Below are 504,261 nucleotides of genomic sequence, written 5' to 3' on the forward strand. Positions count from 1 at the left end.
AGTGTAGATTGGGGAGTGTAGATTGAGGGAATGGGGAGTGTAGATTGGGGGAATGGGGAGTGTAGATTGGAGGAATGGGGAGTGTAGATTGGAGGAATGGGGAGTGTAGATTGGGGGAATGGGGAGTGTAGATTGGTGGAATGGGGAGTGTAGATTGGGGGAATGGGGAGTGTAGATTGGGGGAATGTGAAGTGCAGATTGGGGGGAATGGGGAGTGTAGATTGGGGGAATGGGGAGTGTAGATTGGGGAAATGGGGCGAATAGATTGGGATAATGGGGAGTGTAGATTGGGGAGAGTAGATGGGGGAATGGGGAGTGTAGACTGGGGGAATGGGGAGTGCAGATTGGGGTAATGGGGAGTGTAGATTGGGGGAATAGGGAGTGCAGATTGGGGGAATAGGGAGTGCAGATTGGGGGAATGGGGTGTGTAGATTGGGGAGTGCAGATTGGGGTAATGGGGAGTGTAGATTGGTGGAATGGGGGAATGGGGAGTGTAGATTGGGGGAATGGGAAGTGCAGATTGGGGTAATGGGGAGTGTAGATTGGGGGAATGGGGAGTGTAGATTGGGGAAATGGGGAGAGTAGATTGGTGGAATGGGGAGTGTAGATTGGGGAGAGTAGATGGGGGAATGGGGAGTGTAGATTGGGAAGTGTAGATTGGGGGAATGGGGAGTGTAGATTGGGGGAATGGGGAGTGTAGATTGGGGGAATGGAGAGTGTAAATTGGGGAAATGGGGAGTGTAGAATGGGGGAATGGGGAGTGTAGATTGGGGAAATGGGGAGAGTAGATTGGTGGAATGGGGAGTGTAGATTGGGGAGAGTAGATGGGGGAATGGGGAGTGTAAACTGGGGGAATGGGGAGTGTAGACTGGGGGAATGGGGAGTGCAGATTGGGGTAATGGGGAGTGTAGATTGGGGGAATAGGGAATGCAGATTGGGGGAATGGGGTGTGTAGATTGGGGGAATGGGAAGTGTAGATTGGGGGAATGGGGAGTGTAGATTGGGGGAATGGGGAGTGTAGATTGGGGGACTGGGGAGTGTAGATTGGGGGAATGGGGAGTGTAGATTGGGGGAATGGAGAGTGTAGATTGGGGGGATGGGGAGTGTAGATTGGGGGAATGGGGAGTGTAGATTGGGGGGATGGGGAGTGTAGATTGGGGGGATGGGGAGTGTAGATTGGGGGAATGGGGAGGGTAGATTGGGGAAATGGGGAGGGTAGATTGGGGAAATGGGGAGTGTAGATTGGGGAAATGGGGAGTGTAGATTGGGGGGAATGGGGAGTGTTGATTGGGGGAATGGGGAGTGTAGATTGGGGAAATGGGGAGAGTAGATTGGGGGAATGGGGAGTGTAGATTGGGGGAATGGGGAGTGTAGATTGGGGGGATGGGGAGTGTAGATTGGGGGAATGGAGAGTGTAGATTGGGGAAATGGGAAGTGTAGATTGGGGGAATGGGGAGTGTAGATTGGGGGAATGGGGGGTGTAGATTGGGGAAATGGGGAGTGTAGATTGGGGAAATGGGGAGTGTAGATTGGGGGAATGGGGAGTGTAGATTGGGGAGTGTAGATTGGGGGAATGGGGAGTGTAGATTGGGGGAATGGGGAGTGTAGATTGGAGGAATGGGGAGTGTAGATTGGGGAAATGGGGAGTGTAGATTGGGGGAATGGGGAGTGTAGATTGGTGGAATGGGGAGTGTAGATTGGGGGAATGGGGAGTGTAGATTGGGGGAATGTGAAGTGCAGATTGGGGGGAATGGGGAGTGTAGATTGGGGGAATGGGGAGTGTAGATTGGGGAAATGGGGCGAATAGATTGGGATAATGGGGAGTGTAGATTGGGGAGAGTAGATGGGGGAATGGGGAGTGTAGACTGGGGGAATGGGGAGTGCAGATTGGGGTAATGGGGAGTGTAGATTGGGGGAATAGGGAGTGCAGATTGGGGGAATAGGGAGTGCAGATTGGGGGAATAGGGAGTGCAGATTGGGGGAATGGGGTGTGTAGATTGGGGAGTGCAGATTGGGGTAATGGGGAGTGTAGATTGGTGGAATGGGGGAATGGGGAGTGTAGATTGGGGGAATGGGAAGTGCAGATTAGGGTAATGGGGAGTGTAGATTGGGGGAATGGGGAGTGTAGATTGGGGAAATGGGGAGAGTAGATTGGTGGAATGGGGAGTGTAGATTGGGGAGAGTAGATGGGGGAATGGGGAGTGTAGATTGGGAAGTGTAGATTGGGGGAATGGGGAGTGTAGACTGGGGGAATGGGGAGTGCAGATTGGGGTAAAGGGGAGTGTAGATTGGGGGAATAGGGAGTGCAGATTGGGGGAATGGGGTGTGTAGATTGGGGAGTGCAGTTTGGGGTAATGGGGAGTGTAGATTGGTGGAATGGGGAGTGTAGATTGGGGGAATGGGAAGTGCAGATTGGGGTAATGGGGAGTGTAGATTGGGGGAATGGGGAGTATAGATTGGGAAGTGTGGATTGGGGGAATGGGGAGTGTAGATTGGGGGAATTGGGAGTGTAGATTGGGGGAATGGAGAGTGTAAATTGGGGAAATGGGGAGTGTAGATTGGGGGAATGGGGAGTGTAGATTGGGGGAATGGGGAGAGTAGATTGGTGGAATGGGGAGTGTAGATTGGGGAGAGTAGATGGGGGAATGGGGAGTGTAGACTGGGGGAATGGGGAGTGTAGACTGGGGGAATGGGGAGTGCAGATTGGGGTAATGGGGAGTGTAGATTGGGGGAATAGGGAATGCAGATTGGGGGAATGGGGTGTGTAGATTGGGGGAATGGGAAGTGTAGATTGGGGGAATGCGGAGTGTAGATTGGGGGAATGGGGTGTGTAGATTGGGGGACTGGGGAGTGTAGATTGGGGGAATGGGGAGTGTAGATTGGGGGAATGGGGAGTGTAGATTGGGGGAATGGGGAGTGTAGATTGGGGGAATGAGGAGTGTAGATTGGGGGAATGGGGAGTGTAGATTGGGGGAATGGGGAGTGTAGATTGGGGGAATGGAGAGCGCAGATTGGGAAAATGGGGAGTGTTGATTGGGGGAATCGGGAGTGTAGATTGGGGGAATGGGGAGTGTAGATTGGGGGGATGGGGAGTGTAGATTGGGGGAATGGAGAGTGTAGATTGGGGAAATGGGAAGTGTAGATTGGGGGAATGGGGAGTGTAGATTGGGGAAATGGGGAGTGTAGATTGGGGAAATGGGGAGTGTAGATTGGGGGAATGGGGAGTGTAGATTGGGGAGTGTAGATTGAGGGAATGGGGAGTGTAGATTGGGGGAATGGGGAGTGTAGATTGGAGGAATGGGGAGTGTAGATTGGAGGAATGGGGAGTGTAGATTGGGGGAATGGGGAGTGTAGATTGGTGGAATGGGGAGTGTAGATTGGGGGAATGGGGAGTGTAGATTGGGGGAATGTGAAGTGCAGATTGGGGGGAATGGGGAGTGTAGATTGGGGGAATGGGGAGTGTAGATTGGGGAAATGGGGCGAATAGATTGGGATAATGGGGAGTGTAGATTGGGGAGAGTAGATGGGGGAATGGGGAGTGTAGACTGGGGGAATGGGGAGTGCAGATTGGGGTAATGGGGAGTGTAGATTGGGGGAATAGGGAGTGCAGATTGGGGGAATAGGGAGTGCAGATTGGGGGAATGGGGTGTGTAGATTGGGGAGTGCAGATTGGGGTAATGGGGAGTGTAGATTGGTGGAATGGGGGAATGGGGAGTGTAGATTGGGGGAATGGGAAGTGCAGATTGGGGTAATGGGGAGTGTAGATTGGGGGAATGGGGAGTGTAGATTGGGGAAATGGGGAGAGTAGATTGGTGGAATGGGGAGTGTAGATTGGGGAGAGTAGATGGGGGAATGGGGAGTGTAGATTGGGAAGTGTAGATTGGGGGAATGGGGAGTGTAGATTGGGGGAATGGGGAGTGTAGATTGGGGGAATGGAGAGTGTAAATTGGGGAAATGGGGAGTGTAGAATGGGGGAATGGGGAGTGTAGATTGGGGAAATGGGGAGAGTAGATTGGTGGAATGGGGAGTGTAGATTGGGGAGAGTAGATGGGGGAATGGGGAGTGTAAACTGGGGGAATGGGGAGTGTAGACTGGGGGAATGGGGAGTGCAGATTGGGGTAATGGGGAGTGTAGATTGGGGGAATAGGGAATGCAGATTGGGGGAATGGGGTGTGTAGATTGGGGGAATGGGAAGTGTAGATTGGGGGAATGGGGAGTGTAGATTGGGGGAATGGGGAGTGTAGATTGGGGGACTGGGGAGTGTAGATTGGGGGAATGGGGAGTGTAGATTGGGGGAATGGAGAGTGTAGATTGGGGGGATGGGGAGTGTAGATTGGGGGAATGGGGAGTGTAGATTGGGGGGATGGGGAGTGTAGATTGGGGGGATGGGGAGTGTAGATTGGGGGAATGGGGAGGGTAGATTGGGGAAATGGGGAGGGTAGATTGGGGAAATGGGGAGTGTAGATTGGGGAAATGGGGAGTGTAGATTGGGGGGAATGGGGAGTGTTGATTGGGGGAATGGGGAGTGTAGATTGGGGAAATGGGGAGAGTAGATTGGGATAATGGGGGGTGTAGATTGGGGGAATGGGGAGTGTAGATTGGGGGAATGGGGAGTGTAGATTGGGGAAATGGGGAGTGTAGATTGGGGGAATGGGGAGTGTAGATTGGGGAGTGTAGATTGGGGGAATGGGGAGTGTAGATTGGGGGAATGGGGAGTGTAGATTGGAGGAATGGGGAGTGTAGATTGGGGAAATGGGGAGTGTAGATTGGGGGAATGGGGAGTGTAGATTGGTGGAATGGGGAGTGTAGATTGGGGGAATGGGGGGTGTAGATTGGGGGAATGGGAAGTGCAGATTCGGGGGAATGGGGAGTGTAGATTGGGGGAATGGGGAGTGTAGATTGGGGAAATGGGGAGAATAGATTGGGATAATGGGGAGTGTAGATTGGGGAGAGTAGATGGGGGAATGGGGAGTGTAGACTGGGGGAATGGGGAGTGCAGATTGGGGTAAAGGGGAGTGTAGATTGGGGGAATAGGGAGTGCAGATTGGGGGAATGGGGTGTGTAGATTGGGGAGTGCAGTTTGGGGTAATGGGGAGTGTAGATTGGGGGAATGGGAAGTGCAGATTGGGGTAATGGGGAGTGTAGATTGGGGGAATGGGGAGTATAGATTGGGAAGTGTGGATTGGGGGAATGGGGAGTGTAGATTGGGGGAATGGGGAGTGTAGATTGGGAGATGGAGAGTGTAAATTGGGGAAATGGGGAGTGTAGATTGGGGGAATGGGGAGTGTAGATTGGGGGAATGGGGAGAGTAGATTGGTGGAATGGGGAGAGTAGATTGGTGGAATGGGGAGTGTAGATTGGGGAGAGTAGATGGGGGAATGGGGAGTGTAGACTGGGGGAATGGGGAGTGTAGACTGGGGGAATGGGGAGTGCAGATTGGGGTAATGGGGAGTGTAGATTGGGGGAATAGGGAATGCAGATTGGGGGAATGGGGTGTGTAGATTGGGGGAATGGGAAGTGTAGATTGGGGGAATGCGGAGTGTAGATTGGGGGAATGGGGAGAGTAGATTGGGGGAATGGGGAGTGTAGATTGGGGGAATGGGGAGTGTAGATTGGGGGAATGGGGAGTGTAGATTGGGGGAATGGGGAGTGTAGATTGGGGGAATGGGGAGTGTAGATTGGGGGAATGGAGAGCGCAGATTGGGAAAATGGGGAGTGTTGATTGGGGGAATCGGGAGTGTAGATTGGGGGAATGGGGAGTGTAGATTGGGGGGATGGGGAGTGTAGATTGGGGGAATGGAGAGTGTAGATTGGGGAAATGGGAAGTGTAGATTGGGGAATGGGGAGTGTAGATTGGGGGAATGGGGAGTGTAGATTGGGGGAATGGGGAGTGTAGATTGGGGGAATGGGGAGTGTAGATTGGGGTAATGGGGAGTGTAGATTGGGGAGTGTAGATTGGGGGAATGGGGAGTGTAGATTGGGGGAATGGAGAGCGCAGATTGGGAAAATGGGGAGTGTTGATTGGGGGAATTGGGAGTTTAGATTGGGGGAATGGGGAGTGTAAATTGGGGGGATGGGGAGTGTAGATTGGGGGAATGGAGAGTGTAGATTGGGGAAATGGGAAGTGTAGATTGGGGGAATGGGGAGTGTAGATTGGTGGAATGGGGAGTGTAGATTGGGGGAATGGGGAGTGTAGATTGGGGGAATGGGAAGTGCAGATTGGGGGAATGGGAAGTGCAGATTGGGGGGAATGGGGAGTGTAGATTGGGGGAATGGGGAGTGTAGATTGGGGAAATGGGGCGAATAGATTGGGATAATGGGGAGTGTAGATTGGGGAGAGTAGATGGGGGAATGGGGAGTGTAGACTGGGGGAATGGGGAGTGCAGATTGGGGTAATGGGGAGTGTAGATTGGGGGAATAGGGAGTGCAGATTGGGGGAACGGGGTGTGTAGATTGGGGAGTGCAGATTGGGGTAATGGGGAGTGTAGATTGGTGGAATGGGGGAATGGGGAGTGTAGATTGGGGGAATGGGAAGTGCAGATTGGGGTAATGGGGAGTGTAGATTGGGGGAATGAGGAGTGTAGATTGGGGAAATGGGGAGAGTAGATTGGTGGAATGGGGAGTGTAGATTGGGGAGAGTAGATGGGGGAATGGGGAGTGTAGATTGGGAAGTGTAGATTGGGGGAATGGGGAGTGTAGATTGGGGGAATGGGGAGTGTAGATTGGGGGAATGGAGAGTGTAAATTGGGGAAATGGGGAGTGTAGATTGGGGGAATGGGGAGTGTAGATTGGGGGAATGGGGAGAGTAGATTGGTGGAATGGGGAGTGTAGATTGGGGAGAGTAGATGGGGGAATGGGGAGTGTAGACTGGGGGAATGGGGAGTGTAGACTGGGGGAATGGGGAGTGCAGATTGGGGTAATGGGGAGTGTAGATTGGGGGAATAGGGAATGCAGATTGGGGGAATGGGGTGTGTAGATTGGGGGAATGGGAAGTGTAGATTGGGGGAATGCGGAGTGTAGATTGGGGGAATGAGGAGTGTAGATTGGGGGACTGGGGAGTGTAGATTGGGGGAATGGGGAGTGTAGATTGGGGGAATGGGGAATGTAGATTGGGGGAATGGGGAGTGTAGATTGGGGGAATGGGGAGTGTAGATTGGGGGAATGGGGAGTGTAGATTGGGGGAATGGGGAGTGTAGATTGGGGGAATGGAGAGCGCAGATTGGGAAAATGGGGAGTGTTGATTGGGGGAATCGGGAGTGTAGATTGGGGGAATGGGGAGTGTAGATTGGGGGGAATGGGGAGTGTAGATTGGGGGGATGGGGAGTGTAGATTGGGGGAATGGAGAGTGTAGATTGGGGAAATGGGAAGTGTAGATTGGGGGAATGGGGAGTGTAGATTGGGGGAATGGGGAGTGTAGATTGGGGAAATGGGGAGTGTAGATTGGGGGAATGGGGAGTGTAGATTGGGGAGTGTAGATTGGGGGAATGGGGAGTGTAGATTGGGGAAATGGGGAGAGTAGATTGGTGGAATGGGGAGTGTAGATTGGGGAGAGTAGATGGGGGAATGGGGAGTGTAGATTGGGAAGTGTAGATTGGGGGAATGGGGAGTGTAGATTGGGGGAATGGGGAGTGTAGATTGGGGGAATGGAGAGTGTAAATTGGGGAAATGGGGAGTGTAGATTGGGGGAATGGGGAGTGTAGATTGGGGAAATGGGGCGAGTAGATTGGTGGAATGGGGAGTGTAGATTGGGGAGAGTAGATGGGGGAATGGGGAGTGTAGACTGGGGGAATGGGGAGTGTAGACTGGGGGAATGGGGAGTGCAGATTGGGGTAATGGGGAGTGTAGATTGGGGGAATAGGGAATGCAGATGGGGGAATGGGGTGTGTAGATTGGGGGAATGGGAAGTGTAGATTGGTGGAATGCGGAGTGTAGATTGGGGGAATGGGGAGTGTTGATTGGGGGACTGGGGAGTGTAGATTGGGGGAATAGGGAGTGTAGATTGGGGGAATGGGGAGTGTAGATTGGGGGAATGGGGAGTGTAGATTGGGGGAATGGGGAGTGTAGATTGGGGGAATGGGGAGTGAAGATTGGGGGAATGGGGAGTGTAGATGGGGGAATGGGGAGTGTAGATTGGGGGAATGGGGAGTGTAGATTGGGGAAATGGGGAGAGTAGATTGGTGGAATGGGGAGTGTAGATTGGGGAGAGTAGATGGGGGAATGGGGAGTGTAGACTGGGGGAATGGGGAGTGTAGATTGGGAAATGGGGCGAATAGATTGGGATAACGGGGAGTGTAGATTGGGGAGAGTAGATGGGGGAATGGGGAGTGTAGACTGGGGGAATGGGGAGTGCAGATTGGGGTAATGGGGAGTGTAGATTGGGGGAATAGGGAGTGCAGATTGGGGGAATGGGGTGTGTAGATTGGGGAGTGCAGATTGGGGTAATGGGGAGTGTAGATTGGTGGAATGGGGGAATGGGGAGTGTAGATTGGGGGAATGGGAAGTGCAGATTGGGGTAATGGGGAGTGTAGATTGGGGGAATGGGGAGTGTAGATTGGGGAAATGGGGAGAGTAGATTGGTGGAATGGGGAGTGTAGATTGGGGAGAGTAGATGGGGGAATGGGGAGTGTAGATTGGGAAGTGTAGATTGGGGGAATGGGGAGTGTAGATTGGGGGAATGGGGAGTGTAGGTTGGGGGAATGGAGAGTGTAAATTGGGGAAATGGGGAGTGTAGATTGGGGGAATAGGGAATGCAGATTGGGGGAATGGGGTGTGTAGATTGGGGGAATGGGAAGTGTAGATTGGGGGAATGGGGAGTGTAGATTGGGGGAATGGGGAGTGTAGATTGGGGGACTGGGAAGTGTAGATTGGGGGAATGGGGAGTGTAGATTGGGGAATGGGGAGTGTAGATTGGGGGAATGGGGAGTGTAGATTGGGGGAATGGGGAGTGTAGATTGGGGGAATAGGGAGTGTAGATTGGGGGAATGGAGAGCGCAGATTGGGAAAATTGGGAGTGTTGATTGGGGGAATCGGGAGTGTAGATTGGGGGAATGGGGAGTGTAGATTGGGGGGATGGGGAGTGTAGATTGGGGGAATGGGGAGTGTAGATTGGGGAAATGGGGAGTGTAGATTGGGGGAATGGGGAGTGTAGATTGGGGGAATGGGGAGTGTAGATTGGGGAAATGGGGAGTGTAGATTGGGGGAATGGGGAGTGTAGATTGGGGAGTGTAGATTGGGGGAATGGGGAGTGTAGATTGGAGGAATGGGGTGTGTAGATTGGTGGAATGGGGTGTGTAGATTGGGGGAATGGTGAGTGTAGATTGGGGGAATGGGAAGTGCAGATTGGGGGAATATGAAGTGTAGATTGGGGGAATGGGGAGTGTAGATTGGTGGAATGGGGAGTGCAGATTGGGGTAATGGAGAGTGTCGATTGGGGGAATGGGGAGTGTAGATTGGGGAGTGTAGATTGGGGGAATGGGGAGTGTAGATTGGGGGAATGGGGAGTGTAGATTGGGGGAATGGGGAGTGTAGATTGGGGGAATGGGGAGTGTAGATTGGGGGAATGGGGAGTGTAGATTGGGGGAATGGGGAGGGTAGATTGGGGAAATGGGGAGTGTAGATTGGGGGGAATGGGGAGTGTTGATTGGGGAAATGGGGAGTGTAGATTGGGGAAATGGGGAGAGTAGATTGGGATAATGGGGAGTGTAGATTGGGGAGAGTAGATGGGGGAATGGGGAGTGTAGACTGGGGGAATGGGGAGTGCAGATTGGGGTAATGGGGAGTGTAGATTGGGGGAATAGGGAGTGCAGATTGGGGGAATGGGGTGTGTAGATTGGAGAGTGCAGATTGGGGTAATGGGGAGTGTAGATTGGTGGAATGGGGAGTGTAGATTGGGGGAATGGGAAGTGCAGATTGGGGTAATGGGGAGTGTAGATTGGGGGAATGGGGAGTGTAGATTGGGGAGTGTAGATTGGGGGAATGGGGAGTGTAGATTGGGGGAATGGGGAGTTTAGATTGGGGGAATGGAGAGTGTAAATTGGGGAAATGGGGAGTGTAGATTGGGGGAATGGGGAGTGTAGATTGGGGAAATGGGGAGTGTAAATTGGGGAAATGGGGAGTGTAGATTGGGGAAATGGGGAGTGTAGATTGGGGGAATGGGGTGTGTGGATTGGGGAAATGGGGAGAGTAGATTGGTGGAATGGGGAGTGTAGATTGGGGAGAGTAGATGGGGGAATGGTGAGTGTAGAATGTGGGAATGGGGAGTGTAGACTGGGGGAATGGGGAGTGCAGATTGGGGTAATGGGGGGTGTAGATTGGGGGAATAGGGAATGCAGATTGGGGGAATGGGGAGTGTAGATTGGGGGCATGGGGAGTGTAGATTGGGGGAATGGGGAGTGTAGATTGGGGGAATGGGGAGTGTAGATTGGGGGAATGGAGAGTGTAAATTGGGGAAATGGGGAGTGTAGATTGGGGGAATGGGGAGTGTAGATTGGGAAAATGGGGAGTGTAGATTGGGGAAATGGGGAGTGTACATTGGGGAAATGGGGAGTGTAGATTGGGGAAATGGGGAGTGTAGATTGGGGGAATGGGGTGTGTAGATTGGGGAAATGGGGAGAGTAGATTGGTGGAATGGGGAGTGTAGATTGGGGAGAGTAGATGGGGGAATGGGGAGTGTAGAATGGGGGAATGGGGAGTGTAGACTGGGGGAATGGGGAGTGCAGATTGGGGTAATGGGGAGTGTAGATTGGGGGAATAGGGAATGCAGATTGGGGGAATGGGGTGTGTAGATTGGGGGAATGGGAAGTGTAGATTGGGGGCATGGGGAGTGTAGATTGGGGGCATGGGGAGTGTAGATTGGGGGCATGGGGAGTGTAGATTGGGGAAATGGGGAGTGTAGATTGGGGAAATGGGGAGAGTAGATTGGGGGAATGGGGAGTGTAGATTGGGGAGAGTAGATGGGGGAATGGGGAGTGTGGACTGGGGGAACTGGGAGTGCAGATTGGGGTAATGGAGAGTGTAGATTGGGGGAATAGGGAGTGCAGATTGGGGGAATGGGGTGTGTTGATTGGGGGAATGGGAAGTGTAGATTGGGGGCATGGGGAGTGTAGATTGGGGGAATGGGGAGTGTAGATTGGGGGAATGGGGAGTGTAAATTGGGAAGTGCAGATTGGGGGAATGTGGAGTGTAGATTGGGCAGTGCAGATTGGGGGAATCGAGAATGTAGATTGGGGAGTGGAGACTGGGGGAATGGGGAATGTAGATTGGGGAGTGCAGATTGGGGGAATGTAGATTGGGGAGTGCAGATTGGGGGAATGGAGAGTGGAGATTGGGGGAATGGGGAATGTAGATTGGGGAGTGCAGATTGGTTGAATGGAGTGTAGATTGGGGGAATGTGGAGATGAGAAGACGCTACCCCCTGTTCTGCGGATTTCTACATTAAAACTCGAGAGGGAGGGCTTTCCAAAGGGAAAGCACGGTTGATATTCTCCAAACAAAACCCATCTCGACGTGAAGCTGTTTTGCTGTGGTGGGGGTCTGAGGTGATTGATCGATCACATAGAGTCAAAATGCCCTGGGAGATAGCAGCCTTGTCAAAACCTGCCGCCAAATATATCTCGTTTAAAAAGATCAGCCTTTTCTCACATCTGGCGTTTCCTGTCCACTGGCGCATCCACACCTCACACCAGAAAAACAAGGCACCGCCCCTCCATGCGACTCGCTTCTGAGGCAGACTTCATTGAAGTTTTTGTTTCCGGCCTGTCTCGATATTGTTCGAGCAAATTTGTAATTGAAGCAAGTCAATGACGATGACGTTTATTTAATTGCTCAGTTACTGCCTTGGCTTCCTTAGCAACAGAAATCGTTGAACAACACACACACACAGAGCTGGGTCCCGGGAGGTAGCTTCAGCAAACAGTAAACACAAGAATCATTCACCCACTTACCTCATCGCCAGCTATTTCCCTCTTCCTACTGCTTGAATCAGATATTTCCAGAGCTCCGCCAAGCCAGCTGGATAATTAGATAAGAGTTGACTTCAGATGAACCCTATTGTTGATAGTGATTTAAAGGTAAGCTCTAAGCCTGACACCTGGCCCACTGTATTGCTGTTTCGTTGCCTTTTTGACACCTTCACCTTGCATGTTCTGGTGTCATCCCTTCTGTATAGCAAAAGCTGGGTTGGAGTTTAGTCTTTGGGTTTTTGTAACAGGTTTTGTGTGAGCCAATAATTATTTATTTGATAAGGAATGTTTTTAATCATTTTACTAATCTTTATTGTCACAAGTGGGCTTACATTAACACTGCACTGAAGTATGTCCAAATTACCTAAGAGCACGTCTTTTGGGACTTGTGGGAGGAAACCGGAGCACCCGGAGGAAACCCACGCAGACACGGGGAGAACGTACAGACTCCACACAGACAGTGACCCAGCTGGGAATCAAACCTGGGACCCTGGTGCTGTGAAGCCACAGTGCTCACCACTGTGCTACCTTTTGTTTGTTTCCCCAAGCACGCTTTTTGAGAAGATAAGGCCTCAGAATTCCACAAAGGTTTTACTGGCAATCTGCCGTAACTGCAGCAGAAACTGGCAGGCCCCCAAATAGAATGGTGCAGTCCAGGTTTGGTTGGGTCGCTATTGTTTGCGATGATGTTACCTGTACTTGGAGCATGTGATCTCTTGGGCTGGTGTTGGTCATCTGAGGGGGTTGGGGAGGAATTTTCCAGATTATTTCTTGGTCCAGGATTTTATCTTTTTGTTATTTCTCCTAGGAGATTACATGGCTGAGGGTTGGAAAGTATCTAGTTATAACGCTCCAGCCATCGGACCGGACTTGTGGATAGACCAGACTTCTTTTTCCTGTGCATTAGTTTTGTATGTTCATATGTTTCCAGATTGTCTTTAGTGGGTGGAACTTCTAACCCAATATATATTCTAATACTTCTGGAAGACATAGACAGGTGAGTAATACATGTGAAGTAATACATTTTGGGAGAAGCAGAAATGGAGTGGGGTTCACAGCTGGCAGGGCATCAGGAGAGAGTACATAGCGAAGCATATCAGGGACTGGATTGTCCGCCCGATCGTGAGACCAGAAGTGAGACTCACGATCGGGCGGAGAATCGCGCTAAACTGAAAAAAAATCAGGATTGCGCCTGGCGCTGACTTTGATGCCAGCTCCAGTCCCTCACTGGCGGTGAAATCAAAGTTTACACCCTGTGCCAGCAGGTCCATGCAAAACCGTCATTTGCATGGATTTTAATAGCATTAGCGGGTCAACACCCCTCCATGAGGCTCCGTCCCTCTTAGGCGGAAGGCGAATTGGTGCCGCTGGTACCAGCAGCAGCCACCGGTACCTCAGTTGACAGGTACAAGTGGTGAGGATAGAGGATTCCCACCTCACAGGCCCAATGCCACTCACTGATGGGGATAGGGGTGCAGTGCGGACGGCAACATATTAGGAGGCTGGGTGAGGGGTGGGGGTGGGGTGATGTTGGGGGGGATGTGTTGAGAGTAGCGCTGAAGTCCAACTCAGGGTGACTATGTAGCCTGATGGCTTTGGATAGGCAAGGGAATACTCATCTTGCGAACATTTCTTCTCTTTTTCGCCCCCCCCCCCCCCTCTTCCTGCAGAGAATTAATTTTGTAGTACAACCAGTTATGCTTGCTATCTACCTGGATGTAGCTGCTGTTGCGGATGCACAAAGGCTGGAGGAGTAGGGCCTGCTCAGGCAGGATCCTGCCCCAGAAGAGCAGAGGCCAGCCAGTGAGACTTGAGTACTAGCCGTCCAACAGGAGGAGGAGGAGGAGGAGGAGGAGGAGGAGGTGCCGTATCAGGACACGTATATACCGTCAGTGCCCGTCCTTCGAGGACATACTGCACCACCTGTGCCACCTTAGACTTTGGCTAACCAGTGAGACCATACACTGGTTGGGTGCCAGGTGGTGGCACACCAGATGTCAGTGCACCTGGCACCGCGGGGGTTTGGAGAAGGACACTCGCTCCTGATGGCCGTCATGGTGACGGTCGTCCTGAACGTTTCTGCCTCTGGATCTTTCCAGGGTTTGAGCCGGGTCCTGTGTGGGATTTCGCAAATATCCACACAGGTGCATCTGCAATGTGACCGATGCCCTATGCACCCCAGCATCGAACTATATACACTTCAATCAGGACTAGGCCCACCAGGATACCCAGGCAGCAGAATTCGCTGCCATTTCAGGCATGCCCCAGGTCCAGGGGCTGATCAATGGAACGCATGTACCCTTACGGGCACCAGTTCATCAGGGGGTGACCTTCATCAATAGGAAGGGGTTCCACTCCCTGAATGTACAGTTGGTGTGTGATCACCAGCTGCTCATTATGCACGTCTGCACCCGATACTCGGAAGCGAGCACAATGCTCACCATCTGGCGCACTCTGAGGCTCCCGGAACCACTCTCGTGTGAGCGGTTGGCTCTTGGGCGACAGGGATTATCCGTTGAGATCATGGCTACTAACGTCTGTCCGGAGGCTCCAGACTGATGCGGTCACCCATTATAATGACGCCCATGCAGAAACCAGGTGCGTCATTGAGCGGTGCATCGACATTCTCGAGATGTCTGGGCCACTCTGGAGGGACTCTCCACTATAGCCTCAGGAGGGTCTAGAACATCACAACATTGTGCTGCAGAGGGGCAACATGCTGGAGAAGGAGGAAGAATGCCATGCCTCATTTGATGAGGAGGATGCCCAGGAAGACCTGGGCGTGGAGCCCGGAGGCAGGGCAGGCCGCCCAATGTGTGGTCCATCATCAGTGATTTGCCAACCTCATCACCAGTGATTTGCCAACTAAGAGGCCTGGACACCGGCAGCTCTGCCGCCCTGTCCCAACTCTCCATCCCCTCCCCCTCCCCCCACCGCACTGCAACATGAAACCTTCCCCATAAGAGCTCACCCCTTCCCCGTCCCCCAGCCCTTCACTCCACCTTTCCCTTAGTCTTCCACCCTCCCAGTAGTATAGCACCCACTCCCTGTTCTGAGGGTCCTACCAGCATCACCACAGGGTGTTAGCCCTGAGTTGGCAATACCAGTGGGTCTTGTCAACGAGACTTGCTTTGAGATGAGCTCTGGTGGTCATTGACAAAGCCTGTCTCCTGCCTTTGGGATCACATTCCACTGTCTGCCCCCTCCATGTGTGCTGACCAATCCATGGGCCAATGTATCCTGGTGGCATGGGGTGTGGTTTGGGAAATGGGGAAAGGTTAGGGCTCACTCATTGGGTCATACCTCTTAGCCCCATGCTGTCACTTCTCTCTTAGGATGACACCAGGTCACCCCCCCCCCCCCCCCCCCCCCCCAACACCACCACCACCACCTCCCTTCCGGGCATACCCTCTACACTCATACCCTGTCCATCCCTAATTAGACAGAGGATAGAGGCAGATCGGACTGTTGGTGCAAAAGTTTTTAATGGTGAGTATATACATAGTTGTGCCCTAACCCCTAACTCTCACCTGTGTGCTACACCCGTGACAACTTACGTGTTCTCTAACTTATTTTACGTGGCTTACTGCTCCTTCTCGGTGTAACCCCAGACAGCACATCAGAAGTGGAGGCAGCCTGCTCCGTGTCTCGCCCTCTGACCTATGAGGCCCTTGGTGGCCATTCTCTGGAGGGCCTGGACCTGGATGGGTCCTGCTGACATTCGGATGTCACAGGTGAAGGGGTGCCACCCTGTTCTGGCCACTGCCCATGATATGCACCCATATCAGGTGGGGAGGATTCTGAAGCACTGAGGTGTTTCAGCACCTCCCCTGCGGGAGGCACTGACATGGGCCTCATCAAATAGAAACACAGAAGATAGGATCAGGAGGAAGCCATTAGGCCCTTTGAACCTGCTCCACCATTCATTACGATCATGGTTGATCATCCAACTCAATAGTCAAATCTGCTTTCCTCCTCCCTCCGCCCCATAATCCCTTGATCCTCTTCGACCCAAGTGCTCTATCTAACTGCTTCTTGAAAACATACAATGTTTTTGCCTCAACTACTCCCTGTGGTAACAAATTCCACAGGCTTTGGCAGCACGGTAGCATAGTGGGTAGCACAGTTGCTTCACAGCGCTAGGGTCCCAGGTTCGATTCCCGGCTTGAGTCACTGTCTGTGCGGAATCTGCACATTCTCCCCGTGTCTGCGTGGATTTCCTCCGGGTGCTCCAGTTTTGTCTGACAAGCCTCAAAAGTCGTGCTATTAGGTGAATTGGATATTCTGAATTCTCCCTCTGCGTACCCGAACAGGCGCCGGAATGTGGCGACTAGGGGCTTTCACAGTAACTTAATTGCAATGTTAATGTAAGCCTACTTGTGACAATAAAGATTATTATGATTATATTATTATATAAATTTCTCCTACTTTCTGTCCCAAATGGTTTACCCCGTGTCCTCAGACTGTGACGCCTGGTTCAGGATACACCCACCGTCGGGAACATCCTTCGTGCATCCACCCTGTCCAGTCCTGTTAGAATTTTATAGGTTTCTATGAGATCCCCCCTCATTCTTCTGTACCCGAATCTTCTGCAATGAAGGCCAACATTCCCATTTGCCTTCTTTACTGCCTGCTGTATTGGATGCTTACCTTCAGTGACTGGTGTATAAAGACACCCAGGTCTTGCTCACTTCTCCTAATTTATGGCCGTTCAGATAATAATCTGCCTTCTCGATTTTGCTGGCAAAATGGATAACCTCACATTTATCCAAATTATACTGCAACTACCATTTACTTGTCCACTCACCCAACTTGTCCAAATCATACTGAAGGATTTCTGCATCCTACTCACCGATCACCCTCACACTCAACTGCAAATTTGGGGATGTTACATTTTGTTCCCTCATTTAAATCATTAATATATATTGTGAATTACTGTGGTACTCCACCAGTCACTGCCTGCCAATTTGGAAAAGACCCGTTAATTCCTACTCTTTGTTTCCTGTCTGCCAACCAGTTTTCTCTCCATCTCAATACACTATCCCTAATCCCATGCACTGTAATTTTACATGCTAATCTCTTGTGTGAGACTTTGTCAAAAGCTTTCTGAAAGTGTAAATATACCACATCCACTGGCTCCCCCTCATCAACTCTACTATTTACATCTTCAAAAAATTCCCTTAGATTTGTCAAGCATGATTTCCCCTTCATAAATCCATGCTGACTCTGTCTGATCCTGCCACTGCTTTCTAAGGACACTGCTATAAAATATTTGATAATAGATTCTAGAATTTTCTTCACCACCGACGTCAGGCTTACTGATCTATAATTCCTTGTTTTCTCCCTATCTCCACCTTGAAGTAGTGGAGTTCCATTAGCAGCCTTCCAATCTGCAGAAACTGTTCAGAGTCTATAGAATCCTGGAAGATGACCACCAATGCTATTTCCAGAGCCACTTCCTGAAGCACTCTGGAATGTTGATTACCAGACCCTGGGGATTTATCCGCCTTCAATCCCATCAGTTTCCCCAATGCCGTTTCTGTACTAATATTGATCTCCTTCAGTTCCTCCCTCTCATTAAACCCTGCATTGTCCGGCGTTTCTTGTACCTGATTTCCTCCTCCCTCAGGGTGCCGGATGGCCTACGGGCTATTCCATGAGATGGAGGTGAGGTTGGAGTTCCAGAGGTTTCACCGTCACTGCCAGTCCTGGAGGTCCGTCCTTGTTTGAGCCATGGTCTGATGCCCTCAGCAATGGAGCACTGAGACTGGGACATGTCCCTCAATGAGTGAGACATGTCCCTCACAGCCTTTATCATGTCTCTCATTGTCTTGGCCATGACCAATGTGACTGGGCCAACCTCTGGAGCACTGCTGCAATGTCCATGTGGGTCCAGGATGTGTCGGCCTGCGTCTGGGCTCCCCCGTCCTGTGCCTCAGTCATCAACCGCACAGTGTGCCCCAAACATTGGACGTCCCGACACATGGCTTTAACGTCTTGCCCCAGGCCTTCCATTGCGGATACCAACTGTTCAGTGCTGGCCTTACCACGCATTGTCGACATTATCTTCTGTGCCTTAAGGTGGTTGGACTCCTCCAGCTGCACTTGCAGGTACTACAAAGTTGCTGACACCCCCTCCTGTAAATCCTGACTCTGTGTCTGCATCTCCACCAGTGATGGGTCCATACTTTCCAGAAGCGTGACACCTGTCGCGGACTACAGCTGGTTCCTGGGTTGGGGCAGCCCTCTGACAGCCTACTCCCTTGGGAGTCCCTACCTCCACCTGATGTGCGGCAGCATGCGTGACGTGCGCACTAGAAGGTGACCCAGGAGCCTCTTAACTAAAATGTTCCATCGATGTGATAGTCTCTGCGATGGTGGAAGGTGCAGGTGACAGCAGTGACGAGATGTTGGTGTCTTTCCTGGACTGGTGCTCTGGGGTGTGCTGGTTGGGGGGGGGGGGGGGGAGGGGGGGGGGTGCAGCAACCCGAGACAGCCCGGCCTCGTCTGTTGCTAATCCTGCAAGACAAAAGACCAGAGACATGGTGAGATCTTAGGATGGAGTGGTCTGTGGGAGAGGGGTGACTCACTTGCTATAGGAACATCAGCTTTGCATTGGGCTCTCATTTGGTTGCTACATGCGACTTCCATGTCAACCACTGCCCTTTCCTTGGTCTCGCCCTCTAGCTCCATTGCCCTCTGCTCTGCAGCGGTTTGCATGCGCAGGTCAGGGATGCCCCTTCCGGTCTTCTGGCTCTTGTCAGTTATGGGCCACCTTGTTCTAGGGGACACAGAAAAGACCTAGTGAGATGCTGAGAGGCAAGTTCTACAGGGTGTCTGTAGCTGGTGGCATGTGTCCTAGCCAAAGAGGATAATACAGGTGTTGGGGTTTGTCAGAGAGCGTGCTGGAAAGGAGATGCAGGAAGGTAGGGTGCATTTGGCCTCAAGGGGATTGGGGGGGGGTTGGGGGGGTGATGTGAGGAGTGAAAAACGGGAGTAATGCCAAGGGAACAGGAGTGGTGACTCACCCAAGCTGCCCTTAGGGGGTTGTTCATCCTTTCAGGGCACTTGGTTGCAGTCCTCCTGGTCAGGCTGGGAGCACTGATCACCTCTCCACCATCTCCCCGGCGCTGTTGACTACAGCTAGTTTTAGTCTCCACCCACCCTGGGGAAGAGGGTGTCCCTCCTCTCCTCCACTGTGTCTAACATCCTGCCCAGCTCACTCTCCAGGAAGCGTGCCTCCTTGGAGCCACCTTCTTGGCTGGATGTGTTCTTGAGTGTGTGGGCAGAGGGGTGCTTGTAAGCAGGTCCAGCTTGTTAGGCTCTCCACTCCTAATTCCAGTCCCAGCAAATCAGACACCAGCGGCAATGGCAATTGCTCTCAATTCGCATGGGCAAAGTGCTGGCCCATTTGCATGTCCTGACCTGCTTACTGAATAGCGCCCCCAACAGGAACGCAAATCGCATGCAATTCAGTCCCAGCGGCTACACTTGGGGGCGATCTACCTGAATGAGAACAGAGTCCCATAACGCCCGCGATCAGCCAGATGTTTCCCAGCACTCGGAGCGCTGAGTAACACCACGCTATCGAACAGCCATTTGAGTAGATTGTGGCCTCAGCGGGGAATGTGTGGCCGAGGCTGCACTTAGTCCCATTTCCTACATTAAGGAGATTCCAGATTGGTTCCAGAGATGTGGGATTTTAGCTTTAAAGTTAGGTTGGAGAAGCTGGAGTTGTTCTCCTTGGAGCAAAGAAGATTAAGGGGAGATTTGATAGAGGTGTACGAGTATTACAAGTTTAATAAGGTAGATGTTCTAATTAGTTAATGGTGCAAGGACTCAGAAATGCATGTTTTAGGTACAAGGAAGAACCTTTAAGCACGGTAGCATTGTGTATAGCACAATTGCTTCACAGCTCCAGGGTCCCAGGTTCAATTCCGGCTTGGGTCACTGTCTGTGCGGAGTCTGCACATCCTCCCCGTGTGTGCGTGGGTTTCCTCCGGATGCTCCAGCTTCCTCCCACAGTCCAAAGATGTGCGGGTTAGGTGGATTGGCCATGATAAATTGCCCTGAGTGTCCAAAATTGCCCTTAGTGTTGGGTGGGGTTACTGGGTTATGGGGATAGGGGGGAGGTGTTGACCTTGGGTGGGGTGCTCTTTCCAAGAGCAGGTGCAGACTCAATGGGCCGAATGGCCTCCTTCTGCACTGTAAGTTCTGTGATAATCTGTCACAACCGGTAGCGACCAGGAATCACAGGATGGTTTTAGCACAGAGGGAGTCCATTTGGCCCATCGTCTCTGTGCTGACTCTCCGAAGGAGCAACTCACCACTCTGTCCGTTCACGATAGCGGGATTCTCCATCCGTTCATGCCAGAGGGATTCTCCATCTGTTCACCCCAGTGAGATTCTCCATCCAGTCACGCCAGAGGGATTCTCCATCCATTCACCCCAGCGAGATTCTCCGGTCCCGTTGAAGTGAATGGAGATTTGGCTGAGCGCCAAATTCTCCATCCTCAGTGGCGAGGTGGACTCACAATGGAGAATCTTGCCCAATAACTCACTGCCTTTGAGGTAGAAGTGGAGACCATCATGGTTCCAAAATGAAATGGTATGGATGCGTGGTGGAAATAAACTTGCAGGGCTCTTGGGATGGCGTAGGGGAATGTCACTGACTAGATTGCTCTAGAGCCAGCATGGACTCAATGGATTGTTGACCGCTCTCTGTGTGGTTATTGTGGTGATATGCATATGCATAGTAATGTATATAGTGAGATATATGCATATGCATAATAATGTATATAGTTAGATATACGTGGCGGGATTCTCCGACAACGCGCTGGGTCGGAGAATCGCCGGGGTGGGGCACGAATCCTGCGACGCTGCTCCGCCAATTCTCCGGGGAGCGGAGAATCTGCATCAATGGCGCCGGCGCAGTCAGCGCGGTGCCAAATGAGGCCGCTCAACACGCCCCCGCCCCCCCCCGGTGATTCTCCGTGCTCGACAGGCCGAGTGCCCGCCAAGTTCGGCTGTGTCCTGCTGCCGTCATTCGTGTGTGGTCCTACCCGGCGGGACCTCGGCGTTCATGCTGCGGGGGCCGTCTTGGTGTGGGGGAGGGGGGATCCGACTGCAGGGTGGCCTCCGAGGTGGCCTGGCCTGCGATTGGGGCCTACCAATCGGCGAGCGAGCTAATCCTGGGGGGGGGCCTAAATTCCTCCGCGCCGGGCCACTGTAGGGCTCTGCCATGTTGCCCGGGGGCCGACGCGGAGAAGGCAACCCACGCTCATGCGTGAACTCGTAGCGTGCATGCGCGAACTCGCGCTGGCCGTGCTGGCATCGGTATCAGCAGCTGGAGCTGTCTGAAGCGCTCCTGTGCCGTGCTGGCTCCCGTTGCGGCACAGGATCGCTGCTCCTAGGGGCCAGATGACGCCGTCGTAAAACGCTCTGGCGTTTATGTCAGCATCAACACTTAGCCCCAGGATCGGAGAATCCCACCCACGACCTCCGACCAGCAGGTGGAGACAGACATCCACCATGTGACTTCACAGATCGGCAATTGGTAGTAAGTCGTACTGGAGGACAGTCGCATTTGAAGTAGCTCCCAGAGAATTCAATTATTCAATACCGTTTGTATTATAGTTTGTTAGTTATCTTTCCATGTGTTCATTTTGTCAATAAACTATCTTACTAGTAAAGAGCTAGATGTTCTGTGTGCATCTTTACCACGGCTACAACACAGAACATAACAGTTCTGACTTTAGAAGCATTCCACTGCTCACTATTTATTATGGAATTTTAAATGCTTAGATAAAAAGTATGTTTAGGATTTAAGCACCAATAATGAAATCCCCCTCCTCCCATAGAATCCCTACAGTGCAGAAGGAGGCCATTCAGCCCATTGATTCAGCACCGACCCTCTGAAAGAGCTCCCTACCTAGGCTCACTCCCTTGCCCTACCCCTGCACATTGATTATGGCCAATTCACCCAACCTGCACATCCTTGGACTGTGAATTCTCACCCGTACCAACTGAGGATTCTAAATTCTTCCTCCGTGTACCCAAACCCTGGAATGTGGCGACTAGGGGCTTTTCACAGTAACTTCAGTGCAGTGTTAATGTAAGCCTACTTGTGACAATAAAAAGATGATTATTATTTATTTATTTAAGTAATGTGACAATACATAGGCAACTGTACCAAACCGGAACCTGGAGGAAACTCACTCAAACATGGGAAGAACGTGTAGACTCCACACGGACAGTTACCCAAGTCTGGAATCAAACCCAGGTCCTTAGCGCTGTGAGAAAGTAGTGCTAAGCATTGTACCACCGGGCCGTCCCACGTCAGAACAGGATCAGATTTGATCTACCCCGGGTTTAGCTCAGTGGGCTAGACAGCTGGTTTGTAATGCTGGAACAAGGCCAGCAGCGCGGGTTCAATTCCCGTACCAGCTGAGAATCCTGAATTCTCCCTCTGTGTCCCCGAACAGGCGCAGGAATGTGGCGTCTAGGGGCTTTTCACAGTATTGCAATGTTAATGTAAGCCTACTTGTGACAATAAAAAGATTATTATTATTTGTTTATTTAAATAGTGTGACAATACAAAGGCAACTGTACCATACAGGAACCACTACCTTTCAAAAAGGAGGATCAAAAAGAAGGGGATCATTTGTTTTAAAGTTATATAATTTGTAAAATTGTTGTATCATTGGTAGCCATGTTGTTAATACTCATTCTGTGGCCAAATTTTCCAATTACTTATTTCTTATTTTTCAAGGACAGGCCAACAAAATGCCTACACAGATTCAGTACTTTAATTCCTCAGCGGCGATGACTGGAGTACTACAGCCACAGATCTCCCGATGTTCAATCAGCAGTATTCGGCCGGTAGATCCCTATCCCATCAACACAGTTCCACGCATTCGCCCAGCGACTGGTACGACTCTTTTAGTATGATATAGTCAAACATTTTCTATTTTTATTTCAGATTTCCAGCATCGACAGTACTATTTAATTGTAATTGTCCTGACACTTTGGCAGATTGCCCAAAGGTCGACAATTCAACTTGAGAATCTACTTTCCGGATTCATCCCCAACCACACACCAGCAAATAAAATTCACACTTGGGTTGAATTTCCACCGATAGCACTGAACATACATCTCGTTTATAACCCCCAATGTAAAACTCCACCTTCCACATCCTCAATGTCTTGCATTACGTTTTACTCCCATCACCCCTGTTCCCATTCACCTCCACTTGCCCCCTGTAGCAGGAATGATATGGCAGGCAGGTTAGAGTTTGGATGTGGTTAAAATGGCAGGGGCCAGCTGCAGGTCACTCCTGATGTGTTCCTGCCTCCCCGTTTTAACCTACCAAAGGAACATAGGCCTTATTGAAATGACAAAGTTGTCGCGATATGCATCACCGTATATACACAAGGGGTTAATGTAGATACACTACAACTAAGTAAACACTAGAGGGAGCACCGGAGACGTCATGATGTGCAAACATGCAGATAATAAACACTTAGAATAGGACACAACCAATGAGCAGTCAAGACACACAGAGGTGGCATTACCACAAGGGGGCATTACACAACCCATATAAAAGGACAGGGCACACATGCTCTTTCTCTTTCCACAGACAGACATCTAGAGAGTACAAACTTCAGAGAGTTGTGGACACAGCTTAGTCCATCACACAAACCTGCCTCCCATCCATTGACTCCATTTACACCTCCTGCTGCCTTGGATAAATGGGCAGCATAATCAAAGACCTCTCCCAGTGTGTTATTCTCTCTTCCAACCTCTTCCATCGGGCAGGAGATACAAAAGTCTGAGAACAGGCATTAACAGGTTCAAAAACAGCTTCTTCCCCACTGTTACCAGAATGACCCTCTTATGGACTGAATCGATCTCTTCACTCATCTTTTCAACTGAGTAATACTACACTCTGTATGCTTTACACAATGTCTGTGTCTATGTATTTACATTGTGTATTTATCATATGTCCTATGTTTTTTCATGTATGGAACGAGCTGTCTGGACTGTACGCAGAACAATACCTCGGTACACGTGGCAATAAATCAAATCCATATCCAAATGACAGACGGCTGCTTTAGTGACTGGGAGCCAGTGTCCAGTGGCGTACCACAGGGATCTGTGCTGGGTCCCCTATTATTCGTCATTTATATAAACATCATAGATGACTATGTGGTGGTGGGATCAGTAAGTTTGCGAATGACACAAAGATTGGCTGGGTGGTTAACAGTGAAATTGAGTGTCTTGGGTTACAGGAAGGTGTAGACGAGATGGTCAAATGGGCAGAAAAGTGGCAGAAGGAATTTAACCCTGAAAAGTGTGAGGTGATACACTTTGGAAGGAGTAATGTGACAAGAAAATATTCAATGAATGTCCGGACGCTGCAAAGTTTTGTGGAACAAAGAGACCTTGCCTTGTTTGTCCATAGACCTCTGAAGGCAGAAGGGCAGGTTAATAGGGTGGTGAAAAAGGCATATGCAACCCTTACCTTTATCAATCTAGGAATAGATTACAAAAGCAGGGAGATCATGTTGGAGTTGTATAGAACTTTGGTGAGGCCACAGCTGGAGTGCTCTGTGCAGTTTTGGTCGTCACATTATAGGAAGGATGTGATTGAATGGAACGGGTGCAGAGGAGATTCACCAGGATGTTTCCTGGGTTGGAACATTTAAGTTATGAAGAGAGGTCGGATAGGCTTGCTTTCACTGGAGCAGAGAAGACTGAGGGGTGACCTGATCGAGGTGTACAGGATTATGAGGGGCACGGACAGGGTGGATAGGGAACCACTGTTCCCCTTTGTTGAAGGGTCAAGGAGACACAAGTTCAAAGTGAGGGGCAGGAGGTTTAAAGGGGATTTGAGGAGAAACCTTTTTACCCAGAGAGTGGTGACGGTCTGGAATGCCTTGGAGGGTGGTAGAGGTGGGTTGCGTCACACCCTTTAAAAAGTACCTGGATGAGCTCTTGGCACGCCATAACATTCAAGGTTATGGGCAACTGCTGGCAAGTGGGATTAGGTCGGCAGGTCAGATGTTTTTCCTGTGTCAGTGCAGACTCGATGGGCTGAAGGGCCTCTTGTGTGCTGTATTATTCTGTGATTCTGTGATATACAACTCAATAAGCCAGTGTCTCAGGTGGACGTCTATTCCTTTTGGGTTGTACTCAATGTTCTGGAACCTAGCTCTTGAGACCTTGGAAGTGTCTTTGTTCCCTTCAGGAGGTGGTAATTCCTGGGAAGTTACTCCAGTGTCCGTCTCTATGGGTATTGGAAAGTCCTCAGAAACAGAATTGGAACTTGTCTCTGTGTTTGGTTTCTGTTCTGAAGTATTGCTGCCTGGAGTTTCCAAGGGAAGTATTTCTTGAGAAGTCTCAGCGATTTTACTTTGTGAAGCTAGTAGTTGGTCAGTATGATGTTGCCAAACCCTTTTGTCATTCGGCTGCATGGTGTGTGACATTGGATCTGCCTTTGCCAGGCACCCATTTCTCATTGGTGGTGTAGCTTCAGGCTAGCACCTCCTGCTCTTCATTGAATACTCACCTTTGAGAGCTTTGCCCCTCCTAGAAATCTGTGTTGTTGTCATTTGACAATCTCTGAAGTATCTGGTGGAATCGAGAAATCAAACAGTGCTCGCAGTATCCTTTTGAACAGTGGCATTGCTGGGCAACTCTGTTGTTGCGTGTGCAGTGTCCTGATCAAGAATTTGTTCTCTCTTCTTGCCAATGTACCTTTGGTCCTTTGATGTCTTGATGGAATGTTTAAGTGACTGCACAACTGGTTCTGCCAGCCCATTAGTTGCAGGATGGTACGGAACTGACTTTAATGTGCTGTGCACCATTTCCCTTCAGGTATCCTAGAACACCTTCGAAGTGAACTGAATACCATTGTCACTTTTGACCTGCTCTGGTGTTCCAAACCTTGTGAATATTTTGTCCCGCTTATCAATAGTCTTTTCTGTTGTTGTGGATTTCCTGATCCCGACTTCTGGCCATTTCGAACATGCATCCACAATCACTACAAACATGTGACTCTCCAGTGGACCAGCATAATCGATTGTGTCGGCCATTCCCACGGATGGAATGGTTGCAGTGGTGGAGTGTTCCTCAGTTTTGCACGGGATTTACATTGCTCCACTTTCTCGTTGGTTTGGGCATCTAATCCTGGCCACCAAAAATAACTGGGTGCCAATTCCTTCATCCTCGCCAGACCAGGATGTCCCTCATGCAGTTGGTCAAGTACTTTATTACGTAAGCACGGGGGAATAATCACTCAGATTCCCCATAATAAAACACCATTCCGGACTGTCAATTCACGTCTTCCTGTGATGTGGGGTTTGGGATCTGGATTTTTACGGTGAATGTCAGTCATCATTACTTTCTGGACCATGTCCATTACCTTCTGCATCACTGGATCAGTTCTTATGTGTCTCTGAACATGAGGAGAAGTCATAGATACATTATCCATGAGTGAGAAATATAGGATGTTGACATAATATTCTTCAGGCTCCTGCTTAACTTGTAAAGGCAATCGTAACAAAGCATCAAAATATACATGTTGCTCCAATTTACGATATTGGATATTGTACATGTGTGCCAATAATATCAATGACCATCTTTGTAACCGACAAGCTGCTAAGGAAGGAATACATTTACAAGACCAGAAGATTATCATCAAGGCTCAATGATCTATTGAAAGAGTAAAATGATGAATCGCAGCCTTGGGTCACTGTCCGTGTGGAGTTTGCACATTCTCCCCATGTCTGCGTGGGTTTCACCCCCACAACCCAAAGATCTGCAGATTAGGTGCTCAAATTAGAGCCTTAATTGGAGAAAAGATAATTGGGTACTCTAAATTTATTAAAAAAAGAAAGAGTAAAATGATGTCCATAAAGGTCATGGTGAAACCTTCTTACCCGAAAATGATGCTCAAAGTCATTTTTCCTAGTTGAGCTTAATTTGTTTCTGCATCAGTAAGAGTGAAGTAAATACTATCATTTGTTCCTCTCCTGAAGACATTGGGTGGAATTCTCTTATAATCGGCGCGATGGCCAGAACCCGGCGGCAAAAACGGCGCGAATCACTCTGGCGTCGGGACCCGCGAAACGGCGCAAATTCTCCGGCCCCGAATGGGCTAGCAGCGGCGTGACGCCATTCGCGACGGCGTCACCCGTCACGGACGCGCAACGTCACTCTAGCCGCGCGGCGTCGCAGCACAAAGACCCGTCAAAATGGCCGCCCGCCACCCAGCGCCGAGGTTCCAGGAGCGGGACATCGAGGCGCTCCTGGACGCGGTGGAGCAGAGGAGGGAGGCCCTGTACCCCGGACACGGCCGCAGGGTTGCATCACGACTCAGCCGGGGCCTGTGGAGGGAGGTGGCATAGGCCGTCAGCGCTGTGGGTGTAACAGCCAGAACAGGCGCCCAGTGCCACAAGAAGGTCAACGACCTTGTCAGGGCAGCCAGGGCGAGTACCCACCCTCACCTCCGATGTGGGCACAGCCCTAGGTGCAACCGACATGGCTGCACCCACCCATGCAGGCTGCAGTGGCAGGATGGGTTATCAACCTCTGCCAACATACACACAACTGCTGGTCCGCATGTATATGTCTGCCTAACACTGTTGCCCTTTATCCCTGCCCCCCTCCCGCCCCCCACAGGAGAAGCACGCTCACAACAACCGGGAGCATGAGAGGACTGGAGGGGGTCAGCTAAAGTGCGAACACTCACCATCCATGAGTAGAGGGCCCTGGAACTTGCAGGAGGACCCGAAGACCGGGAGGTTGCGGATGCAGAAGTCAGGGGGGCACCACCAAGTGTGATCCCCCCATGGACTGCCCCCCTTTTCCCCTTCCCCCATATCCCCCTTCCCCCATATCCCCCATATCCCCTTCCCCATATCCCCTTCCCCATATCCCCCTTCCCCATTTCCCCCTTCCCCCATATCTCCTATCCCACACATCCCCATATCCCCTTCCCCATCCCCCATATTCCCCTCCCCCCATGTTCCCCCATATCCCCCTTCCCCATATCCCCCTTCCCCCATATCCCCCTTCCCCCATATCCCCCTTCCCCCATATCCCCCTTCCCCCATATCCCCCTTCCCCCATATCCCCCTTCCCCCATATCCCCTTCCCCATAACCCCCATATCCCCATATCCCCCATATCCACTTCCACTATGACCCCCTTCCCCATATCCCCCATAACCCCTTACCCCATATCTCCCTTCCCCTATATCCCCCTTCCCCATATCCCTTCCCCCATATCCCCCTTCCCCCATATCCCCCATATCTCAATATTCCCTCCCCCCATATCCACTTCCCCCATATCCCCCTTCCCCCATATCCCCCTCCCCCATATCCCCCTTCCCCCATATCCCCCTTCCCCCATATCCCCCTTCTCCCATATCCCCATATCCCCCTTCTCCCATATCCCCATATCCCCCTTCTCCCATATCCCCCTTCCCCCATATGCACCTTGCCCGTCCCCGCGGATGCCGACCGCCCAGGACGATACAGGGCGGCCACGAGCCAGGGACAGACCCGGCCCATCAGGCATACGACGCCCCCATCTCGTGCGAGTGCGGCGACGCCGGCGGGCCAGATCCAACGACGAGGGGGGGCAACCACAGGAACAGGCCCCCATCGCAGCCGACCCAGGACACACCTATCCAGGACACATCTACCCAGAACACACCTACCCAGGACACACCGACCCAGGACACACCTACCCAGGACACCCTACCCAGGACACCCCTACCCAGGACACCCCTACCCAGGACACCCCTACCTAGGACACCCCTACCCAAGACACACCTACCCAGGACACACCTACCCAGGACACACCTACCCAGGACACACCTACCCAGGACACCCCTACCCAAGACACATCTACCCAGGACACACCTACCCAGGACACCCCTACCTAGGACACCCCTACCCAAGACACACCTACCCAGGACACACCTACCCAGGACACACCTACCCAGGACACACCTACCCAGGACACACCTACCCAGGACACATCTACCCAGGACACCCCTACCCAGGACACCCCTACCTAGGACACCCCTACCCAAGACACACCTACCCAGGACACACCTACCCGGGACACACCTACCCAGGACACACCTACCCAGGACACACCTACCCAGGACACACCTACCCAGGACACCCCTACCCAAGACACACCTACCCAGGACACACCTACCCAGGACACACCTACCCAGGACACACCTACCCAGGACACACCTACCCAGGACACCCCTACCCAAGACACACCTACCCAGGACACACCTAACCAGGACACTGACGCACACGACACCCACACAGGGGACGGATAGACAGGAATCACCACTCCAGGGGACCCTGGACTTTGGGTCGGATGAGGAGCACGACACTAAGCCACTGCTACACCCTCCGCCATCGCAGAGACACTCACCTCGGTTGGTCACTTTAGTGATGAGGCGTCTGGTACACTCACTGGTGGACACAACACAGCCGTCCCGGTACAGCAGGTGGAGGTAGGAGCAGCCGAGGGGCCGGGCGGTCGGAGGGCAGCCCGGCGCGAGCAACCATCTGCTGCCCAGACGGGTCCCGGTTCCTGGAGGTACCACACCCACACATAGACCCGATGTAGTCACGGACCAAGGGACGATCGAAGGGGGTGACGGCCGGCTTGCGGCAGCTGCAGACGCAGGTGGAGGAGTCCATCCACGTGCAGGAGCTGGGAGTGGTACCGGTCATACGTGCCACCCAGGCCAAAACCGCGGTGGCGTCCGCTGTGGAGACAATGGGGGTGACGGTGTCAGACATGGGGAGCAGTATGCAAGGCCTGGGGCTTTCCGTGCAGGCGGCGTCTGTGGCCCAGGACATGGCTGCTCTTTCACAGGAAGCCATGAGCCAGAGCCAGCAGCAGATCGCAGAGGCGCTCAATGCCGTGGTCCAGTCTCAACAGGCAGTGGCCCAGTCTCAGCAGACCATCGCTGAGGGCATCAGCGCCATCGCCCAGGTGCTGGCCGGCGTCGCCCAGACACAGATGGGGATGGCCAACTCCCTGAGCTCCATGGCTGCAAACTTGCAGACCCTTGTTGATACCAGGGCGGGCATCCAGGACTGGCAGCGCCAGGTGTCGGGGGGGGGGGGGGGGCGTCGGGTGCTCGGTCCGTTCGCATCCCCGACCCATGTAGAGGCCCGGGGGCCATCGGGCACCCCGAGGGTGGAGGAGATACTGGGGCCCCTTCCGGGTCCCCCTGTAGGGGAGGTCCCGGAACACCGCGACATCTCGGACTCCCCCCCTTCCATCCCAGGTGCATCTGGTGGGCAACGGGCAGGACAGGCTGGCAGCTCGCCATCCCAGTCGCCCGGGCCGCAGCCTGGCCCATCTAGGCCAGGACGCCCCAGGAAACGGCCGCCAAAGGGTCCCTATTCACAGGGCAGGAATCACAGGAGTTCGCCTCCAGTTCTGCTGTACCGTCTGGGGAACCACCTAGACATAGTCATAGGGCCCGTAAGGCCAAACAATTAGACTCTGAGTAAGTTGGCACGGGTGCAGGGCACAGATTAGTTATAGGGGGCCAGGGCACGTGTATGAACTGTTTGTTATTAAAATCACTTTCACACCTACAGAAGCTACCTTTGTGCTCTGTCCGATGCGTGCGGGGGTGGGGTGTGAGGTGAGCGCCAGTGTGTGTGTGAGGGGTGATAGAACGTTGGCCTCAGGTGAATGTGCCCCCCCCCACCACCCCCCCCCCCGCCCTCCGAGTTGCCCTCACCATCCCCCCGGGCAGACGATGGGACCGTGCGCTGCAGTGTCACAGCCGCATGCAGGGATGGTCCGGGTGGATGGTGGTACTGTGGCCATGGGTCAGACATAGTCCAACAATGTGGAGCCCAGAGCTCATCGCAGAGCGGGTTGTCATCATCTTCCATGGCCTGCAATACGGCGACCGTGTGAGCCCGGCCCGTTGTGCCGCAGGTGAATGTGCAATGGAGGGGTGGTCTGCATGTGGGTGGGGTGAGGGTGGTTGGTGGTTGGTGGGTGGGTGGGTGGGGTGAGGGTGGTTGGTGTTGGGTGGGTGGGGTGAGGATGGTTGGTGTTGGGTGGGGGGTGAGGATGGTTGGCGTGTGGGTGGGTGGGGCGAGGGTGGTTGGTGGTGGGTGGGTGGGGTGAAGATGGTAGGCTGGTGCCGTGGTGAGCAGTCTGTGCCCATACTCGGCGATTCCCATGCCCCCCCAGCCCGTGAACCGGGCGGCTATCAGCCTGTCCCGTGCCCGCTGGCCCAGCCGGTAACGGTGGGCAGCCTCCCGTCCATGGCCAGCCCGTCTGTTCTAACCATTGCCCCATCCTCCTCACCTGGGGAGGTCTGCGCCTCGTCTTGCTGCTCCTCCCCTTCCCCCTCCTCTGCCTGCAGCACATCGCCCTCTGCTGGGCTATGTTGTGCAGGACGCAGCACACCACAACGATCCACTGACCCTATCTGACGGGTACTGGAGGGCCCCACCAGAGTGGTCCAGGCACCTGAAACGCATCTTTAGCAGCCCATAGCACCTCTCTATCACACCCCTGGTCGCTGCATGGGCATCGTTGTAGGCGACCTCTACGTCAGTCTGTGGCCTCCGTATAGTGGTCATCAGCCATGACCGCAACGGGTAACCCCTGTCACCCAGCAACCAGCCCCTCAGCCGGGGGGGGGGGGGGGGGGGGGGCGTCCCTCGAACATGGTGGGGATGTAGGATTGCGCCAATACGAATGAGTCATGTACACAGCCCGGGTACGGCGTGCAGACGTGCAGGATCAACATGCGGTGGTCGCAGACCACCTGAATGTTCATGGAATAGGTCCCCTTCCTATTCGTGAACACGCCCTGTTATCCGCAGGTGGCCGCACGGCGACGTGCATCCCATCGATCGCGCCCTGGACCATGGGCATCCCAGCCTCCGCAGCGAAGCCCGCTGCCCGGGGATCCTGGCTGGCCCGGTCCATAGGGAACTGGATGTAGCGATCCGCAATGGCATATCGAGTGCCTGTCACTGCACGGATGCACCGGTGCACCGATGCCTGCGAGATGTCGGACAGGTCCCCACTCGGCGCCTGGAATGACCCCGTGGCATAAAAGTTCAGGGCCACCATAACCTTGCCGGCCACGGGGAGAGGGTGTCCTCCGCCAGTGCCACGCGGTGCCAGGTGTGCCATCAGGTGGCAGATATGGGCGACGGTTTCCTGGCTCATCCGGAATCCCCTCCTGCATGCCTGGTCCGTGTGGTCCTGGTACGACGAGCGGGTCCGATACACACATGGCCTCATCGGGCGTCTCCGTCGCCGTGACACCACCACCTCCTCCTCCTCCTCTCCTTGTCCTCTTGTGCGGGCGGCCCTCCAGCCTGGGCGGCTGCCACCTGCCTCCCTGCGGCACGCTCCTCTGCGGCAGCCTCCGCCGCCTCCGTGGCACGCTCCTGCTCCTGCTCCCCACGGCGGCCAACATCGCTGGGTGATCATCAAACATAACGGCCTGCAAGGGGGGGGGGGAATAGACGACATGTCATCATTACCTGTACCACCCTCCACCCCCCCACCCCCTCACTCCACAACCCCCTCACTCCACCCCCCCTACTCCACCCCCCCCCCTCCACCCCCCCACTCCACGCACCCCTCACTCCACCCCCCCACTCAACACCCCCCTACTCCACCCCCCACTCCACCCCCCCACTCCACCCCCCCACCCCCTCACTCCACAACCCCCTCACTCCACCCCCCCTACTCCACCCCCCCCCCTCCACCCCCCCACTCCACGCACCCCTCACTCCACCCCCCCACTCAACACCCCCCTACTCCACCCCCCACTCCACCCCCCCACTCCACCCCCCCACCCCCTCACTCCACAACCCCCTCACTCCACCCCCCCTACTCCACCCCCCCATTCCACGCCCCCCTCACTCCACCCCCCCACTCAACACCCCTCCTACTCCACCCCCCCACTCCACCCCCCACTCCACCCCCGCCAACTCCACACCCCCCTCACTCCACCCCCCCACTCCACCCCCCCACTCCACCCCCCCACTCCACCCCCCCACTCCACCCCCCCACCACCCCCCCCACTCCACACCCCTCCCACTCCACCCCCCCACACCACACACCCCCACTCCACACCCCTCCCACTCCACCCCCCCACACCACCCCACTCCACACCCCCCTCACTCCACCCCCCCGCACTCCACCCCCCCCACTCCACCCCCCCTCACACCACCCCCCCCCCCCACTCCACACCCCCCATCTCCACCCCCCGCACTCCACCCCCCCTCACACCACACCCCCCCACTCCACACCCCCCTCACTCCACACCCCCCTCACTCCACCCCCCGCACTCCACCCCCCCTCACACCACACCCCCCCACTCCACACCCCCCCCACTCCACACCCCCCTCACTCCACCCCCCGCACTCCACACATCCCCCCACACCACACCCCTCCCACTCCATCCCCCCCCCCCCACACCACTCCCCACCAACTGCGGCCGCGCCGTCACTTCTCCTGCAGCCACCCCACACCGACCCCCACCTCCGCGCTGGCCGGCGTCAACCATCACAACTGGTTGACGTCGTTAAATAGGTGGTTTCATTTACGCTGACGTGACCCGTGGTCAGGTTGGCGGGACTTCGGCCCATCCGGGAGAATTCGTGCAGTCCCGGGGCCCATGGCGTCGCGCCGGTTCTCGCCATTCTCCGAGGCGGGCGGCGCGATGCGCGTCAGCATGATTTTTTGGGGGGCCGGAGAATTCGGCAGCCGGCGGGGGCGGGATTCATGCCGTCCCCTGCCGATTCTCCGACCTGGCGGGGGGTTCACGCCACTCCTTCGCGCCGGTAGGGCCCGCCCTGCCGGGTAGGGGAGAATCCCGCCCCACAACTATGCACACTATTCTTAAGTTTGATATAATCAAGGGTCCAGGTGAGTTTAATATAGTTCCTCCACTTTTGAGTTCTAATCCTCTAGAAATTAACCGCAATGGTTTGCTTGTAATTTTTATGCCTGTGTTGCTATTGATGAATTGTGAAATTGTATCCTAGATCCCTTAGTGCCTCTACCCCATTTAGAAGACTATTTTACAAAGGGTACATCTCCTACCAAAGTACACTACTTCACAGCTACCTGTACTGAAATGAATTCACCATTTACATTCCCGTTCTGCAACATTGTTAACCTTGTCTCTTCTTCCTCAGCATTAACTGTAACTCTCAATTTGGCTTTGTCCATACATTTTGATAAGTACTTACAATTCCTGAGCCCCAATTATTGATGTAAATGGTTAGCTTCAAATTTGACCCTGTTGAACCCCACAACCCACATGCCCCTGGTCTGTGATGGTGAACTGGCGGCCTCTGCTCCGTTTTCGGCTCTTTAGCCAGCTTGCTAAACATCTGACTCCATATTCTCTGACCTTCGTCATGAGTTGATCACAGCTTGTACACCAAGAGTCCCCTCCCACATTAACAACCTATAAAATCATGAATGACGTACGTACTGACTAATATTCTTCCCCTCTTTTGGACCAGGGTTCCAGCACAGGGACATTTCTCCCCCGACAGGTAAACCTGTGTGGAATGACCCCAGGAAAAAAGATGAACAGTGGAGCAACAGTCTCAGGAAGTACAAAGTGATCCTAAATCACAGATCCATGGAGTCTGCAGTCAGCAGGAAAGCCCCATTTGCTGGTGAGTACTGACGGACGCATCGTCACTCGTGCCATGGCAGTAGAAAGGTGACAGGCAAGCCATGCTGCTGGCCTGCCTTGGTCTGCTTTAAAAGCCAGCTCTTTAGCCCTGTGCTAAACCAGCCCCTGGTTGGTTGTGGGAGGTTGTGGGAGACTGTGGGAGGAAACCGGAGCACCCGAAGGAAACCCACGCAGACACAGGGAGAAAATGCAAACTCCACACACTCACCCAAGGCTGGAATTGAACCTGGGTCCCTGGTGCTGTGAGGCAGCAGTGCTAACCACTGTGCCAGCCTGACACAGCAAACAAAGCTAATTCCTCCTTTGAGATAGCCTTCTTTTGACAATCAAGCGGCTTTTAAAAGTAATGGGGTGTGAAATTAAATACAAAAACAAGTACGAAGGGATGAAAGCAGGCAGACTACTCCAGTGAAACCACAGAGGCTCGCAAACATCAGTGGGGATGCGAAATGTAATGTAAGCAATAAGTACGGCACGGTGGCCGAGTGGTTAGCACTGCTGCCTCACAGCGCCAGGGACCCGATTTCAATTCCAGCCTTGGGCGACTTGAGTTTGCACTTTCTCCCCGTGTCTGCGTGGGTTTCCTCCGGGTGCTCCGGTTTCCTCCCACAGTCCAAAGATGTGCAGGTTAGGTGGATTGGCCATGGTAAATTGCCCCCTAAGTGTCCAAAAGATTAGGTTACAGGGATAGGGGGGATCTCTTTTGCAGGGTTAGTGCAGACTTGATGGGCCGAATGGCTTCCTTCCACACTGCAGAGATTCTGTGTGATATAAAGGAATAAAAGCAGGCATACTGCAACATTGAAACCACAGAGCCTATTGAAACTTCAAGAGGAATGAAATGGTAATAAAACAACCAAGTACAAAGGGGTAAAAGCAGGCATACTGCAACATTGAAACTTCAATGGGAGTGAAATGCCTCTTCAAGAAACAAGCTGCAGAATGACTCTGTCTTGAGAGAGGATATTAGGACAGACAGGCTGCAGATGTGCTTTGCCCCGTTATAGGATGTTAAACATGAAAGAAATCAAGCTTCAAGATTTCACAGACCCAAAGCGACCCCCATCCCAGGGCAGTCCCATGACCTGGCCCCCTCTAGCCCGAGCCCGTCCAAACCTCAACTACCATGAAGGATACCCCCACCACCCCTGCCACCACAGCATCTGTCCAGTGCCTGCTGTGCCCTTGATCTCGCTGGAGGTAAGTGGAGACGGTCCTCGTCTCGTTGTTTCCCTTTGGAGCCCATGGTGACTGGTCCCCAGTTTTAAAGACCAGTAGTGATTCACGCTCAAGTGACTTTTTCGGGCCTCTCCCGTAAATCCCCCGACACAGCGGGATTTGAACCAAGTGCAACGTGGCCAGAGAATCACCCCATGGTCTTCTTTACCAGAAACCATATTGCACATTGTGATGAATGGTTACTGTGTTATTGTACCCTGATCATCATGTAAGGTGATGTCCCCTTTAAGACTGAGCTGGGAACCCTGGGAGACTCCGCCACCGGCTCCGCCCACCAGGGAGTCCTGTAGATGGCAGCCAGTAAGCACCTGTCTTGGTATCAGGCTAGTTCTCAGCTTATTAAAGCCTTCTTTACCGTTCTACACTCTTGTGTCGTTATTGATGGTACTGCAATTTAATAAGCAGACTACGTTAGGATGGACGCAGGGCTCAAGCGGAGAAGCTCAACCTGGAAGCACGGACACCGGAGGCCAAATACATTTTTAAGTACTGGCTCCGCTGCTTCGAGGCCTACCTGGACTCCTCGGAGACTCCCGCCCTAGGGCCACGCAAGCTGCGCCTACTCCACGCCTGGGTGAGTCACCGAATCTCCGCCACAATCGAGAAGGCGACTACTTATGACGAGGCGGTCGAGATCCTACGCAAGCGGTTCGTCAAACCCATAAACGAGGTACATGCCCGGCATCTGCTCTCTACCTGCCGGCAGCGCTCAGGGGAAACGCTAGACGAATTTGTGGAAAAGTTCACCGCGCTCGCCAGGAACTGCAACCTTTAGGATGTGATGGGGGAAGTCCATATGAACCTGCACATCCAAGACGCTTTCGTGTCCGGCATCCGTTTGTCTAAGATCCGGCAGCGACTCCTCGAAAATGGAGCAAAAGACCTCCAGGACACCGTAACGCTCGCCACCTCGCTGCACGTGGCCCGCCACAATCTAAGCACGTAGCCCGCGGACCCTGCGAGCCCCCTCTGACTTCCCCAGACTCAGCCGTGCTATTTCTGTGGGCAGGGCCAGCACCCACGTCCATGCTGCCCAGCCCGCTCCGCCACCTGCAGCGACTGCGGGAAGAAGGGGCATTTCGCGAGGGTTTGCCTGGCCAGGCCCAAGGCCCAGAAACAAAAAGATCATCAGGCCCGAAAATCAGGCTCACAGGCCGGCTGGCCTCGCAACGCGGCTGCACACCGACCGGACACCCCCCCCCATCTGACGTGTCATCTGCCTCGTGCGAATCATGGGGGTGGCCATCTTGGCAGCGACCATCGTCACGACCCGACATGTGCGACCGACGGCGGCGGCTATTTTGTGAATCTGACTCGGCTGAGGACTCGGACTGGGAGCGATCACCCTCGAACAAACGCGGCCAAAGCACCTGCAGAATTCCATGGTGTAGATCCAGGTCAACGGGCGCGACACTCCCTGCCTCTTCGACTCCAGGAGCACGGAGAGCTTTATCCACCCAGAAACGGTAAGGCGCTGCTCCTTGTGCACCCGTCCCGTGTCCCAAACCATAGCCCTCGCATCTGCGTCCCACTCGGTCCAAATCAAGGGGCATTGCATTGCGGACCTCTCGATCCAGGGCGCTGAATACGCTCATTTCAAACTTTATATCCTCCCTCACCTCTGCGCCCCCCTGCTGCTCGGGCTGGATTTCCAATGCAGCCACCGAAGTCTGACACTGAAGTTCGGCGGACCCTTGCCCCCCCTCATGGTATGCAGCCTTGCGACACTGAAAGTCGCACCCCCCCCTCTCTATTCGCGAACCTCACCCCCGACTGTATGCCCGTCGCCACCAGGAGCCGGCAGTACAGTGCCCAAGCTGTGACTTTTATCAAGTCAGAGGTCCAGCGTTTACTGGGAGAGGGGGTCATCAAGCCTAGCAACAGCCCCTGGAAAGCACAAGTGGTGGTGGTACGGTCCGGGGAAAAGAAACGGATGGTCGTGGACTATAGCCAGACCATAAACCGCTTCACGCCGCTCGATGCGTACCCCCTTCCTCGCACAGCAGAAATGGTCAATCGGATCGCCCAATACCGGGTATTTCCACTGTCGATCTCAAATCCACCTACCACCAGCTCCCTATCCAACCGAAAGACCGCCCCTATACTGCTTTCGAAGCATCCAGCTGGCTCTTCCACTTCCTCAGGGTCCCCTTCGGCGTCACAAATGGGGTCTCCGTCTTCCAGAGGGCGATGGCCCAAATGGTGGATCAGTACGGCTTGCGGGCTACATACCCGTACTTGGACAATGTCACCATCTGCGGCCATGGTCAGCAGGACCATGACGTGAACCTTGAAAAGTTCCTCCAGACCGCCCGAGCCCTCAACCTGACCCACAACAAAGAAAAATGCGTTTTCCACACAACCCGACTAGCCATCCTCGGCTACATCATGGAAAATGGGGTCCTAGGTCCCAACCCCGACTGCATGCGCCTCCTTAAGGAACTTCCCCTCCCCCGTAGCCTCAAGGCCCTCAAACGGTGCTTGGGGCTTTTCTCCTATTATGCCCAGTGGGTCCCCAAATATGTGGACAAAGTCCGCCTACTCATGAAGACCACGGCATTTCCCCTGACGGCTGAGGCCCGGTCGGCCTTCAGCCATATCAAGGCCGACATCATCAAGGCCGCTCTGCACGCGGTGGACGAAACCATCTCTTTTCAGGTAGAGAGCGATGGGTCAGACATCGCCCTGGCTGCTACCCTCAACCAGGCAGGCAGGCCAGTAGCTTTCTTCTCCCGGACTCTCACCGCCTCCGAGATTCAGCACTTTGCAGCCGAAAAGGAGGCACAAGCCATTGTGGAGGCCGTGCGGCACTGGAGGCACTACCGAGCCGGCAGGAGGTTCACCCTCGTCACTGACCAATGGTCAGTAGCCTTCAAGCTTGATAACGCACAATGGGGCAACAATAAAAATGATAAAATCTTGAGTTGGAGGATCGAACGCTCCACCTACACGTACGATATCAAGTATCGTCCAGGGGAGGTCAACAAGCCCCCAGATGCCCAGTCCCGCGGCACGTGCGCCAATGCGCAGGAGGATCGCCTGCGGGCCATCCACAATGACCTCTGTCACCCCAGGGTTACCCTGCTCGCCCACTTTATCAAGTCCCGCAACCTACCTTACTCCATCAAGGACTTCAAGGTCATGACCAGGGCTTGCCAGGTCTGCACGGAGTGCAAACTGCACTTCTACCGGCCAGACAAGGCTCGCCTTGTAAAGGCCTCGGGGCCCTTTGAGCAACTAAGCGTGGACTTCAAAGGTCCCCTCCCGTCCACCAACCACAATACCTACTTCCTAACGGTGATCGACGAGTTCTCCCGCTTCCCATTCGCCGTTCCCTGTCCCGACATGACCTCGGCCACCGTGATTAAGGCACTGCACAGCATCTTCACCCTGTTTTGTTTCCCCGCTTATATCCACAGCGACCGGAGTACATCATTCATGAGCAATGAGCTGCGTCAGTCTCTGCTCAGCAAGGGCTTCGCCTCGAGCAGAACGACCAGTTTTTACCCACGGGGAAACGGGCAGGTGGAGAAGGAGAACGCGACAGTTTGGAAGGCTGTCCTCCTGGCCCTATGGTCGAGAAGTCTCCCAAGCACCCGCGGGCAGGAGGTCCTACCCTATGCCCTACACTCCATTAGGTCGGTCCTCTGCACGGCCACGAATGAGACCCCTCACAACCGATTGTTTGTCTTCCCCAGGAAGTCCACCTCCGGGGTCTCACTTCCACCTTGGCCGATGACTCCGGGACCTGTTCTTTTCCAGAGGCACGCGAGGAGCCATAAAACGGACCCCCTGATTGAGTGGATCCGACGACTCCATGCTAACCCCCGATACGCCTACGTCGAGCACCCCGACGGCAGGCAACACACGGTTTCCCTCCGGGATCTGGCACCCGCTGGCTCCCCCACTACAGACGCCTTCCCCTCTCACGGTTTCCCTGCGGGACCTGGCACCCACTGATGCCCCCCTCCCCCAGTTCCCCTCTCCGTCGGTGGACACCGACCGCGCACGCCCCCTAGTGTCCCCCCCTCCACACTCCCCACCAGCACCCTACCCCCAGCCCCAGCTATCCGCCCCGCGCCCCGACCCCCTACCCCGACCCGGACCAAAGCTCCGACCATCCGTGCTCCCGGATGTACCCTCACCTAAGACGTCCGTGTCCGCCGCACCACCGCCCAAGCGGAGAAGCTCGACGAGGAAGATCAGGCCGCCTAAATAAATAGACTTGTGGTTCCACTTCACCCCCGCCGGACTTTGCGTTTTTTTTAAAAACAGGGGGTGAATGTGATGAATAGTTACTGTGTTACTGTACCCTTATCATCATGTAAGGTGATGTTCCCTTTAAGACCAGGCTTGGAACCCTGGGGGACTCCGCTTCCGGGTCCGCCCACCAGGGAGTCGTATATAAGGGGCCGCCCTGTAGGCGGCACCCAGCAAGCACCCGTCTCGGCATCAGGCTAGTTCTCAGCTTCTTAAAGCCTTTTTTACCGTTCTACTCTCTTGCGTTGTTATTGAGGGTACTACACACATCACTGATAACCCTTTTTTTTGTCAAAGTCTGGCTTACAGACTGGACCTTCTAAAAACATTTCTATACCTGACGTCAGGTTTTTAGTTTACCAATTCTGTCTCATTGCCCATTTTGAATATCGGTACTTGGGTTTTTGAATGTCAGTACAACATGACCAATCCACAGAATGAGCATGGACTCCACAGAGCAACATGATAATTGAGCAAGAGGCCCCATAGAACAGGCCCAGCATCCTTGGATGAATACCATCTGACAAACAGTTTGACTAGGGGTAGGATTCTCCATTTGGGGGACATTATTGTCATAATACCCACTCATGTATATAATGAGATGCAGACAGGCAGTGATTGACACACAGGATGACCAATGAACACACACGACACAGAACAACCAATAACCAGACAGGACACCACCACTATAAAGCCCACAGGGCATTAAGAGTCTCTCTCTCTCACAGGACACAGCTACTGAGAAAGTTAGAGTGCACAAGCCAGTGAGCACCATCTCCATGTGGTAGAGAGCTAGTCTGGTCAAGCCAGTAGGAGGTTATCAGTTAGATTAATAGAGTGTCAACCCACAACAGATTATGTACAGCAATCAACAAGTTCAATAAAACAGTGTTGGACCATCTCCTGTGTCGGAAGCCTGTTTCTAGTTTCACTGCATCCAGTTGCAGTCAACGTTGAACCAACTCACATAACACACCAGTTATCCCACCAGAAATGAATCACCACTGATCTGTGATCTGGGAGCACAAATCCTGAGGCAAATTCCGATCCCTCGGCATGCAGAATTATGCATAGCGGGGATAATCAGGCCGCCATTTTGAGCGGGCGGCCCAACAGAGAGGTCCGGTGGCTGGCCCCCTCTCCTGCTGTAACGCAATTCCACCCCACACCCCTGTCATGATATTCAAACACACACATCATGATAGATAGACCAACAGACCAATTAGCACACATAACACGACAGCCAATCACAGACAAGAGCAGACACAGTATAAGACAAGAAACACGACACCTGGTGGCCAGTCCATCTGGAGACAAGGACAAGGACAGGACCTGATTAACAAGACACTCACACTGTCACCACGTGCTGAGTACCAAGACAGATCTGTAAATAACAAGTTGGAATAAAACTGCGTTGTACCAATCGCAACCGTGTTGGTTCATCTGTACCTCAGAGCACCCAACACCACAACCCCTACCATGGGATTTTCTGGGTCACCCTGGTGCCAATCCCGATTTTTGCCTGACGCTGGATTCTCCGCTGCATCGGGAACTGCGCGACCGGCGGCAGGCGGCAGGGAATCCAGCCCCAGATCTGGGATCATTTATTTTTCCAGAATTTAATTAGCTTTTGCTTTCTCATTTACAACTTTAGTGCATTGCAATAACGATAACTGAAATTTAAGTGGTAAAAGAGCACAACCCACAGGGCTGAGGACTGATGCAAAGTAACTATTTCAAACCTCTGGCATGTTTTGTGAGTGTACTTGAATTTGCTCAGAGGAATTCTTCATCAGCCCTATTGACCTTCTGATCCCTAACCCAGGTTCCAGCAGTGAAAAGACACACAATACAGGACAGTTCCTTCACTTCAGAATGTCTTGTACATCATGATCAGTAAAACTTAAATCATTGCTGTTTTGCATTTCCACTGAGCACTATTTTTAGCATAGTCGTTAAGATGTTGGTGTTAAATTGTTAAGTGTGCTCTTTTACCAGTGGTTCATTTTAAGTAGGTTAATAACTTCATGAAAATAGCACCCATAGGAATTTCACGTAAGAATGTTGACCAGAGTCTCAAATAGAGCACGCAGGGTAATAACAATTGCTCTGTTTTACAGCACGGACTCGGGACACTGGGTGCAGATACAAGGATGACCGGATGGGCAATTTCCCTCCATACAACACTCTCAATGACCCACATCTCTTTGGTTACTATACCAAGAAGTTTGGAGTCCAGCTGCAGCCGCGCTGTCCTTCTGTAAGCAGCCTCTGACAATTTGTTGTTCGAGATAATCAGAGGGTAGCAATTAGCAACACGTTAGTCGGGTCTCATAAACTGCAACAGGTTAGGTTGGCAATATGAGTAGAATCGCTGTCAGAAAAGGCAATCCTGGTGGAAGGCGGGCGCCACAGGGCGGCAACCAGTGGCCTGGATGATTTTTGTGAGGCTAGGAGGAGCAATCTTGCAACTCGTGCTCTGTCCTATAGAAGACCAGAATTACGACAGAGTGTTAACTGCACCTGAGGACCCCAATATAAATGTTTAATGATGTCCCCACCTGTTTGAAAATTGCAACAGACAGGCGAGATGCCAGGAGGGAGTTTTCTCTTGAAATTATGATCTCACTGCCACTCCATTTGTGTCGATATTATGGGCCGACGGTAAAACCAAATTCAGTCCCTCCATTTCCGTCCCTCCCAGTGGTACTAAGCGACTAAATTTATGGGTACCAATGTGACTCTTGCTGGATTAGTAATCCAGAGAACTGGACTCATGCCCCAGAGGTACAAATTCAAATGTCACCATCTGGGAAATTTAAATTCAATTGATTACTCATAACATTTACAGTGCAGAAGGAGGCCATTCAGCCTATCGAGTTTGCACTGGCCCTTGGAAAGAGCACCCCATTTAAGCCCAAGCCTCCACCCTACCCCCGTAACCCAGTAACCCAATCCAACCTTTTGGACACTTAAGGGGCAATATAGTATGGCCAATCCACGTAACCTGCACTTCTTTGGACTGTGGGAGGAAACCTGACCACCCGGGGAAAACCCACGCAGACACGGGAAGGAAGTGCAAGCTCCACATAGACAGTCACTCGAGGCTGGAATTGAACCCGGGTCCCTGGTGCTGTGAGGCAGCAGTGCTAACCACTGTGTCACCGTGCGGTCTGGAATGGAATTCTTCTGCAATAAAATTATTGAATTGTATTAATTTCCATCTGTTTTACTAAAATCATTTAGGGAAGATAATCTGCCACTCTTCCCTGGTCAGGCCTACGCACGTAAATCTTTATCATTGTTCCAGGAACTACATTGTTGTTCCTTCACTATCACTGGGTCAAAATCCTGGAAATTCCTTTTTAAAAATTGATTCAGGGCATATGGGCAACATTGGCGATTCCAGAATTTATTACCCATTCTTAATCGCTCTTGAGAAAGTGGTGGGGAGCCACCATCTTGAACCCCTGCAGGGCATCTGGGGCGGGATTCCCCGAACCCCCACCGGACGGAGAATCCCCGGGGGGGGGGGGGGGGGGGGGGGCGTGAATCCCGCTCCGCCGCCCAGACGCCGGCTGCTGTATTCTCCGGCGCTGGTTTTCGGGCGGGGGTGGGATTGGCACCACACTGGTTGGGGGCCGTTAGCAGCGGTCCCCCCGGCAATTCTCCGGGCCCCGATGGGCCGAGCGGCCGCCCGTCCTTTGCCAGTCCCGCCGGCGTGGATTGGACATGGTCCCGGGAGGGCGCGGGAGGATCCGACCCCCGGGGGGGGGGGGCCACGGTGGCCTGGCCTGCGATCGGGGTCCACCGAACTGCGGGTGGGCCTGTGCAGTGGGGGCACTTCTTCCTTCAGCCCCGGCCCCTGTAGGGCTCCGCCATGGCTGGTGCAGAGAATGCACCCCCCTGCGTATGCGGCAGAATTGCTGGTGGTTCTGCGCATGCGCTAACTCGTGCAGACCCTTCGGCGCCGGCTGGCGTGGCGCCAACCCCTCCGGCGCCGGCCTAGCCCCCGGAAGGGCAGAGAATTCCGCTACTTCCGGTCGGCCCGACGCCGGAGTGGTTCGCGCCGTTTCTGATGTCGGGGCCAGGCCATCGCGCCAATCGCGGAGAATCCTGTCCATGATGTCAGTACATTCACAGCGCTGTTAGGAAGGAAGTGCCAGGATTTTGACCCAGCAGCAATGAAAAAAACTGTGATATAGTTCCAAGTCAGGATGGTGTGGGGCTTGGAGGAGAATTTGGTGGTGCCATGTATCTGCTGCCCTTGTCCTTCTGGGTGGTGGAGGTTGTGGGTTTGGAAGGCGCTGTCCGAGGATCGGGCCTTGGTGAGTTACTGAAGTACATCCAGTAGATGGTACACACTGCTGCACTGTGCACCAAACATATCCCCTGGAGGCACTGCCCCCTCCCTGCAGCAGAGACAGAGAAATTCACGCAGAAGCTGCAGGAATCATGGAAACCCCGCAGTGCGAAAGGAGGCTGCTCGGTCCATCGGGTGCGCACTGACCCTGTGAAAGAACACCCTACCTAGGCACACTCCCCCGCCTAACCAGCCCTGTGCCCCGTCACCCAAACCTGCACATTCCTGGACACTAAGGGGCAATTTAGCATGGCCAGGCCACCTATCCTGCACAGCTTTGGACTGCGGAAGGAAACTGGAGCACCCGGAGGAAACCCACGCAGACACGGGGAGAAGTTGCAAACTCCACACAGACAGTGACCCAAGCCGGGAATTGAACCCGGGTTCTTGGCATGCGAGACAGTATTGCTTACCACTGTGCCACCGTGCCGGCTCGGATTGCCGATTTTCTGCACTTGGTGAGTTCAGTAGAGAGATGGGTAAATTGTACTTATTTCCTCTCACCAACTTTCTGTAGGCAGAAGCTGTTTTAAACTATTTTAATGTATGCAGTAGCATCCTTTCCGAAATCCTTGGTTTGTGTGATCCAATTTACTGAGAACTTGCAGAAAACTTTTATTATGATTAACTCAGAAGGCTAGACTATTCCATATTCAAAACCCGGCGGAAGTGTGTTTGCAGCTTCCTGCACTACTACACACATTCAAAGTAAGGGATGGATAGAAAAAGGTGTTTTACAACTATGGATAGTAATAGTTAAAGAACCATAGAAATGAGTCCAAGAGTTCAAAGTCTTGTGGGTGTTTCCTTTGTGGCTGAGTTCAATCCTTGTGTATTTCTGTTTGGAGACGGCAACATGAAAATCCTTGAAGCGAGTAATGCTGCAGCATGATGGGCTTTCTATGCTTAGGCCAGTTGGCAGGCATTGATCAGAGGGAGATTTTTAAAATCAAGCAGGTTTCATGCAGTTGAAAGATGGTAACTGCTCGCTCAGCTGGTTGACGAGACTCCTTCCCAGTTTAAGATGGAGACAATTCCCAGTTGGTGTTAAAACAACAGTCTGCTGTGAGGCCAAAGGAGTAATATTAAAACTGTCCAAAAGGCCAGAGGCTTGTATCATGTGACATGGCCTACAATGGTTATTGCAGTTAACAATCAGTTTCTATGCTTCTGGCCAGAATTCCATTGCCCCTTCCTTAGGAGAGAGACAGAATGTTATTAGCATCTCTTCTGGTATAATGAGTTTCAATCTCTTCGATCAGTGTGGGTCCACACAAATATGGAATGGCGGAACAGCACCCAGGGGTCTCTTCAGGGAGGCTGCAGCCAGGTGCCAATCAGTGCTGGTCCACACAAATGTTTCCCACCCAGGGGCACTGTCACCCCCCCACAGACATGGACACTACCCAGGATCTCCCAAGTGAGGACACCCCGCTATGGGATACCTCAGGGCCCCCCATCTCAGGCCCTAATAAGCCCCCTTAAAGCACCCCTCCCTTCTTGGACCCCCTCCCATCACCCACCCAACCTCCCAGAGGCCCTCTGCACTTGCTCTGCCCTCCCCCATCCTTCAACCCCCCCTTATTTCATGGACATGGCCCCTCTCACCCCCTGAATATTGGCAGTGCCACCCTGGCACCCTTGCACTGCCACCCTGGCACCCAGGCAGTGCTCCTGCAGGTTTGGCAGTGTCATCCAGGTACCTTGGCAGTGCCAAGGTGCCAGCTGGGCAGTGCCAACATGCACACGTTCCAGGAAAGGACCAGGGGCCCACCCTGCACTTACCCTAACCACACTGGGGTCTCCGGTGGCCCGGGAGACCCCTGGGTGCTGTTCCGCCATTCCATATTTGTGTGGACCCACACTGATCGGCATCCAGCTGCAGCCTCCCTGGGGAGGCCAAAGAATCGAGGGAGGCCGGTGGATCCCGCCAATTAGGTTATAAGTGGGTTCAAGACCTACTTTCGCGCGCATCATTCGGCCCCGCCCATTTGGGGCAGTGATCCGACTCTTATTTCTCATAGGACTTTGGAAAATCCCAGGAGGCAGGAAGGATGTTAGGAGGCTCGCTGCAGGCCTCTCCCGGCAATCCCGGGCCGCGTTGCGCTCAAGCAAGAGCACAACGCGGTTGGAGAATCGCGCCCATAGTGTCATTGAACAGCAGTGGGGAACTCGCCGGCAGAGCCGGAGGGAATCTCCCTGGAAAACCCACCACAAATTAACTTAGAAATCTTCTGGAAGAATTGCGGCCAATGTTTTGAAACATGGCAAAAGAATAAAGATTTGGATTTCTTTCCACGTTATATGGACCCAACACAGAAATAAGTACTGTCAAATGTCCAGGAAATCCCCTTGGGTGGGCAGGAGTACTGACCCACTGGATTTTGCCAACTGATTGGAGAAGGTTGGGTGATGGGAAGGGTGGTAAGATGACAGTGATGGGGTCAAGATGAAAGCCTCAGGGTATTTCCAAAGATTGGAACAGCTGCGAACAATTAGCCTATTGAAATTTATGATCCCATCAGCATTTTTCTGGCATGGCAACGGCCCCCTAGTGGCTTCCCGGAGTGTTGAGGGTTGGGTGGGGGGGGGGAATGCACTTTCCTTTCCCAGGGCTGAATGGCCCACGGAAGGACCCACTAGTGGCAATGGCCACTTCACAGCCCAGGGCACGGCACATCACTACTCTTTCTGCCAACCCTTTCTGGGTTCCTCAGTATGTGGTGCTGTCTCTTTCCTCAGTGGCACTGATGAGGCTGTCCAGCTCCTGACATTCTGATTGGGCTGACAGCTCAGAGGATGCAGGGCACCCTTAATAATTGGACAGCAGTCCCGGGACAGCCTCATAATTGGCTGTCGCTGGTATTTCACCGACCCCATGCCTCCCCAGATACCTCAGCATCTGGTGGCAACCTTGGGACCCATGGTGTCTGATTTTTGATTCCACATTGGCCTCAACTGCTCTCACCCATTTCCACCCAGTGATAACAAGGTAAATTACCACTGAGTGATTGTAACCTTGCATCTATGTCTTCTGAGGCAACATTGGGAAGACGAGGTGCAGTTTTGGGCCTTTTGCCTCCAAAAAACACCTTTGATGCTTTGGACAAAGTTGAGGGAAATGTAACAAGCAGGGTTACTTTCTGGTTGGACTAAACCTTGATTCATTGAATAAAATAAAATCAAGAGAACATAATGACTGAGGTCAATAATGTTCTCAGAGTCTTCGATGTAAAGGAACTCCAATTACTACCATCAGTGCAAAACTGCAAAGGCATGAATACAAAACTGAATGCCTCGAGCATGAGTAAGAAGTAATTCCTGCCACGGAAGGTGACTAGCATAAAATATTGTTGGTTGTAAAGTTAGATAAATATCCTGAGCTTTGGAAGCAAGGAGAAACTCTACAAAGATGTTCGACCAAAAGAATTACTGCTTCGAAAATAATTGAACGGGCAGGTTGTTTTGAGCCTGTGGAAGGAACTGGCTTGATAAGCTGAATGGCATTTACATGTTCTTTGCAATATTCATATAGACGTGCTTGACTTGACAAAGGCAGTATTATGATGTAAATAAATAAAACGTCATGCAAAAATGTAATAAGTTTTGATTTATTGTGCTGGTCAGCGTCCTAGGAGTGCAAGGCATCCAAGATTATCAAGCTCTCGAACTGGTCATTCCAGGCATGGATCTGTAGTAGATGGTGACATATTGTATGAAGTGACAGTGAAGACCGGACAGAAAAGAGAAGCAGGAACTAATGCAAAGGTGAGTTCATTCTGATCAACTCTCAGAGAGGCTGGCTAGGCTGGGGTTGTTTTCCTTCGAGCAGAGAAGGCTGAGGAGGGATATGATTGGATTGGATTGGATTTGTTTATTGTCACGTGTACCGAGGTACAGTGAAAAGTATTTTTCTGCGAGCAACTTAACAGATCATTAAGTACATGAGAAGAAAAGGGGATAAAAGAAAATACATAATAGGGCAACACAACATATCCAATGTGACTACATCAGCACTGGCATCGGATGAAGCATACAGGGTGTAGTGTTAATGAGGTCAGTCCATAAGAGGGTCATTTAGGAGTCTGGTGACAGTGGGGAAGAAGCTGTTTTTGAGTCTGTTCGTGCGTGTTCTCAGACTTCTGTATCTCTTGCCCGATGGAAGAAGTTGGAAGAGTGAGTAAGCCGGGTGGGAGGGATCTTTGATTCTGTTGCTCGCTTTCCCCAGGTAGCGGGAGGTGTAGATGGAGTCAATGGATGGGAGGCAGGTTCGAGTGATGGACTGGGCGGTGTTCACAACTCTCTGAAGTTTCTTGCGGTCCTGGGCCGAGCAGTTGCCATACCAGGCTGTGATGCAGCCCGATAGGATGCTTTCTATGGTGCATCTGTAAAAGTTGGTAAGGGTTAATGTGGACATGCTGAATTTCCTTAGTTTCCTGAGGAAGTATAGGCCCTGTTGTGCTTTCTTGGTGGTAGCGTCGACGTGGGTGGACCAGGACAGATTTTTGGAGATGTGCACCCCTAGGAATTTGAAACTGCTAACCATCTCCACCTCGGCCCCATTGATGCTGACAGGGGTGTGTACAGTACTTTGCTTCCTGAAGTCAATGACCAGCTCTTTAGTTTTGCTGGCATTGAGGGAGAGATTGTTGTCGCTACACCACTCCACTAGATTCTCTATCTCCTTCCTGTATTCGGACTCGTCGTTATTCGAGATCTGGCCCACTATGGTCGCATCGTCAACAAACTTGTAGATGGAGTTGGAACCAAGTTTTGCCTCGCAGTCGTGTGTGTATAGGGAGTAGAGTAGGGGGCTAAGTACGCAGCCTTGAGGGGGCGCCGGTGTTGAGGACTATTGTGGAGGAGGTGTTGCTGTTCATTCTTACTGATTGTGGTCTGTTGGTCAGAAAATCGAGGATTCAGTGGATCCAGAGGATCGAGGTGTACCAAATTATGAGGGGTATAGAGAGGGTAGCTAGGAAAAAACCTTTCCCCTTAGTAGAGGGGTCAATAACCAGGGGGCATAGATTTAAAGTGAAGGGCAGGAGATTTAGAGGGGATTTGAGGAAAAAGGTTTTCACCCAGAGGGTGGTGGGAGTCTGGAACTCACTGCCTGGAAGGGTGGGAGAGGCAGGAACCCTCACAACATTTAAGATGCATTTAGATGAGCCTTTGAAACGCCACAGCATGCAAGGCTACGGACCAAGTGCTGGAAAATGGAATTAGAATAGAGACGTACTTGATGGCCAATATAGACATGATGGGCTGACGGGGGCCTCTTTCTGTACTGTAAAACTCTATGACTCGGTGATATGTTCATTTTTGTCAGTGATACCAGCCTAAAATAAGATATTATGCGAGGGAGGGCTTTTCCTATGGATGCTCCAGTACACCATGGTTTTCAACTGGGGTATACATGTCCTCCACAGGTAATTTATTTTTGGTTAGATGCTTACATCAGTGGTAATGGCTTTCCCTCACTTTGGATAGATTCCCTGGTGATATCATGGTAACGGTTCAGTGCTTTGAGTGTCAGGGCCTGTAGTGCGATGAATTTGACCGAGGACACAGTGCGTGGGTCATGCAAATCACGGATAATGAAAGAGATGAGTTTTAGGGCAGAATCCCGCTTCTTGCACAAATGAGTTGCTGGTGTCCTTCATGAAAACGCGACCAGCCGCTACTCCTAATTTCAAGCGGCTGAATCGGCGCAGCAGGGGTCCTACGCGCCAAATCAGCAAGGCAGGCGTCCTACGAGGCCGAACGGGTCCAGGCGATCAAGTTCCTCCCGGCCCGCGGCCCAGCCGAGGGCGGCCATTTCGCGCGCTTACTGCGGCCTCCCGCGTTTGTGCACGCCAAAAAAGACGTCGACGCAGAGGGATGTGATGCGCAGGCGTGCTAGACGCAAGACCGAACTGCGCATGCGCGGTGGCGCAACGAATGCCGACAATGCCTCCGCTGTGGCAAGATGGGCCACTACGCTGCCTGCTGTCGAGCAGCTCAACCTGCCAATGCTCCCCAATTCCGACAACCTCGCAGGGACTTGCGGACCATTCAGCCTCCGTACTACGAGTCGTGCCCAGACGACATCGAAACCAGTGACACAGACGACCGGGACGCCTTCCGTGTTGCGGTCATTGATAGGAACCGGATGTCTCCAGGCAGGACTCACCAGCCGATGCCAGGGAACAGCGTCAATCCGGGTGATGAATAGTATGCCACCCTAACGATCAACCGATCACCGATAACATTCCGTCTGGACACTGGTGCCTCCGCCAACCGAATAGCATGGTCAGCCTTCTACGCCTTGAAGGTCAGACCACCAATTCGGCCATCCCGTTGCAAGATGGTCAACTACAATGTAAACGTTATCCCGGCCATGGGATCCTGCCAGCTCCAGGTGACACACAACACATACACGGCCACGCTGTCCTTCGAAGTAGTCGGAGCATTAAAGGACTCCCTGCTTGGCGCACAGGCATGCAAGGTTCTCCACCTCGTGCAGCGGGTCCACGCTCTGTCTCCAGAAGCCACATGAGACTTCCCGGATGCAGAATTTAGGGCACAGCTTCAATCGCTCCTCGCCCACAACCAGGAGGCATTCGAGGGCATGGGCACACTGCCCTATACCTACAGAATACGACTCAAACCGGACGCCACCCCGGTCATTCACGCACCTCACAGGGTCCCAGCGCCACTCAAAGACCGCCTCAAGCAGCAGCTGCAGGATCTCCAGGACCAAGGGGTGCTATCCCGGGTCACGGAGCCCACGCCATTGGTCAGCTCCATGGTGCGTGTTAAGAAGCCCTCTGGTGAACTCCGGATCTGCATTGACCCAAAAGACCTGAACAACAACATAATGGGGGAACACTACCCCATATCCAAACGGGAAGAGATCATGAGCGAAATGGCCCGGGCTAAAATCTTTACAAAGCTGGATGCCTCGAAGGGTTTTTGGCAGATTCAACTGGACCAGTCCAGCAGGAAGCTGTGCACCTTCAATACTCCTTTCGGCAGGTTCTGCTATAACAGAATGCCGTTTGCCATCATCTCGGCATCCGAGGTTTTTCACAGGATCATGGAACAGATGGTGGAGGGCATCGAAGGGGTGCGCGTCTACGTTGACGACATCATCATCTGGTCAACCACACTACAGGAGCACATCAATCGTCTCCAGCGCGTCTTTGCGCGGATACGGGAAAACGGCCTGCGCCTCAACCGAGCCAAGTGTTCTTTCGGCCAAACCGAGCTAAAGTTTCTGGGGGACCACATATCCCGGTCAGGGGTACGTCCGGATGCCGACAAGGTGAGCCATGCCGCAGCCGGCAGACAAGAAAGCAGTGCTACGCTTCCTAGGCATGGTCAACTTCCTGGGGAAGTTCATTCCCAACCTTGCCTCCCACATGACGGCTCTTCGCCACCTAGTCAAGAAGTCCACGGAGTTCCAGTGGCTGCCCGCACACCAGAAGGAATGGGAGGAGCTCAAAATTAAGCTCACCACAGCCCCGGTATTGGCGTTTTTCGACACATTCGTGACACTAAAATTTTGACTGATGCCAGCCAGTCCGGCCTTGGGGCGGTACTCCTACAGCGGGATGACACTGAGTCATGGACCCCGGTCGCCTATGCCTCGCGGCCCATGACCCCCACAGAACAGTGCTACGCGCAGATCGAAAAGGAGTGCCTGAGTTTGCTAGCCGGAATAGACAAGTTCCATGACTACGTGTATGGTCTCCCCCAGTTTACCGGAGACTGACCATCACCCCCTGGTCAGCATCATACATAAGGACCTGAACGAGATGACCCCTCGCCTCCAGCGCATCCTACTCAAACTCAGGAGGTACGACTTCCAACTGGTCTACACCCCGGGAAAGGACCTTATCATTGCGGATGCCCTATCTAGAGCAGTGAGCACACCGCCCGACTCGGAGGGATTTGTCTGTCAGGTTGAAGCGCAGGAGGCCTTCACATCGGCAAATCTGCCAGCCGATGACTCCAGTCTGGCCCGTATTCGCCGGGAGACTGCGGCTGACCCCCTTCTACAACGTGTGATGCACCACATGACGGGAGGGTGGCTCAAAGGACAGTGCCCGCAGTTCTACAATGTCCGGGACGACTTGGCCGTCATTGATGGTGTCCTCCTAAAGCTGGACCGGATTGTGATTCCACACAGCATGCACAAGCTGGTCCTCGACCAACTACACAAAGGCTATCTGGGGGTCGAGAAGTGCAGACGGAGGGCCCGAGAGGCCGTATACTGGCCGGGCATCAGTGATGACATTGCCAATATGGTGCTCAACTGCCCCACCTGCCAAAGGTTTCAGCCGGCGCAACCTCCTGAGACGCTTCAGCCCCATGAGCTGGTGACGTCCCCCTGGGCGAAGGTGGGTGTGGACCTTTTTCATGCGCTCGGCAGGGACTATGTAATCGTCATAGATTACTTTTCAAACTAGCCAGAGGTCATACACCTGCACGATTTGAAATCGTCCGCTGTCATAAGAGCCTGCAAAGACACCTTCGCTCGCCACGGCATTCCGATGACTGTCATGTCGGACAATGGGCCCTGTTTTGCCAGCCAGGAATGGTCTTCCTTTGCTGCTTCGTATGGCTTCACACACGTGACGTCCAGCCCTCTGCATCCCCAGTCCAATGGAAAGGCAGAGAAGGGTGTTCACATCGTCAAGCGACTCCTCTGCAAGGATGCTGCTGCCGGATCGGATTTCAGCTTAGCCCTGCTAGCCTATCGCTCGACCCCACTAGCCACTGGCCTCTCACCAGCCCAGCTGTTGATGGGTCGCGACCTCAGTACCACTGTGCCATCCGTTCTTGTCCCCACAACCAACCATGCTCCGGTCCTACACAGAATGCGACAGCAGCGGGTTCGCCAGAAGGTGGCACGTGTCACATGGGCAACTTATCTTCTCGCCCTGGTGCCTGGGGACGACGTCCGCATCCAGCTACCAGAAGGTGGCTGGTCAGCACCTGCCGAAGTTCTCCGACGCGTGGTTCCCCGCTCGTTCCTGGTTCGCATGCCTGATGGCTCTATTCGCAGGTGCAATCGCCGGGCTCTTCGCCTGCTTCCACGCTCGCTACGGGAATTTACACCGGTGCCACGCCCTCCTGTTGTTCCTGATGTCGACTTCGTGGAGCTTCCTGCCACCATGCCCATTCCGTCGTCGCCCGTGGCCAGGCCCTTTCCTCAGCTGGTGAATCCTGACCCACCCTTGAGGCGGTCAACCCGAATTCGTCGCCCACCTACAAGGCTGGACTTACATAGATTACATAGAATTTACAGTGCAGAAGGAGGCCATTCGGCCCATCGAGTCTGCACCGGCTCTTGGAAAGAGCACCCTACCCAAGTCTACACCTCCAACCTATCCCATAACCCAGTAACCCCACCCAACACTTAGGGCAATTTTGGACACTAAGTGCAATTAAGCATGGCCAATCCACCTAACCTGCACATCTTTGGACTGTGGGAGGAAACCGGAGCACCCGGAGGAAACCCACGCCGACACGGGGAGAACGTGCAGACTCCGCACAGACAGTGATCCAACGGGGAATCGAACCTGGGACCCTGGAGCTGTGAAGCAATTGTGCTAACCACCATGCTACCGTGCTACTTATGAGCCTGTTTGAACATTGAACTCACTGATGTATCATACCACTGTGTTAATATGTTTCTCTTTCTCCTTGTCGTTACAGGAGTTCGTTTTGACGTTTAACATTTCCACGTGTTTTGTTTATGGTACAACCTCGGTGCTATGTTGCACCTGACGTCGCCCCATGTATCTAGTTTAGCCTCATGTACATGCTGTAGATATCGCACACACACATTCAGCTGCACTCAATACACATATCTATTTATAAGCACATCGGCACATGTTCTTGGAAAAAAGGGGGGATGTCATGATATTCAGGTAAACATCATGGTGCAAACATACGTACATACCGATGGACAGATCAACGGACCAATCAATACACGCACAACACCACAGCCAATCACAGGCAAGAGCATACACACTATAAAACGGGGAACACGACACTTCCCGCTCATTCCAGCAGGGCACAGAGCTCACAGCAAGACACTCAGACATCCACCATGTGCTGAGTGCCACTCCAAGATAGTGTTAGGGATAGGTCCACAGATTCAAGGGTAATGAACAAACCACAGTAACCAGTTTGACATTGTAAATATAGTTAGTAATAAAACTGAGTTGTACCATCCGCAACCGTGTTGGTTCGTCTGTGTAGCAGAGCACCCAACACGACAGGCCGGTGCGGACCTGATGAGCCAAATGGCCTCCTTCTGCACTGAAAATCCTATGATATGATTCTATAAATTCTTAAGTTCTTCCATGCGCAATTATATATTTTTCAAATATGTGTCCACTAATTCAATATGGATTTTTGGATGACTACAAGTATCATAAATCTTCAAATACAATCTGAAAATAATACTGTTGTATATAAAAATATTTCAAATTATTTTTCAATTGTTGCAAAAATGATTGTTTATCTTGTGATGGATTATGAAAAGCAGAATGACAAAAGAATAACCTCAAAAATAGGTCAAATGCTCCGTTAGACTCCAAGCTTTTCGTCTACCCTGAATGACATTGCTTTACTGTAATTTTTTGGCATCCTCTTCATATATCTTTATCCAGAACTTCTTTCAAGTCTAACCAACGTCAAACTTCACCTCTCCAATACTCCAATCAGACCTGGATTCTCCAATATTTATTTCAACTGCGAGTTCTCCAAAACTCAAATTAGATTTGACCTCACCAATATTTAATTCGCCCATGGCTTGTTCAGTACTGAAATCGGGCCTGACCTCTCCAATGCTCAGGTCAGAAGCGACAACGTCACTAGCAGGCCCCACTTCTAGATAACTGTTCTTAGATCTGACAGCTACAGGTTTTCTTTGGGAAGTCACTTCTCCAGGTCCATGATGATTTATTTTCTTCTTGTCTTTTCCAAGATGCTCATCTTCTATGATTGCAAATGAACTATTTCTCAGGCTTGCTTCAGCACCAAATAGAGGTGCGGCTGAATCCTGAGTTCTATCAGAGATTACATCTAAAAGATCCCTATGGAATATGTTGCCTAAAGTATTTTCTTGATGCCTGGATGGCACAGCAGTCCCTTCAAGTGTGATTTTTACGGGATCGCTATTGTGTCTGAGCGCTATGTGACTCCTAGGAGGTGGGTCTGCTGCAGGAGTCTGATTAGACGTGAATTCTGCATGACTCTCAGAAATTTTGACATCTTCAGGATTATTGTGATAGGACTTTGCTGAGTCATTTTCAAGTCTGACTGCTCCAGAAAACCCCAGAGGAGACTTTGCTAATGTCAGCACTTCATGGTTGACTTCTGCAGCATCGCCTTCGAGATTGATTTCTTCAAGGTTATTTATGAGATCTTCTCTTGTACTCCCATGGGCCCTCACAGTCGTCCAACTCTCTTCAGGATTGACTTCTAAAGGAATCTTTCGATATTTTCTTCGTATGGGGCGAGCAAAGCTTTTTCTGCCCATGTACTCTTTACTTCCCTCAGGTCCGATTGCGGCAGGACTATAGACATTTGAACTTCTTTTCTGGTCTGGTCTCATCATAATCGCACTTCCCCGATGACTGACTTCTGCAAAACTCAGATTTGTCTTCTTTAAGTCTTCTTTAGGGCTCCATTGAGCAGATATTGTACCATGGCTACTTAGAGAATCAATTCCAAAAGGATTCTCGGGTGATAAGTCAGCTTTAGAATGACTTTCGGATCTGACTGCTGCGGAACCTTGCTGAGATCTGAACATGGTATCACTCCCATTGTGTTCCCCTTTACTGTAACTCATCTGAAGTGGGCTTAGTACAGGATCATCTTGAAATCCAATGTCTGCGTGAGCATGACTGAGGCTGCCGTCGGCAGGATGATTGAGATTCAACATCTTTGACTTCTCTCCAGATGTTAGATCCACTGGATTGACTTGATGTTTCCCCACCACAGGAATTATGTCTCGGGCGAGTTCTACTTTACCATGCAGATTTGACTTGTTTAGTTTCTGTCTCGCTGCCATTATATGCTTTTCAGGATTGACAGTCAAAGGATCCTCCTGATACTTTCCCTCCACATGATTATTAAGGTTTAGCTTTCTCAAGTCTGCACTGTCCTTAGATGTGCTGCGTATAGAGCTATCCACAATTAATTTACTCAGATCACTGGTAGTCCTCTCTGGTGTTATTGTGACAATACTGTCCTGAAGAATGCCAGCTAGACGTGCCTTCACATTTGACATATTCCGTTCTTCATCAGAACTCCACTGCGTTGTTTCTATGCCTAAACTTTTAGATGTATTTGCAGCAGGATTCCAAAATGGCGGACCACCGTTAGTACTACCATCAGCTTTGAATGTCAACAGACTCTCTTGAGGTATAAATTCTGCAGGATCCGCATTGAGATTGACATCTATGTGACTCCTCTGAGGTGTGCTGAATATAGAAAGGTGTACAAGATTGATGTCTCCATGACTGCTCTTCAGGCGGATCAGGTCCCGAGAGCTCAAAATTGACATTTCAGAGTCCTCTCTGTCAATGAGGTTAAAGAGATTCGCCTGTGATTTGTGAATCACAGAGACACGTCGCCTGACTTCCAATATATCGTCAATGTTTAAATTGCCTAGTTGCTGTTCAAAGCTTCCACGGGATCTAAGACCATCTTCAGAACTGACTTTCCAAGGACTCGCTTGATATTTTCCTGCTGCAGAACTATTAAGATCGAGCTCTTCCAAATTGTTTGTTTTGTTAGGAGTGGCATTGGTAGAAGTAGCCAACTTGGGTGGCCTCACATCTTCCCCAGCAGTACTTTCTGGTGTTATTGTAACACCTCTCTGCAGCTGACTGACTGCTCGAAGATTGTTCTGATGTGACTTTTTCAGTTCTTCTTCCAAACTCCTCTGAGGTACACCTGAAGCAGGACTTTCTTCAGAAGCAATTGCCGCAGGACTTCCGAAAGGTGTTTCACTTTGAGGACTAACCTCGAGTTTGAGCACCATGGGACTCTCTTGAGGCACCCGTTTTGTAGGACTCCTATTGAGTCTGACATCTATGTAACTTCCCTGAATTGTGCTTCCTACAAAACTATGTGTAAGACTGATGTCCGCATAACTCGCTTTGAGGCTGATATCTTTAAGATTACTCAAACCTAATGCATCAGAATCATCTCCAGTCATAGCTTCTATCAAATTCTCCTGCGGGTTTACCGCTATCGAAATATTTTCTTGTTTGGCCTCTTCTCGGATGGACCTTTTCCTTTGCTGCCCAGAATTTCGACGGGATCTAACTGTTGTAAGACGCTCTTCAGAATTGACTCGTAAAGAACTCCCTTGATGTTTTCCTCCTCCAAGACTATTAATGCTTAGCCTTCTCAGATCTGTAATCCTCATAGGTGTGACTTCTGTAGTACTGCCCAAATTTGATGTCCTCAGATCTTCAGTAGGAGATATTTCAGAACTTATTGGATCAGCACTCCCCTGAAGTTTGCCTTCTGTATGTCTTTTCAAATTTGACTTCTTTATCTCTTCATCAGAACTCCACTGAGCTGATATTGTATCAAAGCTGCTTTGAGAAACAGGTTCAGAAGGACTGCCAGGTGGTGAACTAGGCTTTGGATTACCTTCAGGTTGGTCTGCCGCAGGCCCGAGGTGATGGTTTATGTCTGTAGGACTCCCATGTTGTTTGACTTCAACTTGACTCATCTGAGATGTTCCAGGTACTGGAACATATTTACGTTTGATGCCTTTGTGAGTCTGAGGAAAGCTCACATTTATATAATGATTGAGAATTGTCAACTGTGAGTCATCAACAGATGTAACATTAATAGGATTCTCCTCAGGTTTCGCTTTCGTAGCAATTTCATTTCGGCTGACCTCTACTCTGCGTTGTATGTTTAAATTGTCTAATTTCTGTACAGATGGAATTCCTGGAGGCATGAATTCTGCAGGATCTTCTTTGGAGCTGACGTCTATGTGACTCCTTTGAGGTGTGCGGAATATAGAAAGTTGTACAAGACTGATAGCTGCATGACTGCTCTTCAGGCTGATCACTTGTGGAATACCCGAAATTGACATTTCAGAGTCCTCTCTGTATATGACTTTAAACAGATTCCCCTGCGATTCCTCAATTGCAGAGTCATGCCGCCTGAATTCCAATATATTGTCAATGTTTAAATTGCCTAGTTGCTGTCCAAAGCTACCACGGGATCTACGACCATCTTCAGAACCGACTTTCCAAGGACTCGCTTGATATTTTCCTGCTGCAGAACTATTAAGATCGAGCTCTTCCAAATTGTTCCTTTTGTTAGGAGTGACATTGGTAGAAGTAGCCAACTTGGGTGGCCTCACATCTTCCCCAGCAGTACTTTCTGGTGTTATTGTACCACCTCTCTGCAGCTGACTGACTGCTCGAAGATTGTTCTGATGTGACTTTTTCAGTTCTTCATCCAAACTCCTCTGAGGTACACCTGAAGCAAGACTTTCTTCAGAAGCAATTGCCGCAGGACTTCCGAAAGGTGTTTCACTTTGAGGGCTATCATTGGATTTAAATGCCCTGGGGCTTTTTTGAGGCATTTGTTTGATAGAATTCCTATTGAGTCTGACATCTATGTAACTTTTCTGAGGTGTATTTCCCATATGATCATGTTTAGGCTTTAAACCCTTGTGATTCTGATTGACCTTGACATCTTCAGGAACCGTTTGACCAAATATATCAGAGTCATGTCCAGATGTCAAATTCTCCTGATGTTTGCCACCCACAGAAATATCATGTCTGACTTCTACTGGACCTTGAATGTCTGTATTGTTCAGTTGCTGTCTAGAATTCCCAAGGGAACTAATTTGACTACGAGAGTCATCAGTTTTGATTTTCAAAGAACTTCCCTGATGTTTTTCCACAGCAAGAATATTAATGTTTTGCCTTATTGTGTCTGCGCTCTCCTCAGGTGTAGCTTCGATAGGATTATTTATATTTGATGTTCTACGTTCTAATCTAGGAGAACTTTCTGGCCTCATTATAGCAACATTCCCCTGAAGGCTTCCTGCTATAAGGTTCTTTAGATATCTCTTCTTCAGGTTTTCATCAATGTTCCATTGAGCTGATATTATACCAAGGCCACTTTGAGAATCAAGGACAGAAGGGCTCTCTGGTAATGAGTCGGTTTTAGCACTATCTTCAGACCTGCCGGGAAATGAACCTTGTTGCGATTTTAATACGTTAGGATTCTCATGATGCCTGACCTCTCTGTGACTCACCTGAGATGTGTCTCCTGCAGGAACATGTCTAAGCTTGACCTGTGTGTGACTCTGATTGTGACTGACATCAACAAGACCATTGCCATTTAACATAATTGAGTCATCTCCAGATGTAACATCTGTAGAATTTCCCTGAGGTTTTTCAATGACAGGAATGTCCTCTCGCCTCACCACGGTGCCAGGAATTATTGAGCTGTTCAGTTGCTGTTCAGTATACCCATGGTATCTGTCCTCTTTATCATTAACTTGCGAAGAAGATCCTGGATAGTTTCTTGATGTGGGACTATTAAGCTTGAGCTCTGTCAAGTCTGTATTCTGCTTAGATGTGACATTTATAGAACTAGCCGCATTTGATCCCATCAGATTATCTCTTGCAGTCCCTTCTGACATTACAGTAACTATGGTCACCTCATCATTGCCTGCTGCAAGGCTATTGAGTTTTGACTGCTTCAGTTCTTCATCAGAACTCCACCGAGCTGTACCTGCACTGAGACTTCTTTCAACAGCGGCCTCAGCCGGCCTACCAGACGATGTTCCACCGTCAGATTTGAGTTCCATGGGACTCTCTTGAGGCATGAATGTTGCAGGACTCTCACTGTGCCTGACATCCATGTAACTCCATTGAGGCATGTTTCCCACAGAAACGTGTTTGGGATTGATGCCCACCTGATTTTCATTGGGATTGATACCCTCAGAACTCTTAGGGTCTGAGAAATCAGAGTCATCTCCAGACATTGTTTCAATAGAATTCTCCTGAAATTCTGTTTTTATTGAAAGATCATCTAGTTGGGCTTCTTCTATACCATAAACGTTTGAATTGTTCAGTTGTGTTTCAGGATTCCCATCGGATCTAACTATTGTAAGACTCTCTTCAGAACCAGCTTCTAAACGACGACCTCGGTATTGTCTTTCTAGAGGATTGCTAAGATTTGGCTTTCTCAAGTCTGTGTTCTCCTGGGGTGTGCTATCTATTAAGTTAGTTACACTTGATTTCTTTAGATCTCTACTAGTATTTCCTGTTGTTGTGGTAGTGTCACTCCCCTGATGACTGACTGTTGCAAAACTCTTCAGATTTGACTTACTCAGTTCTTTATCAGAACTCCATTGAACTGAGACCTCACTGAGGCTACCTTGAGATTCAAGTCCAGAAGGATCCTCTGATGATGAGCCTGCTTTATCTTCGGGTTTGAATGTCAAAAGATGCTTTTGCAGCTCAAATGTAGTAGGATTCCCATAGTGTCTGTCCTCTGCGTCACTCACCTGAGGTATATCTCCGACAGGAACATCTTTAAGCTTGACGCCTGTATGACTCTGATTGAGTCTGATGTCGACAGGCTGACTCAGATTTGATGTGTGTGAATCATACCCAGATGTAACATCCATAGGATTCTCCTGAAGTTCCTCCACAGCAGGGATTTTATCTTGGTTATCTTCTATCACACTGTAAATGTTTGAATTGTTGATTTGATGTAGAGAATTCCAATGGGATCTAACTGTTGTAACACTCTCCACAGAATTGGCTTTGAAAGTACTTTTCTGATGTTTACTTGCTACAGCGCTGCTTTTAGGTTTGATTACCACTTGAGGCTTGAATTTGGGACGATTATGATAGAATCTGACCATGATGTTCAGATCCTCTTCAGAATTCCCATGTGATGCAACTGCAGTGTTGACCTCGAGAAGCCCCCTCTGATAACTGCTTGCTCCAGATCTATTAAGATTTAACTTCTGCTGGCACTCTACAGTACCTTTGTTGCATGTGTCTTTGTTAACAACCCTCTGATGGCTATCTGCCAGAAGATCATCTATATTTGACTTTAGCTCTCCTCCAGAATCTTCCACTGCGACTGCCACATCACTGACCTGAGAAGTGACGGCAAGAGGGGTATCAAGGTTTGAATTCATTGAGTGTGTGCCGTGACACATGGGGGATGCGGTTGCCAAATGGTTCTTTTGTGCTCTGACTGCAATAGGACACTTCTCTTGATTGACTTCTGCAGAAGTCTGAGATTGTTCATTTTTGGTAGCTTCTTTTGGCCTTACTGATAGGTTATTCTTATCGATACAGACTGCCTCTGCATTAGCCAAGTTTGGCTTTTCAAGGTCTTCTTCGGTACATTCTTGACATCTAAAAATTGTCATACCTCTTTCAGAACTAGCCTCTAAAAAGCTCGCATCCAGTGTACCAGCACCAGATTTAATGAGGTTTGATGTCTGGCCTTCCCTAGAATTATTCACTGCCATACTCTGCTGAGGTTGAACTTTTATTGGACTGCCACAAAGTCCGACTGCTTCTGGATACTCCTGGGTGTTCATTAGCAGTCCTTCTCCATAACCCTTTACATGGGGCACTGACATAGAACTCTCATGGGAATCAAGCGCTAAAGGATTGCTCATTGGTCTTAAATCGGTAGGACTCACACATGGATTCACTGAGATGAGATTCCCACTAATTCTAGCTGGTTTGCTAAGCAAATTTGGCGTCGGATTTTCCATAAGATTCTCCTGAGGTTGAACTTTTAGACAATTTTCTTCAGCAGTTTTTTTGGACGGAAGAATGATTGTTATAGAAACATTAATAGCTGCCTTCGGGTCTTCTTCAGGATTCCCTGCAGTGGTGACTAAAACTGTACCCTGGGGTTTGAATTCGGCATCATTCCCATTGAGTCTAACTTGTGAAAGCTGTTCATCTACGGCACTCTCAGTGGGAATGATAATTGCATCATTGTTCTGACATTCACCTTCTAAAGGATTCACTTGCACAGCAATGTCGTGGCATCTTATTGCTTCATGATGTCCATTCAGTCTCATTCTAATGACACCGTAATACTTTTCTATATCATCCAAACGATTCACGACTACATTACTTCCCTCAGTTTTGACTTTAACAGGGCAATCAAGCTGTCTGACATCCATAGGGCTATGTACTTTTGACTTACTTAGATTTTCTTCTGGATCAACTGTAGCAAAGCCCTCTGCGCAACTGACCTCTGAAGGATTCCTCTGAAGATTTTCCTTTATATTTAGGTGCTCTATAGAACTCCTTACAGGTGCGACATTCACCGCTTTCCCCCGAGGTCTGTCAGCTGTAGAATTGCCCTGAGGGCTGATTCCTACTGGATTCCCACAGGGTCTCATTACTACAAGATTATCCTGATTTGGATAATTCAGGTCGTCATCAAAAATGTCTTCATGTTTCACTGTGGTCAGACTGTTACAGGAACTGATTGTTACAGGGCTCTCACGAGTCCTAAATTGTGAATTATTTATAATGGTTCTGAAGCGTACAGAACTGCCCTGAGATTGGATATCCGCAGGGCTGTGTAACTCTAAGTGTTCCAGGTCGTTCCCAGAACTCACACCTGGTCTGACTGCTATAGGATTCCCATGGATCCAAGAATCTGTAGGCCAAATGAAATTTGGTTGCTGCAGGTTATCTTCAGGAATCTCCGGATACCTGGAAATTGACAGACTCTCTTCAAGACTTTGGTTGAGAGAACACCTTTGAGATTCAACTCCTAGAAGATTCATTGGATATTTTACATGATTATCCCAATCTGAGCTCCTCAGGTCTTCTCCAGTATCCTCTTCATGTGGCATTGCAACAGGGCAGTCATGAGGGGTGACTGCTGTTGGGCCATTGCAAGATCTGATTGATACAGGAGTCTCACACTGTCCAACTGGTAAATCATTCGTAAGAGGTTGGACATCCACTGGATTCCCTTGGAATCTGTTTGAGATGGTACTCTGCAATTTTAAACTTTCTGTGTCATCCTTTGGACTCCAATGATATCTCAGGTCGATAGGAAGCTTCTGAGTTTCGATTGCCACTGGATTTGTTTCTCTCATGAATTCTTGTGTATGATATTCTTCGTTTGTCACTGCACACCTTTGAGTTCTGGCTTCTTTAGGTTGCGCTTCAGTCCTGATTTCTGTTGGACTGCCATGAAATCTGACACCTGCTGAAATATCTAAACTTGACTTCATTACATTGTTTTCAGGATTTACAAAGGGCCTGATGGTTACATGGCCCTTTTCAGGTGTAACTTTTGGATCGCTATGTTCACATTTTACAGCTGGAGTGTCAGTTTGAGACAGGGCTTCTACAGATCTCCAATGGGCTTCAGTTCTTGCAAGAATCTCTCCAGGTCTCATCGCCCATGAAGTATCCATGTTTAAATTATTCAGGTCCTCTTGAGGAGCCCCGATTAACATTATAGAACTGCTATGGGGATTGACAACTGCATGGTGATACATATTTGAGTTCTGCATGTTATGCTTCAGATATTGTTGTGACTTAACGGCTACAGGAGTCTCCCAAGGTAAGTGTGCTTTAGGTCCCTCTTCAGGCTGAACTTCTGGTGGCCTCCCATAGCGTTCAACCTCTAATGGATCTTGTGTTTTTGTTTTTGATGCCATCCGATCTTCACTAAGATTAGTATATAACATATCTAAAATAGGACAACAAACTATTGCAGGACTTTCCGTAATTGGCTCCTTTACGTTATTTTCAAGACTGACTGGAGACTTGCCTCCTCCAGAGGCTCTGAGACCCCATTTAGAATCTACTACAGGAAGAATCAGATTAGAATTGACATTTACAGGACAGTTCACATTCATGTTCATCGGGTTTTGCGGAGAACAATTTTCTGGGCTGACTGTTAAATCAGTCCCTAGCGGCTTTACTGCTGTATAGGTATTGAGATTTGAAATTGCTGCAGCTTCCCCAGGACACCAATGAGATCTGACGGTTGGGCTACTGCTTTCAGTTTTGACTGATTCTGGTCTGAATTTACATATGACAGGTATATGATCCTTACTGAGTTCAGTTCTGAAAGAACTCTCACAATGTTTCATTGGCAGAAGACTATCCAGATTGTGAATCTTTCGCAGCTCTCCAGGGCTTTCTCCGTACCTGACTGTCGTGGAACTACAGTGGGGTGTGTTCGCTACAATACTTTCTTTGGGCTTGACAATTATATGATCCAAAGTTGTCATCTTCAGATCATCATTGGGATTCCAATGGACAGTAGGTCTCCTTCGAGTTATAACATCTCTTTGGTTTTCTTCAGGTTTCATTTCTACTGAACTTTGATAGCATTTGTCTCCAGCAAGATTTCCATTGAACCATGATTTATCTATCTGGCACATGTGGGGCACTGTTTCTATTGGATTTCTATTGAACCATGTTTCTATTGAGCTTCCATGGGATCTTGTTTCTATTGAGCTTCCATTGGAAGTTGTTTCCATTGAAGGTCTGTGGGATCTTGTTCCTAATGAACACCAGTGGGGCCTTTTTTCTATTGAGCTTCCATGGGATCTTGTTTCTATTGGACACCAGTGCGACTTTGTTTCCATGGAACTTCTAAGAAACCTATTTTCTATTGAAGGCCCATGGGATCTTGTTCCAAATGAACACCAGTGGGGCCTTGTTTCTATTGGACTACCATTAGATCTTGTTTCAATTGGACGGCCACTGTATCCTGTTTCTGCTGAGTTTCCATTAAACCATGTCTCCATTGAATTTCCAAGGGATCTTATTTCCCTAGAACTTTCATGGGCCCTTGTTTCTATTGGACACCAATGTGGTGTTGTTTCTGTTGAACTTCCAGTGAACCTTGTTTCTATTGAGCTTCCATAGGGTCTTGTTTCTATTGGACACCAATGTGGCCTTGTTTCTATTGAACTTCCAGTGAACCTTGTTTCTATTGAGCTTCCATAGGGTCTTGTTTCTATTGGACGCCAATGGGACCTTGTTTCTATAAAACCTCCATGGGACCTAGTTTCTAGTGGACTCCCATAGGAATTTGTTCCCAGTAGACTATGATGAGGTCTTGTTTCTATTGGACAACAACAGAACCTTGTTTCTATTGAGCTTTCTTGGGATCTTATTTCTAGTGGACTTCCTTGGGGCCTTGTTTCTGTTGGATACCAGTGGGGACTTGATTCTCTTGGAGTTCCTGGGAGCCTAACTTCATCAGACGTCCCATGCGGCCTGAATTCTATTGGACTCCCATTAGGACTGGTTTCCATTTTACTGCCACGTAGCCTGGTTCCCTTCAGACTTCCATGGTCCATGACTTCTTCAGGACTTCCACGATAACTTACTGCTATAGGGTTCCCTAGGGCTATGACTACTGCAGGGCTATCCAGATTAGAGTTCTTCAGTATCTGTGGTATTTTGCGCTTGAATTCTTCAGGTTTGTTTCCGACTTGTTTTGGGTCTGACTGCAGGAATACTATTCAGACTTGACTCCATGGTATTTTTTCGAGGACTTCCATTGAGAGTTACTGAGGTTCACTGAGGCGTGCCGTCCAAGGGAATCGTTTTGAGCTGGACTTTTGTGATACTTCCATGAGAACCGATTACCACAGAACATTTTTGGTATCAACACTAGAAAACTCGGTGCAAACAACTGTGCTTTGATCGGTATGAGAGACCCATGGAATCTAACTTTTTCAAATCTTTTTCAAGGCTTCTTTTGGTCAAATGTTGACATGATTCCTTTAGATCAGATCTGCAGATACAAACACCAGATGAAACTCTGGGTTGTACATGACCAAGCCATGCAATTTATAGCTCCTCCCCATTTCAATTGTGACAGGAGTGAGAACACAGTTGCTATGGTTACGTGACTGCTAAAACCTATAGCTCTTACCAGCGTCCAGTTGAATGGAAACTCCACGTTAGAGGCTGCACAAAATAGGATGAGGAATAATCTCTAGAGGAGAAATAATAAAGGATGGGACAAGAGTTAACTATTAGAAGGGAAACATATTGTATGTTCCTGTCCTATGTAGTACCCTCTCTAACAAGCAGATCAATACTGTAATAATAAATGAGACTGGGAATGTAGCAGTTAAACAGACCTGTGTACAAGAAACATTAAGATCAGACTGTTACAAACTTAACGGCCATGACTTGATTTTAACTCAACTCATGGCAGGAGCTGGGGCTTACGTCAAGCGATCTTAACCTTAGCAGTGTCAAATCTGGGAGATCTTAACTCGTGAGTTTTATCTGCATGTGCCCTGAGTCAGTGCTCCCTCCTGGCTGGGAAATAATGCCAGGACATAAGGGACTCTACTCTCCTATGAAATATTACCATAGAATCATTTACATCCATCTGATGGAGCAGATGGGGTCTCAGTTTGAGGTCAGGTCTGAAAGAGGGTGGCTCTGCCAGGGCAGCATTCTCTCAGTTCTGTGCCAGGGCATCAGCCTAGATTTTGTACGAAATCACCTGATATAGCGCATGAATCCGCAACCTTCTGACTCAGAGATGAGGGCTGGTTCTCCGCTGGCGGGGGCACGCCGCAGCAGCAAACTGGTGCGGCGGGACAGAGAATCCCGCCCTAGAGCTCTACCAACTGAGTCAATCTTTATCTGCGGCTGGCAAGGAATAAGGAGTTATTGGACCTGCTGGTGGTGGAAAAGAGAAACAAAATTGAGATCAGGCAGCAAAGCACCAAGAAAAGTCTGATTTTACTCCTTTTCCTGTCCATTTCAGGCAGAATACTCCAACTCCGGTAAATCATAGAATCCTTACGGTGCAGGTGCTCGATGGGCCGAATGGCCTCCTTCTGCACTGTAAATTCTATGATATTCTATGATATTTGGCCCATCAAGTCTGCACCGACCCTCCGAAAGAGCAACCCACTTAGGCCCACGGCCCCGTAAACCCACCTAACCTTTAGACACTCAGGGGACATTTTGTATGGCCAACCCATCTAACCTGCGCATCTTTGCAAAAATCAGAGCACCCAGAGGAAACCCACACAGATATGCGGAGAAAGTGCAAACACCACCCCGCCCAAAATTGGTGTGCAATAGATTTTTTTGTATATATAAATAATGTAGATAAGGGCTCTGTTAAATGCTGAGTGTGGTCCACAGAGGCCAAGAGAGCATTATTCTAATCTTCTTGGGAATTGCGAATGACAACCAATTCTGTTCCATCCATGTTAGGTTTCCCTACAAATGAAGGGATCAAAAGGAAAAATAAACAAGAAACGTCTATGCAAGAAGTTGGTGTCGAGAATATCTGATATGCCTGTAGCTTTCCAGTTCGCTAAAGGATCATCTCACACATTTAAAGTCTGTGGGCCGGAAATTGGGGAGCTCCAGAACATCGTATTAGAGGTACCAGTGTAGAACACATTTATCTAACTATGATTAAATCATGGTCAAACCATTGTAATCTTTATTTGAATTTTTTTCTCAATTGAACCCTATGGTCATTGGTAATAGTGTGCCATATTCAAGGCCATAACTGGAGCATCTTTTTGCTGCTTCCCACTCGATTATAATCAAAACTCATAAGTGCCAATGGCGTACATGCAAAACACGTGCAATGTAGCAGTGGGGGAATCGTTTCCATGGTAGATCCTGCCATCAGCTGACAATGCTGTAGATAAAGAAAGCTTTCTCATCTGAAAAGGGAGACTTTGTACCACAGCTACAACTTTACTGCCAAAAGCCAGTGCCTGTCTTTCTACGATACCTTCCCCGAATGCAAGGTACATCCCCACCAGTCTCCCCCTCTGGCGCTGCCGATGCTGGCATTGCGGTCTTTGTTGTTAGTCATAGAGTCTTAGATGTTAACAGCATGGAAACAGGCCCATCGGCCCAGCTGGTCTATGCTGCCCAGATTCTATCACTAAGCTAGTCCCACTTTCCCATATCCCTCTATAATCACCCTGCCAATGTAACTGTATAACTGCTTTTTAAAGGTCAAAATTGTACCCGCCTCTACCACTGGCCCTGGCAGCCCGTTCCAGATGCTCACCACCCTCTGTGTGAGGAAATTTTCCCTCTGGTCTCTTTTGTATCTCTCCCCTCGCACCTTAAACCTATGCCCTCTTGTTCTAGACTCCTCTACCTTTGGGAAAAGATGTCGACTATCTACCTTATCAATGCTCCTCGTTATTTTGTAGACCTCTATAAGATCACCCCTAAGCCTCCTACGCTCCAGGGAAAAAAAGTCCCAGCCTATCCAGCTTCTCCTTATAACTCAGACTATCAAGTCCTGGTAGCATCCTCATAAATCTGTTGACTGGAAAGAGCTCATGTTTATCATATCCTCTCCTCCCGCTGTTGAGGTTGCAGGTATATTGGGCGTATGAGACCCATGGGTATCCCAGCAATTGAACTGTGTGAAAAAGGCAGACAATGAGATAAGAACATGTGTGTCCATGGCTATCACCCCATAAAACTGATGTTCAGTGAGATTTTTAATTTCTTCCACTGTCCACAACTAAAACTCCATCTGCCACACACATCAAACTCCTCCCCATTCGATCTCCAATTCTGACACTGCAAGGGCTGCTGGAGACAGAACAAAAATAGCCATTGTAATTATTTTTCTTGAAGCCGTTACTCTCCCGTCACTTCATGCTCGTTCCCATCACCCTTGATCCACCCAACATCACTAAGTTCCTCCCCTCTATTACCATTCAACCTCCCTCCATTACCAGGGACCCTCTCACTCTCCAATTGTACATGCCATCTCTCCCCCCTGAGTCTACACTCATCTCCTTCAACATTACCCCTTTTATCCAGACCCTCCCCACATCATCCTTTTAGATATTGATCGATGCTGTGACCTGCTCAAACTGGACCTGCCTCTCTATCAAATCCGACCCCCACCCCCATCTCTGTGTACATTCCCTCTGCCAGCCAGCACCATGAGACAGACCCATATCTAAAGAGTACTGCACTCTTTCAGCCCCCATTTTCTTACCTTAACTGACTATTCTCACTGCACCCTGGACAACTATCTTAGGGGCCAGTGAGGGTCCATTACGTTTCTATGGGTCTGGATCACAAAAAGGCCAGAAACAGGTAATGATGGCAGGTATCCTGCTCTGAAGAACATTAGTGAACAGAATGGGTTTTTACAACAATCCAATCATTTCATGGTCATCGTGACTGATCTGGGGCGGGATTCTCCGCGAACCGGCGGAGCGGGCCACTCCGGCGCCGAGGGGTGGCGTGAACCACTCCGGCGTCGGGCCGCCCCGAAGGTGCGGAATCCTCCGCACATTCAGGGGCTAGGCCAGCGGCGGAGTGTTTGGCGCAACACCAGGCGGCACGGAAGAGCTTGGCGCCACGGCAACCGGCGCCGAAGGGCCTTCGCCAGCCGGAGCGAGTTGGCGCATGCGCGGGAGCGCTAGCATGTGCTGGCATCATCCCAGTGAATGCGCAGGGGAGTTCTTCTCCACACCAGCCATGGCAGAGGTTGACAGCGGCCGGTGCGGAGAGAAAGTGCCCCCATGGCACAGGCCCGCCCGTGGATTGGTGGGCCCCGATCGCGAGCTAGGCCACCGATCCGCGGGGGCACCCCCCGGGGCCATATCCCCCCCCCGCCCCGAGGACTTTGCAGGCTGCCCGTGGAGCCAGGTCCTGCCGGTAAGGACCTGTTGTGATTTACGCCAGCAGGACCCGCCGAAAACGGGCGGTCACTCGGCCCATCGCAGGCCGGAGAATCGGCGGGGGGCCGCTGCCAGCAGCCGCCGACCGGCGCGCCGCGATTCCCGCCCCCTCCAAAACCCCGGCGCCGGAGAATTCGGTAACCGGCGGAGGTGGGATTCACGCCGCCTCCCGCCGATTCTCCGACCCGGCGGGGCGGTCGGAGAATCCCGCCCATTATCTTTTATTTCAGTGTTGGTTAATTAATTGAAATTGAATTCCCCAGCTATCGTGGTGGGATTGTGAACTGATATCTCTGGATCACTAGTTCAATAACATACACTATCACACACCTCAAGCTATTCGGTCTCATGCAGCCTCACCAGTGGTCCCTGAACTGGATGCAATAAAGCTCAAGGGCTGCAGGAAACTGACTTCAGAGTTTTGTGGTCAGAAGGAGTAAGAATGCTACTCCTGGGACCAGGTTGTAACTGATGCCAGGTCAGGCTTGTACTCACTCACAATTGCCTTCTCCCTTTCCCAGGTTGTAGCTGAGGTCCATATTTCCACCCGCTCAAGATGGCAGCCCAGTCGGTAGCAGGATTCCCTCGTATTCCACGCCATGGAACACTCAATTGCATCCCGCATAAATCTGGTGCAATTCAGCTCCGGATGTTCTCCCAAACTGAGAATCCCGCCCCAGTAATTTTTATTTTAAGAATCCGCAAACCCATGTATTAAGAAAAGGAATGAAGTCTCAAGGTTCAGGGTGTAAATCAAAAATAATTTCACTACAGAAAAATCAATGGACCCGAATACTAATATGCACATTCCAAATGAGTCAGTTATATTAAAGATAATAAAAGCATAATGAACTCAGTTACTTATAATATAAACCAAATTCTTTAAATTGTCTTGCTTTCTACATCCGTTAGACCCATATCTCCAGTAAACTCAAGTCAGATACTTACCAAAAATTGGAGGAGTAGCTGCTTAGTCTGGCTACTGCTTCAAAGATCCATATAAGGGTTGACATTTCTTGGAACTTTTGTTCACTTCGGGCAAGACTTTCCCTTCAAATCTCTTCCAACCATTCTATGGTTGCAACCTCCTGATTCAACACGGCCATCTCTGCTACCTTAAACATAATAAGAAGTCTTACAACACCAGGTTAAAGTCCAACAGGTTTGTTTCTAATCACTAGCTTTCTGAGCACTGCTCCTTCCTCAGGTGAATGAAGAGGTATGTTCCAGAAACATATATATAGACAAAGTCAAAGATGCAAGGCAATGCTTTGAATGCGAGCATTTGCAGGTGATTAAGTCTTTACAGATCCAGAGGGAGGGGTAACCCCAGGTTAAAGAGGTGTGAATTGTCTCAAGCCAGGATAGTTGGTAGGATTTCGCAAACCCAAGCCAGAAGGTGGGGGATGAATGTAATGAGACATGAATCCAAGGTCCCGGTTGAGGCCGTACTCATGTGTGCGAAACCTGGCTATAAGTTTCTGCTCGGCGATTTTGCCTCAAGGCCGTGCGACAATGCGGACACATTCATTCCCATCAAGGACGGTCACCTCAGTACTCCACTTTACCGCAAGCCCACGGATTACCTTGTGATGCTCCACTTCTCCAGCTTCCACCCTAAACACATTAAAGAAGCCATGCCCTATGGACAAGCCCTCCATATACACAGGATCTGCTCAGACGAGGAGGAGCGTAACAGACATCTACAGACACTGAAAGGTGCCCTCGTACGAATGTGATATGGTGCTTGACTCATCGATCGACAGTTCCAACGCGCCACGGCAAAAATCTGCACCGACCTCCTCGGAAGACAAACATGGGACACATCCGATAATCGTCCAGTACTTCCCCGGAGCGGCGAAACTGTGACATCTTCTTCGCAGCCTTCAACACATCATCGATGAAGATGAACATCTTGCCAAGGTCATCCCCACACCCCCACTACTTGCCTTCAAACAACCGCGCAACCTCAAACAAACCATTGTTTGCAGCAAACTACCCAGCCTTCAGAACAGTGACCACGACACCACACTACCGTGCCATGGCAATCTCTGCAAGACATGCCAGATCATCGACATGGGTACCACCGTTACATGTGAGAACAGCACCCACCAGGTACGCAGTACATACTCGTGTGACTTGGCCACCGTTGTCGACCTCATACGCTGCAGGAAAGGATGTCCCGAAGCGTGGTACATTGGCGAAACCATGCAGACGCTGCGACAACGGATGAACGGACATCGCGCAACACTCGCCAGGCAGGAATGTTCCCTTCCAGTCGGGGAACACTTCACAATCAAGGGCATTCAGCCTCTGATCTCCGGGTAAGTGTTCTCCAAGGTAGCCTTCAGGACGCGCGACAACCCAAAATCGCCGAGCAGAAACTTATAGCCAAGTTCCGCACACATGAGTACGGCCTCAACCGGGACCTTGGATTCATGTCGCATTACATTCATCCCCCACCATCTGGCCTGCGAAATCCTACCAACTGTCCTGGCTTGAGACAATTCACACCTCTTTAACCTGGGGTTACCCCTACCTCTGGATCTGTAAAGACTTAATCACCTGTAAATGCTCGCATTCAAAGCATTGTCTTGCATCTTTGACTTTGTCGATATATATGTTTCTGGAACATACCTCTTCATTCACAGGAGGAAGGAGCAGTGCTCCGAAAGCTAGTGATTAGAAACAAACCTGTTGGACTTTAACCTGGTGTTGTAAGAGTTCTCACTGTGCTCACCCCAGTCCAACGCTGGCAGCTCCACATCACCTTAAACATAGCCACTTCATGTCAGATCTCTCCTAGTTTGAATATTCTTTAGGGCTGAACTTTGCATCTAAAACTCTCTCTCTCTTTGTCTCAACTATATCAGAGGTCTGACTTGCTGTTAACAAATGGTTTAACCCCCTTTAGCCAAAAGTCAAAATTTCAGCTAAATTCTTTGAGAGCGATTGTTTTTCTCTCCTGCAGCTAGCTTGTTCTCCAAACTAAAACTTAAACTGTTTGAACCCAGAATCATACAGCTGTAATTATCTTCTGTTGTTGACCTTTTATTTCCTTCTATTGTTTAGCTCCAAGGCAACCTGGTCACACAATCATTTAATGGAAGCCAAGTGCTTTATCATATCCTAGAGTAACCTAGTTCTTAAAGGGACCAGTACACCAACATAAAATATAGGCATTTCCCCACAAATGTTCATGGATGATCACAAATGACATCTCCAGAAAGTGCTAGAGCTCTACACTCTTTCCCTTTGCAACATAGCATTTTAATACTCTTGCCAACTCCACCATGGCTAATTTTGTACAGTAGGGCAGCCTTGGTTATCTCCGGTGTTAACAGCAAGGTTTTAATTTCTTTTCCCGCAATTCTAGCATGATGGTCTGGAAAAAGGGCAGGCATGGTACGTGGAAGAAGTTTCCATCGTAAATACTGCCCGGAACAAGACGTGGAATATTCCCTGCAAAAGCTGGCTATCCCTGTTTCACACAGATTGCCAGCTGAGTCGCACGTTCTCATCAGTCACCGGGAGACGTAATGACTACACTGGTTAGTAAGAGATAGCCATCCTGTATAATTAGTTATGATTCTGAGTGTGTGGCCTGTAAGTCTCTGTGCGGGATTTGGTGATTAATCTGTTTTTCAAGAATTCATGTGAACAATGTTTAGCGAATCAGCTTCAAATATCTATATCGCCCTGCCCTGCCTTTTTGGGTCAGAAATGAATTGGAATGGTAATGAGCAGAATATTTTGTTTTTAATCAGTAACAAAATTTTGAAGGAGCAGATTTTAAAGAACTCCAATCAAATTGTAAATGCACTTCATTGCCTTCATAAAACATAACACTAAAATAAGTCTATCATTAGCCACATCTTCAGGACCTCCATTTCAATGCATTTATCTGAGAGTATGCATAGTGGTGCAAGTGGTATCATGGGAAGGTGACATTTTACCAACCTCTGGAGCTCCCTGAATGCAATGTATGGGATTTAACTCTTTGGCTTTCATTTTACATTGATGTGACTACTGAATCGCAGTTGGGAAATAGCAATGCCAGTCTGACGGCACATGTAATCCGGGAAAATGTCTTCAGATGTCGAGAGCATTGTTATCCATCCCCTTGATCAGCATAGGATCACTATCAAAGTATTATATGTGATGAAATAATGAGCTGCCAATCACTCCACTGAATGAGGAAGCTTCAGTAAACAATGGGCATTCTTGTAAACTGTTCAGAAGCCTTTCCACCTTGACAACTGGAAGGGAGCCACAAAGGCCATGACAATATCAATTAGTTTCTTAATAAAAGATTCAGGTGGGTTCTATTTTTGCTAATTTAGAAATGGATACTTTCAGGTCAGCTCTCAATCAAGCAGATGGTTTAATTAAACCGAAATACAAACAGAGTGCTGGAAAAGGCCTGGCAGCACCTGTGGAGAGAAGAGAAACAGTTAACATATCGAGTCCTGTCCTTCAGAAGACCATTTCAAGAAAAAGTCGTATTAGACTCAAAACATTAACTCTGGGCGCGATTCAGCGGCCTTGTCACCCACGACTTGGTGTCAGGACGAGGCTGTTGCATCTAGCGAGAGGCCTCTTGTGAGATTCGCGACGCGCAAAAGGTTTCACGAGATTCATGAAATCTCGTGTGACTTCACAATCTGAATCTCGCCCTCACTGGGCGTGATCCAGATCAGTATATTTAAATGAGCCAGACAGCTCATTTACATATATGTTCGCCAGATTCAGCCAGAGCCCAGGACTCAACAGTTGCGCCTGGGAGACCTCACTAGGGCAACGTTTAATACTGGTCTACACAAACCTGGACCAGTCTTAAACGCACCTGTGGGGGGGGCTCTCCCAAGCCATTGGAGACCCCCGGATAGTTGGGGACAGGGCAAGGTGGCACCCTGGCCCTCTCTCTGGTACCCGGGCACTTTGGCATTGCCAGCCGGGTACCCTGGAACTTCCAAGTGGTGGTGTTTCTATGTATCTTCTGCTTCTGTCCCAGATGGTCCTAGACATGGGTTTGTAAGATGCTGTCTAAGGAGCCTTGGTGAGTTACTGCAGTGCATCTTGCAGATGGTACACACGGCTGCCAGATGGTACACACGGCTGCCACAATTCGTCGGTAGTGGAGGGGGTGCCAATCAAGTGGGCTGCTATGTCCAGGATGGTGTCAAGCTGCTTGAGTGTTGTTGGAGCTGCTCTCATCCAGACGAGTGCAGAGTATTCCATCTCATTCCTGATTTGTGCCTTGTAGGTGGCGGACAGGCTTTGCGGAGTCAAGAGGTGAGTTACTCACCGCAGGACTCCTAGCCTGTGACCTGCTCTTGTAGCCACAGCATTTATATGGCTAGTCCAGTTTTGATTTGCTCAGTGGTAACCCCCAGGATATTGATAGCTGCTGATTTAGATTTAGATTTATTGTCACGTGTGCAGAGGTACAGTGAAAAGTATTGTTCTGCATACAGTCCAGGCACATCGCACCATACATGACAAACATAGGACAGATGATAAATACACAATGTAAATACATAGACATAGATATTTATTCTAAGGCATGGAATTTGAACCTGAGGGAAATTGCCATTAATTAGCTGAATCTGGATAATGAGAATTGGCATTCAAAGCATCATAGCTGTGCCCGATCCTGTCTCAGCTGATAGCCATGCACATGTACTTTCATGCATGACATGCTCATTCGCTAGACTATTTTGCTTGTTTGCCACCCACTGACGTCAGTGTTCAATTGAATCATCTGGCATTATCGAGGTGGTCACGGCCACCAAATGTGTTCAGGAATCTTTGTCGCCCATTAACACCAACTGAATGACTTGGAAGGGGATCCCCCATTGGGCACTCTGTCAGTCGATGCCTCTTCATTTCAAAACCGGGCTCCAAAGGTATATAAGATGTAAGGAAACACACACAAAACCACCAACGATATGTGGGGGGGAAGATAGAGTGACAGAAAAAGAAAGCAACATTTTCATAAACTTTGCTGCCACACAGCCCTGATAACAGGGAATTTAGTTACAACTGAACAATGCCAGTAAATTAAAGTCCATTTTCCTATTTAGAAGAAAGTTTTGTGAGTGTGCTCTCCACTATCCCTTTGTGCCCGTTCCTTCTCCAGACATTAGTGAGCTTCACGTTTTTAAAAAAACAACTCCATGTCAGATCACCACTTAATTTGTTGTCACTTAGGGTCGGACGATGGCGGCCTTACTCTTATCATTTCTCCAGCGTGTCAGTTTCCTCGGGGCCGGGCTTGATATCACCTGGCAAAGAAAGTCACCACATTTACTTTCACATCTGCCTGTGGGGATGCAGCAGCTATACATCATGGAGCAAAGACAAGCACCTACTTTTTTTTTAAACGTAAAATCAAAGAGCACCTTTTAAACAATCAACAATGTGGTGGAAGCGCCAGAACAACAAGGAGGACAAGAAAACCGGTGAGGCTGGCAGGCAGTCTTCCAATTATTTTAGTTAGTTCAAATGAAGAGAACGGTTTTAGACACCAGCTTCATTGACCTGTGCTCGGACATTGTTAGAAATTAAGTCAAAGCTTATAATGTTCACTAAAAAGTCATGTGAGTCTGTGAAGATTTTATTGAAAAGAAAAACACTGCTGGTCAGCCGGTCGGTCAGCAGCAAGGAAGAGAGATCAGGAGGTGACTCTTCTGGGTGGTGAAGATTTGCATCCTAAATACTTAGCCATCTCATCTACTTACAGATATCGATGAGTCTCCTGCACATTTACAGCAGTTCTGAAATGCTTGGAACACAGTTCTCGTGTTAGTCAGTGGTTGGATCGCAGAATTTGAGTTCACTCAGTATTCAATTCCATCTTAAATGTTGGGGCTGCACTGGTGCAGAGTATGATTTTCAAACATTGAGCACTGTGAGATGAGGATTATACATGAAAACGTACACTACAAAATGACAAGAGCATTGAACTGGGGATAACAATCAAGTATCGTCTCCACATTATTAAGAACAGTTGGAAATTTTAACTGGGAGTTCTGGACACAGACATAGGTTGTGTATGAAAGGGGAATAGTGACAGGAGGTGTGGGGTCTCTCAGCTCCTGTAGAAATACAGTAGCACAAAACATTACAATCATCTACCCTCTTGTAGCAACCAGGTAAAAAGAGGTCGGGAATACATTTTCTGTGTGGTGAGGGAGTGGGAGAGGGGGGGAGGGGTGCGTCATAGAGTTGTAGTCTTCACCCTGATGCTACGAAATCTTACAGTAATAACCAGCCAGAAAATGTGAAGGTTTTTTAACTCATTAATGGGATGTGGTGTCACTGGCTAGATCAGCATTTGTTGCCCATCCCTAATTGCCCTCGAAAAGGTGATGGTGTGGTGTACCCAGGTATCTGCTGCTATTCTCCTTCAGATGGTAGTGGTCGTGAGGTTGGAAGGTGGCTGCCTAGAGCGCCTTGGTGAGTTCCTGCAGTGTATCTTGTAGATGGTACACACGGCTGCTGCAGTGCGTCGGTGGTGGAGGGAGTGAATGTTTGTAGAAAGGGTGCAGTCGGAAGTTGTCCTGGCTTAAAGGATTCTGCACAAACCACTTACTCCCAGATATGAGGGCAGTAGCTTTCATTCACCTTGGATCACAGCATGACAGGGAGAATGAGCAGAGGCCACACAATCTGCTGGAAGTGGCAAGAGAAGGAGGTATAAGGTTCTCAGCAAGAGAGCATTGATGTCCAGGGTGCTTAGGGAGCAATTTTGACATTTGGAAAGGCACTAATTAATCAAGGGCAATCAGCAGTTATTTATTAAGGGACGGTCTTGACCCACTAAGGGAAGGTTTTGACCCACTGAACGATAGCTGGGAGGATTGATGAGGGTTGGTACATTTGATATAGTCTACACAGATTTTAGCAAGGTTTGCGACAAGATCTTACATGGGAAAATGGTCAGGAAATTAAAAGTTGCTTTTCTCCTAATCAGTCTTTGGTTTATTTCTGTTACGTTTAGTTAGTGTAATAAATAGGGGCATAGCAGGGCACCTCAGTCCTGTGGCATGCACATCCTATTCCATGTGGGAACTCTAGGAAACTACTCATGTCCCATATAGTTACATGTCTAGAAAGTGTCATCAGTGGGAAGTGCGATCCAAAGGTTCAAGTAAATGCTCTGGGATCACAGGTTTAAATCCCACCATGGCAACTGGTAGTATTTAAATTCAAGTGATTAATAAATTCAAAATTGAAAGCTTGTCTCAGTAATGGGGGTGACCATGAAACAATCATTCATTGTCATGAAAACCCACCTTGTTTACTGATGCCCTTTAGGGAAGGAAATCTGTGTCCTTACCTGGTGTGGCCTCCGTGTGACTTCAGACCCACGGAAATCTACATGACTCTTAACTTCCCCCTGAAATAGGCTGGCAAGTCATTCAGTTCAAGGACAATTAGGGGCGGGCAACAAACGCTTGCCTTGCCAATGTCACACGCAGAATGTATGTGCCCCCTACTGCCTGAGATCTGTGTGGTTAATTTGGAAAAAGGTGTGTCTTTTTCATAGATCGAGGGCATCATTCTCCGACCCCCCGCCGGGTTGGAGAATCGCCGGGGGCTGCCGTGAGTCCCGCCCCCGCCGGTTGCCGAAGTCTCCGGTACCGGATATTCGGCGGGGGTGGGAATCGGGCCGCGCCGGTTGGCGGGCCCCCCCGCTCGATTCTCCGGCCCGGATGGGCCGAAGTTCCGCCGATAAATTGCCTGTCCTGCCGGCGTGGAACTAAAACTAGTCCTGGCCAGTCGAAACAGTAGCCTCTCCAGATCACCTCCCTTCCCTGGAGGGGTCACCAAAAAAGACCTCACTCTTGCCCACGTTCAATCTGTATCCCAAGAAGGAACCAAACTTCCTAAGCACCTCCATTATCTGCCCCACATTAGAGAGAGGATTCATGACAAGCAGCAATAAATCGTCCGCATACAGGGAAACCCTGTGCTCCCTATCTCTCCTCTCTATACCCTTCCATCCTGCCAACGGCCGTAGTGTGATGGCCAACGCCTCAATCGCCAAAGCATACAGTAACAGGGAAAGTGGACATTCCTGCTTTGTACCTTATATTACCGAAAGTACAATGAAGTCAATGCAGTCCGATGGACACTCGCAGTGTGGCACTGTACAAAAGCCTAACCCATGAAACAAATTTAAACCCAAAGCTAAACTGCCCCAATACCGCAAAAAGGCACCCACTCCACCCGGACTAATGCTTGTTCCGCGTCAGGAGCTGAGTTGTCCTGGCAGAACCCAAACTGAGCATCTGTCAGCAGGTTGGTGCTGAGTAAGTGCCGTTTGATGGCTCTGTTGTTCCATCATTGTGCAGATTATCGAGAGTAGGCTGATGAGGCAGTAATTGGCCTAACCAACGTTTTATACAGTTCCAGCATAACCTCCCTGCTGTTATGTTCTATGTCTCAGCTAATAAAGGCAAGTATCCTGTATGTCTTCTTAACCACCTTATCTACTTGTCCTGTTGCCTTCAGGGTACGTTGGACAGCTCCCCAAGGTCCTTCTAGTCCTCTGTACTTCCTAACGTCTTGCAGCTCATACTGTATTCCCGCGCCTTATTAGTCCTCCCAAAATCCATCAGCTCACGTTTTCTGGGTTAAATTCCATTTGCCACTGTTCTGCCCATCTGACAGGCAATCTATGGGCTAAACAGCTGGCTTGTAATACAGAACAAGGCCAGCAGCGCGGGTTCAATTCCCGTACCGGCCTCCCCGAACAGGCGCCGGAATGTGGTGACTCCGGGCTTTTCACAGTAACTTCATTGAAGCCTACTTGTGACAATAAGCGATTATTATTATTATCATTCCGTAATCCAAGCTTTTCCTCCTCGCTATTTACGACACTACCAATTTTTGTGTCACCTGCAAAATTCGTGATCATATCCAGAAGATTAATGACATAGAATTCCTACAGTGCAGAAGGAGGCCATTTGGCCCATCGGGTCTGCACTGACCCTCTGAAAGAGCATTTTATCTAGGCCCACTCCCCTGCCCAATCCCCGTAACCCCATAACCCCACATAACCGGCATATCCTTGGACACTAAGGGACAATTTAGCATGGCCAATCCACCTAACCTGTACATCGTTGGAGCGTGGGAGGAAACCGGAGCACCCGGAGGAAGCCCACGCAGACACGGGGAGAACGTGCAACTCCACAGAGACAGTCAGCCAAGGCTGGGCGCAAAGTGGTGGGAAAATCGCGCCTGTAGACTCCCTAAACCAGCAAAACATATATTTTTCCCTCTTTCCATCCTGTTTCCTTTAATATGCTGATAACCCGCTGGTTCAGACTCTTCACTGCTCATTAATGATTCTTCAAACTGACTGGTTATGAAGCTACGCAATTTGTCCACACTGATCCTGAATCTTCTTTCGAGTGTGCCGTGCTAATGCGCAGCGGTAGCCATTTGCTGACGATTAAGAGCAAAATCCTGCTCAAGGTTTGTGAAACGTGACGCAGGTCCAGCAGTCCGGCTGCCAATATGATGACATCACAAAATCAGCCCTGTAAATAATTGCAGTTTGTCGCGTGTGATGATGAGATAACTGTACACTGGCACCAACCTGTAGTTGCATAATAACACTTACATAATGCATCCATAGTAGACAAGCAGGCTGAGTGCATTTGGATGAACAATTTCATTCATAAAGCTAATGCATTCTAAGGTTACAAGCCAAAAGGTGCAGAACATCCAGGGGCAGTGAAACGCAACCTGTCTAAATTTGAAACCTGACCTACAAGTAAGCTAAAGCAATCTTTAATGCCAGATTAGTTGATCATTTGCCATTTGAAGACTAGCCCGTTTTGTATACAAATCTTGCAACAAGGCACTTTGGTGTCGAATAGACTGGTAGATTCCCATTACATTCTGTACATTATAGAATTGTGCCATGCATTTGCTAAATTGCAATTAATGTATATTATAATGAATGCACATTTTATATGGAATATTAAATCATGGGGAGATAATGACGTATTGGTTTTGTCACTGGACTAGCGACCCAGAGTAATGCCAGGTTCGAACGCCACCATGTCAGATGGTGAAATTTGAGTTCAATGAAAGTCTGGAATTAGTAATCTAATGATGACCATGAAACTATCGTTGATTGTCGTAAAAACCCATCTGGTTCACAATTGCCCTTTAGGAAATCTGCCGTCCTTACCTGGTCTGTCCTACATGTGATTCCAGATCCACAGCAATGTGGTTCACTCTTAAATGACCTCTGAAACTGCCTAGCAAGCCAATCAGTTCAAGGGAAATAAATGTTGGCCCAGCCAACGGCACCCACATCATAGAATCATAGAATATCGACAGTGCAGAAGGAGGCAATCGTGTTATTCACCATGGGGTAACACAGACTGCAACACGATACAGTGAAATGATCAAGCATACACCAAACGTAGGTATTGGTTCAATAGAATTTATTGAACTTCCGTAACGAAGCACACAGCTGCCTGTGGGTTGACTCTCTACTACTCTAAATAAACTGACATTAACTATCTGGACCAGGCTAGCTCTGATCCACGTGTAGAAGGTGTTGAATGATTTGTACACCCTGACTGTCACTACAGTTGTCACCAGTGGAAACTTTGAAAGCAGACCAAGACAGGCCAGCAGCATGGTTCAATTCCCGTACCAGCCTCCCCGAACAGGCGCCGGAATATGGAGACTAGAGGCTTTTCACAGTAACTTCATTTGAAGCCTACTTGTGACAATAAGCAATTTTCATTTTATTTCAAGAGGCAGAGTGCTGATGCCTCGTGTGTTTTATAATTGGAAGCCCCCCTCTGGTGTTCTGTCTGGTGATTGGTCGTGTTCTGTTCTGTATGTTGATTGACTCACCTGGGTGTCTGTCACTGCCTGCTTCTACCTCATGATGTGCATGGGTGCATATTATGATAGAGGCTATTTGGCCCATTGCGTCTGCACTGACCGTCCAAAAGAGCCGTGTCCACCCCTCGCCCACCCCGCCCCATCCCTGTAACCCCGTAACCCAACATGCGTATCCCTGGACACTAAGAGGCAATTTAGCATGGCGAATGCACCTAACCTGCACATCTTTGGACTGTGGGAGGAAACCTGCACACCCAGAGGAAACCCACACAGACACGAGAGAAAGTGCAAACTCCACACAGACAGTCACCCAAGGCTGGAATTGAACCCACGTTCCTGGTGCTGTGAGGCAGCAGTGCTAACCACTTTCCCGGAAAGAATAAAAAAATTAGCAGTTCTGAAGGTCATATCACAGAAAAGCCTCATGTAGAGTCAGTAGCTCCCACATGTTAAATGAAGTAACGAGCAATTTGACAGTCTTAAAGTCCTGGAGAGTGAGTTCAATTAGGGAACAGTACAAAGACTTATTTCAAACACTAAATTCATAATGTGGTGGCTTGGGTATAAGAATGAAGTTGAACATTTTTGTTGGTTCGTTTTTTTTCCCCTTTCCCCCAACTCACACCAATTTTGGTATTTTTCACACTATCAATCTGATCTTGTCCTGGATATTCAGGACCGATACATTGGCAACACAATAACATCTTGTTCTGCTCCTGCCGGAAACTTTGAATCTCTTCTCCAATTCCATTGAGCGGGCTGCAACCGGCTGAGCCTGAATCTGGCACTGCACAACGTCGACATTCTGCTCAATTCTTGAGCATGGTAGTACAGTGGTTAGCACTGTTGCATCACAGCGCCAGGGTCCCAGGTTCGATTCCCGACTTGAGTCACTGTCTGTGTGGAGTCTGTACGTTCTCCCCGTGTCTGCGTGGCTTTCCTCCGGGTGCTCCGGGAGTCTCCTCCCACAAGTCCCGAAAGACGTGCTGTTAGATGAATTGGACATTCTGAATTCTCCCTCTGTGTACCCGAACAGGCGCCGGAATGTGGCGACTCGGGGCTTTTCACAGTAACTTCATTGCAGTATTAATGTAAGCCTACTTGTGACAATAATAAAGATGATTATTATTATATTATTATTATAGTTCTTAGCTGAGGTTCAATCTCAGATCCGAACCACCAAGACTGTTTGCATTCATCTCAGTAACATTATCATAGTCCTCCTTGACCCCTCAACACTGATATTAATTCTGATAACCTTGACACCTCCTGGCATTCTTTCCAATTTTGCAAGCTCTACCTTACATATTTCCAACTTATCCAAAATTCTACAACTTCCTTCCTTTCCTGTAGTAAATCGTGCGCACCGGTCCTGCTCACTGATCAGGCTCTGTCTTCTCTGCCATTCACTGGCTCCCCATCCTCCCTCCCAACACATTGATTTCCAAATCCTGTTCCTTGTCTGCAAATCCCTTCATCACCTTACACCTTCCTGCCTCAGCAACATCCTCCAGCACTGAGTCTCATTTGTGTACACAACTCTTATAATTGCAGTCAGCTGTACCACACTCCCCCCTGCCCATTCAACCCCCAGCATCACAAAACCATCCTGTGCCAGTCCTCTCAAATTCCCTTCCTAAAATCATTCCCACTTCAGTCCTCAATTTCAAAAACCTCCTCAATACCTGCCTCTTTGCCCACATCCACAGGCACCTCCTGTGTTGTCTTTCCTGCTGAATGTTCAACCTCTGTTCCTATTTGTAAAGCTCCCCAGGTGTAATCCTCCATGTTAAAGCGCAGCATGGTTGTGAATTATTGCTCTCAGCAAATTAACAAAGTGAGGTGAATTTTAACTTTGGTTGGCATTGGCTATGATGATGTACGCAGTGGAAGAGAATGGAGTGAAGTCTGGCTCGTTTTAAGATTGGATGTTCATCTCCCATCTGAAGCTAGTGGGATGACTTCAAGGCTGTCAGACAGGGGTGAGGATTAAGGTTGGAGGCAGAGACTGCCTGATGGTCACCAGCATTGTTAAGTGGCAGGGTTGGGGAGGGTAGCGAGGAATTATAGAGCCAATGCCAGGAAGGAGAAGAAATGTCATGAGAGAAACTTCTTGTCCCTGCCGACCCACGAGGAACCCTTCCATAAATTAAAGCTTCCCTTTTCTGGCCACACGGCTGCGTCTCATGAGGTTTCCCCTGTTGAGAATGAAGTCGTCCCCTCTACGTTGAGTACAAACAACGTGGCTGTGCCAGTTATGTCATTGGGCCGTGACTTCTACATTTTACAATTAGGCCCTGCCCACCTGTGGGAGGAACCTCACCTAATGTGGGAGTCAATGGAAGTAAAATGGTGCTGCGCGGGGACAGAGCAACCTTGTGCCGCTAAGTCCAGCTCGCCCAATTTGAACTCGTCCCACATACCATTCCCACCTAGAAGGAGGAATTAAAGTCACCCCCAGAATTATAGAAGGAGTTCTATAAATAAAGTGATCATGTCACCAGCCTTAAATTCGGGCAATGTAACAGAGCTTGACAAAATGGCAAACAGCAAAACTCTTAGGAATATAGAAAGTCAGAGAGATCTGGGCGTACAGGTCCACAGATCTTTGAAAGTGGCAACACAAGTGCACAAGGTAGTCGATAAAGCATACAGAATGCTCGCCTTCATTGGACAGGGCATGGAGTATAAAAACTGGCAAGTCATGCTACAGTTGTATAGAACCTTGGTACGGCTGCACTTGGAATATTGCGCTCAATTCTGGTCGCCACACTACCAGAAGGATGTGGAGAGTTTGGAGGTGGTGCAGAGGAGGTTTACCAGGATGTTGCCTGGTCTGGAGGGTGTTAGCTATATGGAGTGGCTGAATAGACTCGGACTGTTTTCATTAGAACTACAGAGGTTGAGGGGCGACCTGATAGAAGTCTACAGGTTTATGAGGGGCATTGATAGAGTGGATGGGCTGGCAGTCTTTCATAGGGTCAGTCACCAGGGGGCTTAGGTTTCACGTTGGTGGGGGAAAGTTTAGAGGAGATGTGCAAGGCAGGTGTTTTACACAGAGGGCGGTGAGTGCCTGGAACGCGTTGCCAGGGGAGGTTGTGGAAGCAGATATATTAACAGCGTTCATAAGGCATCTTGTCAAACACATGGATAGGATGGATATAGAGGGATACGGTACTAGGTTTTGGCCAAGGGTGGTATCATGACTGGTAGGGGCTTGAAGGGATAAAGGGCCTGTTCCTGGGCTGTATTGTTCTTTGTTCTTTGTTCTTGACTAAATATGTCGGATAGAATTAAGCAATGTGCTGTATTAAAGATATCCTAATTCAGTGACAAAATTCCCCTTTCACAAGACTTGGCACAGAATTTGTTCGAATGGCCTGACTGTTTATATCTTCCAAGTATAATATTCAGTCTGTGCTAACATGCAATTTTCATTGTCTGCTTCATCTACTGAGGTGGTTGGAGATCTCAGGTAAAGCTGAGACATTCCCCATGTGTAAACTGATCCCCACACCATAAATTATGGAGAGGCCTGAAGCCTGATGATAGGGTCTGTGCTTCTGGGCTCTTTTTACACTCTGCTTTCTCTTTGGGTCCCGTGACTCTGGCAGAGTAGTAATTTTTCATGAGGTTCTTGTGGCTACGCAGGAGAGAGCAGAGAGCGGCTTGGCATATGAATGTGACACGTAGGATAAAGGGTAGGAAAGAAAAATCGAAAATGACACCGACATGAAAGACAAGAAGAAAAAATCAAAGGACCGCTTAGGCGACGATGACGAGGAAGAAGTAATACTGGAAAAAAGGAAGAAAAAGAAAGCGTCATCAAAGGAAGAATCCGACAAAAGGTCCAAGTCAAAGGGCTCCGTGGAAGATGACGATCCTGATGAAAAACCGAGAAAGGAGAAGAAAAAAGGGAAAAAATCCAAGAAGGGATCAGATGACAGTGATGTAGAAAAAGCAGGAAAGAAAAAGGATAAAAGGAAAGGAGATAAATCGAAAGGCAAGAAATCCAAAAAAGCTTACAACTATCAAGAAATCTATGAGAAAGAGCTTCTGACATACTGCACTGAGTCCTCAGATGATGGCGAGAATCAGTACCAAAAGAAAAAAGGTCATTATTGCACAATGCCTTATCGATTGTCTTTATTTCTCTAGAATCACTTAATATGTCTCTCTTTTTTTTGTACTTGAGGTGTCACTTTCAGTGGGGCAGTATTACATGTCTAATTCAAGTGGCTTAAAGGGGAAAGAGAAATATATCAAATGTAAGTCTCCTTCTGGAGTACTGTGTCCCGTTCTAGTTGTCATGTTGCATACAAAAGATGTAGAGGTTCTAGGGAGGGCGCAAAAAAGATTTGCCAGATGATACTAGAAATGCAGAGGGTTACCGATCAGCAAACTTTGAACAAGCTCTTGATAAGAGAAGGCGGAGGGGCGACCTAACAGAGATCTCTAAAATTATGGACTGTTTTTATAGAGTAGACACAAAGGGTGGAGTTTTACATTCCCCTGGGGATGGGTTGGCAGGCTGTGGGGTAAAGTTTATAAACTGATCTCAATGCCATGGACGCCATTTCCTGGTGCTCACCCCACCCCCACCACAATTTTACACATGGCAGGAGAAACAGTTTTACACATGGCAGGGCAGCACGGTAGCATTGTGGATAGCACAACTGCTTCACAGCTCCAGGGTCCCAGGTTCGATTCCGGCTTGGGTCACTGTCTGTGCGGAGTCTGCACATCCTCCCCGTGTGTGCGTGGGTTTCCTCCGGGTGCTCCGGTTTCCTCCCACAGTCCAAAGATGTGCAGGTTAGGTGGATTGGCCATGATAAATTGCCCTTAATGTCCAAAATTGCCCTTAGTGTTGTGTGGGGTTACTGGGTTATGGGGAGAGGGTGGAGGTGTTGACCTTGGGTAGGGTACTCTTTCCAAGAGCCGGTGCAGACTCGATGGGCTGAATGGCCTCCTTCTGCACTGTAAATTCTATGATAATCTATGACACCTGGTGACTTGCCCACTTGAGGGCCAACTGAGGCCTGTTAAGTGGCTGATTTCTGCCCACAAAGGAGCCTGCATCTGCCCCCGCAGCGGTTTCTCCTGTGTGCAAGCAGATTTCAGTGCTCAGGCTGGGGAAATGCAAGGAAGAAGGTGCCTCCTTTATGGGCTTGGGCCCACCAGATGTCCCCGGCCCCTACTCCATTTCCCCTGCTCCCGGGGCCTGACAACCTGGTCCCAACAATGCCCTCTCACCTGCTCCAATGCCTGGCTCCAGTGGTGACCACCGCTGGGCACTGGACACAGCCCCAGCATTGGTTGTCACTCCTGATGCTGCTGCTGCTGCTGGGACCACAGGGCTGCTGGCCATTTGGTTGGCCTGCTTCACTCAGAGGTGGGATCTTGTCTCCAGGCGGGAGTAAAAGCCTTGCCGCCAGTCACTGAGATGGTGGAGACAGCAACCCCGGCCTTGTGTGAAATCCCAACTAGAGGGAATGGGGGTAATTTGAGAGGGTGATCGGGGCACCTGACATCCGCCAGGAGACACCCCTGGTGATCCACTCTCCAGGTGCCTTGATGGAAATAAGTCCCTGATTGGCAGCAGCAGGGACCCTGCCCCCAGGGCTCTTGGCGACTTTGATTACTGCACTTCCCCAGTAGGGTGGAACCACCCTCCCCCCCCCCCCCCCGCCCCCCCCCCCCCCCCCCCCCAACCCCCAAGAGCTGCCTGCCAATCAGAGATTGGGATTTTCTCCATTACCAACACTGTCACGGGGAGTGGTGACTGTTACTGGTAATACATTTGGGCTTTTACCAGGCCTTGTTAGATCACTAGAGGAAAGTAAGTAAGGCTGCGATGGAGATCACAAGGCGGCAAATGGGGTTGAAGGAAAGGGCAGGGCTGGTGCTCTCCGTAACCCCTCCCACCTTGCTCCTCCCCACTTACTAATGGCCAGGTCTCTCAATCAGACACTGAATGTTTCAAAAGGGTGGCGTGATAGCACAGTGGTTAGCACTGTTGCTTCACAACTCCAGGGTCCCAGATTTGATTCTGGCTTTGGTCACTGCCTGTGCGGAATCTGCACGTTCTCCCTGTGTCTGCGTGGGTCTCCTCCGGGTCCTCCGGTTTCCTCCCACAAGTCCCGAAAGACGTGCTTGCTAGGTGAATGGGACATTCTGAATGCTCCCTCTGTGTACCCGAACAGGTGCCGGAATGTGGCAACTGGGGGATTTTCACAGTAACGTCATTGCAGTGTTAATGTAAGCCTAGTTGTGACAATAAAGATTATTATTTGAATGTGGGACACTACACGTCCCACCCCAGAATGCCACAATCAAACCCTGTTTGGAACTTCCTGTATGGCGTGTTCCTCGCCCACCGCTGGTTTAATACCAGTGGCAGCTGGATGATGCCCTTATATGGACATTGATTGACCACATGAGTCTTAATTTGCATCCTGATCAGAAGGCCAGCTGCATGTCTTCCCGCCCTATAGTTGATTGGGTGGAGGTGGGGAGGCAGCAAGATAACCAAACTGCACGCTCCCAATGTTTCCAGCTGTAGGGGAGAGTATAACGAGAGACCATCAATAAGGTAGTCACCAAGAAATCCAATAGGGGACTCAGAAGAAATTTCTTCCCCTGAGAATGTAAAACTCGCAGCAACATGGATTGGTTGAAGTGAATAGTTTGTATGCATTTAAGAGCAGGATAGATAAACACACGAGGGAGATGGGGATGGAGGATTGTGGTCAGAGAGGTTAGCTAAAGGGGCTCAAATGGAGCATATATGCCAGCATGGACTGAGTGGTCTGTTTCTGTGCTTTATATTATTTTTTTAATTAATTTACGGAATATGAGTATCATTGGCTAACCAGCATTTATTGTACAACCCTAATTGCCCTTGAGAAGGTGGTGAGCTGCCTTCTTGAATCGCTGCAGTCTATGTGGTGTCGGTATCTACCCTGTCTAATCCTGTTAGAACTTTATAAGTTTCTGTGAGCTTCTCCCCTCACTATTCTAAACTCCAATGAATATATTTAGCACTGGGCTAAATCGCTGACTTTGAAAGCCAACCAAGGCAGGCCAGCAGCCCGGTTCAATTCCCGTACCAGCCTCCCCGAACAGGCGCCGGAATGTGGCGACGAGGGGCTTTTCACAGTAACTTCATTTGAAGCCGACTTGTGACAACAAGCAATTTCCATTCCATTTCCTAACCCACTTAGTCTCTCCTCAAATGACAGTCCCGCCATCCCAGGAATTAGCCGGGATAAACCTTCGCTCTGCACTCCCTCCATAACAAGAACATCCTTCCTCAGATAAGGACACCAAAACTGCGCACAATACTCCACATGTGGCCTCGCCAATACCTGATACAATTGCATTAAAACATCCCTTTTCCTATACTCAAATACTCTTGCTATGAAGGCCAACATACCATTTGCCTTATTTACTGCCTGCTGTACCTGTACGCTTACTTTCAGCCACTGATGCACGAGGACAGCAAGGTCTCACGTGTATCTAACTCTCTAAATTTTCAAATCCCGCTGAAGCATCTCTGATCCGCCTCACAGCTCATCCTCCCACTCAACTTTGTATCATCGGCAAATTTAGAAATAGTACATTTAGTTCCCTCGTCCAAATCATTCATACATAATGTGAACAGCTGGTGTCCTAGCACAGATTCCTGCCATACCCCACTAGTTACTGCCTACCAATCAGAAAAAGACCCATTTATTCCAACATTTTGCTTCCTGTCTGCTAACCAGCTTTCTATCTATCCATCCCAAGAACTACCTGTAATCCCATGCACTTTAACTTTACGTATTGAACTGCTATGTGAGACCTTGTTGAAAGCCTTCTATAAGTCTAAATAAACCACATTCACTGGGTCTCCCTGGTCAACCCTACTAGTTGCATCTTCAAAGAATTCCAATAAAAGGGCGCACGGTAGCACATTGTGTTGCTTCATAACGCCAGGGTCCCGGGTTCGATTCCCACTTGGATCACTGTCTGTGCGCAGTCTGCACGTTCTCCCTATGTCCATAAGACCATAAGACATAGGAACGGAAGTAAGGCCATTTGGCCCATCGAGTCCACTCCACCATTCAATCATGGCTGATTTCAACTCCATTTACCTGCTCTCTCTCCATAGCCCTTAATTCCTCGAGAAATCAAGAATTTATCAACTTCTGTCTTAAAGACACTCAACGTCCCGGCCTCCACCGCCCTCTGTGGCAATGAATTCCACAGACCCACCACTCTCTGGCTGAAGAAATTTCTCCTCATCTCTGTTCTAAAGTGACTCCCTTTTATTCTAAGGCTGTGCCCCCGGGTCCTAGTCTCCCCCGCTAATGGAAACAACTTCCCTACGTCCACCCTATCTAAGCCATTCATTATCTTGTAAGTTTCTATTAGATCTCCCCTCAACCTCCTAAACTCCAATGAATATAATCCCAGGATCCTCAGACGTTCATCGTTTGTTAGGCCTACCATTCCTGGGATCATCCGTGTGAATCTCCGCTGGACCCGCTCCAGTGCCAGTATGTCCTTCCTGAGGTGTGGGGCCCAAAATTGCTCACAGTATTCTAAATGGGGCCTAACTAATGCTTTATAAAGCTTCAGAAGTACATCCCTGCTTTTATATTCCAAGCCTCTTGAGATAAATGACAACACTGCATTTGCTTTCTTAATTACGGACTCAACCTGCAAGTTTACCTTTAGAGAATCCTGGACTAGAACTCCCAAGTCCCTTTGCACTTCAGCATTATGAATTTTGTCACCGTTTAGAAAATAGTCCATGCCTCTATTCTTTTTTCCAAAGTGCAAGACCTCGCACTTGCCCACGTTGAATTTCATCAGCCATTTCTTGGACCACTCTCCTAAACTGTCTAAATCTTTCTGCAGCCTCCCCACCTCCTCCATACTACCTGCCCCTCCACCTATCTTTGTATCATCGGCAAACTTAGCCAGAATGCCCCCAGTCCCGTCATCTAGATCGTTAATATATAAAGAGAACAGCTGTGGCCCCAACACTGAACCCTGTGGGACAGCACTCGTCACCGGTTGCCATTCCGAAAAAGAACCTTTTATCCCAACTCTCTGCCTTCTGCCTGACAGCCAATCGTCAATCCATGTTAGTACCTTGCCTCGAATACCATGGGCCCTTATTTTACTCAGCAGTCTCCCGTGAGGCACCTTATCAAAGGCCTTTTGGAAGTCAAGATAGATAACATCCATTGGCTCTCCTTGGTCTAACCTATTTGTTATCTCTTCAAAGAACTCTAACAGGTTTGTTAGGCACGACCACCACGATTCCGCATACCTCCTGTCCACCCTAAGTATCTCCCCCACCAATCTCTCCCTCTTCATCCTATCCTTCTTCCCTGTGTGGGCCCTGACTGAAATTAGCTCCCCTCTGACAACTGCCTTCAACCCTCCCAGACCACACTCACCGAAACCTCCCCATTATCATTGGTCTCCTCATAGCTTTGGATACACCTCCGGACCTGCCCACAGACCTCCTCGTCCGCCAGTCGTTCCACGTCCATTTCCCACAGAGGGCGTTGGCCTCTCTCCTCCCCCAGCCCCAACTCCACCCAGTGCGGGGCATGGTCCGAGATCGCAATGGGCGAATACTCCATCCCCTCCACTCTCGGGATTTGCACCCTACTTACCACGAAAAAAATCAATCCGCGAGTACGCCTTGTGCACGTGGGAGAAGAAGGGAAACTCCTTCGCCCTTGGCCTGGCAAATCTCCCCCCCACTCCCCCCATCTGGTCCATGAACCCCCTCAGGACCTTGGCCGCTGCCGGCCTCTTACCCGATCTCGACCTAGACCAATCCAGTGCCGGGTCCAGGACCGTGTTAAAGTCCCCCCATTACCAAACTGCATGACTCCAGATCCGGAATCCTACTCAAACATCCGCTTCATGAACCCTGCATCGTCCCAGTTCGGAGCATGCACATTCACTAGCACCACCCGTGCAACCTGCCACTCACCATAACATATCGACCCACTTTATCCGCCACAATACCCGCCACCTCAAATGCCACCCGCTTGCTCACCAAAATTGCGACTCCCCTGTTCTTCGCATCCAGACCTGAGTGGAATACCTGCCCCACCCATCCTTTCCTCAGCCTGGTTTGATCCACGATCTTCAGGTGTGTTTCTTGTAGCATGGCTACGTCTGCCTTTAGCCCCTTTAAGTGCGAAAACACCCGGGCCCTCTTGACCGGCCCATTCAGGTCTCTCACATTCCACGTGATCAGCCTGGTCGGGGGGCTTACCCCCCCCCCCCCCCCCACCCCCGCCGACTAGCCATCTCCTTTTCTAGGCCAGCTGCGTGCCCGCACCCTCCAGCCCCCCAGGCGGAGGCTCCCCGCCCCGACTCTCCCCTTCAGTCCCCCTCAGTCAGCACAGCAGCATCCCAGCCCCCCTTAACCCCTCCCCCCAGTCAAGCATCCGCTTAACCCCCCTACCCCCTCCCCCCCCCCCCATTGCACTCCCGTAAGTCAGCTGACCCCGGCTGCTCCCGCCTCCACCTCCAATCCCCCTGTGGGTTCCCCTTACAAATCTCCAACCCCCCCCCCCCACCTAAGTGGGGTAGAGAGAGACCCTCCCCTACACCCCGTGTGAACAGATAAAGAAAAACAAAACAAAGTACCGTACACTCAAACCCCCAGCTTCAGGTGCCACCCCCACCATTTTGCGGGTAAACCGTGCTCCCTGTCTGGGCCGACCCCACCTCCTGTGACGCAGCTCTTCCCAACTGCGACCTCGCCCAAAGCCTCGAGCAAAGGGGCCCCAAAACACAAGAAAACACAGGGGAAACCCCAACATAACACCGCCCCCTCCCCCCCACCAACAACCCCCACAACATACTGCAGTCCATTAACTAGAGTCCAGCTTCTCATTCTTGATGAAAGTCCACGCCTCGTCTGGCGTGTTGAAATAGTGGTGCCGGTCCTGATATGTAACCCACAGCCTCGCAGGTTGTAACAGCCCGAACTTCACCCCCTTTCCGTGGAGGACCGCCTTGGCCCGGTTGAATCCCGCACGCTTCTTGGCCTCCACTTGCACTCCAGTCCTGATAAATCCGGATCTCGGTGTTCTCCCACCTGCTGTTCCGCTCCTTCTTCACCCAGCGCAGGACACACTCCTTGTCGGTGAAGCGGTGGAACCTTACCACCCACAGTTCTCGGCGGCTCGTTCGCCCTCGGCCTCCTTGCCAGGACTCTGTGTGCCCAATCCAGCTCCAGGGGCCGTGGGAAAGCCCCCGCACCCATCAGCGTACCCAGCATCATTGTCACAAATGCACTCGCATCCAACCCCTCCGTACCTTCAGGGAGACCCAGAATCCGCAGGTTCTGCCTCCTCGACCTATTCTCCAGGTCCTCCAGCTTCTCCTGCCATTTTTAGTGCAGAGCCTCGTGCGCCTCCACTCTAACCGCCAGGCCCAGAATCTCGTCCTCATTATCAGAGGCCTTCTGCTGCACGTCCTTGATCGCCGTCCCCTGCATCTTCTGGGTTTCCACCAGCCTTTCAACCGACGCCTTCATAGGGGCCAGCATCTCCGCCTTTAAATCCGCAAAGCAGCTTCTTAAAAACTCCTGCTGCTCCCGTGAACACTGGGCCTATGCTGCCTGATCCCTGCCAGCCGCCATATTGCTTTTTCGCGCCTGTTCTCTTCTCTTCTCCAAAGCCGCTTTTTTGACCGCCCCACTCCTGGTCCACTCCATACAGCGCTGGGGGACCCTCACTGTTTCCTTCCCACACCGGGAATCGTCGTCAAAGTGCCACTGGAGCTCCTTAAAAGGGCCCAAACGTCCGTTATCGGCGGGAGCTGCCGACCGTGCGACCTACCTAGGCATAGCCGCAACCGGAATGCGCTACAAGACATCCTTGACCATACACCAGGGAGACACTCACCATCCTGGCGTCTCATTTGCAGCCACAGAAACACCTGTCTAGTCCCCTTACAATTGATATTCCTCTTTAACTATTGCATTTCCATACTTTATACTCTTCACTTCTGCAGCAGAACCAATTGTGGTGCAACGAATTTGACTGTTGCTGTTCCCCTGAGAGATCATTCCCCTCAACAGTATCTGTTTTGAGGGGAATGGCCATGGGAGATTCCTGCACTGCCTGCCTAGCTCTCTTGTACTGCCTGGTGGTTGCTCATACCCTTTCTGCCTGTGGAGTCTGAGCCTGCAATGTGACCACCTCTCTATATGATCCATCCACACGATTCTAATGCAATGTTCTACATGGGTACAGGACCTAACACCTGCACCTGATATTTATGGAGAGTCACTGAGAAAGCACAGTGCAGGGAACCTGGAAATCTTGAGACATACCTGATATGGGCGTCGAGTCTTGAGTTAAGCACATCTGCTGGATATCATGAGGCAGCACACTGGTCAAGAACATTTGAATTTCAGTTAGCTCTGTCTCGGATATGCCCAGTAAGGCTTTGGAGAATTTATGGTTACCTGGAAGGTGTGGAGGGGGGAATGGGGGTAGCTGGGAGAGGGAGCAGATCACGGGTAGGAAGGGCTGAAGGGGAAAGGGAGGAGTGACGGGGCAGAGGGACGATCAATACAGGAGCAATCAAGAGGGAGAAACATTGATGGGCAGCAGCCCTTGGCTTTAATATAAACCGAGAACTGCATTCCTGCTCCTTGGAAGTAGTTTGTAAAAATCTGCCTTTTACCACATGCTGCACAAAAACATTGGGCGGGTTTCTCATGTCTCCGACCTCAAAATCATGTTCAGCGATCGGCCGGAGAAAAACTGTTGGCGCCAAAATCGGGGGGGGTGGTGCTGCTTTTGCGATGCTCCGCCCCCTCCAAAACGGCGTACTCTGTGAGTACTGCGCACGCTGTCGGGACGGCGTCGGGGTGTCACCTGAGGCCCACCCTCTGATGCTCTGTCCCCGATGGGCCAAGTTCCCGATGGCGTGGGTCACTCATGCTATTTTTTTTCGGGAACCCGGCGTGATGGCTGCGGACTGAGTGGGGGGAGCTGATCCACGGGAAAGGGGGGGCTTTGGCGGGGGCTGGGGCATTGGTGGGGGGTGGTGAGCCTGGCCAAAGGGGGGCACTGTTTAGCAGGCCGGATCCGTGTGGGCCGGTGCCATGTTGCACGGCGTGGCCGCTGCAGGCCGCCAACGTGCGCGTACGCGGCCACAGACACGGCAATTCTCCGTCCGTATCCGCAGCTAGAGCCAGGGGCTTTACACTGTGTGCCTGCTAGCCCCCTACCAGACGGAGGATCGGTGGAGGTTTTGCACCATTTTTGAGGGCGTAAAACGGCACTGTTCCTACGCCGGCGTCAGCACATAGTCTTCCAAACGGAGAATCCAGCTGGCCAGGCGCCAGCTACAGTCAGCACAAAACAATTTAGTCAAGGAGGCATGGAACAAGTATAGGCCGCTGGTTTATGCCTACGCTGCAGGCCCTTAGCATTTCTTTTGATGTCCCTACCAATATGGTGGGTGGATGTTTCTGCAGCTTTTTATATATGTGTAGATAGAAAGGACAAGAAAGCAGGTGGAGTGACAGTATTGGTAAATGAGGGAATGCATGCTTTAGGTTTAGCCAAGAAAAAATTGCAATCAATACCAATACAGCTCAAAGATTTTAAAAAAGGACTTGATACATCATTACAGATCTCCCAATTGTGGGAGGTAAATGGGAGAAGTAATCTGCTGTCAGAATGACAAAATTATTAATAATAATAACAGCAGAAATGCTGGATTATCTCAGCAGGTTTAGCAGCATCTGCGGAGAGAGTAAGAAAGTTCACGGACGGGAATTTCCAGGTTGCTCGCAGTGCATTTTCCAGCAGTGGAGGTGATCCGCCATTGGTCGACAGCGGGATCTTTTGGTCCTGCCAATGATTGCGGGGTTTTGTGTGGCCCGCACCCTCCGCTGCCGGGGCGTGTCGTACGGCGGCCGGGTGTGGGGGTGGAGGTTGCCATCGGCAGGACCGGTATCCTGCCCCGGCAGGAAGGGCTGGAAAATTTCAGCCAATGTTTCAAGTCTGTATGACCGTTCTTCAGAGTTAAAGAGAGGGAGAGCGGTGATGGATTCTATACAGTTTAAGAGGGGGTGTAGCAGGTGAAGCAAACTAATAGGTCAGTGGTAGGTCGGAGCTAGGCGAGAGTTCACAGGTATTTCTAGGGCACAAGACAAAGGGAGTGTTAATGGTAGTGTAAAGGACTATAGAAGGTGCCGATAGTGGCAATATAGCAGAATGTGTTCATTTGGTTTTATTTTAGTGCTTTTATTTTATTTAACAAGATTATTATTCTGGGAAATACTAATTATTCACATATCAATTGGGACACAGGTGGCGTAAATAGAGAAAATGGAGGGAAATGTCTAAAAATAGAAACAGGGATCTTTCCTCAAGCAATATGTGAGGCTCCATTCAAGTGCACAAGTGTTGTTAGATCAGGTTAAGAAGCAATCAGGAAAGTGTACTAAATGTGGGGTGTGCTACCTTGAGAGTAGTCACCACAAAAAAAGACTTAAGATCCATCTGAAGAGAAAAAATGTTAGGTTAAAAGTTAAAACACCAAGTTATACTGGCATGGATTGAGGATTGGTTAATGGTCAGAAATCATTGAGCAGGAATAAACGGGCTGAGTTGACAGGTTGTGACTAATGGGATGCTGTAAGGATTAGTGGTTGGACCACTGCTATTCCGAATCAGTACCAATGATTTGGATGTGGGGATCAAATGTGATATTTCCAAGTTTGCTGATGACATAAAATTAGGTGGGAATGTGAGTTGTGAGGAGGATGGAAAGAGGCTTTGAGAGGATTTGGACTGGCATAGCAAGTGGGCAGGTGGAATATAATGTACATAAGTGTGAGGTTATCCACTTTGGTAGGAGGGACCGAGGTGCAGATACTTTATTAAATGATGCTTCTCCCCGTGTCTGCGTGGGTTTCCTCCGGACGCTATGGTTTCCTTCCACATGTCCCAAAGGACATGCTTGTTAGATGAATTGTACATTCTGAATTCTCCCTCTGTGTACCCGAACAGGCGCCGGAATGTGGCGACTGGGGGATTTTCACAGTAACTTCATTGCAGTGTTAATGACAGCCGACTTGTGACACTAATAAAGATAATGGGCAGGATTCTCTGATCCTGAGGCTAAGAGTTGACGCCGCCGTGAACGCCGTCGCGTTTCCCGACGGCGTCAACATGGCCTCATGATCAGCAATTCTGGCCCCTACAGGGGGCCAGCACGGCACTGGAGTGACCCACGCCGCTCCAGCTGTCGATCCAGGCGTCAACTCTTAGCCTCAGGATCTGCGCATGCGCAGTGGCTCCCTTCTCCGCGCTGGCCCCGACGCAACATGGCGTAGGGCTACAGGGGCCAGCGCAGAAAAAAGGAGGCTCCCAGCCCAAGAGGCCGGCCCGCGGGCCAGGCCACAGCAGAGGCCCTCCCAGGGTCGGACCCCCCCCTCCTTCCCCACAGACCGCCCCCGGACCCTTCCACGCCGAGGTCCTGCCGGATAAGATCAGGTTAGAACGGCGCCGTTTGGCCCATCCCGGGCGGAGAATCACCAGTGGGGTCCCGTAGAGAGGGGCAGCGTGGCGTGATTCGCGCCAGTCGCGGCAATTCTCCGGCCCTGCCCCGGGCTGAGGGAATACCGTCCTATGATCATGATTATAGATTGGGAAATATTGATGTCCATGGGCACTTGCGCGTCCTTATTCACAAGCCATTGAAACTTGTCGGTGCAGCAAGCAATTAGGAAGGGAAATGGTATGCTGGCCTTTATCACAAGAAGATTTGAGTACAGTAAAGAAGTCTTGCTTCAATTATATAGAACCTTGGTTAGGCCACACCGGGAGCATTGTGTACAGCAAACGTGACCTAAATGAGTCTGTGGGGAAATACGTGTCTGTGGTCATAGCAACAATTGCTGCAATGGAGAGAAACCATTTGCGAGGGTGACCACATGGATTCAGTGAGACGACAGGAACAATTCCCGTAACCCCCTGAGGTGGGGTTGGTCTGATGAACAGCAGGTATCCACAAGGCAAGGTTTAAAAGGAGCCTCCTGTTCACTGAGAAATATTGACATATTCATTAGGCACTAAACTCCACATTTCCTTATCCATCTGAGTGTCATGTATGACTGATAACACTCCTGTGAATCTCCTTGGGACCTGCTTACATTAAAAATGTGATGTGAAATGAAATATGAAAATCACTTATTGTCACAAGTAGGCTTCAATGAAGTTACTGTGAAAAGCCCCTAGTCGCCACATTCCGGCGCCTGTTCGGGGAGGCTGGTACGGGAATTGAACCATGCTGCTGGCCTGCCTTGGTCTGCTTTAAAAGCCAGCGATTTAGCCCAGTGCTAAACAGCCCCTAGTGAGCTAAACCAGCCCAGATTACATAACCAGATTACATAAATGTAATCCATTGCATTAGTTAGTACATCTGGGAATAAATTAAGTGCTTACCACCAAATTCCCTTTGATCAGCCCCCATATCCACCTCCTGCTGAAATCCTCCGACCCTGCACCCCTCCCTCCACTCTCTGTCCCTCCGCACACTCCTCTACACTCTCTCTCCCTCCACACACTCTCACCCTCCATCCACTCTCTCCCTCCACACCGACCCTCCACATCTCTACCTTCGCACTCTCCCTCCATTATTTCACCACACACTCTCTCCCCTTTCTCATTCTCCGCTCTGTCTCCACACACTCTCTCCCTCCACAATCTCTTTCTCCCTCCCCACATCCCTCCACGTATCCCTTCCACTCTGCCTCCACTCTTTACCTTCACACTCTTGAAACCCACCAAAAATGACGCAGGTGCCAGTGTTTCATCTCCATGGAGATGGGGCACCCGATGGCCCCGCCCCTTGTATGTGATTGGCTACTGTTGGTTTGCTACTATATTGTCAGACATTTCTGAGCAATTGATTCAGCTGAGAAAAAGTGGGTGTGCAATGGAATTGTTTGTCTCACCTGAAGTGTGCCGTGTTACCGAAAAGGTTGGCAACCTCTGCTCTAGAGTGTAGAAGAATGAGAGGTGATCTCATTGAAATTTAGAAAATTCTTCTGGGGCTAAACAGGGTAGATGCAGGGAGGATGTCTCCTCTGGCTGTGTTGTTGGAGTGGAGCTAGAATTAGGGGACACAGTCTCAGAATAAGGGGTTGGACACTTCGGACTGAAATGACGAGGAATTTCTTTACTCAGAGGGTAGTAAACCTTTAGAATATACTCTACCCCAGAGGGCTGTGAAAGTTTAGACATCAAGCATGTTCAAGACAGAGATCAGTGGGTTTCTAGATGTTAATGAAATCAAGAGATATGGGGATAGTGCAGGAAAATGGCATTGCGATAGATGGTCAGTCATGATCTGGCTGAATGATGGCACAGGATAGAAGGACTGAATGGTCTATTCCTGTTCCTATTGGCAATAGAACACATTTTCCAGTGGTAGATAATCAATTCTATCTTTTTGATGTTCAGCTAAAGAAATTGCGACTCACCCTTAACGTGGTGTCTTGCCTGTTGTAGGCCAATCATCCCAGCTCCAGAAGACGGTTGCAGAGGTTTTTCAGAGTCGTGGATGAGGCCCAACCACCTGCAGCTGCTTCATCAATGACCTTCCCTCCATCATAAGGCCAGAAATGGGATGTTTGCTGTTGACTGCACAATTTTCAGCGCCATTCACAACTCAATGTGGCGGAGGCAGATTCATGGCTTTACAAAGGGTATTGGATAAGCACCTAATGAGAAAGATATTACTAGTCAATGGGGAAAAGGCAGAGGATTAGGTTGTTCTTGCAGAGATCTGCATATAATGGGTGGAATAGCTTATTTCTATTGCACAATCAATCTAAGATTTTTATTCATTTACGTGGTGTGGGCATCGCTATCTAGGCCAGCTGCCTGTTGACTGAGGCTCTGCTGCTTGAACGATTTGGTGAACACAAACTCAATCTGGCTACATGCCCATCCCTAATTGCCCTTGTGAAGGTGGTGGTGAGCTGCCTTCTTGAGCCGCTGCAGTCCATGTGGCGTAGGTACACCCACAGTGCTGTTGGGAGGGAGTTCCAGAATTTTGACCCTGCGACAGTGAAGGAACTGCGATATATTTGCAAGTCAGGATGGTGTGTGGCTTTGAGGAAGACTTGCAGATGGTGACATTCCTATGTGTCTGCTGCTCTTGTCCTTCTAATTGGTAGAGGTCGTGGGCTTGGAAGGTGCTGTAGAAGTAACCCTAGTGAGTTGCTGCAGTGTGTCTTGTAGATGATACACATGGCTGCCACTATTCATCGTGGTGGGTGGGGGCAGTAAATGTTTGTGATGGGGTGCCAATCTTTGTCCTGGAGGGTGTCAAGCTTTTTGAGTGCTGTTGGAGGCAATTGGAGAGTATTCTGTCACACATTTACACCTTGTAAATGGTGGACAGGCTTTTGGGAGTCAGGAGGTGAGTCCCTCTTCACAGAATTCCTAACTTCTGACCTGCCCCAGCAGCCACAGTATTTATATGGCTAGTCAAGTTCAGTTTCTCGTCAATGGTAACCCCCAGGATGGTGATAGTTTGGGATTCAGTGATGGTAATGTCATTGAACATCATGGGGCGATGGAACTCGCTGCCGGCGGAGGTGGTGGAAGCAGGGACGATAGTGACGTTTAAGGGCATTTTGACAAATACATGAATAGGATGGGAATAGAGGGATACGGACCCCGGAAGTGTAGAAGATTTTAGTTTAGACGGGCAGCATGGTCGGCGCAGGCTTGGAGGGCCGAAGGGCCGAAGGGCCTGTTCCTGTGCTGTACTTTTCTTTGTTCTTTGTTCTTTGTACCTGTTGTCAACCCAAGTCCATATGCTCCAACCCCTCACCTTCTCAGTATTCGCCGCCCAATAATAATACTACAGGTTTGGAAGGGCCAGCCGCCCAGACTGCCGCCCTCTCTGGAGCACCGTCTTCTGAATCCTTGCTACTTTACCTGCCCAGACAAATGACAAAATCAACCCTTCCAACCCCATAAAAAACACTTTTGGCAAAAAAAACTGGTAGGCATTGAAATAAGAATAAAAATTGTAGCAAGATAGTCGTCTTTACTGCCTGCACCTGGCCTGCCAGTGACAAGAGGGCCCAAGTCCATATGTTGTAGAGGAATGGAGGAATGGGCCCGATTACGAGATGACAGGTTGTGACACACACTTTTGTTGCTGCTATTGGCCTGCAGCCCACCTTTGACCTACTGCATATAACCTTTCATTTAGACCTTGCACAGAGGATTTCCTCACTGTGGACAAGGCTTTGCCCCCCCCCCCCCCCACCTCTTGGGTATATCTTGTCAGTGGGACGGGGCATACCTAGGAAAGCTGAGCCTGGAATCTTGAGTCCCAGATATAATTGTGTCACATCAAATTGGCAGGGTGTGCATGATTGGCAAGTGTATGTTCTCACTGCCCTACTATTCTTGCTGATCACCTGCAATTTTACCAAATTTATTTTATTCGGGTTAACAACCTTCCTTCAAGACCCTTAGATTAGTTGCAGAAGCTTATACTATGAGAACTTTGGAGCCCATTTGATCCCGTTATTCATACTACAAGGGTGAAGGCAGCAAGCACTTGTCTTTTAATTCTGTGTGCAACATGTTACACTTCTGGGATGGTGCATTACTAAACCTTCCGATAAAAGTGACTTTAACTATTGTGAGCATGGCAAATTTGTGTTCTTAAAGACACTTAAAGGGTAATGCATTAAATTGACACATAAATAAAATGTCATAAAGCAAGGTATTTTTCTCGAATCTTTACAGTGCAGAAGGAGGCCATTCAGCCCATCAAGTGTGCACCGGCCTTCTGAAAGAGAATCCTACCTTGGTGATTCACACTGCGCCGCTCACTGTGTAAAATATTAAACAGAGTCCAACACTGAGTATCTGTTGCAACAGAAACACACTTCATCACACCTGATCCATTCTGTCATAGTACACATCAGTGGAGAGCAGCTACATTCCTTTGTTCTTGTTGAATTGAGATGATGTTCAATCTGGTAAAGCTGAACTAGCAGAGGTGGGGAATGTCAGTTCACATCTCCTTTGGGTCCTTTTTATTTCTTTTTTATGTTAATTTCCTTCCTCATTCTGTTAGGTTCCTCGGAAAAAAATACACCATCCAACTCTGTCAACTAATGGTGCTGGTGCAGGCGTGCATTTCGTGATAATCAATTCCTATCTATCCAGTGTCCCCTCTCAATAAACTGCGTGGTCGAGAAACCACTTCACTAACCACCCCATGATCATTTTTTTAAAACTCTTTCATGGGGTGAGGGCATCCCTAAGTACCCTTGTACTGAGTGACTTGCCAGGCCATTTCAGAGGGCAGTTCAGAGTCAACCACATTGCCTTCCAGCATTAACTTTCCAGGTTTTCTGACTGCCTCGCAGAGAAGAGATCAGGGTCAGTGAGGGGTGACCTGATAGAGGTCTACAAGATTATGAGAGGCATGGATAGAGTGGATGGGCAGGCACTGTTTCCCAGGGTGGAGGGGTCAATCACTAGGGGGCACAGGTTTAAGGTTGGTGGGGGAAAGTTTAGAGGAGATGTGAGAGGCAGGTTTTTTACACAGAGGGTGGTGAGTGCCTGGAACGCGTTGCCAGGGGAGGTTGTGGAAGCAGGTATATTAACTGCGTTCAAAAGGCATCTCGACAAATACATGGATAGGATGGGTATAGAGGGATATGGCACAACAAAGTGCTGAGGGTTTTGGCCAAGGGTCGTATCATGACCGGTACAGGCTTGGAGGGCCGAAGGGCCTGTTCCTGTGCTGTATTGTTCTTTGGTCTTTTGATGCGTTTTCACGATCAACACTTTCAACACGATCAACCAGGGGCTGGTTCAGCACAGTGGGCTAAATAGCTGGCTTGCAATGCAGAACAATGCCAGCAGCGCAGGTTCAATTCCCATACTGGAATGTAGCGACTAGGGGCTTTTCACAGTAACTTCATTGAAGCCTATTTGTGACAATAAGTGATTATTATTATTATTTACGCAGAAAAGAGGAGGAATAGAATTCAAAAACATTTTGCTGATTTGGATTAAAAGCAGAAGTTGGGGGAAATATAGGAGCCAGTCTGGCCACATCTGTGGAGGGACAAACATAGTTAATGTTTCAAAAGTAGTGAATCTGTGAAATTCTTTAGTGCAGAGAGCTGTAGAGGCTGGGTCGTTAAGTATGCTCAAGGCTGAGATAGACAGATTTTTAACAGTAACGGAATCAAGGGTTTTGGGGATATGGTGGGAAAGTGGTATTGAGGATCATCATATCAGATCAGTCATGATCTCATTGACTGGCAGAGCAGACTCAATGGCCAAATGCCTACTCCTGCTCCTACGTTTTATGGTCTTAAGTGTTTTGAGATGTGATTGGAGACAACATCATGTAAGATACTCGTTTCTTTTTCCTATTTCATATAAAAACTCTTGCTTCATCTTCATTATTACTGCCAGAAGAAAATAATGTTCAGAAACAAACTGAACAAAGCAGTATTTCTTTCCTTAGATAAGGGGACCAAACCTGTTCACAGTATTCCAGGTGTGGTCTAACTAGTGCCTTGTAAAGTTTTAGCAGGACTTACCCATTTTTATTCTCCATTCCCTTTGAAATAAAGGCCAAAATTCCATTTGCCTTCCCTGTTACCTGCTGAACTTGCATGCTAACCTTTTGTGGTTTATGCACGAGAACCCCCAAACCCCTCGCTGCTGCAGCTTTCTGCAGTCTTTCTCCATTTAAATAATCCTCAGCTCCTTTATTCTTCCTACCAAAGTGCATAACTTCACATTTTCCTGCATTATATTCCATCTGCCAAGATTTTGCTAACTTTTTTAACCCTGTTGACGTCCCTCTGTAGACTCTTTGTGTCACCTTACCACTTCACAGCCACTGAATGATTTTCAAAGTATAGTCTCTATCGTTGTGCAAACCAATGCAGAGGGAAATTGCACATGACAAGGTCTCAGAAATGAAAATAATGCCCGAGGTAGACCATTGTAGGAGCGTTAGTTAAGAGAAATAAAATGGTACTGAGGAAAGAGACATGCCATCAAAGCTTTTTGTCTTGCACTCATCAAGATAGCTCGCAAGATAACCCCAAAATTAAAGGAACAATTTATAAAGCATGAGATAAGAATGCTGATCGGTTGGTAAGTAGACTGATTAATGAAGGCATTGCCATGGAGATTGAAGCAATGAACAGTTAACTACCACCCTTTTGTTCAAATTCAAACCAGATGGGTCAATGCTGATTTGGTCAAGACATTGCTCTATGAATGAACCAGGGAATGGCTGTCCCAAGCTTTTGTTTAGTTCAATGTGATGTAATGCACTCTTTTCCAGGGTGGAGGGGCAGTCACTAGGGGGCATAGGTTTAAGGCAGGTTTTTTACACAGAGGGCGGTGAATGCCTAGAACGCGTTGTAGGGGAGGTTGTGGAAGCAGATACATTAACGGTGTTCAAAAAGCATCTCGACAAACACGTGGATTGGATTGACATAGAGGGATACGGCACAAGGAAGTGCTGAGGATTTTGGCAAAGGTTGGTATCATGACCAGTACAGGCTTAGAGGGCCGAAAGGCCTGTTCCTGTGCTGTATTGTTCTTTGTTCTTTGATTGCGCTTGTCCTTGGAGTGCAAATCCAGAAGCGATTGACAATTCCTTGTCATGCAAATTTGTGCATTGCGGGATTGCGAGGGATTCCGTTGTGAATCCCGCTATTGGGTTACCATTTTATGCAGGTGGCCCGACAGCAAGGTCCAACAGTTGCCTCCCCGCCTCCCCCCCACCACCACCACCACCACCACCTCCCCTGCAGTGCAATTCTACCCCCCCAGCCCCTGGGATTTTCTGAGTCACCCCTCCCCCTCAGTCCGAGGTTGACCCCGGCTCCCCCATCAGAGATTCTCATGAGAAAGACCCCCAATTGCAGAGACCCCAACCTGAGACCCTCTATAAGAGAGACCCCTGCCTGGAAGACCACCATAAGAGAGACCCCAGCCTGGAAGACCCCCATAAGAGAGACTCCTGCCTGGAAGCCTCCCAAAAGAGAGACCCCAGCCTGGAAGACCACCATAAGAGAGACCCCAGCCTGGAAGACCACCATAAGAGAGACCCCAGCCTGGAAGACCACCATAAGAGAGACCCCAGCCTGGAAGACCACCATAAGAGAGACCTCAGCCTGGAAGACCCCCATAAGGGAGACTCCTGCCTGGAAGCCTCCCAAAAGAGAGACCCCTGCCTGGAAGCTAGAGAGCAGTCCAGTCAGAGGCAGTGTAAAGAATCACTGCTTTAAAACTCATCTGTATAATACACCTGCTAGCTCAGGTAAAATAAGCAGCACCTGTAAATTCCTGGAAGGAGAAAACCAGTCAGCTGGGTTTAAACCCCCTCACGTCATTGATCTACAAGCCTTTCATTCATATCTCTGTGAAATTGTTTTCTCTGGGTTGTGATTGACAACTTCCACACACACATCCAGCTGTCTGCAGTGTTTAATTCATCTCCTATCATGTTTGATTGGCTTTCAAGTAGTCAGCTGTGAAACTAACTGGAATGCTTATAAATATCTAGCTATTGTTTACAGCTCCTGGACCACATCAAAGACAGTTGTGCTTTCTGCAGAGAAAAACAATGAAGTATCATAGAATTTACAGTGCAGAAGGAGGCCATTCGGCCCATCGAGTCTGCACCGGCTCTTGGAAAGAGCACCCTACCCAAGGTCAACACCTTCACACCCTATCCCCATAATCCAGCAACCCACCAACACTAAGGGCAATTTTGGACATTACGGGCAATTTATCATGGCCAATCCACCTAACCTGCACATCTTTGGACTGTGGGAGGAAACTGGAGCACCCGGAGGAAACCCACGCACACACGGGGAGGACGTGCAGACTCCGCACAGACAGTGACCCAAGCCGGAATCGAACCTGGGACCCTGGAGCTGTGAAGCAATTGTGCTATCCACTATGCTACCGTGCTGCCCCTTAAGTGCTTAAAGTGAGAGCACTTTAAGCACTTAACTGGTTCCTTTCACAGCTGACTATGTGAAAGCCACTTCAGGCAGGAGTCTCTCTTGTGGGGAACTTCCAGGCAGGGGTCTGTCTTATAGGAGGTCTCTGGTGGGGTCTTTGTATTTGGGGGTATCTGGTGGGGGTCTCTGTAATTGGAGAGTCATTAGTGGGGGTCTCACTCATGGGTGGTCTCTGGTGGAAATCTCTCTCATGGAGGGGGTCTCTGGTAGGGGTCTATAATTGGGGGGAATGTGGGGGGTCTGGTAGGGACGGGGTGGGTAGGATTTGCATTGTGGTGGGGGTAGTGTGGCATTCCAATGGACTTTGGGGACAACTCCCCAAAGGAGTTACCCTCTGCCCACGACGAGGCCCACCACGTCAGGACCATGTTTGGAAATACCTGCACCAATTCTCACCCACATGATTCCTGGCCCAGAGGAAGGGAGGATCACGAGGGCCTGGCGAATATGGTGCCTGGCCTATTTCCCCTATTTCGCCTCTTGCTGGCGCAGTGCACAAACCTCGATGCTACCATAAGCAGGGGACCGAAGCATCAGAAGCTGATCCCGTTTTTTGCCCGACACTGGATTCTCAGTCGCATCAGGATCTCCACTGCCAGTGGTGGGCAGCGGAAAATCCAGCCTCAGGTTTTTACCCAGCGCAACAAAATGTCTCAAATTCAGGTAGGTGCAGAGTTGGAAGGGGTGGGGGTGGGAAGGGAGTGATGAGCAAACCTTGTGCCCACAATCTTTGTGAAAAGGCAGATTTGAGGTTGTGTCTTAGTGGGGGGAGTATTCAGCTTCCCCAGTAGCTCTGCTCCTGAGGCCCAGTGGAAGCCGCACCAGCTGAAAGGCAACCTATGTTTGGTCATCCGAAGGCCTCAAAATGCTTCCTCAGAGTGGCAACGGACCCCAGCTGAAATTACTCAGAGGCCTGCTCTGGTGCCCCTTCAGACTGTAGAACTATATCTCGAAAGAAGTTTTTGGAACTTGGTCCCCATTCTGGACTGAAGGCTGACATGTGTTCTATTCTGTTTCGTTTCCCGTTCTGAGACAAACAATTTATTTTGTCAGTTATTTAAATTTGTTTCCCCCAGTTGTTTCAAAGTACCTGTTGTCCTTCCCTCACAGTTTATGAAGTGGTGACTGTGACGGGTGATGTCCGAGGAGCTGGAACCGATGCCAATATCTTTGTCACTCTCTTCGGCGAGTATGGGATCACGCCAAAGGTTCACCTGACCAGCAAGTAAGTAAATGGTATTCCCAGAGTTCAGGGCTGTGACATCAGAAAGTCGATCCTTGTTGCAGACCGTAGCTTGGCCCCATTGAGGGGGATAACAGAGAGTAGCATCTTTTCCCCTCGTGGCCAGGCCCTGTAACTGATTATGCAACACTCATGTATTTCCTCTGACTAACATTCCCTTTAACATTTTGGTAGCTCTGTGTGGCAGGTTGGTTCCGTGCCTGTGTCCTCTAATTTTTTTTAAATACAGCCACACAATTGCATTCATTAGCAAGGCCTGCACTGTACCTTCCAGATTGTTCCATGACTGCGCACCCAGTTAGCTTAGCAAGAGCATAGCTATTACCAATAGTTTATAAAAGTACATTCTCCCCAGAGTCTGATTTCTGTTGTGTAACTGGGTGCATTCATTAACATTATGTTCCAGGAACAAAAAGGGAAAGAAACACAATTCTGCTCTTAAGATGTAATGGTGATGTCTAATGGCGCTGATAGTTATGAGCAAAGTCAGGACTCTGGCCACCGTGATAACATATTATATCGATAGTTTCACTGTATCAGGAGTCATTTATGCTCAGATTTATCTATAATAGCCGTTCATATCAAGCTGGTACTCGTACTGTATTTCTAATATTAATTCTGAGGTCTCCTGACCAACAGCAGGAGTCATATACTCTTCATCAGATTGACAGGCCTGATGTAAAGCAGACTGAAGACTTCACTAAAACGTCAAGAGGCTAAATGGCTTCTGCAGCTGAATTGAAATGGTTTCAATAAAACAAGCTGCCAAATTAATAGCCATTAAACACTAACTCACCGAATTTAAATTAATGGAGGAAAACTATTAAACACATGATGTGGGCTTCGCTGGCTAGGCCAGCATTTATTGTCCATCCCTAATTGCCCTTGAGAAGGTGGTGGGGAGCTGCCTTCTTGAACCGCAGCAATACATGTGGTGTAGGTACATCCACAGTGCTGTTTGGGAGCAGTAGCTTAGGGCAGCGCTCCTATAGTCATCAGTGTTATCGTTCAGCTGCGTGGGAGCCTGGTTGCTTTTACAAAAGAACTCACATTGGAATGCAGAAATCTCTGTCAGTAAGAATTTCCTTGGCCATTTTGGTGATCAGTTGCTCTTACCTGAGATGAATATCAGCACCCCCCCCCCCCCCTCCCCCCCGCACCAACAACCCCCACCCTGCGGACTGGAGTCTGATAGGGCCAGAGATTGCCCATCCCCTACCCCCAACCACCACCACAACCTTGGGGTCTGGTATTGGGCCCAGCTGATCATGTGGCCGGCGGCCTGCCTCTGGGACTGTCCCGACTGGAGGACAGGTCTGTGATCAGGCTGACATCCATGCAGGGAACCTGTCAGCATCATCGACTGCATGTTGTGAAGTTTGAAGTTTCACATCTGTGTGGTAGTCACCACTGTTTGTATAATACGTATGAGAGGTAATACGGTAAGGTCCTGTACTACAGGTACGGGGTTAGATCCCTGCCTGCTGGCTCCGCCCAGTAGGCGGAGTATAAATGTGTGTGCTCACCGAGCTGCAGCCATTTCGGCAGCAGCTGCAGGAGGCAACACATCTCTGCTTAATAAAGCCTCGATTACTCTCTACTCTCTACTCTCGTCTCGTCGTAATTGATAGTGCATCAATTTATTATGCAGAGATTTTACAGCGATGGACCTACGCATCAAGCCAGATCGTCTGCAGCTGCACCCTCAAGCAGACAACGCCACGTCGGCCTTCGACCACTGGCTAGCTTGCTTTGAAGCCAACACCGGAGCAGCGACAGAACAACCCTCGGACGCACAGAAACACCAGATCCTGTACACACGGTTGAGCTCTGATATTTTTCCCCTTATCCGGGATGCGCCCAACTACACTGAGGCCATAGCGCTTCTGAAAGAGAACTACATCCGGCCGATCAACAAACTCTACGCCAGGTACCTCCTGTCCACGCGGCAACAACTCCCCGGTGAGTCATTGGAAGATTTCTGGCGTGCCCTGCACGCCCTGGCGAGGAACTGCGATTGCCAGGCAGTTTCGGCCATTGAACATACTGAACTCCTAATCAGGGACACTTTCGTTATGGGCATAGGGTCGGCGTACATCCGGCAGCGCCTCTTAGAAGGGGGTACGCTCGACCTCGCGGCGACTAAGAAACTCGCGACCTCACTAACGGTAGCCTCCCGTAATGTACAAGCGTACGCCCCCGACCGCACGGCGCCCCCTCATGGTCATCGTGGGCCCCACCAGCGACCGCCCCCAGCCAACCCCAAGCCTGCGCCGCGCGGCAGCCAGCAAACCCCGGGGACCCCAAGTGCTATTTCTGCGGGCAAAGCACCCCCGCCAGCGCTGCCCAGCGCGGAGTGCATTCTGCAAGACCTGCGGGAAGAAGGGGCATTTCGCTGCGGTGTGCCAGGCCCGGTCGATCGCCGCTGTATCCAGGCCCATTGTTCCTGCACCCCCCACGTGCGACCCGTGGGAGCCGCCTTTTTTGTTCCCGCAGCCCACCTGTGGCCCGTGGGTGCCGCCATCTTCCTCTCAGCAGACCTCGTGCGGCCCGTGGGCGCCGCCATCTTCGGCGCTATTTTGGCGGCGCCTCAGGACCCCTGCTCATCGGGCACCTCATCTGGCCGCTCATCACCCGCAACCACTACCGATCAGCCCGGGGCCCACCAACACCAGCCGCAGCTCGCCCCCATCACGCTCGACCAGTCCCAGCCACACAACCGCAACAACGACGGTGAAAGTCGATGGCCACAAGACACCTTGCCTTCTGGACTCCGGGAGCACGGAGAGCTTCATCCACCCCGATACGGTAAGGCGCTGCTCCCTCGTGGTACACCCCTTCACCCAAAGAATCTCCCTGGCCTCCGGATCACACGCCGCGGAGACCCGGGGGTACTGCATCGCCACCCTCACCATCCAGGGCGTAGAGTTCAGCAACTTCCGGCTCTACGTCCTCCCCAACCTCTGCGCAGCCTTGCTACTTGGCCTGGACTTCCAGTGCAACCTCCAAAGTCTAACTCAAAAGTTCGGCGGACCCCTACCTCCCCTCACCGTATGCGGCTTCACGACCCTTAAGGTCGACCCACCCTCCCTGTTTGCAAACCTCACCCTCCGGATTGCAAACCCGTCACCACCAGGAGCAGACGGTACAGTGCCCAGGACAGGACTTTCATCAGGTCTGAGGTCCAGCGGCTACTGCGGGAAGGCATCATCGAGGCCAGCAACAGCCCCTGGAGAGTCCGAGTGGTAGTTGTAAAGACTGGGGAGAAACCCAGGATGGTCATTGACTGCAGTCAGACCATCAATCGGTACAAGCAGCTAGACGTGTACCCCCTCCCACGCATATCTGATATGGTCAATCAGATTACACAGTACTGGGTCTTCTCTACAGTGGACCTGAAATCTGCCTACCACCAGCTCCCCATCCGAAAGGCGGACCGCCAATACACTGCGTTCAAAGCAGACGGCCGCCTTTACCACTTCCTTAGTGTTCCCTTCGGCGCCACTAATTGGGTCTCAGTCTTCCAACGGGAGATGGAACGAATGGTTGACCGCTAAGGACTGCGGGCCACCTTCCCGTACCTCGATAATGGATGCCCTCGATAACCTCTGCGGCCACGACCAGCAGGACCATGACGCTAACCTTTTCAAATTTCCCCATACCGCCAAACTCCTGAACCTCAAGTATAACAAGGAGAAGTGCGTGTTCAGCACAAACCACTTAGCCATCCTTGCCTGTGTGGTGCAAAATGGAGTTCTAGGGCTCGACCCGATCGCATGCGCCTCCTCATGGAACTCCCCCCAGGCCCTCAAACGATGCCTGGGGTTTTTCTCACACAATGCCCAGTGGGTCCCTAACTCTGTGGACAAGGCCCGCCCACTCATCCACTCCACAGTTTTCCCCATGACGGCTGAGGCCCAACAGGCCTTCAACCGTATCAAGGCCGACATCGCCAAGGCCGCGATGCACGCAGTCGACGAGACCCTCCCCTTTCAAGTCGAAAACGATGCATCAGACGTCGCTCTGGCCGCCACCCTCAACTAGATAGGCAGGCCCGTTGCATTCTTTTCCCACACCCTCCATGCCTCCGAAAATCGGCACTCCTCTGTCGAAAAGGAGGCCCAAGCCATCGTTGAAGCTGTGCGGCATTGGAGGCATTACCTGGCCAGCAGGAGATTCACTCTCCTCACTGACCAACGGTCGTTTGCCTTCGTGTTCAATAACATGCAGCGGGGCAAGATCAAAAACGATAAAATCTTGAGGTGGAGGATCGAGCTCTCCACCTATAATTACGAGAGTTTGTATCGCCCCGGTAAGCTCAATGAGACCCCAATGCCCTATAGAACATAGAAAATACAGCACAGAACAGGCCCTTCGGCCCACGATGTTGTGCCGAACCTTTGTCCTAGATTAATCATAGATTATCATTGAATTTACAGTGCAGAAGGAGGCCATTCGGCCCTTTGAGTCTGCACCAGCTCTTGGAAAGAGCACCCTACCCAAACTCAACACCTCCACCCAACACCAAGGGCAATTTGGACATTAAGGGCAATTTATCATTGGCCAATTCACCTAACCCGCACATCTTTGGACTGTGGGAGGAAACCGGAGCACCCGGAGGAAACCCACGCAGACACGGGGAGGACGTGCAGACTCCGCACAGACAATGACCCAAGCCGGAATCGAACCTGGGACCATGGATCTGTGAAGCAATTGTGCTATCCACAATGCTACCGTGCTGCCCTTAAGAACAAATTAATCTACACTATATCATTTTCCCGTAATCCATGTACCTATCCAACAGCTGCTTGAAGGTCCCTAATGTTTCCGACTCAACTACTTCCACAGGCAGTGCATTCCATGCCCCCACTATTCTCTGGGTAAAGAACCTACCTCTGATATCCCTCCTATATCTTCCACCTTTCACCTTAAATTTATGTCCCCTTGTAATGGTGTGTTCCACCTGGGGAAAAAGTCTCTGACTGTCTACTCTATCTATTCCCCTGATCATCTTATAAACCTCTATCAAGTCGCCCCTCATCCTTCTCCGCTCTAATGAGAAAAGGCCTAGCACCCTCAACCTTTCCTCGTAAGACCTACTCTCCATTCCAGGCAACATCCTGGTAAATCTTCTTTGCACCTTTTCCAGAGCTTCCACATCGTTCCTAAAATGAGGCGACCAGAACTGTACACAGTACTCCAAATGTGACCTTACCAAAGTTTTGTACAGCTACATCATCACCTCACGGCTCTTAAATTCAATCCCTCTGTTAATGAACGCGAGCACACCATAGGCCTTCTTCACAGCTCTATCCACTTGAGTGGCAACTTTCAAAGATGTATGAACATAGACCCCAAGGTCTCTCTGCTCCTCCACAATGCCAAGAACTCTACCGTTAACCCTGTATTCCGCATTCATATTTGTCTTTCCAAAATGGACAACCTCACACTTCTCAGGGTTAAACTCCATCTGCCACTTCTCAGCCCAGCTCTGCATCCTATCTATGTCTCTTTGCAGCCGACAACAGCCCTCCTTACTATCCACAACTCCACCAATCTTCGTATCGTCTGCAAATTTACTGACCCACCCTTCAACTCCCTCATCCAAGTCATTAATGAAAATCACAAACAGCAGAGGACCCAGAACTGATCCCTGCGGTACACCACTGGTAACGGGGATCCAGGCTGAATATTTGCCATCCACCACCACTCTCTGACTTCTATCGGTTAGCCAGTTCGTTATCCAACTGGCCAAATTTCCCACTATCCCATGCCTCCTTACTTTGTGCAGAAGCCTACCATGGGGAACTTTATCAAATGCCTTACTAAAATCCATGTACACTACATCCACTGCTTTACCTTCATCCACATGCTTGGTCACCTCCTCAAAGAATTCAATAAGATTTGTAAGGCAAGACCTACCCCTCACAAATCCGTGCTGACTATCCCGAATCAAGCAGTGTCTTTCCAGATGCTCAGAAATCCTATCCTTCAGTACCCTTTCCACTACTTTGCCTACCACCGAAGTAAGACTAACTGGCCTGTAATTCCCAGGGTTATCCCTAGTTCCTTTTTTGAACAGGGGCACGACATTCGCCACTCTCCAATCCCCTGGTACCACCCCTGTTGACAGTGAGGACGAAAAGATCATTGCCAACGGCTCTGCAATTTCATCTCTTGCTTCCCATAGAATCCTTGGATATATCCCGTCAGGCCCGGGGGACTTGTCTATCCTCAAGTTTTTCAAAATGCCCAACACATCTTCCTTCCTAACAAGTATTTCCTCGAGCTTACCAATCTGTTTCACACTGTCCTCTCCAACAATATCGCCCCTCATTTGTAAATACAGAAGAAAAGTACTCATTCAAGACCTCTCCTATCTCTTCAGACTCAATACACAATCTCCCGCTACTATCCTTGATCGGACCTACCCTCGCTCTAGTCATTCTCATATTTCTCACATATGTGTAAAAGGCCTTGGGGTTTTTCTTGATCCTACCCGCCAAAGATTGTTCATGAAGTATACACACTTCAACCCATCTCCGTGCCTGCAAATACTCTCCTTTGTCAGTGTTCCCTTCCCCACTGCCTCATTACATGCTTTGGCGTCCTGAATATCGGCTACCTTAGTTGCTGGACTACAAATCCGGTTCCCATTCCCCTGCCAAATTAGTTTAAACCCTCCCGAAGAGTACTAGCAAACCTCCCTCCCAGGATATTGGTGCCCCTCTGGTTCAGATGCAACCCGTCCTGCTTGTACAGGTCCCACCTTCCCCAGAATGCGCTCCAATTATCCAAATACCTGAAGCCCTCCCTCCTACACCATTCCTGCAGCCACGTGTTCAACTGCACTCTCTCCTTATTCCTAGCCTCGCTATCACGTGGCACCGGCAACAAACCAGAGATGACAACTCTGTCTGTCCTGGCTTTCAACTTCCAGCCTAACTCCCTAAACTTGTTTATTACCTCCCTTTTCCTACCTATGTCGTTGGTACCAATGTGCACCACGACTTCTGGCTGCTCCCCCTCCCCCTTAAGGATCCTGAAGACACGATCCGAGACATCCCTGGCCCTGGCACCCGGGAGGCAACATACCTTCCGGGAGTCTCGCTCGCGACCACAGAATCTCCTATCTATTCCCCTAACCATTGAATCTCCTACAACTATTGCTTTTCTATTCTCCCCCTTCCCTTCTGAGCCCCAGAGCCAGACTCAGTGCCAGAGACCTGGCCGCTAGGGCCTTCCCCCGGTAGGTCATCCCCCCCAACAGCATCCAAAACGGTATACTTGTTTTGAAGGGGAACGGCCACGAGGGATCCCTGCACTGTCTGCCTGTTTGTTTTTTTCCCCCTGACTGTAACCCAGCTATTCTTGTCCTGTACCTTGGGTGTGGTTACCTCCCTGTAACTCTTCTCAATCACCCCCTCTGCCTCCCGGATGATCCGAAGTTCATCCAGCTTCAGCTCCAGTTCCCTAACACGGTCTTTGAGGAGCTGAAGTTGGGTGCACTTCCCGCAGGTATAGTCAGTGGGGACACCGGTGGTATCCCTCACCACCCACATCCTACAGGAGGAGCATGTAACTGGCCTAGCCTCCATCCCCTCTTACCTTACAGAATATAGCTGCTGTGTGGACTAACTAGATCTCCGCCCTCCGACTCTGCTCCCAGTCAGCTACACTTCCTGTAAACTCCTGGCTCTCTTCGCACTCTTTGCGGAAATGTCGGAAACAAAATGAAAGGAGCACCTTACTCCCTCCTCACCTAACTCCCTCGGTCACCAAACTCTCACTATCGCACTCAAAAAGCACCAAATTCAGCACTCCCTTGGTCACCAAACTCTCACTATCGCACTCAAAAAGCACCAAATTCAGCACTCCCTCGGTCACCAAACTCTCACTATCGCACTCAAAAAGCACCAAATTCAGCACTCAGTGCAAACAAAGTCTGCACTGTAGGGGATCACTTTTATACTGTGAATCTAGCCTCTGAAAAACTGGCCTAATCCAATTAACTAATTAACAAGCTCCAGCTGCAAGTGCCTAGAAGTAGAAGCCTGTTTAAAGCTGATTGAAAATTCACCTTCTTCTAAACCAAACAGCAACTTTTAAGTTAATTATCTAAATAAAAGAAAGACTAAACTTTAGATAAAAATGAAGCCTTATACTCCCTCGGTCACCAAACTCTCACTATCGCACTCAAAAAGCACCAAATTCAGCACTCAGTGCAAACAAAGTTTGCACTGTAGGGGATCACTTTTATACTGTGAATCTAGCCTCTGAAAAACTGGCCTAATCCAATTAACTAATTAACAAGCTCCAGCTGCAAGTGCCTAGAAGTAGAAGCCTGTTTAAAGCTGATTGAAAATTCACCTTCTTCTAAACCAAACAGCAACTTTTAAGTTAATTAACTAAATAAAAGAAAGACTAAACTTTAGATAAAAATGAAGCCTTATACTCCCTCGGTCACCAAACTCTCACTATCGCACTCAAAAAGCACCAAATTCAGCACTCAGTGCAAACAAAAGGTTTGTATCCCAAGGTACATGTGCCAGCGCACAAGTGGACCAATTCCGGGCCCGGCACAATGGTCTCTGTCACCCAGGGGTCACCCGGTTCTTTCACTTCATAAAGGCCCGGAACCTACCCTACTCCATTGCATAAGTCAGGACGGTCACCAAAGACTGCCAGGTCTGCGCGGAGTGCAAACCGCACTTCTACCGGCCAGACCGAGCGCACCTGGTGAAGGCCTCCCGTCCCTTTAAACGCCTCAGCATGGATTTCAAAGACCCCCTCCCCTCCTCCGACCGAAACACGTACTTCCTGAACGTGGTCGATGAATACTCCAGATTCCCCTTCGCAATCCCATGCCCCGATATGACGTCTGCCATAGTCACCAAAGCCCTCAATAGCATCTTCACTCTGTCCGGTTTCCCTGCTTACGTCCGCAGCGACCAGGGATCCTCCTTTATGAGTGATGAGCTGCGTCAGTTCCTGCTCAGCAAGGGCATTGCTTCGAGCAGGACGACCAGCTACAACCCCCGGGGAAACGGGCAGGTGGAGAGGGAGAACGGGACAGTCTGGAAAGCCGTCCTGCTGGCCCTGCGGTCTAAAAATCTCCTGGTCTCCCGCTGGCAGGAGGTCCTCCCCGACGCCCTCCACTCCATCCGATCGCTACTTTGCACTGCGACTAATGAAACCCCCCATGAATGTCTCTTTGCCTTCCCTAGGAAGTACACCTCCGGGATTTCGCTCCCAACGTGGCTGGCAACCCCCCGGACCCATCCTCCTCCACAAGCACGTGCGGCTCCACAAGGTGGACCCGTTGGTCGAAAGGGTACCGCTGCTACATGAGAACCCGCAGTACGCCTACGTGGCGTACCCTGACGGCCGCCAAGACACAGTCTCCCTCAGGGTCCTGGCACCAGCTGGTTCCCCCCCCCCCCCACCAATTGCCCTGGCGTCACCCACCATCCCTCCAGCGCACCTCACCACAGCCCCCGCTCCAGGACGATCTGTCCTCCCATTGGTTCCACCCGGGGATGAAGATGAGAACTACACGCTTCCGGAGTCACCGGCGACCAAGCCGCCACCTGCATCGCCACCGGGACTGTGGTGCTCACAACGGAGGATCAAGGTACCCGACAGGCTACCTTTGTGAACTTTCACCAAACTGTACTCTTTAAAAATGCTCACATACCATGTAAATAGTTTAAAAAAATGCTCACATACCATGTAAATAGTTTTCCACCACCCCCGCTGGACTCTTTTTTAACAGGGGGTGAATGTGGTAGTCACCACTGTTTGTATAATACGTATATGAGAGGTAATACGGTAAGGCTCCTGTACTACTGGTAAGGGTGTAGATCCCTGCCTGCTGGCTCCGCCCAGTAGGCGGAGTATAAATGTGTGTGCTCACCGAGCTGCAGCCATTTCAGCAGCAGCTGTAGGAGGCTCCACATCTCTGCTTAATAAAGCCTCGATTACTCTCTACTCTCGTCTCATCGTAATTGATAGTGCATCAATCTGAGAATCCTTCTCCCTGTTCACGTAACTCGCCACAGTAAATATCCAGCCAGTCTCTGTATTTGCATCTTCTGGTTTCTGTTCAAATATTTTGCAAAGCGACCAATGGGATTTTGTTCCAGGCAGAGAAAGAAGCATTCTATTGTTTGCTTTGCTTAAATGATACAGTTGCAGCTTAGAAATGAATGCACACTACACTTGCTAGGACTGCAGGATCTGCCTTCAGCTTAAAGAATGACTGCTATGGGGAAAAAATTTAAAGTTCAAGCCCAGGCTTTTGGAAAGTGCAGAGATTAAAAAAAATTTTTTTTTAGAGTACCCAATTAATTTTTTTTCAATTGAGGGGCAATTCAGCGTGGCCAATCCACCTACCCTGCACATCCTTGGATTGTCGGGGAGAATGTGCAAACTCCACACGGACAGTGACCCAGAGCCGGGATCGAACCTGGGACCTCGGCGCCATGAGGCAGCAATGGTATCCATTGCGCCACCGTGCAGCCCCTGGGTGCTGAGATATTTGATTAAAAACACAAAGAACAGTTCAATAGGTAAATTTTATCGTGCTTTTTAGAAATATGTATTCCCTTGATTTCTTTACATTTTCTATAACGTTACTTTGGTCATTAGAAATTTCAGTTCCTGACAAAAAATGGCAGTCAACATTCTATGACAAGGCTTTTGAATGATTCAATTTCTTCACAATGGTGAAATGTTAACATATTTTAATAAGATTTTCCTGTGTATAATTTTCATTGCATCTTGACATAAGAGCTTTTTGTTAAAAAGTTTGTGCAGAAAGTAAGATAACTGTGCCTAGGATACTATATGCAAGATGTTTAATAACTCACATCATGGGGCAACTTCGCAGCAAGTACATTACGAGTTGACATTGTGGAGAGTGTTGAATTAGCAACTTAATAAAAACAGTGGTCAAAAATGGTGACAAGGCACAAGACATATCAGCTCCACTGAATTCTAACACCAGCTGCCAGTAACCTGTAGACAAAAAGGGGACGAGTTGGTTTCAAATGAAAAAGAATTGAATTTATCACATCAAAGGCATAAAATGAAAGAGAATAAAGTTTTAATTCTGATAATTGAAAGCACTGATTACAAGAATATAACTATATGGGTGCAGGTCAAGAATGAACCTTATATACAAGGAAGTGACTGTTAAGTAGGTGCCACAGTTATGAAGTATTTAAGGTGTTTTAGACCATCGTTCTTCTGTTGTAATACTGATCTTAACCTAACTTTATTTATCCATTTCTACAGCACAGAGAAGAGGTATCCAGACTTTTTAGGTTCACATTCAGCAAACAAAAGGAGAAAGATATTGAATTTGACTGCTTAGATGTGCTTGTGTTGGCTTGCAGGAAAATACATGAAATTCTAGACCTGTTTTGCTATGTTTTGTCATTTGAGGTAAATGCAAAACCCAGTTAATTGTTCATTCCACTTTGTATACCCTCGCACCCATCCACATTATTGATGGTATTTAGTGGAGGTGACGGGTATCTTACCTGCTAACTGGAGAGCCAGCGAGAACCCTGCATCACCTCTGTTAGGGAGGCCCCACTGCACTAAGTTCCACTCAGCCACTTAACTGGACAGTGGCGAGCTCTCCCCGGGATCAAGGATCCCGGGTGGGAAGTCCCATCTGCCGAGAGCTACTAGACAATCAGAGATCTGTGGCTACATTGAAGGGCAGTGTCACCGGGGAGGTGGTGGCTACTGCTGGTACAACACCCACCCAAGGTCCAGGATCATCCCTGGATCTCAAGCCACAAGGGAGTGATGGTGATGGGGGAGTGTATGTGTGGGGGTGGGGGTGTTTGGTCAGGGTCGCTGAGGAGGGCCAGCAGCAAGGCCAGGGGCGTCTCCAGATGCCCCACCCCACTTCCCAATGTAGGGTTCCTCAACATTGCCTGCCTTTAAAAGAGGGACCACCCCTTGACAGGAGCCCACAAGCATGTATTCGCTTGTTGTGCCCTGTGCTCCTCTTGTGGCAAGCTCCACCTCCCACTGCTGGGCTAATCCCAACGGAAGTGGGATGAGACTCTGATGTGGGAATTAGTTGGGTGGAGGTAGGAAGGCAGTGGGGTCCCCACCTTCCTTCTGGTTAAATGCCCTCCTGCTATAAAACATGCCAGTGGGCACAGCATTAAATTCCACCCTATGAGTACTTCATATATGTGTGTGTGTACATGAGGTCTTTTGTGCACACTAATATGTATTCGGGTTTGTATAGTTGTATTCCTGTGCATACTTGAATGCATGTGTCTGCGTGCATATATCCATTTTTATGCATGTTGGTGTATATGGCATTTGTCTGTGTAGTTAGGTGGATTGGCCGTGATAAATTGCCCTTAGTGACCAAAAAAGGCTAGGAGGGGTTACTGGGTTACGGGGATAGGGTGGAAGTGAGTGCTTAAGTGGGTCGGTGCAGACTCGATGGGCCGAATGGCCTCCTTCTGCACTGTATGTTCTATATAGATTTATATAGTTATATGTACCCATTTGAACATATTATAGCCCCAATTTTAACTCAATCAGCCAAGCAGGCCTTTAAATGACAGTGGTGGGGTCACATCATGTTTCCAACCCCATTCCATTTTAGCAAGGCAGCATTCAGACATCGGAGGGCCTGCTGAAGTAGTGGTCTGATGTTATTATCAGCACCACAATATCATTTTATGTGCAGAAGTCATGAGACCCGCATGGTGCCAAAGCTGCTAATGATGTCGAATGGAATGACCTGCTGCTCCTAGCCCACAGTAAATCTTTGGGCCTCCCCAGCCCTCCCCTCTGCCCTCCCAGCACTGGAATTTATTGGTAAACCCCCATCTTCCAGCATTCACCATATGGAGAAGTGTATTTCCTTGGATCCCTGGTGGTCTCTAGTTCCGGTCTTCACCCTGAATGTTTTCCCTCCCATCCCTAATATTGGGCAGCACGGTAGCACAGTGGATAGCACAGTTTCTTCACAGCTCCAGGGTCCCAGGTTCGATTCCCGGCTAGGGTCACTGTCTGTGTGGAGTCTGCACGTTCTCCCCGAGTATGCATGGGTTTCCTCTGAGTGCTCCAGTTTCCTCCCACAGTCCAAAGATGTGCAGGTTAGATGGATTAGCCATGCTAAATTGCCCTTAGTGTCCAAAAAAAAGATTAGGTGGGGTTACTGGGTAACCGGGATAGGTTCGAAGTGTGGGCTTAAGTGGGGTGCTCTTTCCAAGGGCTGGTGCAGACTCATAGAACATAGGAAATACAGACACAGAACAGGCCCTTCAGCCCACGATGTTGTGCCGAACTTTTGTCCTAGATTAAGAACAAATTAATCTACACCCCATCATTCTACCGTAATCCATGTACCTATCCAATAGCCGCTTGCAGGTCCCTAATGTTTCCGACTCAACTCCTTCCACAGGCAGTGCATTCCATGCCCCCACTACTCTTTGGGTAAAGAACCTACCTCTGACATCCACCCTATATCTTCCACCATTCACGTTAAATTTATGTCCCTTGTAATGGTTTGTTCTACCCGGGGAAAAAGTCTCTGTCTACTCTATCTATTCCCCTGATCATCTTATAAATCTCTATCAAGTCTCCCCTCACCCTTCTCTGTTCTAATGAGAAAATGCCTAGCACCCTTAACCTTTCCTCATAAGACCTACTCTCCACTCCAGGTAACATCCTGGTAAATCTCCTTTGCACCTTTTCTAAAGCTTCCACATCCTTCCTAAAATGAGGCAACCAGAACTGCACACAGTACTCCAAATGTGGCCTTACCAAGGTTTTGTACAGCTGCAGTTTTCGTATACCTCACGGCTCTTAAATTCAATCCCTCTGCTAATGAACGCTAGCACACCATCGGCCTTCTTCACAGCTCTATCCACTTGAGTGGCAACTTTCAAAGATGTATGAACATAGACCCCAAGATCTCTCTGTCCTCCACATTGCCAAGAACTCTACCGTTAACCCTGCATTCCGCATTCATATTTGTCCTTCCAAGATGGACAACCTCACACTTTTCATGGTTAAACTCCATCTGCCACTTCTCAGCCCAGCTCTGCATCCTATTTATGTCTCTTTGCAGCCGACAACAGCCCTCCTCACTATCCACAACTCCATCAATCTTCGTATTGTCTGCAAATTTACTGACCCACCCTTCAACTCCCTCATCCAAATCATTAATGAAAATCACAAATAGCAGAGGACCCAGAACTGATCCCTGTGGTACGCCACTGGTAACTGGGCTCCAGGCTGAATATTTGCCATCCGCCACCACTCTCTAACTTCTATCGGTTAGCCAGTTTGTTATCCAACTGGCCAAATTTCCCACTATCCCGTGCTTCCTTACTTTCTGCTTAAGCCTACCATGGGGAACCCTATCAAATGCCTTACAAAAATCCATGTACACTACATCCATTGCTTTAACTTCATCCACATGCTTGGTCACCTCCTCAAAGAATTCAATAAGACTTGTGAGGCAAGACCTACCCCTCACAAATCCATGCTGACTATCCCTAATCAAGCAGTGTTTTTCCAGCGGCTCAGAAATCCTATCCTTCAGTACCCTTTCCATTACTCTGACTAACACCGAAGTAAGACTAACTGGCCTGTAATTCCCAGGGTTATCCCTAGTCCCTTTTTTGAACAGGGGCACAACATTCGCCACTCTCCAATCCCCTGGTACCACCCCCGTTGACAGTGAGGACGAAAAGATCATTGCCAACGGCTCTGCAATTTCATCTCTTGCTTCCCATAGAATCCTTGGATATATCCCGTCAGGACCGGGGGGCTTGTCTATCCTCACGTTTTTCAAAATGCCCAACACATCTTCCTTCCTAACAAGTATCTCTTCGAGCTTACCAGTCTGTTTCACACTGTCCTCTCCAACAATATGGCCCCTCTCATTCGTAAATTCTGAAGAAAAGTACTTGGTCAAGACCTCTCCTATCTCTTCAGACTCAATACACAATCTCCCGCTACTGTCCTTGATCGGACTTACCCTCGCTCTAGTCATTCTCATATTTCTCACATATGTGTAAAAGGCCTAGGAGTTTTCCTTGATCTTACCCTCCAAAGATTTTTCATGCCCTCTCTTAGCTCTCCTAATCCCTTTCTTCAATTCCCTCCTGGCTATCATATCCATCCAGCGCCCTGTCTGAACCTTGTTTCCTCAGCCTTACATAAGTCTCCTTCTTCCTTGAAACAAGACATTCAACCTTTCTTGCCAACCATGGTTCCCCCAGTCGACCATCTCTTCCCTGCCTGACCGTGACATACATATCAAGGACACATAATATCTGTTCCTTGAACAAGTTCCACATTTCAATTGTGTCCTTCCCTGACAGCCTATGTTCCCAACTTATGCACTTCAGTTCTTGTCTGACAGCATCGTATTTACCCTTCCCCCAATTGTAAACCTTGCCCTGTTGCATGCACCTCTCCATTACTAAAGTGAAAGTCACAGAATTGTGGTCACTATCTCCAAAATGCTCTCCCACTATCAAATCTATCACTTGCCTTGGTTCATTACCAAGTACCAGATCTAATATGGCCTCCCCTCTGGTCGGACAATCTACATACTGTGTTAGAATAGTTTCCTGGGCACACTGCACAAACACCACCCCATCCAAACTATTTGATCTAAAGAGTTTCCACTCAATATTTGGGAAGTTGAAGTCACCCATGACTACTACCCTGTGACTTCTGCACCTTTCCAAAATCTGTTTCCCAATCTGTTCCTCCACATCTCTGCTGCTATTGGGGGCCTATAGAAAACTCCTAACAAGGTGACTGCTGCTTTCCTATTCCTGACTTCAACCCATACTACCTCAGGAGGCAGAATGGCCTCCTTCTACACTGTAAATTCTATGATTCTATGATTCTGTAAATTAAAATTAAGACTCTTCCATCAGTTTCATACTCAATAAACAGTTTGTGCTCCCCCGCACCCACCCCTGCCCCCGGCTTCAACTTGGTTACTTTTCCTCTTTTCCTTTAGTATTATGGGGCGGGATTCTCCGACCCCCGCCAGGTCGGAGAATCGCCGGGGGTCGGTGTGAATCCCGCTCCCGCCGTCCTCCAAATTTTCCTGCCCCCCGCCGTCCTCCAAATTCTTCCGTCCCCCAAAGATTGGCCCGGCATGAGTTGCGCCGCCCGCCTCGGAGGATTGCGGGGACCGGAGTGAATCAATGGGTCCCGGGGCTCCCCGAATTCTCAGGCCCGCGATGGGCCGAAATCCCGCCTGTTCTTTGCCAGTCCCGCGCCGTGTGGGCACTCTATCCTTCCGCACTGGAGGCTGTACCGGTTGGCCATTCCTGGTGCAGAAGCGAATCCCTCTGCGCATGCACGGGGATGATGCCAGCACACACTGGCGCTCCCACACATGCGCCAACTCGCGCCGGCTGGCGGAGGCCTTTCGGCGCCAGTTGGCGTGGCGCCAAGCCCCTTTCCCGCCGGCCGGCGGGGCGCAAACCACTCCGGGGCGGGCCTAGCCCCTGAAGGTGAAGAGGATTCCGCACCTTTGGGGCGGCCCAACGCCCGTGTGGTTCACACCACTCCCTCCCGCCGGGACCCCCCGTCCCGCCGGGTAGGGGAGAATCCAGCCCATGGTCTCGGCATCTTTCCTCTGTCGAGCTAGGAGACAGATGCTTTACATGCAGACCACTTATTAATGTAACACATTATCATAGAATCCCTACAGTGCAGAGGAGGCCATTCAGCCCTTCGAGTCTGCACTGACCTTCTGAAAGAGCATCCCACCATGGCCTGCTCCTCTGCCCTATCCCCGTAACCGCACACATTGATCATTGCCAATCCACTGACCTACACATTTTTGAATTGTGAGAGGAAACCGGAGCACCCGGAGGAAGCCTATGCAGACATGGGAGAACATGTCGACTCCACTTATACGGTCATCCAAGGCCGGAATTGAACCCGGGTCCCTGGCGCTGTGAGGCAGCAGTGCTAGCCACAGTGCCACCTAAATTATAGGCTTATAGATAACTTATGACAGTGGCTTGGGACGAGAAACTCATTCTTAGATTATCTTTTTTCCTTCTGTCTCTTCCTTTGACATCTCCCTGTAATTGAGTGGGACCGTGTTCTCAGCATAGTTGGCAAATTTGGTAAGCCGACCATCGTCATCCACAGCATCAGTTGGATAACCAATTGTCCAAGCACTATCAATGCAGGAAATTAATTTGTCTTTTTTTCCCCTCTTTTTAAAAGCACTTATCCTCCTTCAGTTTATTGGCGATCTCCTTCTGCTGTTTTAAAAAAAAATTATGCAAGGGTATCTTAATGGCAGCTTTCAGACTGGGTAATTGTGAAACCATCCAGAGAAGGAATGAGCTACACTCGCGAATGATTCTGTCTCCTTACAGCAACTAGCTAAAAGCAGAAACTCAGGATCGAACAACTTTCTGGAGCAATGAACACATTGCGACCTAACTTCATCCCTATGTTATGGAGAATTATTGCACAATTTACCCCTTTAGTTTCCTCCTCTTATTCCTCAGGGGCCGCCAGGGGCTGTTTAGCACAGGGCTAAATTGTTGGTTTTGAAAGCACACCAAGGCAGGCCAGCAGCACGGTTCAATTCCCGTACCAGCCTCCCCGAACAGGTGCCGGAATGTGGCGACTAGGGGCTTTTCACAGTAACTTCATTTGAAGCCTACTTGTGACAATAAGCGATTTTCATTTCTTCAGGATTTTTGACTCAAGCTATGGCAGGAATACCAGTAACTTTCCCATGTGGTGCAAATGATGATAATGAGTGTCGAAAGGTTTTTAGAAGTGGGTGTACATCATTGTGCAGCTTCTGTTCTCATCCCATATCCACACAGGTACAATTTCCAACAGGGCGCCACTTGATCAGAAACATTCTTTGATGCTGCATATTAAGTTTAAGTTTGACAAACCATAGCAAAAAGGATGGAATATCATGTATCTTCAGATGTAACAAGATCATGTACTAACCTAATGTCCTGTTGGCTATTTGAGACGTAAGAAAACACATGAGATTCTAGACCTCCTTATCATGGGCTGTTAGAAAATCAGCGGCTTCTTCAATTAACTGGAGACGCCATTGTATTATTAATGTTTTGTTCTTTTTAATTGTGCTGTAATTACTGCATTGTGACATTCTCAATACAGCCTTCAGGCTGTTGTTTGAACCACAATATATTATGTAAATGTATAGCTGCGACTATCCAGGGAACGGAATTTGTCCCATGATGAGTTGAGATCATTTTTGATTCACTATTTCTGCATCAAGAGAGGTCCTATTGGTCAGATTACTGGAGCAGCTGCCAATTTTGATTGTTATTTGTGACCCCACCCTGTAACTAATAGTAGCGCTTGAATTTATTTTATTGCTGCTTTTTAAAATTGTTTTTAAAATGCATTTCCTTCCTGCTCCATGTTTCTTCCCTTGGCGTCCATGGGCTGGATTCACTGCAGCCCATCACGGTGAGAACCATGATGACCAGGCCCACTTACTCCTGATATAGGCTCCGCACCAGTCTTCCCGTGGCGGCAAAACCTCCCCCAATTAAGTCAGAGGACGGAAGGGGCTGAGGCAGAGTTCCCAGCCACCAGGGGCAGAATGTCGATTAGGCTTATTAACGAGCCAATTGAGACCCATTATCCCTGAGCTCATTGGAATTTAGTGGATTATCCTGAAAGCCATTACAGACCTGCCAATCCCGGAAACCTCTCCATTTGCTGAATATGCAATTATAGCTAGAGAGTTCTGCATCTGCCAATGGTGTTGGTCTACAGTGTCAATCTTACAGCATTGCATGGGGAAATAGTATCTATGCAGCTCCTGCTTATAAGGAACATATTAAAGTGATTGAGGGAGGAAATCGGTGGGTCTCCAGTTAACGACTGAAATAATACTATTCTCAGCAATTATACATATTGGTGCCATGGTCTTTTCAGAGAGGGAAAGGTGAATATAAACCTTGAACAAGAAGTGCACTATTAGACTTTCCTTCACCTTTAACATATGTCCACTGTGTCAATCTATTAACCTTGAGTCCTGGAGACTTGGGAGCAAATTTCCATTTTCACTGCCTGGGTGATAAACTAATGAAGTATATCACCTGTCCATTGTTGAACCAGCCTTATTTCTATTTGGCTTAAAGGCAAGTGATTAGCTGCTGATCTAGACACCGTTTCGACATAGGGCGTGATTTAGTGGAAATGAAACAGAGTCGAGTGTTGAGCGTTTAGCCGAGAATGAACCTGCTATTGAATGGGACTCTGCTTCAGTTCTGGACCTTGGCGAGAAACACCATGCCGAGGCCGCACTCAGTGCATTTCCTGCACTGACGAACTCCACCACTACCCAGTGCAGGAAGAAAATGGTGCCCCGTACTTGAGACCCCTTCCCACCGTGACCTCCAGACCACCCCTCCAAAATCGCTATAAGGGAATCATCATGCTCCCCCCCCCCTGCCCCGCCCCTCTCCCGCAACCCACCATTTAAGGGCAGGGCACACCCGGGCCTGATCTCCAGTGGGCAAAATGCCACCTGAGCACCACCATCCTGGCACCCAGTGCCAGGATGCACAGATGGCACTGCCAAGGTGCCCAGGTGGCATCTGGAGTGCCAGGGTACCACCCTGCCTAGAGCCTGACTACCTGTGGATATGCCTGGTCCCCATTTGTGGAGACCAGTGCTAAATGGCGCCCAGCTTGGGCCTCCTCAGGGAGGGGTTCGACCCTGGGTGCTGGTTAGATCCGACGAGTGCACATCTAAGTGTGCCTTACTTCATACTTTAATATGCAGATTTGGGTCCTGTCCCGCCCATTGTGGGCAGGATCCAGATTGCGACGTCCCATTAGATCTCGCGAGGCGTAGCGAGCCGGGTAACTCTTGCATCCCAAGTCGGGCCCTGCCGTTGGATTTCACCCATAGTTCATGTCCTGTGTCTTGAGGGACAGCTTTGATGTCATAGCCATCGTTTTAAGAAAGTGATCTTTTAATCAACCCCACACCCACTCTTGATGCAATGCCCTACTCAACGTTCTGGTTTGTCATTGAAAGCCTAAAAAGCCATGATAAGAGGATAGAGAACGATGTATTGAATGTACAAGATGTAACATTAACCCTTTGTTGCCCTTTTTTAAAAAATCAGACTGTCCAGATTTTTGCTATTGGGAAAATGCATGAGATTTTAGACGGATTTATCAGGATTTGGCTAAACTTTGAATGAAGGAAGTTGTGAAATGAAGATGAGCTGTTTTATTGAAAATCTACCAAATCTGATAAAAGCGATGAAATATCATGAATCTTCAGCAGTTCCATCAGTTGTTGCTGGCGGCTGGCATTTTGTTTTTCTTCAGCGACTTGGAGGAAAAAGAATACATGAAATTTTAGACCGATTTATCATGCGTGTCCTTCGGGTATTCTGTAACGCTGGTTGTTAGATCCAGCAGGTACAGATCGTGATAAATGGGATGGAATGTCATGTATCTTATTTTAAGTGTTTAGTTGATAAACAACTAACTCTATTGTAAAAATAACACGTAATCCTGACAGGTAAGTGCTAACTCTCCATTTCGAACCTGGCTTACAACTTTCATGCTGTTTTCAATTTAAAGTCACACTTATATAATAACATGAATATTACGGATATTCAGGCATCCCAAAAATTATCAGCTCTATAACAATTATGTTCATAGCTACTATGAATCTCATAGATAGCAGAGAAAGATGACTGACCATTTTTCTTAGATGAATGTGAACGTTCATGGAATAACACTATTTTGAAATATAACCCAAATCCATTTTTTTGGATAGACATATAATCAAAATTTGGATAATTATCACATCCATTTAAATGTTTCTTGTTAAATTAAATCAGGTAAGGTAAAGTCACCATAGTCCCAGATGACCAGAGGCTGCTTTCGATTTTGAGGGGGGAGCTGACTGGTGGTGATTTGACCTGAGGATTACCATACCTCAGGTGATTGACAAGGTTGAGAAGGTGAGGCCTTCATAAATAACCTCAGCCGGTACAGGAATTGAACCCACGCTGTTGGCCTTGCACTGCATCACGAACCAGCTGTCTAGCCAAGTGAGCTAAAGCAGCTTGATTGGTGGATTTAAAGAATATACCACATCAAACTGGTGCAGCAGGATCTGTTGTTCTCAACTACCTTTGTGTCATGAACTCTGAGTCACCCATTTTCCCAAACAACATCCAATATAATGATCATAGTAATCTTTATTATTGTCACAAGTAGGCTTAAATTAACACTCAATGAAGTTACTATGAAAATCCCCAAGTCGCCACACTCTGGCGCCTGTTCGGGTTAACTGAGGGAGAATTCAGAATGTCCAAATTACCTAACAGCACATCTTACAGGACTTGTGGGAGGTAAGCGGAACACCCGGAGGAAACCCACGCAGACATGAGGAGGACATGCAGACTCCGCACAGATAGTGACCCAAACTGCGAATCAAACCTGGGACCCTGGCGCTGCAAAGCAACAGTGCTAACCACTGTGCTACCATGCCGCCCCGAGTTATATTATATAACTCTACGAGCTAAATCCAGCAGATAGTTACCATGCACAGATTGTTTGTCCATGTTTGGGAAAACCGTCTTTAGTTTCAGCGAAGGCGAAATCTTCTCAATTCGAGTTTGGGATTTTAATCAGCCACCCTTTTAGTGATAACGTGTTTTCATGGAGACTGTTTTCTGCAGCTGGGTGTGGCTGTGATGGTAGCTGCTGCTATTGTGTCCCTGTCTCCAGTTATTGTGCTCTGGCTATATAATTCTTTCCATTTGATGTTACCAACCCTGTGGGCACGGCTTTTAGCATTTAAGTGCCGATTTCCTTATCTCGTCACTTTGAAGTTACCTCTTCCACACGCCATTGTTCCCCCCTAGTTACATAGGTAAACATTTGCTTTTCTCACTGATATGTTAATTTGCATTTCAAAACACGCCTTTAGACAGCTTCCCTTATCAATCCCCCTTTTCATTTTATTTTATCCTAATTTCATTTTTTAATCACAATTTTCCCCAATTTTTATGAAATATGTAAGGCACTGCACCTATCTTCGGTGAATTTAATCTCCATTTGCTTTGCTCTCTTACTAATATTGCCTAGCACTGTGCGCAACTCTTCAGATTACACTCTCCACACCTCCATCCCTCCCTAATTTGTGTCATCTGCAAATCACGCCACCTTTCATTGTAAGGGAGATTTTCCGGCCGTTCTCGCCAGCGGGAGGGATCTTCTGGTTCCACCGACGGCAAACTCCTACCGCGGGTGGATTCAATGGGAAATCCCATCAACTGCGGTGGGAGCAGAAGACCCTGCCAATGGCAGGCTGCTTCTTGCCACTGAGAATCACATCACGGGGGGGGGGGGTGGAATTCCATCCCCTCACCGTGTTTCTACAGACCAGAAACATTAACAGCCCCAGAATCATTCAATGGGACACTTCATACAATGTACTTCCCCATCTCAACCTCATTTCCTCATTTCCCAACCAAGCAGCTGTACTTCCCTCTCTTTTAGCCACTATTTTTCATCTAGGATATCCACTACATTAATCTTGTGCGATAATCTTCCATCTGGAATTTTATTACGTTTTCGATGTCCAGGTGAATTGTACTGTAAGACTTTCCTGCGGCCACTTAAAATGTTCTTATTTCCTCAGAAAAGTCAAGGAAGAAAATCACTTCAAAAAAGTTAAGCAAGATGCAGGAACCTACCATGTGACATGAAACCAAATAGAAGTTGTTAATCCAGGGCACATTGGAAGGAAATTCTTCTTAGAAAAGGCAACAGAGCCCAGAAATTACTGCTGGTGAATGTTTAATGTCTTCAAATAACATTTCTCTGCCTTTTAATTTTTGCATAGGTACACATCTATCCTGTGTGAAAATATTGGACCAAGAAATGTCATGTGAACACATCAATAATTATTCATTAATATCAAACAACGGATATTTCTGTGGTATCTCTGCTTATCAAGTTTAATTGACTTCAATTAATTATGGAGTATTAAATTTGAAAAGGTCCAAAATTCTTCCGAATATCTCAAGACAAGATCTAAACGATAAAATATATATTAATATTTGCATGAACACCCAACATATTGCTTCAATCATTTTTCTAAATGAGTTTTTTGTAAGCTGGGTTTTAGTGAATGCAACATTTTTGGAAGTAACACCGAATACAGCCAAGAATTGCATACACTTTGGTAAAAATTGCATGTCTTTTCTAGTTTGCCTGCTGATTCCAATAAACCAAACCCCGATTTCCGGTTTGTTAAATGAATTTCTATTGAAACATTTTGAATGATGTGTGCATTGCAGAAGTAGAACGGCCTTTGAGAAAAACAAAACCGATGTTTTCCGGATCAAGACCAACAATGTGGGGCCAATAAAGAAAATAAGGTATTGATTGACATGTTTCCCTTAATATCTTCTACTCTATTTTTTCTCTCTCTTCTTTCCTGTCTTCTTCCCTCCCAAAGACATTGAATTCTTGCTGGAGTGGGCTGCCATCATTCAAACTTTGGTTCCTCATCTGAGTGACCAATATTCTGGTGTAGGACTTGACAAGGAACATGAATAGACTAAAGAACGGGGAACCATGTCAGGGTCCCATTTTTCTCACTTTCCACCCCACTAGCCTCCGCATGCAAACGATCATTCTCTGCCACTTTCGCCAACTCCACCACGATGCTAAAGGGTCATCAGGACTCGAAACGGTAGCTCTTTTCTCTCCCTACAGATGCTGGCAGATCTGCTGAGATTTTCCAGCATTTTCTCTTTGGGACCACAAAACACATCTTCCCCTCAAACCCCCCCCCCCCCCCCCCCCCGCCCGACAGCATTCCGCATTGACTGCTCCCTTTGTGACACCCAGGTCCACTCCTCCATCACGTCCAACTCCCCATCCCCTTCCCGTGGCACCTTCGCTTGCAATCGCAGACTGTGCAACACCTGCCCTTTTACCTCCTCTCTCCTCACCATTCAAGGTCCCAAATATTCCATACAGGATTAGCAGCATTTCACTCGCACTTACTTCAATTTGGTCTGCAGTATTCGCTGCTCCCAATATGGTCTCCTCTATAAAGGGGAGACTTAACACAGACTGGGTGACCACTTTGCAGAACACCTTCACTCAATCCATAAGCATGACCCCAACCTTCTGGCCGCTTACCATTTTTACTTCAGCACCTTGCTGTCATGCCCACATGTCCACCCTCGACCTGCTGCAATGCTCCAGTGAAGCCCGGTGTAAGCTGGAAGAGCAGCAACTCATCTTCCAGCTGGGCATGTTACAGCCCTCGGGACTCAACATTGTGTTTGGCAACTTTAGATTGTGACCTTGCTCCTCCAACTTAAACCCTCTTTTAAAAAAATCCCATACATGTATTGCCTCAATGCACCCCCCCCCCCCCCCCCCCCACACCAGACCATCTGTCTTTGTCCTTAAAGTTGCTACTTTTTGTCGACAGTTGGAACACATACTTCCCTCCTTTCAGTTCCGACGAAGAGTCAAAGGACTCGAAATGTCAACTCTGTTTCTCTCATAATAGATGCTGGCAGAGGGCAGCACGGTGGCGCAGTGGGTTAGCCCTGCAGCCTCACAGCGCTGAGGTCCCAGGTTCGATCCTGGCTCGGGGTCACTGTCTGTGTGCAGTTTGCAGATTCTCCCCGTGTTTGCGTGGATTTTGCCCCCACAACCCAAAAATGTGCAGGGTAGATGGATTGGCCATGCTAATTTGCCCCTTAATTGGAAAAAATGAATTGGGTACGCTAAATTTATATTAAAAAAAATAGATGCTGGCAGACCAGCTGAGTTTTTCCAGTGTCCTCTGCTCTTGCTTCAGATTCCAGCATCTGCAGTATTTTGCTTATTATAACATTGATTAACTACTTGATCACAATGGTATGACAGCTAATTTAGTCCTGTCGACATGCTCATACACAAAGTCACCGATACTAATGAGATCCATGGCTAATTTGCCTCTTAAATTCGGGAAAGATATGGGTCTGGATTCTCCGTCGGTGGGATCCTCTGTTTTACCAGCAGCGCATTCATGCCCGCGGTATTCCCGATGGCACACAATGAGAAATCCCATTGGCTGGCCTCCGGGATGGAGAATCACGCTGCCGGCAGGGTCGCATGTGCCAGAAAACAGGTGTGGCGGGACGGAGAATCCCGCCATGGTCAATAGTGGCATCTCTAACATTACCCCTTGTGAGTACAGACCAGTGACTAACCTAGAACCTATCTCAGAGGTACCTTCTCCAAGCTTCCCCCTCAGTTGAGTAGCTGAAGGCTCTGACTGTTATAACATTACAATTTATAGACCAGAGGGTCCAAGGTTTAATCCCAGGTCTGTATTTGGTTATTTGTTACCAGTCAAGGCATCGGTTTGGATATTACATATGGAAATGTACCCCTCGATTAGGAAAGGAAAAGATTATAAAATGTTCCCATACTTGCTTGCCATTTGCTTGCAAGTGTCTTCAATGTGGACATCATGTGAGAGGAGTAGACATCACATTATTTAATAGTTCTATGGCAGAATGGTGGTGAAAGAAAGAGAAAGAAAGAATTGAAACGAGGAAGGACATTGTTTTATATGCATTCAAGCGTTTTGAAGTGTAGTCACTGCTGTAATGTAGAGAATCTCAGCAGCCAATTTACCCGCAGCAAGTTCCCACAAACAGTAATGGGACAAATGACCCGATAATCTGCTTTTGGTGATGCCGGCTGAGCGATAAATGATGGCCAGGAGACAAAATACACCTGTGAGAGGCAAAAAAATGACTCCTTTTATCAAACAGCACTCCAGCATTACAGCATTCGAGTATCAGCCTAGATTTTGTGTTCAAGCCATTGGAGTCAAACCTGAACCACTTCCTGTACCATGTCCTAGATTATGGAGCTCGGCATTTCACCTGGGTATCTCAGACATCAAATCAGTATTGGGAGGGAGAATTTGAATATAATTTCTAACTTGAAAGCTTTCCAGAGAATCAGACTGGAGGTGCGCATGTGTGGAGGTTAGATGAGGACAGAATCAAGCAAGGTATCAGGAGGTGAAGAACACTTGTGGGACTGTACCCCAGCAAGAAGGCAGTGATCTCGCGAAAGGGAACTGGCAGAAAAAGGTTGAAGATAAAATTGCTACCAACCTAAATGTAGCCATGTTGTCTGTCATTGGCAACAGTTTTTCCCCTCGTTGTCTTTTACTCAACAGCTTTCCCCTTTGCCATGTACTAGGATCGAACATGACAATACAGGAATGAGTGCCAGCTGGTTCTTGGATCGGCTCGTGATCACCGACATGAACCGCCCCCATCTCCGTTTTTATTTTCCTTGTAACCAATGGCTTAGCAAAGAGGAGGGCGATGGACTCTACGTGCGGGATCTGCTCGGAAGTTTGAACCCAATGGACATACCCAAATGTAAGCCATGTGCATCTTTGATTGCTACACTAGGAGATAAGAAAGTAGTTAACAATGAGTTCAGCCTGTTCCCTTCCACAAACCATATACAATCTGGTGTAGGACCGAAGGTAGTTCTTCCTTAAAATCTCCCAAGGAAAGATTCTCCAAGGTTAATCCTGCCTCTGAAAAGCACACAAGCAAAACCTCAGCATATCTACGAAACCTGATCTACAGTATCTTAGACCTTGCCAATGACATTTACATTGACCCACCAGTTCAGGAACCAACTAGTATCTGCCAATTCTGTGAATGCCCCTTCACGATCTGTCAGGCTAATAGATAAGTTCATGTTACAAGCAGGATAAAACATGCATTTATATTCCGCATGTTTATTCAAACCAGTCCATGATTTACAGTATCTCCACTCTCTTTTTATACCAAGTGCATGACAATTTCCTGTATCTATACGTAAATCCACAAAATCACCTTGCTTGCATTAGAAATGTCTTGGGCGGGATTTAGCAGGCCCGTTCGCCGTGAACGCAAATCTTGTTATGGCCGCGAAATCTTGTGGCGAGATTTCAGAATGTGTAATCTTCCCCGACCCCCACTGGGGAAGTGATCAGATTTGCGCCTCTGATTTTAAATACGTTTTAATATCATGAAGTGGCTACATGCTAGAGTGTCCAGCCACGTTCAGTTCTCCCCGTCGGTGAGAATCACTACTGATTTTCAAACATGAAAACCAGTCATGATGACCACGCTAGGGAGTGTGGAGCTGCCTGGAAATCTCAGGATTGAGGGCCGGGGCTGGGTGACCCCTAGCACCCTAGCAATGGTACTGCCTGGTGGTGCCCCCTGGCAGTACCATGGGGCACTGCCCAGGGCATTGACAGGAGGTATCCCTCCTCCATTAGGGGAGGGTGGTTTCCCTTGTGAATGGTGGTGGTCGTGGGGGCACGCAACATCGACAGCACAGGGGTGGGGGGCAGAGTGGAGGGAGTGCCCTCTGATACTTCTGAGAGGGGTCGCCCCGAAGCTTGTGGAGGGATTCCTCCATGGCCGTGGGGGGGTGGGTGGGACAAAGTTTTTTTGTCTGATCTGGGTGCCTTTAAAGGTGGCGCTCCGATCTCTGTCGAGCCGCCTTGCTACTCTATCAGGCCCTGCCAGAGTGGCAGTGCAAACCATGCCCCATAATTTGTTTTTGACGGAGCGTCAGAAGATCTGATCAGAAAACTTGGCTGTGTTTCTGGAGAGAAACATGTCGATTTTCAGTCAGAACCTCACACTTTGTCATTCTTTTGGAAAACTCTACACCATATGTACCTGTGGAAAAGGCTACCTCATTTAAAAGTCCCATGATTTTTGGCCTAAAGAACTGTAATTCGATAAGCAGACTAGACTAGAAATACGTCATCTGGGCCTAACTTGTTACTTTAACTGGAGACCCGTAGAACAAACTGCCACTGCTTTCTCCAGACACTTCCTTCTCGGCTGAGTTGAACTACCTCTATTTTGGTCGCCCAGGGATTTCCGTTTCTGTATCCATGGCAGCTTCTACAACTCTCTTCAGGTTTTTTAATCATAATAACAAGAATGGAATTTGCATGCGGTCCCTCGCCATGACAACCATGAGACAATAGTCTAGGAGATGCAAGTCTTACCAACTTTAATATACTTGGGAGAAATCTGAAGCAGGGTCTATTATCTCGCACTCGAGATTGTGATAGAGTGCGTGTAAAAACTGTACATCATCTCCCGGCATTTCTCAACAGCACTTGAACGTAAGAGAATATGCGTAGAAATCCCAAAGCTAAGGGTGAGAGAAGGGTAGGGAAAATATAGAAGAGCAGGAAGGGGAATAAAATGGGTCAGAAAAGATACATTCATATCACGTGGATTGGATTGGATTGGATTTGGATTTGTTTATTGTCACTTGTGCCGAGGTACAGTGAAAGGTATTTTTCTGCGAGCAGCTCAACAGATCAATAAGTACATGGGAAGAAAAGGGATTAAAAGAAAATACATAATAGGGCAACACAAGGTATACAATGTAACTACATAAGCACCGGCACCGGATGAAGCATACAGGGTGTCGTGTTAATGAGGTGAGTCTATAAGAGGGTCATTTAGGAGTCTGGTAACAGTGGGGAAGAAGCTGTTTTTGAGTCTGTTCGTGCGTGTTCTCAGACTTCTGTATCTCCTGCCCAATGGAAGAAGTTGGAAGAGTGAGTAAGCTGGGTGGGAGGGGTCTTTGATTCTGCTGCCCGCTTTCCCCAGGCAGCGGGAGGTGTAGATGGAGTCAGTGGATGGGCGACATAGGTATTCCAGTACACCACCTGATAGACACAGCCACTCTTTTTAATTGTATGGGTGGCTTATTGTATAAACTATCTCAGATACACGGCTTATGACTGCTAAGATTTGTCCAGTGCTGACAAACTCTGGCTCCGTGCATATGTTCAAATTGTCTTTGGAAGACAGGAGTAGAGGTATTCTCCTGTTGTATCCTGAATGGTGAATGGATGCAACATCTCTATCCAGCCATCAGGTGTTCAGCTATTCTTTATGATTTGCAGTATCAATTGGATTGTTACTTAATTACCAATGATGTTAGTATTCCATCGTTTCCTAAGCTGCATGTAGAACACCATCGACTGTTCAAATCCTTTCCATCTCTTTCCCCAGTGAACAAATACATTGTCAGTGTGTTTACGGGTGATGTCAAAGGCAGCGGCACTGATGCTGATGTCTTCATTAACATTTTTGGCGAAAACGGAGACACAGGTAATTGTTTTTTAGCCTTTTCTACCATGATGTTTTTATCAGTAACAGATAAAGAAGGAGCCCGCCCAGCTCAAACATAACTATCTGACTTGATGTCTGGCATTGGAGAGAATAGATGTCTTGCTGAAAGTGATGAAGCAAGCAATGAACCAGGACTCATGCTCTGGAAACATGAGTTCAAATACCCATAGCAGCTGGGGGAATTTAAATTCAATTAATTTATAAAGTGGGAAATAAAGCTTGGTGTCAGGGGGAGGCAGTGGCACAATGGTCGCCCTTCCCATCGGTGAGATCTTCCAGTACCGCTAATGGTGAGCCCCCCATGCGCGCGTTCCCTTGCGGTGGAGGGTGTAGGGCACGCTAAATCACGTAGACATTGGCAGGATTGGAAGATCTCACTGCCAGCCAATGGTGGGCCACCTCCACCACTGACGGGAAAATATGCCACTGTAGGGCCAGGGAATCCCCCCCCCCCCCAAACCCCCCAGTGGTGTGTATGATTAGCTGAAGGGGAAAAGGCAGGAAGTGAAACGTGGAAATGGAAAACCAGGCGGTGTCAGCAGACTGCGGTGGCCTCGACTGCAATGGGTGTCCCCTTGCCAGATTGCCATGAGCAGGTGAGCCATTTCAGGGCTGGTGTTGCATTGCTGAGTGTCTACTTGAAAGTAGGGTTGGTGATGGCCTATGTAAAGGCCGCTTATCTGCTTTCTGAAACTTTCCAGGGCAGAGAAGAAAGATGAAGGTTATACCAATAAATCTAATATCTAAAGTTACAGTGAACTCAGCGAACAATATACGCAGACATTAGGGAGAGTTTTGTTTTTCACCGAATGTTGATGCCAGTTTAAGTTGCATGCTGTTTTAGTAAATCTTTGATTCTAAGTTTAGTTTTCTTCAGGAGAAAGACGGCTGGACAATGATAAAGACAACTTTGAAAGAGGAAATGAGGACAAGTTCACAATTGAGTCACCGAACCTGGGACACCTGAAAAAAATTACGATTGGTCACAATAGCAAAGGATCCTCAGCTGGGTGGTTCTTGGACAAGGTAACTATCTCTTCTTTCTAACCTGACCGCAGACATTCCCATGTAACCCATAAAGTACCGGTCACAGACTGTGGTACGATCATGACATTAGAGAATGTGACAACCCAGAACAAGGCCATTCTGTCCATCTTGCTAGTACTAGCTCTCTGAAAGAACCATGTAGCTCTTTTTCCTGGCTGCAGTTATGCACCATCCCAATCACTCATGTGTCAGTCATTATGTGGCCTTGACTGAGACTCAGGGTTGCTCTTTTTTTTTTGGTGATTTACCTGCATCAACTGAGATCTGTGCTGAGACCATTCAGACTCTGGGATCCTTGAAATACAACTGAACCTGCTTCACTCCTGAAACATTGCTGCGTTTGTGGACTATCACCTCTGCTCTTTAAATGTTCAGTTGTAACAGCCCACAGATTGCCCGCTCATCGCAACCAGTATTTTCTGGATGTTGGCCCAGTTGGCCTGTTATTATCAGGTTTTCGCCTGGGTGTATACTGACCATTGGAACTACAATTGCCATTCTCCACTCCTCAGTTGCTCCTGCAGCTTTTATGGAGTAAATAACATGCAAATTAAAAATTCAGGAAGTTGATAATAAGAAGGGAACTCCTTCACCCAGGCAGTATTAGGTTCGTCAAGGAAATTCTCAGGGGCAATCATTGATGGGGACAGTGTAATGGGGCAAGTGTAGCAAGAATGGGGTTTGATGGGCATGATGAGAAGATTGATAGGAATAGCTGATCTGGCAAAAAGCAATGGGTTTGTAATGGCTCACAATCCACAGTTTGATTGGCTGGATAATGTAACCGTAGGAAATCCTGCCAGTTTCATCCAGCACTGTGACCAGCGCCCCTCTCCCACCTACCCAACATCGCCCCCAGCACTCACTTGTGGATTTAAATTCCAGGACCTGACCATGACATCCATCACCATGCCTGCCCAGCTCCACCTCCATAGCATTGCCCAACTCTGCCCTTGCCTCAGCTTAGATACTGTTGAAACTCACATTTATGCCTCTGTTAACTTTAGATTTCAGTATTCTAATGCACTCCTGGCCAGAACCTCTCTGGTTCTACCCACTGCCATCTTGATATCAACCAAAACTCTGCTATCCATGTACTGACTTGCACTGAGTCATGCTCGCTCAAGTACCCTGCTCGCCGATCTGCATTGGTTCCCACCAAAGCAACATCTTGATTTTAAAATTCTCACCTTTGTTTTTAAACCTCCCATGACTTTGCCCTTCTCTTTCTCTGTGGTATCTCCAGCCTCGCAGCCCCTCGAGAACTGTGCACACTGCCAATTCTAGACTCGTAATGCATTCCCAATTTTAATCGCTCCAACATTGGCAGCTATGCCTTTGTTTGTCAAGACCCCAAGCACCAGAGTATCCTCCCTCAACCTCTCCACCTCTCTTTCCTCCTGTAAGGTGCTCCTTTTACCAAGCTTTCGCCGACCTGACCTGATATACGGTTCAGGGTTAAATGTTTGTTTGGTAATGCTTGGAAAGCACCTTGGGACTCTTTATTACATTAAGGGCACTATAGAAATGCAAGTTGCTTTTGTTGAACCTGTGAGTAGTTCAGCCAGTGAACTTTACACAAGGGGCGAAATTCTCCGGAAACGGCGCGATGTCTGCCGACTGGCGCCCAAAACGGCGCAAATAGTCGGGCATCGCGCCGCCCAAAGGTGCGGAATGCTCCGCATCTTGGGGTGCTGAGCCCCAACCTTAAGGGACTAGGCCCGCGCCGGACGGATTTCCGCCCCGCCAGCTGGCGGGAAAGGCCTTTGGTGCCCCGCCAGCTGGCGCGGAGATGACATCTCTGGACGGCGCATGCGCGGGAGCGTTAGCGGCCGCTGACGGCATTCCCGCGCATGTGCAGTGGAGGGAGTCTCTTCCGCCTCCGCCATGGTGGAGACCGTGGCGAAGGCGGAAGGGAAAGAGTGCCCCCACGGCACAGGCCCGCCCGCGGAACGGTGGGCCCTGATCACGGGCCAGGCCACCGTGGGGGCACCCCCCGGGGCCAGATTGCCCCGCACCCCGCCCAGGACCCCGGAGCCCGCCCGCGCCGCCTTGTCCTGCCGGTAAGGTAGGTGGTTTAATCTACGCCGGCGGGACAGGCATTTTAGTGGCGGGACTTTGGCCCATCCGGGCCGGAGAATCGTGGGGGGGGGCCCGCCAACTAGCGCGGCGTGATTCCCGCCCCCGCCGAATATCCGGTGGTGGAGAATTCGGCATCCGGCGGGGGCGGGATTCACGCCAGCCCCCTGGCGATTCTCTGACCCGGCGGGGGGTCGGAGAATCTCGCCCAAGGTTTTTTTTAAGCGGAGGAGTCATCGATTGTCAGCAGACAACCAACAAATTCCAAATTTAGAGATTTAAGAACCATTTTTGCAGGTGTTTTACAGACCCTACCAGTGTCTTATGCTGCAGCAAGATGCCACAGTGAGAGCCCCCCACTCACCCACTGAGGAGTGTGCTCCAGTTGTGTCTGAATCCTGGGTTTGGGGTGGGATGGGGATGCGTTCCCAAATGACCTGGCTGGGGATTTCAGCCCTGTCCTACTTGGATGAAGGTTATGACAATTCAACAAACTGAGCTTCCCCCTTTCAAGTATATGTTTCTGCCCTGTCACCTTCTGCCTTCAGCCTTCAGCCTCTGACTTACATCCTCCAGGTGATTATAGATGATATTGGAAATAAAACCGTGCATGACTTTCCAGTCAACCGTTGGTTTGCGCTGGACGAAGATGATGGTAAAATCCAACGTGACATTCTGGTTGGGGGAAGTCAGACAACAGGTGAGAACATACAGTTTGGAATTTACTAATGGCGTCCATTGGAAGTGGGCTAGTAATAATCGTTTGCTTGAAATGTGTTGAGGTTAAATGTTTTCCTGAATCCCTTTTATGGCCTCATTACTATCGGCTGTCGGATCATTCCTACTAATGTTAAATAGCGATTGTAGGCAGTCGGAGTTGAGGGTGAAGGATATTACATTTGACCTCAATCCTCACTTTACCTAATTTCCACAGTTATTCATTTCCGGGATGGGGGCTTCGCTGGCTCGTCCAGCATTTATTGCCTATCCCTAATTGTCCTTAAGCTGCCTTCTTAAACCTCTGCAGTCCATGTGGTGTAGGTACACCCACAGTACTATTAGGGAGGGTGTTCTAGGATGTTGCCCCAACGACAGTGAAGGAACGGCGATATATTTCCAAGTCAGGGTGGTGAGTGACTTGCAGGGGAACCTCCAGGTGGTGGGGTTCCCAGGTATCTGCTGCTCTTGTCCTTCTAGATGGCAGTGGTCGTGGTTTGGAAGGTGCAGTTTCAGGAGCCTTGGTGAGTTCCTGCAGTGCATCTTGTAGGTGGTGCACACGGCTGCCACTGTGTGCCAGTGCAGAGGGAGTGAATGTGTGTGGATGGGGTGCAAATCAAGCGGACTGCTTTGTCTTGGATGATACCAAATGTCTTGAGTGTTGTTGGAGCTGCACTCATCCAGGTAAGTGGAGAGTATTCCATTACACTCCTGACTTGTGCCTTGTAGATGGTGGACAGGCTTTGGGGAGTCACGAGATGAGTTACGCACTGCAGGATTCCTAGGGATGGATTCTCTGCAGCCCTGCACCAAAATCGCATTTGGCGCGGGGGCAGAGAATCGACTTTTATGCCCGAATCGGGCCTGGCGCCGCTCCTGCGATTTTCCGGTCCCCGGAGAATCGCTCGCCCGCGAATCACGCCACACAGCTGGGGGGCCAATGCCAGAGGCCCACCCCATGATCCTCCGATCCTGACCGGCCGATTTCCCCGATGGTGTGGTTCTAACCACGTATGGCCGGTCGGGATTCCCGCGCACCAGCTACGGACGCAGTCCGCGGCCGCCCTGGTGGGGAGGAGGGGACGGGGGGATCCATCACCAGGCCGGGGGGTGGGGGGGGAGGGCTTATGGGCGGCCGGGGCGATTGGGCGGGTCGGATGAAGCGGCGCGGGGCCGATCAGGGGGTCCTTCTTTCTTGCTGATGGTCTGCCGTCCGAGTCCGCCATGGTGCTCGGCGTGGCCACTGGAGGCTGCCGCATTGCGCAAGCGCGGAACCGGAAGTGCAGGGGCCCGTGTCCACAGCCATAGCTGCGTAAAGCTCCCTGGGTCCCTGGTAGCCCCCTGCAGATAAGTGAATTGCTCTTTATTTTTGGCAGGAAACTGGGGAGTGAAACGCCAGCGTTTTTACGCCGGCCTGGGGACATAGCCCCATTTTTGGATCATCCAGCCCCTAGTCTCTGACCTGCTCTCATACCCACAGTATTTGTATGGCAAGTCCAATTCAGTTTCTGGTCAATGGTAACAGATAAGATGTTGACAGTGGGGGATTTAGCAATGGTCATGCCATTGAATGTCAAAGGGCGATGGTTCAATTCTCTCTTGTTGGAGATGGTCATTGGGGCTGGTTTAGCACAGTGGGCTAAACAGTTGGCTTGTAATGCAGAACAAGGCCAGCAGCGCGGGTTCAATTCCCATACCAGCCTCCCCGAAAAGGCGCCGGAATGTGGCGACTAAGGCTTTTCACAGTAACTTAATTGAAGCGTACTTGTGACAATAAGCGATTATTTATTTTATTAATTTTATTTTTGTCTGCCATTTGTATGGCGTGAATGTTACTTACCATTTGTCAACCCAAGGATGGATATTGTCCAGGTCTTGCTGTATTTTCACATGGACTGTTTCAGTGTCTGAGGAGTCGTGAATAGTGCTGAACATTGTGCAGTCATCCACAAACATCCTCATTTCTGACCTTCTAATTGAAGGAAGGTCATGGGTGAAACAGCTGAAGATGGTTGATGTCCCGGGATTGAAATGACTAACCTTCTCCAACCACAGCCTTTGTGCCAGATATGATTCCAACCAGTGGAGAGTTTTACTCCGATACACATAATCTCCAATTTTGCTAGGGCTCCTTGATACTAGGTCAAATGCTGTCTTGATGTCAAGGTCAGGCACTCTCACCTCATCTCTGAAGTTGAGCTCTTTTGCACATATTTGAACCAAGGCTGTATTGAGTCAAGAGTTGAGTGATCCTGGCGGAACTCAAATTGAGCAGGTTAAGCAAGTGCCTCTTGGTAGCACTGTTGATGACCCCTTCCATCACTTTTCTGATGATTGAAAGTAGACTGATGGGGTGGTAATTGACTGGGTGGGTTTAGACATAGACATAGAATCCCTACAGTGCAGAAGGAGACCATTTAGTCCTCCGAAAGAGCACCCTACCTAGGCCCAATCCCCACCCTATCCCCGCGATGCCACCTAACCTGCACATTTTTGGACACTAAGGGTAATTTAGTGTGACCAATCCATCTAACCTGCCCTCAATCCAGCCCCTGTGTTCCACACAACCCACCCTGCCACATCAGTATAAACCTGACCCTATTTCCAGTTCTCTCTAGTTTTGACAAAGAGTCATCCAGCCTCAAAACATTAGCTCCCTTCTCTCTCCACAGACACTGTCAGACCTCCTTACTGACATCTGGGAGCTAGTGCGAATATTGGGAGAGCTCTCTCACAGACTAGTCAAGCAACAGCCTGACATAGTCATACTCACAGAATCATAACTTACAGATAATGTCCCAGACAACGCCACTACCAATCCTGAGTATGTCCTGTCTCACCTAGCCGAGGTGGTGGCAAAGTGATATACATTCAGGAGTTGCCCAGGGAGTCTGCGACATCATCGATTCCAACCCGCATGAAGTCTCATAGCATCAGTCCAAACATGGGCAAGGAAACCTCCTGCTGATCACCACACACCTTCCCTCAGCTGATGAATCAGTTCTCCTCCATTTTGAACAAGACTTGGAGGAAGCACTAAGGGTAGTAATGGCACAGAATAGACTCTGGGTGAGGATTTCAATGTCAATTGCCAAGAGTGACCCTGTAGCTCCACTACTGACCGAGCTGGCCGAGTCCTAAAGGACATAGCTGCTAGATTGGGCCTGTGGCAGGTGGTGAGGGAACCAGCAAGAGGGAAAAATAAATTTTACCTCATCCTAACCAACATTCTTGTTGCAGATTGTCATGCGAGTGTCCCTTTAAGAAATGTTTGTATTATCACATGGCTTCAGTGATGTTTTGTGCGGGTGGAGCTGGGCTGTGGCTCTGGGTTTTACTTTCGTTTTGAGCTGGAGCTTGGCTGTGGCTCTGGGTTGTACTTTCGGTTTACACGGTTGGACGCTGGATTCAGAAAAAGAAGGCTTCTTCTCTCTCGCTCTCTCTGCATGTTAAAAGGTGTCCAGATCACTTGATAATTTAAAAGTGATAACTGTTTTCTTTAAAGAATTCAAACCTACTGTTTTGTTAAAAGGGTTTTCCTGGTTTTATTGGATGTTGTTATTAAGTTGAAATGGCAGAAAGGGAAGTCATTAAGGGTTATATATATAGAGAACTGTAGCTGCGTGGGGAATTTATGTTTGTAGTTGATAAAAAAATGCTTACTGTGTGTGTTTATAAAATGTTAACTGAATTTGTAGAATAAACTTTGTTTTGTTTAAAAGTGCTTAAGGCCTCTTGTTGAATAACACCTGAAAGGTAGGCCCTTATGCTCCTCATAACCGAAATCTATAAACAGTTATGGGTCAGGTGAACTCCATGATATACTTTGGAGTTTTCTAAAGCCTGGCCCATAACAAGATACATCTGTCCATGACAGTATCGGCAGGAGTGACCACTTCAGAATCCTTGTGGCGATGAAGACCCGTCTTCAGATTGAAGATACCCTCAATCGTGTTGTGTGGCATTACCACCGTGCTAATTGGGATAGACTTCAAACAGATCTAGCAACTGGACTGGACAACCATGAGGCACTGTTGTACTCAACCACAATCTGTTACTTCATGGCCCAGCATATCCACCACTCTACCAATACCAACTTGGTTTAATCAAGAGTGCAGGAGGGCATGCCAGGAGCTACACCAGGCATATCTGAAAATGAGATGTCAATCTGGTGATGCTATAACACAGGACTACATGCGTGTCAAAAAACATAAGCAATAAATGATAGACAGAGCTAACTGATTCCACAATCAACGGATCAGATCTAAGCTCTGCAGTCCTGCCATATCCAGACACGAATGGTAGTGGACAATTAAACAACTCACCGGAGGAAGAAGCTCCACAAATATCCCCATCCTCAATGATGGGAGAGCCTAGCACAGCAATGCAAAAGACAAGGCTGAAGCATTTGCAGTCACCTTCAACCAGAAGTGCTGAGTGGATGATCCACCTCAGCCTCCTCCCGAGGTCCCCAGCATCACAGGTGCCAGTCTTCAGCCAATTAGATTCTGTAATAACAAGAAGCTGTTGAAGGCACTGGATACTGCAAGATTGCGGCACTGATAATATTCTGGCAGTAGAACTGAAGATGTTCCAGTGCAGCTACAACACTGGCACGTACCTGGCAATGTGGAAAATTGCTCAGGTATGGCCTGTGCACAAAAAAGCAGGACAAGTGCAGGCAGCACGGTGGCACAGTTCTGATGCCTTAAAGTGCCAGGGGCTCAGGTTTGATTCCGGTCTTGGGTGACTGTGTGGAGTTTGCATGTTCTCCCTGTAGTCTGCATGGGTTTCCTCCGGGTGCTCCAGTTTCCTCCTACAGTCCAAAGATAAGCAGGAAGCTGGTTAGGTGGATTGGCCATGCCAAATTGCCCCTTAGTGTTTAAAAGGTTAGGTGGGGTTACTGGGTTATGGCTTAAGTAGTGTGGGTGCTTTTTCCAAGGGCCAGAGCAGACTCGATAGGCCAAATGGCCTCCTTCTACACTGTAAATTCTGTCTGAAGTTGTTGAACTCAATGTTACGCCCGGAAGACTGTAATGCCTAATCGTAAGATGAGGTGCTGTCCCTCCAGTTTGCGCTGGGTTTCACTGGAACATTGCGGCAGGCCACCTGCCATGGTGGGAGATTCGAACCTGGACACCCAAGAACATTGCCTTGGGTCTTTCCACTGTCCATTTTCCACAGGTTCTTGAATTTGTGCTAATTTGTTCTGTATTGAGATTTATACAGTTTTATATCCTGGGCTCAGCCACGATCACAGCAACATACAGCACAAAAAGGGATTGTTTAGCCTCTCTTGCCTGTGCAGGACTGATGTACAAACAGTCCTACCCCCTGCTCATTTTCCCCCAGCCCTTCAAAGTGTTTATCCCATTCCTTTATAACGTTAAGATTGAATCTGCTTCCATTCTAGATCATAACAGCTGAATGCATAAAACCTTTAGTGATCCTCATTTTCCTCTGGTCCTTTTAGCAATTATCTTAAATGTGTGTCCTCAGGGCCTTCCTGCCACTCAGAACAGCTACTTCCTATCTACCCTATCAAAGTCCCTCATGATGTTTAAGGCTTCCTTTAACATTCTTTGCTCCAAGAAGAGCAATCCCAGTTTCTCTGCTCTCATCCCTGTTCTGGTAAATCTAATCTGCTCTCCCTCCCAAGCCCTTGCCTTGCAAGTTAAATAAATAAAGAAAGGACTTGTATTTACGCAGCCCCATGCCTCATTTTTCAGCAAGTCCTAAAGGGCTACACATACAATTAATTAATATTGAACTGCAATCTCTGTTGTTAAGAAAGCAGCATGGCAACCACATTGGACACAGCAAAATCTCACAAACAGTATTAAAATGAATGGCCCGATGTCCATTGTGTTTGGAGATGTTGGTTGAGAGAGGTACATTGGTCAGGACACCAAGAGAACTGCCTGTGCTTCTTCTCATAGTGACATGGATCCCAATGTATTTTGAGGCTGCTCTAACCCATTAGAAGTGTGAAAGAAGAGTGAGCATTCCATTTGTCTGGCCTGGCTTCAAGTCCACATACCAGAGGCGAAGAAGTACTATCCTTCCTAAGCTTCCCACTTTCTTTAAGAGGACAGCTAATTCTCAAGGGCTTGTATTAGATCTGAACTAGTGATCCCCGGTGTGGATTAGTTAAGGAACCTTGCCGCTGCTCACTGTAGGCAACACGTTGGTTTCCCCCACCCGCAATTTTAAGTGACTCCAATTTGATTTTCCAGGGATTGTTTATAATGTTTCTGTAATAACTGGTAACATCAGAGGAGCTGGAACCAACTCGAAAGTGCACATCATCCTCCATGGATCCAAAGGTGTTAAAAACAGCGGAAAAATCTTCCTAGAAGGTGGCCATTTTGAACGTGGCATAACTGACATCTTTAATGTGGAGCTCGCTGCTCTCCTCAGCCCACTGAGCAGAGTCACCATTGGCCATGATAACGGTGGAGTCAGTTCGGGATGGTTCTGCGAAAAGGTGAGGAGAGGAAGATGCTATGGAATGTGTAATGGATAATCCTCTGAAACACTTAAATATTTTGAACTTTTTCCAGGTAAAAACAATAAATTAAGTGCGTCACCGCCCACCTCGTGGATAGAGAATGATCTAACACAATATTATAATCTTGTACCATTGCTTACCAAGAATCAATCTACCTCTGCCATAAAAATATTCAAAGACACTGTTTCCACCGTTTTTTCAGAAAGAGAATTCCAAACACGGCTTTCTGAGAGGAAAACTGTTGCCTCGTCTCCATTTTAAATGGGTGATCCATCGTTCTAGATTCTGTAGTGTTGGGTGTTCTGATGTACAGATGAACCAACACGGTTGTATTTGGTACAACGCTGTTTTATTTCAACTTGTTATTTACAGTTCTGTCTTGATACGCTGCACGTGGTGACTCCCTGTGTGTGATGCTAATCAGGTCCTGTCCTTGTCCTGGTCTCCAGATCTACTGGCCACCAGGTGTCGTGTTTCTTCTCTTATACTGTCTCTGTCCTTGTCTATGATTGGTTGTCGTGTTGTGTGTGCTGATTTGTCTGTTGGTGTGTCTATCATGATGTGTGTGTTTGAATATCATGACAGATTCTCCCACATGATGAAACATCCTCTCTACATCCACCCTGTCAAGACGCCTCAGGAGCTTAAAGGTTTCAATCAAGTCACCCCTCACTCTTCTAAACTTCAGTAGATACACAACCAGCCTGTCCAAACCTTTCTTCAGAAGGCAACCCACCCATTCCAGGTATTGGTCCAGTAAACTTTCTCTGAACAACTTTCATTGCATTTCTTTCCTTCCTTAAATAAGGAGACCATCCCTGTACACAATTCTCCCGATGTGGTCTCACTAGTGCTCTATACAACTCAAGCATAACCTCCCTAAATTTGTATTCAATTCCCCTCACAATAATTTATAACATTCTGGTAGATTTCCTAATTACTTGGTGTATCTGCATACTAGCGTTTTATGATTCATGCATTCGGACACCCAGATCCCACTGTACCACATAGCTCTGCAATCTCTCACCATTTAGCTATTGAGCTTCTTTTCTATTCTTCCTCCTAAATTGGACAATTTCACATTTTTACACATTATACTCCAGTTGCCAGATTTTTTGCCCACTCAACCTAGGGTCGGTGCAGACTCTATGGTCTGCATGGCCTCCTTCTGCATGTAGGAATTCTATTTTATTCTATCTATATCCCTTTGTAGTCTCCTTATAAGGGGATAAACTGGCCAGGCTGTCACACGGGCACTGCTCGTGCCACAGGCACCTTGGCACTGCCAGGCTGGAAAACTGGCAGTGCCACCCAGGTCCCAGCTTGGCACTGCCAGGTGGCACAGGTTGCACTGCTAGGCTGTCAGAAGCAAAGCAGGATGCCAGGCTGACAATGCCAAGGTGCCAAGCTGGCATCTTGCCCACACCAGGGATCAGACCCGGGGGGCACTGCCAGTATGTGGTCGGATGTAGGGGGGGGGGAAATAGGTGAGTTAGGGCATTGAGGGAGGGCATGATGGTGCGTCGGGGGGGGGGGGGGGGGGTCGCGAGATCGAGACACCATTTTCAAATGGCGCCCGATCGCTTCTTGCACTGCAGGATATGTGACTAAGCGTGGCCTCGGTGGGGCATTCCCCGACGGGGGTCAGAAAAACAAACAGAGTGCTGTTCAATAGCGGGGTCATTCCTGGCACTATAAGCGCCGAGAATGATACCTCGATTGCCGCTCAGAACGGATTCTATTTTTTGTTAAATCGTGCCTCTCATTTCCTTAACTAGCTAGACTTTTGATTTCCAGCATCTGTTTTCTTAATCATTACTCCATTGTATAGTTTTTCTTCTAGCAAGGCTGAGAGAGATGTTCCCTCTTTAGCCTTCTAAAACGAACTGCTTCTAGCAGAGCTGTGAGAGCTGCCTTCTCTCTCACTGCCTATCTTCAACTGAATTAAATTCAGCTATACTAAAACATAAAGCTTCTCCACCTTGCAAGGCCCCAGTTGCTAAGCAACCACTGCGGGATTATTTACACTTAATGCCATAGCCCTCTCTAAGCACAATAGAGTCACAGTTGGAATTGAAACCAACACCCACATGTGTCCAGCATAAATCTTATATTTTACCCTTCCAGGCACAGAAACATTAAATTACACACTTAAAACTATATCTTATTTCCCATATTTTCCAATGCAAATATAAATCCCTTAAAACTACCATTATTTTTCTAAGCACATGGCTAGAATGTTACTTGTCATCTTAGGTCTGGGTATTGTCCAGGACTTGCTGCATTTAGGCATGAACTGCTTCAGTATGCGAGGAGTCACGAATGGTGCTGAACATTGTGCAATCATCAGTGAACAATCCCACTTCTGACATTTTGATGGAAGGAAGGAAGCAGAAGCAGCTGAAGATGGTTGGGCCAAGGACATTATCCTGAGGAATACCTGTAGTGATATCCTGGAGATGAGATGACTCACCTCCAGCAACCACAACCATCTTCCTTTGTGCCAAGTATGACTCCAACCAGCAGAGAGTTTTCCCCCGATTCCCATTGAATCCAGTTTTACTAGGGCTCCTTGATGCCATAATCGATCAAATGCTGCCTTGATGTCAAGGGCAGTCATTCTCATCTCACCTCTGGATATTGCAGAGTGTGCTCTGTGGGATACCAGGCAGGGATACAGCACAAGGAGACACATTGTGTGGAATGGCAGTGTGTTTATGGCAATAATTTCAGGCTTCAAGTGACACTGATGCTTCAACACACCCATGCTTCAACCTCACAGTCTTCATCTCCATCAACTTCCTTGTGGCACATATGCAACAGGCTCCTCCATATACAACACACCCTATTATGTGCGATACATTCCACTATGTATTGCACACTACCCCATACACAACACACTCCACTATACACAACTAATTTCACTATACGCAACACACTCCACTATATGCTGCACACTCCACTATGTGCAAGAAACTCCACTATACGCAACACACTCCACTATGTGCAACATACTCCACTATACTTTAATAATAATGACCTTTATTGTCACAAGTAGGCTTACATTAACACTGCATTGACGTTACTGTGAAAAGACCCTAGTCGCCACATTCCAGCACCTGTTCGGGTACACAGAGGGAGAATTCAGAATGTCCAAATTACCTAACAGCACGTTTTTCGGGACTGTGGGAGGAAACCGGAGCACCCGGAGGAAACCTGATGCAGACACAGGGAGAACGTGCGGACTCCACACAGACAGTGACCCAAGCCAGGAATCGAACCTGGGACCCTGGTGCTGTGAAGCAACTGTACTAACCACTGTGCTACCATGCTGCCCAACACACTTCACTATATCATGCACACTTCACTGTACACTCCACTACACACAACACAATCCACTATACGCAACACTCCACTATATGCAACACACTCTACTATATGCAACACACGCCACTATATGCAACGCATTTCACGATACGCAACACATTTCACTATACGCAACACACTTAACTACATGCAACACACTCCAGTATATGCAACACATTTCACTATACACAACACACTTCACTATATGCAACACACTTCGCTACATGCAACACATTCCGCTATATGCATCGCACTCCACTATATGCAACACACTTCACTATATGCAACACACTTCACTATATGCAACACACTTCACGATATGCAACACACTTCACTACATGCAACACACATCACTGTATACGGCACACTCCATTATATACTGCACACTCCAGTTTATGCAACAAATTTCACTATATACAACACTCCACCATATGCAACACACACCACTATATGCAACATACTTTGCAAAACGCAACACACTTCGCTATACGCAACGCACTTCGCTATACGCAACATGCTTCACTATAGGCAATACACTCCTCTATATTGCACACTCCACTATATGTAACACACAGCACCATACGCAACACACTCCACTCCATATTGCACACTCCACTATATGCAACACACTCCACAAAAAATTGCACACTCCACTATATGCAGCACACTCCACTATATGCAGCACACTCCAGTATATGCAACACAACACCATACGCAATACTGTCCACCATATGCAACAAACTCCACTATATGCGAAAGTCGCCATAGTCCCTGAGGATCATAGGTTGCTGCCCCTTTGAGAAAGAGCTGACTGGTGATGATTTAACCTGAGGGTCACCACACCTCAGGCGAGGGGCAAGGTTGAGAAGGCGGGGCCTTCATGGATAATCTCAGTGGTATTGCAGCACTGTATGCAATACACTCTAATCACTATACGCAACAAACTCCCCTATATGCAATACCCTTCATTATGTGCAATACACTCCAGTATACGCGATACACTCCAGTATATGCGATGCACTCCAGTATATGTGATGCACTCCAGAATACGCAATGCACTCCAGTATACGCGATGCACTCCAGAATACGCGATGCACTCCAGTATACGTGATGCACTCCAGTATACACAATGCACTCCAATATACGCAACGCACTCCAGTATACGCGACGCACTCCAGTATACGTGACGCACTCCAGTATACGCGACGCACTCCAGTATACGCGACGCACTCCACAATACGTGACACACTCCACAATACGTGACGCAATCCACTAAATGCAATACACTCCACTGTGTGCAATGCACTCCAGAATATGCAATACACTCCAATATACGCAATACACTGCAGTCACTATCTAAAACATGCTTCACTATATATAATATGTTTCACCATATATAATAAATGGGGAGGTGGCAGCATAGTGACATTGTCACTGAGCGAGTAATCCAGAAGTTTCAAATCCCAACTCTGCGGATGGTGAAATTTGAATTCAATAAAAATCTGGAATTAAAAGTCTAAAGATAACCATGTAACCATTGTCGAATGTTGTAAAACTCCATCTGCCGTTCTTTCCTGGTCTGGCCTACATGTGACTTCAGACCCACAGCAATGTGGTTGACTCTTAACTGTCCCCTGAAATGGCCAAGCAAGCCATTCAGTTCAAGGGCAATTAGGGATGGGCAATAATGCTGACCCAGCCAGCGATACTCACACCCCATTCAGAGAAGAATTTAAAAAATCTTCCATATGTAACACAACTATATATGTTACAAAGTTCAACCTGTATAGATAACCTCAGCCGGTATTGCTGCACTATGTGCAATATATGCAAAACACTCCAATCACTATACGCAATACACTCCACTGTATGCAATACACTCCAGTATATGCGATACACTTCATGAGGGCAGCACGGTAGCATTGTGGATAGCATAATTGCTTCACAGCTCCAGGGTCCCAGGTTCGATTCCGGCTTGGGTCACTGTCTGTGCGGAGTCTGCACATCCTCCCCGTGTGTGCGTGGGTTTCCTCCGGGTGCTCCGGTTTCCTCCCACAGCCCAAAGATGTGCGGGTTAGGTGGATTGGCCATGATAAATTGTCCTTAGTGTCCAAAATTGCCCTTAGTGTTGGGTGGGGTTACTGGGTTATGGGGATAGGGTGGAGGTGTGGACCTTGGGTAGGGTGCTCTTTCCAAGAGCCGGTGCAGACTCAATGGGCCGAATGGCCTCCTTCTGCACTGTAAATACTATGATACTATGATACTCCACTATACGCAACACACTTCACTATACGCAACACACTCCAATACATGCAATTCTGTATGGGATCACATCTAGTCGTCCTACCTGTGTAATTTCCTGCACAGCATATCTGAACCAATGTACACCATGCGCCTCTGTAATCCCCACCTCGCAATATTACCTTTTATGTACCACATTTTTCATATGTTTCATAATCTAAGCCATTCATTATTACATATATAATATTTGTATATGCATATAGATCTCACTCATAGTCATAGCGTTTTACAGCACAAAAAGAGGCCCTTCAGCCCATTGTGTCTGCGGCAGCCATCAAGCACCTATCTATTCTCATCCCATATTCCTGCACTTGGTCCATAACCTTGTATGCTAGGGCATTTCAAGTCCACTTACTAACTCCCAGGATATCTATTTAATCTACTTCACTTGCTGTTTGTTCTATACCAGGATTTTCATCAGTCTTTTATTGATCTACACAGGTTATAGTGTATTGCCCATTCACTGGCATTGAACAGACATTCCCGTGCAGAAAATGGCTGGATGAAGATGAAGGAGATGGACTGATTGAACGTGAACTCTATGAAATGGTTTCACTGCGACAGAAGAGACAGAAAAGTAGATATATATTCTTTAAATTCAACTCAACAATTTCACTTCATGAATTTCTAAAGGATAGTGGGGGGAGTATAACCTTGTCAGTGTTCTAATTAATGAAACTGGAAGTGATGCATTATAAACAGAAAGTATAAAGACAGCCTTCTTAACTAAAGAACTCTAGTTAGATCATTTCACTTTTTCCGGTGGTGCAGCCCATGTTCCAGGTGCAATTCTCCTGACACTGGCTGATGCACAATCAATTGTACAAAGACTCAGGTTGGATACAACTGTGGCTTTATTGCAGTAAGATGTGTGGCCTCCCACAGCAGCTGGCGAAATGGCTGCTGAATAGAGGACACGCATATTTATACTCCTCCTACTGGACGGAGCTAGCAGGCAGGGCCTACCGGCGAACCTGTATCATCACCTAATACAGGTGTAACAGTGGTTTACCACATTCACCCCCTGTTAAAAATAAGTCCGGCGGGGGTGGTGTAGAGCTATATACAGTCATGAATTTATGTACAGTGTTTTATTAGGAGAGAAAAAAATGTATTTTGAAAGTCTGGTGCCAGTTAGAGGTTCAACCAGTCTGGTGCCTTGATGTTCCGCTGGGAGTGACGTAACTGTGGCGGCGATGTCGATGCTGGCGATGTCGGTGCTGGCCTGATGTCGGCTGACCCCGGGAGCGTGACAAAATCCTCTTCATCCGCTGGTGTGGGCAGGGGAAGGAGGGACGGTCCTGGTGGGGTTAATGTTGGGAGCGCCGGGGGAGTGTGTAAGAGTGGAACCTGCAGGTGCCAGGTCCCTGAGGGAGACAATATCTTGCCGGCCGTCGGGGTACGCCACGGAGGCGTACTGGGGGTTCGCATGGACCAAGTGCACCCTATCCACCAACGGGTCCGCCTTGTGGAGTCGGATGTGCCTACGGAGCAGGACTGGTCCTGGAGCTGCGAGCCAAGTCGGGAGCGACACCCCGGAAGTGGGCTTCCTGGGGAAGGCAAAAAGACGTTCATGGGATGTCTTATTCATAGCGGTGCACAGCAGTGACCGAATGGAGTGTAGTGCATCAGGGAGGACCTCCTGCCAGCGAGAGGCTGGGAGGTTCCTGGACTGTAGGGCCAGTTGGACGGCCCTCCAAACCGTCCAGTTCTCCCTCTCTACCTGCCCGTTTCCCCGGGGGTTATAGCTGGTCGTCCTGCTGGAGGCGATACCCCTGCTGAGCAGGAACTGACGCAGCTCATCACTCATGAATGAGGATCCCCTGTCACTGTGGATGTAGGCGGGGAAGTCGAACAGAGCGAAGATTATGTTGAGGGCCTTGATGACGGTTGCAGACGTCATATCGGGGCATGGGATGGCGAAGGGGAACCTGGAGTACTTATCGACCACACTGAGAATATACGTGTTACAGTCGGTGGAGGGGAGGGGCTCTTTGAAATCCCGCTGAGGTGTTCAAAGGGGCGGGAGGCTTTCACCAGGCGCGCACGGTCCGGTCGGTAGAAGTGCGGCTTGCACTCCGCACAGACCTGGCAATACCTGGTGACTGTCCGTACTTCCTCGACGGAGTAGGGCAGATTGCGAGCCTTGACAAGATGAGGTGACCCCCGGGTGACAAAGGCCCGGAGTCAGTCTACTTGTGTGCTGGCACATGTACCTCGGGATAGGGCGTCTGGGGGCTCGTTGAGCTTACCGGGGCGATACAGTATCTCGTAATTATAGGTGGAGAGCTCGATTCTCCACCGCAAGATTTTATCATTTTTGATCTTGCCCCGCTGCGTGTTGTTGAACATGAAGGCTACCGACCGTTGGTCAGCGAGGAGAGTGAATCTCCTGCCGGCCAGGTAATGCCTCCAATGTCGCACAGCCTCAACAATAGCCTGGGCCTCTTTTTTGACAGACGAGTGCCGAATTTCTGAGGCATGAAGGGTGCGGGAAAAGAATGCCACAGGTCTGCCTGCCTGGTTGAAGGTGGCGGCAAGGGCGACGTCTGATACGTCGCTTTCTACTTGGAAGAGCAGTGTCCCGTCTACTGCGTGCATCCCGGCCTTGGCAATATCAGCTCTGATATGGGCGAAGGCCTGTAGTGCCTCGGCTGTAAGGGGAAAGTGGGTGAACTGAATGAGTGGGCGGGCCTTGTCCACGTAGTTTGGGATCCACTGGGCATAGTAGGAGAAGAACCCCAGTCAGTGTTTGAGGGCCTTGGGGCAGCGGGGGAGGGGAAGCTCCATGAGAGGGCGCATGCGGTTGGGATCGAGCCCCAGAACTCCGTACTGGACCACATAGCCGATGATGGCTAGGCAGGTTGTGCTGAACATGCACTTCTCCTTGTTATAGGTGAGGTTGAGGAGAGTGGCGGTGCGGAGGAATTTAGCAAGGTTAGAATGTTCAGTGGCCGTAACGGCCTGACAGTCCCAATCCCGGATGAGTGGGATTAGGGCCCGCCAGAAGTCTTCTATGGACTCACCAGGGAGTTGAGAGTGAGTGGCGAGCACATGCCTGGTGAAGAGTGTGTTCGCTTTCTGTGCGTAGTTTTCTTTGAGGAGCGCCATGGCGTCTGCGTAGTTCGGGGCGTCCTGGATCAGTGGAAACACACTGGAGCTCAGCCTTGAGTACAGGATCTGTATCTTCTGAGCCTCCATCAGAGGGGTTGTCGCTGAGTTGATATAGGCCTCGAAGCAGGCTAGCCAGTGATTAAAGTCCTTTCTGGCGTCGCTCGATTGCGGATCCAGCTGCAGGCGATTTGGTTTGATTCAGAGGTCCATCTTATAGAAAATCTGACTGCAATAAATTGATGCACTATCAATTGTACAAAGACTCAGGTTGGATACAACTGTGGCTTTATTGCCACTGTAAGATGTGTGGCCTCCCACAGCAGCTGGCGAAATGGCTGCTGAATAGAGGACACGCATATTTATACTCCTCCTACTGGGTGGAGCCGAACATGTAGTACAGGTCCTACCTTACATCACCTAATACAGGTGTAACAGTGGTTTACCACACTGGCATACTTAGTGGTCACTTCCCACTGGTTCCTCGGTAAATATTTTCAGGGCTTCCAGCTCCTTTAGGGAGAAAGTACCCCTCCTCTCCACCGCCAGATCCAGTGTTTCTAATGCAGCGCTGGAGAAGCTTGAGGTCTGCTCGCTCGCTCTTTCAGCCATTTTTACTCAAGTTGTTTTGGGGTCGCTGTTCCCTTTTCAGAGATCCTGGCTGTCTTTAACCGGCATTCTTGATACTTCATACCGCACTCCTCCATTTCTCCCTCATAGTTGAGTTGGCAGTTGAATAATTGAACGGGTAGCACTGGTTGGACCCACAAATGATTCGAATTAGAAAGCAGTACAAATGTTGCAGAAGTTGTCAGGTGGAACTTCTGGGATCAGTGACTGGGGTAGAAACAATGGGCAGGATTCTCCGTCAGGGAGACTAAGACCATGATTTAATGGCCTCGCCATGCCCGACTTGGTGACATGACGAGGCCGTTTAGTCTCACGAGCTATCTCTTGTGAGATTCATGGCGCTCGAAATCCCTCATGAGATTTAACGGAATCTCACGCTACGTTGCGATCTGGATCTCGCCCTCAATGAGCCATTAAATTACCCCAAAACAATCAAATTTAAATATGCCTATGCCATATTCTCCTGGGGCTGGGGAACTAACAGCCGTGCCGAGGAGACGTCACCAGAGTGCCGTTTAGCACTGGTTTCCACAAACGTGAACCAGGCCTAATGACCCCTGGGGGATCTCCCAGGCAATTAGACACCTCTAGGTGGACGGGCTCTGGGAAGGGCGGTACCCTTGCACTCCCGCTAACACCCGGGCACCCTGGCACTACAAGCCTGACACCCTGGCAGTGCCATCCCAGCACTTTGAGGGTGCCCGGTGGCACTGCCAGGCTGGCAGGGCACTGTCAGGGTGCCAGACTAGCAGTGCCAAGGTGCCCAGGTTGCCCATGCCAGGGATCGGGCCTGGGGGTGCCTTCCCCTTAAGAGGTGTGGTGAGGGAGGCTCGAGGGCCCCATAAGAGGCACATTGGTGTAGTGGGGGAGGCCTCGCCCATAGACTGTGGTGGGTGGCTGAGGGAGGGGGCGAAAGATCAGGGTGGCATTTAAAAATGGCACCACAATCCGCGAATACCCTTCCTGCACTGGTGAGCTGAGCTGTAATGTTGTAAGTGCAGTTTTGCCCAAATAAACGGCAAGGTGCATTACATAGCGATGTCCTTCCCGATGCTGCAGACACCAAGAAGCTCCCCACTAAACGCACCCGAAACAGGACTCTGTTTCTGTCCTGTTAAATTGCCTCCAATATTCTGCTGCCGGAGCTGAATTGCACCGGATTTGTGCTCATGCTGGGAGCATAAATCAAAAAGCGATTTGCAATCGTTAGCCATGCAAATATATTCGTGGCAAGGATTGCCAGGGATTCCCTAGGGAATCCTGCTATCGGGCTCGCTCAAAATGGCTGGATTCCCCCTCGCAGCACAATTCAGCACCCACCCTGGGATATTCTGGAGAAAACTCTGGGTACGGGGGTTTTTCTTTATTTAGGGGGTCTCTATAGGCGCGTCTCTTAATTAGGGGGTTTCTGGTAGGGGGAGGCATTGTGGGGGAGGCTCTGGTGAGGGTGGGATGAAAGCTTGTCTTGCATAGTGCAGGGGATGATGGCCCTCTGATGGACTAAGGGAGTAAATCCCTTAAAGAATGACTCCCTTGGCCCACTTTGAGGTCCACCATGTCAAATACACGCTCGTCAGGACCATCACCAATTCTTGCCCACATGATTCACAGCCCAGAGGACCTGAGAATCACCCGGGCCTGGAGAATATGATGCCCGCTCCGTTAATAGGGTGAAAATGGACCTTAATGATGCATTTTCATCCTCCTGCTAGCACAGGGCGCGAATATAGATTCTGACGCAAGCAGAGGACTGGAGCTTCAGAAATGGATCGACGCCCGGTGCCAATCCCGTTTTTTCCCCAAAGCTGGATTCTCCACTGCATCGGGAACTCCGTTTCCATCGGTGCACAACGGAGAATCCAGCTCGATGTCAACATTAGGAATTGTTTGGATGGGTGGATGAAAGAAGAAGGGACAAAACTATGTGATAATTGAAAAGTGTGATCAAGATTACATGCTTGTGTGGAGGATAAGCACTGACACAGACTAGTTATCAGGTCAAGTGATTAGTGTACACCGCCCAGAGCGAGACTGCCACCTCCTACCCGGCTAATTTCACTCTGCCAAGTGGGGAACAGTTGCCTCGATTGACGAACAGGCCAACAGTCTTTGCATCCAACTTTGCAGCATTTCTCTGGCTGGTAAATTAAGTCTTTTGTTATCAAACACCGTTCCCATCCTCCACATCAGCATGAAATGAGTCAATGAATGTTAAAGACATCGTATAAATCACCAGGACTCGTGCTGATAACGTGGTTTTACTCCATTGGTATTCTGGTTTGCAGAATGCTTTCATAATTAGAACATGTCTTCGATCATGGACATCACAGTGACTTTCTGTACTGTGAAAAACCACTGGGGTCCATCTTGCGAAGGACACAACTTCCTCTATAGCTCTGTCGCATTCACCTGCTCTGTCCCATTCACCTGCCCCAGAACATGTTTTAAAAAGAGCAATCTCTTTTTTTACTAGAAAATCCATGGTCACTGTGGATCTGGACAAGTGATATTAAGAATGCGGGAACCGATGCTAATGTTTTCCTCCAGTTATATGGTGACAAAAGGAAATCCGATGAGATGTGCCTGGACAACAACTCGGACAACTTTGAAACTGGGCAGACAGATAAGTTAATGGTAGGTGACACATACTGTAGGATTCAGCAAAGATCCATTAATTTGTGACTGTATCCATGTGACTATGACCCTCCACCTCTTCACATTACATATTTACTGCATTCCATCCAAGTCCATAAAAGTAACTTTGGTATGAAATTGCATGTTTGATGGGTATTCATCCATATCGTTTCTCGTGCAGCATTATTGCTGGATACTTCATTGATCAATTCACCCCGCCCGCCATTACCAATTGGGACTCTGCTGGTGTATTCATTCTTGGAATGTGGGCTTCACTGCTAAGGCCAGTATTTATTGTCCATCCCTAGGTGGATTGGCCACGCTAAATTTCCCCTTCGTGTCCAAAGATGTGGAGGCTAGGTGGGGTTATGGAAATCGGGTGGGGGAGTGGGCCTAGATAGGGTTCTCTTTTGGAGGACCGACTCGATGAGCCAAACGGCCTCCTTCTGCACTGTAGGGATTCTATGATTCTAATTTCACCCAAGAAGGTGGTTATCTTCTCTGTTTCTCCCCCTACACCATCTGCTCCTTTGAGAGTGTCACCTTGTTAGATCCCTCTCCTTTCAAATGCCCTTTGTCTGTCACTTCCACAAGCCTCACCCTGATGTTGTATTTGGTCCCTTATACTTTATGAAGTAACTCACCAAACACTTTGATCTGTCCAAACCAGGATCCTTTTATTGTGTCTCATGCGGCAGGATGGCAATCTGATACAGAGCACATTATCATGACTTGCTACTCTTCTGGAACTTACACCTAGCATTGACCAATTACATGTACGTCTTAATACCCTCAATCTGCTTCTGAAGGCCGGGTGTGTCTCCCTTTATATCCAGGTCCCAGGTCACATGAACTTGGTCTGGAGACCGCATGGTGTGCCTGTACCATCACCTGCTGACTGGAGGTCGCGCACCATTCAACTATGGTATAGCCCATAGGCATATCACCACATCTGAGTTTGTCACTAGGAGGATCTCCTTCAGCCTGGGTACTTAGCAACACCTCACCTTCAGTCACTTTTCCCTCTGTCATAGCTCATAGACTTTCCCCCTATAACCATCTCTGTAGATATTTATCTCCCAGTATTTATAGGAAGCAAAAAAACTTCCTATTGTGCAAACATTGATAGTCACATTCACTAGAATATCGCAGAACAGAAGATGAATCTGTCTGTACTTTTAGTACAAAGCAGCTTGGCCCAGATCCTGTGCTCTCTCCTCGGAGTTCGAAGGTTGTGGTTTCAAGCCCTACTCGAGACTTGAGGTTATGCAAGGTGCCATTACTAGGGATAGCCTCTGGGATTCTCCTGCTGTGCCTCTGTAACTTCATGAAATCCTCTTTACGCACATCAATGGGATCTCCACCAGTGTTAAGTTGGCTGAGCCGAAGGCCTTGGAAATTCCCAGTGCATGTACATACAAATAATTCTGTCTGGAAAACTGAGCAAAGGCAGATGAATTGAACAATTCAGGATGGAGCAGTGAGCAGTTTTGCACCCCGTGTCCAAGGAAGGATGTGCTGGCCTTGGAAAGGGACCAGCGGAGGCTCACAAGAATGATCCCTGGAATGAAGAGCTTGTCATATGAGGAGCAGTTGAGGACTCTAGGTCTGTATTCGTTGGAGTTTAGAAGGATGAGGGAGGATCTTATTGAAACCTGCAGGGTACTGCGAGGCCTGGATAGAGTGGACGTCGAGAGGATGTTTCCACTAGTAGGAAAAACTAGAACCAGAGGACACAATCTCAGACTAAAGGGATGATCCTTTAAAACAGAGATGAGGAGGAATTTCTTCAACTACAGCAGGATTTAGATTGTTTGGAGACTTGGGTGGAGAGATGGCAGATGGAGTCTAATCCAGACAAATGTGAGGTAATGCATTTTGGAAGGTCTAATACAGGTAGGGAATATACAGTGAATGGTAGAACCCTCAAGAGTATTGACAGTCAGAGAGATATTGGTGTACAGGTCCACAGGTCACTGAAAGGGGCAACGCAGGTGGAGAGGGTAGTCAAGAAGGCATACGGCATGCTTGCTTTCATTGGCTGGGGCATTGAGTATAAAAATTGGCAAGTCATGTTGCAGCTGTATAGAACCTTAGTTAGGCCACACTTGGAGTATAGTGTTCAATTCTGGTCGCCACACTACCAGAAGGATGTGGAGGCTTTAGAGAGGGTGCAGAAGAGATTTCCCAGGAAGTTGCCTGGTATGAACGGCATTAGCTATGAGGGGAGGTTGAATAAACTCGGTTTGTTCTGACTGGAGCGAAGGAGGTTGAGGGACGACCTGATAGAGGTCTACAAAATTATGAGGGGCATAGACAGAGTGGATAGTGATATTGATGTTTAAGGGGCATCTTGACAAATACATGAATAGTATGGGAATAGAGGGATACTGACCCCGGAAGTGTAGAAGATTTTAGTTTAGACGGGCAGCATGGTCGGTGCAGGCTTGGAGGGCCGAAGGGCCTGTTCCTGTGCTGTACTTTTCTTTGTTCTTGTTCTTTGTTCTAGAGGGTGGTGAATCTGTGGAACTCTTTGCCACAGAAGGCTGTGGGGGCCAAACTACTGAGTGTCTTTACGGCAGAGATAGATAGGCTCTTGATTAATCAGGGGATCAGGGGTTATGGGAAGAAAGCAGAAGAATGGGGATGAGAAAAATATCAACCATGAATGAATGGCAGAGCAGACCCGATGGCTGAGTGGCCTAATTCTGCTCCTATGTCTTATGGTTTTGTGACCAGGAAGAAACCCCTTGTACAGTATCAGAAATTTAACAGGCAGGCTATCTGAGTCCCCAGTTGTTCAATACATGGCAGGGTTCACCGTGTTGTCGTTCAATATTGTTTCTACCACTCTGAGCCACACCCTGGTTTGGCTATTTTATATTTCAACGGTCAGTTATGCTTGGCTCTTAAAGATCTAAACCTCAAAATTCACAATGGGGAAGAGTGATCAACCATTATCAATAATACACAGATCTGTTTAGTGACCTCCCTGTCACAGGTCAATGTATCTGTGGGCATGTCCTCAGAGTGGCCTGCCTGCTTTCAGTCAGGATTAAGCCAGCCATGGCATTGCACATTGAAAGGCCACGGCGAACTGCACCAAGTAGAATATGATTCTCTGTGGATTGATTGTTAAAGATTCACTTCACGTGTCTTTTGTCGCTCTGCAGATTGAGCTCCCAGAACTGGGAACCATTTACAAGCTGAGAATCTGGCACGAGAAACGACATCCTTTTGCTGGTTGGCATTTGAGCAAAGTGAGTCATCAATGTGAAATGATAAGAAAGAATGGAATAAGGGAGGGTGTGGGGTGGGGTGTTGGTCATGTTACTGGAACAGGAATTGAGATCCCTGGACTAATCCTCTGGAAATACTCAGTACACATCCCACGATTGCAGCTGGTGCAATTTAAATTCAACTAATTCATTCTGGAATGAAGAGTTTATATGGTTTCATAGTGACCACGAAACAAAGTGAGTGATCATGAAGCTATCAAATTTCTGTAAAACAAAACATTGAGATCTACATATGGCTCCAAAACCACAATGACTCTTATCCCTGAAAGGCTAGTGAGCCACTTCGTTGGATGAAACTACTGCAGAAAAGTCATCACAGTGTGGGTGTACCTGCACCCAATTGACCGCAGTTCTAAAAGGTTCTGAAGGGCAACAAATTCTCACATTCCATGAAAAATAAAATAAAATCTGACAATCCCACTCCTTCTATAGGCCAGTAAAATCAGCATGGTTTTGGATTTTTTACCTTTCATTTCTTTGGTTTGGGCCATATATTTACACTGTACCTGAAGCTCTGAACCTTCCACGGAAAATCTCAGTAGCAACAGCGGAATCTATTCCCCCCCCAAAAAACCACTCATCCATGCCCTGGTCAGATGTGCCCGATGCACCACCCTGAACTGAATCAAGCTGAGCCTAGCACATGAGGAGGTGGAGTTGACCTTGTGAAGAGCCTCACTCCACACACCCCGATCAAAAGCCTGACCCAGCCCCCTCTCCCACTTCCCTTTTTAAAAGGTTTTTCCAATTAAGGGGCAATTTAGCGTGGCCAATCCACCTACCCTGCACATCTTTGGGTTGTGGGGGTGAAACCCACGCAAACACGGGGAGAATGTGCAAACTCCACACGGACAGTGACCTGGGGCCGGGATTGAATCCGGGTCCCCGGCGTCGTGAGGCAGCAGTGCTAACCATTGTGCCACCGTGCCACCCCCACTTCCATTTACCTCATCCAATGGAGCTTGCTCCATCGACACAAGCCAAATATAAATATCCAATATCTTCCCCTCCCCTAGCTCAACTGCCGAAAGGACCCTATCCATCAAAGAGGGCGAGGGTGCCAGGGGGAAGGAAGGACTCTCCTTATGCAAAATGTTACGCACCTGGTAATACCCAAATAGATTTGTGCTTAGAAACTTGAATTTACCCAACCTCTCCTCAAAACTAGCAAACATTCCTTCTTTAAACACGGCCGCGAACCACTCAAACCCCTCCTCCCCCAATGCCTCAAATGACCAAAACCACTGGATCAAAGCACTGGTTTCCACAGATTGGGGCTAACAATGACATGGCACCCAACTTGAAATGTTGCCTAAACTGTCTCCAGATTCTCAAAGTGGCCACCAGCACCTGACTTGAAGTCCACTTTTCAGGGGAAAATGGAAGCGGACCAAAACCAAGGCCCTCAAACACTACAGACACTCCTCTCCATCCGCCTCCATCTGGACTCCGTACCCTTAAACCATCCTCATAACTTTTCAGTGTTTGCTGTCCAATAGTAAAATGACAGATTGGACAACGTGAGGCCTCCTGACTGCCTTTCCCTCTGCAAAAACACCCTACGAATCTGTGGGGCCTTGCCTGCCTAAATAAAAGAAGCTATCATTTTAGTAACTTTCACAAAGAAAGATTTGGAAAGGAAAACTGGGAGACACTGAAACAAAATAGAAACCTTGGCAGGATAATAATCTTTACCGACTGGACCTTGCCCACCAGGGACAGAGGAAGGTTCCCCCACTTCTTCAGGTCAGGCTTGACCCCATTCACCAGACCAGCAAAGTTTAGTTCATGGAGCGAGGCCCAATCATGGGTCACCCGGATTCCCGGATAATGGAAGTTGGACATGGCTAGGAGAAAAGTTGGACATGGCTAGGCAACCGCCCCAAATTGGCTCCCCTCCCTGGGGGATTCACCAGAAAGTATTTGCTCGTGTCCAAGTTCAATTTATATCTCGAGAAGAAGCCAAAACTCCCAAGCAACGTCATTATCTCCTCTACATTAGAGAGAGGATCCATTATATGCAGCAACAAACCATCCACATACGCCGTACGCTCTCTCCCTTGCCTCACTATTCCCCTCCACATCGTAGAGGACCTCAAATCTATGGCCAGTGGCTCAATTGCCATGGCAAACAATGGCAGGGACAACGGACAACCCTGTCTCGTACCCCTCTTCAGCTGGAAATATTTCGAGCTCAAGGCATTTGTATCAACTTTCACGGTAGGGGCTCTATATAAGAGCTGGATTCACGATATAAATCTAAGTCCAAAACCAAACCTTCCAAAGAGCTGGAACAGATCCCCCACTCCACCGTATCAAACACCTTTTCAGCATCAATTGAAATAATTACCTCTGGCTCAGGGACTGGAGAGGAGGACAGAATAACATTCAGCAGTCGCCGAATGTTGGCCGACCGCTGCCTACCCTTAACAAACCCAGTCTGTGATTTGTTAGGTTCTAGGTGTAACGTAAGCGGCTTCCTTGTGGTGCACTTGACAAAGGAAGGTTCAGACGTGGAGATAACTTCAACACGTTTATTAAACTATTCACACTTCTATTACTCTGGTTCCACACTACTGCTAATCCTACTATAGCTACCCAGACTGACTAACCAGTTGCTGCAATCCACGTGGTGGGTGTAATATTGAATCAACCCTGTGTCTCTACTCGCTGACTGTCTCCACTGGAAAGAGGAAGATCATGTGTGCAGTGTCCTTATATATGGGTTGGTGTAATGCCCCCTGTGGTAGTGTCACCTCTGCGTGTATCGTGAATGTCCATTGGTCGTGTCCTATCTAACTATTCTATTGGTTGAGCGCGTGTGTGTGGTGTTTCTGATGCTCCCTCTAGTGCCTAGCTAGCCTACATGTATTTACATTGATGCACATCACCACAGTCTGTTTCTCCGATATAACTCCTGGAAGGCAGTGCTCCAAGCGCATTGCCAAAATATTCACCAACAACTTTGCATCTGCATTCAATAATGAAATAGGACGATATGACCCACACTCTATCGGATCTTTCTTTAAAACAAGGAAATTGTGTCTTAAACCATGTGGCCAGCAATATCCCCTGGGACATGGAATTGATAAACACCTCTAACAACAATGGGACTAGCTGACCCCTAAATTTCTTATAAAATTCGATTAGGAATCCTTCCGGGCCCAGACCCTTACCCGACTGAATTAAACCCATGCATTTCATGGCTATGTCTGGGCTCAACTGAGACTCCAATTCCTCCCTTCTCTCTCGTTCTACAACTGGGATAGACAAGCCATCCAAAAATTGCATCGTAGACAACCCATCTTAGGATGGCATGGTGGCGCAGTGGTTAGCACTGCTGCCTCATGATGCTGAGGACCCTGTTCGATCCCGGCCCCGGGTTAATGTCCTTGTGGAGTTTGCACATTCTCTCCATGGCTGCGCTGGCCTCACCCCCACAACCCAAAGATATGCAAAGTAGGTGGATTTGCCACGCTAAACTGCCCCTTAATTGGAAAGAAACAAATTGGTCACTTAAAATTAAAAAGAAATAGACAACCCATCCTCCGGGGCTCCGACTTATAAAGACTATGATAAAAAGCCTTGAAAGCCTCATTGATCTCACCTGGGGCGGAGACCAACCTGCCACTCGAGTCCTTCACCGGCACAATATCTCGAGAGGCCACCTACCACCCCAGCTGGTGCACTAACAAGTGACTGGCCTTCTCCCCATGCTCACAAAAAGTCCCCCTCGAGCATCGCAACTGGTGCACTGCCCTGTCCATCGACAGCAGCCCAAATTCCATCTACAATTTCTTCCTGCTTGCCGCCTCAAGGATGGAATCCACCAACCTCTGCCTCTCTACCCTTTCATTCTTCTCTTTATGTGCCTTACAGGAGATTATCTCTCCCCTAATGACCGTCTTGGAGCCTCCAATAACGTGAATGGTGAAATCTCCTCACTCCTATTGAAGTCATAGAAAATGATTTTTGATCATAGATTATCACAGAACTTATCATAGAATTTACAGTGCAGAAGGAGGCCATTCGGCCCATCGAGTCTGCACCGGCTCTTGGCAAGAGCACCCTACCCAAGGTCAACACCTCCACCATATCCCCATAACCCAGTAACCTCACCCAACACTAAGGGCAATTTTGGACACTAAGGGCAATTTATCATGGCCAACCCACCTAAGTCAATGCATTCCCCAGTGGTAGAGGAAACCCTCTCACAGAATCCCTTATCCACCAATAATGTTGTCTCCGACCTCCACGGGGGAGCATGATCCCAAATAACTATTGTCAAATACCCTGCCCTGCAGCACTCCCGGAAGCAGAGACCTCCCCACCACAAGACAGTCGATCTGAGAATAGACCTGATTGATGCACCTGAGAGAAAATAATTCCCTCTCATTTGGATGTAAAAATACCCCCTCATCTGCTCTGCAAAGGCCAAAAGTGCCTTTACCACCCCTGAAGGACACAAAGAATTAGGCCTCGATCTATCCAGTCAAGAGTCCAGTACACAATTAAAGCCTCTCCACAGAATTAGCTGGTGCGAGTCCGGATTGGGAATAGAAGCCATCAACTTATTGACAAAAGCTGTATCATCTTAGTTTGGTGCATATACATTGATTAAGACCACCGGTGTACCCACCAACGGCACACTGACAGTATCTTCCGTTTGGATCCACGAAAATCTTACCGCTATCTCCCAACCAATATAATTCACAACTATCTCGATCCCAGTCCATGCTTCACCACAAACGTCTCTGCCTCCTTCGGAGCCTCAAAGTAATACTGCGGAATTCTCCGTCGGCGGGATCCTCCGCTTCGCTGGCAGCGTTCCCACACCCGCAGGTTTCCCGATGGCGTGGGGTGGCCACAATAAGAAACCTCATTGGCTGGTTGCGGGAATGAAGAATCCCGCTGCTGGCTGGGGCGTGCCACGCAGGAAAACGCGGATGGCGGACCGGAGAATCCCGCCCATAATCTTTTGGTTCATCGGTCACTCAGAGTAGCACAGGGTAAACCACACCAAATGGAACATTGTTCCTATACAACGCGGCCTTGGCCTTGTTGAATGCTGCATATCTCTTGGCCAGCTCCGGTCCAACATCCTGGTAAATCCTCACATCTGGAGTGGCGATGAACTTTTGCCCACCGCAGGACTCTTTCCTTTTCTTGATAACTTTCACGAGGCATCTGCCTCAACGACCTGTGGGCCTGATCCAGCTCAGGAGGGGATGCCATTCCCCCTCCCCCGCCATCTTCCAAAACATCTGCCCCATATATTTTGTTGGATTTGGACCCTCCAAGCCCACCGGCAGCCCTCAGGTTCTGCCTTCTGCAGCAATTTTCCAAATCGTACACCTTGACCCTCAACGCCTTGTTGTCATCGGCCACTCGCGCCATCTCCGCTTCCAGGGAGGTGATCTGGTCACTTTGCCATGAAAGGGCCACCTCCACCCTCTTTAGCACCGCGCCTTGTGCCTTTGCCACTTAATCCACTTTTGCCAAGGCCACTCGAATAGTGGACATCGCCCCCTCAATTGATTCCTTGTGGTCCTTGGAGACTTCCCACCATAGTTTCTTAAGTTCCCCCACCAAGATGCCTGTAAGCATCTCAGCTGTTACTGGAATGGCCAACGACCCTGCAGGAGTGTTCCGCCATTTTCTTCACAGACAAAGCTCTCGAAGCCTCCGGGTCTGATGGCAATTCCTTATTTTTCTGCTGTTTTGTATTTATTGGGCATTCCTTTGACATGGGATTCTTAACCCATCAAACTGACCAAATTGCACCCCAAATCTCTTCTGAAAACTGAGGTGAAAAGGGCTTAAACCAAAGTTCGCTGGTGGGAGCTACCTAATGTGCGACTGCTCTCTACATGTCGTCACTGGAAGTCCCACGAAAAACCTTTATACCCAGAGGGGGGTGAGGTCTGGAATGCACTGCCTGGGAGGGTGGTAGAGGTGGGTTGGTTCACATGCTCTAAAAAGTACCCAGAGGAGCACTTGGCGCATCACAGATATGGGCCAAGTGCTGGTAAATGGCATTAGGTAACTAGGTCAGGTATTTTACATGTGTCGCTGCAGACTCAACGGGCCAAAGGGCCTCTTCTGCACTGTGTGATTCTGTGATATCCTCTCTTTCCCCCGTGACATCCTCTCTTTCCGCTGTGATATCCTCGCTTTCTCCCGCGATAACCCTTCTTTCCATTACGATATCCTCTCTTTACGTTGTGATATCCTCTCTTTCCTCCACAATATCCTCTCTTTCCATCGTGATATCCTCTCTTTTCTCCACAATATCCTTTCTTTCCCTGTGATATCCTCTCTTTCCTCTACGATACCCTCTCTTTCCTCTATGATATCCTCTCTTTCCTCTATGATATCCCTCTTTCCCCCGCAATATCCTCTCTTTCCCCCGCAATATCCTCTCTCTCCCTGCGATATCCTCTCTTTCTCCCGCGATATCCTCTCTTTTTCCCGCATATCCTCTTTTCCCATGATATCCTCTCTTTCCCCGTGATATCCTCTCTTTCCCTGTGATATCCTCTCTTTCCCCACGATATCCTCTCTTCCTCTCGTGATAACCTCTTTCCCCCGCGATATCCTCTTTCCCCCACGATATCCTTTCTTTTTCCCGCGATATCCTCTTTTCTCGCAATATCCTCTCTTTCCCCCGCGATATCCTCTCTTTCCACCGCGATATCCTCTCTTTCCCCCGCGATACCCTCTCTTTCCCCCGCGATATCCTCTCTTTTTCCCGCGATATCCTCTTTCCTTGCAATATCCTCTCTTTCCCCCGCGATATCCTCTCTTTCCACCACGATATCCTCTCTTTCCCCCGCGATATCCTCTCTTTCCCCCGCGATATCCTCTTTCCCCCGTGATATCCTCTCTTTTTCCCGCGATATTCTCTCACAGAATAACAATGAAACAGGAGGCCTTGTTCATCGTGGCCGGAAACTTCAACCAGGCCAACCTCAAGAGTGTACTGCCAGAATTCCACCAACACATCTCCTGTCCCACCAGGGGCCCCAACATACTTGACCACTGCTACACAGCATCAAGGACACCTATTGATCCATCCCCCGACCGCACTTCGGAAAATCGGCCTCAATGAAATATTTTCTCTTTCCCATGATAGCCTCTCTTTTCCCAAAATATCATCTCTTTCCCCTGTGATATCCACTTTTCCCCCATGATATATTCTTTCTCTGTGATATCCTCCCTTCCCCGCTATATTCTCTTACCCCGCGATAGCCTCTCTTCCCCCCCATGATATTCTCTATTTCCCTACGATATTCTCACTTTCCCTGTTGTCACAAACCTCACTGATGTTACCTGCCTGGATATCCCCACTTAGACCACCGGTTTGTGGGGGTGTATAGTTTTATTTTGTTTTGATGTGAGGCAACAAGTGAAACCCCAGTGAGAATAAACAGCCCAGTCTTCATGTAACAATTATTAAAGACTATTTATTGAAGTAAAGAAGACAAATGTACACAAACTGGACTACTCTACTCTCACACAATTAAGATGTATGAACATACCCCTTGTTACAAGATATATCTACCATACCTGAACTCTACAATTTCTCCTGTTCCCCAAACAACATCCAAATTGAATAACCAGCTATCGTTACCACACAATACAGGGATGATACTCAAATCTGGGAACCATGTTTTCCTGGTCACGCAAAGATATTTTAAAACTGCTGTTACGAAGGTTTTCTGCACTGCCTTGGCTCAGATATAGAATATAGCATGTTTGCTGTAAACCTGACCTTCAGGCTTGGTGACTGGAAACTGACCTTTCTGCCTTCTGAGTCTGCTAGACGGTAACTGCCTCCCTTCCTTCCTTTTGTTGTTCTTTGATTGTGCTTTATGTGTTTTCGGCTATCTGTCCCCATCAACTTCCTTGACTATATATCAACATATCTATATCTCTGGGACCTTCCCAATCATCTATAATCTGTTTCCTCTCCATAAGCAGTTCACACTTCATTATTATTTAAACTGCTGTTCTAAACCCATTACCAGGAGAGGCACATACCAATTGAGGCCCTTTGAATACTTTCTGCTGCTGTCTCCAGGCAGATTCATGACACCACGATATCTCGTCTATCCCCAAGATATCCTCCCTTCGCCATGATAGCCTCTCTTCTCCCGCAATATACTCTCTATCGCCACAATATCCTCTCTTTCCCCCAGGATATTCTCTCTTTCTCTGCAATACCTTCTCTTTCCCCATGATATCCTCTGCTTCACCCGCGATGTCCTCTCTTTCCCACAATACCCTCTCGTTCACCCTTGAAATTCTCTCTTCACCGTGATGTCCTCTCTTTCCCTCAGTGCCTCCCCTGAATGGAAACTTTGGGTGACAGATCTCTTCCTATCGAGAGAGGTTGATCAAGCTGGTAAATCTCCTGACTCGAGCTACCTGCCTCGAATGTGTACGTGTTCTTTGATTTACTGCAGGTGACTTTAATGAAATCACTGACGAAGGAAAGATATAGTTTCAAATGTGGCCGATGGTTAGACATCAATGAGGATGATAATGAAATCATACGGGAGCTGCCTGCTGAAGGAGACTGTGTCGATGAAGTCCTGCCCTGTGAGTGCACAAGTGAAGTAGGAAGGAAGCCAGGAGATCTGTATTCAGGCTGATTTTTGATTTTGTTTGTGTTATTATTATTGCGCTTTTATTTTCTTGTCCCTTTCCTTTGTTTCTGATCACGCGTTGGCTTTGCGCAAATCCCCAGATACGAGGTGGAGGGAGGTGATCTCTCCTTACTGCAGTGCTGCTCTTCAGTCCTTGGTCATAGTTCTCCCCATTGTTCAGGAGGAGCAGCACCTGACCTCACTCTTCGTCTTCTTCCTCCCCAATATCCTAACACTTCAAAGCCAATACAGCATCTGTGCACCAAGAAGGCTCAACACCAAGGTGCTGCTATATATAAACAGATGGGTTGAGGTAGGGAGCAGGATAAAAAAATCAGTAGAAGAACTACCCTGGGCAATCTTGACTTGGGGTTGTTGTGCAAACCAGGCGCTACCGATTTAGTTATCCGTTATGTACCTCCTCAGATTTTCATCTCTATGGCTTCAACAGAAATGTAAATTAACAGGCGATTGAATCTATATCACTCGTTATACAATTTTATCTAAAGTCAAAATTACTCCCATTATTTTCACTCCAGAAAAATGCTGGTAGAGCCACTTGTGAAAAACAGGAACTTTTTATACATTTTGTTTATATTCCTTCACTCTCCGCTCCTGCCATTTAAGATGCTTTTTTTCTTTCTGCCATGATGTGTGCTATTTCCCATCTGAGGTAGAAGCATGACCAATAGTTACTGGGGTATGAACAGCTGTCAGATGCTATACAAATGTCAAGGGGTATGCAGATAGGGCAATAAATTAGAGTTGAGGTAGAATTTTAGCCCTGATCTTATTGAATGGCTGTTATGGTGGCAACCTGTTCAGCAGCAAATCTCATTGCCTTCCACAGTTCGGAGTCAGAACGTTCCAGACATGAGAAGATCACTGTGTACCGGGAAACCCTATTCTGAGCAGCTGCTCTGAGCTACAGTGTGTCAGTAATCTCTGACTAATTTGGGGCACCATTGGGACATTGAGACGTGAAAGGTACCTCATCCACAATAGTCATGATGTTGTGTGTGTTCCTCGCAGTGGTGAAGTACCGGGTTATCATCTGTACTGGCAGTGTGAGCGGCAGTGGCACAGATGCCAATGTCTTTATTTGCCTGATTGGGCTGAAGGGGGACACAGGGGAGCGTGTGCTTTACGACAGCAAGAATAACGTCAATAAATTTGAGAAAGGCAACGTGAGTACAATATTACATTTTTGTCAGAAACTCATGGTACCCTGATTTACCCAATTGTCTATATCCAGATTTAGCAAGTCTGTCTATATCCTGATTTACCCAGTCTGTCTATATCCAGATTTAGCAAGTCTGTCTGTATCCTGATTTACCCAGTCTGGTCGATATCCTGATTTACCCAATCTGTCTGTATCCTGATTTACCCAGTCTGTCTATATCCTGATTTACCCAATCTATCTATATCCTGATTTACCCAGTCTGTCTATATCCTGATTTACCCAATCTGTATATATCCTGATTTGCCCTGTCTGTCTATATCCTGATTTATCCAGTCTGTCTATATCCTGATTTACCCAATCTGTCTATATCCTGATTTACCCAATCTGTCTATACCCTGATTTAGCCAGTCTGTCTATATCCTGATTTACCCAATCTGTCTATAACCTGATTTACCCAGTTTGATAAATCCAGATTTACCCAATTGTCTATACCCTGATTTACCCAGTTTGATATATCCAGATTTACCCAATTGTCTATACCCTGATTTAGCCAGTTTGATATATCCAGATTTACCCAATCTGTCTATACCCTGATTTACCCAGTCTGTCTATATCCTGATTTACCCAATCTGTCTATACCCTGATTTACCCAGTCTGTCTATATCCTGATTTACCCAATCTGTCTGTACCCTGATTTACCCAATCTGTCTATATCCTGATTTACCCAGTCTGTCTATATCCTGATTTACCCAGTCTGTCTATATCCTGATTTACCCAATCTGTCTGTACCCTGATTTACCCAATCTGTCTATATCCTGATTTACCCAGTCTGTCTATATCCTGATTTACCCAGTCTGTCTATATCCTGATTTACCCAATCTGTCTATGTCCTGATTTACCCAATCTGTCTATACCCTGATTTACCCAATCTGTCTATATCCTGATTTACCCAGTCTGTCTATATCCTGATTTACCCAGTCTGTCTATATCCTGATTTACCCAGTCTGTCTATATCCTGATTTACCCAATTGTCTATATCCAGATTTACCCAAACTGTCTATATCCTGATTTACCCAGTCTGTCTATATCCTGATTTACCCAGTCTGTCTATATCCTGATTTACCCAGTCTGTCTAGATCCTGATTTACCCAATCTGTCTATATCCTGATTTACCCAATTGTCTATATCCAGATTTACCCAAACTGTCTATATCCTGATTTACCCAGTCTGTCTATATCCTGATTTACCCAATTGTCTATATCCAGATTTACCCAAACTGTCTATATCCTGATTTACCCAGTCTGTCTATACCCTGATTTACCCAGTCTGTCTATATCCTGATTTACCCAGTCTGTCTATATCCTGATTTACCCAATTGTCTATATCCAGATTTACCCAAACTGTCTATATCGTGATTTACCCAGTCTGTCTATATCCTGATTTACCCAATTGTCTATATCCTGATTTACCCAGTCTGCCTATAACCTGATTTACCCAATCTGTCTATGTCCTGATTTCCCCATCTGTCTATATGCTGATTTACCCAATCTGTCTATATCCTGATTTACCCAGTCTGTCTATACCCTGATTTACCCAGTCTGTCTATATCCTGATTTACCCAATCTGTCTGTACCCTGATTTACCCAATCTGTCTATGTCCTGATTTACCCAATCTGTCTATGTCCTGATTTACCCGATCTGTCTATGTCCTGATTTACCCAATCTGTCTGTACCCTGATTTACCCAATCTGTCTATGTCCTGATTTCCCAATCTGTCTATATGCTGATTTACCCAGTCTGTCTATATCCTGATTTACCCAGTCTGTCTATATCCTGATTTCCCCAGTCTGTCTATACCCTGATTTACCCAGTCTGTCTATACCCTGATTTATCCAGTCTGTCTATATCCTGATTTACCCAGTCTGTCTATACCCTGATTTACCCAATCTGTATTTACCCTGATTTACCCAATCTGTCTATATCCTGATTTACCCAGTCTGTCTATACCCTGATTTACCCAATCTGTGTTTACCCTGATTTACCCAGTCTGTTTATATCCTGATTTACCCAGTCTGTCTATACCCTGATTTACCCAGTCTGTCTATATCCTGATTTACCCAGTCTGTCTATACCCTGATTTACCCAATCTGTCTGTACCCTGATTTACCCAATCTGTCTATATCCTGATTTCCCCAGTCTGTCTATACCCTGATTTACCCAGTCTGTCTATATCCTGATTTACCCAGTCTGTCTGTACCCTGATTTACCCAATCTGTCTATGTCCTGATTTACCCAATCTGTCTATATCCTGATTTACCCAGTCTGTCTATATCCTGATTTACCCAGTCTGTCTATATCCTGATTTCCCCAGTCTGTCTGTACCCTGATTTACCCAATCTGTCTGTACCCTGATTTACCCAATCTGTCTATATCCTGATTTCCCCAGTCTGTCTATACCCTGATTTACCCAATCTGTCTGTACCCTGATTTACCCAATCTGTCTATATCCTGATTTCCCCAGTCTGTCTATACCCTGATTTACCCAATCTGTCTGTACCCTGATTTACCCAATCTGTCTATATCCTGATTTCCCCAGTCTGTCTATACCCTGATTTACCCAGTCTGTCTATATCCTGATTTACCCAGTCTGTCTGTACCCTGATTTACCCAATCTGTCTATGTCCTGATTTACCCAATCTGTCTATATCCTGATTTACCCAGTCTGTCTATATCCTGATTTACCCAGTCTGTCTATACCCTGATTTACCCAATCTGTATTTACCCTGATTTACCCAATCTGTCTATATCCTGATTTACCCAGTCTGTCTATACCCTGATTTACCCAGTCTGTCTGTACCCTGATTTACCCAGTCTGTCTATATCCTGATTTACCCAGTCTGCCTATAACCTGATTTACCCAATCTGTCTATGTCCTGATTTCCCCATCTGTCTATATGCTGATTTACCCAATCTGTCTATATCCTGATTTACCCAGTCTGTCTATACCCTGATTTACCCAGTCTGTCTATATCCTGATTTACCCAATCTGTCTGTACCCTGATTTACCCAATCTGTCTATGTTCTGATTTACCCAATCTGTCTATGTCCTGATTTACCCAATTGTCTATATCCTGATTTACCCAGTCTGTCGATACCCTGATTTACCCAGTCTGTCTATATCCTGATTTACCCAGTCTGTCTATACCCTGATTTACCCAATGTGTATTTTCCCTGAATACCCAATCTGTCTATATCCTGATTTACCCAGTCTGTCTATACCCTGATTTACCCAGTCTGTCTATATCCTGATTTACCCAGTCTGTCTATACCCTGATTTACCCAATCTGTCTGTACCCTGATTTACCCAATCTGTCTATATCCTGATTTCCCCAGTCTGTCTATATCCTGATTTACCCAGTCTGTCTATACCCTGATTTACCCAGTCTGTCTATATCCTGATTTACCCAGTCTGTCTAAATCCTGATTTACCCAGTCTGTCTATACCCTGATTTACCCAGTCTGTCTATATCCTGATTTACCCAGTCTGTCTATACCCTGATTTACCCAATCTGTCTGTACCCTGATTTACCCAATCTGTCTATATCCTGATTTCCCCAGTCTGTCTATATCCTGATTTACCCAATCTGTATTTACCCTGATTTACCCAGTCTGTCTAAATCCTGATTTACCCAGTCTGTCTATACCCTGATTTACCCAGTCTGTCTATATCCTGATTTACCCAGTCTGTCTATACCCTGATTTACCCAATCTGTCTGTACCCTGATTTACCCAATCTGTCTATATCCTGATTTCCCCAGTCTGTCTATACCCTGATTTACCCAATGTGTATTTTCCCTGAATACCCAATCTGTCTATATCCTGATTTACCCAGTCTGTCTATACCCTGATTTACCCAATCTGTATTTACCCTGATTTACCCAGTCTGTCTATATCCTGATTTACCCAGTCTGCCTGTACCCTGATTTACCCAGTCTGTCTATACCCTGATTTACCCAGTCTGTCTATACCCTGATTTACCCAATCTGTCTATATCCTGATTTACCCAGTCTGTCTATATCCTGATTTCCCCAGTCTGTCTATACCCTGATTTACCCAGTCTGTCTATATCCTGATTTACCCAGTCTGTCTATACCCTGATTTACCCAATCTGTATTTACCCTGATTTACCCAGTCTGTCTATATCCTGATTTACCCAGTCTGTCTATATCCTGATTTCCCCAGTCTGTCTATACCCTGATTTACCCAGTCTGTCTATATCCTGATTTACCCAATCTGTCTGTACCCTGATTTACCCAATCTGTCTATGTCCTGATTTACCCAATCTGTCTATGTCCTGATTTACCCGATCTGTCTATGTCCTGATTTACCCAATCTGTCTGTACCCTGATTTACCCAATCTGTCTATGTCCTGATTTTCCCATCTGTCTATATGCTGATTTACCCAGTCTGTCTATATCCTGATTTACCCAGTCTGTCTATATCCTGATTTCCCCAGTCTGTCTATACCCTGATTTACCCAGTCTGTCTATATCCTGATTTACCCAATCTATCTATATCCTGATTTACCCAGTCTGTCTATATTCTGATTTACCCAATCTGTATATATCCTGATTTGCCCTGTCTGTCTATATCCTGATTTATCCAGTCTGTCTATATCCTGATTTACCCAATCTGTCTATATCCTGATTTACCCAATCTGTCTATACCCTGATTTAGCCAGTCTGTCTATATCCTGATTTACCCAATCTGTCTATAACCTGATTTACCCAGTTTGATAAATCCAGATTTACCCAATTGTCTATACCCTGATTTACCCAGTTTGATATATCCAGATTTACCCAATTGTCTATACCCTGATTTAGCCAGTTTGATATATCCAGATTTACCCAATCTGTCTATACCCTGATTTACCCAGTCTGTCTATATCCTGATTTACCCAATCTGTCTATACCCTGATTTACCCAGTCTGTCTATATCCTGATTTACCCAATCTGTCTGTACCCTGATTTACCCAATCTGTCTATATCCTGATTTACCCAGTCTGTCTATATCCTGATTTACCCAGTCTGTCTATATCCTGATTTACCCAATCTGTCTATGTCCTGATTTACCCAATCTGTCTATATCCTTATTTACCAAGTCTGTCTATATCCTGATTTACCCAGTCTGTCTATATCCTGATTTACCCAGTCTGTCTATATCCTGATTTACCCAGTCTGTCTATATCCTGATTTACCCAATTGTCTATATCCAGATTTACCCAAACTGTCTATATCCTGGTTTACCCAGTCTGTCTATATCCTGATTTACCCAGTCTGTCTATATCCTGATTTACCCAGTCTGTCTAGATCCTGATTTACCCAATCTGTCTATATCCTGATTTACCCAATTGTCTATATCCAGATTTACCCAAACTGTCTATATCCTGATTTACCCAGTCTGTCTATATCCTGATTTACCCAATTGTCTATATCCAGATTTACCCAAACTGTCTATATCCTGATTTACCCAGTCTGTCTATACCCTGATTTACCCAGTCTGTCTATATCCTGATTTACCCAGTCTGTCTATATCCTGATTTACCCAATTGTCTATATCCAGATTTACCCAAACTGTCTATATCCTGATTTACCCAGTCTGTCTGTACCCTGATTTACCCAGTCTGCCTATAACCTGATTTACCCAATCTGTCTATGTCCTGATTTCCCCATCTGTCTATATGCTGATTTACCCAATCTGTCTATATCCTGATTTACCCAGTCTGTCTATACCCTGATTTACCCAGTCTGTCTATATCCTGATTTACCCAATCTGTCTGTACCCTGATTTACCCAATCTGTCTATGTCCTGATTTACCCAATCTGTCTATGTCCTGATTTACCCGATCTGTCTATGTCCTGATTTACCCAATCTGTCTGTACCCTGATTTACCCAATCTGTCTATGTCCTGATTTCCCAATCTGTCTATATGCTGATTTACCCAGTCTGTCTATATCCTGATTTACCCAGTCTGTCTATACCCTGATTTACCCAATCTGTGTTTACCCTGATTTACCCAGTCTGTTTATATCCTGATTTACCCAGTCTGTCTATACCCTGATTTACCCAGTCTGTCTATATCCTGATTTACCCAGTCTGTCTATACCCTGATTTACCCAATCTGTCTGTACCCTGATTTACCCAATCTGTCTATATCCTGATTTCCCCAGTCTGTCTATACCCTGATTTACCCAGTCTGTCTATATCCTGATTTACCCAGTCTGTCTGTACCCTGATTTACCCAATCTGTCTATGTCCTGATTTACCCAATCTGTCTATATCCTGATTTACCCAGTCTGTCTATATCCTGATTTACCCAGTCTGTCTATATCCTGATTTCCCCAGTCTGTCTATACCCTGATTTACCCAGTCTGTCTGTACCCTGATTTACCCAGTCTGTCTATATCCTGATTTACCCAGTCTGCCTATAACCTGATTTACCCAATCTGTCTATGTCCTGATTTCCCCATCTGTCTATATGCTGATTTACCCAATCTGTCTATATCCTGATTTACCCAGTCTGTCTATACCCTGATTTACCCAGTCTGTCTATATCCTGATTTACCCAATCTGTCTGTACCCTGATTTACCCAATCTGTCTATGTCCTGATTTACCCAATCTGTCTATGTCCTGATTTACCCAATTGTCTATATCCTGATTTACCCAGTCTGTCGATACCCTGATTTACCCAGTCTGTCTATATCCTGATTTACCCAGTCTGTCTATACCCTGATTTACCCAATGTGTATTTACCCTGAATACCCAATCTGTCTATATCCTGATTTACCCAGTCTGTCTATACCCTGATTTACCCAATCTGTATTTACCCTGATTTACCCAGTCTGTCTAAATCCTGATTTACCCAGTCTGTCTATACCCTGATTTACCCAATCTGTCTGTACCCTGATTTACCCAATCTGTCTATATCCTGATTTCCCCAGTCTGTCTATACCCTAATTTACCCAGTCTGTCTATATCCTGATTTACCCAGTCTGTCTATATCCTGATTTACCCAGTCTGTCTATACCCTGATTTACCCAATCTGTCTGTACCCTGATTTACCCAATCTGTCTATATCCTGATTTCCCCAGTCTGTCTATACCCTGATTTACCCAGTCTGTCTATATCCTGATTTACCCAGTCTGTGTATACCCTGATTTACCCAGTCTGTCTATATCCTGATTTACCCAGTCTGTCTATGTCCTGATTTACCCAGTCTGTCTATACCCTGATTTACCCAGTCTGTCTATATCCTGATTTACCCAATCTGTCTATACCCTGATTTACCCAGTCTGTCTATATCCTGATTTACCCAGTCTGCCTGTACCCTGATTTACCCAATCTGTCTATGTCCTGATTTACACAATCTGTCTATATCCTGATTTACCCAGTCTGTCTATATCCTGATTTACCCAGTCTGTCTATATCCTGATTTACCCAGTCTGTCTATATCCTGATTTACCCAATTGTCTATATCCAGATTTACCCAAACTGTCTATATCCTGATTTACCCAGTCTGTCTATATCCTGACTTACCCAATCTGTCTGTACCCTGATTTACCCAATCTGTCTATGTCCTGATTTACCCAATCTGTCTATGTCCTGATTTACCCGATCTGTCTATGTCCTGATTTACCCAAACTGTCTGTACCCTGATTTACCCAATCTGTCTATGTCCTGATTTTCCCATCTGTCTATATGCTGATTTACCCAGTCTGTCTATATCCTGATTTACCCAGTCTGTCTATATCCTGATTTCCCCAGTCTGTCTATACCCTGATTTACCCAGTCTGTCTATACCCTGATTTACCCAGTCTGCCTATAACCTGATTTACCCAATCTGTCTATATCCTGATTTACCCAGTCTGTCGATATCCTGATTTACCCAATCTGTCTATATCCTGATTTACCCAATCTGTCTATACCCTGATTTACCCAATCTGTCCATATTCTGATTTACCCAATCTGTCTATATCCTGATTTACCCAGTCTGTCTATACCCTGATTTACGCAGTCTGTCCATACCCTGATTTACCCAGTCTGTCCATATCCTGATTTACCCAATCTGTCTATATCCTGATTTACCCAATCTGTCCATATCCTGATTTACCCAATCTGTCTATATCCTGATTTACCCAATCTGTCTATATCCTGATTCACCTAATCTATCTATATCCTGATTTACCCAATCTATCTATATCCTGATTTACCCAGTCTGTCTATATCCTGATTTACCCGATCTGTCTACATCCTGATTTACCCAATCTGTCTCTATCCTGATTTACCCGATCTGTCTACATCCTGATTTACCCAATCTATCTATAGCCTGATTTACCCAGTCTGTCTATATCCTGATTTACCCGATCTGTCTACATCCTGATTTACCCAATCTGTCTATACCCTGATTTACCCAGTCTGTCTATATCCTGATTTACCCAATCTATCTATACCCTGATTTACCCAAACTGTCTATACCCTGATTTACCCAGTCTGTCTATATCCTGATTTACCCAATCTATCTATACCCTGATTTACCCAGTCTGCCTATATCCTGATTTACCCAGTCTGTCTATACCCTGATTTACCCAGTCTGTCTATATCCTGATTTACCCGATCTGTCTACATCCTGATTTACCCAATCTGTCTATATCCTGATTTACCCAGTCTGTCTATATCCTGATTTACCCAATCTGTCTATATCCTGATTTACCCAGTCTGTCTATATCCTGATTTACCCAATCTGTCTATACCCTGATTTACCCAGTCTGTCTATATCCTGATTTACCCAATCTATCTATACCCTGATTTACCCAGTCTGCCTATATCCAGATTTACCCAAACTGTCTATATCGTGATTTACCCAGTCTGTCTATATCCTGATTTACCCAATTGTCTATATCCTGATTTACCCAGTCTGCCTATAACCTGATTTACCCAATCTGTCTATGTCCTGATTTCCCCATCTGTCTATATGCTGATTTACCCAATCTGTCTATATCCTGATTTACCCAGTCTGTCTATACCCTGATTTACCCAGTCTGTCTATATCCTGATTTACCCAATCTGTCTGTACCCTGATTTACCCAATCTGTCTATGTCCTGATTTACCCAATCTGTCTATGTCCTGATTTACCCGATCTGTCTATGTCCTGATTTACCCAATCTGTCTGTACCCTGATTTACCCAATCTGTCTATGTCCTGATTTCCCAATCTGTCTATATGCTGATTTACCCAGTCTGTCTATATCCTGATTTACCCAGTCTGTCTATATCCTGATTTCCCCAGTCTGTCTATACCCTGATTTACCCAGTCTGTCTATACCCTGATTTATCCAGTCTGTCTATATCCTGATTTACCCAGTCTGTCTATACCCTGATTTACCCAATCTGTATTTACCCTGATTTACCCAATCTGTCTATATCCTGATTTACCCAGTCTGTCTATACCCTGATTTACCCAGTCTGTCTATATCCTGATTTACCCAGTCTGTCTATACCCTGATTTACCCAATCTGTCTGTACCCTGATTTACCCAATCTGTCTATATCCTGATTTCCCCAGTCTGTCTATACCCTGATTTACCCAGTCTGTCTATATCCTGATTTACCCAGTCTGTCTGTACCCTGATTTACCCAATCTGTCTATGTCCTGATTTACCCAATCTGTCTATATCCTGATTTACCCAGTCTGTCTATATCCTGATTTACCCAGTCTGTCTATATCCTGATTTCCCCAGTCTGTCTGTACCCTGATTTACCCAATCTGTCTGTACCCTGATTTACCCAATCTGTCTATATCCTGATTTCCCCAGTCTGTCTATACCCTGATTTACCCAATCTGTCTGTACCCTGATTTACCCAATCTGTCTATATCCTGATTTCCCCAGTCTGTCTATACCCTGATTTACCCAATCTGTGTGTACCCTGATTTACCCAATCTGTCTATATCCTGATTTCCCCAGTCTGTCTATACCCTGATTTACCCAGTCTGTCTATATCCTGATTTACGCAGTCTGTCTGTACCCTGATTTACCCAATCTGTCTATGTCCTGATTTACCCAATCTGTCTATATCCTGATTTACCCAGTCTGTCTATATCCTGATTTACCCAGTCTGTCTATACCCTGATTTACCCAATCTGTATTTACCCTGATTTACCCAATCTGTCTATATCCTGATTTACCCAGTCTGTCTATACCCTGATTTACCCAGTCTGTCTGTACCCTGATTTACCCAGTCTGTCTATATCCTGATTTACCCAGTCTGCCTATAACCTGATTTACCCAATCTGTCTATGTCCTGATTTCCCCATCTGTCTATATGCTGATTTACCCAATCTGTCTATATCCTGATTTACCCAGTCTGTCTATACCCTGATTTACCCAGTCTGTCTATATCCTGATTTACCCAATCTGTCTGTACCCTGATTTACCCAATCTGTCTATGTCCTGATTTACCCAATCTGTCTATGTCCTGATTTACCCAATTGTCTATATCCTGATTTACCCAGTCTGTCGATACCCTGATTTACCCAGACTGTCTATATCCTGATTTACCCAGTCTGTCTATACCCTGATTTACCCAATGTGTATTTTCCCTGAATACCCAATCTGTCTATATCCTGATTTACCCAGTCTGTCTATACCCTGATTTACCCAGTCTGTCTATATCCTGATTTACCCAGTCTGTCTATACCCTGATTTACCCAATCTGTCTGTACCCTGATTTACCCAATCTGTCTATATCCTGATTTCCCCAGTCTGTCTATATCCTGATTTACCCAGTCTGTCTATACCCTGATTTACCCAGTCTGTCTATATCCTGATTTACCCAGTCTGTCTAAATCCTGATTTACCCAGTCTGTCTATACCCTGATTTACCCAGTCTGTCTATATCCTGATTTACCCAGTCTGTCTATACCCTGATTTACCCAATCTGTCTGTACCCTGATTTACCCAATCTGTCTATATCCTGATTTCCCCAGTCTGTCTATATCCTGATTTACCCAATCTGTATTTACCCTGATTTACCCAGTCTGTCTAAATCCTGATTTACCCAGTCTGTCTATACCCTGATTTACCCAGTCTGTCTATATCCTGATTTACCCAGTCTGTCTATACCCTGATTTACCCAATCTGTCTGTACCCTGATTTACCCAATCTGTCTATATCCTGATTTCCCCAGTCTGTCTATACCCTGATTTACCCAATGTGTATTTTCCCTGAATACCCAATCTGTCTATATCCTGATTTACCCAGTCTGTCTATACCCTGATTTACCCAATCTGTATTTACCCTGATTTACCCAGTCTGTCTATATCCTGATTTACCCAGTCTGCCTGTACCCTGATTTACCCAGTCTGTCTATACCCTGATTTACCCAGTCTGTCTATACCCTGATTTACCCAATCTGTCTATATCCTGATTTACCCAGTCTGTCTATATCCTGATTTCCCCAGTCTGTCTATACCCTGATTTACCCAGTCTGTCTATATCCTGATTTACCCAGTCTGTCTATACCCTGATTTACCCAATCTGTATTTACCCTGATTTACCCAGTCTGTCTATATCCTGATTTACCCAGTCTGTCTATATCCTGATTTCCCCAGTCTGTCTATACCCTGATTTACCCAGTCTGTCTATATCCTGATTTACCCAATCTGTCTGTACCCTGATTTACCCAATCTGTCTATGTCCTGATTTACCCAATCTGTCTATGTCCTGATTTACCCGATCTGTCTATGTCCTGATTTACCCAATCTGTCTGTACCCTGATTTACCCAATCTGTCTATGTCCTGATTTTCCCATCTGTCTATATGCTGATTTACCCAGTCTGTCTATATCCTGATTTACCCAGTCTGTCTATATCCTGATTTCCCCAGTCTGTCTATACCCTGATTTACCCAGTCTGTCTATATCCTGATTTACCCAATCTATCTATATCCTGATTTACCCAGTCTGTCTATATTCTGATTTACCCAATCTGTATATATCCTGATTTGCCCTGTCTGTCTATATCCTGATTTATCCAGTCTGTCTATATCCTGATTTACCCAATCTGTCTATATCCTGATTTACCCAATCTGTCTATACCCTGATTTAGCCAGTCTGTCTATATCCTGATTTACCCAATCTGTCTATAACCTGATTTACCCAGTTTGATAAATCCAGATTTACCCAATTGTCTATACCCTGATTTACCCAGTTTGATATATCCAGATTTACCCAATTGTCTATACCCTGATTTAGCCAGTTTGATATATCCAGATTTACCCAATCTGTCTATACCCTGATTTACCCAGTCTGTCTATATCCTGATTTACCCAATCTGTCTATACCCTGATTTACCCAGTCTGTCTATATCCTGATTTACCCAATCTGTCTGTACCCTGATTTACCCAATCTGTCTATATCCTGATTTACCCAGTCTGTCTATATCCTGATTTACCCAGTCTGTCTATATCCTGATTTACCCAATCTGTCTATGTCCTGATTTACCCAATCTGTCTATATCCTTATTTACCAAGTCTGTCTATATCCTGATTTACCCAGTCTGTCTATATCCTGATTTACCCAGTCTGTCTATATCCTGATTTACCCAGTCTGTCTATATCCTGATTTACCCAATTGTCTATATCCAGATTTACCCAAACTGTCTATATCCTGATTTACCCAGTCTGTCTATATCCTGATTTACCCAGTCTGTCTATATCCTGATTTACCCAGTCTGTCTAGATCCTGATTTACCCAATCTGTCTATATCCTGATTTACCCAATTGTCTATATCCAGATTTACCCAAACTGTCTATATCCTGATTTACCCAGTCTGTCTATATCCTGATTTACCCAATTGTCTATATCCAGATTTACCCAAACTGTCTATATCCTGATTTACCCAGTCTGTCTATACCCTGATTTACCCAGTCTGTCTATATCCTGATTTACCCAGTCTGTCTATATCCTGATTTACCCAATTGTCTATATCCAGATTTACCCAAACTGTCTATATCCTGATTTACCCAGTCTGTCTGTACCCTGATTTACCCAGTCTGCCTATAACCTGATTTACCCAATCTGTCTATGTCCTGATTTCCCCATCTGTCTATATGCTGATTTACCCAATCTGTCTATATCCTGATTTACCCAGTCTGTCTATACCCTGATTTACCCAGTCTGTCTATATCCTGATTTACCCAATCTGTCTGTACCCTGATTTACCCAATCTGTCTATGTCCTGATTTACCCAATCTGTCTATGTCCTGATTTACCCGATCTGTCTATGTCCTGATTTACCCAATCTGTCTGTACCCTGATTTACCCAATCTGTCTATGTCCTGATTTCCCAATCTGTCTATATGCTGATTTACCCAGTCTGTCTATATCCTGATTTACCCAGTCTGTCTATATCCTGATGTCCCCAGTCTGTCTATACCCTGATTTACCCAGTCTGTCTATACCCTGATTTATCCAGTCTGTCTATATCCTGATTTACCCAGTCTGTCTATACCCTGATTTACCCAATCTGTATTTACCCTGATTTACCCAATCTGTCTATATCCTGATTTACCCAGTCTGTCTATACCCTGATTTACCCAATCTGTGTTTACCCTGATTTACCCAGTCTGTTTATATCCTGATTTACCCAGTCTGTCTATACCCTGATTTACCCAGTCTGTCTATATCCTGATTTACCCAGTCTGTCTATACCCTGATTTACCCAATCTGTCTGTACCCTGATTTACCCAATCTGTCTATATCCTGATTTCCCCAGTCTGTCTATACCCTGATTTACCCAGTCTGTCTATATCCTGATTTACCCAGTCTGTCTGTACCCTGATTTACCCAATCTGTCTATGTCCTGATTTACCCAATCTGTCTATATCCTGATTTACCCAGTCTGTCTATATCCTGATTTACCCAGTCTGTCTATATCCTGATTTCCCCAGTCTGTCTATACCCTGATTTACCCAGTCTGTCTGTACCCTGATTTACCCAGTCTGTCTATATCCTGATTTACCCAGTCTGCCTATAACCTGATTTACCCAATCTGTCTATGTCCTGATTTCCCCATCTGTCTATATGCTGATTTACCCAATCTGTCTATATCCTGATTTACCCAGTCTGTCTATACCCTGATTTACCCAGTCTGTCTATATCCTGATTTACCCAATCTGTCTGTACCCTGATTTACCCAATCTGTCTATGTCCTGATTTACCCAATCTGTCTATGTCCTGATTTACCCAATTGTCTATATCCTGATTTACCCAGTCTGTCGATACCCTGATTTACCCAGTCTGCCTATATCCTGATTTACCCAGTCTGTCTATACCCTGATTTACCCAATGTGTATTTACCCTGAATACCCAATCTGTCTATATCCTGATTTACCCAGTCTGTCTATACCCTGATTTACCCAATCTGTATTTACCCTGATTTACCCAGTCTGTCCAAATCCTGATTTACCCAGTCTGTCTATACCCTGATTTACCCAATCTGTCTGTACCCTGATTTACCCAATCTGTCTATATCCTGATTTCCCCAGTCTGTCTATACCCTAATTTACCCAGTCTGTCTATATCCTGATTTACCCAGTCTGTCTATATCCTGATTTACCCAGTCTGTCTATACCCTGATTTACCCAATCTGTCTGTACCCTGATTTACCCAATCTGTCTATATCCTGATTTCCCCAGTCTGTCTATACCCTGATTTACCCAGTCTGTCTATATCCTGATTTACCCAGTCTGTGTATACCCTGATTTACCCAGTCTGTCTATATCCTGATTTACCCAGTCTGTCTATGTCCTGATTTACCCAGTCTGTCTATACCCTGATTTACCCAATCTGTCTATGTCCTGATTTACCCAATCTGTCTATACCCTGATTTACCCAGTCTGTCTATATCCTGATTTACCCAGTCTGTCTATACCCTGATTTACCCAATCTGTCTGTACCCTGATTTACCCAGTCTGTCTATGTCCTGATTTCCCCAGTCTGTCTATATCCTGATTTACCCAATCTGTCTATACCCTGATTTACCCAGTCTGTCTATATCCTGATTTACCCAGTCTGCCTGTACCCTGATTTACCCAATCTGTCTATGTCCTGATTTACACAATCTGTCTATATCCTGATTTACCCAGTCTGTCTATATCCTGATTTACCCAGTCTGTCTATATCCTGATTTACCCAGTCTGTCTATATCCTGATTTACCCAATTGTCTATATCCAGATTTACCCAAACTGTCTATATCCTGATTTACCCAGTCTGTCTATATCCTGACTTACCCAATCTGTCTGTACCCTGATTTACCCAATCTGTCTATGTCCTGATTTACCCAATCTGTCTATGTCCTGATTTACCCGATCTGTCTATGTCCTGATTTACCCAAACTGTCTGTACCCTGATTTACCCAATCTGTCTATGTCCTGATTTTCCCATCTGTCTATATGCTGATTTACCCAGTCTGTCTATATCCTGATTTACCCAGTCTGTCTATATCCTGATTTCCCCAGTCTGTCTATACCCTGATTTACCCAATCTGTCTGTACCCTGATTTACCCAATCTGTCTATGTCCTGATTTTCCCATCTGTCTATATGCTGATTTACCCAGTCTGTCTATATCCTGATTTACCCAGTCTGTCTATATCCTGATTTCCCCAGTCTGTCTATATCCTGATTTACCCAGTCTGTCTATATCCTGATTTCCCCAGTCTGTCTATACCCTGATTTACCCAGTCTGTCTATACCCTGATTTACCCAGTCTGCCTATAACCTGATTTACCCAATCTGTCTATATCCTGATTTACCCAGTCTGTCTATATCCTGATTTACCCAATCTGTCTATATCCTGATTTACCCAATCTGTCTATACCCTGATTTACCCAATCTGTCCATATTCTGATTTACCCAATCTGTCTATATCCTGATTTACCCAGTCTGTCTATACCCTGATTTACGCAGTCTGTCCATACCCTGATTTACCCAGTCTGTCCATATCCTGATTTACCCAATCTGTCTATATCCTGATTTACCCAATCTGTCCATATCCTGATTTACCCAATCTGTCTATATCCTGATTTACCCAATCTGTCTATATCCTGATTCACCTAATCTATCTATATCCTGATTTACCCAATCTATCTATATCCTGATTTACCCAGTCTGTCTATATCCTGATTTACCCGATCTGTCTACATCCTGATTTACCCAATCTGTCTCTATCCTGATTTACCCGATCTGTCTACATCCTGATTTACCCAATCTATCTATAGCCTGATTTACCCAGTCTGTCTATATCCTGATTTACCCGATCTGTCTACATCCTGATTTACCCAATCTGTCTATACCCTGATTTACCCAGTCTGTCTATATCCTGATTTACCCAATCTATCTATACCCTGATTTACCCAAACTGTCTATACCCTGATTTACCCAGTCTGTCTATATCCTGATTTACCCAATCTATCTATACCCTGATTTACCCAGTCTGCCTATATCCTGATTTACCCAGTCTGTCTATACCCTGATTTACCCAGTCTGTCTATATCCTGATTTACCCGATCTGTCTACATCCTGATTTACCCAATCTGTCTATATCCTGATTTACCCAGTCTGTCTATATCCTGATTTACCCAATCTGTCTATATCCTGATTTACCCAGTCTGTCTATATCCTGATTTACCCAATCTGTCTATACCCTGATTTACCCAGTCTGTCTATATCCTGATTTACCCAATCTATCTATACCCTGATTTACCCAGTCTGCCTATATCCTGATTTACCCAGTCTGTCTATACCCTGATTTACCCAGTCTGTCTATATCCTGATTTACCCGATCTGTCTACATCCTGATTTACCTAATCTGTCTATATCCTGATTTACCCAGTCTGTCTATATCCTGATTTACCCAATCTGTCTATATCCTGATTTACCCAATCTATCTATACCCTGATTTACCCAATCTGTCCATATCCTGATTTACCCAATCTGGTCTATATCCTGATTTACCCAATCTGTCTATACCCTGATTTACGCAGTCTGTCCATATCCTGATTTACCCAATCTGTCTATATCCTGATTTACCCAATCTGTCTATATCTTGATTTACCCAATCTGTCTATATCCTGATTTACCCAGTATGTGTATGTCCTAAATTACCCAGTCTGTCTATATCCTGATTTACCCAATCTGTCTATATCCTGATTTACTCTGTCTGTCTATATCCTGATTTACCCAATCTGTCTATATCCTGATTTATCCAGTCTGTCTATATCCTGATTTACCCAGTCTGGTCTATATCCTGATTTACCCAATCTGTCTATATCCTGATTTACCCAGTCTGTCTATATCCTGATTTACCCAGTCTGGTCTATATCCTGATTTCCCAATCTGTCTATATGCTGATTTACCCAGTCTGTCTATATCCTGATTGACACAGTCTGTCTATATCCTGATTTACCCAGTCTGTCTCTCTCCTGATTTGCACCATCTGTCTATATCCTGATTTACCCAATCTATCCATACCCTGATTTACCCAGTCTGTCTATATCCTGATTTACCCAGTCTGTCTATATCCTGATTTACCCAATCTGTCTCTATCCTGATTTTCACCATCTGTCTATAACCTGATTTACCCAATCTGTCTATCCCCTGATTTACCCAGTCTGTCGATATCCTGATTTACCCAATCTGTCTATATCCTGATTTACACTATCTGTGTATATCCAGATTTACCCAGTCTGTCTATATCATGATTTCCCAATCTGTCTATGTCCTGATTTACCCAGTCTATCTGTATCCTGATTTTCCCAGTCTGTCTATATCCTGATTTACCCAGTCTGTCTATATCCTGATTTGCACCATCTGTCTATATCCTATTTCCCAACCTGTCTATATCCTGATTTACCCAATCTGTCTATATCCTGATTTACCCAATCTGTCTATATCCTAATTCCCAATCTGTCTATATCCTATTTCCCAATCTGTCTATATCCTGATTGACCTGGTCTGTCTATATCCTGATTTACACAATCTGTGTGTACCATGTACTTAATTTTTATGGACTTAATGATCTGTTTGAGGTGTTTGCAGAAAAATACTTCTCACTGTACCTCGGTACTCATGACAATAAACAAATCCAATCGAATCCAATGGTTTACCCAGTCTAAGTGTACAAACCATCAGTATTTCACTGTATTTCTTATACTTAGGCGGATGAATTTATTATTGAGGCTGTAAGTCTGAAGAAAGTGACAAGGGTGAGAATAGGACATGATGGCAGAGGTGGAAGTTGTGGCTGGTACCTCGACAAGGTGATCGTGAAAGAGGAGGGCGCTCCAGAGTCACAGTCTGTGGAATTCCCGTGTTACAGGTTCGGAGTTTTAACTGCCTATTATCCCATTTTAGAGGAGAATATTAGTGTGCCTCCATGCCTGTTCACATATGTTTCTGCAGGGTTAGGGGGTGGCAAAAGAAAAAGGTTTTAGCAAAAGGCGGGAGTTGAACAAAAATAAATACATGTCTATTTATCATCAGATGGCTGGATAAAGGTGAAGATGATGGTCAAATTGTTCGAGAGCTGGTTCCAATAGGAGATGCACAAATGCTTAAAAGTAAGTAAAGATTTTGTCTGAACGTTGGAAACTTGAGTCAACCAAATGTCATCCTACATAAAGGGACTTTGCTCACTTCCACAGGGTGGTTACCTCTGAAGGCAAGTTAATTAGCAGATAGTGCCATGTCAGTTTAAATAGGCATGCCCGCAGGGAAGGGTGTAATGTCACCTCATGAGGAACACTTTTTATTGAAACCTTCTCTCACCTGGTTTCACTTGTACAGCGGGCATGTTGTAAAATCCTCGAGAATATTCTGAAAGTATAACTCTCACCTTGCAGTGCATGGCACCTTTGAAGCCTAATAGAGTGTTCGCTTCTCTGCTCCTTCTACCTCCTGTTCTTCTAACCACGTTACGCTTGGTCACATCACAAGGCCTCGGACCAGCCATTCACCCTGGAAAACTGTGCATTACCAGAGCCAGAAAACTCAGTGTCAATTATACCATAGGACTAATTTTCAACAGCCAGCTAGCCAACCACCTGTTACTTGCCTAATGTACGGGCAGGCAATTATCAAATATGTAGGCATGTGGCGGCGAGGGTGGGGGGGGGTGATGTGCCATTGTTGCACCTTGGCCGCTTCTTTCCTGCCCAAGGCCTGCCTGGAGCGATTTGCAATCTGGCCTTCAAAAGGATGAACAGCCCACCCCCCTGAAACCAATGAGAGGCGACATAAATATGTAAATTGGAGTCCAACAACAACAATTTATATTTACGTAACATTCCAGGACACTTCACAAAAGCTCTTATCAAACAAAATTTGATATCAAATCAAGCCATATAAGGAGATAGTAAAACTCGTGACCAACGAGTTAGGTTTCAGGGAGTGTCTTACAGGTGGAGAGCTAGGTAGAAAGGGGGAAGAAAGGGAGAAAATGTCAGAGCTTAAGTCCTGCATCGTTGAATGCTAAGCAACCAATTGTAGAGCAATTAAAGCTGGGTTTGCGCAAATGGCCAGAATTAGACAAATGCTGAAATCTGGGAGAATTGTGTGGCTGGAGCAGTTAGATGGAAGAATTTGGAAACAGTAATAAACATTTAAAATCAAAGCCGTGCTGGGCTTGGAGCTATTGTAGGTTCACGTTTTGAGAACAGGCAGTCTTGGTAATGGAGAGAATATGGGGATGGATGCTCAGCCCACCATCAATATGGATGATAAGGTTACGATGGACAGGTTCAGCTTCAGACTGTGGTCAGAACTGGGCAATAGGGTATGAGCCAGTGATTGAAGACAATAGCAATGATCTTCCACTATTTAACAATGCTAGTTGTAGACTTATAATTTTAATTTTCAGTTACAAATTTGTCCAGTTAACCAGGCTTTGAGTGATTAGACCAGCTGTCCTTACATCACTCTGGGGCACCTAAGGCCATGTGAGGTATTCTATAAATGCAAGTCTTGCTTTAATTCTTCCTTGAACCTTTTAGAACCATAGAACCATAGCATACCTATAGTGTAGAAGGAGGTCATTCAGCCCATCGAGTCTGCACTGACTCTCATCACCATCTCGAGGTCTACTCCCATGCCCTCTCCCCGCAACTCCACTTAACCTGCACATCCCTGGACATTAAGGGGAAATTTTAGAATGGCTAATCCATCTAATCTGCACATCCTTGGATTGTGGGAAGAAACTAGAGCACCCAGAGGAAACCCACGGAGAACGTGCAAACTCCACTCAGATAGTCGCCCAAGGCCAGATTTGAACCTGGGTCCCTGGCTCAGTTCGCACTGAGTAGGCAGTACTAACCACTGTAGCACAAGGCCGCTTTTGTTAAATATTGTTCCTTGGATGGAATTTGCAGATATCTGTTACCATATCATGGTGAAGACAGGAAATGTTCCTGGAGCCAGTAGTGATTCAAAAGTTTTCATCAAACTGTACGGAGAGAAGGGAGACACTAGCAAGCATTCCCTAGCCACCTCTGACAATGACTTGGGAAATTACTTTGAACAAGGCCGTGTGGACGTTTTCATCATCGACACAATGGATATAGGAAAAGTAAGTACATATTGGTGCTGATTGTGAAACGCACCTGAGCTATTTTCTAACTTACTGACTATTTACACTTTGGCTAGAAATTTATTGAGTGAATGACAATATTACGCCCAAGATCACCATCCTCTCTCGGCAATTACATAATATAAACTGATAACTTATTGGGCCATATCCGTGAACAAACGATAAACAAACTCAATGAATTGTATTTTTGTGCAACCAGTAACCCATTTACTTTAAAGGGACTAACATCATGGACAGACAACTGTCATTCAGGTGCGTTAAATATTCCTCGGTAATAAGGTCAAGCGGAATTTTCAGCTGATTGTATTAAATCACTAAACCAATCTTTTCCTTCAAAGGTTAAATTTCAGCATGACAAAATTTAACTTCCTTGATTATTACTGATTGCAATGAATTCTCAGGTTCCAAACAATGTGGAATAATTTTGTATAGCTATTTTAGTTGTCAGCACTCGGGGGAAATGGGACTGATTTTCAATTTTTGATCAGCAATGCAGACAATCGTAAGGAAAATCAGGCAATGTGTATTTTTTTTAAAGATATATTTTATTCAAGATTTTTTGGCCAAACATAACAGTACATAGTGTTTCCTTTATACATCAATAAAACAATATAAATAACAATGGCCAGTTTTAAACAAATAAATAAATAATATATGAACAAAATTAAAAACAAAACTAAATGGCAGCTGCCTTGTCCACGATAAATACTCTCCAAAAATACAATCCAACAATCCAATATACAATTACATATACCAAATACCTATGCATATACAATAACATCCCTGAGAGTCCTTCTGATTCCTCCCCCCCCCCCCCCCCCCCGGGTTGCTGCTGCTGTCTTCTTCTTTTCCATTCCCTCTATCTTTCTGTGAGGTATTTGACGAACGGTTGCCACCGCCTGGTGAACCCTTGAGCCAACCCCCTTAGAACGAACTTAATCCATTCCAACTTTATAAACCCTGCCATGTCATTTATCCAGGTCTCCACACCCGGGGGCTTGGCTTCCTTCCACATTAACAATATCCTGCGCCGGGCTACTAGGGACGCAAAGGCCAAAACATCAGCCTCTTTCGCCTCCTGCACTCCCGGCTCTTCTGCAACCCCAAATATAGCCAGCCCCCAGCTTGGTTCAACCTGGACCCCCACCACCTTCGAAAGCACCTTTGCCACCCCCACCCAAAACACCTGGAGTGCCGGGCATGACCAGAACATGTGGGTATGATTCGCTGGGCTTCTCGAGCATCTCGCACACCTATCCTCTACTCCAAAAAATTTACTGAGCCGTGCTCCAGTCATATGCGCCCTGTGTAACACCTTAAATTGTATCAGGCTTAGCCTGGCACACGAGGACGATGAGTTTACCCTACTTAGGGCATCAGCCCACAGCCCCTCCTCAATCTCCTCCCCCAGCTCTTCTTCCCATTTCCCTTTCAGCTCATCTACCATGATCTCCCCCTCGTCCCTCATTTCCCTATATATGTCTGACACCTTACCGTCCCCCACCCATGTCTCTGAGATCACTCTATCCTGCACCTCCTGCATCGGGAGCTGCAGGAATTCCCTCACCTGTTGCCTCGCAAAAGCCCTCAGTTGCATATACCGAAATGCATTCCCTTGGGGCAACCCATATTTTTCCGTCAGCGCTCCCAGACTCGCAAACGTCCCATCTACGAACAGATCTCTCAATTGTGTTACCCCTACTCTTTGCCATGCTCCAAATCCCCCATCCATTCTCCCCGGAACAAACCTATGGTTATTTCTTATCGGGGACCGCACTGAGGCTCCCGTCTTTCCCCTATGCCGTCTCCACTGCCCCCAAATTTTCAGTGTAGCCACCACCACCGGGCTTGTGGTGTATTTCTTCGGTGAGAACGGCAACGGCGCCGTCACCATAGCTTGTAGGTTAGTCCCCCTGCAGGACGCCCTCTCCAATCTCTTCCACGCCGCTCCCTCCTCTTCCCCCATCCACTTACTCACCATTGAGATATTGGCGGCCCAGTAGTACTCACTTAGGCTCGGTAGTGCCAGCCCCCCCCTATCCCTACTACGCTGCAAAAATCCCCTCCTCACTCTCGGGGTCTTCCCGGCCCACACAAAACTCATAATACTCTTCTCAATTCTTTTTAAAAAAGCCTTCGTGACCACCACTGGGAGGCACTGAAACACAAAAAGGAATCTTGGGAGGACCACCATTTTAACCGCCTGCACCCTCCCTGCCAGTGACAGGGACACCATGTCCCATCTCTTAAAGTCCTCCTCCATCTGCTCCACCAACCGCGTTAAATTTAGCCTATGCAATGTACCCCAATTCTTGGCTATCTGGATCCCCAAGTACCGAAAATCCCTTGTTACCGTCCTCAACGGTAAGTCCTCTATTTCTCTGCTCTGCTCCCCTGGATGCACCACAAACAACTCACTTTTCCCCATGTTCAATTTATACCCTGAAAAAACTCCAAACTCCCCAAGTATCCGCATTATCTCTGGCATCCCCTCCGCCGGGTCCGCCACATATAACAACAAATCGTCCGCATACAGAGATACCCGGTGTTCTTCTCCTCCCCTGAGTACTCCCCTCCACTTCCTGGAACCCCTCAATGCTATTGCCAGGGGCTCAATCGCCAGTGCAAACAATAATGGGGACAGAGGACATCCCTGCCTCGTCCCTCTATGGAGCCGAAAATATTCAGACCCCCGTCCATTCGTGACTACGCTCGCCATCGGGGCCCTATACAGCAGCTGTACCCATCTGATATACCCATCTCCAAAGCCGAATCTCCTCAGCACCTCCCACAAATAATCCCACTCCACTCTATCAAATGCTTTCTCGGCATCCATCACCACCACTATCTCCGCTTCCCCCTCTGGTGGGGGCATCATCATTACCCTTAGCAACCTCCGTATATTCGTATTCAGCTGTCTCCCCTTCACAAACCCAGTTTGGTCCTCATGGACCACCCCCGGGACACAATCCTCTATCCTCATTGCCATTACTTTGGCCAGAATCTTAGCGTCCACGTTCAGGAGGGAAATAGGCCTATAGGACCCGCATTGCAGCGGGTCTTTTTCCTTCTTTAGGAGGAGCGATATCGTTGCCTCTGACATAGTCGGGGGCAGCTGCCCCCTTTCCCTCGCCTCATTAATGGTTCTCATCAGTAGCGGGGCCAGCATGTCCACATATTTCCTATAAAATTCAACTGGGAATCCGTCTGGTCCCGGGGCCTTCCCCACCTGCATGCTCCTAATTCCTTTCACTACTTCCTCCGTTTCAATCTGTGCTCCCAGTCCCACCCTCTCCTGCTCCTCCACCTTAGGAAATTCCAGCTGGTCCAGAAAACACATCATTCTCTCCTTCCCATCCGGGGGCTGAGCTTCATATAATCTTTCATAGAATGCCTTGAACACTCCATTCACTCTCTCCGCTCCCCGCTCCATCTCTCCCTCCTCATCTCTCACTCCCCCTATCTCCCTCGCTGCTCCCTTTTTCCTCAGTTGGTGGGCCAGCAACCTGCTCGCCTTCTCCCCATATTCGTACTGTACACCCTGTGCCTTCCTCCACTGTGCCTCTGCATTACCCGTAGTCAGCAAATCAAATTCTACATGTAGCCTTTGCCTTTCCCTGTATAGTCCCTCCTCCGGTGCCTCCGCATATTGCCTGTCCACCCTCAGAAGTTCTTTCAGCAACCGCTCCCGTTCCCTACTCTCCTGCTTTCCTTTATGTGCCCTGATTGATATCAGCTCCCCTCTAACCACTGCCTTCAGCGCCTCCCAGACCACTCCCATCTGGACCTCCCCATTATCATTGAGTTCCAAGTACCTTTCAATACACCCCCTCACCCTTAAGCACACCCCCTCGTCCGCCAATAGTCCCATGTCCATTCTCCAGGGTGGACGCTGTTCTTTTTCCTCCCCTATCTCCAAGTCCACCCAATGTGGAGCGTGATCCGAAATAGCTATAGCCGTATACTCCGTCCCCGTCACCTTCGGGATCAGCGCCCTTCCCAAAACAAAAAAGTCTATCCGTGAATAAACTTTGTGGACATAGGAGAAAAACGAAAACTCCTTACTCCTAGGTCTACTAAATCTCCAGGGATCTACTCCTCCCATCTGCTCCATAAAGTCCTTAAGCACCCTAGCTGCTGCCGGCCTCCTTCCAGTCCTGGACCTCGATCTGTCCAGCCCTGGTTCCAGCACCGTGTTAAAATCTCCACCCATTACCAGCTTCCCCGCCTCTAGGTCCGGGATACGTCCTAGCATGCGCCTCATAAAGTTGGCATCATCCCAGTTCGGGGCATATACGTTCACTAAGACCACCGCCTCCCCCTGTAATTTGCCACTCACCATCACGTATCTGCCCCCACTATCCGCCACTATGGTCTTTGCCTCAAACATTACCCGCTTCCCCACTAGTATAGCCACCCCCCTGTTTTTCGCATCTAGCCCCGAATGAAACACCTGCCCCACCCATCCTTTGCGTAGTCTGACCTGGTCTATCAGTTTCAAATGCGTCTCCTGTAGCATAACCACATCTGCCTTAAGTTTCTTTAGGTGTGCGAGTACCCATGCCTTCTTTATCGGCCCGTTCAGCCCTCTCACATTCCACGTGATCAGCCGGGTTGGGGGGCTCTTTACCCCCCCCCCCCCTTGTCGACTAGCCATCACCTTTTTTTAACCGGCTCCTCACCCGGTTCCCACGTAGCTGTGTCCCCCCCAGGTGGCGCCCCCCCCGCCCCGCCCACCCCACCCCATACCAGCTCCCCCTTCTCCCCAGCAGCAGGAACCCAGTTAACCCCCCCACCCCCCCGCTAGATCCCCCACTAGCGTAATTGCACCCCCCATGTTGCTCCCAGAAGTCAGCAAACTCTGGCCGACCTCGGCTTCCCCTGTGACCTCGGCTCGCACTGTGCGACGCCCCCTCCTTCCTGCTTCCCTGTTCCCGCCATAATGATCATAGCGTGGGAACAAAGCCCGCGCTTCCCTTTTGGCCCCGCCCCCAATGGCCGACGCCCCCAGCTCCTCCACCTCCCTCCCTCCCTCCCCCACAACAAGGGGAAGAGAGAAAAGTTACCGGGTCGCAGGATTAACAACTTAAAAATAATCTCTCCTCTCCCCCCTTTTTCCCCCCTCTTCGCCCCCCATATTCGCCCCACCACTTTGTCTCAAACGTTCTTTTTTTAAATATAACCCACTTATTCCAATTTCTCTTCGACAATAAATGTCCATGCCGTTCCAAAGTAGTGGTGTTTCCCTTGATGCGTGACCCACAGTCTTGCCAGCTGCAGCATTCCAAATTTGACCTTCCTTTTGTGCAGCACAGCCTTGGCCCGATTAAAGCTCGCCCTCCTTCTCGCCACCTCCGCACTCCAATCCTGATATACGCGGATCACCGCGTTCTCCCACCTACTGCTCCGAGTTTTCTTTGCCCATCTGAGGACCATCTCTCTGTCCTTATATCGGAGAAATCTCACCACCATGGCTCGGGGAATTTCTCCAGCCCTCGGTCTTCACGCCATAACTCGATAGGCTCCCTCCACCTCCAACGGACCCGTCGGGGCCTCCGATCCCATTAACGAGTGCAGCATCGTGCTCACATATGCTCCGACGTCCGCCCCCTCTGCACCCTCGGGAAGACCAAGAATCCTTAAATTCTTCCTCCTTGCATTATTCTCCAGCACCTCCAGCCTTTCCACACACCTTTTATGGTGTGCCTCGTGCATCTCCGTCTTCACCACCAGGCCCTGTATATCGTCCTTGTTCTCAGCAGCCTTTGCCTTCACGACCCTAAGCTCCTGCTCCTGGGTCTTTTGCTCATCCTTTAGCCCTTCATTCGCCTGTAATATCGGGGCCAACAGCTCCTTCTTCATCTCCTTTTTAAGTTCTTCCACGCAGCGCTTCAAGAACTCGTGTTGTTCAGGGCCCCATATTAAACTGCCACCATCCGACGCCATCTTGGTTTTTGCTTGCCTTCCTTGCCGCTGCTCTAAAGGATCCACCGCAATCCGGCCACTTTCCTCTCCTTTTTCCATCCGTGTCCAGGGGGGATTCCTTCTGGTTTACCGCACAGTGCTTTTAGCCGTTAAAATTGCCGTTGGGGCTCTCATTAAGAGCCCAAAAGTCCGTTCCACTGGGAGCTGCCGAAACGTGCGACTTAGCTGGTCATCGCCGCACCCGGAAGTCGTGTATTTTATTTTAATCATTTCCAGGATGTGGCATCACTGGCGAGCCCAGCATTTATTGCCCAACCCTAATTGTCCTTAAGAAGGTGGCGATGAGCTGCCTTCTTGAATTGCTGCACTCCCTGTGGTGTAGAGGAGGTGTTAACAATTCTGGAAAGGGTGAAAATAGATAAGTCCCCTGGGCCGGATGGGATTCATCCTAGGATTCTCTGGTAAGCTAGGGAGGAGATTGCTAAGCCTTTGGCTTTGATCTTTAAGTCATCTTTGTCAACAGGAATAGTGCCAGAAGACTGGAGGATAGCAAATGTTGTCCCCTTGTTCAAGAAGGGGAGTAGAGACAACCCCGGTAATTATAGACCAGTGAGCCTTACTTCTGTTGTGGGCAAAATCTTGGAAAGGTTTATAAGAGATAGGGTGTATAATCATCTGGAAAGGAACAATTTGATTAGACATAGTCAACACGGTTTCGTGAAGGGTAGGTCGTGCCTCACAAACCTTATTGAGTTCTTTGAGAAGGTGACCAAACAGGTGGATGAGGGTAAAGCAGTTGATGTGGTGTATATGGATTTCAGTAAAGCGTTTGATAAGGTTCCCCACGGTAGGCTACTGCAGAAAATACGGAAGCATGGGATTCAGGGTGATTTAGCAGTTAGGATCAGAAATTGGCTAGCTGGAAGACGACAAAGGGTGGTGGTTGATGGGAAGTGTTCAGACTGGAGTCCAGTTACTAGTGGTGTACCACAAGGATCTGTTTTGGGGCCACTGCTGTTTGTCATTTTTATAAATGACCTGGAGGAGGGCGTAGAAGGATGGGTGAGTAAATTTGCAGATGACACTAAAGTCGGTGGAGTTGTGGACAGTGCGGAAGGATGTTACAAGTTACAGAGGGACATAGATAAGCTGCAGCGCTGGGCTGAGAGGTGGCAAATGGAGTTTAATGCAGAAAAGTGTGAGGTGATTCATTTTGGAAGGAATAACAAGAAGACAGAGTACTGGGCTAATGGTAAGATTCTTGGCAGTGTGGATGAGCAGAGAGATCTCGGTGTCCATGTACATAGATCCCTGAGAGTTGCCACTCAGGTTGAGAGGGTTGTTAAGAAGGTGTACAGTGTGTTAGCTTTTATTGGTAGAGGGATTGGGTTTCGGAGCCATGAGGTCATGTTGCAGCTGTACAAAACTCTGGTGCGGCCACATTTGGAGTATTGCGTGCAGTTCTGGTCGCCGCATTATAGGAAGGATGTGGAAGCATTGGAAAGGGTGCAGAGGAGATTTACCAGAATGTTGCCTGGTATGGAGGGAAGATCTTATGAGGAAAGGCTGAGGGACTTGAGGCTGTTTTCGTTAGAGAGAAGAAGGTTAAGAGGTGACTTAATTGAGGCATACAAGATGATCAGAGGATTGGATAGGGTGGACAGTGAGAGCCTTTTTCCTCGGATGGTGATGTCTAGCACGAGGGGACATGGCTTTAAATTGAGCGGAAATAGATATAAAACATATGTCAGAGGTAGGTTCTTTACTCAGATAGTAGTAAGGGTGTGGAATGCCCTGCCTGCAACAGTAGTGGACTCGCCAACACTAAGAGTATTCAAATGGTCATTGGATAGACATATGGACGATAAGGGAATAGTGTAGATGGGCTTTAGAGTGGTTTCACAGGTCGGCGCAACATCGAGGGCCGAAGGGCCTGTACTCCGCTGTAATGTTCTATGTTCTATATATGTTCTAGATACACCCACAGTGCTGTTAGGGAGGGAGTTCCAGGATTTTGACCCCGCGACAGTGAAGGAACGATGATATATTTCCAAGTCAGGGTGGTGGGAAACTTCCAGGTGATGGTATTCCCATGTGTCTGCTACTCTTGTCCTTCTAGATGTTAGAGGTCATGGGTTTCGAAGGTGCAGCCTAAGGAGTTTTGGTGAGTTCCTGCAGGTCATCTTGTAGATGGTACACACTCCAGCATATATCATTCATTTTGCGCCACCACCAAAAGTTAAATTTGCACATTTATAAAAAGTAGCAACAATAATAATACTCATTGGAGCTTGACTTTCGTATGCAATAAATAACATGTTTACTAAAGTAATTCTCACTGCTGGTCTCCAACTCCTTATATCGCAACCTTTTATAATCTGTATCGATTTTAGCAATGCTCCTACAGTTTGTTCTGCTCTGAGTGATGGTAGGATGAGGGTCACAGAGTGGCCAGGTAGCAGAATGTGGTGGAGAAGGGGAAAGGGGGTGTCGGCAGCAAGGGCAAGGGGGGCTGGCTCTCAGTGGGCCCCATCCTTCCCAATCCTTGGTCCCTCAATCAGTCACTGAGTGCTTTTGAACAAGGGATCTTGTCTGGGATCTAGCAAGCAATCCCACAAGACGTTGCTTGTTGTGCACCCAGCATGGTAAGTCCCTTGTCCATCACTGGGTGGATATCAGCAGCGGCAGGATGAGGTCCTTGTTTGGATATTAATTGCCGACTTAAGGAGCCATCTCACCATGGATCTCATTGGGCAAAAGGCAGCAAGGCATCAGGGTCCCCACGTGCCACCCTCCTGATTAACTACCCCCGACCCCCAAACATGCCACTAGGGAGGGCATTAAATTCCACCCTTGGTATGGGAAGTGGAATTAACAGACTATCTCCCATTCATAGCAAGTTATACAAAGAAGTCATAAGACTAGGTATAAATTGAGACAAAATATTCCATGAACTCAATAGGTTCTATGTCACTTGTGTTGCAGCTCAGAAGGACAGTACATAGTGAAGTTGTGACAATGGAGAAATACTTTGCTGTTTTGCTTGATTATGTTTAAACTTTCACTCAGTAGATTAAGGAGTGGAATAGAAGCTAACATAAGGAAAACTGTTAAAGGGCCAAATAGCCTTACTCATTTCATGCTTTTACATTTTTTACTGAAAAGCTAAACCGTCTGTTGATTGGCCATGATAATGTGGGACTGAGAGCTGGTTGGTTCCTGGACAGCGTTCAGGTTAAGGTTCCAGTGCATGGGAAGGAGTACATGTTTCCTGCTCACCGATGGCTGTGCAAGGATGAGGCAGATGGCAAGACGGAGATTGAAATCTACCCCAGTGAGATCACGGATATCGAGAAATGTAAGAATGTGAAGCTTTGAAAGGAAAGGATTCTCATCCGCTTTGCTGGATCAATGTCTTCAAGGGAAATATATGGATGCTCACTGCAGTCTTGAATTCACCTTTGTTTCTGAGCTTATACCTCTCAGATTTGTACATGCGAACCATACATGCCCGCCTTCTCATTGTTTCAGTGTTAATTTACCTATCCTCTCCTCTCTTTAGATACCCAATCTCCTTGTTCTTGCCTAGCTCCAAATATGCTGATATTTTTTCTTTATTCATTCATGGGATCTGGGTACTGTTGATAAGCCCAGCATCTATAGTCCATTCCTAGCTGTTCCACTGAAGTTGAGGGCAAGACACTTTTTGAATAAAACTAAATGGCTTGCTGGACCATTTCAGAGACCAGTTAAGAGCAACTGCATTGCTGTGAGTCTGGAGTCACAAATAGGCCAGCGGGGACAAGGACAGCAGGTTTCCTTTCCAAAAGGACATCATCTACATGATGGCCGCGATTTAACTAAATGGGAACAAAGGTCCATAGCGAGAGCGTTTAAACATGTGTTTCCCGCCGCTCGCATTGTCAAGAAACACCCCGCTATTTAACCCCGCTGGTTAGATACAGGGAACGCAGGGAAGGCGCAGGGAATGCGCAGCCAAGGCTGCACTTAACCCTGTTTTCTACACTGAGGAGCTCTACTTGCAGGAACCCCTTGGTGTAGCGACAGACCGAGATGCCATTGTTAAATGGCGCAGACTCCGACGTGACCCCCGACACCCTGCCAAGCCCCAACTCACTATGAGGGGGTCCCCGGGGCCCCCTGCATCCCTCTAAACCCCCACTCAGGGCACCCCCTAAGCCCCCGCTCAGGGCACACCCCTAAACCCCCGCTCAGGGCACACCCCTAAACCCCCACTTAGGGCACCCCCCCAAACCCCTGCTCAGGGTACCCCGTAAGCCCCCGCTCAGGGCACACCCCTAAACCCCAACTTAGGGCACCCCCCCAAACCCCTGCTCAGGGCACCCCCTAAGCCCCTGCTCAGGGCACACCCCTAAACCTCCACTTAGGGCACCCCGCCTAAACCCTCACTCAAGGCACCCCCCTAAACCCCCGCTCAAGGCATGCCCCCTGAACCCCCACTCAGGGTACCCCCAAAACCCTGCCCAGGGCACCCCCCTAAACCCCTGCCCAGGGCACCCCCCTAAACCCCCGCTCAGGGCATCCCCCTAAAAACCCCGCTCAGGGCACCCCACTAAACCCCCACTCAGGGCGTCCCCACCCATTCATTACTGTGCAGAAAATGCCAGCTTGGCACCTTGGCAGTGCCAGGCTGGTACCCAGGTGGCACTGCCAGGGTGCCAGGGTGGCATTGCCATGGTGGCACTGTCAGGATGCCACCCTGGCCATGGGGCAAGCACCTGGGAGCCATCGATCCCCTGAGAGACCCCCATGAGTGCCGTTCCTTCTGGTTACCGTTTGTGAAGACCAGTATTGAATGGTGCTCGCCCGAGGTCTCTGAGGTGAAGGGGATAGATTCCAACGCTCATTACGACCCATTTGCATTTATTTCCATGTTCCTGGGCGTCATTCCCGATTTTACCCCGACGCCCGATTCTCTATCCCATTGGCGGACACATTCAGGGCGTCCTGGGATGGAAAATCAGGGCCTAATGCCTTTCAGCTGAGTCTTTTGCAAAGATTGTAAGGTACACTCGAGATGTAATTTGGCCTTTCTGGCTTATACTTCCATACAGACCTAGAACGCGTTAGTGTCCATTTGACATGTGTCCTTCAATCTCCAAAATTCGAAATGATCTCTGTGGTGCATGCTTATACTTTTGGATCAAATCACATTGAATGTCTTATTGGTGAGGGTGTTAGTACAGGAAATGGCCACTGAGCAGGCAGACTCGATGAGCCAAATGGCCCTTCTGCACAGTAAATTCTATGATTCTATGATTATGATGTTAAGTAGCGTGCAACACTGATCTAACGCCAGTGGTGACATTTTGAATTTAATAGCCGCATATCGTCTCACAGAACTAACCATGAAAAACTAACCTCCACTGGTGCTATTTGAAGGGAGCATGAACTACCTACAAGTTGTTGCTGTTTGATTTCTTCTGGCTGTTGCTATGATTCTACGAGTCTTTGATGCTTCCTATAGCTGTTTAAAGTTTCAAAGGTCTGCAAGGAATGATGTGGTTGGTGCTGAAATACTTCTTGCTGACTCAGGTTTCTGCACAAACCAGTTGCTTCCAGACATGGGCGCAGTGGGAGGCATTCTCCTTTGAATGCAGCATAACTTGGAGAATGAGCAGAAGACGGAAGAGTGTGACAATCTGCTAGAAGAGGAAGGAGGAGGAGGAAGAAGAGAAGGGAGAGAGGGTTCTAATAGAAGGCCATATCCACCCAGGCTGTCAAGGGAGCAATTCTAATAAGAACATAGGAGCAGGAAGAGGCTATACAACCCATCCAGCCTGCTCCATCATTCAATACGATCATGGCCGATCCTCCACTTCAATGCCTTTCTCGCTCCACACTATTCCCGTGTCCATTTACATCATTGATATTTAGAAATCTGTCTATCTCTGCATTAAACACACTCAATGACTGAGCTTCCACAGCTCTCTGGGGTAGAGAATTCCAAAGATTCACAACTCTGAGTAAAACAATTCCTCCTCACCTTCGCTTCCCCTCTTATTCCAAAATTGTATCCCCTAGTTCATGACTCCCCAACCAGGGGAAACATCTTACCTGTGGCTACCTTGTCTGTCCCTTTAACTATTTTGCAGGTTTCAACCTGAACCTTAACGAGAAACAATGTCTGAGACATTGGTACTTCAGTAAAGACGTCTTCACTGAAATCTGTCACCCAATGCAACCTCAGAGCAGGGCAAGAATGGCAATGCCCAGTGGCTGTGAAGGTGACCGTGGTGATGAATGGTTATGCATCCTTTGGAGCTGGAGCTGCAAATATTTGCAACATTTTGCACTGTAGCACCCACTGACCCATCACTGAGGGTTCACTGAGGCTCTATATTCATCGAGAGCAGGTTTCATTTTGTTCTGTCTTGCCTGAAGAAATCAGATGAACTAAGCACAAAGCTTGCCCAGAATTGGAGGCTTCCTCATGGTGTAGGGTGCCATTGACTGCATACATGTCACTTTGCAGGCATCACATGTCAACTCTACCCTATACCGGAACCAAAAGTGATTCCATTTCCTCAATGTCCATTTGGTGTATGTCTTTACCGTAAATCATGTAGATCAATGCCCAGTATCCTGGCAGCAGTCACAATGCCTCCATTCTGTGCCAGCGCACTCTACCCCTTGCATTTGAGCCAAAGGGCAAATCGAAGAGCGGCTGCAGGGTTATCCCCAAACCGCAGGGCAGATGACTCTGGTGAGCAACCCATGCACATGTGAGCATCATGCATTCAATGAAAGCCATGCTGCTCTACTGAAACAAATCTTCCACTGCCTGGACTGCTCAGGATTAGACCTTCAGTGCCTGATAGAGCAAGGTGACAAGATTTGCGGTGGTTTGCTGCATGGTACACAACCTTGGCATTATGAGGGCTACCAGTTACTGAGTAGCTGAGGAGAAGGAGCATAAGGGGGAGGAGGAATAGTACAGATAGGTGCAAGGGTAGACCGCACAGCAGGTCGAGGCTCAACGTGCTGTGTGGTTTATTCCTGCTCCACCATTAATGCGATCATAGCTGAACATGGGCTCCAACTTTCCCACCCATTCTCCATCTGCCTTGATTCCCTCAGAGGCCAAAATCTGTCTATCCCACCATTAAATATATTTAGTGATGGAACAGCCACAATTCCCTGGGGTAGAGAATTCCAAAGATTCACAACCCTTTGAATGAAGCCATTTCTCCTCATCTCAGTTCTAAATGATTGGCCCCTTATCCTGAGATTGTGCCCTGTTTCAGATTTCCCACAAAGCTGAAGCAATCTCAGTGTCTCCCTGTCAAGTCCCTTCAGAATTTCAATGAAATGACCTCTCATTTTTCATTATTTTTATTTTTTGTTCATGGGATATGGGCGTCGCTGGCTGTGCCAGCATTTATTGCCCATCCCTAATTGCCCTTGAGGGGGTAGTTAAGTGTCAACCACATTGCTGTGGGTCTGGAGTCACATGTAGGCCAGACCAGGTAAGGACAGCAGATTTACTTTCCTAAAGGACATTAGTGAATCAGATGGGTTTTTACAATTGATAATGGTTTCATGGTCATCATTGACTTTTAATTCCAGATTTTTTTTAATTGAATTAAAATTTCACCATCTGCAGTGGCGGGATTTAAAGCTGGGAACCCAGTGTCTCTGGTTTACCAATCCAGTGGCAATACCACTATGCCACTGTCTACCCGCTAAACCGCAGGGAACATAAGCCTAATTCGCTCAGCCTCTCATCATAGCACAACTTTCTCACTCTCCCAGGAACCAATCTAGCAGAAGAGAGAAGAAGGAGGCAATCTAGATAGTCGCTTTCTGCCCAGGCTTTCCATGAAGAACTCCAGGTGTTAAACCAGTAGCTACAATCTCAATTCTTCATTCACCAGCAGTTCCACACCAACTACCTGTCCTCTGCTACTGACCGTCACAGCATCCAGCTGGCCACAATGCAAATATAAAATTAGCTTAAATTATCTTTTACTAGTTGGCCCCTATGTTGTTTAAAGTACATGGTTTAATTTGGAATTATGCTCCAGGTTGATCTTTTCTAAAATATTACCATTTAATATTCATAGAAGGTCTTCTATCATTCACCCCCTGAGAGGCTGAGCATTTTTCTAATCTTTCGTCAAACCTCAGTCTTCTGGAAGCAGGAATTAGTCACATGAATCTTCTTGGATCATTCCCAGGGCTTCTCATCCTCAAAAAGAATCCTTTGAGCTTATTTGATTCCAAAGCACAGCAGTGACTGGCGATGTCTAAGTCAATGAGCATGCCCTATTTGCTTGCTTTTTTTATGAGACTCTGGTGCAGTTACCTAATTAGCTGAGGAAAAGATGTCTCTGACTCTACCACCTTGTTCGAAGCCTGCCGATTTCAACCAGTGCCTCCAAAATGCAATGATACCTGAGGGGTACATTTCCGACCTTGCCCACGGATTGGGGAGCTATTAGAAAGGGAGTGTGTAAATGTAGAGGATCCACAGCGCTGGATCTCCATGACCTTCTCATGCAGCTCGCTGCTGGGGCAGTGACTTTACCCTCAGTGAATTTACGCTCAGCTGAGCACATCGCCATTGATTGTCGCGTTGTGAACCTTAGTGCTTGTGAATCTCACTTGCGTTTCCTGTGGCTTTGACCAGGGATCAACTATGAGGTAGCGGTGCACACAGGGGACGTCACTGGCGCTGGCACTGATGCTAAAGTCTTCATCCAGATATATGGAGAGCTTGGAAAGACCGAACAAATCCGTCTCCGAAGTCGCTCGGACAATTTTGTGCGAGGAGCAACAGAGATGTTTAAGGTAAGCTTGGCCAGAGGTTGAGTGAAGGAAGGACATTGGAGAAATCAGTTATAGTCCTGATGAAAGTGTAAATATTAGGTTCAGCGGTACTAAAAACAGAAAATACTCAACCGGTCTGACAGCATCTTTGAAGAGAGAAACAAAATTAACGCTTTGTGTATGACTCTTCCGAGCTGAAGAGGATCAGAAATGTGATGGATTATATAGTTAGAGAGGGGAGAGTGGGGATTGGAGAAGGTGGAACAGGATAGGAGGTCAGGGATAGACGGGAGCTGAGGAGAGATTGACAAAGATATCATGGACACACGACAAAAGGGGCTGGATTCTCCGTCGGAGGATTTCCCGACGGCGTGGGGCTGCCCCACAATGCAAAACCCCATTGACCGGCCGGCATAACGGGGCAACACAAGGTATACAATGTAAAAGATTAGAACGAGTATAAGTTAAGTAAAAAGTGGATCTGTTGGGGAGAGCTCGCAGAGAGTCACCTCGCTCCAGTGCCATCTTCTGTACAAGATTTGTACATTGCCCCTTAGTATCCAAAGGTTGCATGAGAATACAGGGCGAGTGCAAGGATTGGGCCTAGGTAGGGGGCTCTTTCGAAGGGTGGGTGCAGACTTGATGACTTGATGGGCCGAATAGCCTCCTTCTGCACTTCTGGGGATTCTGTGATTGTGAGCAGAGATTCAGCAGCACTGGGCGGATAAAATGGGACCGAGGCTAGTAATTATACGGAAGATGAAAAGAAATGGTGTCTCATGCATGTGAAGGCTGGAAGGAGAGGGAAACTGGTGAATGGTGTGTGAAGGTCATTCCAGCGCGGTAATGGCAAATCAATAAAATTTTAAGAGAGCTTGCAAAAGCTAAGTGAAAAGGAGTGGAATAGATGCACACTGAAGCAGTTTCCATATGGTGCCAATCTGCTACAAGGGCTTCATGCAGCTAGCAGCAGGTGCAAAGCAGCACCCCCAAGTCTGTTAAGGTGAGCCAAAGTATAAGTAAACACAGATCCCCCATGCCAGGGCTGCTGCTAGCTATGTAAACATGCATACCAGGAGCCAGGCGATGGATCTCATCCCATCCACCATCGTCACAAAAACAGTGACAACATAAGAGACAAGAAAGCAGAGCAGTGCAGGCAGAGTGTTTGCGGTGAGCTGGTTTTATCTGGTCTCTGGACCTCTTTGCGTCCGGCTTATCCAATGCCTGTTTTTAGAGTAACTCAAACTCCACGCTCTCACTGATCCAGCTGATTTTCACGTACGCAGATCGAGGCCCTGAATGTCGGCAAATTGGTCAAACTCCGAATTGGTCACGATGGAAGTGGCTTGGGCCCAGGCTGGTTCCTGGATTCAGTCATAATCAATCGACTGAACGTCAGGACCGTGGAGGATGACAGGAAGAAGAAAAAAAAGAAAAGGAAAGCAGAGGGGCTCGTTGATGGCCTGCAAGAGGAGATAATGGAGACCTACACCTTTAACTGTCAGCGCTGGCTTGCCAGAGATGAGGGAGACAGAGAGCTGGTGGTGGAGCTCTTGCCAGAGGAAAATGATGACCTTGAAGGTGGGTTAAAGTGGGCCAGCCTTAGGCAAAATGGCACCCTGGGCAAACTTATAATTTGCTGCCCTTTCTTGGGAGTGTAAGCATGTCGTCGCATTTTCAAAAATGTCAGAAATAAAGTTGTAATCTTGTAATTCAAATAATAAACAATATGAGTCATCAAAAAAAATAATAGTTAAGTGACAAACTAAACATTAAAGTAAGCGCAAAGCTAAACCTAAATCTCAATAACAAATCAAAATGTTCGTTCACCAATATTCCAGTACTCAATATGTGACTCTGCAGACCTTCACTATCGTGTAGCTTTCACTTATCATCGCACATTGCCTAAATCAACAGAAAAGCTTCCGATGCAAAGCACTGACCAATGTATAAAGTTAAGAGCTCGCATTCAATGTTCACACATCACAGAGTGTAACCAAGATGGCAGCTCTCTCACCACACTTACACATGGCTGCAGTGTCAGAGCAGGACAGGCAAAAGGATGACCACACACAATACAGAATGAAAGCAGAAATAAAACACTGCGATTCCCTGTGAGATGAGCATATATTCTTAACTTTTACCCCCAATTCTTTAGCGGATACGTTTACTCTTGAGGTTTTTTCAGCAAAATTGTTTTTTTGTTTGTTCGAATATTTTCACTTAACACTCTCGTGACCATGGCGTCCGCTCCCCATCCCACCACTGACCATGAAATCTGGGGTAAGTGCCCACCTGTAAAGCCAGCACTGTATTTATTTCATTTCATTCATTTCATTTTCATTTCATTTCATTCATTTTGCATCGTAAATGCGGCCAGCTGATAGTGAGTTCCATGTGTCATTTTTCCATGGGCTCATAGCATTTACACTATGAAACAGCATTTGGAGCACTGTATGTAACACAGAAATGGCCCATTTTCAGATGAATGATTAACCGGCATTTCACATGAAGTTGGGCCTTGGGGCTTATTCCAGTACTTTGGATGAGATACCAGCACCTGCTGTACCTCCTGAGGGGCTATCATTTCAAAAAGGTTAATTTGGGGCTGCTTTCCTCGCTGGCAGACACCCTTGGTAAATCAGGGGAGGGGAGAAGGATAATGGGAGCAAAGCTGATCTTTGGATACCACAAGATTGCTGCACATCAAAATGCCTTTTTTTATTGGCAGTGGTTACCGAAGATTGCAGAAACATAGAAAATAGGTGCAGGAGTAGACCATTCGGCCCTTCCACCATTCAATATGATCATGGCTGATCATGCAAATTCAGTATCCCGCTCCCGCTTTCTCTCCATATCGCTTGATCCTTTTAGCCGCAAGGGCCACGTCCAGCTCCCTCTTGGATATATCCAATGACCGGCCCCAGCAGCTTTCTGTGGCGGAGAATTCCACAAGTTCACAACTCTCTGAGAGAAGAAGTTCTTCCTCATCTCAGTCCTGAATGGCTAACCCCTTATTCTGAGGCTGTGACCCCTAGTTCTGGACATCGGGAACATTGTTCCCGCATCTCGCCTCTCCAGTCCCATCAGGATTTTATATGTTTCTATGAGATCCCCTCTCATTCTTCTAAACTCCAGTGAGTACAAGCTCAGTCGATCCAGTCTTTCTTCATATGTCAGTCCTGCCATCCCGGGAATTAGTCTGGTGAACCTTCGCTGGGCACCTTCAATAGCAAGAATGTCCTTCCTCAAACTAGGAGACCAAGGCCTGTATAACTGCAGCAAGACACCCCTAATCCTATACACAAATCCTCTCGCTATGAAGGCCAGCATGCCATTAGCTTTCCTCACCGCCTGCTTTACCTGCATGGAAACCTTCAGCGACTGTTCCACCATGACACCCAGGTCTCGTTGCACTTCCCATTTTTCTTAACTGGCAGCATTCAGATAATAATCTGTCTTCCTGTTTTTGCCACCAAAGTGACTAACCTCACATTTACCCACATTGTATTGCATTTGCCAAGTATTTGCCCACTCAGCCAGCCTGTCCATGTCACCCTGCAGCCTCTTTGCATTCTCCTCACAGCACACACTGCCACCCAGCTAAGTGTTTGCAAACTTGGAGACATTGCATGCAATTCCTTCATCCAAATCATTAATGTATATTGTGAACAGCTGGGGTCCCAGCACTGATCCCTGCGGCTTTTCACAGTAACTTCAATGAAGCCTGCTTGTGACAATAAGCGATTTTCATTTCATTTCATTCATTTCTCTGAAAAGGAGCCGTTTATTCCACTCTCTGCTTCCAGTCTGCTACTGGTTCTCTAACCATATCAATACATTACCTCCAAAACCATGAGCTTTAATTTTGCTCACTAATCTCTTGTATATGACCTTGTCAAAAGCCCTTTGAGAGTCCAGATACACAACATCCACTGGTTCTCCCTTGTCCACTCTACTGGTCACACCCTCAAAAGATCCCAGAGGATTTGTCAAGCATGATTTCCCTTTAGTGAATCCAAGCTGACTTGGACCGATCCTAACCCCACTTTCCAAATGCTCAGTTATTTCACCCTTAATAATTGACTCCAGCATTTTCCCTACCATTGATGTCAGGCTAACTGGTCTATTATTCTCCATTTTTTCTCGCCTTCCTTTTTTAAAAAATAGGGTTACATTAGCTACCCTCCAATCCATTGGAACTCTTCCAGAATCTATAGAATGCTGGAAAATGATCACCAATGCGTCCACTATTTCTAGGGCCACTTCCTTAAGTACTCAGGCCCTGGGGATTTATCGGGTTTTAATCCAATCAATTTCCACAATACAATTATATTAATCTATAATCTTTATTGTTACAAGAAGGTTTACATTAACACAGCAATGAAGTTACTGTGAAAAGCCCATAGTCGCCACATTCCGGCGCCTGTTCGGGTACACAGAGGGAAAATTCAGGATGTCCAAATTACCTAACAGCACGTCTTTCCGGACTTGTGGGATTAAACCGGAGCACCCGGAGGAAACCCACGCAGACACAGGGAGAACGTGCAGACACTGACTCCACACAGACAGTGACCCAAGCTGGGAATCGAACCTGGGACCCTGACGCTGTGAAGCAACAGTGCTAACCACTGTGCTACCTGACTATTAAGGATTTCCTTCAGTTCCTCCTTCATGCTAAACCCTCTGTCTCCGAGTATTTCCGGAAGGTTATTAATGTCCTCCTTAGTGAAGACAGATCCAAAATATCTGTTCAACTAGTCTCTTTGTTGCCCATTATGAATTCACTTATTTCTAACTGTAAGGGATCTACATTTGTCTTCACCAGTTTTTTTCTCTTCACATATCTAAAGAAGCTTTTGCAGTCTGTTCTTATGTTTTCTGCAAGCTTATTCTCGTATTCTATTTTCCCCTTTGACCCTTTGTCCTCCTCTGCTGAATTTTAAATTTCTCCCAATCCTCAGACTTGCTGTTTTTTCTGACCAATTTATCTGCCTCCTCATAGGCTTTAACATTATTCCTGATTCCCCTTGTTAGCCATGGTTGAGCCACATTCCCCCTCTTACTCTTGCGCCTGATAGGGATGTACAATTGTTGAAGTTCATCCATGTGTTCTTTAAATGTTTGCCATTGCCTATCCACTGTCAACCCCTTAAGTATCCTTTGCCAGCTTATCCTAGCCAATGCATGTCTCATACCATCAAAGTTAGCCTACTTTAAGTTCAGGGCTCCAGTTTCAGACTTAACTGTGTCACGCTCCTGCTAATGAAGAATTGTACCATATTCTGATTACTCTTCCCTAAAGGATCTCGCACCACAACGTTACTAAGTAATCCTCTCTCATTGTGCAATAAAAGGTCTAGGTTGGCCTGCTCTCTAGTTGGTTCCTTGACATATTGATCGAGAAAACCATCCCTTGGGCGAAATTCTCCTACCCGCCCCGCCACATTTCTGCTCCGACCGGCCGGCGGGAGTCTCCGTAACACCGGCCGGTCAATGGGGTTTCCCATTGTGGGGCAGCCCCACGCCGTCGGGAAACCCCCGGGCGCCGGCAAAACGGAGACTCCCGCCGGCGGAGAATGACGCCCCTTATACGTTCCAGGAAATCCTCCTTCATCGCATTGCTACTAGTTTGATTAGCCCAATCAATATGCAGATTGAAGTCACCCATAATAACTGCTGTATCCTTACTGCACGCATCTCTAATTTCCTGTTTGATGCCATCCCCTACCCTCACAATTACTATTTGGTGGTCTGTACACAAATCCCACTGATGCTTTTTGCCCTTTGGTGTTCCGCAGCTCTAACCATACAGATTCCACATCGTCCAGGCTGATGTCGTTCCTTACTATTGCGTTAATCTCCTCTTTAACCAGCAACACTACCCCACCTCCCTCTCCTTCCCTTCTATCTTTCTTGGATATTGAATAAACCTTGGGGAAAATTCTCCGGAAACGGCGCGATGTCCGCCGACTGGAGGCAAAACGGCACAAATCAGTCGGGCATCGCGCCGCCCCAAAGGTGCGGAATGCTCCGCATCTTTGGGGGCCGAGCCCCAACCTTGAGGGGCAAGGTCGGCGCCGGATGAATTTCCGCCCCGCCAGCTGGCGGGAAAGGCCTTTGGTGCCCCGCCAGCTGGCGCGGAAATGACATCGGATCGGTGGGCCCCGATCGCGGGCCAGGCCACCGTGGGGGCACCCCCCCGGGGCCAGATCGCCCCGTGCCCCCCCAGGACCCCGGAGCCTGCCCGCGCCACCTTATCCCGCCGGTAAGGTAGGTGGTTTAATCTACACCGGTGGGACAGGCATTTTAGTGGCGGGACTTTGGCCCATCCGGGCCGGAGAATGGCGCGGGGGGGGGCCTGCCAACCGGCGCGGCGCGATTCCCGAATATCCGGTGCCTGAGAATTCGGCAACCGGCGGGGGCGGGATCCACGCCAGCCCCCGGCGATACTCCGACCCGGCGGGGGGTCGGAGAATCTCGCCCCCTATTCTAACACAGTCTTCAGGCTTTGTTTTTACATTTATTGCCCTTTTAGAATTATGATGTAATGTGACCCTTTTTGATTTTTGTCTTTAGTTTCTCTGCCTTCCAATTTTCCCTTTACTGCCTTTTGTTTCTGTTCCCACCTCACTTCCCTCCAGCTTCCTGCATCAGTTCCCATCCCCCTGCCATATTAGTCTAAACCCTCCCCAACAGCATGAGATGAGCAAACATTCCCGCTAGGACATTGAGTGAAGTGGGGATCCACTGATGCCAGTCAATTTTGCAGTCTGTCTTCAAAACAGGCATTTGACTCCTGGGGCGAGATTCTCTGATCCCCCGCCGGGTCAGAGAATCGCCGGGGGCCGGCGTGAATCCCGCCCCCGCCGGTTGCCGAATTCTCCAGCACCGGAGATTCGGCGGGGGCGGGAATCGCGCAGCGCCGGTTGGCGCCCCCCCCCCCCCCCCCCCCGTGCTTCTCCGGCCCGGAAGGGCCGAAGTCCCGCTGCTAAAATGCCTGTCCTGCCGGCGTAGATTAAACCACCTACCTTACCGGCGGGACAAGGCGGCGCGGGCGGGCTCCGGGGTCCAGGGGGGGTCGCGGGGCGATCTGGCCCCGGGGGGTGCCCCCACGGTAGCCTGGCCTGCGATCGGGGCCCACCGATCCGCGGGCGGGCCTGTGCCGTGGGAGCACTCTTTTCCTTCCGCCTTCGCCACGGTCTCCACCATGGCGGAGGCGGAAGAGACTCCCTTCACTGCGCATGCGCGGGAATGCCGTCAGCGGCCGCTAACGCACCCGCGCATGCGCCGCCCGGAGACGTCATTTCTGCGCCAGCTGGCGGGGCACCAAAGGCCTTTTCCGCCAGCTGGAGGGGCGGAAATTCGTCCGGCGCCGACCTAGCCCCTTAAGGTTAGGGCTCGGCCCCCAAAGATGCGGAGCATTCTGCACCTTTGGGGCGGCGCGATGCCCGTCTGATTTGCACTGTTTTGGGCGCCAGTCGGCGGACATCGCGCCGTTTCCGGAGAATTTTGCCCATGTAATGGGTGTGAAAAATCAGATGACTCAATATGTGGCAAAATGTTTCTCAGACATTTTTGGGACACGTGCCGTTGCAGAGAAATAGTGCCTCCTGTTGCACAGCATGGACCTTTTTCTCCCTGATGCCTGTCTGTTTGGCTTTAGACTTGGCAAAATGTGGCAACTCCAACTCAGTCTAACTTCACTGATGCAGTATTGGGGAGGCAGTGGTGTAGTGGTATTGTCAATGGTACTAGTAATAGAGAGACCCAGGGAAATACTCTGGAGGGCTGGCTTGAAATCTCACAATGGAGCAGTTAAAATTTGAATGGAATTTAAAGTCTTATGAAGGTCTTGAATCGATTGTCGCACAAACCCATCATTGGTCCTTTAGGTCCTTACCTGATCAGGCCTACATGTGACTCCAGATCCACAACATTGAGCTGGTTTAGCTCAGTGGGCTAGACAGCTGGTTTGTGATGCAGAACAAGGCCAGCAGCGCAGGTTCAATTCCCGTACCAGCTTACCCGAACAGACGCCGGAATGTGGCGACTAGAGGCTTTTCACAGAAACTTCATACTTGTGATAATAAAAGGTTATTATTATTATTACAATGTGGGCTTGAAATGGCCTGGCCAGTTCAATTAAGGATGGGCAATAAATGCTGGTCTAGCCGGTGATGCCCGCATCCCGTGAATGAATTTAAAAAAGATTTTGCCATATCTACTTAAATATTAGTTCATAATGAGGCAAACAATAGGGAAAATAAATTGATGCTAAAACAGATTGCTAGGTTGACACTATCAATGATGAAAAATTGTTCTACCGCAAGACCCTTTGACAAGCTGCTCCGTTCTTTAGGGTGGGTTGCAAGAACTTCCTATGTTGGGAGTCTTGCCCCCTCCTAAGATTCTGCTCATGGAAGGGTGGAGTTTATGTTCCTCCCATGGTCCACAATATTGCCCCTCCCTCCTCCAGTAAGGCTGAGACCTTGATACATCAGCACATCAATGATTGTACCAGAACTACTTATTCTTGTGCTATAGATTCTCCTATTTGTGCCTAGTTCTCCTATTATTCTCCATCTCAAATAACCTCTCCAATTGGAGAGAATTCCATAATGTTATCATATTTCCTAAGTTGCATTATCATCAGTGGCCTAGAAGTTAATCCATAATTGATAGAAACTCTGGTATTAATGTAAACCTAACCTGCCGATTGGGAAAGAAATGGGTTTGGTGGAATGTCAGTATTACACTACAATCAGATATTATTCTTCACTGACTTCAGCAGAGTAAAATAGTGCAGATGTAAAACCGAGGCTGTACCCTCAAACTCAACAGTTTCCTGACAGAGGTTAGGATAAAATTGCCTTCCCCAGAGAAGAACCAACACTTTGCAAAAGATCCATTCATTGGAATTGCATTATCACAACATCTCTGCAAAGCAGTAGCAACCAGAAATACCAGCAGAGTTTGCTTCATGTCTATTCTATTTACAGAAAACTCATACACCGTTCACGTGATTACTGGAAATGTGATGGGCGCAGGAACAGATGCCAATGTCTTCATTAACATTTTTGGTGAGACAACAGATACAGGAGAACGTTACCTCAAGATGTCAAACCATCTCAACAAGTTTGAAAGAGGACAGGTACTATGCAGTTGTTGAATTGGCTGGGGGTGTGGGTGCGAGAGGGTCAGTGTTTGCCATCTCGAGTAATGAATCAGTGATTGGTGCGGTATAACAAAGCAATATTAGACCACAAAGGTCCAAGGTTCAATCTTAAGTCATGCCAAATTAATTGATTAAACCAAGACAGCTGTAAGCATCACTCAACTTCCTTCCTTCGCCTTCTTTGCCAAGAATCGCACAATCCAACACTCGTTGCCTGCAGTGTACGGGATTGGATATTGTGTGAAGACTCCTATGTTTGTCTGGCTGCTGGTTTGCACTACCTAATGCCACATATGACAGCTGGGTACTCAGGCAAGCACTGATAAATTTGCCAAAAATATTTTCCTTTCATAAAATCATGTTGGTTCTGCCTGATCATTGTCAATGTTATTTTAGCATTACATTTCGCCTCCACAAGCATTTCATTTTGATCTCAGGGGCGTCCTTCTCTGACCCCCCAGCGGATCGGAGAATGGCCGTTGGCTCCGTGAATCCCGCCCCCGCCGGTTGCCGAAGTCTCCGAAGGGAGAAAAGTCGGCGGGGCGTTAACGGCGCCGCTGACGTCGGAGAATGGCACAGGTCTGCGCAAGGCAGCTGATTTTGGGCCTGCCGATATTCTCCCTTCCGGATGGGCCAAAGTCCCGTCGACGTGATGACCTTTTCATCGGCGTGACCCGGTGCTTCAGGTTCACGCCGACCAGCGTGGAGGTGAGTGACGGCCTGGGGGGTTGGCCGCTGGGCAGGCGATGGCGTGGCCGCAGTCTGAATGTGTGGGGAGAGGTGTGTCTCGGGTTGTGTGTGTGTGTGTGCGGCGGGGGGGGGGGGGTAGTTAGAGTGGGCTGGGCTCCGGGGGAGTGCCGGGAGGGGGGTCCGTGCCGGGGAGGAGGATGGGGGGGTCCGTGCCGGGGAGGAGGTTGGGGTCCGTGCCGGGGAGGGGGATGGGGGGGTCCGTGCCGGGGAGGAGGATGGGGGGGGTCCGTGTCGGGGAGGGGGATGGGGGGTCCGTGCCGGGGAGGGGGATGGGGGGGGTGGTCCGTGCCGGGGAGGAGGATGGGGGGGTCCGTGCCGGGGAGGGGGATGGGGGGGTCCGTGCCGGGGAGGGGGATGGGGGGGGGGGGTTCCGTGCCGGGGAGGAGGATAGGGGGTCCGTGCCGGGGAGGGGGATGGGGGGCCAAGTGAGTTGGTCCACCTGGCCAGGTGCCAGCCTCCAACAGTTGGACCCATGCGGTCCATGTCACCTGGCTGGGGGGAAGGAGGGGATATGGGCAATGATGACATGTCGTCGTTCACCCCCCCCCCCCCCCAACCAGGCCGTCATGTTTTCCGATCATCCAGCGATGTTGGCCGCCGTGGCGGCAGCCGCTAATGTCCATGTTGCCCTGGATGAGGAGGAGGATGAGGAGGAGGAGCGTGCCAGAGAGGCGGCGCAGGCTGCCGCAGAGGGGCAGGCGGCAGCCGCCCAGGCTGGGGGGACACCTGACCGACAGGACGAGGAGGGGGAGGAGGACGTCGCGGCCCCACGGCAACGGAGGCACCCGAGGGCGCCCCGTGTGTACCGGCCCCGGCAGTCATACCAGGACCTCACGGACCGGGAATGCAGGAGGAGACTCCGGATGAGGCGGGAAACCGTGGCACATATCTGCCACCTGCTGGCACACCTGTCACCGCGTGGCACTGGCGGGGGACACCCTCTCCCCGTGTCCGTCAAGGTTACGGTTGCCCTGAACTTTTATGCAACGGGGTCATTCCAGGCACCGAGTGGGAACCTGTCCGGCATATCGCGGACATCGGTGCATCAGTGCATCCGGGCAGTGACAGATGCCCTTTATGCCATGGCGCACCACTACATCCGCTTCCCTGTGGACCGGGCCAGCCAAGATGCCCGGGCCGTGGGCTTCTCTGCCGTGGCCGGGTTCCCCATGGTCCAGGGCGCGATTGATGGGATGCACGTCGCCGTGCGGCCTCCTGCAGATAACAGGGCCGTGTTCACCAATAGGAAGGGGACCTATTCGATGAACATACAGGTGGTCTGCGACCACCGCATGATGATCCTGCAAGTCTGCGCCCGTTACCCAGGCAGTGTACACGACTCATACGTGTTGTCGCGGTCATCCATCCCCGGCATGTACGAGGGACGCCATCCCCGGCTGAGGGGCTGGTTGCTGGGCGACAGGGGCTACCCATTGCTGATGACGCCTGTACGGAGGCCACGTAATGAGGCGGAGAACCGCTACAATGATGCCCATGTAGCGACAAGGGGAGTGATAGAGAGGTGCTTTGGCATGCTGAAGATGCGTTTCAGGTGCCTGGACCTCTCTGGGGGCGCCCTCCAGTATCGGTCAGATAAGATCGGCCGCATCATTGTGGTGTGCTGCGTCCTGCACAACATAGCCCAACAGAGGGGCGATGTGCCGCAGGCAGAGGAGGGCGGAGTGGAGGAGCAGCAGGAAGAGGCGCAGTCCTCCCCAGATGAGGGGGATGGGGGCAATGGTCAGGGCAGACGGGCTAGACACAGGCGGGTGGCTGTCCACCGTTACCGGCTGGCCCAGCGGGCACGGGACAGACTGATAGCCGCCCGCTTCACTGACTAGATGGGCGTGGGAATCGGGTAGTATGGCCACAGACCGCACACCATGGCAACAGCCGACCACCCACACCCCCCACCCATCCACCCACCCAGCACCCTCACCCCCCCAACCCCACCCACCCCACCCGAATGCACACCACCCCCCCATTGCCGATCCACCTGCGGCACAACGGCCGGGCTCACACAGTTGCGGGTGGACGCGTGTCTATTGCAGGCTATGGAGGATGATGACAACCCGCCCTGCGGTGAGCTCCTGGCTCCACATTGTTGGACTATGTCTGACCCATGGCCACAGTACCACCATCCACCCGGACCATCCCTGCATGCGGCTGTGACACTGCAGCGCACGGTCCCGTCCTCTGCCCGGGGGGATGTTGATGGCGGCCCAGGGGGAAGGGGGCAGACTCACCTGGGGCTGAGGTAAGACCACCCCTCACACACACACTTGCGCTCAACGTACATGACACCTCCGCACGCTTTGGACAGAGCACAAAGGCAGCTTCTGTAGGTGTAACATTGACTTTAATAACCAAACGAGTTCATGCACGTGCCCTAGCCCCTAAAACTGATCTGTGCCCTGCACCCGTGCCAACTTACTCAGTGTCTAATTGTTTGGCCTTACGGGCCCTTTGGCTACGTCTACGTGGTTCCCCAGACGGTACAGCAGAACTGGAGGTGGACTCCTGTGATTCCTGCCCTCTGACACTGGATCCCTTTGGCGGCCGTTTCCTGGGGCGTCCTGGCCTAGATGGGCCAGGCTGCGGCCCGGGCGACTGGGATGGCGAGCTGCCGGCCTGTCCTGCCCGTTGCCCACCCGATGCACCTGGGACGGAAGGGGGGTGTCCGAGGTGTTGCGGTGTTCCCGGACCTCCCCTACAGGGGGACCCGGGACGGACCACACCACCTCCTCCTCCCTCGGGGTGCCCGATGGCCCCCAGGCCTCTACATGGGTGGGGGTTGCGAACGGACTGGCCATCCGACGCCCCCCCCGGCATCTGGTGCTGCCAGTCCTGGAGGCCCGTGCTGGTATCGACAGGGGTCTGCAGCCATGGAGCCCAGGGGGTTGGCAAACCCTGTCTGTGACAGTGCGACGTCGGCTCGCACATGGCCACTGGCACCGATGCCCTCAGCGATGGCCTGCTGAGACTGGGCCATGGCCTGCAGAGACTGGGCTATGGCCTGCTGAGACTGGGCCATGGTGTTGAGCGCCTCTGCCATCTGGCGCTGGCACTGGCTCATGGCCTTCTGTGAGAGGGCAGCCATGTCCTGGGCCACAGACGCTGCCTGCACGGAAAGCCCCAGGCCTCGCAAACCATTCCCCATGTCTGACACCGTCGCACCCATTGCCTCCACCGCGGACGCCACCCGTGCGGTGTCGGCCTGGGTGGCACGCATGACCGGCACCGCTTCCAGCTCCTGGAGTGGGTGGACTCCTCCACCTGCGACGCAGCCGCCGCAATCCGGCCGTCACCCTCTTCGCTCGTTCCATGGTCGGTGGTTGCATCGGATCTATGTGTGGGTGTGGAAACTCCAGGAACCCGGGATCCATCTGGGCGGCAGATTTTCGCTTGGGCTGGGCTGCCCTCCGACCGCACGGCCCCTCTGCTGCTCCTACCTCCACCTGCTGTACCGGGACGGCTGTGTTGTGCGCACCAGTGAGTGTACCAGACGCCTCATCTCTAAAGTGCCCAACCGAGGTGAGTGTTTCTGCGATGGTGGAGGGTGTTGGTGACAGCAGTGGCGTTGTGTCGTGCTCTTCGTCCCACTCTGAGTCCATGGCACTTTGGGGTGGGGGTTCGTCTCCACCCATCCACTCTGAGTCACTGTCCGGTATTTCGTCTTCCTGGGTAGGGGTGTCCTGGGTAGTGGTGTCCTGGGTAGTGGTGTCCTGGGTAGTGGTGTCCTGGGTAGTGGTGACCTGGGTAGTGGTGTCCTGGGTAGTGGTGTCCTGGGTAGTGGTGTACTGGGTAGTGGTGTCCTGGCTCGGATGTGACGGGGGCCTGTGGCTGCCCCCCCGCGTCGCTGGGTGGTCGCTCCCGCACGTGACGGCGGCTCTCTCAACACAACAACGAGGAGGAGGGAAAAGAGAGAGAGCTCTCTTTTCCTCCTCCTCGGTGTCGCATGCCGGAGGGTCCGGGTCTCTCCGTCTCCCGTGGTGTGCGAGGGGCATCCTGCGGGCGTCGCATGCCGGAGGGTCCGGGTCTCTCCTTCTCCCGTGGTGTGCGAGGGGCATCCTGCGGGCGGTCTGCATCTGCGGGGATGGGTGCCTCGACGTTTGCTCCTGCGATACACAATGAAGCATGCATGGTTAGACACGCAGGCAGTGATCAGGTGATATGGGGGAGGGGGGATATGGGGGAGGGGGGATATGGGGACGGGCTGTCGGTGGCTCACTTGCTAGTACGCCCCCGACCTCTGCATCAGCAACCTCCCGGTCCTCAGGTCCGCCAGCCAGTTCCAGGGCCCTTTCCTCGTGTTCGGTCAGTGGCCTCTCATCAGCGGGGCCCCCTCCAGTCCTCACATGCTCCCTATTGTTGTGTGCGCGCTTCTTCTGTGGGAGAGGGGGGGGGTGGTGGTGGCAGGGATAAAAGGCAACAGTGTTAGGCAGGTATATGAATGCACACCATCGGTTGCGCGTGCATTGCAGAGGTTAAGGTTAGGGCTGGATTCACTTGGGGATATGGGGGATATGGGGGAGGGGGGATATGGGGAGGGGGGATATGGGGGAGGGGGGATATGGGGGAGGGGGGATATGGGGAGGGGGGATATGGGGGAGGGGGGATATGGGGGAGGGGGGATATGGGGGATTTGGGGGAGGGGGGATATGGGGGATATGGGGAGGGGGGATATGGGGAGGGGGGATATGGGGAAGGCGGATATGGGGGATGGGGGGGATATGGGGGAGGGGGGATATGGGGGAGGGGGGATATGGGGGAGGGGGGATATGGGGAGGGGGGGATATGGGGGAGGGGGGATATGGGGGAGGGGGGATATGGGGAGGGGGGAATATGGGGGAGGGGGGATTTGGGTGTGGGGGGATATGGGTGTGGGGGGATATGGGGGAGGGGGGATATGGGGGAGGTGGATATGGGGGAGGGAGGACATGGGAGAGGGGGGATATGGGGGAGGGGGGATATGGGGGATATGGGGGAGGGGGGATATGGGGGATATGGGGGATATGGGGGATATGGATATCGGGCAGGGGGGGGAGGCTCACCCTGGCTGCTCTGACGAGGTTGTTCACCTTCTTGTGGCACCGGGTGCCTGTCCGTGGTGTCAGGGCCGCAGCGGTGACGGCCTCTGCCATCTCCCTCCACAGACACCGGCTGTGGCATGGGGCAACTCTGCGGCCGTGCCCGGGATACAGGGCGTCCCTCCTCTGCTCCACTGCGTCCAGGAGCGCCTTCACATCCCGTGACTCGAACCTCGGGGCTGAGCGACGGCCAGCCCTCCAGTCGGGTGTTGCGGTCGGGTGTTCCGGTCGGGTGGGGGGGAGCAGCGCGGCCTTATGAGCCGTCACGCCGTGCAGCGCGTATGACGCTGCACGGCGTGAACCACAGTGCAAGCGCGGATCCCGTTACGTCGCTGCCAGCCCATTTCGGGCCGGAGACTTTCGAACCATTTTTCCGACGTGACGCAAGTCAGATTTGAGCTGTTTTTTGCGCCGATCGGCGGACTTTGCGTCGATAACGGAGAATTTTGCCCCTGATCAGCTCCATTGTTCCTTTGACCTTTTTACTCTTTACTCTACCGTTTTATATATCTTCAGAAAACGTTTTTTGTTTTCCTTTTTCTGAAACTGCTTATTTATTCTCATACACTGGCCTATATTTCTGCTGACAGAGGTGGGTCACTTGCCGGCTCTACCAACCTGACCCAGGAGGCCCAGTGGTTGGATTTTCATCGGGTCGGACTGGATTAGAAGTTGGGCCTACCACCCCCAGAACGAGTGCAGAGGCTGCCGGGTGCAAAGGCAGACTGGCAGAAGTAATATAGTAATAATCTTTATTGTCACAAGTAGGCTTACATTAGCACTGCAATGAATTACTGTGAAAAGCCCCTAGTCGCCACATTCCGGCACCTGTTTGGGTACACAGAGAGAAAATTCAGAATGTTCAAATTACCTAACAGCACGTCTTTCGGGACTTGTGGGAGGAACCCGGAGCACCTGGAGGAAACCCACCCAGACACGGGGAGAACATGCAGACTCCGCACAGACAGTGACCTAAGCCAGGACTCGAACCCGGGTCCCTGGCGCTGTGAAGCAATAGTGCTAACCACTGTGCTACTAACCTGCGGCAGAGGCTGCAGATTGGAGGGTCAGTAGTAAGAGTGTAGGTTCGAGAGTGTAAGTGGCCACAAACCGGAGGGAGCATGGGAGGAATGGTCCGCAGGGAGCAGGAGGATCAAAGAGTGAGATATATGGAGAATGGGAGCAGAACCGGCAGTGAGAAAGATTTCCGATATATTTCCAAGTCAGGATGGTGTGTGACTTGGAGGGTAACCGCCAGGTGATGGTGTTCCCATACACCTGCTGCCCTTGTCCTTCTCATTGGTAGCAGTTATGAGTTTAGAAGGTGCTGTCTAAGGAGTCTTGGTCAAATCATTCATCCACCTTCCTTGGAATTACATTACCATTCCTCCACTGTCGCTGGGTCAAAACCCTGGAACTCCTTTCCCAACAGCACAGTGGGCGTACCTATACCACATGGATTGCAGCGGCTCAAGAAGGCAGCTCACCATAACCTTCTCAAGGGCAGGGAGGGATGGGAAATAAATACTGACCTAGCCAGCGATGCCCACATCCCATCAATGAAGTTTTAAAATATTTAATCAAGACTGACAGTTTTTCCTTTAATATCTTTCCCAAATTACATTCTACATTAATATAAAAATATCAGGTGCCTATCTCCCCCCCTTTCTTTGAGCCAGATCTCCATTATTATCACTATATCATTATCCCATGTGGCTACTTATGCTTGCAGCTCTCCAACATTATTTACCATTTAAACACATGGACACCAAGCCCACCTTGGTCTGCTTTGCAATTCCTCCCTATCTGAAAATTCCCATTCCAAATTACCCTTCATCCCTGAAGAATCATGCTTTAGACACTCTGAAGTAAGCGTCATAGTCTTGAGTATATTAAGGACAAGTCTTTAGCAGCTTAAAGCTATGTACATATATACAGTAGAAGGTACAGGCTTGGAGTTGACTCCATCTTGGGTCTTGACATATTTGTATCCATCTCGAGACTGCCCCTGGCTCTGGGTCATGTGTCTTGTTACATCATCATGTGGGTGGTTCTATATTCAGTCCCGCAGTAATCCTGCAGGTTGCTATGACTAGCCCCCGGTGAGATTCCCCAGAATTTGTTGATCTGGGTGAGACCCCTCAATTTGTCACTGTCCGGCTGGGGTACCCCCGATATGTACAAACCTGGGTGAGGGGGGTGGGGGGATGACCGGCTTTTGTTTTTATTCAACCCACCCTCTGCTGGGAGCAACAAAGGTTTCATCTAACAAGGTTCCTTTTCCCTTGGATGCCTTTCCCAGACCCAATAGTTACGTTGAAAAAGGTGCCAATTTACCCTGGCTTTCCTGAGTTAAAATAGAGTAAGTTTATTAATGCCAAAATGTTAGGGAGAAATGGTAAAGCACATATATCTACATTCATACAGATCAGAAGTAAGAATTGAGTCCAATAGTAAATAAATACAAATAAAGGTTTTACGGAACAGGCCTAGAGGAGTAGATGATGATGCGTTGAGGCCGTAAGAGGGTGATTGCAGCAGCTGTCTTCTGCTTGCGGGAAGTTGATTCTTCGATTCAAATGTTCTGTAGTTTGACAGAGATTTCAGTTCTTTTTCCAGCTGCAATCCTTCTGCTGGCTGATCAATTTTCCCAGTTAGAGAGAGTACCTTGTCTGGAAACACAGGGAGGGGTCCCATTATCCCTTTGAGAAACCCCGACAGCCGTTCCTGTCAACAGCTAGCTTACATTTGCAGCCATCTTTTGTGCCTGTGTCCATTTTTACAAATAAATCTCAGATCTTTTTTAAAGTCCGTGTATAATTCCATGGGCTTTTTCTCCATCATTGGGACAATGTACGAAACCCTACTACTACTACTCCTCTCCCCAAGTCCTTATCCCATGCATATGGAGTTACTTGAATTTACTTCAAGTCCTACATTGTTATAAGTCTTGTACATTTACCTTATTCCAACATTACTGGTATTGCAGTACAAGCATTAACAACATTCTCACTGCCCCATAACTCCCTTCCAGTACTTGATGCTAGATGTTCAGGTGGTCTTCCTTCCACATCTCGTTCACTGTTTTATTGGGAGAGTGGTGGGCTCTGGTACTCTTGACGACTCCTTGTGGGGTGGAGCAGTGCCTGTTCTTTATTCATTCGGGCCGCCGAGAAGCTCTTGGAGGCTGAGAAAGGATGTTCCTGTGGCAAGAAGATTGAGTTACATTCTCACCTCTGTTTTTTGTTGTTGATGATGTCACCAGGTTCCAACATCCTTTGTGGTCCTGACACGCTGGCTGGAAGTTGCCATATGTGCACAATGGTTGGTGTGTCTATCAACTGCACCAGCAGCGCAGTTGGAGGTAGAGGTACCTCAGACTGTTGATCCTTCTCTGGTGCCACTTTCATCAGAGGTGCTAGGTTGGGCTAACCAATAGGGACTTTCTGAAACTTGATGATGGACAAGCCTTCTCCGTAAAGAGAGAAGAGGGATCAAAGGTGAAATCTGAATGCTCTTTAGTATTTGAGCACTCAGGGCAATGCTGTTCTGGCTGGCCAATGACATTGGTAATCTTGACATCTTCTGCCATCGGGAGGAAATCGAGGGCTACGTAGGCATCGCTGCTCAGAAGAGAGAGAGAGGCTGACTGCGGACAATGTTCATCAGCTCAAAGTCCTGTTTGGAGCCATATCTCAGTGGTTCAAGGTCCATGACATGACCGGGAGTCGGACTCCCCCACTCTATTGAGTGCAGTGTCCGTTGTTCCAATCCAAAGGCCTTGCAGCCATGACTCCTTCTCTGACAGAACTGTCATGCTGGCACCTGAATCTAATTGGAAATTCATTAGATGACTATTTGCCAGGATGTCAGCAGTCCCAAATGCGGAACCACATTATCTGAGGTCACCCAAGAAGCATGGCTGTGTGTTGGCGGAAATGGCAGAGGATAATCCTTTGAATGCAGAGGCTGGTGGGGTCAAAAATGTGGACAAGGGCGACCCTGTCATGGCTCTGGAGGGAGGGGTGAGGGCACATGTGCGGGAGATGGGTTAGAAATGGTTGAGTGCCCTGTAAACCGCAGTGAGGCAGGGGGTGGGGGTGGGGGGAACTTTGATTGAGGAAAAAGGCAGATGTGTCAGAAGTGTTATCCCAGAATTCTCTTCGGCTGCCGCGACTGGATGAACTTGCTCCTGTTAAAAAAACTGTGTGGGTTTCCTCCGGGTACTCCGGTTTCCTCCCACAGTCCAAAGACGTGCAGGTTAGGCGGATTGGCCATGGTAAATTGCCCTTAGTGACCAAGGTTAGAAGGGGTTATTGGGTTACCAGGATAGGGTGGAAGTGAGGTCTTTAGTGGGTCACTGCAGACTCGATGGGCCGAATGGCCTCCTTCTGCACTATATGTTCTATGTTCTAAGTGCTGTTTTGGAAGCTGACATTATTGAAACAGGTGCGACAGGGGTGGAGAAACTGTGAGAATGGGATGGAGTCCTTACAGGAAGAGGGATATGAGGAGTTGTAGTCAAGGTAGCTGTGGGAGTTGGTAGGTTTGTAATGAATATTGGTGGCGAGTCTGCTGCCAGGGGGGGGCAGATGGTAGCACAGTGGGTAGCATTGTTGCTTCACAGCTCCAGGGTTCTATGTTCAATTCCCGGCTTGGGTCACTGTCTGCATGGAGTCTGCATGTTCTCCCTGTGTCTGCGTGGGTTTCCTCCGGGGCCTCCGATTTCCTCCCACAAGTCCCGAAGGATGTGCTTCTATTAAGGAATTTAGACGTTCTGAATTCTCCCTCTGTGTACCTGGAATGTGGCGACTAAGGGCTTTTCACAATAACTTCATTGTAGTGTTAATGTAAGCCTACTTGTGACAATAAAGATTATTATATTATTAGACATAGAGACGGAACGGTCAAGGATCCTTTTATGTTTTTGTTTTTCTTTGTTTGTTCCAATTAATATCCCCCCCACCCCCGACCTCACCCCGGCGCACAGGGCCACCTGTCACTTGTTCTTTAGGTTTGCCTTCACTGAGCACCGACCTTTGTTCTCCTATTAACACATTCTGCTCTCATCCCTGCGTCACTATCAGCACCTTCCTTAGTCCTTAATGCAACCATTAACACTCTCTTTCTCTTTTGTGTCCATGACATCTTTGTGAATCCCTCCAGAGCTCCCACCTATACCTTCTATTCTGACCCACCTTCACCACTCTCCTATCCTACTGTATAATCCATCACATTTCTGCTCCTCTACAGCTTTGAGGAAGAGTTATACAGACTCGAAACGTTAACTCTGTATCTCTCTCTACAGTTGCTGCCTGACCTGCCGAGTTTCTTCCAGCATTTTCTGTTTTTATTTCATGAGTGCAGAACTGGGGGCTTCTTGTTCTACTTCCGATCTTTACTTAGATATTTAGAAATGCTGTGTCTTAAAAATCTTCATTAGGTTGCTCTTTTTTTCTCTGGTTCCCGATGTCCCTAAATTTCAGATTCCCTGTTGGTGAGCTGCCTTCTCCCATTGCTACTGGAAAAAATCCTGGAACTCCATCCCTACAGCACTGTTGGTGTGCCTCCTTCGCAAGGATGATTGAAGGAGGCAGCTTACCACCGTCTCGAGGGCAATTAGCAACGGGCTATAAATGCTGGCCTTGTCGGTGACACTCGCAACCCATGAACAAATCACAGAATATTACAGCGCAGAAGAGACCCTTCGACCCATCGAGTCTGCACCGACGCATGAAAGGCCCTGACCTGCCCACCTAATCCCACGCCTGCACTTGGCCCATAGCCTTGAATGTTATGGCGTGCCAAGTACTCATCCAGGTACTTTTTAAAGGATGTGAGGCTTCCTGCCTCTACCACCCTCCCAGGCAGTGCATTCCAGACTGTCATCACTCTCTGGGTAAAAAGACTTTTCCTCAAATCCGCCCTAAACCTCCTGGCCCTCACCTTGAACTTGTATCTCCTCATAACTCACCTTTTAACTAAGGGGAACGGCTTCTCCCTCTCCACCCTCTCATAATCTTGTACACCTCAATCAGGTCACCCCTCAGTCTTCTCTGCTTCAGAGAAAACAACCCAAGCCTGTCCAATCTCTCTTTATAATTTAAATGTTCCATCACAGGCAACATTCTGGTGAATCTTCTCTGCACGCCCTCCAGTGCAATCACATCCTTCCTATAATGTGGTGAGCAGAATTGTGCACAGTACTCCAGCTGTGGCCTCACCAAAGTTCTATACAGCTCCATCATGACCTCCCTGTTTTAGTAATCTAAACAAATAAATTAAGGAAAGCTCCAAGCTCGTTCTGCTCTAGGGTATGTGTGATTTTTAAAATATTACCATTATATTTTGTTTTCCAATATAGGAAGATATATTTTTGATCAAAGCCATTGACTTGGCTGTGTTAAGGAAACTACGCATTCGACATGATAATGCAGGAGGAAATGCAGCCTGGTTCCTGGACAGAGTGGAAATTGTTGATGAGAAGGATGACACCACGTGAGTATTGACGTGTACAAAGCAAGAGGGGAGGAATCCTACTTTTTGTACCGCATCAGAAACATTTTCACCGGTTTCCCATTCCTATATCAACATGCTTGTTTAACTAAATTAATTATTTGTTTGGCACTTAATCTCATTTTGTCTGAATCTGGGTGTCTGGTTTATTTGTTGAAAATGTGCGGAGTTGTGTTTGTCACGAATGTGACAAGGGGATAGAAGGATTTTCCAAATGTTTTTTAAAATGTGTGACATAGAATGTGAGAATATGGAGAGGGTCATGTCAACTGGCCATCCATAGTTACCCTGAGGCATTAATGGTCAACCATATACTTTGGGATCGGAATTACATGTATCCTGGCTAGATAGGGGGTGACAGAATCCCCTCTCCCTATGACTACATCCACTCCAGCTGCTTAGGTTGAGGAGGGTGCATCTGTCCCTGAGCAGGAGACCCTTATCAGGCCGTGCGTCCCTCCGGGACACCAAAGGACGTCTACCAAGGTCATCGCAGACATCAGGACGGAGTGGTCAGCAGGTTGCCTCCACCTTTGCGTGGATGTCGGGGCTGTATCTAGCTCTGCTGGTAGGGTTAGGAAAGTTGAGAAATATTGAAATCACTTTTGGGTCATAGGTGTACAAACACTGTATAAATCTTGCACCTTTGTGAATACATTTGCTGTTTATGTGAATGGCTTGGTCAATTGAAAGTGTGATTATGTGTATATGAACCCTCTTATATTTAGGTTTAAACATCAACCCCCTTAATGATAGTCTCCCTTTGTAAGATTCATATTCATGTGATGTCAATCTCCCTGAAGATTGTTTCTGCACCCTTGGGTGCTGCCCATAGAGATGTGTTACAATCTTTATTGCACCTAACCTGCACATCTTTGGACTGTGGGAGGAAACCGGAGCACCCGGAGGAAACCCACGCAGACACGGGGAGAAAGTGCAAAGACCACACAGATAGTCACCAGGGAGGAATTGAACCCGGCACCCTGGCACTGCGAGGACAGGGAATGGCCTCACACTCCATTGGGTCACCTGATTCGCACCGCCCTGCGTGATCTGTATCTCGCCCTCACTGGGCGAGATCCAGATCTGCAGATTGAAATGAGCCAAATGATTCATTTAAATATCCTGATGCCTGATTCACCCGGTGCCCGGGACTCGACGGTTGTGCCTGGGAGACTTCGCCAGGACACTATTTACTGCTGGCCCAGACATACGTGGACCAGGCGTAATGGCACGTGTGGTGGTGGGGGTGGGGGGTGAGTAGGCCATTGGAGATCCTCGGGAGGTCGGGGACAAGGCGGGGTAGTACGCTGGCACTCTCCCTGGCACCAGGGCACTGAGGTACAGCCAGCGCTGCACCCTGGCATGCCACCCAGGTATCCCTGGCACCAGAGTATCTCGGCACTGCCACCCTGGCACTTGCAAGTTGTCTGGGTGACAGTGTCCAGGTGCCAGGTTGTCCAGGATTCAGAACCCATGGGTGGGGGTGGGGGGGGGTAGCTTGCCAATTAGAGATGGGGCGGTGAGGGAGGGTTTCCAGGGACCTCACCAAGATTGGGGAGGGGGGAGTTGATAAAGTGTGTGTGTGTGGGTGGGGGTTGAGATCATGGCTGCTGATCAAAATGGCGCTCCAATCAAGTGCGGCCTTGGCGGAGAGAAACTCCCTGAGGCCAAAGAAACAACAAAGCTTCGTTGAATAACGGGGTGATTCTCGGCACTGCAGCCACTGAGAAACATCTCACTAAACCAGTCGGTCAGCGGACTTTATTCTAAGTCTGTTCAATCGCGCCCTTCGAGCCCAACTTCAACGCGCCCTCTCTCATTGACCATGCCCTAGATATTTACCCGGAATTTCAAGGCGTGAAGGTAGAGCTCCCTTCTGTTATTCCCCAGAGCCCCGCCCCAAGTAATACTGGATTGCATTGTTGTTGTGATCAACATTCCCACCATCTTCCCTGAGACAATCACAGCTGACGTGCCCATTCCCCATGTGGACCTCTACCCTTCCCAGTTAGAGGCTGTGTGCGTGGTCATCTGCAGAGGAGACCCTGTTTCTGCCCAGCACAGCCAAACAAGCTAATGGACCTGGGCTGTGAAAATGCCGTGCACACCAAACTGTGCATTATATCCCACATGAGCACACAGCCCTTGCCCCTGCAGGAGTACAACCTGCATGGCCCTGCAGCATCTGTCACTGCACCCCAGGGCTGTCTGTACTCTCTCACTCTTCACTGTGAGGTCCATGGAGCCCAAGGACAGTCTGTCCTCTCTCAGTCCTGCCTGTGAGCCCAAGGAGTGCCTCAACTTTCTGACTGCGATCTGCTGGCCCTGGACCTGAGATGACCATTGTCCTCATGACTGAACACCACGCTGTCTCCCTTCCCAGCCTTCCCAACCCCACTTCATGAGTCTCAGCGGGACCCATCCCTTGTGTGCCACACTAACACCCCCCCTCGCCTTTCCTATTTCAGAGTCTGTATGTATCCCCTCCCAATCATGCCTGTGTCATCCCATCCACCTCCTTGTTTGTCAGCATCACAGTTCCCCTTTTTGGGCTCCAACTTCGCACCCCTCGGACCCCCCTCTACCTGCTATTGTTCCCCTTCCTCCTATACGCCCTTGTGAAGCCTTCCACCATTCCCTTTCCCCACAACCACTTTGATTGCCTTTCCGCCCCTTTCATGCTGGGAGTATTCCGATTTTTTGGTCTTCTACAGGATTCTCCGATCTCACGTGCCATAGGCAGGATAGGAAAATTCCACCCATTATTTTAACCAGGGATTATCAGTAGTAATCAACGCTAACTAGGGCAAGGATATAAGCTGTGCATGTCCTTGGTCAATTAAAGGACAAGTAATTTAATAATGACCTTTTTCAATGGTTAATGGGATAAATGCAGGACTTTCCTTTCAGTGCGTATATTTATTTAAAACTATCATGGGAATGGAAAGGCTTGGGCAGGCAGAAGTCATTCATGTGTTTTTTGTGTCAAATGTTGCCTTATCATTTAGGCTTTATACATTGTTCTGTTTCGCCAGGTATTTTTTCCCTTGTGAACGATGGTTAGCTGTTGATGAGGATGATGGGCAGATAGCAAGAGAGCTCGTTCCCGTAGATGAGGCATTCCTGAGGAAAGATTCGAACAGAGATGAACAATCTCAGGCAACACTAGGCCTTGAACAGAAAGGTGAAAAGAAACTATTGAGAAAGCAAATCCTCTTTTCCAGCCTAACAAATGATGTGATGCATTTGTGTTTAAGTTCGCAGGCATATTTTGTAACTGAACATGTATTTTCTTACACATTCTGCTGCCTCCGTGTCTTAGGTTCCCCCTTTAAGTGTTCGTCACTGCTCACAGGTAGGCTGAAGGTCATGGATTTAAGCCCCACTTCAGGGCCTGAGTCCATTATCAAGGTTGTTGCCTCAGTGCATTACTGGGGAGTGCTGCACAGTTGCAGATATTGGTTTTCAGCTGAGATGTTTAACTGGCATTCAGAGATCACATGGAACTCTTCAAAGCAAGAACAGGAGATTTCTGCTGGTATAAGATCCATCATTTATCCCTCAACCAACAACACTAAACAGACTACCTGATCATTTACCATATGGTTTGTGGAACACTGCAATGTGCAAATTATCTGCTCTGTTTTTCTATATTGTAAGTATGCATCAAAATTACTTAAGAGGTATTTTGGGATGTCTTGACAATGCAAAAGAAAGCTCTATTAATGCATGTGCTATCTTTCAGCAGTGTACCTTAATGAAGGAGGTGGTCGCTAGCCTAGCCTGGCATCTAGTTGCCATCAAAGCTTGTTTGATTTCAGTAAACATTATTAAAATCAGGCACAGTCAAGTCAATAACCAAAACCTTTCTGTTCTTAACAGCTCAGTCTACCACCTACACCGTGAGGGTAAAAACTGGGGAGAAGAAGAATGCAGGGACGGATGCCAATGTGTTCGTCATCCTGTTTGGTGAGAAGGATGACACGGGTAAGAAGGCGTCCACATTTCAATTGGATAAATTTAGGAAAGAGCGCCAGGGTCCCAGGTTCGATTCCCCGCTGGGTCACTGTCTGTGCGGAGTCTGCATTTTCTCCCCGTGTCTGCGTGGGTTTCCTCCGGGTGCTCCGGTTTCCTCCCACAGTCCAAAGACGTGCAGGTTAGGTGCATTGGCCATGCTAAATTGCCCTTAGTGTCCAAAAAGGTGAGGATGGGTTATTGGGTTACGGAGATAGGGTGGAAGTGAGGGCTTAAGTGGGCCGGTGCAGACTCGATGGGCCAAATGGCCTCCTTCTGCACTGTATTGTCTATGTTCTAGACCTGAGAGGAAAATTCCGTGTGCCCAATAAGTGTCTAGTGTTTAGTCTTGAGGGAACAAGTCCAAGATGCTCGGCAGAATAATAAACGGCAGAGAGTGTTACTGCTCCCCGTGCGTTGCTCTCCTATACATCACGGTGACCAGTTGCGGAGCTGCATTTCCAAGAATCTGGCACATCAACTAGTTGGCAGAAGATAAATATCAGCGGATAGAGGGAAAGAAATTAAAAATGGGGTCATTCAGAAAGAACTTAAATCTGTTTAAATGGGGGACAGTTAGAAAACGTAGTAGCTATTTTGGTTCATTATAGATTCATAGAATTCCTACAGTGCAGAAGGAGGCCATTCAGCCCATCGGGTCTGCACCAACCCTTCGAAAGAGCACCCTACCTAGGCCCACTTCCCCACCCTAGCTCTGTAACCCCACCTAGCCTTTTTGGACACTAAGGGGTAATTTAGCATGGTCAATCCACCTAACCTACACATCTTTGGACTGTGGGAGGAAACACCTGGCGGAAACCCACGCTGACACGGGGAGAATGTATAAAATGCACACAGACAGTGCCCCAAGGTTGGAATCGAACCCGGGTCCCTGGTGCTGTGAGCCAGCAGTGCTAACCACTGTGATACCGTGCCGCCCCTTATAGTCCCCGCTTTAATTTCCAGAAATGTTAATCTCCCTATTTTCAAGTTGATTAGCAGAATATGTTAATATTTTGAGGACGGCATGTAGGTTTCTAGGTGAATCGTGCAGGCCACCTTCCAGACAGCACCAACCAGCTTAGTGGAAAAAGACATCATACAGTTGGTACCCAACAGTTCTCGTTACTTACTCCTTATGAAGGAGACCATAATCTCCAGAGCCTTCCTCTTAAATCAGCAATTAGCTGGTTTATTAGTGCCATTTGTTTAGATTTTTTAAACTCAATTCATAGCATTGTGCAGCACAGCATGTGGTTATTTGGCCCATCGAGTCTGTGCCGGCCCTTTCGAAGAGCAATCAACTTATTTCCAATTCCCACTTCTTTCCTCGTATCCCTGCTGTCATTTATCCAATTCCCTTTTAAAGGTTACAGCTGAACCTGCATCCATCACCCTTTCACGCAATGCCTCCCAAATCCTAACCACTTGTTTTGTAACAAAAGGGTTTTCCTCATGTCGCCACTGGTTCATTTGCCAAATCCTGGGAGACGGTGGTGTAGTGGTGATGTATTGGGGCTAGTAACCTGGAGACAAGACCAATGGTCCAGGGATGTGGGTTTAGATCCTATAACAGCAGCTGGTACAATTTAACTTCAATTAATAAATCAGAAATATAAAACTAATCTGAGTAATGGTGGCCATAACAACAATCATCAACTATAGTAAAAATCCATCTGGTTAACCAATGTCCTTTAAGAAAGGAAATCTGCCATTCTTACTTGGTCTGGCCTACATGGTAGCACGATAGCACAAGTGGATAGCACTGTGGCTTCCAACTAAAGGGACGGCACGGTGGCAAAGTGGTTAGCACTGCTGCCTCACGGTGCTGAGGACCCTGATTCACTCCTGGGCGCCTGGGTGGCACTACCAGGGTGCCTGGGTGGCACGGCCAGGGTGCCCAGATTGCACTGCCAGGGTGCCAGGCTAGAACTGCCACAGTGCCTGAGTGCCAGGGGGAAAGTCAGGGTGCCACTCTACCCTTTTCCCCACCAACCAGGGGTCTAAAATAGCTCCAGGTGTCATTATGACTTGTTGGCATTTGTGTGGACCAGTACTAAGCATCGCCCTGGCCAGGTCTCCCAGACCGTTAGGTCCTGGGTGTCGGAAGAATCCATGAACCTATATTTAAATGAGCCTAATGGATTATTTACATATGCTAATCTGGGTCACACCCAGTGAGAGCACGATCCAGATTACGACACCTCGAAAGATTTCATAACATTTTGGAGGAATTTGAGCATTACAAATCACACGAGAATCAACAGCCGCGTCCCAACATCAAGTTGGGCACGACAAGGCTACTGAATCATAGAACAGTACATCACAGTACACAGAACCTGAGGCAGGAGAAGTGCTCTGAAAGCTAGTGATTGAAACAAACCTGTTGGACTTTGACCTGGTGTTGTAAGACTTCTTACCTTTCTCTCGTGACTACTGAAGCAAAATATTCATTTAAGGCCTCCCCCATCTTCTCAGACTCTAGGCACAAGTTCCCTCCACTATCCCTGATCGGCACTACTCTCACTCTGATCATCCTCTTATTTCTCACATAAGTGTGGAACGCCTTGGAGTTTTCTCTAATCCTTCCCGCCAGGGCTTTTTCATGCCCCCTTCTAGCTCTCCTCAGTCCATTTTTGAGTTCCTTCCTGGCTACCTTGTGTGGTAGTCTGTGTAGAGGTATTACGGTACCTGGTAATGCTGGAACACCATTGGTAGATATTGTATGTTTCCTATTGGTCAAGCTGTATGGTAGCTCCGCCCTGCAAGGCGGGGTATAAGAGCCCATGCCACCCCAGCAGCCTTCATTCTGTACCTGAGCTGCTGGGGGAAACATCCAGCTTATTAAAGCCTTCAGTTGGACTACAACCTCGCTTTAGTGGTCATTGATCGTGCATCAATTTAATAAGCTAGATTTAAAAGGATGGAGCTCCGAATCAAGCCGGAGTGTCTGCAACTCAGCCCCCCACGCGGCAAACTCAGCAGCAACCTTCAAGCACTGGCTGGCATGTTTTAAATGATATCTCGGAACGGCCGAAAACACACCCACGGGAGAACAGAAAATGCAAGTCCTGCACTCGAGGGTGAGCCCGGAAATTTACACCCTCATCGAGGACGCGGAAGACTTTGATGCAGCAATAGAGCTGCTAAAAAGACATTATATTCGCCCGATATACCAGGTCTACGCCCGACATCTGCTAGCAATCAGGCGACAAATCCCTGGGGAATTTCTGGAAGAATTCTACCGTGCGCTCCCGGTGTTGGGGAGAGACTGCAGCTGCCCGCAAGTTTCGGCGAGCGACCACACAGAACTCTTGATCCGGGACGCTTTCTTGGCAAGTATGCTGTCCACCCAAATCCGGGGGGGGGGGGCCCGCTGCTACTTTTGCGGGCAGTCCAAGCACCCCCGGCAGCGCTGCCTGGCCCGCGCACCCACCTGCAAGGGATGCTGTAAATAGGGCCACTTCGTGGCGGTATGCCAGGCCCGTGCGGTCGCCGCGGTCTCCGGTGGCGAATGTGGACTGCCACCACAAACCTCTCCACGGTCCCCGTGCAGTCAGTGGGCGCCGCCATCTTCCTACTCCAGGGCCACGTGCGGCCCCCAGGCGCCGCCATCTTGGATGGACTCCCAGGACCCCAGCTTGGCTGACCGCACACCGCCCGAAGAGAACACTCAACTGATTAAATTAGCCTCGGTGACCCTGGATCAGTCCCGGCCTCGAACACTCTCAACTACTACAACAGTACTAATCAACGGGCACGAGACGTCCTGCTTAATTGACTCTGGGAGCACGGAGAGCTTCATACACCCCGACACGGTAAGGTGCTCTTCTTTCCTCATCCACCCCGTTAAACAAAAAATTCCCCTGGCCTCCGATTCCCACTCAGTAGAGATAAAGGGATTTTGTGTAGCAAACCTCACAGTCCAGGGAAAGGAGTTTAAAAATTACCGGCTCTACGTCTTTCCCCACCTCTGCGCGGCCACATTCCTAGGTTTAGACTTCCAGTGTAATCTCCAAAGTCTAACTTTCAAATTTGGCAGCCCGATACCCCCCTCACTGTCTGCGGCCTCGCGACTCTCAATGTCGACCCGCCTTCCCTATTTGCGAACCTCACCCCGGATTGCAAACCCGTCGCCACCAGGAGCAGACGGTACAGTGCCCAGGATCAGATCTTTATTAGGTCAGAGGTCCAAAGGCTACTGAGGGAAGGAGTCATTGAAGCTAGCAACAGTCCCTGGAGAGCTCAAGTAGTGGTGGTAAAGACCGGGGAGAAGCATAGGATGGTCATCGACTACAGTCAGACCATCAACAGGTTAACGCAGCTGGACGCGTACCCTCTCCCCCGCATATCCGACCTGGTAAACAGGATCGTGCATTACAAGGTCTTCTCCATGGTGGATCTTAAGTCCGCCTACCACCAGCTCCCCATCCGCACTAGTGACTGCAATAAACACTGCCTGCGAGGCAGACGGGTGGCTCTATCACTTCTTAAGGGTTCCCTTCGGTGTCACCAACGGGGTCTCGGTCTTCCAGCGCGAGATGGACCGAATGGTTGACCGGTACGGTTTACGGGCAACATTCCTGTATCTCGATAATGCCACCATCTGCGGCCACGACCAGCAGGACCACGACACCAACCTCCGAAAATTCCTCCAGACCGCAAAGATCCTTAACCTTACATACAACAAGGATAAATGCGTGTTTAGCACCGACCGCCTAGCCATCCTCGGCTACGTAGTGCGAAATGGAGTTACAGGCCCCGACCCAGAACGCATGCGCCCCCTTATGGAGTTCCCCCTCCCTCACTGCTCCAAGGCCCTGAAGCGCTGGCTAGGGTTTTTCTCTTACTATGCCCAGTGGGTCCCCAACTATGCGGACAAGGCCCATCCCCTGATCCAATCCACAGCTTTTCCCTGTCGATAGATGCCCGCCAGGCCTTCAGCCGCATCAAAGCAGACATTGCAAAGGCCACGGTGCACGCCATCGACGAGTTCCTCCCCTTCCAGGTCGAGAGCGACGCGTCTGACGTAGCTCTGGCGGCCACCCTCATCCAAGCGGGCAGACCTGTGGCCTTCTTCTCACGTACTCTCCATGCTTCCGAAATCCGCCACTCCTCAGTCGAAAAGAAGGCCCAGGCCATAGTAGAAGCTGTGCGACGTTGGAGGCATTACCTGGCCGGCAGGAGATTCACTCTCCTCACTGACCAACGGTCAGTTGCTTTCATGTTCGATAATGCACAGCGGGGCAAGATAAAAAACGATAAGATCTTGCGGTGGAGGATCGAACTCTCCACCTACAACTACGAGATCTTGTATCGTCCCGGGAAGCTAAATGAGCCTCCGGATGCCCTGTCCCGCGGCACATGTGCCAACGCACAAGTGGACCGCCTCCGAGCCCTCCACGAGGACCTCTGCCACCCGGGGGTCACTCGCTTTTTCCACTTTATCAAGACCCGCAACCTGCCCTACTCAATCGAAGAGGTCAGGACAGCCACCAGGGACTGCCAAATCTGTGCGGAGTGCAAACCGCACTTCTACCGGCCAGAGAAAGCGCACTTAATAAAGGCTTCCCATCCCTTTGAACGCCTCAGCATGGACTTCAAAGGCCCCCTCCCCTCCACCGACCGCAACACGTACTTCCTGAATGTGATTGACGAGTACTCCCGGTTCCCATTCGCCATCCCCTGCCCCGACATGACCGCAACCACCGTCATCAAGGCCCTCCATAGCATCTTTGCACTGTTCGGGTTCCCCGCTTACACACATAGTGATAGGGGGTCCTCCTTTATGAGCGACGAACTGTGTCAAATCCTGCTCAGCAAGGGCATCGCCTCGAGCAGGACGACCAGTTACAACCCCCGAGGTAACGGACAGGTAGAGAGGGAGAACGGAATGGTCTGGAAGACCGTCCTACTGGCCCTACGGTCCAGGAATCTCCCAGTCTCCCGCTGGCAGGACGTCCTCACGGATGCCCTCCACTCCATCCGGTCACTGCTTTGTACCACAACCAACCAAACACCTCACGAACGTCTCCTGGTCTTCCCCAGGAAGTCCTCCTCTGGGACCCCGCTCCCGACCTGGCTGGCAGCTCCCAGTCCCATCCTGCTCCGAAAACACGTGCGGGCGCACAAGTCGGACCCGTTGGTCGAGAGGGTCCATCTTCTCCACGCTAACCCCCAGTACGCCTACGTGGCGTACCCTGACGGCCGACAAGATACGGTCTCCCTGCGAGACCTGCCACCCACCGTAGCCCCACGCACACCCCAGCGAGCAGTCCCACCCTCCCTCCCACCAGTGCACTTTACAGGAGGATCGGTCCTTCCGCCGGCGTCGTCTAGGCCCCCCCACCCACCGACGCACTCCGCAGACGCTCCCTTCCCAGGTCAACCATTTTCCCCACCAGCACCGTCTAGGGGTATCAAAGCTGCCACAGAGATCTAGGCCACGCTCCCGGAGTCACAGACGCCCGAGCCTCCACCGGAGTCACCACCGAAGCTTCGACAATCACAGAGGACGACCAGGGCCCGATCGACTGATTGCTTCATTTTAAAGTGTATAGTTAATTATGAATCATAAATTGTAAATAGTAAATAGAATTGTATATAGTTACAAAACGCTGTACGGAGGTATTACGGTACCTCCATAACTATAATTTCTACCACGTTACCATGTTGTAATATCAGGCCACCACCCACGCCGGACTCTTTTTTAACAGGGGGTGAATGTGGTAGTCTGTGTAGAGGTATTACGGTACCTGGTAATGCTGGAACACCATTGGTAGATATTGTATGTTTCCTATTGGTCAAGCTGTATGGTAGCTCCGCCCTGCAAGGTGGGGTATAAGAGCCCGTGCCGCCCCAGCAGCCTTCATTCTGTACCTGAGCTGCTGGGGGAAACATCTAGCTTATTAAAGCCTTCAGTTGGACTACAACCTCGCTTTAGTGGTCATTGATCGTGCATCACCTTGTAACCCTCTAGAGCCGAGTCAGAACCTTGCTTCCTCAACCTTACGTAAGCTTCCTTCTTTCTCTTGACTAGAAGCTTCACTTCCCTTGTCATCCAAGGCTCCTTCACCTTACCATTCCTTCCTCGTCTCAGTGAGACAAAACTATCCAGCACTCGCAGCAAGTGCTCCTTAAACAACCCCCACATTACTGTTGTGCATTTCCCCAAGAACAATTTTTCCCACTTTTAATGCTCCTCAGCTCCTGTCTAATAGCAGTATAATTTCCCCTCCCCCAATTAAATACCTTCCCATACTGTCTGTTCCTACCCCTCTCCAAAACTATGGTAAAGGTCTAGAATTGTGCCCTATGTGTTCCCAAGGAGGATTTAGATACAGCTCTTGGGGTGAAAGGGATCAAAGGATATGGGGGAAAGCGGGAACAGGTTACTGAGTTGGATGATCAGTCATGATCATAATGAGCGGTGGAGCAGGCTCGAAGGGCTGAATGGCCTACCCCTTCTTCTATTTTCTATGTTAATATGTTTTGAATAACCTCCTGGTTTTTATACTCAATTTATAAAGTCCAGGATCCCATTTGCCTTGACAACTGCTTTGTTAGATCTCCTGCCATCTTCAATGATTTGTGTACAAACACCCCCAGCTCTATCTAGAACATAGAACATTACAGCGCAGTACAGGCCCTTCGGCCCTCGATGTTGTGCCGACCTGTGAAACCACTCTAAAGCCCATCTACACTATTCCCTTATCGTCCATATGTCTATGCAATGACCATTTGAATGCCCTTATCTGATCTGAGACCCCCTTTAAAATGGTACCATTTTGCTTGTATTGTCTCGCCTTATTCTTCTTACTAAAAAGTATCACCACATACTTTCCTACATTTCATTGGCCATGTGTCTGCCCATTCCACAGCACCATGGCACATGTTTAGCACTGCTGCCTCACACTGCCAGGGACCCAGGTGTGATTCCGACCTCGGGTAACTGTCTGTGTGGAGTTTGTACGTTCTCTCTGTATCTGCATGGTTTTCCATGGGTGCTCCGGTTTCCTCCCATATTCCAAGAATGTGCAGATTAGGTGGTTGGCCATGATGAATTGCTCCCTAGGGTGGGGTTACAGGGCGGGGGATTGGGCCTAGATAGGGTGGGACTTTTGAAGTGTCAGTGCAGACTCGATGGGCTGAATGGTCTCTTTCTGCACTGTTGGGATCCCATGATTCTACACCAAGCTGACTATGCTCCCTTGAAGTTTATTCCCATTTCCCTCACTGTTTATTACACTTCTAAGTTTTGTGTCATTTGCAAATGTCCACACTGTGCCCCCAAGTCCACATTTATATCAAATTTATATCAAAAATATCCTATTTACCTCTCTCCAGTCAGAAAACTAGTCATTTACCATTACTCTCTGTTCTCTATCACTTACCTATTTTATATCCATGCTATTACTATCCCCCTCATCCCAGTGACTTAAAATTGCTAACCTGCCTAACATGAAATAATTTATCAAACACCTTTTAAAGGTTCATATACGCAACATCGACTGCACTACCCTCATCAAATAAAAAACACAAATTGCCATGATTTGAGCTGAACTTTAATTTTGTGCATTATTAGTGCAGACCTCTGAATTACTAAACCACCATACCTGACCCCTGCTCACAGCAGATTACGTATGCCTGAGATTTTTTAACATGATGTTTCTTCTCTGAATTCAGGCACTGTCAACCTCAAGGCATCAAAAAGTAACAAAAATAAGTTTGAGAAAGGAAATATTGATGAGTTTACTATAGAGGCTGTGGACATTGGGGCGCTGAAGAAAATGCGAATCGGACATGATAACCGCGGTAAGTTCTGAAGCACGAAACGCAATGGCACAGGAAAGGTTTGCAGAGACTCAGCAGTAAAAGGGTGCACGAGGAACTAGCAACACCTGTCCATGTCAGGTCAGCTATTCAGGTTTTATTGCCAACGTAGCATTAAAGAAAGTACAGAATACGCAAAGGCCATTCAACACAACAGGTATTTTGTGTTCAAAGACTGCAAAGTTCCATCAGCGTCTTCTCAGCGAGAGGTCTTTGCTGAGCCCTAAGATGTCTGCCTCCAGACAGCTTCATGACATAGTCACATGACTACAGAAAGCCGGCTGTGACATTAGACTGATTTCATTTCAAAACCCAAACATCAGGGATCCTCCTCCCGCAGGCTAATTACAATCCCCCTATAATCTTGGATTGGATTGGATTTGTTTATGTCACGTGTACCTAGGTACAGTGAAAAGTATTTTTCTGTGTGCAGCTCAAACAGATAATTAGGTACATGAAAAGAAAAGAAAATACATAATAGGGCTACACAAGGTACACAATGTAAATATACAGACACCGGCATCGGGTGAAGCATGCAGCAGTGTAGTATTAATCAGGTCAGTCCATAAGAGAGTCGTTTAGGAGTCTGGTAACAGTGGGGAAGAAGCTGTTTTTGAGTCTGTTCGTGTGTGTTCTCAGACTTTAGTATCTCCTGCCCGATGGAAGAAGTTGGAAGAGTGATCTTTTTATCCTTTTTTCTCATTCATGACTTTGTCACATCTAGACTCGACTATTCCAATGCACTGAAAGCTGGACTGTTACATTCTACCCTCCTTACCAGCCTGCTGTATGGTACAGAATCCTGGGTCTGCTGTGGGCACCTAGGGCGGAATGTTAAAGCCCTTCCCGCTGGAGGGATTTTCCAGTCCCGTCGAAGTCAATGGATTTTGAACAGCTCGCCTAATTTCCCAGCCCTGCCCCCGCCACGATGTGAAATAAAATCACCTCCACAGGGATTTATTTAAGAGCCTGCAGCAAACTGATCAGGCTCACTGGAAAACTTTCCAAATTCTGAAAACCGACAGACCCCTCAACGAGCACCTTAATGAGCTTCAGGCAGCAGCTACAATTCCAGCTCCCTCGCCCGCGTCAGCACTTTGAGAATACAAACTGCCCTTGCACCTCAGACACGGGGTCAACTAACGTTCTGGACAAAGCACTCAAACTCTTATCATGCAACAAATCTCCTTTATTGTACCAAATTACCATAATAGTATTAAACTCAACTGCAAAAGGCATCCAAACCCTATTACACAGAGTATCCAAACTTCGGGGGCAGCATGGTGGCGCAGTGGGTAGCACTGCTGCCTCACGGCGCTGAGGTCCCAGGTTCGATCCCGGCTCTGGGTCACTGTCTGTGTGGAGTTTGCACATTCTCCCCGTGACTGCGGGGATTCGGCCCCACAACCCAAAGATGTGCAGGATAGGTGGATCGGCCACACTAAATTGCCCCTTAATTGGAAAAAATTAATTGGGTACTCTAAATTTATAAAGAAAAAAAAAGAGTATCCAAACTTCGTTACACACAAATATAAGAAGTACACTAAGTATCCAAAAGGTATCAAAACTCACAGCCTGGTAAATACGACCCATTAACTGGTGAGGTGATCAGTCTCCCTTTCGGTGGATTCTGAAGTCCTCTCAGGGTCCAAGACGCACGGACATTGACCTGGGGCCGGGATCGAACCCGGATCCTTGGTGCCGCGAGGCAGCAGTGCTAACCACTGTGCCACAATGCCGCCCCTGGGCCATCTCCAACTTGTGCTGTTGTGATTTTGTTCAACCAAAATATAAGCCTCAATGGTGAAAAATCTGTGAATTTTCTACCTGATTCCCAATGTAATTAAACAAAAACTCTAGAACTTAATCAAACATTATTGATTGGATAATTATGTTTAACCAGTTGAACTCAACAGATGCCAGTTCCTGGTTCTCGCAGGATTGCTTCCATTGGTTGCTTACATTACGTGCCCATCTCTGACTCTACTTATCCTTTTAACTTAAACCTGTTTTATAAACATTTCTTCTCCCATGTGTACAATTCCAGTTTTAACATTTGAATGGTTGATTCCTATGTTGCTGTGTGTTCTTTTAGGAGGCTGTGCTGGCTGGTTCTTAGACTGGGTAGAAATTGATGCCCCATCGCTTGGACAGGTGCTGCACTTCCCATGTGGACGTTGGTTGGATAAAGCTGAGGATGATGGCTACATAGTACGAGATCTCTTTCCTGCAGACTTACAGACTAAAGACTACATTCCATGTATGTTACGTCTTGCTAGTTAAATGAGATAGGAGTCACTGTTCTTAACAAAATAGGCAAACCCCACCAATTCTGTTCAAAAAAAATCTGATTTCAATTTGCTGGGGATGAATGAGAAATGTTATGGTAATTGGATTGGATTCTATTTATTGTCACATGTACTGAGGTACAGTGAAAAGTACTGTTCGGCGTACAGTCCAGACAGATCGTTCCATGCATGAACAAATATAGGACATACATAAATACACAATGTAAATACATAGACACAGACATCGGGTGAAGCGTACGGAGTGTAGTGCTACTCAGTAGAGAAGATGTGTGAAGAGATCAGTTCAATCCATAAGCGGGTCTGGTAACAGTGGGGAAGAAGCTAATTATTGGTAATTATGCTGTTAATTATGCTTCTGTACTGTATGTGAGTGAATGGAAAGTGATTTTTCGTTTGGAATTCCATACATACTTTGAAAGTCAATTGGAAGGGTTTTACCCTCGCAGGAGACAAAAGTCCCATGGTTTTCCCACTTCCACAATTTTCATCCTCCTTACTTCTTTTTCCTTTCTTGAGGCAGATTACTCTAATAAGGGTTTGAAGGAAATTGCTTAGGATACACTCACCAATTGGATCCTTGCTGATTTTCCACACTATCGACTCACACAACCCACCAACACCTGGAAGATGAGCTCAACTGCCAACCAATATCTTGCAAGCTGACATGTTTTCCCTAAAAAGAAAGTAGAAACTAATAAAAGTAAACAGGAATAAGTTACAGCCTGCTGAAGTTCTTCATGGTGGCAGCTTGATATTTTTGTTCCAAAGTGAGATTGTTGCTGTTTGAGTGGGATCTTCATTTTGAGACTCCTGACTGGATTTTCTGCCTGGCCAGCAACTCTGGCAAATTGCTCCAGGACGCACTCTACCACAGTCCCATCATCATGTGCAGCACCCTGATTTCCCACTCCCATTCTGTAGTATGCTTGCTCATTCAAGGGCAGTCTATACTGAATGGGCGTATTTTTCCATTCATTTTTCTAAGCGTTGGTTTCGGCAAGAAAACCGGAGAGAATCCCGCTGGTGCCACTGGCAAGAAACGTTGTCGTTTTTATTCAGCCTCTTTAAGAAGAAAAATGTGTTCACGAGTTTCACACCTTGCCCATGGCGGCCGACCTCTGATTCGCTTGCCCCGCTACAACTGAATCTCTGTAATCAGTGGAGGGCACCATTTAAACACCTCCCCAGTGCTTCCACAACCCGCTCCAAGTCCAGTCGGGGGGGGGGGGGGGTAGCTGCCAGGAAGATGGCAGCATGTTTCACAGACGGAATCCTCACCAAATGTCTCAATGGAGGTGGGTTTAATAAGGACACAGGGAGTCCACACCGTCTTGGGCCCTCCCCAGCACTGTGATAGCTCCAGACAAGAGTAAAGAACAATACAGCACAGGAACAGGCCCTTCAGCCCTCCAATCCTGCGCCAATCACATGTCCTATCTAGACCAGCCGCCTGTATCCTTCTATACCCCATCTGTTCATGTGCATATCCAGATAAGTCTGAAAGGTCGCTAACGTATCTGCCTCAACCACCTCACTTGGCAGTGCATTCCAGGCCATCACCAACCTCTGTGTAAAAAACTTCCCCCGCACATCTCCACTGAACTTTTCCCTCCTCACCTTGAACTTGTGCCCCCTTGTAATTGTCATTTCCGCCCTGGGAACAAACCTCCAACTGTTCACCATATCTATACTCCTAATAAACATCTATCAGGTCGCCCCTCAACCTCTGTCTCTCTAGGGAGAACAATCCCAGTTTATTCAATCTCTCCTCAAAGCTACTACCCTCCATACCAAGCAACATCCTGGTAAATCTTTTCTGTACTTTCTCCAAAGCCTCCACCTCCTTCTGGAAGTGTGGTGACCAGAATTGGACACAGTATTCGAAATGTGATCTAACCAACGTTCTACATAACTGTAACATAATTTTCAAGCTTTTATACTCGATACCCCGTCCTATGAAGGCAAGCATGCCATTTGCTTTCTTAACCACCATTTCCACCTGTGCTGCAACTTTTAAGGATCTGTGGACCTGCGTACCCAAATATCTCTGTGTCTCTATGCTCCTGATGGTACTCCCATTTATTTTATAGCTCCCACCTGAATTGGATCTACCAAAATGCATCACCTCACATTTGTCTGGGTTAAATTCCATCTGCCATTTCTCTGCCCATTTTTGCAGCCGATCTATATCCTGTTGTATTCTCTGACAATCTTCATCACTATCCACAACTCCTGCAATCTTAGTATCATCCACAAACTTGCTAATCAGACCCACTACCTTTCCTTCCAAGTCATTTATATATATTACAAAGAGCAGAGGTCCCAGTACTGATCCCTGCAGAACATCACTAGTTACAGACCTCCATTCGGAAAAACACCCTTCCACTGCTACCCTCTGTCTTCTATGGCCAAGCCAGTTCTGAATCCATCCAGCTAGTTCACCCCTGACCCCATGTGACTAATCTTTTGCACCATCCTGCCATGAGGGACCTTATCAAATGCTTTACTAAAGTCCATGTAGACAACATCCACAGCCATTCCCTTGTCAATCATTTTTGTCACCTCCTCAAAAACCCAATTAAATTTGTGAGACAATACCCATTTTTTGTTTTTGCTTATTGTCAGGTCTGTGCCATCACTCAGAGAACAGAGACAAAACCTAGTAAACATATCTTTGCCTTGTAGCTTCCAACCCACTGGGACTCTCTGGTGAAGGCCAGGGAAAGCTCACCACCACTATGTAAAGTAACCCTGAGCTCTGAGGTTTTTTTGCTGGGGGGTCAGACGCTCGTCTCTCTGACAGGGCAGAGGCACTGACCTGCCAAGGGGACACCCAAGTAAAGCAGCAGCCAAAGATCCCAACTTCCACTGTTCAGAAAAACAAGTGACGTACTGACTCAGACAGGGATTTGAGAGGTAACACTGCAACTTGAAAGAAATTCCTGAGCAAAGATTTTTTTTTCCATAGAACACGATTATGACTGTACAAACATACAGATTTGGAGCATGTAGGCCATTTGGCCCCTCGGGCCTGCTCCATCATTCACTAAGGCAGCATGGTAGCACAGTGTTAGCATCATTGCTTCATGGCGCCAGGGTCCCGGGTTCAATTCCTGCTTGGGTCACTGTCTGTGCGGAGTCTGCACGTTCTCCCTGTGTCTGTGTGGGTTTCCTCCGGGTGCCCCGGTATCTTATTACAAGTCCCGAAAGACGTGCTTGTTCGGTGAATTGGACATTCTGAATTCTCCCTCTGTGTACCCGAACAGGCGTCGGAGATTTTCATAGTAACGACATTGCAGTGTTAATGTAAGCCTACTTGTGACAATAATAAAGATTATTATTATTAGATCATGGATTATCTGATTGTAGCCTCAACTCCACATTCCACTTGCCCCCTGTACCCTTTGATTCCCTTGTTGGTCAAGAATCTATTTACCTCTGCCTTAAAAATATTCATTGACCCTGCCTTGACCCCTCTCTGGGGAAGAGAGTTCCACAGATGCAAAACCTTCAGAGTGAAACAAAAATCCTCTCATCTCCATTTTAATTGAGAGACCCATTAGTTTCGAACTGTTAATCTGGAGGAACTGAATGGTTATATTTTAAGGACATTCTGACAGCAAAATTCCCTCATTAAAAGGGGGCACCGATAATGAGATTCTTTTCTTTGCAAAAAGAAATCCAGACAGGAGAATTTATTTTCATCCCAGGAGGAAAAAAATGTTCAGGCCAGTTTTCTTATGTCCCCGTTTTACTCTGTTATTTCCTTTTGGGATGTCTGAGTGTCTGGTATGTTGCCCAGAAGTTAGTGAGTCTTTTGTAGAAATACGTGCCTTTCTCAGTCTGTGTATTAAACTCGGTGGTAAGAAAGCGCAGACACTAACCTCTACTTTTCTGTTCCAGTTGTTCCATATGAGATCACTGTTTCCACTTCCGACATTTACGGATCTGGCACCGATGCTGACGTCTTCATCGTCCTTTATGGGAGAAACGGCATCTGCACCCATCAGAAGTCTCTGTGTGTTAACAAGAGGGAGCGGAAGATATGCTTTCAGAGAGGCGCAGTCAATAAGTTCGTCATAGAGGTGCATGTGTGTCCTTTAAAATAATTTGATCCATCCTGTTTACTTTTCAAATGTGAGCTCGCTGTAAACAGTGAGGTTACCAAGCTTGCACGAAAATTATCCAGTCAATTTGTACTGTTGTCAGCTAACCTAATTGCTGACTGTTATACAAAGAACAAAGAACAAAGAAATGTACAGCACAGGAACAGGCCCTTCGGCCCTCCAAGCCCGTGCCGACCATGCTGCCCGACTAAACTACAATCTTCTACACTTCCTGGGTCCGTATCCCTCTATTCCCATCCTATTCATGTATTTGTCAAGATGCCCCTTAAATGTCACTATCGTCCCTGCTTCCACCACCTCCTCCGGTAGCGTGTTCCAGGCACCCACTACCCTCTGCGTAAAAAACTTGCCTCATACATCTACTCTAAACCTTGCCCCTCTCACCTTAAACCTATGCCCTCTAGTAATTGACCCCTCTACCCTGGGGAAAAGCCTCTGACTATCCACTCTGTCTATGCCCCTCATAATTTTGTAGACCTCTATCAGGTCGTTCCAGTGAGAACAGACCGAGTTTATTCAACCGCTCCTCATAGCTAATGCCCTCCATACCAGGCAACATTCTGGTAAATCTCTTCTGCACCCTCTCTAAAGCCTCCACTTCCTTCTGGTAGTGTGGCGACCAAAATTGAACACTATACTCCAAGTGTGGCCTAACTAAGGTTCTATACAGCTGCAACATGACTTGCCAATTCTTATACTCAATGCCCCGGCCAATGAAGGCAAGCATGCCGTATGCCTTCTTGACTACCTTCTCCACCTGTGTTGCCCCTTTCAGTGACCTGTGGACCTGTACACCTAGATCTCTCTGACTTTCAATACTCTTGAGGGTTCTACCATTCACTGTACATTCCCTACCTGCATTAGACCTTCCAAAATGCATTCCTCACATTTGTCCGGATTAAACTCCATCTGCCATCTCTCCGCCCAAGTCTCCAAACAATCTAAATCCTGCTGTATCCTCTGACAGTCCTCATTGCTATCCGCAATTCCACTAAACTTTGTGTCATCTGCAAACTTACTAATCAGACCAGTTACATTTTCCTCCAAATCATTTATATATACTACAAACAGCAAAGGTCCCAGCACTGATCCCTGCGGAACACCACTGGTCACAGCCCTCCAATTAGAAAAGCATCCTTCCATTGCTACTCTCTGCCTTCTGTGACCTAGCCAGTTCTGTATCCACCTTGCCAGCTCACCCCTGATCCCGTGTGACTTCACCTTTTGTACTAGTCTACCATGAGGGACCTTGTCAAAGGCCTTACTGAAGTCCATATAGACAACATCCACTGCCCTACCTGCATCAATCATCTTTGTGACCTCCTCGAAAAACTCTATCAAGTTAGTGAGACACGACCTCCCCTTCACAAAACCATGCTGCCTCTCACTAATACGTCCATTTGCTTCCAAATGGGAGTAGATCCTGTCTCGAAGAATTCTCTCCAGTAATTTTCCTACCACTGTAGTTCCCTGGATTATCCTTGCTACCTTCTTAAACAGAGGAACAACATTGGCTATTCTCCAGTCCTCCAGGACATCACCTGAAGACAGTGAGGATCCAAAGATTTCTGTCAAGGCCTCAGCAATTTCCTCTCCAGCCTCCTTCAGTATTCAGGGGTAGATCCCATCAGGCCCTGGGGACTTATCTACCTTAATATTTTTTAAGACGCCCAACACCTCGTCTTTTTGGATCTCAATGTGACCCAGGTTATCTACACACCCTTCTCCAGACTCAACATCTACCAATTCCTTCTCTTTGGTGAATACTGATGCAAGGTATTCATTTAGTACCTCGCCCATTTCCTCTGGCTCCACACATAGATTCCCTTGCCTATCCTTCAGTGGGCCAACCCTTTCCCTGGCTACCCTCTTGCTTTTTATGTACGTGTAAAAAGCCTTGGGATTTTCCTTAACCCTATTTGCCAATGACTTTTCGTGACCCCCTTCTTGCCCTCCTGACTCCTTGCTTAAGTTCCTTCCTACTTTCCTTATATTCCACAGGCTTCGTCTGTTCCCAGCCTTTTAGCCCTGACAAATGCCTCCTTTTTCTTTTCGACGAGGCCTCTCGTTATCCAAGGTTCCCGAAAATTGCCGTATTTATCCTTCTTCCTCACAGGCACATGCCGGTCCTGAATTCCTTTCAACTGACACTTGAAAGCCACCCACATGTCAGATGTTGATTTGCCCTCAAACATCCGCCCCCAATCTAGGTTCTTCAGTTCCCGCCTAATATTGTTATAATTAGCCTTCCCCCAATTTAGCACATTCACCCTAGGACCACTCTTATCCTTGTCCACCAGCACTTTAACACTTACTGAATTTTGGTCACTTTTCCCAAAATGCTCCCCTACTGAAACATCTACCACCTGGCCGGGCTCATTCCCCAATACCAGGTCCAGTACCGCCCCTTCCCTAGTTGGACTGTCTACATATTGTTTTAAGAAGCCCTCCTGGATGCTCCTTTCAAACTCTACCCTGTCTAAGCCCCTGGCACTAAGTGAGTCCCAGTCAATATTGGGGAAGTTGAAATCTCCCATCACCACAACCCTGTTGTTTTTACTCTTTTCCAAAATCTGTCTACCTATCTGCTCCTCTATCTCCCGCTGGCTGTTGGGAGGCCTGTAGTAAACCCCCAACATTGTGACTGCACCCTTCTTATTCCTGATCTCTACCCATATAGCCTCACTGCCCTCTGAGGTGTCCTCCCGTAGTATAGCTGTGATATCCTCCCTAACCAGTAGCGCAACTCCGCCACCCCTCTTACATCCCCCTCTATCCCGCCTGAAACATCTAAATCCTGGAACGTTTAGCTGCCAATCCTGCCCTTCCCTCAACCAGGTCTCTGTAATGGCAACAACATCATAGTTCCAAGTACTAATCCAAGCTCTAAGTTCATCTGCCTTACCCGTAATACTTCTTGCATTAAAACATATGCACTTCAGGCCACCAGACCCGCTGTGTTCAGCAACTTCTCCCTGTCTGCTCTGCCTCAGAGCCACACTGTCCCTATTCCCTAGTTCTCCCTCAATGCTCTCACCTTCTGACCTATTGCTCCCGTGCCCACCCCCTTGCCATACTAGTTTAAACCCTCCCGTGTGACACTAGCAAACCTCGCGGCCAGGATATTTATGCCTCTCCAGTTTAGATGCAACCCGTCTTTCTTATACAGGTCACACCTGCCCCGGAAGAGCTCCCAGTGGTCCAGATAACAGAAACCCTCCCTCCTACACCAGCTGTTTAGTCACGTGTTTAGCTGCTCTATCTTCCTATTTCTAGCCTCACTGGCACGTGGCACAGGGAGTAATCCCGAGAATGCAACCTTAGAGGTCCTGTCTTTTAACTTTCTGCCTAGCTCCCTGAACTCCTGCTGCAGGACCTCATGCCCCTTCCTGCCTATGTCGTTAGTACCAATATGTACAACGACCTCTGCCTGTTTGCCCTCCCCCTTCAGGATGCCCTCTACCCGTTCGGAGACATCCTGGATCCTGGCACCAGGGAGGCAACATACCATCCTGGAGTCTCTTTCATGTCCACAGAAGCGCCTATCTGTGCCTCTGACTATAGAGTCCCCTATTACTATTGCTCTTCTGCGCTTTGACCCTCCCTTCTGAACATCAGAGCCAGCCGTGGTGCCACTGCTCTGGCTACTGCTGTTTTCCCCTGATAGGCTACCCCCCCCGACAGTATCCAAAGGGGTATACCTGTTCGAGAGGGGGACAACCACAGGGGATTCCTGCACTGACTGCCTGCCCTTTCTGGTGGTCACCCATTTCTCTGCCTGCACCTTGGGTGTGACCACATTTATATAACTGCTATCTATGACGCTTTCCGCCACCTGCATGCTCCTAAGTGCATCCAATTGCTGCTCCAACCGAACCATGCGGTCTGTGAGGAGCTCCAGTTGGGTGCACTTTCTGCAGATGAAGCCATCCGGGACGCTGGAAGCCTCCCGGACCTACCACATCTCACAGTCAGAGCACTGCACCCCTCTAACTGACATTGCGTCAATTAATTAATAAATTAAAGTTAAAAGTTTTTTAAAATTTAAAAAAGTTACTGTTAACTATCTGTTTCCTAGCACTAGATTTCTACTATAAATGTGAAAGCTAAATATAGTACTCTCCGATCTCTGACTTAGATACCCCTCTAAATTATAATTAAGTAATTATGTTTAATTAGTTACCAATGCTTAATTTTTTTAATTTTGTGTAGATTCCCAACCAGCCACTCAGGTCACAGCTTTTCTGAGATGTCACTTCAGTTCCCCCCCAACACACACACACAATTTGAAAAGGTAATAAAAGTAAAAATGAGTAAAAATCACTTACTTACCTTCTGAGGGTCTCAGATGTTCTCAGGTTCTCTCGCTGCTGATTAAAAGTTACAGGCCAGAAGAATGAGAGAGAACAAAACAGTTGGGAAAAAGCACCTTCTCCCACTCTTCATCGAATTACCTCACTGCACCAAATTACCAAGTTTCAAATTCTCACTCTGTCTGTGTCTCACTCACTCAGGCTATGTCTCTTTGACCAGCGCAATGCTTACTAAGTGCGCTTTCTGTCTGTCTTTTATACAGACTTTAGGATGACTCACACTACTTAAACTTCAAAGCGAAGAATACAATGTGTACCTTTGTGCCCCTAAACAGGCCTCAGGTGACTGCCAGATAACTGCCTCTCAGCAATTAGGGTGGGGGCAGCTTCAGCCAATCAGACACTAATCTACGCTGCACTTTTAACTGAAAAACAACAGAATTAGATTTATCACTTACCTTTCCTGGTTAACTCACTGCACCAAATTACCAAGTTTCAAATTCTCACTCTGTCTGTGTCTCACTCACTCAGGCTGTGTCTCTTTGACCAGCGCAACGCTATTATGTTCCGGAGAGACTTGAGGATCCAGGTACACATCATTAAAATGTCAGGAACAGGAGCAGAAAATAATCAAAAACGCTAATAGACTACCGGCTTTTATATCTAGTGGATAGGATACAAGGAGGTAGAAGTCATGTTTCAGCTTTCAGAAAAGCCCCGGTCGATACATTCCGGCGCCTGTTCAGGTACACAGAGGCAGAATTCAGAATACCTAAATCACAGAAAAGCAAGTATTTCGGGACTTTGTAGGAGGAAACCGGAGCACCCGGAGGAAACCCACGCAGACACGGGGAGAACGTGCAGACTGCGCACAGACAGTGACCCAAGCCCGGAATCGAACCCGGGTCCCTGCCGCTTGAAGCAACAGTGCTATCCACAGTGCTACCGTGCCGATACCAGGACTGCCTTGTTTAAGATTTGTTGAGAGATTATATCAACTATTTTCAAATCACTTTTTACAATCCAAAGATTTATTTATTTAAAAATCAACTTCCATCATGGCCAATGGCCAAATTGAGGCAAGCTCCACACCAATTGCATGCTAAATACAAAAAATGATTGTAAGAACAAGAATAGAATGACCTACCGATCATCAGATTAGGATTTTTGTGTTATCAAGATTCATAGTCTAACAGTCATGAGAGTTTGTTCAGTGTGTAGGTGGAATATGGCCATTTGTGAGCCTTGCCATTTTACATTTTAATTCAGTTAGTTGGTTTGAATTCAGTAACTGGTGGCCATTGTGAGACATGTCCGTAGACAATAAGTAGTGACATTTGAAGATTGACAGTGATCTTACGAAAGAATGGCAGAGTTGCTCACATCTTTCCTGAGTGTCTCCACTTGTGTGAGGTCAGTGAACGCCTTGTGGCACTGCATCCAGAGCCTCTGGGCTACACTGTAAGGGAATTGACAGTGAGAGCCATCTGCTTCCACTGCCTTTGCAGTTTCTTTCTGGAGGGTCTCCTGGTCCTTTATGGAGAGAGGATGGCCAGGGTTCTCCGAGCCTCGGCGCAGGGGAGGACAATGTGGCCTCCGACCCGCGATCGGGTCCGACGCTGGGGCACGATTCTCCGGCGACCAGAGAATCGCCGCCAGCCGTGCATGGGCAGTCATCGCAGCGCCGGTCGGGGGCCGTTGAAAGAGGCCCCCGAGGTCGATCGAATTCCCGCTGACGTGGTTCACGTATGGTTCCACCTGGCGGGAGCTCGGACCCACGGCCGCTGTGGCCGTCCTGGTGGGGGGGCGGGGGAGGGTTGCGGGGTGATCAGACTCCGGGGGGGGGGCCTCAACAATGGCCAGGCCCGCGATCAGGGGCTACCGATCGGTGGGTGCACGCGGTCCGGGGGGCCTACTTTCCTCCATGCCGGCCCGCTGTGTGGCTCCGCCATGTTGTGTGAACCCGGCATGTTAGCGGCCGCCAGGCGCATGTGTGGACCTGCGCCCGGCAGGGCAGGGCCTCGTATCGGCGCCGGAGTTGCGTGCAGCACTCCGGCACCGTGCTGGCCCCTGTGGGTTTCAGAATCGCTGGACCTTGAGGCCAATTAACGCCGACGTGAAACACTCCGGTGTTTACGCCGGCGTCAACACGTAGCCGTGGTTTTGCAGAATTACGGCCGATATCTCTCCTCCTGCCCACTGCGTGATGTATTGCAGAGCTTTGGAGAATGCTCTCTCCCCTGTTGCACCATTATACTGTTGTTCTTACTGCAGCTTCTTTAAATTGTACAAATTAACTTGAAGTGGTGCTAGCCTTTTGTGATGTTGCACCTCCTGCTCAGGCAGGTAGCCGCTCAGCGGTGTGCATAGCACTGCTGCATTAGCACTGCTGCACACTGAAATCATTTAAATGAGCTGACAGCAGATAGTTATCATGTACTGTCTGCTTTGAATGTGTAAAGGGCTTGGGTTAATCCGACAAATGTTCAAATTTGTTTTCACGGGAGAAAAGAAGATTGGGTAGAGTTTGAGCCAACGTTAGCCGTCTGCGTAAACAGCGATGCGGGACCAAACTCCTCTGAGAGTCGGGAAACAAGATTCTCATCTGCGAGATCTCATTTCCCGATTTTCCACGCTTTGTCGTGGAAATCAAAATAAAGACAAATTCCTCGAGGTTCGATTTAAGGAAATTTATTTACACAAATATATTTGCGGAGAGAGAGTGTTCCAGCTGCAAAAGCCAGTGCACTTTTACAGCATGTTTTATAGTCTGAAATAACAGCTTGAAGAAAACAGGCATGTTTATATTAAATAGACCTTGGAAAGTACGCAAGATGAAATACGTAGTATGTATGTTCTTGCCCTTGGCTAAAAACAACTCAAGTACACATTTTGTTATCTTTCGGAGGACAAAGGGCGGGACTCTCCGACCTCCCGCCGGGTCGGAGAATCGGCGGGGGGCGGCGTGAATCCCGCCCCCGCCGGCTGCCGAATTCTCCAGCACCGGGGATTTGGCGGGGTGGGAAACACGCCGCGCAGGTACCCCCGCCAATTCTCCGGCCCGCGATGGGCCGAGTGGCCGCCCGTTTTTTTGCCAGTCCCACTGGCGTAAATTAGAATAGGTCCTTACCGGCGGGACTTGGCGGCGCGGGCGGCCTCAGGGGTCCTCGGGGCGGCGCCGGGGGATCTGGCCCCGGGAGGTGTCCCCATGGTGGCCTGGCCCACAATCGGGGCCCACCGATCCGCGGGCGGGCCTGTGCCATGGGGACACTCTATTCCTCCGCGTCGGCTGCTATTCCTGCGCCATGGCTGACGCGGAGATGAACCCCCCCTGCGCATGCGCTGGGTTGATGCCAGCACACGCTGGCGCTCCCACGCATGCGCCAACTCGTGCCAGCCAGCGGAGGCCCTTTGGCACGGCGCCAAGCCCCTTCCCCGCCGGCCAGCATGGCGCAAACCACTCCGGGGCCGGCCTAGCCCCTGAACAAAGAACAAAGAACAAAGAAATGTACAGCACAGGAACAGGCCCTTCGGCCCTCCAAGCCCGTGCCGACCATACTGCCCGACTAAACTACAATCTTCTACACTTCCTGGGTCCATATCCCTCTATTCCCATCCTATTCATATATTTGTCAAGATGCCCCTTAAATGTCCCTATCGTCCCTGCTTCCACTACCTCCTCCGGTAGTGAGTTCCAGGCACCCACTACCCTCTGCGTAAAAAACTTGCCTCGTACATCTACTCTAAACTTTGCCCCCTCACCTTAAATCTATGCCCCCTAGTAATTGACCCCTCTACCCTGGGGAAAAACCTCTGACTATCCACTCTGTCTATGCCCCTCATAATTTTGTATACCTCTATCAGGTCGCCCCTCAACCTCCTTCGTTCCAGTGAGAACAAACCGAGTTTATTCAATCGCTCCTCATAGCTTATGCCCTCCATACCAGGCAACATTCTGGTAAATCTCTTCTGCACCCTCTCTAAAGCCTCCACATCCTTCTGGTAGTGTGGCGACCAGAATTGAACACTATACTCCAAGTGTGGCCTAACTAAGGTTCTATACAGCTGCAACATGACTTGCCAATTCTTATACTCAATGCCCCGGCCAATGAAGGCAAGCATGCCGTATGCCTTCTTGACTACCTTCTCCACCTGTGTTGCCCCTTTCAATGACCTGTGGACCTGTACTCCTAGATCTCTTTGACTTTCAATACTCTTGAGGGTTCTACCATTCACTGTATATTCCCTACCTGCATTAGCCCTTCCAAAATGCATTACCTCACATTTGTCCAGGTTAAACTCCATCTGCCATCTCTCCGCCCAAGTCTCCAGACAATCTAAATCCTGCTGTATCCTCAGACAGTCCTCATCGCTATCCGCAATTCCACCAACCTTTGTGTCGTCTGCAAACTTACTAATCAGACCAGTTACATTTTCCTCCAAATCATTTATATATACTACAAAGAGCAAAGGTCCCAGCACTGATCCCTGTGGAACACCACTGGTCACAGCCCTCCAATTAGAAAAGCATCCCTCCATTGCTACCCTCTGCCTTCTATGGCCTAGCCAGTTCTGTATCCACCTTGCCAGTTCACCCCTGGTCCCGTGTGACTTCACCTTTTGTACTAGTCTACCATGAGGGACCTTGTCAAAGGCCTTACTGAAGTCCATATAGACAACATCTACTGCCCTACCTGCATCAATCATCTTAGTGACCTCCTCGAAAAACTCTATCAAGTTAGTGAGACACGACCTCCCCTTCACAAAACCGTGCTGCCTCTCACTAATACGTCCATTTGCTTCCAAATGGGAGTAGATCCTGTCTCGAAGAATTCTCTCCAGTAATTTCCCTACCACTGAAGTAAGGCTCACCGGCCTGTAGTTCCCGGGATTATCCCTGCCACCCTTCTTAAACAGAGGAACAACATTGGCTATTCTGCAGTCCTCCGGGACATCCCCTGAAGACAGCGAGGATCCAAAGATTTCTGTCAAGGCCTCAGCAATTTCCTCTCCAGCCTCCTTCAGTATTCTGGGGTAGATCCCATCCGGCCCTGGGGACTTATCTACCTTAATATTTTTTAAGACACCCAATACCTCGTCTTTTTGGATCACAATGTGACCCAGGCTATCTACACCCCCTTCTCCAGACTCAACATCTACCAATTCCTTCTCTTTGGTGAATACTGATGCAAAGTATTCATTTAGTACCTCGCCCATTTCCTCTGGCTCCACACATAGATTCCCTTGCCTATCCTTCAGTGGGCCAACCCTTTCCCTGGCTACCCTCTTGCTTTTTATGTACGTGTAAAAAGCCTTGGGATTTTCCTTAACCCTATTTGCCAATGACTTTTCATGACCCCTTCTAGCCCTCCTGACTCCTTGCTTAAGTTCCTTCCTACTTTCCTTATATGCCACACAGGCTTCGTCTGTTCCCAGCCTTTTAGCCCTGACAAATGCCTCCTTTTTCTTTTTGACTTTGAGGAATGGTGGGGGCCTAGGCCCCCACCATTCTTTGAAGTTGTGGAGGATTCCGCACCTTTGGGGCGGCCGGCGCCGGAGTGGTTCACGCCACTCTTCGGCGCCGGGACCCCCCGCCCCGCCGGGTAGGGGAGTATCCCGCCCAGTGTGTTTTTCATAATAAGGCCGAAACCAGAATATTTCAGCAGTATTTCATTTATGTTACCTGATCTACTTATTTTCATCTAAAAGCAGTGCTGAACTATAGTCCAGCATTTCCCAGCATGCTTCGATGTTGATTTATGTTTATTTCCCTGCCACAATTCCCTCCTTGTTGATCTTTTGATCAACACCTTTTAGTAAATTATCGTGTCCTCCTTATAATGTAAGGAGAACGGACGTATGACAGTTCCTTGCGTGTTATGAGCTAGTGGCAAGGAGGCAAGGCGGCTAGGGCTGTTCTCCCGTGTTAGTACAATAAAAATATCTTGCGCAACATTAAAACAGTAACCATACGACAATCAAGATTACAATGGTGATTATAATCCAGAACACAATCCTCCGTCCTGACGATCCTACCATCCGAAGCCAAAGTCCCATCCCTCATTTTCATGTAATCATGTCACCTCTTTACGAATGTGATTTTTTCGGAGTTATCAGGGATGTACGTGCAACAGTCACTTCCAATCAGGGCACAAGTGCCTTCCTTTTCAGCTAACAAGGAATCAAGAGCCATTCTATTCTGCAGGGCAACCGCTCTTATAGCAACCATCTCAGTTTCTATCTGGTTAACAGCTTCTGTAGTGTCATTAGCTGCCTGCTCAAGGGTGTCTCGCAGTTTGCGTAGTTCGTATGCATTAGTGCCTATTCCTAATGGTGGTATCATTATTCCCAGCATTTGTGCCCATGTCATAATACTTTGTGTCATCCTGTGATGGAGATGGTCCTGCAGTTGCTGGACGTGATGCACATAAGGGACTACATATCCCAAATAGCAGGAGCCTTCCCAATTTTCTGGTATGGCCACAGATAAAATACGTGCTGTTAGATGCGGTCAGGTTTCTTTACTATCAGTCATCATTAGTTTAATTGATCCCCTTCCCAGGAGCCTCCACTAGTTTGATTTTCAACTCCTGACCAATCAAAGATGAATAATCCTTTAGCTGTAAGGTGGAACATAGGGGGTTGCCAATTCAAGGTCTGATCACACTGACTTGTGCCTACTGAGTGGGTCCCATGTGTTTTATGATTCTTAAAGCATATACTTCCTTTTGGGACTCCAGTATAATTGGGAAGGATCAACCAGGGCGGTTGACGTGTTACATTAAACCTAGGCCCCCACCATTCCTCAAACCTATTCATATCGTATCCAGCTAATGTCCAATCTAACATATTCTGTGTATCTTCACCACGTCCTGTACTATTTTGTCTTAGAGCCCATTCTGCTATCTCTTTACTGGTGAATGGGATAGGTCGGACAGGGAAGCCCTCCCCCAAGCATCTGGGAATTTGTGTACAAACCCAACAACTGAATTTATTTACCCTCTTTGCGTATGAGTGAGACATGTATATTAAGGTGTTAGTATGCAGTTTACCCTCTACATGATGTTGGATTAATATGATAATACATAAGAACAGTAGCGCCGTCATTCTCTTCAGGTCAGCGTTTCACTAGTACTCTCAATGCTCCATATGATGTAGTTTACACGAGTTGCGTGGATTCCATCTGGCTTTTCTTTTACTTTAATGGCTGTTTGGGTTGTTAGCAGCACTGGTAGGGTCCATTCCACCTAGGAGAAAAATAATCTTTGTTTAGTGCTTTCACATATACTTGATCTCCAGGTTTAAAGGGTGCGTATTTCCCTCTTTTGGATGCATCTGAGCCTTTCGCACCTTTTCATGTTTTTTTTTTCAGCGGTTTCACACATGGCCTGGGCTTATTTTAGTGATGCCTCATCTGCCCGTATTAAGGCTACTGCCACTGGGGTCATTGGGGGGTTTTGTTCCAGTTGTCATGGGGCGTTCCATTAATATCTCATACGGGGTAAACATGTATTACGGTTTCCCTGATTTCTCAGGGCATACATTACTATGGGTATGGCATCTGGCCATAGCAGCCCATTTTGTTGACACACTTTTGTAACTGCAGTTTTAATTCTTCCATCCGCCCTTTCCACCATTCCTGAGGATTGCGGCCGATATGGTATTTGCAATTTCCAATCAAATCCCATGGCTTCTGTTAGGGCTTTGGTCAATTTGCTAATGAAATGAGTTCCCCTGTCACTGTTAATACCCTTTGGTATCCCAATCCCAGGATATTCGTCCTTCAACTTTGGTTGTCTGATTTTCCACTGGCTTATCAACCACAGTAGGCATCACTCCCACCTGCGATCCAGCTATAAATATATCATTACCCAAGATAAACTGTATTCCTGGACAAGATAATTTCTTTATTACTCCTACTACCACTTCACCACTCTTCACTGGACTTTCCAACCTTACCTTATATAATGGAACACTACTCCCCTCACCCTGAATTCCACATATTACCACGTTTTCTGGCAACATTCTTTCCAGACGACATAACTCCTCATCTCTTACCATCAAAGATTGACTAGCTCCCGTATCTCTTAAAATTGTGACTTCTTTACCTGCTCCTCCTGATACACATGAGTAAACTTTACCCACACAAGTAAATTCTTTTACGAGATCTGGCACCTTCTTATCAATCCCCTCTTGATCAGGCTGTACAATCTTTTGCACCTCCTTCACTTCACTTGGGCTTTCCTTTACCACTTTAACAAACCCCACTGTCTTATCCTGTTTTACCACATCAGCCTTCCCAGTGCTTTTCTTCAACCACCAACACTGTGACTTTACATGGCTTAGTTTATTACAGTGAAAACATTTGAAACTTTTCATTTCTTTTCCACCCTCCTGGATTTCTTTTTTAATCTGAGGTACACTCTCCTTATTATCTCCCATCAGATCACCTTTACCTTTACCACTTGAGTATTTCTCATGTCCCCAGTTTCTATCCCTCACAGCTGAAACTGATGTCGGAAACCAAACTTTGATTTATGAACTAATTCATAATCATCTGCCATTTCTGCTGCTAATCTCGCAGTTTTAACCCTCTGCTCTTCCACATGAGTTCTCACGACATCAGGAATTGAATTTTTAAACTCCTCCAAAAGTATAATTTCTCTGAGAGCTTCATACGTTTGGTCTATTTTCAAAGCCCCTATCCACCTATCAAAATTGTCTTGATAGCAACCTGCTTTTAGCCAAGAGCGATGCTCCTGTAGAGAAGCTTGCTCCTGTGCCTGTTTTAACTTTGGTTCTGTTATGGTGGATGGAAGTTCAACTACAGCCGCTTGCAGTTGTGACTGCTGTTTGGTGAGCCAATTCCTTTTCTATTTTATCAGCAAATCTGTTGCCGCATGAGACTTCATCATCTGCGGTAGTATGCGCTTCACACGTTAAAACGGCTATCTTGCTGAGCAGCTGAACAGCATCTAGTAAATTTAAAACCAATTTAGCATGCTGAATAGGTTGGCCGGAGGAAATTATGAATCCCCTATTTTTCCATAAATGACCAAAATCATGTACTGCCCCAAAAGCGGATCGGGAATCATATAAATATTGACTGTTTTATTTTTAGCTAGAATACATGCTTTAGTAAGGGCAAACTATTCGGCCGCTTGAGCAGACATTCCCGAAGGCAGAGCAAAAGCTTCCACTATCTCGAATGGAGTTACTATTGCATAGCCGGCCAGGAGGGTCATATCATTTGGTCGGTTTGCTGACCCATTGGTGAAAAAGATGATGTCTGGATTTTCTAGTGGGTGACTCAATAAATCAGGTCGAGGGGTTGTGGTGGCTTTAACCAATTGTAAACAGTCATGATTATACATATGTTCTGCTTCCGAGGGCGCGGGTAAGGATGTAGCAGGGTTGACAGCTGGCGCTCGCTTGTAGGTAAAGTTGGTTTTAGAGAGGATTACTTCCTACCCAGTGTGTCGAGCCGCAGTAAAATGGTACGTTGCGAATGAATTAAGCAGCAGCAAAACTGATTTTTTTTCTACTATGGCCGCTGTGGCTGTTACTGCTCTTAAAGCAATTTGGCATACCCTTTACCACAGCACATAGGGCCACCGAGTCATAGGCAAGGGGCCTTTTCCCTCCTCAATGCTCTTGCACCAGGACCCCTGTTGCAAATCCCCCTACTTCATTCAAGAGTAAAGGGCTTGCTGAAATTAGGAAGTCCCAAGGCAGGGGCGCTAATCATGGTTTATTTCAAATTACTAAATGCTTGCTCCCTCTCTGGGATCCAGGTAACAACTGAAGGGGCGGCCTGGAGGGTAGCCTTGTGCAATACTGTGTCCATCTCTCTATAGTCCGGTATCCACTGCCTGAAATAGCCCACCATTCCGAGGAAGGTAAAGGTTTCCTTTTTCGTGCGTGGAGTTGGAACCCTTGCTACAGCCTGTACGCTTTCAGACCCAAGCCTCCGCTGTCCTTGCTGCAGCTGAAATCCCAAATACTGAACTGTCTTCTGACAGAATTGCAGTTTGTCCATTGAGACCCCATGCCTTCTTTCTGCCAGATGTAACAGCCGTAACAGCCTCCCCGAACAGGCGCCGGAATGTGGCGACTAGGGGCTTTTCACAGTAACTTCATTTGAAGCCTACTTGTGACAATAAGCAATTTCATTTCATTTCATGTGATAATAACAAAAGGGTATTCTGTTGACAAACTAGCCCTCCCTCTGAGGCTATCAATAAATCGTCATCATATTGAGGGAATGTTGAGCCTGCAGACAACTGCCACTCGTCCAACTCTTTTTTTAATACTGTTAATTCCGATATGTAAAGGCAAATAGATATTGACTTTTTGGGTGCAATGGTATGGAGGAAAAGGCTGAAAAAGTATCCGTTGTTGGTGGTATAGAAGACAAAATTACATTTGTGTCCGGCACCAATGGGGCAATAGTGATAACAATTTTATTGATGGCTCTAAGATCTTGCACAAACCACCACTCGTTGGGTCTTCCTACTTTTGGAATGGGGAGTATAGGGGTGTTACAGGGGCTTTGTGTTCTCTTCAGCACCCCTTGCTGTAATGGTGCATTGACCACTCTCTCTGTCCCTTTTTCTGCTCCGGTGCCAACCTGTATAGTTTTAAGCAGGGCAGGACAACGTTCTTCTGTAACCGCACCCTATGCGCTGGGGCAGAATGTACTTTTCCAACATGACTTTTATGTTGGGCCCATAGATGTGCCAGTACCTGGGCCAGGATTGAAGGGAGTAAATGCTGGCTCTCTCGGGGAGGTTGTTGTCTTTCAAATGTAGCGGGCCATTGCTCCTCTTTCCAGGTCACTTTGCCCCCCTGTTTGGCATAAAATTCTATCAGGCAATTTTGTCCGTCCATTTCAATATAAATCCCATGTATTACTTTTTTCCTTTGGCCTCTTTGATCACTTCTCCTATTTGCTTTGCCTTAGCAGGATGTCTTACGCCCAATGTTAAATGGGGTTCTGAAGTTAAACCCATCCTAAAAAGGTCCCTCTGACTATGGGTCAACTGTACTAACGTTCCTTTTTTTTAAAAAAAAATGTTTTATTAAAAGAATTTTGATCAAAATTTTTTTCCCCTTACAGAACAAACATAACAGTAAAGAAAGTTTAACAATAAACAAATGGCTAATCAACATGGTAATCTAATCATTTAACATAAACTAAAACTTCCACCCCCCCCCCCCCACCCCCCTCTCCCCCTGGGTTGCTGCTGCTGGTCATCTGTCTTCCCTCTAACGTTCCTCTAGGTAGTGGAGGAATGGCTGCCGCCGCCTGGTGAACCCTTGAGCCGATCCTCTCAGGGCAAACTTTATCCGCTCCAGTTTTATGAACCCCGCCATATCGTTTACCCAGGCCTCCAGTCCGGGGGGTTTCGCCTCCTTCCACATGAGTAGAATCCTACCCCGGGCTACTAGGGACGCAAAGGCCACAACATCGGCCTCTTTCGCCTCCTGCACTCCCGGCTCATCCGCAACTCCAAATAGAGCTAGCCCCCAGCCTGGTTTGACTCGGGCCTTCACCACCTTAGAAATCACTCCTGTCACTCCCTTCCAATACCCCTCCAGTGCCGGGCACGACCAAAACATATGTGCGTGATTAGCCGGGCTTCCGCCGCACCTCCCACACTTGTCCTCCACTCCAAAGAACCTGCTCAGTCTTGCTCCCGTTATGTGTGCTCTATGTAGCACCTTAAATTGAATCAGGCTAAGCCTGGCGCATGAGGAAGAGGAATTTACCCTGCTTAGGGCATCAGCCCACATACCCTCCTCTATCTCCTCCCCTAGCTCTTCTTCCCACTTTCCTTTTAGTTCGCCCACCAACTCCTCCCCCTCTTCCCTCATCTCTCGGTATATCTCTGACACCTTGCCCTCTCCGACCCACACCCCCGAAAGCACTCTGCCCTGAATCCCCTGTACCGGGAGCAGCGGAAATTCCTTCACCTGTTGTCTAGTGAACGCCCTCACCTGCATATATCTAAGGAAGTTTCCCCGGGGCAACTTATACTTTTCCTCCAATGCTCCCAAGCTCGCAAACGTCCCATCTATAAATACATCTCCTACCCTCCTAATTCCCAACTGGTGCCAGCTCTGAAATCCTCCATCCATTCTTCCTGGGGCAAACCTATGGTTGTTCCTGATTGGGGACCCCACCAGGGCTCCCCTTTCACCTCTCCGTCGCCTCCATTGTCCCCAGATATTCAATGTTGCCGCCGCCACCGGGTTCGTGGTAAACTTTTTTGGTGAGAACGGTAGCGGCGCCGTCACCAGCGCCTCTAAGCTCGTCCCTTTACAGGACTTTCTCTCCAGTCTTTTCCACGCCGCTCCCTCTCCCTCCATCATCCATTTACGAATCATCGCCACATTGGCGGCCCAATAGTAGTCGCCCAAATTCGGTAGCGCCAATCCTCCTCTGTCCCTGCTATGTTGTAGGAACCCCCTCCTTACCCTCGGGACTTTCCCTGCCCACACGAAGCTCATGATGCTCCTGTCTATTTTTTTGAAAAAGGTCTTAGTGATTAGTATAGGGAGACATTGAAATACAAATAAGAACCTCGGGAGGACCATCATCTTAATTGCCTGCATTCTGCCCGCCAACGACAGAGGCTGCATGTCCCACCTCTTGAAGTCCTCTTGAAGTTCTACCAATCGTGTCAAATTAAGTCTGTGCAAGGTTCCCCAGCTCCTAGCGATCTGAATCCCCAGGTATTGGAAGTTTCTTTCCACTTTCCTTGGAGGCAGGCCTTCTATCTCTCTACTCTGGGCCCCTGGGTGTATCACAAATAGTTCACTCTTCCCCATGTTGAGCCTATATCCCGAGAAATCTCCGAACTCCCTCAACATCCGCATAACCTCTATCATCCCCCCCGCTGGGTCCGACACATACAACAGTAGGTCATCCGCGTATAGCGAGACTCGGTGTTCTTCTCCCCCTCTAATCACCCCTCTCCATTTCCTGGAGTCTCTCAACGCCATGGCCAGAGGTTCAATTGCCAACGCGAACAACAGTGGAGACAGCGGGCATCCCTGTCTTGTTCCCCTATATAATCGGAAATACTCCGATCTTTGCCGACCCATGACTACACTTGCCGTTGGGGCCCCATAAAGAAGTTTGACCCAGCTAAAAAACCCGTTCCCGAACCCAAACCTCCTTAACACCTCCCATAAATACTCCCACTCCACCCTATCAAATGCCTTCTCTGCATCCATTGCCGCCACTATCTCTGCCTCCCCCTCCACTGGGGGCATCATTATCACCCCTAATAGTCGTCACACATTAACATTCAGTTGTCTCCCTTTTACGAACCCTGTCTGGTCTTCGTGCACCACCCCCGGGACACAGTCCTCTATCCTCGATGCCAGTACCTTTGCCAGCAATTTGGCGTCCACATTCAATAATGAAATAGGTCTATAGGACCCGCACTGCAACGGATCTTTATCCCTCTTCAAAATTAGCGATATTGTCGCCTCCGACATTGTCGGGGGTAAAGTCCCTCCTTCCCTGGCCTCATTGAACGTCCTCACCAACAACGGGGCCAACAAGTCCACATATTTTCTATAAAATTCCACCGGGAACCCGTCTGGTCCCGGAGCCTTCCCTGCTTGCATGTTCCCCAGCCCCTTAATAACCTCGTCCACCCCAATCGGTGCCCCCAGGCCTTCCACCACCTGCTCCTCCACCCTCGGGAACCTCAATTGATCCAGGGACTGCCACATCCCCTCCTCTCCCTCTGGGGGTTGGGACCTATACAGTCCCTCATAAAAGGTCTTGAACACCTCATTTATCTTCCCTGCTCTTCGCACCGTGGCTCCCTTTTCGTCTCTAATTCCCCCTATCTCCCTCGCCGCTGTCCTCTTTCGCAACTGATGAGCAAGCAGGCGACTAGCCTTTTCCCCATATTCATACCTCCCCCCCTGTGCCTTCCTCCACAGCACCTCCGCCTTTCTGGTGGTCAGGAGGTCAAGCTCCGTCTGGAGTCGTCTCCTCTCCCTGTACAGTCCCTCCTCCAGGGTCTCTGCAAATTCCCTATCCACCCTTAAAATCTCCCCCAGTAATCTTTCCCTTTCCTTGGCCTCTGTTTTCCTTTTGTGGGCCCCAAGGGAGATCAGCTCTCCTCTGACCACCGCTTTTAGTGCTTCCCATACCACTCCCACAGGGACCTCGCCGTCGTCATTGACCTCCAGGTATCTCTCAATACACCCCCGCACTCTTCCACACACTCCCTCGTCCGCCATCAAACCCACATCTAATCGCCAGAGTGCTCTCTGCTCCCTTTCCTCTCCTAGTTCCAGGTCCACCCAGTGTGGGGCATGATCCGAAACCGCTATGGCTGAGTATTCAGCTTCTTCCACCCTTGAGATCAACGACCTTCCCAAAACAAAAAAATCTATCCGGGAGTACACTTTATGGACATGGGAGAAGAAGGAGAACTCCCTGGCCCTCGGTCTAAGAAATCGCCATGGATCCACTCCCCCCATTTGGTCCATAAACCCCTTGAGCACCTTGGCCACTGCCGGCCTTCTTCCGGTCTTTGAGCTGGATCTATCTAGCCCTGGGTCCAGCACGGTATTGAAGTCCCCTCCCAATATCAAGTTTCCTACCTCCAGGTCCGGTGTACGACCCAGCACCCGTCTCATAAATCCCGCATCGTCCCCATTCGGGGCATATACATTAACCAACATGACCTCCATTCCCTCCAGCCTGCCACTCACCATTACATATCTACCTCCGCTATCTGCTACGATGTTCTTTGCTTCAAATGCTACCCTTTTCCCCACCAAAATGGCCACCCCTCTATTCTTTGCATCTAGTCCTGAGTGGAACACCTGTCCCACCCATCCTTTCCTTAACCTAACTTGGTCCGCCACCTTCAGGTGCGTCTCTTGGAGCATAGCCACGTCTGCCCTTAGTCCTTTCAAATGCGCGAGCACTCGGGCCCTTTTAATCGGTCCGTTCAGGCCTCTCACGTTCCACGTGATCAGCCTCACTAGGGGGCTACCTGCCCCCCTCCCGCGTCGACTAGCCATCACCTTCTCTAGGCCAGTCTCATATCCCGCCTCCGCGCTCCCACTCGCTCCCCAGGCGTCGCATTCCATCCCCGTCCACCCACTCTTTAGCCATTTCCTTTTTGATTTCCGCAGCAGCAACCCAGTGCCCCCCCCCCCCCCCCCCCCCGCTAGATCCCTTTCTAGCTTGATTGCTCCCCCCATATTACTTCCGCAAGTCAGCTGACTTCAACTGACCCCGGCTACTCCTGCTCACTCCTTGACCCCCCCGTGTGGGGAACTCCCATCCGCCTTGCGCCTGTCTTCCCGCCATAATCTTTCTGGCACGGGAACATCCCTTTATCTGATCCGCCTCTTGTGGCGCAGCTCCCTTTCCTCTCCCCCTCCCATTCCTCATTCTCCGCCTATGTCCCTTCTTTCCCCCCTCACCGGCGCCCACATTTCCTAGTGTCTCCCCCATCCCAATTTACTTCTCTATTTACATCAACCATAACAATAACAATAACATTCCCGACAGTATCAGTCCCTCAGTTCCGATCCAATTTCTCCTCTTTAATAAAGGTCCATGCTTCTTCCGCCGTATCGAAATAATGGTGTCTCTCCTGATACGTGACCCATAGTCTTGCCGGCTGCAGCATCCCGAACTTCACCTTCTTTTTGTGTAACACCTCCTTGGCTCGGTTAAAACTCGCCCTCCTTCTCGCCACCTCCGCACTCCAATCCTGGTACACCCGTACCACTGCATTCTCCCATCTGCTACTCCGCACCTTTTTAGCCCATCTCAGGACCTCTTCTCTATCCTTAAGGCGGTGAAATCGCACGATTGTCGCCCTGGGTGGTTCTCCCGCTTTTGGTCTTCTCGCCGGGATCCGATGTGCCCACTCCACCTCCAAGGGGCCCGCAGGGGCCTCAGCACCCATCAGTGAGCTCAGCATCGTACTTACATAAGCTCCACAGTCCGCTCCTTCCACTCCCTCAGGGAGACCCAGTATCCGAAGGTTCTTCCTTCACGCTCTGTTTTCTAGGGCCTCGATCCTTTCAATACACTTTTTATGGAGCGCCTCGTGCGTCTGTGTTTTGACCGCCAGGCCCAGGATCTCGTCCTCATTATCCGTCACCTTCTGCTCCACCACACGGAGCTCTGTCTCCTGGGTCCTTTGTGCCTCCTTGAGCCCCTCAATTGCCTGTAGCATCGGGGTCAGCACCTCCCTCTTTAGTAGCTCCACACACCGTCTCAAAAATTTGTCTTGCTCGGGCCCCCATGTCGCCTGAGCTTTCTCCGCCGCCATCTTGTGTCTTCTCCCTTTCTGTCCCTTTCGTCGACGATTCCTCGCGCTGCAGCCGCCGCCGCCAATATTTTCCTCCTTCGTTGGGGGGGGACTCCCTACTCACTCACCCCACACCGGGTTGCGTCGCCCAAACATTTCCCGTTGGGGCTCTTAAAAGAGCCCGAAGGTCCGTCGGAGCTGGAGCCGCCGAAACGTGCGGCTAGCAAGGCATCGCCGCAACCGGAAGTCTGTACTAACATTCCTAATCCCACAATATCAAAAAATAAAAAGGAGTGACATGCAATGATGTCTGCTGTCCTAAGTGACTTTGCGTTTGTAAATTGTATGCGTACTCATCCTCACAAGCATACCAAGCCGTGCAATGGGTCACTATATTCTCTCGTCTGGACTCTATCAGGTGTTTTAATAGCTGTGCCCAAGGTTCATTAATCTTTTGTAAGACTTCCTGCAGTTTTTAATTTTTTTTTTAACAGTGGTACTGTAAGGGTTAACGTTCAGCTGCCAGCATAGAACACAGACACAGAGCGATCGGGCGCAGGCTCAGCTGCTGAGCTCGTATTTGAGACAGTTCTGTAAACATTCCATTATCAATGCAATGTATTACCGCTCCTAATTTGCAGAGTGTCTGCCTAATAGGGTCAGGTGTCGCTAGTTACGGTACATCCTTCCTGGGGGTTAAATGCTCCTTGGCCCCTGGCATGATAGCCTCTTTCCCTCTATTTGCTAACCAGTGTTCAAGCGTCTCATTTCCTTCATTCAAATGATTATCATTATTGGGAACCCAGCCCCCATTTATGCCGGGTGGGACTGCAATCCCATCCTTCAAAGCTGGCCAAGATGCCCCATAAGAGTATTTTAGAAGCAGCAAAACATCCCCTGGGAGGGGGCTATAAATAGCACACATTTAAGTCAATTTCCAATGATTGATTTTATAGGCTTTAGCTATTCTTAGAGAAGTATATTTTTCTTAGTCAATCCAGAAAAGGTCAACTGTGCTGAAATGGTTAATGTTTCCTGCAGAAACCAAGGGGCGGAGAACTTGGAATGATGCCATTTATGTCTTTTCACATATCTAAAAACTTATTCATATTCAATTACTTTTATTCGTAAAGGCACTTTCTTTCTTTTAAACTGATCGTAATTTCCAATGTTTCAGTTCATTAGAGAAATCTCAACAAAAATCACTTAAGTTATAATCTCTGACTCACAATGACTTACGATAAAAAATTCAACCCACTTAGAACTTCATGCTTTGACTAAAATTAATTGGTTAAACAAAACACACAGATTCTCACAGCTCACAAATATCACAGTTAACCGTTAGCCTTATCTCACACGCAAATCGGAATTCCCTTTTTCTACAGGAACCCATCTGTTACATCATGTCCCGGAGGACTGGAGAATAGCCAATGTTGTTCCTCTGTTTAAGAAGGGTAGCAAGGATAATCCCGGGAACTACAGGCCGGTGAGCCTTACGTCAGTGGTAGGGAAATTACTGGAGAGAATTCTTAGAGACAGGATCTACTCCCATTTGGAAGCAAATGGACGTATTAGTGAGAGGCAGCACGGTTTTGTGAAGGGGAGGTCGTGTCTCACTAACTTGATAGAGTTTTTCGAGGAGGTCACTAAGATGATTGATGCAGGTAGGGCAGTAGATGTTGTCTATATGGACTTCAGTAAGGCCTTTGACAAGGTCCCTCATGGTAGACTAGTACAAAAGGTGAAGTCACACGGGATCAGGGGTGAACTGGCAAGGTGGATACAAAACTGGCTAGGTCATCGAAGGCAGAGAGTAGCAATGGAAGGGTGCTTTTCTGATTGGAGGGCTGTGACTAGTGGTGTTCCGCAGGGATCAGTGCTGGGACCTTTGTTGTTCGTAGTATATATAAATGATTTGGAGGAAAATGTAACTGGTCTGATTAGTAAGTTTGCAGACGACACAAAGGTTGGTGGAATTGCGGATAGCGATGAGGACTGTCTGAGGATACAGCAGGATTTAGATTGTCTGGAGACTTGGGCGGAGAGATGGCAGATGGAGTTTAATCCGGACAAATGTGAGGTAATGCATTTTGGAAGGTCTAATGCAGGTAGGGAATATACAGTGAATGGTAGAACCCTCAAGAGTATTGAAAGTCAAAGAGATCTAGGAGTACAGGTCCACAGGTCATTGAAAGGGGCAACACAGGTGGAGAAGGTAGTCAAGAAGGCATACGGCATGCTGGCCTTCATTGGCCGGGGCATTGAGTATAAGAATTGGCAAGTCATGTTGCAGCTGTATAGAACCTTAGTTAGGCCACACTTGGAGTATAGTGTTCAATTCTGGTCGCCACACTACCAGAAGGATGTGGAGGCTTTAGAGAGGGTGCAGAAGAGATTTACCAGAATGTTGCCTGGTATGGAGGGCATAAGCTATGAGGAGCGGTTGAATAAACTCGGTTTGTTCTCACTGGAACGAAGGAGGTTGAGGGGCGACCTGATAGAGGTATACAAAATTATGAGGGGCATAGACAGAGTGGATAGTCAGAGGCTTTTCCCCAGGGTAGAGGGGTCAATTACTAGGGGGCATAGGTTTAAGGTGAGAGGGGCAAGGTTTAGAGTAGATGTACGAGGCAAGTTTTTTACGCAGAGGGTAGTGGGTACCTGGAACTCGCTACCGGAGGAGGTAGTGGAAGCAGGGACGATAGGGACATTTAAGGGGCATCTTGACAAATATATGAATAGGATGGGAATAGAAGGATACGGACCCAGGAAGTGTAGAAGATTGTAGTTTAGTCGGGCAGTATGGTCGGCACGGGCTTGGAGGGCCGAAGGGCCTGTTCCTGTGCTGTACATTTCTTTGTTCTTTGTTGTTCTTTGTTACACTTTTATCTTAATCTTCTATTTACTTTTACTCCCCTTTTTTTTTTCCGAGCGGGGGTCAGCTTCATTAGATTCCTATGCAGGACATATAGGTTTTCCTACCTCATTCCATTGCTTTACGATTGTTTCGTTTCATTTTCTTACTCATTTTGACTCCTTTATCTGTCCTCTTTAAGGAGTTCACCTCTTTCTCGCTCCAGATGTCTTTACCGGATGTCTTTACAGGCTTCGGGATGACCTGTGAGGGGACGTCGAGTTTATTGCCCATCGTTCCTTCTGCAAAATACTTTAGAACATATACATAACAATAACAATGACCGCGGAAATCATTTACAAATACTACAGGGAGCGCGCACCGGTGTTTATCATTTCACGAACCTCAAAATCTTTTTTTTAAATTTTAGTCTCTAAGGCACCTTTTTTCTTCCCATGAAGCTATCATTAATTTATTAATTAAGATAACTCTCCTAGCATGAGTCACTGGCCAGTAATTAAGGCTGCCGAGCAGCAGACCCCCCTTTCAGCTGGGGTCGCGCAATGGCTCTCTCCCTTTCAGCTGAGAGAGTCCTGTTTAGAGATTTGTTTTGGGGTTCACTTCCTGTTAAATTAGGGATACTGCAACGACTACGCCAATTTGTCGTGGAAATCAAAATCAAGACAAATTCCTCGAGGTTCAAGTTAAGGAAATTTATTTACACAAATATATTTGCGGAGAGAGAGTGTTTCAGCTGCAAAGGCCAGTGCACTGCACTCTGAGATTCGATTGAAGACAGCATGTTTTATAGTCTGAAATAACAGCTTGAAGTAAACAGGCATGTTTATATTAAATAGGCCTTGGAAAGTACGTAAGATGAAATACGTAGTACGTATGTTCTTGCCCTTGGCTAAAAACAACTCGAGTACACATTTTGTTATCTTTCGGAGGACAATGTGTTTTTCATAATAAGGCCGAAACCAGAATATTTCAGCAGTATTTCATTTATGTTACCTGGCCTACTTATTTTCATCTAAAAGCAGTGTTGAACTATAGTCAAGCATTTCCCAGCATGCTTCGAAGTTGGTTTATGCTAATTTCCCTTCCACACGCTCCTTATCTGTGACATAACGAGGCTCCCGGAAAGAGCAGGAACCTCGTTTCAATACATTTAAATCAATTTACACCTCATTATTGGGCTTCCCCACGATATGTTTCCCCCTCATTGAATATTCATACCTCACCGACATGATGTCACATTAGCCAGCTCACAACATGTTTTTTTAAAAATTGAAGCCGTCGAGGGAATACAAAGCCGATCTTGACGCAAAGGCAAGTATAGTCCTCGGGGTGGGGTGCCAACCTGGCAAACTGGCTGTGCCGAGCAGGCCCTCTGAGCAGCCCCACTGGTGGGGGAGGGGGGTTCCGATTATTTGTGGTGGGGAGCACGCACTGATGCCTGTGAGGTGGGGGCACACTCATGCTTGTGGGGAGGGGGGGAGCCAATCCTTGTGGGGCTGCGGGTGGGGGTACCCCAATGCCTGTGCGGTGGTGGGTGACGCCCGATGCGTGGGGGGGGGGCGGGGATTGTGACTGGGCGCCCGATGCTTTGGGGGAGGGACAAATCGATGCCTGTGAGGTGGTGAATGGCACCCAATGCTTATGGAGGTGGAGACTGTGCCCGGTGCCTGGTGGGGTGGGGGGTGACCAATGCTTATGGAGTGGGAGTGCTCCGATGCCTAACTTGGTGGGGGGGGGAAATCACGTTGATACCTGTGGGGTGGGGGTTCCCCCAATGCTTTTGCGGGTGCCCCCCTTGTCCATGGGAGGGGGGGGGGGTCCGGGGGTCATTTATTGTTATCGCAGATAGGGGTGCCCTTTAAAGATGGCACCCTGATTTCCATGGAGCCGGCATTGCTGACTGTCTCAGGCCCTGTCAGTAGGCTACATGCCTGTTTTCCCACCAGCACTCTGTGCACTGAGGGGAAGATTCGGCCCATTGTGTTCAATAGCTGCAAGGAATGAATGATGTGGATGCCAGCATGATATTCAAATTTAGACTTCCATTTAGATCAAAAGGAGTTTTGAATATAAAGTGAGCAAATTCCTGGGTAAGATACAAATAGAATTCCTCTGCTCGGAATAGTAGAAATTTGGGGCGGGATTTTCTGGCTGTACATGCTGATGGGATCTTACAATCCCGCTGGTGGCCCACCCCCCCGGTTTCAGGCTGGCAAGGGTTGCGTTGACAATGTCGGGACCAGAAGATTCAGCCACTGGTAAGCTGCCCTCCGCTGCTTCAGAACACAGCGCGGGGGGAGAGAAATATAGCACCCAAGGAGTGAGACCGGAGCAGAATCAGTGAATGTTCTGTCTCAGAATGGAGCTGGATAAAAAGCTGGATTTTAAATTGCTGAGAAATCGAGAAATCACGGTGAAGGCTGCAGGAAATCTTCCATGGGTAAAAACTGGGGGAAAAAGCTCACTGAATCGACGTCGCTCAGGGTTTTCAAGCTTCTCTCGCCAAAGTTACGATGGACAAGATGGGCTCTGATTGAACCTGCCCTGCTGGCAAATTAGGTTTTTGAAATAAAATGTGCTGTTAGGTCATTTGGACATTCTGAATTCACTGAAGCCTGATTTCTAAAAATAAAAGTAAAAACACGAACGCCTGTTGTGTTCGCCTGGTCAGCTCTCAACAATGGCTCAGATACTTGACCAGAAACTAACATTTTTAAGTTTTAATGCAGTGCGGGATATCAATCGGTTCCAGGAGTGATAACATAAGTAAAAGGGCATGGTTATTTTATAAGCAAACTTTATTAAAAATAAAGAAAAACAATATTTAAACTTTTAAGCTTCTATCCTAACAATAACAGATTACATGGAGTTTCTGAACCCTAACACACAAGTTCCCATTAAACAGCACTTTAAATGAACAAACAGCTCTCATCCCAATTACACATAAAGGCAAAGGTGATACTTGCATTTAAGAAGCAATTTTCTGCTGTTAGTGAAGTTCCTTCAGAACCCTTTGTGAAAGTGGCTTTTCAAATCCTTCTCTCCACCTGTTCAAACAGGATTCTTTTGTTCTCTCTCTCTCTCTCTCTCTCCATCTGAGCTCTGTCCAGCACATCAAGCACATCTCCTAGGTGTCCAGATTTGAATCCATTATCGTTATCTTGGCCGTTTGATTTTCCATTCCAATTTATACAAAACAACAGAGCAATGCTATTGATATGTAACTAAACTCCCATTTACAGACATAAGAGGCCATAGTAATGGGCTAATGGCTAGTCAAACAAGAGTGTCCCGAAGGACAATGGATCTCGAGTGAATCACTCTGGCTGAACAGGGACATCCTGTATATTCCCACTATTCAATTTAAGTCTCAATGAGACAATGTAATTCAGGGCAGGTGTGGCCGTATGCCTCTGACTTCATGCTAACAGTTTTTCCCTCAATCTGTTAACCCCTAAATTGCCTGTTACACTATCAATCCCATTTCTGGGCCCAATTTCCTCTGTGCGCCAGGTGCACATTGTGGGGGACCTGTCGTGATTCATGTTGGCAAATGTGAGGGGATAATCAGGCATAAAGATCTGATATGCATTGTCAATTAGGTTTAAACAGGAAAGATGGGATCTCTAATATATCATTGGGAGGGGCGGGGCAATCAAGTGGGCAAATCCCACCTTCACCGTTCCCCTCCACCCAAAATTGCGGTAGAAAATCCACCCCCAGCGATGATGTAGGTAAAAGGAGGAACTTGTGGTATAGTATAATAATAAAAACTTTAACTGTTCAAGGATTACTGACGACACTTGTATCAATAAAATAGAGAGAGAAGAACGATTGTAATGGAGACAGAGGAGTAGTATAATAGCTCCATTAATAATGGGTAGCAACGAGAGAGATGAAGCTATCAAGTATTTTCTTGTGTCCTGCCAGGTGTGCAGGAACAGTATTAAAGGATATCATAGAATCATAGAATTTGCAATGCAGAAGGAGGCCATTCAGGCCATTGAGTCTGCACCGGCCCTTGGAAAGAGCACCCTACCTAAGCCCACTCCTCCACCCTATCCCCGCAACCCAGTAACCCTACCTAAATTTTTTTGGACACAAAGGGCAATTTAATGTATCCAATCCACCTAACCTACACATTGGACTGTGGGAGGAAACGGGAGCATCCGGAGGAAACCCACGCGTACACGGGGAGAACGTGCAGACTCCGCACAGACAGTGACCCAGCGGGTAATCGAACCTGGGACCCTGGAGCTGTGAAGCAACTGTGCTGACCACTGTGCTACCGTGCTGCCCACATGAGTTATAAAATGGTGCTTCAGGTGGACAGACATCACTGTTGGTAGCATCCACTTTGAATTTGTCTCTGGTATGATTTCCATTCTCGTCGGCCAGGTACTCCACGAGCCCCGTGGTGCTATCAGGGTGGAGGGTGTAGAATCAATTCCAGCAGCTATTTAGAAAGGAAGGCATGTTCCTGTGGGCGCTGATGTGGGACCATCATAGGTTTAATCCGGCGTGGTTGGATGTGAGGTTCCTGGGGTGGCAGCAGGTGGGGTAAAATACATTAGGGATTTATTTGTTGGAGGGACATTTGAAGACCTGGAAGAACTGGGGGGACATGTCTGTTGCCGCAGGGGAATGGGTTCAGGTATCTGCAGGTGAGGGGTTTTATGAGGAAGGGGTGCCTTCGTTTCTGATGCTGCTGCCCCCGGTACTGCAGGACAAACTTCTGTCTGAGAAGAAAATAGGAGAGGGCAAGGTCTCAGATGTGTTGAACTGTTGAACTGTTGAAGAGAGAGAGTGCCCCGGTGGAGGAGGTTAGGCATAAGTGGGAGGAGGAGCTGGGGGTGCCGTTGGGAGCTGGGGTATGGAGTGAGGCTTTGCGGAGGGTAATTGCGTCCTCGTCGTGTGCAAGACTCCATCTCATCCAGTTTAAAGTGGTGCACAGTGCCCATATGAGAGTGTCCAGGAGTTGATTCTTTTCAGGGGTGGAGGATAGGTGTGGACTGTGTGCAGGGTGGGTTGGGGGGGGGGGGGGGGGGGGGGGGCGGTGGCAGGGGGGGGGGAGGATGGCGAACCGTGTCCATATGTTTCGGGCATATCTGAGGTTAAGATGGTTTTGGGTGGGATTTAAGGATGTCAAAAATTTTGGGAGTGGAAGTAGATCCAAATTCAGAGGTGGCAATATTTGGAGTGTCGGAGGATCCAGGGGTGCAGGTGTGGAGAGAGGTGATGTATTGGCATTCACCTCTCTGATATCCCGGAGATGGATTTTGTTCAGCTGGCGGGACTCGGAGCCGCTGAGCGTAGGGGTGTGTGGGTGAGCGATTTGGCAGAGTTCCTGCACTCAGAGAAAATCAAGTTCGCCATTCGGGGTGCAGAGGAGGGGGTCACCTCGAGGTGGAAGCTGTTCATCGACTTCTTTGAGTCATTGGGCGTGGGGGGGTCTTTTTCAGTCCAGGTTGGGCTAAAAAAAGGGGCGGCAGGTCCCGGGGCGGCAGCAGGTAGAGTGTGGGGAGGAGATTGTTGGGGGATTTGTAAGGATGTTTAGGCTGTTTGCTGTTGCGGCGGTTGTTTTTTGTGATGTTTCTTCTTTGTTATGTATATATTTGAAAATTTTCCAATAAAATATTTTTTTAACTTCCTGGTATGTGCTCTGTGGGCAGGCTGCCTACCTGGAGCAAACGTATTGCAAAGTTCGCCCTTGGGACAGCCACTGCATACAGGGCCTCAGCATTGAATCCATAGACAAGGGCTTTCTAGGCTTGGAACAAGGAAGAGGGGAACTTTATTGTTCTCCTCGCTTTTCAATGTCTGATCTCGGAATGCTTGATATTGTCACCAAGATCCAAAAGCCAAACGTTTACTCTTGGCCTCTGACAATTATCAACTTTGATGAGCAAAATGCATTATAAGAAATACAAATATATCTTTAACATTTTGATAAAACCACATTTGTTTTCAGTTGGAGGATGTTGGCAAGTGCATCGAGAAGATTCGAATTGGACATGATGGTCGAGGCTTCAATTCTGGGTGGCATTTGGACAGTGTGGAAGTCCGGCGACTCCTGCAGAAGGGGAAGGTCAGAGACACTGGAGATATTGGTTCAAGTACAAAAAGCAACTGAAACAAATGTCATTGATGTGATCAAGAGTTCCCGTTGTGTTATGATAATGTAGTTTTTGCCTGTTTTTTTAAACTGAGTTATGCTGCGGGATTCTCCGTCAGCAGGATACTCCGCTTTGCTGGCAGCGCGCCCACGCCCGCAGGTTTCCCGACGGCAGTGCGAACGGAGAATCCTGCTGCCGGAGGAGTGTGCCGGAAAACGGGGCTGGCAGAACGGAGAGTCCCACCCATGACCTTCATTCAAATAACATTCAAAGGAATTTTTCATCCACTTATTAAGCTGTATACCACATCATAGAATCATAGGATTTACAGTGCAGGAGGCCGTTCGGCCCATCGAGTCTGCACCGGCCCTTGGAAAGTGCACCCTACTTAAGCCCACATCTCCACCCTATCCCCATAACCCAGTAACCCCACCACCTTTTTGGACACTAAGGACAATTTAGCATGGCCAATCCACCTAACATGCACATCTTTGGACTGTGGGAGGAAACCAGAGCACTCGGAGGTAACCCCCGCAGACATGGGAGAGAAAGTGCAAACTTCACCCAGTCACCCGGAATCAAACCTGGATCTCTGAAGCTGTGAGGCAGCAGCGCTAACCACTGTGCCACCATGCCGCCAAAGAGAAATAAAGGCCTCAGAAATGTTCTGGAATGGAAAGAATGAATGATTGTGGTAAGAAGTATGAGATCAGTCAAAAAGGGGTTAAATTGGTTGAATAGTCATTCGTGTCCCTGGCTCGGTGAGGCGGCGGTGCTAACCACTGTGCCACACCACCTCTGGTCAAAGACAAGGACAAGCAACCTACTGCATTAACATTGAGAACCTCTGCATTCAGACTCAGACATTGGGAGATGCACAGAAATACCTTAGGACTCTCCATTCAAAGCTTCATCCCCTTTTTCACACTTGCTTGGCCTTTGGCTTATTTCTCCCCCTGGGGACATGGTTGAGAAAGGATGGAGGCAAAGCAGATTCTGCTGCTCTATGATACAGCATGTTAGTGTTTGAGGAGACAGACTTGATGTCTGGTGTTCTTACCATCCAAATGCTTTCACCGAGTGAGAATTTGCAGCCGCTGGTGTATTGGGTTACGATGTGCTGGACTTAGAGGCTACTGCTAGAACAAGATTTCTCTTAGTCAACCTGATCTCTGGACAGTCAGAATCCCATCACACTGCTTCAGAGTCTCGAAAGCAACATACTGAGCAACAAATGCTTGGAGAAATTCCTGCCTGCCCAATACGGAATGCGTACACTTTCTGTGGGAGCTGGAAGCAGAGATCGTCCGCAACAGCTAATCCCTGTGTTAAGGTTAGCCAGAGGGTGTTACAAAATGATTCCCAACCGAGATGGTTGAATTTTGTTTTGCTTTTCTTGCATTTATTGAGAAGGGCCCAAGCAAGTGTTTAATTTTAAATTCAAAGAAAATACTCACATTTATAGGGCATTGTGCATGTCTTCAGGGTATCGCAAGCTGTTTTACAGCTGGAAAATTAGTTTTAAAGTGTAGTCACTGTTTTGGAGGATAAATGGCTGCCAATTTGGGGATAGCAGTATGTCAAAAAGAGTAACGAGATGAATGGCTAACAAGTCTGTTCTTTGGTCATATTGATTGAAGTGCAGATGTTGGCCAGAGCACCTCCCATGCCTTCCTTCATATGGTGCAATTGGATGTTTAGCACCCATCTGAGAGGCAGACTGTGTCTCCAATGATGCAGTGCTTCCTCAGAATGCACTGAGCTAGCACCATAGATCATTATGGTTAAGTCCTGCACTGAGGCTTGAATCCATGACCAAGTAAGAGTTCACCCGCTGAGCCAAGGAAATCAGACACAGAAATTGGGGATATAAACAGCTTTACACTCTGTCATAATTGAATTCCAGGGATCAGAGACAACTATATTTCCCTGTGAGCGCTGGCTGGCAAAGTCTGAAGATGATGGAGAAATCATCCGTGAGCTAGTGCCTTTGGAGATTATCCAGAAAAAGCTGCAGAAAGATGGAACGCTCAAGCAGACTGAAAGTACAGTGGAGGATGCACTGGAAAGTGAGTATGTGTGCACTGTTACGCCATCCTGGGCAAGTGCACGGTCAATTCCAGCCCCACAGGTCCCAGAGTCACTACACAAGTGAATGGATCAATCAATAATTATTAGTTTTTTAAAGTATTTTTATTGGAATTTTAACACTTAATATGAAAATTTAAACAACACATAAATAAAAAATTTTTAAAAACCACATCAACAACATATATCTCACAGGTTGTCACCGCATCTGTGATCATAGCCTTCACAATCACGTTTCCTTATTTATAATGTGGTACATAATTACAAAGAAAACATTTTATTTACAATGATCATGATGAGAAGAGTCATGTCGAACCATTAATTTTAGCGGATGAATAGGACGTTCTGCTTCCCCGGTTCTTTACATGTGGGAGGGGCCTGTGACCCTGGATAATCTCTCGTAGGGCCTTCCTCCCATCTCTCCACTGTGTCTTGCATGTATTTCCCTTCTCCCTGGCAGTTCCACACCCCACCCCGTGCCCTCCCCCCCCCCCCCACCTCCTCTAAATAATTCTTATAAAAATACCCAGAATCTTTGGCCCTTGGCTCTCCAATAATTACAGTCAACAGATTTGTAAGTTTAAACATAATTACTGTTTATTTATAACTAGAACAAATATGAAATATGCAGTGAATACAGTCGGTTAAATGTCCTTTAACACCTGATTCCCCCTTAGCTGTCCCATCCTCTAATCACACATAATACAGACAAACACAGAGGGGAAGGAAAAGGGTTTCAAAAAATAAGGATGAAAGTCAAGCCTTTGCTTCAGATGGCAGGTTCGTTAGTTGCTTTGCTTCAATCTCGGCTTTCAGTTCAAGACTTTCTTGTGGATTCGTTCAGATACCTGCAGTTTCAGAGATAAACTCTGAAGAAAAAGTAAAACCTTGTCTTTGTCTACACCCATGGTGGCTTTCCTGTAGATTGATTCAGTCGGATTGTCTGCGGTTTCAAGAATGCAGTATTCACCACCTTTAGAAACTTTCTGGAGAGGATTATATTAAGCTCTTGCCTCTGGGCTGCCAGAGTCCAAACTGGAAGCAAAACCAGCCTTGTGACTCTGATAGACATCAGTGGGATCAGATCCAATCACCACCTGTTTCCGGACAGGGCATCACCTTTTCAGCCCATTCATTGGCCACCAGCTACATCAATCAATCCGAGTCATCACTGATGTCGGTCTAAAATAGCACAGCCTTCTGGGTCTTCCTGTTTGAATTAAAGATGCAGGCTGCTTTGTCTTAAAGTCACAGGTCCGTTAAACATCCATGGATCAAATATGTAACAGCAGAAATAAAAGAAAGGGGAAGTAAGGGAATAAACAGGGAATAAACAGGAACAAACAGGAATGACTCTTACAGCATGAAAGGAGAGGGACAAAATATAAGATGCCAGAAATGTTTGGTTCTTCCTGAGACCGACCAAAGCTCGGACGAAAGGCCATCGACTTGAAGGATTTACTTTGTTTCTCTCTCAATAGCGGCTGCCAGATCTGCTGGGGATTTCACACCTTCAGCATCCACAATACTTCGGCTTTTGTGAGGGTTTTGGATGTTTGCATCGAGGAATGACAGGATGAAAGGTCACATCCATGACATTCCTCTGCAATCACTGGCTGGGATTTTCCCATCGCCCCCAGCAGTGGGCACCATCATGAGTGGGATGGGAAAATTTGGAGAGCCTTCAAAAGCCAACAGCTCTCCGAATTTTCCCGTTCTGCCCGTGACGATGCCCCCCAGTGTCGGGGCTGGGAAATTCTGCCGAACATTTGCAGTGAATGGGAGATTTGGCTAAGCGTCGAGTTCTCCGCCTTGGCTAGCAGCGGTAGAAGGAAAAACTCGCAGCGGAGAGTCCTGGCCAATGTTAGGATCAACCTTTTATATAAAGGGATTGAATAGGGTTTGTGCAGGGCTTTCAGGAGCAAACTTCCTCTGAAGTGGAAGTTTATTCCAGTATGTGGACGGTATATTGTCTGAGATACATCCATGAATAGCTTGGGCACCCATGCAAATGATGTACATGCTCAATGATCCCCCCCCCCCCCCCCAACCCCCACTCCTCCCCACAGGCTTGGATGCCAGAAGTAGGTGTCTTCTGTGATTCTGTGGGACCCATATAAACTTAATCCAATGGTATAGTGGGATTTGTGATTTACTAGATTCTGGGATAGGCCGGGGAGAGCACAGTGATCTTTTCTGATCCTGTATCTTCCAACATTCCAAGGCAGTGGGTTGTCTGACTGTGGGGAACGCTGCAGCAAAGCACAGTGCCATTTACACTTGTGCATCCTCGCACTACCAGCAGGTGGTGGTCAGGAACAGGTACCCCCAAATTTGGATGTACAAATGTTACTAGTAGCACCCCAACCACTGGACCACCTGAGACAGGTCCACACTAAGCACACAGAGGCCTGAAATGTGATAAAGGGACAGCTGGGCTCTCTTCAACACCTCATTTCCATGTGGGTTTCCTCCGGATGCTCCGGTTTCATACCACAAATCCCGAAAGACGTGTTGTTAGGTAATTTGGACATTCTGAATTCTCCCTCAAGTGTGCCCGAACAGGCACCGGAATGTGGCAACTAGGGAATTTTCAAAGTAATTTCATTGCAGCGTTAATGTAAGCCTACTTGTGACAATAAAGATTTTAAAAATGGGCCCAAATGATTGTCTATTTGAATTATATTTAACTGCTAAATTCCATGAAAGTATCCTTTACCAATTGCCTTTATCGGTTTTCTTTGAAGCTCACACTTACAAGATTTCTGTCTACACGGGTGATGTCTACAGAGCAGGGACGGATGCAAACGTTTTCCTCACTATTTATGGAGATCTGGGAGACACTGGAGAGAGGAAGCTGAGCAAATCTGAGTCGCACTCCAATAAGTTTGAACGAAACCAGGTTAGTGTGAAACTACCGACGGCGGTGGAGTATAGGAACCAGGGGCAGGCCACTCAGCCCTCCAGCCTGTTCTGCCATTCTATCAGATGACTGACCCGTTGCTCAACTGCATTCCCTAGCTCTAATTTAAAAAATATTCCCTCTTTTTCCGAAAAAGATTTCCATTTGAATGGGACTTTGCATGTATCAGAACATGGCAAAGTGATTCACAGCCAGTAAAGTATTTTTGAAGGGTCATCACTCAGAGGGAACCTAGCCCAGTCATTCCTTATTACATCAACTAAATTCCACCTAAATAGACTGAGCCAGTAACCATGGAAGACTTCAAAAGAACTGATGCTCTTTAAGAGGTTGATCAGCAGTCATCTAGAACATTGGCCTCGAGTGGAACACTATTCTCGACGTGTGATACCAGGGTTGGAGGAAGAGGAGGCCAGGAAAATGGGGGAAGATGGGATAGGATTGCTCCCTGATGCATCACCAAGGACCACCTTGGTGGCAAGGTTTATGAGTCCACCTCTCAAAAAATTCCATCACCGATCTCATTGCCAGCAAGTGTGGCCTTGGGACCCCCATTGGATCCAAACACCAAGGCTCCAAGGACTGGGTGAAAGGCCAGTCCTGGATGCCCGATCCATAAAGGGTTTTACCTTCTGAATATATAATTGGTGCGTGACAACATTCAGTACATCTGGTTGAGTAGCATAGTGGCTACGTTACTGAACTACTAATCCAGAGGTTTCAACTAATAACCTGGAGATCCCAATTCAAATCCCACCATGACAGTTGAGGAATTTAAATTCATAAAGCCATGGAATGGTTACAGCCATTCATATGTCTTACCACTCCACAAAAGCGAGTCAGTTAATAATTATTCACTTCCCTTTGTAAAGCTTGGATTCAATCTGCCTCCATCACATTCTCAGGTAGTGCATTCCAGGTCCCGACCAGTCACTGGGTATAAAGGTTTTTCCTCATGTCGCCCTAGTTCTGTGCCATTCAACCTAAACCGGTGTCCTCTGATTCTCGATCTTTCCACTAATGGGAATAATATCTCCCAATCCTATTCTGTCCATCCCCCTCCTAATTTCAAATGCCTCTATCAAATCTCCAAACCATTTCTTCTGCAAGGAATACAATCCCAAATCCTCCAATCTTTCTACATAACTGAAGTTCCTCATCCCTGGGTCCATACTTGTAAATCTTTTCTGCACCCTCAAAAAAATGTTAAGTGGGGGTTACGGGGATAGGGCAGATACGTGAGGGTGCTCTTTGTAAGGGCTGGTGCAGACTCGATGGGCCGAATGGCCTCCTTCTGCACTGTAAATTCTATGATCTCTCTAATGCCAGCATCCTTCCTACATTATGGTGCCCAGAACTACACAATACTCTAGTTAGGGTTCTCCTCAATAACAACTGGGGGCCTGTGCCAAAATTGTGAAACCAAGACTAGCCGAGTAGTTGTCTGACATAGTCATACTCTCAGAATCATTCCTTACGGACAATGTCTCAGACTTTCCCATCACCAGCCCTAGGTATGTCCTGTCCCACTTGCCCAGAAGGAAAAAACAGTAAAGAAGGGAAATAAGAATACTGGTCTGGACTGTTCTTTCCTTCTGGGAGGACAAACCCATCAGGGGTGATGGCACAGTGGTGTACAGGTGGGAAGGAGAGGCCATGGGAGTCCTCAACATTGACTCCAGACCCCATGCAGTCTATGGCATCAGGTCAAACATGGGCAAGCAAACCTCCTGCTGATTACCACCTTCACCACCCTCCCTCAGCTGATGAATCAGTCCTCCATGTTAAACACCATTTGGAAGAAGTAAGGGTACCAGGGACACAAAATGTACCCTGGATGAGGCTTTTCAATGTTTATCACCAGCAGTGACTAACTGGCTGGGTCTTGAAGGACTGCAACAGGCAGTGAGGGGACCAACAAGAAGGAAAAACCTACTTGACCTCGTCCTCACCTATGTACCTGTCACAGATGCATACCGCACAGTGCTTGTGGAGTCAAAGCCCCGCCTTCACATTGAGGATACCCTCCATTGTGAAGGCACTGGATACTGCAAAGGTTATGGACCCTGACAATATTCTGGCAATAGTATGGAAGACAGGTACTCCAGAATTTGCCGTGCCCCTAGTCAAGCTGTTTCATTACTTTTTTATTTTTGTTTTTTATAAATTTACAGTACCCAATTCATTTTTTCCAATTAAGGGGCAATTTAGCATGGCCAATCCACCTACCCTGCACATTTTTGTGTTGTGGGGGCGAAACCCACGCAAACACGGGGAAAATGTGCAAACTTCACTCGGACAATGACCCAGAGCCGGGATCAAACCTGGGACCTCGCCACCATGAGACTGCGGTGCAAGCTGTTCCATTATAGCTATACTACTGACAAGTACCCAGCAATGTGGAACATTTTGCAGGTGTGTTCTAGTTGGAATCATACCTAGCACAAAGGAAAATGGTTGTGGTAGTTGGAGGTCAATCATATCAGTCCCAGGACATCACTGCAAGAGTTCATCAGGGTAGTGTCCTAGACCCAACCATCTTCAGGTTCCTCATCAACGATCTTCCTTCTATCATAAGGTCAGAAGAGGGGATGTTCGTGAATGACCGCGCAATGTTCAGAACTATTCGCCTCTCCTCAGATAATGAAGCAGTCCATGTCCAAGTGCAACAAGACCTGGGTAATAGCCAAGCTTGGGCTGACAAGTGGCAAGTTACATTCGCATCACACAACTGTTAGGCAATGATCATCCCCAACAAAAGAGAATCTAACCATCGTCCCTTGACACTCAATGACTTTGGCTGAATTCCCCATTATCAACATCCTGACGGTTACCATTGACCAGAAACTGAACTGGACTAACCACAAGGAATACTGCGAGTAACTCACCTCCTGATTCCCCAAAGTCTGTCCATTATCTACAAGGCACATTTTAGGAGTGTGATGTAATACTCTGCATTTACCTGGATGGGTACAACTCCAATATTCAAGCTTTACGCTATCCAGAACAAAGCAGTCCGCAGACTGGGTGACCGCTTTGCTGAGCACTTTCAGTCTGTGCGCATTCAGGATCCTGACCTTCCTGTTGCTTGCCATTTTAACACAAGACCCTGCTCCCATGCCCACCATGTCTGTCCTTGGCCTGCTGCAATGTTACAGTGAAGCTCAACGCAAACTGGAGGAACAACATCTCATCTCCGGTTAGGCACGCTACAGCCTTCCGGCCTGAACATCGAATTCAACAACTTCAGATGATTAGCTCTACCCCACCTCGACCCATTTGTTTTCATCCCATTTCATTTTAACTGTTTTTTACCATTTCTTTCTCTCTTGTCTTTCTTTATATATATTCACCCCCCCATCTTATCCACCTTTCCTTCCCCTTTCTCCCCTTTGCTTCCCCCTTCCCCTCCTCCCACATCTATATCTGTCAGAGTTTACCCTCTGATGTTAGATTCTCTGCAGTTTGGCCTTTCACATCTTTTGTTCTCACTGGGGACTGCCTTTTGCACTCTTTCCCCTTACTTTCTGTAGCTATTATCACCCCTTTCCCTGGGTTTCTGTGGCGATGACTCATCTTTCATTCTCACTCCACAGTATAAATATTTCCCACTTTCTCTGTCTTCAGCTTTGACAAAGAGACATCGAACTAGAAAAGTTAGTTCTTTTTCTCTCTACAGATGCTGCCAGATCTGTTGAGATTTTCCAGCATTTTCTTTTTGGTTTCAGATTCCGGCATCCGCAGTAATTTGCTATTATTACAGCAGTCCGCAAGTAAATTAGCGCGGGCAAGAAAAATGTAATGTATATATACAACAATTGTTTATAAATATGAGAAAAGTCAATAAGAAGATTTTTTAAAAAAAATAATTAAAGCAGTCCGCTTGATTGGCACCCCTTCCACAAACATTCACTCCCCCCACCACTGTGGCAGGAGTATGTACCATCTACAAGATGCACTACAGGGACATACCAAGGCTCCTCAATTGGCACTTTCAAAATCCACCACTGTTACCATCTAGAAGGACAAGGGCAGCACACACATGGGAACACCACAACCTGGAAGTTTTCCTCCAAGCCACACACCATCCTGACTTGGAAATATATCATCGTTCTCTCACTATCGCTGGGTCAAAACCTTGGTACTCCACCCATAACAGCACAGTGGATGTACCTAAACCACGCGGACTGCAGCGGTTCAAGAAGACAGCTCACCACCAACTTCTCCAGGGGAGTTCGGGGTGGGTAGTAAATACAAGCTTAGCCAGCAACACGCACATACCATAAGTTAATTTTGAAAATAAAACCTTCAGGCTTGGGCTGATGAATAGCAAGTAACATTCATGCACCAAAGTACCAGGCAATGGCCATCTTCATCAAGAGAGAATCCAACAATCTTCCTATGCCATTCAATGGCATTACCATCACTGAATCGTCCACCAGCAATATCCTGGGGATTACCATTGATCAGGAACTGGAACTGGACTAGTCATATTAATACTGTGGCTACAAGTGCAAGTCAGAGGCTCGGAATCCTGCAGCGACCAACTCACCTCCTGATTCCCCAAAGCCTGTCCACCGTCTACAAGGCACAAGTCAGGAGTGTGATGGAATAATCTCCACTTGCCTGGATGGGTGCAGCTCCAACAACACTCAAGAACCTCAATACCATCTGGGACAAAGGAACTCTATCCACCACCTTTAAATTCACTCCCTCAACCTCTGACGCACAGTAGCAGCAGTGTGTACCATCCAAAATATTCACTGCAGGAACTCACCAAGGCTCCTTAGGCAGCAGCTTACAAATCACGAACTCTACCCGTACCAGCCTCCCCGAACAGGCGCCGGAATGTGGCGACTAGGGGCTTTTCACAGTAACTTCATTTGAAGCCTACTTGTGACAATAAGTGATTTTCATTTTTCATTTCATTCACCATCATGAAGGACGAGGGCAGCAGGCACATGGGGAAACCATCATCTGGAGGTTTCCCTCCAAGCCACACACTATCCTGACTTGGAAGTATATCACCGTACCTTCACTATCCTGATACTCCCTTCATAATCGCACTGTGGATGTATGTATACCAGTAGCTCACGACCAGGACTGTCAGGGATGGGAAACAAATGCTGGCCTCGCTATGAGAGCATAAGAGAGCAGAAGATGGATGGCAGTACTCAGCGTGTGGGCTCATGTAGAGCCCTTTTAATAAAATTTCACTTCAATTTATATGGGCTTATCTCTCTTTACTTTTCTGAGACTGCAGTAAGTGACCTGCTGCAGTACCACAGAACATCTGACTTTGTGTTGGTGGGCAGCTCCACCACACCAGCAGTCCTTGTGCTATATATGTAGTGGATCCTAAATCCCAGGCAAATGGGTCAGTCATAGCAGGATCAGGTCACGTGAGTAGCCTCGTCTCAACAATGCCCCCACCAATTCTGCTTTCCTCACCACCCCACTCCCCTGCCAAAGGCGTAAAAGTCCAACTCTTTGACTCAGTGGGTCATTATTCCCTCTAAAAATGACTACTTTGCTAAAATGTCTGACCACCTTGCACCACAGGTTGATACATTCACAATGGAAGCTGTAGACCTTGGGCAAGTTTTCAAGATCAAGATTCGTCATGACAACACCATGGCAAGTCCCGATTGGTATTTGGACAAAGTGGAGGTGGTAGATGTGGATTTGGAAGAGAACTACCTATTTGTATGTGAACGCTGGCTTTCCAAGTCCAAGGAGGATAAGAGAATTGAAAGGACACTCTTTGTGAAGGTAATTTGTGCACCAAATGCTTAATATGGTGCAAATGTAGTCACATTAACATAGTATATTTTTTATTAATTTAGAGTACCCAATTATTTTTTTCCAATTAAGGGGCAATTTAGCGTGGTCAATCCACCTACCCTGCACATCTTTGGGTTGTGAGAGTGAGACCCACGCAGGCACGGGGAGAATGTACAAACTCTACACGGACAGTGACCCGGGGCCAGCATCGAACCCGGGTCCTCGGCGCCATGAGATAATAGTGCTAACCACTAGGCCACCGTGCCACCCTACATTAACATAGAAATGGGTGCCACAAGAAATCAGCTGTTTATTGTGTGTATGTATATGTTTTATACATATCTTGAAAATTTGGATAGAAATAAAACTTCACACTATATTCAAAGAGTTCAAATAGTAGGTCAATACTAAAAATAATTGTAAAATAAATTTAAGCTCTTTATCTGAATACATGTAATACTTGTAACAAGATAGACAAACTAGCAGTACCTAGTAAAAATGAATGGGTTTGATCGAATTACCATTACAGAAACATAGTTGCAAGGTGACCAAGGTTGGGAAATAAATGTTCCTGGTACTTAACATTTTGAAAACAAGGAAATGCAGGAGTAGTCCTGATATTAAAGGATGTCATGAGGAAAGTAGTGGAAAAGGACTTTGAGACAGAAGATGAAGAAATAGATTCAATATGGGTGGAGGTTAGAAATAACACTGTAAGATTTAAATTTGGAAGTCATAGATTACCCAAAAGGGTGGATGAGTTCAGAAGTGATTATAGAGTAGTTAATTAAACAGCAACAGTTTAAATATTACGCAGAAGCTAAATATACAGGTAAGCATATGACCCATTACAGGTAAGAATGTTTTAGCAGTCCTGGACAGTGTACGGACAGAGGAAACCGATTTCCACAGCTAGGGGTGGTGGTCTCTTACCTATCCTTTCTGCAGACTCCTTCTTTTCCAACTAACCAAGATGCTAGCAAGGTCTCCCTCCCGGTCCCCCTCAGCGTGAAGAAGACTGGTCATTTTGGAAAACTTTGAAAAACTTGATCCTCTCTAAAGTATTCTTTTCCCTCTCCAGATCTTGTTTTTAGCCATTTCATTTCAAATGTATGGATCATGCAACCCAACCTCGTTGGGAATGCCTGTACTAGAAACATGTCCTTGGCAGAGATAATAGGTCTGTGCTGTGCTTTGCACTCAGCAAAATTTGGAAGCATTCTTCATAAAATTTCTATAATAACCAAAATATTTCTGAAGATGTATTATACCTGGATGTCCTCAAGGCATTGAATGAGGAGCCACACAAAAGTTTAATGGGCAAGATAAGGATTCAAGAAGTTGAGAGTGAAGTATTGGTTAATGAGTAAAGAGCAAGCATAAATGGGGCATTCTCAAACTGACAGCTTGTGACTAACTGCAAAGATCAATGCTAATATAGATTTACAATCTTTATTAATGACTTAGGGCTGGATTCTTCCGCCCGCCGCTAGATCACCACGGGCGGGACGCAGACCATGTAAAGGCCCATTTACCTCGGGCGGGAATTTCCTGTCGCTGGGCGGGCGCGGCAGGAGAATTCAGCCCTTAGATGAAGAGGAAGAATAACGTATCTAAGTTTGTTGATGGCACAATGCTAAGTGGAAAGGTAAGTTATAAGGAGGACACAAAGATGCTGCAAAGAGATATAGACAGAGTGGGCAAAAGCTAGTAGATTGAATATAATGAAGGGAAGTCTAGATTTTATTTGTGGGTTCAGGTTGTTTGCAATAATTCCCCAATTGTAAATTAAATCCGCTTCTACAAGGCTTGACCATTGGCATGAATGAACCCTTTAAATGGTGAATTCAAAAGGTTTGTTAGCCATTAAAAGGTAGAAAGGTAACAAGTCAAAAAGATAAAAAGCAGTGTCAATTAACAGTAAATAGTAGCACTTAAAGGAGAAAGCTTAGCTTTAACAATTTAAACAGACTTTTTACAACTCTCGCGGTTGTTCAGGCTGAAAATCATTTTTAAAAATTAATTCATGGCATGTGGGGGTCATTGGCTGGCCCAACACTTTTGCTTTAAAGTGGCTTGGCTGTTTCAGAGTCAAACCACATTGCTGTGGAGTCACGTGTAGGCCAGATCAGGTAGGGCAGCAGATTTCCTTCTCAACGACATTCATGAACCAGATGAGTTTTTGCAACAATTGACAGTGCTTTTATGATCATCATTAGGCTTCTAACTCCATATTTTTGATTGAATTCTAATTTCCCCAGCTGCCATGGTGGGATTTGAACCAGGATCCCCACAGCCTGAGTCACTGGATTACTGGTGCAGAAATAATATCACTATACCACCACCTCCCACAGTAATAATCCCAAAACATGGATAACATGTGAACAAACATGGCTTCTTGAAACCTTTATTTTCTACCTAAAAGATATTGTAAGCCCACCTTAGCCAAATTGGCTGGCAGCTCTCCATTGCTGGTAGTGCCACTGGGCAGTTGCTGTTGATAAAGAATTCTGAGAAAGCACTGGATCTCGAAGGGATCGAGGCCACACGTCCGTGTGGGCAAGATCCCAGTTAGATCCCATGTATCCCACCTTTCCAGATGCAAGGCCTGTCGATCACATACCCAGTGCCTTTGAACGGTGAGTCCTGTCCCCAATCCATCCAGGAGGCCACAAGCCTCAATGATTTGCCTATCAGTCCTCCTGCTTGGTGAGGCCCTTGAGAGTTTAGGAAGATAGTTGTTTTGGTCAGCTGGGTGGGCTCCAGAGTTTTTTCATTTTGTTTCTTCTTAAAGCTCTTAAACCGTGATAATCACCTTTGATGAGATTAAAATGTTCAGCTCTGAAATTGCCCCATAAAGACTATAAAAGGAAAATGTTACTGGTGTCTCTCGACTGCCGCTTGTTGCTCTATTCCACACCTTTGAATTGTTGGTTAGAGACATCGTGGGGTTGGGCTCCTTAGACAACAGCAATGAGACATGGGCTGTGGGTTCGCTCCTTTTTCATGTTATCATCCCTTTGTAGAAAGTTTCCCTAAACTGCCAGTTCTTACCCCCATCTCTAACCAACAGTCCTAAAGCACAAATTATCCTGAAACATCTGGACAGCAATAATTGGGGGGTGAAATTGGGGTGTGGCAAATGCTGAGGCAATGTTGGGAAATTGGGATGGAGGTGTTGGGAGTAAGAAGAGTGGCGATGCTGGAGGTAAAGGGTTGAAGTGAATGTTACCCCATCTTGGATGATGCTTTGCATTTTTCCTCATAGGGTTACGAAGGAGATCGAACAAGTATTCACAGCTCCGCTAAAAGCTTGCATGGTTCCTCATTGAGTCTCCGAAATGTCAACAATAGTGCCCTAATCAAGAAGGGTAAACGGAAAAGCATTATTGAAGACACAATTGAAGAAGGATCGAGTAAGAATATTTATCTTTTTTTAAAATAAATTTAGAGTATCCAATTCTTTATTTTCCCCAATTAAGGGAAAATTTAGTGTTCCCAATCCACTTACCCTGCACATCTTTTTGGGTTGTGGGGGTGAGACCCATGCAGATAGGGGGAGAATGTGTAAACTCCACATGGACAGTGACCCGGAGCCGGGATGGAACCCGGGTCCTCGCCGTCGGGAGGCAGCAGTGCTAACCACTGCACTACCATGCTGCCCATAAGAATGTTTATCTTTATGGAGATTTGCCTTGTCTGTGCTTGTAGAAATTGGGGCTAAATTTTGTAGTCACCCTTCCAATAGGACTTTTGAGACATGACAAAAATGCATTTAGCCCACCCCTCCATTCAGTCTGTATCGCACCAGAGGTTCTATCACATGGAGCATTGCCTGTTGCTCTCTCATAAAGGGTACTTGGTCTTTCTCTTCATCCTTTTTCTTTCCCAATCATTTCTTTCCTACGGAGCCCAACAGGCCAGCATCTATAATGAAGAAATGTAAGCTCCTCAACATACAGGGAATGTATATGCTTTGTTGGTCAACACCATCTTACAGTATTGTCAGTTATTGCCACTCTATATGCAGTTCTTTCTCCATTCCAGTGGAGCACCACGTTAATATAATCAATCTTTCCTTGAATAATCTACTTAGTATCAGAATCCCCTGGGTACAAAGATGCCAAGACAACGTACCACATATTGGTCTTGTTAGCAAAATTGAAGCCCGTGGGGAAAAAATGGGCAGAAACAGTAAGGATACAAAATTGGCCCAGGGTTAGAAAGCAAATAGTTGTGGTGAATGGCTTTTTTTGAGTGCAGGCTGATACACAGTGGAGTTCCCCCAAGGCTCAGTCTAGGACCACTGCTGCTTTTGATAACCAGTTTCAAAATTTGCAGATGACACAAACTTGGAAATGTCATAAACAGTGAGGAAGACAATAACCAGCTTCGAATGGGCTGCTGGAATGGATGGACTCCTGGCTGATGTGAAGTGATACATTTTGGTATGAGGGGAAGAATGAGGAGAGACAGTGGCCAGGATTTTCCATTGCGAGTCCGCTCCGCTATAGCTGCTAGCGAAGATGGAGAATTTGGCGTGCCGTTCGTTTGTGGCGGGACTCTCTATTCACGCTGCTGTCAATGGGAATTCCCATCGAAGCCATCCCATGCCGCTGGGAAGCCCGCGAATCTGCAAGTTTATCTCCAGACAATCCCACCAGTGAACGGCCAGAGAATTCTGACCAATATAAGCTAAATGTTACCGTTTTAAAAGGGTGTAGAGAGACCTAGGGATGTTTCTGCTTTATAAATAAAGGCATTGAATACAAAAGGCAGAAAGATATGTTAAAACAATATAAGACACAAGAACTGTGCCAGCAGGAGTGTTGTGTCCCATCCTGAGTGCTGCATTTTAGGAGGGCGTGAAAACATTGAAGCGGGTATGAAAGAGATCAACTGGAATTTTTTCATTCTTTCGTGCGATGTGAACATCGGCTGGTTAGGCTAGCATTTGTTTTCCATCCCTAATTGCCTTTGAGAAGGTGGTGGTGAGCTGCTTTCTCAAACCATTGAGGCAAAAGGAGAATGAAAATGAAAGAAGAAAGTTGTAGGAAGTATTACTGAAAGATGAGAAAAAATTAAAAGAGGGAGACTCAACATGAAAAGGGAGAATAAAAAATATGCACAAGTATGAAGATGGACAGAGACCATGAAGGATGAGATTGAGGGAGAAATGCAAGATTCGCTAAAATGGTTCCAAGGTTGAAGGATTTTGCTATACCATTCGGTTCTCCTTGGAATAAAGGAGACTGAGGGGAGAGTTGATGGAGGTGCACAAGGTTATGACAGGTTTAGACTATGTATACAAAGAAAAACTCTTCCCATTAGCTGATGTACAAGGCCAAGGAGAGATAGTTTTAAGGTTTTGGGCAAGAGATGCAGGGAGATGTAGTGATTTCTATATGTGCATGTACACAAGGGGTTAATGTGTAATCAGTAGCACCACATGATCACTAGAGGGCCGGACCAACAGGGGTATAAAAGGCAACCACATTGGGTCTCTCACTCTCTCTTGGGTGCACTGTGACCAGGGCAGTAGCAGACTAGTTCAGATGGCTAGTGGAGTTACGTATAGTTACTGTAGTTAGAGCTTGTTAACCTTATCACTAGTATGAAAGTTAAAGTAAAGAACTCATGCAACTATTGTTGTAGTTACTCAATAAACCTTTTGTTACTACTGGACGAGTTCGAATCTTCTTCATCGAGATTCAGAATGCCTCATCACTAACCAAGGATTGAGTAGCACATGTTACCTACCACACAGGTAACAAAACATGGTAACAGGCATGTTGGCTTTAACAGAACTAGTTTAGGTTAGACAAAAGGAGAAGAAAATTCAGACTGGATATTCGACTGTGGAAGACTTTGCAGAAAATGGATCCTCGACGACTAACGATGGGACTCATTGGACCTCTAGGGCAGTTGGAAACTACCGATAATTTTAATTATGACTGGAAAAGATTTGAACAGATATTCCAAATATTTATCGCAGCTAATGATTTAAGCACGGTCTCTGACGCAACGAAAATAGCACTACTACTCTCAATAGGAGGGCATGAAGCTAGAGAAATCTAGAATTGCTTTAATTACTTAGAAGGTGAAGACAACACCAAATTTGAAGTAATACTCAAAACATTTGATGAACACTGTAAGAGTCAATCTGGTGAGATGCTGGAAAGATTTAATTCTTGTCATAAATGCCAGAGAAACGGAGGGCCCATCACTGATTTTATTACAAATCTCAAGTTAATACCACAAGGCTGTTATTATGCTGATTTCAGAGACACTATGATAATGGATCAATACATTTATGGACTATCTGACAAAAATTTGATGGAAGAACTTTCACAAGATAAGTATCTAACTCTAGAAACTGCTATACAAAAATGCCTTGCTTATGAACAAAAACAAAGTAAATACTGTGAGTCTTTATAAACACAGAATCAGTATCTAGAAAACAAAATCGGTAAAAATGGCGTGAACACTCACCACAAGGCAGAGGCAGGATCTCACTCGATGCAACAGCACTTTGTGATTGGCAGACATCTTGAGCGAGAGCGTTCCGGCCAGTACGCACATGCACACTACCCAAAAAGAAGGAAAACGGCAAAATATACTCGAGAAGCCGCGCATGCACATTTGCGAAAAGAGCACACAGTAAAGGAAACTCAAATTGCGCATGCGCAATCGATTCCTACGCATGACGTCACGGGCCACGCCCACTTAAAAGGGAAATGCACGAACATGAACAAAAAGAAATTTAAAGCTGCAAAACCCAATTTTCTTCCCTCAAAAGACAGAACAATGCCCGAATTTACACCAGCAGTTGAAAATAACTTTCACAACACCCAGGATCAAACAGTCTGCACCACCCAAAGTGAAGAGCACAATGACAAATCCAAAACCCAAGAAGATGATTTGTTCATTGAACATGAAGAGAACAATAACAACTCCGAAACAAAAGAGATGATTTGTCAACCGAACAATACACACAATACTACTCAGACTTGGCTGAGTTATTCGGAGATCCTGATCACAGCATCAGCAACAAGGTTGCAAAGCTCAACACGACTCTACTCATGGTAGATGATTCCAATACCATGATGCCATGGCAGATCGTTGATACATTGGATGACAGCAACCTGTCAAATACCCAAGAAGAAGACATCGCCACAAGAGAGCACACAACGACTCCGTTGAGAGAGCACAGACCAACTCTACAGCGAGAACACTGCACGACTCCACAGAGAGAGCGATGACAGACTCCACAGAGAGCAATGAAAGACTCCACACAAAGAGCGATGAAAGACTCCACAGAGAGCACGATGAAAGACCCCACAGAGAGAGCGATGAAATACTCCACACACAGAGCAATGACAGACTCCACAGAGAGAGCGATGAAAGATTCCACACAGAGAGCGATGAAAGACTCCACAGAGAGAGCGATGAAAGACTCCATAGAGAAAGCAACGCAAGCCTCCACAAAGAGAGTAACGCAAGCTTCTACAGACAGCTTGGTGACAGACTCAAAAATGGAAGCAAGCAAATACTCCATAGCGAACGCCATGCATGAACAAGACCATGAAGGTCTATCAAGCTTATTTGAGCCACCAGAAGAAGACTATGACAGTCTACCCAGCTTATTTGAGCCACCAGAAGAAGACTATGACAGTCTACCCAGCTCATTTAACCAACAAGGAGACACTGAATGTCTATCCATTGTATGTGAGAATAGTGACAATGTGATCACAATCGACATACAGGATGTGCAGGATCACAGTGAGACTGACAGATCTCAGCTCATTTACACAGAAGTACTCAACAATCAGAGGAGGGCTACTCATGAGTCCAGAGAGACCACGTCAAATGAAATTGTGAAGATTTTGACTCCAGAAGAGGAGCACCAAGAGTCCAGAGAGACCACGTCAATAGAAATCCTGAAGATTTTGATTCCAGAAGCGGAGCACCAAGAAACCAAAGGTGATTCAAATGAACCAGAAATAACTCCAGAAGAGGAACACAAAGAGATCACAGATGATTCAAGTGAACCAGAAATGACTCTAGAAGAGGAGTACCAAGGAAGAAAAGAAGGTGAATCAAATCCACCACATCACCAACATCAATGCAACATCAAACAATTCTCAAGAAGAAACAGATACCACAAAGGACACTGACACCAATAACTGTGACAATGACTCACATCATCCACACGGAACACTCATTGAGCGCAACAAGAACAACAACAGCAACAATGAAAACAGCATGCAGCGCAACAAGAACAACAAATACAATAAGAAGCGCTGCAGAAACAAGAATAACGACAGCAACATCAAAAACTGCAAGCACAACAACAAAAACAACAAGAACAACAGTGAAAACAACAAAAACAGAAACAACAAGCATGACAAAAACAACAACAAGAATGACAACAACAAGAACGACAACGAAAACAACCAAGACAAACGACAACAATGAAACAACGACCTGTACAACATGGTACAACTCTGCACATGAAGGACAATGCCACAGCACACTGCAAAACAATGGCAAGAGTACAAACATGCCATGGCATGGCAACAAATCTCACAAATTCACATTTGCTCCACAACAAACAAGCAAACCAGCTTTCAAGAAAGATGACATACAGAATCAATACCACAAACACAGGAAAAAGTCCAGGTCAGACAACAAAGATGATATACAGAATCAATACCACAAACACAGGAAAAAGTCCAGATCAGACAACAAAGATGATATACAGAATCAATACCACAAGCACAGGAAAAAGTCCAAGTCAGACAACAAAGATGACATACAGAATCAACACCACAAACACAAGAAAAAGCATAAATAAGACAACAAAGTGATTCGACCATTCAAATACCTCATTGAAAAAACTCTTTGTTACTTAAACACAGGAACACTGATGACATTCACAAAGAAATAATAACATCAACATCACCACTTCAACAACAGAAGAAGAAAGCAACTCAACTGAACAAACGCATAAAGTATGGACTCACAAAAAAAAAATTTCATTAAGATTGGACTCATAAATATTAATTGGCTTTGTATAATCATCAAGATCATCGCAACTTGTACATAACATCATTTGTCTACCTATTTCATGCAAGCGAATAAACCTAAGAGGCTAAATGTATTAACATTTGACGGACTAACTCATTGATTTTATGTAATGCAGTTGCAAACTGCATCCATTATGTTTGTTCAATTTTCTTTACAACATACAGAAAATATGTAACATGAAAAAAGGGGGATGTAGTGATATCTATATGTGCGTGTACACAAGGGGTTAATGTGTAATCAGTAGCACCACATGATCACTAGAGGGCCGGGCCAGCGGGTATAAAAGGCAACCACATTGGGTCTCGGGCTCTCTCTTGGGTGCACTGTGACCAGGGCAATAGCAGACTAGTTCAGATGGCCAGTGGAGTTACGTATAGTTACCGTAGTTAGATCTTGTTAACCTTATCACTAGTATCAAAGTTAAAGTAAAGAACTCATGCAATTATTGTTGTAGTTACTCAATAAACCTTTTGTTACTACTGGACAAGTTCAAATCTTCTTCTTCGGGATTCAGAATACCTCATCACTAACCAAGGATTGATTAGCACATGTTATCTATCACACAGGTAACAAAACAGGAGGGATGTGAGGGAGAACATCCTTATGCAGTGGGTGATAACACAAACTTACTCCCTATTTGGGGTGTCAAATCAGGGACAAGGAATGATTTCAAAAGGAAATTGGATGAGCACTTGAGGACGATAAACTTGCAGAGGCATGGGGATGGAGTGGAGAATGGGACTTACTGGGAATTGTCTTGATAGACCAGATGGCAGCCTTCTGTGCAGTTATGACTCTGTGGGCAGGATTTTTGAATGGCAGTGTTTCCCAATCCACCACCCAAAGAGTTTACTTCGCACATTTCCCCCGATCGGCTGCCTCGCAGCCATTTCATGCTTGACGAGGCATTCATTGGTTAAGGGGAGACTTACAGAGACATCGATTAAGGAATTTACACCTTTGAGAGAGGCCGGCCAATCGGATGGCTTGGCAGCTCTGTAGTCTCAGCGGCCTCAGGTTCAACTGCTGGGACTATAACCAGTCCCCAAATGAGAGGTGTTCATGGAGAACAAATTCAAGTTAAGCCCAGGTTTCAGTGGAGACTAGCTGGCAGGCTCCATGAGGTGTTGAGGAGCCACATTTTAAAGGCCAGGCTGAGAGGGTTAAAGTGTAATGTACCCTCCTGAGGTGTTGCCTCTGAAAGGCACAAGAAACTCCCAAAGGAGGTCTCTTGGAATTGGGCCTTGAAGCCAGCACCTCAGAGCGGAGATCTTCAGCCAAAACAGTATCTTCGTTGGCAGCCATCATCTGTCGATGCACTCCATCCCATCAGGGCAGGAGATCCCTCAAAAGCAACGTAGCCACTGAAGGAAGGCAGGACCCCACCCCAACTCCCTGTAGCCACCACGATCAAGTGAGGATTTAAACATTCTGGGCTGGATTCTTCATCCGAGAAACTAGGTTCTCCTGCAGAAGTAGAATCGCTCCTGGTCTGAGCTGGTGCTAGGAGCAGTGCCCAGATTTCCTTCTCCCTTTCCATGCAGATTTATGCATGGCGGGGAGCTGGAATCCCACTATCGGACCGCCATTTTGAGCTGGCAACCTGATCCTGATACCGAGGCCTGACGGTGGGCCCCTCCCCCCCCCCCCCCCCCCCCACAATGCAAATCCTGCAACCCCTTCCCCACTGAAATGTAGAGGCATCTTCTCCCTTCACCCCCCCCACCATAGGAATTATGGGTCACCTCCTCCACAGTACACACGCATGAGGGTGAAACAACCCCCCCGCCCCCGACCAAACCCCTCCATCAGAGATTCACCCGTACCAGAGACCGCCCTACATCAGAGATCCCCCAATAGAGACATCCCCATCATTCACCCCTGCCTGGAAGCTAAAGAGCAGTCTATGCAGCAACAGTGAATATTCGCTACTTTTTCACTTACCTGTCCCTTACACGTGCTGCCTCAGATAGAGTTGTTGAAAGCAGCAGCTGTTACAAGTGTCCTAGGCTTCGTACAAAGCCAAAACATGTCACAAGGCTTTAAACCCCTTCAAATTCCTTTTGTCTGTGAGGCCTCTATTCACTTTCAAAGATATGGAAATGCCGGTGCTAGACTGGGGTGGGCACAATATGAAGTCTGTCAAAATCAGGTTAAAGTCCATCAGGTTTATTTGAAATTACAAGCTTTTGGAGCGCTGCTCCTTCATTGGGTGAAGTCAAAGATAAATCACTTTTAGTAGGCTGCAATTGACAGGGTAATAGTTTCCAGGCAGCCAGATGTCTGGATTGTTTATTTTTATTTCCCTTCATTCTTGAATACATCTGAAGTACCCTGCTTTGAATCTAATCACAATGTTTAAAAGCATCTAGGAGATAAGTGCCTTCACTTCCTCTTTTTCTCAGCAGAAAGCACTTCACTTCTTTTGATGTGGTCGGGAGCTCTTAATCATAGCTATCATAGCTAGATGTCTCTGATATGGAGGGTGCCTGATATGAGGGGTCCCTGATATGAGGGGTCTCTGATATGGTGTCTCTGTTGGTAGTCTGATGGGGGTCTCTGTTGGGGGTCTAATGGTGCATCTGATGGAGGTGTTTCTGTTGGGGTTCTGATGGTGGGGTCTCTGTTAGGGGTCTGATGGAGTTGTGGTGGGCAAGATTTACATTGTTGATCCCTCCAATGGACTTTGGGCATCTACATTACTTATATACCCCCATGACTCACCAAACGGCCCACCACATCAGGGCCACGCTTGAAAATGCCGAGAGGACCGAAGCATCCTGGGGCACTGGAGAATTGAAATCCAGTCCATTAATCAGATGCAAATGAGTTTAAATGACTAATTTGCATTTTCCCACTGGCACGTGGCATGTCGTCCGCCGCTCGATTCTCCACCGCATTGGGAACCCCATAACGGTGGTGGGCAGCAAAGAATCCACCCCTCTAACTCACTCCATCATGCAGAAACACCAACCAATAATTCTTGGGAAATTGTAGGGGGCATTCTCCGTTGCCCACCACCAGTAGCGAATTTCCTGATGCTGCGGAGAATCTCGAGTCGGGGATAAAAATGGGATCGCCGCCCGACGAGGAACCCCACCATCAGTCGCCCCTGCCTGGGAGCTAAAGAGTCCAGGCAGAAACAGAGGAACATCACTGCTTTTTCACTAACCTGTGCCTTACACCTGCTGCCTCAGACAATGTAGAAAGCAGCAGCTTTTAGAAAGTCAAAACACATCACAAGGCTTTAACCCCCCTCACACTTTGATCTGCAAGACTTCTATTCACTTTCAAAGGGAAATAGCATTTAGTAGGCTGTAATTGGCAGGGTAATAGCTTCCAGGCAGCTAGATGTCTGGATTGTTTTTTTTTATTTCCCTTCACACTTGAATGCATCTCAGGTACCCTACTGTGAGCCTAACCGCAGTGTTTATAAATATCTAGCTATGATTGACAGCTCCTGCCACATCAAAATAAGTTAAGTGTTTTCTGCTGAGAAAAAGAGGAAGTGAAAGAACCGATTTCCTAGGTGTTTCTAAACCTTGACACTGGAAATGACAACATCAAACTCAGCCCTGTTGATCTTGCAAAATCAGCTGCATGATGCTTACAGAGTCAAAAAACTGAGAGTTCTAAATTCTCTTGGCGAGGAGCTTAACTTGGAGGGAGAGCTTAATTCCGGTGAGGTGACCTTTTCCTGACCTTGTTTGTCAGGAAGCTCAACCCACCTTGATCCCGCCTTGAAAAAATTTCAACAGCTTATCCTGCCGTTCGGAAGCAGACTTTTTGACTCCGACCAAACCTTCCAAGATTCCCACTGTTAGTGGGAATGGAAAATTCTGTTAGTAGTTCGTGGTTCCTAAGGAGAAAAGGGGAGGAGGAACAAATCAGGAGATAATAAAATAACATTTTCCTTCCCTCTAACCTGTTAGCTGCCATCCCATACCACATAACAATTACCACAGGCCAGGAGAGAGATGCTGGCACCAATAGCCGTGTATATATCATCATCATGGGGCCTATGAAGATTCACACTTCACGAATGTGGCTGGAGCTTCCTGAAGGGAAGAATGCATTTCTTCCTGGATCAATGGAAAAGTTCCAGGTGATGGGGTTGGACGTTGGAGAGATTAAGAAAATTGAGGTGAGCCCAGACGAATGATTACTGTATCCCAGTTTATTACCTCTGTCCAATAACCACAATGTTCCTGTCAGCACAGGATTATGACACAAGACCCATTCGGCTCATTGGTTTAATGTGTTCTGGATCTGTTCATATTTTTCAAATATTCGCAAACATCAGATGGGGGATAAAATCAAGACTTTTAAATTTGTCCTGCAACTATTTTAAAGTGCTCCAGTTTGTTCCCCTCTGTCTCAAAGTGGAATTATAATCTTGCAGTTACAGAGGGACTAACTGCCCTCTGGTACCTCGTCACGTGACCATTCCTGACATGCTCAGTTGGGCACCAAGTTCAGAAACACAGGAAATAGGAGCAGGCCATACGGCCCTTTGAGCCTGCTCCTCCATTCAATTAGATCATGGCCTTTCTTCTACACCAACACCATTTACCTGCAAATCCCTTGATATCTTTACTATCTAGAAATTCATCAATCTCTGCTTTGAACTTTCTCTGTGGCTGAGGCACTACAATCCTCTGAGGTAATAATAATATTTATTGTCACAAATGGGCTTACATTAACACTGCAATGAAGTTACTGTGAAAATCCCCTAGTCGCCATATTCCAGCGCCTATTCGGGTACACAGAGGGAGAATTCAGAATGTCCAAATGACCTAATAGCACGTCTTTTGGGACTTGTGGGAGGAAACCGGAGCACCAGAGGAAACCCACACAGACACAGGGAGAATGTGCAGACTCCGCCCCAAGCCAGGAATCGAACCTGGGACCCTGGCGCTGTGAAACCATAATGCTAACCACTGTGCTACCGTGCTGCTCACAGATAGAGAATTCCAAACATTCTCCACCGTCTAAGTGAAGAGATTCCTCCTCATATCAGTTTAATAGAATTTACAATGCAGAAGGAGGCCATTTGGCCCATCAAATAGGCACCGGCCCTTAGGAAAGAGCACCCCACTTAAGCCCACACCCCCACCCTATTCCTGTAACCCAGCAACCCCACCCAACCTTTTTGATATTAAGGGCAATTTATCATCACCAATCCATCAAACCTGCGCATCTTTGAACCAAATGGCTAGTACTAAATGGCCTGCCCCTCATTCTGAAACTGTGTCCCCTGATTCTAGACACCCCCAACCAGGGACAACATAGGTCCCACATCTACCCTGCCAAGCCTTGTTGTAAGAATTTTGTAAGCTTCAGCAAGCTATTATATACAGCATCACAACTGGCTGCAGCAATGTCTTCATCTGGTTTCAACAAGATCACCTCTCATTCTTCGCCCGTAATACTGTATCTTTCTCAGGAGGCTATGGGTCCTTACTCCAGAGACATGAACGCTAAATCCAGAATGGCATTCCAGTGCATTATTGAGCGAATCCGCACAGTCAGAGATGCCTTCTTTCACATGAGATATTAAAACAAGGACCTACCTTCCCTCTCGGGTAGACACCAAAGATCCTACCACACTATTAATGGAAGAACAGAGTAGTTCTTCAGGACAAGCATCAGATTGCTGATTGTGAGAGCTTGCTGGGCACTGATTGGCTGTTAACATTTTCTGCCCCAGAGTGACTAATCTTCAAAAGTGTTTAAGCAAAATATTGCAGACGCTGGAAATCTAAAATCAACAAAAGGAAATTAAATGAATACTCTGTAGGTCAGATAGCATCTGAGAGAGGGGAAAGCAAAGACTTTGAGTAGAAAGGTCACCTGCCTGAAACGTTAATGTTGCTTCTCTCTCCACAGGTGCTTCTTGATCTGCTGAGTATTTCCAACGTTTCCTGTTTTTATTAGCTGTAAAGCCTTTCGGGTGTCCTGAGGTCAGAAAGGTCCTTCTTTTTACACTTACAATGTTGTATTGATTTCTGGTTGTCCTGGTTCCCTCTGAGCAGTTGGGTCACGACGGTGCCACCCCAGAGAGCTGCTGGCTGGTGGAGGAGCTGGAAATCTCTGTGCCGACCAAAGGCACCATGTACGTCTTTCAGTGCAAATGCTGGCTTGCCAAAGACCGAGGTGATGGGCTGACAGCGCGGGTGTTCAACATCCTCGATGCAGAAACTGTCCAGATTGGACACAAGGTAGGAACTGCTTCATATCTTCCTTGCAAGGTGCCAAACAATATATCATCCGGCTCAATCAGATGGATTTGAATGGGAATTTGTTCAGTTTGGGAATGGTGGATGAATGAGAATAAGGAGTAAGGTGGTTTGGCGAAATAACAGGAGCACAGAAAGGGAATCGATACAATAGCAGCAATGTAAAAGTGGACTGGAATAGTGGATCGGTAATGAAATTGTGTACAATAAATGGGATGGAAATTGGGAAACGGAATCAAAATGGTTAAATGGATCAAGTAGAACGCAAGTAAATAGGAACTGGATTGGTAATGGTGAATTCCTTGGTTGTGTCTGGTATCTGTTTGGAGTTGACAGTATATATGGTTGTTGAACAGGTCCCTTATGAAGTAACCGTGGTTACCGGTGACACCCCAAATGGTGGGACTGATGCCAACATTTACATGTCTGTCTTTGGAGCCAATGGGAGCACAGAGGAGATGCTACTCGATAAAAGTGGAGACAGGTGGGTTTTAATTCCAAAATGATTTCAAAGATCCAGGATTCGATCTCTGTCCGTCATTCCTGCTTTAAATAATCATCAATGTTGACATTTGTCACACCTTTTGTTTATTCTTACACAAGTTGTGGACGTCGCTGGTTAGGCGATTGTTTTTTTTAAATATTTTTATTGAGCTTTCAACATTTTATGTCACGCATTCACAGGGCCAAACAAGACCAACACATATATCAACAACAAGACGGAGTTCCAGCCCCCCATAACAAAAATACTTCTCTTGCAGGCTTTAAATCGCCAGACTTGGCCAAAACACGTATTTACAGTGGTTTATGTACATTGTGGTTCAGGCATTAATTTGCCAGCAAACCAGTCTCTTGTAGATTTCCTTCCTTGTGCCTGTCTCCCGTGTTCCTCTTGAATGCATAAGTTCCGCCCTCCCTTTCTTCCTCTTCCTTGTTCTGTGTCTCCCCTCACCCTCTCCCTACTTTATTGGTTGCTGGCCACAAACAGGTCTTGAAACAAGTTAGTGAACGGCTTCCATGTGCTATGAAAGCCTCTTTCCTTCCCGCGGACGGGGAACTTCACCTTCCTCAGCCTGAGAAGTTCTGCCAGGTCGCACAGCCAGTCTGCAGCCTTGGGTGGTGCTCCTGCCAATCACCAGCAGAGCAGATGTCTCCGGCAGTCAATTATAGAGGCAAAGACTAGGGCATCAGCCCCCCTGCCCATGAAGAGCTCTGGCTGCTCTGATACCCCGAAGACCGCCGCTAGTGGGCACTGCTCCACCCTCACTCCCACAACCTGGACATGGCCTCAAAGAAGGATGTCCACCATTTGACAAGTCTGGGCACGTCCAGAACATGTGGATGTGGTTGGCTGGCACCAATCACATTTGTCCTCCACCTCCAGGAAGAACCCACTCATTTGTGTTCTGGTTAGGTTTGCCCTGAGCACCACCTTTAGTTGCATTGGGCTCAGCCCTGTGCAGGTAGAGATGAAGTTTGCCCAGTGCAGTTCTTCAATCCAGATTCCCCCCCATCTCCTTGCCTAGTTCTTCCTCCCACTTTTTCTTGGTTTTGTCCAGTGGTGAGAGTACCTCTTCTAACAGTTCTCCATACATGTCCGCACAGTCCCCCTCCCCTAGGTCACCTGTGTTCAGTAGTCTTTCTAATAGTGAATGGTCTGGGGCGGGATTCTGCCGTAATCAGCGGGGCGGGCAACACTGGCGGGACGGAGTGCCGTGAACCACTCCAGTGTCGGGCCGCCCCAAAGGTGCGGAATCCATTGTGTTTCGGAGCCATGAGGTCATGTTGCAGCTGTACAAATCTCTGGTGCGGCCGCATTTGGAGTATTGCGTGCAATTCTGGTCGCCGCATTATAGGAAGGATGTGGAAGCATTGGAAAGGATGAAGAGGAGATTTACCAGAATGTTGCCTGGTATGGAGGGAAGATCTTATGAGGAAAAGCTGAGGGACTTGAGGCTGTTTTCGTTAGAGAGAAGAAGGTTAAGAGGTGACTTAATTGAGGCATACAAGATGATCAGAGGATTGGATAGGGTGGACAGTGAGAGCCTTTTTCCTCGGATGATGATGTCTAGCACGAGGGGACATAGCTTTCAATTGAGGGGAGATAGATATAGGACAGATGTCAGAGGTAGGTTCTTTACTCAGAGAGTAGTAAGGGCGTGGAATGCCCTGCCTGCAACAGTAGTGAACTCGCCAACACTAAGGGCATTCAAATGGTCATTGGATAGACATATGGACGATAAGGGAATAGTGTAGATGGGCTTTAGAGTGGTTTCGCAGGTCGGCGCAACATCGAGGGCCGAAGGGCCTGTACTGCGCTGTAATGTTCTACTCCAATTTACGCCGTCGGGACGGGCAAAAACCGGGCAGGACTTCGGACCATCGCGGGCCTGAGAATTCGGGGAGTCCCGGGGCACATTGACTCGTGCCGGTCCCCGCCATTCTCCGAGGCGGGTGGCGCGACTCACGCCGGGCCGATTTTTGGGGGGCGGGAGAATTTGGGGGCGGGATTCACGCCAACCCCCGGCGATTCTCCAACCCGGCGGGGGGTCGGAGAATCCCGTCCCTGGTATCTGGGACTACATCGATGTTTCCTTGCGGAGGAAGTTTTTGACCTGTATGTATCTGAGGTTGTTCCCTCTCAGGAGCTGAGACTTCACCGTGAGTTCCTCCAGAATCACTACTCTACCGTCAGTGTACATGTCCCTCACCGTCAGTATCCCCTTGTCCTCTGTCCAGCTCTTGAAAGAGGCATCCATTGCCGGGGGAGTGAATCTGTGATTATTGCAGATAGAGGCTGTTGTGTTATGTAATTTGGAATAACACAAGCTGCCACTTGATGCAGTTTTGAGTAAAAGATGCTTCAGACTTTGAAGTGAGTTCAATGTGTTTTATTGAACTACCAGCACAGTTCTCAATGAGTTCGACTCTCTGCTAATCTAAATGTAGTAACTCAGTCTAACTAAACCAGCCTTGCTCTAAGCCACGTGCTGGGGTGTGATGCTGAGGATACACCCTGTCTCACTCTGTAGATGTTGGTCTGTGGAAAGAGGCGGGGTGTGAGTGCCTCATCCCTTTTATAGTGAGATACTACCCCTGAGTGTCCTGACTGCTCATTGGTCATGTCCTATTCTATGTGTTCATTAGCTGCATGTTTGCATATCGTGACAGAAGCCATAGTGCACATTTTGGTTAGTCCGAATTGCTGTCTCATTTGGTTCCACATTCGGGGCGTGGTCACTACCACTGGGAGTTTCGAGTACCTGGCGGGGGGGGGCATGGGAGTTCAGTTGCGGCTAGCGCTCGGAGAGATGTCCCCGTGCAGGAACTATTCCCCATCCTCACTCACTCTGCTCCCGGTTCCTTGACCCATCCCCGTACTCCTTCTGCGGTGGCCACCTGGTGGTAGAGCTGGAGGTCCGGGAGGGCCAGGCTTCCCACACTCTTCCTCCTCTGCTGGTCCTTCCCCCCGCCCCCCCCCCCCTCCCCTCCCCGCCCTCCCCCTCCCCACACACACACACACAAACGCCAAGATTAACTTATCAACGGTGTCGAAAAACGTCTTGGGGATGTAAATCGGGTGGGATTTGAACAGAAAGAGGAACCTGGGCATCTGGTTTATCTTGATCGTCTGTATTCTCCCTGCAATGGAGAGAGGGAGTGGGCCCCACCTCTGCGGGTTCTTTTTGACTTCCTCCAGCAGACGCTCTAGGTTCCACTTGTGGATCCGTGTCCAGCCGTGGACTATTTGGTTCCCAGGTAGTGGAATTTGGTCTGGGCCAGTTTAAACGACAGCCTCCCCAGCTCTGCCCCTCCCCCCTGCGGGTTCACAGGGAAGATTTTGCTCTTACTCAGTTTAAGTTTGTAGCCTCAGAAGGCTCCGAACTCTTTCAGGAGTTTCATTATTTCTTCCATGCTGGTCCGGGGGTTCGAGATGTAGAGGAGCAGTCATCCGCATAGGGTGAGACTCTATGCTCTCTGTCTCGCTTTTGGACACAACTCCACCCCTTCGTCACTGTAAGGGCGATCGCCAGTGGCTCGATCACCATGGCATACAGCGGCGGGGACAGCGGGCATCCCTGCTGTTGTGTTGTTCACCCTGGGGTAACACGGATTGCACACAATGCAGTTATCTGATCAAGTATACACCAAACGTGGGCATTGGTTCAATATAAGGTTTATTGAACTTCAGCAACGAAGCACACAGCTGCCTGTGGGTTGACTCTTTACTACTCTAAGTAAACTAACATTAACTATCTAGACCAGGCTAGCTCTGATCCACGTGTAGAAGGTGTTGAATGATTTGTACACCCTGACTGTCACTATAGCTATCACCAGTGGAAAGAGGCAGAGTGCTGATGCCTCGTGTGTTTTATAGTTGGAAGCCCCCCTCTGGTATCCTGTCTTGTGATTGGTCGTGTTCTGTTCTGTACATTGATTGGCTCACCTGGGTGTCTGTCACTGCCTGCTTTTACCTCATGATGTGCAGGGGTGCATATTATGACACCTACCTCATGCTTCGGAAGTATCCAGAGCTGGTGGTATTTGTCCGTACGCTCGCCATGGGAGTTCTGTACAGTAGTTCCACCCAGGAGGTGAACCCTGGCCCAACCCCAAACCATTACGATTGTGGAGTACTCCACTCCTACAAACCCTGGATGCACCGCTTTCCCCACTACGAAGAAGTCGATCTTCCTGTCTTGGTACCGGTGCAGCTTTGTGATGATGGCCCAGGGCTGTTCCCCCGTTTTAGGCCATGGCTGGAGTGACCTCAGGGCTCTGTCTACCACTGGGGGTTTGGGGAGGTTCTCCCCGCAGACCAGTTTACCCAGGAAATGGGCCACGTACACCGTGGGGCTCCTGCTCTCGGTACCCTCCAGTAGGCCCACAATGCGGAGATTCTGGCGATGCGAGCAGTTCTCCTGGTGCTCGACCTTCTCTTTCAGTGTTTCCTGGGTTGCCTCCAACCTTGCCACCTCCGTCTCCAATGAGATGATCCAGTCGCTCTGGTCGGTCACTGCTTTCTCCAGCTCCCTGATGGTTGCCTCCTGTGCCTCCAGTCGTTGTTCCGTCCTTTCCAACACCACCTTGAAGAGGGCCAGGGTGTCTGCGACCACTGCCTTCACTGTTGCATCATCTCTGGTTTGATGCTCTGTGCTTTAGGAGCTCCTGTGTTAGGAGGTCCATGCACTAGCTTGTCGGTGGGTAGTCCGGTGTGTGCCTTAGCAACCCGGCCTGCTCAGGTGCAACCGGCTCCATCCCACTCCGCGTGCTCGTTGTTGGCCTGTCCATCCTATCCAGGCTGTTACTGATCTCTGTCGGAGGATCGGGGGATTTCCACAAATATAGTAGCCTATATTTGGTCTACAAGTGCCAAAATCCAACTTCCAGGAGGAGAGCACCTTTCCTGGGCCGCTCAGCATATCCCTGTCACTGGAAGTCTTAATCTCCCTTGATAAGGTGGTGGTGAGCTGCCTTCTTGAACCGCTACACCCCACACAGTGTAGGTACACCCACAGTGCTGTTAGGGAGGGAGTTCCAGAAATTTGATGAACCAACAGTGAAGGAACGGTGATATATTTCCAAATCAGGATGGTGTTTGGCTTAGAGGAGAACCTCCAGGTGGTGCTGTTCCTTTCTAAGTGCTGTTACTTGAATTATTTCATTGGTTTTCTTTCCAATGTTGGTAGTGTGTGTCCTAAGTGTATTTATTTACCAGCTGCAACAACAAAAAATAAATCAGTCTTTTGCTAGTTATTTGGTACTTTCTTTGCTTTTTTAAATAATATTTGGTTTCCAATGGATACTTTTGAAGCAAAGATACAAAGGAACAAAACTAAGAAAAAGCAGTTAACTGTGCCACCTGATATAAACTTTAAGGAGCAATGGTCCTTTGTAACGGTCCAAATAAAAGTGGACAATTCTCTTATCAGTTGGGTGGTCTCCATTTGATATAAGTAGTAGTGAAAATGTCAGTATCTATTATGGAGGATGTGATATAAAGAAATTATATACATGATTGGGCAGAGTAAAGATTGATTTATGTAAGGGAAATAATGTTTGACACACCTGTTGGGATTTTCTGAGGATGTTACCTGCAGCATAGATGAAGGAGGCGAAGTGGATGTGGTGTATTTGGAATTTCAGAAGGTTTTTAATAGCGTCCACCACAGTGGGAGACAATGGTGTGGTGGCATTGTCACTGAGTTAGTAATCCAGAGACCTTTGGGTAATGCTCTAACGGCTGGATTTGAATACCATCATGGACGATGGTGGAATTTCAATTCAACCAAAGGCATTTGGAATTAAAAGTCTAAAAATGATTGTTGATAGGCAGATAAACCCATTTACCACTGCTGCCAACGGCGCTGAGGCCCCAGGTTCGATCCCGGCTCTGGGTCACTGTCCGTGTGGAGTTTGCACATTCTCCCCGTGTTTGCGTGGGTTTCGCCCCCACAACTCAAAAGATGTACAGGCTAGGTGGATTGGCCACGCTAAATTTCCCCTTAATTGGAAAACAAATATGAATTGGTTACTCTAAATTTATAAAAAGTAAAAAACTGTTAAAAACAAGTCAACAGGGTTTGCATATTTCTGTAATCGGTTTACAATGCCAAAAAATACCTCAATAAAATTGTTTGTTAAAAAAAAGCAAGTCAACAGGGAAAGAAACCGGATGGGACACTAGGCATCAGAAATGCCTCGGTCTTTGGCAAGCCAGCATTTTCACTGAAAAATATGCAGGATGCCTTTGTTCAACACAGAGATTTCCAGCTCCTCCAGCGTCTCTCCGGAGTGGCATCATCGTGACCCAACTGTTCAGAGGGAGCCAGACACAACCAGAGGTCAACTTTCTGGTGAACATCTGGGGCTTGTACCAAAATTAGGAGAGCTGTCTCACAGACTACTCGGGCAACAGCCTGATGGAGGCATACCTTACACATAGCATCCTTACAAATAATGTCCCAGACACCACCATCACCATCCCTGGACCTGTCCTGCCTGTGCCACCAGAGGTGGCGGCACAGTGATATACAGTCGGGGGGGAAATTGCCCTGGGTGTTCTCAACATTGATTCACAACCCCATGAAGTCTCAAGGCATTAGGTGCAATGTGGGCAAGGAAACTGGCTGATTGTCTGGCACCCCCCACTTCAGCTGATGAATCCCTACTCCTCCATGTTGAACACCACCCAGCAGAAACATTGAGGGTGGCAAAGGCACAGACTGTCTTCTGGTTGGGGGTCTTCAATGTCCATCACCAAGAGTGGCATGGTAGCACCACTACAGGAGGCCGAGTCCTTAAGGACATAGCTTCGGCGCATGATGAGGGAACCAACAAGTGGGAAAGACACACTTGACCTTATCCTCACCAACCTACCTGCGGTAAATGCATCTATATCAGTAGGAGTGACAACTGCACAATCCTTATGGAGACCAAGTCCTGTCGTCCCATTTAAGATAACCTCCATCGTGTTGAGTGGCATTGCCATCATGATAAATGGGATAGGTTTTGAATAGATCTAGCAACTCAAGACTGGGCATCCATGAGGCGCTGTGGGCCATCAGCAGCAGTAGAATTGTATTCAACCACAACCTGAAACCTCCTGGCCCACCATATCCCCCACTCTACCATTACCACCAAGCCAGGGGATCCACCCTGGTTAAATGAAGAGTGCAGGAGAGGATGCAAGGACATCAGGCGCACTGAAAAATGAGGTATCAACCTGGTAAACCTACAACATGTATGGCACGGTGGCACAAGGGTTAGCACTGCTGCCTCACAGCGCCAGGGACCAAGCTTCAATTCCAGCCTTGGGTCACTGTTTCTGTAAGAGTCTGCACATTCTCCCCGTGATTGCGTTGGTTTCCTCCGGGTGCTCCGGTTTCCTCCCACAGTCCAAAGATGTGCAGGTTATGTCGATTGGCCATGATAAATTGCCCTTCGTGTCCAAAGATGTGCAGTTAGGTTATGGGGCTGTGGAGATAGGGCAGGTGAGTGGACATGGGTAGAGTGCTCTTCAAAGGGTCGGTGCAGACTCGATGGGCCAAATGGCCTCCTTCTGCATTGTAGGACACTATGACAAGAATATTTACGTGTCAAACTGTGTAAGCAGGGTTAGGGTGAAATAAATACTGATGATTGAGGTTTTAATAGTGAGGTTTAAGAATTAATAAGAAAATAATTGAAAAAGATTACAGATTTATTTGTCATGAAGTCAGCATATTTCTTTGTTGCAAAAGTCAGCGTCGAGCACACTCGAACTGCAGTTGGCTTTGTAAAATTTAAAGGCAGGTCAGCAGAAACTCTAGCTGCAAGGGCTGCACGAGCTGACGCCATGAGCGATGACAAAGGCTTGGAGTCAGGCAGCAAGTCTTAGTACCAGATAGAGATGGGGGCGGGGGTCATACCAAGATAAACTTGAAACCTCTGCAAAGGGTGTAGGTGTAAGTGTGTGCCTAGTACAAGATGTACCTGTTTTTGGTAAAATCTGTATGTAATAACATAGAACATAGAACATAGAAAATACAGCACAGAACAGGCCCTTCGGCCCACGATGTTGTGCCGAACCTTTGTCCTAGATTAATCATAGACAATCATAGATTATCATTGAATTTACAGTGCAGAAGGAGGCCATTCGGCCCTTTGAGTCTGCACCGGCTCTTGGAAAGAGCACCCTACCCAAACTCAACACCTTCACCCAACACCAAGGGCAATTTGGACATTAAGGGCAATTTATCATTGGCCAATTCACCTAACCTGCACATCTTTGGATTGTGGGAGGAAACCGGAGCACCCGGAGGAAACCCACGCAGACACGGGGAGGACGTGCAGACTCCGCACAGTCAGTGACCCAAGCCGGAATATTATGTGCCATAATAGGGAGATATTAGGATCTTGGATCCAATAATGGGGTCCAATATATAGCAGGCAATTTAGGGATTAAAAAGACTGCTAGGAGCAGAGTCAGAGGGATACACCAACAGCCTGAGTTACCTTTGCCCCATTCAGACTTTACCTCATTGGTGAGAATACACAGGATGATCCACTCAAGAGCCACTGTCATTTGTGACAACCTTGTTTGACCAGCCATCATCCCATCACAGAATCTGATAACCTATTTGTCCAGCAAAGGAAGGTTAGTTGCATAGTTATGCATAAATGGCATAGTTCTGTTCTTTAGCATAAACAGGAATGGGCATTCAGCCAACTCGGGCTAAGATACTGAACCAGATGCATAACGTTTTTAAGTTTTAAGACTGTGCATAAAGATCAATACATTCTGGGAATGATAATATAAGAAATATGGCTTGGTTATTTTGTAAACACACTTTATTAAAACAAAAGAAAAGAAAACAAATTTTAAACTTTTATTTCAGTTCTAACACTTACAGATTACATACCGTTTCTTAACCATAACACATTAGTTCCCATTAAACCACACAAAGAACAAAGGAAAGTACAGCACAGGAACAGGCCCTCCGGCCCTCCAAACCTGCGCCGACCATGCTGCCTGTTGGATTCCAGATGGTGGGACCATGAGAGGTCCGTCGGGAATTCGGCCGGTCGGGTACGGAGCATCGCGGGGCAGACCTCAGCAATGGCCTGAGGCAATGGCACAGCGTACTCCACGAGTACGCCAATTTATGGGGGCGGAGAATTGAAGAACTGGTGCCGCTTCCGATTTTGTGTGCCAAGACGGATTCTCCGCCCCTTCGCCGAATGCGATTTCGACGTCGGTGGGGCGGAGAATCCAGCCCAAGTTCTTTTAGAACCATTTTCAAAAGTCTGCAAGCTGGAGCAGTTTCCTTCATGACCTCTCTGGGTAACCTCCACAGCCTTCTGCTGTAACTGTTCAAACCCGCATTCTTTCTCTCTCTCGCTCTAAGCTCCCCCTCACCCCCTCAAACAAAGTTTCCTCCCTGAGGTGGCCTGAGATGTTCCCCTGGCTGGGTGAGTCAAGAACTGGGGATACAGCCTGAGAATAAGGGGCAGGCCATTTAAGACTGAGATGAGGACAAATTTCTTCACGCAGAGGATGGTGAATCTTTGAAATTAATCATTTAGAGGCCTGTGGAATTCAATCAGTGAGAATGTTCAAGACAGAAATTGATAGGTTTTGAGATCCTAATGACATCAAAGAATATGGAGATAGTGTGGGAAAATGGCTTAAGAGGTGAATGACCAGCCATGATCTGTTTGAATGGCAGAACAGGTTAGACAGACCAAATGGTCAACTCCTACACCTGTGTTCCTAAAATGTGTCAGGATGGATGTCCCTGGTACAATGGATTACAATGGCATGTTTCTGTGTCTATATTTCTATGATTTTATTATGTGTTAAGGTAAGTTTGGTGTAGATACATGTCTTCACTGGCTTTTCTTGTGGAGGATTGTTCCCGCCTCCCCACGACCATCACATCACGACCCTTAGCCGTTTTTCTTTTCGAATTCATGACCGGTGTATGGTGAACTCCCAACACGGCCGCAACTGAGGTTGAGCGAGTCGGACACGACCGCAGCAGCACAAAAGACGACAGTGGAAATTGGAAGGGCAGAAGAGCCCTAAAGATGGCAGGTCTACGCCCGATAGGCCACAGCAGTAGGAAGAGACGGGTGATTGAGGGAGAACAGACTTCTGCTCAGCCCCCTCCACCTTTTTGCTGCACATTGTTGGCAATTGTACAGCTACCCCAGTCTACCACACCTTTCTCCATGTGTTTTCAGGGAGTGGCGATAACAGGGACAGCAAGGAAATGGATAGGAGGCTGAGCTATGTCCTCTCTCACCCTTCCACACAATCTAAATATAGTAGTCGGGAAAGGGGTGATCAGCAGCGATCCAAGCAGGAGAGGGAGGAACAATGTCACGGTCAGAGCAGGGAGGCATCAGGACACCTCCATTTTCCCGTCATTTCTACCAGTATCCCACTGGATTTTAGTGAGGCGTATTCAGCCCCAAATCTCAGGAGACACGCATCCAGGTGAAAGATTATCTTCTAGCCAACTTCCATAGCTCCTGTCAGTGTGGTTATTCATTCTTGCTCTTATTTTTGCTGCTTCTTCTCGTAATCCATGTTGCATTTACTTCCAGATTTGAAAGAGGCCAAGAGGACACCTTCAACATGGTGATTGCGGATATTGCCCCCCTCCGAAAAATAAGGATACGCACTGACATCAAAGGATATCGTCCCGACTGGTTCCTGGATAAGGTAATGCTGAGGTCACACCAGAACTGAAGAGATGGCAGTAGGAAAGGAAAGTGGGATCACGGTGGGAGTTTTTTTTTCTTTTTCGTCCATGGGATGTGGGTGTCGCTGGCTGGGCCAGCATTTATTGCCCATCCCTAAGGTTAAGAGTCAACCACATTGTTGTGGGGATATAGTGAGCTACTGGGCTGGATTTTCCGGCCGTTGGGATTTCCCGCTGGCAGCGCACCCCCACCTGCGGGTTTCCCGCAGTATGGGTTGTCTTTAATAGGAAATCCCATTTTCAAATGGTGGTCGGAGAGAATCCCGCCGCCAGCGAACGGTGCACCACCAATAAAAACACGGACAAGAATCCTGTCCACTATGGCCTCTGGTAGGAAAGTTCAGAACAAATGAGCATAATTTTTAAATAGGAGCGAGGCCATTCAGGGGTGACATCAGGAAGACCCTATTCACCCAAAGGGCAGTGAAGATCCAGAACTCCAGTTATTGAGGTCAATTTAAATTTTCAAAACAGATTGCCAGATTTTTGTTAAGCAAAGGTATTAAGGGTTACTAAGGCAGGTGGATGGAGTTAAAATAATGGGCGGGATTTTCCGGCTGTTCCCAGCGGTGGAGGGGGTGAACAATGGGAAACCTTGTTAACAGGGGCGGGACCAGAAGATTCCACTTTTGGCCAATGGCAGGCCGCCTCCACTGCTCCAAAACACACTGCAGGTGGAGCGGGGTGGGGGGCGGGGACAGTGAAAATCCCATATCCTAATTGAATAGGAAAACAGGGCTGATTGGCCTACTCCTGTACTTGTGCTCCCATGCCTTGAGTTGTACCACGGCCACAATCACAGTTGATGACTTACATTGACTCTGACCAGGGTGGTGCTATGAGCTCGATGGACTGAATGGATTTGAACACGGAATTTTGGGATAGAATTCATGGAGCTGGCAGGAGACAATGGCATTTGAGGTCCTCAATGGGGGTGATCAGATAACTCTGGAGGAAGGATTGGGTCAAGGGACATTTCTGAGAATGGGTTGGTGACAACAGATTTGATTTCTGAGATTTGCAGATGTGAAAGTTGGATTTGCTGAGTGCAATATGAGTCAATGTCTGGTGATGCTGTGCTCAGCACGGCAAAGTGTAGCAAGTGCAGATGGGTGGGTAATGTTTAATGTATAACCTTTACTGCTTACCGTAACTTTTGCAAAACACTTTAAGGCTTCATTATAGATCAGGAAATTCCAGGTTTGATCCCCTTTAATTGCAGCCATAGCAGTTTGGGTACTGCAATTCCAGCATATTGGATTAGGCTGGCAAATCTCAGCTCACTCTGATCGCAGTGCTGCAAACTGAGGAAGTGAACAACCATACAAACCAAATGGGGAAAGGATTGCATGCAGCCAGTTGACAATCACTGTCAAGCCTCATAGATAAACAATGGTGACTTGGACAAGTTACCACAGCACAATCAGTACTTGTCAAACTGCATCACAATAAGAGGTTAAAATGATTCCTGAAGAGAAAAAGCTTCTGTCCTGAAGTTACGGTGTGGTACAATGCTGAGGCACCCTGAACATTGTGAAGAGGTGCTGTTCCCCCTCTGTGTGCCCGGGCAACGACACAGGCCAATAAAACAAAAAGGGTTTTACTGCTGAGTCTATTCCTAAACCGTCAGGTTCTTTTTAAAAGAGGTTTTCAAAGGCAGACAAACAAGGCAAAACACTATGGAGTGGGAACTGATTGAAAGACCTCCTCGGATGGTGCAGAGGAGAAATCGTGGAACGTCCAATATGATCCAAAGTTACATGGAAAGTCATTGCAAGTAAGATTTCTGATTGGAAAAAATTGAATAGACTTAGGGCGCAATCTAACGGAAAAGTTTCTAAGTGTGGTACTGAGCAGGAATTGCCGGGTGCTTCTTGACGCCCGACCCGGCGAGACCACTCCCGGTATCTAACGGCAATTAGGGCCAGTAATGATGCCACACGGGCTTCACGTCGGAAGTAACTGTCCCACTAGCTGATTTACCTGGATCGCGCCAGCAGCACCCCGCAAACGAGGGGGGGGGGCAGCTCTTAAACCATTCCCGCAGAGCAAACCCCAGAGAGCATGCAGCCATGCCACCGCACAGATCAGCTCCGCGAGGGGTCGACGGGTCACCCACGGGGCATCCAGTACCACCTGGGAGGCAGTGGCAGCAGCCGACAGCGCGGCTAGTGTCGCAAGAGGAGTGCCACCCAGTGCCGCAAGAAACCAAATGACTCCCACCCGTCCGCGATGCATGCCTGTGGAGAGGCAGAATGGGTGGAGTTTGAAATCATGTGGAGGGTGACACAATTTTCGAGATTTTTGCGGGTCAGGACAATATACAGGTCCCGACCCAATTGGGGGGGGGGGGGGGGTGTACAGCCCCCATCAGGAAGATCCCAGTGACATGGCCATTCTGCCCTTATTTATGATCCCGTCCCTCGCAAGATCACTCTGAGGCATAAACACATCAGGTGGACAACCCGGAATGGAAATTTCATAAATGCCCCTTCATAGCCGCCCTGGCTTGGCTAACACAATTCTGCCAAGGGGGCCGAATGGGCATTGTATTTAAATGATTAACTTGTAGGGGCCAGCAATGGAATCCCACCACATATTGGAAGTGATTTCTTAGGCACATTTGAGGAGATATAGTGATTGTGTTGACACAGGTGTAAACAAAGAAAGAACATTAAGGGCGGGACTTTCTGGACCTTTTCATTGGTGTGCCCCTCCCGTCCCGCCGAAGTCAACCCCAGCTGTAAAAGACAGCAGAGAATTCCGGCGAGGCAGAGTGTCCATTTTCCTGAGGGCATAAGTGCATTGCTGACCTTTCTTAAAGCAGTGGAACAGTGGAAATTGGATTGTAGGATCTGTAAGTGGTGAAAAGAGGGTTTGTGGTTAAATAATGATAATGTCCTCAATGAACTTGGAAGGAATGCCTGCACTGATTTTATTTCAGTCCAGATGCATGTTTCTTTTTCACCTTTTAGGTTATCATGCTGAATCAGTCCACCAAGGAAGTCACCACATTTACCTATAATGACTGGCTCTCAAAAACACGGGGTACCAAGAGGTCAACCATCTGTGAGCTGGCTGCGGTGATCGACGATGAAGAGATGGTGGAGAAAACAACCTACATCATCACTGTAAAGACCAGTGACATTTCAGGTTGGTAAGAGTCTGTTGCATTTCGGCATTAAACATTTGGTGGTCACCAGTTAGCTCAGTTTTGTCATAAGGTGTAAGAAACCATTAAATGCCTGCAACTCCTGGGTATCTGCATAAGACATGTAAACTTTCAACTCAAGAGATTGTGAGTTCAAATCCCACAGTGGCAAGCTGTAAAACTGAAGTCAATAAAATATAGAGCTTTCCTGTCACACTGCTCCCAGCTGCACTGTAAGTATAAATTACTTGGTACACTTTAGTGGGGTATCGCCACCAAAAGGCTCCATCCTTAGGGGCTGGTTTAGCACAGTGGGATAAACAGCTGGCTTGTAAGGCAGAACAAGGCCAGCAGCGCGGGTTCAATTCCCGCACCGGCCTCCCCGAACAGGCGCCGGAATGTGGCGACTAGGGGCTTTTCACAGTAACTTCATTGAAGCCTACTTGTGACAATAAGTGATTATTATTATTATCCTTCTGGCTCCTTGCTGTGCAGCTGCAGGTCTCTGAACACTTGCCCACTTCTGCTGACGCACACCACCCCACCAGCCACAATGACCCGCCAATCAAAGTTCCCGGGTTAGACTCAGCTGGGTAATATTTTGGAAAGTTTCATGTCACCTCCAACAAAGAACACAGCAAAATGAAAAGGCCAACGCACCACACGAATGGTGAAAAATTAAGTAAGTGGGGGGGAAGGGGGCAGTGTTAGAGAAAAACTCTACATTGTATTCACTTCAGCTTGCCAATGTGGATTTTAAAAAATATATTTTAATTAAAGTTTATATTTTTACACTGTACACACAAAGAAACCTGCTTTCTGTGGCCCTGGTGTGGAATTTGAAGAAGCCAATGATTTACCTGAGAAGCTGATAATTCCATTAAATAACTCTGGAACTGGTGCCTTCCCAATTTTTTTAACTTGTGGATTGTTTGCCTTTTATGGAGCTGATGAACAGAATGCTAGAGCTGTTGAGAATGGTATCTGGGTCCTTAAGCAAATGCAGAACACATGCATGTATTAAGTAATCATGTACCCATTTTGTTTTGACCTTTAAAAATCATCGCCCCCCCCCCAACCCCTTTTCTGTTGCTGCTCAGGACGTTCCCACACAAGATCGCTGACTTGAGTAATCTGTCAGATTGTGACATGGATCTGCATTAACTCTCCTCCATGGTGCCGCTTACAGCAGCTTTTAACAATGCTGTGCCACTATTTCCAGGGAAATTCTGTTTCCTAAATTTCATTCTTATCAAGTGAGTTTCACATAATTGGACTGATGGGACTGATATTCTATGTGCTGAATAACCTTATGTAAAGGTGGATTCTTATTGTTTTTGTTGCTTTACAAACATGTGATGAAACAACCATAAATACATCATCATGTTTGTACGCCAACTTAAAGGTAATTTCATAATTTCATATCTCATATTTGAAAGTTACAGAACCACAGAATTGTCACGGCAGAGGAGACCATGCCATTAAATTTGCATCAGCTCTCCGAATGAGCAATTCACTCAGTGCCATTCCTGGCCCTGCTCTCCTTAGCCCTGCACATTCTTCCTTTGCAGATAACAGTCCAATTCCTTTTTGAGCGCCTCATTTGAACCGGCCACCACCGCACTCTTAGGCAGTGAATTTCAAACCCTAACCACTCACTGCGGGAGAGTTTTTTCTCCTGTCGCTTTTGCTTCTTTTACCATTTGCTTTATATCTGTGCCATGCAGTCTTCATCCCACAGCAAAGGACAGTCCTGTATGTAAAGCCACCATAGTCCCAGATGACTATAGACTGCTTTCCCTTTTGAAGGGGAGAGCTGACTGGTGGTGATTTAACCTGAGAATCGCCACACCTCAGGTGAGGGGCAAGGTTGAGAAGGCGGGACCTTCATGAATAACCTCAGGTGTACTGGAATTGAACCTGTAAGTACTCAGTTGACAGGCACAGAGAGTATTTATACTACGTTTCTATTTGGTGAACCCAGGGGCTGGAACTGATGCCAATGTATCCCTCATCATCTTCGGAGAGCATGGTGACACCGGCACCCTGGCACTGAAGCACTCTAACAATTCCAACAAGTTTGAACGGAAATCCACAGACATTTTCAAGTTCGCAGACATGTTGAGCCTAGGAAATCTGGCTAAAGTCCGGGTATGGCATGACAACAAGGGTACGTTAATGCTGTGAATGCGATGAAAAATTTTCTCATTGATTTCTCTCCTTTGTTTCTTCACTATTTTGGCTTTCTTGTTACTCTCTATGTCAGGAAAGTAGGAACAAAATATGGGTGAGACTTTCCGAGACCCTGTGCTGACATAATGGCCTGGCATGAATCTGGCAATTTATTGTAAAATCATGAAGCATTTACCCTGACTCTTGGATGGGAAAATAGGAGGCTGTGAATATGCAAATTTCTGATAATTGTTCTACTGTGTAAAAGACCAGGGTCGTCATTCTCCGAACCCCCGCCGGGTCGGAGAATGGCCGTTGGCCGCCGTGAATCCCGCCCCTGCCCCCGCCGAAGTCTCCGGTACCGGAGATTGGGCGGGGGCGGGAATCGGGCCGCGCCGGTTGGCGGGAACCCCCGCTCAATTCTCCGGCCCGGATGGGCCAAAGTCCCGCCCAGAAATTGCCTGTCCCGCCGGCGTAAATCAAAGCTGGTATTTACCGGCGGGACCAGGCGGCGTGGGCGGGCTCCGGGGTCGTGGGGGGGGCGCGGGGTGATCTGACCCCGGGGGGTGCCCCCACGGTGGCCTGGCCCGCGATCGGGGCCCACCGATCCGCGGGCGGGCCTGTGCCGTGGGGGCACTCTTTCCCTTCCGCCTCCGCCACGGTCTCCACCATGGCGGAGGCGGAAGTGACTCTCCCCACTGCGCATGCGCGGGAAACTGTCGGCGGCCGCTGACGCTCCTGCGCATGCGCCGCATTTCCGCGCCAGCTGGCGGGGCAACAAACGCCATTTCCGCCAGCTGGCGGGGCGGAAATCCCTCCGGCGTCGGCCTAGCCCCTCAATGTTGGGGCTCGGCCCCCAAAGATGCGGAGCATTCCGCACCTTTGGGCCGGCGCGATGCCCATCTGATTGGCGCCGTTTTTGGCGCCAGTCGGCGGACATCGCGCCGTTGAGGGAGAATTTCGCCCCAGGTTGTGGCATAAATCGTTGAAAATTTACCTCAATAAATTTAGATCAGTGAAAAGTCAACCCAAGAGAGATATTGAAAAGAACGTCTTTACTCAAAGGATGATATTTTGCCTGAAAGAATTTTGATAGTAAGAGAATTAGTGGTCTTCAAAATGTAGTGGTTTCTCTAAAGTGCGAGCTAAGCTACCAGTGGATTCTTTGGCGTTTATTTGTCCTTGAGTTTTCTAATTTCTTATTCCCCACATGACAGGTAGGGAGTTTAATTGATGTCCATACTGTTATTATGAGGAAGGACTTGAGCTCTACTTAGGTCCACTTCTCCCAACATTGGGAAAGTGAATATCCAACCATTGGCCTTGGTTGGAGCTGAACATCCACATCCCATAATGCCTATCCATGTCACAGGGTGATGAAGCCATTGTCCTCCATTGAACGTGACTTGAATCTCTTTGTTTTTGGGGTTTAACAATCCCTTAGTAAGAGAAACATTCAGTGGCATCAGAGCTGTGCGCTTATTGGTAGCTCTCGGCAATGTATTTGAATTTCTAGCTGTAATCCTGTGCACACTGGGGCTATTTTCCCACTCATGTTACCACTGTTTCAAGTGGATGCCATGAGGGAGGTGCCAGTGAGGGAGCAGTGATAACTTTCCTGAGGGGCCACCTCCTCCCTCTCTACTACCTCAACCTCCATCTCCTAGTCCCCTTCATTGAGTAAAATTACTGAGGGAACTTCAAGGTGCTTCATTGTATCTTCTGATGCTATAGCCAGGTCCACTCTGCAGCATTACTCAAATTCCTCCTTTATCGTGGTGGCCTCCCTTTGGATTTACACACTTAATAAGCCCGTGCCCTCCGTCACCCCCAAACCAAGTCACTGCTACTGTTCTTGACCATGGAGAACCGTGGGATGACTCACCTCTGCTTTCCCCTGATTCCTGTCATTGAATCCCTTCATTCCTCTCAACAGAGATCATAGAATTTACAGTGCAGAAGGAGGCCATTCGGCCAATCATGTCTGCACCGGCCCTTGGAAAGAGCAGCCTACTTAACCCCACGCCTCCACCCTATCCCCGTAACCCAGTAACCCCATCTAACCTAACTTTTTTGTGGACACTAAGGGCAATTTGTCATGGCCAATCCATCTAACCTGCACATCTTTGGGCTGTGGGAGGAAACCGGAGCACCCGGAGGAAACCCATGCACACACGGGGAGAGCATGCAGACTCCACACAGACAATAGCCCAAGCCGGGAATCGAACCTGAGACCCTGGAGCTATGAAGCAACTGTGCCAACCACTGTGCATACCGTGCTGCCCCAGATGAAGAACATACTTCACATGATAAAGAGTGTTTCTCACCAGACACATTTTGCTTTTGCAACAATGGAATTGTGTCAGATATAGACTGCTATCAGCCCAGTATGTATAATATTTGCTTCATAATAAAGAACAACCGTTCCAATATATAATTATAGTCTCCCATGTTTCCTTAAATCAGACCTACTTTAGAGCTCAATGGATCCAATTCCCTCCCACAACCTCTCCCATACCCTTGACCTGTGGAGAGAACCAGAGGATAGAAGAAAGGTTCTCCATTTCCCAGTTTTATATTCCCAGAGTCTTCCTCACTGAGATCTGAGCTTCTCCAGATACATACAGCAAGGATGAAAATGACAAGGCGAGAAAATGCTAATCAGCCAGTGCTGCTTTATCTATTAAAAATCCAAATATTATCTGCCCTACAGGACCGGGAGCTGGCTGGCACTTAGATTACATTGAAGTAAAGGATGAAGCCATGGAGGAAACCTTCCGATTCCCCTGTGACCGCTGGCTCGCCAAGAGTGAGGACGACGGACAGATCATTCGTGAACTCCCCTGCGCCAATAATGACATCTTGGACCTTTCAGACCGCACACGTACGTTTGAGTTATGAACATCCATATTTAAGAGCTTTTTAGATACAATAAAATGATGCAACACCTATAACCAGCATCATTGCATTTGGTTTAGCACACTGGGCAAAATAGCTGGCTTTTAAAGCAGACCAAGGCACGCCAGCAGCACGGTTCAATTCCCGTACCAGCCTCCCTGAACAGGCGCCGGAATATGACGACTAGGGGCTTTTCACAGTAACTTCGTTTGAAGCCTACTTGTGACAATAAGCGATTTTCATTTCATTTCATTTAATTTCACTGTTGAATTGCTGACTAGCCCTCACCCCTGTCTCTGTTGGATAAATGGACTGTCTCGTGACCAGAGGTTTCAGCTCAAACCCACCTGTGCTGGGTTGCTGTTGTGGTTTGTGAATCTGGTGGAATGGGTTTCAATCTGTCTCATTGCCTCCATCAAAGCTCACTTTTGACAGTTGGCCAATGTTAACAGCTCTGCTGCTAATGAATTGCATTTTGTACGGTGAGGCCTTTGAGATGGTACACGAGGAGCGAGGGCACCCTGCTCCCTCAGGCACAAGGAGCACCTGGGCAGGAAGGAATGCCCTCAAAGAAATTAAACAAAAGCATCCAATGTAAGTTGTAGTTACAGCAGTCATTTGTAAGCATGGACCGAGATATTCTTTTGGCAGCGGTGTTCTGGCAAGGAAAAGACTTCCATCCACCTCTCCAACACTGGGGCAACCCTACACCAGTTTGCTGGGTCAGGAATATTTACAGATGAAGACTCCCATTGGTGTAAGGAGCTTACCAATGCTTGGTCACAGTACACTGGCAATGGTGTACCAGGACTGGAGTACAGCTCCAGGAGAAACAACTGTGTGTTTAAAGAGGCAGAACAGCCTCAAAGATTGATGGTGTTACAGGTGTGAGGCCTACACAGTTAAATCATTAAATCTTCTGCCAGGGAGAAGAGTGGCAGAGGTGGTGTAGGTGCCACTCGGAGGCCTTTGGAGGACCTCAGCATCATTACCGTTGCTTACTGGGACCTACTGCTACTTTCCAGATGGCATAGCAGCCCAGGTAGCAGCAATAACATGAATGGACAAGGGGGATATCTGCCAAGGACCCAGGCCACACACTCCCTGCCTCAATTTGGATGGTCTTACTAGCGACCAACAGCATGGTTTTATACGAGGGAGGTCATGTCGCACTAATTTAATTGAGTTTTTTGAGGAGGTGACAAAAATGATTGATGAGGGAAGGGCTGTGGATGTTGTCTACATGGACATTAGTAAAGCATTTGATAAGGCCCCTCATGGCAGGTGTAAAAGATTAAATACCATAGGGTCAGGGATGAACTAGCTGGATGGATTCAGAACTGGCTTGGCCATAGAAGACAGAGGGTAGCAGTGAAAGGGTGTTTTTTCCGAATGGAGGTCTGTAACTAGTGGTGTTCCGCAGGGATCAGTACTGGGACCTCTGCTCTTTGTAATATGTATAAATTACTTGGAAGAAAACGTAGCTGGGCTGATTAGCAAGTTTGTGGATGATACGAAGATTGCAGGAGTTGCGGATAGTGATGAAGATTGTCAGAGAATACAACAGGATATAGATAGGCTGCAAAATTGGGCAGAGAAATGGCAGATGGAATTTAACCCAGACAAATGTGAGGTGATGCAATTTGGTAGATCCAATTCAGGTGGGAGCTATAAAATAAATGGCAGAACCATCAGCAATACAGAAAGAGATCTGGGCGTGCAGGCCCACAGATCCTTAAAAGTGGCAGCACAGGTGGAAATGGTGATAAAGAAAGCATATGGCATGCTTGCCTTCATAGGACGGGGTGTCGAGTATAAAAGCTCGCAAATTATGTTACAGTTATACAGAACATTTGTTTGGCCACATTTAGAATACTGTGTCCAATTCTGGTCACCACACTACCAGAACGACGTGAAGGCTTTGGAGAGAGTACAGAAAAGGTTTACCAGGATGTTGCCTGTATGGAGGGTATTAGCTATGAGGAGAGATGGAATAAACTGTGATTGTTCTCCCTAGAAAGACAAAGGCTGAGGAGTAACCTGCTAGAAGTTTATAAAATTATGAGGGTATAGATAGGGTGAACAGTTGGAGGCTTTTTCCCAGGGCGGAAACGACAATTACAAGGGGGCACAACTTCAAGGTGAGGGGGAGAAAGGTTCAGTGAAGACGTGTGGGGGAAGTTTTTTGCACAGAGGGTGGTGGTGGCCTGGAAGTGACTTACCTGGATAGGTACATTAACAGACGGGGTATAGAAGGATACAGGCGTTTGGTCTAGATAGGACACATGATCGGCACAGTCTTGGAGGGCCGAAGGGCATGTTCCTGTGCTGTATTGTTCTTTGTTCTTTTTGACTGATAAGGCAGACAGGGAGAGAGCAGGCATGGGAGCTGCTGATGGGAGCAGAGGCAGGGTGAGTTTGGAAAGAGAGTAGATCATACCACAGATTTTCCCTCATTTGGTGAGACTATTTTATCCAATTTCAGGTGGGATCTTGAACAAAAGTCCAGCCCTGTATTTTTAAATGAACTAGTGAGTTCAGGGACGCGATCTATAGGCTTCACCGCACCTGATCCGAGACGCATCAAGGCCGGTAAATCTCACGTGAAGCCAGCCTCGTCACGCTTTGCGAGATCTCACAAGGTGTCGCGACCTGGATTCCGTCCATTGAAGTCGAGATTCAGATATGCATATTCAAGTGAGCAGTTAGTCTCACGTGAATATGTCTACGCTACACCGAATCTACCCTGCACTCGGGATCGAACAGCCTCGCCTCGGAGACCCTGAAAAATGGTGCCCCATCTCTTCCTGAACTGGCGAGCCGAGACTCAATAAATTGATAGAGTTTTTCGAGGAGGTCACAAAGATGATTGATGCAGGTAGGGCAGTGGATGTTGTCTATATGGACTTCAGTAAGGCTTTTGTCAAGGTCCCTCATGGCAGACTAGTACAAAAGGTGCAGTCACACGGGATCAGAGGTGAGCTGGCAAGATGGATACAGAACTGGCTAGGTCATAGAAGGCAGAGAGTAGCAATGGAAGAGTGCTTTTCTGATTGGAGGGCTGTGACAAGTGGTGTTCTGCAGGGTTCAATGCTGGGACCTTTGGTGTTCGTCGTATATATAAATGATTTAAAGGAAAATGTAACTGGGCAGCACAGTAGCACAAGTGGATAGCGCTGTGGCTTCACAGCGCCAGGGTCCCAGGTTCGATTCCCCGCTGGGTCACTGTCTGTGCAGAGTCTGCACGTTCCCCCCGTGTCTGTGTGGGTTTCCTCCAAGTGCTCCGGTTTCCTCCCACAGTCCAAAGACGTGCAGGTTAGGCGGATTGGCCATGATAAATTGCCCTCAGTGACCAAAAAGGTTAGGAGGGGTTATTGGGTTATGGGGATAGGGTGGAAGTGAGGGGTTAAGTGGGTCGGTGCAGACTCGATGGGCTGAATGGCCTCCTTCTGCACTGTATGTTCTATGTTGTTATGACTGATTAGTAAGTTTGTGGACGACACAAAGGTTGGTGGAATTGCAGATAGCGATGAGGATTGTCAGATGATACAGCAGGATTTAGATTGTTTGGAGACTTAGAACATAGAACATACAGTGCAGAAAGAGGCTATTTGGCCCATCTGGTCTGCACCGACCCACTTAACCCCTCACTTCCACCCTATCCCCGTAACCCAATAACCCCTCCTAACCTTTTTGGTCACAATGGGCAATTTATCATGGCCAATCCACCTAACCTGCACGTCTTTGGACTGTGGGAGGAAACCGGAGCACCCGGAGGAAACCCACGCAGACACGGGGAGAACGTGCAGACTCCGCACAGACAGTGACCCAGCGGGGAATTGAACCTGGGACCCTGGCGCTGTGAAGCGACAGTGCTATCCACTTGTGCTACCATGCTGCCCCGTACTTGGGCGGAGAGATGGCAGATGGAGTTTAATCCAGACAAATGTGAGGAATGCATTTTGGAAGGTCTAATACAGGTAGGGAATATACAGTGAATGGTAGAACTTTCAAGAGTATTGACAGTCAGAGAGATCTAGGTGTACAGTCGATTTCGGCGGCGTGAGAGCAGCTGGTTAGTCAGTTTCAGCGGGAGCATTGCGGAAGGAGGTTGCTGGGAGGTAAGTCAACCTTTAAAAGCACTTCTCTTTGCAGGGGCAGGCCAGTCGATTTCGGCGGCGTGAGAGCAGCTGGTTAGTCAGTTTCAGCGGGAGCATTGCGGAAGGAGGTTGCTGGGAGGTAAGTCAACCTTTAAAAGCACTTCTCTTTGCAGGGGCAGGCCAGTCGATTTCGGCGGCGTGAGAGCAGCTGGTTAGTCAATTTCAGCGGGAGCATTGCGGAAGGAGGTTGCTGGGAGGTAAGTCAACCTTTAAAAGCACTTCTCTTTGCAGGGGCAGGCCAGTCGATTTCGACGGGAGAACAGCTGGTGAGTGGTGAGTCAGTTTCAGCAGGAGCTGAGAATTTTTCTTTTTTTTTTTTAAATTAGTTTTTTAGGCGGGATCAGGAAGTCGACCCGCGGACGTCTGGGAAGACCCTCACCAATAAATTCTGGTGGAGAGGAAACCTGAGACACTACATGTGTAGTGTCTCCCACCCGCCCTCCTCCTCTAACCTAATAATAAAACCCATTGGTCTGAGGTAAGTACCATATTTTTATTATATTATTATTATTTTTTATAAAAATTTAATTTAGTTGTTAGCCAGATATTGGTAGAAAGTTAGAGGAATGGCAGGGAAGGGAGTGCAATGTTCCTCCTGCAGGATGTTTGAGGTGAGGGATGCAGTTAGTGTCCCTGCTGATTTTACCTGCAGGAAGTGCTGCCATCTCCAGCTCCTCCAAGACCGAGTTAGGGAACTGGAGCTGGAGTTGGAAGAACTTCGGATCATTCGGGAGGCAGAAGGGGTCATAGATAGCAGCTTCAGGGAATTAGTTACACCAAAGATTGGAGATAGGTGGGTAACTGTAAGAGGGACTGGGAAAAAACAGTCAGTGCAGGGATCCCCTGCGGTCGTTCCCCTGAGAAACAAGTATACCGCTTTGGATACTTGTGGGGGGGACGACTTACCAGGGGTAAGCCATGGGGTACGGGCCTCTGGCACGGAGTCTGTCCCTGTTGCTCAGAAGGGAAGGGGGGAGAGGAGCAGAGCATTAGTAATTGGGGACTCTATAGTCAGGGGCACAGATAGGAGATTTTGTGGGAGCGTGAGAGACTCACGTTTGGTATGTTGCCTCCCAGGTGCAAGGGTACGTGATGTCTCGGATCGTGTTTTCCGGGTCCTTAGGGGGAGGGGGAGCAGCCCCAAGTCGTGGTCCACATTGGCACCAACGACATAGGTAGGAAAGGGGACAAGGATGTCAGGCAGGCTTTCAGGGAGCTAGGATGGAAGCTCAGAACTAGAACAAACAGAGTTGTTATCTCTGGGTTGTTGCCCGTGCCACGTGATAGTGAGATTAGGAATAGGGAGAGAGAGCATTTAAACACGTGGCTACAGGGATGGTGCAGGCGGGAGGGTTTCAGATTTTTGGATAACTGGGGCTCTTTCTGGGGAAGGTGGGACCTCTACAGACAGGATGGTCTACATCTGAACCTGAGGGGCACAAATATCCTGGGGGGGAGATTTGTTAGTGCTCTTTGGGGGGGTTTAAACTAATGCAGCAGGGGCATGGGAACCTGGATTGTAGTTTTAGGGTAAGGGAGAATGAGAGTATAGAGGTCAGGAGCACAGATTTGACGTCGCAGGAGGGGGCCAGCGTTCAGGTAGGTGGTTTGAAGTGTGTCTACTTCAATGCCAGGAGTATACGAAACAAGGTAGGGGAACTGGCAGCGTGGGTTGGTACCTGGGACTTCGATGTTGTGGCCATTTCGGAGACATGGATAGAGCAGGGACAGGAATGGATGTTGCAGGTTCCGGGGTTTAGGTGTTTTAGTAAGCTCAGAGAAGGAGGCAAAAGAGGGGGAGGTGTGGCGCTGCTAGTCAAGAGCAGTATTACGGTGGCGGAGAGGATGCGAGATGGGGACTCTTCTTCCGAGGTAGTATTGGCTGAAGTTAGAAACAGGAAAGGAGAGGTCACCCTGTTGGGAGTTTTTTTATAGGCCTCCTAATAGTTCTAGGGATGTAGAGGAAAGGATGGCGAAGATGATTCTGGATATGAGCGAAAGTAACAGGGTAGTTATTATGGGAGACTTTAACTTTCCAAATATTGACTGGAAAATATATAGTTCGAGTACAATAGATGGGTCGTTTTTTGTACAGTGTGTGCAGGAGGGTTTCCTGAAACAATATGTTGACAGGCCAACAAGAGGCGAGGCCACGTTGGATTTGGTTTTGGGTAATGAACCAGGCCAGGTGTTGGATTTGGAGGTAGGAGAGCACTTTGGGGACAGTGACCACAATTCGGTGACGTTTACGTTAATGATGGAAAGGGATAAGTATACACCGCAGGGCAAGAGTTATAGCTGGGGGAAGGGCAATTATGATGCCATTAGACGTGACTTGGGGGGGATAAGGTGGAGAAGTAGGCTGCAAGTGTTGGGCACACTGGATAAGTGGGGCTTGTTCAAGGATCAGCTACTGCGTGTTCTTGATAAGTATGTACCGGTCAGACAGGGAGGAAGGCGTCGAGCGAGGGAACCGTGGTTTACCAGGCAAGTGGAATCTCTTGTTAAGAGGAAGAAGAAGGCCTATGTGAAGATGAAGTGTGAAGTTTCGGTTGGGGCGATGGATAGTTACAAGGTAGCGAGGAAGGATCTAAAGAGAGAGCTAAGACGAGCAAGGAGGGGACATGAGAAGTATTTGGCAGGAAGGATCAAGGAAAACCCAAAAGCTTTCTATAGGTATGTCAGGAATAAGCGAATGACTAGGGAAAGAGTAGGACCAGTCAAGGACAGGGATGGGAAATTGTGTGTGGAGTCTGAAGAGATAGGCGAGATACTAAATGAATATTTTTCGTCAGTATTCACTCAGGAAAAAGATAATGTTGTGGAGGAGAATGCTGAGCCCCAGGCTAATAGAATAGATGGCATTGAGGTACGTAGGGAAGAGGTGTTGGCAATTCTGGACAGGCTGAAAATAGATAAGTCCCCGGGGCCTGATGGGATTTATCCTAGGATTCTATGGGAGGCCAGGGAAGAGATTGCTGGACCTTTGGCTTTGATTTTTATGTCATCATTGGCTACAGGAATAGTGCCAGAGGACTGGAGGACAGCAAATGTGGTCCCTTTGTTCAAAAAGGGGAGCAGAGACAACCCCGGCAACTATAGACCGGTGAGCCTCACGTCTGTAGTGGGTAAAGTCTTGGAGGGGATTATAAGGGACAAGATTTATAATCATCTAGATAGGAATAATATGATCAGGGATAGTCAGCATGGCTTTGTGAAGGGTAGGTCATGCCTCACAAACCTTATTGAGTTCTTTGAGAAGGTGACTGAACAGGTAGACGAGGGTAGAGCAGTTGATGTGGTGTATATGGATTTCAGCAAAGCGTTTGATAAGGTTCCCCACGGTAGGCTATTGCAAAAAATACGGAGGCTGGGGATTGAGGGTGATTTAGAGATGTGGATCAGAAATTGGCTAGCTGAAAGAAGACAGAGGGTGGTGGTTGATGGGAAATGTTCAGAATGGAGTACAGTCACAAGTGGAGTACCACAAGGATCTGTTCTGGGGCCGTTGCTGTTTGTCATTTTTATCAATGACCGAGAGGAAGGCGCAGAAGGGTGGGTGAGTAAATTTGCAGACGATACTAAAGTCGGTGGTGTTGTCGATAGTGTGGAAGGATGTAGCAGGTTACAGAGGGATATAGATAAGCTGCAGAGCTGGGCTGAGAGGTGGCAAATGGAGTTTAATGTAGAGAAGTGTGAGGTGATTCACTTTGGAAGGAATAACAGGAATGCGGAATATTTGGCTAATGGTAAAGTTCTTGAAAGTGTGGCTGAGCAGAGGGATCTAGGTGTCCATGTACATAGATCCCTGAAAGTTGCCACCCAGGTTGATAGGGTTGTGAAGAAGGCCTATGGAGTGTTGGCCTTTATTGGTAGAGGGATTGAGTTCCGGAGTCGGGAGGTCATGTTGCAGCTGTACAGAACTCTGGTCCGGCCGCATTTGGAGTATTGCGTACAGTTCTGGTCACCGCATTATAGGAAGGACGTGGAGGCTTTGGAGCGGGTGCAGAGGAGATTTACCAGGATGTTGCCTGGTATGGAGGGAAAATCTTATGAGGAAAGGCTGACGGACTTGAGGTTGTTTTCGTTGGAGAGAAGAAGGTTAAGAGGAGACTTAATAGAGGCATACAAAATGATCAGGGGGTTGGATAGGGTGGACAGTGAGAGCCTTCTCCCGCGGATGGATATGGCTGGCACGAGGGGACATAACTTTAAACTGAGGGGTAATAGATATAGGACAGAGGTCAGAGGTAGGTTCTTTACGCAAAGAGTAGTGAGGCCGTGGAATGCCCTACCTGCTACAGTAGTGAACTCGCCAACATTGAGGGCATTTAAAAGTTTATTGGATAAACATATGGATGATAATGGCATAGTGTAGGTTAGATGGCTTTTGTTTCGGTGCAACATCGTGGGCCGAAGGGCCTGTACTGCGCTGTATTGTTCTATGTTCTATGTTCTACAGGTCCATAGGTCACTGAAAGGGGCAACACAGGTGGAGAAGGTAGTCAAGAAGGCATACGGCATCATAGATTATCATAGAATTTACAGTGCAGAAGGAGGCCATTCGGCCCATCGAGTCTGCACCGGATCTTGGAAAGAGCACCCTACCCAAGGTCAACACCTCTACCCTATCCCCGTAACCCCACCCAACACTAAGGGCAATTTTGGACACCAAGGGCAATTTATCATGGCCAATCCACCTAACCTGCGCATCTTTGGACTGTGGGAGGAAACCGCAGCACCCGGAGGAAACCCACGCACACACGGGGAGGATGTACAGACTCCGCACAGACAGTGACCCAAGCCGGAATGGAACCTGGGACCCTGGAACTGTGAAGCAATTGTGCTATCCACAATGCTAACTCATGCAAACACAAAGCAGGATATTTGTGCCCTCACTGAAACTTACATAAAGCATTAAAATCAAAGATAGATATTGAAAAGATGTCTTCAAAAGTCCATTTGATGTGGATATGTGCCAAGGTCAAAGAGCCTTTGTCAGGAACAGGGACATCCAGAAGGTCAAGATCGGAGCAATCCAATGACTCCACATCTCTTCAAACAGAGCCAGGCACCCTCCACTGTCCACTGTAGCCGAGCCGCCCAAGCGAAAAACTGCACTGCGCCACTGAAGAGGGACAGGGAGCCATCCCAGTGCATGCTTGCCTTCATTGGCTGGGGCATTGAGTATAAAAATTGGCAAGTCATGTTGCAGCTGTATAGAACCTTAGTTAGGCCACACCTGGAGTACAGTGTTCAATTCTGGTCGCCACACTACCAGAAGGATGTGGAGGCTTTAGAGAGGGTGCAGAAGAGATTTACCAGAATGTTGCCTGGTATGGAGGGCATTAGCTATGAGGCGAGGTTGAATAAACTCGGTTTGTTCTCACTGGAATGACGGAGATTGAGGGGCGACCTGATAGAGGTCTACAAAATTATGAGGGGCATAGACAGAGTGGATAGTCAAAGCCTTTTTCCCAGGGTAGAGGGGTCAATTACTAGGGGGCAAAGGTTTAAGGTGCAAGGGGCAAGGTTTAGAGTAGATGTACGAGGCAGGTTTTTTACACAGAGGGTAGTGGGTGCCTGGAACTCGCTACCGGAGGAGGTGGTGGAAGCAGGGACGATAGGGACATTTAAGGGGCATCTTGACAAATACATGAATAGGATGGGAATAGAGGGATACGGACCCAGGAAGTGTAGAAGATTTTAATTTAGACGGGCAGCATAGTCGGCGCAGGCTTGGAGGGCCGAAGGGCCTGTTCCTGTACTGTACTTTGCTTTGTTCTTTGTTCTTTGAAATGGGACTAAGTGCGGCCTCAGAGGGGCGTTCCTCACCAAGGCCCAAAAATGAAGCAGTGTCCCGTTTAATAGCGGGGTTGTTTTCGGCGTTCAGCACCCCAGATTTCTCTTAACCATAGAGCCCATTCATTAGCATCAAAATGTCTAATACAGGGACTTCCGGTTGCGGTGAGGATGAGCTAGCCGCACGTTTCGGCGGCTCCAGCTCCGACGGACCTTCGGGCTCTTTTAAGAGCCCCAACGGGGATTTTTTCGGCCGAGTAACCCGGTGTGGGGTGTGTGGGAAGGGAGTCCCCCCCGAATGACGGAAGAAAAAAACGGCGGCGGCGGCTGCAGCCCGAAGAATCTTCGACTATAAGGTCAGAGGGAGAGGAAAACAAAATGGCGGTGGAGAAATCGCAGGCTACATGGGGGCCTGAGCAGGACGAGGTTGTGAGACGGTGCGTGGACCTGCTGAAGAAGGAGGTACTGACCCCGATGCTACAGGCAATTGAGGGGCTTAAGGAGACTTTAAAGACCCAGGAGACTGAGCTTCGCGTGGTGGAGCAGAAGGTGTCAGGTATTGAGGACGAGGTCCTGGGCCTGGCGGTTCAGACTCAGACGCACGAGGCACTTCATAAAAAGTGTGCTGAAAGGATCGAGGCCCTTGAAAACGGAGCGCGAAGGAAGAACCTTAGGATACTAGGTCTCCCTGAGGGTGTGGAAGGAGTGGACTGTGGAGCGTACGCAAGTAAGATGCTGAGCTCACTGATGGGTGCTGAGGCCCCTGCGGGCCCCATGGAGGTGGAGTGGGCAGGTCGGATCCCGGCGAGAAGACCAAAAGCGGGAGAACCACCGAGGGCGATAATCGTGCGATTCTACCGCCTTAAGGACAGAGAAGAGGTCCTGAGATGGGCTAAAAAGGTGCGGAGTAGCAGATGGGAGAATGCGCTGATACGGATATACCAGGATTGGAGTGCGGAGGTGGCGAGAAGGAGGGCGAGCTTCAACCGAGCCAAAGAGGTTTTGCACAAAAAGGTGAAGTTTGGGATGCTGCAGCTGGCAAGACTATGGGTCACGCATCAGGAGAGACACTATTACTTCGAGACGGCGGAGGAAGCATGGACCTTTATTAAAGAAGAGAAACTGGACCGGAACTGAGGGACTGATGCTGCAGGGAATTGTTATTGTTATTGTTTTTGTTAATGTTATGGTGAAAGTTAATCGAGAAGTAAACAGGGAAGGGGGGAGACATTGGGGAAATGTGGGCGCCGGTGAGGGGGGAAAGACGGGACATAGTCGGAGAATGGGGAAGGGGAGGGGGAGGGGAAAGGGAGCTGCGCCATAAGAGGCGGGTCAGGTAAAGGGATGTTCCCGCGCCAGAAAGAATAAGGCGGGAAAACAGGCGCAAGGCGGATGGGAGTTCCCTCACACCGGGGGGGTCGAGGAGTGAGCAGGAGTAGCCGGGGTCAGTTGAAGTCAGCTGACCTACGGAAGTGATATGGGGGGAGCAATCAAGCTAGATAGGGATCTAGCGGGGGGGGGGGGGGGGGGGGGGACAACTGGGTTGCTGCTGCGGAAATCCAAAAGGGAATGGCTAAAGAGTGGGTGGTCGGGGACGGTGTGCGACGCTGGGGGAGCGAGCGGGAGCGCGGAGGCGGGATATGGGACTGGCCTAGAGAAGGTAATGGCTAGTCGACATGGGAGGGGGGCAGGTAGCACCCTAGTGAGGCTGATCACGTGGAACGTGAGAGGCCTGAATGGACCGATAAAAAGGGCCCGAGCGCTCGCGCATTTGAAAGGACTAAGGGCAGACGTGGCTTTGCTCCAAGAGACGCACCTAAAGGTGGCAGACCAAGTTAGGCTAAGGAAAGGATGGGTGGGACAGGTGTTCCACTCAGGACTGGACGCAAAGAACAGAGGGGTGGCCATTTTGGTGGGGAAACGGGTAGCATTTGAAGCAAAGAACATCATAGCAGATAGCGGAGGTAGATATGTAATGGTGAGTGGTAGGCTGGAGGGAATGGAGGTCGTGTTGGTTAATGTGTATGCCCCAAATTGGGACGATGCGGGATTCATGAGACGGATGCTGGGGCGTATACCGGACCTGGAAGCAGGAAAGTTGATTTTAGGAGGGGACTTCAATACGGTGCTGGACCCGGGGCTAGATAGATCCAGCTCAAGGACCGGAAGAAGGCCGGCAGCGGCCAAGGTACTTAAGGGGTTTATGGACCAAATGGGGGGAGTGGATCCATGGCGATTTCTTAGACCTAGGGCTAGGGAGTATTCCTTCTTCTCCCATGTCCATAAAGTGTACTCCCGGATAGATTTTTTGTTGTAGGAAGGTCGTTGATCTCTAGGGTGGAAGAAGCTGAATACTCAGCCATAGCGGTTTCGGATCATGCCCCACATTGGGTGGACCTGGAAGTAGGAGAGGACAGGGAGCAGAGAACACTCTGGCGATTAGATGTGGGACTGATGGCGGATGAGGGAGTGTGTGCAAGAGTGAGGGGGTGTATTGAGAGATACCTGGAGGTCAATGACGACGGCGAGGTCCCTGTGGGAGTGGTCTGGGAAGCACTAAAAGCGGTGGTCAGAGGAGAGCTGATCTCTATTGGGGCCCACAAAAGGAAAACAGAGGCCAAGGAAAGGGATAGATTACTAGGGGAAATTTTAAGGGTGGACAGGGAATTTGCAGAGACCCCGGAGGAGGAGCTGTACAGGGAGAGGAGACGACCCCAGACCGAGTTTGACCTTTTGACCACCAGAAAGGCGGAGGTACTGTGGAGGAAGGGACAGGGGAGGAGGTACGAATATGGGGAAAAGGCTAGTCGCCTGTTGGCGCACCAACTGCGAAAGAGGGCAGCAGCGAGGGAGATAGGAGGAATTAGGGATGAAAGGGGAGACACTGTGCGAAGGCCAGGACAGATAAATGAGGTGTTTAAGACCTTTTATGAGGAACTGTATAGGTCTCAACCCCCAGAGGGAGAGGAGGGGATGCGGCAGTTCCTGGACCAATTGAGGTTCCCGAAAGTGGAGGAGCAGGAGGTGGCAGGCCTGGGGGCGCCGATTGAGGTGGACGAGGTTATTAAGGGACTGGGAAGCATGCAAGCAGGGAAGGCTCCGGTGCCGGACGGGTTCCCGGTGGAATACTACAGAAAATATGTGGACTTGTTGGCCCCGTTGATGGCGAGGACGTTCAATGAGGCCAGGGAAGGGGGGACTCTACCCCCGACGATGTCGGAGGCGACGATATCGCTAATTTTGAAGAGAGACAAAGATCCGTTGCAGTGCGGGTCCTCTAGACCTATTTCACTATTGAACGTGGACGCCAAGTTGCTGGCAAAGGTACTGGCATCGAGGATAGAGGACTGTGTCCCGGGGGTGGTGCACGAAGACCAGACAGGGTTCGTAAAAGGGAGACAATTGAATGTTAACGTGCGACGCCTATTAGGGGTGATAATGATGCCCCCAGTGGAGGGGGAGGCAGAGATAGTGGCGGCAATGGACGCAGAGAAGGCATTTGATGGAGGAGGACTTCAAGAGGTGGGACATGCAGCCTTTATCGCTGGCGGGCAGGGTACAAGCAATTAAGATGATGGTCCTCCCGAGGTTCTTATTTGTATTTCAATGTCTCCCTATATTAATCACCAGGACCTTTTTTAATAAAATAGATAGGAGCATCACGAGCTTTGTGTGGGCAGGGAAAGCTCCGAGAGTAAGGAGGGGGTTCCTTCAGCTTAGTAGGGATAGAGGAGGACTACCGAACTTGGGAGATTATTATTGGGCCGCCAATGTGGCAATGATACGTAGATGGATGATGGAGGGTGAGGGAGCGGCGTGGAAAAGACTGGAGAGAAAGTCCTGTAAAGGGACGAGTCTAGAGGCGCTGGTGACGGCGCCGCTACCGCTCTCACCTAAAAAGTTTACCACGAACCCGGTGGTGGCGGCAACACTGAACATATGGGGACAGTGGAGGCGACAGAGAGGGGTGCGGAGAGCCCTGGTGGGGTCCCCAATCAGGAACAACCATAGGTTCGCCCCAGGAAGAATGGATGGAGGATTTCAGAGCTGGTACCAGTTGGGAATTAGGAAGGTGGGAGATTTATTCATAGATGGGACTTTTGCGAGCATTGGAGGAAAAGTATAAGTTACCCCGGGGAAATTTCTTGAGATATATGCAGGTGAGGGCGTTTACTAGACAACAAGTGAGGGAATTTCCGTTGCTCCCGACACAGGGGATACAGGACAGGGTGCTTTCAGGGGTGTGGGTCGGAGAGGGCAAGGTGTCAGAGATATACCGAGAGATGAGGGAAGAGGGGGAGGAGTCGGTGGGAGAACTAAAGGGAAAGTGGGAAGAAGAATTAGGGGAGGAGATAGAAGAGGGTATGTGGGCTGATGCCCGAAGCAGGGTAAACTCCTCCTCCTCATGCGCCAGGCTTAGCCTGATGCAATTTAAGGTGCTACATAGAGCACACATAACGGGGGCAAGATTGAGCAGGTTCTTTGGAGTGGAGAACAGATGTGGGAGGTGTGGCGGGAGCCCGGCAAACCACGCACATATGTTTTGGGCGTGCCCGGCACTGGAAGGACATTGGAAGGGAGTGACGGGAGTGATCTCGGAGGTGGTGAATGCCCGGGTCAAACCAAGCTGGGGGTTAGCTCTATTTGGAGTTGCGGAAGAGCCGGGAGTGCAGGAGGCAAACGAGGCCGATGTCGTGGCCTTTGCGTCCCTAGTAGCCCGGCGCAGGATCCTACTCATGTGGAAGGAGGCAAAACCCCCCGGACTGGAGGCCTGGGTAAACGATATGGCGGGGTTTATTAAACTGGAGCAGATAAAGTTTGCCCTGAGAGGATCGGCTCAAGGGTTCACCAGGCGGTGGCAGCCATTTCTCGACTACCTAAGGGAACGTTAGAGGGAAGACAGATGACCAGCAGCAGCAACCCAGGGGGAGGAGGGGGGAGTGGGGGGGGGGGGGGTTTAGTTTAGTATAGGTCAATAGATAATGGGGTTTTGTTACTTGTGTATTGTTAAAAATTTATATTTTGTTATCGTTCCGTTTGTTCTGTCAGAGGGAAAAATGTTGTTTAGAAAACATTTTCAATAAAATATATATATTTTTTTTTAAATGTCTAATACATTTTTAATGTTTTTTTTTAGAAAATATTTTATTGAAGGATTTGTAATTTTCACAGTTTAACACATTAACATTTCTTACATTTTTAATGTTAAGGAAGAGCTGACCAGGCAGTCATCTCTTTGCCAACACTGAAAGATCTTTTTTTAAATTAATCCTGCAATGGATACAGAAATAGATGGACACTTGGGATTAGAGCAAGTAGCCTTCTGACACTCGCCATCCAAGGTTCATAGGTGAATAACAGCTACTCGCCTGAAGTGCCCATAGAACCCTATTCCAGCATGGAGTCAACACCCTGAAGGAAGGGTTGGGAAAGGATGGGAGAGAACAATCGCAAGTCGGGATAATGAACAGATCATAAAGATGTCCAATGTGACAGCACCCACCAGAAACCCAACTGAGGATGCCCAAATTCATTTTAGACTGAAGAAGCACCGACCCTATTGGTCTGCACTGAATCCAATCCAAAACAATAAGGGAAACACTGTAAAGGGTGGATTGGTCCATACATTGATGCAATGGAATTCTTTGTCGTGCGAAATGTCTTGATTCCTCAGAATTTTATAGAAAGGGATTGATTAGAAAATTATCCCTTTCTGTGCAAATTAATAATCGTAGCAAATCATTCTGCAACTTGTTGACTGCCATTGGACTAGAGGAAACGGGTGATGTACTCCTGTTATGCATTGTCTTTTCAGTTCTAGAACTGTGGTTTCTATGGAGGTATCATACTATCGGCTACACTGCGGATACAGCTTTCATTCGAATTGAAAACACAAGGGATGAGATTCTCTGGTTCCCCAGTGTGTTTCTCAATGGCACAATGTTCCTGGTGACAAGATTCTATCTTCCTCCCGCTTGACAATGGGATTTCCCATTGTAACCACCCGATGCTCGGGAACTCCACAGGCGTGGGTGCACTGCCGGCAGGAAAAGTTAATCACAACGACCAGAGAATTCCGGCCAAGGAATTCTCCTGTAACTTCCCAGCCCAGCAGAACTGCTTCACAGCTAATAATGCAAGCAAGTGCAGTGTTGGAGAACTCACAGGCTGGCTGGCTGCTGAAGAGGGACGTTCCCTCATTTAGTGAACATTACCCATCAGATCATTTTCTCCTTCCCACACATAGGCTATGAAATCCTCACAGAGACCGGCGATAGGGACGATGCAGAGACGAAGGAAAATGTCTGGGTTATGTTTGAAGGGAAGAAAGGAAAATCCAAAGAGTTCGTACTGGAAAACTCCTCCAAGAAAAAAAGGTTCTTGAGGTAGGTTTACCAATACCTTAAGGCAATAATAATTACCGTGGGGTTTTACTTGAGAGATAATATGTATAGCCCACAGCATAGGAGACAACCAGGGCTGAAAACAACCGGAGAAAAGAGAAGACAAATTTGGAAGCTAACGTCTAAGTGACAGAAGGCTGGAATTTTAAAGAGCTGTTAATTGTGATGGTGGAGGGCAGCATGGTGGCACAGTGGATAGCATTGCTGCTTCACAGCGCCAAGGTCCCAGATTTGATCCCAGCTTTGGGACACCGTCCATGTGGAATTTGCACATTCTCCCCGTGTTTGCGTGGGTTTCACCCCCACAACCCAAAGATATGGAGGATAGGTGGATTGGCCATGCTAAATTGCCCCTTAGTTGGAAAAAATGAATTGGGTACTCTAAATATATTTTTTTAATTGTGAAGGTGGGCAAACAGGGAGATTTGAGAAACCTCCCAGTGTTGAAGTCCTGGGAAAAGATGTTGGAGTTGGAGATCACACAGGAAGTGGCGTTATAGGGAGAAGGATAAGAATGGGATACCACAGAATTGTTGTGTGTGCCGAAGGAGGCCATTTGGCCCATTGTGTCTGCATCGTGTCTCCAAATGAGCCTTGTGACTTAGTCTCTTTTCCCCCAACCCCTGCACATTGATTACTTGAATAGAAACACAAATGCCCTCTCGAATGCCTCAATTGAACCTGCCTCCACACTTCCAGGTGGAGCATTCCAAACCTGAGTGTGTGAAAAATGTTTTTCGCACATCACATTTGCTCCTTTTGCAAATGATTTAATGGAGCTTAGTAAGAACAAGAAGAAAACGTTCAATTTTTTTTTAAATGACTCGAATGGTAACTCTGGCTCTTTTCCAATGAAACACTTTAGAATTGATTGATTGTATTAAGCAGTTGCATTTCCTTTATGTTTAGAGGGGCGAAGGACAAATTTGAATTTTCTTCAAAGAACGTCGGTGATATAGCAACAATCTGCGTCGGTCACTGCCCACGAGATGGAAGGAAATTTACCTCAAAGAATGCTGTGGAATGGCATGTTAAGGAGATTATTGTTACAGAAAAGGAGCTTGGTAACAAGTAAGTATTATCCAATTATGGAGTAGGACAACAAATCTAAACGCTGACCGCTGCACCACGGTTTTAACTAAGTTACAGTCTTGTCCGAGCAGTCCTGGAAACTGGACGCACTGGGACAGACACGACTCACTGTTCCTTCCTGTAATGATCCAAATTGCAATTGAGTTGTAGAGTCTCAAAGTTGGTGCAAAACTGACCACAGCAGATTGCTTGCAAGGGATCATGGGGTTGAAATTGTTCCCTAAAGGAGTCCATGGTGTGATTCTCTATTTAAACGTTTCGATGTGAGACTGGGCCGAGTCCTTGTAGGCGCAATCCACTTTCTTCAGCCGCCGCTTGCACCATTTTTCCAGGGTTTCTGCTGAAGTTAAGGCAGGTTTTGAACAACCGCCTTGGGAATTGCATCCTGAAAGGGGATCTGATGTGGAGGCTCCTTTTCCAGAAGGGTTCATGTGGCTGATATTTCAGCAGGGTGGTTGGAGAGTGCAACTCCTTCTTTATTGTTAGGAAGAGACCCTGCTGGTGAGGCCGTCATCATAAACCAGAATCACTTTCTCCATCGGTAAGACCTCTTGACGGTGATTGGCTGATTGTGAGAGGGGGTTCTGTGTTATGGTAATGCCAGCCCTGGGTCACTGTGAAGCCGTGTAAACAGTGCATGCTTTTTTTTTTATTTTGCAGGTACATTTTCCAATGTAATGCTAAAATAAAGCTGAGCCAGAAAAGAGATGAGTTCAAAGCCTTTGAGTGCACAAAGATCATGGAGAGCTTTGCCAGCAAAGTACGCAGTTTAGTGCCTGTCAAATATGAGATTATCGTTATTACTGGAGATGTGAAAGGTGCTGGAACCGATGCCAATGTGTCCATCACTATTTATGGAACTAATGGTGACTCAGGCAGCCACAGGCTGAAGCATAAATTCCGGAATCTGTTTGAGCGTGGCAACACAGACCGGTTCATCCTCGAAATGTTGGATCTGGGAGAGTTGAACAAGGTGAAAATTGAGCATGACAACAGCAACTCAAATGCTGGCTGGATGCTGGAGCGCGTCGAGATCACCAACACCGCGACTGGCGTGACCACCATCTTCCCGTGCGGCAAGTGGCTGGACAGGAAAAAAGGCGATGGGCAGATATTTAGAGAATTGTTCCCAAAATATTAACTCGTGTCAAGAGCATTCTCCCCTTTCCAATGCTCCCCCCCCCCCAACCTTCCTACAAAGGTGCTGATTCTTGCTGTGACATGCTTCGTGGTATCTTTTCACACATGACCTTTGAGAAAGTGCCAGCAGACTATGTAACACGGTGGGCATTAGAGCTGAGCCCAAACTCCTACTTGCCCATTGTCACAATTGTGACCCAAATATGGAAAGCTGATATTGTACACATGATAACCGTGACAGGAGTTTGCCATCTCAGAGGGAATGTGCATTATCGTGTCAAATGATGGAAACCAATCCTGTTATTTAGCTTGATATGGGTGGGTAAGGTGCGAGGGGGTTTCTTAATTTCTGTATGTGATAGGTCAATGATCCTTGATTAAGCCAGACACATAGGTGTTTCCACATGACCAGGCAATCTGAGAGCAACAGCCTTATCTCTCCTTCATTGATTTTATCCGTCAGCGATTTATAGTCTGCCATTTCTCAGGGTCTCTGCTGTCCTCAGCTCACTGCAGATCATGCTGTTTATATTGCTGATTGCAGCTGACAGCGAGTTGAATCCCAAGGTTGCGGTCCACTGACTTCTCATCCAGAAAATTGGATTTTGTTTCCAACGTGAAATCTTTTCAAAATGTGGAGAAAGAAAATAACCTTGTACACCGAGGTTTCCCTCATCCAAGTCGTCCTCCAAAAAAATCCAATCTACTTTCTTACTCCTTTTTCACCATCAGCTCCAACAGATCCAACAGCCACCTCCAGGAATCGGGGGGCATTCAAACATCGAGGTCGTCCCATAAAACATCTACTCTGTCGATACGCGGCTATGTCAGTTACCCTCATGGTTAATTTAAGCATGTGCTTTTTCTTCATGACTCCCCATCCCTAGCCCCCGATTACCTCACCTTACTCCCCGATCGCCTCCCCAAACCCACTATATGACCTCTGCCCGCATGTAGCAGAGGGTCAGAGGGTAATGTTGAGCGCGGGCACCTGTCCCTCAATAGGATGGGGAGGGAGGAAGTCTTAGGGAAACATGGTTGTCCGGGTCTATCGTCAGTGTGCCTCCGAGGAAATCAGGGAAGCTACAAAGAAAAGTAAAATTCCAGCCTTTTCTATGATTTATCTGTAAGTGCTGGTCATGCATCGTAATTTTGCCAATTAATGCTTTGTGTTGCAACTAGGGGTGAGGTGGGCAGAAAGCCAATCAAAACTGGTCCTGAGTCATGTGGGTCCAGGATCCAATAGAATGTTTCTGACATTAGAGTGAAGAGATGTGGGCAGTGTCTTCACTACGAAATGGTTCACTTGCAATTAGTTTACAGACAATACAAAAAGAATTGCCTCAGAAACCAAATGGTGTTGACAAACATTGAAAGGGTGGCACCTCAACAGTGCACTTGGCTGGAATTGAAAATACAGCAGGGAAAATAGAAACTGTGTTTTCTATTAGAGAGCAAACACCCACAATGAAAATAATTAACAAACGTAACAATGGAACATTATCACTGACACATAAGGGTGGGATGTTCCTCACTGCAGCCTGAGTAAAGTGCATTGCCTGGGAAGAGAGGAAAAACAAACGGGGAGGATCTCAAGCTCCCGAGTGAGGCCGCACCAAATTGTTGTCCATTAATTGAAATGTCAGGAATCTCCGATGGGCTTTGCTGCAGGTTTGTGATTCAAACCAGTTTGATTTTCCTGTCTGCATGCCACCCGTGCAACACTTCAAACCAAAGGTGCAAATATGCCACGTACATCACCCAGCCTATATTAAAGTCGCAGAACTACACGGAGCTGTGTGAAAGCTGAAGGGAAGGTTGGGGCCACAGCGAACATGATTGAATGGACTGCTCCTTTAAGAATAGCAACCAACCAGCAAAACATTTCAACCATCTTGGGTTAGGTTCAGTTTAGTACTGATCACCAGTTACTTATTCACTCAAGGTTAAGAAGTCTGTTCTACCCTAGTTCTACATACAGCATCATCAGATCAGTGCTGCAGACTCATCCGCTGTCTAGATTGGCATAGTAAGAGGAAGAAGTTTATTGTGCAGGTTGCAGAAAAACAAAAATATGTCTTACCTTTGATATTCCATAATAAAGACAACTTTAAGTTGTTGTTTTTTAATAACTGTTGTTTGCTTATATTACTGCTTTCCTTTATGTTTGGCTATTTTTTCCCTGCCCTTATGCAAAGGCTGAAATCAAACTTTCTGCTCATTCTTGCTCTCTCTCACCTACATCAAGAACTCATTGGCAATAGTACTCAGGATAATCAAAGGAGGGAGCGGTTACGTTTTTACAGGTATAGAGAACAGCAGTTCCCAAACTGTGGGCTGCAACTCCAATTGGGGAAACAGCAACAGTGACTGGGGTCACAAACTGCCTCTTCTCTGAGACTGTGGCCCATACCCAGAACTGAGGCCCAAGCAGTGGGAGACCCTGCTTGTCTCTCGGGTTTCTCTCTCCGAGCCCTGGGATCCTGACCATGGCCAAATCACTGAGTCTCAAAGCCAGGCCCTGATCTTGAATCTACGGTGTCACTGCTGAACTGCAGTCTGTCTGAGCCCAACCCCATCACACAGGAGAATGACCTGGGCTCTAACACAACAACCTCAAGAACCTGCATGCCCAATGCTTCTTGGCCAAGGTCCATGGGCTGGATTGACTCAGATGAAATAGTGGACTGGTGAGTACATAAAATAATAATTTTCCAAAATACTTGAAAAACATAGATTTTCATATTTATATAATCTAGTACATGTTGACCAATTATATGCAAATACAATAAGTATATACCAAATGTTACTGTGCAGATTGATTGCTGTTTTCATTTTGTTGACGTCTTGGGTGATGTTAACTTTCAAGTGTTAAGATTGGGTTGTATTGGAAAATAGAAATTCTGACATAGACTATCATTTCCAACACAAGAAAACATTGAACAAAAAGGTTATTATGGGCAGAAATTCTCTGGCTGTTGTGATTCTTTGTTCCCACCGGCAGCACAACCCCACAGGTTTCCCGGCGACGTGGGGAGGCCTCAATGGGGAATCCCATCGACAAGCGGCAGGACAGAGAATTCCCGCCACCAGCAAACGGCATGCTCCTGAGAAACACGCAGCTGGGGGAACCAGAGAACCCCACCCCATGATCGGTGAAGTCTTTTTTCCCCAGACTAGGTGCATCGTGTCCAAAGTTTATCTCACCTATCTAGTTGCCTGAGGAAAGGTTCTGCAAATAATACTTTAAAATCCACAAAAGTTCAGACAACTTTGAAAATTTATAACTCATTTCCCAACGATTACGTGGGAAAAAATTATTCAGTGACAGCAATTTACCACAAAAGGGCAATTAAATGATTGATCAGTTCAGCTGTTCTGGCATGAAAACAGGGAGTGCTGGAAACACTCAGCAGAACTGGCAACATCTGTGGAGAGAGGAACAGAGGCCAAAAGGATTTCTCCGAAATCCCGGCCACATGTTGACGCCGGTGTCAAAACCGGCGCAAGCGACGCCGGCGTCAATGGGCCTAGTTATTCTCCCCGTCCTCGGGGGCTAGAACAGCGTCGGAGTGCTATGCGCTTCTCCGGCGCCGAAAGCCGGCTCACCGCGGCCACCGTGGGTCCGCGCACGCGCACCACGGCTGGCGCAGGTCCGCGCATGCACGCCACGGCCTTCTCCGCGCTGCCCGCGGGCAACAAGGTGGAGCCCTACAGGAATTAGCGTGCCCACTGATTGGTGCCCCCGATCGCGGGCCTGGTCACCGTGGAGGCCCCTCCAGAGTAGGTCCCCCCCACCCCCCACCCCACCAGGATGGCCCCGCAGCCAGAATGCCGAGGTGCCGCCGGGTAGGACCATACGCAAATGACGCCGGTGGGACTCGGCGTAACCCGGAGGGCACTCAGTCCATCGAGCGTGCAGAATCGCAGCGGGGGCCGCTTTCAATGGCCCCCGACCAGCGCCGCGGCGACCGCGCTGGCGCGATTGGCACCGATTCTCCGGTCGCCGAAGAATCAGTGGCCCAGCTTCGGAGCGGCGTGGCTGAATTCGCACACGCCCCGGCAATTCTCCGACCCGACGCAGGCTCGGAGAATCCCGGCCAACATTTCAGGTCAATGACCAGTGCTGGCTGACATGAAGTATTCACTCTGTTTCTCTCTCCACAGCTGCTGGCTGACCTGCTGAATATTTACAGCACTTCCTGTTTTTATTGCAGATTTTCAGCATCTGCAGTGCTTTGCTTGGTGTGAGTCTTTCATTTTGGGGCTTTGTTGGGGTTGGAATGTTGAACGGAGTTCCAGGAAAATTTCCTGCTCTTCCTGAAATAACAACACAGGATTTCCAGATCCAATTAAACATGAGAGTGGCGTCTCCATTTATGATCCTTAGGACAACACCTCCAAATTGCAGCATTCTCTCAGTTTTGTCCTGGGGTACCAGCCTGGATGACTAACCATGGGTGAGATTCTCCGACCCCCCACCGGGTCAGGGAATTGCCGTGGGCCGTCGTGAATCCCGCCGCCCGCCGAATTCTCCGAAGGGAGAAAGGTCGGCGGGGTGTCAATGGCACCGCACGCCTCGGAGAATGGCACGGGTGGGCGCAAGGCAATGAACTTCGGGGCTGCCGATATTCTCCCGTCCGGATGGGCCGAAGTCCCGCCGACGTGATCACGGGTCACGTCGGCGTAAATCAAACCACCTATTAATTGGCGTCAACCAGTGCTCAAGGTTTACGCCGACCAGCGTGGAGGTGGGTGACGGCCTGGGGGGTTGGCCGCTGGAGAGGCGATGGCGTGGCCGCAGTCTGTATGTGTGGGGGAGAGGTGTGTGTAGCGTTGTGTGTGTGTGTGTGTGTGTGCGGCGGGGGGGGGGGGGGCGTGGTTAGAGTGGGCTGGGCTCCGGGGGAGTGCCGGGAAGGGGGTGAGTGCCGGGGACGGGAGGATGACTGCCAGGGAGGGGGACGGGGGGTCCGTGCCGGGGAGGGGGACGGGGGGGTGGGGCCCGTGCCGGGGAGGGGGACGGGGGGGGGGGTCATTGCCGGGGAGGGGGACGGTGGGGGGTCCGTGCCGGGGAGGGGGACGGGGGTGGTCCATGCCGGGGAAGGGGACGGGGGTCGGGGTCCTTGCCGGGGAGGGGGACGGGGGGGGTCTGTGCCGGGGAGGGGGACGGGGGGGTCCGTGCCGGGGAGGGGGACGGGGGGGGTCCGTGACGGGGAGGGGGACGGGGGGGGGTCCGTGCCGGGGAGGGGGACGGGGGGGGGTCCATGCCGGGGAGGGGGGCCGTGCCGGGGGGTGGGGTCCGTGCCGGGGAGGGGGACGGGGTCCTTGCCGGGGAGGGGGACGGGGGGGGTCTGTGCCGGGGAGGGGGACGGGGGGGGGTCCGTGCCGGGGAGGGGGACGGGGGTGGGGTCCGTGCCGGGGAGGGGGACGGGGGGGGGTCCGTGCCGGGGAGGGGGATGGGGGGGGGGTCCGTGCCGGGGAGGGGGACGGGGGGGGGGTCCGTGCCGGGGAGGGGGGGGGTGGGGTCCGTGCCGGGGAGGGGGACGGGGTGGGAGCCGTGCCGGGGAGGGGGGCGGGGGGGTCCGTGCCGGGGAGGGGGACGGGGGGAGCCGTGCCGGGGGGTGGGGGTCCGTGCCGGGGAGGGGGACAGGGGGGGGTCCATGCCGGGGAGGGGGATGGGGGGGACGGGGTCCGTGCCGGGGTGGGGGGGTGCGAGGGCAAGTGAGCTGGTCCACCTGGCCAGGTGCCAGCCTCCAACAGCCGGACCCATGCGGTCCATGCCACCTGGCTGGGGGGGGGGAGGAGGGGGTATGGGCAATGATGACATGTCGGCGTCGTCGCCCCCCCCCACCCCCGCACAGGCCGTCATGTTTTCCGGTCAGCCAGCGATGTTGGCCGCCGTGGCGGCAGCCGCTAATGTCCATGTTGCCCTGGATGAGGAGGAGGAGGAGGAGCGTGCCAGAGAGGCGGCGCAGGCTGCCGCAGAGGGGCAGGCGGCAGCCGCCCAGGCTGGAGGGACACCTGACTGACAGGACGAGGAGGGGGAGGAGGACGTCGCGGCCCCACGGCAACGGAGGCACCCGAGGGCGCCCCGTGTGTACCGGCCCCGGCTGTCATACCAGGACCTCACGGACCGGGAATGCAGGAGGAGACTCCGGATGAGGCGGGAAACTGTGGCACACATCTGCCACCTGCTGGCGCACCTGTCACCGCGTGGCACTGGTGGGGGACACCCTTTCCCCGTGTCCGTCAAGGTTACGGTGGCCCTGAACATTTATGCAACGGGGTCATTCCAGGCACCGAGTGGGGACCTGTCCGGCATATCGCAGACATCGGTGCATCCGGGCAGTGACAGATGCCCTATATGCCATGGCGCACCGCTACATCCGCTTCCCTGTGGACCGGGCCAGCCAAGATGCCCGGGCCGTGGGCTTCTCTGCCGTGGCCGGGTTCCCCATGGTCCAGGGCGCGATTGATGGGATGCACGTCGCCGTGCGGCCTCCTGCAGATAACAGGGCCATGTTCACCAATAGGAAGGGGACCTATTCGATGAACATACAGGTGGTCTGCGACCATCGCATGATGATCCTGCACGTCTGCGCCCGTTACCCGGACAGTGTACATGACTCATACGTGTTGTCGCAGTCATACATCCCCGGCATGTACGAGGGACGCCATCCCCGGCTGAGGGGCTGGTTGCTGGGCGACAGGGGCTACCCATTGCGATCGTGGCTGATGACGCCTATACGGAGGCCACGCAATGAGGCGGAGAACCGCTACAATGATGCCCATGTAGCGACAAGGGGAGTGATAGAGAGGTGCTTTGGCGTGCTGAAGATGCATTTCAGGTGCCTGGACCTCTCTGGGGGCGCCCTCCGATATCGGTCAGATAGGGTCGGCCGCATCATTGTGGTGTGCTGCGTCCTGCACAATATAGCCCAGCAGAGGGGCGATGTGCCGCAGGCAGAGGAGGGCGGAGTGGAGGAGCAGCAGGAAGAGGCGCAGTCCTCCCCAGATGAGGGGGATGGGGGCAATGGTCAGGGCAGATGGGCTAGACACGGGCGGGTGGCTGTCCACCATTACCGGCTGGCCCAGCGGGCACGGGGCAGGCTGATAGCCACCCGCTTCACTGACTAGATGGGCATGGGAATCAGGTAGTATGGCCACAGACCGCACACCATGGCAACACCCGACCACCCACACCCCCCACCCACCCAGCACCTTCACCCCCCTCCCCAACCCCACCCACCCCACCCGCATGCACACACCCCCCCCATTGCCGATCCACCTGCGGCACAACGGCCGGGCTCACACAGTTGCGGGTGGACGCGTGTCTATTGCAGGCCATGGAGGATGATGACAACCCGCCCTGCGATGAGCTCCTGGCTCCACATCGTTGGACTATGTCTGACCCATGGCCACAGTACCACCATCCACCCGGACCATCCCTGCATGCGGCTGTGACACTGCAGCGCACGGTCCCGTCCTCTGCCCGGGGGGATGTTGATGGCGGCCCAGGGGGAAGGGAGCAGACTCACCTGGGGCTGAGGTAAGACCACCCCTCACGCACACACTTGCGCTCAACGTACATGACACCCCCGCACGCTTTGGACAGAGCACAAAGGCAGCTTCTGTAGGTGTAACATTGACTTTAATAATGAAAGGAGTTCATGCACGTGCCCTAGCCCCTAAAACTCATCTGTGCCCTGCACCCGTGCCAACTTACTCAGTGTCTAATTGTTTGGCCTTATGGGCCCTTTGACTACGTCTACGTGGTTCCCCAGATGGTACAGCAGAACTGGAGGTGGACTCCTGTGATTCCTGCCCTCTGACACGGGATCCCTTTGGCGGCCGTTTCCTGGGGTGTCCTGGCCTAGATGGGCCAGGCTGCGGCCCGGGCGACTGGGATGGCGAGCTGCCAGCCACCCCTGCCCGTTGCCCACCCGATGCACCTGGGACGGAAGGGGGGGAGCCCGAGGTGTTGAGGTGTTCTGGGACCTCCCCTACAATGGGACCCGGAACAGGCCCCAGCACCTCCTCCTCCCTCGGGGTGCCCGATGGCCCCCAGGCCTCTACATGGGTGGGGGATGCGAATGGACTGGCCATCCGACGCCCCCCCGACATCTGGCGCTGCCAGTCCTGGAGGCCCGTGCTGGTATCGACAAGGGTCTGCAGGTTTGCAGCCATGGAGCAAACCCTGTCTGTGACTGTGCGACGCCAGCTCGCACATGGCCAATGGCGCCGATGCCCTCAGCAATGGCCTTCTGAGACTGGGCCATGGCCTGCTGAGACTGGGCCATGGCCTGCAGAGACTGTGCCACGGAGTTGAGCCCCTCTGCCATCTGGCGCTGGCACTGGCTCATGGCCCCCTGTGAGAGGGCAGCCATGTCCTGGGCCACAGACGCCGCCTGCACGGAAAGCCCCAGGCCTCGCAAACCGTTCCTCATGTCTGACACCGTCGCACCCATTGCCTCCACCGCAGACGCCACCCGTGCGGTGTCGTCCTGGGTGGCACGCATGACCGGCACTACTGCCAGCTCCTGGACGCGGGTGGACTCCTCCACCTGCGACTGCAGCCGCCGCAAGCTGGCCGTCACCCTCTTCGCTCGTCTCCGGGTCGGTGGTTGCATCGGACCTATGGGTGGGTGTGGTAACTCCAGGAACCCGGGATCCATCTGGGCGGCAGATGTTCGCTTGGGCTGGGCTGCCCTCCGACCACCCGGCCCCTCTGCTGCTCCTACCTCCACCTGCTGTACCGGGACGGCTGTGTTGTGCGCACCAGTGAGTGTACCAGACGCCTCATCACTAAAGTGCCCAACCGAGGTGAGCGTCTCTGCGATGGTGGAGGGTGTTGGTGACAGCAGTGGCGTTGTGTCATGCGCATCGTCCGACTCTGAGTCCATGGCACTTTGGGGTGGGGGTTCGTCTCCGCCCATCCAATCTGTGTCACTGTCCTGTATTTCAGTTTCCTGAGTAGGGGTGTCCTGGGTTGTGGTTTCGTGGCTCGGCTGTGACGGGGGCCTGTGGCTGCCCCTCTCGTCGCTGGGTGGCACACGCCTGCGTCGCCGCACCCGCATGAGACTGGGGCGCAGTCTCCCTGTTGCTCCAGGTCTCTCCGTCTCCCGTGGTCTCCGAGGGGCATCGTGCGGGCATCGCATGCCAGAGGGTCCGGGTCTCTCCGTCTCCCGTGGTCTCCGAGGGGCATCGTGCGGGCGTCGCATGCCAGAGGGTCCGGGTTTCTCCGTCTCCCGTGGTCTCCGAGGGGCATCGTGCGGGCGGTCTGCATCTGCGGGGATGGGTGCCTCGACGTTTGCTCCTGTGATACACAATGAAGCATGCATGGTTAGACACGCAGGCAGTGATCAGGTGATATGGGGAGGGGGGATATGGGGGAGGGGGGAGATGGGGGAGGGGGGATATGGGGACGGGCTGTTGGTGGCTCACTTGCTGGTGGGCCCCCGACCTCTGCATCAGCAATCTCCCGGTCCTCAGGTCCGCCAGCCAGTTCCAGGGCCCTTTCCTCGTGTTCGGTCAGTGGCCTCTCATCAGCTGGGCCTCCTCCAGTCCTCACATGCTCCCTGGTGTTGTGTGCGCGCTTCTCCTGTGGGGGGTGGTGGCAGGGTTAAAAGGCAACAGTGTTAGACAGGTATATGAATGCACGCCATCGGTTGCGCGTGCATTGCAGAGGTTAAGGTTAGGGCTGGATTCACTTGGGGAAATGGGGGAAGGCGGATATGGGGGAGGGGGGATATGGGGGAGGGGGGATATGGGGGATATGGGGGAGGGGGGATATGGGGGAGGGGGGATATGGGGGAGGGGGGATATGGGGGAGGGGGATATCGGGGAGGGGGGATATGGGGAGGGGGTTATGGGGAGGGGGATATGGGGTATATGGGGGAGGGGGTATATGGGGGAGGGGGGATATGGGGAAGGGGGGACATGGGGAGGGGGGACATGGGGGATATGGGCGAGGGAGGATATGGGGGATATGGGGAGGGGGGATATGGGGGATATGGGGAGGGAGGTTATGGAGGAGGGGGGATATGGGGGAGGGGGGATATGGGGGAGGGGGGATATGGATATCGGGCAGGGAGGGTGGGGACTCACCCTGGCTGCCCTGACGAGGTCGTTCACCTTCTTGTGGCACTGGGTGCCTGTCCGTGGTGTCAGGGCCACAGCGCTGACGGCCTCTGCCACCTCCCTCCACAGACGCCGGCTGTGGCGTGGGGCGACTCTGCGGCCATGTCCGGGATACAGGGCCTCCCTCCTCTGCTCCACTGCGTCCAGGAGCGCCTCAATGTCGCGGGACTGGAACCTCGGGGCTGAGCGGCGGGTGGCCATCCGGTCGGGTCTTCTGGTCGAGTGGGGGAGCACCGCGTCTTTTGAGCCGTCACGCCGTGCGGCGTGTATGACGCCGCACGGCGTGAGCCAGCGCGGATAGCGTCACGTCGCTGCTAGCCCATTCCGGGCCGGAGACTTAGCGACGTTTGGGGCGGCGTGATGCAGGTGGGATTTGTGCCGTTTTTGGCGCCGGTCGGCGGACATCGCGCCGATAACGGAGAATTCCGCCCCAGGAGTGAGAGTTTTACCTATAGAACCAATCAGATAGTAGTAAGTATATAAACTCCAGAATACTCCGAGGCAGCATGGTGGCACAGTGGTTAGCTATGCTGCCTCACAGGGCTGGGTTCCCCATGAACATTTGAGACCTTGAGTGACTGTGTGGAGTTTACACGTTCTCCCCGTGTGTGCGTGGGTTTCTCCCGGTGCTCCAGTTTCCCCCACAGTCCACATGTGCCGGTTAGGTGGATCGTCCCTTCGTGTTCAAAAGGTTAGGTGGTGTGACAGGGATAGGGCGGGGGAGTGGGCCTAGATTGGTTGTTCCTTTGGAGGGTCGGTGCAGACTCGATGGGCCGAATGGCCTCTTGCACTGTCGGGATGCTAGAATTTGCAGCATTCATGATTTACTCAAGTACTCTGTAATTTTCAGAGTTTATTGCATACTTTATGCTGGAAGTTTAAAGCAGCATTTCCCTTGCAAAGCACAAGCAACTTAACATCCCAGGAATAACGAGCTGGATTATCCATCGGCGGGATCCTCCGCTTCGCCGGCAACGCACTCATGCCTGCAGATTTCCCGACAACGTGGGGGTACTCACAATGGAAAGTCCCATTGGCCGGCTGACAGGACAGGACAGAGGATCCTGCTGCTGGCTGTGGGGGAGGGGAGCACACGGGAAAACGGGAGCAATGGCAGGACGGAGAATCCTGCCCAACATGTAAATTGTTAAGTAACGGTGCTGCAGCATCTGGTTAGCTTGCAGTCTTTTTAAACCTGGCCAACTGCTTTCCACAAGTGTGTGTTTGGTGGAAGGATCGAGAACCAGAGGACACAGATTTAAGGTGATTGGCAAGAGAAGCAATAGCAACATCTTTTCCACGCAGCGATAGGAAAATCTTTTCCACGCAGCGAGTAGTTAGGATCGGGAATGCGCTGCCTGAGAGTTTGGTGGAGGCAGGTTCAATCGAGGCCTTCAGGAAGGAATTGAATCATTATCTGGAAAAGGAAAAGTTGCATGACAATGGGGAAAAGGTACTAGAGCAGGAGCATGGAGTCTTTTAACATGGGGAGGCTGTTCACCTGCAACAACTACACGGTTCTGGCTGACCAGGAAACTCTCCCACTCTTACTACCTGCCAAAGGCTTATTGGAAGGATTTACAGGTTGACAATCAAACTGCTTGTCTGCACCACAAGTGTACTCACATTGGCCATCAGTCCTGAGGTGGGGCTCAAACCCGCAGCTTCTGGCTTAGAGGGAGGGATTCTACCCATCTCCTACTACCTGGTTAAGTGGGTGTACTCAATGTCAGCAATGGAAGTTTCCCAGCTTATTGTACCACGTGTCAACACTCATGACATTTTCCTCCCGTCTTGCACAAGGGTGAGGATAAGGAATTAAATAAGACAGCAGAGCCGTGTCAGCTATATATTACATTTTTATTAGTAATAAATACAGTACAAAATTCACAGGCAGTGACCCTAAAACTTTACACGATAATCCCTATTTCAACACATCTTTTTGATGCACTATCGCCTTATTATTCATAATAAATATTTATTTCTATAAAATATTCTATAGGTTACAAGTGTTCTGACACAAAACACTGGAGAAAAGGGAGACACACTAACATAGTAGCTAACAGTGGCAGTGACAGGCACTTAATGAAATGGCTATGAATTGCATTGGGCAGCCAGCACTGTGGTCCACTCACAGATTCTCATCATGAGAAATGTGCTCCCATGACCACTGCAGTACATTAGTGATGTCATCGAAGCAGCAGTGCATCAGTCTGTGCTTCTTAAAGGAGCCTCATCATCGTAAACAATGCTGAATGAGTTTCTTTCCCTCAAACAACTTTCTTGGTGGCAAGGGAGCGGTTGTTGTCCTCATCAAAGTGACAGTCGTTACTGCCAGATGGTGGAAAACATTTCATCTTAAGCTTTTGCTGTTCGCATCACTTCTGCCCAGGTCGTGTGTAGCAGCTCCAGAACAAGTCTCCATCTAGTCTACTCCAGCATCTGCCAGTCCCACCCCACAGAAATACACCAGTGTCGCACCAATGTGACACGTTCTTTCTCCCACACCAGCCATTCTGTCACCTTGTTAAGTCCGAGTATAGTGCTAAGTTAGGGCAGTATTTTCTAATGGACACATTCCTGGTTGGGATCATGGCGGGGAGTGATCACCCCAATCCACGTCCGATCCAGACCCTGACCACTTTTGAAAATCCAACCCCATCTCTTGTCACACCATATTCCCATTCCCACACCAGCCTTCCTCAGCAATCCCGAGAAGGAGATTGTCCAGTTTTCCCATCAAATCAAAGCTAAATTGTGGGCACTGCTGAGCTGTGAACTTGTACTCTAGGTTGAGTCAATGTCAAATTCAATCAGCTAATCTCAAGTTAGCAGTGACGTAGCTGGGTGTGGGGAACTACTTGGTGTGTTGGTATTGAGCGGTATAGAGCAGGGAGCACCCATGCTGAGTTAGTCAGTCCTAGTTGATCGACATTCAATACTATGGTCAACTAGCTCATGAGAGGCCTTTGCAGGTCATGAGAGGCCTTTGCAGTCGGCTGCAGGAGAGCAGATGTTCATCCAGCTGTCTGAGCTGAATTCACAGCCAGGCATAGTAAAGAAGGATCATGTGCAAACCCACTAAAACACACATTCCACTTAAACAGTGAAGAACTGACATGATCCACAGTGCATCAATGATTGAACATCTCGAGGGGCGGCACGTTGGCACAGTGGTTAGCACTGCTGCCTCACGGTGCTGAGGACCTGGGTTTGATCCTGGCCCCGGGACACTGTCCGTGTGGAGTTTGCACATTCTCCCTGTGTCTGCGTGGGTCTCACCCCCACAACCCAAAAAGATGTGCAGGGTAGGTGAATTGGCCACGCTAAATTGACCTTTAATTGGGGGAAAAAACAATAGGGTACTCCAAATTTTTTTTTTTTTAATGGTTTAACATCTCATAAACTTGATGATTTGCCCTAAACAAACCCACACTCAGTATATATTTACCTTATTTATATATTTGATTTCTGAGATACACCTACATTTCTTTCACACCAAACAGGCCTCTTCATCAGAGCTCAGGCACACTATTTTTCAATGTTCCTTACAGCACTCAGTGTCATAGAGTCATAGACATCGACAGCACAGAAAAGGCCCTTCTGCCCATCATGTCGGCGCCAGTCAAAAACAACCACCTACGTATTTGAATCTCATTTTCCTGCACCTGGCCCATAGCCTTGACATGATGCCATCTAAACATTTCCTAAATGTTACTGCCTCCACCACCCTTTCAGGCAGCGAGTTCCAGGCTCCCGCCACCCTCTGGGTGAAAAGGCTTTTCCTTGCATCCTCTCTAAACCTCCTGCCCCTTATTTAAATCTATGCCCCCTGGTCAATGATCCCTCCAACAGGAGGGAAAGTTTCTTCATTTCTACTCTATCATAATTCTATACATAGAATCCCTACAGTGCAGAAGGAGGTCATTCGGCCCATCAAATCTGCACCGACCCTTCGAAAGAGCACCCTGCCTAGGCCCACGGCCCCACCCCATGCCCGTAACCCAGTAGCCCACCTTTTGGACACTAAGGGGCAATTTTGCATAGCCAATCCACCTAACCTGCACTTCTTTGGATATGGGAGGAAACCAGAGAACCCAGAGGAATCCCACGCAGACGCGGGGAGAACGTGCAAACTCCAAACAGACAGTCACCCGAGGCCGGAATTGAACCCGGGTCCCTGGTGCTGTGAAGCAGCCATGCTAACCACTGTGCCACCGTGCCTCTCCATTATACAAAAAGATTGTACACTAATTGCAGAGAGGGATTTTTTTAAATCACCGTGCTCTACTGAAAGTCCTCCTGTTCCAGGGCTTGAACCAACAACCTTGTTCCTTAAAGAAAAGAATGATACCAACTGAGCGAAGGTGACACCACTAATGAAGCAACTGATATTACTCATGTGTGGATGCCACAAGCTATTCAACATGTGAGTGAATGGTATCTAAGTCTTATCTTTGCTCAACTACCAGGAGGTCACTGCATTGTGATCAGGAACTGAGACCCTGGGAGGATTTTCTTTTCCCTCTCATGAGCTAGTTGACCATAGTATTGAATATCGTTCAGCTAGGACTGACTAACTCAGCACAGGTGCTCCCTGCTCTATACCGCTCAAAACCTAACACACCAAACAGTTCCCCACAGCCAACTCCATCACTGCTAATTTTACAAAAGCAACAGCGCTCAGGTAGTGAAATACTTTAGATAAGGAAAATTAGATCACAAGACTGACATAAATAAGGATTTTAAATAATTTTAGTGACATTGAAATAAATAAATTATAATTCATTAATAAAATGTTTAAAATTAAATACACTTCTATAATAGCTGCCGTTAGTAATCAATTATGATTGTTAAATATCTAAAGCATCTGACCTGATGCACTCCACAAGTTATCATTGTTCAATCTACACGATTACATGATTATTCAAGTTCATCAATTAAATAGCAAACAAACCTAAGGTATTGGTTTCTAACATTCCCACAAGAAATCTGCAAGTTCTTGCAATCAGTGTGATCAGTCTAAATATCACAAAGGCTTTGGATTCTTCCCCCTACCTCACATAACCTTCTCTCCACTACTAACTCCTCATCCCCCACCACCACCGGCCAGTCTCTGTGAATTGATGAGCAAGAGAGAATTTGTTGATCTATTTGACCGCCAGGTTGTTTAGATGTCCTGCGAGATCCATCCAGCTTCTTTCAAGAGGAAGCTTTTGGTCTGATTTTAGTCAAGAAATAAGGGGTGCCCTGAAAGTAAAACGCTACTTATCGAGTGTGGGGAATGTTGGAAGATTTTAAAAGATGGAGATGAAAATATTAAGAGTCTGAAACAAAACCAGAAAATTCTGCTATTTTCAATTCTAAAGGAGGGTTCAACCAAGACTGGTAACCAGTATTTTCCCTTTGCAAACTGATTATTTCCAGCACTTTCCATTCTTGTTTGAGTGTGCTAAATTTGTCCTGAGGCTTCAATGTGACAATCTCTATATTCACAGTTCCGACACAGCTAAGACATCACTGTTGCTGCTATTAATACATCACAATGCTCTCCTTCGCTGCCTGCTCCATGAGGTAACAAATGCCCCATTTTAAGGTCCAATGTTTTAATTGTTCTTATGACTGCACTGAATTCAGGTTGTGCCTGTATTTTTGTTTAGCTAAAAGGTATAACCATGGCAAGGCTATGATTCCTGGTCCCTAGTACGGCCGAATTAAACAATGAACTTTCCCCACCGGGTAATACACACAGTGGGGGATAGGGGAGTGAAGGCAACCAGTTAGAGATTTAACATCAGTTAATTGTGTATCTGCGAAATTCAAAAGTCAGTTCAGTGAGAAATGCGGCAAGTTACATCTTGTTCACTCTGCCACTCAGACGCCTCTCAATGATTGTTCATTTTCCTCTTGATCATTTATTCACTGCCCAAGACTGTCTGCCTTTTGCTCTCATTTGGGTCCTCACTCTCAGGCGCAATCATTGTCTGTTTGCTTTTCTTTCTTTCATTCCCTTGTTCTCCCTCATTTCCCAGTTTTCCCAAGTTGCATTAAGAATGGGCAGATTTTCTCGTACAAGGAACGTAAGTGCAGTTCTGCACAGACATTTTGACATTAAGACCTGCTGCAAAAATCTCTTCAGTATGGATGTTAGTGAATAGATTGGAGCGGACTTTCATTTGGCTAATACCCTTTTTACTTAGAAGAGAGCGCTTCAAGAAATTCTTGGTTTTCAGTTGATTGAGATGGATTATTGGAATTTAGATTGGCTCCATGATAAGGACAGTGGCACAGTGATTAGCACTGCTGGGTCAGAGCGCCAGGGACTCGGGTTCGATTCCGACCTGTGCGACTGTCTGTGTGGAGTTTTCACTTTCTCCCCGTGGGTTTCCTCCGGGTCCACTGGTTTTCTCCCACAGTCCAAGGATGTGCCGGTTAGGTGGATTGGCCAAGACATATTGCCCCACAGTGCTCACAGATGTGCAGGTTAACTGCAGTTACAGGGATAAGGCGGGGAAGTGGGCCTGGGTAGGGTGCTATTTTGGCGGGTTGGTGCAGACTCGATAGGCTGAATGGCCTCCTTCTGCATTGACGGGATTCTGTGAATGATAAAATTTGATCAACTGCACACTCTGGATCATAGGTTCTGTCTTTTTAAACATCATCAGTTCAGCATTAGTTTCACAATGCTATCAGTTGGATGGCTGATGGCTGAAGCCACAGATTCGCAGTTTGCTTGAAAGATTTTATAACATTGTAGAATGCAATTTCCCAGAGGACCAGCAGAAGTCCTGAATACTTATTTAAATACAACTGCAACTCAAAGCCTTTCACTATAAATGAACAGAAATACTGACTCCGCTCCACTGTTGCGCTTTCAAGCAGAAAGCACACAATTTTGACAGCACAAGGATCGGTTCCTAATAATAGCTCTAGTTGAAAGTAATAGACTGATCTGTAAACATTAAATGTGCAGCGCTTTCTTCTGAGTTGTGGTAAAGGGGGATGCACTAGAACTAACTGAATTACCTCATCCCGCATTGTCCCTGCTTGAATGATGCAGAGATCCTTTCCTTGGCTGTGAAGTCATGAAGTTCCACATCACTAACATCATAAGAACTCACGAGAAAAGGCAATGCAACAGCACCAACAACCTGCTTTTATGTAGCGCCTTTAACATGATAAAACATCCCAAGGCACTTCATTGCAGCATAACCAAACTGCAAGTTCAGGCAATGATCCCTCACAAATGATATATACTCAGTTTTATTATGGACTCTACATAAACCCAATTAGTCTCCTGAGCTAAGATTGTGCTGAGATCCTTTGCTCCCTTTCCTCCCCTCATCCTCAAACTAAACCAAAGAATACCCATTGAATCATGCTGCCTACGATATTTATTCCTGTCCAGTTGCTGTCCTGAATGAAAAATCTTACATTTGTAGGACCCAGCCAGTCCAGTGCCACACAACATAATTATCCACGCCTATTCTCATAACTCGCGACCCATTTTCTATCAGCCGCTTTTTAACAATGTTAAGACAGAATCAACTACTTTATCTGGAGGGACACATAATCCGCTGCTCTGGAGGAAAAGGTCTTCTCCAGGTTTGTAAAGTTTAAAACCACCTTCAGGCTTTGTGCTCACAATGTAAGTTAAATTGGAGATTTCTACTGATGATGTCAACAGTAAAGAATGACATGACATCACCGCAAGTGAAGCAAAATGGCTGACCCTAGGTTGTCTCGGATGGACAGCGCTAAAACATATAAGCAAGAGACTGGCAAGTGTACAAGTTACAACACTGAGAGTTCTTGAATCATTCAATGTAGAATATACTTGCCCATTAATGATTATAATAAAAATTCTAATACAAAGGATAAATCCCACTAGCCTCTGGGAGAGCCAGCTCCCATGGTCCAGTATTCCATATGGCTATGTCAAACCTGCCCTATTCTAAAGTGACTAAAGCCCTCGTAAACACAAGGCCACCACTGCTCGATTCACATTTTGCAGTTTCAAAAATAGATTACTCAAAAGGCAATGCGTGGTTACAAGGCTGAATTCCCCCAGCTTGCTGTGGGGGAGAACGGCAATCGTTTGCTCAATCAGCTGTCTGGTAACAGCTGTGCTTCAATGTCTACGCGGCAGATCGGACACTTCTTGCTGGTGGCCAGCCATTGATCGACACAAACTTGGTGAAATAGGTGCATACATGGGAGCCGCCTGAAGAAAGACAAAAAAAACATTAGTGACCTATAGAATCATAGCGTTTTTACAGTGCAGAAGGAGGTCATTCAGCCCATCGAGTCTGCACCGACCGTCTGAAAGTGCACCCTAACCTAGGCCCACTCCCCCGCCCCATCCCTGTAACCCCATAACCCCAACCAACCTTCACACCTTTGAACACTAAGGGGCAATCTAGCATGGACAATCCACCAAACCTGCGCATCTTTGTAGGAAATTGGAGCACCCAGAGGAAACCCACGCAGACACGGGGAGAATGTGCAGACTCCACACAGTTACCCAAGGCCGGGATTAAGCCCGGGTCCCTGGCACTGTGTGCTTCAGTGCTAACCACTGTGCCACCCTGTGCCACCATGCCGCCCTACGTGGCCTATCATCACCTGTAATTTGTGACAAGCAAGCCAAATATCCTTTTTATTGTTTGACTTATGTCCTCCATTTGTCTCTGTGCAATTCTTCATCTCCTGAAGATGGTTATTTGCAGTGGGATACTTTGACCAAATAACAAATCTTCACAGCCAAACCTTAATACGCAGTGTCCTGAGGTTTCTCACCTACAATGTTCACATTATATTTTGAGGCCAATATAAGGCCATTTGGCATCTCCTAATAAAGGTGTTCAAAACTTGACAGAATTAAATAACTAGCCGTTCGGTAGTACAGAACTTGAATATTGCTGAAAAAAGACATTTTGTTAAAGCTTTTCATCTTGCACTCATCAGAAAAATTACAAGAATACCAATGTCAAGGGAAACAACTTTAGACTGTATGAGAAGAGAGTGTTGATTGATTGGCAAGTGGGTCCTGATTGGTAGAGACATTGCCATGAAGAATGCACCATGGGGTCTGCCAGGGGGTCCTCTACCAGGGTCTACCTTCACACGTTGGTATCTTACAGTTCCACACCCTATAAGCTTGGCCTTATTGGCAAACTTGTAAATAGGGCAATAGCCATTTGATTGCCTTGCAAGCGTGTTGCTGAAACAGGGCACATCAAAGACATTCATACAGGATAACAGCTACCCCGATCAGATCATTTTGCTCTATATATCACCCAAACTCATGTACGGGCCTAAGGCCATGACTTTTGGCCCTGAAAATAGCCTATTCTCCATCAGATTACATAGGAAGGGCAAGTTATCTCAAAAATCTGAGCAAAAGGTGAAGCTAGCTGTGTCACGCTGCTACAATACAGTAGCAACACGAGTGGTATTCACCGCTAACAGGATGCTGCCATCAAGCTAAAAAGTTCTGTCTATTACACAAATGAGTAATGTTGTATATGAATTTCAGTGCCAGTGTGATGATAAGTATGTAGGCTGTAATTCTAAAGACTGATAGATCATATCAAACAGCATGTCCCTTCCGCTGGTCACAACAGGCAAAGTGCAGACTGTACCCACCCAGCCCATTCTTGCCAAACTCAAAAAACTGTGTCAAATATTATATGTGATTCTCCGATTGGACAATATTTGCCAAATAATCCGAAGTGTGCTAAACATTATGCTGAAAACCAATAAAGATTACCAATCCGGCTCACAGTGTGGCACACTTGCAAGTACTGAAAGTTACATATATTGATACACTGGGCCCTGTTCTTTGCCGGCAGAAAGAACATGTACACACTTTGGGCTTGATTCTCCGTCCCGCCGCACCAGATTTCCGGTTCAGCATGCCGGCTCCGTTTCGCTAGCTGGTCAATGGGGGTTTCCCATTGTGGGGCAGCGCCACGCCGTCGGGAAACGGCTGGGCTGCCGGCAAAACGGAGAATTCCAACGGTGGAGAATCTAGCCTCTTGTGTCTGTTTCAGCCCTACAAAATAAACCATTTGCTGACTCATTCCTCGGGGCAATGCCTTGACCAATTAGAGGCAAGCTACCTGATTTACATTTTCAAACAATGCTTGGCGATTAACTGCCAGTCACCTGGTGCACTCTCCATGGCAACGCCTCAGACTCAACTTGCCAGCCAACCAGCACTCTTCTCATACATTATAAAGTTGTTGTTTTCCCTGATATTGGTATTCTTGCGGTTGTCCTGATGAGTGCAAGAGGAAAAGCTTTGACCAAAACGTCTTTTCTTCAGCAATATTAGAAATAAATCAGGAAGAAACTGATTTCATTGAAAGGAGGGTTGGTAACCAGAGGGCACAGATTTAAGGGATTTGGAAAAGAATCAGATAGGACTTGAACAGAATTTCTTCTTTTTAATAACAAGTCGTCCCGGTCTGGAATACAGTGCCTATAAGGGTAGTGAAAGCAGATTCAAAAGGGAATTGGATAGACACTTGATAATGGGGGAAAATTGCAGGGCTATGAGGAAAAAGCAGTGGCGTGGGAGTAGATGTGCAGCACGGTAGCACAGTGGGTAGCACTGTTGCTTCACAGCTCCAGGGTCCCAGGTTCGATTCCGGCTTGGGTCACTGTCTGCACGTTCTTCCCGTGTTTGCATGGGTTTCCCCGGGTGCTCCGGTTTCCTCCCACAAGTCCCTAAAGACGTGCTGTTAGGTGAATTGGACATTCTGAATTATCCCTCCGTGTACCCGAACAGGCATCGGAGTGTGGTGACTGAGGGATTTTCACAGTAACTTCATTGCAGTGTTAATGTCAGCCTACATGTGACAATAAAGATTGTTATATAATTGGCTACATGTTTCCAAGGGACAGCAGGGACATGATGGACCAAATTACATCTCCTGGGTTACTGTCCGTGTGGAGTTTGCACATTCTCCCCGTGACTGCGTGGGTTTCACCCACACAACCCAAAGATGTGGTTAGGTGGATTGGCCATGCTAAATTGCCCCTTAATTGGAGAAAAAAATAATTCGGTACTCTAAATTTTTTTTTTAAATGACCTCTCCTGGCTGTATGATTCTATTCAAACTCTCCATTTTTCAAGATCATTGCTTATTCATTCTTACATTATTCGATGGCAGTTCCTGTCAGATTTTCCTGCAATTTCCGTTCACTCTGGAATTTCAAATTTAAATTCTGTCACGTGGATTTTGAAATCTCTTGAGTGTTTTTTTTCTGAAATTTTTATTGGATAATCTCAAAACCCTTCCCCTTTCAAACACGAACAAAATCCAATTTATCAACCTTTAATCAGCCGATGATCTCCAAAAAAGACAAAGACCGGACGGAGTGTGGATCCTACAGGTCCATCTCACTCCTTAACACTGACGCCAAGATCCTAGCGAAGGCCCTGGCGAGGAAGCTGGGGAAGATCAGATGGGCTTTGTCAAGAGCAGACGGCTAACAGCAAACATCAGGTGCCTGCTGAACATGATCAATGACGTCATCTGGGGAGAGAACACAGGAGGTGATCATCTTCCTGGACGCAGAGAAGGCCTTCGACAGGGTCAAATGGAAGTAATTCATAGAGATACTGGAATGGTTTTGGATTAGGCCAGAGTTGACCTCATGGGTGAGACTACTGTACAGCTCTCCCATGGCAAGCATGCGGACAAACACCACCAGCTCTGGATACTACCGCTGCACAGAGGCACGAGGCTGGGATGCCCATTGCCCCGCTATTGTTTGCCCTCGTATTTGAACCACTGGTGAACGCTCTCAGAGACGTGGAGGGTGTCCTAAGGGGAGACAGAGAGCACAGAGTCTCACTCTATGCAGATGACCTGCTCCTTTACATTTTGAACCCCCGGGCCAGCTTGGAAGGAATAATGAAACTCCTGAAGCAATTCGGAGCCTTCTGAGGCTACAAACTTAACCTGAGTAAGAGCAAAATCTTCCCTGTGGATCTTCAGGGGGGAGGAACAGAGCTGGGGAGGCTGTCGTTCAAACTGGCCCAGACCAAACCAATACCTGGGGATCCAAATAGCCCACAGCAGAACACGGATCCATAAATGGAACCTGGAGAGTCTGGTGGAGGAAGTTAAAAAGGACCTGCAGAGGTGGGGCCCACACCCTCTCTCCCTGGTGGGGAGAGTGCAGACGATCAAGATGAACGTGCTGCCCAGGTTCCTCTTCCTATTCAGATCCCTCCCGATCTACATCCCCAAGACCTTTTTCACCACAGTGGGCAAACTAACCATGGCATTTGTTTGGGCAGAGAAGAGCCCGAGGATTAGGAAGAAGATCCTACAAAGGAAGAAATGTGGGAAGCCTGGCCCTGCTGAACCTCCAGTCCTACCATTTGACAGTCACTGTAGAAAGAGTACGGAATAGGTCAAGGAACCGGAGTGAAGTGGGTCAAAATGGAGCAAAGCTCCTGTAAAGGGACATCCCTCCAAACGCTGGCCACAATTGCACTTCGGTCGTAGAACCAAATAAGACAGCACTTTGGACTAACTCAGATGTCCACCATGACCCCCATCTGCAAAAATCACAGGTTCACTCTTGCAACAATGGAAGCCTCCTTCAAAAGGTGGAGACAGGACAAGGGGACACCTACAGTTTTGGACATATACATGGACGATAGAGTAGCGACCCTGGGGGAACTCATGGACAAGTTCCAACTCCCAAGAAGGTATATACTGATCAAAAATCTCTTCCACAAGGAAACACCCCCAGATACCAGGACACTCATTACTAGAAGGACCACTGAACGCGGGTGAAGTAGCAGAGGGGAGCTGTGCGGATATGTATGGAAGACTATTAGAGGAGGTACGCTCACCCTTGGATGAGATAAAAAAGAAATGGGAGGAAGAACTAGGCAAGGAAATAGGGGGAGGACACTGGATCGAAGTACTGCACAGGACAAACTTCACCTCCACATCCTGAGCTTAACGCAGCTAAAGGTGGTGCACAGAGCACATCTAACCAGATCATGAATGAGTGGGTTCTTCCCGGAGGCGGAGGACAAGTGTGAACGGTGCCCGGCCAACCACACCCACATGTATCCGGTCCTGTCCCAGACGGGACGTCCTTCTTTGAGGCCATGTCCAGGGTTGTGGGAGTGATGGTAGAGCACTCCCTCTGGCACCCAGGCATCTTGGCACTGCCAGCCTGGCACCCTGGCAGTGCCAGTTATTGGGCCAGGGGTGCCTTACCAGGTGGAGGGGATGTTCCCGGAGGGGGGGGGGGGGGGGAAAGGGGCAACAAAAATGGGAGGGTGGGCTGAAAGGGGAGAAGATCGGGGCAGCCAGTCAAAATGGCACCCCGATCTGTGAGAAGACATTCCTGCTGGCAAGTCCAGCAGGAAATGACTTAAGTGTGGCCTCGGCAGAGAGAAACACCCGAGGTAAAAAAACGGCCAATTGCCATTGAATAGCGGGGTGTTAATCGGCAATGCAGCCGTCAAGAAACACCCCGCTAAGCGCTCCCAAAACCGATCATAGAGCTTTTCCAATTAAATCGTGCCCATCACCTCTCATTCTTCTGAACTCCAAGGAACACAGGTCCAAGCTGTTCAATATTCCCTCATATGGCAGTCCCTCCATACCCAGGATCATCCTTGTAAACTTCCTGTATACGGCCTCCAATGATAATATATCTCTCCTTAACTAAGGGAACTAAACTGTACACAGTATTTTAAACGTAGCCTCACTCGTATCTTGTACAGTTGCAGCAACATCTCTTTACTTTTAGTCCCCTTGAAATAAAAGGCAGCATTCCATTTGCTTTTCCTATTACCTTCTGTACCTACAGACCAGCTTTCTGACTTTCATGAACAAGGACCCCCAAGTCCCTTTGTGCTACAGCGTTCTTCAGTCTCTCTCCATTCAAATAATAATCCGTCTTCACATTCTTTCTTCCAAAATGAACAGTCTCGCATTTTCCCACATTGAATTCCATTTGGTAAATTTCTGTCCACTCACTAAACCTGCCAAAGACTCTCTGTAAACTATTTATATCCTCATTACAGCCTGCCTTCTCTCCCACTTTGCATCATCCGAAAATCTGGCCACAGGACACTCTGTTCCGTTCTCCAAATCATTTATCTTTATTTTAAAGAGCTGTGGCCCTGGCACTGAGCTCATTGGGAGCCAAGTCTGAATATGCTACAAAAAACCTGTAAGGTTAAAAACAAATCTCATCTTCCTTTGGGTTTTTTGCCAAGTTTCTTAAATCTCTGTCCTCCGATTATCAACCCTCCTCCCAACAGAAACAATTTGAAACTGATCCTTTATCCATACAGTTCTTCACAATAGTAACATAACCTATATCAATATTACAATGTTACAGACTACAACTGATTCTATGCTTTCCTCTAACCATAACCATGGATCTATAAGACAATACATCCATCTCTGGTGTAAAATACCACAATTGTCTTGTTAGCACATTGCAACACCTCTTTTTAACATACCGGACATTTTCACCCTCCTCCAGCAGACATAGACAGATTGTACACTTCTCATCAAAGTCTGTATCCTCTTCATCCTCTTTTGGTCCTTTAAGGTCATTGTGCATTCTCTGCAAAAAAACAAAGAAATCAATTAAGCCAGAAATTCATTCATACAATGGAATTTTAATTTTAATTTAGAGTACCCAATTAAGTTTTTTCCAATTAAGGGGCAATTTAACCTACCCTGCACATCTTTAGGTTGTGGGGGCGAAACCCACGCAAGCACGGGGAGAATGTGCAAACTCCACACGGACAGTGACCCAGAGCCGGGATCAAACCTGGGTGCATCGGCGCCGTGAGGCAGCAGTGCTAACCACTGATACAACGGAGTTAACTCTCCATTACTTTGAAATTCTGCGATCAATATTTTGCCATTTTTATTATTAATTTCTACTTCACACCATTTATCTTTGTCTCCCTATTCAATTATCAGATAGTTAAAAAGGTGCAACAGGGCAAGGTTTACAATTGGGGGAAGGGTAAATACGATGTTGTCAGACAAGAATTGAAGTGCATAAGTTGGGAACATAGGCTGGCAGGGAAGGACACAAGTGAAATGTGGAACTTGTTCAAGGAACAGGTGCTACGTGTCCTTGATATGTATGTCCCTGTCAGGCAGGGAAGAGATGGTCGAGTGAGGGAACCATGGTTGACAAGAGAGGTTGAATGTCTTGTTAAGAGGAAAAAGGTGACTTATGTAAGGCTGAGGAAACAAGGTTCAGACAGGGCATTGGAGGGATACAAGATAGCCAGGAGGGAACTGAAGAAAGGGATTAGGAGGGCTAAGAGAGGGCATGAACAATCTTTGGCGGGTAGGATCAAGGAAAACCCCAAGGCCTTTTACACATATGTGAGAAATATGAGAATGACTAGAGCGAGGGTAGGTCCGATCAAGGACAGTAGCGGGAGATTGTGTATTGAGTCTGAAGAGATAGGCGAGGTCTTGAATGAGTACTTTTCTTCTGTATTTACAAATGAGAGGGGCGATATTGTTGGAGAGGACAGTGTGAAACAGATTGGTAAGCTCGAGGAAATACTTGTTAGGAAGGAAGATGTGTTGGGCATTTTGAAAAACTTGAGGATAGACAAGTCCCCCGGGCCTGACGGGATATATCCAAGGATTCTATGGGAAGCAAGAGATGAAATTGCAGAGCCGTTGGCAATTATCTTTTCGTCCTCACTGTCAACAGGGGTGGTACCAGGGGATTGGAGAGTGGCGAATGTCGTGCCCCTGTTCAAAAAAGGAACTAGGGATAACCCTGGGAATTACAGGCCAGTTAGTCTTACTTCGGTGGTAGGCAAAGTAATGGAAAGGGTACTGAAGGATAGGATTTCTGAGCATCTGGAAAGACACTGCTTGATTAGGGATAGTCAGCACGGATTTGTGAGGGGTAGGTCTTGCCTTACAAATCTTATTGAATTCTTTGAGGAGGTGACCAAGCATGTGGATGAAGGTAAAGCAGTGGATGTAGTGTACATGGATTTTAGTAAGGCATTTGATAAAGTTCCCCATGGTAGGCTTCTGTACAAAGTAAGGAGGCATGGGATAGTGGGAAATTTGGCCAGTTGGATAACGAACTGGCTAACCGATAGAAGTCAGAGAGTGGTGGTGGATGGCAAATATTCAGCCTGGATCCCAGTTACCAGTGGTGTACCGCAGGGATCAGTTCTGGGTCCTCTGCTGTTTGTGATTTTCATTAATGACTTGGATGAGGGAGTTGAAGGGTGGGTCAGTAAATTTGCAGACGATACGAAGACTGGTGGAGTTGTGGATAGTAAGGAGGGCTGTTGTCGGCTGCAAAGAGACATAGATAGGATGCAGAGTTGGGCTGAGAAGTGGCAGATGGAGTTTAACCCTGAAAAGTGTGAGGTTGTCCATTTTGGAAGGACAAATATGAATGCGGAATACAGGGTTAACGGTAGAGTTCTTGGCATTGTGGAGGAGCAGAGAGACCTTGGGGTCTATGTTCATACATCTTTGAAAGTTGCCACTCAAGTGCATAGAGCTGTGAAGAAGGCCTATGGTGTGCTCGCGTTCATTAACAGAGGGATTGAATTTAAGAGCCGTGAGGTGATGATGCAGCTGTACAAAACTTTGGTAAGGCCACATTTGGAGTACTGTGTACAGTTCTGGTCGCCTCATTTTAGGAAGGATGTGGAAGCTCTGGAAAAGGTGCAAAGAAGATTTACCAGGATGTTGCCTGGAATGGAGAGTAGGTCTTACGAGGAAAGGTTGAGGGTGCTAGGCCTTTTCTCATTAGAGCGGAGAAGGATGAGGGGCGACTTGATAGAGGTTTATAAGATGATCAGGAGAATAGATAGAGTAGACAGTCAGAGACTTTTTCCCCAGGTGGAACACACCATTACAAGGGGACATAAATTTAAGGTGAAAGGTGGAAGATATAGGAGGGATATCAGAGGTAGGTTCTTTACCCAGAGAGTAGTGGGGGCATGGAATGCACTGCCTGTGGAAGTAGTTGAGTCGGAAACATTAGTGACCTTCAAGCAGCTGTTGGATAGGTACATGGATTACGGGAAAATGATATAGTGTAGATTTATTTGTTCTTAAGGGCAGCACGGTAGCATTGTGGATAGCACAATTGCTTCACAGATCCATTGTCCCAGGTTCGATTTCGGCTTGGGTCATTGTCTGTGCGGAGTCTGCACGTCCTCCCCGTGTCTGCGTGGGTTTCCTCCGGGTGCTCCGGTTTCCTCCCACAGTCCAAAGATGTGCGGGTTAGGTGAATTGGCCAATGATAAATTGCCCTTAATGTCCAAATTGCCCTTGGTGTTGGGTGGAGGTGTTGAGTTTGGGTAGGGTGCTCTTTCCAAGAGCTGGTGCAGACTCAGGGGGCCGAATGGCCTCCTTCTGCACTGTAGATTCAATGATAATCTATGATTAATCTAGGACAAAGGTTCGGCACAACATCGTGGGCCGAAGGGCCTGTTCTGTGCTGTATTTTCTATGTTCTATGTTCTATGTAGAAAAACTCCCCACCATGGAATACTGTCCACCACCTAATCATAAACTGCAATTGCTAAGAAATTTAAGGTGCGGCAATTGACACTGACTGCATTTGAATGAACGCTTGAGTGTCCAAAGTGGACACTCTGGACTGGATTTTCATTCTCGAGATGGGAAAATTCCTGGCTCGGCCCACCCGCTCCAGGCGCAAGCGCCAGGGAAGAGGGAATTTTCATTGTCGGGGGGTGGGTGTGAGCTGCATTTGGGCCAGTCAATCTGGGAAAGAGTTCAGAGGCAGCCACAAGGGTTGCTAGATGTGGAAGCATGTTGTTTGAAAGGCCCACCGAGGTGCCGTGGGACTTTATCACAGTTAAAATGAAAAAAGTAAAGATCTCTACCTCACCCCTTACACTCCCCATGCCAACTCATGCCACCCACCCACTCTGGCCCTTCATTCCCCTCCCATGCTAAAGTATGTCCCCCCCCATCAACCTCTATGGTCCCCTCATGCCCTCCTCCATTCTAAGGTATGTCTCCACTCATTCCCTCTGTCTCCTCATGCACCTCCATGTCCATTCACCCACTATGTGCAGAACCAATTAACCATGTAGCAACAGTAGGGAGTGTAAAAAAAGCTTTTAAGAGGGGAGGCAGTGAGGGAAACCAATATGACCAATGTCCAGACCCGGGCACTGCCAGCTCAGCCGACAATGTTGCAGGTTATGCAGGAGAGCTTCCTAGCATTGAAAAGTGATCATTTGGCACCGCTCCAGAAATCGTTTGACCGAATGGAGAAAAGGCTGGATGCCCAGGCTGAGAAGATCCAGGAGCTGGAGAAGACGGTGGAGGAGCAGGCGGACTTTCAAATGGTGGGGGACATGGAGATTCGAAGGTTGAGAGACCAACAAAAAATGCTCCTGGAAAAGCTGGAGGACCTGGAGAACAGATCTTGCCGGCAGAATGTAAGAATCGTTGGCCTCCCGGATGGGGCCGAGGGGCTGGATGCTGCCGCGTATGTGGCAGATATGTTCCAGGAGCTGCTGGGGAACGAGGTGTTCCCTCACCCGCCAGAGGCGGACAGGGCACATAGAGCACAGGTGAGGCAGCCACGGCGAGGGGGTCCCTCACGAGTGATGGTGGTCCGGTTCCACAGATTCCTGGATAAGGAGCGGGTTCTTCAATGGACCAAGAGCACGCGGAGCTGCAAATGGGACAATGGCACCCTGCGCGTTTACCAATACCTGAGCGCAGAGGTGACCAGAAGGAGGGCAGGCTACAGGCAAGCTAAAGAGATTTTCTATAAGAAGCAGGTGAAATTTGGGCAGCTCTATCCGGCGCGACTGTGGGTTACGCACGAGGGCCAGCACCATTATTTCAAGGAACCCGAGGAGGCGATGGACTTTGCAAAGAGGCAAGGGCTGGTCCCGAGCTGAGGACTCTTGGACTCGTGGTGGAACTTTTAATTCTTTCTCTCTTGTTTCTGAGAGATGCCTGTTTTCTCATGCTTTTGTATCTTGGTTTTTATGTGTTTTTTGTCTTTTTTCTTTTCATGTCTCTTTTTTGCTTTTGTGTTTGAGTTTTGTTAGAAAAAGAGAATAGTTAGAATGGTTCGGATATGGGGGGTGTTTTTCGGGGAATTTTTGCGATCTCTTTCTGCGCGCAGATAGCAATGGTTGACAGTGCCTGCTATTTTGTTTTGTATGACTTAAATTGCACTATTGTTGGGGCTGTCTCTGTCCTATTTAGAGTATTTGTTCAAGCAGGGCTGATTTGGGGAAGTGGTGTGGATGGGCCGGGGGGAGGGGAGCCAGGGAACAATAGGTGAGAGACTCGCTGGCACCGGAGTTGGGAGCCACCAGGTTAGCTGGGCGGGCTAGTCCACGGAAGCCAGGTTGGGGTGGGGGGGGTTATTTAGCTAGTTTATGTCAGGGGCTAGGTTATAGGGTGGTGTTGCTAGGGGGTGGGGGAGTAGGTCTGCTGTCGATGTTGGAAATTGGGCATGGTAACAGTGAGGAGGTCAGGGTTGGAGGCAGCCAGGTGGCGGGCCAGAGGAAGCAAACGGGCCAGTCAAGAGGGCGCATATGTTCGCGCATTTACGGGTTTTGAAGGCGGATGTAGTCATGTTACAGGAGACTCATCTGAAAGTGGCTGATCAGGTCAGATTAAGGAAGGGCTGGATTAGTCACGTCTTCCATACGGGGCTCGAAACTAAGATCAGGGGGGTTGCGATCTTGATCAACAAGCGGGTCCAATTTGAGGTGGAGGGCACAGTTGCGGACGGGGGGTGGCAGATTTGTTATGGTTAGGAGTAAGCTTGAGGGGGTGAGAGAAGTCCTGGTCAACGTATGTGCTCCTAACTGGGATGACATAGATTTTGTTAAGAGGTTGCTGCTGACTTGGATTCACACAAACTGATCATGGGTAGGGACTTTAACACAGTTCTTGATCCTGGCCTGGACCAGTTGTGTTCAAAAACGGGTAGGGTGCCAGCGATGGCAAAGGAACTGAGAGGGTTCATGAAGCAAATGGGGGGAGCTGACCCACGGAGAGTTAGTCGGCCATCGGCGAAGGAGTTTTCGTTCTATTCTCACGTCCACCAGGTATATTCCCAAATCGATTTCTTTATCATGAGCAGGGACTTGCTGACAGGGATGACGGGTACAGAATATTCGGCAATTACCATCTCGGACCATGCTCCGCACTGGGTTGATCTGCAGATTTGCAAAGATACCTTTGAGCGCCCACAATGGAGGCTGGAAGTTGGGCTGCTGGCGGACGAGGCAGTATGTGTGAGAGGCTGAGGAAATGCATGCATAATTACCTGCAGGTAAATGATACTGGAGAGGTCTCAGCAGCGGTGCTCTGCAAGGCGCTGAAGGCGGTGGTGAGAGGAGAGCTGATTTCAATCCGAGCCCATAGGGACAGGACAGACAGGGCAGAAACAGACCGACTGGTTAAGGAAATTTTACGGACGGACAGGAGCCACGCGGAGTCCCTGAGGCCAGAGTTACTTAGGAAACGACAGAGGCTGCAGACCGAGTTTGGGGTGTTGTCTACAGGGAAGGCCGTAGAGCAGCTGAGAAGGGCAAAGGGCGCACTATACAAGCATGGGGAGACGGCCAGCAGAATGTTTGCACAACAACTAAGAAAGAGAGAAGCGGCTAGGGAAATAGGAAAGGTAGTCAACGGTGAGGGAAACCTGGTGGGGGACCCGGTAGGATTGAACAAGATGTTTAGGGCCTTCTATAGCAAGATGTACACCTCGGAACCCCCCACGAGACCAGAGGGGATGAGGCTCTTTTTGGACGGACTGACCTTCCCAAGAGTAGATGGGGGGTTGGTAGACGGGCTGGGGGCCCCGATCAGGACTGAAGAAGTACTGAGGGGCCTGAGGGTCATGCAGTCGGGTAAAGCCCCGGGACCCGACGGATATAAAAAGTTCTCCAAGATAGTGGGGCCGGTGCTGGTCAGGATGTTCAACGAGGCAAGAGACAGACGATGTCGCAGGCCACTATCTCGCTTATACTGAAACGGGATAAAGACCCGGAGGCATGTGGGTCCTATAGGCCGATCTCTTTGATTAACGCAGACGCTAAGTTACTGGCCAAGATCTTGCCACCTAGAATTGAGGACTGTGTACGGAACGTGATTGCGGAGGACCAAACCAGGTTTGTAAAGGGCAGGCAACTGGTGGCCAATCTAAGAAGGCTGCTCAATATGATTATGATGCCCCCGGAGAGCAGGGAGGCAGAGGTAGTGGTAGCAATGGATGCCGAAAAGGCTTTCGACCGGGTTGAGTGGGACTATTTATGGGAGGTGCTGGGACGTTTTGGGTTCGGAATGGGATTCGTTGACTGGGTTAGGCTGCTATATCAGGCCCCAGAGGCTAGTGTGAGGACGAACAGGACGACATCTGATTACTTCAGACTGCACCACGAGACTAGACAGGGATGCCCCCTCTCCCCACTGCTGTTTCGCTGGCTATAGAGCCACTGGCAATTGCTCTGTGAACTTCAAGGGACTGGAAAGGGCTGGTCCGGGGGGCAGTGGAACAATAAAGTCTCATTATATGCGGATGACCTGCTGTTATACGTGTCAGACCCAATGGCAGGGATGGACGGAATCATGGAAATCCTGAGGGAATTTGGTCGGTTCTCAGGATATAAATTGAACATGGCAAAGAGCGAGATGTGGGTAGTGCAGGTGAGAGGTCAGGAGAATAGGCTGAGGGGGCTGCCATTCAGGCTGGTAGGGAAAAGCTTCAGATATTTAGGGGTACAAGTAGCGCGAGACTGGGGTAAGTTGCATAAGCTAAACTTGTCCCGGTTGGTGGAGCAAGTGAGGGACGAATTCCGGAGATGGGATGCGCTGTCATTGGCGGGGAGAGTGCAGACGGTGAAGATGTCGATTCTCCCGAGATTCTTGTTCATATTTCAGTGTCTCCCCATTTTCATTCCGCGGTCCTACTTTAAGAGGCTAGATAAAATTATCCTGGGATTTGTTTGGGCAGGAAAGTCCCCACGGGTGAGGAAGGCGATGCTCGAGAGGAACCGGGGGGATGGGGGGCGTGGGGGGGGGGGGGGGGGGGGCTGGCTTTTCCGAACTTTAGCAACTACTACTGGGCAGCTAACATAGCCATGGTAAGGAAATGGATGGTGGGTACGGGGTCGGTTTGGGAGCGGATGGGGACTGCTTCGGGCAGGGGCACCAGTTTGACAGCTTTGGTTACGGCGCCTCTGCCGCTCCCGCCGGCACGATACCCCACCAGCCCTATAGTGGTGGCGGCTCTACGGATCTGGGGCCAGTGGAGGAGGCATATAGGGGAAGTGACAGCATTGGTTTGGTCCCCAATCTGCGGTAACCACCGATTTGCCCCGGGGAATATGGACAGTGGGTTCCAATTATGGCGGAGGGCGGGGATTGCGAGGATGGGCGGTCTGTCCCTGGTAGGGAGCTTCCCGAGCATGAGGATGTTGGAGGAGAAGTTCAGGCTGGTGAGAGGGAATGATTTCAGGTACTTGCAGGTGCGGCATTTCGTACGCAGATTGGTACCATCCTTCCCACCCCACCAAGGGGGATCCAGGACAGGGTAGTTTCCAGAGGAGAGGTGGGAGGGGGAGAGTCTCTGACATTTATAAAGAACTAATGGGAGCAGAGGAGACACAGACCGAAGAACTGAAGCTTATGTGTGGGAGGAGGAGCTCAGGGGGGGGGGCGGGGGGGGGGGGGGGGGGGGGGGAGCTGCAGATAGAGGACGGCATATGAGCAGACACTTTGAGTAGAGTAAACACAACCGCAACATGCGCCAGGCTCAGTCTGATCCAGTTCAAGGTCGTACATCGGGCCCACATGACGGTGGCCCGGATGAGCAAATTCTTTGGGCTAGAGGACAAATGTGCTAGATGTGCCGGAGGACCAGCGAACCATGTACACACGTTCTGGACGTGTCCTAAACTAAGGGGGTACTAGCAGGGATTCGCGGACGTCATGTCCCGGGTATTGAAAACTAGGTGAGCAATGAGTCCTGAGCTGGCAATTTTGGGGGTTTTGGAGGACCTGGGAGTCCAGGAGGAGAAAGAGGCTGACGTCTTGGCCTTTGCTTCCCTGGTAGCCCGGCGACGAATACTGTTGGCATGGAGGGACTCAAAGCCCCCGAAGTCTGAAGTATGGCTTTCGGACATGGCGAGCTTTCTCGGGCTGGAGAAAATTAATGTCCGCCTTGAGAGGATCGCTGTCGGGGTTCGCCCGGAGGTGGCAGCCATTCGTTGACTTCTTCGCAGAGAATTAATTCCTTTTTTTTACTACAGGCCAATAAAACTGTCAATCATCCAGACCCTTCAAAATACCCAACTGTTTGGGACCTGTTTGTGGCCAACGAACAAATCAATGAATAATCAAGTAGCCAAGAGCCAGGGGAAAGTAGCCAAGATATGAGAAAAGAGAGCGAAGGGAGGGAAAACCCGGGGGGGGGGGGGAATAGTGCAAGAGGGGGTAGCCAAACACAGCTGAAAAGAAAGGGGAGCTGCAGAGAGGGAGAGGAGGGGAGAGGGGCAGGGAATGGGGGGGAAAGGGGGGCAGGGAAGAAGGAAACAGGGGGCAAAGAACAATAGAGGGGGGCCAGAGGGGAGGAAAGACGAGGGAACACAAACTGGAAGGTGAGCACAGGAAACAACAATGACCACAACAAACACCTCAGGTCAACAGAGAGTCAGAAAGTACAGGAGGAAGGAACGACAGACGACTGAGGCGGAGGCAAACACATAACTACAACAGCAAAAACCGACCGGGAGAAGCAGGTAACATTAGGGGTGCCGCCCAGACACCCCGCCCACCCAATTTTGTTTCATTTTGCTTGTTCAGTATGTATCTTATTTCTAAAACAAAACAGAAAAGAAGGGGGGGGGAACCCCCCCACCCCCCACTGACATGTAGACCGTAATTGTCTCTCCGTTGCTTCTATGTATATACACATATACACTGTATATATAAGGGGCAGCACGGTAGCATTGTGGATAGCACAATTGCTTCACAGCTCCAGGGTCCCAGGTTCGATTCCGACTTGGGTCACTGTCTGTGTGGAGTCTGCACATCCTCCCCGTGTGTGCGTGGGTTTCCTCCGGGTGCTCCGGTTTCCTCCCACAGTCCAAAGATGTGCAGGTTAGGTGGGTTGGCCATGATAAATTGCCCTTAGTGTCCCAAATTGCCCTTAGTGTTGGGTGGGGTTACTGGGTTATGGGGATAGGGTGGAGGTGTTGACCTTGGGTAGGGTGCACTTTCCAAGAGCCGGTGCAGACTTGATGGGCCGAATGGCCTCCTTCTTCACTGTAAATTCTATGATAATCTATGATATACTTCCGTAGTTTTTATTTTCCCACCCCTTGGTATTTTTAGTTATGTAGTATTTTTGTTATCTCTTTTTGGTTTCTCTATGTGTACATCTGCAAATATACCATGTATAAAAAATCCAAAAAAAACATTTAAAAAAAAATATATATCAATATCTGAAACTACAAGCACCGGAAACTCATTCACCCTGTATATATAAACATTGTGAAATGACAAAAGAGATCAGAGCTGTTAATCAAGCAATGTTTCTCCTGGGTCTTGGGTGTTTCAGTGCTCTAATGGATGTCTGGTCTCTCGGCCAAGAATGCACATTGTGTGGATCTGGAGTTACATGTAGGCCAGAGCGTGTAAGGATGCCAGATTTCCTTCCCTAAAGGACTTAAGTGAACCAGATGGCATTTTAATGACAATGATAGTTTCATGGGGCCATTACTGAGGTGAGCTTACAATTCCAAGATTTCATTATTGTCATGTGCATGGAGTATTAGCCTGGGATTCTGGATCAATAGGCTATTGACATTGTCACTCTGCCACCATCTTCCCAAATTATCCATCTTTGTGCTTTCCAAGATGGCAGATATCTGGATGTCGAAGAAATGCCTCATGGCCACCCACAGTTTACAAATCAAAATTTTAAAAACTAATAAAAGTAAGAGGATTTGCAAACAAAATCTTTAATTGGTCTGTACTTGATTATGTGAGTCGATAACTGATTTATGTTCGCTGTGCTTGACTGGTTAAGCCTGGTTGTGGACTCAAAGTAAAGTAAACAGACACCACAGAAGCTATTAGAAGGTGAACTTAGTCATGAATGCAGACATTTTGTGATTGTAAGCATATTTTAAAGCACTTTAAATAAACCACTTGGAAACACAATCTCTGCATGGCTTTGAGATATAGGGTAGAATTATCCACTCCGGAGGTGTGGCAGGTGGGATATATAGTGTGTTTGATGCTGGCAACAGGGCGGGATATCATGCCCAATTTTATTTTTTGGAAGGTCCCTAATTATGTATTCGCGAATAGCTCACTGAATCACATGGCAGGAGAGCTATCTATTGGGGGTCAATGGTCCTGGCACCATATTTAAATGCCATCCAAACACACGCATTCTCACCCTCTCCATCCCAGCTGTGTGGACAAGTGAGACCCAGATGTCTCGAAGATGACTACTGGTTCAAGTTTAGCCATGGCTTGCTGGAGGCTTCAATCAGAGGTGTCTGTCAGCCCCGGGATATACTTTTTCTAGCGAAGGATCCAGGAGGTCCACCAACCTCACCTGGACAGCCTGGGAGGCGATCGCAAAGGAGGTCAGCTATGTGGGCAACCGCCAAAAAAATGTGACCCAGTGCAGGAAGAGGATGACTAAATTCATCCGCACCGCCAAGGTTAGTCAATCTTCAGCTCACTACAATCTCACACTCTCATCATGGCTTTATGCAAAGTGTCACATAGCTCAGGGATCTCACACAATATTAACGGGGGAAATATCAGCATTGAATAGGTCATCACCAGCATTTCATCTATCATCCTGAAGAAACAGCACCTTCCGACCTTACTGGGGCATTCTCAGTACACACAACAGATACTGCTTCCCGACCGCTCCTTCATCCCTTCCCATCACATTCCATCCTGACCAAATTCAAGGAGTATGCCACCAAATTGGCAGGGGAGGACAGACGTCTACCAGCAAGACAGGATGGATGAGGCCCCCATGAGTTGATCACATCTTGACATTCACAGTGAGTGACATGCAATACTGTATTCGGCCTACTCATGAATTAACTATATCTTACAACCACCAACAGGCCAAGAAAGACCCCCAGAGCTATCATAAGCCCCAGCCGCCAAGCCACCTCAGAGGAGGATGATGAGGATCTATTTGAAGAACACCCATCATTGCATTCACTTTGCAGAGAGACGCATCCCGATCACACATCTGGATAAGACTTGTGGTCACATTCTGGGGAATCACCTCACTGACACGTCTCCACAGCAGTTGGAGGCAGTGACAGATCAGGGGCGGTATTCTCCCCCCCCCGCCGGGCCCGTGTGAATTGCGCCACGCCACCCTGACCCCTGCACGTGATTCTACCCCCCCCCCCCCGACACCAGCGGCGCGTGAATCGCGCCGGGCCGCTCGGAGAATCGGCGCAAACGGCAAGCAGCGATTCTCTGGCCCAAATGGACCAAGTGGCCGCACGTAAACGGCCTAGTCCCGCCAGCGCCGTCCACACCTGGTCGCTGCCGGCGGGTACTCATTGTGAAGGCTTGGGGGGCAGCTTTGGGGGGGGGGGGGCTCCGTTCTCGGGGGGGGGGCCTCCGGAGTGGCCTGATACGCGATTGGGGCCAACCGATTGACGGGCTGGCCTCTCTGTCGGTGGGCCTCCTTTCTTCCGCCGACGAGTCTGGATCCATCCGCCATGTTTGTGCGGGGTGGCCTGGGGGAGGACGGCCACCGCACATGCGCGAGTTGGTGCCGGCCCAACTGCGCATGCGCGGGACCCAAGGTCTTTTACGTGGCGCCGGGGCTCTGACGTCGTGCTGAGGCCGTGTCCCCGTAAATCACGCGACGCCCCTGCTAGCCCCACGGAGGGGGGAGAATAGGGGTCTGGGAACGGGCGCCAGATCTCTGGCACTCGGAGCACTGCTGGAGAACAGGCACCCGCTGAGCCCGAGTCAAACGATGGACTTCTGGACATGGTCATCGATGACATGCTGGAGATGCAAACACAAGCAAGTGCAACATCAGGCAGAGTAAAGGGTGGCACAATGGCACAGTGGTTAGCACTGCTGCCTCACAGCGCCAGGGACCTGGGTTCAATTCCAGCCTCGGGTGACTGCGTGGAGTTTGTATGTTCTCCTCCGGGTGCTCCGGTTTCGACCATAGTCCAAAGATATGCAGGAGAGGTGGATCGGTCATGCTGGATTGCCCATAGTGTCCAAAAGGTTAGGTGGGGTTATGGGGTTACAGGGATAGGGTGGGGCAGTGAGCCTTGGTAGGTGCTTGTTCATTTTGTTCCAGCTGGGAGTCAATTTAGCGTGGCCAATACACCTATGCTGCACATTTTCTGGGGTTGTGAAGGTGGGACCCACGCGGACACAAAAGGAGTGTGCGGGCTCCACGCGGACGGTGGCCCAGGGCCAGGATTAAATCAGGGTCCTCAGCGCCCTGAGGCATCTAAGGGGCATCTTGACAAACACATGGATAGGATGGGAATAGAGGGATACGGGCCCCAGAAGTGTAAAAGGTTTGAAATTAGTCAGGCAGCATAGTCGGCGCAGGCTTGGAAGGCCGAAGGGCCTATTCCTGTGCTGGATGTGGCTATTAGAGACATCCATTCTCACCGTCTTATACTTGTGAGGGAAGGTGTACCGCTCGATCACATTCTGTATGGCCCCACGGTTCACAGTCCCAAGTCTGTCTTCTAGTTGTAACAGTTCCTGGAACAGGCAAGAAATAATATATTATTACCTTCATGCATACACAAGAGTTTGAGCATGCCATTAAATTATTATGATTTCCATGTCAGCCCATTCTGCCATCTCATGGATTGAGGGGCAGAAAAGGCTCAGAATAGCAAGTCTTTCCTTTTTCTTTCTGTGAGTTAAAATCTAGCCTGTAAGTTCATAAGAACAAAAGAAGTAGGAGCAGGAGTAGGCAATTCAGCCCCTCGAGCCCTGCTCAACCATTCAATATGATCATGGCTGATCTCATCTCGGCCTCATCTCCACCACCTTCCTCTCTGCTCCCTGTCACCCTTCATCCCGCTTCTAATTAAAAACCTATCCATCTCTTCCTTAAATTTACACTGCCCTCTGAGATGGAGCATTCCTCATATTCACGACCCTTTGAGTCCTCATTTCTGTTTTAAACCTGCCACCCTTTAGCCTAAAACTATAGCTCTCATTCTAGCATGTGCAACAAGGGGAAACATCTGCTCTGCATCCACCATGTCAATACCCTTTAGCATCTTATATACCTTAGTTAGATCTCCTCTCATTCTTCTAAACTCCAGCGAGCATAGGCCTGAACTGCTCAATCTCTCTTCATAAGACAAATCCTTCATCCCTAGAATCAATCTAGTGAACCTTCTCTGAACCATCTCTAATGCATTTGCATCCTTCCTCAAGTAAGGGGACCAAAACTGTGCTCAGTACTCCAAATGCAGTCTCACCAATACCCTATACAGTTGCAACAACACTCCCCTATTTTATACTCTATTCCACTAGCAATAAATGCCAAAATTCCTTTGCCTTCTTTATTACCTGCTGCACCTGCATACTAACTTTCTGCAATTGATGCTCAAGGGCACCCAGATCCCTCTGCACAAAAGCATTTTGAAGTTCCTCTCCATTTAGATAATAAGTTGCCTTTTTATTCCTCCAACCAAAATGGATAACCTCATACTTATCCATGTTAAATTCCACCAGCCACATTTTGGCCCACTCATCTATCCTATCCATATCCAATTGTAAATTTATAATTTCCTCTTTACAACTTGCTTTCCCACCTACTTTAGTGTCATCTGCAAATTTGGCTACAGTATCTTCTATCCCTGCATCCAAGTCATTAAATAGTTGGGGCCTGAGGACCGAACCCGGTGGTAGACCACAATTCCAGCTTACCAAGAAGAAAAAGGCTCAGTTATCCTCTCTGCCTTCTGTTGCTAGCCAATCCTCAGTCCAAGCGAATATGTTTGCCCCAACCCCGTAGGGTCTTAACTTGTGTATTAACCTTTTGTGAGGCACCTCAGCAAATGCCTTCTGGAAGTCCAGATACATGACGTTTACAGGACCCCCATAATCCACTTTGCTTGGTACATCTTCGAAGAGCTCCAGAAAATTAGTCAAACATAATTTGCCCTTCATAGAACCATGCTGTCACTGATGGATTGTGGTTGACTTCCAAATGTTATGTCACTATTTCTTCAATAATGGATTCCAGCAATTTTCCAGTGACAGAACTTAAACTAACTGGTCTATAGTTCTACTTTCTGCCTTTCTGAATAGGGATGTTAGACTTTTTCTAATCCACTGGAACCTTTGCAGAATCCAGGGAACTTAGGTGCATTATAAACAATGCCTCCACTATCTCTGCTGTCACTTCCTTGAAGGCCCTATAATGTAGGCCATCAGGCCTGAGGAACTTGGCTACTTTTAATCCTAACAGTTTGCTCAGTACTTTTTCCCTAGTGATGCCGATTGTTTGGAGTTCCTTCTTTTCAACAACCTCTGCATTACCTATTACTATTGGGATGGTTCTAGTGAAAACCTAGGCAGAATATTGATTGAGTGTCTCTGCCATTTTTGTGTTCCCCATTGTGAACTCCCAAGTTTCATCCTCCAAGATTGCCAGTCACTGAGATGCAATCTGGGAGTGCTTGGTGGAAATACTCATTGATTTTAAAATTTCAATTTATTTTTACAATTTTATTAACCTCTTCCATCCTTCAGAGCAAGCAACCCTACTCTCAGTAAGACTATGAGGTACAGCATCTCATTTACTTAATTTATTAAACTGGAAACTTGTTTATTCTTTTTTCCCCTAGCCATGGAAGGTAGCTGAGGCAGTCTCCACAATTTCTAACTACACCTCACTTTCTGATGGTGACAGCTGGACACGAATCAATATGTTTATGGAGCACTTGATTAACTTTGGCTATCCTGGGCTCTCATTGGCAGAGAAATATTTAGGAATAAGTCTATAATCAAAAAGGGGACCAATATGAGGACCAATGTGAACAAATCGGCTTATTTCTAAGATATATGACTGATGCTTACTTCGCGTTAACTTCAATGAGTGAGTCAGACTTTAACAAATAAGGATTGAGGGGCATGATTTAATACTCTTTTTTTAAAATACTTTTATTCCTCTTCCTACTCAAATAATTCTTTGTCGTCAGTCCTCTGTCCAAAGACAGATTCTTGGTGATTATTCAACTAAGTACTGTGATTTCTTTTTTTTTTGACTACCGGTAGGGCAAGGAGGCAGGTCCCGAATTTACCTCAGCCGGAACAGAGATTAAACCCCATGCTATGGAATCAATCTGATCCACAAGCTCGACGTCTAGCCAATTGAGTTAACCCCCACCTCCCCATCCAGATAATTTTTTTTCTTTAAAGGGTTCATTCACATATGCCAACTGCATTTCAAATAGGTTTTCCCCAGAAATATAATTCTCGTAACCTCCGGTCTCGCTTGAGTCCTATTTATTTTGTATTGATATCCATTAACGTGTTCTGCAGTTTGAACTGAGTCACACAGAAAAGGACGATTCTCTGCTGAATCCATGGTCCAGACTGAAAACGTTGAGTTTGGCCTATAATTGGCTCTAGGAAGACGGGAAAAGACTCAACCTGAGTTTCTATTGATGGAAAAGCACACCCGAACTGGATCAGGGTCAGCTTTGAGGCCCACAGCTCGCTGAACAGTAGCTAACACACGCCGTCTGTGCTCGCACATCAAGAAGGACCTCTTTGGTCAGACACCAAGTTGGATCCTATCTGAGTATGACTCTTTGGGCGAGATTCTGCGGTCTCCCACACATGTGTCTCGGCAGCGGGCCATTTGCTGGTGGCGGGATTCTATCTTCTCGCCGCTTGCCAATGGGATTTTCCATTGAAGCCACCCCACGCCGCCGGGAAACCCACGGGCGGGGGTTGCAATGCTGGCGGAAACAGAGAATACCAACCGTCAGAGAATTCCAGCCAGTGTATTTGAAGGTGGGGGTCAGACATTAATAGAGAGGTGCAGCTGCCAGGAGGTTGCATCCTTCACTGTTTTAGAGGAGGCATTGTCAAACTCGGAGGCGAGAGTTCGGGAGGGTCGCGGAGCCATCCGTCGCAGCGCTCCCGATCGCGCAAATCCGCGCGCAACAGCCCCAACCGGTTTTTAATAATGCCGGGTGCGAGCGGCCTTCAAAATGGCCAGGAACAGATAAAAAATATTCGGTTGCACTGCGCATGCGTGCCCGATCATTGGTGCACATGCGCAAAACTATGTGCATATGCCACCGATGATCGGGCACGCATGCGCAGTGCGGCCACATTTTTTTTTAAATACGGTCGCAGCCTTTTTTTTTACAAGGTTGAAGGGCCAAAGGGACCAAAGGGAGAAAGGGACCATTGGAGCCAAAGGAACCCAAAACCATTTCCTCTATTTATGTCAGCAACAAACAAGGTAAGAGAAAATGGTGGGTCGTGCAGGTCGGCCGGCGTGGGTCGCGCAGGTCGGCCGGCGTGGGTCGCGCAGGTCGGCCAGCGTGGGTCGCGCAGGTCGGCCGGCGTGGGTCGCGCAGGTCGGCCGGCGTGGGTCGCGCAGGTCGGCCGGCGTGGGTCGCGCAGGTCGGCCGGCGTAGGTCGCGCAGGTCGGCCGGCGTGGGTCGCGCAGGTCGGCCGGCGTGGGTCGCGCAGGTCGGCCGGCGTGGGTCGCGCAGGTCGGCCGGCGTGGGTCGCGAAGGTCTGCCAGCGTGGGTCACGAAGGTCGGCCGGCGTAGGTCGCGAAGGTCAGCCGGCGTGGGTTGGTAAAAATGGGTCCTCGGGAAAAAAGTTTGAAAAACAATGTTTTACAGAACCAGCCCTTCATTCTTTACTGCTCCACTTTTTAAGTCCATGCTTATTAAGCTTTCACAAACAGGTTATGACGAACTCACAGTCTGTTGGAGGAAACTGGATATGAGCACAATGCCATTTTGGGGATTTAGAAAAAGTTGTGTCATGATATTCAAACACACACATCATGATGGACACACCAACAGACAAATCAGAACACACAACACCACAACCAATCACACACAAAGACAGCAACCACATAAAAGCACGAACACGACACCTAGTGGTCAGTAGGTCTGGGGACAAAGACACGGACAAGACCTGTTACAAGATCACAAACAGGGAATCCCCACATGCAGAGTATCAAGACAAAACTGTACATAGAAAGTTTAAATAAAATAGCGTTGTACCATATACAACCGTGTTGGCTCATCTGTGTGTCAGAACGCCCAACACCACATGGTACAGGAGTGGATCGATACCTGCCAACTAACCTGCCATTCTGGACATGGACCGCACCGACAAACCGCAGCCGTTGCAAGTCGCGGGGAACCTAGGTACCAATTGGAAGCTCTTCAGGCAGCGATTTGACCTGTACATCCGAGCCAACGAGAAACAGAGTGCCTCGGATGAAACGAAGATTGCAATGCTCCTCTTCTACGCAGGTCAGCACGCCCTCGACGTCTTCAACTCACTGGTGTTCAAAGAAGGCGAAAACCAATCCAAGTATGACACGGTCATCCTCAAACTGGACCAGCACTTTAATGTTGAAGTGAATGAAAGTTTTGAAAGATACCTCTTTCAGCAACGTCTGCAAGGTAAGGAGAAGCTTTTTCAACCCTTTTTGACGCACCTCTGAATTCTAGCGCAGTCCTGCGGTTACGGCAGCACCACAGAGTCCATGATCAGGGACCAGATTGTTTTTGGCGTTGCCTCCAGTGGCCTACGCCAGCAGCTTCTTCAAATAAAAAGCCTCACCTTAGCGTCTGCTGTGGAAGCCTGTGTCCTCCACGAGAATGCAACCAGCCGTTTTGCCCGATTTCAGGCGTCCAAGTTGGCACGGAGGGGGTCCCCAGCCGTCGAATCGGCAAGCCAGGCCGCCCACGACGCCGAACGCATCCAGGCCGTCGATTACTTCCCGACCCACGGCCCGGACGACAGTGGCCGCTTCCCGCGCTTTTCGCGGTCTCCCGCGCTGGTGCGCGCCAAAAATAACGGCCACATCGAGGGACGCACTGCGCAGGCGCGCCCACCGCAAGATCGCATTGCGCATGCGCAGTGGCGCAACTAACGCCGTGACGTCATGACGTGCGGCAATTGTGGAGCTGTACACTTAAAAGGGCAATGTCCTGCTAAAAACCGACAGTGCCTCAGATGTGGCAAGATGGGCCACTATGCTGCCCACTGTCGTTCGGCTCAACCCATGGATCCTGCACATCCCCGACAATCTCGCAGACAAGTCAGGACCGTCCAACCCACGCATCAAGACTTCCAGTTAAGTGATGCAGATGACCAGGATGCCTTCCGCGTTTCCGTCATCGATGTCAACAAGGTCAATGCCATCAATCCAGCCGATGAGTGGTGTGCCACCCTGACGGTCAACCGATCGCGCGTCACCTTCCGTCTGGACACCGGCGCATCCACCAACCTGATTGCATATTCTGCATTCCAGGCCATGAAGGTCAAACCACCCATCACGCCATCCCGGCTCAAGATGGTTGATTATAACGGGAACGTCATCCCGTCCATAGGATCTTGCCAGCTACAGGTAACTCACAAAACGCACACGGCCACACTCCCCTTCGAAGTTGTCAGCTCATCAAAAGACTCGTTACTGGGCGCACAGGCGTGTAAGGTCCTTCACCTGGTACAGCGCATTATGTCTCTCTCTCCAGATGAGATATCCGACTTCCCGGATGCTGAGTTCCACGCAAATCTCCATTCCCTCCTTGCTCACAACCAGGAGGTTTTTGAAGGCATGGGGACATTGCCATACACGTACAAGATTCGACTCAAACCGGACGCCATCCCTGTCGTTCACGCACCTCGCAAGGTTCCTGCGCCACTAAAAGACCGCCTCAAGTTGCAGCTGCAGGCTCTTCAGGACCAAGGGGTCCTATCCAGGGTCACGGAGCCCACGCCATGGGTCAGCTCCATGGTCTGTGTAAAGAAGCCCTCTGGCGAGCTCCGCATATGTATAGATCCTAAAGATCTGAATAACAACATCATGCGGGAACACTATCCCATCCCGAAACGAGAGGAACTCACCAGCGAGATGGCGCAAGCCAAAATATTTACCAAATTGGATGCGTCCAAAGGATTTTGGCAGATCCAATTGGACCCGGCCAGCCGAAGGCTATGCACGTTCAACACCCCTTTTGGCAGACTCTGCTACAACCGGATGCCATTCGGCATCATTTCAGCATCTGAAGTTTTCCACCGCATTATGGAGCAGATGATGGAAGGCATCGAAGGGGTACGTGTATATGTGGACGATATCATCATTTGGTCCACCACTCCGCAGGAACACATGCATCGTCTACGACGCGTCTTCACCCGCATACGACAAAATGGCCTGCGTCTCAACCGCGCCAAGTGTGCCTTCGGCCAGATGGAGCTGAAATTCCTCGGGGGCCACATCTCACGATCAGGGGTCCGTCCCGATGCAGACAAAGTTAGCGCCATCACAGCCATGCCACGGCCGGCTGACAAGAAGGCTGTCCTAAGATTCCTGGGCATGGTCAACTTCCTTGGGAAGTTCATTCCCAACCTGGCTTCTCATACAACGAATATGCGCCATCTCGTAAAAAAATCAACAGAATTCCACTGGCAGCAATCGCATCAGCTGGAATGGGAGGAGCTCAAGCACAAACTGGTCACGGCACCAGTGTTGGCGTTCTTTGACACGACTCGCCCTACAAAGACCTCAACAGACGCCAGCCAATCTGGTATTGGAGCGGTACTCCTGCAAAAAGACAGCACGTCGTCATGGGCCCCGGTTGCATATGCCTCACGAGCCATGACCCCTGCCGAACAGCGCTACGCGCAAATAGAAAAAGAATGCCTGGGCTTGTTAACTGGACTGGACAAGTTCCACGACTATGTGTATGGTCTGCCACGATTTACGGTTGAAACTGACCACCGCCCCCTGGTCAACATCATTAACAAAGACCTGAACGACATGACCCCTCGCCTTCAGTGCATCTTACTTAAACTCAGGAGGTATGATTTCGAACTGATCTACACTCCGGGGAAGGATCTCATCGTGGCGGGCACGCTCTCCCGAGCAGTGAGCACACCACCAGATGCGGAGGGGTTCGTGCGTCAAATTGAGGCACACGTGACTCTGACAGCAGCAAATCTGCCAGCTGATGATCCAAGTCTGGCCCACATACGCGCAGAGATGGCGACTGACCCCCTTCTACAGCGAGTGATACGCCACATGACGGAAGGGTGGCTCAAAGGGCAGTGCCCCCAGTTTTATAATGTGCGAGATGACCTTACCAACATAGACGGGGTCCTTATGAAATTAGACAGGATCGTTATTCCGCACAGCATGCGCCAGATGATTCTTAATCAACTACACGAAGGCCACTTGGGCGTCGAAAAATGCAGACGAAGGGCCCGAGAGGCGGTATATTGGCCGGGTATTAATGAAGACATAGCCAACATGGTGCTCAACTGCACAACCTGTCAGAGGTTTCAGCCGGCGCAACCTCCGGAGACGCTTCTACCACACGAGATGGTGACGTCCCCCTGGGCGAAGGTGGGTGTTGACCTATTTCACGCGCTCGGCAGAGATCACATCGTTATTATAGACTACTTCTCAAACTACCCGGAAGTCATGCCTCTCCATGATCTGACGTCGTCTGCAGTCATTGGGGCCTGCAAGGAAACATTTGCTCGCCATGGCATTCCAAGGACTGTCATGTCAGACAATGGACCCTGCTTCGCCAGCCGTGAATGGTCGTCCTTTGCCGCAGCATATGGTTTCACTCATGTGACATCCAGCCCTCTACATCCACAGTCGAACAGGAAGGCTGAAAAGGGCGTCCACATTGCCAAGCGGCTCCTGTGCAAGGCGGCTGCTGCCGGTTCGGACTTTAACCTCGCCTTGCTGGCCTATCGATCGGCCCCGCTATCCACGGGTCTCTCGCCAGCGCAGCTCCTAATGAGTCGCTCCCTCAGGACGACGGTACCGTCCATCCTGGCACCAACAACAGAACATGAGCCGGTTCTTCGGAACATGCAAATGCAGCGTAATCGCCAGAAAAGTCAGTACGACACACGAGCGACGGACCTGCCCCCCCTGTCCTCCGGAGACAAAGTACGCGTCCATCAACCGTATGGTGGCTGGTCAGCACCGGCCGAAGTCCTCCGACATGTGGCTCCCCGCTCGTTCCTGGTTCGCATGCCGGATGGTTCAGTGCGTCGCCGCAATCGGCACGCCCTTCGCCGACTTCCACGCTCGCAGCCACACAGTACGCACACGCCAGATCCTCAACAGGCTTCCGAGGATGACTTTGTGGAGCTGCCGCAGATCACGCCCTCTCCATCGCCACCCATGGCCACGCTTGCACATCAGCCGGTGGTTCTTGACCCACCCTTGAGGCGGTCAACCCGAACTCGTCGCAAGCCCATTAGACTGGACTTATAACACCGTTCATATGTCTAACAAGTTACACAATTCTATATGATAACCTGTTGTTGTTTATCGTTCCAGATATCGTCTGACTGGACCACTGTTCAAGTTTTTTTTCTCGTTCGCATTCATGTTCTGTTATGGTACAACCTTGTTCATGTGACGCACCCGACATCGCCCCATGTAAATAGTTACGTCATATGCACATGCTGTACACAACACACACACTCTTAGATGCACTCACGACGCGATCATATTTATTACCACGTAGGCACATATCTTTGTAAAAAGGGGGGATGTCATGATATTCAAACACACACATCATGATGGACACACCAACAGACAAATCAGAGCACACAACACCACAACCAATCACACACAAAGACAGCAACCACATAAAAGCACGAACACAACACCTAGTGGTCAGTAGGTCTGGGGACAAAGACACGGACAAGACCTGTTACAAGATCACAAACAGGGAATCCCCACGTGCAGAGTATCAAGACAAAACTGTACATAGAAAGTTTAAATAAAATAGCGTTGTACCATATACAACCGTGTTGGCTCATCTGTGTGTCAGAACGCCCAACACCACAGTTGAACTTGGGTGATCTATGTGAGAAATATTTGTATCCACAATGAAACATTTTGTCAGTATTGAACCCACTGAGTTCAGGTGTAGCAGGGGTTAGTTAGAGTAAAGCTCCCTTTACTCATCCTACATCAGAGAATACACCCTGACATCTCAATTTCCTATTCTGTCCATCTGTATATCACTTCTGCAAAAGAATGAAATTGGAGATACCACATTAATATGTGCCAAATTATGGATAGATTTCCATGGTGATACTGTCACACATTCAGCTGATTTCATGTTGGACCCTGAGGACGGACCTTGTGCAATCTCAAGTTGGGTATCTATGTTGTTCAATCTCAAAGACAATAAGCAGCCATCTAAATTCTGCCAGTATCCATGACAACACCAGTGACGCACCTCATAACTTTCCCTAACTGCAGGACTCTGCCGATCCCCAGTTAACCCTTGGAGTGCCAGCAGGTGAAGATGTGGATAAGGGTAATTCCTCAAGTCAGGAATAATCTGGAAAACACAGATTTTAAAAATATTATTAAGGATGAACAAAAAGCCACAGATCAGAGAGATCTTACATTGAATTCTGGATCTGCACTGAGTTTGTTATTCTCAGCTGGGGCAGTGGATAGACAACAATTTCATATTAGTTAAATTCCACCCCCTTCTCCTCTCCCTTGCAGGTGGGCAAGTGCTTGCAAGGTGTATGGTTCCACAGCTCAGCAATGTTTGCTGAGTCCAAACAATCTTATCGCAGCTGAGCTCAATTCTGTCTACATACCCTCACACACATGCTCACACACACACACATGCTCACACACACTTACAAACATGTTTACACGCGCTCACACATACACACCCTCACACACACGCTCACAAATATGTTTACACACGCTCACGCATATACACTCTCACACACATACACAAACACACGCTCACACGCTCACACACGCTCTCATGCTCTCACACAGACACACACACACTCTCCCACACATACACTCTCACACACTCATGGTCACAGACACACATGCTCACAAAAACATGCTCACACAAATGGGCAGCATGGTAGCATAGTGGTTAGCATTATGGCTTCACAGCGCCGGGGTCCCAGGTTCGATTCCTGGCTTGGGTCACTGCGGAGTCTGCTTGTTCTCCCTATGTCTGCTTGGGTTTCCTCTGGGTGCTCCAGTTTCCTCCCACAAGTCCTGAAAGATGTGCTATTAGGTAATTTGGACATTCTGAATTCTCCCTCTGCGTACCCAAACAGCTGCCGGAATGTGGCGACTAGGGGCTTTTCACAGTAAATTCATTGCAGTGTTAATGTAAGCCTACTTGTGACAATAAAGATTTATTTATTTATTTCAAATATGCGCTCACACACACAGATGCACATACACACACTCACATGCTCTCACACACACTCTCTCGCACACACGACACACACAGGCTTAAAAGTGGACACATCCCCAGGTTCGAATGAGTTGTATCCCAGGCTGCGAAGAATTGAAATGAAATGAAAATCGCTTATTGTCACAAGTAGGCTTCAAATGAAGTTACTGTGAAAAGCCCCTAGTCGCCACATTCCGGCGCCTGTTCGGGGAGGCTGGTACGGGAATTGAACCGTGCTGCTGGCCTGCCTTGGTCTGCTTTAAAAGCCAGTTCTTTAGCCCTGTGGCTAAACCAGTCCAGAGAGGCAAGGGAGGAAACTACAGGGGCTCTGGCACAGATTTTTAATTCCTCTCTGGCCACAGGGGGGGTGCCAGAGGATTGGAGGACAACAAATATGGTTTCACTGTTCAATAAGAACGGTAGAGAGAAACAAAGTAATTACAGGTCAGTGAGTCTCACATCAATGGTAGGGAAATTATTGGAGAAAATTCTGAAGGAGAGAATCTATCTCCACTTGGAGAGGCAAGGTTTGATCAGAATAGTCAGCATGGCTTTGTCAGAGGGAGGTGCCTAACAAATTTGGTTTAATTTGTCAAAGAGATGATCGGATGTGTAGATTTCAGCAGAGCCTTTGACAAGGTCACACACGGGGGACTGATAAAGAAGGTAAAAGTACATTGGATCAAGGGTAACTTGGCAAGTTGGATCCAAAACTGGTTTAGTAGTAGGAGGCAAAGGGTGGTTGTAGAAGACTGTTTGCATGACTGGAGGACTGTGTCTAGTGGCATAGCATAGTGATCAGTGCCAGGTCCCTTACTGCTTTTAATATATATAAACAATATAGATGAGAAAGTGGGAGTATGATAAGTAGGTTTGTGGATGACACAAAGATTGGCAGCATGGGTTAATAGTGAAGAAGAGTGTCTTTGGTTGCAGGGGGATATAGATGGGTTGGTCAGATGAGCAGATCAGTAGCAGATGAAAATTAACCCTGAAAAGTGTGAGGTGATGCACTTTGGAAGGAGTTATAAGACAAGGGAATACTCAATGAATGGCAAGACACTAGGAAGCTCAGAGAGATCTTGGGTGCTTGTCCACAGGTCCCTGAAGGCTGCAGGACAGGTTAATAGGGGAGTTAAGAAGGCACTTGCCTTTATCAGTTGTGGCATAGATTTTAAGAGCAAGAAGGTTATGTAGGAGCTGTACAAAACTTTGGTTAGGCCACAGCTGGAGTACTGTGTGGTGTTCTGGTCACACAGATGAGATTGCCCTGGAGAGGGTGCAGAGGAGAATCATCAGGATGTGGCCTGGGACGGAGCTTTTGAGCGATGAAGAAAGACCGGACAGGTTGGGTTGTTTTCTTTAGAGCAGACGAGGCTGAAGGGAGACCTGATTGAGGTGTATAAGAATATGAGGGGTTTGCACAGGGCACAGATGTTCCCCTTAGTTGAATGGTCAATAATGAGGGAGCATAATTTTAAGGTGAGGGGCAGGAGGTTTAGAGGGGATTTGAGGGAAATTCGTTTCCACACAGAGGGTGGTGAGAATGTGGAATGCACTGCCTGGGAGGGTAGTAGAGGCGGGAAACCTCACAACCTTTCAAAAGTACCTGGATGAGCACTTGAAATGTCAAAACATTCAAGGCTATGGGCCAAGTGCTGGGAAGTGGGATTCGTGTAGATTTAGTGCAAATTCGATGGGCCAAAGAGCCTCTTCTGTACTGAATGGCTCACTGACTACACTCGACACACACAGACACACACACACAACAGACACACAACAGACACACACACACGACACACACACAAGACACACAACAGACACACACACATGACACACACACAACAGACACACACACAGACACACACACACAACAGACACACAACAGACACACACACACGACACACACACAAGACACACAACAGACACACACACACGACACACACACAAGACACACAACAGACACAAGCACAGACACACACACACAACAGACACACAACAGACACACACACACGACACACACACAACAGACATAATGCACACATTGAGGATTTCTGAGACCAAAGATAGCACCCTAAGGCTGTTGTACCTGAGGCCATCTAACTTAGCTTAACCTGGAAAATAAATGTGTGAGCTGTGAGTCTGTATAAATATTGCCTTTATCAACTAAGGTATCAGTGCAAGAGTTGAAAGTATACTCTCTTAATGAAAATCCATATTTAGTATTTGTTTATAGCCACATGTTGCAGTGGCATTAGCCGTGTCGAAGCACATCATCACATTATTCAAATATACAGCCTGGTAAAAGGGACATGCAGCTGGTCCGACTTCACCAAACAGACAATAATGATGAGAGCATCAATGGTAACAGCCAACATTGAGCAATAAAACGAAACAGACCAACAATCATCCTTACCACAGATGCTGAAGACATACTTCTGGAGAAATGATGTATTCTGGGAGTTGCTAGATAATGGTGCAAGCGATGTACTGGGAGGGCCTGGTACTGAGTGTGGGGCAATCCAGCTTCCACACTAATATCCCTTCAAAATGAACAAACAGGAGAAAATGAGTAACTGCACCTGGATGACTTTTGTGCTTTTCTTACAACTTTCCAACTCTGAAACTAACTCTTGCCTGTTTAATATGAGGATGTATACTTCACATTGTTAATTCACCATGCACTGCCAACCAAATGGGGTACAGACAATGGTTGATTATAGAATGATGGATTGATCACATTGACCCTGAATAGAAAGGCATTAATAGATCAATGTATTTGTGGACAAATCAAGAGCAAATCCAGTCAACCTCACCACTTCAAGGTATTGAGAAAACAGTCAGATCTAACTTATAGATTATCATAGAATTTACAGTGCAGAAGGAAGGCATTCGGCCCATCGAGTCTGTACCGGCTCTTGGAAAGAGCACCCTACCCAAGGTCAACACCTCCACCCTATCCCCATAACCCAGTAACCCCACCCAACACTAAGGGCAATTTTGGACACTAAGGGACAATTTAACATGGCCAATCCACCTAACCTGCACATCTTTGGACAGTGGGAGGAAACCGGAGCACCCGGAGGAAACCCACGCACACACAGGGAGGATGTGCAGACTCCGCACAGACAGTGACCCAAGCCGGGAATCGAACCTGGGGCCCTGGAGCTGTGAAGCAATTGTGCTATCCACAATGCTACAGTGCTGCCCTACTTCAAACTTGAAACACCCTTTCATCTCACTAGCCTCTGGAGGTCAAAGACAAGCCTATCTCCTTTAGCAAAGATTTTTGCCAGCTCAATACCAAAATGAAGAACATGCCTCTCACAAAAGACATCTCCGTCCAAATACTGAGGCCTTGTGGCGCAGTGGGTAGCGTCCCTGCCTCTGAGCCAGAATCTCCAGATCCGAGTCCCACCCCAGGATTTGCTGGCCAAGGAAGATACATTCATAATGCAGTGAAGCAATTCAGAGGAAACCGATTACTGTAAATAATTTAACCCTGAAAGCAACTGTGGAAGTTGCCACATTTATGGTGCTAGCAATGAGAGAAGCTTCACAGATAGGGGCTGGAGCGAAGATCCACAAAATGGACACCTCAATGAACAGTGCTGCAAAGGTGCAACCAAGTCACCGTTGTTCACAGGTCGGACACTCAGCGGGGGAATGCTGGAGTAAATTGAATATGTGCAAGAACTGTGGTAAGATGGGCCACACTGCCAAAGTGTGTTGGGCTCAGAAAACTGCTTCTACACCGAGAACGTGCAAGAAGAACAACACATGTAAACAATCTAGTCGTTGATGCACTATCAATTACGACAAGATGAGAGTAGAGAGTAATCGAGCCTTTATTAAGCAGACATGTGTAGCCTCCGACAGCTGCTGCCGAAATGGCTGCAGCTCGGTGAGCACACACATTTATACTCCGCCGACTGGGTGGAGCCAGCAGGCAGGGATCTATCCCCGTAACTGTAGTACAGGAGCCTTACCGTACTACATCTCATATGTGTACTATATACAAACAGTGGTGACTACCACATTCACCCCCTGTTAAAAATGAGTCCAGCGGGGGTGGTGGAAAACTATTTACATGTAAGTGAGCATTTTTAAAGTGTACAGTTCTGGAAAAGTTCACAAATTCAGCCGATCGGGAGCTTTGATCCTCCGTTGTGAGAGCCGCAGTCCCGGTGGCGATGCAGGCGCCGGCTTGGTCGCCGGTGACTCCGGGAGCGTGTAGTTCTCATCTTCATCACTGGGTGGAACCAATGAGAGGACGGATCGTCCTGGAGCGGGGTCCGTGGCGAGGTGCACTGGGGGGAGGATGGGTGGCGCCGGGGCAGATGGGGGTGGGGGGGTGGGGGGGGGACGGGACCCAGCTGGTGCCAGGTCTCTGAGGGAGACTGTGTCCTGGCGGCCGTCGGGGTACGCCACGTACTGCGGGTTTGCCTTGTGGAGCCGCATGTCTTTGCGGAGGAGAACGGGTCCTGGAGCAGCCAGCCACATTGGGGGCGAAACCCCGGAGGTGGACTTCCTAGGGAAGGCAAGGAGATGTTCATGGGGGGTTGCATTAGTCGCAGTGCAAAGTAGCGATCAGATGGAGTGCAAGGCGTCGGGGAGGACCTACTGCCAGCGGGAGACCGTGAGATTTTTAAGCCGTAGGGCCAACAGGACGGCCTTTCAGACCGTCCCGGTCTCCCTCTCCACCTGCCCGTTTTCCCGGGGGTTGTAGCTGGTCGTCCTGCTCGAGGCAATGCCTTTGCTGAGCAGGAATTGACACAGCTCATCACTCATTAAGGAGGATCCACGGTCGCTGTGGACGTAAGACAGGAAACCGAACAGAGTGAAGATGCTATTGAGGGCCTTGATGATTGTAAGAAGTCTTACAACACAAGGTTAAAGTCCAACAGGTTTGTTTCGAATCACTAGCTTTCGGAGCGCTGCTCCTTATTCACCTGAGGAAGGAGCAGCGCTCCGAAAGATAGTGATTCGAAACAAACCTGTTGGACTTTAACCTGGTGTTGTAAGACTTTTTACTGTGCTCACCCCAGTACAACGCCGGCATCTCCACATCTTGATGATTGTGGCAGACGTCATATCGGGACATGGAATGGCGAAGGGGAATCTGGAGTATTCGCCGACCACGTTAAGGAAGTACATGTTTCGGTCGGAGGAGGGGAGGGGCCCTTTGAAGTCCATGCTGAGGCGTTCAAAGGGACGGGAGGCCTTCACCAGGTGCGCTCGGTCTGGCCGGTAGAAGTGCGGTTTGCACTCCGCGCAGACCTGGCAGTCTTTGGTGACCGTCCTGACTTCTGCAATGGAGTAGGGCAGGTTGGGGCCTTTATGAAGTGAAAAGACCGGGTGACCCCGGGGTGACAGAGACCATCGTGTCGGGCCCGGAGTCGGTCCACTTGTGCGCTGGCACATGTACCTCGGGATAGGGCATCGGGGACTCGTTGAGCTTACCGGGCGATACAAAATCTCGTAATTGTAGGTGGAGAGCTCGATCCTCCACCTCAAGATTTTATCGTTTTTGATCTTGCCCCGCTGTGTGTTATTGAACATGAAGGCAACCGACCGTTGGTCAGTGAGGAGAGTGAATCTCCTGCCGGCCAGGTAATGCCTCCAATGCCGCACAGCTTCAACGATGGCTTGGGCCTCCTTTTTGACGGAGGAGTGTCGAATTTCGGAGGCGTGGAGGGTGCGGGAAAAGAATGCCACGGGTCTGCCTGCCTGGTTGAGGATGGCGGCTAGAGCAATGTCTGATGCATCGCTCTCAACTTGAAAGGGGAGGGTCTCGTCGACCGCGTGTATCGTGGCCTTGGCGATGTCGGCCTTGATATGGTTGAAGGCCTGGTGAGCCTCGGCCGTCAGGGGGAAAACTGTGGAGTGAATGTTCGCATAGATGGGGGCCACCTGGCATAGTATGAGAAGAACCCCAGGCATCGTTTGAGGGCCTTGGGGCAGTGGGGGATGGGGAGTTCCAGGAGGGGGCACATGTGATCGTGGTCGGGCCCTAGAACTCCATTTTGCACCACATAGCCAAGGATGGCTAAGCGGTTGTTGCTGAACACGCACTTCTCCTTGTTATACGTTAGGTTCAGGAGTTTGGCGGTGTGGACAAACTTGGAAAGGTTAGCGTCGTGGTCTTGCTGGTTGTGGCCGCAGATGGTGACGTTATCCAGGTACGGGAATGTGGACCGTAGTCCATACCGGTCAACCATTTGGTCCATCTCCCGTTAGTGATGCCGAAGGGAACCCTAAGGAAGTGGTAAAGGCTTTGAACGCCGTATATTGGCGGTCCGCCTTGTGGATGGGGAGCTGGTGGTAGGCAGATTTCAGGTCCACTGTAGAGAAGACCCAGTACTGTGCAATCTGATTGACCATATCAGATATGGGTGGGAGGGGGTACGTGTCGAGCTGCGTGTACCGATTGATGGTCCAACTGGCGGAGGTGCTTTGTCTGCCCACAGAAATAGCACTTGGGCCCCCGGGGGTTGGCTGGCTGCCGCGCGGCGCAGGTTTGGGGTTGGCTGGGGTGGTTGCTGGTGGGGTCCACGATGTCCAGGATGGGGTCACCGTGCAGTCGGGGGTGTACATTATGGGAGGCTACCGTTAGCGAGGTCGCGAGTTTCTTGATCGGCGCGAGGTCGAGCGTATCCCCTTCTAAGAGTCACTGGCGGATGTACGCTGACCCTATGCCCGTAACTAAAGCGTCCCTGATTAGGAGTTCGGAATGTTCAACGGCCGAAACTACCTGGCAATCGCAGTTCCTCGCCAGGGCGTGCAGGGCACGCCAGAAATCGTCCAATGACTCACTGGGGAGTTGTTCCCGCGTGGCCAGGAGGTGCCTGGCGTGGAGTTTGTTGATCGGCCGGATGTAGGTCCCTTTCAGAAGCGCCATGGCTGCAGTGTAGTTGGGCGCGTCCCGGATAAGAGGAAAAATATCGGAGCTCAACCGTGTGTACAGGATCTGTAATTTCTGTGCCTCTGAGGGTGGTTCTGTCGCTGATCCGATGTAGGCTTCAAAGCAAGCTAGCCAGTGGTTTAAGGCCGACGTGGCATTGTCTGCTTGAGTGTGCAGCTGCAGGCGACCTGGCTTGATGCGAAGATCCCTCGCTGTAAAATCTCTGCGTAATAAATTGATGCACTATCAATTACGACAAGACGAGAGTAGAGAGTAATCGAGGCTTTATTATGCAGAGATGAGTTGCCTCCTACAGCTGCTGCCGAAATGGCTGCAGCTTGGTGAGCACACACATTTATACTCCGCCTACTGGGCGGAGCCAGCAGGAAGGGATCTATCCCCGGACCTGTAGTACAGGAGCCAGCAGGCAGGGATCTACCCCTGTACCTGTAGTACAGGAGCCTTACCATATTACGTCTCATATGTGTACTATATACAAACAGTGGTGACTACCACAGTCGTGTCTACAAATTAGTAGATGAAGCTCAAGATCAATAAAAAGACAGCTGAACTGAGCTACAACAAGAGGCAAAGTTAGCTGGTTTGTCAATACAGGGAGAGCAAACTTCAGGTGGCGGCCATGGAGGAGTAGGTCGCACATTTGATAGCTCCCGCCTGTGATGGACTTTTGGACCATTTCCTCCCGTTTTTTCCTGGATTTTATTGGATAAATCGGTGAAAAGTGAGACAGTGAGGAGAAATCCCCCTCCAGTGAATGGAGAATTGGACCAGAAATGGCCGTGTGAGAAGACAAAGTTCTACAAGGAAGATGCGAGCTAGCATGGCGGAGAAGCAAGGCCGCTGCGAGGCGGCACAGTGATCGACGGAGCAGCTGGTGAAGTTTTTTAAAGATTGCTTCGCCAAGCTTAAGAAGGACACGCTGGACCTGATCAAGGGTTCGATTGATCAAGTTGTGCAGAATCAAGAAATCCACAGAAGTGCGATCCAGGAGGTGGAGAAAAAGGTGTCCGAGCACTAGGAATATCTAACCGTGCTGGAGACCAAGGTGAAGATGATGAATGACCGCCAGAAAAGAATGCAGGAGAAGCTGGAGGACCTGGAGAACAGGTCCAGGAGGCAAAACCTGAGAATTGTCGGCCACCCTGAAGGCAGTGAGGGATTGGATGTGAGGGCCTATGTGACGAACATGCTGGAGAAGTTGATGGGGGCTGAGGCGTTCCCTCGGCCCTTGGAGGTGGATAGAGCGCACAGAGCCCTCGCGAAGAAGCCCCAAGGCGATGGTGGTACGCTTTCACCGATTCCTGGACAAGGAACACGTTCTGCGGTGGGCCAAGAAAGAATGGAGAAGCAGGTGGGAGAATTGTGAGCTGCACATTTATCAAGAACTGGGCGCAGATTTCGCCAAGAGGCGAGCTGGGTTTAATCAGGCAGAAGCGGCCCTCTTTAAGAAGGGGGTGAAGTTCGGGATGTTGTACCCAGCCCGTCTGTGGGTCACACATGAGGGGATCTTTACTTTGCAACACCAGACGAAGTATCGACTTTCATCAAGGAAAAAAGATTGGATGTGGACTAAAGACACTGAATCTTTGGAGAGTATTGTAGTGGCGATTTGTTGAAAATCACTTTTGTGCTCATTTGAATAAATAGTGTTATGGACAATAAGGGGCTCTTTCGATGGCTAAAGTTAACTTTGTCTCACTGGGAGCTGGTTGGAGAGCGGGTGGTTTCTGTGGTTGTTTTTTCACTGTTTTATCTGATGTTTGTTTACTGGGGAATGTGATGCTTTGAATATGTTTGTCCAAGTGGGGGGAGAGGGGATAGTACAATGGGGAGACAGAATGTTTGGTGCCATGGGAGGGAGCTATCAAGTCAGCTTGGTCAGCTGACTCACGGAAGCACAGTGGGGGGCGAGCAGATGTTAAGCTGGAGCTTGATATGGGGGTTTGGGTTTTTGGTGCTGTTACCAGGGGGGGAGGCAGCCAGGTGTGGGGGGGAGGCAGCCGAGGGGGGGGGGGGGGGGTAGCTGCTTTGCTGACAGGGGAGGAACTGTTACCAGGGGACAAATGGGAGGTCGGTGCAGCGAATGCCCGAGGCAGGGCTCGAAGAGGCCGGGGCTCGAGCTGGAGGCTGGCCTAAAAAGAGTGATGGCCAGTAAGCAGGAGGGGGGGGGGGGGGGGGGAGCCCCCCGACCAGTCTGATTACATGGAACGTTGGAGGGCTGAATGGGCCGGTTAAGAGGGCTCACGTGTTTGCGCATTTGAGGGGGCTGAAGGCGGACGGAGCAATGTTACAAGAGACACACCTAAAGGTTACAGACCTAGATTGAGAAAGGGGTGGGTTGGCAAGTATTTCACTCAGGGCTGGACTCAAAGACCAGGGGGGTAACCATCTTGATCAATAAACAAGTGGCATTTTAGGCAGGGAGGATCGTGTCAGACACGGGGGGTAGGTACATAATGGTGAGTGGGAAGCTGGAGGGGGTGTGGTGGTACTCGTGAACGTTTATGCTCCGAATTGGGACGATGTGGAATTTATGAGGCGGATGTTAGGTAAGATCTCAGACTTGGAGTCACATAACCTGATCATGGGAGGAGATTTTAATACAGTCATTGATCCGGAATTGGACCGGTCAAAATCCAGGACAGGGAGGGTGCCAGCTATAGTGAAGGAATTGAAGGGGTTTATGGAACAGATGGGGGGAGTTGACCCATGGAGGTTTGCATGGCCAAGGGCGAAGGAGTTTTCTTTTTTCTCCCATGTCCACGAGGTATACTTTCGCATCAACTTTTTTGTTCTGAGCAGGGCGCTAATACCGGGGGTGGTGGATGTGGAGTATTCGGCAATTGCAGTGTCGGATCATGCCCCACATTGGGTGGATCTATGGGTTAGTTTGGAGAGAGGACAACACCCGCTATGGAGGCTGGATGTGGGGTTGTTAACAGACGAAGCGATCTGTGGGCGGGATAACAAGTCCATCCAAAACTACCTGGAAACAAATGATACGGGGAGGTCTCTGCAGCAACGGTTTGGGAAGCTTTCAAGGCAGTGGTCAGAGGGGAATTAATCTCGATAGGGGCCCACAGAGAAAAGGTGGAACGGGCTGAGAGGGATAGGTTAGTTGAGGAGATACTCCAGGTGGACAGGGGATACTCGGAGGCCCCGGACGCGGGGCTACTGAAGGAGCAGCGGAGGTTACAGGCGGAGTTTGGGCTGTTGACTACAGGGAAAGCAGTGGAACAGCTGAGGAAGGCAAGGGGGGGGCGATTTATGAGTACGGGGAAAAGGCAAGCAGAATGTTAGCGCACCAGCTCAGAAAAAGGGAGGCGGCCAGGGAGATAGGGAGAGTAAAGAGTAGAGGTGGGACTACGGTCCTGGACCCAGTGGGGGTGAATGAGGTGTTTAAGGACGTTTACGGCAAATTATATGAGTCGGAACTCCCCCGGCTGGGTGGAGGGGATGAGGCAGTTTTTGGGTCAGTTGAGGTTCCCGAGGGTGGATGAGGATCTGGTGGAAGGGCTGGGAGCCCCAATTGAAATTGAGGAAATAATCAAGGGGCTGGAGGGCATGCAGTTGGGCAAGGCCCCGGGGCCTGACGGCTACCCGGTGGAATTCTATAAGAAGTTTTCAGAGATATTGAGCCCACTGCTGGTGAGGACATTTAACGAAGCAAGAGAGAAGGGAGTCCTTCCCCCAATAATGTTGCAGGCCTCGATTTCATTGATCCTGAAACGGGAGAAGGATCCGGAGCAATGCGGGCCATACAATTTCTCTACTGAATGTGGACGCCAAACCGCTGGCTAAGATACTGGCCACAAGGATAGAGGATTGTGTCCCGGAGGTGATAGGGGAAGACCAGATGGGATTTGTAAAGGGCAGGCAACTCACGGCCAATGTTCAAAGGCTTTTAAATATTATGATGCCCTCAGAAGGAGGGGAGGTGGAGGTGGTGGCCGCGATGGATGCGGAGAAGGCTTTTGATCGGGTGGAGTGGGATTACCTGTGGGAGGCGCTGGGAAGGTTTGGGTTTGGTGAGGGCTTCATTGACTGGGTGTGGTTGCTCTATCAGGTACCAGTAGTGTGGTGAGCCACGTATGGCTACGTAAGGCTGTTGTATATATGTTCTACTGTTCTATTAGTATTGTTATCTCCACTGTTGTATATACTTATTGTTACTGCTGTTCTGTTATTGGTTGTTGCCGTTGTACTGTTGGAATGTTATTATTGGTGCTGCTGTTGGCTCCGCCTGTGGCTCCGCCCAGCTGTGGAGGTATAAAGCCTGTTGACTTGGGTCAGCCCTGCAGTGCGGGAGGAGTTACAGGTCGGCACATATTTAGCTTATTAAAGGATCGGTTCACTGCTTCTCAGCGTCTCGTCTGAATTGATGCCTCCGCGCTTCAGTCCTGGTATATACGGACCTCTGCATTCTCCCACCTGCTGCTCCGCTCCTTTTTTGCTCATCTTATGACACACTCCCTGTCCACCAAGCGGTGGAACCGCACCAATACCGCCCACGGCGGCTCGTTAGACTTGGGCCTCCCCGCCAGGACTTTGTGGGCTCCATCCAGCTCCAGGGGCCTCGGGAAGGCACCCGCGCCCATCAACGTGTTCAGCATCGTGACCACATATGCTCCAGCATCCGACCCCTCCACTCCCTCTGGGAGACCCAGAATCCACAGATTCTTCCTCCTCGAACGATTCTCCATGTCCTCGAACATTTCTTATGCAGCGCCTCATGCGCCTCCACCTTCACCGCCAGGCCCAATATCTCGTCCTCATTCTCCAAGGCCTTCTGCCGCACTTCCTGGATCACCGCCCCTTGGGCCTTCTGGGTCTCGACCAGCTTGTCGATCGAAGCCTTCATCGGCTCCAGCAGCTCTACTGTCAATTCCGTTAAGCAGCGCTTGAGAAACTCCTGCTGCTCTTGCGCCCACTGCGCCCACGCTGCCTGGTCTCCACCCGCCACCATCTTGGCTTTCCTCCCTCACACTTTTCACTGCACCAGAATTACTTTTTTCACCGCTCCACTCCTGGTCCAATCCATACAGTGCTGGGGAAATCGTACTGTCACCTTCCCACACTGGGAACCGTCGAACAACTGCCGCTGGGGCCCCTCAAAAGAGCCCAAAAGTCCGTTTCTGGCGGGAGCTGCTGAACATGCGACTTAGCTCAGCATAGCCGCACCCTGAAGTCGATGGCTGTCAAACTCAACGGGCAGGAGGCGTCCTGCCTCTTCGACTCCGGGAGCACAGATAGTTTTGTCCACCCGGATATGGTAAGGCGCTGCTCCCTCCAGGTCCTCCCTGTCTCGCAGGCTATATCCCTCGCGTGCGGTTCGCACTCCATACAGATCCGGGGGTATTGCGTCGCAAACCTGTCAATACAAGGCGTAGAGTACACTAACTTTAAGCTCTACGTTCTCCCTCATCTCTGCTCCCCTCCTGCTTGGGTTAGATTTCCAGTGCAACCTCAGAAGCCTAACACTAAAGTTCGGGGGACCCCTGCCCCCTCTCACGATCTGTAGCCTCGCGACCCTGAAGGTCGCCCCTCCCTCGCTCTTCGCGAACCTCACCCCAGACTGGAAGCCTGTCGCCACCCGGAGCAGATGGTACAGTGCTCAGGACAGGGCCTTCGTCAGGTCAGAGGTTCAGCGGCTCCTGCGGGAAGGGATCATCGAGGCCAGCAACAGCCCCTGGAAAGCGCAAATGTGGTCGTCCGGACCGGGGAAAAGAACCGGATGGTAGTCGACTACAGTCAGACAATCAATCGGTACACGCAGCTCGATACGTACCCCCTCCCACGCATATCTGATATGGTCAATCAGATTGCGCAGTATCGAGTCTTCTCTACGGTAGGCTTGAGGTGCGCGTACCACCAGCTCCCTATCCGGCCAGAAGACCGGCAGTACACTGCCTTTGAGGCAGACGGCCGCCTCTTCCATTTCCTCAGGGTCCCCTTCGGCGTCACCAACGGGGTTTCGGTCTTCCAACGAACAATGGACCGAATGGTGGACCAGTACGTGCTGCGGGCCATGTTCCCGTACTTGGATAATGTCACTATCTGCGGCCATGACCTGCAGGACCATGACGTGAACCTAGGCAAATTCCTCCGCACCACCCGACTCCTTAATTTAACCCACAATAAGGGAGAAATGCGTTTTCCGCACAACCCGGCTAGCCATCCTCGGCTATGTCGTGGAAAATGGTGTCCTAGGGCCCGACCCCGACCGGATGCGCCCCCTTCTCCAGCTCCCCCTTCCCCACTGCCCCAAGGCTCTGAAACGATGCCTGGGTTTTTTCTCATATTATGTCCAGTGGGTCCCCAACTACGCGGACAAGGCCCGCCCACTCATTAAGTCCACCATTTTTTCCCCGATGGCTGAGGCCCGCTTGGCCTTCAACCGAATTAGAGACAACATTGCCAAGGCCATGATGCACGCTGTGGATGAATCCCTTCCGTTCCAGGTGGAGAGCGGTGCGTCTGACTTTGCCCTGGCCGCTACCCTCAACCAGGCAGGAAGGCCTGTCGCCTTTTTTTCCCGTACCCTCCATGCCTCTGAGATTTGACACTCCTCTGTCGAGAAGGAAGCCCAAGCCATAGTAGAAGCTGTGCGACACTGGAGGCATTACCTGGCCGGCAGGAGATTCACTCTCCTCACAGACCAACGGTCAGTTGCCTTCATGTTTAATAACACGCAGCGGGGCAAGGTTAAGAATGACAAGATTTTGCGGTGGAGAATCGAACTCTCCACCTATAACTACGACATCTTGTATCGCCCTGGGAAGCTCAACGAGCCCCCAGATGCCCTGTCCCGCAGTATATGCGCCAGCGTTCCAACAGACCGGTTACGGGCCATCCACAACGACCTCTGTCACCCTGGGGTCACCCGGCTTCTTCACTTCGTCAAGGCCCGCAACCTGCCCTACTCCACTGACGATGTCAGGGCTGTGACCAGGGATTGCCAAATCTGTGCAGAGTGCAAGCCGCACTTCTATCGGCCGGACAAGGCTCACCTGGTGAAGGCCTCCCGCCCTTTTGAATGCCTCAGCATGGACTTCAAAGGGCCACTCCCCTCCACTGACCGCAATGTGTACTTTCTCAACGTTGTTGAGTACTCCCGCTTCCCGTTTGCAATCCCTTGTCCTGATATGTCCTCTGCCACTATCATCAAGGCCCTGTGCAGTATTTTCTCCGTTTGGTTTCCCCGCCTATATACATAGCGATCGGGGCTCCTCTATTATGAGTGATGAGCTGCGTCAGTACCTGCTCAGTAAGGGCGTCGCCTCGAGCAGGACTACCAGCTACAACCCCCGGGGGAACGGACAGGTGGAGAGGGAGAATGCTACGGTCTGGAAGGCCGTCCTTCTGGCCCTACGGTCTAGAAGTCTCCCAGTCTCCCGCTGGCAGGAGGTCCTCCCTGACGCGCTCCATTCCATCCGGTCGCTTCTGTGTACTGCCACAAACGAGACCCCTCACAACCGTCTATTTGTCTTTCCCAGGACGTCAATCTCCAGGGTCTCGCTCCCGGCCTGGTTAACGAAACCTGGGCCAGTCCTCCTACGGAAACACGTGAGGCGCCATAAGGCCGATCCCCTGGTCGAGTGGGTTCAGCTTCTCCACGCGAACCCTCAGTACACATATGTGGCACACCGTGATGTACGACAGGACACAGTCTCCCTCCGGGACCTGGCTCCCGGGGGTACCCCGGCGCCCATTATCACCGCGCCCCTCCCAGCCACCTCCCCACCCACTTCCCCACCTACACCTTCACCAACATCTCCCACAGGGTCCTTTAGCCCTGCTTCTGCGTCGTCACCCTATCCGGGACCCTGTTGTGCGGACGATGTGCTCCCGGGGCCGAAGAATTTGACGCCAGTGTCCATGCCGCAGCCGGAGCTGAGGCGTTCGCAGCAAACAATTCTTCCTCCTGTGAGACTGAACTTATGAGTCCCTTTCTCCCCCGCCGGACTTTGTTTTTTAATGGGGGGTGAATGTGGTGAGCCACGTATGGCTACGTAAGGCTGTTGTATATATGTTCTACTGTTCTATTAGTATCATTATCTCCACTGTTGTATATACTTATTGTTACTGCTGTTCTGTTATTGGTTGTTGCTGTTGTACTGTTGGAATGTTGTTATTGGTGCTGCTGTTGGCTCCGCCTGTGGCTCCGCCCAGCTGTGGAGGTACAAAGCCTGTTGACCTGGGTCAGCCCTGCAGTGCGGGAGGAGCTACAGGTCGGCACATATTTAGCTTATTAAAGCATCGGTTCACTGCTTCTCGTCTGAATTGATGTCTATCAAGTAGCGAGTGTGCGTACGAACCGGCTGAGGTCGGGGTATTTTAAACTACACCGAGGGACGAGGCAAGGGTGCCCCCTCTCCCCGCTACGGTTTGCTCTGGCCATGGAGCCATTGGCCATGGCGTTAAAAGCCTCTAGGAACTGGAAAGGGCTGGTTCGGAGGGGGGGGGGGGGAAGAACCAGGTCTCGCATTACGCAGATGACCTGCTCTTGTATATTGCAGGCCTATTGGAGGTGATGGGGGAAGTTTTGGGAATCCTTGGGGAATTTGGTAATTATTCGGGGTATAAATTGAACATGGGGAAAAGCGAGATATTCGCAATCCAGGCAAGAGGCCAGGAGAAGAAACTGGGAGAGCTGCCGTTTAGAATGGTAGGAAGGAGCTTTGATATCTGGGAATCCAGGTGGCTCGGGAATGGGAGGCACTGCACAAGTTAAAACTATCCCGGCTCGAAGAACAAATGAAAGAGGACTTTACGAGATGGGACGTGCTCCTGTTACCTCTGGCGGGGAGGGTACAGACTGTGAAAATGACGGTTCTCCCCAGATTTCTGTTAGTCTTTCAGTGCCTCCCCATCTTCGTCCCGAGGGCCTTTTTCAAGCAGGTGAATAAGGTTATTTTGTGCTTTGTGTGGGTGGGTAAAACCCTGCGAGTGAAGAAAGTGTTGTTGGAGCGCAGTCGGGGGAGAGTGGGTTGGCGCTGCCGAACTTTTGCAACTAGTACTGGGCGGCTAATATAGCCATGATTAGGAAGTGGGTAGCGGGGGAGGGGTCGGTGTGGGAGCGGATGGGGCCGCGTCATGTAAAGTCACAAGTCTGGGAGCACTGATAACGGCACCTCTTCCATTCTTGCCGGTTCGATACTCCACAAGTCCAGTGGTGGTGGCGGCTCTGAGAATCTGGGGGCAGTGGAGGAGAGAGAAGAGATGGAGGGAGCATCAGTTTGGACCCCGATTTATAATAATCATCGGTTTCTACCGGGTAGGCTAGATGGTGGGTTCCGGAGAAGGACAGGAATTAGGAGGATGGGGGATATATTTATAGACGGGCGCTTTCCCAGCTTGAAAGCTTTGGAGGATAAATTTGAACTGCCAGCAGGGTATGGGTTTAGGTATCTGAAGGTGCGAGACTTCTTGAGAAGGCAGGTTCCGGCCTTCCCGCTGCTGCCGCCATGGGGGTTACAGGACAGAGTGGTCTCCAGTACCTGAGTGGGAGAGGGGAAGGTATCAGATATTTACCAGGAACATTTGGAATCAGAGGAAACTCAGATGAAGGAGCTTAAGGGCAAGTGGAAAGACGAGCTAGGGGAGAGATGGGTGGAGCTAGGTGGGTCTGTGGACGGATGCTCTAAGCAGGGTTAATACCTCCCTTAGTCTGATACAATTCAAGGTAGTTCACCGGGCACACATGATGGTGGCCCGGAAGAGCAACTTTTTTGGGGTAGAGGACAGGTGTGCGAGGTGGGCGGGAAGCCCAGCAAACCATGTCCATATGTTTTGGGCATGCCCGAAGCTTAGAGGGTTTTGACAGGTTTTCGCGAAGGCAATGTCCATGATACTCAAAACACGGGTGGTGCAGAGTCCGGAGGTAGCGATCTTTGGAGTGTCGCAAGAGCCGGGAGTTCAGGGGGCGAAAGAGGCCGACGTTCTGGCCTTTGCCTCCCTGGTAGCCCGGAGACGGATGTTGTTAATGTGGAGGGACTCGAAGCCCCCGAGTGTAGAGTTCTGGGTTAATGACATGGCTGGGTTTCTCAGTCTCGAGAAAATAAAGTTCGCCTTAAGAGGGTCAATGGCTGGGTTCACCCGGAGGTGGCAGCCGTTCCTCGACTTTCTTGGGGAAAATTAAAATGTCAGCAGAGGCAGAATTCCAAAGGCGGCGGGGTGTGGTGTGTGTGTGTGGGGGGGGGGGGGGGGGGGGGGGGGGGGGGGGGGGGGTGGAGGGGGGGCGGTGGGAGACAGTGGGGGAGAGGGCCGGATTGTTGTTTTATGGTTGGGGTATGTGAAGATTGTGATGGGGTGCAAATGTTTATTGTACCATGCTTATGTCGCTGTTATTGTTTTTATTATAAAAACTTGCAAATACCCTAATAAAAATATATATATATTTTTTTTTAAATGCAGGAAGAGCAACAACGTTTTTGAGCATATCCAAAACTTGATGGCCATGGAAGTAAAATGGAAGTGGATACGGGCGCAGCAGTATCGCTAATACCTGAGACAATTTAGCATCAAAAGCTGAAACATTTGCCGTTAAAACCGTCAAATGTGATGCTAAGGACATACACTGAAGAGGTTGTACAATGGACTCGATGGACCGAATGGCCTCCTTCTACACTGAAGAGCTTCTCTGAATTAAAAGAATGCATTATGGTTAAAGTAGAAGCAAATGGGCAGACGGCGAAGTTGCCTCTTAACATTGTCCGTGGAAACTTTCCTGCTCTATTTGGCAGAGCATGACTGGCTAAGGTTAGGATTAACTGGGAAACAGGCATTCAATTAATGGATTCAAGGAGCAACTTGCAACAACTTCTGAAGAGGTATTCGAAGATTCACTAGGCTCTGTGACTGGAGTTGACCTGAAGAGCTATACTTTGGAACGGAGGCCAGAGACAGAGTTCAGGTTCTGTTTCTGAGGACTGCAGTGACAGATACTGAAATAGTTACTCAAGAAGTACCATCAGCAGAAAAGAATCAGGGCAATCCTGAGGTCGCAAGTAGCCAAGTTCAACACCAAATTCTACCAAAAAGGAAGAGATGTTCACCACAGACACTATCTTATTGAACTGCATTTATGTATAGAAATAATGTAGCAGTGGATCTGTTGTGTAACTGTTAATCGTTGCCATTGCACTAATGAAGTAAAGAGGGAGGGGTGTTATGTACCTGAGAATACATTCTTGCTGGTTATGCGTCACGTGAGGTGTAGTGACGTCAGCAGAGTGTGTGCGCGGTTTGGGAGTTACCATCTTGACAGTATTGAGCAACGCCCTCATTAAACCTCTCATCGTGTTTTACAAGAATCCAGAGTGTGGGCACCTTCATATCTTTTCTCTTTTGGCAACAAGAAAATATAACAAGAGAATACTTATTTTAGCAGAGAGGTCAGTGACTAGGCGACATACATAGATATAAAGTGATTGCTAGAAGGATTAACCTGCAGTGCTACAGAACAAATCCTGGAAAGTGGGCTGGCTCATTGTTTGGCCAGCCCAGGCACGATGGACCAAGTGGCGTCTTTCTGTGCCAATAACCTTCTATGATTTCACCTAGACTACAAGGACTGTAGCAGTTTAAGAAGATGGCAATTAGGGAATGGAAAATAAATGCTGGCCTAGCCAGCGAAACCCATATGAAATGAAAAATGAAATAAAAATCGCTTATTGTCACAAGTAGGCTTCAAAGAAGTTACTGTGAAAAGCCCCAGTCGCCAATTCCGGCGCCTGTTCGGGGAGGCTGGTACGGGAATTGAACCATGCTGCTGGCCTGCCTTGGTCTGTGTCATAATATACACCAGTATATCATGGTGCAGACACACACTGATGGACACACAGTGGGACCAATCAACATACACAACACCGCAGACAATCACCAGTGAGAGCACACGCACTATAAAGATGGGGCATCAGAGTTCCCGCTCATTCGAGTAGCAGCTAGCTCAGAGCACAGAGCTCACAGCCTGCAACACAGACATTCACCATGTGCTGAGTGCATCAACTGGTTAGGACAAGGCAAAGGTCTTTAGTTAAAGCTGGTATCGTATTTACCCACAGTTCAAGTATGTTTAAATAGTTAACCTTTTAATAAAATAGTGTTGCTCTACTTCAAGTGTTGGTGACCTGTATGTGATCCAGAACACCCAACACATCATGATACCAGGGGTGGTTGCATACTAGCAATTCTTAGACCTACCTGCAAGTGATCTGCCTTCCGCCAGCATTCCGTCATTCTGCAACATGGACAACATCAGCCCGCCGCTGCCGCTCCGCATCGTCGGTAACCTCGGGGCCAACTGGAAGATTTTCAAACAGTGCTTCCAGCTCTACCTCGAAGCCACGGACAGGGAGGGCGCCTCGGACACCAGAAAGATTGCTCTTCTCCTCTCCACGGCCGGGGACCATGCCATCCATATTTTCAACTCTCTCACCTTTGCAGATGACAAAGACAAGACGAAGTTCAAGACGTTCTCCTCAAATTTGACACTCACTGCAGCGTTGAGGTGAATGAAAGTTTTGAACGCTACGTGTTCCAGCAGCGTTTGCAGGGTAAGGACGAACCTTTCCAATCCTTTTTAACGCACCTCCGCATCCTTGCGCAATCTTGCAGCTATGGGCCCACCTCCGACTCCATGATACGCGACCAGATCGTTTTCGGTGTTCAGTCGGACCCCCTACGTCAGCAGCTCCTCAAAGTAAAGCAACTCACCCTAGCGACCGCCATCGAGACCTGTGTCCTACATGAAAATGCCACCAGTCTGTACTCCCATATACAAGCGGCTAAAACGGCGCGGCAAGGTCCCCATGAGGTGGAACGGGTCCAAGTGATTGAACACCTCCAGGGCCTCAGCCTGGATGAGGGCGGCCATTTTGCGCGCTTTTCGCGGACTCCTGCGCTTGTACGCACCAAACGAGGGGACGGCGACATGGAGGAACGTAATGCACAGGCGCGCACCACGCAGGACCGCACCGCGCATGCGCCGTGGCGCAGCGAACGTGCTGACGTCACGACGTGCGGCAACTGTGGCTCCGCCCATTTAAAGCGGCAATGCCCCGCAAAATCTCGACAATGCCTACGATGTGGAAGACTTGGCCACTCTGCTGCCTGCTGTCGAGCAGCTCAGCCTTCCAATTCACATCGCTTCAGCCAGCCTCGCAGGAATGTTCGGGCAATTCAACCCACGGTCACCGAGTCCGATTCTGACCTCCCACACAACAGTGACATCGAGGACCCGGAGGCGCCTTTTCGAGTCGGTGTCGTGACAAAAAACAGGCTGTCCCCGAAGCAAAGACACCAGCCGCTGTCGGTATACAGCATCGATCCAGACGATGAGTGGTGTGCCACCCTGACGGTCAACCGGTCCCATATAAAATTCCGCCTGGACACTGGTGCCTCCGCCAATCTCTTTTTAAAAAATATATATTTATTCAAATTTTTCAACAAATTTTCAACAAAACCCCCCTCCCAACAAAAAGAAAGAAACAAGAACACAACAATCAGAAATTATACATTGGATTTCCCCCATATACAATAACCCCCCATATAACATTTAAAAACATAAATAGGGAAACCCCCCCACCTTCACCCAAACGCCACCCCAAAAGAAACCCCCCCCACCCTTGGGCTGTTGCTGCTGCTGACCTCCTCCTAACGCTCCGCTAGATAGTCTAGGAACGGTTGCCACCGCCTGAGGAACCCTTGCACAGACCCTCGCAAGACAAACTTTATCCTCTCCAGCTTGATGAACCCTGCCATGTCATTGATCCAAGCTTTCACACTAGGGGGCTTCGCATCTTTCCATAGTAGCAAAATCCTCCGCCGGACTACCAGGGATGCAAAGGCCAGAATATCGGCTCCCGGCTTGAAAGGCCAGAACTCCCGGCTCATCCGATACCCCAAATAATGCCAATCCCCAGCTCGGCTTGACCCGGGCTTTCACCACCTTGGACATAGTCCTCGCAAAACCCCTCCAAATCCCATCCAGCGCCGGGCACGACCAGAACATATGGACGAGATTTGCCGGGCTCCCCGAGCACCTCCCACATCTGTCCTCCACCCCAAAGAACCTACTCAACCTCGCCCCTGTTATATGCGCTCTGAGTAACTTTGAACTGTATGAGGCTGAGCCTGGCGCAAGAGGAGGAAGAATTAACCCTACTCAGGGCATCAGCCCACAGACCCTCATCTGTCTCCTCCCCAAGCTCCTCCTCCCACTTGCCCTTTAACTCCTCCACCGAGGCCTCCTCCTCTTCATTCAGCTCCTGGTAAATTGCCAAAACCTTGCCTTCGCCAACCCATACACCCGAAATCACCCTGTCCTGAATCCCACGTGCCGGAAGCAGGGGAAATTCCCTCACCTGCCGCCTCACAAACGCCCTCACTTGTATGTACCTGAAAGCGTTTCCCGGGGGTAGTCCAAACTTCTCCTCCAGCGCCCCTAGGCTCGCAAACATCCCATCGATGAATAGGTCCCCCATTCTTCTAATCCCTGCCCGATGCCAGCTCCGAAACCCCCCCATCCATCCTTCCTGGGACGAACCGATGATTCTCCCGAATCGGGGACCAAACTGAGGCTCCCACCTCACCCCTGTGTCGCCTCCACTGCCCCCAGATCCTCAGCGTCGCCGCCACCACCGGACTCGTGGTGTACCTTGTCGGCGAGAGCGGCAGCGGTGCCGTCACCAGCGCCCTCAGGCTCGTGCCCACACAGGACGCCCTCTTCCACGCTGCCCCCTCTCCCTCCATTACCCACTTACGGATCATCGCCACATTGGCTGCCCAATAATAGCCACACAAATTCAGCAGCGCCAGCCCCCCTCTGTCCCTGCTACGCTCCAGAAACACTCTCTTCACTCTCGGGGTCTTATTCGCCCACACAAATCCCATGATGCTCCTGCTTACCTGTTTGATAAAGGCCTTGGGAATCATAATGGGAAGGCACTGGAACACAAAGAGAAACCTCGGGAGGACCGTCATTTTGACCGACTGCACCCTACCCGCTAGTGAGAGTGGCAGCATATCGCATCTTTTAAAATCCTCCTCCATCTGCTCCACCAACCGCGTCAAATTGAGCTTGTGCAGGGCCCCCCAACTCCTAGCTACTTGGATCCCTAGGTACCGAAAGCTCCTTTCCACCCTCCTCAGCGGTAGCTCGTCTATCCCCCTTCCCTGGTCCCCTGAATGCACCACAAAGAGCTCACTCTTCCCTACATTGAGTTTATACCCCGAAAAGTCCCCAAACTCCCTAAGGATCCGCATGACCTCCGCCATCCCCTCCACTGGATCTGCCACATACAACAACAGGTCATCAGCATACAACGACACCCGATGTTCCTCTTCCCCCCCGCCAGACCAGTCCCCTCCATTTCCTGGACTCCCTCAGTACCATGGCCAGCGGCTCAATTGCCAGTGCAAACAACAAGTGGGATAGTCCCCCGGTACAGCCGAAAGTACTCCGCCCTCCGCCGGTTCGTAGCCACACTCGCCACTGGGGCTCTATATAGCAGCCTGACCCAACTGTTGAACCCCTCCCCGAACCCAAACCTCCGCAACACTTCCCAAAGATACTCCCTCTCCACCCGATCAAAGGCCTTCTCCGCATCCATAGCTGCCACTACCTCCGCTTCCCCCTCCACCGAGGGCATCATAATCACATTGAGGAGCCTCCACACGTATTTAGCTGCCTACCCTTCACAAATCCCGTCTGGTCCTCATGAATCACCCCCGGGACACAGTCCTCAATTCTCGGAGCCAGCACCTTCGCCAGCAACTTAGCGTCAACATTGAGGAGCGAGATCGGTCTATATGACTCACATTGCAATGGATCCTTGGCCCGCTTCAAGATCAAAGAAATCAGCGCCCTGGACATTGTCGGGGGCAAGGTCCCCCCCTCCCTCGCCTTATTAAAAGTCCTCACTAGCAAAGGGCCCAGCAGGTCCATGTATTTCCTGTAGAATTCATCCGGGAACCCATCTGGCCCCGGGGCCTTCCCCGCCTGCATGCTCCCCAATCCTTTAACCAGCTCCTCCAGCCCAATCGGCGCCCCCAAATCAGCCACCTCCTCCTCCTCCACCCTCGGGAACCTCAGCTGATCTAGGAATCGTCGCATCCCCTCCTCCCCCGCTGGGGGCTCAGACCTGTACAGATCCCCATAGAAGTCCCTAAATACCTTGTTTATTCTCACCGCACTCCGCACCGTATTCCCCCCTCTATCCTTAACTCCACCAATCTCCCTCACTACCTCCCTCTAACGAAGCTGATTTGCCAGCATCCGACCCGCCTTCTCCCCATACTCATACGTCGCCCCCTGTGCTTTCCTCCACTGTGCCTCTGCTTCCCCCGTGGTCAACAGGTCGAATTCCGTCTGGAGGTTAAGTCGCTCCCTAAGTAGCCCCTCCTCGAGGGCCTTTGCATACCTCCTGTCTACCTTTAGAATCTCCCCCACCAAACTCTCCCTCCCTTCTCTCTTCTCCCTGTGGGCCCTAATGGAGATTAGCTCTCCCCTGACCACCGCCTTCAACGCCTCCCAGACTACCCCCACCTGCACCTCCCCATTGTCGTTGGCCTCCAAATATCTTTCAGTACACCCCCGCACCCGCCCGCACACCCCCTCATCCGCCAATAGTCCCACATCAAGGTGCCACAGCGGGCACTGGTCCCTCTCCTCCCCCAACTCCAGCTCCACCCAAAGCGGGGCGTGGTCCGAGATGGCTATGGCCGAATATTCCGTTCCCTCCACTTTCGGGATTAGCGCCCTACTCAAAATGAAAAAATCTATCCGAGAGTAGGCTCTATGGACATGGGAAAAGAAGGAAAATTCCCTGTCCAGCAGCCTGGCAAACCTCCATGGATTCACTCCCCCAATCTGGTCCATAAACACACTGAGCACCTTGTCCGCAGCCGGCCTCTTACCCGACCCAGCATGCGTTTCATAAATCCGGCATCATCCCAATTCTGGGCATATACGTTCACCAGTACCACCGGCACCCCCTGCAACCTACCGCTCACCATCACATATCGACCTCCATTATCCACTACAATATTCAGTGCCTCGAACGACACCCGCTTCCCCACCAGTATTGCAACCCCTCTGTTACCCCAACTGTCCATCCCCGGGCCTCCACCCCCCCTCTTCCTCCGTGGGGCCCTGCCCCTCCAACACCGACACCCACACTCTCCCACAGCCTGCCTCCGCAAATCTCATATGCGTGGTCTGCTTTCCAAAGCCTTTGTGTCAAACCAACCATTCTCCCATCAGCCTGCCAGCTATTGGACTACAATGGCAACATCATTCCTGCTACTGGCTCTTGTCAACTCGAAGTGACGCACAAGTCACGAAAAGCCATCCTTCCTTTCGAGATCGTGGGTTCCTCGAAGGACTCTCTGCTTGGCGCACAGGCGTGCAAATTGCTAAACCTCGTTCAAAGAGTTCACTCTCTCTCTCCTGATGACACGTCTGCCTTCCAGGATGCGGACTTCAGGGCGCAACTCAACGCCATCATCGACCAGCACCGCGACGTCTTCGAAGGCATGGGCACGCTCCCATATACTTACAAGATCCTACTCAAACAGAACGCCACGCCTGTGGTGCATGCACCTCGCAGAGTCCCAGCACCCCTCAAGGACCGCCTCAAGCAGCAGCTGCAGGACCTCCAAGACCAAGGAGTGATCTCCAGAGTTAAGGAACCAACTGACTGAGTCAGTTCCATGGTGTGCATAAAGAAGCCTTCCGGCGAGCTCAGAATCTGCTGTGATCCAAAGGATCTGAATCGCAACATAACGAGGGAGCATTACCCAATCCCCACGCGCGAAGAGATCATATGCGAGATGGCTCGGGCCAAGCTCTTCCCCAAACTTGACGCCTCGAAAGGATTCTGGCAAATTCAACTAGAAAAATCCAGCAGGAAACTGTGTACCTTTAACACCCCTTTTGGCAGATATTGTTACAACAGTAGCCGTTTGGGATCATATCGGCGTCATAAGTATTCCACAGGATCATGGAACAAATGATGGAAGGCATTGAAGGTGTTCGCGTCTATGTTGACGACATAATCATTTGGTCCACCTCTGGCATATCAGTCGCCTCCAGCGCGTGCTCAAACGCATACGGGAGCAGGGCCTACGCCTCAACAGAGCCAATTGCTCCTTCAGCCAGACGGAACTGAAGTTCCTAGGGGACCACATCTCCCAGTTGGATGTGCAGCCGGATGCGGACAAGGTGGCTGCCATCACAGCCATGAAAATACCAGAGGACAAGAAGGCGGTCCTCCGATTTCTGGGCATGGTCAACTTCCTAGGGAAGTTCATCCCTAACCTCGCCTCTCAAACCACAGCTCTCAGGAACCTGGTCAGGAAGATGACAGACTTCCAATGGCTCCCTGCCCACGAGAGCGAATGGACAGAACTTAAGACCAAACTTACCACGGCCCCGCTATTGGGCTTTTTTGATCCAGCAAAAGAGACAAAAATTCCGACCGATGCCAGCCAATCCGGCATTGGGGCAGTGCTCCTGCAACACGATGAGGCCTCATCATGGGCCCCCGTTGCATATGCGTCACGCGCCATGACGCCCACGGAACAGTGCTACACGCAGATAGAAAAAGAGTGCCTGGGCCTGTTGACCGGTGTCGTCAAATTTCATGATTGTGTGTACAGCCTTCCCCAATTCACCGTTGAGACCGACCATCGCCCGCTGGTCAATATAATACAAAAAGACTTGAACGACATGACGCCTCGCCTCCAGCGCATTCTGCTCAAACTCCGGCGATACGACTTTCAGCTCGTATACACCCCAGGCAAAGACCTGATCATAGCCGACGCTCTGTCCAGGGCAGTCAACACCCCGTGTGACCCAGCGAGATTAGTCTGCCAGGTTGACGCCCATGTGGCCTTCAATCTACCGGCCACGGATGAACGCCTCGTCCAAAGACTGCGGCTGACCCCCTGCTATAGAGTGTCATGCTCCACCTAACAAGACGGATGGCTCAAGGGCCAATGCCCGCCGTTCTACAACGTCAGAGACGATCTGGCGGTAGTCGATGGTGTCCTCCTGAAGCTGGACCGCATTGTTATCCTGCACAGCATGCGCCAGCTTGTCTTGGAACAGCTACACGAGGGCCATCTTGGCGTGGAGAAGTGCCGCCGTCGGGCCCGAGAGGCACTGTACTGGCCCGGCATCAATGATGACATCGCCAACACAGTGCTCAACTGCCCCATCTGTCAGCGGTTCCAGCCGGCCCAACCACGTGAGACCCTACAGCCCCATGAGTTGGTCACGTCCCCTTGGTCCAAGGTCGGCATCGACCTGGTCCACGCGCTGGACAGGGACTATGTTCTGATTGTAGACTATTTTTCAAACTACCCGGAGGTGGTACGTTTGCACAACATCACATCGTCTGCAGTCATCCGTGCCTGTAAGGACACGTTTGCTCGTCACGGCATCCCACTCACAGTTATGTTGGACAATGGCCCCTGCTTCGCAAGCCAGGAATGGTCCAACTTTGCCAGGAGGTACAACTTTGTGCATGTGACATCCAGTCCCCTGTACCCCCAATCCAATGGCAAAGCGGAGAAGGGCGTCCACATAGTCCTCTGCAAGGCTGCCGATGCGGGGTCCGACTTCTGCCTCGCCCTGCTGGCCTATCGCTCGGCCCCACTGTCCACTGGCCTGTCGCCAGTCCAGCTGCTCATGGGTCGCACTCTGAGGATGACGGTGCCGTCCATTCACGTCCCAGACCTCAACCACGTTCCGGTCCTTCAACGAATGCAACTGTCTCGTGCACAGCACAAGACGGCTCATGACGCCCGTGCAGTTGATCTCCCTGCTCTCCAGATGACAACGTCCGCATCCATCTTCCGGATGGTGGCTGGTCTGCAACTGCTGGTTCTTCGGCAGGTGGCTCTTTCCTGGTTCGTCTATCGGATGGTTCCATCCTGCGCTGTAATCGGCGTGCCCTTCGTCTCGTTCCGCGCTCGCTACGTTATCCTCCGCCAGTGCCACACCCTCCTGTTGTCCCTGACCTGGACTATGCAGAGATTCCGGTTACCCTGCATCCTCCTCACTCTGACGCAGTCCAGCCCGCTCCTCAGCTGGTGGCTCCTGACCCACCCTTGAGGTGGTCAACCAGAATTCGTCGCCCACCTCAGAGATTTAATTTGTGAACTTTGCACTAATGGACTCTCTGGTCCGTTCTATTCTTCCGTTTAATCGTTCAAATGGTTTGTATATAGTGTTCATCTCATTATTTGTGTGACACACTGTTTTATTCTGCACCAGTCACCTTCCCATGTAAATAGCTTAGTTTTATGTACATAGTCCTGTAAATATTTCGCACACACGTAGTCAGGAACATTCACCACACACTATTTATTGTCACGCAGGCACATTTTCTTATATAAAAGGGGGGATGTCATAATATACACCAATATATCATGGTGCAGACACACACTGATGGACACACAGTGGGACCAATCAACACACACAACACCGCCGATCACCAGTGAGAGCACACGCACTATAAAGACAGGGGGCATAAGAGTTCCCGCTCATTCGAATAGCAGCTAGCTAGGAGCACAGAGCTCACAGCCTGCAACACAGACATTCACCATGTGCTGAGTGCATCAACTGGTTAGGACAAGGCAAAGGTCTTTAGTTAAAGCTGGTATCGTATTTACCCACAGTTCAAGTATGTTTAAATAGTTAACCTTTTAGTAAAATAGTGTTGCACTACTTCAAGTGTTGGTGACCTGTATGTGATCCAGAACACCCAACACATCAGTCTGCTTTAAAAGCCAGCTATTTAGCCCTCTGCTAAACCAGCCCCTGGTATCCTGTGAAAGAATTAAGAAAAAGCCTGGAAATTGAGCTATCCGATAATATAATGAGAATGCTGAATCCATAGAATCTCTACAGTGCAGACAGAGGCCATTCGGCACATTGAGTCTGCCCTTCCAAAGGAGCACTCTATCTAGGCCCACTCTCTCACGCATCGATCATGGCCAATCCACCTGACCTGCACATCTTTGGACTGTGGGAGGAAACCGGAGCACCCGGAAGAAACTCACCCAGGCATTGGGTGAACGTGCAGACTCCACACGGACAGTCACTCAAGGCTGGAATTGAACCTGGGACCCTGCCGCTGTGAGGCAGCAGTGCTAACCACTGTGCCACCGTGCACTTGTATGATTCTTCTGGCCTTTTTTGAATTAATCTATTGTTTTGGCAATTGCACTAAAATAACAGGCAGAGGAATGGATGTGAATGCATCAGCATTTGTATAACAATATCCCACTGCACAATTTCCATTCCTCGTCCATCACAAAATTTGATGTTGGATCAGAGGACAGAAAATTACGATATTAAGGCAATGTCAACACTTTGTTCCCTGACTTTCAGCGCAGGAACTAGTATTGATTCACCTCCAGCTTTAACAGAGCCAATCCAATATGGACTGTGAAGCATGCCCAGGACTTACCAGTCAGTGCCTTCAGTTAGGTACCTGGGCTGTGTTCCCACTGCTGAAGCAGGATGGACATGATTGCTGAAGTCAAAGCCTGGCCGTAGACGATGGGGGTAAGGGGGGGCCCTTTCCTGAGTCCGTCTACAGAGCAACACAACAAAGTTGGAGGAAGTTGTGGGGAGAAAGGTCAGAACAGAACCATTCAGGAAGGCCGAAGTGAATTTATCCAAAGCTCAACCATTGACATCTACCCCCAAAAATGAATCATATTAAAAGAAAATATCAAGCACATCTAGGATTGGGTGGCATTAGGTGTTTAGAAAAATTGTCCTTATATGTCTGGAGCCTTGGTTTGGTGGAAACACAAACCAATGGATAGATTTATTTCTCCAACTTGTTATGGGCCTGAACATGGGAATTTGGGCATTTTCAACCTAGATTTGAATCAAAACAGGTGGGTTGTTCCCACAATCCAACCAAGCTGATACTCATTATGGAAAGGATGGCAGATAGTCCAATGATGTGCAGGTTAGGTGGGGTTATGGGGATAGGTCGGGGGGGGAGGGGGGGGAGTGGGCCTAGGTAAGGTGCTCTTTCAGAGGGTCAGTGCAATCTCGATGGGCCGAATGGCCTCCTTCTGCACTGTAAGGATTCTATTGGTCTGTATGGTATTTGGGTGGTTAAATAGTTTTCTTGGGGTTGGGATTTAAAGTGTATTGAGAGCCGGGACTGGGGGGGGAGTTTATTCTGCACCCTGTCAGGAAATTCCAGCTCTGGCACTGAGTGGAGAGAGACACAATATTGAAGGTCTCCATTCTCCAGCACTGCATCCCCGGCCTCAGTTAAGCATCAAATTCATCAAATATCCGACAAGAAAACAGAAATGTCACAAATTACTCAATGGACTGTGGCTTCAATATAGCACTATGATTGAAGATTTTAACATGCGCAGACGTAAAAGCTTTATATAATCAGGATTTACCACAGGAGAAAACTTAATTTGCTTATCTAATACTCAGCTGTCTGTTATTCTATTTTAATTGGTTAAACAACAGGTCAGCTTTCAATCTCTGGTATTCTATAGCATAATTTAAAGATTAATTCCACAGCATAATTTAGAACTCAAAACTTTTTCAAAAACCATCCTATGGTTTTATTTTTAACTTTTTAAAAATAATTCTCCTTATAAATTTGGACGATAATAACTGGTAAATAACAGATAAATAGAACACTTTTCTCCACTTCAGATCCCAGTGTCAATCTCAACCTTGAGAGCAATCCAAATCACCCGAGCAGATACACTGGTCAGACTGCTGTTTGTGGAATCTTGCTGTGTGCAAAGTGGCTTCTGTGCTTCCTCCCAACCCCCCAATCCCAATCTTAGAAGAGCACTTATTCCTACATTGGTGTGATTTATTTATTTATTTTTCTACACCTGTAGGGGGCGATTCTCCAAAATGGAGACAAAGTGTTTGCGCCGTCATGTTTCACGGGGACGACTGATTCTGTCCCCCACAGGGGGCCAGCACGGCGCTGGAGCGGTTCACGCCGCTCCAGCCTCCCTTCCCGGCGCCAAATGGGCGCCGTGCCAACCCGCGTATGCACGGGGGACTTCTTCAGCGCGCCGGCCCTGACGCAACATGGCGTGGGGACTCAGGGGATGGCCGCGCAACAAAGTAGGCCCGGGGGGGGAAAGAGGCCAGCCTGCCGATCGGTGGGCCCCGATCGTGGGCCAGTCCCCATCGGAGGCCCCCCACCCCCCCCCCCCCCCCCCCCCCCCCCCACCGCCCCGGTGAAGGAGCGCTTTTCCCCGCCCCACAGGCCGCCCCCCGACTCTTCGTGCAGAGTTCCCGCCGGCAGCGACCAGGGGTGAACGGCGCCGGCGGGACTGTCGTAACCGCGCGGCCGCTTGGCCGATTCCAGCGGCCCGCGGCTGGCGCTGCGTCAAACCCGCCGGCGCAAATGGCACCGATTCTCCGCACCTCGGAGAATCGCGTGCCAGCGTCCAAGCATCGTGGAGAGGTTGCGCCGATTCTCCGGCCCGGGGCTTGGAGAATCGCCCCGTTATCTTTGCATCTTCTCTCATCTTAGTCCAAATCTAGGGCCTGTTCCTGTGCTGTACTTTTCTTTGTTTTAGAAGATTTTACTTTAGACAGGCAGCATGGTAGGCACGGGCTTGGAGGGCCGAAGGGCCTGTTCCTTTGCTGTACTTTTCTTTGTTCTTTATTCTTTGTTCTTTGTACAAGGGAATTCTGTGCCGTGGCTCCTTGACTAATGGTTTCCACCCTCTATCTCATTTTTCAGTTATCCACCCTTCTCGAATTAGAAAGTTATTGAAAACGGGCCTAGCTTTCCCCACTGTCCTCTGGTACCTCATAGAAATAACCATTTTTTAATGCATAATCTTTCAGTGAGCACTGGCAGACGATTCAAGGAGTTGACCTCAACTGAGAAATGGGGACTTCCGGGTGCGGCGATGACCAGCTGAGTCGCACATTTCGGCAGCTCCCTGTGAAACGGACTTTTGGGCTCTTGATAGGAGCCCCAACGGCAATTTTGACGGCTAAAAACACTGTGCGGTAAACCAGAAGGGAATCCCCCCTGGATACGGATGGAAAAAGGAGAGGGAAGTGGCCAGATTGCAGTGGATCCTTTAGAACAGCGGCAAGGAAGGCAAGCAAAAACCAAGATGGCGTCGGAAGGTGGCAGTTTAACATGGGGCCCTGAACAACAAGAGTTCTTGAAATGCTGTGTGGAAGAGATCAAAAAGGAAATGAAGAAAGAGCTGTTGGCCCCGATACTACAGGCGATCGAAGGGCTAAAGGAGGAACAAAAGACCCAGGAGCGGGAGCTTCGGGTCGTGAAGGCAAAGGCAGCCGAGAATGAGGACGATATACAGGGCCTGGTGGTGAAGACGGAGACGCATGAGGCACATCAGAAACGATGTGTGGAAAGGTTGGAGGCACTGGAAAACAACGCAAGGAGGAACAACCTGAGGATTCTTGGTCTTCCTGAAGGTGTGGAGGGAGCGGACGTCGGGGCATATGTGAGCACGATGCTGCACTCGTTAATGGGAGCGGAGGCCCCGGCAGGTCCGTTGGAGGTGGAGGGAGCATACCGAGTGATGGCGCGAGGACCGAGAGCAGGAGAAATTCCCAGAACCATAGTGGTGAGATTCCTCCGTTTTAAGGATAGAGAAATGGTCCTTAGATGGGCGAAGAAAACTCGGAGTAGTAAATGGGAGAACGTGGTGATCCGCGTTTATCAAGACTGGAGTGCGGAGGTGGCGAGAAGGAGGGCGAGCTTTAATCAGGCCAAGGCGGTGCTTCACAAAAAGAAGATAAAATTTGGAATGCTGCAACCGGCAAGACTGTGGGTCACATATCGAGAGAGGCACCACTACTTTGAGACGGCGGATGAAGCGTGGACTTTTATTGTGGAAGAAAAACTGGAATAAGCGGGTTATTAAAAAGAACGTTCGAACAAAGTGGTGGGGCGAATGTGGGGGGCAAAGAGGGGTTTTATGTACTAATCCTGCGATGCGGTAACTTTTCTCTCTCCCACAGGTGGTGATGGGGGAGGAGGGGAGGTGGAGGAGATGGGGCGTTGGCCATTGGGGGCGGGGCCAAGGGAGAAGCGCGGGCTTGGTTCCCGCGCTATGATAATCATGGCGGGAATAGAGAAGCAGGAAGGAGGGGGCGTCGCACGGTGCGAGCCGAGGTCACGGGGGGAAGCCGAGGTCAGCCAGAGTTTGCTGACTTCTGGGAGCAACATGGGGGGAGTAATTACGCTAGCGGGGGATCTAGCGGGGGGGGGGTGGGAGGGGGGAATTACTGGGTTGCTGCTGCTGGGGAGAGGGGGGAGCTGGTATGGGAGAGGATGGGCGGGGGGGGCACCGCCTGGGGGAGATACAGCTGCGTGGGAACCGGGTGAGGAGCTGGAAAAAGGTGATGGCTAATCGACAAGGGCGGGGGGGGGGGGGGGGGGGGGTAGGAAGCCCCCCAACTCGGCTGATCACGTGGAACGTGAGAGGGCTGAACGGGCCGATAAAGAGGGCACGGGTACTCGCACATCTTAAGAAACTTAAGGCAGATGTGGTTATGTTACAGGAAACGCACCTGAAACTGATAGACCAGGTTAGGCTACGCAAAGGATGGGTGGGGCAGGTGTTCCATTCGGGGCTAGATGCGAAAAACAGGGGGGTGGCTATATTAGTGGGGAAGCGGGTAATGTTCGAGGCAAAGACTATAGTGGCGGATAACGGGGGCAGATACGTGATGGTGAGTGGCAAACTACAGGGGGAGACGGTGGTTTTGGTAAACGTATATGCCCCGAACTGGGATGATGCCAATTTTATGAGGCGGATGCTAGGACGCATTCCGGACCTAGAGATGGGAAAGCTGATAATGGGGGGAGATTTTAATACGGTGTTGGAACCAGGGCTGGATAGGTCGAAGTCCAGGACTGGAAGGAGGCCGGCAGCAGCCAAGGTACTTAAAGATTTTATGGAGCAGATGGGAGGTGTAGACCCGTGGAGATTTAGCAGACCTAGGAGTAAGGAGTTCTCGTTTTTCTCCTATGTCCATAAAGTCTACTCGCGAATAGACTTTTTTGTGCTGGGTAGGGCATTGATCCCGAAGGTGAGGGGAACGGAGTATACGGCTATAGCCATTTCGGATCACGCTCCACACTGGGTGGACTTGGAGATAGGAGAGGAAACAGGAGGGCGCCCTGTTTCCTCCCCTGGAGGAATGGACATGGGACTAATGGCAGATGAGGGGGTGTGTCTAAGGGTGAGGGGGTGCATTGAAAAGTACTTGGAACTCAATGATAAAGGGGAGGTCCAGGTGGGAGTGGTCTGGGAGGCGTTGAAGGCGGTGGTTAGAGGGGAGCTGATATCAATAAGGGCACATAAAGGGAAGCAGGAGAGTAAGGAACGGGAGCGGTTGCTGCAAGAACTTTTGAGGGTGGACAGACAATATGCGGAAGCACCGGAGGAGGGACTGTACAGGGAAAGGCAAAGGCTACATGTAGAATTTGACTTGCTGACTACAGGCACTGCAGAGGCACAATGGAGGAAGGCACAGGGTGTACAGTACGAATATGGGGAGAAGGCGAGCAGGTTGCTGGCACACCAATTGAGGAAAAGGGGAGCAGCGAGGGAAATAGGGGGAGTGAGGGATGAGGAAGGAGAGATGGAGCGGGGAGCGGAGAGAGTGAATGAAGTGTTCAAGACATTTTATAAAAAATTATATGAAGCTCAACCCCTCCGGATGGGAGGGAGAGAATGATGGGCTTCTTGGATCGGCTGGAATTTCCCAAGGTGGAAGAGCAGGAAAGGGTGGGACTGGGAGCACAGATCGAGGTAGAAGAAGTGGTGAAAGGAATTAGGAGCATGCAGGCGGGAAAGGCCCCGGGACCGGATGGATTCCCAGTCGAATTCTATAGAAAATATGTGGACTTGCTCGCCCCGGTACTGACGAGGACCTTTAATGAGGCAAAGGAAAGGGGACAACTGCCCCCGACTATGTCTGAAGCAACGATATCGCTCCTCTTAAAGAAGGAAAAGGACCCGCTACAATGCGGGTCCTATAGACCTATTTCCCTCCTAAATGTAGATGCCAAGGTCCTGGCCAAGGTAATGGCAATGAGAATAGAGGAATGTGTCCCGGGGGTGGTCCACGAGGACCTAACTGGGTTTGTGAAGGGGAGACAGCTGAACACGAATATACGGAGGTTGTTAGGGGTAATGATGATGGCCCCACCAGAGGGAGAAACGGAGATAGTAGTGGCGATGGATGCCGAGAAAGCATTTGATAGAGTGGAGTGGGATTATTTGTGGGAGGTGTTGAGGAGATTTGGTTTTGGAGAGGGGTATGTTAGATGGGTGCAGCTGTTGTATAGGGCCCCAGTGGCGAGCGTGGTCACGAATGGACGGGGATCTGCATATTTTCGGCTCCATAGAGGGACAAGGCAGGGATGCCCTCTGTCCCCATTATTGTTTGCACTGGCGATTGAGCCCCTGGCGATAGCGTTGAGGGGTTCCAAGAAGTGGAGGGGAGTACTTAGGGGAGGAGAAGAGCACCGGGTATCTTTGTATGCGGACGATTTGCTACTATACGTTGCGGACCCGGCGGAGGGGATGCCAGAAATAATGCGGATACTTGGGGAGTTTGGGGATTTTTCAGGGTATAAATTGAACATGAGGAAAAGTGAGTTGTTTGTGGTGCATCCAGGGGAGCAGAGTAGAGAAATAGAGGACCTACCGTTGAGGAAGGTAACAAGGGACTTTCGTTACCTGGGGATCCAGATAGCTAAGAATTGGGGCACATTGCATAGGTTAAATTTAACGCGGTTGGTGGAACAGATGGAGGAGGATTTCAAGAGATGGGATATGGTATCCCTGTCAATGGCAGGGAGGGTGCAGGCGGTTAAGATGGTGGTCCTCCCGAGATTCCTCTTTGTGTTTCAGTGCCTCCCGGTGGTGATTACGAAGGCTTTTTTAAAAAGGATTGAAAAGAGCATCATGGGTTTTGTGTGGGCCGGGAAGACCCCGAGAGTGAGGAAGGGATTCTTACAGCGTAGCAGGGATAGGGGGGGGCTGGCACTACCGAGCCTAAGTGAGTATTATTGGGCCGCTAATATTTCAATGGTGAGTAAGTGGATGGGAGAGGAGGAGGGAGCGGCGTGGAAGAGATTAGAGAGGGCGTCCTGTAGGGGGACTAGCCTACAGGCTATGGTGACAGCCCCATTGCCGTTCTCACCGAGGAACTACACCACAAGCCCGGTGGTGGTGGCTACACTGAAGATTTGGGGACAGTGGAGACGGCATAGGGGAAAGACTGGAGCCTTGGGGGGGTCCCCGATAAGAAACAACCATAGGTTTGCCCCGGGGGGAATGGATGGGGGATATGGAATGTGGCAAAGAGCAGGAATAACGCAACTGAAAGATCTGTTTGTGGATGGGAAATTCGCGAGTCTGGGAGCGCTGACCGAGAAATATGGGTTGCCCCAAGGGAATGCATTCAGGTATATGCAACTGAGGGCTTTTGCGAGGCAACAGGTGAGGGAATTCCCGCAGCTCCCGACACAAGAGGTGCAGGACAGAGTGATCTCAAAGACATGGGTGGGGGATGGTAAGGTGTCAGATATATGTAGGGAAATGAGGGACGAAGGGGAGACTATGGTAGATGAACTAAAAGGGAAATGGGAAGAAGAGCTGGGGGAGGAGATCGAGGAGGGGCTGTGGGCAGATGCCCAAAGCAGGGTAAACTCGTCGTCCTCGTGTGCCAGGCTAAGCCTGATTCAGTTTAAGGTATTACACAGGGCACATATGACTGGAGCACGGCTCAGTAAATTTTTTGGGGTGGAGGATAGGTGTGCGAGGTGCTCGAGAAGCCCAGCGAATCATACCCATATGTTTTGGTCATGCCCGGCACTACAGGGGTTTTGGATGGGGGTGACAAAGGTGCTTTCAAAAGTAGTAGGAGTCCGGGTCGAACCAAGCTGGGGGTTGGCTATATTTGGGGTTGCACAAGAGCCGGGAGTGCAGGAGGCGAGAGAGGCCGATGTTCTGGCCTTTGCGTCCCTAGTAGCCCGGCGCAGGATATTGCTAATGTGGAAAGAAGCCAAGCCCCCGGGGGTGGAGACCTGGATAAATGACATGGCGGGGTTTATAAAGCTAGAGCGGATTAAGTTCGTCCTAAGGGGGTCGGCTCAAGGGTTCACCAGGCGGTGGCAACCGTTCGTCGAATACCTCGCAGAAAGATAGATGGAATGGAAAAAAGAAGGCAGCAGCAGCAGCCCAGGATCGGGGGAGAGGGGAGGGGAGGGGGGGGGGGGTGGGGGGAGGAGGAACCAGAAGGACTCTCAGGGTTGTTAATATATACTGTATAATATGTATAGGTCGTTGCTACAGATAATTATATATTGGACTGTTAAATTATATTTTGGAGAGTGTTACTTGTGACAAGGCAGTTGCCAATTAGGGCTAGTTTTTATTTTTGTTATTTATTATTTATTCATTTTTTGTTTATAAAATAGGTCACTGTTATTTGTGTTGTTATAATATTGTGTAAAGGATGCACAATGTACTGTGTTGGTTGACCAAAAATTTTCAATAAAATATTTAATAAAAAAAACAACTGAGAAATGGGGACATATTGACCACCCCCCATGAGCGAGTGAGGCACCTGCGCCGTTGACCAGGGGAGGATTAGCTCAGTCAGACATAAGCCACCCTGGAACCTGCTTGCTCTGTACGCCTCATTACTGCACCCCACTCACAGAGCCACTGAGGGGACACCCTGCACATTTGTTGACAACAGTTTTACTATTTCAACAGACGCAACATCATTGGTCATCAATTACTTTCACATACCTGGGGAACGACAACAGCCTTCGCTGCTGGGCCTCAAGCAACTGCTGGTGCAAGAGAGATTGCTGGTGTAATGACTGAGGTAAGAATGTAGGAGCATCCTGGAACTGTGGGCTTGGCAAAGTCGTCAAAGGTTGCTGCAGCGGCAATGAGGGCGTGGTGTGCTGGTGTGGTGACGTCAGTTGGCTGCTCAGACCTGGCTGTGATTGGACAGAGTGAGACAGTGGAAACTCGGGTTGATGAGAGAGGTGAAGTTGTCTGCAGGAAGTGGCATGAGACTGCTGTGACCTTACGAAAGGGGCACCTGTGGAGTTAAGAAGTACCATTATTGTAGCATTACCATTCTGGCTGACACATTCACCTGTGGATATCTGTGGTGATGGTGCGGGTGGGGTGGTGGGTTCATCTGAAGGGCAGAAATAATGGCATAAATGGTTACAATGGTCATTCATTCACACTGTTCGCCTGGCTATTCCACCAAGTTTGGAGATTGGGAGAACCTAACAGACATTCAAGGTATTAGATGAAGGTTTAGCAACTATCCCACTCTAGATGGGAGTTCCTGACAACAGAGCCTAATTTCCTATATTTCCACCTGGAAATCTCAATTACTAAAGTAGTATTCAGTAATCCATTGTAAAGAAACACAAAAATGTATTCAAAAAGCTCCAGAAATGGAGATGGGAATGTTGAGAAACTGCAAACCAACTTTGAGAACCTCTGTTCCTCCTCCTCCAATCCACATTCAACAACAGCAACTTATGAAATGAAATGAAAATCGCTTATTGTCACAAGTAGGCTTCAAGTGAAGTTACTGCGAAAAGCCCCTAGTCGCCACATTCCGGTGCCTGTTCGGGGAGGCTGCTACGGGAATTGAACCGTGCTGCTGGCCTGCCTTGGTCTGCTTTCAAAGCCAGCGATTTAGCCCTGTGCTAAACAGCATTATATTTATATAATGCCGACCTATCAAATGTTTCAAGGCTTTTTACAGGAGCTTTTTACACAGTGCAACACCAGCCCACATAGATACTGGGATGGATTCTCCACTACCCTTCGCCGATAGCAGGTTTCCCAATCCCGCAGAGATTCAAACGTGAGCCTAAAAATGGGAACGGCGCCTCTGATGTTCCGATCCCCTGCCGCCGACAGCAGCGAGGTACACGGCCCGTGCCGGCAGGAAGATGCAGATGTGTCATTTGTACCCATTTGTATCTGAACTAGATTAAGAATAGCCGTTGCCCAAGCACTGAACCTACGGCACCTCACAAATCACAACCTGCCAACCTGAGAATGATCCACTTACCTCGATTCCATTTTCAGACAGTTAACCAATTCCCAATCCATGCCAGTATATACTCCCAATCCCACAAACTCTAAATTTGCTCACTAATCTCTTGTGTGGGATTTGAATTGAAAGTCATCTGGTCCAGGGGATTTATCAACTTTCAATCCCATTAATTTCTCCTGCGCTACTTTTTTACTGATACTAATTTCTTTCAGTCCTCAGTCTTCCTAGTTCCTTGGCCCCCCCCCAATAATCCAGGGAAGCTTTTTGAATCTTCCTCCGGGAGGACAGACAAAAGTATTTATTTCGTTTCTTTGCCATTTCCTTATTACCCTTTGTAAATTCTCCATTCTCTGCCTGCGTTGGGTCCACATTTGTCTTCACTAACCTTTTTACATACTCTTATGCTGCACAGTAATTTAGAGAAGTGAGCTCATTGAGAAGTGCACAGGATTCTTACAGGGCTCGATAGGAGAGATGCAGCAAGGATTATTTCCCTGGTTGGTGGGGGACTGGTGTCTACAACCAAGGGACACGGTCTCAGATTAAGGGGTTGAACATTTAGGACCAAGATTAGGAAGAATTTCTTCCATGAGAGGGTAATGGGGGGGTGGGGGGGGGGGGCTGGTAATGGATAGTCACTGGAAATAGGAATAGAAGGAAATGGAGGAGTGTGGATAGAGACAGATGGTGACAGAGTCTGGATGGAGACAGTCACTATGGCAGATGGATTTTTATTGGTTTCCTGCAGAATTCCATTCAGATAAGGACATCCCAGCGCTCTTGGTCCTTTAGGTCTGCTACTTTTAAAACCCAGACAAACTTGAAAATATGTGGCCCTCTCCATTAGGAGTGTATGAGGCTGTTAACACAAGCTCAGCATCAGATTATCCAACAGGGCTTATTGGGGCCAAGCCTCTGTCTGTCAAGGCCTTTGGCATGAAGGGTGGAGAGCAAGAATGGGTACTGTCTATATCAGGAATTCCATGTGTTTGAGCTCTCAGATGAACCTGGCATAGGATTATCAGTCAAAAGGCAGAGGAAGGGCCCACTTGGGGACTGAGGCCAAGCTGGAGTGCTGAGAAGACAAAGCGAAGACAAATAAGTTATTTATTTCAATATTTAATGTACCTCCTTACAAAGTGGACCCCTTAAGAGCGTAGGTGAATTCTTTTGAGAGGCTCCCTGATATGTTTTGGCACAACCTGTGTCATCTCCAGTTGGTGGGGTGCCCTAGAGATGGCTTCCAAATGACAAGAGGCCCTGGTCTAATTTCTGTTCTGCTGCCTTTAAAACATGCCTATCCTTACCAGATGCATAAAACACTTGTGCGTAATTCTAGTCATTGTGCTAAAAGTGGCGTACCAGCTTTTCATAGGGAGCAGAAAGCAGGTGCGGGCAAGCTCCTCGTGGCATTTCCCACTCATATATCCTGCGTCATTTCCTGCCCTCACCATATTGTACCAAAGCCTATCTTCCTATACTGTGCCTTTCTCCCGATACGTGTGCCAATCCTTGTCCTCATATAACATGTCATTTCCTGCCCCATGCACGTTGTCATTTCCTGTCCTGTGCCAGGGAGAGAAAGAGATTTGAGTGTGAAAAAAAAAATCAAACCCTCATAGGTGAGCACCAGACTGTCCCTCGCGTTTCATGACAGGAATTATTTGGCATCTGCTCACTGCCTCACTTGAAGGCTGTTTGGAAATTCCCTGTGTTGGCAGCAACATGGCAAGTAACCAATGGGGCATGAAGAAAGAAGCAGAAACTCCTCCATCATCCCCAAAACAGCCTCATATCAGAACAATGGGGATGATGACTGGAGATTCCAAACTAGATTATTATTAAAGGCCTGCGAAATTCAAACTAAAAGGGCCACACGGCGGTGTGGTGGTTAGCACTGCTGCCTCATGGCGCTGAGGACCCGGGTTCAATCCCTGATCCGGGTCACTGTCCGTGTGGAGTTTGCACATTCTCCCCGTGCCTGCGTGGGTCTCACCCCCACAACCCAAAGATGTGCGGGGTAGGTGGATTGGCCACGCTAAATTGCCCCTTAATTGGAAAGAAAAGAATTGGGGGGTACTCTAAATTTATAATTTAAAAAATTAAAACTAAATAACGAAAATGACGACAAAATAAGGAAAATGACGACACAACGTGCCTGTCTCTGTGATAATAGAAGACAAGAATCCCGTTAACAAAGGGAAACAGGGAGATGAGGCTGAGAGTGAAATGAAGCCAGCTCTCCTGTGCTGTTCACTGTGTAAATCCCCCATGTGGTGTCAGCTGTAAAACTCAGAAAGTTTCTCTGCTTCAATCTCAGCTTCAGTCCCCTCAGGGCAGGAATCGGTGCTCTGCAATTGGACTCGGTGCTCCTGGATTAAGGAGAGCAATAGTCAGCCACAGGTTCCCACCCATGGTCGCTATCGAGTAATCCCTGCAACTACCTCAGCCGAGGGCAAGAGCAGGCTGGGCTTTGAATTGTTCAATAATCTGTCAGCCCTCACTGACAGGATTCACATTTAAAGGGTGCCAACGTTTGGTGGGGTCCCTTTAACCATCGGCGGCTTCGTAAAATGTGCGGAGGAAATCAAGAGGGGGAGGAAGTCACTGAATTTTCGAGAGTCATTACATTGGAACAGGCTGACAGCTACATATGGAGAAGCTACCAGTCCAGAAATACAGATACATGTCAGATAGATCGAGGGTCTCAATTGGTGTAAAAACCAGAACAATTATTCATCGCAAATACAGAAAGTAAAACAGACCAAAGGGAAAAAAGCAAAAAGGAGATAGTATCCGATCAGTATTGGTCTATTAGTACATCACACGGAGCAAATCGAGCTCACAACCAGAAACAATATGTGTCCGACAATGGGAAAAAGGCAGGTACTTTGTGTAGAGGAGAGCACAAAGGCAGCTAACAACCCACAGGATAGCACTTCACACAGCACTACGTACAAACATATGCATATGTGCTAACAGAAAAGTGTGTTATAAACTCTGTAGTTCAAAGTAAATGACACAATTTTCCTAGGGTAAAAAAAATAGACCAAGAGAGCACAATTCCTAAAGTCTGATGTTAATGTATCTCACAAGGTTTAACACTGCCTGGTCATGTATACAAATATCAAGAATGCATTGAGATTTATAAATCAATGTTTCTCCACAAATTCAGTTACAAAGAAAGTCTAGGCTGTGTCGCAAAATGAACACGAGAGCAGATATTACTCACAACACAGTTAATGTGATTAACAAAAGTGGAAACAATATCGGCTGTCACGTAAAGGAGGGAAAAGAAGATTTTTTGATCATTTCTTTCCCCTTAAGGTAGTACCTCTGCTGCTTACAGCTCCAAAAACTGGAAGAACAAGATAGCCGACATGCACTAGCACCATCCTGGAGTCTTTGTTCCTAACGGCTGCTGAGACAGATGGCCCATGGAGCTGCTGCCCTCCAATCCCCTATATACATTCAAATGTGGAGCTGTGCCTGCAGCTGCCTCTCATACAAAGAACAGCAGGGCAATCAAGAGCACTCATTATCCAGGGACTTTATATCTTGTGGCACTCTAGCCAGCCAATCGGGGGTTGCTGACCCTATTGTACTTGACACCCCCTCCCAACCCCCATATGCACGCTGCCCCCCTCCCCTTCCCCCATAAACACAGCCTTTCACTCCTTCTCTTCTGAGTTGTGTGTCAGTGTTCATCAACTTGTGTACAAGTGTATGGTATGTGTGATGTGTGTATAGGTGTGTGTGTCTAGTGTATGTATGTGCCTGTATGTGTGGGGTGTGTTGCGTGTGGTTTGTGTGTGGTTTGTGTGCGTGTGTATATGTATGTGGTGCATGTGTGGTGTGTGCAAATGTGTGTATGTGTGTGTGGTGCGTGTGTGTGTGGGTGTGTGGTGTGTATGTGTATGTGGTGTGTGCCTTGTGTGTGCGGTGTGATGCGTGGTGTATGTGTGTGTGGTGTGTATGCATGGTGTATGTGTATGTGGGATGTATGTGTGGTGTGTGTGTGTGTGTGAGTGTGGTGTATATGTGAGGTCTGTGTGTGTGTGGTATGTGTGGGTGTGTGGTGTGTATGTGTGTGTGTATGTGAGTGGTGTATATGTGTGGTGTGTATATGTGTATGTGGTGTGTGTTTGTGTGTGTGAGTGTGGTGTATATGTGTGGTCTGTGTGTGTGTGGTATGTGTGGGTGTGTGGTGTGTATGTGTGTGTGTATGTGAGTGGTGTATATGTGTGGTGTGTATATGTGTATGTGGTGTGTGTTTGTGTGTGTGAGCGTGGTGTATATGTGTGGTTTGTTTGTGGTGTGTATGTGTGTGTGTGTGGTGCATGTGTGGTGTGTATGTGTGTATGGTGTGTGTGGTTTGTATGTGTGGGGTGTGTGTGTGTGGTGTGTGTGATGTATATGTGTGTGTGATGCATGTGTGTTTGAGTATGGTGTATATGTGTGGTATGTGTGTGTGGTGTCTGTGTGTGGCATGTGTATATGTGTGTGAGTATGGTGTATGTGTGGTGTGTGTGTGTGGTTTGTGTGTGTGGTCTGAATGTGGTGTGTGATGTATGCATGTGTGAGTGTGGTGTGTGGTGTATGTGTGTGCTGTGTATGTGGGTGTAGTTTGTATGTGTCTGTAGTGTGTGTGTGAGTGTGGTGTATATGTGTGGGTGTGTATGTGTGTGTGTGAGTGTGGTGTATGTGTGGCATGTATGTGGGTGTGTGGTGTGTATGTGTGGTTTATGTGTTTGTGTTTGTGTGTGTGAGCATGGTGTATATGTGTGGTGTGTGTGTGGGTGTGTGGTGCGTGTGTGTGTATGTGTGATGTGTATGTGTGTTGCATGTGTGTGAGGGTGATGTGGGTGTGTGGTTTGTGTGTGTGGTGTGTGTGTGGTGTGTATGTATGTGCGGTGTGTGTTGTGTGGTATGTGTGTGTGGTGCGGTGTGTGTGTGGTGTGTGTGTGTGGTGTGTATGTGTGGGTGTGGTGTGTATGTGTGGTGTATGTGTCTGTGTTTGTGTGTGAGCATGGTGTATATGTGTGGTGTCGGTGTGTGGTGTGTGTGTGTGTGTGTGGTGTGTGTGATGTGTATGGTGTGAGTGTGGTGTATGAGTGTGTGGTTTGTGTGTGTGGTGTGTATGTATGTGTGTTGCATGTGTGTTGTGTGTGTGTGAGTGTGGTGTGTATGTGTGTGTGTTTGTGTGTGTGGGGTGTATGTGTGGTGTGTATGTGTGTGTGTTTGTGTGTGTGAGCATGGTGTATATGTGTGGTGTGTGTGGGTGTGTATGTGTGTGTGTGTGGTGCGTGTGTGTGTGTGGTGTATGTGTGTGAGAGTGTGGTGTGTATGTGTGTGTGGGGTGTGTATGGGTATGTGTGGTGTGTGTGATGCATGTGTGTGTGGTTTGTGTGTATGGTGTGTGTCTGTGTGGCGAGTGTATATGTGTGTGAGTATGGTGTATGTGTGGTGTGTGTGAGTGTGGTTTGTGCGTGTGGGCTGTGTATGTGTGTGTGGTGTGTGTAATGCGTATGTGTGTGTGTGATGTGTATGTATGTGTGTGATGTGTATGTGTGTGCATGTGTGATGCATGTGTGTGTATGTGTTTATGAGTATGGTGTGTGTGTGTGGTGTGTGTGGTTTGTGTGTGTGGTGTGTGTGTCGTGTGTATATGTGTGTGAGTATGGTGTATGTGTGGTGTGTGTGAGTGTGGTTTGTGTGTGTGGTCTGAGTGTGGTGTGTATGTGTGTGTGCTGTGTATGTGTGTGTAGTTTGTATGTGTCTGTGGTGTGTGTGTATATGTTTGTGTGTGAGAGTGTGGTGTATATGTGGGTGTGTGGTGTGTATGTGTGTGTGGTGTGTATGTGTGTGTGTGTGTGCGGTGCGTGTGTGTGTATGTGTGGTGTATATGTGTGTGTGTGTGGTGTGTGTGGTTTGTGTGTGGTGCGTGTGCGTGTGGTGCGTGTGTGTGGGGTGTGTGATGTGTATGTGTGTGTGGTGTGTGTATGTGTGTTGCATGTGTGGTGTGTGTGTGAGGGTGATGTGTATGTGTGTGTGGTTTGTGTGTGTGGTGTGTGTGTGTGGTGTGTGTGAACATAGAACATAGAACAATACAGCGCAGTACAGGCCCTTCGGCCCACGATGTTGCACCGAAACAAAAAGCCATCTAACCTACACTATGCCATTATCATCCATATGTTTATCCAATAAACTTTTAAATGCCCTCAATGTTGGCGAGTTCACTACTGTAGCAGGTAGGGCATTCCACGGCCTCACTACTCTTTGCGTAAAGAACCTACCTCTGACCTCTGTCCTATATCTATTACCCCTCAGTTTAAAGTTATGTCCCCTCGTGCCAGCCATTTCCATCCGCGGGAGAAGGCTCTCACTGTCCACCCTATCCAACCCCCTGATCATTTTGTATGCCTCTATTAAGTCTCCTCTTAACCTTCTTCTCTCCAACGAAAACAACCTCAAGTCCATCAGCCTTTCCTCATAAGATTTTCCCTCCATACCAGGCAACATCCTGGTAAATCTCCTCTGCACCCGCTCCAAAGCCTCCACGTCCTTCCTATAATAAGGTGACCAGAACTGTACGCAATACTCCAAATGCGGCCGGACCAGAGTTCTGTACAGCTGCAACATGACCTCCCGACTCCGGAACTCAATCCCTCTACCAATAAAGGCCAACACTCCATAGGCCTTCTTCACAACCCTATCAACCTGGGTGGCAACTTTCAGGGATCTATGTACATGGACACCTAGATCCCTCTGCTCATCCACACTTTCAAGAACTTTACCATTAGCCAAATATTCCGCATTCCTGTTATTCCTTCCAAAGTGAATCACCTCACACTTCTCTTCATTAAACTCCATTTGCCACCTCTCAGCCCAGCTTTGCAGCTTATCTATATCCCTATGTAACCTGCTACATCCTTCCACGCTATCGACAACACCACCGACTTTAGTATCGTCTGCAAATTTACTCACCCACCCTTCTGCGCCCTCCTCTAGGTCATTGATAAAAATGACAAACAGCAACGGCCCCAGAACAGATCCTTGTGGTACTCCACTTGTGACTGTACTCCATTCTGAACATTTCCCATCAACCACCACCCTCTGTCTTCTTTCAGCTAGCCAATTTCTGATCCACATCTCTAAATCACCCTCAATCCCCAGCCTCTGTATTTTCTGCAATAGCCTACCGTGGGGAACCTTATCAAACTCTTTGCTGAAATCCATATACACCACATCAACTGCTCTACCCTCATCTACCTGTTCAGTCACCTTCTCAAAGAACTCAATAAGGTTTGTGAGGCATGACCTACCCTTCACAAAGCCATGCTGACTATCCCTGATCATATTATTCCTATCTAGATGATTATAAATCTTGTCTCTTATAATCCCCTCCAAGACTTTACCCACTACAGACGTGAGGCTCACCGGTCTATAGTTGCCGGGGTTGTCTCTGCTCCCCTTTTTGAACAAAGGGACCACATTTGCTGTCCTCCAGTCCTCTGGCACTATTCCTGTAGCCAATGATGACATAAAAATCAAAGCCAAAGGTCCAGCAATCTCTTCCCTGGCCTCCCAGAGAATCCTAGGATAAATCCCATCAGGTCCCGGGGACTTATCTATTTTAAGCCTGTCCAGAATTGCCAACACCTCTTCCCTACGTACCTCAATGCCATCTATTCTATTAGCCTGGGGCTCAGCATTCTCCTCCGCAGCATTATCTTTTTCCTGAGTGAATACTGACGAAAAATATTCATTTAGTATCTCGCCTATCTCTTCAGACTCCACACACAATTTCCCATCCCTGTCCTTGACTGGTCCTACTCTTTCCCTAGTCATTCGCTTATTCCTGACATACCTATAGAAAGCTTTTGGGTTTTCCTTGATCCTTCCTGCCAAATACTTCTCATGTCCCCTCCTTGCTCGTCTTAGCTCTCTCTTTAGATCCTTCCTCGCTACCTTGTAACTATCCATCGCCCCAACTGAAACTTCACACCTCATCTTCACATAGGCCTCCTTCCTCCTCTTAACAAGAGATTCCACTTCCTTGGTAAACCACGGTTCCCTCGCTCGACGCCTTCCTCCCTGCCTGACCGGTACATACTTATCAAGGACACGCAGTAGCTGATCCTTGAACAAGCCCCACTTATCCAGTGTGCCCAACACTTGCAGCCTACTTCTCCACCTTATCCCCCCCAAGTCACGTCTAATGGCATCATAATTGCCCTTCCCCCAGCTATAACTCTTGCCCTGCGGTGTATACTTATCCCTTTCCATCATTAACGTAAACATGTGTGGTGTGTGTGGTGTGTATGTGTGTGGTGCGGTGTGTGTGGCGTGTGTGTGGCGTGTGTGTGTGGTGCGGTGTGTGTGGCGTGTGTGTATGGTGCGGTGTGTGTGTGTGTGTGGTGCGGTGTGTGCGGCGTGTGTGTGTGGTGCGGTGTGTGTGTGTTTGTGGTGCGGTGTGTGTGGCGTGTGTGTGTGATGTGTGTGGTGTGTGTGTGTGGTGCGGTGTGTGTGGCGTGTGTGTGTGTGGTGTGTTTGTGTGTGGTGTGTACGTGTGTGGTGCGGTGTGTGTGGCGTGTGTGTGTGAAGATAGAGGCCGAGTTAGCTGCTTGGGGTGCGATGCGCAGGCACTCTGGGGTGATTCGGAGCTCCATGTTCCCACGTCGTTTTCTTCAATTTAAATTCTGCTTAATAAATTGTAGCACCGTCAATATGACGCGAGGCAGGTTGAGGTAATGTCAGTTGAAGGCTTTATTAAGCAGAACTTTATCCCCAGCAGCGTGGTTACAGAATGCAGCTGCTGAGGGAAATGGAGGGAAAAACTGGGTTCTTATACCGGCATTTCTGGGTGGAGTCCAGTAGGTGGCAGATCCTATCAGGACCTGGCATCCCTCCACCAATAGCCTGTCGACACGTGGTGTACCGTATTACCCCTAATACATACCACCACAGTGAGCACAGGGGTGAGCACAGGGTGAGCACAGGGTGAGCACAGGGGTGAGCACAGGGGTGAGCACATGTGTGAGCACAGGGGTGAGTGTAGCACCGTCAATATGATGTGAGGCAGGTTGAGGAAATGTCAATTGAAGGCTTTATTAAGCAGAACTTTATCCCCAGCAGCGTGGTTACAGAATGCAGCTGCTGAGGGAAATGGAGGGAAAACTGGGTTCTTATACCGGCATTTCTGGGTGGAGTCCAGTAGGTGGCAGATCCTATCAGGACCTGGCATCCCTCCACCAATAGCCTGTCGACACGTGGTGTACCGTATTACCCCTAATACATACCACCAAATTCACCCCTTGTTGATAAAAAACCCGGCGGGATGGTGATTCGCATGGTGGTAGGGGTTTACAGAGTCGGTACTGTGCCGTAACTTTGAACAAAACACAAAATTATCGCTTCAACTGGGCCAACGGGCCAAACAGGGTCGGCATGATGCCATAACTATAATGAGACACAATAACTGAAAACGTTGAGAGTTAAAGTGATTCAATGAGCCGGATGGGCGCCCTGGTCGTCCTTTCCGATCGTCTCGGGCGTGGTGGTGATGTTGCTGGCTCGAATCCCGTCGACTCTAGGAGCGTAGCGCTGTCCCCTGTGTCCTTACTCCTGGGCGGGTCTGGGAGGAGAACCGAACCCCCCGGGAAGGGGGTGGCTGCGGGATGAACCGGCGGAAGTGAGGAGGTGGTGATTGGCGTTGGGGGGGTGTGGGTAGCTCCGGCGGGCACCAGATCTCGCAGGGAGACCGTGTCCTGTCGCCCATCGGGGTACTACACATAGGCGTATTGCGGGTTGGCGTGAAGGAGATGCACCCGTTCCACCAACGGATCTGACTTGTGCGCCCGCACATGTTTCCGGAGCAGAATGGGTCCCGGAGCTGCTAGCCAGGTCGGAAGTGGCGTTCCAGAGGAGGACTTCCTAGGAAAGAGGAGGAGGCGCTCGTGAGGCGTTTGATTCGTGGTGGTGCACAGCAGGGACCGGATAGAGTGAAGGGCATCCAGGAGGACTTCCTGCCAGCGGGAAATTGGGAGGCTCCTAGACCGGAGGGCCAGCAGGACAGCCTTCCAGACCGTTCCATTCTCCCTTTCTACCTGCCCGTTCCCCCGGGGGTTGTAACTGGTCGTCCTGCTCGAGGCTATGCCCCTGCTGAGCAGGAATTGACGCAGTTCGTCACTCATAAAGGAGGACCCCCTGTCGCTATGGATATAGTCGGGGAAAACAAACAGTGTAAAAATGGTACCGAGGGCTTTAATGACCGTGGACGCTGTCATGTCGGGGCAGTGGATGGCGAAAGGGAAACAGGAGTATTCGTCAACGACGTTCAGGAAGTACGCGTTGCGATCGGTGGAGGGGAGGGGGCCTTTGAAATCCAAACTGAGGCGTTCAAAGGGTCGAGAGGCCTTAACCAGGTGCGCTCTATCTGGCCTGAAAAAGTTTGGTTTGCACTCAGCGCAGATCTGGCAGTTTCTGGTGACTGTTTGGACGTCCTCGACGGAGTAAGGGAGGTTGCGGACCTTAAGGAAGTGGTAGAAACGAGTGACCCCCCCGGGTGGCAGAAATCCTCGTGGAGGGCTTGTAGACGGTCCACTTGTACATTGGCACATGTGCCGCGAGATAGGGCATCGGATGGCTCGTTCAGCTTTCCGGGACGATACAAGATCTCATAATTGAAGGTGGAGAGTTCGATCCTCCACCGCAAGATCTTGTCGTTCTTGATCTTGCCCCGCTGTGCATTATCGAACATGAAGGCCACCGGCCGTTGGTCAGTGAGGAGAGTGAATCTCCTACCGGCCAGGTAATGCCTCCAGTGTCGCACAGCTTCCACTATTGCTTGTGCCTCCTTTTCCACTGAGGAGTGGCGGATTTCTGAAGCGTGGAGGGTTCGGGAGAAAAGGCCACGGGTCTGCCTGCTTGGTTGAGGGTGGCCGCCAGAGCTACATCCGATGCGTCGCTCTCGACCTGGAAGGGGAGGGACTCGTCGATGGCGCGCATCGTGGCCTTTGCGATATCCGTTTTGATGCGGCTAAAGGCCTGGCATGCCTCTGTCGTAAGGGGAAAAGTAGCGGACTGGATTAGTGCACGGGCCTTGTCTGCGTACTGGGGGACCCACTGGGCGTAATAAGAAAAGAAGCCCAGGCAACGTTTCAGGGCTTTGGCACAGTGGGGGAGAGGGAACTCCATGAGGCGGCGCATGCGTTCAGGGTCGGGGCCTATCACTCCATTACGCACTACGTAGCCCAGGATGGCTAGACGATCGGTGCGGAACACGCATTTTTCTTTGTTGTAAGTGAGGTTCAGGGCGTGAGCGGTCTGGAGGAATTTTTGGAGGTTGGCGTCGTGGTCCTGCTGGTCGTGGCCGCAGATGGTGATGTTGTCGAGATACGGGAACGTGGCCCGTAAACCGTGCTGGTCAACCATTCGGTCCATCTCTCTTTGGCAGACCGAGACTCCGTTCGTGACGCCGAATGGAACCCTTAAAAAGTGGTATAACCGCCCGTCTGCTTCGAAGGCAGTATAGTTGCGGTCACCGGGACGGATGGGGAGCTGGTGGTAGGCGGACTTGAGGTCCACGGTGGAAAAGACCTTGTACTGTGCAATCCGATTGACCATGTCGGATATGCGGGGGAGAGGGTACGCATCTAGCTGAGTGTACCTGTTGATGGTCTGACTATAGTCGATGACCATCCTCTGTTTCTCCCCGGTCTTAACAATTACCACCTGGGCTCTCCAGGGACTGTTGCTAGCCTGGATGATGCCTTCCTTCAGCAGCCTCTGGACTTCGGACCGGATAAATGCTCGGTCCTGGGCGCTGTACTGTCTGCTCTTTGTGGCGACGGGTTTGCAATCCGGTATGAGGTTCGCAAACAAGGAAGGCGGTTCAACCTTGAGGGTCGCGAGGCCGCAGACAGTCAGTGGGGGTATAGGGCCGCCAAATTTAAATGTTAAACTCTGGAGGTTGCATTGGAAGTCCAACCCTAGGAGTGTGGGCGCACAGAGATGGGGGAGGACATACAGCCGGTAATTTCGGAACTCCCTCCCCTGCACCGTTAGGTTAGCGATGCAGAACCCCGTGATCTGAACGGAGTGGGATCCCGCCGCCAGGAAAACTTTCTGGGTGCTTGGCCGAATTACGAGGGAACAGCGCCTTACCTTGTCCGGATGAATGAAGCTCTCCGTGCTCCCAGAGTCGATAAGACACGGCGTCTCGTAGCCATTCACTAGGAGTGTAGTGGTTGCAGTCTGGAGCGTCCGGGGTCGCGACTGGTCGAGGGTCGTCGAAGCCAGACGTGGTTGTTGAAGTTGAGCATCGTAATCAGGCAGTATGTGGCCGTCTGTGTCGGGGTCCTTCAGCCAAGTTGGCGGCGTCCACGGATCGAGCGCGGTCGGGGGTGGACAAAATGGCGGCGTCCGTTGGTCACACGTGGATCGCTGGGGGGGCTGGGTCTGTGGTCCCGTTTCTTCACCGGAGATAGCGGCGACCCCGCAGGACTTGCACACCGTCGCGTAGTGGCCTTTCTTCCCGCAGCTTTTGCAGGTAGCCGCGCGGGCCGGGCATCGCTGCCGAGGGTGTTTCGGCTGGCCGCAAAAATAGAAGCGGGGCCCCCCCGGTTGGTCTGGTGTTTTGGCCGCGCAGGTTTGCGGGGGTGGGGGGGTCTCGGAGAGTCGACCGCAGCGGGGGTCCATGGAGCCCAAGGGGCTGTAGTGCGGTCGGGGGCGCGGGCGTTATGCGAGGCCACATCGAGGGATGCTGCCAGTGCCCGAGCTTCTGTAAGTCCCAGAGATTCTTTCTCCAGAAGCCTCTGGAGGACCTGGGAAGAGGCCAAACCTGCCACATACGCATCGCGGACCAGGAGCTCTGTGTGTTCACTCGCTGTTACCGCCGGGCAGTTGCAGTTTCTACCCAGGATCTGCAGGGCGTTATAAAACTCGTCCAGCAATTCCCCTGGAAATTGCCGTCGTGTGGCGAGCTGGTAGCGAGCAAAAACCTGGTTGGCGGGCCGGATGTAGATATCCTTCAGCGCGGCGATGGCACCAGTGAAACCGTCCTCGTCCTCGATAAGGGAGTAGACATCAGGACTCACCCTGGAATAGAGGACCTGCATCTTTTGTTCGTCAGTCGGTGTGCCGGGGCCGTTCAGAGGTAGCCCTCAAAGCGTGCCAGCCAGTGCTTGAAAATAGAGGCCGAGTTAGCTGCTTGGAGTGCGATGCGCAGGCACTCCGGGGTGATTCGGAGCTCCATGTTCCCACGTCGTTTTCTTCAATTTAAATTCTGCTTAATAAATTGTAGCACCGTCAATATGACGCGAGACAGGTTGAGGTAATGTCAATTGAAGGCTTTATTAAGCAGAACTTTATCCCCAGCAGCGTGGTTACAGAATGCAACTGCTGAGGGAAATGGAGGGAAAAACTGGGTTCATATACCGGCATTTCTGGGTGGAGTCCAGTAGGTGGCAGATCCTATCAGGACCTGGCATCCCTCCACCAATAGCCTGTCGACACGTGGTGCACCGTATTACCCCTAATACATACCACCACAGTGAGCACAGGGGTGAGCACAGGGTGAGCACAGGGGTGAGCACAGGGGTGAGCACACAGGTGATAGGGGACTGGGACTTGGCACAAGTTAAGGTATGAGGAGCAGAGTTTCGGATGACCTCAGGTTTGTGGGGGGTGGAATGTGGGAGACCAGCCAGGAGAACATTGGAATAGTCAAACCGGGAGATAACAAAGTAAGCATTACAGATGGAGGAGCTGAGACAGGGTCAGAGTCAGACAATGTTACAGAGTTGGAAATTGTGTGATCTTAATGAAAGCACAAATATGAGGCTGGAAGGTCAATTGAGGGTCAAATGTGAAAACCAAAATTGTGAACAGACTGGCTTAATCTCAGACTGTTACCAGGGAGAGGAATGGCATTGTTTTGTTTTATAAATTTAGAGTACCAAATTCTTTTTTTCCAATTAAGGGGCAATTTAGTGTGGCTAATCCACCTACCCTGCACATCTTTGGGTTGTGGGGGTGAGACCCATGCAGACTCTGGGAGAATGTGCAAACCCCACATGGGGAGTGACCCGGGGCCGGAATTGAACTCGGGCCCTTGGCGTCGTGAGGCAACAGTGCTAACCACTGAGCCACCGTGGCGCCCCGATAAATGGCACTGTTAGCTAGGGAACAGAGTTTGGAGTGGGAACCGAAAACGATGGGCTTTAGTCTTCCCAATATTTAATGAGAGTGAATTTCTGCTCATCCAGAACTGGATATGGGATAAGCAGCCAGATAATTTCGCAACAGTGCAGGAATCAAGAGAGGTGGTGGCGAGGGTGTCATAAGTCACAAGAAAACTAAAGCTGTACTTTCAGATGATGTGGCCAAGGGACAGCTTGTAGGAGAGGCTCAAGGAAAGATCCTGAATGAACACCAGACTCCACTGCAGCCATTCTGTTCAACCATTATAACCAATGTCATTTATCCCTACTAGCTCTGCTAGAAAAACTGCTTCTTGAACATCAATTAAAAACAGAAAGCCTTGTTTTGTACAACACCAATGACATCAGGACATCTCAAATATCTTCACAGCTACTGGGCCTAGGTGGGGTGCCCTTTCGGAGGGATGGTGCAGACTCAATGGGCCGAATGGCATCCTTCTGCACTGTAGGAATTCTATGACTTGATGGAAAAATGCAGTTGGCCAAAAATCAAATGAGCTCAAGAAGCAGCGGTGTTTGTCCATTGAGAAGAAGCATTGACATTTGACTTTAAACTACCACTTTGTGTTAAAATGCAATATTAGCCAAAGTATTAGTTAACTTTTCTGTAACTCGTGGGCTGCAGGGCCTGTACTGTGCTGTATTGCTCTATGTTCTATGTTCAGTGAAACACTGGAAGCATATTACTTAATGCCAATGCAAATGAACAAATGCAGTTCCATCAGGAGTCTCCAGGTGGTGCTGCAATGACTTTCCCTTTCTTATGCTTCCGAGTCTGAATCCGACATCCTCCACCTTCGCTGCATTTCAACCACCATTTTCTTATTGTTCATCCCTCTCCGGGATCTTAAAACTGACACAATTAGTTTTGTCTTTCTACAGAGCATCCTGGTACATGAAACACAAAATGTTAATATATAGGTACAGCAAGAGACTAGGAAGGCAAATGGAATCTTGTTGTTTATGGCAAGAGGAAGGGAATATAAAAGTTGTACACGGCATTGGCCAGACTTCTGTGTACAGTTTTGGTCTCCTTATTTAAGGTAGGACATAATTGCATGAGAAGCAGTTCAGAATAGGTTCACTCAACTAATTCCTGGGATTCTTATGAGGGAAGGTTTGACAAGCTTTTTAATAATTATTTCATGTGATGTGGGCATAGCTGGCTGGACCAGCATTTATTGCTCATCACTAATAACCCTGAACGCTTGGCAGATTTCCTTCCCTATAGGGCATTAGGGAGTCAAATGGGTTTTACAACAATGGTTTTGTAGCACCCTTAGAGTTTTAATTCCAGACTTTTATTACATTAAAAGTTCACCATCTGCTGTGGTGGGTTCTGCACCCAGGCCCCTAGAGCAGTACCCTGGGTCTCTTGATTACTAGTCCAGTGACATTACCTCTATGCCACCACCTCGCAGGTAATCCTATTGAAAGGTGGGCGAGAATTGGTGCAGGTATTTCCCAGCATGGACCTAGCGCAGTGGACCTCACGGTAGGCCAAGGGGGTAACCCTTTTAGGGAGTTGCCCCCAAAGTCCATCAGAGGGTCACCCTCCCCTCTCACCAGCCCCTCCCCCACCGCCCGGCACCAGAAACCCCCTATAAGAGAGACCCCCACCAGAAGCCCTATCATAAGAGACACTCCCACCAGAAATCCCACCCATAAGAGAGACCCCCACCAGAACACCCCTCCCCCACCATTCAGAGACCGCTGCCTGGAAGCTTTCTTTTTCTCTGCAGAAAGCACTGAACTGCCTTTGATATCCGGGTTCAATTCCAGCCTCGGGTCACTGTGCGGAGTTTGCACTTTCTCTCCCGTGTCTGCGTGGGTTTCCTCCGGGTGCTCCGGTTTCCAAATATGTGCAGGTTAGGTGGATTGGCCATGATAAATTGCCCCTTAGTTTCCGAAAGGTTAGGTTTGGTTACGGGGATAGGGTGGAGGCGTGGCAAACGGAGAAATCCGACTATAGGATCCCGAGGGGATTTGACAGGGTCGATGCTGAAATGGTGTTTCCCCTTGTGAGACAGACTTGAACTGAAGGACACAATATTAGTCTTCCATGTAGGACAGAGATGAGAATATTTTTACCTCAGAGGTGGTGCGTCTGTGGAATTCCCTTCCCCAGGGAATGGTCGAGGAAAGATGATTGAATATCTTAAAGCTAGATAGATTCTTGACTAGCAACAGGATCAAAGGATATCGGAGACAGTGGTATTGAGGCTGCAATTAGATCGGCCATGATTTTAAAATAATAATAATCTGTATTGTCACAAGTAGGCTTATATTAACACTGCAATGAAGTTATTGTGAAAAGCCCCTAGTCGCCACATTCCGGCACCTGTTGAGGTACACAGAGGGAGAATTCAGAATGTCCAATTCACCTAACAGCACGGGCTGGATCCTCCCATTCTGGGGCGATGTCACCACACCTGCGTGGGAACGTGGCGTTTTACGACAGAAGAAATGGCGCAAAACGGCCACTGATTCCACGTTTTGCTGGGGGCTAGCATGCCGGCAGTGTAGAGCACCCAGCTCTAGTTGCCGATACGGCCCAGATAATTGCCGCGTCCCTGGCCGCGCATGCACACGCTGGCGGCCTGCAGCAGCCTCTCCGTGCAACACGGCGGAGGCCTCTCACGGACCAGGCCCGTGAAATAGTGCCCCCCTTTTGGCCAGCTTGCGCACCCCGGACAACCCCCCCATAGTGTCCCTAGCCCTGAATAATGTCTCCCTTCGCCTGCGGATCGGCCCTCCCCCGACTGCGGTGGCGCTGGGCTGAGTCTGCAGCCGCCACACCGAGTTCCCGACGGGTGAGGCCATGAGTGACCCATGCCGTCAGGAACTCGGCCAATCGGGGCCGGAGCATCGGGGGGCGGGCCTCAGGCAAAGTCCCGACGACGTCGATACGTGGCACGGCTTACTCCAGCATCGTGGCAGCGCGTCGCCCCAATGTGGTCGGAAACTTTGATTCTCCGGCCAATTGCCGAACACGATTTCACCATCGGTGACTGGAGAATCCGGCCCCAAGTCTTTCGGGACTTGTGGGAGGAAACCGGAGCACCCAGAGGAAACCCACGCAGACACGGGGAGAACGCGCAGTCTCCGCACAGACAGTGACCCAAGCCGGGAATCGAACCTGGGACTCTGGAGCTGTGAAGCAACTAACCACTGAACTACCGTCCACCCACGGCTGTGCTACCGTCCACCCACGGTGTCTTTATTTTAATGAAGACACAGAGGGCGCGATTCTCTGAAATGGAGACAGAGTGTTCGCGCCGTCGAGGTTCACGACGGCGCGAAACGGCCCCTATCCCGACCGATTCAGGGCCCGAAAATGGGCTAGGAGCGGCGCCGCGTCATTTACGCGCGCCAGGCCTTTGCGCCATGTAAAGGTGGCGCCGCATACATGACGCGGCCGGCGCCGCATAACTGGCGTCACCCGCGCATGCGTGGTTGCCGTCCTCCCCGAGTCCGCCCCGCAAAAAGATGTCCGATGGATCTTGCGGGGCTGCGGAAGATAGGAGGTCCACCTTCAGAGAGGCCGGCCCGACGATCGGTGGGCACCAATCGCGGGCCAGACCCCATTTGAGGCCCCCCCCCCGGTGCAGGATTCCCCCCCCCACCCCCCACCCCGCAGGCCGCCCCCCCACAGCTGTGTGCACTGCTCCAGAAGTTCAGTAAAACGTATTGAACTAACGTCTAAGTTTGGAGTCTACTTTACAGTGCAACTGCATCCAGTTGCAGTCCGTGTTACCTCAGGGTGAATAGCACGACATGGTACCAGTAGTCTACTTTATCTAAGTGGTTTACCTCGAGTGATTCAGCGACGACCAGCGAGTGCCTTCCAGCGGCATGGAGAAGATCCAGGCCCCTCCACATCTCCGGAGCTCCGGCAATCTCGGCGCCAACTGGTGGGCCTTCAAGCAGAGGTTCCTTCTCTACATTGAGGCCTCGAGGATGCGTCCAATGCCAGAAAAATTGCGCTGCTCCTATCAACTGCGGGGGACAAGCCATCCAAATTTTCAACTCGCTCAACTTTTGCCGATGGTGAGGACAAGACCAAATTCAAGACCGTTTTAGCTAAATTTGACAGTCACTGTGAAGTCAAAATGAACGAGAGCTTTGAGCGCTATGTCTTCCAGCAACGCCTTCAGGGTAAGGATGAGCCTTTCCAATCCTTTCTAAATGATCTCGATATATTAGCGCAGTCCCGCAACTATGGTGACACCGCTGATTCCATCATCAGGGATCAGATTGTGTTTGGGGTCCGCTCCGACGCTTTTCGGGAGCATCTCCTCAAAATTAAAAACATGACCCTGCCAGTCGCAATCGAGACGTGTAAAGTGCATGAACAGGCGAGAAGTCGGTACTCCCGTTTCAAATCGGCAGAACAGGACCAACTTGCCTCCCACGAGGCAGAGAGTGTGCAGGCCATCGCCCGGATGCAGCGCCTCAGTATCGATGAAGGCGGCCATTTCGCCCGCTTTTCCTGAGGTCCCACGCATGCGCACCACGAACGGGGGAACGAAGCGGCCGAAGACCAAACTGTGCAAGTGCAAATGTCGGCTGACCGCACTGCCCATGTGCGTCGACGCACGGAGCGTAACAACGTCAACGTCATGACGTGCCCAAACTGCGGTACCCCCCACTTAAAGCAGCAATGCCCTGCAAAAGGCAGGCGATGTTTAAATTGTGGGAAGCCTGGTCATAATGCAGCCTTTTGCAGGTTTGCATCACCGGTTAAGGGCCAGCGATCCCATTTCCAACACAAATCCGTTCGATATGTTATGCAAGGTCTACTGGATTCTGATCCTGGTAGCACTACGGACCCAGAGGACGACTGCCTGGAGTCCCCTTATTGTGTGGGCACCATCACTACATGTGAGTATGCCTCCTCAAATTCAGCAAGACGCCTATCTATCCTCAACGTGGATTCTGCGGACGAATGGCGTGCTGTCGTACACGTTAACCAATGCAGCATCCAGTTCAAGCTGGACACTGGTGCTTCAGCCAATCTCATCTCTCAAGCTGATTTTGATCGCATCAAAAAGCAACCCAAAATTCTTCCGCCAGCCTGCCAGCCTGCCAGCTCCTTGATTATAATGGCAATGCCATAACTGCATTAGGATCTTGTCATCTGTTTGTCTCCAACAAGACCATCAATGCCACACTGCGATTCAAAATCGTCAAGCCTGATAAGGCATCCCTGCTTGGTGCCCATGCATGCAAGCTACTCAACCTCGCACAGCGCGTCCAAGCCATGTCTTCTTCCAATGTGGATCTTCAGGCTGACATTGATGACATCCTGGCACAATATCTGGATGTGTTCAGTGGAATGGGTATGCTGCCATACTGCTACAAGATCCTACTCAGGTCTGATGCCACGCCTGTAATCCATGCACCACGCTGGGTGCCGGCTCATCTGAAGAACCATTTAAAGGCGCAGCTCCAGGAGCTCCAAGACCAGGGCATAATCTCCAAAGTGACGGAACCGACCGACTGGGTCAGCTCGATGGTCTGTGTGAAGAAGCCCTCAGGAGAGTTGCGGATATGTATAGATCCCAAAGATCTTAACCAGAACATAATGCAGGAACACTACACGATCCCGAAGCGGGAGGAACTGACCAGTGAGATGGCACACGCCAAATTCTTCACGAAGCTAGATGCATCGCGTGGCTTCTGGCAGATACAACTGGGCGAGTCCAGCAGGAAGCTCTGCACGTTCAATACACCTTTCGGAAGGTACTGTTATAACCGGATGCCGTTCGGCATTGTTTCAGCCTCTGAAATCTTCCACAGGATCATGGAGCAGCTGATGGAGGGCATTGAGGGTGTGCGGGTCTACGTAAATGATGTAATCATATGGTCCACGACCCCCGAGGAACACATATCTCGTCTCAAACAAGTCTTTCGACGTGTCCATGCAAACGGCTTCAAGTTGAACAAGGCCAAGTGCTCCTTTGGCATGTCATCCATCAAGTTCTTGGGCGACCAGATATCCCAGCAGGGTGTGCAACCAGATTCGGAAAAGTCAAGGTCATTAACGCCATGAAGACCCCGGAAGAAAAAAAGGCGTTCCAGTGGCTACCCACACATCAAGCAGAGTGGCTCGAGCTCAAAGCAAAGCTCACCACTGCTCCGGTACTAGCGTTTTTTGACCCGGGCAGACAAAAATCTCCATGGACGCAAGCCAGGACGGCATTGGTGCGGTGCTCCTCCAGAGGGATGACTCCTCGTCCTGGGCTCCAGTGGCTTATGCATCAAGTGCCATGACTCCTACTGAACAGAGGTATGCCCAGATAGAAAAAGAATGCCTCCTAACCGGCATTGTAAAGTTCCATGACTACGTTTACGGTCTACCGACCTTCACAGTGGCGACTGACCACAGACCCTTGGTCCATATCATTCACAAGGACTTGAATGACATGACGCCCAGACTTCAGTGTATTCTCCTTCGACTCCGACGGTACGATATTGAGTTAGTATACACACCAGGCAAGGAGCTACTAATTGCGGATGCCCTGTCCCGCTCCATCACCTCGCCCTGTGAACAGGTTGACTTCATCCGCCAGATTGAGGCACAGGTGCAGCTGTGTGCCAGCAACCTCCTGGCCTCAGATGAAAGAGTGATCAACATTCGAGAAGAGACTGCCAAGGACCCTCTTCTGCAGCGTGTAATGCACCACCTCGCAAATGGTTGGCAAAAAGGGCAATGCCCTCAGTTCTTTAATGTCAAGGACGACCTGACAGTCATCGAGGGGATCCTCCTCAAGCTAGATTGTATTGTTATTCCTCGCAGCCTGCAGAGCTTAGTGCTCAAACAAATCCACGAGGGACACCTCGGTGTCGAAAAGCATAGGTGCAGGGCCCGGCAGGCTGTCTATTGGCCTGGAATCAACCAGGGCATATCCAACATGGTCCTCAATTGTGCGACCTGCCAGCGCTTCCAGCCTGCTCAGGCAAAAGAAACACTCCAGCAACACGAGATCGTGACCTCTCCGTGGTCCAAGGTGGGCATCAACCTTTTTCACACCAATGGGCGTGACTATGTGCTCATCATAGATTACTTCAAGAACAGTCGTCAAGGCCTGCAAGGATACATTTGCCAGTCATGGTATTCCACGCACTGTCATGAGTGACAATGGTCCCTGCTTCCACAGCCAAGAGTGGTTCAATTTAGCCAAGTCATACCAACTCAACCACATTACCCCAAGCCCACACTACCCGCAGTCCAACGGGAAGGTCGAGAAAGGGGTCCATATCGTGAAGCAACTGCTCTGCAAGGCTGCGGACTCTGCTTCTGACTTCAACCTTGCGCTGTTGGCGTACAGGGCAACCCCTCTGTCCACCGGTATGTCTCCGGCACAACACCTCATGGATAGAGACCTGTGGACGACTGTTCTGGCCATACACTTACCAGACCTGGATCACCTCCCAGTGCTGCAAAAGGTGCAGCAACTCAGGAACCGGCAAAAGCTGACGTACGATGCTCACGCTACCGATTTGCCTGTGCTCTCTCTGGAAGATGCTATTCGCATCAAACTACCTGATGGAGGCTGGTCAGCCCCAGCTGTTGTTGTTCGACAGGCTGCATCCAGATCATTTGTGGTTTGTATGGCTGGTGGCTCCATTGTCAGATGCAACAGAAGGGCACTATGCAAAGTTGCCTGCCCACCACCAAATCTCACCTTTCCAGATGTTGTTATGCCTCCTCCGGATACCTCGCACCACGAGGCCACCAATCTGGCAGCAATCCCGCCGGTCAAGGTGCTGTCGTCCCCACCTCCACCTCTCAGGCGGTTGACAAGGATCCCGACGCCAGCCCAAAGATTGGACTTATAGACATTTATCTTGTAAATATTGTTCTGTATCTGCACGCTCGACACCTTTCATGTACATATTCGTTCACTCGCCATTTGATGTAAATAGTTATACATGTACATACAGTCGCATATGCTCTAAGCAACCGACAAATTTTTTTTTTTTTAAAGTGGAGATGTCATGATATGCACTCATGCACAGAATGAGATACAGACAGGCAGTGACAGACACCCAGTACAGCCAATCAACACACAGGACAGAACACAACCAATCACCAGGCAGAACACTACAGGGTCGTCTCCCACTATAAAACACACGTGGCATCAGCACTCTGCCTCTTTCCACTGGTGACACTGTAGTGACAGTTAGGGTGTATATATCAGTTAGCACCTTCTACACGTGGCTCAGAGCTAGTCTGGTCTAGTTAGTTATAGTTAGCACACTTAGATTAGTAGCATGTCAACCCACAGCAAGCTGTGTGCACTGCTCTAGATGTTCAATAAAATGTATTGAACTAACGTCTAAGTTTGGTGTCTACTTTACAGTACAACTGCATCCAGTTGCAGTCCGTGTTACCCCAGGGCGAATAACACGACATATGCAAGACTTGAAAACCGTTCTGCTGGACAAAGAGGATCGTCCAACCACTCTCTCAGGATATAAGAGGAAAAGCACTTGCCTGATACTGATCTTTTTCTAAAATTCATGCTGAGGTTGTGTGGGTTGATGGTGAGCCCTATCCTTGAGAATGTGAGAGTGATGGTGAGCCACCTTCGGAACCACTGCAGAGGCAGCTCAGAGGCATTATGGTTAGCACTGCTGCCTCACGGCGCCGAGGACCCGTGGTTAGCGGAGCAGGTGGGTGGGCTGCTGTCACTGTCGACACCTGGCTTCAGCTTGCTCTCAGTGATGGAACTCGAGCTGGTCAGCTCCTTCCCCGATGTTTTTCCTAAACTTCGGGCAGGTGTCGGTGAGGATATTGCAGTGCTGTGTGAGGGGGGCAGTTCGGTAAAGAACCTTTGCCTTACGGATGGTTAGTGTAAGATCCATGCTCTCATACGCCTCGGTGAAGATGCTAACGATGGCTTGGAGCTCGGCCTCCCGAATATGTGCAGACGCAAGCATGGTCTACATAACGTAGTTCAATGTCAGAGGATGGGATGACTTTGGATGTGACCTGCAGGCGGTGGAAGTTGAACAGATTCCTATTTGTTCTGTGGTTCAGCTCTACTCCAGTGGCGATCTTGCTGAAGGCAAGATGGAGAATTGCAGCAAGGAAGATCAAGAAAAGCGTTGGTGCGATGACACAGCCTTGCTTGACGCGAGACTGAACGTGGACTGGGTCTGTGGTGGATCTGTTGTACAGGATTACGGTTCATGTCACCGTGAAGCAGGTGGAGGGAGGATGGTAGCAAACTTTTGGGGGCAGCCAAAATGGAGGAAGATGTTCCATAATCCCTCATGGTTGACAGCGCCAAAGAAAGCCTTGTTCGAGGGTAGGTGTTGTTCCCTGCATTTCTCTTCACTGCACGGTGAAGATCATGTCCGGTTTGCCCTTAGTGGGCAGAATCTGCTATTTAACTCTGGGGGAACTCAGCCACAGAGAGCAGGTGATTAAGGAGGATTCTTGTAATGACCTTCCCTGTAGTCGACAGCAGGGAATTCTTCTGTTGAAGAATCATAATCCTTGTTGGTACAGTAATATTATGGTTTCAGGGGCATGACTCTTCTGGACACAATTCAATTCAATTCCAAGACAAAGAAGAGATGCATCGTCGATGAAATCTTGATAGATGAGAAACTTCTGTCTTCACTGCTTCTTGTTAAGTATATGCAAAATCTGGTTTAATAAATTCTATTCGATTCATAAATACTACTTATTTGTATCTTGTGGGCCAATCATAACTGAGGACTCTAATGTTCGAAATTTAAAATTCAGAACTTAAGAGTTTGTTTTAACGAGTAGGGTTTTATCCCTCAAAACCCTAAACTTTACAACGGCTCTGTCACAAGGTATTAGGACGTCTGTGGGATAGAGGGGGTTGTGGATTCCGCGAAAAGACTATATCTATTTCGTGAAACTGTTGTACTTGCAGGGGAATATACACACATTTGGGAACCGGACACATTTGAGGTTCAGGATAGTTTGACAGCGTGTCAGAAAACTGTGACATTATGAGAAATGTACAGAACTGTAAGGGTTATGTTATGTCCGAATCAACCACTGGAGGGAGTGAGATGCCAAACTATATAAAGCTTTGATGCTAAGCCTTCTGGGAGAGTGTTGAGGCGAAGGCTAGGAGAAAGATTGTAGGAAAGCTAGTGTGAGTGAGAGCAGATCATATTTATTGTATTAGTGTAGAGATTAGTGGTTAGTGAGTGTAGATTGTATATTTATTGTCAATTGTTTATTATATAGAAGGAATTCAATTAAGTAGTGTAAATAAATCTTTAGCTTTGTTTAATACACAAGCTAGTTGTGGTCTTTGTGAACACTACGCCAACTGTCCTAGGATCTGAACCACGAGGAACACCACAAGAACCTAGGGGATAAGTTGCATTTGTATAGCATCTTTCACAACCTCAGGATGTTCTAAAGCACCCTTCAACCAATGGAGCATGTTTCAAGTTGTTAGTCCCTGTTGTAATGTCGGGCACATTAGGCCACATATCGAGAGTCCTGTTTGTGTGGCTGAGCAGGAGAGGGTCTTTGAAGGCTCAGCTATTACACAGTCAAGCAGAAGAAAAATGTTGTTTCCCTGTCATATTCCCTGCTATTCTTACCTTTTTGGGAGACAGTTTTAACAAGAGCTTGGATCAACACTGTGGAAGCTTCCTCCAGTCTCTTACCTTTGCTTGCTTGGAAGAGAAAACAGGTGCAAATCTCACTTTGAAGAAGGAGAAATATAGAAAAACAGAGAAAGAAAGAGGTAGATAGCAAAAGGGATATGAAAGAAGAGAGGGCATACCACATGCGACTACTACCTCCTGGCTATTCCCCATGGTCCAGGTAATGGGCATAACTTGTTACTTTTAATCAAGTTGTTTGACGTGAATGGAGAGCTTAGGACACGTCTTAGTCTAAAATTAGTCCAGCCTTTCTACATTAAGTTAATCAGGGTGGTGTTAAACTCAAATATGATCCCCAAAGCACTACTGGTATTCTCAAATCACTTGTGATAATAATAACATTCCATAATCCAGTCGCTGGAGATGAGGAGCTTATTTGCATTGGGGAGTCATCTGTAGTTTCCACTTTTAACCACACAGTGGAGCCTTCAACCCACATGTTGAGATGCAATCGAGTCTGTCAGCGTTTCAACCTCCATCGGAATTTCTGTTATGAATTGCTGCTACTGACACCTCAAACCTGACAATTATCATGAAGGTGTCCAAACAGCCAAACGCCAGGCTTAACAGTGGGCCTGGAATTGCCTGTAGGCCGGGCCAGGCAGGGTTGGAAGATTCTCTGCTCCAGAGGACACTTTTCCGTGCCATTTTCTCTTTCTCTGCCTTCTATCAAATTCCTGGTACGGGAACATAAACCGCCCCATCTGTGCCATGGATCCTTTTACAGGCACCAGAATATGTTGGCCAGCTCTGTTACTCTGACAAAGCAGTAGCCTCTCAGTAAGCAGTGCCAGCTTACATGACAAGCTCAAGTCCTCAAGGGGCCTTTGCAGAGTGGAATGCATTTGGTCCTCCCATTCGCCAATGCGGTGTCCAAACGTGCTGCCTGCTGAGATCTATCATTATATGTTAAACATGGTTTTAATTTGATGTCATAAAGACACCTTCATCTAAATTATGCAGAACATTAGCAGAAATCACAAATGAAGGAGAACATTCTGCTGATGGCTGCTTAGGCTAGTGTGTGTTTTAGCATGAGGCCAGCAGGAGTTGGCTTGATTTAGTATGAAACAAGCTCGTCTCTGCCTGTCCAAAAATGTTCATGTCTGTCCCCAGGGTAAGCAGAACAAAACAAATATAACAAGATCTTTATCAGTGATTCCTGTTGGAAAGTGTGTACATAGGTAATTTGGACATTCTGAATTCTCCCTCTGCGTACCTGAGCAGATGACGGAGTGTGGCGACTAGGGGCTTTCCACACTAACTTCATTGCAGTGTTAATATAAGCCTACTTGTGACAATAAAGTTTAGTATTATTATAATCAGATATGGGCAGGGTCAGATTTGGCGTTGCTGGCTCTGTTGGCACTCACTGTCCAGACTCACTGCTGGTGAACATTTACTCTGTAGGGGAGGCAGAGGCGTAGTGGTATTGTCACTGGATGAGAAATCCAGAGACCCAGGGTAATGCTCTAGGGACCCGGGTTCGAATCCCACCAGGGCAGATGGTGAAATTCAAATTCAATAAAAATCTGGGATTAAAAGTCTAAAGGTGACCATGAAACCATTGCCGATTGTCGTAATAGCCCATCTGGTTCATTAAAGTCCTTCAGGGAAGGAAACCTGTCATCCTTACCTGGTCAGGCCTATGTGTGACTTCAGACCCACAACAATGTGGTTGACTCTTAAATGCCCTCAGGGATGGGCAATAGATGCTGCCCCAGCCAGCAACACTCACATCCTGTGAGCAAATAAAGAAAAAAAATTGAGTTGCTTCATGACTGGATTTTGCCAGGGGGCAGGCTTCCTAGCCTTTGACCTGGTAGCCACAGTATTAATACGGCTAGTCCAGTTCAGTTACTGATCAATGGTAACCCCCAGGATGTTGATTGTGGGGGATTCAGCGATGGTAATGACATTGAATGTCAAGGGGCAATGCTTAGACCCTCTCTTGTTGGAGATGGTCATTTGGTCATTGCCTGGCACTTTTGCACACAAACGTTATTTGTCACCTGTTAATCCAAGCCTGGATATTGTCCAGGTCTTGTTCCATTTAAACATGGACTGCTTCGGTATTAGAGGAGTTGTGAATGGTGCTGAACATTATGCAGTCATCTGCAAACATCTCCACTTCTAACGTTGTGATGGAGGGAAGGTCATTGATGAAGCAGCTGAAATGGTTGGGCTGAGAACAGTACCCTGAGGAGCTCCTGCAGTGATGTCCTGGAAATGAGATGATTGACCTCCAACCACCACAACCATCTTCCTTTGTGCCAGGTATGAGTCTAACCACTGAAGAGTCTGCCCCCTGGTTCCCATTGACTCCAATTTTGCTCAGGCTCTTTGATACCACATTCAGTCAAATGCTGCCTTGATGTCAAGGGCAGTTACTCTCACCTCACCTCTGGCATGCAGCTCTTTTGTTCATGTTTGAACCAAGGCTGTAGTGAGGTCAGGAGCTGAGTGACCCTGGCAAAACCCAAACTGAGCGTCAGTGAGCTGGTTATTGCTGAGTAAGTGCCGCTTGCTAGCACTGTTGTTGCTAGCACCGTTCCATCACTTTGCTGATGATCAAGAGTAGATTGATGGGGTGGTAATTGGCTGGGTTGGATTTGTCCTGCTTTTTGTATACAGGATATACCTGGGCAATTTTCCACATTGTTGGATAGATATCTGTGATGTAGCTGTACTGGAACAGCTTGGCTAGGGTGCGGTAAATTCTGGAGCACAAATCTTCAGCACTGTTGCCGCCAAGTGGAGGTCATGCTTGACAAATCTTTTAGAGTTCTTTGAGAAGGTAATAAGGAAGTTAGACAAAGGAGAGCCAGTGGATGTGATCTATTTGGATTTCCAGAAGGCTTTGACAAGGTACTGTACAGGATAAGAAGTTTGGTGTTCAGGGGCGTCATTCTCCGACCCCCCGCCGGGTCGGAGAATGGCCGTTGGCCGCCGTGAATCCCGCCCCCGCCGAAGTCTCCGCTCCCGGAGATTGGGCGGGGGCGGGAATCCAGCCGCGCCGGTTGGCGGGACCCCCCGCTGGATTCTCCGGCCCGGATGGGCCGAAGTCCCGCCCAGAAACTGCCTGTCCCGCCGACGTAAATCAAACCTGGTATTTACCGGCGGGACCAGGCAGCGTGGGCGGGCTCCGGGGTCCTGGGGGGGGGCGCCGGGCGATCTGACCCCGGGGGGTGCCCCCACGGTGGCCTGGCCCGCGATCGGGGCCCACCGATCTGTGGGCGGGCCTGTGCCGCGGGGGCACTCTTTCCCTTCCGCCTCCGCTACGGCCTCCACCATGGCGGAGGCGGAAAAGACTCTCCCCACTGCGCATGCGCGGGAAACTTTCGGCGGCCGCTGACGCTCCCGCGCATGCGCCGCATTTCCGCGCCAGCTGGCGGGGCAACAAATGCCATTTCCGCCAGCTGGCGGGGCGGAAATCCCTCCGGCGTCGGCCTAGCCCCTCAATGTTGGGGCTAGGCCGCCAAAGATGCGGAGACTTCCGCACCTTTTTGCCGGCGCGATGCCCGTCTGATTTGCGCCGACTTTGGCGCCAGTCGGCGGGCATCCCGCCGTTGGGGGAGAATTTCGCCCCAGAATTGAACACGATATTCCAGTGGAGGTTGAACCAGTGTTTAATGAAGGTTTGCATAACTTCCTTGCTTTTGTCCCATTTTCCGCAATTGATGTCTCTCTCCGTTTTTAAACAAGGTTGTAACATTATCAATCTGCAGCCATCTGGCCTATGCCCAAGGAGGGTTGGAACATAGTGGTCAGATCCTCTGAGATTTCCACCCGGACTTCCCTCAGGTAAAATGCATCCCATTCAAACCGATTGAATATTCTACTTTGAGGACTTAGTTTTTTAACTACGTTTTCATATATGTTTATCCTATCCAATATTACAACTGCCTTCTCCTTTACTGCTTTGTGCTTTTCTCTAGTGAAGATATATGCAAAGATAGATGCATTTCAGTACCCTGGTTCCTCAAGAAGTTCTCTGTTTTGGATACGTAATCAGCAGCACCTTACCGTTGACAATCCTTTTACTGTTTATTTTATTGAGTTCCTTGTGATCTAACAAAGAATAAACTGTCTGCGGGATTCTCCATCGGCGGGATCCTCCACTTCGTCGGCAGCGCACCCAAGTCTGCGGGTTTTCCAACGACATGGGATGGTCACAATGGGAAACCCCATTGGCCGGCTGCCTGAGCAGAGGACCCCGCTGCTGGCGGGGGCACGCCATGCTGGAAAACGGGGCTGGCGGAGGGAGAATCCCACCCTGTATCTCTGATGACGCTTTAATATTAACACAAGGTGTAGGATAAGGAAACTTGGACTAAACCATGGACAAGAAAAGGTGACCCTCTAGAGCAGTGTCAGTGTCCTAAATCCTGGTTGGTAACCTGGTCTGCAGAATCTCCACCAGAACATAGGGAGAACCACAAAAGGAAAACAGGGAAAATGCCTTCATATAAAAGTTGGAGAGACCTCTTCGATGTCTCAGCAAATGTATTTACTAAGTAGCTATTTATTTTGTACATTTACTAAAGGCAAATAATGTCTGACAAACTCGATTTGAGGTTTTCAATGAAGCAACAGCAAGCTAACGAGGATAGTGCGGATAAGATGTGAACATGGACATTTGTTAAACTGCAACTAGGGATGAGCAATAAATGCTGGCCTAATCAGCGACATCCACATCCCGTAAATGAATAAAACAAAACATAGTAGGCTCGTTGACAAAATTGAAGTCCGTGGCATTAAAAGTGGCAACGGCAGCATAGATACCAAACTGGCAAAGGGTCAGAAAGTGGAGAGTAGGGGCGAATGCTAATTTTCCAACTGAAGAGAGGTATATAGTGGGGTCCCCCACAGAAGATTATTAGGGTCACTAGCTTTTCTGACAGAAATCAGTCAGTTGGGGACAGGGAGGATCAGTTCAAACTTTGTTGCTGACACGAAACTTCGAAGTGTAATAAACACTGAGGATGGTAAAAGACTTCAGGAGGTCACAGATCGGCAAAATGGACAAACACGTGGCAGAAGAAATTTCAGATGGAGAAGCGTGAACTGATACATTTTGAAAAGAAGAAGAGGCAATATAAACTAAATGGTACATTTGAAAATGGGATGCAGGTACAGAGAGATGCTGGGGTTCACATTGTGATAAATGCAGGAATTTCAGATATATTGTATTATATGTATTTGGTGCAGTAATGTTTAAAAGCCTGGTTTGGTGTGCGTGTGTCTGCTGCAGTCATGTTTTTAAAAGTCCTTTGGCTACACGGGATAATTTAAAGCATCGTAAAGTTTGGACTAATGCTGGCCACCATATTCTCCGGGCCCTCGTGATTCTCCGGTGCTGTGGGCAGGGAATTACATGAGCAAGAATTGATGCAGGTCTTGACAAGCGTCTACCTTGATGCAGTGGACTTTGCTGTGGGCGAAGAAGATAACTCTTCAGGGAACTGTCCCCAAAGGACATCGGAGGGCTACCCTCCCTCACACAATGCAAGACCTGCCCACCCACCCCACCAGACCCCCCACTGCCCCCCCAACCAGAGACCACTTAATTATAGAGAGCCCCAACACATCCCCTAAATAAACAGACCCCCCCAGAAGAGAGTCCCCTGTGTGGAAGCTACAGAGCACTCCACACAAAGACAGTGAAAAAGAATCACTGCTTTAAAACTCACCTGGGCAATACACCAGCTGCTCAGACACAGGAAGTAGCACCTGTCAATTCCTGCAAAGAGGGTCAGCATGGTGGCACAGTGATTAGCGCTGCTGCCTCACAGCGCCAGGGACCCGGGTTCAATTCCAGCATTAGGTGACTGTCTGTGTGGAGTTTGCGCATTCATAGAATCCCTACAGTGCAGAAGGAGGCCGTTCGGCCCATTCTGTACCAACCCTCCGAAAAAGCACCCCACCTAACCTTGCACATTTTCTTGTGTTGTGGGGGTGAGACTCACACAGACATAGGAGAAAGTGAAAACTCCATACGGACAGTTACCCAAGGCCGGAATTGAACCCGGGTCCCTGGTGCTATCAGGCAAATGTGCTCACCACTTTGCCACCTTGCCAGCCGTTCTCCATTCTCCCCATGTCTGTGTGGGTTTCCTCCGGGTGCTCAGGTTTCCTCCGCAGTCCAAAGATGTGCAGGCTCGGAGGATTGGCCATGATAAATTGCCACTTAGTGTCCAAAAGGCTAGGTGGGGATGGGGTGTGGGGTGAGCCTGGGTAGGGAGCTCTTTCAGAGGGTCGGTGCAGACTCGATGGGCCTAATGGCCTCCTCATGCACTGTAGGGATTCTATAATTCTATTCTATGTTTCTAAAACCAGTCAGTTGGGTTTAAACCCCCTCAGCTCTTTGATCTGCAAGCTATTCATTAATTTCTCTGTGATATTGAATTTACTGGACTGTGATTGACAGCTTCCACACACACTCAGCTGTCGGCATTGTTCTATTCATCTTCATTCATGGTTGAATAACTTTGAAGTAGTCAGTTGTAAAACTAACTGCAATGTTTATAAACATTAAGCTTTGATTGACAGCTCCTGAACTGCATCAAACAGAGTTGTGCTGTTAATTTCACCGCTGACCACTTCAAAGTCACTAAACCGTGAAGGGAGATGAATGAAAGCACTTAACTCTGTTTGCAGTGGTCCAGGATCTGTCAGTCAAAGCTTGATGTTTATAAACATTGAGAAGTGACCCAGAAAATCCGGGGGGAGGGATACTGAATTGTGCTGGGACGGCTGAATTTTGTTGTGGGGGGGGGGCTGAATTGTACTGTGGGGGGAGGGGTGCTGAATTGTATTGCGGGGAGGGGACCCAGCCACAGGACTCGCTATCAGGCCACCATAGCAAGATTTGGATGGCTAAGGATTGGGACTCTGTTATAACCTGCCTGCTTACCACTGGCTGGGGACTAATGGCAATCCCACAATCCTTTAGGAGTATGAGCTTCCCCAATGAGGGGGGCGGAGAAATCATTAGCAGATTCCCTGCATAAATAAAGCTGACCAGTTTGGAACCAGCTAGAGAGGAGAGAGCAGCAAGGGAGTTGCTGCTGTTGTATATATATATGTTATTGTAAATAAATGTTATTTCTTTCTATCCTTCAACTCGTGCTGGATTCTTCATGGCCCTCACAAAAGACTTGCTACCTGATTTGTGTTCCCAGCAGGAGCCAGGTGCAATTCAGTCTCCTAAACAGAGAATCCTATTCATTGCCTTAGTAATGTAGTTAATGGGAGGGGCCAGCGGCTTAAGCAGTCAGGTGTTGAGTTTTCAGTTTGGAGTTTCAGTTTAGTTGAAGATATGATTGTGAACAGACTAGCAATTTCCCTCAAAGCAGTTTAGTTAAAAAGATTTTGCCTGTGAGCAGAACATCAGTTTCTGAAAAGGCTGGCAGGTTAAACAGTAGTTTGACACAGGCAAGAATCTGCAGCTGGTTCCTGAGTGGTTTATCTAAGCCATCGCTTTACAGCAAGTATTCCTGGGTTGGCTAACTGTATTTAAAAGTGGATTTTGAACTGTGATGTGTTTTGTTTGAGTGGAGATAAAAGTTAGGATTTAGTGTTTAATTTCATTATTAAGCATTGTTTAACTGGTAATTGTAAGCTATTTTTCCTTATGAGGTTAAAGTTAGTAATACTGTGTTAGTAATAAAATTAGTTTCAATATACCATATCCCTATTTGTGCATGGAATCATTCCTGGAGCAAGGTCTGTGCGGAGTCTGCACGTTCTCCCCGTGTCTGCGTGGGTTTCGTCCAAGTGCTCCAGTTTCCTCCCACAAGTCCCGAAAGACGTGCTTGTAGGGTGAATTGGACATTCTGAATTCTCCCTCAGTGTACCCGGAGTGTGGCGACTAGGGGATTTTCACAATAACTTCATTGTAGTGTTAATATAAGCCTACTTGTGACACTAATAAAGATTATTATTATTGTATACTTTCCTCACAGTTTTACAAATCAAATCAAATATTGGGGTTTATATCCAGTAATCTAGAAACTATTGGGGTCTGGTCCAGGACCTTAATAGCATTAAGAAAAATTTGTGGGTGACAGGCCACGTTGATAAGGCAATTAAAAATGCATGGGGGATCCTTGGCTTTATAAATAGAGGCATCGGACATTATGGTGATTAGGCTTCATCAGGCAAATTGCTTCCAATTCTGGCACTGCACTTTAGGCAGGATGTGATAGAGAGGGTGCAGATAAGACTCAATGGAATGATGCCAGGGATGAGAGAGTTCAGTGATGTCGAGAATATAGAGACAGAAGTAGGTCATTCAACTATTCGAGCCTGTTGTGCCATTCAATTCCATTTATCTACTTTGGCTCCATAACCCTTTATACTCTTGGCTAGCAAAATATATGTTCAAAATTATTTGAGTTAGCATCTACTACTTTTTGTGGGGAGAGCTCCACTTTTACTATCACTTGCATGAATAAGAGTTTCCAAATGTCCCTTGAATGATCAGCTCCGATTTTAATGTTATGTGGCCATAATCAATGAGTAATTACAACACAGGTGACCATTTGGCCCCTCAAGTCCATCTCTCTCTTTGTAGAGCAATCTAGTCAGTCCCATTCCTCACCATAGCCCTGCAAAGTTATTCCCTTCAAGTGTCCATCCAATTTCCTTTTGAATTCGTTAATCGTCTCCATCGCCACCATCCTCATTGGCATCAAGTTGCAAATCATTATCACCCAATGCATTAAAATGTTCTTTCCCCCCTCCCCGTATCTCTTGCCCAAACCTTATCTGTGTCCTTTAGCCCTTGTACTATCAGCTAATAGGAATGGCTTTTTGCATCATACAGACTCAAAACATTTACTCTCTTTCACTCTCCACAGATTCTGCCAGATCTGCTGAGTCTTGCTAGCATTTACTGTTTTTATAACCTTTCCGAAGTCCAGACTTGTACACAGCTTTTATCTAACCAGGGCTTTATATCGTTGCTGTAAAATTCCTTCCCCTTTATTTTCTAGCTCTCCACAACCTCTTCTTCTCCTTCATTAGCAGTCCCCAGGTTTTCACCAGGTCCCCGAACCCCTTGATCTACAATAAAGGACATTCGTTTGCGTCATTTTGTGAATAAAGACAACTGAGAGATTGTACAACTTTGAGTTTGACCGTCAAGCCAAAGGTAAATGTGAATGCTGCTATTATTTTTGTATTGTTAGGAAGTTAGTATGATTGGATGTTTAAGTGAGTGTAGTTTATTGAGGATAGTTAGAGGTACTATTTTTTAATGTTGTAATGCATGTCCCTGTTGTGACATAGCGCCACTTAGAATTGTTAGTTAAAAATTTTCATACATAGTTATGGTCAATGTAGAGGCGATGGAAAAGTGCTCGCTGGGTCAGGAAGTGAAGACGACGCAGTTATGTGATCCTTCATGCTTCGCGTTGGGGATCACAAGGAGGGTGTGTAGTCACCTGGGTTGGCCACTTCCAGACTTAAAATGGAGGTCCGCAAAGAATGTAGGGAAATTCCGCCAAGCCAGGAAAAACTAGCAGGTGCAAAATCTCCTGTGTATTCGAACTTGCAGAAACCCAGACAGCACTGAAACTCACAGCCATCTGCATATTAATGAGCGATCCCCGGAAACATGTATGGTGAATAAAGCCAAGCCAGACTCCTCGGCGCCAGCAGGAGCCAAGACAAAGGAAGGCCAACGGACACTCAGGGACCGCCCAGCGATCAGGGAACGGCTCCAGTATTGGAGAAATCGATCCAAGTGATCGGAACGTAGTCCAATCACTTGGAACCAGATATGGGGTCCGCCCCGAATGGCGCGAAGCCCCTGGGGACTATAAAGTAGAGTCCCCAAGTTCAATTCGTCCTTTTTGGCAGGGTCACTCAGCAGCTCGAACCAACCCTTGACAGTGACCTGCCTCGCTGCCGCACCAACCAAGTAAGTTTCCAGTCAACGCTCGCTACGAGATAGACGCTCCCAGCTACCAGTCTATACCAGCTTTTGAATCCTGCAGACTCAGAATCGAACGAAAGGCCATTTGTTCCCCTGACCTGGTGGGCCAGTTCCGAAGCTAAGTATAGCCGGGTGGGTTTCCGGTGGAATATTATAAAAAATTCAAGGATAAGCTGGCACCCCTGATGGTGGGGATGTTTGAAGAGGCGATAGGGAAGGGGGTGTTGCCACAAACTTTGGGCAGGCATCGATTTCCCTGTTGCTTAAAAAAGATAAGGACCCGACGGAGTGTGGGTCGTATAGGCCCATATCACTTTTAAACGTGGACGCAAAAGTATTGGCGAAGGTACTGGCAGGTAGGCTGGAGGAGTGCCTCCCGAAGGTGATTGGTGAAGATCAGACGCGATTCGTGAGAGGGAGGTAGCTCTTTTCAAATGTTAGAAGGGTATTGAACGTGGTTATGGCACCGGCGGAGGGGAAGGAAACAGTTGGCTGTGGCATTGGACACTGAGAAGCCGTTTGACTGGGTAGAATGGGGGTAATTGATGGCAGTTCTGGAGTGGTTTGAGATTGGACCAAGGTTTGTGGACTGGGTAAAGCTACTATATAAGGAGCCGAGGGCGAGTGTCCGCATAAATAACATGAAATGAAATGAAATGAAAATCGCTTATTGTCACAAGTAGGCTTCAAATGAAGTTACTGCGAAAAGCCCCTAGTCGCCACATTCCGGCGCCTGTTCGGGGAGGCTGTTACGGGAATTGAACCGTGCTGCTGGCCTGCAATTTAGCCCTGTGTTATCAGCTCGAGATACTTTTCTCTCCACTGTGGGACTAGGCAGAGATGTCCTATGTCCCCCCTGCTGTTTGCACTCGCGATTGAGCCATTGGCCATCGCATTAAGAAGTTCGGGGGTATGGAAAGGAATAGTGCGGGGGGGGGGGGGGGTGGGGGAGAGAGCATAGGGTGTCCTTGTATGCCGATGACTTGCTGTTATATGGGTCGGAACCGAGTGTGTCAATAGGGGGAATATTGGAGCTGCTTCGGGTGTTTGGGTCTTTCTCGGGGTACAAACTAAATCTAGACAAGTGAGTATTTTGTGGTGTCTCGGCCGGGTGTGGGGACAGGGGTGGGGCAGGGACTCACTTTAGGTACCTGGGGGTGTAGGTTGCCCGGGAGTGGGGGGGCTCCGCAGGTACAACATTTCTCGTTTGGTGGGGAGAGTGAAAGCTGATCTGGCAAGATGGATTGGTCTCCCTCTGTCACTGGCGGGTCGGGTACAGGCGGGTAAAATTAATATGTTGCCCCAATTTCTGTTTATTTTCCAATGCCTGCCGATTTTCCTGTCAAAGGCATTTTTCAGAGAGATTGAAGGAATGATTACTTCATTAGTATGGGGAGGGAAGGTGGCCAGAGTTAGAAAGGTACTGCTACAGAGGGGAAGGCAGGCAGGGGTTTGGGTCTTCTAAACCTGATGTATTATTACTGGGTGTCGAATGTGGAGAAGGTGTGGTGCTGGGTCAGAGGAGTTAATTCCTAGTGGGTCAGAATGGAGGAGAGTTTGTGCAGAGGGTCGGGATTGAAAGCACGAGCAACAGCGCCGCTCCCGGTGGCCCCGGGGAAATACTCAGGAGTCCGGTAATAATAGCTTCATTGAGAATTTGGAGGCAGTTTCGCCAACACTTTGGGGTGGGAGCAGGGTCAAGGGAAATGCCAATTCGGGGAAACCACAGATTTAACCAAGGAAGTGGGATGGAAATTTCAGAAATGGGAGGAGAAGGGGATTAAGACACTGAAAGATTTGTTTCTTAGGGGTCGGTTTGCAGGATTGAAGGAGCTGGAAGCCAAGTATGGGCTGCAGCAGGGGGAAATGTTTAGATACATGCAGGTTTGAGATTTTGCCAGAAAGGAGATACAGAGCTTCCCGGTGGAGCCGGCCTCCACATTGCTGAAGGAGCTGCTGATGACAGGGTGAACTGGAGAGGGGGTAGTGTCGGTGGTTTACGGAGCTATTTTGGAAGAGGAGAAGGCACCACTGGAAGGAATCAAAGAAAAATGGGAGGAAGAATTGGGAGAGGATATGGAGGAGGGGTTCTGGTGTGAGGTGCTCCGGAGAGTGAACGCCTCCACCTCGTGTGCGAGGTTGGGCTGATACAGCTGAAGGTGGTATACAGAACAACCTCACGAGGGCGATGATGAGCCGATTCTTTGAAGGAGAAGATGATGTGTGTGAACGTTGCGGGGGCCCCCGCTAATCACGTTCATATGTTTTGGTCCTGTCCAAAACTGGAGGATTACTGGAAGGAGGTTTTTATGGTAATCTCTAAAGTGGTGCACGTGAAACTGGACCCGGGCCCTCGGGAGGCCATATTCGGGGTGTCGGACCAGCCGGGGTTGGAAACGGGTGCGGAGGCAGATGTTGTAGCCTTCGCCTCATTGATCGCCCGAAGGCGGATCCTGATGGGATGGAGAGCAGCCTCTCCACACTGTGCCCTGGTGTGGTGGGGGGAACTGTTGGAATTCTTGACTCTTGAGAAGGTTAAGTTTGAACTGAGGGGAAGGATGGAGGGGTTCTACAATTCATGGGCATTATTCATTATGCACTTTCAAGAACTGGATAACATCGAACATTAGTTGGGACATGTGGGTGGAAGGGTTGGGGGGGGGGAGGGGGCTGTGTGTGTTAATGGTGACTATGGGTGATTCCTGATTCCTTTTTGTCATTTGTTTATGTGAACATGCGGGTTAATGTTTGGGGTTTGGTGGGAGGATGGGATCGTTGTTATTGATATGGGGATTGAGATAGTTGTTACTGATTATTGTTTATTATTGGTGGGCGTAAATTTGGGAGAAAATGTGAAAAAGGAGAATTAAAATATTTTTTTTTTTTTAAATTAGCATAGCCAATCCACCTAACCTGAACATCTTTTTGGGTTGTGGGGTGAGACCCACACAGACACGGGGAGAATGTGCAAACTCCACACGGACAATGACCAAAGGCTGGGATCGGACCCGAATCTCAGTGCCGTGAGGCAGCAGTGCAAACCACTGCACCACAGCCCAACCCCAACATTTCCCACACCCGAGGAGCCACCTCTCCTCTAAGGCTGACATTGATGCAGAGATCCAACATCGTATCCAATCATCAAGTGGCTCCTTCAGACACCGAAGGACGAGAGTCTTTAAGGACCACAACATCTGTACTAAGATCCTGGTGTTCAGGGTGGTCATCCTCTCAACTCTTCTATACGGCTCTGAAACTTATACTACGTATAGATGGAGAGGTATCATCAACAGTGTCTCAGACGGATTCTCCACATCAGCTGGGAGGACTGGCGTACAAACATCTGTGTCCTTGAAGGAGCCAAGAGCACCAGTATCGAAGGCATGATCATCCAAAACCAACTCCTCTGGACCGGCCTGGTGCTTGGATACCAGAGTCCCGACAGCCAAAGCAAATCTTCTTTGCCGAGCTCAAGGGAGGTGTCTGAACAAGAAGAGGACAAAGGAAGCACCTCAAAGACACCCTGAAGGTTTACCTCAACAAATGCAACATCAATGCCTGGAAGACCCTTGCTCAGAAGAGACCTACTTGGAGGAACCTTCTGACTGAATGGACACAATTCTTTGAGGACACCCGACGGCAAGTCGAGGTCTGGAAAAGGAGCCTGAGAAAGGAATACCAGAGATCTAGAGTCCAAGGACCGATCACACCTTTCGGAAACACCTGCCAAGTGTGTGGTTGAAGATGCGGCTCTAGAATTGGGCTCATCAGCCATACAAGAACCCACAGAATCCATGACCAGTAACACGGAGTTACTTAGGTGGACAATCATACTCATTAGCGAGTGATCGGCAGGAAGATCTAACATAGCGGCTGGGATTCTCCGAGCCTCTGCGCTGCAATCGTGCGCGCGGTCGACATGGCGCCGGTTGGGGGCCATTGAAAGAGGCCCCAGCGGCGATTCTCCGCCGACAACTGGCCGAGTTCCCGCCGGTGTGGTTCACTCATGGTTCCACCCAGCGGGAGCCCGGAGTGGCGGCTGTGGACTCAGTCCTCGGCCGCCCTGGTTGGGGGGTGGGGGGGGTGATCCATCACCTGGGGGGCCTCCAGGTTGGTCAGGCTCACGATCGGGGGCCACCGGTCGGCTGGCACGCACGATCTCGGGAGGGGGGGCCTATATTATCGGGGCCGGTCCCCGGTGTGGATCTGCCATGTTGCACGGACCCGCGGCCGGAAGTGCAGGGCCCCGTACTTTCTCCAGGAAAGTCCAGAGTGATTTGCGCCCGTTTTCACGCGGGCGTGGGGACATAGCCCATTATCAGAGAATTCTCCCCAAGTATCACTAACTCAGGTTGAGGAAAACGTTTTGTTTCAGATTACTATCTAACAACCCTGTTGGAAATGCACAATCATGATGTCAAGTGAGAATTGGCTTGGATTTGACACCTGCCACAGTTGAATATCTTGCCAATGACAACCAACATCTAGACTGAAACATGAAGAACTGTTATTTGCACTTGAACAAAGAACAAAGGACAATACAGCACAGGAAAAGGCCCTTCGGCCCTCCAAGCTTGTACCTTGGCCAAAACCCTCAGCACTTCCTTGTGGCGAATCCCTCTATTCCCATCCTATCCATGTATTTGTCAAGATGCCTTTTGAACCCCGATAAATGTATTTGATTCCACAACCTCCCCTGGCTGCGTGTTCCAGGCACTCACCACCCTGTGTAAAAAACTTGCCTCGCACATAACCCCTAAACTTTGCTCCATGCACCTTAACCTATGCCCCCTGGTGACTGGCCCCTCCACCCTGAGAAAGAGTGCCTGCCCATCCACTCTATCCATGCCCCTCATAATCTTGTGGACTTTGTTAATCTAAGGTCATTCATTGGCTCCTGTGGAAACTTGCCACAGTTTACATCAGGGAACTCCAGGATTTTGACCCAGTGACAGTGAAGGAATGGCGATATAGTTCCAGTCAGGATGGCTTGTGGCTTGGAGAAGAACCTGCTGGTGATGCTCCCATGCACCTGGTGCCCCTGTCCTTCTAGGTGATCGAGGTTGTAAGTTATTTGGAAGGTGCTTTTAGAGGAACCTCTCTTGTAGAACAGGGTTTTCAAACTGGTGGGTCGTGGGAGGGTGTCGAGAAGGTCACAGGGTTCCCAATGGGTGGGATAAGCGCCCAATTGCAGCGACTGGCTTTTAAATTGAGAATGTTGGCCACGACTGGCTGTTATATTGAGACTGTCGGCCCAAACGGCTTTTAAAAAGAACGACGCAGTCTTCCGGCCAGAAGCGGCGACAGAGAACAGGTCACGCGCGCGGCACGCACAATGACGTCAGGCACCCTGTAAATCACGAAGTCAAGGAGAGATTCCTCCATTCTCTAGCTTGGAGCAAGCAAGCAACAGGACTCTGGAGAGCTGAAGATAGATCTTTTTAAACAAAAGAGATTGGGAGCAAAGCAGTGTAAAGATGATTTCTTGGGGTATGGCTTTGTTAATTCTGCCAATGCAAATCAAGAAGCAAGGTCCATATGTGTTAAATGCAGGGAAGTACTGGCAAATGAAAGTTTAAAAGCTTCAAAGGCATGACGTGTTCAGGGACAAACCTCTCAATTTTTTTCAAAGGGTGCAGTGAGAATTTAAATCATCATCCGAAGTCCTTAGCAGAAATGTCACATTGAATAACAAAGCAGGTGAGATCATGAGGACCAAGCAGGCTCACCTGATGCATTAAAGGTAAGTAAAAATGGTGTACCGCGAAGGTCGGCCAGTGGGTCCCAGGAAAAAGAGTTTGAAATACACTATTGTAGATGGTATACACTGCTCTCCCTTGTTCTTCAGCTTCCTACGCAAAGGACACAAGTGCCTGTCTGTAACAGTATACGCAGCAAGTGAAATAAAAACAGGGAATGCTGGAAATACTCAGAACTGGCGGCATCTATGGAGGAGAGTTAACATGTCAGGTCGAGACCTTTCATCAGCAGTCTGAGGAAAGGTCAAATTCTAATGAAAGGTTATTGACCTGATCATTGACTCTTTCTTTCCCTGCAGTTACTGCCTGACCTGCTGAGTATCCAGTGTTCTTCCACTTTTATTTCAGATTTCCAGCATCTACAGTATTTTGCTTTTGTATGGGCAGCAATTGTGTGGGTAGGCTCCAATTGCTCCATTTTTAAAAAATGCATGCCGATCCTTTAATGAGCATTGCTTCCCTGAAGCCTTTTTGCAACTTCACCCTTTTTCTGAGAGAGAGTTGAAGTCAGAAGAGGGAGAGAGAGAGAAAGAGACGGAGGAGAGCAGTGAGGAGAGGTGAGGAACTATTTATAAGTTCCACCAGTTGGGGAGGGAGAGTGGGGGAGGGGTAGCGAGGATGAATGTAACAATGACCTTCAGCTGTAAGCTGTCTCCCTGCCGCTGTGCGAGGCTTCAGTTACAGCATGTGGGAGGGGGGGGGGGGGGGGGGGCACTGCAGCTCATAGCCCCTCTGCTGATGAATACCAAAAAATTAGAAATGTATAAAGACTGACTGTGGCACACAGTAAATTGGCTTCCATTCGCAGCTGAAGGTGAAGTTCAAAATAGTTTTCCGTTTCATTGCCTGCGTTTACAATATGCATCTTTCATCCAGTAACTACAATGAAATCATGAGAAAAATAAAATGCATTTCAAAATGCCACTGGTACGTGCTGTATTCAACTATGCAGCTTCAGGTGATCTAGGTCCAAGTCAACATGTGCGCACAGTTACAGAGAAATTTGAGGGTTACATTGACAGCTTGTCACTCATCCCCCAATGATTTTCACTCCAGAATGATGGTCAAACGACCTCCTGACCCTGGCTGCATTTTCTTTTTTTTTATATAAATATTTTATTGAAAATTTTTGGTCAACCAACACAGCACATTGTGCATCCTTTACACAATATTATAACAACACAAATAACAATGACCTATTTTATAAACAAAAAATGAATAAATAATAAATAACAAAAATGAAAACTAACCCAAATTGGCAACTGCCTTATCACAAGTAACACTCTCAAAAAATATAATTTAACAGCCCAATATATAATTATCTGTCGCAACGACCTATACATATTATACAGTATATATTAACAACCCTGAGAGTCCTTCTGGTTCCTCCTCCCCCCCACCCCCTACCCCCCCCCCCCCCCCCCCTCCCGATCCTGGGCTGCTGCCTTATTTTTTCCATTCCATCTATCTTTCTGCGAGGTATTCGACGAACGGTTGCCACCGCCTGGTGAACCCTTGAGCCGATCCCCTTAGAACGAACTTAATCCGCTCTAGCTTTATAAACCCTGCCATGTCATTTATCCAGGTCTCCACCCCCGGCGGCTTGGCTTCTTTCCACATTAACAATATCCTGCGCCGGGCTACTAGGGACGCAAAGGCCAAAACATCGGCCTCTCTCGCCTCCTGCACTCCCGGCTCTTGTGCAACCCCAAATATAGCCAACCCCCAGCTTGGTTCGACCCGGACCCCCACTACTTTTGAAAGCACCTTTGTCACCCCCATCCAAAACCCCTGTAGTGCCGGGCATTACCAAAACATATGGGTATGATTCGCTGGGCTTCTCAAGCACCTCGCACACCTATCCGCCACCCCAAAAAATGTACTGAGCCGTGCTCCAGTCATATGCGCCCTGTGTAATACCTTAAACTGAATCAGGCTTAGCCTGGAACACGAGGACGACGGGTTTACCCTGCTTAGGGCATCTGCCCACAGCCCCTCCTCGATCTCCTCCCCCAGCTCGTCTTCCCATTTCCCTTTTAGTTCATCTACCATAGTCTCCCCTTCGTCCCTCATTTCCCTATATATATCTGACACCTTACCATCCCCCACCCATGTCTTTGAGATCACTCTGTCCTGCACCTCTTGTGTCGGGAGCTGCGGGAATTCCCTCACCTGTTGCCTCGCAAAAGCCCTCAGTTGCATATACCTGAATGCATTCCCTTGGGGCAACCCATATTTCTCGGTCAGCGCTCCCAGACTCGCGAACTTCCCATCCACAAACAGATCTTTCAGTTGCGTTATTCCTACTCTTTGCCACATTCCATATCCCCCATCCATTCCCCCCGGGGCAAACCTATGGTTGTTTCTTATCGGGGACCCCCCCAAGGCTCCAGTCTTTCCCCTATGCCGTCTCCACTGTCCCCAAATCTTCAGTGTAGCCACCACCACCGGGCTTGTGGTGTAGTTCCTCGGTGAGAACGGCAATGGGGCTGTCACCATAGCCTGTAGGCTAGTCCCCCTACAGGACGCCCTCTCTAATCTCTTCCACTCCGCTCCCTCCTCCTCTCCCATCCACTTACTCACCATTGAAATATTAGCGGCCCAATAATACTCACTTAGGCTCGGTAGTGCCAGCCCCCCCCTATCCCTGCTACGCTGTAAGAATCCCTTCCTCACTCTCGGGGTCTTCCCGGCCCACACAAAACCCATGATGCTCTTTTCAATCCTTTTAAAAAAAGCCTTCGTGATCACCACCGGGAGGCACTGAAAACAAAGAGGAATCTCGTGAGGACCACCCTCTTAACCGCCTGCACCCTCCCTGCCAGTGACAGGGATACCATATCCCATCTCTTGAAATCCTCCTCCATTTGTTCCACCAACCGCGTTAAATTTAACCTAAGCAATGTGCCCCAATTCTTGGCTATCTGGATCCCCAGGTAACGAAAGTCCCTTGTTACCTTCCTCAACGGTAGGTCCTCTATTTCTCTACTCTGCTCCCCTGGATGCACCACAAACAACTCACTTTTCCCCATGTTCAATTTATACCCTGAAAAATCCCCAAACTCCCCAAGTATCCGCATTATTTCTGGCATCCCCTCCGCCGGGTCTGCCACGTATAGTAGCAAATCGTCCGCATACAAAGATAGCCGGTGTTCTTCTCCTCCTCTAAGTACTCCCCTCCACTTCTTGGAACCCCTCAACGCTATCGCCAGGGGCTCAATCGCCAGTGCAAACAATAATGGGGACAGAGGGCATCCCTGCCTTGTCCCTCTATGGAGCCGAAAATATGCAGATCCCCGTCCATTCGTGACCACGCTCGCCACTGGGGCCCTATACAACAGCTGCACCCATCTAACATACCCCTCTCCAAAACCAAATCTCCTCAACACCTCCCACAAATAATCCCACTCCACTCTATCAAATGCTTTCTCGGCATCCATCGCCACTACTATCTCCGTTTCCCCCTCTGGTGGGGCCATCATCATTACCCCTAACAGCTTCCATATATTCGTGTTCAGCTGTCTCCCCTTCACAAACCCAGTTTGGTCCTCGTGGACCACCCCCGGGACACATTCCTCTATTCTCATTGCCATTACCTTGGCCAGGATCTTGGCATCTACATTTAGGAGGGAAATAGGTCTATAGGACCCGCATTGTAGCGGGTCCTTTTCCTTCTTTAAGAGAAGCGATATCGTTGCTTCAGACATAGTCGGGGGCAGTTGTCCCCTTTCCTTTGCCTCATTAAAGGTCCTCGTCAGTACCGGGGCGAGCAAGTCCACATATTTTCTATAGAATTCGACTGGGAATCCATCCGGTCCCGGGGCCTTTCCCGCCTGCATGCTCCTAATTCCTTTCACCACTTCTTCTACCTCGATCTGTGCTCCCAGTCCCACCCTTTCCTGCTCTTCCACCTTGGGAAATTCCAGCCGATCCAAGAAGCCCATCATTCTCTCCCTCCCATCCGGGGGTTGAGCTTCATATAATTTTTTATAAAATGTCTTGAACACTCCATTCACTCTCTCCGCTTCCCGCTCCATCTCTCCTTCCTCATCCCTCACTCCCCCTATTTCCCTCACTGCTCCCCTTTTCCTCAATTGGTGTGCCAGCAACCTGCTCGCCTTCTCCCCATATTCGTACTGTACACCCTGTGCCTTCCTCCATTGTGCCTCTGCAGTGCCCGTAGTCAGCAAGTCAAATTCTACATGTAGCCTTTGCCTTTCCCTGTACAGTCCCTCCTCCGGTGCTTCCGCATATTGTCTGTCCACCCTCAAAAGTTCTTGCAGCAACCGCTCCCGTTCCTTACTCTCCTGCTTCCCTTTATGTGCCCTTATTGATATCAGCTCCCCTCTAACCACCGCCTTCAACGCCTCCCAGACCACTCCCACCTGGACCTCCCCATTATCATTGAGTTCCAAGTACTTTTCAATGCACCCCCTCACCCTTAGACACACACCCTCATCTGTCATTAGTCCCATGTCCATTCTCCAGGGTGGGCGCCCTTCTGTTTCCTCCCCTATCTCCAAGTCTACCCAGTGTGGAGCGTGATCCGAAATGGCTATAGCCGTATACTCCGTTCCCCTCACCTTCGGGATCAACGCCCTTCCCAGCACAAAAAAGTCTATTCGCGAGTAGACTTTATGGACATAGGAGAAAAACGAGAACTCCTTACTCCTAGGTCTGCTAAATCTCCACGGGTCTACACCTCCCATCTGCTCCATAAAATCTTTAAGTACCTTGGCTGCTGCCGGCCTCCTTCCAGTCCTGGTTCCAACCTATCCAGCCCTGGTTCCAACACCGTATTAAAATCTCCCCCCATTATCAGCTTTCCCATCTCTAGGTCCGGAATGCGTCCTAGCATCCGCCTCATAAAATTGGCATCATCCCAGTTCGGGGCATATACATTTACCAAAACCACCGTCTCCCCCTGTAGTTTGCCACTCACCATCACGAATCTGCCCCCGTTATCCGCCACTATAGTCTTTGCCTCGAACATTACCCGCTTCCCCACTATAGCCACCCCCCTGTTTTTCGCATCTAGCCCCGAATGGAACACCTGCCCCACCCATCCTTTGCGTAGCCTAACCTGGTCTATCAGTTTCAGGTGCGTTTCCTGTAACATAACCACATCTGCCTTAAGTTTCTTAAGGTGTGCGAGTACCCGTGCCCTCTTTATCGGCCCGTTCAGCCCTCTCACGTTCCACGTGATCAGCCGGGTTGGGGGGCTTCCTACCCCCCCCTTGTCGATTAGCCATCCCCTTTTTCCAGCTCCTCACCTGGTTCCCACGCAGCTGTATCTCCCCCAGGCGGTGCCCCCCCGCCCATCCCCTCCCATACCAGCTCCCCCCTCTCCCCAGCAGCAGCAACCCAGTAATTCCCCCCTCCCACCCCCCCCCGCTAGATCCCCCGCTAGCGTAATTACTCCCCCCATGTTGCTCCCAGAAGTCAGCAAACTCTGGCCGACCTCGGCTTCCCCCCCGTGACCTCAGCTCGCACCGTGCGACGCCCCCTCCTTCCTGCTTCTCTATTCCCGCCATGATTATCATAGCGCGGGAACCAAGCCCGCGCTTCTCCCTTGGCCCCGCCCCCAATGGCCAACGCCCCATCTCCTCCACCTCCCCTCCTCCCCCCATCGCCACCTGTGGAAGAGAGAAAAGTTACCACATCGCAGGATTAGTACATAAAACTCCTCTTTTCCCCCCTTTTTAACCCCCCTCTTCGCCCCCCACATTCGCCCCACCACTTTGTTCAAACGTTCTTTTTAATAACCCGCTCATTCCAGTTTTTCTTCCACAATAAAAGTCCACGCTTCATCCGCCGTCTCAAAGTAGTGGTGCCTCCCTCGATATGTGACCCACAGTCTTGCCGGTTGCAGCATTCCAAATTATATCTTCTTTTTATGAAGCACCGCCTTGGCCCGATTAAAGCTCGCCCTCCTTCTCGCCACCTCCGCACTCCAGTCTTGATAAACGCGGATCACCGCATTCTCCCATTTACTGCTCCCAGTTTTCTTTGCCCATCTAAGGACCATTTCTCTATCCTTAAAACGGAGGAATCTCACCACTATGGCTCTGGGAATTTCTCCTGCTCTCAGACCTCGCGCCATCACTCGGTATGCTCCCTCCACCTCCAACGGACCCGCCGGGGCCTCCACTCCCATTAACGAGTGCAGTATCGTGCTCACATATGCCCCATCGTGCTCACATATGCCCCGACGTCCGCTCCCTCCGCACCTTCAGGAAGACCAAGAATCCTCAGGTTGTTCCTCCTTGCGTTGTTCTCCAGTGCCTCCAACCTTTCCACACATCGTTTCTGATGTGCCTCATGCGTCTCCGTCTTCACCACCAGGCCCTGTATGTCGTCCTCATTCTCGGCTGCCTTTGCCTTCACGACCCGAAGCTCCTGCTCCTGGGTCTTTTGTTCCTCCTTTAGCCCTTCGATCGCCTGTAGTATCAGGGCCAAAAGCTCTTTCTTCATTTCCTTTTTGAGCTCTTCCCCACAGCATTTCAATAACTCTTGTTGTTCAGGGCCCCATGTTAAACTGCCACCTTCCGACGCCACCTTGGTTTTTGCTTGCCTTCCTTGTCGCTGTTCTAAAGGATCCACTGCAATCCGGCCACTTTCTCCTCCTTTTTTCATCCGTATCCAGGGGGGATTCCCTTCTGGTTTACCGCACAGTGTTTTTAGCCGTCAAAATTGCTGTTGGGGCTCCTATCAAGAGCCCAAAAGTCCGTTTCACCGGGAGCTGCCGAAACGTGCGACTCAGCTGGTCATCGCCGCACCCGGAAGTTCCCTGGCTGCATTTTCAACCTGGTTTCATTACCAGATTTGTGCACTCAGTTGCTGGGGTGGTGGGGGGGCAGCGGGGTTGCTGAATATAGCAAATGAGTTTCAACACTGCAAAGGTGACCTGCAGGTGCCTGTGCAGATGTGAGCAGTTATTGGCATTACCCGTCCCAATCTCTCCAGGACACTAGGAGCAGGGGATGCAGCTGACCTATTCCCAAATACATTTTCTACATTCGGCTAAATCCACAAGGACACTGGTGGGGGCAGGCCTCACTGTCCAGGCCTACACAAATGATTAGATACCCAGGTGAGGCATTAAGGAGCTGTCAGACGCGTGAAACCAGTCTTTGACTTGATTTTTAAAATATTTACCTGCAAAGCATGGATTGCTGATGACACCCTCAAGGAAAATTAATCGCAACCATTACTGAGGCTGACATAGATTCTAGATCATCTTACCTGGCTTATGTAACAGTATCACTAAAGTATCCTGACCTTCTCAGCATTGAATCGTAATGCTTCCCCTTATCAGGTTGCTGTATTTATATTGCATGCTCAAAAATAAATGTCTGATCCCTCCCAACACCAGCACACCTTTGATCATCCTTACATTAAGGCCAAGTTTGAGAGAGCATTAACACACATGAACTATGGCTTTAGAGTGACACTAGATTAAGATGAATCGATATTTCCACCAGTGCTCAGGGACAAATGACTGCGCGCTGGGGCTATGACAGATGGCATCTGGACTCTCGCCCAAGCTCTGACTTTGTTGATCTCGAATAGGGTGGCATTGTTGTGCACCATAATTGGTCCCAATGGCAAGAGTGAGGAAAATAAGTCAGTTCATGCTTCTCATTATCACTGCCCAGTAATTCCTGCTGAAAATTCATATGTCTACGCCTATCGGTGGGATCAGGCTCTCATGATTGAATAGTCAGTGCTTGGTTACACATATTCAGAAAGTCCAACCACATGATGTCCTGGAGCACTATCAGCACCTGTGGAGTAATGCATCAGTACAAGTTAACACCTTCAAGAGAGCAAGAGCATTTAAAAAAAGTCAATTAAATCAGGAAAAATAGCACGGGTGCAAACAGTTGTGGGATAATATTGAATCATGTGACAGTTTATTCTCCTTCCTATAACACTCTGCTTTGTTGGGATTTGATGAGGACAAAAAGGCTCCAGTTCCGTCAAAGTAATCGGGGCATTGATACCCTCAGCATGCAGTGGAAACAGTACAGGTAGTTAATGAACTACAAGGCAAACAAGACTCTGGGAGGAGTTGTCTGGAGACCTTTTGATAGCATAATATAGTGATGTAATAAAAATTGTATTTATAATCGCTATTATAAATAGGAGCCAGGAAAAGCATGTGTCAAAAATCATGTGGTTAACACTGCTGCCCCTCAGTGAATGTTCTCCCTGTGTCTGCATGGGTTTCCTCTGCATGCTCCGTTTCCTCCCACAGTCAAAAGATGTGGTTAGGTGGATTGGACATTCTAAATTGCCCCTCAGTGTCCAAAGATTAGGTGTGGTTATGGGGATAGGGTGGGAGGAGTGGGCCTAGGTAGGGCACTCTTTCAGAGGGTCAGTGTATATTTGATGGGTCAAATGGCCTCCTTCTGCACTGTAAGGATTCTATGATTCTGTGGTTAGATTGAGATAAATTATTTTCACAGACTGAGAGAAGCAGATCAGCTCGAGTACTAAATGCAATAAAATTCTAGGACGTATTCTGGACAGCTTTCTAGAACACTGTTTTGGAACTTACCATGTTGGATTTAGTCATGAGTAACAAACCAGAATTCAGTAACAATGTGAGCTTAAGATGATTGATTTTGACATTAGGTTTGAGAGGGAGAATCTAAGGCTGTAAACTTAAGCAAGGCAGACCAATTAATTTACTGTCGTCAACAGGGCCGAACTGTTAATGTGCAAACTTATAGACAAACATTGGAAAGTATTTGGCAAAATTAGTACATTCCCCTGGAACACATGCTGACATGCAAATTAAGAGCAGGCCATTCCGCCCCATTGAGCTTGCTTTGCTGTTCAATAAGATCATGGTCAATCTGATTGTGGCCTCAACTCCACCTTCCTGTCCACCCCTGGTACCCTTTGACTACCTGGTTAGTTAAGACACTATCGACCTCTGCTTTAAAAATATACAACGACCCTGCCTCCACTGAATAGGGTTGCAAATATTCATGAGAAAACATTTCTTCTCATTGTGAGAATGGATGTTTTAAAAAAACAATTTTAGGGAATGTTGTGTTATTCTGTAAAGGAGGCTATGGTGGGATTTTCCAGTCCCGGCCGCCGCAAGAACGGAAATTCCCACCTGAGGCCAACAGTCCTTTCAATAGTCTGTCAAATTTTCCATCTTGCTTTGGGCAGGACCAAAAAATATATCCCTGTGTCTGTAAATGATTTGATTAAGCTGATAAAAGATTAATGGAGACCATTAACGCTTATGGCAGAGAGAGGAAGAAGGAAAAGAAGTAAAGGTGCGGGATGCATGCATTTGTGATTAGAATTCCTGGTCAAGAGGGTTATAACTAAATAGGGTAGGTCGAATATCAAAAGGAAGTCAGAGGTGACAAGAATCTTTTTTCATCTTACAGGAGTTGTTTTTATTTTAAAAAAATTTAGAGTACCCAATTATTTTCCAATTATGGGGCAATTTAGCGTGGCCAATGTACCTACCCTGCACATGTTTTTGGGTTGTGGGGGTGGAACCCACGTAGACATGAGTAGAATGTGCAAACTCGACATGGACAGTGACCTGGGGCCGGGATCGAACCCGAGTACTCGGCGCCATGAGGCAGCAGTGCTAACCACTGCGCCACCGTGCTGCCCTATCGTACAGGAGTTCTACAGGTAAACAGAAGGAATAGTTACCAGAAAGCAGAGACAATAGAAACATGAAATGTTTTTATATTTTGGAGAAGTTTGAGTTGAAGGAAGTGTTGAGGATAATGGAATCGTCGATGAAAGGGGGTAAAGGATACTTAAGCAGAGATGTTGGGAGGATTTGGGAGGATTTGTTGTTGTCTTAAGCCTCACGGATGCACCAATGTCCCTCCAGCCGCCATTCAAACTCTGAAACCCGGCTCTCAGCCTGGTCAAACCGGTGGCATTTTCTGCCAATGTGGTCATCCAGACTGCATGGAGCGGCTAGATATTCCCACATACTGCAGGACGCACAAAACACTGGACTGAGCTTCCCAGTCATAATTTTAGATAAAACACTTTTACATTAAATGATTTTCTACTTGAAACAAATTTAAGTTATTTTTTTTAAAGTTTAAATTCTTATGTTTCCTTAATGTAGCTTTAAATTGAATTAAAAACAACTTACCCACTCCTTACCAATCAGCTCTCTCCCATGTAGCCTCTACTCTTGCAGCAGGGCAAGACCACTTTCTGAAGATTAAAAAGGTAGAACTCTGCACAATTCCCTCTTTGCTACAAATTCCCAAATACACTCACTCTGGCTGTATCTCACTCCAGTGAGGTCTCTCCCAACTTGTGCACAAATCGTACTGATTCGTGAGAGGATGAATGTATGCGTGTGAGGATGTGTGTGTGTGAAGATGACTTTGTGTGTGAAGATGATTGTGTGTGTGAAAATGACTGTGTGTGAGAGGATGTGAGAGAGGATGTGTATATGTGTGTGAGAGAGAGGGCTATGTGCGCGCATAGGAAAGAGGGGTGAATGTGTGATGAAAGGGGTGTGTGCGTGTGAGAGGCGTGTGTGTGAGAGAGGGAGGGTTGAATGCAACAGGTAATAAGCATGAGGTCCTAGTGGACTGGGCAGGAAGACTAAAAGGACAGTTGATGAGCAGTGGCAGTTGTTTAAGGAGATATTCAATTCTTCCCAACTAAAATATATTCCAGAGGGGAAGATTGTAAGAGGGGGGAAAACATTCTTGGCTCTGCAAGGACATTGAAGATAACAAAGACAAAAACTAAGGCATACCATATTGTAAAGACCAGAGGCAGGCTTGGTGATTGAGAAACTTTTAAAGATCAACAAAGGATCATGTTTAAACCTAGCTTTTCTTGCGTAATTCCTTTATTCTCCGTTCTGCTGGGTTCTACAGTATCCCAGCCTTTATTTATAATCAAGAACCCCAGTATAAGATGCTATTTAGACTGGTCCAAGAACACCCCTAGGTACAACGTGTTTTGGCATGGTCCAGTGATGTCATATTTTGATGTACTTGCCACCAGCCAATTGGTTCCATTGAAATCCCAGGACTTGGCAAATATTCAATGTGGATTGGTCCAGATTGTTCCGAAGGCTCCTTGCTGTGTGACTCTGTCTGTCTGTTTTCAGTTTGACTTGAACCCAGGAGCTGAGCAGAACTCTGTTAAATAGCTAAAAGAAAAAAGCTCTCCCAAAAAAGGGTGGATCTCACTCCAGGTAAACAGAGCAGCAAGTGTGTATTTAAAGTCTGAAGAGCTGGTGGTGGTGGTGGGGGGTTACTTTCCAGATTCTTCTCCCTGTAAGGTTACCAGATTTCTGTAAGGTTCGTGAAAGCTGCTGCTCTGATACTCTGTTTAACTGCAGCAGGCTGTTGACCAGTCTGCTGAAGCTGGCAACACACAAAAAACTGAATGGACCTGAGGTGCATCTTCCCTGATAAGTCTCAGGTCAACACAAGTTAAAGTGTCACCCTAGTGGGGTTCCCACTGCCTGAGAACCCGGCCTGACGGTTACAGCTAGGTTATCCAAACCAGCTGGTGGTTTCAACCTTCCGAGTCCTGAGAAGATAGCCAACTACAAAGACTATAGCTTCAACAGCAACAAATCTCATCTATTGTCCCTTCTAATCCCCATTTTTTTTCTGAGAAATTTAGAGTACCCAATTATTTTTTTCCAATTAAAGGGCAATTTAGCATGGCCAATCCACCTACCCTGCACATCTTTGGGTTGTGGGGGTGAGACCCACGCAAACACGGGGAGAATATGCAAACTCCACACAGACAGTGACCCAGAATCGAACCTGGGTCCTCCGTGCAGTAAGCAGCAGTGCTAACCACTGCGCCACCGTGCTGCCCTCAATCCCCATTTATTTTGATTGTTCCCTTCCCCACTGTGTGTTTGGGTAGAGGGTGGGACGGTGAAAGGGGGGGGGGAGGAATAATTAGATTAGCAGACCATTGTTCTATCATCACCATTACATGTTTATCTCTTTGCTTGTTATAAAGTTATTGGGTTTTTACTTACAACGCTGGTGCCTGTAAGTTATAGGAGCAGTCGATGGACAAAAATCTCCAAACCTTTATACGGATTATTGCTTAATTCACTTCCGGCACCTGTCGGCTGGAATTAACCATGCACTCGCCCAAGGTGTTGAAACAAAGGGAAGAGAGTAGCTAAGGCGAATGTTTGTCCCTTGGAGGGTAGTAGGGAACAGAGAAATGACAGAGACACTAAATCATTATTTTGCTTCAGTTTTCATAGCAGAGGACACTAACACCATCCAATAGTAGCAGGTAATGCAGAGGTAATAGAAAAAGAGGAAATTAGAACAATCATGAAAAGGGAAAATGTACTAAACAAACTATTGGGATTTAAGTAAACAAGTCCCCAGGGCTGATGGCCTACATATTAGAGTCTTAAAGGGAATGGCAGTGGAGATAGTGGATCCATTGGTTATAATATTCCAAAATTCCCTTGATGCAGGAAATATTCCAGTGGATTGGAAAAATGCTAATGTGATGTTCCTTATTCAAAAAAGGAGGAAGACAAAGTAGGAAACTATAGATTGATTGATATTTATTGTTATATGTACTGAAGTACAATGAGAAGTATTTTTCTGCGGCCAAGGGAATGTACACAGTACGTACATAGTAGACAAAAGAATAATTGACAAAGTACATTGACAAATGGTACATCAACAAAGTGATTGGTTACAGTGCGGAACAAGGGGCCAAACAAGCAATACATGAGCAAGAGCAGCATAGGGCATCGGGAATAGTGTTCTTACAAAATTGTTAGTATTCATTATTAAAGAAATAATAACAGATGTTTGAAAGTCAAAATACAATCCATCAGAGTCAGTATGGTTTTATGAAAGGGTAAATTGTGTTTGACTAATTTACTAGAGTTCTTCCAAGATGTAACAAACCAAGTGGATAATGGGCATTCTGTAGATGTAGCTTATCTGGACTTCCAGAAGGCATTTGATAAAATGCCACACAAAAGGTTAATACACAAGGTACGGTCACATGTGATATGGGGTAATTTATTAGCTTGGATAGAAGACTGGCTAACCAACAGAGGGCAGATAAATGGGTCTTTTTCTGGTTGGCAAGATGTAGCTAGTGGGGTGCTACAGGGTCCGTTCCTCAGGCCCCAACTATTTACAATATATATGAATGACTTAGAAGTTACTAAATCAAATTTTCAGATGACACTAAAATAGGTGGGATAGTAAATTGCAATGAAGAAATAAGAAAATTACAAATGGATATAGAAATGTTAAGATAGTGGGTCAAAGTTTGGCAGATGGAGTTTTAATGTGGATAAACGTGAGGTTATCCATTTTGGTTGGAAAAATTGAAAGGCAACCTATTATCTAAATGGAGAGAAACTTCAGAGTGCTTTGGTGCAGAGGGATCAAGGGTGTCTTTGTGTATGAATCACAGAAAGCTAGCAGGTAATAAGGAAGGCAAATGGAATTTTGGCATTTATAGCTAAAGGAAAAGAGTGCAAAAGTAGGGAAATGTTGCTGCAATTGTACGAGGCTTTGGTGAGACCACACCTGGAGTACAGGTCCCTTATTTGAAGAGGGATGTAGTTACATTAGAAGCAATTCAGAGGAGGTTCACTAGATTGATTCCAGAGATGAGTCAAATGAAGAGAGATGGAGCGGTTTAGGCCTATACTCTCTCATGTCATGGTCGACATAGAGCAGATCTTTCCTCTTGAAAGGTCATGGCCGGGATTCTCCGAGCCCGCACTGGGTCAGAGAATTGGAGGGGGGCCACGAGATTCCCGCCACGCCAATGCCGGGCCGCCGAGGCTGAATTGCCTGCCCCTAGTTCTTATAAGTGTGTGAGAAAGATGGGTGAGCGTGTGTGTATGTATGTGGGGGAGGGGGGGGGGGGGGGGGGGGAGAGGAGAAAGAGGTGAGTGTGTGTGTGAGAGAGAGAGAGAGGGTTATGAAAGAGACTCCACTTGGAGAGCTAAGGTTTGATCAAGGATAGTCAGCATGGCTTTGTCAGAAGGAGATTATGCCTAACAAATTTGATTGAATGTTTTGAGGTGACTAGGTGTGTAGATGAGGGTAGTGCAGTTGATGTGGTTTATATGGATTTCAGCAAAGCCTTTGACAAAGTCCTACATGGGAGATTTATAAAGGCAAATGCACATGGTATACAGGGGAACTTGATAAGGTGGATTCAAAGTTGGCTTAGTTGTAGGAGACAGAGGGTGATGACTGACGGCTTCTTTAGTGACTGAAAAAGGGATATGGGACACTTGTCGTTATCAATAGAAGCATAGATTACAAAAGCAGGGAAGTCATGTTGAAGTCGTAAAGAACTTTGGTGAGGCACAGCTGTAGTATGCGTGTGCAGTTCTGGTCGCCAAATTATAGGAAGGATGTGATTGCACTGGAGGGGGTGCAGAGGAGATTCATCAGGATGTTGCCTGGGATGGAGCATTTAAGTTATGAAGCGAGGTTGGATAAGCTGGAGTTGTTTTTGTTGGAGCAGAGAAGACTGCGAGGCGACCTAATTGAGGTGTACAAGATTATGACCGGCATGGACAGGGAGCAGCTGTTCCCCTTGGTTGAAGGGTCAGTCACTGGGGGGCACAAGTTCAAGGTGAGGGGTAGGAGATTTTTTTTGGGGGGGGGGGATGAGAGAAAAAATATTTCCTCTCATCCCCCCCCCCCCAGAGGATGGTAACTGTCTGGAAAGCACTACATGGGAGGGTTGCCTCACATCCTTCAAAAAGTGCATGGATGAGCACTTGACACGTCATAACATTCAAGGCCATGGGCCAAGTGCTGCTAAATAGGATTAGGTAGGTAGGTTAGGTGTTTTTCATGTGTCGGTGCAGACTCGATGGGCCGCTGTGAGGTAAGTGTGTGTATGAAAGAGAGGGGTGTGTGTGTGAAACAGAGGGGTGAGTGTGTGCGAGAGAGGGGCAAGTGTGGGAAAGAGGGGTGAGTGTGTGTGTGTAACATAGGGGTGAGTGTGTGAGGGAAAGAGAGGGGTGTGAGAATGAGAGGACTGAATGAGCGAGAGAGGGGTGTGTGAATGTGAGAGTCACAAGTGTGTGTAAGGGAGTGAGGTAAGTGTGTGTGAATGTGTGAGGGAGAGAGAGGTGCTTGTGTCTGGTTGAGAATAAGCTTTTCAGTATCATTCCTCCCATTGAAAATGACAAAGGATATTATTTTCCGAGGTCACTACTTCCAAGGGTTAACTTTAAGTGGCCATGTGAGGGTGACTTGGCCAGGGGTTGTGAGGGGGCCATCTAGCTGGCGAATGTAGCTATGATGTGTGCATTTTCCTAATATATACATAGATATAACTAAAAATGATTGGTTACATTTGAGTTCTGTGTTCGCACCTATTTCGCGGCAAAAAGGGCACCATCATTATGAGAATGCTTAGGGTTCCCTGATGCTCTTGGCAGATCACTTGGGGTTCTGTAACTCGAAAAGTTTGCGAAACCCTGCTTTAGACAAAAGATCCAGTTCTATAGTTAAGGAAATTGTAAGGTAAGAGAAAAGAAAAGCTTTACACAAATGCAAGGAAAAGTGGAAATAGAGCAGGCTGGAAGAGCTGGAAAAAGCAATGATATACAGGAAAGCGTCAAGATGCAAAAACGAATTTGAAAACATATTGCAAGAGATATCAAAGCTAACATCAAAGTAAATATGTCAAAAGAAAGCAAGTGGTGAAGGGAAATGGGGGCCAATTAAAGACATACAAGGGAGACTAATAGACAAGGAAATTTGATTAATTAAATGAGTACTTGGGCAGGGCGGTGGCGCAGTGGTTAGTGCTGATGCCTCACAGTGCCAAGGTCCCAGGTTTGATCCCGGCTCTGGGTCACTGTCCCCGTGTGGAGTTTGCACATTCTCCCCGCGTTTGCGTGGGTTTCGCACCCACAACCCAAAGATGTGCACAGTAGGTGGATTGGCCATGCTAAATTCCCCTTAATTGGAAAAAAAATTAATTGGGCACTCTAAATTATTTTTTAAATTAAATGAGTAATTTGTATCAGTTTTTAGTGGAAAGAAGATTTAATTCCATTAGTACAAGGGAGCTTAGAAAATTGAGCAACTTAGTGGGTTTAAAATGTTTATAAAATGATGGACAATAATTATAGGGCTTTACCAGGACTCAAATGATGACCACCTCAGAGTATTAAAATAAGTGAGGAAATTGACGATGCGTTAGTCATAATTTTCTCCAAGTGCTCTAGATTCAGGAATATCTCAACCATCCCACCCTGGAGGTTGCGAACAGAAAAAGCTGAGAAAGTCTCAGACCAACTGTATTTTCTGACAACCTTGGTGCCAAAACATTAATACATTTTTCAGATGTTGATCGACCTGCTGTGTATTTCCAGGACTTAGTTCAGCTTTCCAGGACTTGTCTTTATTTAAAAGCATCTACCAAATTACTATTTCAGAGTTGATCACTGGCTTTTGATGAGCTGAATAAACATAAGCACTCAGCATCTTGCTCACAGCATTGGTGTGTTTGATCTCTCAGCCATCAGAATTTGCTTCCATCTCTCGGTAACAGATCCTTTGTAACGTAAGGTAAGGCAAAGTCGCCACAGTCTCAGATGACCAGAGACTGCTTTCCCCTTTTGAGGGGGAGAGCTGACTGGTGGTAATTTAACCTGAGGGTCACCTCACCTTAGGCGAGGGGCAAGGTTGAGAACGCGGGGCCATCATGAATAACCTCAGCCGGTACGAGAATTGAACCCATGCTGTTGGCCTCGCTCTGCATCAGGAAGCAGTTGTCCAGCCAACTAAGCTAAACCGGCAAACTGTGCAAGGGATGACAATCGCTTCAGCACTGCTGTCTCACGCGCCGAGGACCCGGGTTCAATCCCGGCCCTGGGTAACTGTCCGTGTGGAGTTTGCACATTCGCCCAATGTCTGCATGGGTCTCGCCCCCACAGCCCAAAAATGTGCAGGATTGGTGAATCAGCCATGCTAAATTGCCCCTTAATTGGAAAAGAAAATTGGGTTCTCTAAATTTATATCTAAAAAAACAGCTTGAGTTCTGATGTTTCCTTCACTGCTGATGAAAGTTCATCAAAAATATCAATGAGTTATCTCTACCTCAGAAATCAACAGCAGTGGAAAGACAGGCATCTAGTTTACAAACCAGTGTTTTGGTTTGCCGGTAATGCTTTACAAATTTCCTAATGGTCCAGTCAGGAAACGTGATTTCAAGCCAGCTGCATAACATCGCAAATAACAGAACAGATCATACAACACAGGAGGATGCTATTTGGTCCAATGTGCCAGTGTCAGCTTTCTGATTAATCACACTCACCTGCTCTTTCCCTCTGCCACCGTGTATAGTAAAAAATACACCAGAAACTCTGTTCATCGTTTCAAAATAAAATATTTATTTGCTCAGGTCATAGTTCAAGAAACACATTTGAATTTATTTTTCTGCAAGGTCTTCTTTTAAAATAAACAAAACTCTTAAACATCAGCCCTGGTTTGCATCTACAAGACCTAAAAAGCAGCCTGTGTAGCAAAAGACAGCTTACTTAAGGAATCAGGGATGTGTCAGCATTTCAGACAATGAAAAGCAAGAGCTTGTTCAGCAGCCCTTGTGAACCTTGAGGAACTGAGTGTGTAGTCATGCCGAAAATGTTATGCTCTTTCCCATGTCATACAATTGCGCACTCTATGACCTTGTCTATCTCTCGTCTGCATGTGATGCAGAGGCCCGATTTAGTTCACATTTGGCCACAGCCTTTAAACACCGTTTGAAATGGAAGTAATGCATTGACGACGTGACACTCCATCCACGTGCCAACAATGTAAAATGCATCCATAGAAGTGTCCATACATAGTGACGAAGGCAAGACCTAACCCCTTCTTGCTGGTGCAGGTTTAGTCTTACTTAATGTTTGAAAGCGATCAGTAAGACAAGAGACTAGTTTTGCAATTTCTGTCACTCCACTAATGATAGCCATTATTCAAGTGTGACCCTTGATAAAAGAGTACCAGCTGGCCATTTGACCCTGCAGGGCATCATAGCTGTATCTGACCCTGTCCTGACTTTAACCATTTATATTCACCGCAGGGATTGTTGGGTGGCTTTGTGGAGCAGAAGTCCTGGCTGCTTTATCCTTCTGTAATCTCGGGGCACTAAGGCCTTTTGCAGTAATTCACCCTAGCAGAGATAGGCTAACCTGGACTTTGTGTATCGGCATGCTCCCGCAGAGGTCTCTGTACAGTAATCAAAGTTAATACCTGACCTTGTTTTTAACTTCCTAGTCCAGGTCTGCCTCATCCAGTTAGTATAAATCAGGGATCAAAGTTGAGTTACATTTTTCCATCTGACAGAATATTCTTTAAACACCACTCAGTCATTGAACCAATGCTATTACTTTGAAATTTAAAAAATACATATTCTTATTCAAACAAAATTTTAATTACAAACACAACAAATTCCAAACCCATATTATTCCTGAAGTACACCCACCCGTCCTCCCAATCACCCTCCCACAAAGAAAACAAAACCTTAATCAGACCAAAAAAAGACAAACCTCCCCAAACAGCTGACGGTTACTAGTTCCCTGAAAAAAGATGAAGGCTGCCATCCTTCCGCCGACTCCCTCATGGTATACTTAATCTTCACCAGGTGCAAAAATTCCATCAGGTCTCCTAGGCTTGGTAAGGCGGTCCTCCACCAAAACAGAACTTGCCTCCGGGCTATTGGTAAGGCGAAGACATCTGCCCTCATCCCCATCTGCAGCACTGAGTCCAATACTCCAAAAATGGCCACCAACAGGCACGACTCCAGCTGAATGCCTCAAATCCCTGACATTGTATCAGAAACTAACAAGCTTGGGCAAGATCATCAAAACATGTACATATGATTCGCCAGGCCCCTAGAGCACCGCTCACACCTCTCCTCCACCCCAGAGAAGAACCCACTCATGCGCGCTTTAGTCAGGTGTGCCCTATGCACCACCTTGAACTGGATCAGACTTAACCCTGCACATGAGGATGTGAAGTTGACCCGGTAAAGAGCCTCACTCCACATTCCAAGACCAACCAGTTCACCCTCCCACTTCCTCTTTACTTCCTCCAATAATGCCTGCTTCGTCACCAACATCTGCCCATAGACATCCAAAATCTTACCCTACACCAACTCGGCCAAGGATAGGACCCTGTCCATAAGCTAAGCCATTGGAAGGAGGGGAAATGAAGGAAGCTCCTTGAGTAAACAATTGCACCCCTGAAGGTACCTGAATGCATTCCCTCTCAGGAGCTGAAACTTCTCAAACAACTCGTCTAGATCAGCAAACCTACCCTCCAGAAACATGTCTCTAAACCTCTCCAACCCCTCCCTCTCCCATACGATCAATCTAAAGCCAGACTGCACAGACCTATGGTTCTTGCAGATCGGAGCCAACAGCAACATGGGGCACAGTTCACAATGCTGCCTAAACTGATTCCAAATCCTCAAAGTGGTCACCACCACCGGGTTCGAAGAGAATCTGGCAGGGGAAAAAGGTGCAGTAACTAGGGCACTCAGACTAAACCCTCTGCATGAAACCTCCTCCATCCACCCCCATAGAAAGTCCGGAACCCTGAACCAACCCGACATCTTATCAATATTTGCTGCCCAGTAGTAACATTTAGGTAATGTCAATCCCCCCCTCCCCCGCCCTGATTGCCTACTCCTTTGCAAAAAATGTCCTATGAACCCTAGGAGTCTTACCATCCCAAACAAAGGTAGTTGTCAATTTGTTAACCCTGCAAAACAAAGCCTTGGGAAGAAAGATTGGGAGACACTGGAACAAAAACAAATTCTTCGGGAGAATATTCATCTGCACCGTCTTTATCCTTCCTACTAAGGACAGAGGGAGGGCATCCCATCTTTTCAAATTGGCCTTCATCTCATCCACCAGGTTAGAAAAGTTAAGATTATGGAGTGCGGCCCATTCATGGGCCACCCAGATACCGGAAGCTATTCTTGGCTGAATGAAACCATATAAACTATATAATATAGTATAGATTAATTTGTTCTTAAGGGCAGCACGGTAGCATTGTGGATAGCACAGTCAGAGTAGGAATGTCAGGATAGAGAGGATGAATGCGTGGCTCGAGAGATGGTGCAAGAGGGAGGGATTCAAATTCCTGGGACATTGGAACCGGTTCTGGGGGAGGTGGGACCAGTACAAACCGGACGGTCTGCACCTGGGCAGGACTGGAACCGATGTCCTGGGGGGGGGGTGTTTGCTAGAGCTGTTGGGGAGAGTTTGAACTAATGTGGCAGGGGGATGGGAACCGATGCAGGAAGTTGGAAGGTAGTAAAACAGGACAGAAATAAAAGGCAGTAAGGGGGAAAGTGTAAGGCAGAGAAGCCACAGTCAAAAATCAAAAAGGGCGACAGTACAAGGTACAGTGACTGAGGGGAGCTCAGTGAATAGGACCAGGAATACTAAAAGAAATAAAACGGGAAGTGAAAACATTAATGGTAAGCGACGCGGCAGGTTGTTACATGAAGATATGGGTTCAACGACAAGGACAATTAGGAGAAAGGTTAAGAGGAAATATAACTTAGGAGAGGTTACTGATCGAGTTGTTAAGATTCAGAACAGAGGTAAAAAAGCCAACATAAGTGTACTTTACCTGAATGCTCGTAGTATTCGGAATAAGGTAAATGAGTTGATGGCGCAAATCATCATGAATGACTATGATTTAGTGGCCATTACTGAAACATGGTTAAAGGATGGTCACGACTGGGAGTTAAATATCCACGGGTATCAAACTTTTCGGAAGGACAGAGTGGATGGTAAGGGAGGTGGTGTAGCTCTGTTATTTAAGGATGACATCCGGGCAACAGTAAGGGATGACATCGGTGTTATGGAGGATAAGGTTGAATCCATTTGGGTGGAAATCAGGAATAGTAAGGCGAAAAAGTCACTGATAGGAGTCATCTATAGGCCACTAAATAGTAACATTATGGTGGGGCAGGCAATAAACAAAGAAATAACAGATGCATGTAGAAATGGTACAGCAGTTATCATGGGGGATTTTAATCTACATGTTGATTGGTTTAACCAGGTCGGTCAAGGCAGCCTTGAGGAGGAGTTTATAGAATGTATCCGCGATAGTTTCCTAGAACAGTATGTAATGGAACCTACGAGGGAACAAGCGGTCCTAGATCTGGTCCTGTGTAATGAGACAGGATTGATTCAGGATCTCATAGTTAGGGATCCTCTCGGGAGGAGTGATCACAATATGGTGGAATTTAAAATACAGATGGAGGGTGAGAAGGTAAAATCAAGCACTAGTGTTTTGTGCTTAAACAAAAGAGATTACAATGGGATGAGAGAAGAACTAGCTAAGGTAGACTGGGAGCAAAGACTTTATAGTGAAACAGTTGAGGAACAGTGGAGAACCTTCCAAGTGATTTTTCACAGTGCTCAGCAAAGGTTTATACCAACAAAAAGGAAGGACGGTAAAAAGAGGGAAAATCGACCGTGGATATCCAAGGAAATAAGGGAGAGTATCAAATTGAAGGAAAAAACATACAAAGTAGCAAAGATCAGTGGGAGACTAGAGGGCTGGGAAATCTTTCGGGGGCAACAGAAAGCTACTAAAAAAGCTATAAAGAAGAGTAAAATAGATTATGAGAGTAAACTTGCTCAGAATATAAAAACAGATAGTAAAAGTTTCTACAAATACATAAAACAAAAAAGAGTGGCTAAGGTAAATATTGGTCCTTTAGAGGATGAGAAGGGAGATTTAATAATGGGAGATGAGGAAATGGCTGAGGAACTGAACAGGTTTTTTGGGTCGGTCTTCACAGTGGAAGACACAAATTACATGCCAGTGCCTGATGGAAATGAGGCTATGATAGGTGAGGACCTTGAGAGGATTGTTATCACCAAGGAGGTAGTGATGGGCAAGCTAATGGGGCTAAAGGTAGACAAGTCTCCTGGACCTGATGTAATGCATCCCAGACTGCTAAAAGAGATGGCTAGGGCAATTGCAAATGCAGTGATAATTTACCAAAATTCACTAGACTCTGGGGTGGTCCCGGCGGATTGGAAATTAGCAAACGTGACACCACTGTTTAAAAAAGGAGATGGGCAGAAAGTGGGTAATTATAGGCCAGTGAGCTTAACTTCGGTAGTAGGGAAGATGCTGGAATCTATCATCAAGGAAGAAATAGCGAGGCATCTGGATGGAAATTGTCCCATTGGGCAGACGCAGCATGGGTTCATAAAGGGCAGGTCGTGCCTCACTAATTTAGTGGAATTTTTTGAGGACATTAACAGTGCGGTAGATAACGGGGAGCCAATGGATGTGGTATATCTGGATTTCCAGAAAGCCTTTGACAAGGTGCCAAACAAAAGGTTGTTGCATAAGATAAAGATGCATGGCATTAAGGGGAAAGTAGTAGCATGGATCGAGGATTGGTTAATTAATAGAAAGCAAAGAGTGGGGATTAATGGGTGTTTCTCTGGTTGGCAATCAGTAACTAGTGGTGTCCCTCAGGGTTCAATGTTGGGCCCACAACTGTTCACAATTTACATAGATGATTTGGAGTTGGGGACCAAGGACAATGTGTCCAAGTTTGCAGACGACACTAAGATAAGTGGTAAAGCAAAAAGTGCAGAGGATACTGGAAGTCTGCAGAGGGATTTGGATAGGCTAAGTGAATGGGCTAGGGTCTGGCAGATGGAATACAATGTTGACAAATGTGAGGTTATCCATTTTGGTAGGAATAACAGCAAAAGGGATTATTTAAATGATAAAATATTAAAACATGCTGCTGTGCAGAGAGACCTGGGTGTACTAGTCGCAAAAAGTTGGTTTACAGGTGCAACAGGTGATTAAGAAGGCAAATTGAATTTTGTCCTTCATTGCTAGAGGGATAGAGTTTAAGACTAGGGAGGTTCTGCTGCAATTGTATAAGGTGTTAGTGAGGCCACACCTGGAGTAGTGTGTTCAGTTTTGGTCTCCTTACTTGAGAAAGGACGTACTGGCACTGGAGGGTGTGCAGAGGAGATTCACTAGGTTAATCCCAGAGCTGAAGGGGTTGGATTACGAGGAGAGGTTGAGTAGACTGGGACTGTACTCGTTGGAATTTAGAAGGATGAGGGGGGGATCTTATAGAAATATATAAGATTATGAAGGGAATAGATAGGATAGATGTGGGCAGGTTGTTTCCACTGGCGGGTGAAAGCAGAACTGGGGCATAGCCTCAAAATAAGGGGAAGTAGATTTAGGACTGAGTTTAGGAGGAACTTCTTCACCCAAAGGGTTGTGAATCTATGGAATTCCTTGCCCAGTGAAGCAGTAGAGGCTCCTTCATTAAATGTTTTTAAGATAAAGATAGATAGTTTTTTGAAGAATAAAGGGATTATGGGTTATGGTGTTCGGGCCCGAAAGTGGAGCCGAGTCCACAAAAGATCAGCCATGATATCTCATTGAATGGCGGAGCAGGCTCGAGGGGCCAGATGGCCTACTCCTGCTCCTAGTTCTTATGTTCACAGCTCCAGGGTCCCAGGTTCGATTCCGGTTTGGGTCACTGTCTGTGCGGAGTCTGCACATCCTCCCCGTGTGTGCGTGGGTTTCCTCCGGGTGCTCCGGTTTCCTCCCACAGTCCAAAGATGTGCAGGTTAGGTGGATTGGCCATGATAAATTGCCCTTAGTGTCCAAAATTGCCCTTAGAGTTGGGTGGAGGTGTTGACCTTGGGTAGGGTGCTCTTTCCAAGAGCCAGTGCAGACTCAATGGGCTGAATGGCCTCCTTCTGCACTGTAAATTCTATGATAATCTATGATTAATCTAGGACAAAGGTTCTGTGCTGTATATTTCTATGTTCTATGTTCTATGAAACGGAGCCTCCCCAAAATTCACTCTTGCCCAGATTTAAACTTCCTGAGCATCTCCATTATCTCCCCACATTAGAGAGAGGGTCCGTAATATATAGCAATAGATCATCCGCATACAAGGACAGCCTATGCTCCATCATCCGATGCTCTAACCCCCTCCATCTGGTAGACAACCTCAACACAATGACCAATGGCAAACAAAAGCAGAGACAAGGGACACTCCTGCCTTGTACCCCTGATCAGTTGGAAATAATCCGAGCTCAGGGCATTAGCATGTACACTCGTGTTGGAGGACCTGTATAAAAATAAATTTTGGCCCAAAGTCAAACTGCCTCAGGATCTAAAGAGGTACCCCCACTCAACCCTTTCAAACGCCTTCTCTGCATCCATCAAAACAATTACCTCTGGCTCAGTTCCCAAGGGCAACAATGCAACATTTAAAAACCTCCTAATGCTGGACGACAACTGCCTGCCCGTAACAAATTCAAACTGCTCCTCCGAAATCACACCCGGTAAGCGGGCTCCAAACACTTGCCAACACTTTAAGAGGCTGCGCTTAACAATGAAATAGGCCAATGCGGCCCACATTCCACTGGACCTTGTCGTTCTTCAGGATCAACAGTGCATTAATGTGGCAGGCAACACACCCTGGGAAACGGAAGCATTAAACATATCCAGCAGAATTGGGACCAACTGACCAGCAAACTGTTCAATGGGGAACCCATCAGGACCCGGGGCTTTGTCTATCTGCATTAACCTAAAACAACTCATGATCTCCTTAGCTCTATCGGCGTCTCCAACTTCTGCCACAGCTCCTGTTCCGCCTCCGGGAAGGTCAACCCATCCAAAAATTGCCTCATTGATGCACCTTCCTCCGGAAGCTGACTCATACAACCCACAGTAGAAGGCCTCAAAAACACCTCATTAACCCCGCTATCTCCTGGGAGGCTGCCTGCAACCTCAGCCAACAGACGACTGGCTTTCTCCCCCATAAAGTCCCCTTCAAGCGACGCGGCTTGGTCACTGCCTTACCCATTGACAACAATTCAAAATCCATTTGCAATTTCTTTCTGTCCGCCAATAACTCCGCCGTTGGGGCGATCGAGGACTGGCGGTCCACCTCAAGAATAGAATCCATTAGCTTCTGCCTCTCCACCATCCCAGATTTATCCCCACGCATCTCAGCTCCCTCTAAACACCAGCTTCAGGGCCTCCCAGAGCCTGGAAGGTGAGACCATCTCATTCCTGTTAAACTCAACATACTCCCAATGGCAGCGGATACACACTCACAAAAACCCATCCGCAAGCAACACCATGCCCAGTGTCTACGGTGGTCACTGAGAGCGGCCCAGTTCCAACACCACGCATACAAAATGCAGAGCATGATCCGGTATAACGATTGGCGAGAACCCCGCTCCCTTCAACCCAGGACAAGTGGCCTAGCCACCACGAAGAGGTCAATCTGGGATAGACTCCAATGAGCATGAGAAAAAAAAAAAAAAACTCCCTATTCCCCCTGGAAATATAAACCACCACTGGTTTTACTTTTCAATATTTAAAAACATTTTTGCTGCTCTTTGATTTAAGCCATTGGCTGAGCAAGCAGCAATTTGACCATTAATCACTCCACAAAAATAAAGCAAAATACTGCAGATGCTGGAAATCTGAAATAGAAACTGAAAATGCTGGACAAGGACTTCCAGTGACGGCGGGCGGGAGGCGGCCGCGCAATGGAGGGCTCCCGTTCGGGAACGGCATTTTCGGGGCTTTAAGCCCGGACCCAGAGTCCACGGAGGCGCCAGAAGCAGGGAGAAGGCACGGAGGAGGCACAGTGAAGGCACAGGGAAAAAAAAGAAAAATGTCGAGGGTGAGCAAAAAAACGGCCGTTAAAAAAACAGCTGAAGGTCCGTCGGGGAGTGGAAAGGTCACCGCGGGGTCACCAAGGAAAATGGAGGCTGGAGCACCAGGCGAGGCCGCATTGCTTACGGCTGAAGAAATAACTATGGTGATGGTGGCGGAATTTGAAAAGCAGTTGGCGCAGATTGCGAAATGCATGGAGACGGTCAGGAAGGAGATGAGGGAGGTTTTGAGTGTGCTGGTGGAGGAGGCGGTTTCTCCGGTGAGGACGGAGGTGGCGAGCGCAGTGGCGGAGGTGCGAGAGCAAGGGGAGGCGCTGAAGGAAGTGGAGGAGACGTTATTGCAGCACGGTGATCAACTCGCCTTGATGGGGAAGGAGATGCGGAAGGCAATGGGCACTAATAAGGATCTGCGAGGAAACATGGAAGACCTGGAAAACAGATCCAGGCGACAGAATTTGAGGATTGTGGGGCTGCCCGAAGGAGTTGAAGGACCGAGGCCAATTGAGTATTTTGCCGCGATGCTGGCAAAACTATTGGGGGAGGATCCCATCCGATATGAACTGGATCGGGCTCATCGGTCATGGAGGCCTGTACCAAAGGCGAGTGAGCCAAGGGCAGTGACTCTGTGCTTCCGTAGGTACAGTGTGAAGGAGAAGGTCCTGAGCTGGGCCAAGCAGAAGCGGGTGGTGCAGTGGGCTGGAGCTGGTATACGTGTATACCAAGACTTTACGGTGGAGCTGGCGAGGAGGCGGGCTGCCTTCAACCTGGTGAAGAGGGCACTGTACATTAGCAAGGTGCGGTGCGGCATTGTATATCCAGCGAAGCTGAGGGTGACTTACAAGCTCAGGGACTTTTATTTTGAAACGGCGGAAGCGGCGGAGGAGTTTGCGAAAGCAGAAGGACTGTGGCAGAACTGACAAATTGAGGAATGGCCATGTGCCGATGTAACCTCATGATTGTATTTTCATCTTTTTTGTATTACTGCGCGCGGGTGTAGAGGCTAAAGGAGCCAATGTTGTATATATTTGGACAAGGGAAGGGACCTTTCACTCGAAATGAGGGCTCTTTTGGGTGTAGGTGGATATGCGGGGTTTGTGTGCTAAAAGGGGATCTTTGGGCTTTCCTAGGGCCAGACAAGTGGGAAAGGGACCCGGGTGGGGGCCTTCACGCTGGCCGGTTTAAGCCGGCCAGTGAACGGGAGTGGGGTGGGGGGAGGGGCTGCGGCCATCGGAGCCTGGCAGAACAGGGTCCGGGTGGTCTAGCCGGGGTGGAAAGTTGGGGGAAGGAACCGAGGTTGGGAGGAGGAGTTTTACAAGAGGCAGTGGACGGGAGGAGCTGGAGACTGGGGGCGGGGGGGGGAGCTGTGTAAGATTAAGGGTGACTACGGGTAATCCCTGATTCCGTTTTGTCATTTGTTTATGTAAACATGCGGGTGGAGGTTTGGGGGTCGGTGGGTAGATGGGATCATTGTTAGTATGGGGATTGACATATCTTGCTGACTATTGTTTATTGTTGATGGATGTAAATGTGGGAGAAAATGTGAAAAAGGAGGCGAATAAAAAAATTATATAAAAAAAAAAAGAAAATGCTGGACAAACTCAGCAGGTCTGGCAGCATCCGTGTAGAGAGAGAAACAGATCTACCGTTTCGAGTCCAATATGACCCTTCTATGGGTCATACGGACCAAAATGTTAACTTTGTTTCTCTCTCTGCAGATGCTGCCAGACCTGCTGAGTTTTTCCAGCATTTTCTGGTTCTTATTTGACCAGAGAGCAATTCGTCAAGCAAACAAATCTGTAACCAGTTGGGAACAAATACTCAGTTCTCAGGATTGAAGGGAATAATGTAGGAGAAAGAATGCTACACCCTATGTCTTTTCTCGCTTGTAAAGGGATCACAGAGGTCATGTGATAGAAGTATTGAAAATTATTCAAGGTTTGGACAAATTTGATTCACAAATCATTACTTTGTACAGAATTTAAGAAGGCATCACATGACAAACTAGGTGCAACAAAATGGGAAATCCTATTTTTTTTAAACTAAAAAGGTATTAGATTAATGGAGCTGATTACTAGCAAGGTTGTGGGACAAGAAACCTTAAAGGGTTTCAAGAAAGGACTAGACATTGTCTGGTCAAGAAGTGGGGTTCAGGACTTCTGGTTGTGGCTATGCGGACTTCTGGTTGTGGCTATGCGGAGCTAAGCCGCACGTTTGGCAGCTCCCGCTTGGAACGGACTTTTGGGCTCTTTTCAGTGCCCCCAACGGCATTTTTTCGACATTTCCCGGTGTGGGAAGAAGACTGCAACATTCCCCCGACAGTGTATGGCTTGGACCAGGAGCGGGGCGACTAAAAAAGTGGTGAAGCCAAAGAAAGTGCGAGGGAAGAAGAGCAAGATGGCGGCGGGCACGGACCAGGCAGCGTGGATGCAGTGGGCGCAGGAGCAGCAGGAGGTTATCCAGCGCTGCTTCAGGGAGTGTAAGGCGGACCTGCTGGAGCCGATGAAGGCTTCTATTGATAAGCTGCTGGAGACCCAGACGGCCCAGGGGGTGGCGATCCGCGAGATACGACAAAAGATCTCAGATAACGAGGACGAGATCTTGGGCCTAGCAGTAAAGGTGGAGGTGCACGAGGCGCTCCACAAGAAATGGCAGGAGCGGTTTGAGGAGATGGAGATTCGATCGAGGCGGAAGAATCTGCAGATCCTGGGCCTCCTGGAGGGGCTGGAGGGGTCGGACGTGGGGGCCTATGTGGTCACCATGTTAAACTCACTGATGGGAGCGGGGTCCTTCCAGGAGCTGGAGCTGGAGCTGGAAGGGGCCCATAGAGTGCTGGCGAGGAGGCCCAAGGCTAAGGAGCCGACGCGGGCGGTGCTGGTGCGGTTTAATCAGTTCGCTGATCGGGAGTGCGTACTCAGGTGGGCCAAGAAAGAGAGGAGCAGCAGGTGGGAGAACGCGGAGCTTCGAATATATCAGGGCTGGAGCACGGAGGTAGCGAAGAAGAGGGCCGGGTACAACCCGGTGCTGCACAGGGAGTGAAGTTTGGCATGCTGCAGCCGGCGCGTCTGTGGGTCACCTACAAGGACCGGCACCATTATTTTGAGTCCCCGGAGGAGGCGTGGGCCTTTGTTCAGGCCGAGAAGCTGGACACAAACTGAGGGTCCGGATGGGGGATCGGGTGTGGGGCTGGTCGGGGATTGTTGTTGTTGTGTAACATTTTGAGGGGGGGTTCTTTGTTCTTGTTTATTTTTTGTTCGGTGTGGGCGGTTAGGGTGGTTTGGGCACTGTTTCGGTTGGGTATGTCGGGTGGGCTCTTGGAGGGGGGCAAGTAAACGGAGTAGGGGATGGATGGCCGGCAGGAGGGATGGGGCCCCGCGGGGGAGGGCGAGGCCCGCGTCGGGGGTGAGGTTACTGGGCCTGTAAAAGGAGCTGCGCCAGAGGAGGCAGGACAGGGCAGGTGGAAAGCGCGGGCTTTTTCCCACTCTGAAGGCTGGAGGAGGCGGGGCCGGGATGCGCGGGTTTTTTCCCGCGCTTGGGATGAAAGGGGGAGGCGAAGAGCCTGCGGGTGGGTAATAGAGGGGATGGGGAAGTCCCACAATGGGAGGAGTCGAAGGAGAGACGGGAGCGGCCGGGGTCAGCAGGAGTCAGCTGACTTGCGGGAGTGCAATGGGGGAGCAATGCAGCTAGGAGGGGTCCAAGCTGGGGGGGGGGGGGGGGGAGGGGAGATCGGGTTGCTGCTGATATGGTCAAGGGGGAGCTGGGGCGAGTAGAGGGGGTTGGGACGGGGGTCTGCCGCCGTGGGGAACGGGCTGTGCGTGGGGCGCGGGCGGGTGGCTGGCCGAGGAGGGGTTATGATTAGTCGGCGGGGGAGGGGGGCGGGTAGCCCCCTGATAACCTGGAACGTAAGGGGACTGAACGGGCCGGTTAAGCGGGCCCGGGTGTTCGTGCAGCTGAAGGGGCTGAAGGCGGATGTGGTCATACTCCAGGAGACACACCTGAAGGTGGCAGACCAGGTAAGATTGAGGAAGGGGTGGGTAGGCCAGGTGTTTCATTCGGGGCTGGATGCCAAAAAATCGGGGGTTGGCGATCTTGGTGGGAAAGAGGGTGTCGTTCCAGGCGTCGAGCATTGTGACAGACAATGGCAGCAGGTACGTAATGGTAAGTGGTAAGCTGCAAGTTGAGAGGGTGGTGCTGGTCAACGTGTACGCCCCGAACTGGGACGATGCGGGTTTTATGCGGCGCATGTTGTGTCAGATCCCGGACTTGGAAGTGGTGGGCCTGATAATGGGCGGGGGGGGGGGAACTTTAACATGGTGTTGGATTCGGCACTGGAGCGCTCCAGGTCGAGGACGGGTAGGAGGCCGGCGGCGGCTAAAGTGCTGAGGGGGATTCATGGACCAGATGGGAGGGGTGGACCCTTGGAGATTTGCAAGGCCGGGGGCTAGGGAATTTTCATTCTTCTCGCACGTTTAGAAGGCCTATTCCCGGATCGACTTTTTTGTTATGAGCAGGGCCCCGATTGCGAGACTAGAGGATACCGAGTACTCGGCGATAGCCATTTCGGATCACACCCCGCATTGGGTAGACCTAGAGCTGGGGGAGGAGAGGGGCCAGCGCCCGTTGTGGCACTTGGAGGTGGGGCTGTTGGCAGACGAGGAGGTGAGCGAGCGGGTCCGAGGAAGCATGGAGAGATACCTGGAGGCCAACGATAACGGGGAGGTCCGAGTGGGGATGATCTGGGAGGCGCTGAAGGCGGTGGTTAGGGCAGAGCTGATCTCCATTAGGGCCGACAAGGAGAGGAGAGAGCAGAGGGAGAGGGAGAGGCTGGTGGGGGAGATGGTGAGGATAGACAGGAGGTATGCGGATGTGCCGGAGGAGGGACTGTTGAGGGAGAGGCGTAGCCTCCAGGCAGAATTCGATCTGTTGACCGCCAAGAAGGCGGAGGCGCAGTGGAGGAAGGCCCAGGGAGCGATTTATGAATATGGGGAAAAGGCAAGTCGGATGCTGGCGTATCAGCTTCGGAAGCGGGACGCAGCTAGGGAGATCGGGGGAGTTAAGGATAGGGGAGGGAGTGTGGTGCGGAGTGGGGTTGGCATCAATGGGGTCTTCAGGGACTTTTATGAGGAACTGTATCGGTCCGAGCCCCCACTGGAGGAGGGAGGGATGGGCCGCTTTCTGGACCAACTGAGGTTCCCGAAGGTGGAAGCGGGACTGGTGGCGGGATTAGGGGCCCCGATTGGGCTGGAGGAGCTGGCCAAAGGAATAAGAAGCATGCAGGTGGGGAAGGCTCGCAGTCGAATTTTGCAAGTGATATGTGGACCTGTTGGGCCCGTTGCTGGTTAGGACCTTCAATGAGGCAAGGGAGGGGGGGGCTTTGCCCCCGATGATGTCCCGGGCACTGATCTCCTTGATCCTGAAGCGGGACAAGGATCCCCTGCAGTGTGGGTCTTACAGGCCGAGTTCGTTGTTAAATGTAGATGCCAAGGTGCTGGCGAACGTCTTAGCCTCGAGAATTGAGGATTGGGTGCCGCAGGTCATCCATGATGACTAGACGGGGTTCGTGAAGGGGAGGCAGTTGAACGCGAATATGCGGAGGCTCCTGAATGTTATTATGATGCCGGCGAGGGAGGGGGAGGCGGCGATAGTGGTGGCGATGGACGCTGAGAAGGCCTTCGATAGGGTAGAGTGGGGGTACTTGTGCGAGGTGCTGAAGAGGTTCGGGTTTGGGGAGGGGTTCGTCAGGTGGGTTAGGCTGTTGTACGAGGTCCCGATGGCGAGTGTGGCCATGAACAAGAGGAGATCTGAGTACTTTCGTACTTTATGTATAGGGGGGAGGGGGCACTGGGTTGTTTTGTTTTGTATTTAATTCTATTGGGTTCCTTTTACATTTTGTTGTTGATATTTTGTGAAAACTTTAATAAAAATTATTATTTTTTTTAAAAAGTGGGGTTCAGGGTTGTTAGGAAAGCATCAACATTGTGGGCTAAATGAACTGAAGGTCTCTTTCCTGAAACAATTACTACTTCTAAAGCATTCTCAGTTACTTGGGACAAATGCTTCATTAAAGTCTAGGCAGTTAATGTCTTCTAACAGCAGCAACGATAATTGCTCTCGATATAGGAATGGAAATACCACAGATTTTGACATAGAAATCAGCCTTTGAAGCAAAAATCCCTTCAAAAAGATTGGGGGGGGGGGTGGTGGTGGTGGGTTAAGTTATATGCAGAGTATAAAAATGAAACACAGGTATGGAGTGGGTGGTCACAAACTTTAAATTTCATCTGCTTCCAAAGAGTGGATGCATCTCAAACTCCCAGTGACCCTTTGCATTACAGCCCATATCGCCTGCTGGATCTCTTACGCCCAGTCATAAGGCAACGGTCAGTAAAACATGCATTTTGGGGGAGAAAAAATTAATCTGACTACTAACGCAAGTACAGCATACTGTGGCTGAAAAGGGGTCGACTCTGTCGGCAAGACTTGAGTGGTTAGATTTTAGTTTAAGTCAACCATTTTATACCATATTCGCTGTAATGACACAATCATCGAATCATAGAATTCACAGTGCTGAAGGAGGTCATTCGGCCCATTGAGTCTGCACCGGCCCTTGGAAAGAGCACCCCACTTAAACCCATGCCTCCACCCTAACCCAGTAACCCCACCTAACCTTTTTTGGACATACTAAGGGCAATTTATCATGGCCAATCCACCTAACCTGCACATCTTTGGACTGTGGGAGGAAATCGGAGCACCCAGAGGAAACCCACGCAGACAGGGAGAACATGCAGACTCTGCACAGACAATGACCCAAACCGGGAATCGAACTTGGGACCCTGGAGCTATTAAGCAAAACTGTGCTAGCCACTGTCCTCCCGTGCTGCCTAGCACGGTACCCTCCACGTAAAAGCTGCAGTCCCCGAGATGTAGATACACCCACAGTGCTATTAGGGAGGAGTTCCAGGATTTTGACCCAGCGACAGTAAAGGAACGGGATATGTTTCCAAGACAGGGCAGTTAGTGACTTGGAGGGGAACCTCCAGGTGGTGTGCTACCGTGCTGCCCAAGGTCAAGGTCAAGGAAGTAATTTTAGTGCTAACATACGGCTAAAGAATTAATTTTGTAATCTGTATTAACTATATAACTATTGACCAAACTACTGTATTGCACAATAGCCAGGCATAAAAGAAAGGATTGTAAAACTGATGAACCTTGATTAAGTTCTAATTAGTGATTTTTTTTCTCCAAAAAAATTTAGAGAGGCTAATTTATTTTTCCAATTAAGGGGCAATTTAGCATGGCCAATCTACCTACCCTGCACATCTTTGGGTTGTGGGGGAGAAACCCACGCAAACACAGGGAGAATGTGCGAACTCCACATGGACAGTGACCCAGAGCCGGGATCGAACCTGGGACCTCGGCGCCGTGAGGCAGCAGTGCTAATCACTGCACCGCCGTGCTGCCCCTTAATTCGTGAATTAATGCAATAAATATATCAGAAAGACTGGGCTTTTATTTTAAGCATTAATGTATAATAACTATATAAATTGAAGGTCTGTTGGAAGTGCAGTCTCAGCAGGATGCTGTTTGAACAAAAGAATCTTTCTGAACCCTGAAAAGGTACAGTACAACATAGCCTTGTAGAAGTCTGACTTAGTGGTTGCAAATCAGATTAATACTAGTTTTAAAAAAGCCATTGTTCTTCATGGATGATATATCGCTATTCTTTTGAACCAAGTATTATCAACTGAAAGATGTAATTAAACACCAATTTAATTCATTTTGACAACTGCTAGAACCAAGTCATTAAGTCAACTATAGCCTGTCTTGGATATGACTTGATGGTTATCTGGAGGTTAACGGCACGGGTTCGGTAGGGTTTTGGGGCTGGCCATATTTTTGGAGACTCTGGAATGTGAACAATGTGCTAATCACCACGAGCAAGTTTGAGATCATGACCTGAAACCCGAGAGGGTAAATGTGACCAGCTGAAGCTATAAAAGTCACTGACCTAAGTTTAAATATATATTTTATTTTAAAAGCTTCCTAAATTTGCTTTCCAAAGACTTCAGTTTTGCCTTAATTGGTGACGTTTTGTTCAAGTAAAAATTGATTTATTGAGTCACTTGCAACCGAGCATTTTAAATTAAATCAATAACAATTCAATTACAGCTCCCAGAGATTGGACGCCAGTGTCAAATGTACTGGAGTTCTTGGTCACCTGTTGATCAACTGTTGTTTGGAATGCTGAATTGGTTAGATGCATTCGCATTTATTTGTGAATCATTTTCATTGTCATGCCTAATTTCCCTTTATCATAGAATTTACAGTGCAGAAGGAGGCCATTTGGCCCATCGAGTCTGCACTGGCTCTTGGAAAGAGCACCCGACAGAAAGGTCAACACCTCCACCCTATCCCCATAACCCAGTAACCCCACCCAACACTAAGGGCAATTTTGGACACTAAGGGCAATTTATCATGGCCAATCCACCTAACCTGCACATCTTTGGACTGTGGGAGGAAACCGGAGCACCCAGAGGAAACCCACGCACACACGGGGAGGATGTGCAGACTCCGCACAGACAGTGACCCAAGACGGAATCGAACCTGGGATCCTGGAGCTGTGAAGCAATTGTGCTATCCACAATGCTACCGTGCTGCCCTTTTATCTTTACTTTTATCTCATCTTAGTTTTTCTTCCTCTAACAATGAGTGATATTCCATAGGATGTGTCCTACCAGTGCGACGGCACACTATTAAAATATATTAATGTTTAAAA

General features: G+C 48.7%; 2 protein-coding genes across 3 annotated transcripts; one reads left to right on the forward strand and one right to left on the reverse strand.

Moving 5' to 3' along the window:
* The first annotated feature begins 11,937 nt into the window (after window positions 1–11,937).
* loxhd1a (lipoxygenase homology PLAT domains 1a) lies at window positions 11,938–344,545 on the forward strand. Its single transcript, XM_072497474.1, has 47 exons — window positions 11,938–12,068; window positions 22,732–22,890; window positions 34,534–34,692; window positions 42,332–42,471; window positions 48,202–48,342; window positions 67,845–68,018; window positions 73,686–73,860; window positions 107,403–107,517; window positions 130,914–130,994; window positions 133,843–134,027; window positions 136,698–136,796; window positions 137,695–137,843; window positions 140,520–140,643; window positions 146,897–147,147; window positions 153,280–153,415; window positions 159,053–159,213; window positions 162,387–162,473; window positions 170,981–171,116; window positions 172,196–172,350; window positions 190,621–190,781; window positions 190,946–191,022; window positions 192,829–193,025; window positions 202,137–202,329; window positions 207,646–207,806; window positions 209,075–209,369; window positions 216,791–216,942; window positions 229,171–229,304; window positions 232,361–232,509; window positions 233,208–233,312; window positions 242,025–242,153; window positions 244,267–244,431; window positions 248,384–248,565; window positions 278,074–278,190; window positions 280,125–280,287; window positions 283,054–283,208; window positions 288,792–289,001; window positions 292,282–292,429; window positions 302,036–302,247; window positions 304,139–304,324; window positions 304,699–304,826; window positions 315,437–315,554; window positions 318,570–318,747; window positions 320,730–320,915; window positions 323,631–323,801; window positions 340,025–340,163; window positions 341,091–341,252; window positions 341,934–344,545. Exons 2-47 carry the CDS (start codon window positions 22,746–22,748, stop codon window positions 342,412–342,414), a joined length of 7,467 nt encoding a protein of 2,488 aa, XP_072353575.1. The 5' UTR covers window positions 11,938–12,068; window positions 22,732–22,745; the 3' UTR covers window positions 342,415–344,545.
* Window positions 344,546–354,417: 9,872 nt separating this feature from the next.
* Window positions 354,418–432,650, reverse strand: ark2ca (arkadia (RNF111) C-terminal like ring finger ubiquitin ligase 2Ca). Of its 2 annotated transcripts, XM_072497475.1 has the most exons (8): window positions 432,484–432,650; window positions 427,865–428,165; window positions 419,500–419,625; window positions 393,509–393,635; window positions 390,109–390,213; window positions 380,267–380,362; window positions 367,069–367,175; window positions 354,418–360,777 (listed from the first exon to the last, which is right to left on the reverse strand). In XM_072497475.1, the coding sequence occupies exons 1-8, from the start codon at window positions 432,542–432,544 to the stop codon at window positions 360,660–360,662; spliced, it is 1,041 nt and encodes a 346-aa protein (XP_072353576.1). In that variant the 5' UTR covers window positions 432,545–432,650; the 3' UTR covers window positions 354,418–360,659. The 2 variants fall into 2 exon arrangements, with proteins under 2 accessions (XP_072353576.1, XP_072353577.1); XM_072497476.1 differs by lacking the exon at window positions 419,500–419,625.
* Window positions 432,651–504,261: the final 71,611 nt, after the last annotated feature.

This window comes from Scyliorhinus torazame, chromosome 3, assembly GCF_047496885.1.
Source record: "Scyliorhinus torazame isolate Kashiwa2021f chromosome 3, sScyTor2.1, whole genome shotgun sequence".
Classification (NCBI taxonomy): Eukaryota; Metazoa; Chordata; class Chondrichthyes; order Carcharhiniformes; family Scyliorhinidae; genus Scyliorhinus; species Scyliorhinus torazame.

What these genes read in the sequence shown, in the direction of transcription:
- ark2ca (XM_072497475.1), bottom strand. Translation starts at nt 432,544, where the DNA reads ATGGTGCTAGTGCATGTCGGCTATCTTGTTCTTCCAGTTTTTGGAGCT. An exon ending in TGGAGCTGTAAGCAGCAGAG is followed by an intron (nt 428,166 to 432,483) that starts GTACTACCTTAA and finishes TTAACTCCACAG; the next exon opens with GTGCCCCTTTCGTAAGGTCA. An exon ending in CAGTTAGGGAAAGTTATGAG is followed by an intron (nt 380,363 to 390,108) that starts GTGCGTCACTGG and finishes TGCCTGTTCCAG; the next exon opens with GAACTGTTACAACTAGAAGA.
- loxhd1a (XM_072497474.1), top strand. Translation starts at nt 22,746, where the DNA reads ATGCCTACACAGATTCAGTACTTTAATTCCTCAGCGGCGATGACTGGA. An exon ending in ACAAGTTTGAAAGAGGACAG is followed by an intron (nt 216,943 to 229,170) that starts GTACTATGCAGT and finishes TTTCCAATATAG; the next exon opens with GAAGATATATTTTTGATCAA. An exon ending in TGGTGAGAAGGATGACACGG is followed by an intron (nt 233,313 to 242,024) that starts GTAAGAAGGCGT and finishes CTCTGAATTCAG; the next exon opens with GCACTGTCAACCTCAAGGCA.